This window comes from Manduca sexta, chromosome 14, assembly GCF_014839805.1.
Source record: "Manduca sexta isolate Smith_Timp_Sample1 chromosome 14, JHU_Msex_v1.0, whole genome shotgun sequence".
NCBI lineage: Eukaryota > Metazoa > Arthropoda > Insecta > Lepidoptera > Sphingidae > Manduca > Manduca sexta.
Genome location: NC_051128.1, coordinates 2161847 through 2713668, shown reverse-complemented (window position 1 = coordinate 2713668; position 551822 = coordinate 2161847). Strand labels below are relative to the sequence as shown.

General features: G+C 35.8%; 16 protein-coding genes and 1 long non-coding RNA gene across 24 annotated transcripts; 10 read left to right on the top strand and 7 right to left on the bottom strand.

Annotated features, from left to right (window-relative positions):
• Window positions 1-1242: 1242 nt before the first annotated feature.
• Window positions 1243-7275, top strand: LOC115456388. The gene is made up of 8 exons (XM_037438588.1): window positions 1243-1602; window positions 1980-2175; window positions 2886-2965; window positions 3197-3376; window positions 3882-4019; window positions 5380-5487; window positions 5850-5952; window positions 6387-7275. The coding sequence occupies exons 1-8, from the start codon at window positions 1574-1576 to the stop codon at window positions 6564-6566; spliced, it is 1014 nt and encodes a 337-aa protein (XP_037294485.1). The 5' UTR covers window positions 1243-1573; the 3' UTR covers window positions 6567-7275.
• A 2828-nt stretch (window positions 7276-10103) lies between these two features.
• LOC115439886 (26S proteasome non-ATPase regulatory subunit 11) lies at window positions 10104-11929 on the bottom strand. Its single transcript, XM_030163943.2, has one exon. It carries the CDS (start codon window positions 11759-11761, stop codon window positions 10496-10498), a length of 1266 nt encoding a protein of 421 aa, XP_030019803.1. The 5' UTR covers window positions 11762-11929; the 3' UTR covers window positions 10104-10495.
• Window positions 11930-16785: 4856 nt separating this feature from the next.
• On the top strand, window positions 16786-51198 carry LOC115442817 (WAS/WASL-interacting protein family member 1). The gene is made up of 8 exons (XM_037438586.1): window positions 16786-17557; window positions 22301-22605; window positions 42953-43109; window positions 43727-43952; window positions 45119-45231; window positions 45822-45988; window positions 46244-46415; window positions 51063-51198. The coding sequence occupies exons 1-8, from the start codon at window positions 17212-17214 to the stop codon at window positions 51137-51139; spliced, it is 1563 nt and encodes a 520-aa protein (XP_037294483.1). The 5' UTR covers window positions 16786-17211; the 3' UTR covers window positions 51140-51198.
• A 117-nt stretch (window positions 51199-51315) lies between these two features.
• Window positions 51316-52739, top strand: LOC115442809. The gene has a single exon (XM_037438587.1). It carries the CDS (start codon window positions 51365-51367, stop codon window positions 51893-51895), a length of 531 nt encoding a protein of 176 aa, XP_037294484.1. The 5' UTR covers window positions 51316-51364; the 3' UTR covers window positions 51896-52739.
• Window positions 52740-53905: 1166 nt separating this feature from the next.
• LOC115442808 (BUB3-interacting and GLEBS motif-containing protein ZNF207) lies at window positions 53906-65167 on the bottom strand. Of its 3 annotated transcripts, none has more exons than XM_030167977.2 (9): window positions 64928-65167; window positions 64681-64807; window positions 64222-64348; window positions 63960-64030; window positions 62988-63115; window positions 62600-62686; window positions 58430-58706; window positions 57034-57250; window positions 53906-54508 (listed from the first exon to the last, which is right to left on the bottom strand). In XM_030167977.2, the coding sequence occupies exons 1-9, from the start codon at window positions 64966-64968 to the stop codon at window positions 54375-54377; spliced, it is 1209 nt and encodes a 402-aa protein (XP_030023837.1). In that variant the 5' UTR covers window positions 64969-65167; the 3' UTR covers window positions 53906-54374. The 3 variants fall into 3 exon arrangements, with proteins under 3 accessions (XP_030023837.1, XP_030023835.1, XP_030023836.1); XM_030167975.2 differs by having other exon boundaries at window positions 62600-62698; window positions 64928-65166; XM_030167976.2 differs by having other exon boundaries at window positions 57034-57238; window positions 62600-62698; window positions 64928-65166.
• A 37388-nt stretch (window positions 65168-102555) lies between these two features.
• Window positions 102556-172013, top strand: LOC115442806 (putative inorganic phosphate cotransporter). Of its 2 annotated transcripts, none has more exons than XM_030167973.2 (11): window positions 102556-102899; window positions 164625-164803; window positions 165350-165462; window positions 166472-166601; window positions 166932-167019; window positions 167381-167607; window positions 167852-168001; window positions 169270-169402; window positions 169717-169838; window positions 170167-170286; window positions 170376-172013. In XM_030167973.2, exons 1-11 carry the CDS (start codon window positions 102824-102826, stop codon window positions 170589-170591), a joined length of 1554 nt encoding a protein of 517 aa, XP_030023833.2. In that variant the 5' UTR covers window positions 102556-102823; the 3' UTR covers window positions 170592-172013. The 2 variants fall into 2 exon arrangements, with proteins under 2 accessions (XP_030023833.2, XP_030023831.1); XM_030167971.2 differs by lacking the exon at window positions 102556-102899 and adding an exon at window positions 150141-150430.
• On the bottom strand, window positions 172002-178078 carry LOC115442805 (DNA-directed RNA polymerase I subunit RPA1). The gene is made up of 3 exons (XM_030167970.2): window positions 177864-178078; window positions 173597-177743; window positions 172002-172972 (listed from the first exon to the last, which is right to left on the bottom strand). The coding sequence occupies exons 2-3, from the start codon at window positions 177728-177730 to the stop codon at window positions 172142-172144; spliced, it is 4965 nt and encodes a 1654-aa protein (XP_030023830.2). The 5' UTR covers window positions 177731-177743; window positions 177864-178078; the 3' UTR covers window positions 172002-172141.
• LOC115442807 (SUZ domain-containing protein 1) lies at window positions 178054-188660 on the top strand. The gene is made up of 3 exons (XM_030167974.2): window positions 178054-178187; window positions 178279-178577; window positions 183089-188660. Exons 1-3 carry the CDS (start codon window positions 178128-178130, stop codon window positions 183309-183311), a joined length of 582 nt encoding a protein of 193 aa, XP_030023834.1. The 5' UTR covers window positions 178054-178127; the 3' UTR covers window positions 183312-188660.
• A 2074-nt stretch (window positions 188661-190734) lies between these two features.
• On the top strand, window positions 190735-194134 carry LOC115442802 (tetratricopeptide repeat protein 36). Its single transcript, XM_030167967.2, has 4 exons — window positions 190735-191408; window positions 191924-192103; window positions 192834-193009; window positions 193333-194134. Exons 1-4 carry the CDS (start codon window positions 191297-191299, stop codon window positions 193414-193416), a joined length of 552 nt encoding a protein of 183 aa, XP_030023827.2. The 5' UTR covers window positions 190735-191296; the 3' UTR covers window positions 193417-194134.
• On the bottom strand, window positions 193638-399375 carry LOC115442801 (protein kinase C, brain isozyme). 2 transcript variants are annotated; one of them, XM_030167965.2, is made up of 13 exons: window positions 399071-399375; window positions 214085-214116; window positions 213833-213915; window positions 207274-207385; window positions 205582-205710; window positions 205104-205300; window positions 204442-204762; window positions 203971-204144; window positions 203640-203731; window positions 202831-203197; window positions 201597-201761; window positions 200730-200891; window positions 193638-199782 (listed from the first exon to the last, which is right to left on the bottom strand). In XM_030167965.2, the coding sequence occupies exons 1-12, from the start codon at window positions 399193-399195 to the stop codon at window positions 200739-200741; spliced, it is 1950 nt and encodes a 649-aa protein (XP_030023825.2). In that variant the 5' UTR covers window positions 399196-399375; the 3' UTR covers window positions 193638-199782; window positions 200730-200738. The 2 variants fall into 2 exon arrangements, with proteins under 2 accessions (XP_030023825.2, XP_030023826.2); XM_030167966.2 differs by lacking the exon at window positions 207274-207385 and adding an exon at window positions 206968-207079.
• LOC119189358 lies at window positions 242170-245866 on the bottom strand. The gene is made up of 6 exons (XM_037438676.1): window positions 244360-245866; window positions 243825-244059; window positions 243029-243064; window positions 242899-242949; window positions 242716-242805; window positions 242170-242516 (listed from the first exon to the last, which is right to left on the bottom strand). The coding sequence occupies exons 2-6, from the start codon at window positions 244047-244049 to the stop codon at window positions 242406-242408; spliced, it is 513 nt and encodes a 170-aa protein (XP_037294573.1). The 5' UTR covers window positions 244050-244059; window positions 244360-245866; the 3' UTR covers window positions 242170-242405.
• A 479-nt stretch (window positions 399376-399854) lies between the features above and the next one.
• LOC115442814 (rac GTPase-activating protein 1) lies at window positions 399855-410334 on the top strand. The gene is made up of 13 exons (XM_030167985.2): window positions 399855-400183; window positions 400850-401052; window positions 401527-401680; window positions 402051-402211; window positions 402805-402906; window positions 403764-403887; window positions 404342-404507; window positions 404810-404933; window positions 405207-405356; window positions 405582-405832; window positions 406282-406411; window positions 407015-407148; window positions 407613-410334. The coding sequence occupies exons 1-13, from the start codon at window positions 400072-400074 to the stop codon at window positions 407653-407655; spliced, it is 1854 nt and encodes a 617-aa protein (XP_030023845.2). The 5' UTR covers window positions 399855-400071; the 3' UTR covers window positions 407656-410334.
• Window positions 410335-410776: 442 nt separating this feature from the next.
• On the bottom strand, window positions 410777-440459 carry LOC115442799 (glycoprotein-N-acetylgalactosamine 3-beta-galactosyltransferase 1). Of its 4 annotated transcripts, none has more exons than XM_030167962.2 (8): window positions 440270-440459; window positions 428502-428632; window positions 419381-419613; window positions 418392-418530; window positions 416273-416369; window positions 415355-415481; window positions 414780-414934; window positions 410777-414296 (listed from the first exon to the last, which is right to left on the bottom strand). In XM_030167962.2, exons 1-8 carry the CDS (start codon window positions 440273-440275, stop codon window positions 414126-414128), a joined length of 1059 nt encoding a protein of 352 aa, XP_030023822.2. In that variant the 5' UTR covers window positions 440276-440459; the 3' UTR covers window positions 410777-414125. The 4 variants fall into 4 exon arrangements, with proteins under 4 accessions (XP_030023822.2, XP_030023823.2, XP_030023824.2 ...); XM_030167963.2 differs by lacking the exon at window positions 440270-440459 and adding an exon at window positions 431935-432281; XM_030167964.2 differs by lacking the exon at window positions 440270-440459 and adding an exon at window positions 430088-431887.
• Window positions 429152-430097, top strand: LOC115442800. Its single transcript, XR_003938557.2, has 2 exons — window positions 429152-429226; window positions 430020-430097. It is a non-coding gene; the product is annotated as an uncharacterized LOC115442800 (long non-coding RNA).
• A 2747-nt stretch (window positions 440460-443206) lies between the features above and the next one.
• Window positions 443207-462586, top strand: LOC115442813. The gene is made up of 6 exons (XM_030167983.2): window positions 443207-443538; window positions 452104-452329; window positions 456449-456682; window positions 456859-457188; window positions 458210-458341; window positions 459010-462586. Exons 1-6 carry the CDS (start codon window positions 443434-443436, stop codon window positions 459618-459620), a joined length of 1638 nt encoding a protein of 545 aa, XP_030023843.1. The 5' UTR covers window positions 443207-443433; the 3' UTR covers window positions 459621-462586.
• A 932-nt stretch (window positions 462587-463518) lies between these two features.
• Window positions 463519-473261, bottom strand: LOC115442812 (peroxisomal membrane protein PEX14). Its single transcript, XM_037438472.1, has 5 exons — window positions 473010-473261; window positions 468886-469159; window positions 466611-466827; window positions 466185-466391; window positions 463519-466005 (listed from the first exon to the last, which is right to left on the bottom strand). The coding sequence occupies exons 1-5, from the start codon at window positions 473058-473060 to the stop codon at window positions 465999-466001; spliced, it is 756 nt and encodes a 251-aa protein (XP_037294369.1). The 5' UTR covers window positions 473061-473261; the 3' UTR covers window positions 463519-465998.
• Window positions 473262-474007: 746 nt separating this feature from the next.
• On the top strand, window positions 474008-486263 carry LOC115442810 (calpain-7). Its single transcript, XM_030167980.2, has 12 exons — window positions 474008-474303; window positions 475319-475461; window positions 475582-475708; window positions 476139-476464; window positions 476923-477099; window positions 478030-478176; window positions 479303-479530; window positions 479985-480229; window positions 480664-480866; window positions 481235-481440; window positions 482214-482446; window positions 483717-486263. Exons 1-12 carry the CDS (start codon window positions 474093-474095, stop codon window positions 483859-483861), a joined length of 2391 nt encoding a protein of 796 aa, XP_030023840.2. The 5' UTR covers window positions 474008-474092; the 3' UTR covers window positions 483862-486263.
• Window positions 486264-551822: the final 65559 nt, after the last annotated feature.

The following is a 551822-nucleotide window of genomic DNA, read 5'->3' as shown; positions in this document are numbered from 1 at the left end:
CCATCAGCAAAAGTAAATCAGTAAAATGAATTTTCAGATTAATCTTGCATGCTTCAATTCTTTTTTAATAACAGTCCTCGCACCATATTTACATCGTCCAATTAACTTTATTAGTTGTTAGGTCGCTTGCACGGTATACTGTATATAAGAGAGCCACCGCAGAGTTATAGTTGGTATGCCCGGTGACACCAACATAACCGTTCATTAGCTCCCCCGAAGGCTGGGCGGTAGTCATAAGGAACTTTCTCTCCGAAAACAAAAAAAAAGGGTATACTATATATCAATTGAGATAACGATGGCGCAGTTTCATTAGTCATTATTCTGTATTTGGGAACATCCCACATTTGTTATAATGACTGAGTCAACAACCAGTGAATATATGCATGATAGGAGTGACTTAAAACTATATTTCATTGTTTAATTATATTAGAACTTTAAATAATTTCTCAAACATAATTCTTTTGATTACAGCCTTCAAATTAACATTACTATATGAAACGAAGGACTTCAATTTAATCAATGAAGCATTTCAAATCATTTGTGGTGATTTGAATGTACACCAACCCGTTTTAAAAACATCTCCAAAGAGTCAAGAATCAGATGCGGTCACATCAAATGAAGAAGTAAATGATGAGACATTAAATGAAATAGAGGGTACACCGACTGGACGTACCAGTCCAATAATACAGCCTAAGAAAACAAAAATGTCTACATCATCTAAATCATCTGATTTTAGAGATAAGAAGAAATGTCCGGATACTTGGTAAAGTAGTACTTATGGTTTTTGTCATAATCGATTTCTAGAAATAAATATAAATAACAGCGTTCTTAGATGATTATGTTTATGGCTATGTATTGAATATGCTATATAAGGTAGAATATTGATTAAAATTTTAAACTTGATTGTTAATCCTTTCCTTACAAATTTTACACTACAAATTGTAATAAGTATCTGTTCTATTAAAAATAATCTTTTAAGTCTTAATAATTTCATAGCCTAGTTGGGTGTGGAACGGACTGCCGAGACGAATGTCCGCAAGTTCAAATCCCAAGGGCATACACCTCTGACTTTTCTAAAAAATCATGTGTGTATTCTTTGTGAATTTATTGTTCGCTTTAACGGTGAAGGAAAACATCGTGAGGAAACCTGCACATCTGAGAAGTTCTGTATAGCAATTTCGAAGGTGTATGTAGTCTACCAACCCGCACTAGGCCAGCATGGTGGACTAAGGCCTAATCCCTCTCAGTAGTAGAGGAGGCCCGTGCTCAGCAGTGGGCAAGTATATAATACAGGGCTGATATTGTTATTTTATTATTAATATTTTATAAATTTGTTTTGTTTCAATGCTATAGTCAGATTGACCAACATAATTGGCAAGTCAATTAAAAAATATATGTATGAAATTCATTTGCAGTATGAGTCAGTCCTTATAAAATGCTATATAAAGAGTTTACTTAAGCAATGTCTGACAAATACAAATACAATGTTGCAAAAACGGTCTTTTTTTCTCAGTAAATATATAAATATAAATTTTACACTCAATTACTTTTTACTCTATGCTTTCTCTGGGATATGTGCCATGGATCTACTATAAACCAAAAGTAAGTCAGTTATTTTAACTAAGGTTGAGTTAGTGGAAATGCTTCACATACAAAACTTGTGTAGTATGATCATATACACTGCAAATAATACGAAGTACTCTAAATCAAAACATTAGGCAGACCATACCTGGCGCCGACTGTCTGGCCAAGTTTTTACCTCTTATTAATTAACATTTTCTTTGTGCTTCATGTAACATCAATTCTAAAGCAACTTTAAAGTGATTATGATAGAAAAGTAAAACAAAAAACCCATTGAAAAACCGCATAATTTTTTTCAAGTCTAAAGCTACTTTAAAGTGTTTATGATAGAAAAGTAAAAAAAAAGAATCATTGAAAAACTGCATACTCTTTTTCAATGTCCATCGTCTAACCCACAGGCCCACACCAGAGACGAAAAATATAAAACTAACATTCACAAACAAATGCACGACGCCGACTCGCGCGAAACCTGGCGGGAGGATGAAGCAAGCTCGCCTGAACCTGGTCAAAGTGAAACAGACAAATATAGTAGACCTCACTTGTTCCCCTGAGTTTGCCGGGGGGCTGAGAACTGTCAAAACTGAAAGTGATATAGTAAGTTTTAATATATGATAATAATAATAAAAATGTTTATTGCCAAAATTAAAACTTTTACAGAAACTAAAAACAAAACCAATCTTACAAATAAAAATGGCAAAAGGAAGTGGCTCAGCTAACTGCTGTTCTAGCTGTGAAACTCAGCCAGCGCTGGTTTTATTTCATTATAGAATGTATAAGCCTTGTTTGTGGCTATTGCCAGGCATACATATTTGATGCATTTAATGTTTGTCGTACACAGGTGATGAGACTATAAGTAAATAATAAAAAGCCTTTATTTCCACGATTAAACTTTCTGATGAGACTATATCTATGCTAAACTAGGTGTTGCTCACGGCAGCGCCCGCATTAAAAGCCTTTCCTGTTAAAAAAGTCCATAAAGCATTACGATGCCATTGCGATCTAACAAAAAAAAAACTACACAACAGGGTCTCAAACTAGCCCCATGCTAAATGTCATCGCAATTGATTCAATGGGTCAACCGTGAAAGCATAACAGACAGACTTACAAGTTAATTTATAATATATAAGTATGATCCCAAGATACCTGTGTAATATGTTTCTAGTATATTGCACATAAAGGGATTTAACCCACAAACTCCTGGAATATAAGAATGCCTCTAAGGCAAAAGGATATGAAAACTATATATTGTAAGAAAGGAAACTGTGTATAATATGAATATGATCATTATTATTTTAATATTTTAGACTCAAATAAAAAGAGAACTCATTGATAATGACGACACTATACTGCCCTCTCCTACAAGTGCTCCAGATAATTATACTTTGTAAGTAATTTGTGATTTAAAAAAAAACTTTAAAATAAATTTTAAAATAAGTTTTATAAAAATAAGTTTTTTTTTTAATCAATAAAAAGATAATCACCTTGTGATTATCTTTTGTTTACAGCTTTTCTTGCAACAAAAGCATTGCATTCTTTTAAATATTATTTATTATGTTATTGAATTATTTACCACAAATATAAGGACTTACTCTTAATTAACTTACGTTTTTTTTAGATTTAAATCAATTTCAAAACCCAGTCCTGTGAAATTTAAAAAACCCTTATCACTTAAAAATAAAACTGAAAATAGTCGATTGCAATTTGAAGATGTGGAAAATAAACCATTGAACAGTGTTAAAAATGATCCAAATGAGAAGGAAGAATCTATAAACATAATGCAACATTTACACAAAAGGTATGCTATATACAGCATGATGAAATTTACAGGGATCTGTATAACAAGTTTTTAGAAAACTTTTTTTCCTTTTTCAACAACACACACACAACCATTATTTACTAGTTATCTAAATTTATTAAATCCTGCTGATTATTTATACACAATAAAGACTAATGTGGTTTTATGTACAGACGCAAAAACGTTTCATGGATAAAAAATAGAAATTAATCTGACACTAAATGGCTGTTTTCAATAAATGATTTCAATTTTAATCTTTGATATGATCCCGTGAATGTACCAATTAAAATAAGTTTTGTAAGGATATCAGAAAACCTTTGTGGTGTTTGGTCAATTTTCACGATCGATCTACAAAGCGATTGGGACCTTTTTTTAAAATGGCGGTAAATGTCTAATCAGAATTCTTTATCGATAGTGTTCATATTATTTTGAGTCGAATGTCAGTGCATAATTTTGTAAAATTTTGGACTTATAAGCGAGACAATGTGCATATTTAACATTTCAGATATACTGAGAGTCCTAAAAAAGAAGCAAACAAGGAAGCACAGGGTCACAATGACACAACGTACTGTGAGCCGGATAATAGCATATCTCTACTGCAAAATGTCAACAATTTGAACGCACTGCAAGACAATCATTGCAGGTAAGATAATGTTTACAAATACATAACTGTGTAGGCAACGCAACTCTATACCTCCTGGTAATGGGCAGCAGTGATCCTACCATCAGGTGAACCGTATGCTCATTTGCCCACCATATACAGGGTGCTACTAAATGAAACCACATACTCGTCTTCACCTTCGCTGACATTGTGCCAAAAATCATCCATTAATTACAAATATTTGCACCAAAAATCCTGGTTTTGGTTTTCTAATTTTATGATCTTTTTATAGTTTTTTTGCGAATATGTGTGTTTGAGTGCATTACTGACTGAGAGTATGATGTACCCGCTGCGGCGAGTTCACTTAGAGTGGTAGTAGCGGCATTAGAGCGCGTAAAATTAAAATTACTTTTTATTAATATTTATTTTGATCGAAACTTACACTTTTTTATTTTACATCTATGGCTCAAGTAATTTATTGTAAAGTGTTATTTCTAAGTAGAAAAGTAAATGGTTTCATTTAGTAACGCAATGTCAAAATGACCCTGTATATTATATCGTCGGTTGAAAGGTTAATTGACTTAGCAAATTTTGTTTCGAAAAATGTTAATTTGTTTAAAAACAGAAAAAGAGTGCTGATTTTTAATATGTATGAAACTTAGTGTCGCAAAAAAACGTCGTTTAAGTCAATTAGCCTTTCAACCGTCGATAAAGATTTGTTTTTTTTTAGAAATTTTAGACTGTAAGTTGTAAATGAACTGTATATTTAATATGAGCTGTGAGGAAACTTAAATAATGGCTTGTATCCATGTGGAATTTGTAATATCCGGACATACTTCTTACTGAATAGATCCATTTGCACACAAACCACGATATCGGAACAATGCACTCAACATTACCACCTATATCATTATTTTTGTTTTGTTTTCTTTTTGTTGTGTTATGTTCCCTTTTCTTGTCATATTAACATTTTTTGTAACTATGTTTGTGACTGTGTGCAATAAATGTTTATTATTATTATTAAATATTATCTCAAATTGTAAATGCCTGTTACTACACATGTACATATTCATGCACCTCTGAAATAATTTTAACTTATAACGGTCAATGCGTCATGCGTGACTCTCGTGAGGCCGCCCTCAATATTATATTTAGCCTGCTGTATTTAACTTGCTTTTAATATGTTGTAATGAAACTGGAATAAAAACAAGAAACGAGATTCAATTTATCCCTTTGTTAATTTTTATTACAATGATTCAGTGTTTTACAAAATAAATTCAAACACATTCAATCATAACAAACTTGTTCATTTATAAACATTGTAGAATTTATCTATTCGTCAATAAGTTTTCGCTGCATAACAAAGAATTAATTTTTCATTAAAATGTAAGTAAATTTTCAGTCCTCAAAAACGCCCACTTGCTGAGAACAAAAACATAGTGAACACACCGCCGAAGGTCGACGTGGAGTCCACCAGCCTCAAAACATCCGGTCGTGATACTGTCAATAGGTATTCTGCGGTTTTTTATATGTTTTGCATTATCTCCTTGTCATGTAATTTATTTAGGTTTTTATTCGTAATCGTTCGGAAATGGTAATCGTCTTGACTTGAAGCTTTCGTCTGACAACGAACGAGGTGACATGGTGACGTTCGATTCTATGAAAGTCGACCGTGATGGCTCTATGTGATATATCCGATATATTAATTAGTACATTTCAACTATCTAGCGTTGCGTTCGTCTGTTTGGCCAAAGTTAAAAAAAATAGCATAATTATTAGATTTTCTTGCCAAATTGAGTAAGCACTGATATAGTGCCTACCAAAAAAACGTTGATGTTTATAAAACCTATAATGAACTATAAAATATTTCAGATGCATTCCTGAATTAGTAGAACCGCTGTACAAAGAGCAGACGGTGAGAAAGAAAGCTGAGAAACGGGCTTTGCCTGGTTGGTGCTGCGACGATTGTAAACGAGTAAGTATGTTTTTGTAACTTAATTGTGACTATCTATATCTTACCGCGAATTAAAAAATAAAGGTCTACAACCTGAATTACGTAGCAATGGTATGAACAGACCAATCAAAAAAGGTATTTTTTATGTTTGTCAAACTTTAATCTGATTGGTTTATTTTCGTCATAGATTCAAAGGTAACGGTTAGGGTCGTCAAAATCCGCTCTTAGGTAACGTCAAAATTCTAGCGGGTTATTCTCTGGTAATGATACCTTTCCTAACGCTAATATTACACTTGGCGTATTTGTCAAACTATTTGCGCCTTTTGGGCAAAGTGATATCGACTTTGTGTTCTCTTACTACAAAGTTGATATTGAATTGTCCGAATAACTGAAATATTTGGTCAAATACGCCATGTTTGTTGCCACCATTAACTGAATACAATGTTTGTCTTCAGTTCTACGGAGCGCTATACAGCGATGATCCAGTAATGATGGCACGTAAGATCGAGGAGTGTTCCAAGCACCGCGGCCGCCACAACCCCGTCAGGCCGAAGACTCCGCCAAACTTCTGGAATCCCAGGTGGAATGTGCCCGATGATACAGAAGAACTCAACCGCATGAACAATGCTATATGACATATTTAAAATGAAATAGTATTCTTATACTTCAATATAGACTAAAGTGAAGTCTTGGTGGTTGTAATTATAAGTTTGAAACGGCATAAATGTTTTTGCTCTCTAAATAGGTTAGGCCTTTAGCCATAAGGGCGATTAAGTTTCATAATTGTTATACTAAAGAATATTTCGGGACCTGCCATATTGCATTTATTTTTGACATTTAATGTAATATTAGGTACAAATAAATAGTTAACAATACGGGTAATCAACAAAGTTGGTGCTCGATAGATTAATTTTGAAAATCTAAACGAAGACTAGCTAAATATTTCCTTTTATTAAAAATAGAAAAATGTTTGCTCAGTTGTTCACTTAAGTTATGAAATAAGTAATATTTTTCTTCTACTTATAGTCTAAACAGCCTATTTCATTTGTTATAAATAAAACTTTGAATGTAATTTTTATTCTATCAATATTCCCAACAATATTTTAATGTTATAATTTTCAAAAATCCCATGCATACCATGGATTTCATTGTCGTAGTGTCATTGTTGTTAAATAATTTAAAAGAAATGGCAGAGTACAATGATTAAGTACATGTAAAGTGATTTGAATATACAGGTTTAATAAACATATTCCATATTGCAATGTCTTTTATATAGCTTAACGACAATATTTTAAAGTTTAACATACATATAAAGGTCAGTGATAAAGGTAAAGTTATTGTTGACATACTTGTATTAATTTATTTTTCATTAGTCAGTCTTAAATTCTTAAAATTGTTAGAATTACAAGAAAATAAATAACTTCAAGTTTTATAAATCTGCTAAAAGCTGGTGTCAAATTAAGAGCACGACTGTTACTATGACGTCTCTTGCCTTACCAAGTGGTCGTAAGAAAGAGATAGCGAGATTTTCTGACTGTGATGTCACTGCCTCTCTGTTTCACTTATAATATCAATATGTAAAATATATTTGACGTTATCCCCATTTTGAATTGTGTTGCTTTTAAATAAAAACTTCCCTTTTTATATTCATCTTAATCAATAGCTCTTTTAGAATGTCCATGTCGTAGTAATTGATTTCTTTAGTCCATGCATTATATTTAAATGGTTTACCTAACTTCCCACAGATGTCGCTGGTCTTATAATTGTGTTAGTAAAATATTTTACCTTTTACAATATATTTCAATAAATCTATTCGTTTCATCTCATTAAAGTTTTATAACTCATTATATTGTTTAATATTATGTATTACGATGTAAACAATACAAAAAATGGACTGTTAAAAAAGTTTTTTACTTAGGTCATTGACTTTACACGTTGCGACGTAAATGTGTTTACCGCTACCTACTCTATTTAAATATTCACTTAGTTCTTACAGATTCCATTAATTAAAGTAATGTCGCTGAGTCACACTGATATATTTTATATAATACCAAAATATAGGAAACTACAATTTTTGTTGTTATCTTTTAATTCCAACTTAATTCATGGGAAAATATTGACTAACAACTATAAATATTGCATTATCTAGTTCTAGAAACATCTTTAGTTTAACATCGATGATGTTATGATTTTCTCAACTTATATTTTATAGTCTGGTGCGAGCAGTTCACAACTAGTGAATACACAACTTTAAATTAATCGCACGGGACATGACGTCATTTCTAAATTTAAATGTATGCATCCATCAAAATAATTTACGTCATCAACACACTTTTGCGTTATTTTGAGTGGTCGTCCTGACCTTATCGTCATTAGTGTTCAAATTTAGGTATTCGGTGCAAAACTAGGTTTAAGCAATATCATCAAATAGGATGGGTAGGAAGGCTTGTGCATGCAGTCCGATGGCTCGTTTAAATACTGAGAATATACAATCTAAATTTAATAAAGTTACTAATTACACAATTTCAATAATATATGCCTAATATAAATATTTCCGTCTATCTTTCAGACTAAATGCTATTAAAAGTGACTTTAAAATAATGCATTAATAGAAAAAAGTTCTTTCTTTTTTCTTACATTTGCAATTTTCATGTATCATACACAAAAAAAAAATCCACCTGTGATTTTAGCAATACATTATTTCCTAACAAAACATCCTATACGAAGAGTGAAGTCACTATTTCCGTTTTAAAACTATAACTATACATTATCTAAATTATCACAGGAACTATATAGTAACATACTATATAGTAACTATATAATAACTATATAGTATACCTACTACACATGGGTTGTCACTAGTCGTGCACGAGTACACCTTATAAGGTCATTAAGTACTCTACATCCATTTTAGTCTATTCAATGTAAACTACATACTCGTATTAGGGTTAACAAGGTAATGTTGTAGTTGAGTATTGTAGAGAACATATTTTGTGAACAGTTCAACGTCTTAGGAAAATAACAGTACTTTCATCATACTCTCTTATCCTGCTTATATGTGGATTTGCCGTAATATGCATTTATAAATGTTATGCAATTGCAGTGAAATATATAAAAAATATTTGAAATTAGGCGAAATCCAAAAACAAACTCAATAGGTCCTTGGAACATTCTCGATAATAAACCCACCAAATTGAGTCATTCCTATTTGGGTCAAATGAACTATTCTGATTAATGATTGATCAATCTCTGCAATCAAATTATAAATATTTGCAAGTGATAATATAATGAAAAATCTTACTACCACTCGACACTACCTTATGTGAACATGCATGGATGTTCGTTTAAAAAAGTAAATTCATGAATACCGGAACGGATTTGATGAAATTTGGCATACAGACAGACCATGCCCTGGATTAACATATAGACTATTTATTGTGCTAATAAATTGATTTCATAGTAAATAAAGGATGTTTTAAATCTATTTCTTTTAATTAGATGGTGCTGGTGTCGCGGTTGCGGTATGAATCGATAGTTTTACGTGTGGCTGGATTTTTACGCGGGCGAAACCGCGGACAACACCCAGTATTATTTAAAAATTATTAAATATTTTTAATCTTTGGTGTTTATTATTTTCCTTTTTGATTTTTCACTATTATTCCAATGTATGAATGTTTGAATTCTAAAAATTAAACTATAGGTATTATGTAAAATGTTTTCAATATAATATTAAATTATACTAATTATTAGATAGTGTAAACATTCTAAGATGTAAATAATTAATTATACTTTTACATAAAATTTTGTGTAATGAAAGATGGTATGATTGTGTATATTGGAATATTTTAAAGTCTATAGTATAGACTTAAAAATATTTAATTTTACAAATACAACTGGTTTAAATGTAAGTGTGTTGCATGTGTTCAGTTGTCAATAAAAAGTAACTTTTTGTCCTTGTGATAGATGATGTAGAAATTCTTAAGTTTTAACAAGTAACTAATTGGTGGTTATTTTGTATCAGTTAGTGTGAATGGAAGGTCGGTAGCAGCCAATGTGCAACCAAGTGCATCGTAAGTCATGACTCAATCATGATGCACTTGCCAACAAATTCACACAGTGACTTGCCAAATAAACGCGTGGGCGACGCGGCCGGCTTGAACAAAACAAAAATATTTGGAGAACACCTTTTATTTCTTCTCAATAAAACAGAATATTATAATTTTTCACTAGCTTATGTTAAAACGAAATGTAAAAACAAATTAAGAATTAGTATAATTATTTTCAAAATGCTGCGTTATTGTAACTTTATGCTATGGTGAAAAAAACCACCATACAAGGTGGGCCTGTAGCATACATGAAAATTCCCCACTTTCTAGACAATATTTTTTTACATTTTTTAAATAATATTTTTCAGTTATTGCTCAGCTTTTAACAAATGTGGTACAAATAATGCAATTTTGAATTCATTCAAAAAATAGGTTTCATTTACAAATAGTTTGAACTGAAAATTTATGGTTACTTTGATATACATCCTTTAATGCTACAACAAATTTACATGTGAGGTCTATGAGAGTTTTTTAGCTTTCTGATAGAGAGTATCAACAACCTTGCTCATATGGTGGATGGTCTCCAGGACTGTCTCATAGGTCTTGTCCAGGGGGGACTCGTCAAACACTATCAACACACCTTCACCTTGGTCCAGAATGCCGTTCAGCTTTTTGTCCAATATCATCTGGGACAGTTTCTTTTCTACTTGTACTACAGGCAGACGGATTGATCGGGCCACATGGTCTACTTGGACGCGCATATAAGGCTCTACAATACGACATAAGTTTTGTTCCAACATAGTATCATATAAGGCCCCGAGGTGAGCTCTGACAACCGCATCCTCCTCCAACTCTCGTTTGTACGTTTTGAGGGCTGCTTGGAAGTCGGCTAGTGATCTCTTGTGCGAGGCGGTTGCAACTGCTCTCATCGCTTCCAACTCTTTACCCGCATACTTGAGGGCGGCTTTACTACCACACACGGTGCCCACCTCCTCAGCCTGATTCAGCATGATCTTCGATAGCAACATGTACTTGAGCGCTGTTAGCGCTTTAGGACTGTCTGCACCGTCATACCCTTCAAACGCTTCGTAAAAATATGAGTAGGCTGTTTTAAAATCACGTTCGTCTGCAGCATGCAATATGCCGGACTGCAAGTCGAGTGCGGCCTGCATTTTTGGAGGGCAGTAAATGGCGTTGGCGGTGGTCCTGGCGGACGTCAACGAGGCACGAGCTTTAGGTAAATTGCTAAGGGCATGGTAGGTCTTACTTTCTAAAAGAAGTACTTCTACTAGTAAGTTCTTATCGTCTAACTTCTTGAGTTCCCTTAGGAGCGCCGTGGCGAGGTCCAGCGCCTCCGTGTACATGCCAGTGTCGAAGTACAACGCGATTAGTCTTGCCTCGAGTGACTGACGCAAGAACGTGCGCCGCTCCTCCTTGGCCCATTCTATACACTCTTTACACAACTGTACTTCGATACCGATGCCCGCCTCCAAATCCAAGAAGAAGTCCACCAGTGAACGCACTAGTTTTGCCGCCTTCGCTTTGCTTATCAAGCTGAGGAAGGGTCTTGTTGCTTTGATCAAATCCGCCAATTCCTTAGCCTTTCCTTCCTTCTTGTACTTTTCCCCGAGGTTCAGGATGCCCTGCTCCTTGGCTCTTATGTTTTCTTCGTCATCCTCGGGCAGCTCGCCAGTGCTAACCATTTTGTCGGTCATGCGGACGTCTTCGTCTCTGTTAGTGGACGACGACACGCGCGATCTCTCGAATAACATAGCTCCGGCCATGTTGTGTTGTATTTATATGCTTACACTATAAAACGTATTAGATAAACAGTAATAATGTACTACAACGGAACACTTTTTCTTTGTAATTTTGTTGTAATTCGCAAAGTCATCGACGACCCCTTCAGAAACAAATCGTAGACGCGGTCGGGTTACCGGGGTTAAGATTTCTAAAACTACTACACGTATGGTAGAAAATATAGTGTTGTAATTGTACAATTTCCTTATTCAGATATTACAATATTGTCACGTAGACTTTCCTTTAAATATGCTCTAGTCGGTAGATATTAACTTTTTCGGACATTATTGGCATTGATATTACATTGATGTCAATTTAACGTCAAACCTGTTTAATCTTAATATTTTTTTAAGGCTAGAAAAAAGGTACAACATTATGTCGATACAAATAAGTTTGAGAATAAATGTTTTATTTAAATTCAAAGAATTTCTTAGTCGAAGAAATTATATTTATTTATTTTTAAATAATTTTTAAATAATATTAGATATCACTACGCATAGTATTATATATTTTTACAAATTACAACTTAGTTTTATTACTACAGAACTACTACTACTACTACATTATCGACGAGGTTTTCACATGGCTTCACTCGTGTGAAAAACCTTTCCCGCTACAAAAGTCTATCAATCTTTCTAGCGATTCATAGCGCTACCTGCACGATGTTCGTGTCAACTATTAAAACAATATATGGGGCATTCCACGTGAAGCGGGCACGAAAAAAAACTCGATGTCTCAGATTTTCGTAATATTTGATTATGTTATACCTGTATATGTCCTCGATCCAGATACAAAATATTATTAAAGTATAAAGCCTGGTAAGCGAGTTAAAGGACTTTGAAGTTTTAACTGGCCGGCTGGTATACGCCACTTCGAATCCAATTATCAAGTTTTTAAATGTTACAATAAAATAAATAAAGCAATGAAATAAATACTTCATTTAATGAGCTTTTTGATTGTATTTTTGAAATTGAAAAATGTTTTTTTCTTTGAAAAAAATGTGTTTGAAAGTTTCAAACTTGAATTTCACAAAGTTGGCATATTTATATTTTTTTTATTTTTTTTCTAAAAATAGCTACTATTGTATAGATAATCCCTGCGAAGTTTCATAATGGGCTGAGAAGTAGTTTAGGAGCTAGACCGATTACAGTGCCGAAGCGCGGCGGTCGCCAAAAGAGCGAAGTAGTAAAACTTTCAATTAAACTAAATACTTTCGATTAGAGTATTTTATCATGTTTTGCATCGCTCTAACGATTCAATTACATCTGATTATAATCTAAAAAATATATTTATATTACTGACGGTGCAAAACAACATTTTAAAAGATTTAATTGTATTAACTTGTTATATTTCAAACAGGATTGTGGTAAAGATGCAGAATTTCATTTTCGTGCCACTTCACATGGCAGAAGGGCAATTTGACGGTCTCGGTGGTAACCTAAAACGCCTGGAGACACAGGCTAGTTTACATAACGCATTAAACAAAGCCATCACGATACCCGACCGCTTATACATGTAGGCTAGAACATCAATGCCACAAACTCATATTATTATTACTACTACTATTTATTATTATTATTCATATATATTTTAATGTTTCAAACTTGTATTTCACAAAGTTGGCATATTTATATAATAACTTTTTTCTACTAAAATACCCAATATTGTATATATATATTATCCTTGCCAAGTTTCAAATGTTGTTGTGCACCGTCAGTAATATAAATATATATTTTTTATATTATAATCAGATGTAATTGAATCGTTAGAGCGATGCAAAACATGATAAAATACTCTAATCGAAAGTATTTCGTTTAATTGAAAGTTTTTACTACTTCGCTCTTTCTGGCGACCGCCGCGCTTCGGCACTGTAATCGGTCTAGCTCCTAAACTACTTTTCAACCCATTATGAAACTTCGCAGGGATTATCTATACAATAATAGCTATTTTTAGAAAAAAAATAAAAAAAAATATAAATATGCCAACTTTGTGAAATTCAAGTTTGAAACTTTCAAACACATTTTTTTCAAAGAAAAAAAAACATTTTTCAATTTCCAAAAATACAATAAAAAAGCTCATTAAATGAAGTATTTATTTCATTGCTTTATTTATTTTATTGTAACATTTAAAAACTTGATAATTGGATTCGAAGTGGCGTATACCAGCCGGCCAGTCAAAACTTCAAAGTCCTTTAACTCGCTTACCAGGCTTTATACTTTAATAATATTTTGTATCTGGATCGAGGACATATACAGGTATAACATAATGAAATATTACGAAAATCTGAGACATCGAGTTTTTTTTCGTGCCCGCTTCACGTGGAATGCCCCATATTACAAAACTCCATTAACCTACTTATTTATTTTTGTGAAAAACATGTTTCCTCCTAGCTACAGATATTAAGCTTATGTTTTCTATTTTTTATTTGCATAATAATACTCTTTGTGGATTATAAAACAATTGTATTTTCACCACATTTTAGACTATTATAATTCTCTTTGTTTTAGACATTTTAATGTCATAAAGACGATAGGTAATATTTTCCATATAATAATTTACAATTTATAATTCTCTTTGTTTACAATTCTCCTTGAATAATATACTTTAGGTCTCAACATTCAATATTTTATAGCATTCAGAAGAAAACGGAAACTATTATTTATCCATAAAAATGGAAACAGATTATGATGATGTTTCGTTTTTATTTGATATTTCAAAGGAAGTAAAACAATTTTATGAAATTCCAGTTATATTCCTTACTAAAAAAGATTACTCGGAAACTATATTTGACGCCATATGCTCTATTCGCTTGGCCCTACAAAACCAATCCAAGAATGAAATTATTGAAACGATTGTTGATTTTCATATACAATGGTTGCACGCGGTAAACGACATAGAAAATTTCACTAAAACTATTAACGAACTTCCAAGAGAAAACGTATATCAAGCCATCAGTTTTACTATCGATGCCATGTCTTTGCGTCTAAAGCATTATCAAAGATACATGGAAAAAAATCGGTCCTCTTTAACCAATGCTAATCAAGCTAATCTACTAGCAGATTTAGAAATTGTGGAAGACATGCACAAGGAAGTTACTCTTGCTCTTTTAGAAAAGCTAAAATGTTTTAGAAATTTTTGTGGAAACGAAGAATTTAAAGTAAAAGTCAAACAAGCTATCGACGACCTTTTTCAATGGTTAGATAAAATAAATGATAGTTTAGCGATCGTACTGAGTAAGTACATAAATGTTCACGCACCGCGTTTGTCTGCTGATTTGACTAAAACATTGCAACAGATTGTCGACGATTTTCACACATCGCAAAGTCACTCAGCTCTAAAAATGCTTGAAGATTTAAAGGAGAAAGGAAGGGAACTTAGCACAATGATACGCTGTACAGCAGGACATTATTTAGAAATCAGCAAAGTTGTAGAAAAAATTAACATATTAGATGACCGCATTAAAAGATTGGAGAGTGAACCAACTTCCGCAGCCGTCATGGCATTAACACGTAAAAAGGAATATTTAGAGCAGAGACTTTCGTCTCTGGAAAACCTAAAAACAACATTAAGGAGCATTCACGGGATTACAAAGGTTCAATTAGAAGAAATGGATGAAGAGGACGTGTGTCCTTGTGAAGATTTCTATCGCTTAAGGATTTTTAATCATGTCTTGCCCATTGAGGAACGTGAAAAACTAATAACAGAGTTATGTTATTTATGGGATTTGGCAATTTTTGGAGAACACAGTCGCAAATCTATAATTTCTATTCTCAGTGCTGCAGATGCTAGGGAGGAATTTACTGATGAACTTGGAACTTATTACGTAGATGAACATAGCAGAAAAATATACAAAATGCCTGACGATGATACCTTATATCAGCCTAATGAAAATAATGAACTTGTACCACTTACTGATGACAAAGAACATATTTATTTCTATGATGAATGTGGTCGCTATTTTATTGATGTGAATTCAAGACTACGGGTTTACAAGGCCCACGCCACTGCTAGCGAATATATGATGGATTCATCAGGAGCCCTGTTGAAAACCAAAGAGATCCGCGATGGGATCACATATTATTATGATAATTATGGTCGCTATTATATAGACGGCACAGGTAAGCATATTTACCGTGAGCCTGATACTGTAAGTGAATATGAAAATGACGGGCTAGGAAATTTAGTTCGCATACGTAGTCATCTAGATATTTTTGAACCATGTCCTGACGATGCAAATGTCACTGAAGATTTCAATTATTTGAAGCAAACTGTCGGCCCAGCTTTACGGCAGTGTATAGCAGAAGTAATTTTGCATCAACCGGCTGACCCTATTAAATTTTTATCTATGCGAATCCTAAAGTATAGAGAAAATATGGAAATAAGAGAGAAACGAGCAAGGGAACAAGAGGAGCTAGATGTCGAAAGGGAAATTGCTCTTGCTGATGAACGAGCGGCAGCCGACAGAGCTGCATTAGAAGCTGCGTTATTAATGCAGGGTGGAAGCGAAGCCAGTTTTGATTCTAATTTGTTAAAATACACATCTCTTCGTGCCGAAGAGTCTGTATCGGTCGGTGCAAGTTCTAAGTAAAACTTTGAGTTACTTAATTTTTATTTTATCGAGAAGATAATGATTTTTAAGTTTATGAATATTCTGTCTTAATTATTATTTTAATTAAAGGTAACTAAAATACGGCGTTAAGTCAAAATTGGGCTTGAAGCTATTATAGAACTAACTTGTCCTATTTTTTTATTTCCTATTCCTTCATTTTGTTCTTAGAAGGTCTGAATTATTTAAATTACTGTCCTGCTAGGTTATTGTAAGTATATAATTTTAGGGTTTCATGATATTTAATGAATTCGCCTTTTTCATATTTTTTATGCGAACTTGTTTGGTGTTTCGGAAAACTACCATGGAAATTCTACTTGAAAGTCGAGTATTTTTTGGTCTGATAACTCAGACTTTTGTATGCTGTGCAACATTTCTGACAGCTGTTGGTCGGCCATTTGTGAATTTTACGAAATATTCGTAAAGTTCATTTCGTTGATTATTAGCCCTACGTGTGGCCGGGAATAGGTTTAATGTTAATTATATTGTTTGAACTCGTTTCTATTCATCCATAACGTCTACAGACGAATAATAAACGACGTTCCTCATCGCGTATATGTGTTAAATATAATGAGGTGAACATAGTAAAAACAATTTCTAGTGCCTACGTACTTCCTACAATGATTAATCTGTTGGGGCAAGGTTCTTTAATATTTTATGCAAATTAGCATGGATAGTGCAGTGACGAGCTCGCCGAGTGTTGTCATCACGTGTAGCGTACGCTGAGGTTCGCCGAGGTTTCAAGTTTATTTGCATTCACATCGGGTGCCTCGGGTAAATAATTCGGATGGCATTTCGCTGTTGTACGTGGTAGTGATCGGTGTTGAAATGGCTCCGAGGCCTCCGCCGCCGCCCGGTCCGCCGCCGCCCCCGGGGCCGCCGCCGCCACCCGTGTTCGGCAGCTCCAAGAAGGGCGGGTCAGGGGATGACAGGAACGCTTTACTGAGCTCTATAAGGCAGGGTGCTAAATTGAAGAAGACCGTCACAGTGGACAAAAGTGGACCTTATATTCCGGGGAAAGTGACTAGTGCTTCGAGTGGCCCCGGTGCGCCGGCTGGTGGGAACGGCGCGAGGAACCCCGCCCCGCTCCAGAATGGTGGCGGGAGCGCCCCAGGGCTGGGCGGACTGTTCGCTGGAGGCATGCCCAAGCTGAGACCTACTGGAAAGTTGGCAGGTGAGGGTCACTGGTTACCAAAAACAATGAGTTAACAAAGAGAATGGTAAACAAGGCTTGTTTACAATAGTTATGTGCTATGTATTATGCATAATAATAATACTTATGCAGGCCTGCATAGTGATGTCAATTATCAGCATTCCTCATCTGTGCTATTTTAATGAAAATATATTTATACAAACCATTTTACCTATCAAATTCATTTATAATATAATCATGTGCACTTTACAGAAAGGAATGAAGACAATAAATATACTAGAATACTATGTAAGACTTCCTATAGGCCACAGGATATCCTACAGTGGTACCATAGCTTCACAATAGCTGTAGTTAAGTAGTCTGTCCAAACATCATGTACAGAATTACTTATGTGTGAAGTTCATAATTTTTTTGACTATTATGCAAATTATGCAATTGTTAATAAATTTCACAAGTTATTAAAATTACAGTTTTTTTTGTTAGTTAAGTAGCTATTTATTTTATTTGTTGTGTGGATGGTATCTGTATGAAAACTAGTTCTTATTACAAAAGGCTAAATATAAGTTGGGAAATGTGAGTGAGATATCTCTTCCTATGTATTTATGTGCATAATAAAAAAAATTTGGTCTTCATGACTTTTGAAACAAAGATAAACTGTTTAACTTTTTTCATAAGAGCTTTTAAAGGTATACATAAAATCCTTTACCAATGTGTAAGCAGTAATTTTAATTTATTCCTTCATGAAAAACATTCTTTCAGTTTAAAAAAACATCATAAAAGACACAGAGTTAGTGTAGATGACACAAATATTATTGTTCTAGTTGTAAAGTTATCAAAGTTACAAGTTGTTTACACATATTTACATGTTGTAAGAGTACTATCCATAATTACATTGTTAGGCAACATTAGTTACAATTATTCTTGCCCGAATACAACTTTTATCTACTCCACTATAAGTTTCATTATCACTTGTCTTCCAGTTTATTTTCAAGAGTAAATTATTAATATAATTATTGAGGAAGCTCTTTAGTGTTTGTGTTTCAAATTTATGTTAATGTAAAGCATTTCAATACTTTTCATGATTATTATGAGTGTTATATCTCAAAAACTGTTACAGCATTCATATACTGTCAAAGGGTAAATGACTGCTGTTTAATGAAAAAGTCCTAATACACAAAAAAAGTAAATTAGAAATATTTCTAAAGAGCAAGCAAAAAACATGGCTTTACTATATTATAGTATACTACTCAGACCTTTCATTTTGAGATAATATGTGTAATTTGCATTGTCCAATGTTTGTAATAAAATAAATAATATTGTAACTTAATTATCATATCCTAAGACATGGTACAAGTTTATCAATAAAATTACGAATCTAGATTCATAGAGTTGGTTGTATGTTTACAATGTCTATGGTCTTTGAAGTATAGTGTATAGACTAAATTCTTATTACTTCGTAATATATGGGGGTAATGTTCACAGGGAATAGAATAATAATTACTATAATGGGTTTTGAGTTACAGTTTCTTGTTTATGAATCATCAGGAATACATGGAAAGTATGACTACATCCTAGAATAAAATGAGGAAGAATTAACATAGTCATGATAGTTGTTGAAATTTTATTGTTTTTATTGTTTATTTTAGTGATTTAACTGAATATTTTTATTGAATAATTAACTCAGACATGGGTTTTTTAATGAATATTATTATCAGTGATAACCTCATTATCTTGTCGGATTCCCAATTATTTGTCGTGAGGCAATATGTAGTGAAAAATCAACTGTAAAATTATCAATAACTAATTCTTGCTCACTATTCCCACGCCTACCAAAATGTCTGTTTCCTGGGATAAAAATTAGCTCATGTCCGTCATTTAATGAATAACTAATTTCATTGAAATCCATGCAGTGGTTCAGCAATGAAGGCGTAAAAAGCCGACAGGCAAGTGCTTTCGCATTTTTTATAGTATAGTAAATAAACGTGTCACTGTTAGGATTGAACCTGCGACCTCGTTTCACGGTCGGCTCATCGCTCGCAGCGCCGTTGGTTATTGAAAAAACTAAATCTCATTATGTGACGAGGCTTGTGATAATAAAAAGAAATCAGAGTCGAATACTGTCTCATGACATTACTTAATAGTTTATTGCATGTGTTCTTTGTTTATTATTTTCATTAGTTTCGTCAATATTATGCCATGGTGAGCCTGTTTTAATTGAGATAAGCCGGCATAATTGTGCCGACTATCGAGGGACGCAACGTTTTTATCTTTATTTTTATACGTGCATGACAAAGTGAACCCACTCCACCTGATGGTAAGTGATTTTGGGTCCAATAAAATGTCGACTAACGTCAGATGATTACTCCTCGGCAGTCGACACAATTATGCTGGCCTGTTGGACCCGGATACACATAGGCTAATCCCGGAACGCAACACTGAAGTGGACCACTATGGCGGGTTTTATCACCTTGCGTATGGTGGACGCTATCCGGGCGGATATAAAATATATCCTAGCACAAGCAAAAACGTCGACGTTGGTCAACTTTATTTCGATTGCACTGTACTCTAGATTAGGCGATTATCACATGACAGTGCTAGCGTAAAATAGATAATGTGAATGTGGATAGACCAATACTCAATCCCAACCATTTCGATTTGTTGTTTTACAATCGTTTTCAATATCCCGATCTCAATCTTTAATCCGATTCAGTGATGAACCAATCATAACAAGTAACTTGTAAGCTGTCAAAATAAACTTTGTTCTGATTGGTTCAATTTTAAGATAGATCGAAAATAGCGATTGGGATTAATCAAAATGGCGGTTAATCACCATACGTTTTATGTAATGTAGAAAGTTTCCATTTTACAGAGATCTAAATTTGGTAACTACATACAAGAGCGTAGTTGAAAACATTTAATGCTTGACCCAATTTCTTGTTATGAACCTCTAGACGCGCCAAGAAACACTCGTTACTGATTTGGCAGTGCGCTAATAGGTTCACCTGTAATAGTTGATTCATACAGTGCTATTCTTTTTTTTAGAGATTTGCTTATCCTCTCACACGTTACTGCAACTCTTGTAAGAATTGACTGTATGCATTTATGTGTATTGTGAAGTCGAATCTACAGGCGACGAATGCACTAATCCCTCTTTAAACCGTAACGAAACTAATTAATTAATTCTCTAATAATATTTGCCAAAAGTTTGAGTTTCTGAGGGTACCAATCTGTCTTCAAGCCGTAATGAAAATAATTGATTCATTCTCAGTCATTGAGCTGGCATTGGTTTAGAAAACATAATAATTCAAAAAAATGTAGTGATTTATTATTGAGAGTTTTACCTAGATCTTTGTTTTTTATTAACTCGGTGTCGACTTATTATCAAATTGAAAATTCGTAGACCATAAAGATACATTACATCGATATAATTTTTTTTGAAAACGATAATTCTGATAAGAGGACTATACTGTTAAATGATTATTGTATTCAAAATAATTATTTTATATTAAGGGATATAATGTTCTAGAACATTGTGATACAGGCCCTTACAGCTCAGTAGTTTTTTTTTTTATGGCAAATAGTGCCGATGTCGACAATTCTGCCAATGTCAAATGTGCGATGATTACTCGTGTGTTTTAGCGTTCAACATACAGCATTGAATGCTGAGATTAAATGCTTGCTTAAAAAAAAAAGAAATGATTTGACACTGATAGTGTGTATCGGTACCTCTGAACCAGTTATGGGTGCCTAATCAAATAACTTGAGTAAATAAAAAGTTTTCGAAACTTGACCGACGCCGTACGTTCCAAACAATGATTGCGTAAACTTCGCGTGATTGGAATGATAATTGTGATGTGCAATTTGTGCCCCGCCCGGCTGTCCCCTCTTTTATATGGGGCTCTAATAGATTTGGCAAAGGCCTTAATTTATAGTTCAAGTGACAAGCGAGCGAGTTACCTGATAGTCATACTAACATCACACCTATATTGCCAACGGCTATTCAGTTTTTGCCCTGAATATTCCGTAACATGCTCGCCATATCTGGCACAAATTTTAAACTCTGGGCCGTCAGAAGATTTGAACTCGCGACCTTAGAGATATTCATAATCAACACCATTTATAAAACTGCAGATTTATAAAAAACCCTTGTTTATGAAGCTCTGTCGTTTGTTACGATTATGTCACTCCATACATCCATTTTGATCGGTGCCTACACATATATGATTGCGATTCTAATTTGATGTCTCATTGAATTGAGCTAAAAAATATTATTGAAGTGTCTTATTGTTTCTTCAACAGTTACCTATTATCAATACAACCTGATTTCATATCGAAGGCGATAAAACATAAGTGCCGATGTAATTACGTCGGAAAATAATGTGATTGCATTATGTAAATACAGCCGAGTTCATGGATAATGGTATCACTCGCGTTTAGTGTTACAGTACAAGATAAAAATACACGGACTTGTATTATTTTATGGACAAAATGTATCTAAATAATAAAACAATTATGACACTTATTTACTACGTAAATGCGTAGGAATATCGATTAATTTTCAACATGATGGTAAACAAAATAAATACATATCTAATAACAACCTTCTCCTTTTCGAAGTCTGTTAAATATTTAAGCCGAACACTACTGCAAGTCCTGGAAATCAAAGTCGATTCTGCACTACACTAAAACTTGCTATTATGAAAATGATGTTTTCAATACAGAACCAAATAAAATAAGAAATTATTGACATTATTCTGTTGCCAGGCCAAACGCCCAATGGTCAATTGAAGACGGAAGCGCCGCGGTACCCACCGCCGCAGCCACAGCAACCACCTCAAAGAAACTCGCCAGAGAAAGCGAGACCTGCAATGCCAGCCCCGGCACCAGTAGCTAATGTGAGCGCTCTGTCCGCGGCACTGTCAGGCGCCCTAGCTGCCAGGGACCTGGCGAACAGAGATAGAGAGCCCAGGGAACCGCCTGCCCATCCCGTAGTCAGGAGGCAGCCGAGCGACATCAAGGCCAGGGGACCGCCTCCTCAGCCCCCTGTGCAGAAACCCGCCATGCCTTTGGTGAGTTGTTGTTTTTTTTTCTAAGTTGGTAAATGTTTTGTTGTTTCTCGTTGTTTATTAAAGTTGTAGCTGGATTGGCTTCAGACTAACTCGTCTTTTTACAAAATGAATGACAACAAACATCGTTATGTTTTTAATGACATGTAAATTATAGATCTGATCATCGTTCTACCATTAGATATGCGCCTCATTTGGTTCTTACAATAAAATCAAATAGAACAATCGTATGTAGGATAACGTTAAGAAATTTTAAATCTCAGCACGATTGTTATCAGAGCATTTTATGACTTAATTGATAGAAGTACAATTCCAGATGTGTCGACTTGATCCATTAAATACTCACGCACAAACTGTTTCAATAAAGTTGTTACCTGGCCGTTACCTTTTTCGGCGAATTAAATTACGCTTCCTTTGTTCGTGTGTACTGTGTAGGTTAGACATATTGGTGATGAAACAAATTATATTATCATCCTGATTTAATTAATATTATACCCGCGTTCCATTTGATTGTACCCTTTGGTAATTGCATCAGAATTCGTAAATAAATAAAGACGTGACTAACTTTGTCTCCACTCATTACGGAACGCTTTTGTTTTTAACTTCTTTCAGCATCTATAAAAGTATGAACGTTTTCTTTTATTCAGCATCGCCATTGTTTTTTCGGTGGTTTTCTCCCTCGCCTCCCACTTTCTCTAGTGTACGCACAGAAATCCGCCTCAGTAAAGAAGTGCACTTCAGTGCTTTTGTGTCGTAAGTTTGCTGTATACGAGCTTACACGTGTACGGGGGAATATACGTTATACGTGTAGCTAGGGTTAAATTTGTGTTTTTTTTTTTAATGAGACTTGACATCAAGCGTGATAATGAATGTATTAGTTATTACCATCTTAGGACGACGACAGTTAAGACTATACGACTGTATAGAGCCGTATACGTAGTCCTAACTAAAGTTGATGAGTGGTGTTTTAATGAGTTGTCTTGGTGTTTGATATTTATTCGAGTTGTTTCCTCTTCATGTAATTCAGTTTAAAGTCCAATGTTCCGCTAATGCTAGCCTAATTTCATAGACTTGGACTAAGTAGTTACAAGGATTATATTTGTTAAGTTATGGCATAATTACTTTCCAAATTTACTTGTCCATATTGAAGGAAAGTTGATTGAAAAGAAGGGCGTCGAAGTTACAAGGGTGTGGCGACTCGGAAAAGGCCAATGCCTTGCAGTTAACGAATACAGGTCATGGAATGATGGATGAACAAGGAAATTAGGTAATTCGACACGTTCCCCTTCGAACTGCCGCCGTTTTTTTACGAATAAAATTATAAATCTGTGTTCATACCATGCAGGGAGGAAAAAACAAACATCAACTATACAAAATAATTTAAAAAAAAATGTGAGTCTATAGATGAAACCAAAAATATAGATATATTTGATAATCAAGTAGGTATTTATTTATATTCTATACAAGTATTCGCTCCTTGAATATGGTTTAATTTTGATAAGCATTTCCTTAAGCCAAGTAGTGTGAGGGTCAGAGACGAATCAATGTTTAAATTATGTCCTGTCCAGAAAATATGTATAAAGTTCACAATGTTGTGGTAAAATATGGAATTTAATTCCATATTCTTGCAATTTTTATACGATAATGCCAAAGCCGCGCCCTCAAGGGTATTTTTAATTTCCCTGGTCAAGTTAAAAAGGCAAAAATCACTTAACTACTGGTAAATTTTCATTGGCGAGGTTCTCCAAGGATTTTAAAGTAAAAATAAAAGTGGTATCGAATATAATTCACGGAGGCAAGAAAGTAGAAATTCGTGTGTGTGTATTGTACGTATTATATTAAAAAAGAAATTCTCTTAAGTAATACCAGACGGTGAAATTTTGAAGCCAACGCTCTCGCGTATGTTTGCGAGCGAGCGGTTTTAATATTGTTTTTAAGATACAAAGTGCATAGTCGTTCGTAAAAAGTTACTCAAGCTAATTACCTTGTACGAAGTAAGGTTTCGGAAGGGATTGGTAACGGGATTGAGGTGGGAGGCCATCTGTCGATTTTTACTCGCACAGATGCCTTCTTTCTGACTTGCAGATTTCGAGTTTAAATTCTAGGGTAGCTAATTTGATAAGGTCATCGGGTTCTTTTTCTCCTGTGCTGTTAGGTTACATTTCTCTCAGGATTGGCATACTTAATACTGTTACTGGGCGAAGTAGTCATTCCGAGTTGAAGTCCTCAAATAATTCTTAATTTTCCCCATCCAGGACGCTTGCGGGCATTTGTATGTGTGTTTTCCACAGACGCCCTTATATTGAACAAAAGAACGTGGAATTAATTTGTTTTCGAAAAAGTAATTAAAGCTATAATTCCTTTTTTTTTTTTGATATTAGCTCAACATAGTCTGCGCGAGAGAGGGATCGGAGCAAAAGCAGTGAAATCAAAATATAGTCAATGTAACTAAAAGACAATGACGTTTATTATTAAAACATTTTAAACATTGATTCAGATTACCGCCTACAAACAGATTAAAATACACATAAGAGTTTTAGATGTAATTTATTAACATATTATAATAATTTTGTAACAAGCTGATGTCGGGACATTATAAATATTGAAGAAAACCTCATAGAGAGGTCTTTATTCGAGCAACAGAAGCCAAAAACAACTATTTTTAGAATTGTAGTCTCCCTGTCAGTATGTTTATACACGGATCACGCAAAACCTACTTATTGGAATTAAACGCAGTTTTACCCGAGGCTTAGCTAGAGGTCTTACCTAAAATATAAGCTCCGTTTTATACCGGAATAATATAAAACGGGTCTTCTATCCTGGAAAAACGCTTTCACGCGAGCGATACCTAGTTTACTATATAAACAAACTCATATACCTACAAGCTATAGTAACTTTTGTAGATTAGTATGATGACATATCTTTAATGAATAAAACACAGTTTCTGTATAATCGATTTATCATATGTTTAGATAACAACTAATATTATCTCATAACTCACACTAAACATTGTAACCGAACGTAAAACATATAACGACAAGGTTAGATTGCGATACAATAAAAAAAATTACGATATCAAAAAGTAAAAAACGCCTCGTAGAACAAAAAAGGTTTTCAACAAAAATGTTTATTCAACTTTAATTATCTCTGCTGTAAATTCATTAGCAACAACGCAATTTTAGATATCCATCGGAATCATATAAGGTACGCGATCCCTGTACCAGCAAATTGCCGTGTGATTCGACAAAGGAAATACCACTTCGCCGACTCGCCACCAAAATATCCTTTGCAGGGATTCGACACGTGTCGAAATAAAGTGTGCCGTGAGGTGCCGCGTTGGCCGTCGGGTTAATTTTTAACCTGTCGACTTACGCCTGCTTTGGTTTACCCGAATCTATAAATAGCTTGCGGGTAAACAGGGGTTTTGTGGCAACGATATTTTTATTGCTATACGGGGGTGAGGTTGCTGTGTCTTTTTGAAATGGATTTTAGAGTCGTTTAAGATTATCTCTGGGTGTATTTTCTAGTATTTGTTATTGTTTGTATAGAAAAGGGTGAACGTGCAAGGAAGATAGTTATAGTGCGGTCTTTATTTCAAGTAGTTCGATAACCGTTTAAGAATTGTTAAAATCTTTTAGTAAGTATACCCTGAGAGCACTTTCACAGGATGAAAGTTGGTAATTTGGTTGATACAGGTTTTTGTTTGTGTTTACAATCAAGTTCGGTGTAAATATTTTATTAATTGCTTATGAAACGAAATCGTTCATCTATTAACTTACACCTATTATAAATCAATTTATATAGTTATTTCGGTTTGATTATAAGGTTTTAGTAATTTTATGATCGTTCACAATTTTTTTTATGGTAATGATTTTAAGTCAATACAGTCTAGATTTATGTCACTTTTTGAAACTAATGCCTGACTATTGCGTTCACATTTATAACGAGTGTATTAGTTTGTAGTGTTCAAAATAGAAGTCTATTTGTGCCTCACCTCCCTTAGCTGACGGATTTAGTAAAACCCAACGCGATTATCCGCTATTAGCACACAACATCAAACATTGCCGTATGATATTTTGATTTATAGCCTTTTATTGGTTGGGCTTCGGTATAAATAATAGTAATATTAATGAAAAAATAGATTGTATTTCCTCTACAATAAGGTATATAGTTTAAATATTTATTCAGATTGAGTCTGAATGATGCGATATGGTGCGGTGCTGAATGATATGCAAATTTCATTTTCACAACTATTTTTATTCCACAGGTTTCATATACAACCTTCTATATACTATCTATAAATTTTAAGTCATCAAACGATACTGTGTCAATGTTTATGTACAAGTTTTTTATCCTGCCACAATACGAATTAGCTTAGGTATCCGATGTACGGTGCAGTCTAAATATAATCTTGATCAATAGACATTACGCATCTCGTCAGTCCATCGATTTGTGCCGGTCTGTCTTCTTTTATGTATGTAGATCTGATGACCCGAGGATGCAACTTGTTAGAAATATTTATTATGGTAGGCTTTTCATCACGTGTACTAGTGGCGAAGGGTCCATATAATCTTATTAATATTAAACAATTTTCGGATTTTATCGCGGTTTTAATATTTTGGTTTTCTCCCTAAGTTTCGAAGACTTTGCAGCCTACGTGGTCAATGGATTCGAAAAATAGATTAATTTTAATGTCTAACATTCGCGTAAACATAACAAAATAATTATAGAATCTTATTATCATTAGAATGATTTGCGGACCGTCTTTATGCATATTAGTATTTATATTATGTTGTGTCGGGTTAGCTTTTGGAAATTTTCTCTTTTCGCCACTGATGTGTCGGTCATTATTCAGTCAAGCTGTCTGCGTCTAGGCACGAATCGTGAGCACACTCGTGATTGGTCGGTTTGAAGTCCAACGTGTCGATGTTTCGAGTGATTGGTTCTTCAGTCGATGCTCATTGCCTATTGGGTTGTATGTATTGGAGATTAAGTTTATGGCTTACTACTGGGAGTTTGCTTGATATTCATATCTAAAAAAATATATATATAATGGATAGGGAATACATAATTGGTATCCTTTTATGTTTAATTAAAATTAAATCTTGTTTTTGTTATAAATGGAATTCCTATTACGTCAATTATAATTGGCCTTAATTTATGTTAACATAAACTTGTTTTGTGGTAAATATGTCTCATGAAAAACAATGTTTCAGGGAAGATATTACATATTATTAAATTGAATATTTCTCTAATGAATATAATTAATAATTATGAGTTCTAAATTAAATGTACAGGAAAAATGACAACACCTAATTAACATACACAATACAATAGTCAACATAAAAGGAGCTGTAATGTATTGTAAAATATAGAATATTCTACAATTTTCCCGATGTTTTATATTTTCTACCTATAGATTGATGCTGTTGAATTAATAAATTTTAACTTTTATGTCAATATCATTGGGATACTTCTGAGATTTCTTTTATCTCGTCTTTTTGCAAACCTTCGCCTTTGACGAGAAGCGACGCTTGTTCCAACCGCCCATAAACAGTAGTATCAATCGTAATTTTGAATTACCAAGATCTGTATGGTTCCGAACTACGCTCATCATGTCGAGGCTTAAGATAACACCCAGTAATCATATTGGCTACACTCAAACGCATTGCCAAATTTATTACCACTCAAGCCCTATAGTATGGGGGCATTTAAAGAATTCCGCAATGGTGCCTCATTCCTGTTGTAAGACGTCAGTTTGACAAATGGTGCCGAAGGAAGGGGACCTCTGAGCCCCGTAAACAGATGAGCCGCGTAGCTACATAGTGCAGTGACGGGTCCGGCTAATTTGGAATCACTATCGACCCCCTAGACCGTTTCACGTATTTAGAAGTAGGCCACTGCAGGTTTTATTCGGTATGACGGCATAACACTTAGAGGGACCAGAATCAGAGGGGATTTAGACGACATCTGGGTTGAAAGGCAAGTTAGTTCGACATAACCATTCTTCTGCTCCCCAGTTTCAAGAATGGCATCCATAACATGGATTTTTACAGCAGGAAAAAAAGGTTTATTACCATTCCAGAGTACCGCTGTTTGTGCGGCTTAATATAATAAAAATATATTATTTGAATATTTTCATAGCTGTATTTTACTGCCTTGATCATTAACAAAGGAAAATCAGAAACTATTGAAGAATAACTGCGTTACTACAGGGCATGACCCAAGGCCTTTTAATTACTAATGACCAATCGTTAAGCCATTGTCATTATCTTAGTGTTTGATGACGTTGCCTTGTTGATGCCGAGAGGAGGATTGTGTTTAAATACAATACCTCCATTAATATTAAAATCTTAGAAATGGCGTGTTTATAAAACGTCTTTAAGACGATTGGTATCGTGGCACTGCATGTGATGAGATGGTTGAAGAATAATAGGCAGCCGATACGATCTGAGTTCCGAAAGTAATTCGTTAGTTCACAAATATTTGTTTTAAGGTTAAGTTCTCGTGCGTCCGCCATCTTTGTTTCTACCTATGTTAAATTACTTGTACATTGATGCAAAATTGAGTACAAACACCCCCAACAGTCCCAAACATAACCCTACACCACAATAATATACGAATCTTTTTTCATACCAATTTTGCCTATCGTACAAACATTGGCGGTTTTAATTAATCTAGGTAGCATTGAAAAGTAGGAGTTGACTTCTATAGAATTATTATCAACATGCGCGTAATCTATTATACGCAATTCCCTCTCACTATTTGTATTGATATGAACATATCGCGGTGAATAATTTCTCATTGTTATCGGTAACCGTGGCCTTATCACTTATTTTGCCGAGCTCTTTATCAATCGGTGTAATCAATAATAAATCGCGCAAAAACCCAGCTTACAGTGTTATTTTCAAAATGTCCACCGAAAATATCTACACAGTTTTGGACGAATTGCATCAATACTATTGGAATAAACAACGGGTGAGCGAAACTATTTGTTTCTATTGTCGCCTTGTTCTGTGGTTTATCTTTACTTTATCTGTTCGATAGTGCCAATAGTTTGCTATTTACGACGCTGTTACGTTGTGGCGCTAGTGTACCGACGCCATATTGGGAATATGTCAAGTGAGGACGGATGTAAAAATCAAAATGTTCATGGAGTTGACCTTAATTTATTTTTAATTCATTTAAAATTACTTAAAGAATAAAGTTAATCGTTGTTTTGTATTATTTCTTAAAATTTTCGTACCACATAAGGGCGAAATATGCCTAGCGTCATTTGAACACTATCCGGTGTAGCCAACGCCAGTTTTTTTTTAATTCAAATTACAGAACTCAAATGCTGCGTTTTTTTTGTCGTCAAAACCTAGAGCGAGGAAGAGTTTAATAACACAAAAGGTTTCGTTTTACTGTCGTCCAAACATTCATTATGTTCGTAATGGAATACATGCTAAAACTGTTGTATGCCAGCATCATACGTTATTCCCAATCCTAGCTTTGTCTAACTGTTGATTACATTTCAGGACGTTTTGTGTCCCAGTTTAGCGAATGATATATTTTTATACAGTACCGTCTGTTCAATTAAACTTCGCTGGCTATTTACGAGGATCTGCAGTTTGAACTGCATAACATGTGTACATACATTTTAAATGGAATCTTGAATAAACACCAAAATTGGTAGCATCAGTAAAAATAAATAAAATACGTTATTCATCATGTAGGTGAACATATTTGCACTTATAATAAGTCGTGATACTTTTAATTAATTATTACTATTACAGTTAAGTCACTTATATGTCTGCAGAATTTTATAATCAAAAAGTACAGGTGAATTTAGTTCGGAAAGATATTTGCAGCAAATACTCGTGAAATATACAGAAGGGCTCGGCGAAACGGGTTAAGTGGAGGGTGTAAAGAACCGATACAAACGATGACCTTCCTCGAGATCGAAGAGCCTCGATACGACAAGATAAAACATGCTGTGTGGCACGTTGTGTAGTTTTGATATTAATCTGGAAGTGGGTCATATTCAAAACTGTTATCTTTTAAACATAAAAGGAATATAGCTTACATTTCGAAAAAAGATCCATGGAGTTCCCAAACTGCTGGCCAGGTGTTATATGAATAAGAACTAAGTGTTTGAAGAAAAGGTCCACAATAGAATAGGATGAAAGAGGAATGTGAGTGCGGCATCAAGCCGAGTAAAGGTCATTTATACAAGTAAAAAAGAATTAAAACAGCAAACATGTTATGTAATGGTAAACGATCACCATCGCCCATAAACATTCACAATGCTAAAGGAATCATCGAAGCATTGCAGTCCTTTGACATACCAATAAGCTTCTGTCGTTTCTTACCTTTTTTAATAAGAAACGGAAACTTGAGTAACAGCGGTCAAGCGTACTAACAGATAAGGTCATTGAGTCCTCGGACTGCATCCTCCCAATGTCGCAGATAAGTGAAACGATATTGATAACGATATACAAGATACGCAACATACTCACGCGCCGTTTAAAATGCAGTTTATTTTTATCGCAGCTGTGTTATTTCAAAGAGAATGTATGCGTTGGTGTTTCGTGTTTTGATTTGCTAAAATATCGAGTCAACGTCCTTGTATTGTTACGTACAGATTGGTTTAAATATTTTCGATTTTAATGGGTAGCTATAATGTGTGACGTAGGACGTGAGGATTTTTTTTGCGTCGATTTTTAGATCGGATTGATTTGTTGCTAAATTTATTTAACTTTTTTCTCTTTTGAGGTCTATAATTTTATATGCTCTATGTAGCAGTTTTTAATTCAGGGCTATGTGTGCTGTCACTTTCTCGTCACATCATTCCATTGTATAAAAAAACTGGGCCTTCCGAAGTGCGTACAACATTTTTGAAAATTAGATTGAATATAGATAACTTACTTTGTGGTTGCTGCAGGATCTTTTTGTTGAATAAATAAATCTACCCCTGGAACATTTAAAAGGCGGCGCTCCCCCGTGAATTCTTTTGAGGTTGAGATGTTCTTTAATTATGTATGCAGGCGGACGAGTAATTGTGTCCCTAATAATTTTAGGTCAAGTAAACCCAACGTGCGAGCGTTTCGCCCTACTTGCTCTCTCAAAGGGTGTCTAGGAAAGTCTTTCTAGTGTTTGATACTTCACAGTGTTTCTTTATGGCTTGTTGATAGCTTGCCCCCAGTTGTTAGTTACTCTATTGGTCATCCCACCTCTTACTAACATTATAGATGAAAATATAGTGTGTTTGTTATCGTAGGAGCTATGAATATCTAAATGAATTTGAATGAAATTTGGTAAGCAGATATACCAATTTCTGGTCTAGCATATAGGCCTTTTCATCGCGATAAAAATTACCAAACGAATGAACCACGATCATAATCTCATATAGCATATTTTTGTAGTGTTGATCTTTATGACAGCTTATGGTACTCTTACCGCTTTCATTCTACACGTTCATGACCCGTATGTATCCAATGATTTAATTAATTATGTCGTTTGCGTGACTCCTCCATTTTGTGGATCGCAATTGTCAATTTGTAATTTTAGCCGTCAACGTCTGGTGTCCGGAGACGCGACAGGGGCCTTTGTCCTAAACGGGATGTTAATAAAGTAAAAAATTGCCCCCACAACCAGTCATTCCACATTCGTCTGCGGCAATGATGCGGCGAGATGTGGTTTCATTGTGACGTATAGGGTTTATATTGTATTTTCTCTTTATCAAGTGACTGCCCTGAACAATGTTCAAATATTGATTCACGAAAGATGTTTACGAATTTTGCTTGCTTACTATATTGTATATATTGTTAGTTATGACCCGGAATGCGTCTTGTCGGATCTTTGGAATGAGTCGTTGGGAGGGTTAGCTTCAGGTTCACAAGTCTGCCTGTGATTGCCTTGTTTCGTTTTAGAAGGGCAAATTTAAGGTTTTTGAGAATTCGTCCGATAAATCATCTACAAATTTCCCGTAAATATTTCAATGTTAGTATGACAAATAGATATCTGTACGAAGATAATTTTTATGTGTTATTAGAGTACATCGCTGAGTTACATACCTTTGTTTTAACAAAAAAAAAAACGAATCTATTAGTATTTTACTATTACAATAATGCTTGTCAAGTAAATAAATAGATCTGCAATGAGCTAATAAATTTCTAATACGCTGATTCTTGGAAACAAAGCTAATTCAAGATCAAACCAGATGTTTCTTTATCTCTCAAGCTCGAAGTAGAAAAGCGGATATTTATAAAAGCTGCGTGTGTTTATTTGTTCGAGTATTACTCAGTCTCTCACTGCGATATAGAGGCTTAAACAAGAAAAATGTACTAAACTTGCTAAGATGACTAACGTACCTTATCGCATAACCTTCACGTATCTTGAATTATAACGCCCATCACATCGAAGGTGTGTGACGTCAGCTTGTCTTTACGGTGCGGTTCGTCCGCATATTTTTTATGTTACCTCCTATAGCTTTAAGCGTTTGATCGGCAGGAGTGAGTAGATATGCGAAGGTCGGAGAAAGTGGTCATAAATTAGGTAAATGTTCCTAAGGGGAATTGACGGTGGTCGATAAAGTTGAATACAGAGTAGTTTTGTTTCGGCTTGCAAATGTTCTGAGTGTGCGGGAATCCCACGCTGCCGTTTTAGCATGGTGGTAGGGCGATTAATTTACTACTGAGTGAAAAACCTGCATACGACTATGTATGTTAATCCAAATCCTGTTACTTTTAAAGTAGAAAACCTAATGCCCCTAATTTGTGCGTAATTGTCCTTGTTATCTTTAATATCATTACTTGTATGATGTGTTATTTTAATGCTTAATGGGTCTTTTGTTTTGGAGAGCCTATTTAAGTAGGTATGTTTCCGTTGGCAAGCAGCAACATGCACGCGGTTTTGTTGCAATATAGGCCCGAAGGTACTGCGTTATTAAAATCTCAGATGTTAGGTATTTAGTATAGAACTAGGGCAGGCCTCGCACTTTCGTAAAAGCTACTTTGCTTCATTCAGTTGAACAATGATAGAAGTAAGGTTTTAAATAAAAACAATCTCGAGGTTCCAGAATACGTAAAAGTGTTTATCTTGTTTAATCTAGTGACGCAGAACGTTCATCTGTTCAGTTTACGAGATATATTAACTCGTTATCCGCTAATCTGTTAGCTTATGCGGACTCCTTACCCCGAGTTAGCATTGCGAAGCTCCTATTCTTGCTATACTGGCTTGTCTAGGGAATTAGTGTAGGTAAAACCTTTTCAGTAGCGGTTACGAAGAAATTGAGTATGTGGAGCCAACGCTTACAGTTAGAGCTAAAGTGTACTGTATAGGTCGGTTAATTAAAATTGGCACGTTCACAGTACTGCCACCAATACAATGTTACACTGTATGATGAAAAAAATGTGTCGTATTATAATTGAAGGAACAGATGCATACATGTGAACAAAACATCAAACATTCGAACTATAGTGCATTACATACGTTTTTTTATTACGTTTTGAGGCGTATTTTGGAATCTTTTAGGTATATAGTCCTTCATCAATGATTAGATAGCTAGAGTATCGAATTACGATGAACTATCAGGCTATTCTATAATCTATTCTTGAAACAATGTGCCATTCGTATATTGAGGTGCGTTTATCGCTCGTTGCGTCGCGGAGGCTGTCATTTTTTGTATGATTAGATACATTTTTATCGTCAATCGTGGGACTATTCAATTTCCTTATTAGTTTATGACTAATATTTTGTTGTGTGGTTTCATTGGTATCGATTTTTGCATGACAATATTTGTCACTGACAGGAACTTTTAATCTTCTCAAGTCTGAGGCAGATAATACAACGTAAAGCAACTGCAACATGATTGAAAAATTGTGTGGTGTCAACCCCAAATTGGAGTAGGCTAAGGCTGGTGGAAGAGTTATTAAAGTACAGATATAAATTGAAAGCCAATCTATGCTGTTTATGAGCAAACGCGTTGCGTACAACACGAATGTGAGAACATAAACATGACAGTTCTTATGGAGGAAAACAATATGTTTACCTCGAAGCATCCCACTACGCAGACGCGGCTTACAATAGCTGTTAGATAATGCGGAGAAGGAAACTGGGGCCTTATTCTCTATCCCGCACGTTATTTTAACAGTGTGTAACAAGCACGTAACACAACGCATCATGTTTAGGACTATAGAAATTTGGCTTACAGAATACCATTCCACGCACATTTCTCGAAGATAACATGACACGGCCGCGTTACGCGTTTACACTATCATACAGAATAAGGGCCCTGTTATGGGTTTTGTCTGTTTGTTTTACACGTATCTCTTTGCAAATATTACGTCAAAACTTATTACTGTAATAAAGACTTTGTGGTGAGTACCTAATTGCTGTAGACAGAAATATAAATGGTTCACGGTTAAGGAAATTGTATAGACCTACATTGAAACCGTTAGACAAGCATTTTGCTCGCCTAATTTTTTATATCGCGCCTGATTACAGCATCCTGCGATTTTAATTATAATGCATAGAATGGCTCGCGTTCCCTTTAAGAGGGTGAGAGATGTTCTGCGCTCTGGATATTTATCTCTCCGTATAAATCGAAACTGTACCTAAACTGTCCCTCTAAGTTGTTTCTTTGCGAGAAATTGTATAACTTTTAGCATGTAGATGAAGTTCTATGAAAGTTCAGAATAACAGAGTAACATGCTCATACCCAGGTTCCATTAAACAACATTCTATCTACGCTTGTTACCGCACCCAAAAAGTACTAAATTATTCAAGTTTAGTTACCGCCAGCACGTCTTAATATTAGTTCGCAGCATTTGTTTAATTGAGTTTCCAGAACTTTCCGGTAACATGTGCTATTGCCAGCTCCAGTGAATGCACTCGAGCGAGTACTCCGCGAGTTCATAACAACCATCTCGGGTAAAGCGAAGTGTCAGTGAATTTCTAGCGAGTTACGATCGACTTTGTTATCGAAGTTTGTTCTCTGTTGTGTAAAGTGATTGTGGCGGTTTGATCGCTTCATCGCTGTAAAGTTTTGTTGTTTTGACGGTTTAGCAATATCGGCCTATATTGGTGCTGTTGTAGTAGGGTTTGGAATTTTATTATCATGAAGAAAAGCCAACTAGTTTACCCTGTTTGCATATTAAAAATGTACCATCTTTTGCAATATTAAATATTGTTTAGCAGGATTTCAGGGATTGACTACGGCTGCACGGATGTCAACACACGTGGCTTCCATCCAAGGAAGGGAAAGAGACGCTGGGAGGTTAAGTCATTAAAAATTTATAATTTAGACTCTGGATTCCCACTATACTAGATGTTTATTGTTTTCCCAGGGTTTGAAGTCTCAAAAACATGTTCACCATCGTCTCAAAGAATTACAGTAAATTGTCCAGTATTTATTTATTTATTTATTTATTTATTTATTTATTTATTTACTATAAATTACCTTCACTTTCGAGGTTCTTGCAGTGATTGATGACTTATCTAATGAGTATTCCGAATACCACATTCTTACGTAACGTATCTAGAAGGATTTTCCGTTTAAATAATTATCAATGAAATCATTACTCATTATGCGGAGGTCATTTATGTGGGTCTGTTAGTATGAATCACACATTTACATGTTTTGAACTGACACTCATTTGGAAGGTCTTTTATCAATGCTAATTGTTTTATTTTGTGGTTGATATGCTGAGATATGTTCATTGTGGTTATAATGGGTCTTTTTTTTTGTTTTGGCACAGGTCCTGACTATCATGTTCATGATGATAAGTATCTAATTGTACAACTCTGGTAGGTATTCTTGGGTATAAGACTGTCAATATAATTTGTCCATTTACATTTATTATCCATATTGCTAATACGATGACAGCATCAAGCCAAAATAAATGTAACAGGCATCAATTGATTTCCAAAAATATTTTAATAAACAAAACGTGAATTTTCAACTCAATAAGCTGATATAACCGAGAGTGCACATCGATTTTCGATGAAAGTTTCAATTGCAACGCGAACCGGGCGGTCGCGTCGCGTCGTCGGGCGGTAGTCGGCGGCGCGACAAAACTTTGTTTCCGTTGCGAAACGTTTTCCCAATCTGTACCGATATAACGATAACGTTAACGCGCGCGTCTTATAAGGAGCGGCAGATGACTCGTTATGTATGCTTGCGTAAACAACTTTCGCCCGTGACTTTGTCTGGATTCGCGATAGCTACCTTTTTTTAAACTAGCTCCAGATAGTGTGTAGATTAAACTGATGATGAGAGTTGTGGCAGTGAAAGAGACGAACCTAAGGTTCCCTGTTTTGTTTCGTTTCATCAAAATTCCAGACTGTACCTAGTCTTTTTGTAATCGAATACTGGAGTTCAATAAAGAAATTTGCGACGTGCCTTGTACAACCAATAAACTGAAACTCTTATCTTTAAAGTTCGCTACGAGATAAATAAAGTAAACACCTACAATAAAGTATATTACTTTTATTACCTACGTGGAATTGGAATGGGATAAGTGCAATGAGTCTTATTAATTTATACGGAAGTTGGACAAGTCTGATTTACTTGTAAAGGGTCTAGCTAAAACCATTAAACAAATAAACAAAGCTTTTCCTAGAACTGTACGCAACTAGCATACGGATATATGAACAGTGTTGGCAGTTGGCACCAAGTTTCCTTTGCCGCTCAATGAATCACAGCATTAGCACATAAAGACACCTTAGCGCTCCCTTCGCGGGTCTGCGGTCGGTAATGACACTTGACTCATCAGAACTGACTCATTCCCGATGACCCGAGGCGATCGCTACACTGATTCATCGGTCATGTCGTTTCACTTAAAAACTGATAATGACAGGACGTGGTAACTCTTGAAGCGTTTAGGGAATGTTATAAATAAGAATTATAGATGTCATTTATTAGGCATGCCGTAGTTAAAACGAATTTTGGGGAATAATGTAATTATTTTTATATTTATTTGTCGGAAGTTGTAGACAAAATGCTACATTAAAAGAAAAATATTTAAAATGATGCGATGAAGTAACAAAATTTGCCAGGCATACATATCGATTGAAAGGCTAATTGACTTGAAACAAAATTTTTGGCGACACTAAGTTTCATATATATTTAAAATCAGCACATTTTTCTATGTTTTTTAAATTACTTAAATTTTTTTTCAAAAAAAAAAATGTCGCTTTAGTCAATTAGCCTTTCAACCGTCGATATATTCCGTAGAGATATAAGAATAAAATTATAATGTTACTATTAACTCGAACCACGTAACAGATCATTAATCGGAATTCGAGTGACATGACTAAATACTTTCACGTTTATTAATGAGCAAGTGTAAGAAGAACCGGTATTTTCGATCGACCATTCGCGTCCTTGGTTTTATGGAATTTTACATTTACATACTTGATAAATTATTAACGATCACGTGATTAATTTCAAACGAATGTTTGTGTTTGTAAGATATCGTCGGCTAAGAGTGCTGAGCTGCTAACTCCATAATAGACAATTAGTAACAGGATAAAAAAAACTGAATTATTATTTTATTTCTTACAACATCTAAAAAATGAAGATCCCGTTGGTAGATATTTCTTTAAGCTTTATATATTTGCACAAAACAACTATTAACTATCAAATCATTTAGAATTATTACAGAAAAATGGAGTTAGCCATTTTTCGTTTTAGAAAATTAGATTTATATTGCTATTAAATTGGAGTTAGCATTTTATCACATTAAATAAATAATCTTAATATTTTAAGTATAATGCGTTTATAAAAAAAATATATTAAACACATGCATATTACTATTAGTACCTATTCAATAATTATGATTAGCAGTGAAATAAAACTTTCATAAAAGTCAAAAATTGGATGGGAACGTCTGCTTTATCACCTGCAAGTCGTTATAAGTATTCGACGATAAATATTGCACATCGACATTTGGATACACAAAACACTAAGAATCCCGTGTTTATTACGTGCTGTTAAAATATTTAGGTGTTGTTTTTTGATTAGGGAAAATAAAAAAAGAAAATGTTTTTAACACGATTACATAATTTGGTAAGTAACTCGTCATGTAGCGTACATATTAAACACTATTCATTATACATATAATTGCTAAAATAACATTTAAATGAAAACTTTTAATCATCTAAATTCTCAAAATTCTCATCATCATCAGCCTATATCTTTGTCCACTGATATACATAGGCCTCCCCAAATATGCGCCATTTTACCCTGTCTTCGGGCTGTCGCATCCAGTTCTTGTCAGCGACCTTTTGTAGATCGTCACTCCACCTTGCTTGAAGGCGTCCTACAAATACGTTTGCCGAGTCGTGGTTTCCACTCAAGAGCACGTTTACCCCATCAGTTATCGGTTCTTCGACAGATATGCCCTGCCCACTGCTACTTTAGTTTGCTAATCCTGTGTGCTATGTCGGTGACATTGGTTCACTGACGGATGACTTCGTTATGAAGTTTATCCTTCAGAGAAACTCCAAGCATAGCACGTTCCATAGCTCGCTGAGCGACCCTGGTGGTGGACCAGCCACTTTGAGCATTCACGTTTCGGCACCGTAGGTTATGACAGGTAGGACGCATTGGGTGAAAACCTTAATTTTCAGACATTGCGGTAGAAACCACGAGAAAACCCGACGTAGTTTACCAAATGCGGCCCAGCCCAGCTGGAATCTCCTTTTAACCTCCTTCTCAAAACTGTTTGTTCCTAATTGCAGAATCTGCCCATGGTAAGATTATTCGGAAACAACTTTGAGAAGGTGGTCATTGACAACGATAAAACGGTCCTTGATCATAACTTTTGTCTTATCAAGATTCATTGTTAGACTTATTCGCTGTGAGGCTGATGCTAGGCTGAACACAGCATCTGTTGCAGCTCTCCCAGTGTTTCTGCCATTATCACTATGTCGTCTGCGAATTGCAAGTGCGACATGTAATCACCATTTATGTTAATGGCCATACCTGTTCAGTCCAGAGTTATGAACAAATCCTACAGTACGCTTTTGAACAGTTTTGGGGATATGCCATCCCCCTGTCTCGCGAATTAAATATCTTTGCTCTCAAAGAGTTCAATATCACTGTCACTATCGGCCATATTATTTACTAGTTTATCAGTGTAATCGTCTACGTCGTGTTAAATTCTTAGATATTTATTCTCGTATTTGATTGCATGATCGCAAACCTATTTCCATTCTTCAGCCCCGGTAATATTTACTTGCTAATTCATATCCTCGTTTCTAGCGGCTACATAGCCTTTCAGTCGAGACCACATATTTCAATTTGGATTAAAATCCGGTTGATAAGGTGACAGTCACAACATAGTGTGCCCGTGTTCAGCAAGTAACTTGTCCACTGAAAATTCTGTTAACCTCTGTGTTTCAATACCGAATTCGTTTAATATATTTTTCAAAGTTCTCCTTAAATTTCCAGTGGCATTTGCCACTCGTTCTTGTTGCTTTTTACGATAATTATTTACATTTTAATCCTTATTTTTTTTTAATCTGTCAGCTTAGATTACAAAATTTGTATAAACATTATAGAAAATTTCGAGTGACTGACTTCGTAAAGGATTCCCTCGTTTTTTATGGATGCCATCGTACTTTTGAAAGTTGGGGTCTTTTATTTTGATTAAAATAAAGAGAACTATCACTGGCTACAGAAATACTTTCCCAAAGATTTCACCAACAATCAATCAATGTGCAATGTTTATCGCTGGATATTGCGATATAAAATACCCAAAATTTGCTGATTTATTTGTAAATTTTTATAATTATATATTTACATCGCAGTATGACTCGGCTACCCTTTACTGTATTACTTGGCCACGCAAATTTTCTCTCTTCACCGTGGATACCAACTATATATAATTCATGATATAAATAACATAAGTATTACCTATGTTTTTTGAGTTAAAACATGTACAAAAGTGTTATTAAAGCATAGAAGGGTATTGAATTGCAAAAAATAATTATGTCTAACTCCTTTAACAAGACTTATTTCTAAGAAATAAAATGGGCTAACCCCCAAGCCAAGCAAGAGGATGTCAAATTTTAAGCTTTTATGTATTAACACAATTCAAAAGATAAAATAAACGTAGAAAAATTAAAAAACAAGAATCACCATTGTTCAATAATATCACACACGAAATAAAATTGTAGTTCTTCTTCATATGGGAGTTATGAAGCCATGCCGCGGGAATTTGAGCTGCACATTTGTCCACAAAATGGCGCCAAATGAGGGAGTTAGCAAGTTTTACGCGAGTTAATTTCACATCCAAGGAGTTGTCAGATATTATTGAGGCTCAAAAAGTGACATTGTCGTGTGTTAGAGGCACTTGGTATGTTTTACGATTTTGTAGAGTTTTGCTCGCTCTATCTGATGGTATCAAAAGCTCATTTCCGGTAAAAATGGAGTTAGCAGCTCAGCACTCTTAGCCGACGATATATTTTTAAATGATAATGCTCATCTGTCATTTATCTTAACGTTAATAAGATACCTTGATGTATAGTTAAATACTAACGATTTTTTATATCTATATATGACTTTATACCAGTAATTTATTTTCTGTCGAAATATTCTTTTAAAGATGTCTATGTAAATGTAGAATGCACCTATTAATTAATTATATTACATCTACTTATGTATATACGTAGTTTGATAAATTATATTATGTTCCCTGAAATACATTTTAAACTTTATAGCAAGGTAAATCCTACGCGCTATATCTAATTGGTAAAAGCCATCTAAAATAATAAAACTTGGCGACTTTTTCTAGATTTTAGTTTACTTGGCTTGCAGTTGGAAATACATCGCGTAATAAACATGAACAGTCACTATGTCTAGTAAAAAAGCGATTTCTAATTAATTCTTTAAAACATAATGACTAACACAGGTAAACCGGTAACATGATTTATAATACTAACCGCCAACTTTTTATTGCTAACCGCCGATGACGAAGACGTGCCGCTAATAGCATAACCGCAGCCGTATTGTTTTGCTTATCCCGACGATCCTGCATTGACTCACTGATAATGATTATATCAGCGTTCCGAATGAGTTATAATCGATCATTGTGTTAACATGTTTATATTTATCTCGGGGTTGTTGTGCTAGACGATTAAGGGGTGTTAAGTTGACACTGATGCTATTTGTATTACAGAGACGAAAAAACTAAATGTAATTAGGATACATGGAAGGTAGGAAGGAAATAAAAGGAAGGCATTTATTCATTTTTGTTCTTCACTTTAATATTTTTTTACGATATACAACTTAACAAAGAAAGAGTGATTTAAATTCGGTAAAATTTCAACAAGTTACAAGCCTTTGAATATCGGTAGTAGGAATAAGTATCAAAAGTAAGAGTAAAGAGGCGGATTACGCGCACGTGACGTCACCGGGAATTACGGTGCGTGCGAAAGAAAGAGATAACGCGATAACCCGTCCAATCTTGCACACAGCAATATTTGTAATATGAAGCCTCATTTCTTAACCAATTTTAATTCAGTTTTCGCATAAGGTTTTTTTCTCGTACTATTTGCCGTTACATAGCAAAAATGTACAAAATCCAACTTAGGAAAATATCGTATAGAATGTAACACGAATAGTTAAAAAGTGAGTATTGTATTACAAAGGATTGATTCAAATTTTTTTGTTTCACCAATAATTTGGGCGACCTGTCCTCTTCTTATCACAAATGTGGATAGTATCCTGATAATTTGTAAGTCAGTTTAACGATGGACATACGATTACAATACCACTAGATGTTTTCCCTGAACATAGATAAATGCGAATATCGCAAATTGGATCGGTTGCCAATCCCATTAATTTGCATATAAATTAAAGTAATATGTTATGAACGTTTACTAACAGCCTCTCGGGACTATTTTTAAATTACGCTTTTATACTAAGTGGGTCACTGCCCATAAACATTAAAAGTATGCATTACTATAGTTACTAATCGTTAAAGTAGGGGGCATGCCACCAAATCCCATGGGATGTGTTGAGCCCACGATAATTTCACTGGCTACAAATCTACACGCAGTAGCTATATTCACGTAAATACAATTTTTTAAACGATAGGACCAGACTCGGCCTTGTTGTAGACTGTAGACTTACCGCCGATTCCAAAACGCTATCTCAACCGCTAACTACGCGTTGATGGTAAAAATAACCCAATCACTATAAAGTCATGTGTAAGCACATCAAACAAACTTTATTCTGATTGGTCTATTTTTGTTATGGTGCCACGTTTATACCTTCTTATAAGAATCGTTCATGGCTCTATCGTGTTTACAAGTGAACATTTTAAATTCAACCATAACCTCTCGCTATCTTCTGCAGAGTTCATCAGACTCGGTGCTGACGACCGGCTCGATATCGGACCGAATCAACAGCCTGCAGCAACAGCAGTCGGCCGAGCAGCAGACGCCGCCGCACGTCGCGTCCACGCTGCACAGGAACAAGAGCTCGCTACATGGGTCCTCGAGCTCCGCGCTGGGTAATAATACCTCTTTCTTTTTATTATGCTAATTATATAGACGTAAACTGAGGTTGAGATGAAGGAAACTTGCAGAATTTGACTTCCGCAAGGGATTTTTACCGTGTAAGCGTTCACCGCAAGTACCTTATGATAATTTTAAAGGTCAGCAGGAATATTGGCTAGTCGAATTGAAATGAACTATTGATATATTGCCACAAGTGTAGACGCATCTGGAAGTTCTTGCGCAAGGTATTGCTGTGAGAACTTGCTAGTCTAAGCTGTTGATAAAACAGTTGATGAGGTTTATATCTTTCCGTGGAGCGATGAAACGAAAATGACTATCCTGGTCAACTTAGTTATGCAATGTGTTGAAATAAATGGATTTTATTCATTAATCATGAAAGCATTCATATGGTTTCCAATTTGGTTTATGTCTGGCATCTGGAAATTAAGTAACGTCGGTGTTTATATGACACAACATATGTTTTTTTTTTGATGTAGCAGTAAATAGATTTGGAAGATCAGTAGGTAACACGTAAATAACATTGATTCGTATATGCTTTTCTCTTTCTTCGGACGGCTGAAGTGTAACAGCATACCTTTTCAACTGCAATAAGGTTTAAAATCCTTTTCAGGAGGCAGCATGACCTCCTTAACTTCAGCGCCACCCCCTCCCACGCCTGCGTCGTCCCTTTCCACGTCAGATCTGCCGGAACGGGTACGCGTAAGCCATGGCAAGCCGCACCTGGCCCCAAAGCCGCCCACCATGAACGCGCCAGACACCAGGCCCTCGCCTCCGCCCAAGAAGCTCATGGTTAATGGAAAGATAGCATCGAGGACGCAAAGTATGAGGATGCCAAAGTGAGTAAATTTTTTTTTTTAGGAAACAACGTGTACTATTTCTCGGCGTAATAAATAATACCTTGCCTTCATATAGTTTTTGATGGTTTGGAACCCAGTGGTCACTTGTTTCGCTTCGTCGAGATAGAATATGTGATAAAGACAGTCTGGAATATATTAGGAACTGAAAATATAAACCATAAGATTTTCATCCTAGTTCGAGAACAGTTCAATCCAAAACGGTAAACTTTGCAACTCTTAGCAGCTGCCATTTTGATTTTGAGTTATTTCGATTTAACGAAGTGTACCAGCTGACAATGGATCGACTGGTTATTGTAGGTTTTGCCACAAGATTGCTTTGGTCAACATGACGTTCGGCATAAAGGACCTTGCGTATCCTTCCGACAATAATAATTTCGAAATGCAACAACTAATAGGTCCGACATTGTTTTTACATTGTACGAGCGATTAGCGATCTAGTTCAGACGAAAAGGGGAGCAAATAGCACAAGGGCATCTGTATTAGGTGCATGGAGCGTGGGAGCGATATTCGTGTAGTGAATCATTTAGAAAGAATTTGACGGATCAACGTGGTAGTTCCTAAATTAGAGAATAACTCTTAAATTATGTCACTTACGACATAAATTTGCTCGTACAGGCTGTCTTTTGCGAGTTTTGTTGTTAATGTAAAACTTGCTTAAGACTTTAATACACAAATATTGATTTTGCAATTGAATTTTTTGTAACGTGAAATGTTAATGTTTTTAATACGTTTATTAGTGGACGTAAAATGAAAAAAAAAGCGGTAGATGGAAATGTTTATTTTATGATCGTTCAATCTATAAAAATATTGGTGTTAGTATACATTTTAAAATCAAATATAATTTACATTTGACATTTAATAAGCTTGGATATTAAGCTTCCTCCAAGTAGTTTAAAAAAATCAATACTTACCAGGAATCAAAGGTTAGTCACAAACAAAAAAAATATTAATTCCCTTATAATGTAACACGAAACCAGTATTGCAGCCTAAAAATATTTGTTGCGTGTATTCAACTTACAGTTTAGTTGCATAGTTTGCTCGTAGCTCATAAATGTTATTATAATATCCGACGAATAACTTCAGCATACTACAAGTACAAGAAAATATAGCATCTCCCTATGGAGTATAATATTCCGTTGTTTCAGATCGCCGCCCGTGTCGCCGTCGTCGCCGCAGACGGGCGGCTCGCGGCCCTTCAACCTGCCGCCCGCGCCTCTCAACCCGCCCATCGGCACCAAGAACCCCGCGTCACACTTTGGTAAGGAATGATAACTAGTACAGATAGCGGCACGAGTCATGAGCACACTCCTGATTGGTCAGTTTGACGTGCGACATGTCGATGTTTCGCGCGATTGGTTCCTCATTCGATGCTTATTGTTGTTTGGCTAACATCTAGGAACTTTAATTTGTATTTGTACATGCCTGTGTTCGTCCTGAAAACTATGCTCATTACTTATGCCGTTTACTGTACGTATTCTATTTATTTAACTACCTGATGGGTTGATGGATGAAGGTTTTTTTGCACTGCACTACTTTTTTTAACTCTCCTTCGATAGTAAATAAACAAAAAAATGGTCTGCAACAAAAATTTGTATCTACAAACAAAATAAACCTGTCTAGTAGTAGATCAGAATTAACACGCTGTCAATTCTATAGTAAGAATGTCACGTTCCGGGATCAGCCAGCGTATATCCCAGTTTGAAACACGCAGGCATAATTGTATCGGGGGATAATCATCTCTCGTCTGTCGACACTATTTAGACTATATCTACTTACCATCGAGTTCAGTGTGGTCACTTAGACGTGAAAAATAAGTATCGATAGCGAGTGAGGTGTTGTTGGTTGCAGGCACGATGCGCGCGCCGCGCGGCATGCGGCCGCCGGGCGTGTGCCCCCCGCCGCCCCCCGGCGTGTCGCCCCCGCCGCCGCCCGCCGCGCCCCCGCCCCCGCCGCCCGCGCGCAACGCCTCCCTCACGCACCCGCCGCCGCCGCCGCCGCCACACTTCAGGCAGAACGTAAGCCACACCCCATTCTATTCAAAGCTTTAATAAAACTTACAAACAAACCGTCGACAAGCTACTCTGCTCTTTTCGAAACTGAATTAATGTGTACATCTGGGAAATAAGTACAATTGAAATCAGCGTATAATAATATCTTTATACAGTAACAAGGAGCGGAATTATTTCTTAAATAATGTTCAATGGTAAGCAAGATTACCACCAACAAATCATGGCACGAGGAACCGACCTTGAACCGCGCACTTGTTGCAGAGCGTGAACGGCGACGACCCGTCGGCGCCGCTGCCGCCGGTGCGCGGCTCGTCGATGCGGTCGGCGGAGCTGGAGGCGCGGTTCGCGGAGCTGTTCCGGCCGGTGGGGTCGTTCCCGCCGCCGGACCCGTTCCTGCGCATCGCCAAGGGCTACAGCAGCGCCACCGTCGCCGGTAAGCACGCTTGAATCTACATGCGATATCGATACACTAATCGATTGACGATATCGATAAATTGTGACTTGAATACACTTTACATCGGATTCACTGAATCAATGATCGATTATACTTACAGTATACGACATAAATGTAAAATCGATAGTCGATAAATGGTTGTTACCATGTCTACTGTCGACGAGAAATATATATAAAAAGCATGGCGTTTAACGCTTTTTTAAATATGTTTCTTGTGTACTTTGATAAAGGTTATACTTACCTCATGTGCTATTATAATCTTTACCGATCCATGCTGATCATGTTTGAAAGCTGACACTGGTTACAAATGTAGATACTGGAATGGATTATCAGTAATATTCATTCTAAATTTATTTTTTTAATTTTATTATGAACAAAATTTTATATTCCCGTATGCTTCGCTCAGTTTGTAAGTTACAATATTCATGTAAATGAGTTACATAAAAGGTGTAATATTATTGGGATAGTAATATTTTTCTGAGTTGCATTATGTTTATTAGGCATAGTATCAGAATTTAACTGATCATAGACGCATGTTATTTGATACATGTTATAACGAGTAAAGCAGATGAAACTATATGAAGGATGTTAGCACATCTATATAGTTGCCTATGGTGGACCTAGAATCGTGGTATAGACTATTTTGTTTTGATAGAACTATCGCAGCCTTATCTATGGATTAAAGTTGATTATAGAATAAGCGATAAATTATCAGTTTATCTTGTCCGCGATATTATTTTTTGTTATATAACGTTTTAGTTTATGGCAACATATTGATAATGTAATCAGTCAAGTATAATAGTCTGGTTCCACGAATCTGGCCCATAGACAATTGTGGTGGTATTCTAAGCATAATTGACACAAGTATTTGACAGGTGGTTAGTTGCAAAATGTTTTTCTGGAACTTTTTGCGTTCAAAGCCATTGGTATTTATGCACACTAAGTAGGATTCTCTTGTTTACAGTTAAAATTTACCAATTATATTTTAAACTTAATATTACGAGAGAATTATTTAAATATTTTTGTAGACAAGTGTGTTTCGGATACGTGTGGTAACTAATTTTTATGCTTTAAAAGCCACATGAGATTTCCTGACTTTAAATGTGTTAATGTTTTCAAACTACAGACTAAAGATATTGACAAATTAGTCACACGCACGCAACATATGACATATAAGAACTTAATTTAATAAAAAAAATAATAAGAAATAATAAACAGGTCATACGATAAGTGATATATTATGAAGTCTATTAAAATAGAAGTGTCTTCATCTAGCTTAATCCGTTGCATATATAAGACAGATTAATTCTTACTTTCAAGCATGCATATTTGTACTAAGCATTTGGTTAATATTGTATCTAGTTCGTCTATCTGTATAAACAAATGCACTTTTGATCAAATTAAACTATATTTATAATCTTGTGCTATACGATAGTCTAATTTGATGTTACGACTTATTTTAATTATAGGTCATGTGTTTAAACCGAATGTTCTCTAGTTTCACCTCTGCCTATCCCTTCAGACAGAGCGTGTTTTCTTTTTAGATCAGAAGTGTGTTTAGAAACTTAAATTGCATGCATGCAACTTTTTTGATGAAAGAAAAATCGAGGAGTGAAATATTTTTAACTCCATTGATTAAGGAAGGTGGTATGAATAAAAAATATATCTTAATGAGAAAACGCACAGTGCCTTGTGTTTAACTATAAATAATAAAAATATCTATATATTATGTGTTAAATTAAGTGCAATAGGTACAAGTAAGGTCATAATAATAATTTAAGTTTTAAATAAGTTTTATTTTAGTCATATTTTAGATACCAAATTATGAAGAGCAAATATTAAGTATTACATTTTGAAAGATGATTTATATTAGATGTTACGGAGCATGGTTGCATGTCAGTTGTCTTCTATTGTATTCTTAGCGTTTAGAGACTGATGTTTAAATTAATTTTATAGTATTTCGAGTTTAGATATATATATTTTTGGATAGTGATAATAATTAACATTGAGCCTCATTGGAATTCAAAGGGTTTATCATAAAGGACAGTTAATGTAGACCTTTCTAGATTTTGAATCTAGATCAAGTAAAGTTATAAGTTTAAATCATTATAGTTGAATATTATTGAGCTTCAGACGATTACTGTTTAAAAATTTCTTCTATTTCTGTTTTTAAAATATATTTTTTGAATTGTTAATGTACTATCTCTATTTTTCGTTTTGCGCACGTTCTTTTGTATGAGTACACGATATGCATTTAAAAATTACTGTCATTCCAAGGAATAAGAGTGAGATTTGAAAAAATTAATTTGTTATTCATTGTCTCATTTCACAATCATGACATTCGGTGGTTCCGTAGCTGTCGCAATGTTTAACATCGTACTAACAAAATTAATGATTCGCTCAAAATAGTTGGAGTGGATTGACACATCTTATTTTTTTATGGCAAGATCAATAGGTTTTTTTTTATAATTAATCAGTATTTTTATACGAATGCGTGAATTAGAATTCATTCCAACAATTTTAATCATTTGTTGATGCCATTGTTCATTTGTCGATCATCGTTAGTAATTGTTGAGATGTCAATATATTGTAATTCAGTGTTTAGATTTTTAGAATTATATGAGGCTGTGGTCTTTGAATATCCAATTATGGACAAAAAAAAGATTTATTTTGTTGTAAATTTCGGATACCATCGCCTCATTTTTTATAGAATGTCATCCTCTTTAATACGTTTTTAAACAGTGGAGCAGTGTATTCAGTATAATTCTCTAATTTAGTCATTACTTACTATAAGTTCTCATCTTTTGCATGAGTAATAAGTCGATGTAAAATGTATTAGTAGGTGGAGCCCTTTGTGATTGTTGTAAGTAGACGTGAGGTGCCATTTCGTATCGCCGCACACGGGCCACCAGCCACTGGCCAATATGGCCGCCGATCAATTGCGGATTCTTTTCTATACACGGAGCCGAAGAGCTATGAATGTTCGTTGGCCATTATTGAGCATGGCGTGGTTGTTCGTGTGCGGGGGACTTGCGGCGGTCACGTACTTTGTACGTGCATCGCTTATATTGACAGTATATTTTCATAACTTTTATTTTGTCAGCTCGCTAAATGGCTTAACTGCTTGTTCACGCGGTGGTGTCAGGGTTTGATTCGGTGGAAATGGTTTGCAGTGTAACGGGATTATATTATTGGTATTTGGAGTTCCGGCTCATACGGTCGGTCAGCGTGCTTTTTTATTTGGTTTAATAATCAATACTAGTCAAGGGAGAAATTTGGGAAGGTTGATCGCGGTGAAAATCATTATTTAATTGCTTTACGTTATTTTATGACGTTTATAAATGTAAGTATATATAAATTACCATTTTATTCATTTCTATTTTAGTTGTAACAGGTCGCAATTTATTTTTTATATCAATATTGAATTTTCCCCAATACATCTAGTAATTATTTTCGATTTAGAGATAGATTTTTCATTAACCGTGAGTTAATAAAATTTGAATACTGTGGTCTTGAATTAAGTGATTCATTTTTGACCTAAACTCTAAGAGCAGTATTCGAGTCAACATGATACAAGATTTCTACTTAGCTAAGACAATTTAGCAAGAGATAAAACTCTTTAAAAATGTGTGTTGACTACCTCTATGGGATTAGTTACTAAATATTGCTAGTTACTTGACTAGAAAATGACGTTTGTATGCGGTATAAAGTATGTCGTTTGTACGCCACGGTATTTGGGAAGTGAGATTAAGTTAGGAGGTGAAGTGGATTTCCACCTTATCAGTCTTGCTTTCGGTGGATTTTAGCTTATTACATTATGTATGGTACTTATTGATTTCCGCAGTTAAGTAATTTAGTGATGGCCTTTGCGCTTTTTATGATTATAAAAGAGCAAGCGGTATTGTGATAGTGATGTTTACAATGCTTAATTATTTATATTATTTTTTTGAATAATAAAAGATTAATGATTATTGATTACGTTGTCGTGTATTTTCATTGTTTTAACCTTATTTGTTGTAATTGTTGCTTTTGTGAACGTCCATTAGTTATATTTCAAATATATTTGTATAGAATAGAATTTTGATTGACGCAGTATTTCACCCATAGAGGGCAGTAGTTTGAAATATTTTAGTCTTGAGTACAAAGTGAAAAAATAGATTTACAATTTGATACATTAGTGGTATTGTGAACGACAGTCGGAATACCGCATGTCATAGGTAAGTGTTCGTTATATTATTTCATGCATGTACTAACGTTTGATCGCATCACTAACACAGCATGCGCATATCGCCTATACCATAGAGGCATGTATTTAAGTGCATGAAAATATTGGAATGATTAAAATCTACGACACGAAACTAATATAAAATTAAAAAAATGTAATGTCTAGATTTAATAATAAAAAAAAAATGTAATTATTAAAATATTATTATGATATGCTATAACTACCTATTAACTTAAGTGATAATGAAATGTATGATACACCATGTTTTTATATTGATTTTAATATTTTCCTCGTCAAATTTTGACTCGTTAATATGACACGTAGTCGAGTTAAAATTTCCCGAGGAGAGCCAGAAGGACGAGGGTAAATGTGTGACGTATGTGATATGTGTGATGTTGCAGTGAGCAAGGCGCAGGCGCCCGCGCCGCCGCTGCGCGTCCCGCTCCACGGCTGGCCGCGCACCTCCAGCGCCTGCTAGCGACCGCGGGGGGCGGCACCCGCGCCCGCCCCCGCGCACCCCGCACACCCCGCCCCCAGCACCGCGCATCTCCTGCCCGACTCGCACCCGGCGCACGCGCTGCTCTCCGCCGCGCATGCGCTGCTCTGCCCCGCCAGCGCCGTCGCGCAACACACACCCGTCCCCGAGACGGAGCCCACGCCCGCGCACATCGACCTCACGGTGCTGCCCATCGAAGAAGTACTCATGCCCGCTGAAGACGTGAGCGATCTTAAAGACGTCGTCGAAGCGATCAACCGCCTCTGCGAGACTATGAAGGCGTCGGACTACGACGACGAGGACATGTATGAAGACTGCGGGCCGGCGGATGAGCCGGCGGACGAGCCGGTCGCGGCGCCCGCGTACGTGGAGTGCTCGCCGGAGCTGGTGAGCCCCGAGCAGGTGACGGTGCGTTCGGTGGAGACGTACCGAGCGGAGCGCTGGAGCGAGGACGCCGACCACGCCGCCGCGGTGTGCGAGCCGCCCAGCGAGATGTACTACACCGCCTCCTCGGAGGTGTCGCTCCTCTCCGACCTGGACTTGCCCGAGCGGGGGCACGAGGAGGACGAGCGGGAGGAGAAGAAGGAGTGCGTGATGGCGGGACACGTGGCCGCCATGCGCGAGCGGTTCGAGAGTATGACGCGCACGAACACGCCGTGTCCGGACCTCATGCGGTCGTCGTCGCCGTCGCTGGACGTGTTCCGGAACATCACGCCCTCGCCCGACCGGCTGGGGTGATCGGGATGCCGATGTTCATATAACCTGTTCCACTAACCAGTATTCCTTTGGTATTGTGCAGTCTAGTCGCGTCCAACATTTGTAATAGAACGAACGTCGACGCGTTCGCTTGGTCCGGTTGTGATTCATTTCGAGCAGATTACAACACAAAACAGTTACATATCTTAAAATATTGGTTGTTTAGTTTTAGAATAGAATAATTTTCTAAGCGCAAAGTCTGTTATGCCGGCCAATTGGAGCCAAACAGTATTCAATAGACATGCAAAATTACATTCTGGACGTATGGAGAAGTATTTATTGTGATCAGGGAAAGCTCAAATTTTGTAGTTTCGTAACTGGGTATTTGATCCGGCGGCGAGTTCACGAATATACTTAATAACAGTCTATTATATCGTCAGACCAAGTAGATATTAACGGCTTAGTTTAGTGTATACTTACAGACTACTATCGATTAAACTTAACTGATATAAATATTACGAATTCATATAAGAAGTGTTTGCATTTTACATTGTGTTTTTTCAATGTTGCCATAAATAGCTAAATAAGTAATGTTAGGTGTTGTCAAGTTATTTTTATAAAAATTTTCTGTTCTTGATACTTGCCTGTTGTGTTGTTTACCAAAAGATTTTAATTGGGTTGAAACGAAACGTATTATGGTGATACTAGTTAATGCAATAATTTTTGTAATTTATAAGCCTGTTATAACGTTTGTATGTAATCCGTGTACTATTAGGGTTTGGTATTAATATTTCCTCTAACGAGTCTAGTGTTTAGTTGTCGTATTATCGTGTTACGTGTACAGACAAGACTTATTATTGTAATTCAATATACGGCTTTATTGATACACAAGTTGTTTTATATACACTGAAGGCTACACACACGTACATATGAAGTATACAGGGTGTATATGACATCGCAATAAATGAAACCACGTCAAGTTGCATTCCCTTAAGCTTTTATAAGTGTTCATCTAATAAAAAAACATATATTTAATGGCTCATTTTGACTATTGGTGAATTATGACTGAATGATGAGCGACGAATACACCCGAATGAGCTGTTTACACTAAATTAAAGTATTGATAATCTACACACATAAACACCTCATGTGAATTCATAAAAAAAAATATTTTCGGATTTTTAAAACATGCTGTATATTTAAAGCGATACATTTACTTGCGAATTTTCTAATTAACCATCAAATTATAGCAGGGGAGGTGTTTTGCTACTTCTGGTTTAATGAATTAAGGTAATTTTTGGTTTTCGGAATCATTTGAGGTAAAAGCAGATTTTATAGATTCAGTGGTAAGTCCATTAGGTTATTTGAGTATGCCGAAAGTATCCATATCATTAAAATTGCATTATGTCGGCTCATAACCGAAAACTCTATTAACCATGTTGTGACGTCACAAGCAAGTAACGTTATATTATTCCGTAAAATGTCAAATATATCAGAAATTACAATTCGGGAAAACTATTATTGCGATGAGTAATATTTTCCTATTTTGCAAGATACAAATATTTACAGAGTTAGAAACAGTTGTAGACTTGTGGCAAAAATGTGCTTGTGACGTCATACGTGTAGAATATGTTTTTTTTTTTAAAAAAAAAAATTTATGTTCTTGGTACATTTGTGATATTTTATTAATTTTTCTTTAAATACGGAAATGAGTAGATGCACGATAATTAGTGACTACCTTAAAATATATTAAATAATGGTTAAATGTAATTGTTTTTAAAGATGGTACATTTAGAAAAAGCTGATAAATACCCTCTTCCTTACTTAGTTTCCTTTTCAAAAATACTTTTTTCTAAACTGTTAAAACGCAATTGTATACTTGAGAGAGCACTTGTATAATCATGTCACGAATGATTTCATTTATAAGTCGAGTGTCATATACAGGGTGTTTGTTCTCCGCACCGTGTCACTAACAAGTACTCGTTTAGTGCAATGTTAGTATGAACAGCACGCGACATCACGCGGAGCAGGTCCGACAATCAAAAACATATATCCATGTCCAGAGCATTTATTGAGTAAAATAGTCAAAATTCTACAAGAGTAGGCAAACATCACAACTTCACGTGGAAATGCTTAAGAAAAAATCATCAAGGCATATAACATTAACGTCTCGCAATAATTCTTACACACATCGCTTAACACCAGATAATTACGAACCAAGTTCATCTACGTAAAACCGGCATCTTGTACGAGGAGGTCTGTAGTAACGGAGCGGCGGCCGGCGGGACAGGGGGCCGCCAATCCAACAACACTCGTTGTGACAGCCGTCGCCTGCGTCGCCTCGCAGGGAACTGCCGGCCCAGCCCCGTGGGGCGACGAGCGTCACCTGTCCCGTCGCGCGCTTACCTGCTGTCAGCTACTGGAGCCGACGCGGGCCCACACCGGCCCACACGAGCCCACACTATGCGACGAGCGCCTACCTTCGCTCGGCGACGCGGCTCCACGCCCAGGCGCGGCACGGCTATCGGTAGCGCGGCTGCATGACCGGCAGCCCCGGCACGCCGCCCGGGAACATGCCCATCTGCATCATGCCGCTCATGCCGCCCATGCCGCCCATTCCGCCCATGCCGCCCATGCCGCCGGGCAGCAGCATGCCTGTACATAAAGCGCGCGTTAGAGCCCAGCCGGCGCGCGCGTGCGCAAGCAACAGGGGACCGTCGGGTCCAACACACGGCGGAGCCGTTGTGACTGCTGAACAATCGCCTGTCGCCCGGACCTCGCCCGGACCACCACCCGCCGCGTCCCGGTGCCGTCCCGCGTCCCGGCGCCGTCCCGGGACGCGGCGGAGTGTGGCGACTGATGTAAGGTGCAGTATAAGCGAAGGAACACAGGTAGGTAGGATAAATAATTCACATGAAAAATCACACTTTCAAAATACTCGGCGATGTGGTAATCGTAATCCGTAGTTCATGCATGTCTCAGTGTGATCCGAATGGTTGCTCGTAGAATCCAATTCAGCCAACGACTATTGAATCGTTCGTTCATGCACATTGTAAAGCGACAAAACTACTGTACGTAAATATAATATTAGTGTACCCACCCGTAAACCGACAAAAAGTCACATTTTATATGACACTACGAGAAAATCGAGACAGTAATAAGATAAGAGCTACTACAATAAGCAAATCCATTAAGGAATGTGAATAAAATTACCGCTTATTTTCATTCCGTTCCTCCGATAGTGCGGATGGCACATCAAAATCACAGTTAACTCGTTGTCGTATCGTGCCTACAGTACGCGAGGCGGCGCCGCGGTTAGTGGTATCGTGGTGTACAGTATACAGCATGTTACGTGTTACGAGGGAGCTGTGGCAAGCGGTTAGTGTGGACGGACCGTCGGGAGGGGGAGGGGGCGGGGCCTACCTGCGGCGCGAGCGTACAGTACAGGTCGCAGACGAGTCCGCCCGTGGAAAATAGAAAATAAAATTATATGCAAACAACTCACAGTTTTATTTCAACGATTCAAAACTGACATTTCACTCCATTTTCCACGCTAAAATGTCGCAGAAGTCAATTTACACTGTCTTGTGTGTCGTAAAATTAACTAGCAAAATAATCATATACCAATTGTCAAATCTTAAAACTACAACTATCGTCAAAACAATATTATCACTAAAGGAAAACCACCCAGTCTATATTAATAACTTAACTCAATTAAATGCGTTATGCACTAGACTGTTACATGGCTACATTCAAGTATTGTGATCTGTGACTATGGCAATAGATATGTTATAAAAATATGGACGACTATACTTCATCGGAATGCGTCAATACACCAGTCTTAAACTCTTACATTGGAAAGATAATACTGTCTTTGGTTTCTACGTTGTACAAAACTTCAATGTGTCAACATTCAAACTTTGGACCATAGTAACATCAAAAATACATTTACAAATACATTACGTTTAGTGTTCAATGTGCAACAATTATGTTAACGAGAGATATACTTAAACCTAACCTATTTGATATGCCCTATTATATCATAGATGTATTATCAGGGAATCTCTGAAAGGACACCAATGGTTAAAAACATGGAATAAAGGGCCAATCATCGGTATGACATGTTTCATTTGACCTGAGCTGAGTGGTTGAACTTCTATACAGCCGTGTGAAGTTAGCTGTTTAAAGTAAAATACACGGTTGTATTTAAGTTCTCCAGCTTGTTGTGAAGTTTGGCGCATTTCGAGGCATTTTGCGAGACATCTTAGTAAAACAAGGAGACCTGTTGACGTGCAAAAACGCGGCATAATTTTAGTGATGTTATAATTTGAGCCGATTTTATGTAGTAACAAATATTGCGGTACAGAATATTTTTTTATCGAATTCAATACAATACAGGATGCTTATTCATTAGGTAGAAATATTCAATTAAAATCACCCATGAATTATGATGATACCTATGAGAATGAATAGTAATAATAATTGTTTTTTCTTTTTGTCATCTACAGATGGTTATATAATGTATTAGCTAAGATGTGCTAGCAACCACATTATCACTTTGTTTTGAACCCTTTCATGAATTACATGTTATGACATAATTGAAAAAAATATTTTTATTATATGTAAAATTTTTCCTTCATGTCCTTAAAATATTCGTACTTGTTAAATAAGCACCCTGTATACTCAAATTTGTTGTTCACTCAAAGTTTGTGCACTTAATTAGCTTAGAGATTTAGAGGAAGTAACAATTAAAAACATTTATATAAACAAATAAGGAGTTGTGGTCACATTCTTAATGTATTGTAAATCTAAATTACAACAATTTGTTATTTTTTATATTAATATTATTTTATATATGATATTTAATTTTATTAAATAGTAGGTAAATAATTAGCCATGGCTTATGTTACTATATAAATATCAAGTCTTTTTCACTAGACATAGATAAATATCTATCCTATATCCTGATCTTAACGTCGCGTTTTCACTCGTCAACGGACAAACAATTAGTAACTTCTAAAATCTTATATTAAAACATGTAAAGAGATAACCTATAAAAGTCAGAATTTTCAAACACTTCAAATATATGCCATAAAAACTTGAAAGTACATCTCGCAAAACGCCAACACCGTAGACTCCCTAGCGGTACTCTGCGTAGTAGTAGTGTCCGGGATACTGACCGGGCTGCAGCGGGCGCACGAGGTTGAACTGCGGCATGACGGGCAGCATGCCCACCACCGGGTGCGGCATGGACACGGGCACGGGCACGCGCACGCCCGGCACGCCGCCCAGCACGCCCGCCACGCCCACCACGCCCGGCAGCACGGGCCGCCGCAGCGCCTGCTGCCGCGCCGCCGCCACCGCCGCCGACATGTGCGCCGCCACCTGCGCCATGCACTAACTCTCACTCCACCACGCTCACGCGCTGCGAGGCCGCGCACGCTGCGTGCGGGCACATACACTCACTATATTATGTGGTTTCCCACCCTTCTGCGAGAAACACTGTGTGACTTGAGAAGCACCCAAACTCGATAATTAAAGCATGAACTTTTAAAAAATACTATAGCTAAATATATAATAATAAAAATATCAGCCCACTGCAGAGCACGGGCCTCCTCTACTACTGAGAGGGATTAGGCCTTAGTCCACCACGCTGGCCTAGTACAGATTGGTAGACTTCACACACGTTCGAAATTCCTATAGAGAACTTCTCAGATGTGCAGGTTTCCTCACGATGTTTTCCTTCACCGTTAAAGTGAACGATAAATTCACAAAGAATACACACATGATTTTTTAGAAAAATCAGGTGTGTGCTCTTGGGATTTGAGCCTGCGGACATTCGTCTCGGCAGACCATTCCACACCTAACTAGGCTATCGTCGCTTATTAAATATATAGTTCATGAATTATTTAAAACATCACTTAAATTGTTGACTTGTGGTCTGAACTTTTCAATTTTCAATATTTTCTTCATAAATAAGATCCAATTAACAAACCACAAGTACAAACTATACTTGATAATAAGTATCGCATTACGGATATGCGACCACACAAATGATACTACATCAAGTTATATATAATAATGAACACTAGAAGGTGCACAAGTTTTCTTGAAATTGGTGGCTAAAAATTGTTTTCACCATGATACATTTATACATAGATAGGACAGCACTAGGAGGCATGTCATACAGCCATAAATAATATCAACCCTGTATTATACATTGCCCCATTGCTGGGCATCGGCCTCCTTTACTACTGAAAGGGATTGGGCCTTAATCCAACACATTGGCCTAGTATGCATTAGTAGACTTCACATATCCTCAAACTTCTAAGGTATGAAGGTTTCCTCATGATGTTTTCCTTCAGCGTTAAAGCAAGCAATAACTCACAAAAATAAACTCATAATTTTGGAAAAATCAGAGGAGTATGCCCATATCATGTTATATACATTATACCATTGTCATAGCTTTATAACAAAGTAATTCCTAAATCAAACTGTATATTCTTAATATACCTATACTATATATATGTATTGAACTAAATTACCCACACCCATAATATCAGTGACAATACTAACTTCTGCCTGACTAGTGCTTGGCGTGATGATGGTGGACACAGGCGGTGGTTGCGAAGCGGGCGCATCAGGCTTCGGCTTCGGTCGGTACTTCGGCCCTCGAGCCCGAATCTCCTCTAGGGACACGTCTTCGGGCGGATGCACGATCTTCGAGCCCGCCCCGGTGGCCGTCACCAACGGACACGCGTTCACAGCGGGAGGTTTAACTTCACCATTCTCTTTGGGGTCTATACTGCTTGAGGGCGTTGAGGTCGTCGGCGGTGCACTTATTGTTGCATTACTGGAAATAATGTTTTTTTTTTAGTAGTACATACATATGTATATCGACGCTAGAAAGCATAAACGCTGTAACCCTGAAAGTATGAACTTTACACCAGAGCCAAAAAACTTTTGAAATTTTAGAAAAAAAATCATAACTCGTGAACCGTTACACCTACAAGCTTGCGGTTTTTAGCAAAGTTGTGCAGTTTGTGCTCAGCTATAATATGGTCATTAGCTATTTCATCTAAAGTTCCCTGGACAAGATTAAATATGGGTTACAGCAAATATAACTTTTTTTTGAGACCTTGAAAACGCTGTAACCATATTAGACAAAGTATGAAAGATTCATTTTGTCACGTTTTTTGGGAAAGCAAAAACGTTGTAATTAGCATACTCTCTATTTTAAAATGCTGTAAGCAATGGAACAGACTATACTTAAACGTCAATAAAATGCTGTAACTATGGTAGAAGTTGAAATAAAAGACTTTTAAAAAGTTAAAAACTAATATTTTTATTAGGAACTCTCTTTTTGACTACAAAATTATTATATTAAATTAACTTTTATTACTCTACTGTATATTCCTTTGTAGAAATCTCTCTTACATTAAATGGTAAGCAATAAAAACAATCTAAAAATATAAAAATGAGTAATCCTTTACTTTTATGATTCAACCTCTCATTGATGTTTAACTACTATATTATAGAATTTTTCTTTCTCATTAATCTTCTGAACATCTTTATTCCTTTTGAACAGCGTTCTTCGGAATCAGCTTCTTTTGCTTTGGAATCTTCGAAGAAATAACTTAAAAATGAAATTCTTAAAAAAAATCATAATCGAATCATAACAACTACCTTTAAAAGCTATTTAAGCAATATTAATAATTAAATAAAACAAATAATATAAATACAATTTATAAAATAAATGAAACAAATACAATAAATAAATAGGTAATAATAATTGTTTTCTTCAACTAAATATTATAGAGAAAATTAACTGGTCAATATTTCCTTATCATAGTACGTTCGATTATTGAGGATCTTTTGTTTCTTCAGAAACATTATTGTTATTATAAGGTATTGACGATGAGTATGGAGCTGGTGCCGTAAAAGAAAACTCGGTACCTTTTTGGTTCCAACGTTTTCTTTTTGGAAATTTCGACCTTCAGAATAAGCCCCGTGGACGGCTGGAAACGAAAGTGAATACTGAGGAATTAAAAGTTATTATGGAAGCGGATCCATCGCAAACCACTTTAGAGATAGCTGCAGGGTTAGGTGTGAGCGATAAAAGTATTTTAATCCTTTTGAAGCAAATCAGGAAAGCAAAATAGCTTTAAAGGTACCTCATAGATTGAGTAATTCAAACCAGCAAAATCGAAGATTAGTTTTGAGTGTTTGGTGGACTAGTGCTGGTGTCGTTCACTAACGCTTTCTAAAATCTGGCCAAACGACTATGGCAGATATCTATTATCAGCAACTGATAACCATGATGGGCAAACTAGCTGCCAAAAGGAGGCTAGTCAATCGCTGTAGGCCACTGCTGCTTCAGGACAAGGCTAGACCACACACTGCACAACAGACAGCCACTAAACTAGAGGAGTTGCAATTTAAATATCTGCGACATCCGCCGTACTCTCTCCGGACCTTGCTCCAACAATTATCATTTTTTCAGTAAATTCAATAACTTTTACAAGGAATAAAATTCGACTCCGATGTGGCATTCCAAACCGCCTCCAGAAAGTTTATTGATTCTCGCCCCCATGTTTTTTTTAAGTAAAGAGATCAATGAACTCCCTACAAATAGTAAAAATGCATAGATAACAATGGCACATACTTTGATTAATTAATTATATTTTAAAAAAAATCCAGTATGTATTTTTCCCATACAAAATGCCAATTTCTCATGTCAAAACCTAGAATTAAGAATTTCTATCAATTTTCCGTTTATTTCTTTATAGATTTTTTCACTGAGAATCGTGATTTTTTTATTATTTTAATTTTCAGTTTCATCTGTCATAACATCATTATTTGAGATGGAATTACACTCTAGTATTAAATATTTTCGCCATATACGACGTTCAAACGACATCTCAAATCAAATTACTAAATATATTATTTAATTAAGTAATTTTAACATTTATTCTTAAAATTAAAAAAAAAATCTCAGGACGTTTTTATTATAACTCACAGACTTATTTTATCTACTGCTTTTGCTTATCAAAATTACAAAATTTTAGTCGATGTCAATTAAGAGATATTCAAGATCTCAAGAAATGCTTCAAAATTGTATTACTAAAATTAATATTGCTCCTACATTTTACATAACGATAGTAGTTAGGTTATAATTTACCTATTACAGTAAATCATAATAAAAGGAAACATTGGACAATGGTTAATTAGTGTATAATCAATAAAAAAAAATATGAATGTAATTAAAAACTTATCGTTAAAAGAGCGCCCAATTGGCGGAAAGCTCCAACTTACAGCAAACACAACACTGCACGACACGAAGCGACTAAGACGTTTCGTCGGCTGCAAAAAGATGCCACGCGACTGTATTAACGCAGTAATTCAAATGTTTTCAAACGATCGATACGGTACGGATCGTATTTTCAAACGATGTAAAAGGATTTAAATTAGTAATCTCCTCATGTCACATACCATGTAAACGTTGTAACCTTTAGAGTGTATATTATTTACATACCGTATAAACGTTGTAACCTGAGTGTGTCTAAAAATATTGTCCCGTATTAACGTAGTAACCATGGTCACACTTTAGATTACAACCGATCAAATGGTGTAAGTACCTTTACTACAAAAAACACTAGTTTTTCGGTGGGTTACAGCAATATAAAGTCTGAGATATGTAAAAAAATCACCAAAATTTTACGCTGTGCAAAAATTTTTTTTCATCCTAGAGCAACGAGCATGGGTTCATTCGACGCAGAAAAATTTCCTGATTCCAACGGTGTAAAAAACGTATTTTCGATATTTCAAGGGTTACAGCGTTTATGCTTTCCAGCGTCGATATATGCAGTATGAGACACCCATATTTCATTGGCTTTGTTTGACTCCATGTAAAGGAGAGCTATTGCTATTAAAAACAATTCAATTAAATATTTGTATGTAAGCACAAAAAAGTTTAAATATGCCATATTATACCAGCATGTAAGTAAATTACAATATGGTTAAATTATAAATAATTATGACATAGGGACATAAAACTGAGAATATACAACTTTATCTATGATTAAGGCCCAATTAAAACTTTATCAAGACTGTTAATTAGTTTTAAGTTACTGTAAATAGCACGATTATAATATATGGGTATAAATAATTAGAATATTGACAATCATAATAATTATCTTTAGCATGTGCAATGTCTAAAATCTTTTCAAATATATTTTAATATTCAAATATCAATTTAATAAATGAATAAACTTATTAATTGCACCAATAAGCGACATCTGTTTATTGTAATTGTCCTAGATTACAATGAACGAGTTATGAATATGTGGTACTCATAATTTGGCAATGTTTCAGTGCTGTGATGGATGCCAAAAGTATATGTTGTAGATAAAAAATGCATCCATTTTATATTTATATTTCATGGAAGATTTATATTGACTTACATGAATAAATACCATTCTTATAAAGTGTACATTCAATAATCATATTTTTTAACCAGCTCGAATAACTATTATAATAAAACCAAAAATCTATGTATGGATCAATATAATGATATAGACAATTTTATCACATATCTAGTTATAAGCTAAATTTGATTATAACATTACTTAAGTAGGCACACTGTTATTGTTCCCTCTAATGACAGACAGTCATGAACGAAATACGTCAATACTTGTTTATACATCCGACCCAATGAGCATCCAATAAAATAAACAGAATACGTACCTATATGCGGGGAAGGTGGGCTTGCTGGGCGTGGACGTGGGCACGCTAGCAGCAGGGAACAGCGGCCTCATGCCTGGCATCATCATCCTGTAATACGAACTGAATTTCCTTTCTCATCCACTTTTCTTTTCCAATAATCAATCTTATGTCTACTTAACCTATGATTCTAATTCGCTTGCTACGGTTTAATTGCTTTGATTAATAGTTAAATTATTACTGGATATTATTAGACATGTTCATATATTTTACTGTATTTCTGTAGTAATCACTTTACTTTTAGAAATCAAAAATAGATGACCTTATAGTTTTAAATTAATCATTCACATGAAGTCAGCTCAAGTCTAATGAAATGTAAATAAATACGAAACAAGAAGGATATGATATTTACCTAGGAGCCTGCATGAAAGGAGGCATCATGGGGTTCATGGCCATGGGCGGAGGGTACATCCCAGGAGGCACTGGCCCCATTGGGGTCGGCAGTATACCCTGCGTCACTGTTGAAGGCCCCGCGCCCAGCTGCATAAATAAAACATATCTGTCTCGTAACAATACACTAAGATGGTACAATATACCATATAATTTTAGTTTCTTATTAAAATTTAAATGAACTAGAATATCTAAGAACAAATTATAATCAATATTTTATATTACGTGTTACATCCTGCTATGCATAATATACACAGAAATCACAGCTGCATTCAAAAATTAAACAAACAGTTTATTGCAAATAGGTTGGTGCCTCAACAATGATTAGTAGACAGTTGACTATGCAAAATATGAATAGACATCAAATATGCTTAACTACAGTTACAAAATATACACAAAGATGCAAAAAAAAGTACCAGTTTCAAATCTCAGAGCCAATTTTACATAACAAACTAGACCATTGTGTTGTTGATGACACACATTTGCTGAGGCGCCAACATAGTTGGCTACGTTTGACTTATGTAGGCCTTGTTAAATGTAAGAAGATGATTAAAACAGCATCAGTGGGTGAAGAAGCACCACAGATACTGCATCACCTGGTACATGAATCAGATGGCATAGGCATGCCGGAGCCTACACCATCCTCTCGACCTAACCGGCAGAATCCACGGGAATAAGTCATTAATGTGGTGCCGGGCCTGTTGCAGGACCTAGCTCTTGCCTATCGGAGGCCAGATTCCGAGATTGTTTGAGTTTTCCTTCTCTGAAAGCGACGACAACTATGTGTAAAAATAGTCAACAGGAGCAGGTTGAGGTATTGAAGCCGCCTTTATAAAAGCTTGTTATTAATGTGGAAGGAATAATTTTAGTGGGACATCCTATAACTGTGTTTGACTACATGTTTGTAAATAACATATGGAAATGTTTAACTTACCAAGGCTGGTGTGGCTTTTTTCTTGGCAGCTGGCTCGTCATCTTCACTGTCCGAGCCTTTGCCTCCACCACCTATACATCATTATCATCATTCGATAGTACTTTAACATTCCGTAACACTTCGGAAACATAGATTAACAAACTACACACATACATAAAGGCTAGTGTGTCCCAAGCGTGAAATAATAAGAACAAAATAAAATGTACATACATTATCCACACTGGTAGGTTCGTAGACATTATGGATAAAAACATTTTTATACCTGATTTCTGTTTCTCATGTTCCTTCACATCTTCAGGAGGTATACCTTCCATACCATAAATTTCTATTTCTATATTTGACCTATTCGGTAATGAATTTGGTACTTTATCTATTGCTTCTTTGTGAACCTGCAAACAAAAATAAATTATCAATGTTTATGGTTTTCAATGACACATGAGAAATTTATATCCTAATTAGAATGCCAGCGGATACTAAAATTGTGCAACATTATTTTTAAATTGAGAATATAATCATTATAGTTAATCTTATATTTTCAAGCAACTTATTAAAATGTGAATCTCACCAAGTGGAATAGTGGTAACATTTGTGTATTACTATTATGGGAGCAGAATTAGAGTAAGTCGCGCCAAAATAACTAAGATGAGAGTTAAAAAAAGGCCAGCGCGCCGGCCGTGGGCGGGCGGGGCGTTTGCCAAATCCGTATTACTGACGCACATACCTGCATGCAGTGTATTGACAGCCCGGGCCCCGTGTACAGTTTCTTGTGACAGATGTGACATTTGAAATGTTTCGCCTTTTGATGTTGGATCAGAATCTTTTCGTCGTCAAATTCGCGGTTGCAATACCTGTGTGCCGCTAAGGAAATCTATTTCCAGTAAAACTACGACTACGTGTTAAGTTTCCACCTGACCCACTTACGAAGGTCACAGCGTAAAGCTAAAATAAATTGCTTTAGAAAAGGATACCAGCACCAGGGTTTCGAAGCCTTCTTCTTTTTTCTTCCCATTGTGATATATAACAAGGATAAACTTAAACAAACACAATTAACAAACAATCTACAAATGTAAAGCTTATAATTAGTGATCACAGTTTAGTACAAAACAAAACAAGTTTAATTTATAACACGCAAAAGCCACGCCACTCACAAAGAGAAAAGTGATGCAAAATGGCGACGGGCACTGTGTTACCAGATACGAAAATAAAACATAATATATTGCTGATTGTGGAGACTACAAAAAAAATCATATGAAAACTTGCTATATTATATATTTTAATATAAAATATAGTAATGTTCCATTCATGGAATTTTTGATTGTTTATTATATTACTTATCTATTAATGGTTTTTAATGATTAATTTTAATATTTCTACTGGCAATGTTTTGTCTCACGCAAAGTAAGGTCTGTTTCACATTAATATTATTGATCAGTTCATTACCATTTATTTCTAACAACGCTTATAATAAAATACCCACATAGTTTATCAAGATTTAATTTGACAAAATTATAAGTATTTAAAAGATCATTGAGTACTTCCTATTTTAAATCTACTAATATATAATAATAATAATATCAGCCCTGTATTATATACTTGCCCACTGCTGAGCACGGGCCTCCTTTACTACTAAGAGGGATTAGGCCTTAGTCCACCACGCTGGCCTAGTGCGGATTGGTAGACTTCACACACTCTCGAAATTCCTATAGAGAACTTCTCAGGTATGCAGGTTTCCTCACGATGTTTTTCTTCACCGTTAAAGCAAACGATAATTCACAAAGAATACACACATAATTTTTTAGAAAAATCAGAGGTGTGTGTCCTTGGGATTTGAACCTGCGGACATTCGTCTCGGCAGTCCGTTCCACACCCAACTAGGCTATCGCTGCTTTTTTTTTACTAATATATACTTATATAATACTCAAAATGTCTCAAGCGGAACTGAAACCAAAAATAATTAATGTAATAATTGTGCGTGGCATTGCACTGTGCTTTTTACTTTGATACATTAGAAACACTTAGAGGCTCATAGCGCTCAATAATTACATAAGTTACAATGCTCTACATATGTACTGGAACACCAAAATGTTAGCACAATTAATAATTGGTGACACAAAAAACATACCGCGAATAAAATTGTTGATTTGTGACTCTTCGTTCAATCCATAGTAAGGGTATTATGGATTGAACGAAGAGTAATATAATTTAATGCACATAGACTAGTTTGCTTCTGAAAAGTGTTCCGTTATATTTTTTTTTATTACTAATGAAAAGTTCTATAGTACTGTAAATGCTGCTGCCTGCCTGAGCTATTGTATTGTTAGTAGATCAAGGCCTAAATTCTTTCAGTATTAAATGAGGCCCTTCCTCAGCGCTGGGACAGCATAAACGGGGCGAATATAATAAACATACTGCTTTCCAAAAAATCTAATAATTCTGATGTCATATTATGCTTATAACGCCATCATAGTGTGAAACTTTCCTAAAACAGTCATGGGAAACTAGACGGAATCTTAGGTTATAGAGCCCTCTCGCGGCATTTATGGGCAACATACATTATGCTGCTGCGCATAGCCATCTAGAGTAAATAGGTTTAACGAAGTCTTGTTGGGATGACTTCGAGATGGCGCGCAGGAGCGGTTTCAACACTAATCCAAGTTCTACCATAAGCATCTGCAATTTCCTCACAAACGTTCGCTAAAAAATATAATTAAAGTACACACTACACTTAATTTATTTAAGTTTTATGAATATGAATAAAAAATTGTTCCCTGTTATTTTACTGCAAAAGTGATGAATTTCCAAAAACTTGCATTTGCCAGTATTCTTTTCAAATGTCAGAAAAATAAATAAACTTTTAAGTTTTTTATTATTTTATGACATTTTAAGTACTGAATTGCAGCGCAGCATTCATCCATGATCCAGATAAAACTTTTTATCAATGTGTTTTATATTTAGCTCTGAATCTTCTAATTTCTATTTTTTAGTCTCGATCAAAGATAAGCGATCACTTTGCATCATTGCACTTGTTCTTATGACGTTGCATAATTTGAAACTAATCGTGAAGGCATAATTACATTATAAATTGAATAGTATTATAAGTCGATCATGTCTTTTTTAGACCGACTACAAAGGAATAAGGTTTATTTATTGGTCGAAACTTATTTTTATATTTCTTTTTTTTATATCCATCTATTGTTACTTCTTGACTGAGAGAGTGGAGAGAGATCAGGGGAGGATCAATTACATTACCTGCTTTCTGAGGCATGGGGGTGTAATAACGCTATCTTTCTGACACCGAACTGCTAGTCGCAATTATTGTGTTAGGACAAAACAAACCTAGGACCTCAGCGGGGACTGCCAGGAGCTGGGACTTATTGCGTTGGTATTGACATGGATATTTTGTTACATTATGGTTATATTAATGCGTTGTTCGGACACGCACCATGTAAATTCGGAGACAAGACGACTTTCGACTTCAGGTCGAATGGTAGCGCTAGATGGCTGTTTTCTTCCCACGAGAAACTTTCTCCTTCCCTGTTTTCGTTCCTGATACTCAACTCATTCAATTTCCTGAACCGCTGCAATTGATAAGCCGCGGCTCATCCGCATCCCATTCACTAGCACCGGCCATCAGGATCACTGCGAGGGATCTACGGAAGGTGGAAGAAATGAAAATGTATAATAGCTTTATTAATTTTATTGCTGCGTTTATTCGTTCAGCCAAAGTGCTATAGAATACCTTATCTTGCACTTCACTTAAGGTTTCATACACCCCGGGCTTTATCGAAATATGTAGTCAATACATACTTCAGTTAATCCGTCGAGAGCTGTCATCATTCTAGCTTCCTGTATGTGTATAGGTATTTACGTTAATTTGAAGTAGTTTGTTAATATCACTGTCCATCGATGTTTGTGATCGGGTTTTCATATTACATAACTAAGATTTATACTCGATATAGTTATTAATTGTCTCAGGTAAAATAGTCCCTTCCAATGTGAATGACACTGACTCTTTTTCGGGCAATTACAATTAGGACTTATCAGGCGAATTTATTATTTGTTACGTGAAGTTCTGTCATGTTCGTCTCAGTTCGATTACTTAAATAAAATCTAAAAATGATAACGTCAATGCTGCTGCGGTTGCGTGCGTGTACGTCACCTTGCGGCTCTTTATATAAGGGAAAGTGTAAAGGTGAACACCGTGAGGTTTTTATTAGATAATATCGTAGAGTAATGACAAAAACACTGAAAATAATTTTACAAGGGATCTTTAAAAATGTTTTGAACCTTACACCTGGTCCCTCCTACAATATTGAAAACATAACGCAAGAAAAACATCGACATGATCTCTCTTTCGTCACTATGACATTGCCAGGTCTAGTAAATCCCCTGAACTCTCATTATCCTCATTACTCCACTTTGAAGCACCAACTGTTGTGTAAATTGGGCGATGTAAATACATAAGCACTTATCGCCGGACTCAGACACGTATTCACGAATGTTTTTTTTCTTTTCTTTAATGATTTACAAAGGTCCTACTCAATATTTAACAAATGTTTTCGTGTTTGTGTTTTTAACAATTATGTGGTTAAGCGAGGAAGGGGGGGGGGGTAGGTACCACTATTTGATACATAGCTCGTCTTCTCCCTATTCACGACCGTTACTTACCTAAGTACGAACTACGAAGCAATGCTATGATAATATGTTTTTCAAGGCTTTCGGCATGACATTTTTCATAGTCATAGTCATAGGGGCGCTGTTAATGACATGCAAACTTCAGTTGGCTGTCAGCAAAGTCGGAAAAACTATGAAATTGTCAACACTGCGTTCGGGCACACTGTGTCTTCATAGTACTGTTTTTGTATTTAGGGCTACTGAATTTCTTCTGCCTTAAAATATATCAATAAAGGAACTCCATTAAAATTTATAAGTGTACCTTTTTGGTACTTAGTCCTTTGCCCTCTCTCTTATAATAAAAACTAGTGGGTGTACAATTTGATTGACACTTTTGAATCATCTAAAGTCTGAACTCAAAGTTTGTGATGGAGATCTTATCACAAAGAAGATAACCTATCGTATACTATCGACATTTCTCAATAACTTTACACATTACGAGTATATTTTATTGTATCATGTCTAGTACTCAGTGGCGAAGTTAACTCGCCTGTCACTCGGGTAGTTATCGATATGCATTCCGTGTCAGCGTGAATACAAATGGAGAAAAAGCACCTTTTTTGTATGAGTCTTTTATTTATGATTTTCACAATAATAAGTAGGCACCTAGGTACATCGATATACCACAAACGGAGTTTACTTGGTCCTACAGAATACTTAAAAAGTGTGGATGTAAGGAATACCAGCAGAGCGATGAAGATTTATAAACACAATGTGTAACAAGTTTACAAAAATTGGCGAGCAGGTATGGTATCTTATCACCGGGATGGACGGTAAAGTGGCTGTTGGCTTCACGCGTTAACGCCGATGGCGTTTTTCGAAGCGCGGAGGCTTGTGGGCACCCTCACAACAGGAGATGGGTCATCCCCAATGCCCCCACTCCCAGCCATCCCTAATGCACAGAAGATGGCCACCGTGGAGTTTTAGTAGGTATTGACATGCATAGTATATAGTACTAGGGACCCAGCCCGGCTGCTCGAAGTTATCGAACTTATCGGGCTGCTCAACGCTGGCTCCTAAGAATGGCGAACTTAACAAATCGTCCAATTGCGTCCCATGAATGGTAAGGAGTATTAGTCAAACAGTTTCTCCGTGAAAACAAATAAGGAATGATATCGTATGGAAGTATCTGCATTTGAAACTGCTACATCATTAATATGCATCCTATATTTCACAAGGAAGGAAAAAGATGCGTTAGTTGTTTAAGTTCCTTCCTTGATCGATAGTCATCCTCAGCCTTCGTAGTTCGGTGCATAACATAAATCAACTTAGTTGGTCAACATCATAAGGTGTGGTCTGTCGTGACATCAGTGAGCATTGTAAAATACAGTTGAATCGATGATCAAATGAATTGTATCATAGAAAAATGTTATCTTGATGTACCTATACAAATATATTTGCAACAGAATGAGTCAGAATTATTTTGATTAGTTCTGTGGTACTGAGAAGCATTTTTTTGGGTTAGCGACGTGTGTTTCTTCTATTTAAATTATCTAAAGGTGTCTGAAAACCCACGAATCTTAATTATGTGTTGAAATACCGGAGCCCGCTGGTGGGGCGGTTCATGGTATGAAATGGGTTTCTGAGCAATATTTTTATGGCGATATATACCTATGCAAGTGCTCATTGACGACAATTCCTTATGAGGATGCTGAACTTACGGATGCTTAATAAGAGGGGAGCGGTTTGTATAAGCGAAGGACTTCGCACTCAAAACAGAACTAGTTTCTACTTCACGTTGGCTTCTGAGTCAGTGATATTACCCTGCGCGAACCGGTCTATTGATATTGTAGACAAAAAAGGATAAGGTAAAGACGTGGCCTTGACACTTTTAAAATTAGTGTGTGGCTAAAATCTAAAATTTCTGTAGTCAAGTACTCCCGATAGGTTTATATGGCTGGCACATATAAGATGAAAACTGATGTTATTAGTTCTGAGATGATGAATCTTAGGATTATGGTAATAGTATCAGCCCTGTTTATACTGTTCCAGCGATGGGCACGGGTCTCCTTTACCACTGAGAGGGATTAGACTTTAGTCACCCAGGCTGAGCTAGTGCGGATTGGTAGACTTCACACACCCTCAAACTTCTTATAGAGAACTTTTTAGGTATGCAGGTTTCCTCACGATGTTTTTTCTCTGCTAAAGCAAGCAATGATTCACAAAGAGTACACACATAATTCTAGAAATGTCCGAGGTGTGTATCCCTGGAATTTGAACCTGCAGACATTCGTCTCGGCAGTCCGCTCCACACCCAACAAGACTATTGCCGCTTTGGTAATAGTAACCATATTTAACTCAAGTTGACAATTTTGATTAGATCTATTTTTAAACTGCTCAACAATTGTTTAAAGTATGGTCTTATTTGAGTATTTAATATCATTATCTACATTAGCAAGTAGAGTCGTAAACATATTTGGTATCGTCATGTCATCTGATGATATAGCATAAATGTGCTTGTAAAAGCTCTAAAAAGCTGTCGGCTTCATTAACACATGGTCATTTAACATGGTCAAATTGGGTTTACACAGCTTGTTGATTGTTGATTCACGTTTTTTAATCTTCTCATTAGAAGTCTTTTTACTGGTGTTAAATTAATCGTGAGTAAACATTATATTGCTTAGGAAGTGATGTTCAAACTCCAAGTAAATGATTTCTGTAAACTTGAATATATTTTTACCAAAGATTATAATAATAGTGTGTGGGTATAACGGATTTTGTGATTCGTCGCCTTTGAATACCTAAAAATAGACGTTTTACGATTTTGTTTTAGATTTTTTAGGGCATTTCACCTAATTTCTGTTTATTCAGAATTTAATAAAACTTACTGGAATGGCAAAAAAGGTTGGGAATAGTTATATTTTGTATATTCCCAAAGTTATATATTGCTCACTAAATTATAAACTAGGGATTTCCCGCGGCTCCACTCGTGTGGAAGTGTTTTTCTAGAATAAAAGCCCTGAACTCTTTCCTGGAATTGGAGACCTATATATTTTATCCGGGTGGGTTTATATTTGTTTCAAATTCATGCAAATCCACTTCACAGACAGTATTTCGACGTACCAAATGCTGGACATGTTCGCTATTTAATATTTGGCAAATAACCACGCGGGCAGATCTCGAGCAAAACCTAGACTACATAAACAATTAACTACGTATAGCTAAACAAGAAGATATGCAGCGTGCAAAAACAAATGATGTGCGGCAGGAGGCACGGCACTAAATAGGATTATGTTGTATTTGCAATCGACTTAGAGAGATCACTTATCTGTGGAGATGACACGTCTGTGAGGGAAGCATGGGCCGCACAGGCTGGAGGCATGACACTCATGATTCGAAGGCGTGCTCGAATCGCCACACGCGATTGGCGCATTCGTTTACGTATGTGTTACGTTGTTGTTTCCATGCGATGGGAAAACGCTGCGTTTAACTAAGTTAATGGGTTGGAAAACGCTTATATTTTTATAATTTAATAAATGTTATTCAATTATTTATTCAAAATAATTGAGATAATTTTTATTGTCTCGATGGCGTAGTTGTATTACGGTATGTATAGTGTTGAGGTCTTGGGCTTGATCCCGGGTCGGGTAAAGTGACATTGTGTTTTTCTATTCAGCATCAGCCTGGAGTCTGGAATTTGATGGTGTTAGGCTCGCTCCCTATTAGTTCGTGGCACATAATACACATGGCGGAAAGTGGATGCACCAGTTGCGCCTCTACCCACCCCTTCAGGCATAAAAGACATGTGCGTGTATAATTAAGATTTATTTCGATTTTTAATTGCTTGCTTAAGCTCCGATTTCTAGAAATAGCGAAAATATTATTGACGTAACCCCAAGATTTATAAGAAATTAAGTTTTACAACCCTGTTGGCTGGCAGTCTCTGTTTTCGTAAGGAAAGTCCTTAAATATTTAAAGCATTGCTGTATTCAAAGTTGATACCGCACGTGCTCTAAAAATTGTTGGATGCCAAAAATGCGTAATAAAATTTCATCACATATTGTATTTCTTATGGAAACGCCTCTTTATATGACGTTTTAAAGTATTTTTATCACGTTTTCAAGTGCATTCAAGTGAGGAATTGAAGATGGAATTAGCGCTCTGTAATAACTTTCTGAAGATTACGATGTTTGCTAAACTACGTCATTTTTGTGATCAAATAATTGTGGCGGTACTTTACGCCGCTAAATTATGTCTACTCATGATTTCTTTTGCATTAAAGTAAGGTTTTTATTTGTTTTATTCCTATGTGGCTTTGTCCGAGTCGAATTCTGTTTTATAATAAAATACAGCCTTCTTTAATCTTAAAGTTATTTTTCAACTAGAGAAAATAATAATCAATTTTGCAGCAGCAATTACTGAGATTAGCGATACGAATAAACAAAAACTTCATCTTTATAACACAGTAAAGATTAGCAGGTTATGGCTTTAAGTTTTTATTACATCTAATATAACCATAATCATATTTATAGATCATATAATATGAGAATGTCATATTAGAGCTCATGAAGAGCAGCTCTTGACCTTTGGAAAAGATGGTTATTGTAGCCGATTCTCTGCATCTAGATTTTTCGGCCGTAAAACGCGAATAAAATCAATACAAAATACAATTTTGTATAATTGTAAAATGTAGTATATTGTAACTTTGACTTTTCGGATGAGCACCAACTTATTCGTCACCGTGACCATGAAGGCTGCAAAGTCTTCGAAACGTCAGGAAAATATTATAATATAAAAAACAGAGATAAAATGCGTAAAATATTTTTGTTTCTAATAAAATAATTTTATCGATAAGGATGAGTAGATTGTCATTTTAGTTATTTGTCAATAATATGACAAATGCAATAATCACAAAGTCATTGCCTTTGCTACGCACCCATTCTGCGAGTGTACAAGAGCTGATTATCAAGAGATGAGGGGATTAAGATTACAAACTATTTCTACTATCGACTAATCAAAGTTATTTGTTGTTCTTATGAACTTTAAAACTTAGAAACTGGGCTGAGTTTACTTCTTTTTATTGCATTTGGATTCTGGCTCCTACCGTATAAATGAAAATCGCCCCTTATGTTAATATAGTATTCGGTTTACCTGTACAGCAAACATCCAAATCTACGCTAAATTTGATCCGTATTCTTCTAACGAACATCTAAAGTATGAAATACTTTACACATTCGCATTTATAATATGAATAGCGTAGTGGGAGGCAAGCCAACATAAAACTAACAAAGCCAGAGGTATTTTAGATGTATCGCTGGTTTTAAGGAAAGCGCAAATAGATTATTTGAATATAATTTTTTAGACCTTATTTCGACATATTGTAACACTGTCGCAACAGGTTGGTCTGGAAATTTTGGATTAGACCTATATGAACATTTTCTTGTTGTTAATGGTAATGATTAGTGATGGCCGTAGTGGATGCGAGGCCTCGATTAAAAGCAAAATAAAAAATAAGTCCCGGATGTAAAATTTTTGGCAAATAAATTGTTTTAGAGGGTGGAGACCTAATAAAAGGTTTTGCAAATGACCGCGCGAGGTCGGTTGTGTACAAGCGCTAGCCTCTGTGTAAGGCGCGAGGTCTCATGGGGTAGCCCCCTTCGACTCCCCAAGGCCGCCACTGGAGATGATTGTAACCTCAATTGAACCGGACCATTTCTAACGTAAACAAAACTATAAATTAAATAATGTTTATTCTGTTTTACGTTTTTAATAAATAAAACTGTCAAGTCGATCCTATTGGCATTACTTACAGAGTTTTTGTTACGGTTGTGTGGAAATATAATAAAATGTTCAATAGTGTAATCACGTTCAAATTTACATTATTACGGAATTTTGTCGGTTCGTATCATACCTGTGCATCGCAATATCCATAATTGGAATCTCAATTAATCCGTAATAATAATCAGAGAGTATATATTCTCTTATATTAACGCGAACCGCGATAGCATGTTGCGCTATTTCTGTAAGGGCTGATTTATCAATGATCAAATATTTTTTCTTCGTAAGATAAAGTCTACACAGACGAATTTCAAAACGACAGTTTTATGTGTAAAGTTGTCAGTTTGTCCCTTTTATATTTAGTCAGGTTATAATTTATTCAGTTGATCCCTTTCACTTTACGATTGAAAAATAACAGACAGAATAAACGACTGACTACGAAATAGAGAGAGTTCGCATAGAAGAATATTTTGTAATGAATTAACGTAATTGGACATACTTTTTGAAATGTAAAATCGGTAGCCCTTTGTTACGTTTAGAAACTTATTATTCAATAACTATTAATTATCAGTCTTATTTATAAACTTGTTTAGCGTTAAGAGGTGAATAAGAATTGCTTAAATAGCTGTCAAAAACATCACCTGTTTACTAGTATACTTTTTAAGAGGCAAGATGGCGGGTTTTAACTTACAGCTGATCGAGTAAATTTGTGTTTTAACTAAGCATAGCTTTGCGATTTTATAAGTAAGACTGTGTGTAGTTAAGTATTCGTTTGTTTTAATTTTTTAGAGTCGAAAATTCCCTGTATGTCTCCTTATTTTTAATAATTTCATCAAAATGTTTCGTTGTTAAAGAATAAGAAGGTTGTTGAATGACAATAATAATTTTAAGTAATAATCTTTTCATTTCTATTTAATGTCTTGATTATCTGGAAACGTCGATTTAACCTAGGACAAGATAATACATATTACAGTCTGTCAGGGATATAAATAATATAGATAACTGCTCAATAAGAGCAGAGTCATCTTTCGTAAGTATAATTTTGTAATCATTGTCAGAACTTTGGTGAGAGCGATATGTTTTTTTATTTCTTTTAATGACGAGTTTAGCTTGCTATTCGCCTGATGGTTAGCGATACGACTGCCCATAAACAGTAGAAACACCTACAACACCTTGAATTATAAAGTATTGTTTGGTATTCTCTCGGCCTACCCCTACAAGGTAATAAGATAGTGAGAAGAAAGAAATGAGATGAGAAAGAGGTGAGTAAACGTGTTTTCAATTAAGTATTTCCTCTATACTGAGATGAACGGAACAAAACGGGCTTACTTTAGAGGAGGCTCCTTTCCAACAGTGAGATATTACAGGAGTGGATTTATGAATGATGATTTGCAATTTAACACCACTACCTACCCCTGAGAAGGGAAAAAGGCGCCAGACTATGCATGAACCTCTGTGGAATTTTTATACCGGCAAAGATTTTCACTAGATGAGTCGGAAGCAAAAAATTACATAAAAGACCGGAAACAACAACAATTTCAACTGACTCGTATCATTCCAGATAAAAATGATTCAACATGTCAGGTTTCGTGAAGACGTAACTGTGAAAACATTTTGTTAAAGAGTTTAAACATAAGTTTATTTGCTTTGCGTGTTTAATGTTTATGCAACGATATGAACGAGAGCTAATTTGTTTTGGGATTGTCTAGAGACACAAAACAAACTGTCGGTATGATAATGCTTCGGATCTGGTCGTATTTTCTTCATTAAACCTCATTTAGATGAAGCATTTATCGTACAAAATAATAGTCTTTCAATATCTCGTAACGTCAATATGGACGAGAATTGCCTGAGTTTTGCGTATGTTCAGATGGGATAACTATTTACCCATTAATTTATCCGTATCTGCTGCTATAAGCCCGAAAGACTGGTGAGAGATAATTCTTTTCCAAAAGGCGTCAAGTTAATTGAAGCGTAAAATGACGCTGGTCATAAAAGGCCATAGTAGTAGTAATAAAAGGGGCACATATTTTTTGTAAAACCGATGAAACCAACAAAACCTTTCACTCATCTCCAAGAGATAGTAGCGATAACGCATTTCTTTCCCGCGAACCTGTTGATATGGCATGTTCCTGAGATGGAGGGCAGTAGGGATACATGCCTAGCTGCTGTTGCTGCTCTTAAAGATGTATTTATCTGTGTAAATTTTTTTGGATGTGAAGACGTCGAGACGGTTCCAGCTACATCCAGTGGTATTGTTTCAATAATACTGAAGCTATCAGAATTGTTGGACAAGTTTACTAGCTGCATTTTACTTCTATCTGTCTTACCTTCTCTGCCAATATCGGATAGCTGCATATTGACACACTCTAGTATCCATAGATATTATGAAACTTTAAGCTAGTCGTTGATTTGTGACTACCTTGGTGGCGTAGTTGTACAGCATGCGCAGTACGGCAGCGCTCTGAGGTACTGGGTTCGAATCCTGGGTCGTGTAAAGTGATATTTAGGTTTTTCTGCCCAGTTTTAGCCTTTCTTACTCCTTCGGGGATAAATGCGTGATGTGTGTGTGTGTAATGATTTGTAGCTTGTATACTTCTTAGCAGTGGCGAAGGATCCATATAACTGGATTCCAGCTGGTTTCCCTTAAGTATCTTATATAAAATCTAATTATCAACGATTTGCAGACCGCATTTATGTATATTAGACCCTATTTGTTGAGTCAGGTTCCAAAAATTCCCTTCGCCACTGCTTTTTAGTAATATCAATGCGTAGATTGATGATTGGTGATGTTATTTAGTAGTCAATGCGGAATTAATTACTAAATTAATTTTGTAAACAGACGATTTATAGATTAACATGTTTATATTTTTTGAGAAAGTAAGCATAAGAAGTTTTTTATTTCGAGAGCAGACTTTCACACGCGTGGAGGGGGGAGAACAACCCAGTAACAAAATATAGCTCAAAAGAATTATATAAAAATCAACCAATAAACAGTTATATAATATAATATACTATATTGACTGCCTCGGTGGCGTAGTTGTATTGCATGTCCGGTACAATAGCGCTCTGAGGTCCTGGGTTCGAATCCCGGGTCGGGCAAAGTGATATTTGGGTTTTTCTGCTCAGTATCAGCCCGGAGTCTGGAATTTGTGCCCGATATGACGATAGGCTCGCCCCCTATCACATCATGGGACGGAATACACTTGGCGAAAAGTGGGTGCCCTAGTTGCGCCTCTGGATACCCCTTCGGGGATAAATGTGTGATGTTATGTATGTATGTAATATACTATATATATATATATATATATATATATATATATATATATATATATATATATGTTTATTGGTCAGGGGTTTTCTGTAACCGATATTTGAAAATAAAATTCTAACCATCGTCAGTTCTATTGAAAAATCTACTAAATTAGTTTCACAAATATTCACACACTAGTTATTTATCACATTAGATATTTGTGAAGCGTTTTGTTACCGTCATGTTTTCTGTTAGTGTAACTTTATCAGTAATCTCGAGACTAAGCAAAGTATTCAGCTTTAGAAATTAACATGATGTTTTTAATGACTAATAGTAAATATACTATGGTGTGATGAATGACTGACGCATTCCTTAATTTTATCTTAATATGTTTCATGGGTTTTATCATAAACCTTTTGATTAATCGATTTACAATTTTAAAATTATTTGTTGTAAAGAAATAAAAAAACGCAATTAGTTAAATGACCCAATTATTAGTATATTGTATGCAGCAAGCAACCCGCACAAAGATTATATTATAATCGCAATAATCACTGATCAGAAATATTTAGTGCACGTTAACATAGTTGTGGGAAAGATTGCCGAGACTAAGGTCCGCAGGTGCAAGACCAAGCACGCATCTCTAATCTTTCGAAGTTATATGTGTATTGTTTATAAATTATCGTTCTAGACGAAGGAAAACATCGTGATTAACTACATACGTCTACCTACCTGGAATTCTTTATACGAAGTTCTAACGTGTGTGAAGTCTGCCAATTCACACTAGGCCAACGCGCATACCAAAGGCTTTGGCCCTCTTGTAATAGAGAAAACCCGTGCTCAACTATGGGTGGTTAAAAATAAAATGCTGGTATAAAAAAATCACTGATTACAGATCGTATCGCTTTTTTAGGTTTTAAAATCGCAATGGCTAGTGGCGTATACGAGCAGTGGAGTGGAAAGTCCTAGGTTTGATTGCCAGGCCAGAACATACTTCGTGGGGTATTTTCTCAAATAGAATTTGAGCCTCAAAAATTGATTGAGTTAAGTGGATAACCAATCATAAAACAAGCCTGTTTCTGTAACATAAGTAAAAGACTTGCAGATATTCCACATCGAAGTAAAATGTACGGAGAAGAAAATGATTTGCGAATCGAATTGAAGATCACAAGGTATAGAAAAAAGAGGTTTAATGAACTCCTCCCAATAATGGGATAAGTGTGGCTTATCTTTGAGATTACAGCCTTTGTCAGTTCGCTTACGAGCTGTTGTGAAATATTTCAAGATAACTCTTTAGGTGGGATGTAACATGAAACGATTACGCTAATATGCATTTGACTACGGTTTAAATAAACATGTCTAGAGCGTGGATTGGATGTGACCTGTGATTATGATAAAAAGTTATTCTGCTTATTTAGGATGAATTTCAATAAATGTTATTTTTGTATTGCGAAAATCTTCTATTCTAATTGTAAAGGCTTTGTTTGACCCCGCAACAACCTCGCTCAAAAGGTGGTTGGGCGTGTCTTTGTGGATAAAACGACCTATACTATCCACGCTTACGTGGGCTAACGTGGCCCGTGACAGAGGATGACTAACGAACGCTAGCGAACGCACTCCCACGCACCAAAAAAACGTAAATTCACCAAAATACAAATTTTATGAAATACGGTGTGTCGCTACAAGTTGTTTGCAATAATTTTGATTTCAGTTATTCATTATATGGAAAATCTATTAATAGTCCAAAAAATAAGTGTGGTTTTATTTCCATGTGTTAGTTCGTAATCTTTTTCTTTTATAGTCACATACTCTATAGTTCTCACAGGCTTATTTAGAAGTCCAAAAGAGTCCACTTCGTGTCTAATATAATGCTTTTAAGAGTCCGACAAAGGTCAAATTTAGCAACCAATTTTCATAGTCTTTCTGAAAAGAGTTTTTATTTAATATCAATATAAAACTTTATACATCAATATATTATGTCAACTGACAAACGTCATAAAATCATGTGGCGTGCCGTGTGTGCGAAGTGTGTTGGTTATTCTCGAAATAGATTTTCGAAATTAATAGGTTTATAATATAAATGAACTGAATTGAAATGCCAAGTGGTTCCTCAGACGATCAAAAGATATGTAAGTCGTTCTTAGACTTTTTTTTAGCAGAATTTTCTTTGTGTAAGTATCACTTTATACTTAAGGTGGTAGCTCAAGGTCCATTTTCATACATTTTGTTTCGGCTTTAATCTGGGTAACTAAACAAGTATTGGCAAGTAAAGAATTTAAATTCACGTCTAGTTAGTGATTAGTTCTCGCAGTTGAAGAAAAATCTAAAAATAATTAATAATCATGGATATTTCTGCCTTTAAAATTTCGTCATATTAAATTTTAAAGGCCGAAATATCCATGATTATTAATTATTTTTACATTTTTCTTTCAACTGCGAGAACTAATCACTAACTAGACGTGAATTTAAATTCTTTACTTGCCAATACTTGTTTAGTTACCCAGATTAAAGCCGAAACAAAATGTATGAAAATGGACCTTGAGCTACCACCTTAATATATAACTCTGCCGTGCTAAGGTCCAAATCGTCTACACGTTAAGTTCAATTGAAACATTTTTGGGCGCAGTGAAGTGAATCTCTTTTATATTTTATTTTTACGAAGAAATAATTGTTGGTAAGAACACATAAGTATGTAGGCGTTTTGGAGTTTTGAATTTGAACAGCTGCTTGAGTGGCTGATTGTACTTAATAACAAAAGCCTATTATCACGATGATATATCATTCGTCAGAATACTGAAGCGAATTTGATTAAAATAAAAAGTAATATCACTGACTACAGAAACACTTTCATAAATATTTTACCAACTTACCGACCAGGGCCCTTATTCTGTATGATAGTGTAAACGCGTAACGCGGCCGTGTCATGTTATCTTCGAGAAATGTGGGTGGAATGGTATTCTGTAAGTCAAATTTCTATAGTACTAAACATGACGCGTTGTGTTACGTGCTTGTTACGCACTGTCAAAATAACGTGCGGGATAGAGAATAAGGCCCCTGTACGACTGTCACCAACCAATTGCCCCGATCTGTCAAACGCTGTGTTTCTATCAATGATAAAAGAAGTATAGAGGATGGGTAATATGGTCACGTGACATGCGGCACATTTCATGAACAAAATGGTGCCGACTCCGCCCCTTACAATAGTGATATGCTAGTACCGAAAATTTTGTATCGACATCGAAGAATTAAGAGAGACAAACAAGCCCCAAAAAGATCAAATACGAAAGGGGTTAGGAACTACCATAATATAAATATAACAAATCATAATGTAAACAAACAAACTGAAACTGATTTATAAGTAACAATTGTTAAACAAAGCAGTACCTGTTGTGACAAACATCCAGTTGTGTTTGATCTATATTTGTATGTTGCACTATTCCTTGCTAAAAATTTAAGTTACAGATTAAGATATTTATTTAATACATGATAAATGGAATAAGATAGCGTAGCCAGCAATTATTTGGTTGGTTTTATTTTATTTTATTATTATGCTCTTTGATCGAGAAACATAACTATGGTTCAGCAAACTAAAATCAATGACCGTAAAAATGGTGGTTAAGATAATCAATTATAATAATTATTTGCAATAACAACAATATGATTATGTATCTATTTCCGTGCATGCAAAGGTTGCTCGAAACATAAGACCGCCAATTGTAAAAATATATCTTACATTTCATCTTTATGTTGTTTCTTTTATGTTTATCTATTCTTTTATGTAACAATTCTAATTTTATTCATAGCAATATATTAAAGTAATATTACTATTAGGTGAAGTATAATAATCATTACTATTTTACTTATCGGGAATATTGTTGGAAAACAGTTATCTTTACTCGCGTTAATTAAACGTGTGGTTTATGCATATCTTCTCAAAATGTAAAGAAATATGTATTTGGTGTAGGATTCCAATCACGTCGCTCAATATTCTCAATTCATTTTGCCTTGGTTTTTAAATTTTTTGGTTATCTTAAAAAATATTCTAATTTCACTTAGTTTGTCCTTCTGAATAATACAATATTGATGTGTGCTCTAACATTCTTTCAAAGACAAAAACCGTAACTGATAAACGGGCGTCTGTTAAAATATCGATATCAATAATTTCTAAACAAATCCACCCACCCATCCCTAAGCTCGTGTGTAAACAAACATAATGATTTTAATGTGTATAAATCACGCCTAAAAGGGTCCAAAGCTTAACAAACCAGATCCACATATCATTTTAATTGATAAAAACACATCCAAAAAAGTAATTATACAAAGATATTTGCTAATTTTCGGTAAAAACAGTTACTAACCTATGAAAATATATTTCGGGGTCTTTCTTGCGTGAATTCGATTTGCATCCTTTCACACAACACTGAGTCATTTTCGAAACTTAACAAATACACTAATAAACACACTGAACAATTGAGAATATGATTATATTACTTTAAATTCAATATTTATGAAGATTTGTTTACATCATCTGACACTACATGTACTTGCCGACTGGCCAGCATAAAATGGCGTTTCTGCCGCAAGGCGGTCCCAGTGTGTTGAAGTAAACGAAATAGTGCCATATGCGAAGAAAGCAATTATTTTTGTCTTTTTTTGTTGCGTTCCAAATAAGCTTTGAGTAAAAGAGATAGACATATATATTGACAATTCTGCGTCGATTTCCCTAACATAAATATAACTTATTCATATAGCTAACTTTTGAGGCCTGTCCTCTTTATATTTAGTCATTGGTTTCTATAGCAAAAAGTGTCACAAATAGCCTCACAAAAATATTTTTATGCCAACACATTAATCCTTATTAGAAAGTCTATTACTATGCTAATGTATAATATCGAATTAATCCTTCCGACTATTTTACCGCACGTAGTAAAACTACAATGTAAGTATACGATTGCCGTATATCCAGGTAATAAACATAATCATCCTTTTGCTGTACCGGTTCTCGGATGTAAAACATTTTAGTACTGTAGGAGCGTTAACAATCAAGTTAAATGATCGGGTACTAAATGCTGGTTTTAAATTGTTTGTAAACTTAAACTATCCTTCCTTGCATACGCCTTAAACCTATTTTTTTGCATCCTACCTGTAGTGTTTGTATCTAATTAATAGAGACTACACATTGCTTCACGTACGCCAGTAGATGGGTAGCTGTCGATATGTCATGGGAGCATCAGTCGGTTGGACTGGAGACGAGCGCCTGCGTTTGGAACTAGGTGTAGTAGTGAGCCAGTGAATAATAGCTGTTAGTGCTTATTATTGTGAACACCACATTCACAAGGACAAGCAGACACTAATTACCTATGCCACGTCGCCGCTTGGTTGTATTTATCATAGTCAATCAGCTTATCGCCTACTGCTGAACATAGCCCTCTCCAATTCAACACCTTTCAACCTGGTAGTGAGCAGCCCGGGACCATCCGTTGCTCGCCGCCCTTCTCAACAAGGTTCATCGTGCAGCAGAGCGTCTTACACTACGTCTACCTAATCGCGGACTCCACTCCAGCACCTGTCCATAGAAAATCTTCTCACGTTCATTGAAAAAGAAATCCACTATTGTTGGAAAGTGGAGGGTAAAGGAGCACGTGGATGCAACCTAATACGATGGTCTGATCAGCTACGCACCACACTTGACGCGACTGTACACGACGCCATATAGGTGGTCAACAGTCGGGATCGATTTTGGGACATCATACAGCGGAAGATGATGAGAGAAGGTCTTTAGAGCTGAGAAGAATGAAGCAAAGAGGAGGAATGCTGTATAAAAGTTGGTGCATTTTGTCATATTTCGGTCCTATTTTACCATTTGTTTTTCTGAAGCAGTTTCGAAGGTAGTAGGTAACCGATTAGGCCGGTTTATTGTATTATGTGGTATATCATTACAAAATATGCTAAATCATTGCAGTAATATTTCAATAATTTATTCACAAGTAAAGTTTATAGTGATTTTTGTGTTCAACTAACTTCCGCTACCATACGCGACATAACTAAGTCTGGTCAGTCTAACCACTAATTAGCGGCTCTTCATAGATAAGATTTACTATGACCAGATCTGGTTACGAGTCTGTCCAGCCTTTCACCGGAAAATGGAGCCGATAACGTCAATGATTGTTACGTGGCACAAGTGAGCTTAATTAATTTTAAGGGTTACATAATGCCAGCTGTACCAAACCTATGCTATTGGAAGGCGAGCTACGTATCAAATAGAGGACCTCGCCCCTTTCCTCCCCTCCCCGATACCCTTACTGTGAAAACACAAATAGGGATATCATCTTAGCCACAGGAAGTCCACTGCTGAACATAGGCCTCCCCCAAGGATCTCCACGTCGACCTGTTGGAAGCGGCCTGCATCCAGCGCCTTCTGCGACCTTAGCCAGGTCGTCCGTCCACCTTGTAGGGATAAGCAAATAGGGATAGTAAAGATAAAAATAAAAATTATATTTGAGTGGAAGTAAAATCTTTCAAATTGGGAAGCGATGCGAAAGTTGTCTAGTTATTGCCTACACATTACTGCAGCAGCTCAGAGACAACTTTGAGTCGAGCCTGCAAAATTTCTGTGTTTTTGAAACAAAACAAACACGCACACGCTTTTGTTTTTGATGGTGTAGGCACTCGCCGAGCTTCACGGCTCGGTGTCATAAAATGCGTGCCACTGCTGATCCTGGCTTATAGGAGTTGTAGTGGTGGGCGCGGGGGGGAAAGTCTCTATGATGGTGTAGACAAATGTATACTCTCTTTCCGCCTGTCGTACGTGCCATTATGTGATAGAGGACCTGTCATCATATCTATTTATTTTCAAGAATCATTGTAACAGTTACAGTTATCGGGTCTGAATTCCAAATTTCAGACTGATACGGAACAGAAAAATTTAATATCACTTTGCTCGATCTGCGATCCGAATCCGGGACCTCAGGAAGTGGCGTACCGTTTGTATTTCGATTTGAAACAAGCGAGTTTTTCTTCAGATATCTGCATGTCACGTGGCGGAAGTTCTTAAGTTCAACGACATATAAATGTGTCTTTCGTAACTACATTGGCTCACTTAAGATAAGGTCTTAAGTTAATTATTATTTATGTTGGAAAGACTAGATACAAAATTTATATGTTAGTAAAAATTGGAAAAAAATTATAATGGAAGGATCCCTCTTTATTTATCTTTTGGGATCATAGGATATTTTTACTAAAAAAAAGACATAGAATATAATAAATCGTTTTGTTTTCTTTCTTCCTTTCCTTTTTTCTTTCTAGAAACATTGATATATATAAATCAATTTATGCAAAAAGCATGGAACCTTGTAATACTGTGCTAGCGATTTGTCTACTCTTTTTAATACAGAAGGGTAAAAAACATTCACGCCACTGTATAAAAGTGTTTTAGCAATCATTGCAATATTTATATCTGTTTAAGATATCTCAGAGTTATTACCAACTATTACTGTGTAAGTACATGTCGAAACACCGATCTACATAGATTGTAGATTGTACGTTGTGACATTGTGCTTTACGTTTATAAATTAAGACAAATAATCTTTATTTTTTTCACAAAAAAATTGAAACAGTTTTGTTTCATCTAAGTGTTCTTTTATAAAAAAACAATATTGGAATACTCTTGTATGCGCCTGGCATTATACTGGGTCATTTTGACATCGTGTTACTTAATTAGACCACATACTTATTACTTATCTAATTGGAAAAACACTTTATAATAAGTTACTTGAGCCGTAGATGTAAAATAAAAACGTGTAAGTTTTGAACAAATTAAATATTAATAAAAAGTAATTTTAATTTTACGCGCCCTAAAGCCACTACTCTAAGGAAATTCATTGCAGCGACATTGTACTTTCAATAAGAAATACACCCATGCATACAACATATTTGCATTAAACTACAAAATGATAAAAAAAAAAAAACAGAAAACTAAAACCAGGATTTTAGGCGAAAATGTTAGTTATTAATGGATGATTTTTGGCACAATGTCAGCATAGGTGAAGACGAGTATGTGGTTTCATTTAGTAACGCCATGTAAAAATGACTCTGTATATTCTTATGGTGACATCAGTATTTTTTTAAAGATCCTTCTCTAGTGAGGGAGGCTATTCCGTCTACGAGAACAACCCTCTTTTTGCAATTACAGGAGTCCGTATCGAACGACAACTTTGATAGCCTTATAAGGAAATAAGACATTCTTTGGCTCTTTTACTTAAATGCCTATCAAAACTGTTCTATCTTCGTCTTACGGGCACGACTACCACGTTGAGGTTCTGCGAGTGAATCTAATCGATAACCTAGCGAATATGTCGGGCTAAATGTAGTATGTGTACTTAGTATATAAGTCATGTAATGTATTGTATTCAGTTATTATGAGTGCAGTCTAATAGTCTTAAATCATCAATGTCTCAACATATTCAACCTCTATAACACAATAATGATTGTTATTTGTATGCATGTCAAAAAAGCTTTCGTTCTAATTGGTCCATTTGAGTGAGACCGAAAAGGCGATTAGGATCGATTGTTGATAATGGCGGTGAATTGGAAAAAAGGTAAAGGTACGAAGTCGCGGCCACAGCTAGCAACGGAATGAACACAAACCTGTGTTCTAAGCGTTAGAAAGCGCACAACACAATGATCTTAGATACACTATCTTTACGACACAATACGACAGAAGCCCAGTTTAACGGTATAATCTAACACCTCTCATGTTTTATGACATGACTATCTATAAATCGGTTGTAGTTCGCGCGCCCGGCTTTGCTTGGACAGTAATTGAGGAAGTGTCGTTGAACTGATTTTGTGGAAGTTTTTTATTTTGTTGTAGAAGTTGAATCGATCGCTTGATCGCGCTGAAACAGCTGCATTGGTGATATAATAAGTACCTGTGGGTAACTAGGCTCTGAACGAAACTGTTATTTGTTTATCATGCTGGTGATAGGATGTATTATATGTCCGCCAGGATAGCGACTGCCGCTCACAAGGTTTTAATAACCGCCATGGTGGTAAGTGTGTCGCGTTTCGGCATCAGCCTGTGTATATCCGGTTGCAACAGGCCGGCATAATTGTGTTGACTGCCGAAGGGTAATCATCTGTCATTGGATCTATTGGATCCCTGTCCACTTACCATCAGGTGTAGAGGGGTCACTTTGACGAGCACCGTATAAAAAAAACACGTTAAGTATATTATCTAGATAGACTCCTATATCACAATATACAGTAATATGTATTTCATATAAATTTCAACTCGATAGCTCTACGCGTTTCTGAGAAAAGGGTCCAAAATACTATCCATATTCTAAATACATTTTAGAATAATTATATTTATTCTGTGAATGAATACGTAGTAATATTGAATGATTATGTTACTCGGTACAGTCGTTTACAACGATCATTTTTTATTTACAGAAATAATTAATCTTTGTATATAGCAAAAACCTTATAGTTATGTAACCGTCATGCAAACATTAGCAAAAAAAGATTTGTTGTGGTTAAAAATACATATTTTTAATTTTTTGTTGTGGGAGTATTGTTTGCAATGTGTGTTTCGTTCTAAAAAATTTATGTTTGGTCAAAGGTTGCTTTTATTTCGAAACTTTATTAATTTATACTATTAAATAAAGCTGAAGAGTTTGTATGTTTGTTTGCGCTAAACTCAGGAGCTATTGCTTCGAATTGAAATGCAGAATAAAACCGTGAACAGTGATTTTCATTATAGCTACAAATTGTAAGGTTATATACCGATTCCAGAAGCTTGTGTGGCTGCATTGGAATTTTGCCCAATGTTACATCGGCCTTGACTTATCTCATATCATAGGATGGAAAGCCTGGCGTTCAATGTAGGGATATAATTACGCGTAAACATGTGCAGGGCCCTTATTCTGTATGATAGTGTAAACGCGTAACGCGGCCGTGTCATGTTATCTTCGAGAAATGTGCGTGGAATGGTATTCTGTAAGCCAAATTTCTATAGTCCTAAACATGATGCGTTGTGTTGCGTGCTTGTTACACACTGTCAAAATAACGTGCGGGATAGAGAATAAGGCCCCTGGTCTTTATGTAATTTACGGTGACATCATTTCGGAAATATAGTTCGCATGCGTTGACTGTGTGCGACTGTACACTCGGCTACAAAAATAGCTGAATTAAAATCGCTTATACACTTTGTGTCCCTACCAGCGATTCCATTTTTTCAATGAGATGAATTACAGGACAACTTTATTTTAGTCAAAGAAAAAAAATCCTCCGATAAATATCTCAGGAAAATATTTTAATTAGAGTGATTGACTTTTCCGAGAATTATAGATGGCTGAAACATAAATTGATTTAAAGTTTTTTGTCCATAAATTTTCGCGGGCGACTGTACGTGTTGATTCAAGTTTTTCGAGTTGACGTGCTAATTCGCCGGCGGCTCGTCTCGTGTGCCGATTGTTCGCTGACGTCACTTCGCTCTATACAGGCACTCGGAATCCAAACCTGTTATACAGGCTGCTCCAAATAGTGCTTTGGACTTTTTCGATCGCAAGATGTGAATACAATCAGAGCGCGTCAGTTTTTTCCAATGTTCCCTTTGACGTGATTGATGTGTTCATTTTGATGTTTTTGAAGAGAACAGGTTATATTACAAACTAAGTTTGGTGGTTAGGTGAGCTCGCAGCTCCGGATGGAAGAGATATCTCGGGATACTATCCCATTGTGTAATTTTTAAGATAAAGAGGATCCTATGTGTTTATCCAGGACATGGTCTGTCCGTCTGTCAAATTTCATCCAAATCCGTACATAGCTTACTACGTTTAGCCTTAACGAACATCGAAACGATTTCCAAAACTTTCGCGTTTATACTATTAGCAGAGACTTTCCCGTCCTCACACCCACAACTACAACTCCTGTAAGCCAGGATCAGCAGTGGCACGCATTTTATGACGCCGAGCAGTGAAGCTCGGCGAGCCTCAGGGAAAACTAATATATCATTATCCCGCCACGAAATGAATCAAATAGAAAGATAGGGAGGAGTTACAATTATTATTATTGGAAATATTATCTATAATATTTATAAAAAGTAAGATAAAATGAAAGACAGCAAAATATGATTTTGGATTGCTATTACTATTGCAAATACACTGAAAAAGACAACTCCTAATTAAATTACGTCATAACTGTTACAGTTTATTGAAATAAAAAAAAATAGTAATAAGTAATATGTAAACAATAAAATATTGTTTAATAGATTCATTATTTTAGTTTAAATATAATATTAGTTTAGTTTGCACAAGCAACTGTAACGCAACCGCAAAGTTTTTGGACAAACAATTTTAATTTACTTCCCGCGTTGTGTGGAAATATGGGTAACATAGACGGCATGGTACAGTTTTTATTGTATATTGAACCCCCTAGTGAACACCGGGGGTAACCTTTTTTTTTTTTGGTTTCGCGGAGAAAGTGTCTTATTACTACCGCCCAGCCTTCGTGGGGGGCGACTGAGCGGTTATGCTGGGGTAACCGTGCCTTACGGCCCGGCGTTGACCTATCAGCTGAAACTCCGCGGTGGCCCTCTTCGGCGCATTTGGGACGGCTGCGGGCTTCCTCTGACGTTGAAATGTCTAAGTCTGCGACCGCAGCCGCCCCTGCGCACCGAAGGACGCCCTCGGCGTCTACGGCATTATGAGGCCAGCAACACACTGCCGTCCATCCCGGGGGAAACACCGGGGGTAACCTGCGAATGGAAAGAAGGAAAGTTGGGAGAGGATATGTGGGTGAAGGAAAGGAACCCTCTTAGGATGGACGCAGAGTCAGGAGAGAGTCAGGAATGATCGCGAGCTCTCATAGGCATCAACGTGTATTGATAACGAATAGGTATAAACACTGAACTGTGTACCTAGGGCCGTGGCAAATGTCTCCCCGTGCATGGGCGTGCATTCGGTGTGGAGACCGAGCGCACAATAATTGCCTCAGGGGGGGATTCAAGATGAAGATCAATATATTTCAGAGGAGATAATATATCAAAAATGCCTCGCCTTAATTTCGGCTGCAAGTTTGTCTAAACCTTAAACTACCTGTCAAATGTAGCAAACGCCTTTCACGTGGTATTCCTGCAGATGCCTAGTATGTAGTATGGTATATTATCAGAGCTGGTTGAAAACTATGGGCGGGTATATAAACAAGTGGATCATCTGATGTTAAATTATATCCACCCTCATATTCATCCACAAAAGAATTATGGGTGCAATGCTGTCCTTGCAAGAAAAGAATAAGGTTTCAAATTGGAGCTGTTGTTTGGGCAGAGGTCCAAACAGCGTCTTTTAGTTCATAATTTTATCTCCCGCTAAAGCATCGAAGGAAATGGAAAAAAAATATCTCCTCTCTATCCTTCTATTCCGTCAATTTCGTTGCGGATTAAAACTAATTAGTGTTCCCTGAGACTCGCCGAGCTCCACCGCTCGGTGTTATGAAATGCGTGCTACTGTCGATCCTGGTTTACAGGAGTTATAGTGAAGATTTTACGGCGGGATAATCTTACAATATCAAATTCAACAGCATACAACAGTAGTTAGAATACGAGAAAGATTATAGAGGATTTCCAGTGACTAATAAACAAAGAAGGCCTCATCAACTCAGTACCTCGTTCTAATGAATTCCTACAAGCAGTATTGGCTAAAAAGAAAATGTGCTTGTTTACACTTTCGTCGGTTCTTTAGCGCCACGCGCCAGTTTATTCTTGTGTTACGTAAAACGTTTTCTCGTGCAGTTCTGGCAGCCGTTCGAGCGATTCAATTTAAATTGTATAATATCGGAATAAGTATGTTACTCATCTGAAGAGACCTTTGACTGTCCATAAGCTGTGCTATACTTGTCTATATACAGTATGTTTTGTTATCTTTATTTCTGGAGCTTGGTCATAATTTCGTGGCCATGTCAGTCCATACGTCCGCTTCCACGGGTGTTGACTTTCTTTTCACGACGTCAAAATATTGTTATATTAAAACCCTAGCCCCTTCCGATGCAGGAACCGACAAAAAACTATTTATACCCAGATTGAAACCCAAGTTATGAGGCTCACTCCTCACACACTCCGACAAAATATGATGTATGTCTTCTCTGACTCCACAGTTGAAGCAATTTGGGGAATCTGACGCCCGCACAAGGTGTTTAAATATATTTGTCGGAATATGCTCGGATCGGAGTCTCATCACTGCCACAGCTCCCGTCTGCTCAAAACACGGTCAGTAATCCTTGGAGATTGCAACTGGTTGAATCGTGCGATACCAAATGCCTTTTTTTTGGGAACGTTTATCGAAAAACTTCTACCACAGTTGGACACAGTGACGCTTCACTTGACATAGCATGGTTATTGGATGTTAAATCACATAATTTCCAGAATTAAAGCTGATCAATCTCTACATTTTGTAGTTTTGCAACTGTAATGTTTTCTTTTAGTAAATAGACTCTAAAAGTAGCAAATAAGAGAGAGCGTGTATGGCATCATTAAAGGAAATGACTTTTTTTTTGTATATATTCTAGTTAAACTTTTCGAATTTATTAGCTCTTCGTTTTCTTTATAACTGTTAAATAATGGTATAAAGTAGATATATAGGTACCTATTACGGGAATTAGTAGTGCGGTAGTTTTAAAAAGGTGGCTAATTTGACCTTTAAATTATTAAATCATACATCAAAATAGATTTTTCGATTTTGGTGGCGCACATAATTTTGTTATTTCGAATGCTTTGAATTAATGAGATACGTAACGAGTTTTTATTGTTTTTTTATGGGAAAAGTTAAATAATAAATTGTTCCAATTTGATAAATTTGTAAAAAAGATATCTGGTAAAGACTTTAGAGCTATTCTTCCACGGACAAATAGAATAAACTATGTTCATATTCAGTAGTCAAGTACGAGTAAAAAAATGGAAAAGAAATAAAGCAATAGTGCGGCCCATAGACAAGGAAATTTCAAATTCGACAAGGAATATCTTGGGGGTTTCGTTTGTGGAATTTTGAGCGAAAACGCTTTGACTGCGGTGCAAATTAGCCTAAGCTCTAGGCAACAACTCAGAGAAAGCCTGGGTGCTAATTCTCGAACCTCTGGGTCCTAGGCGTGGCAGAGATTTTCCGTCTGCAATCAGCAATGTCTTCCCAGCGCGGTGATTCGATTTTTAAATACATTTCTTGATATAGACACAGGAGTTAGGGTCTACAAGAGGGAACGACTGCGCGCTTCACCTGATTGTGGAGATCTGACATCTACAATACGTATAAGTTATTTATTTTCATACAATATGCTCCTAAAGCGTCACGGTTTGAAAATATGCAAGCTGATTCAAATTCAACAAGTTTTTTTTTAGTATACCTATACATACTTTGGAAAGGAATGATCTATAGATTTGCTTTTGAAATGTTTATGTTTGTAGCGGATACATAAGTAAATAAGAAAAAAAAAGTTGATGAAACACATGATTTTCTATAGGTTAAAATGATTTAACGAATCAATCGATAATATTTCAATAATGTTCACAGTTGTAACAGGTAAGGTTCCCTTTGTTTTTTCTGTTGGGGAAAATAAGTAGTCGAATTTTGATCACAAGCTATATTTGGATTATGGACTATTATTTTATTGCAGACAACTAGCTACAGTAAATTTATAATAGAAAGAAGTAAATATTTCTATTGTCCATAAGTTTTATCGGTATTAAATAAAATTACACCTTTTGACCAACTGGTCGAGACTTCAATCCCAAAAACTACTAAGGGCGAGCTGAAGAAAATCTTCCTGATTCTAAGACATATATTTTTTAGATTATATTTCAATTAAATTACTAGATAACAATTAAACATTGAATAAGAAATGCAACCGTGTTACTGAACTACTTACCTTTACGTAAGTAGGAAGATTCTCGACAATTGAAGCCCAGGTAGGTTCTAATTTCTTTGATGTGTAATGTTTAATGATGATTAAAGACTCAGTGCTCATTCCTTTATGGAAAGAATAGCTATATCGTCCTATCATGGCTCTCGAGACAATCTTCTGCCCTTCCCTGCCTTGAAAGGTGCTACTTTTTTATTGAAAAAATATTTTGAGGTCTTGAAAACCGAGTAAAAACCGACGAAAGCGGACTTACGGAGCGACATGGTCATAAAATTAGGACCAAGCTCCTTAAATGAAGATAAAAAAGACAATAGAAGACAGTAGGCTATCATATGCGAAGTTGGAATTAAGTACAAATAATTTAAGTCGATCATACTATATGTGATCAATACTTGGTGTGAATTTAATTTGGACACTATAAGAAAAACACCTCGCTTCCACTTGTTTTCGATGACAAGGTAAATTTCACGAGTATCACATATCTATCAGTGAATTAGAATATGTTATAATAAACGTGTGCTAATGAAGTTAAAAAGGTTTAACTCGTCCTTTTCCATTTGAATTTGTAAATTGACTGTGTACTTATATTACAAGTGATTTATGAGTGAGTTTGTGTTTAGTATTACATGTTTTTTTTTATTATTGTGGCATGGGAAGACGTTCTATACTGCCTTTGTGTTTGCAAGAATTATAAGTAGTGAAAAAATCAAAGTAAATATTCTATGCTATGAAATGAGTTTTACATAGGAATAAATAAAGTTTCGGTTTAATTTAAAAATACAGAAATAACTCTACAGAGAATATTATCCTTTCTTATTCAACTATTCGCTACCTACTTATAAGAAGCATATGTATAAGTTGCAAGTAAGAAACACATGACTTTAATCACTATTTCAAAGGGTGCATTTATATTCGTTAAGAGGCTGTGAGTCAGTTATGGTGTACACCAAAGGTTTCCAAACTTTTTTTTTCTCATAGACCCTTTTCACGATTTTGCTAGTTTCAGTTGACCATTTTTTAGGGTGTAGAGAAAGTGCATTATAACTACCGCTCAGCCATCACGAGGTTATGTTGTGGTCACCGTGCCTCTTACGACCACTATCAATATTATCTGCCAACATTGATAGGTCAAGTCAAGCCAGCATTGTAGTATTTTGCTAACAAACCAAATAAATTTTCGTGAACCTCCGTTTGCGAATTGTGGACCCCCATTTTTTGGTTCACGCCAACGTGGGTCTGAAGTCTCCTGGTGACCCCTATGGTCCATCTGTACCACTTTGGGAATTAGTGGTGTAGACAAATTATATGTCTAGCAAAAATAACGGCTCTCCTAAAACAATAGCCTGTGAACTATCTCACAGAAATTTTACGTGAAATGTTAGTGTGCATTGTGTTTCGTATGGTGTTGATGCTTGAAGTCAAAGAACTCGTACAGCCCTATTTCTTTTTAATTTGTTATTTTTTATGAATAGTTTTCATTTTTTCCTTTTTTTATAATTTCTTAACTGCCTAGGTGGCGTAGTTGTATGACGGTACGACTGCAGTGTTTAGATCTAGGGTAAGGTGATATTGGGTTTTTATCCCGTCCACCAACCAACACCTTAAATTACAATGTATTGTTTAGTATTCTACTGCGGTCGCCATCCTGAGACATGAGATGTTAAGCCTTATTATGTCCAGTGGTTACACTGGCTACAATGTCCTTCTAGTTCCGCTAGTTTCAGTATTGCAGGAGATTATTAGTGGATATGTCTTAAAATCGTGTAAGACACATTTGACGCCTGTTTCACAATGTTCAAGTAAATGTTACCCGCCAGTTCACATAAAACAATTAGTAATAATATTATCAGCCTTATATTATATACTGCCCACTGTTGGGCACAGGCCTCCTCTACTACTGAGAGGGATTAGGCCTTAGTCCACCACGCTGGCCTAGTACAGATTGGTAGACTTCACACACCCTCGAAATTACTATAAAGAACTCGGGTATGCAGGTTTCCTCACGATGTTTTCCTTCAACGTTAAACAGTTAGTACTGATTGCATATATTTACGACAAAGGGTCCATATAACCCGATTCCCGCCGCCTTCCCTTTCGTAATTTATATCATTAGAACGTTTTGCAGCGCATTTATGCGTAATAGAACATGATATATATGTTGTATCGGCTTTTGGAAAGTTTATCGCTTCGCTACTGATAGTCACTATTTTGTTTCCCTTGGAAATTAACATTTGCATTTGTTCGCACTATTTTGTTTATTAAAGAAACAATCAGAACAATATTACATATACAAACTAGTTAAAATAGGTAACACACAATCGAATAAAGTTTCCACAAATATTTAACGCATAAAAAAGACGGCGGATACAAAAGAAGGAAATGAAATATTATGTTATATTCGAGAATTAGCGTTTACTGCTATTGCTAGGCTAATCTAACCAGTAAGAATACAAAAAATATTAGCTATTCGTCTCGATGGTTCCATGATAAACAATATAAAAACCATAAGCCTAAATTTGGCACAAATGCTGTCCATTGCTTTTGTCGACCATTTTAGATAATGGATGAGGTCATAACGTGGGTAAATCGCGTCGCCAATACAATTGCTGCGTATAATGTGTTTATTTAATTGTATATAGCAATCATTATGTACGTATAAAAAAATCAGTGCTTGAAGAAAGAACGTTCAAGTCGGTTTTTGCACGAAAATTGTTAAATGCGAGTCGGATTTGAAGTTTCTCGTAAATTTTTTCATTTATTTTCTTCAAGAGATGTATCATAATAATTATGCTAGAACCACCATCTTTCTTTTAGCTACATTACTGAATTGGACTATGCTAGAACTCATGTTGGTAATATTCTTTACACCACTACGCTAACTAGGCGGGTAGGGTATGACATACTCTCTACATGTCTGTACTTGCGGCGGCGTCGTGTGACGGGTCGGCCACTTACCTGCAATACGGTTGAGGAGGCCGATGGGTCGCACATGCGTCATACTTGTGAACGGGTGCTGCTTGTGTGATCTGTTCTGCCCATTTCGCCTACTATCCTAAGTACTATGGGTATTATAACACTTGTATGGAAATTTAAAATTAATTTAGTACCTATTTTGCGAGCATATGAATGAACTGTTCTAAACAATAACAAAAAAATAGTATTTTTTTTGTCTATATCATGTACTGAAGTTTGTAGTGCTGATTTTGAAAAAAGCAACACTAGAGTTTCTGTCCGTCTTCTTTGATGAGAACTACTTTCCAAACTGACGGTAGAGTTAATGTTGACGGAATCTAAATAATGTTTAACATTTTCAAATAAATTATTTCATTTAATTTTATTCCATAACAGTAGCAATAAAACCTAGAGCTTTAAAATTCAAATCTTTATGTGCAATATGTTGATCATGGATCATGGTGTGGTGTCTTGAGTCATTAGACTATACTAATTATAATCTATACTATTATATAAAGCTGAAGAGTTTGTTTGTTTGTGTGAACGCGCTAATCTCAGGAACTACCGGTCCAAACTGAAAAATTCTTTTTGCGTTGGATAGCCCTTTGTTCGTGGAGTGCTATAGGCTATATATCATCACGCTATACCCAATAGGAGCGGAGCAGTAATGGCTAATCTCAGGAACTACCGGTCCAAACTGAAAAAATCTTTTTGCATTGGATAGCCCTTTATTCGTGGAGTGCTATCGGCTATATATCATCACGCTATACCCAATAGGAGCGGAGCAGTAATGGCTAATCTCAGGAACTACCGGTCCAAACTGAAAAAATCTTTTTGTGTTGAATAGTCCTTTGTTTGTGGAGTGCTCAAAGTTATATATCATCACGCTATACCCAATAGGAGCGGAGCAGTAATGGCTAATCTCAGGAACTACCGGTTTGAACTGAAAAAATCGTTTTGTGTTGGATAGCCCTTTATTTGTGGAGCGCTATAGACTATATATCATTACGCTATGACCAATAGGAGCGGAGCAGTAATGGCTAATCTAAGGAACTACCGGTTTGAACTGAAAAAATATTTTTGTGTTGGATAGCCCTTTGATCCCGGAGTGCTATAGGCTATATATTATCACGCTATGACCAATAGGAGCAGAGCAGTAATGAAACATGTTGCAAAAACGGGGAAAAATTATTAGTTTTGAGAGCTTCCGTTGCGTGCGCTGCGTAAACGCTTAAAGTTATGCAACAATGATGTATGACGGGATTGTTCCTCTTAAAAAGTTCTAAAACATATATTATAAAACAAAGTCCCCCGCTGCATCTGTCGGCCTGAACGTGTTAAACTCAAAAACTACCCAACGTATTAAGATGAAATTTGGTATGGAGACAGTTTGAGACCCTGGGAAGAACATAGGCTCCCGGGAAATTACTACTTTTATAACGGAAAACTTTAGCCTGAAAAACTTTATAACGCGGGCGGAGCCGCGGGCAAAAGCTAGTTAATGAATACAAGACAATCTTTTTAATGGGTATAAAATAGTGTTTCCAATATGCTTTTAGACAGCAAACATAGATTAAAGTGAGTAAAGTGTGGGCGGAATATTTTGTGAAAGATCTTTCATCAACGACCTGGCTGCCCCCCTAGCATTGTTACAGTCTAAGAGCGGTGAGTGCCATGTACTACAATCAGGTAGACCGCTTGCTCGTTTGCTTACTAATGTAATAAACAAAACATTATAGTAGTTTGAGTAGTAGCCTAATTTTACAAGAGCATACAGATCGTATGTAAATATAAATCCAGACTAAAAACATCAACAAAAAAGTAGTATTATTGTACAAACTATGCTAAGTATTTCGTATTCCGGTCGAAATTGCCAAATGACTTTGCATTTTTGCCAAGTAAGCTGTTATGGTATGTGGAAGTTTGCGTATAAGTGATAACTATTGTATTTATGTTCCTGGTTCCGGGTTCAGCCGGTTTTAATCCAGTCACATAGTGTTGCCTTCTGAGATCAGCCTCTGCATACCCAGTTCCAACAGGCCGGCATAATTTTGTTGACCATCAAAGGGTAATCTTTCGTCAGTGGACATTTTATTGCCCACTCTACTTGCTATTAGGTGCCGTGGAACCTTACAGTGCCCGCATAAAAAAACGTTTCCATCGTTCCTCCATTCCTTCCCCAAATTCCATTATCCAATTCGCGGCCTATTCCTGGTATTGATTGCAGAGAGGCCTACAAGAAAATAAAAACCATATCAATCGGCTTGTTTGTTATACATAAGTTAAAGTTGAAAGTTCTAGTTGGAGTTACTGTTGTTTATAGTAAACATTACAAACCGTCCCATGGACGATCTCTATATCTTTATTAACTTGTTGAGTTGCGTTCAATTAACCTTTCTATTACGCAGTGTAAATAATGTAAGCCATATGTACCATTGAGACAGAAAGGGTCGGTCTTAAATATTCTAAAACTAATCTCTGTGGTGTCAACACGTTTCTTTAATCCGCCATTATGTGGGTTGCAGACCGAACACTAGCTAAGTATAGCTTGAATTGCATAGCTGAGATATTTTTCATACTTGTATATTGACCATAAACTATGTATGAAAACTTATCAATACATGATCATTTTGATATTGCGTTAATAAATGAAACCACATACTCCTCATTACGTCTGTTAACATTGTGTTAAAATCATCCATGAATTATGACCATTTTCCTCAAAGATCATGGTTTTACTTTCTGATTTTCCATTATATTTTAGCTTAGTACGAATATGGTGCGTGTGTGTGTATTTTTGACTAGAAGTGTGATGCTGCTGCGATGATTTTTCTCAAAGTAGTAACGGCATTTAAAATTAAAATTACTTCTTATTGACATTTATTTTATATGAAACTTACACTTTTTAATTTTACAAATTTATTGTTTGAGTAACATATTTTTAAGTGTTATTTTCAAGAAGGTAAGTATGCAGTTTCATTTAGTAACGTAATGTCAAACGTAAACGTAACGACCTAATGTAAACGTAACGACCTTGTCTATGTGTTATATTCTCAGCTATGCTAGTTGAACTAAACTAACCTACCTCAGTTATTCTGCAACTGGTTTACACATTTCTCTTCCTACAGAAGTCTTATCTCTATATAACGAACGGAGTCCTTCATAGTGTGATTATATGTCAAGTACACATAGAATAGGTAATTTAAATGCACTTATCAATGTAGGTATAATTAGGTAGGCTCTAACTTCTACTCAGTAATATTTCCATTGGAGTTATGGCTCAGTTTGTGGCATTTACGTTGTTGGAGTGGTGTTCAAGTCTGACGTGAAGTAGTGTTGTGAAATAGATACAGGCGGACTGTCTCGGTGGCGTAGTTGTATTAGGTATGCGGTAGGGCTGTCGAAGAGGTCCCGGATTCGAATCCCGAGTTGGCCCAAAAAAAATGTGACTGAGTTATGATAAATACGTAGTCGCAGCTCGGAACAGGAAGTTGGAGATACTCCCGTGTCTCGGAAGGCATGTAAATTTGGCCCAGCGTCTGATCACTCTCCGGTCATGTTAGATTGCCGTTTACCGGAGTATGAGAGTGAAGGCAAAGAGGCACTATAATATTTCTTGTGTACTTGGTCAATTTCCATTGAAATTGACGTGGCCGAATTCAGCTAGAGGGGATTTATGTTTTCGTTTTGATATTTAGTTTAATCGTATTTAATATAGTAATTGTAAACTCATGGTAGAGACAACTTTTCCAATCCCTATTCCAATATAAACATTGCTTAATGTTAGCCAGCGCAACTGCAACACTATCATGGTTGTTAATGAGATATTATTTATTTTCTATCAAAGTAAACGTGATGCCATACAATCGCTCAGTCACTAAAGGTCATTTTACATTAAAAGAAATATCTAGGGCAACAATTCCCAGTCTTTTGTATATATATGCGCACCGCAAAATTATTTCACAGCACCCATTGACGTATATTCTATAGACAAGAACGTCCATATAAACTATTTGTTCAAAATCTGAACTAAAACGGCAACCAAAACGTCAGTGTAGTAACCTATTTATTCACTTGAACAACAAATAATTGTACTTATTTGACTAATATTTTTTATCCACATCCAAGTTTACACTTAGACTCGAGTTCTTATATCATGAGCGCCACGTCTTACACAATTACAAACTGTCAATATTGACCACATTAAAGTCAGTTTGAATGGATATCAGTTCAAATCAGTTGAACACAGTAAATGTTCGGAACGTCAGATCTAGTACGTAGTACACATTATATCGATGACAGCACCTTATGGTGGGGTGGCATTATAGAATATTCACTGATAAGAAATACTTTATCAGCCTTTTGAACCTTTGGCACGCGAGGAAAATCACCTTTAACTCTAAATTGATTCTGCAAGGTCGTTAGGAAAGGCAATGTACCGAGGCGACTTCCGAACAATTTATCGTGTGAGCTCGCACCATGTCGCGAATACGACATAAAATGTAACCAGAGTGCGCCAGGCCTAAGATAGAATGCGATAGATGTTCCACGGTGCGAGCTCACACGATAAATCGTTCGGAAGTCGCCTCGTTACATTGCCGACTGGCGAGGGACGAATCATAATTCGTCCCTCGCCAGTCATCACACTTGGATACACAGATAGATCCCGGAACGCCACGCACGTGAGTCTCGGCGTATGTTCGCTATCTGGACGGATAGCAATATCCCACCATCGGTAATTAAATACGAAAAACCCATAGAGGCCCACTTAAGCGTGTTGCGTCGGGATCACTCTGTATATCCAGTTCCAACCGACATAATTGTTTCGACTGCCGAGGGGTAATCATCTCTCATCAGTCGACATTGTATTGGACTCCACTCCACTTACCATCAGGTGTCACTTTGCCGTATATGGATAAAAATGTGAATTATTAATATAGAATTAATGTTGGGTTAATCTCGTAAAATGTTTAAGAAACATTTGTCTTCACACGGGAGTCGTATTGATTTCTAGTTTCGTAGCCTGCGAGTCGCCGCCGCTGAGATGGTATTTGTGTTATGTGTACCACCTTATCTTCCGAGTCTGACATTATGGATGTTTACTTGCACTCTTTAAGAGAATTTTTAATTACATTATTTTTATATAGTATCACCTCTTTCTCCCTTTTTAATGGTAGATAGAGGGATAGACATCGATATAAGTATATACATACCACGTACCTTTGTACCACGTACTAGATTTGGCGTTCCGTACACTCATTGTATTCGACTCAACTGTACAGCAATCCGTATACCGGACTTTAGTATGGTTTCAACATTGACAGCGTGTGGTTATGTACGGAGCGGTGCTCTTAATATAAAATCTCGAGTTTAAGTGTTAACCTGGATGTGGATACAAATTATTAGTCAAATAAGTACAATTATTTGTTGTTCAAGTGAAGTAATGGGTTATAATAGTGACGTTATTGTTGTCATTTGACTTATACTCTACTTAAAGCGTTTTAGCGCTGCATGTTTAAAACGTTTGGTTAGACGACGATTGATGTTTTAGCGCTGCAGCGAACTTTAGCTCTCACTCCATATTTTGAACAAATAGTTTGTATGGACGTTCATGTCTACAGAATATACGTCAATGGGGATAAGACAAATTTGATTAGGACTTTATTTCCTATGTAATAGGGGGGACCTCGCTGTCATTTAAAGGGCACAATCAGCTGATGCTGATGTCGCTAAAAACCAGCTATAATTAGAGATACTTTTTACGTATATAGTATCACGTGTTTCTCACTTTTCAGGGGTAGGCAGAGGGTTATAAGAGTTACAGGACTGAGGCTACTAAAAACCAATATCACTTTGCCCGACCTGGATATAGAATACAAGACCTCAGTAACTTATACAATATAACTATGCCACAGAGGTAGATATTGTTTTTTTATTATCATCAGTGAATGATAAAAGTATTTACCATCGTCATGTTATCACAAGTCATCATGGTCATGCATAAACGCATATCAGTAAGGCTATATGAGTTACCCTTAAAGAAAGGAAATGATTCGGGAGAGTTGATGATTATTATATGACAGGAAAACAAAGGCACCACCGCAATTCTATATCTGCCACCAAGCATATGCGGCAGCTCTACCTCAAGTAGCAATGTGTAGTCATTGTTGTGTTCCGGTTTGAAGAACATTGTAGCCAGTGTAACTACTGGACATAATAAGACTTAACATGTCATATCCCAGGATGGCGAGCGCAGTGGAATACCAAACAATGCTTTGCAATTCAAGGTGTTGTATGGTGTTGCTACTGTTTATAGGTAGTCGTATCGTTTACCATCAGGCGAACGGCAAGCTCGTCTTGTCATTTATAGCAATAAAAATAAAAACAATGCCATAAACATAACCTCTCTGTTACTTATTGCATTTTAGTGAGGCGGTGATATAATCTCGTTCGAGTTGACTCATTAAATGTATAGACAGAATGTAAGAGATACAGTCCGGTTTTACTATAGTTTATGTAGAGCTCTACTGCGATGGTTTTGGACGCGACCTTCGGTAAACCAATAAATGGACATTAAAATTAAACTATTTTTCAGATTTTATCGCGGTTTTAATATTTTACTTTTCTCCCGATGTTTCGAAGACTTTGCATCCTTTGTGGTCACGGCGGGTCACAATAAATGGATTCCTTATATAGGAACTTATAAGAATAAGGCTTATTTTTCCAAGCGATACTAGAGATTTTGTATGGTTTAAAATATCATTTGACTGCGTCTTGCAATAATTACAAGTCATGAAAGCACACATCAAAATTTAAAATTGCTTCGAATTATGTTTCCCTTTTTGAAATCACAGAAGTATATATCCATATAATTTTCTTTTTTAATAATCGTTACACTGATTCTAAATTGTATTTTAATATCATCGTGTTCTCTACACAATATCCAAGATAAAGCCAATAAATCATCGTACGTGTATCATGTGTCAATTATGGCTTCAATTTCACTGATCTTTCTTACTTGTGCGTCGCGTCGGGTGACTTGCGACTCTGCGAGTGCGGCTGCGCGTGCGGGCAACTCGCGTGCAATAAAAACAAAGCCGAGCCAATGCGCCGTGACAGTCGACACCAACCTTCGTGCACGAAGTACGCGTACCTATTTACCGCAAATATGGCCATCTGACGTTCGCGATTTCATAAAAAAACATCAACAAACCCAAACCCTTTAACGAACTATTAACTTCCCCGAATATCTTTTTTTTCCTGTGCGTGAAGTGATCGCGTACAGAAGTTCGAATTTTAAATTGCGCGCGATTATTTTTATTCTTTTTATTTTCTTTTTTCAAAACAACCCGCAGTGAAAATGGGTTTGAAATCGGAAGACAACAAGAGACCGAGCAAGTTGGCGATCATGGACGACGATTCGTCGGATACACCACGTAAGTTTTTTAAATATATTTTTTTTTTATATATTTCACGCGTACAATAAATTAAGTAAAATTATTTTGTACTTAAATTTTAAATCCATAATGCAAATTTAAAAATAATACGAATAAAAATATTAAATTATGAATTTTATTTACTTCAATCACCAGTTTCGATTAAACGTAGTTAGCAGAATCGTGAGCCATAATTTGCTTTCATGTTCAAAACTTAATTGTTTCTCTGAGAAAAGTATTTATTAGTACTTTAGTCTCGACGCGCTAGACCTTGATAGGTTTATTGTCGTTTCTCTGTTCTTAGAAATTTAAAATTTATTTTGTTAAAATATTTATTTATTTCGAAAAAAAACCTATTAAATAGCATGCAATAAATCACTATAGAATATATGTAATTTTGCCATAATGACACAAGCATATTAATCTTCGTACTTATAAACAATATAATGCCGCGAAACCGGAATTGCGTGCTGAATGTAAATTTTTGCGTTATTTACAAAAAATTGAGGCGTCGCGTCGTATCTTGCTGGTAGTTTTATAATGTGATGTTGAATATTCCATTGTTATCTTATTGTGAGCGTATAGTTGACGGAAAATATGACCGTGAATTTTAATATAAATAATGATAGTTTATTTTTTGCAAATGTAAGGCGCGAAAGAAATTTTTGAGCTAAATTGAACAAACTAAATATCCGAACGTGCGCTGAAATAATACAAAATTGATTATTAAAATTTTGTCATTTAGTATTTTGTTGTTTTCTTTCGCAAATTGAGATGTAGTAATCTGTTTTTTGTTACAAAGAGAGCGTTTAATTTTCATTGCTTCCAAAAACATTATATGTTGTGAATGTTTCAAGGTTTTAACCATATTAAAACTTTTACCGAAGATTCTAAAATGAGTATATGAAAAAAAAAAACGTAAATACTGCTGTCGCAAATATTTTTTTAATGTTATTTATGTCAATGTCAACAGATGCTTTTTGAACGAAGTTAAATAAAGGTAAAATATGTATTAATAATTACCTTTTCAAATAATTGTTTGTTTATCTTCTGGTGCATGCGCGTATTTCTTTATAATTGTATAAAGGTGCAGTATTTGCTATATGCACCCGTTTACGAAAGAAAAAAATTGCGCGGGAATTCTTGTGGTACGATTGGGCGCCATTTTAATTGCGTAAAAATTTGATCTTAATAAAAATTTCGCGGAAAATAAAAAAGATTGTGTAAGTGAAAATTATGAATATCAACTTAAAAATAAGTATACAGCTACCCCGATAGGTAAGTGATAAGATTTATTCCAATTTTATTTGGCATTGATTGATAGAGATCTAAACTACGTTCGACATCGATATTTCGGTTAAAAATAGTCAATAAAAAGTTCACTTTAAAAGAAATATAACAATAGGTAGGGATATGTTTTTACATAGATAGTTTAATTTTATTGTCAGGTATACAGTTTTAGGAAGGCCATTCGACACCTACCTTGGTTCAAGAACTACCCAATGATTTTTAAGTGATGCTTGAATTATAATAATATCGATATGTTATCAAACGGACAATTAAATACTTACCTGCATTTTTTACACGATAATTCAAACAATAGAACAACAAGGCGGCCATCAACGTAATTTCTTTGTTTATGTTAATATTTTATAAAAATATTACTTGATAAATTCGGTTATTAATCTTCTCCAAGAATTACTTGAATATTAAAATAATTCTCCTTTATGTTGGCTAGATACGGTTTGGGTTTGAATGTTGAACGTGCAGGATCAATAGAATTAATAAATCCTAATAGAGTCTTATTTTTTTTCTGCTAAGTACCTATGGCGAACCATGAAATTTTTTGATAGGGGACCTGACGCAACATATACATAGGTATTATATATATGTATAAGTACGGTTTGCAAATCTTTGGAATGATAATGAGTTTTTATGAAAGGGAAGCTGATAGGAATCGGGTTTTATGGACTGCCACTGCTAAGTAGATGCAATATATCACTTTCTTTTATCAATTATCTATTTCAAGAGTTCCACAATCGTAATCTCGTCATTTTGAATACAAGTTTCTGGCTGACGCTTCGAGTTTTGGAACAAAAACTAGTTTATGCATGTCTTGAAATCTCGAAAACTCGGGTTGTGGAATTTTAATTTTGGCCTAAATTGGTAGCTTTGTTGTGAATCTTCCTTTCTTTGAAATGAGTTTGGTACATGATGAAGAATAATCTTATCGTTTAAAAAATTAGTCACCAACTACACTTTAGATGTATAGTAAGGCTTGGCTGTTTCATCTGATACGAAACGTTTAAATATTCGCAACGATTAGAACATATTGTGTTGAGTATTAAAATGGGGTGACGCGACGTATAAAATATAAGTTTTGCTACGATTTCTTCGGGGCTCCGACCGCGTAAAGATCTTTATCAGTAGTAAACGTTTCATTGTTAACTTTTCCGGGATGGTATGTTTATTTATTTAAATATTATGTTGCCTTTATACTATCCAGGACATTGTTTATCTTCGGGCCAAATATGTTTTGCATTTACTTATTGTATTAACATTTTCAAACATCAGAATGCTAAAAAAAAATTGATATGAATATCAGTAGAATGAATAGAAACCAATATTTCATCGAATAAAGCATTAACTGACAAAATGACAGAGCCGCACCATCTCATATTACGGTAAACGGTGTCCAGTACAATTGATTCCGTCGTGATTTTTCTGGATGATTCCATTTCCCGATGGTTATTGTCAATTGGAGCAAGATGGCCGCTTCCGTCTCACGCTCCGCCGAGGCCGGTTCCCGAGGCACAATGCTACAATCACAAAGGATATTTTTCCATTGCACAGCAAACATTCGCTTTAATGATTGTTGGGACAAACATTTGTATGCGTGTGATATACGGTAAATTGTTTATGGTTAGTCAAAGTAAGGTATTATAAAATATTCAAAAAGATTTTTTTGAGATCGTTTTTCCTACTACCTATTAAATTGGCAATATTTTAGCTAACTTCTGGTGAAGTACTTGGGTTGAATCACAAATGGGAATCAAGTTGGCATGACTTCATTTCGGATTTAAAAATGCTTTATAAATTGGGCTTATGCCTACTCATATAAATAAATAAAAAAAAAGTGATTGGCGGACGTTAATAACTGCTCATTTCTGCTATGCAAAAGTAGAATTTAATGTTTACAATACCAATGATTGGCTTGCTTCAATTACTAAACGGCAATGTAATGCTTAATTTGCATAATGTAACGCAAAAACAATAAACAGCCTAAATAGCGCACGCATTTATTATGAAATTCTTCGCGTTGATAGTGCGTCTAATCGATTGTCTCACTCGATTTAACGTCGGCTGTTTACCGCCATTATTTACTGAGTAGTAGGAAATGAAACAGATTTGACATTCAGTATTTAACGAAATGTGTTTTGATGTAGCCACGCCTTTAATGATTTCTTATGTTTAAGCGAATGTTAGACATTGAAATAAAACTATTTTGTAGATTTTATTGCGATTTTAATATTATAATTTTGTCTCGACGTTTCGAAGACTTTGCAGCCATAATAGCCACGATACAAGTTTTCAAGGACACGTTTAATTATGTCTTATTTAGGGAAGGAAAAAATAAACAAAGAATAGGTTTCTCGATTTAAATTTTTATTCAGATCTTTCCACATCATATTTATAAGACAATTACTGAAAATTGTGGAGGTTTTATTTTGTTTAAATAGGTTATTTTATTGTCTCGGAAGTCAGAGGTGTCACCATGCCCATATCTAACCAACAGTATGCGCAGTATTGTCTCCGACTTCGTAGTCAGAGTAATTACTGGGCATTCTGAAACTTACCTAAAGCATTAGGGATACGAATGTTGTTAGTAATAATAATCTCCTGTTACCAACCGCAATGTCTTTTTATTTCGTTGTGCAAAAAATATATTTCTTGTCTCAAACGATAAATATTTTGCATACTTACCTACATGTTTTCTAATGGTATTTAAAAGCTTTATTAACCATATTTTTGCAAGACGTGTGTTTACTATTAACATAGTTCAGTGACATGACATTTGGATTTATCGAATTAGATTTCAAGTTGTTTTTTTTATATTTTCTAATTATGTTTGTTTATTATAAAAACTTATTTGATGGATCCGGGTGTTAAGTACTGCCACGAAGTTCAAGGGTCGATGCACACGACGCTTTTTTAAGATGCTTTAAACGCGCTGTAAACGCGACGCGTAAATGTGTAGTGAGCGCAAATTATGTTAAAAACACGCGTGGTGTGTACACGCTCTTACGGTTTTCGATCAAAATCACAGTGTGCTTATGCAATCTTTATAATTGCTATAATTTGATATAATACCAATGTCATAATTAGCCCATGGTTTGCATTATAAATCATTCGATTATTCTTTTCAATATACTTGACTAAAAAGGTGGTATATGCAAAATATTTGTTTTATGAAATAAAAAAAAGATCTGTATCACATTTAAGAAGTAAAAAAAAATATTTTTAAATTAGAGAGCGTGATTCATATAACGTAGAGATAAAATGTAATAAATATATTGCTTTTTAAATAAAAACACGTTGAGCATTTAGCATATTATAATACAATTATAATCACGATATTGTTATGATTAAAACCTTGATATAGTTTGGAATGCAGTCGCGCCGTCTAGTCAGAAAATCATTGAGACGTTGTGAAAAAGACGCGGGTTATATTCTAAGCAGGTCAAAGTAGACCTAGAAAAGCTTGCAATACCTAGATTTTAATATTAGATCACTTATTTACTGGCTACACGTTCGTTAGTTTGGAGTGTTGTACATGCGCTTAGATATTGTGTACAAATATTTGTTCGCCAATCATCGTATTTACTAAAAGTTTTTACTAAAAGATAGTGCAATTCTTGAGCAAGGCTTAGGTTAATATATTACGGTTTTATGTAACGATTTCTGTTGATTATGTCGTGTGGTTGTATGACTTCTCGTGGGTCGGGATTTACGCGGGAAAAAAATGTGACACACAGTTCTACGCAGGCGAAACCACGAGCACAGCTAGTTCAACAATAATTCAATTTATTTACGTATCTTTTCTTGTCGAGTTTCACAAAAAAATGTGATTTAACTCATTGCTTCTTTACCTTCGAAAGCTTAAAAAATTGTTATTCGTTCTTATAGTTTAAGAATCCATTGACAATACTGTTGTTTTTTCAAACGTTAGAAAAACAATGAGACAATAGTATTTCATTATCAATATCGTAATTCAACCATAAATAGGTGTTTGTTTGAAACCCGTCCATCTTCAATAGACGTTTCAGTGCAATAATTTAAATTTAAATGGATTTCTGGTTACAATAGTGAAACACGCGCCACTATGAAATTATTGTTTTATGGATATATTTGTTAAATAATTATGTCAAAGGGATAATTAATGTTATGTATTGTTTGTAATTTTCCGTGGAGTTGTCAAGGACTGCAACTATATAAATATTATAAGATCTAGCAAATAAAAACAAAGTTAAGACGTCAAAAACTTATGATATCTTCCTTATTGCACTTGTGTTACAACTTACATTAAAAAAGTAAATAAAACATGAGTCTCGTTATGTGCCGAAAATGGAAAAACATATTTCAAAAATATTTTATTGTGTTTTGCACGTCTGCTCCATTGTTTCTACAGAATCAAATATAATACTTCTATTACGAAATATATTCATAAAACGTATAGATTACTTCACGTTCTATTGGCTGATTACTGTTTGCCTTCACGCCAATAAATCGATTTTGTGTTTGTATACAAATTACGAAAGTCACGAAGACTAGCCTCCAATCTGATAATGTATAATTTTCTCCAATTAGAAACCTATTGTTTGTTCGATAAAGTCCGTTGCTCCAGCTATTTTTGTTACTAGTAATGTATTGCTGGAAAATTTTAGTTTTAAAATTGGTTTTTTATTTATTTATCGCTAGATGGCGCTTTTTCCAAACTAACCGTTAAAACATTAAGTTTTACCCTCTTTAATTACATTCTATATTTTTAGAGGAATACAATTAAAATCGTCCTCTCATTTTGACCTTTAATACTGTGTGCTTTAAGTCCAAATCCATTCGAAAAAATATATACCTTCAGTAATGGTACGAACAATGCTAATTTCAGCTAAATAAATTTGTATACAGCCATACAACAAGGCTGAAGTCGTCTCATACATATTTTTATAAGTATCACGAACCTCCTTGACGTAATAGCGTGATGGTTTGTGTATGTGTTAATGGAATGTCCAAAGTAACCATAATTCTGAAACTTGCCAACTTAAGTTTTTATTGCCAACTTGAAACTGGCATAATGTACAAATTGCCATAAAAAATATTCTTATCAAATTAGTATTTCAGGTAATATTTTGGTTCTGATATGTACAGGGAACCAATTAACGCTTCAAGGATAGTGGAATAACTTAATATCGATAAGGCTTATAATATTAAATAATGTTTATGAATTGGTAATTTTTAAGTAAAGGGTTCTTCTTCGTTTCATCCCTCAGTACTTAGATATAAGCGAGAAAAATCCTTTTAATTTTACAAGAAAGCAACAAAGGAAACACGAGAGGCTTCCGTCAGTAAAGTTAAATCGAGATACGCATGCCAGTGGTTTCTGTTCTTGTTAAATGTTCTTGCTTTGCTCTACATCGTCAGCTTAAATAAACCTAAATTAATTCGCTTCAAAGAGGCCATTCCTTTAAGGTGGGGTAATGATTATTTTCTTAGAAATTAAGCAAGGTTATCTTGGCGTGCGCTCTTGTTATTCCGAGGTGCAGCCATTAAAAGTAACAAGACGAAATGAAACCATTTATTTATGAGTAAAAATACGATAGCGACTAACGAAAATGTATTCATCGAATGAAGGAAATCAAACCAAAGCAAATTATAATCTATTTCATCATTTCAAAATGAAAATCATGAAAATATTAGAATGTAGTATATTATAGTAAAATTTGGTCTAAACCATGGTTTATAACGTAAACGTAGTAATATATATGAAAAAATACACCTTAATTATGCAAACAACTAATGTTTCATACAATCCACGTTATTGTTAATTGTATTGACTCACGTCTCCGGCATATACTTAATGCAAGGCCGAATATTTATTTTTCCATAAAACTAAACTAACAATAGATGATTTAATTGTTTTGCAAATATTTCTAGGTTTTTGTTGGCGCGAAATATTTTTGTTAGGCGTTTTCAAATGCCAAGAAATCTCGATGATGGGGTATAATTATGAAAAATTGTTTTTTTTTGTGGTTTTGTTCCATCAACATAAAGATTTATATCCAATAATTGTACGATTTTACGTAACGTTCACATTGCCATTTCTCAGCGTAAAATACAATAAATAACAGATAACTATGGCATTGCATTTCATAATCAATGACTCAATAAATAACACACATTATTTGAAAACATTTTTTCCATAAAGATAAAATACGCATACTTTACAAATGTCAGCAGCACGAGTTTGAAATAAAGATGCAACAGTTACAAAACTGTTAAGAAATGGTTATCACGAAAAAAAACTTATGTTATGAAATGCTAAGTCGCATGCCTTTTATCGTGTGATTTTCACTGATCACGTCCGGTGTACGCTCCAATTACGAAACGCAATTATAATTTTATCGATATGTCGATAATTCACAATCGAGTCGATAAATGCGCTTGCGAAATGTCCCCTTGTGTATTATATTAGATTCTTTTGAATGCATGTCAAGGATCGGACGTTTGGAAAGCGGGTTAAGTTTTGGACAGGCGCGGGTTTGAGTAATAAGTCCTTAACAGACTTGTAGCTAATACTCATAGAAAAGGATCTCCATTGACAATATCGTTTTTTAATATTACATTGCACGTTTTTTTGTACCTTATGGTAGGTACTAGGTATGGTAGGTTTGTTGGTTTCCTCTAGCCGAAATCGGTATTTTTTTCGCACGATTTTTTTTTACCTGATATTACTGTCTTGTTGGTTTACTCTGGCCGGATTTGGTACGGATGGTTGTTTGATTATGAATATATTTATAATAACGATGATATATGAATCTAAATAAACATTATCATTAATCAAACGTTTGTTAAAAAAATACTTAATTTAATACCCTATCTCTACGTCTGTAATTGCTATAAAATTGTATTCGGAATCTGCGGTATAGTTAACACAAATAATCTTTACATATTATTCTTTTTGCTTTCTACGATAATTATCCTTTAATAATTTCCTTTCACTCACACGTGAATCACCGCTATCCAATACCCGGAACTTAAGTTACTTTTCGTGTGTGAACAATGCTTTATTGTCCTACAGATGGGTGTGCACTTTCCTTGTGTATGCATTAAGGATTCCGAAGATGTTTATTGTGATGTGTGTAAGCAAATTTTAAAAAATTATAAAGGTTATTCTTTGTCTCGGCAAAGTTATCACAATGAAGAGGAACGGTTGATTTTAAAAAATACTTCCAATACTATCTTCGGATTGATATCAAAAATAAAGTAATCAAAATAATTCGTCTGTTTTGCCAAAAAACTTTATTCTGAGTTTGATTTTCTTGAGGTTGATTTTCGATTGATTCCAAGGTAGGGGTTGATATCGTATATGCTATGTACTTAATCCTAACACATATAAAAGACAACGATAGTTGCAACCATCGAAGGTCCCAACTCTCCATTACTATTATCCAATATATTAGATATACTAGCTGACTTTAGAGAGAGACGCGTAACGTCAATATGGCGGATTTTTCAGCATTTTACTCGCTATGCAGTTGGATAAAAAATTCACCCGGCATCGACTGCATAAGATTTGTTGTTTATTTTTTAAATAGCATTAAAAGCAAAGGACCGCAAGACAGGGAGCCAAGTATTAACACTAGTGGCGAATGTCGAGATCGTTTCTATTATAGCGTATTAAGCCGTCAAAGCTGGTTAGTTTAAAGGGGCAACATTGTCACTTGGAGTTATGGCTCAGATGGTAGGTTATTGACCTGTAAACTAGTTGAATCCTTGACTATATTCTCATTGAAAAAAGATACTTTTTTCATGATAATTGTTGGACTTATATTTATTTCTGCCGTAGTAACGATGTCGGACAGTTTATTCCGCGGTAATATTTAGTTTGTTACGTTCATGCATGTGAAACCGCGAGCAATATCTAGTATGTTTAAGTTGTCATTACATTTGCTGATGTAATTTTGTTTAACCATAATAAATACGCACTCGAAGTTACGATCACAAATATAAATATAATTTAAAGTAAACAATAGTTTACAAACATACATACATACATACATAGTATCACGCCGTTATCCCATAGGGGTAGGCAGAGACTATAGATTGCCACTTTGCACGATCCTGGCATACTTCTCACGCTTCCTCCACCTTCATTATTCTTTTCATGCATTCTCGCCGGTTCCGGGTACTTTTGACCTGGCCTTTACTGAGAATGTCAGATATCTGACATTCGAAGGTTCGGCGCGGTCGACCTCTCCCGGCTCTTCCATCCATATTCGCCTTATAAACCCTCTTTGCCAGTCTCTTATCATCCATCCTCTCTAAATACCCAAACCACCTTAGCATATGCTAATAATAGTTTAATGTGTAAATAAAAACTCTTTGAATAATGATGGACCTAGAACTGTGTTAATGAAGGTTAAGACTTTGTCTATGGTGCTATACGCTTGAGGAAAATCTCTTAAAACTTGTTTAGACCTTGTTTTTGAATGTAGCACCTAGATAATGCAATTTTATTGTTAGCGAACGCGTCATTTATACTTTTTATTTTGCATAATATGAGAAAACACTGACATCTCGTGTGAATTTGCTTTGGATTTTCCGTCTCGTTTGCCATTTTATTAAACATGATAATATATACATGGAATAACTAGGAATTAATATTTTTAATATGAAATACATCCAATCAGTGGCGGCCTTAAACGAAGCGAGGCCCCAGGCGAAATAAAAAAGATACAGACGCAAGGCCCCGGGCAGAGTAAAAAAACGTTTCTCTGTTTTTCGTCGGTAAGAACGTAAAAAAAGGTCCTGTGAGGCACCGCGCGAGGCCTCTGTAAGCGCGAGGCCCCTGACGGTTGACCCCCCCCCCCCCCAAAGGCCGTCTCTGCATCCAATAACAGCAAACATCGTTCTCTAAATCTACCAAATTTTATTCACAAAATATCAAGAATTACGAAATTTAAGTCAATAACTACGGATTAATCACACAACATCCTTACTAAATAACTTTTACGGCTCTGACTTCCTCATAAAGAGCCATATTACGCAAACACGTTGCACATACTATAGACACTTATCTACGATGTCTCTCTAGTTTCCACAATGTAGAAATTAAATCGCTCATCGTTACGCTGTCTAGCATTTTTTTTTGTTGGGAAAGAAGTCTAATGACGTCATAATAACCGCCCCGGGGAATGGTTTGGTTAAATCGAACTTTGAAGTCACGATCGGACTGTGTTCTAGTAAATCTGAAAGTTTAACTTGGTTTAAATGTGGGTATATTAAGTAGTATTAGGTTTATTATATTATGTTTAGTTTGTACTAGGTATTTTTGTATGCAAGAGTTTGGGTTGTTTTGTATGTGAATAATGGGTTTGAGCGACACCGTTCTGGGGTCCCAGCTTCGAATCCCGGGTCTGGCAGTGATATTGGATTTTTCTGCTCAGTCTCAGCTTGGAGTCTGGAATTTCTGCCCGATATGACCATGGGCTTGCCCGCTATCTAGGACTTGAAAAATGTCAAAGATCTGTTCCCTGTGTGACCAAAGTTTAATTCATAATACCCACTTATTACACAGATTACAATTTTGCTTGCGACTACGCTATTTTGGAGTTTTCACCTGTCAACTCTTTAAACTCCTATTTTATATCATGCCGAGTAAAGACTAATAGTTCTAAATACGAATGTAAACAACTTATTCGGATGTATACGTTACTCATGATTTTTAATTATAATAATATTCTATACACGTATCAATGTGGGCAGATCATATTGATAGAGGACGGAAGAGGCATGATGAACCCAACATAGCCCCGCGATGGCTGGTCGGTAGTTGCAATGCACGTTCTCTGCAAAAGCTAGAAAAAGGCCACAGGAACAAGCAAATTTTTCAAAGGGTCTATGAGAAAAAATAGTTTGGTCTACTGGTCAAAAGACTTGATTTTGGCAAATTTAGTTCCTAGCGGAACAAAACAGCTGCCTTCTATTTTACCCGACATCTAATCGTACGTCAATCAAACTGTTCCTTTTATTTTAAATTATACGTCTAGATGGTAGATAATTATAATCTGTGTGTTTAGAAACCGTTTGCTAGATCATAATGACGCAAAAAAAGAGTTTCGGCGAGTTTCTTTCTTTGTATCACATGCGTCACATTTGAATTAATTGGTTTATTAAATGTAATGTTTATTGTAAAAAAACCTCAGTCTGCTTCCATATAATCGTATAACAATTATTGACGTTAAATAGAAGAAAAAATAGGAACATTTTTAGCATCTTCAAAGCCTTTGTAAATTTCCCATGATTACAGAGATATAATAGTAACAAAATATGGTCTGATGCATCACAAAGACATTTGTATTTCCCACATCAAAATAAGCTTTAATTGAGCTCTAAAGATTCTAAGCCGTCTCACAACAACTAGTTACAAAATTTCCTTAAATATCATGATCAGCCAGTCCGTTACAGTCCATTCTTGGATACAGACCTTTTTAGATAGGCTACTCAATTTGAACCGCCCCGTAATTACCTATTTAACAGGAGCCAAAAAAGTGCTCTCCGATTGCAAACATTTTTTGTTTAAAAAGGTAGTGACCTAAAATGTCATATTCCATTTTTAAAGAGTTCCTTACTATTTGTGCCATCTCTACTTGAAAATTTGCTATTCTCTAGGCCGTTGTCGATTCTAGGCCGCGGCCTATACGGACTCTTGACCAATGTAATATTGTATCGATACTTATTACATTGTAAAGCGATATGTTTTATTTCATAACGCTATGATACACTTTCTACCATCTCGCGCTAGATAAATCGTGAAGGCAAACATGTTTTAAAACAAATATCAAATTGTTCCAAATGCTATTATTTTTGCTTCGGTAGTTTATGACGACTGCAGTGCTGAGGTTTGGTGTCCGATTCCCGGATCGGGCAGTTATATTGGATTTTTCTGCTCAGCATCAGCCCGGATTATGGAATTTGTTTTTTGAAAGCTTTTAGTATGTTAATAAAAATCTTGAATTCGATTTTTGTTTTAGGGAAATAACCCGAAGTATAGTACAGCAGGAAAAATAAAGAAACACGTAGGTCTTAGTAAGCTTTAACAGAAATCCTTTATTATAAATTCACAGCACACCAAAACTATTTATTTTTACGAATCATCAGTAGTGTCTTATGAACAGTGTGCATACGAAATGTTTTGTGTTTTGAACCGTAATATTTGTTGTAGAAAGTCAGTTTGACCTATCGCGGCCGATATAACAGTGGCAATAGTTGCACAACTAGGTAATAAGTAACTATACTAATATATAATTGTTATTAAATATCTCATATTTTTATTGCTACATATGTATACAAAAGGAGAGCAGTATTGCTTGTCATTTATACAAAGAGGAACTTCTACGCGCGTTTGTAGATTTTTTAAAAAAGGTTTTATTGCTTGTCTATAATATTAAAAGTAGCTTCTACGTGCGGTTGTATATTCTTAAAAGAAGGTTTTAGTAGTCAGAGATAATCTAGCTTCTTGTAGTGAAAGAAGTATCAATTCGGACTAAGTTTCGTCTGCAAGAAGTTTTGAGCGTCGATAACATTGCATAATCCTTGTGATTTTAGAATCGTTTATTAACACTTGCGGCTGCGCATGGTTGTCTAAAATAAACCTTATACTGTGTACCAAAGGGTCCATATAACCCGATTCCCGCCGGCTTCCATTTTGTAACTTATGTAAAATCTAATTATAATATGAACGATTTGCATACCGCATTTATGCATTAGTATCTAATATCTACAAGTTGTGTCGGGTTCCCCTTCGGAAAATTTCAGCTTTCGCCACTGCTGTGTACTCTAGATAGATTATACCTTTTAAGTAAAATAGTTTTGAAGTCCATAGTTTCAGAGATCATTCACTACATGCAAACTCAATACAAACTTTAGCTCTTTACATTTACATCATTGGTCATAAGCGGAAATTCCAAATTCGAATTTTAGTGTTAGTGTTATGCTCTTAAGATTGCCATCTATTAGAATCTATTATTAGACTAATATATTCATACTATGATATAAAACATAGCCATTTAATTAGCAGTTAAAATACATTTTTTATTGAGTGATGTAATTTGATTGGAGTTGTGTGTGTTTGCAAAATGTAATTAATGATTAACGGTTGTGTTTTAGGCGATAAATTGTAATGTGATTAACGATAATATAATTCAAATAATTGTTATAACGTTTGGCAATAACTTGTTATTTGATTAATTAATTATTATTATTTTCTTTTTTGTTAGTAATTAATAACTTTTACCAACAACATCTACTGTAAAATATTTTAATATAATTGGAAACTTTATTGAATAATGTATTTTTAATTATTTTACTAGTCTAAAAGAATCAAAATATTGTATGTTTTTCATATATAAAAATTAAATTAAAATATATAATAAAATATGAATGATTTTTAAACCGCCGATGCCGTTTGTAGTTGACAGAATTAGCACATTTTTCCAATGTCAATAACCAATAAACACATAAAATATGTTGTCTATTATTAGTATGAATATAAATGTTTGATTATATTTTTTTTCTTTTTTTATGACCTGTCATAAAAACTGTTTACATACCTAATAAAGATTTTGATTTTATTTTAAAAATAAATTTCTCGAATTCCGATACAAGTTGAGATACAGTTAATATTTACAGGATGAAAAAAGAAGTTGCCTCGGTAGTTATATTGCATGCGCGGTACGGCTGCGCTCTGAGGTCCTGGGTTCCAATCCCGGGTCGGGCGAAGTGATATTTGGGTTTTTCTGCTCCGTATCAGCCCGGAGTCTGGAACTTGTGCCTGATATGGCTATAGTGTCACCCCCTATCACATCATGGGACGGAACACACTTGGCGAAAAGTGGGTGCCCTGGTTGCGCCTCTGCACACCCTTCGGGGATAAATGCGTGATGGGTGTTTAAAAAGAAACGTTTTTAAATGAAAATTTAGCGATCGTAACAAAGAAGGTAAACTTTTAACGTTCAGTTTAACCGTTTGTCAGTCTGTGGTTAATGCTTTTGAATGGCGAACACCTGGCCGGAATGTCAATGTGTTACACTCGACACATTTGTGCCTACGTTTCGGTATGCAGTCGTGTTTAACCCAAAAAAATGGTTATAAATGCATTTAAAACGCGTACATATGCATTGCATACAGTTCCTTGGTTAATACACGCAAGGTTATTACAAATTACAAAAGATTTAAAAAAAGTTAATTATGATTTGTAAAAAAAAATTGTATCCGAATTTGTCAGGATTTTTCAGTTAATGATTATAATATGTTTTAAATGATAGCAGATAAGTTCGAAAATAGACGAATCATAATCTAAGTGAAGAGAAATATTTTGGACAGAAAAGAAATATCTATACACGAGTACTTGGAGCCTAGTTCCAAATTTACTAAAAAACAATTTGTACATTAGGTAACTTAATTAATCAACATATTATTATCTTCTTGATTTATACTTCTTAACGAGAACTCAAGATTCTTTTACCATTTCTAAGCCTATAAAAAAAAATACTTAAACCTGTTTTTTTTCGCAACAAATATAGGTCTATATTTATAACCTTCGTAGTTATGTTATTTTTATGGTGCCATAATTGGCGTACTGATTGACTGATTTAATATACTGTTTCATTCACTATTCTATAAATAACTTATAAAAATAACTCAAGCACTCAAGCGCTGCCTTAAGATTTGTAAATGTCAAACAGACCGTATATAAAAGTAAAAGGAATAATTGTTCGTTTTGTACCTACACTTGTTCGTACAGTTGATGTGATAAAGATAATCGGAAATCTGTCAAGACAAGCCCGATAAAGGCGTCGGTGTAGTAACTATCGATCTGGTTATGTCAGGAGTAAGAGATGAGATAATTTTCGTGGCACAGTTTTACCGTATACGATGTATCTATAAAACAATGTATTCACAGTAAGTATATATAAATAAAAAATATGTTTTACTTGAAAAAAGCGGCGATAGCCTAGTTGGTTGTGAAAGTAAAAGAGTTTTGAAGTCCATAGTTTCAGAGATCACTCAATACAAACTTAACCTCTTTATTTACGTCTTTGGTCAGAAGCGGAAGTTCCAAATTCAAATTTTTTCATCCGTTTAGTGTTAGCTCTTAAGATTGCCATCTATTAGACTCTATTATTAGACTAATATATTCATACTATGATATAAAAACAGAGCCATTTAATTGGCAGTTAAAATACATTTTTTATTGAGTTACGTAATCCGATTGGAGTTTGTGCGAATTCGCAAAATGTAATTAATGATTAACGGTTTCGTTTATTCTTTTACGCGATAAATTGTTGATTAACGAAAATATAATTCAAATAGTTGTAATTAAAAGCGTCGATAGCCTAGTTGATTGTGGAACGGACTGCCGAGACGAATGTCCGCAGGATCAAATCCCAAGGGCACACACCTCTAACTTTTCTAAAATTATGTGTGTATTCTTTGTGAATTATCGCTTGCTTTAATGGTGAAGAAAAACATCGTGAGGAAACCTGCATACCTGAGAAATTCTCTATGGGAATTTTCGAGAGTGTGTGAACTCTACCAATCCGCAGTAAGCCAGCGTGGTGGACTAAAGCCTAATTCTTCTCAGTAGTAGAGGAGGCCCGTGCCCAACAGTGGGACAGTATATAATACAGGGTTTATATTATAAGTATATATAATAAAAAATATTATATATCGACGAATGAAACGCTAATTGACTTAGGCGACATTTTTTTGCGACACTAAGTTTCATACATATTTAAAATCAGCACTTTTTCCTATGTTTTTGTAACCGAGTTAAAAAATTTCGAAAATAATGTCCCTTAAGTGAAATGTTTCCTTTGGATTCCAAAACGGCAGGGTTTTAAGATTCATTTTTGATAATCTTCAGATTATTCTGTGAAGTTTCGTAGCGATCATGATTTATTGGGTTTTTATTCATTTTGTGTAATCATCGGCACAAAGCCATGGCGGGTCACTGGTATATAACAAAAGATATTTTCGAACATAGTTGTCCGGATTTTCAAAAAGACTTCTTATCTTAGTAGGTGGGTAGGTACTATGATAATCTACAGATTACTAAAATGTTTTGAACAATAAACGCTCCATTTTCATAATTCTAACGTGTATATTTCCGTCACACAAGAAAAAAAAAGATATCATAAAAATTGTCGACGGTAAAACATTTATCTTGAGAACTATTAACAAGAATGTAGTAAATATTTAAATAAACAATATCTAAAGGACATTCTACGGATGAGCGCTAGCATACAAAGCGAAGGTCCCTTCCTCATCTCGTATGAAACCCTTGATATTCATGTCACATTCGCACCGAACACGGCTTTTCCTCGTGTATTATCATTGTATTTGTCAACCGACGAGAGAATAAAGTATGCGTCAAGTAGAGTAATAGTTACATGCGGTAGAAGAATTCGTGCGATTTCTAGTAATATTCAGTATATAATTTTTTAAACGGCGAGACTAGGTTACCATCAGCTGTCAATAAACGTCCCTAATCTAAATCTTCAATCCGATTACAAGAATAAACCAATCAAAATTACTCATTTGTGAGCACGTCAAAAAACTTTGTTCTGATTGGTCCATTTTTGAAATAGTTTGAACAAAGCCATTCGAATCGTTTATTAAACATGGCGATTAATTGTATTATAAACGTTATTTCATCTATAAAGAGTAGCAACGCCATCTAGTACTCTAATTAATAAACCATTGTGACAGTGTAACGGTCTTATTCTTTGCATTGTGTCATCTTGCCCAACAATTATACTGGCTACCAGAGGCGGCCTTTGGGGGAGGCGAACCGGGCAACCGCCCGCGGCTTCGCGCTTACAGAGGCCTCGCGCGGTGCCTCCGCGCCTTTTTTTTCCAATGCGGACTTGGCCTTATCACTTTTGTGACTTTATCAGTACCGTAGGCTTGTAACCGAATGCATGTATGATACAATATGAGTATGCGTGTACATTGACGCATTGCCATTATCACGTTTTGGCCGTAAAAATGACGCAGTTACAGTCAGTCAGTCACGTGCCAGTTGTACATTATCAGGAAGCTTAGTCAGTCACTAAAGTTTTGCAGGAAAATGACATCTATCGTGTTCGGGATTTGATTAGTAGCAAAAAAAATTGCATGAAGTGTAGGGATATATATTAATACTTGTAACATAGCCCTCGTTTTCTTTAAACTTTTGGACTTAAACACTCCAAAAAATGTATAACTTATGACTATGGTTTAAGGAATTCATGTGTTTCAAGGGAAAAAACATGCTGATCATTATTTGTATTGTAATAACTATATATACGTTAAAATAATATAATATACATGCTAATAGTATTACGTAAGTGCTAAGTATTACTAGTTAAAGAAAAAATATAAGGAAATATAGTCTATTTCTAACACAATTTCTTCATTTCATGCGATTTCCTAAGGATAAAAAAATCGTCAGTGCAACGTCTACCTAATCGCAGTCTCCCCCAATGTAATACATTAGGGGAGGGGGAACCTTGATCCCCCCTACCTCACCCTAAGAGAATAACTTGACCCCCTTCTTGACTTAGAAATAAAAACTTATGTGATTCATTTGAGGAAAAAAAATCTCAGTCTCCACTCCAGCACCTGACTGCTTCATTTACCATCCGTCCAAATTGAATAGCACGCTTAAAATTGCTTACCATGGTTTGTACATAGTGCATTTTCCATTGCTAGCAGTACCTATATCTTACGTCCAATACGACAGACCGGCACAATTCTAGCGACGGTCGCAATATCTAGTTGAACTAGTATTTGGATCTTACTATACTTATTATTTGTCAGGTCCAGAGCCTTTGCTGAGGCGGCTTTAAAGAAAATATACACCATGCTTTCAAGCAATTTGGTCACGTATTATTTAAATTAATTGTGGCCTGTAATTACATTGTGGCAACTGGCGAGACGCGACATGATTCCCTTTACAAAGCCCTTGAAGTGCCAACAATGCCCTTCCGCACGATAAAAGTTCACGGTTCTTAATTAGAATTTTTTCCTCGTACAACAAAATGATCTGTAAATTGTGCATATTTTAAAGAATAGGGGTTAAGAGAAGATCGTTACAATTGTAAAGGCTAATGTAAAACTTTGATGGGAAAGACATATCCCTGCTATAAGTCACGTGGTCAAAGCGAAGGAATAGATAAGACTGTAGAATGTAAAAGTTTGCAATTTATTTAAGGACTCTAGATTGCTCTCTGAAAAGCTTTTATAATAATGAGTTGTAGCAAAATTATTTGTATTGAAGTAATTTTGGTTTGTTTAAATAAAAAAGAACCTATAATATTGAATTCTGAATTTGTCGCAATACAAAAAACTTGGTTTTCCCAACGCGTTTATATCAACGTCCACGTTGGTATATTTATCTGTTTTAATAATTTATTATTTGTTTGGATTCGAACCAACTACACACATATGTTTAAGTTAAAGACTACTCCTTTGTAAAACCACAAAGAAACAGTTTATTGTTTGTACAGGTATTTCTTATAGCTAATGAATCATGGTAAGTTTCCACGAGTGTCGAACAGTTTATTTTAGGTTTTTATTTGGTTTCATGTCTGTAGATTATTCAAAATAAAATGATTTCCAGAATTTTGCACTTTCGTCCCCTAATTCCAATTCCTTTAATGTCGAAATGTCGACTTCGCAGCACTTGAGAGGAAGCGGAGTAGGATTCAAATAGTGTCGACTGTCCAGAAATGATTATCAGTCACACGCTTACGTGGGCCACCTTTGCCGGTTTTAATCTTGCGAACGGTGGTCGCTTTCTGAGCGCACATAACTATATCCTGCAATTTTTTGGTATTCGGGAATTAAAGGTTGTAGAAACTCCTTGGGATCCAATGACTCTTTCGTTGGCAACATATCTATACCAAAAATGGTTATAACCTTGTATTATATTAGAGGCTTAACTAAATAAAGTGTAGGGGCTGAAAAAGATTAATATTAAAGTATCATTAGCGTATATAAACATCTGTTTTTGGCGTGCCGTGACACCATTATAACTTATAAGTAAATATTTGCACCGTTATTGTACCGAAGCGTGTTTACACCGCGGGCTAGCACCTTAAATATACCTCAGGAAATATTAAACGCCATTGAAATTTCACAAGATAATTATCAACAATACACCATGTAATTCCCTTCGTGTACCGCCCAAATTCCTTGTTTCGTGTCTGCGGGCAATTTACGAAATCCGTAATCATGGTGTTCCGGCGATATATTGATATTTACCGGTATTTAGTGTCATAGATAACGGGCTGTTACCGCGCCTTGGTAAGTTCTAAAATTCTACGCTTTCAACTAACTTGACTGTTTGATGAAACTGTCTAGTAAACCTTCATTGGTTAACGTTCCATTTTTGTTAAAAACATATATCCTCCTATCGTGATACCTATGGCCTGGCGTTAGCTATTCAAATGCTTTTTTATGGTGTTTTTTTAGGTCGAAACTATTTTTTGTTTGGCATACATTCATTATTATTCTAGTCCCCGTCAGTGGCGAAGGGTGAAATTTTTCAAAAGGTAACCCTAGGCAAAAAAATGTCTCAGTTAACGTTTTGCGAGCAATAGAACAGAAAAACCTAAGACAGACGACAAACCTAAAAGGGAAACCGGTAGAAATTGGGTTGTTTGAACTCTTTGCCACTGGTCCCCGTAATATTTTGTTGAGTGCCACCACTGGCACACGTGGCTTCGGTCGCCATCCTTGTTCTAGGGGATAGAAGGTAATAAAACATTGAATTATTAAGACTACGTGGCATTGAATAACATTCGTTATCTTAAAGTAACATATAACCTCACATCATACCTACTAATTACCCATCACACAGCAGATATAGACAAGGGAGATCTAGACAAATTCTAGCATATTTTATTACCAAAGAATATTAAGTGTTTCTGGTATGATTCTCAGTTATATATTTATTACTTTTTGCTTGTTTTACCCGTGAGAAAAGGTTTTTCCGGGATAAAAATCCCGGGACGGAAAATAGCCTATGCCCTTACCAGTATCTTAAACCACCTCCAACTCAAATTTAATGGAACCTCGAACCCCCCTCTCTATGAGAAACACTTGATCCCCATTCTTGACTTAGAAATAAAAACTCATGTGATTCATTTGGAAAAAAAACTCAAATTTAATCGATATCCCTTCGTTCGTTTTTGAGTTGATCACATTCAGACAGACAAACGTGACGCGTGGTTATATCTTATATTACGAGTATTTTTTTAAAAGAATGCACAAAGCAATGAGTTGTACTTAATAACATAGTTCGTATTTACTTTCGCATAATGGATTAATGTAATTACGTCTTTAATTCTACAAATCTTGTATGCAAACGAATACATAGACTAATATTATAAATTTCAATACATTTACATGTTAATAAGGAAAATTTAACGTTGATAAAAGCATTTGTTTGATGGAGCACAAGTTTAAAACGTGATACAGTGATGTAGAAGGGGTTAGGTAGTAGGCATCTTAGTAGGTACGTTTTATTTTTAAATTGTGCTCTTTGTATATCTATACTAATATTAGCTGACCCGACAGACGTTGTCCCGTCTTAACTATGAATTTGCAGCGCGCATTCTGTCAATCGCTGACAGTTATTTCAAACAATTGTTATATAAAATTAATAATTTCGTTAAGTTTTCTTAAATTTTCTAATTTGCCGCGCAATTTTTTTATTTTTTCTTTCATAAGAACCTTTTCCGGGCAATAATTACTTGTTGAAAAGTACCATTGACACAAGCGCAGTTAGAGTCATTTTCCAGTGGGGGAGCGGGGAGATCAGTGTCTTATAGTTCTTAAAACATTAAAAAGACTCCTGTGTAGATTTGATAATTTTGTACTTTTTAAAAATAATAGTGATAGTATACTGTCTCAAAATCCTTCGGGCAACACGCTATTCTATTCCTATGACCGTAGGTAGTAGGTACATATGGTAAAAATCCCGCTATAGTGGATGTGGTTTGCTCATAAGAGCTAGCCAGCGTACGTTTATATTCAACAAGACACTCAGACATAATGCTGTCGAAGGTCGAAGAATGTAACTTCTTTCGTTGGTCGATATTACAATTATATAATTTGGCATTTTGCTGCGCAAGGATAGAGTTTTTAAATGTTAGGTACTTAATAAGTTTGTGTCCCTGTACTAAAAAAAAAGTAAAACCGACTTATTTTCAGTTATAGAGTATAAACTCAAATGTTTCTTGCGCAAATTCGCAACATAGTAATTAAGTCAATTCATATTCTTTGCTTTTATGTATGTTAAAACGATAAACACACTTCTCTTATTAGTATTTACTTAGTAGTTTGAGAAATAATTATAACGACATTGCGAACATTACCGCTAAAACTTGAGAGTCCTGGATTTTTAAAACCGGTAACTTGAGTTTCGCTTACATAAAATGTGCTACGTGTACAGAAAATCAAAATTCAAACAATACTTTGGTGTTAAAGTTGATTGAATTATGTAAATTCCATTTGTTTCTGTGCTTGGAAAAAGTGCTTGCTGTCATTTCTATTTAGTAATTTTAAAAATTTAATATTAAATTACTATAACCCTGTATAAGTAGATGTTGCTATATAGCTTGTACTTTGGTAAATTACAATAATTAAATCGTTTCCCATTAGGTAACAATAATATTAAAGGTATCAGACAATATGAGTTAAATATTATGCCCAAAATTGCGTAACGGAAAAAAATATGGCGGGAATACATTATGGAATATGGCGGCAAAAATTTCTTTATACACAAGGTTAAATGTCGCCTTTGAGCTTCGAAACTGGTTTTGTGCACGTACAATTCGTCAACTCTTACTGACAAGTTATTGTTGCACTAAATAACCTCAACCGGAGGTTCATTCAATCTTAATTTGAGATGTTTTCGATTTGTTAAGATCAAGGATTATATTTTTTGTTCAAATTATAACTGACAAGACGAGCCACTAAGTACCAAGGCAGGTACTTAAGTACTTATTAATGAATGCGTGGAACTGGACTGCGCTCGTCACCCTGAGGCTTAAGAAGTTTCTTATAATGCCCAGTAATAACCCTGAATATTCTTCTAATAAATTTCTAGATGCATTGTTAGAATATAAGGTCTATGACCTGCTATATATCAACTGTACAGTTTATCTCTGGCATTTACATTCAGGGCCGATAAAATATTGTCGTTAAAGTTGAGGATAAGTGCGGGGAAGTACGTACGGTATGAAACCTTCGTGCTGCCATTTTCAGACCTTAAACATCTATTAATATGCTAGAATACATAATTTCCGGTGATTTAGAATTTTCTGTACATTATTATGTACGAATGGGTCTGGTGCGTTACTTGCTCTAGGCTTATGGTGTGGAACATAAGATACTTTAATTAGTTTGCTGATTAGCCGTTTGTAATTCTTTTTTTGAATTTCAATTTACGAACAACTTCATTTTGTCGGTTAAATTCCTAGGGCGTAGACATACGAGGTAAAGAGTCTTAATGGTAAGTGGTCAAGATCAGAAAGAATTAAAAAAATATAAATTACTTACCGTCAAATCACTCCTTTTTGGTTTATCGTGCAATTTTAACGCAGGTTTACTATTTAACGATTTATTGATGTATAAAAAACATACGAGGGAGGTTGACTGGTAATAAGTAATGACAATCGCAAATAAACAGTCAACACAAAAATTTACCTTAACTAACTCACACCTGTGCCGCACCATCAGGCTGTGGAATGGTGTGCCAACATATGTGTTCCGTCCTTCCTATAACATATATCCTTCAAGTGGAGCGTGAAGAAGTAATTCCGTACGTAAGTTACATTAGGTGGCTACTGAAAACCAGTGCTGTATTTGCTTGTCATAACCCAGCTTATGCTCAGATGGCCGCCTAGTTGTCACGGTTTGGACATAGAAATTAATTACTCAGTGGTTTTATTCGTTATTTTATTTTTTTGTTATGTATATAATATGGATATGTACCGCGACAATAAATTATTCTTTTTTTCTTTCAATTATGCAGGCCGGCATGACTGTACCGGCCGTCTGGAGAGCTTGTATCTCTTGCCAGACTGCACTTTCTTTGGACTTCATTACGCTTAACATTTTTCCATTTTTCCGAACTACGATAAAAAAGTATCCTCAGGTCACCTCCTTAGCTCATCTTTACTGCAATACAAAGAATTGCAAATTAGAATAACAAGCGGTAATTTATGATGCGGTTCTCACTTTGCGTGTTGTAGGTGTTGCAGAGACAACAAAGGCGTTGTCTATACTATTTTTTGTTACAGGAAGCATTTCGGTTGTATATCGCTACTGAGAAATGTTCATAAACAATATTTGTATGCGTTCGTGGTATTTGTTTCAGTGTGAATTTTTAGGAATTGATATTTATTGCGTAAATTGGCAATTACGCTACCGTGCTCACGATAAAAAATAATGCTAACGCCGTTTTCTTAATGTCCAAATTCCAATAACCGTAAGGACTTCCTTTATAGTTCTTATAATAGGACAAAAATCTATGCGTGCCGTTGTTTATTTCATTTTTGTAAACCTATATTGAAAGTGGGCCTTATATTTAACATCAAAAGCCGTAATGCTAAACTCCTTTCCAACTACGCCAAGTTATTGAACCAACCAACCTTACCAACTCAGCCCGACAAAAGAAAAAAGATAAACAAACACTTGAACCTTATGTATGCGGTGTGTAATCGCACAATGAACACAAATTGTTTGCTCCGGCGCCGCAGCACGTGAATCATCGCATTGTCGGTCTGTTTGTTCGTCATACTGACACACCTATACACCGGTCGAAAGATAAGTTTTTAAATTCAATGCGGCAAATGTCGTAATGCTTACAGCTAATTTATTAATTGTAAAATTATAGCTAATTAATCCATAAGAATTACCAAAACACATGCGTCGCTAAATAAAATATAAAATAGAGTTAAACAGCACAACTATTATAATTTTGACAAATGTAGCTTTGACTGTCAAAATAAATTAACTAACTGGCCGTCTACACTAAGGTTTATATCGGAATAAACATGGCGTCAAAATCAAATTTCATCTGTCAAAGCGAACAATAAATTTCAAAATGCCTAGTTTTTTTTTTCTTTATTTAAGGAGCTTGCTCGTTAAAATACCTAGTTACCGTTGTTAAATTATTGGGATAGTTATGGCTAGACCTGTCATTCCTCCCAAGTAATGCGATAAATAAATAAATTCCTTATTTGCGAAAAAGCTGCTACAGTATAGTCATAAAACAGTAATTCTGATCATTTACATGCGAATTTTCTAATGTGTATAAAAATAAATTAAAAAATATTTAGTTTTAGTGATAATTAATGATATTTCGCCTTAAGGTCCTCAGTATAACGTCCATTATCGGATATCGTTGCTGATGTTTATGGACATTAGGCATGCATAACGCATACTCGGAAAAACTGACAATACACAATTGTATGCAAAAATTTTCCGTTACTTTTAGCGAAAAGACGTACATTTTTAAGCAAACCAGTTAGGTACCAACTGGTTCTTTGACTTTGTAGTATTTTGTGTAATAAATAAAAATTCCATTAATAATTATAATAATAACAGTGGCGAACCGTCCACACAACCTTATTCCTACCGGCTTCCCTTTTAGGTTTATTTAGGTTTGACTTAGTTTTTCTTGTAAAATTGTCTGCTGTATGTTAACTAAGGCATTTTTTTTGCCTTAGGTTACCTCTTGGAAATTTTCACCCTTCGCCATTGTCATGTAATAACTACATTTCTTAGTATTTTACCATTCTTAGTCATAACCTACCTCTTAAAAATCTGACTAAACGTATCAAACCATGCATTCGTAGATTTAACGTCACTGGCTGTTTCATCATTTTAGAAACGGTATAAAACCTTTTATAGCCGTATTAAATTGTTAATGTGCGTAAATACGTTGCCTTTTATATTATATATCCTTAAATATCAAGAAATCGAAGTGGCCAAGATAAATTGTTGTTGATAAAAACTAAATTATTTTTAGTCACGCCTTGTTGTGGAAAACAACTGGGCCGAAAAGTAAATAAAAAAAATGGGTATGTCCGGTCCTAAAATAATGATTTTTTGTACATTTTGCTCGGCTGTATGTTAGTGACATGTCTTCTTCCTCATCCTATTGTTTTATATTGCAGTCGACTATTATTCGGATTTTAAATAATAAATTTCTCCTGACGTTTCTAAGACTGCAGCCTTCATGGTCACGGGTGGGACAGAGATGTTGGTTGTCCGAAAAGTCAAAGTTATAGTATCTACCTACAATTTATAATTATGAGTACGAAATTTTTAAATTGTTTAACTGTTGAACTCAATCCTCGGAGAATGGACTGTCAACGGTTAAAAAATTTAAAAACAGCGAGCTCTGAATGCATGGAAGGTAGTAAGTGTTATTCTCCTATAAAAATATGTTTTTTCAATAAAATTAGCTGACAAAACAACTAGATACCTCAAATACTACCGCAAGTTCCGAAGTATGGTTGAAATTTTCAGAAATTACTCTTATGTTTTTAGTTCCAAAATAGCGTGTCATAAGTTTTTTATACCTTTGGTTATTAACCTTTACCGAGTGTAATGTTAAAATTACTAACTTAATTATAGGCCATTAGACATCTACTATAAAACAAGCGTAGATGACTTTTTAATTAAATTACTAGCTATTATTGAAAAATGATTATTTTATCCGTCCAAAAGCGTCCGTTATGAAATACAAAAGAATAAATTAATTGTTACAATCAATGAATCGTTCAAAAATGTCGGTTTGTGGGTGTAAATTCCGCGTCACTCGGTACCTTTCCATATTTCCTTATGCTTATTGCATACGGAAGTTTTAAAACGTTTATAAATTACAGTTTTAAGGAAAAAGTTGCCGTGTAAAACTTTATATTTTCTTCCTTTGTTTCATAAATGAGATTGGTTAAAAATAAACTTTATTTCTATTATTTTTATATTTTGACCAATGTAAGTAAAATGTAGTTTAACGTCAACTAATTCTGAAATGAAATAATTTATTGGAATCTGTAAAATGATAAACCTTATTTAAATTCAATCACATTTTATTCTACCACCAGTTCAGAAATCAGTTTCCACCACAACAACGGGAAAGAACTAGATCCAATTTCATAAATGATAAATACATGTTAATAACAATATGACGAATTCGTATTTGCCGTAAGATACTTAATTAAAATGTAATTATATTTATAATTATTGATCTTCTGCATGGCGATTATCCCGGCCTGGATGCCAGGGTCCGCCTGCCTTCTTCGATCTTTCCATTTCGCCCGGTCTTTTGCATCTTGCTCATAAGACCATTGACTTTCATATCTTCCCGGAGAACGTCAAGCCAACGGTTCTTGGGCCGTCTCCATTTATAATCTATATATGTATATATATAAATGAATCCCTATTTCCCTTGGTCACGCTGTCACGCGTGAACGACCGTACCGATTTCACTATTTTTTTTTGTTTTGTTTGTTATTGTCCGGAGAAGTTTCTTATGATAGAAAAAATTCAAAAAATTGCGCGGAAAGTTAGAAAATTTAACAAAACTTAACGACAATATTAATTTTATATAACTGTCAATTGTTTGAAATAACTGTCAGCGATTGGCAGAATGCGCGCTGCAAATTCATAGTTAAGACGGGACAACGTCTGTCGGATGAACTAGTTATTGATATTTTAAAATAATAGTCATTACAATAATATACACATGTGTGTATAACCCAATGTTTCAGCGGCGAACTATCAGTGCAACTAATCGATTAAGATTTCCATTTGCGTTCTAGTTTTACTCGATACATATAAATATGAGAAGTTATAACCTGAAGGTAGAAACGGCTCACGATTTAGAGCACGCTTTCGAACGAGTTATCGTGGTAAACCTTTTGTGTGATAATATCGATCCAAGATAGGCTTTTTGGTACGGTGTAGGACGGAAAAGGGTTTAAAATAATTAGGGTGGTTGTATAATTTTCGCTATAAGTTCAGAACGGTTAAAGTTGCAATTTATGTCGGGAAAGTGTATAATCTTACAGATATTTATCCTGCACAGGAATTTCTCGCGAAGGCAGCCGCGTTAAAAAATTGTATTTAATACTTATTCCTTCACGGATATTGGTGTGCTAACGTAATATAGGTACCTAGAGGAAAGAGTGTTTGAGCTGCGTATCAAATAGCGGGCCTCATCCCTCTCGACACCCCAATTGTTAAAAACACAATTAAGACCACATAATAGCTCTTTTTCGATCGCTCGTGAAAATCTACCAATCAGAGTAAAGTTTTGTTTGTCATGCTAGAAACGACTTATTGTGATAGGTTTATTTAAGATCGGGATCGTATATTGAAAGCTGTCGACAGTTCTAGTAATAAACCTTACAATAATAAGTAATATAATAATAAGTAATTAGAAATATGACTTCATGCGCATACAGTGCGAATAAAGATCTAGTCCTAGCGACAGTCGTGTCGTGTGTGGCGTGTCCTTGGTATGACAATACGGTCGTTTATCAAGCGTCAGACAATCGCAAGGAAATTTTAAATAACGGACCGGACCCTTCTCTAGTGTTTAGAGAGTAAAAGATTTTAGTGAGCCAACAATTACCATTAAAATAGTATTTTATATATTTTTTTTATATATTCAATATATAAAAAAGATTTTGAATTAAAACCAAAAGCGTACAAATGAAAAAAAAAACTATGGTACTAATTTGGATGTATATTCTTTCGAATAAAAAAAGCATTTTTCAAATTGATTCATAAATACCCGAGTTTTCAGATAACTATATAAAAAAAAATCACGTCGAGTTCATAACTTCCACCTTTATTGTCGTTTAATAAATATTCCTCGGGGATAGGTTATAAGGCCAATCTTTTCCTAATTTGATTAGTAAAACTGACATAAAATCATTGCGCGATTTTCACAGGTATATATTGTGTAGGTTAAACTTAAAAAATTACTAATTTAAACTAAAAACGAACAAGATACCGTTGTATAGGACTTAAGTACATCTAAAGAACCGCAAAACAGATAATGCATTCAAAACGTGCCACTCATACGTTTTTGTTATCAATGATTTATGTAACAAAGACGAGATTTATGCATAGTATAGTTATGTTTCTATGGCTGTCATATTTTTTTTACGAGCACTGCAGTGACTTCTCTGCTCTTGATGGTAAACGGGGTCCAATAGAATGTCGACTGACGAGAGATGATAACCCCTCGACTATCGACACAATTATGCCGGCCTGTTGAAACCGGATATACACAGGTTGATTCCGGAACGCGACGGTTACGTGGGCTACTATGGCGGTAACACCTTGTGTACGGTAGTCGCTATCCGGGCAGATATAATATATCCTACCACTACCAAATGTCCGAATGTTGGGCACTACTAATAAGAGATGTTATCTTTCGCCTAGCGCTGGCCGCGCTGGTACAGCCAGCTCCAAAACATCTTATCCCCCCTAGTTTTTTGTTTTCATGTTACCTTTTTATTTCTTAACTAGAATAAACGTCAAAGATTATGGTTTTAAATAAAGACATTTATTGGTTCAATTTAAGTTAAATATAGGTGGCGCGTGGTAAGAATTATCTGCAGTGCTAGCTAATTAGATTTACAAGGTAATAACTTAAGACTTGTATGCCTAAAGTGCCTGTTAATTTTATTTTTAATATTAGACTGATACACTGAAATTGATACATATAATGTTCTATGTAAACGTATGACTCCATTGAACAGTGAGTCCAGAGTGGGACTTAGTGATAGTATCGGGGGTCGTTACCTCCCTTCTTTGTAATGTGAAACGCTAAATGCAGTAGGGATTTTATAATTTTTTTCGTAGTTGTTTGTTATTATGTTACTGTTGGCTTTTAATATTTATTATAACAAAAGCCACTCACAAAACTTATTTTTTTCTGTATGATGAAAATAGTTTAGAGCTAATTCCTAATGTCTAATCTAAATCCGGGCCTGATAGAATTCTTCACGTATCTATCTGGGCCATAAATATGTATGTCGCATTAAAGAATGTGTGATCGTTATCATGTCTGCCTTTTCTTTTCTATGACAATTGGCATGAATAAAATCTATGTAAATACGTTAGTTAGCTTTGTTCGCAGCTCTGCCCGTATGAATATTTTTCGGAAATAAAAATACCTCTAAATTTTTTTTTGTGAGACTAGCACTTGGTATTTAATAGCTATGTGCCAGTGATGAACGGTCCATATAACCCGATTCCTGCTGACTTCCCTTGAAATAGAATCTAATTATCATTAGAACGATTTGGAGACCGCATTTATGCATATTAGTGTCTATATGTTGCGTCGGGTCCCCTATCAGAAAATTTCACGCTTCGACCCTGATATTTAGCAGAAATAATTTATGACTCTATATAGATTTATTAATATTCTATTGACCTTGCATGTTCAACATTTAAATATTAACCATAACCAACCATCATAAAGGAGAATAAATTTAACATTCAAGTAATTCTTGCGAAAGATTAATAAACGAATTTATCAAGTAATATTTTTATAAAATATTAACATAAACGAAGAAATTACATTGATGGCCGCCTTGCTATTGTTTGATTTCCTTGCTTTCGCTACTGCTGTATGCCAAATTAAAAAATGTGAGCCAGTACTAAATGTACTAAGGAAGTTGGTTTACCTCTTCCTATTTATAGTTACGAATGAAAATGAAAAAATGTCCCTACGTGATTCCCACTTGAAGGTAAATTTTTACACCCATTGCGGTTACAATGGTAGTAAAAAGATTTGTTTATTTATATTGTACCTATTAGTTTGTGCTTTTTTAACAAGACTTGGCGAAATTTGATGAAACTTTTATCTAATAAGGAGATGAGAATATATATTAAAAGTATTGAAATTATTTTAAATTGAGTACTACATGTCTATTGTCTCCGTACTGCGTTTGTTACACTGATCACAAACTCGCTGATAAAAGGATAACATTTTTGCGTGGTACAAAAAATAATTATATTTAAAATAATGTCCAACATTCGCGTAAACATGAGAAATCATTATAAAATAATATTGTGGGAAAAACGTTAGTTTTTGTCTATGGCTTGCTCGAGGTAATGTTTCGTGACCTCAGGACATTATTATACCAATTTTGTGGTTTAATGTCAGTGCACCACGATCGCGGAACGGATTGGGTTATTTTTAGTTAATAAATGTTTTCTTATATTGATTTTGTACCTTTGTTGTTAGGTGGTACAAATTGTTTTGAATCCTAATATTGTACAACGCTCTGAATTCGTTTACCATGAGGTAAATAGTTACTGGCCGGTCAAAAAAAAGAGAACCAGATTAGAAATTGAATATTCTTTCAATATAGAGTTGATCGGAAGTTGTTATGAGTGACGTTATTTTTAAAACAATTTTTCTCATCAAAGAAGTATCATACGTATAATATTATGGAATAATTATTTCATATAATACGTCCCCATATCATAGCAGCGTCAAGGTAGCATCAGCTTGTTTCAAGGTGCGAAGGTATGTTGTTTTGTAAATAATAAACAATAGACGCTCGCAGCTCTTCTGAACAATTTGCGACAGTAAACAGTACAAATGAAAAGTGAAAATCACTCGTGCGCGAAGCATTATCGCTTCTAACATTCAGAAATAAGTGTGTTTGTCGGCGAAGGAAATTGTATATCGATCTATGTTAATGAATGAATTAATGTGTTGTTCCATTTTTAAAAAGTCAAATATAGTCGTTCTATTTTTGAAATATTCACCGTTTATCTTTTTAACCGACTTGAAAAAAAGGAGAAGGTTATCAATTCGACGTTAATGTTTTTTTTTTTGTTGAATAATCTTAATTTCTTGTACCTATAAAAACCACTACCTTTATTTATTATTGCCTGTAAAAATTGCCAATTAATTGCTTAATAATAATAATTTACAAGCAAAGACACTTGAATTATTAATTAGGTTTTATGCAAATTAATTTATTCAAAAAGTTAATTGAAATATATTGTCGTTATAAAACTTTAAAATAAAATTCATTTTGTGCTTAAAATATATTAATCGAAACATACTATAAGTATTAAAATATGTTTATTTCTTTCTTGCATACCTCAAGACGGAAACCAAAAAACACTAAAATAAAAAATGTATTAGCGAACACCTTTTACTAAATACAACGTTTAATCATTCCCATGAGCATCGTCATGGACGACAATGGGGTAATAACATAAACCCTTTCGGTAGAAAGCAAAGAAATCATTAAAAGTACGTAACTCATACTCTGTACTTTATTTATGGGGGGTGGAATACTTTGTTTATTAACTGGATCCGCGCCTGACCTCATTGCCCCCCTGGCCGGTTGACTGACCTAGTCTTTCTAAATGCATAAATAAATGATGATAGGATTTATTATAATATAGAAAGTGTAAAAGCTGAGCAATAGTCTTAACATTAAATCAATATATTTATATATTCTTTCTCCTTTTATATCGCGTGTCAATTATAATATTGTGAGCGGTATAATACTCTTTTAAGACATATACCTTTTGATTTTTAGTTAAATCAGACGCAAATTTGGTAGAATTAATTACACATAATTTTACTAAAATAAAAGAGTTATCTAAAAATTTTAATTAAAAAAAAATTTTAATTATTCGTAACATGTTTCCTAATTCATACCTGATTTCCCTGGTATAATTAGTATATATCGGAGTCTGCAGTTGTTAAATACTTATATATTCGCCCTTATTACATGGGACATAAGATAGCTGGCGAAATGTGTTTACACCTCTGCCTTCCTAATAGGGGCAAAGTCGTGACTCTATATTGTGCGCAAAATTCTTGAAAGCTATGCACGTAACAGCTGCGTAATCTAATTCACCGAAGACGGAATGTTAAGGAAATTAAACCGAATGCTGTATTTATAAACGCATGTCGAATCTGTAGCCTTGCGAGGCGTCGATTCAAAAAAATTCCAATCAAAGAAATGGCCGAACCTTCACCGCCGATTGGTTACGAAACTTAAACAATGCATTTATTTTTTTCCATTGAGATTTTTGTTATATTTTTTATTTGCGTCATCGTACAGTTTTGTTTTCGTACGCGGACATATTTTCATCCGCATAAATGCAGTATCTCTCGCTAATCAACAACCTTCTCTACTTCACTGCACATAACATCACGTGATCACATTTTCAAAATAAAACCAGAAACAAAATCAGGATCTCTTCCCAAATACTATTTACGCAAGAAATACGCTAATGTCCGCAAAATATGTACGATTAACAACACAAAGGCTACACGTGAGCCGTAAACGTATGCACATGATAATATCATGATAATGGCTTTTGTACGAGGCACTTAGATCGTAAAACTTAAATAACTCGTGTATACGGTGATTAAATAACTCTATTTTTGCTTAATTCTTGCTAAAAATTTCTTTTTGTGACCATTTTTTGCAGCGTATATGGACTGTTATAGGGAAGGTCTAAGTTACATTTCCAGGTCGGTTAATCCTACTAATATTATAAATGCGAAAATTTGTGAGGTTGGATGTATTTTTTTCCTCTTTCACGAAAAAACTACTGAACGTATTTGGATTTAACTTTAAAGTAATATTAGTTATACATCAGAATAACACATAGGCTACAATTTATGATGATTTTCTGTAATTTGGTCATAATATAACGATACATATCAAGTAAGTTGAAATAAAAATTTAACCTGGAAGACTTCTTCACGCGGGCGAAGCCGGGAGCAAAAGCTAGTACTTTATAAATATTAGGATAGGAAGGATATTTGTTTCCGCCTGGATATCGACCATCTTATACAATATGTTAAACCTATCAGGCCAGCGTATACATCGCGTTCAGGGATTAATCTGTGTTTAACGGTTTCAAATAGGCCGGCATAATTATGTCGACTGGCGAGGGATAATCATCTCTCGTCAGTCCAAGTCTTTAATGTGGACGGGCGCCTTATATATTCACGGGGCCCTAGGCTGCCCCAAAAAGCCCTTACGTAGGTTAGCGGCTGCGCTTGCGAATGGAGTATAATAAAATAAATAAAAAAAATGGTATGACCTTGTATTAAATAACTAAACTGTTTAACTTCTTGAAAAACAACGTCTTTGTTTTTTATCTGTGTAAGTAATGTATTTTTTTTATCTTTTCAGGTAAGTTGAGCGGCCATTGGTGATAATGGTGGTATGTCATTTCCTACTGCCTGATCAAACAGTGACTGTTACTATAATTCTTAGTAATTACTAGTCATGGGATATGGTAAAAAAATAAGTCGCATATTTTTAAAATATTAGTAGACTTAGGAATATTTTTAGAAAGCCATGTGATGCTGATGTATTTGCGTACAGTCGACAATAAAAATAAATATTTTTTTTTCACCGCTCAAATCAACTAAAAAGTGTTTTTGTAAATTGAATAAAGAAAAAATATTTTAATAAACTTTATGTCATTATTTGAAATTTTGAATTTGTTCAAGTTATTTCAGTATAAACGTACTAGATATTGAATATAAATTATTTGAATTGGAAAACGCGATATCTATCACGTATGATACAAATATTTGTAGAAAATGGCAAATGTTTGCCAAACACGGTTTTCAGTTGACATGCCCGCAACGTGTGTCAAACATAAACAAGAACTTTCACCGGCACGTGGAACTGAAGCCACCACGAGGTTAATGCCCAAATATGAAAAATGTCAAATTTAATAATTCACGTAAAATAGTGTAGTAATGTATGGTGGTGGTGCGGATTTAGGGTTCCAATTGGGTGTCAAGGAGGTCGATTTTTTTTTTAATTTAAGTCACTCTCTATTAATTAAACTGGTAATATAATTCCGTGTGCGGGTGGATTTACATGGATTTAGGATTTTATTTTGTGATGAGAGGGTTTTTTTTCGATTGTAATTGTTTTTTTTTTTTATATTCGTGCAAAATAAATTGTAAATTTATACATAATATGATATTGAAATAAATGTCTGTGAATTCGGAATCAAGGCTTTTTACTGAGGTTACGTATTTAGATTTGCATATTACCGAACCTAAACAAGTTTTATATGTTTTTGTCGGTCTTTATACCTGTGAGAAGACGGTTGGCTTTAATAGCAATATTATTAGCCGATAAATGTTTTTGGTGATTAATCTAAGCTATATTTAGACTGTCTCGGTGTAGTTGTATTGCGTGCGCGGTACGACACCGCTGTGACGTGTTGGGTTCGAATCTCGGGTCGCGCAAAATTAAATTTGAGTTTTTTTGCTCAGTATCAGTCTGGAATCTGGAGTTTGTGCTCAATATAGCGATAGACTCACCCCTAGATGGGACGCAACACACACGTCGAAAAGTGGATGCCATGTTTGTCCTACCCCTTTACGGATAAAGGCTTAGCGCGTTTGTTTGTTTTTTTTTTTATATTATTTTTGTAAAGAGTCTTTATACTCGTATGCCTGCTAGGAAATGCGTGTCAATAAAATGGTTGGTAATTTTATTTATGAATAAGAATGAGGCTTGACGTCTTTATTGCACTCTACAGCTAATGAAATTAGCATACAAAGAGATAAAAATGGATATTTCCCGTAAATCTCGTAACGTTAGATGCAATGATTACTGTTTATATAGAATTAGAATTGAATTGTTTATTTTTTTTCACAGAAGAATATAATATTGTCTTAGCTTGCGAATTAGCTTTATTTCACGAGCCAATGTCTTTCTCCTTCAATATACACAATTTTATTTATTACTAATTAATGAAATAAAGGCTTAAATAATATGGACAGTGAGAAAAATGTAATATGTGAGGAAAACAAAGCAATAAAATGAAAAGAATATGTAGGTTTATGATAAATGAGAAAAAAAAAATACAATTACCCACAGGAAACACAATTTAGCATGCTTGCAAAAAAGAGTCGTTTGTCAATAATGTGTATGTAAATGTGAGTGTGTGTGTGCATGTATGTATGAGGGTGTGCAGTATTATTTAAAGTTTACGAAGTAGCATATTTTCTATGTCATCAACACTTAAGACGTTAAGCAAATAATAATATCATAAAAAAGTAATTGTTTTTAAATTTCGAATTGATTCGATTTCCATCTTTTCATCATAGACGGCGACGTACTTGGCGCAAATTAAAGAAATTGCATCTTCCATTTTTGAAATAATTAAGAAACGTTTTCCATCTTCCATTTTTGAAATTCTTTATAAAATTCAAGATTCCATTTTCGATGACGTAATAACGTGGTACATCACAAAACCTTTGCGATCACAAATTCGCATATCCGACAAGAACTCGCAGTATAAATATTGACACTACTGTGTTTACAATTCTAATTGTTTTTACGATGAAATCATCTGTGTACGTCGCGTGCAGGATCATGGGCCTTCGTATTTGTACATCAGACATCGGTCTGATGCCTTCCGTTGATGATAAGGTTTCATGTCACTTTACTTTTGGACAATTTAAACGAGTCATTGTTTATCGTGTAATAGTGGAATTTTAGTTAATGAAGGTTAACTATTATTTAATTTAGTGAGACTTACTACATCTTATTTGATGACTTGGATGAGCCACATAGATCTATCTTGTCCTGGATTAATATAAATACTTCTATTCTGAAAAAATATACATAGTCATTTTATAAGAAATAAGTAGGTATGTAGTACACATGATTTTTTTCACGGCATCGCGTAGTCTATTTCATTGACGCAGGCAAATAAAAAAAAAATAGCGGTGTCAACGCACGAAATATAATCTATGGCCCACAGTTATACGGCGCTGTATGATTTGTTATTGTTCTCATGTTCTATTATTTTGTATGTCTAATGATGCAAAAGATACCCTATAAAGATAGATTTATTTTGTGTGTCCATTAGTCGCGAGCGCTTGTGCATCCGTCATTAATTTTAAGCAGTCTTTGGCAAATGCGAAAATGTTTTTGACTTTGTGACGTCAAACTACAGACAGCCATAAAATAGCTAAAAAATCCTTTTGCTAAAAAAGTAAATCACCCATACACATTAAATTTGATTGCATTAATTACTATACCGTCCTTAATGTCCAATACACATGGAAAATAGTATGACGTCAAATAAGCCGAATTCGCACCGCGTTGATGTTAGACAATTTAAATTGGCTTGTTCATATGTATCAGTCGATTGTCGAACCGCACTAGACCAGCGTGGTGGACTAAGTAAGGCCTAAACCCTCTCAATAGTAGAAGGGTCCCGAGCCCAGTAGCCAGTATATTATAATACAGGGGAGGTAATAGCCTTGACTGCCTCGGTGGCGTAGTTGTAATGCGTACGGGCTACGAGTTGAACTATGGCGCTGAGGACCTGGATTCGAATTCCGGGTCGAGCCAAAAATAAGTGTTTGGGTTTTTCCTTCGCAAACATTACTCAGTCCCACCTCGGAGTCAGGAAGTTTGTTGTGTGATACCCCTGTGCCTCAGAAAGCACGTAAAGCCGTTGGTACAACGCCTGATCTCTCTCCGGTCATGTCGGATTGCCGTCTCACCGAACTATGAGAAGAACAGTGAGTGTACCTGTATTGCGCATCACTTGTGCACTGTAATATCTCTTGCGTATATGGCTGGTCTCCGCTGAGATTGGCCGCCGGGGCCGTAATTCGACTAGGAGGGACTCTAATTTTATTTTTAGTCCTTTTTTCTTGTTGCCAGTTCAGAAATCTTTCCAAATTCATGCGTTACCAAGTGAGATAGCTTCAAATAATATTGGAAAACGTATTGTGTAAGATAAACGTCTGCGGTATCTATTGCGTTCGTTGTATGTCAAGATAATAAGCTGTCTGAAATCGGAGCGAATCATTTTGCGCAATCTCACTGATCTCACTTTGAGATAATTTTGAAAAATTATGAAACAACCTTATCTGACCGTGGAAATAACTGCGCATTAAATACGTTTACGTGCAGGTTATATACAAATACTTTTTTGTTGTATTCTACATGGTCACAAACTTGTGCAAAGTCTCAAATTCCTTTCATGATTGTTTGGTTCGTCGTGCGTTTATTTCAATTTGCCAAGACAATTTCGATTGTCAAGTTTACAGGGGTAATCTTGGTTCACACTTTATTCTCTAGAGGCGTTGATATTAGAAAAGCGGCTGGCCCAAAACTATACGATATAGATTCTGCAATATTTTTAGACAAAACGTCTAGGTCAGCTTAGTGGATTTAGACCTAAGCTCTCTCAGTAGTAGAGAAGGCCATTGCCCAGCAGTGGGACAGTATAATAATACAGCGCTATTATTGATATGTAAAGGCAGAAGAAGGTAAGATGTCTTCTTCCCACAAAAAAACAGTAACAGACTGCAATAACTGGACCAGATTGGCGAGAAGGTTGCATATTTAATCCCACTCCGAGGCCTCTTAGTTAAGTGTGTATTTTATATTAATTATTGCTTTAACGGTTGAAGAAAATTCGGTGAGGAAACCTGCATACCTGTTTACCGACCGTTAGCACCAGCAACTTGCTCTATTTTGAACCACTATTATTAATCATAAATAGTATGAATGTTGAATTAATTTTATTTTATTCAAGAAGATCAGAAAATAGTTACACATTAAAAAAATAAAGAAAAAAACTACACAAGTACTGCATTAATAATGTAAACAACATCACTGTCACAGAATAGATACATTGTTAAAATAGACATAAAATACATCGATATGTATTCACTATTTCTCCTTCAGATTTATGCAATACCTAATTTACGATTGACTTGCTAATAAGACCTTCAAGGCATTGATTAATGTTAGGATTCTGCTTACAAAAACAAATTTAATTAATTTGTTAAAATCGATTTCAAGCTTTGTTTATTCTCAAAAATGTTTGCACTATGGGTGGATATGCAAGTTAATAAAATGTAGCAGTTATATAATGTATAAATACATTTGTTCTTGCCGCTCTGCCTGTGCATTTTTCTCTGGGATAAAATGTGCCTATAGCGCTAAGGAATATGATGCTTCAAAAATAATTTTCGTAATATTACATAGTGACTATAAAAGGCGTATTTTATATCAGTGGCGAACGGTGAAATTTTCTGACTGGGAACCCAATACAATATATAGGTATTAAAATACATGAATGGTGTCTAAAATCGTTCTTGTGGTAATTATATTCTACAGAAAAGAAAGCTGTTAGGAATATATAATTCGTCACTTTACAAATAGCCAAGACTTTTGGCGCTCGCTAACTGCCTGAAATAAACTCGCTTCACTTGGGTCGCGAGCTAACCTAACCTAACCTAACTTGCTTTAGACGTTGTGCCTAATAATTTTATCATCATCGCTATTGCATCAGTATCTCCTTTAAAACGCTGATGGTGAGTGCCAATATCAAGCGATAGTAATGTATAAAAAACAAGATATTTAAATTATTCATATGGTCTTTGTAATATGATGAATATTTGTCAATACATTAACATACGAGAAGTATCAAAGGTATATAAAAATCAAGATATTTTAATTCTTTAAATGGCATTAGTAAAATGATGATTATTTGTTGATATCTACATTAACTTACGAGATCTTTAAATAGTATGACAATACCACAAAAAAAAAACACAACAAGGATTCATGAGTAAAAGTAACCCAAATGAAATCCTTTGATGAAGAACGAGCAATATCATACAGAACCAAACGTGTGTTTTGGCAGATGTTTGGAAACAATGGCGTGATGTGATCGCATGCCGCGATCTTAAGCCTTGCCACAGACCCACGGTCCTAGGCCCGAGCTAACTGTGCGCCGACATGCTATGAAAAGTGAAATTATTTTTGATAAGGCCATTGAACCAGTTGAAAGAAATTATTTAGTTTCTATTTCGGATTGAGTAGGAGTTTAAGTGATTAAACTAAAGGCGTTAAATATTACAGGTCATATCGAAATTTGAAAAAGTAGAAAATATGGGTGATAACCAATCTTCTATCAGGGTCAAATAGACCGTCACATTAGTAAAACAAAGAAACTTATCAATGTTCTAGAGAACTAAAAAACAACAGATCTTAAAAACTTTCCCTCTATTACATGAGGTGGCGTGCAGACGCTGTTAAATAACCGATGAATAAATATTACACTCCTAAATTTACACGTCTTGAAGAAGTTGCTTAAGCCTCTAACAGTTCCATATAGTGTAGTATTGCGGTACAAGTTGACGGTCTACGCGATGTCTTTTAAAAGACCAGCTGTCGCTTCTAGTAGTTATAATGGCAGTTAAGCTCATTTCGTTATTAAGAAATATATTAATGATATGAAGTGAAATGAACCTTTTTGTTCAATGTCAATAATACATACTGTTAGAAATTGTAAAAACATTCGACATGTTTAATGAAAACATCTATTTAAATTAAAAGTTTCATATTTTGTTCTGATTATGCCAACGGTTTGCTCAGAATGCTTAATACAATATGTGATATATAGTTAGATGCATAGAACATACTATATATTAGTATAAGACTTTAAAAAATAAGTTATCCCCAATACCGAATTCAGTATTAACGTGAAACGGGTAATATGATTAACGATACGTGCATATTATGTCTTTATTGTGCAGAGACTCAAAAATAAAATATATTAATAATTACATGGGATTCTTTGCCAAATATGTAATCCTTATATATTATTATATAAAGTCTACTGTCGCGTCTGTCCGAACTCTATAAACGAGCGAACGAACGAACGGATTTAATTAAAAATTTGGATAAGTATGCAGATAGTTTGAAACTCTAGTCCACCACGATAGCCTAGACAGGATTGGTAGACTTCACACGCCCTCAAAATTCTTGAGAGCTTCTTAGGTATGCATGTTTTCCTTCACCATTAAAGCAAGCTATAATTCACAAAGAATACACACATAATTTTAGAAAAGAGTTGTTGCCCTGGGGATTTGAACCTGCGCACATTCGTCTCGGCAGTCCGTTCCACACCCAACGAGATTATCGCCCGAGCAATTATAAATAGCACTAAATAATATTATTATACCAAAACACTAACATGGTAATTTCGGTTAGATTCTAAACGTCAGAACTAAGATTTTATCCAATTCTCAGTGGCAGTTGGAAACAATGGCGTTATCATAAGATTTATCGCAATGAATTATTTGCATTGTGAATAGGTTTTTAAACGTGTATCCAGTTATTGTACTGTTATTTATCGACGCTACGTCATTATAATTACCTAACAAGTATTCAGCGAATATGAATACGTGGACATTTAAATAGAAACAATATTTATAACTAAACATAATGGCGGGCTTGTTCTTTTTTGAGGTTACGTGCCTTTTGGGTTTTGTAAAATGAGTGTAGCCACTAGGCTATAAAATCAGTGTAGTCATGGTTCCTGGGAATTTTATATTGAACTAGCTTTTGCGTACGGCATCGACCGCGTGACCGTCCTATTTAAAATTTACTACTCTGCATCTGCCCTTACTCTGTTCCAACATCATGGGCACAACACAGCAAGCTGCAAAAACGATTTAGCGTAGTTTTTACCTAATGCGTAACATTGCAACTATTCCAATTCAGAGGTATGCAGAGATATACATTCGCTATTTATCAGATCTCATCTGTTGGGGATAAGTGCTATTTTTTTTTATTGTATCGATCCTACTTAAATTTCTCAAAATGCTCAAGTTTTACCATTGTAATTAAGGGCTTCCTTCGAGTGTATATTGTTTTAATCAATGTCCTCCTTGTGATGTTACTCCTTGATAATACATTCTACGAAACAGGGAGAGTCTTTTATGGAGTGTTTTTCTAAATAGAACAATGTTTCTAATTTATGGAAATATTGTTTTTAATTTAATTGTTTGACAAACCGTCACAGCTTGGTTAATCAACTCTGCCTATGCCAATGACCTTACGCACAATGTCAAGGTATCACCATTTGATACAAGTTTGATTTGTGCCATAACGGTGTCAGAACAGCTCGTATTGTGTACCGTTTGAATATTAATAGGTGGTATTTGTACGCGTACCGTTAAAGGATGTGAATGGCTTTCGGATAGGTTAGGTTAGGTTAGGTTAGGTTATCGTATTTTATATTTTTATAAAAAATTGATTAATCTGTAACTTTTAAGTAACAGCTTATAAGTAAGCAATAACATGGTTTTTAGTGAGGATTATTGTGGATACTTTATTTCTGTAACACTCTGCATAAACTAGACCTCATTAGTAAACACTAACATGCTTTATTGTGAGAGTTATTGTTCATATTGTCTTTCCGCGACACCTGTATAAAACGAGATCTAAGTACAATCAATTTGAATAAAATCGACCAATCTTTATATCATTAAAATTAAACGATTATATTTTTATTATTCAGTCACGGACAACGCGAATCTCGATGAAGTCTCATTACCATAAGTAATTGGGTGGAAATATTTAGTTAAGTATTATTATTAGTTATTATTCTAGTATATTACTGGATTTTGCTCGCGACTTCGCATGCATGAAGTCTATTTCGAGGATAAAACAATTTTCCTGGAAAAAAAATGCCATGTCCTTCCCAAAGTCTCAAACCATCTTCATACCGAATTTCATGGAAATCCGTTGGGTAATTTATGAATGTATCGCGGTGGGGACTTTGTTTTATAATACGTAAGGATTTTTCATAAGTATCATTTTTTCATTGTTATGAACATGAAAAAATATAATAGCCCATTGTGACTTAGTGGAATAAAAGACTTGTGTCAAGAGCGGCATTGGTATTTGAGCCTAAATCGTGCGAATCCATTCTATCATAATTGGCTCGCATCTATCACATTATAGGACGGATATCACGGCAATGTATGTTTATCAGTTACGTTTCTAACTAACGCTTAGTGAATAAAAGATGTGTAGGTACATAATTCCTTTGTTATATCTAATTCCGCCTCTACATTTCTACGGTCTCTAAAAACAAAACCTCATCTGCAAAATGTCCAGTTGCAGTATGAAGGTTTTAAGTTTAAATATATAAATCAATTACTCACCTCAAAATCGAATTAAATAAATTTATATTAACAATTTAATGTTTGATAACCATCAATAGTTTTGCAATAAGTAATTGATATTTATATTTTAACTTAACTTAAAACGTTCACACTGCAACTAGACGTCTTGGGGACCGTCGATTTGTATCCGAATATCATGGTGTAGCGTGTTACACCACTGCCTACCCCTGAAAAGAAGGCGTGATGATATGTATGTGTCACGTTGAGATTGCGTTACCGGTGTCCGAGGATGAGTGGCGGCGGATGTGACCGTTTAGGCGACGCCCACGTTGTATTGTCCTGTGTACTCTAGTGTGAGCACTGAGAAACCTGCGTAAATCAGTTTGACCTACTCCTGTTCACGTAGGATTCGTGAGTGTCCTAGGTACCTTAGTGTTTATTTTCTGGCAAGCAGTGTGGGTATGCTCTGTGAGATACAATTCAATATTGGCTGTACAATATTAATGCTTATAGAAAATAATACCTAGTATGGGAAAAAATGTTTATATAGAAAATATACTAGGTTGCAGTTCAAAAAGAAATATAAGTACCAATACAATATTTAAACACTATATTATTTTTCATATTTCTTAAAGTTACTCTAGTAATATTATTTTTAATATAATTGGTGCTACCCACGATATTAAGAGTTAACAATGAAATCATTGTAGGAGTAGAGTGATACCTATTTATGAGATGACACGTGATACAAGAACACGCTGTTGCTTCTAACGATATGTTAAATAATGGTAATATTATGTTTACATTAGAAATATAACCTGCTCCATACCTATTACCTTCCTGTTAACTATAACTTACTCCTGAAACAACCATGAGATGTATTTTGTTAACTCCATGACCTAAATATAAATTTGAAAAGAAAATATTAAACAAAGTTACAATAGGGAAATCACGTGAAAACGCACAAAATTATTTTAAGTTAAGGTTTAGTAATGCGACATCTATTGAAAAGTTTTAGATCTAATATACTGTTGATGAAAATGTTACGAACTCTTCGGTGTAGTTACTGCTGGACACTAATAACAGATGGCGCTGTTAGGATGAAGTGCTATGTTCATTTTACAATAGATGGCGTTAGGTTGAACGAATTATTGAATCGTGGTTATATAATTAATGGCCTTATGATCTAATGAATGATTCCCTTTTATGTCTCTCCGAAGGTCATTGTAACTCATTTTAATTAGGCTATTACAAAGTGAGTTTTACAGGCCTATAGCTTATCATTTCTCGACTTTAATTCATACGCATTATGGACCAGTATAAAGAGAAATAATCTGATCAATGTATAGCGAATAAATGTATATCGCTGTGAGTACAGAGCCGCCATAAAATGCCGAAATCGCGCCACGGTGCGAGTCAATGAACTTGTAATGTTTTTTTGATTATGGAGGTTTTTGTTACTTCGCAAGTTTTCGCTAGGCAAATACTTTAGACATGCAGTGTTTTAAGCCTATTTGATGTCAAAAACTTTGACAATGAAATTCAGTCATTTTTCGGGCGGCTGGGACGTCGCGCTGGGTCGTAGGGAAGGCGTCAAAGGCCCTAAGGGCGGTGTTAGAAGCTCTGTCTCTGTCTCATAAAACTTTTGCTAAAAATATATTTTGGATAACTAAAGCAACATTGGACCTATTTAGCATTAGGTTCAGTGTACACACTGCCTTCATGAGCTGAATCAGAGAAACTGATGAACTTTGGGAAGGTGGTCCTCTTAATTAACAATGCCATTAGCCAAGGCCCGAACTAAAAGCGTTAATTAGATGAAGCAACATTATTCACTAGCATTAAAAAAAAACGATTTTTAAAATAACATAAAAAAAGTGTTCTAAATACCATCACGAGGTAATTTTTGCCGACGTTGACACACGAGATTCGCCTCAAGAAATTTGCTGCAAGAAACTCGCTTTGTCTGATTGAGAATTTACTTGTGTAGTAAAGACTGCATTATTATAAACTAGCTTTTGCTCGCGGCTCCGCCCGCGTTATAAAGTTTTTCAGGCTAAAGTTTTCCGTTATAAAAATAGTAGTTTCCCGGGAGCCTATGTTCTTCCCAGGGTCTCAAACTGTCTCCATACCAAATTTCATCTTAATACGTTAGGTAGTTTTTGAGTTTAACACGTTAAGGCAGACAGATGCAGCTGGGGACTTTGATATATTATTTAGAACTTTTTAAGTGAAACAATCCCGTCATACATCATTGTTGCATAACTTTAACCGTTTACGCAGCGCAGGCAACGGAAGCTCTCAAAACTCATAATTTTCTCCGTTTTTGCAACATGTTTCATTACTGCTCCGCTCCTATTGGTTATAGCATGATGATATATAGCCTATAGCACTCCAGGAACAAAGGGCTATCCAACACAAAAAGATTTTTTCAGTTCAAACCGGTAGTTCCTGAGATTAGCCATTACTGCTCCGCTCCTATTGGTCATAGCGTGATGATATATAACTTATAGCGGTCCACAAATAAAGGGCTATCCAACACAAAACGAATTTTTCAGTTGAAACCGGTAGTTCCTGAGATTAGCCATTACTGCTCCGCTCCTATTGGTCATAGCGTGATGATATATAACTTTGAGCACTCCACAAACAAAGGACTATTCAACACAAAAATATATTTTCAGTTCGAATCGGTAGTTCCTGAGATTAGCTATTACTGCTCCGCTCCTATTGAATATAGCGTGATGATATATAGCCTATAGCTCTCCACGAACAAAGGGCTATCCAACGCAAAAAGAATTTTTCAGTTTGGACCGGTAGTTCCTGAGATTAGCCATTACTGCCCCGCTCCTATTGGGTATAGCGTGGTGATATATAGCCTATAGCACTCCACGAATAAAGGGCTATCCAACGCAAAAAGAATTTTTCAGTTTGGACCGGTAGTTCCTGAGATTAGCCATTACTGCCCCGCTCCTATTGGGTATAGCGTGATGATATATAGCCTATAGCACTCCACGAACAAAGGGCTATCCAACGCAAAAAGAATTTTTCAGTTTGGACCGGTAGTTCCTGAGATTAGCGCGTTCAAACAAACAAACAAACAAACAAACAAACAAACAAACAAACAAACTCTTCAGCTTTATATAATAGTATAGATAAAAGAACAATACTTAGATTTCTGTTCCTACAAGACGTAGGTTAAAGTAAAATCGCATGATATTTTTATTACGTTTACAAAGACTTGATCGAACAACTCAAATTCATTTCTTGTTTTGTATCAAGTTTTTTAAAGTATGTACAATTCAAATACGCAATGTAATCGAATTTTAAAATATTGTGGTTGTGTGACGTATTGGTGCTAGGGTACATTTCCCGCGTAATGAGTGAGTCATGCCGCCATGCGATAGCAAAGTGTACATTGAACGCTTTGCGCATCGCGTGACGAAATGCTTGGAGTGGTTGCGCAAATGTTTGAACCAATACACCAGCAAATGTTAACCGCGTTGGCCCATCTTGAAAACTCTTGAAAACTGGTTCGATTATCTAAAAATAAAATGTTGTAAATCATTAATATAGGTGTAAGTATGAATAAAAGTAACGTGCATGTTGAAACTCAGCGGCCAGTTTTCAGATGAATTTAGTAAGTATCAAAATATTTTTTGACTTGATTCTGCCTATGGTATATTAACCCATATTAACGTGTTGTATTTAAATAGTACTTATTAGGCATTATGAACTAAATTCCTAAACCTTATTGTCAATATAAAGAACGCGGACAATAGTAAAGGTCAGCAGAACTTAGATATGTTGGGAAAAGTTCGAATGGGAGAGACAACCATTGATTTAAAATTACAGTTAAACCAAACATTGTTCATGAGAAACCAGCCTAAAGTTCTATTTTATGATATACTATTATACCACGGAATTCGTTTTGATTAGACTTCAAAAGTAATTTCAAATCAAAAAATAAATAAACGAAGACAAATATTGTGCATATTTCAAATTGAAGTCCTTATAAGGATTTATTAAAAACTAAAACTGATGTAAAGCAATAGTTATTGTAAATAGAACGAATTCTATATTAATTCTAACATCATTCTCATTTTGCCTTGAACTAGATTTGTATCAAACTGAACGGCGACCCGTCAGCGACCCCATCTGAAAACCCGTAATGGACACCTAATTAAACTATAAATTATAAATAACTTTCTTCTTTCTAGTAGATATCTTCAGTTTTACAGACAATAATTGTTGAGTATTTATTTATTGCAATTACAATCGTTTGTAATCTTTTTTATCCGCGGAAGTCAAATCGGTTCGTTGGTCTAAACGCTTCGGGAAAACAATACAGTTTTTTGATCGTATAACACGTGATTTGCCCGTGATGGGAATTGCCCGAAGCAGTGATAGGCTTGTCTGCACCCGCCCCCTATTACGTCATGGGATTTAGATAACCAGGGCGAAACAGAATTTAACCTGGCTGTACTGCTGATTTAACGTCTTTGCCTACTCTTTCGGGAAGTTTTTTTTTTCATATTATAAATGGCTGCAGACCAAGTGTTCCACTTTATGTGTTTATTGAGTTATTTTAATATGGTTCTTATGAAAAATATGTGCGTTTTTTAAAGCTGAATCAGTAAGTCCTATTTGAAAGCTACGAATACAATTACTTTAGTTGGAGTAATGTCGGCTTGCCACTTTCACGACGTCGCCGGTCGCTTTTTTCCACGTCCCGCGCTTCGGCTAGCGGTACAGTATCCTAGCAGATTGGTTTTCAGCGTTCAGTAAAAACTGGCGGCTCACGTCAGCGCATGCGCCAGGCGCGTGCGCCGCGGCCCGGCCCTCCGTCCTGCCCCCGGCCCGTGCCGCGCCGCCCCGCGCCGCTCCTCTATATTTACCGGCGTGTCGTGGCGTGGAGCATCGTCAGACCCAGACAGTCGGTCACAGAGCCTTGCTAACATCACGTGCAGCCCTCGCGATGTCTCCCCTTTGTCACACTTCACCACTTAGCGTTGGTCCTCTCACCAACGTTACGTAGGTAGTCGAGCGCCGGACGCCCGCTAGTTTAATTAGGCTAGTTATTTTTTATTGGATTCTTCGTGCTTTCCCCCCTTCGAGATGGTATCACGGTCGCGCGGTGCCCACGTGCTGGTGTGGGAGCAGACGGGATTGGAGGACCAGAGGAGCCCGCGGTACTCGGGTGAGTTGCCCCTGTGTTTACAGCCGGCGTCCCCTGGTGACGTCACAGGCAAGGCCGTTCGATAAGTTGCCTGCTTGCCGACGGGTTTTCAATGAATTGTAATTACAACTTATTTCCGCTAAACACGTGTCTAATATGTGATTTTGCTGTTCTACTTAGCAACATACAGCTTTTACATTAATTTGAATTAATTTATTGAGATTTGCAATGCTGATTGTTGATTCTCGGTTTTGATTTTTATTTTTACTAGTAAATTTAGTTGAATAATCGTACGCGTCAATTTTTTAAAGTAAATGGTAATAGAATCTTGTTAAAAAAAAATTTAAAATGCTGCATTTCAAATTTGGAACCGTTCCAATTTGGAATGAGGGTAGTCTTAAGTTAAACATTGATGTAAGATCTCTCTTCATCTGTAGTTTTAGTAATTTAAAGATTGTCTATAAGTACTAGGAAATGTGCTAAATAAATTATGAGTATACTCGAAGTATAATCTAGAGATTACTTACTTAACCCTTTATTTGTTCCTTTTCTGGTATCTAGCATTTGCGTAGGCTTTGTGGATACATAATGTACACTTTTCCGTAATTCTCCTCCTTTTTTAAATATTTCTTCCCTTATTCTTTTAAAAATTAGGCAACAAAATATCTTTACCGCGTGTGTATAATGCATTTGATTTATCGACACGCAAGACAACGCATCAACTTACATTGGACTAGGGCCTCGTCACTAGGCCGATGAGATCGCGGTCTAAACTCCAATAAAAATGGAAGAGGCCCATCAATGGGATAGCGACAATATAGGTTTGCGGGAAAATAACTAAGATAAACATAGTTATAATTTATTAGTATTATTAATTTCAGCACAATTTTCTTTACGTAGGTTGGCATTTATCAATTACTAGCTTTTGCTCGCGGCTTTGCACGCGTGAATGAGTATTCCGGTATATTTTTTATTCCGACTTACTTGGTATGTATCGTTATATTATGACCAAATAAAACAAAATCATTATAAATTGTAGCCTATGTGTTATTATGATGTATAATCAATATTACAGTAAAGTTTCATCCAAATCCGTTCACTAGTTTTTTCGTGAAAGAAGAACAAACATCCATACATCCATCCTCACAAATTTTCGCATTTATAATATTAGTAGGATTTACGTGTAAAATAACATCGGGTTTCAGTCTACCAATAATACTTAATTTCAATTTGAATTATTACAAGGAGGAAACTAGTTTTGGAACATGTTTTGTCCCTTTGCATGTTACCGTTTTTCATAGCGTCCTCATTTTCAAATCAGAAGATATATAAGGGGCACCAACAGGTTCTCAAGGACTTCGCTGGCCCCTTTTTGTGAAACGCTAGCCGATTATGTCCCTGGCGATTTTTATTCGAAACGTCTTTTTTATTCTTCGTATATAACGTTTTGTGTTACTCTATACTTTGAGACGTCTGTTGTAATTCCATTTGAATATTTTTAAGCTTTTCAAAAGTCCCCTGTGTTTGAAATTTCGTCCCCTGAAGGGTTTTTGGTTTTGTCCTATTTTTTTTCTTATTATTTCGTGTTTGCTATACATTAGTTATAGAGGTCTCTTTTCCTGTATCCGTTACATAATATAACCGTCGTTGATTTACGTTTTTCTTGAACTGCATTTAAAGTGAAGCGAACTTTGCCATGTCAGGATAAGTAATGTTTTTGTTTGGTTCGCAAACGTTGTTTTTTATTACTCCTATTACACCAGGAAGTTTGAAAAATGCAAGTTTTTACATGATTTAGATAAGGATTTTTTACTTGTTAACATTGAAACCTGTTTATTTAAAATGTGACAATGTCTTTCCAGCGCTTTCCTTTTTTTTATATGAATATCGTAATATTTATTATGTGGCGATGAGTACCTAAATTTGATGTTTCTGGAATATTTAGTAAATATTAATCTTGACACTATATAAAGATATTATTAGCAGAGATTATTTTTTTTTAAATAAATCAAGACCACAGCGTCTGAGAAAGCCGAAAGAAGTTTCAATGCTATCACACAAGGCTAATTCATGCATATGGTCGATGTCGCGCGCGACCACTAGTGCATGATATAAATAACTAATACTCTGGCGTTTCTGGCTAATGTAAATTTACTTAAAGTTAATGCACGCGATTCCGTTCATAAACATTGTATCAAAGGAACTGTTTTTATTAAACATTTTCGTATACCGTTATGAAGTTAAAATAAAATTGAAAAGTTAACGCAAGCTAAAATGAAACTAATTAGTGCTTTGCTATTTGATTTTAGATCATTATACTTTTACGAAAACTTTTGAACGTTTATTTTTTATTGGTATATGATGATAGCACATATGGGACTCACCTTTGCTTTACATCATGAATTTACTGACTGAATGTAAATGCAAATTTTAATAATAAAATATTACTTACTACATTCCATGTATAATATTTTATTATTAAAATTTGGTATTTTGTAATAACAATGAATAAGTAATTTAACATTATAATTGAGAACTCTAAAAATAGCAAAAAAAATCGCGTTTGTATTTTAATTCGAATGGTAATGTTATCTTTGCAACTGATCCGATTATTTTTATTTACTCTCATGAATATTTGTTATCGCTAAATGCTAACTGCTCTAGTTACTTCTAGCGAAGCCACGAGCAAAAGCTATTTTAAATAGTTTTAGTATATTTAACCGTTTATAATATCAAATTATCTTTAAAATAACGTACTTTTGAGAAGGATCAGTAAGGTCTTATTGCCGTTGAAAAATTCAAGGACTCGAACCCTCGACCTTGCGATGCGGGGCATTGTGCTGACCGGCGCGCCTGTGAGGTTGCGCAATACTTTATCGCTTACTTACGCTCCATAGTTTAATAATTGTGATTATTATGTCACGTTTGAACAACTAGGAAGTGTTCGTGTTTATGATTTGCGAGACACGTTTATTAAAGTAATCATTATTTTTTGATGAGACGAAGGAAATACGAATGAAATGCCAGGGGAAAAGTTTGAGGATTTATTGCAATGAGATTATTATTCTCTGTGGTGATTTTAAATTGAATTTGGAATAGCATCGCGGGCCCACATGAATTATTAACACATATTGAGGGACCTACTCAGTAACTATAGTATCTTATATGAACTATAAAATTAACCCGCATAAGGTCTTTGAACGAAATTTTGAGTGTAATTAGCGTGCTTTTTTTATTTAAGTGGCGTTAGTACACAAATGTCCAAGACCCAACTGCGCTTGTGGCATAATGTAAGTACCAAGTGACAGATTTTTCCCGTAATGGAACAATGGTAAATAGAAATATGAACGAGGAATATTAATGGCAATCGTGCGTTACAATTGAAGACATACTGAGATAAACATCATTACATTAAATAGTGTCAAAGGAGGCCCGACTTAGTGCAAAAAAAAACTACTTATAAATTACAATAAAATAAAACCTTCGATTTAATATTCATTTATATAGACGCGACTGAATAATTATTCAGGTTAGGATCAGGATTAGGTTTAGCTATAAGCACAGGAATTAATTCAATGTGCTATGTAACAGCACATTGAATTAATTCCTGTGCTTACAGCGATAAAAATTACTTAAAACCCGCAAATCATTTATTTTATCGAATTATATATTTAAGGAAATTAATTATTATCTGTTTAACACGTTTCGCAATAAATAACTACTGCACGTGTATTTTTGGTTTATGATTCATTTTTAAGTAAAAAAAGAAACGGTTGACGTATTCAAACGTCATCGGGCGACGGGCGGCGACTTGGCCGATCACTTCGCAAACTACGTCCGTAATTCTGTATGCTTGTTTATACATATTTTATTATATTACGTCTGTAGACGTCGCTTAGGTAACGGGTATGTTGGTGTCATCCTACAGGGAATAGAAATAATTTTAAATTGAGAATCAAATATGTAATGGTTTCAGATTTGCAAACTGTGGCCTATGATACTCGTTTGTCATTGGTTTTATTCTTTTTTAGTTATAACATTCTGAATAAAAAAATGACGTTATTTTGGCCAATGTTCGACGAAAAAGAATGATTCCTTTTTTGAAAAACTGTCAGCCAATTTTTTCTTCTATACTTCTAACTTAATCTGCGTTCAGCCACGCGATACGATTTACGCTTGGACAATTTTGTAAATCAATAGTCTCTGATTAAATGTTGCACAAAAAACACTTAGTTCTTCGATACAAAGAGATTTTTTGCCGTTTAGAATGTAATGTAAACTGAAATCGATAGTGCGCATTTATACTTACACCTTTAATTGATAATATGAAAAGGTTAGTCGTAAGAAAAATTATGCACATACATAACAAAAAAAATAATTATAAAAAATAAATCATCAGTGCTTTCTGACCACTCATTATTTACCCTAAAGTTCTGTTAGACGCGACTGATATAAAAATCAACTATGAATAAATATAAATAATTAGGTAACAACTGTAAAAATAAAAAGTTCTATTACCAAAACGACGTTTTATCTATTTTCCTTTGCCTTCTTCGTTTTGACAGATGGACGCAGTTTATCAATCGGTTGGAAATTGGAATTATTGTTTGTCGGATCGGAAACATCCTCATTCGAGGCGAATTGAAAATTACGCGGAAGGCGAACGCAGCCATGATCGTATCCAAGGTTGAACACTGGCCTTTAGCATGCTCTAATTTCAAATTATTGTACGGTGCAATATCATCTTTATTTAAATATTTTGTGCATGTAATTTAATTATCGTTAAAGTTCGATACCCAAAGTTTTTTTTTTTTTTGTGATTTGCATGTTTATTTGTATTTTGCCAGTTTGATATATGTCAATATGTATTTAAAAAAAAATATATGTCGTGAATGAATTTTAATGTAAATAGATTTTTCCAATGAATAACGAACGTTAGTGTCATTATGTATGAAATATTCTTAAAGGAAAAAAACGCACCCACGTGAGGCCTGCGTCATTCATTCATTATTACAAAGGTTATTAAATGTAGGGTGATGGGTAAAGCCAGAGCACGACCGAGTCAACCGTTTGCGTGATTTTGTGCCTCACGTTTAGGGTTGCCAGTTGTATCAAGGAATTAGTTTGGGTATTCCCAAAACATTAAACTTCCCTGCATAAATTAGTCAGCGGCTAATCAACGCGCCTATTTCCATTGTTTTGTTTTAATTTACAATCCCTCTTTAATAAATATGAATAAACTGCTAAAACTCAATGGTACTTACATTAACGTATTCACATTATTTTGTAGACATTATTTGAAACGCCATGTTGAGCATTATTGGGGGCTTTGGGTGCGTAGTCGTCTAATACCACATATAACGCCCATCGCGTCTTTGTTACTCGCTATTATGTTGGCATTAAACTTCTAATAAAAAAGGGTATAATACGGCGGGTGGTAACTGGCAACCCTAATCATAAAACAGGGTCTACACGCCCGACATCACATGTTAGGTTTCCTTTGCCGTTTACATTCCATGCTTCTAGGCATTGCAGTTCTAAATTATCTAACTTTGTAAGGTTTCTTTGTCTGGTTAGTAAATTGAACTTTAATTTACCGATGAGTAGGTGACCATGTTGGAATCGTTTGTTAAGGACTTAGTAGTCATTTATATCCCTTTATTTTTTGATCTTACGTGCCGACTTAATTTTAGACTATAGAAAAATAAAAATAAAAAAGGACGTAGGTAACGTTTATGACCTTCATTACTTATTAAATTTCATTTTATGAACATTTCACAACATCCTCAAAATGCTTTAGGGGTGATAAACATTTTGTTCGGAATCGAGGAGTTAGTGTCAATCTCTCAAATTATGATTTCTTTATATCCATTGTTCGTGTCATTAACAACACAATAAATTACATTATCTGTAGAGAATCGCTTTTAATTTACATTTTAAGAGGTATTTTTGTTTAATTTGTATTTTTCGGACAAGGAATGTGTGTCAAACTGATTCGTTTTATGACCGGTTTTTCCTTTTGATTCGCTCTTTAGAGAACTATTAGACTATAATTAAGAACTAGTTCATTATTTTAGGGATAAGAGAAAAAAATAAAAGTAATAAGGCCATATTTATTAATCGAAACAATTGATATATATTTTTTATAAAATAAATACTTACCTATAAATTAAATTAATAGAAAGAGAATTAAGTTCTTCTGATTCCCTTTTATCTCCCAATGTAATTCCCAATGATTCCGTAAATGAGATAGACGATATCGATGCGTTATCTAATGGATATGATTAGACTTGACCCACTATCAATATTGCTCGCGTCATACGTACACTCTCCCGCGAAGTGTTATCATATTGGAGTAATACGGTTATCATAATAATGTCCATTTTGGTGGGAATTTATTTCTGTATTCTTTAAGGGTATTGTAATTTGTACTCATTTATTAGGCATTATGACTTAATGTCTAATGCTGTTTTTATTTGAAACATTCAATCTGTCACTAATTAGTCGCTGAGCATCATTTGTTAACTAAAGGAAAATACATGAAAGCTATGTTTGTATAGAAATAATTACCTACTGGTTTTCAAATATTTTTTTAAAGTATTGTGAGAGCAAAATTACCTCGTAGTTTAATCTTCAGAACACTATACTGTAATAAGCGTAGGGATAGGAATATGCTTGTGATGGTTTAAACAATAGTCAGCCTGTTCTAAAATGTACTAGTACATACCAATCATTCTCACAACCCTAAATTAAAATATGATTCATGGATAGATTGCGTCATTTTTGCAATATTTATTTGTCCCCTCCCCTTCCAAGGAATCGGTCTTTTGATACTGTTTATCGCGGTATGATTAGAAGAATTCAACGTGGTAGAGCATGCGACTGGCATGTGAGACATCATGGTTCGCACGATGTAAGCATGTGGATTATTATTATTTTTTTGTTTGCCGATGTCTAACTACTGGACATAGTGAGACTTAACATCTCATGTCTCAAGATGGCGAGCGCAGTGGAATACCAAACAATACTTTGTATTTTAAGGTGTTGGATGGTATTTCTACTGTTTTTGGGCGGTCGTATCGTTTACCATCAGGCGAACGGCAAGCTCGTCTCGTCATACACAGCAATAAAAAAAAATCCGTTGTCGTGTTTACGTATTAAAAAACTTTTATATCGTGACATATTTAAAAAGTATGTATATAATATACTTACTCAAGAATGATTGCATATATTATAACCAAATATAAACCAATTTCAGTAATTTTTAGAACCATTAACTAATAAACGAATGTAGTAGTGAAAGAAAGAAGCATCACAAATTAGATCATACGCGGTTTTATGTGGTTAAACAATTACTCATATAGACTTTAGAATGTGTCATCTTTTGTATTTGCCAAAGCCTGGCCAAGTTTTAGTCATTCCTTACCTTTAAAGACAAAACTTACCTTTTTACCTTGGTTACCTTAGTGTAGGTATACCTTGATATCATTTCTTTACAAATGTATGTAAAGTTTTTACATACAGAGTAATTTAAGCACTTACAAATTTATACAGGTCATTCACACTACACTATGAGAAATCAATACGATCTGAATCGTATTGAAAATCGTACCGATAAATCGTAACGTCTATAAATTTTATCTTGTGTTCTCGCTTTAACGCGTAGTACAATATTTACATTTTACGTACGTAGGTAGTTATTTTCTTTGTACAACATTTTCCCTCAGCCAAAATATGGCCGAAATCCTGACCGCGAATACAGATACCAAGCTGAAATACGTAATTCTAGATAATCAATCTCGCTACGCCATAAAAAATGTACGCCATTGTTAACAATGCGCGACAATGTTTTACAATGGTATTCTGACCTTGACGACTTCTTATTCGTCATTCATACTTAGTATGTTCCCTGAAACGTGAAATTGATAGGGTTATTTTGTCACTGTTATGTTTTATTTATGCATTTAGGCTTATGCCTACATACAAGTAAGTTAAGTCAAATTTTATATTTATTATAGTTTAACTCAATTTCATAGAAGAAACTAAAAAACTTATGTAATGAGTTCGAAAAACGAATCTATGTTCTTATTGTCACAGAACGTATAAATTGGTTCTTAATTAATGCTACGTCACAGATAAGAGATGTCGCTAGTTAATTATCTGGTTTAATTTATGAAGATACATGCTCATTTTGTGATAATGTTGTGTTTGTCTTATGATGTTTCGTCAGTTGTGACTAGGTTATTTTTCCAATATAATAGTATAAGACAATGAATACAATAAATATGAATCATAAGGCTTTATTAACTAAGTAAGTATAATAATAACCACCTTATTTTGTATAAAAATATAAATGTGTTCATCTTAGTACTTAACTTAAATGTATGCTTAATCGTACGTAAGTACCCCGTTAATATTTTATGCTAAAAACAATAAAAAAAACAGTAAAATATGGCGCCGCAATCGAATATAAAAATCAACTTAATTTATTTTATATGCCAAAACTGTAACTTTATATTTTCAAATGTCTGAACAAACAACGGTACTCCTTTCTGGTAAAAAAAAAACCGCGATCCATGCTTTATGCACATGTAAAATGATATAAATGTCCTGTTGAGTTATCGTCGACAGTGATTTATGTGAACCGGTCGGGGGCAAACAAAAGGAAGGGAACGGGTTTGCCAAACACACCGAGTACGAGACGAATGTGGCTTCCCGCTTTTGTATTATACTAGCTTTTGCTCGCGGCTTTGCCCATGTTAAGAGGAGTTTTCCGGGATAGAAAGTAACCTATGTCCTTTCCAGGGGCTCAAACTATCCCCATACCAAATTTTATCGAAATTCATTCAGTAAATTTTGAGAAAACCGATAACATACAGAAATATAGAAGAGAGGACTATTTTATAAAGTATAGATTTGCGTATGTTTCCACGAAGAATTAGAAGAAAGAAATGTATATTTACATAATATAGACCTATAGTTTTATGCATATAGGCAATGGTCTATTCCATGTCTGATCATGGTGGTCGGGGTCTAATAATTATTATTTTCATTATATTGTAACAGACTTAAAGATTTTTAATGCATAAATATAAAAATATTAACGAGTAATGTACTGAATAAAACACATGATACATCTAATTACGTATGGGCTGGATAATATTCAGGCGCGATATTAATCTTCATACAATCATTGGTACTTGGCCAATTTAGTGCAAATAACACATTAATTCATAAACATATTCCGTCATTAACATAAAATTATAATCACTGAATAGTTTAGCTTTATTTTTGTTTACTGCAAATTATTTTTACTAAGATGTATATCATGGCTTTTTATATATTAATATAGTTATCTATGTCTAAAGTAAGGTGCAAAATTAATTGAATAGTCAATTACGAAAAGGGCACAAGTCTGAAAATGTAAAAAGTTTAGGTAATGGAAAATACTTATTATTTTCTGAAGTAGTGTATATATAATAATTTATTTTTGGGCTACAGTTTGTGTCTAATTAGCAATAAAAAATTACAGAAATGTTGTTATTTGTTTATTATATATACATTTCTAGACATTTGATATTTGAGATTTTCCCTTTTCAAAATTACATATTCAATTACTTAAATAACGTTGGTTTCACTGTTAAGAAAGTAAGAATTTCAAATTTCGAACCTGACTTTTCTCTACACAAACGAACTCTCTAAGTAAAGACACGTAGTTTTCGTACATCTATTTTTACACATCTCTATCATCCGCTCATTCATCCGTCAAATAGTTTGCGTCAGTACGAACAATTGTACGAGTTACATATCATTCACCTCGAATATGCCCACACTCAGCTAATGAACAGTCTCTAAGTAAAATGTTAAATTATAATGTTGACTTTTCGTACGACTAACAAATCACTTCGCATGATCATGAAGGGTGCAGTCTTTGAAACTTTGGGAGAAAATTATAAATTATTAAATAGTTTTATTTCGATGTCTGCGTAAACATTAGAAATCGTTATAAAATGATTAAATTAACTTTAACTTGAATAGGCGATTTGAAGTTTTGAATCATTAAAATACTTTTGTAGCTGACCGTCCATTCAGATAAAAAGAATAATCTCAAGGAATTATTTGATAGGTATACACCACTTTATTACTGAAGACAAATATTTATTCGTGTTACATTTTTAATATGCACCAACCATATCGTGCATACATAATCAAAAGTAAATAAAAGTAATTCCATGCCCTAGTTAGTGGTCTTGTGTGACACTTTTATTTACAACTCACATTTGTTCGTAACATTGCTTGGTTGACTGTCTTTTTCCAGTAAAGGATAACTGTATAATTATCTCAGATAAAAGGTAGCTCAATATATTTAAAATATATTCAACGGTCTACCGCGATTCACACAAACTTTCATATTTTTCATAATACGTGTTGATATATATTTTTTGTAAGTGTATAATATTTTTACTATCATTTAGATTCATTTAATAAATACAGCGCCATCTGCTATCAAGGTACTACAATTGTAGTGTACCAGACTGCGTCGGCGTTGTATGGCGAACGATTATTATGGTCTGAGGTTCATATCCCGGGTGGAGAGGTGGTGGTTTTTCTCCGCTGGAATTTGGAAATATGCTCGGTAAATGGCAATATTCTCGTCTCCTATTACATAGGATGTAATATAGGTGGCGAAATATGGAATTGATACTCTTCTGACTAACTCTTAAAAGGAAAAAGGCGTGATGCTATGTAAATCAATAATGCGAGAAAGTAAAAACTCTCATCAAATCCTTAATAATATATTGCTTATTAGCAATTCCTTGTTCGAAACCTCGGGGAATATCAATACAAGTTCAGCCATAGAGAATACTCGCCATGATCGGCTATTTTCCACGTGAATTCTTTCCGTATCTAAATATAAAAACAGATGCATACTGTGTTGGCAACGGGTCGAAATCTTCGCTGACATTTTTTTCACCGTTCCATAGACTTTTTGCCAACCAAACGTCTATGGGTGTAAAGAGGTTTTTATAATGATCAATCAGTGGCTTGCCAAAAAATTAATTAATTGGCTCAGCTCTTCGTATTAGTTATTTCTAGAAAATTGCAATAATAAACGAAAAATATAGTTATACTAGCTTTTGCCCGCGGCTCCGCCCGCGTTATAAAGTTTTTCGGACTAAAGTTTTCCGTTATAAAAGTAGTAGTTTCCCGGGAGCCTATGTTCTTCCCAGGGTCTCAAACTGTCTCCATACTAAATTTCATCTTAATACGTTGGGTAGTTTTTGAGTTTAACACGTTCAGGCAGACAGATGCAGCGGGGGACTTTGTTTTATAATATATTTTTTAGAACTTTTTAAGTGAAACAATCCCGTCATACATCATTGTTGCATAACTTTAACCGTTTACGCAGCGCAGGTAACGGAAGCTCTCAAAACTCATAATTTTCCCCGTTTTTGCAACATGTTTCATTTACTGCTCCGCTCCTATTGGTCATAGCGTGATGATATATAGCCTATAGCACTCCACGAACAAAGGGCTATCCAACGTAAATAGAATTTTTCGGTTTGGACCGGTAGTTCCTGAGATTAGCGCGTTCAAACAAACAAACAAACAAACAAACTCTTCAGCTTTATATAATAGTATAGATATAAAGGAAATAAAAGTAAACCAGCAAACGAAATATATAAATATCAATATCACGTGAATCAACATAATATCATGATATTGTAAATATTTTAAAAGTATTAAAAATAGTTGATCTTCGTTATGAAATTAAGTTTGTTATTTTCCCTTGTTTCTTTTCTTAAACTACATATTAGATGTACGGAACCTTTTAATAACACTTTGGGCTCATTTATTTGTGTTTTGCGGAGTTATCTCCCGGGAGGCAAGTAGTAAATCAAGTTTCCCGGAGCCACCGCGCGACCGGTTCTTGTCGCATCACATTTCGTGTCCGATTATACAAGTTACATAATATTTTGCATAAACTTGAGATTCAGTTGAAAAAATATGTACTCCAAAGTAAATACAACTGCTAAACGCCAGCCAACAAAAATATTGGCGTTTCGTTTCGGTTTTATCAGCTGATCGGTAATATATAAATTCTAATGTATTTTCATAAAAAAATTTCAAGTTTTTAGAGTTATTGCCGTTAAACATTGAAAATAAACTATAAAAATTGCAGTTCGCATCATCGTCGGCCATATTTACTTTAGTCAGCATGCCGTGTATATTAAAATTTACTTTTGAATAAATTTGATCTAACCATAGACACCACGTCTTGGCGGGAAAAATGATCAAAGTGACTACTCACCTGGAAATAAGTTGTTTCAAATTTTAATAGCGGTATTAAAATTTAACAGCTATTACAAGATCTTAATGTATGGACAGTTTTGGCGGACGCGATGTATTTTATTGCCAGCAAGAGGTAACGCCACGAGCGATATTCCATATCTCCAATACCCAACACGGTATGTGTCAGGATTATTTATAGAGCACAAATTTCTAAATGTAACTCCAAAAAACGTGATTTGACGTCAATTGACATGTTTTATTTGTGGACGCGTTCTAAGTTTGAAATTGGAATTTCGATTGACAGCCGGGAAGAAAAAAAAAGAAGTTAGGTCAGGGGGCCCTATTCCGTCTATTTTCTTTCCATTAGAACGCCCCTACTTGCAAAAAGACGGAATCGACCCCGTAGACGGAATAGGGCTCCCTAAATTAGCCGCTGATAATCATTTTTATCTTTGATATTTGCATAAAAATCAAAGATAAAAATGATTATCAGCGGCTACTTGGTTTATTCTCTAAAAGAACTAGTCACCTAGTGACACTCATTCGGAGAAAGAAAAAAAGTCTCTCTGACTGCAACAATAAACTTCAGTCATAAGTTTTTTGAGACTTGTTACAGATACCTACAAAAATTGTTATCATTATGTACTCATTTAATCTTTTATTATAAAAACATATTTACGAAAATACGTAGACTGTGTACGTTGTGTAATGTATTACGTCTGAGATTTATTATTAGTTGTATTGTCTGATAAGATGATTGAGGACCGTCTATACACGTCTCGTGTCCACCATAATGCTTACATAGTGACGTATATACACGTGTTTATTTTGTTATAAATATAAACTAAACGTAACGTAACCCTAAACTGATTGAAAAGAGCAACACCAGAGTTTCTTGCCCGTTCTTCTCTGGTGAAAACTGCTTTCCGAACTGGTGGTAGAGTTAATATTGACGGAATCTAAATAATGTATAACATTTTATAGATTCAAATAAATCATTTCATTTCATTTCGTTTCATTTCATATACAAGGTAATGCCGTGACGTATCCCGGGTTATAGAGTAAACTACACTTAGGCGGCAAACTTTTTTAAACATTATATGATTATCAGTATCTAAATCATACTTTTTCCAGAAAATAACCTAATTGTAAAAAAAAGCTGACGTGCCAATACGTTGGTAAATTGCCAACATGGGGCTGGTTTACCTATTTAAATAGTTTAGGGCATTAGAAATTTTATGCTTTCAAGTTTTCACATCTGGAATCTACATTTGGCTTGAGTCAAATATTTTGTATTCATTTCTCATTATTATTTATTGTTCCCACGTGTTTACACGTAGTTTGTGTCTCGGGATAAAGTAGTATACTAGGCACGAGAAGTTCTTTCTTAAAGTTTGACAACCCTACCACTGCATCGTGCGAATTAAAAGCTTCCAGCAATTTATTTCTATTTTCTAATAAAAAATAATGCTCGCGAAATATCAATTGACGCAATTGGAGCGAGTGCATTGAAGTCTGTACGATGGTGTTTCTGTTTATCCGATATAATCGATACTTGGGTTCGGCTTCAGCGAAGCGTTGCATGCCCACTCAGTTTTTATGGCTAAAAAAATAGCGCGCGGTTTTATTTCAAAAGCTTTTTTGATATTGCCGGGTGTAAAATTACGTTTAATTTTTTGAATAGAGAATATTTTGATTATTATAGAATATAGATGCAATAAAGCAGGCTGTGTGTTTATAATACGGTTTGCATGGATTGCGATGGTTTCAGCGAATCTTAACGTAAACACGTAGCTTATAAAAATATGAATTATAAATAAAATTTCCCTGGATATATCGTCTTACATCCAATAACACATTGAAGTCCGAAGACATTTTTTTTTATTTACTTTCAAATTTTTAACGTGCTGATTTTCCGCAGGTGGTCTCGGCACACGTCACTGGGTCACGTTCATGTTGTTCCTGGGCATGGCGAACGCGTACATCATGCGCACCAACATGTCCGTCGCCATCGTCGCCATGGTGAACCACACCGCGCTGCCGGTCGTAGCGGAGGCGACCGACACTGAGTGCGGTGATGTTGACCACAACACGACTAGTGTGAGTATATACCCTTTACTACCTTCGTACTATTCAACTGGGGTGTGCGCAACACAAACATCAAGCATTACTGTCAAACTTCTTTGAGCTAGGATTTGGTAAAGTTTTTATGACCTGCATGAGAATCCAAAGAATGATAGAGAGTATCTATCGCTTATATATTTGGTACCAGATTGGATAGCTACTATCGAACATGAAAACCTCGGGATAGAGAAATATACTAACGTTCCGACAAAGATTTAGATGCCAATGCACACGACAGTTCTTATGGAAATCTATTGGTGTCCCGATTTAGGTATTGAATTCAAAACCTTAGTGCGATGTCACTTCACGTCAACACATGAGAATCTCAGCATAGATAAATATATCAACGTTCCGCAAAAATTTGGATCCCAATTTACACGACTGTTTTTTTTTTGCAAAATATACTGTATTTAGGTATTGAATTCAAAACCCAAATGCGCTGTCAGTTCACTAATAAGCTATTTATTAACGGAAAACTAGCTATTGAGGTAAGAGAGTTCTACTTTGTGTGTTTGTTCGCAGACCACACAAGACGGTTCGTTCGTTTGGACCTCCACGCTACAGGGGTACATTTTGTCTTCCTTCTTCTACGGTTACGTCATAACACAGATCCCGTTCGGAATATTGTCAAAGAGGTTTGTATTTTATTGTTGATGACGTTCGTATTTTAATACACCAGCTGTTGAGGCTCGCAGTGGCCAGTAATTGCATGGCTTATGTTTATTTATTTTAGTATGCACTTTATAAAAATGCAGATAGACGGACTTAATGTTGAAGGCATTTTTTCCAATTCAACTGTAGCAGAGATGACAATGATTATATCATTGTGATAGGAAATTAAATGCTGGCACTCTGCAGTTTGATCTTTCTTGAAGATAATCTTTTATATAGGTGACTTATAGACTAGTAACATTATTATGTAGATAGCAACGAGCAATGAGTACTTAGATATTTTTTAAAATATGTTTGTATCTTTTTCATTACTACAATGATAAGTCATTAAACTATTATCTTTCAATACTGTCTTAAGGGTTAATGATGGACAACTATCATTTATAACGTAGGAATGTTACATTAGCTAATTAACTGTAAAGTTGCGACGCAGTTTATAATACTGGACGTTGTAAAAATGCACGTATAGATGAAGTATGACGCACGCAGCCTTGCATTTAATTTCATGGTGGAAACATTCGTGTAGAATACTTAATGCATTTATCAAACCCATTGGAGGTCATTCGCACTCCCAAATATTTAGGCCGCATACGATTGTTGTCATCATCTCTTTTTTTATTTATTTGTTTAGGGTTTTTGTCCACAAAATATACCAACACAATTGTTTCTTACAGTAGAAATCACACCGATTGAAAAATAGTCATAGTGCCTACAATCTAGACGATGGTCTATAAATTACAAAGCCCCTTTGCCACATCAGTCTCCGGACACGACAGGACAGACTGAATCAAACCTACATCATCTTCAGCCTTTGGAAATCCATTGCTGAACATAGGCATTAAAGATTTCCAGATCCAATTTTTAATACCACCAAAATTATAACCTTACGGAACGTTTAGGTACCATTGCACAGGCCCCGCGAAAAAAAACTATAGTTATACCAATGTTTGAATGATCACGAATTTTCCACAGGTTCGGAGCCCGTCTATTCCTCGGGGTCGGTATGTTGATCAACTCCGTGTTCGGTCTGCTGGTGCCGGTCGCGGCTAATGCTGGCTACGAGTGGCTCATCTTCGTCAGATTCATACAGGGGCTGGGTGAGGTGAGGCTACAAACCAAATCGACGGTCCCGAAGAACAAATCTCATCTGCAAAATGCTCTAGTTGCAGTATGAAGGTTTAAATATCAATTACTGATTGTCATTAAAAAAATTATTTAATTTCTATTTTGAGGTGAGTGATTGATATTTATATTTTCAATTAAAACCTTCATGCTGCAACTAGATCATGTTGCAGATAAAATTTTGTTCTTGGGGAACGTGGAAATATTTTCTTTTGAATGCTAATACTCTTTTAAAAGATGTTAATATAGCATTTTCAGTGGTGGGTTGAATTTTCTTGGAATAGGTCTACATTTAATCTCTTATTTTCAGGGACCAATCGTACCATGCACCCACGCCATGTTGGCCAAATGGATTCCACCTAACGAGAGGAGCAGAATGGGTGCCGCTGTCTACGCAGGTAAATTGCACCTACAATTATACCAATGTAGCTGTCTCCGCGTCATACCAGATCAACAGTTTTAATTGAAACTCTCCACTGTAAGACTTGCCCATATCTCAATATAATGCAGGATCAGCGCAATACAAAGGATATTACAAAGATTTGGCTTAATTTTTACGGCCAGACCGATTTCAGCCTCCTCTGAAGTATTCATTCCCAATCGAATCTATACAAGCAGTTACTTGACCTGGTAATCAAAACCAGCATGACTCAATTTGCAGTCTACAGCGTATTATTTACGCAGTTAGTTTAACTAAACCTGCCTAAAGGTGAGATGGAGTAGTTGTTTATCCTAATCTTACATAACCGCTCTCCCCAGGCGCCCAATTCGGCACAGTAATCTCGATGCCGTTGTCGGGTCTGCTCTCGGCGTACGGTTTCGCCGGTGGATGGCCGTCCATCTTCTACGTGTTCGGATTGATCGGCACCGTCTGGTGCATCGCGTTCCTGTTCTTCGTCTCTGAGGATCCTGAGCACTGTCCCAACATCAAGGAGGCCGAGAAGAAATACATCTTGAGCTCGCTGTGGGGCGCCGCTGGGTCTAGCGTGAGTACCGGACGTTTTGGATGCAGTTTTGAGTATGGAAATAGATTTTGAGTTTTACTATTTAACTGCGTCTCTATTGATTAGTTGAGAGACTAACTTGTGAGTCACATGTTGGTATTTTGACCAATCACAATCAAACTAAATACTAGAATGTAGATATTTAATTTTCTTCTTTTCAAATTCGAAGACAAAATTATCATAAATTACGTTTAATAAGAAATAAATCGACAATGTTTGTTTGCAGTCGCCCCCGATCCCGTGGAGCAAGATCCTCTTGTCGATGCCGTTCTGGGCCATCATGTTCGCGCACATGGGCCAGAACTATGGCTACGAGACGCTTATGACCGAGCTGCCAACCTTCATGCGACAAGTGCTGCACTTCTCTATCAAGGATGTGAGTTTGCAATATTATATTAACATATACCCTATAGGTACATGTTATATTTTTAAATGTATGCTGTTCAATAGTTTGGATTGGGTACTGTTATACATTTGCCAAATCTTTATTCTAAAGCTGAAGGGGCTGATTCGACTGGAGTTAATTATTATCGCCTTATAGAAAAGGTCAACGTGTAGTGACAAGTTGCCGTTGTGTGTGATATGTTGACTGATATTTCCGGGGACCGCAGATCTTTCTTCCCCAATCCTTATTCCTCTACTTAGAGACCAGTTACGATTATTTTGATGCTATAGATGTTTATGAGCAGTGGATGTCACTCGGTCAAAAGAACTAATTGGCTGTCGGGCTTATAGCATAAAAACATTCTCCTTTTTATCATTTACTTTCCAGAACTACCCATAAAGTGATATTTGATTCGAAAATCGAATCTCATTCAAGCGTAAACGTATCTCCAACAATTGACGTTAGTCATCTATTTATAGGTTTAAATTCGCGCTCGACAGTCGACCATTAATCATGTCTGTCGAAAGGTCTCCAGTTCAGTGAGGGTCAATTGAACAATTGCCACTTTGAATCACATCAGCGTTTATTGTCATTCATACAGCGTCAGTTCAGCTGAGAATAAAATTAGGCTTTGTGAAGAGTTGTTTGGTGTTATTTAAGTTAAATGTTCTGGCTATAAAGCTATTGATATATGGAAAGCGCGTCTAGATCTATCGAGATTTCTTTCCGACTTCTAATTTTATGAATTTTATCAGCGTGTATGAAAAAAAAAATTCCGGAATCCTTATTGACCAAATGAAGAAAGTCTGTCTCTAAAGAGACCTCAATATTCATCGCTTCTCCATTTATGCTCAACGTAGACTTAAATAGTGCAAGGCTCTGGGCGGAATATCTTTGCAAGGCCCGTTTACTCGATTGCCAAAGGAAGGTAATGTTCTTTTTGTCCCCTTTGCAAACTCTAGGCCCTTAGCAGTTGCAACGTACATCGTCTAGGGTCGTAGGTACTCAACCTTTTGAAGTTACAAGCGCAGCCCATAAAGTCATATCATTAATATACTTCGTACACCTCCTGCTGACCCATATTATTCCGTTTTCTTTTATATCCATCCCATGGTTGTCTGTAAGGGATTGCCTTGTGCGATAAAACCGCCATTTAGTACTTTTTTCTATTATATTGTTCCATGACCTATGTCTTTGGTGTACAGGAAAGTGTAAATAAATAAAACCATGAGACTTCATAATGGTTAATGTTGTTGCAGAACGGTTTCGTGTCCGCGTTGCCGTACCTGTGCATGTGGCTGTTCTCTATGTTCATCTCGGTGGTCGCCGACTGGATGCTGTCGAGCGGAAGGTTCAACCACACCCAGGTCAGGAAGATCATCAACAGCATCGGTGAGTATACTCTCTTATTATTTTAATGTTACTTTTTGTATAAGAAAATGTTTGGAATGTAGTTGTCGTAGGTGAGAATGTGTGCTGTGAGGAAATAATTATTTTCCTTTTCGTTATAATGCGACTTTACGATCATAAAAATACCATTTCAATGTCATTTTGAGCCTATATAGTTTAATCAAGATTTCAGATTACAGGCTACCCTTTTGAAAACAGTTTACCTTACTACTTCAGCATCAAAGAATTAGCGCACGACGTTCTCTATGTTAATTCTGTGATTTGGAATTGTTTCTTAAATTTTATCCTTATTCCAGGTCAATACGGTCCAGCGGTGGGTCTGTTCATAGCGGCTAACACTGGCTGCAACCCCGCCGCCACGGTCGCCATCCTCGCCGCCGGCGTCGGCCTCAACGGTGGTATCTACTCTGGTTTCAAGGTGAATATCATTTGATTCAAGTGGAGCGTTTCATAGACAAGTTGAAATTTTGTTTGTGGGTTTGATAGTTATTCTATTTGAGAAGCAAAGCCATTGATATCTATAAAATGTGCGAGTAAATTTTATCATGCCAAAACAATCTATATTCGACGCACTGGTCTTTAGAATGATCTATTGGTATCATTTTGCAATTTCTCGCAAATTTAGGAAACACCTTTAAAGTTAGCCCAAGTGTAATGGTAAAATCTTCAATAACATAGATCTTGGTCTACTGGAACAGAGTTAAATTAGCATAAAAGGAATTGTACATTTCCTTTTTCGTTTACAGGTTAACCACTTGGACATCTCGCCTCGTTTCGCCGGCATCCTGATGGCGTTCACCAACTGCCTCGCCAACCTGACCGGTCTACTCGCTCCCATCGTCGCTGGATACATCATTGAGGGCAGGGTGTGTATCTTTACCTTTATTTTATTTCAATTTAGACGATGCTCTTTATTTCTCGTAGTAGTTACATAACAATATATTTTTCGTTTCAGCCAACTCAAACCCAATGGAGAAAAGTATTCTACATAGCCGGTGGAGTGTACATATTCTGCGCCACATTCTACAACATCTTCGCTACCGGCAGAAGGCAAGACTGGGACAACCCCGCCAACGACGAGGCAAACGCGAAAAAGGCGGCCGCTAAGAAAGCCGAAAAACAAGAGAGGAAAGCTGCCAAGAATCCGAATCAAGCCGAAACCGCGCAATAAAGTTCAAAAGTTGACTCCAACGCGCTGGCTGAATACAACTGGATAAAGCATTATGAGCGCGTCTAACGTGTGTTCTCTTTTTAAAAAATAGTATTATTCCCGCTTATTTTATAAAAATGGCGGCAGTTGTGTTTGCGCAGCGCATTCATCGTTTGTGAGTTTTGTAATGTTAAGTGAGACTGTAATTTTAACAATAAGATTTAATTTTAGTTTATTTTTTGTTGATTTTAATACTTCGTTTATTAATTTCCGATATTATCTTTCAAATTTTGACTTCAACTCGTGCAGTCTTTCATCTTGTTGTCTATAGTATTTTGTCTTGTGAGAAATACGTTAAAGACGCACATCAATAGGGCTGTGATAATATCTTGTGTGTATCATAAAACACAAAATAAGAACTCGCAAACGGTCAACTTTTATCTTTGATATTTATTAAATTAATTTAAATTACCATACAAGTATTGTTAATAATATTTTATAGCTTGATGTTAATGGAGACGCATGAAAGGGGGTAGTGTTATCGGGTCCAAATATAAAACGTTTTGTAAAACCTAATGTTACCGTCCTGTCCAGTGACCTTACATTTTTTAAATTTTCATGGATAATGATTGCACACTAAATTAATCGTGCCATTAAAGCATTTTATACGACCTCTATTCTGCAGAAACTCGAATATGTGTTAGGAAACAAGATTTGATAAGGGCTGTCCATAGTTCACACTAAACTTGTCATAGACTAAGATTTAATTTTTTCCAAATACATTTTCAAGTAGTTTGACCTGTACAAATATAAAATCAACTCGAGCTGTTTATCTTAGTCTATGTCAAGAGTTTAGTGCCAAAACGGTAATGTTGTGTTGTGAATTTTGATTATATTTAAAATCATTCATAGTTCGCTCAAAGCGAATGTTGTTTTTTTAATTAAGGAATTTATAATTACTTTCTTTGTAAGATAATTGTAATTAACTATTTATGGATTTAGTTTGTATGTATGCGACGTCTTGTGACGTTGCACGCCCAGGAGCTAATGTGATCATTCTAAGATTAATTGTAATATAAGCTTTTCGTTAACCAGACATAAATTGAGAGGGAAGTTTTTAACGGCAAAAGAGCAGCCATATTTAAAAAACAAAAACGGAATGAAACTTCTCTTTTTGATTTTTGAAAGGTTATACGTTTGTATTGAGTAGTTTTCAGCTTTCTAATACATAAAGGAATATTTGTTGATTGTTTACATAATATTTTATAAACGAACGTCTGTGACAAGATATCTCGTGCCTTTAAATAGGAGTACAAAGTTCCGAAGTATTCCCGATGTGTAAAACGCATCGGCTGTCTGCAACACAGTTACAATAAAACCTAAATTGTTTTTGTATGCTCTGGCCGTATGGTAGGAGATATACAAAAATAATTTTCAAAAACATTCTGTAGTTTTATTTCAAAAACAATGGTTTTGATTACATTTTACAAGGAAAAATGCTTGATTTGTCTATAATCTTACAATATTCTTAACTATAGAATAAAATATATAGTCACAAGTCACAACTTGAACTAAGTTTTGATAGATTTAACATCACACGCAAATTTGTTGAGTTGCACGTCGAACATGCCAGTGCCGCTGCGGCAAGGCTGCCCTATCATAAGACAACTGGAGGCCGACCGCAGATTATCCTTCTTGGAATTCATTACCGCATCCCTTAGGAATATAAGCGACGATTCGAAGGACATCTGCTGAAGCGGCGAAGACGACGCCTCCATTCCTTTACGGCTCATGGGCTCAAATATCCCATTATAGGTCATGTAGTCAGCTATAAGGGTTAAGTGTCTCGGGTCTACGGTAATACCATAGACGTTGAACACGTTCTGAATTTCCTTTATTATCACTTTATTGGCCGCTTCTATGCCGTAAGTGTTGGCTATGGCGTGTATATCGTTACTGTAAAGTTTATTTAGATCCAACAGATTATTATACTTGAACATTTGCAATATATTTATTCCTTCAGTTCTGAGGAATAGGACATTCTTCTCCTTGTTGGTTATGGCTCGTTTGATGTTCTTTATTTCGTGTACGACTGATTTGGCAGCTGCTTCCCGCAAAGCTTGTGATAGATCGACTCTGAGGAATGATATTGGGAACAGCACAGTGAGTTCGCACCACTGGTGTTTTTTGGTATCGAAGGTGTAATTGGTGGCGCTTTTAAGACTTTCCACGACGTTGGACATGATTTTGCTGGAGTCTGGGTCTACGTCCTTCGACTCGTCTAAGTCCGTCTCTTTCGCTTGGTCGTCGACGAGTTCCGCTTCGTCATCTGATTTCTCCTCTTCTTCGGATTCTGGATCTTCGTACTCTTGTTCTTCGGTCCTCTTGTTGCGGATTTTCGCCTGGAATAATTCATTGATTGATTGAGACTAACTGAATACTAAAATTGATTTCATTTTAGACAACTTTATTATTATTTAAATAGTCCTCCCATGTAAAATTATGTACAAAACAAAATGAGCCCAAGTTCATTGAAACCTAACAATACTCCGAAAGATAACGAGATTATATTGTTTTTTATATCATTAATTCTTAATTATAATTATCTTTTTATTTGAAAGTTCATTTTTATATATATTAAAAATATTAATGCATATAAAATAGTAAAAAAGTGAACCACCCTCAAAGGAGAGGTATCCAGTTAACATTATTATCATGTATCATAATCATCACGTATGCCAGCATACGTGCGACAATGTTCGCCTATGTGGCTAGTAAATTATTATTTTTTTTACTGAACGACAAGGTGAACAAGTCATTCACAAACACATCGACGCACTGCACTGCACTGGTTACCCTGAGACATTGGATGATTATAATTGATAAGTCTCACAATGCTTAGCAATTATACTACAATGTACTTCAACCTAAAACAATACTAGCACAAACTACTTAACGGCAGAAACAGTCACAGTGAATACTGACTACACATATCTACCATCTACAGAACTTAATATAAAACTCACCGCGGTATTGTCATCATCTTCGTTAGGTGCTTCGTCATCAGAACTATCTGCGTCCCCCTTATCAGCCGGTTCGGGCAGCTCAGGCGTGTCCTCGGTCTCATCGTCATCATTTGCGCGGGACCGTTGCTTCTTCTGCTCCGTCGCCCATACCACACCGCAGGTGGTCTTAGCCTGCTTCCTCACTACCGCAAACATCTCATCAAAGAACTTCTTCTGCATGTGATTTATGATCTGGGCCGGCTTTACCGCATACTGCGACTTGTATTGAGAGTGTGGTAAGAACGTGAAACGCATCGTCGTCTTTAACTGCCTCTCTGGATTGATTACTATCTGGCACTGCACATCGATCTTTTCCAGAACATCAGCTACCGTAACTCTATTTAGCTTCTGCCGAAGACGTTCGGCCTTCTTATTTAAGTTTGGCAGGTCTAGGAACGGTATGTCCATACTGGGTGTCTTTAATTTCGCCGACGCAGTCATGAGGATTTCTCGCAGACGAGGGATACCAAGGGTGACGTTCATGTCACCACGACCGGCGAAGTGGAAGGTGTTCAGTGTCATCTGAGTGGAGGGCTCTCCGATCGACTGAGCCGCTAACAATCCCACGGGCTCTCCTGGGGCTGCCATCGATTCTAAGAATTTTGCGCTCATCACTTCGGCGAATTTATCACTATCGGTACAGTATTCATATTCACTTATTTTTCTAGTTTTCAAGTAGTTATCAATAAGATCCTGTAATTGTTCGTTTATTACACCCAGTTTGTATTCAGGAGACATTTTGCTGGGTATTGGTTCGGGACATTTTTTTAATACGTATTGAGATTTCTCTTCTTCATCCAAAGATCTCCATTGCTTTTCTAGTTCCCAATAAAATGGATCTCTTGTTTTATCTGTTGGCATATCGTCTAGCTCTATATCTTTCTTGGCTAAAGCAGAAAACTGGGTAAATCCACTAACCCTTGTTTTTTGGAATGGGCTGCCATTTCTCTTCTTCCATTTCTTTAGAGATTTTTGTAATTTAGCAATAGATTTAGCGTCCAGGCCTTCTTTAAGTTTCTTAAGTACTCCCTTGCTTACGACAGCATCTGAATTTTTATCTAAGAATTCAAACTGGCCCTGTTTGAGATATTGGCACTTTAATACGTCTAACCCATCTTCACCATAAGCAAATTGAATGACGCTATTATCCGCATCTCTTACTGTATGGTCATACGCAACCATCAGACTTTCCAAATGTTTGATCAAGCACCTCTGTAAGTAACCTGAACGACTGGTTTTAACGGCGGTATCAATAAGACCTTCACGTCCAGCCATGCAGTGGAAGAAAAACTCTTGCGGCTGAATTCCTGTCATAAAACGTCCATCGATAAACCCTCCGGCTCGTGGCGAGACGTCGTAAGGAGGGAAACTGGGCAAAGATCTACCTGATATCATAAGTGGGGGCCTTTTACCTTCTAATTCAATTTGCCCAAGCAAACAGGAGATCTGCATAGTGTTTACAGTAGATCCTTTAGCACCAGACTGGACCATCAACTGAAGATTGTTATCTGGAAATTTTTCCAATAAACCTTCTGATAAACAGACCTTGTTTATGTTATTTGTGAAAGTGTCAAGCATGTTTTTGTATTGTCTATCCAAACTCGTCCGAAACTTTGGATCTTTAGCACACATTTCCGCGATTGTGTCCTTTAACATTCCATCATCAACATCTTCTGGAAGTTCAGTGCTTTTGACGGCGGCACCCTTCCCCGCATTTCGAACCGAACGTATGAATTCATCTCTTTTCTTGTTCGCCTCGTCTACAACAAGAATGTCTTTGACCCCGAGAGTGAATCCAATCCACTGAAGGTAAAATGTAAAGACTTTTGAAAATGAACTGAGCAATGCACTGGAACTGTCACCACCATACAATTCGTACATGCAATGTACCAAACCGTAAGGTGTCGCACCATAATGTGTTTTATCCAGTACACCACTCAGAAGTTCTCCTTTTCTAATAACAACTTCTGCTTCTGTCATAGTATTTGGATCAGAGAATACCGTTCCCCCGGCCTTCCATGTGCGTGGCGGCTCACATTGCCACGCTTTTGAGCTAATCTTAGCTTTGCCAGTCAATGAAAGGAGAGGTTTTCCTTTGGGAATGGTGTTTATTATAATAGTTGACAGAACTTGCTTTCCAGACCAAAGCACAACTGGTTTAAGAATTGTTGGTGGTAATAACTTGATTTTTCCTCTATGGTTTGCTAAAGCCTGGAATACAAGTTGTTGGTAATCAGATTTTGTATAAAATGTTCCTCTTAAGGACATCCTCACTCCAGAAATAACATGATCTTGAATGAGCCCACTTAGCGGTGTACCATCCTTTGGGACAAGGTATTGTTTCCTGACGGACATAATGTTGTATGCTTCACTCCTGGCTAATTCATTTTGTGGAAAATGGGCATTCATTTCATCACCATCAAAGTCAGCATTATAAGATTTGCAGTTAGCATAATGCAATCTTAGAGTTTTTTCACCTTTCAGAATTCTCGCCCTGTGTGCCATCATACTAGGTTTGTGAAGTGATGGCTGTCGATTGAGAATCAGTATGTCTCCATTAACTAGATGCCGATGCACAATTTTGAGTTCAGAAGTCTTATATCCATCAGGAGTTAACAACCTTTTGGCGAGACTTTTACGCTTTACAATTGAATCTGGTGGGATGCGAATTATTCTCCCATTTTTTACTTCCAATTTCTCAGCTCCTGGATGTACATTAGGTCCATTTATTACCATTTTCCTCAATTCATCAACATTCCATTCAGTTACAGGGACTGGGTAGGTAAGCTTTTTCGCAAATACGTCAGGCATACCAATCTCATCAATATCAACATTTGGATCAGGTGTGATGACAGATCTGGCAGCAAAGTTAACTCTTTTGCCCATCATATGCATTCTTATTAAGCCTGTTTTCTTCTCCAATATCTGTTTTAAACCCTGACTGTTGTTTCCAGTACCTTCACAACTAAGTAAATTGTTGACACTTTTCTGCAAATCTTGCCACACAACATGCAGTTTTTCAGCTGCTGTTTTACCATTCACAGCCTCATAAGCCTGTCTTGGTAGTTGCTCAAGACGATCAACAGCTTTTTGCTGATCTGGTGCTGCCAGAACTTGCAAGACAGCTCTTGCAGAGTATGAATGAAGTAAAACTCCTTTGTATACATTGGTTTGTGGATGCTCAATTAATTCCCCTCTCATTACATTGCATGGTCGAACACAAGGTGGTAAAACTGGTATGAGTTCCATGAAAAACATGTCAGAGACAGGATTAGTTTCAGTATGTCTAAGGACCGGGAAGAAGTATTGCAGTAAATCATCATTATTCTCAGCAATAGCTGTGCAATGTCTTTTAATCTCGTCAGGCATTAAGATTTTGATTCCTTTTGTATTACCTTCTGTGGCGAGATTGTACATGATTTTATTCTCTGAAGTTGTAACTTTGATTAGCTTACAATTACAAAATATGCATTTTTTGGCCACATTCATTGTTCTGAAGTACCCATTTAGTATCCTCGATCTTATCCTATCTACATTCTTATTATGGAAGGTTTCTACAATGCCATCTCTCTTCTTTAGAAGCTTTTGATATTTTCGTATTATTTTGTGTGGTTTTTCTGAATCTTTTTTACCCTCCATTATGTCTCCCACAAAATTTTCTAAATCCAATGCAGCAGTTACATGGCCAGCATCAATTAAGTCAAGTTGAAGTTTTAGAATAAATTTAAGCCTATCATTTAGCTGTATCTTGAAGCATTTCAAGCAACTTATACGGAATAGGGTGTATATATTTTTTATAAATAATGGATTTACTACAACCAGAGGTAGTTCTATGTGTCCAAAATGTCCGGGACAATGCAATAAAGGCTTGTTACATGTTTCACAGTTGTCGTTTCTGTCTCTCAGTGGACCGAGTGCGGAATCATATAACCCACCCTTCGTGGCGTTTCCGATAGAATCGAATGACTGTATGTGGGTAATTTTTGCAACACTCAATTTTCTTATGTGTTCATCTGAAAACATCAGGAATTCAAGGGAATCCGGCTCTACCGTCGGTAGCCGCGACAGCGACGAAAATGTTGATTGAAAAGCCATCTTCTAGTTTAGTCTGAAAAACACAAAATAGGGCATGAAAGCATAACCTATAAAATGCTAAGTGTTATACACTCGAAACCTAAAGGATGTAGAATACTGTATGAGATAAATTTACCAAGCCAATATGTATTACCTGTTATATGAACGATATGCATAATATTGTATTGTGTATTAACAGATGAAAACTATTACAATAAATTCACGTTTTTGATCAAAAGTCAAAACAATATGCTGTCACTTTTGCGGCATAGATTACAAACAATGATACACACAGAATGTAACAAAACTCGCTTGTATCACAGACAATAAAGTTAATAGCAATGCAGACGAGGGCTAACCAGTTACGTATTATATTTTTCATAATTTTAAATGTGGCAATGTCAAGCAGTCAGTCAACATGGCGGCCCAAGATGAAGTTGACGTATGTGAAAGTTGGGAGGATATGGACGAAATTGGCGTAAGTGTAACTGCAAGTGATACACCCAACAGTTGTCCGCCCGGGCGGCGAAGCCCATTTAGTTATATACACGTATATTTCTGTATTTCAGCTGGACCACAAGATTAGGTTGAACAGTGACTGTCAGAGTGCAAACGCGCCAGCGAAAATTTTACTAAAAGGTTGCAAGGTTACGGTTGAAGAGAACGCGTGTATCGGGTCACAGTGCATTATGCCGGAGCCCGCCATCCGTATCTTGAAAAGGCCGTCGTCGTCAGGCAGCGGGCAACTCAATGGCGAAAGCCGCGCTCGTCCTGTCAAAACGCTTGAACAGAGACAAAAAGAGTACGAAGAGGCCCGGCTGAGGATCCTGGGCGAAGCCCGCAGCCCCGAGGACGTCATCGACGACAAGTGAGTGATATTTCATTTATAGGCATTAGTAAACAACTAGACATGGTTTACATAACATTGTATTGAAAATTCAATATAAACCAGCCAGGCGATTGGAGGCCTTTCCACTGGACACAATAGGCGGCATTTGAGACGCTCCATTTAAATACAATTAGTGTTTACATTGTAATGATTAATGAACTTATTGTAGTTGAAGTGTATTTATCAAAACTACTTGGGTTTGTAGCAAATGTAAAGTTATTTCTAAAATTCAAATTCTGTGTTGATTTGTTTTATTTTTAACTGTCCCTGGTGTTCTGTGATGTGTGCTTTCATCATAATTTGTATCTTGCTTTTATCTGTAGATACTTTGTCCCTTGTAAATTATTTTCTGACCCCAGACTCATTGGTCTTCATTTTGGCAGTAGATTTTAGAGCTGTAACTAATACTTACTTGATTTATTCAGTATACTCCAAAAATATTAAGTATGATTAGGTGTTTGGTTGGTGCCAAGTCAATATTTTTCATATTCACATAAGGGATCTATAACTATGTATATAAATAATAAATATATCATGTAATATTTTTACTCTAATGAATCAGTCGTGAAGGGTAACAATATACAGGGTCATTTTGACATTGTGGTACTTTATTCTATTTATTTTGTTTGCTAAACTGATAACTTGTAATTATTATAAATATAAATATAATTTATGAGTAAGGAATATTACTTTTACAGCAGTACCAATAATAAAGTATGATATTTAATGCATAAATTCTAAAAAAATATGAAACTTTATAGGTTTGATTTAAATGACAACTGTCATAGGGCTCATAGTAAATTTTGCAAAGTATAGTTGTTGAAATATAAATATTTTTCAGATTTAATTTATTTTATGTTATAATTTTGCCCCAATGTTTTGAAGATTTTGTAGCCTTTATGTCACAGGGCGGAATCAATAGTTAATAATTATGTTATAATTCAATGTCTAACATTTGCATACACATAAGAAATCATTATAGTTAGTTTATTTACAAATGAATCACTGACAGTTTTAACATCATGGGAATTAATTAATCTATACCTATTATAAAACAAAGTCTCCAAAAGCTCTCTGTTTGTATGTGTCCGATTTTCTCAAAATCTTCTAAACGAATTTCTGTACAGTTTTTACTAAAAGAAAGCGCAATTCTTGAGGAAGGTTTAGGTTATTACGGTTTTATGTAAATTTATTTAAATGTAATGATTACTATTGAAGAGGTTGCATAGTTGTATAAAATTGTGTGGGTCGGAATTCACGTGGGAAAAACTTTGTGACACACTGCTTTCCACGTGGGCAAAGCCGCGGGCATAGCTAGTCAATCATAAAAAAATAATACTAACCTAATTTTATACATTGAGTATGTGGCACAGAGGTAAAAGGCAAGCATGTGTGGTTAGAAAAAATACAATTCCATGTTTTTAGGCATTCATTGTTTTAGAAAACCCACACTGCACTAGTAAGTTGCATAAACCTTTCACATATTTTAATTGACTGTAATAGCTCTGATATATTACAAATATGTTTTACTAAAATTATTTTATATCATATTGTCAAAAAACTTGTTGATGTTTATCCAAAGAAAAAAGGAAAGTTACATATTTTCAAAGCTTAAGTTATTCATTTATTTCCAATATTAAAGCATGAAAAAGCGACAGTTTTATAATATTTTGATAAATAGATCTATTATTTGATTACATAGATGTTTGGATATTGTTAAAAAATAGATTTTGCACAGACAAAAAGGTACCAGAAATTAAAAGTCCTCCTTCGACCTGCAAATCATGCCTATAAAAGGATATTATAATAACTATTACATAAATTATTAATTTATAACATGTTTGATGAATCATTTGATTTTTTTGGCTAGGATTATGTCTACAACTTGTTTGTTTTTGTAAGTATGCATTTGGATGACTAATTTGTATTTAAATGGTTGCACAATAAAAACAGAGTTCAGTTTGGTAAACATAACATGTAGCTGTTTATTTAATTATGTATTGATATTGAAAGTTCTTGGTCTATGTATCAATTGTTAGGTATGTTGTATGCAAGATAGTTAACAGCACATACTTTGATTAAATTATTTTTTTTCTGCATATTTAAAAGATTAAATAATAATAATATCAGTTCTGTATTACTGCTGGCCATGGGCCTCTACTAATTAATGAACTATACATATATGTGTAATATCGATTTATATTTTCCTGTTATAGAAAATGTGTGAAAGAAAGTGTATATCTGTTTATACATAACTAGCTATTAAGCGCGGTTTCGCCCGCGTAAATAAAATCTTCCGGAACAAAAGTTCCGCTATATATGTTGCCGGTATAGAAAGCCTGTGTCCTTCCCATGGTCTTTAACTATGTCCATACCGAATTTCATCGAAATCCATTGGTTAGTTATTGATTTTATCGCGTTCAAACAGACCGACAGATGCGGCTGGGGAGTTTGTTTTATTTTATATAATTAGAACTCTGAGCGAAATTATTTTATTCCGCCATACATATTGTTGCGTAACTTTAACAGTTTACGCAGTGCACGCAATGGAAGCTCTCAAAAGGAACTTTTTTATCTTTTTTTTCCACCATTTTCCATTGATGCTTTGCTCCTATTGGTCATAGCGTGATGTTACATAGTGTATAGTCTTCTTCGATAGATGGGCTGCCCAACACTAAAATAATTGTTCAATTCGAACCAGTAGTTTCTGAGACTAGCATATTCAAACAAACAAACAAAGTCTTCAGCTTTTTATTAAAGTGTAGATGTATAGATAAATATTAGTATAATTAATGTTTCACAATTACTGTAACAATGGAAAGTAAAATACCAATCTGTTATTCAAAGTATAACTCTCAGAGAATTTCAATTAATCAGTTCGAAGTCCAAGGTAAACAGAAATAGATTTGCCAAAAGATATATACAAATGTTCATCAAAAGTTTTTTTTATATAATAGCTGTATAATTATGTGACACTAGCTTTTATTAGTTGAATTTTCTATGTAAAAGTGAGCTCCATATGTGTTGAAAAAAGTTTTTCACAATACAATATTTTTTTTATTTATTTATTTCAATTAGAACGGCTAAACCAAATACACTGATTAAGTTAATAATAACATATAACTACAGTAAAGTATTAAACAGATCACTAATGTATTCAATAAAGTCTTTATTACTCTGGTAGGTCCCTGTAAAGCTGTCGTTGAGTAAGTTGATCTAATCTTTGAAACCGGGACTGACAAAAAATAATTAAAAGACTAGGCACTGATAGCATCCGAATGAACATTTTATTAGGTAGTGAAATATCTATTTCGTAATTATGGGCATTTTAATTTTATCCATTTGAATTGCAGAATAAATTTATGAACTCGTTCGGTTCTAAATTTAGACACGAATTCTAACAATATTGCAAATCTAGTTCACAAAATACCAAAATCACAAATTTTTTCGTTACTAGGTACACACGTGTACCAGTAATTACGACTACGATTAAATCGAATATGCTTTCACAAATTAATTAGATAGTGACAGAGTTAGAGAGTGGCGAATGGTGCAACAGCCTAGAGGCTCACGCTTGTCGGTGTACTAAGAAAAAGATTACCCTTCTTCATTTTTCAATTAGAGACATCGGGTTCATAACTATCTGCCACTCAGAATGATGTTTTGGTCACCATGCTTTACGACTATGTTGAGCCAACCGGATTTGATGGTTCCAACAGGTGACCTCCGGGCTGAGTTCCTAACCCTGGCTGTACCATAGGCAGGGCAAACCAATTAAAACTCCACGGCGGCCCTGTTCGGCACATTAGAGACGGCTTTTCTCCGATGAAAGTGGCCAGTTCTCGCCCGCAGCCGCCCTTGCGCTGTGCCGCCTAGAGCAGCCCGTCTTACCACAGAAGCCCAACGGCAGACGGCTCCGTGCCGCTTGCCCGCGACCCCCCGATGGTCCTATTAGTCGCCTTTTACCACAGGCAGGGGATACCTTGGTAGAACACTCCAAACGCCCCCAATACACATAGCAGTGTCGCCTAGATCCTCGCATTAAGTACGGTCACCACTTGAACTAGATATGAATATTAGACTCCTGACACACACATCAAGTGCAGTGTACGAGTGTGCTGCATAACATTACATTACAATAGGGGCAACAATATATTTTCGGACTGAAAAATGCAAAACGTTGTTATTCAAATTACATTGATATGAGCATTTATATTTCTAGGCATAATGTACTAAGATGATTAGCACAAGTTAACAGAGCAATTACAGTTAGCTCGTCTTCGATTCCTGTCTATATACGTGGCGTCATTGTTTTACGTCCATGGATATTTCGTGCGGTTTACCAACTTACGAAAATTCAAAAATAAAACATGACGTCATTGTACGTTTATACATATTCTATGTTCTGTGTTGAGGGGCTCCTTTTTCCGCACTTAGCCCGTAGTACGTTTATACAATTAATGCATGTAGAAATTGTTTCTTGTTTACAGCCTAAGCCGGTTGCAGGACAAGCTGCAAGCCAACCAGATTAATGACAATTCAAATAGCGGTAAGAAGAATAACGAAGCCAAAGGTAAGGATCGCAAGGTCCTGGTGCGTTTGCCCCCCGGCGCGACGGCGGCGGGCGTGTTCCCCTCCCCGCCGCCGCGCGGCGTGCTCGTCATCCGCACGCCGCGAGGGCCAGACGGCACAAAGGGCTTTCTCAAGAGGTAGCAGTGCCATAACAATAAGCAGCATAAGTGTAACAAAAACGTAAATAGTTCCATCCATTGACTTTTCCCATCGAACTGTGTGTTTCTTGACGTTGTTCCACAATTTGTCGTTTTATTTTATAATATGTAAAGATAAAAGCAAAATAATTAAATCGGAAAATTATGCTTATATATGTATTATATTTGAATTGCCTGATAATCGGTTTTGTAGAGTGGCTGTGACGTCATATGACGTCCATATTATATTTTTCTGACGTCACGTGGAAAAATATAAAAAAATATTGCGGCCTTTATATGACGGCGTAGTTATCTCTACAAAACCATGAATTAACCGAGGCATTCATGAATTGCGCTGGTGCAATTGACACTTATAGGAGAAAATATATAATTTATTTTATGCAATCCTTTTATGGGTGAATGTCTAAATTTCCCAGCGGTTGTTATCGCGCGCAAAACTAGTCATAACGTGCTATTTTGTTTAGTTGTAAAGTAAGAAAGAAATTATTGAAAGCATATTCAACCCAAACAAGGTATAAAAAATCATGCTGATTTTGTCATGTATAAATGGCCTAACGTCAAAATATTACTAATGATTCATTGGCTGACAAAGTCTGATATATATTTTTTTTTTGTTGATAAAGTTTGAAAAGACAATTTATGGTTTCCTCTTGTTTATCTTTCGGGATTATTGATTTTTTTTATTGAAAAAGACAGAATCATGTGATATATAATTCAATTTGTGGAAAAAAATATAACAGAACCTTGCAATAGTCGGCTAAGCATTTGTTACCAGCCTGAAATTAGTCATTAGTCTTTCGGTTGTTGGTGAGATTGTCCCTGATCTGATCTTGATCTTAATTTAATCATTAGTCACTTAGGTAGACAGGTGAAGTGACTAACTTCAGGCTAGTCTTAAATTTTGTCAGCTGTAGCCTGTAGTGTCAAATTTGTTTCAACGAATATATTAGTCTCTTTAAATACAGCTTAAAGTAATTAATATTAAGAACAATATGTCACATTGATGTTAAGTATATAAAGACACAATCAAGAATGATTAGACGCTATGGAGTGATTGTATCCTCCAAAAGACCCAGGTTTAGCGCAAATTAGTAAATATTAACGACGTAACTTCAATTTCGTTTCTTCTAGTATAACTTCAAACTAATTGAAGGTGTCCGATCTATTTGAGGCTGCATCACAGATGCAAATTTAAGGACACCTATAAAATTAGTCCTATTATAGAGAAAATCAAGTTACTGTTAAACTTATGAACAATTCTAAGTTCATTAATTATTTTAAAACTAAAGATGGCAACTTAAATAGCCAAAACAGTTACAAACTGGCAAATTGTGAAACAAACGCGAGAGAATGCAGAATTTTCTGTGCTCATTGTGGGGAACAATATTTATTATTATAAGGAAACGTACATCTAACCGTTTCTTAATCTTTGGGATGTACATGCAAGTAGAAATCATGCAAAACTGAGCCATATTTCATATATTGAGATGGGTCGGAAATGCATGATTATGTACATGTACTATTTTGTGACCCGGGGAATGTGAGATTTGTAAAATTGACTCCAAATTATTGATGAACTCAATCGAAGCATGAACAGTTGCGATAAGTTATTGTATGGAATTGCGTTTTAGTAAATATATTGCGCGCGCAATTGCTAGTCACCTGCCAGGCTGACTATGGGGCGGTTTGGTTGGTCACCAGTGACGAAAGGTGATATTCCTCGAAAGGGAATCCTACACAATATATTAGTATATGCATGAATGCGGTTTGTAAACCGTTGTAATGATAATTAGATTCTACATATGGGACCCTTCGCCACTGTTGGACACATTGGTGATGACGTTTGAATACCCAGTAGGTAACTAGCAATTTTCCGCGACTTATAATCGGTCAAATTGCGAAATAAATGCTTCGAACAATTGGTGTGTTAAAGATTTTATTATTGGATTGTTTATTTTCTCGTTCTTTGTAACAATATCGAAGTGGGTATTTCGCAATTTGTCCAGTCTAATCGTGTTATGACCTTATACTTTGACTGTAACATATTTATAGGTACGTATAGTGATCTATACTGTTTGTTCGTATACTAAATTCAAAGCAAAATTAATAGAAAAAAAAACTTTTTTATACACAATTTTTTCTATGTGTATATTTATATTTTTAGTATTAAGATATTCAATAGTTGTACATTATTAAGATAGTTGTATGTGTTAAGTTGTATTTTCGCCACGGGTACAGTCAGCGTAAATTATTCACATCAGTTTAATTTAAATCTATAGGATTTATAAATGTGATCTTCCAATGAATTGTGATAGTTCCTATGCTGACTGTACCAACTGGAATATTTTCCAATCTCTATAACGCGAAGTGTAGATATAAACTCAATACAATTATGTTTTATAAATTAGTTAATTCATACTAATCACAAACTTCAAATTTAGCAAGTATTTAAGAACTGCTGTGACCTACGTCCTACTGGCGATATAGAGTTATTTAATGTCTGTATTTAACGTAATTTTTATTATTCGTCGAAGTACTATATCCGCTTTATCAAAATTTTATTCCGTAAATGGGAAATATTACTATTATTAATAGTACACAAGGTTTTAAAACCCGCCATAGTGGCTCAAAAGTGACGCGTTTCGAAATCAGCCTGTGTATATCTAGTTCCCCAGCCGGCATAATTGTGTCGACTTTGCCTTGCGCGTAAAATAAAAAAGAAGTAACTGTTAACCATAACAATACCTCCATTGGAAATCATTTTTCATTTGGTAGGAATGGCTATTAGTGTCGGAATGTATCGTCCTAGATCTAGTCTAGGCATTAGAATATTTTAGCACCAGCAAGCGGAGTCAGTACTTTGGCAATAAATTTTTACTATATGACAGTTTCAATTTCGTAGTCTTTGTCGTATTAATCAATTATTGTATCTATCACAATTTAGAAATACTCAATTAGCAACGGAGTAGCATTTATAATATAAGGAACAAGCAGCGGGTTATTACGTCAAAGAATACGAGATTTCATTGTAGGACGTCATATCACGTCACTTTGTTAATATCTAATACTTGTATCCATACTCGAACAATAGTTGTATAAATTTCGTATAGATATTTTGATGTGACAATGAAATGGGGACGGCTAAAAGTTTTGTTACACTGACGAAAATCATAATCAGTCTTACTTATAAAAAAATCGCAAAGCTATGCTTAGTTAAAACACAAATTTACTCGATCAGCTGTAAGTCAAAACCCGCCATCTTGCCTTTTAATAGGGTTTAAACTAGGAAACCGGTGATTTTTTTGACAGCTATATAAGCAATTCTTTAGCACCTTTTAATGCTAAAATGTTTATAAGTAAGACTGAATGTGGCCAACGCAGATGAACACAACACAGCGGATGTGAATATGTACCCCATTATTCATAAACGTTATTTATCTAAGGGCGGAGCATTGCTGTGATAACAAGTCTGTTTCTCAGTGCTGATAACATGGCAACCTTCGCAGTGCGTAGACATACGGCCGTTGTGATTGGCTAATATGAGATACAACTTGAATCTAGTTTGCTGACGGATAAACAAAGCTGAGAAAGAGACTTATCACAGCAATGCTCCGTCCTTAAATAAATAATGTTTATGGATAAGGGTGGTAGTCTTTATTATACATATTACCGATTCTTGTCATGAAGACGTCATAACACGTCATGTAACCGTTTGGAATAATTTGAATATTTATATTACCAGGCTCTAGTAAAAACATGATTGAACCACGTAAAGCAGTTCATCGCGTTTGAACAATTGGAATAGGGTACCGGACTCATTTTTGTTCTTTACTATTATCAAATATTTACGTTATATAAATTATAACACAAAAGGAATTATTAAAATCCGGTAAAAAATCAACAAGTTATAAGTCTTTGAATTTCGGTGGAAAGGGTAGTTAACAAGAAACAGAAAAGAGACAAAATATCCACATGTGACGTCATCGGGAATTACGACGCGTGCGAAAGAAAGAGATGAAGCGATATCCCCACATCATGCCCACTTCTGCACGTCACAATATTTTAAATATGAATTACTCGCACATTTTTAACTAATTTTTATGCTGTTTTCGCAGACGTGCTCCTTTTTCGTATTAAAAGCCATTACATATAGAATAATGTACAAAATCAAGCATAGGCCGGTCCCCTATTGGTATATAAAATACCATTCCACACTAATTTCATGAAAATAACGCAACACGGTCGTGATACGAGTTTACATTGTCGTAAAGAATAAGGTCCCAGTTGTGTTAACTGCATGTCAAAATTATATTGATCACAGGCAAATTAATTTCAGTTCACAGTTCGCATCTAACTGAAAATACGTTGTATTAAACATGCGAAAATATTTCAAAAAAGAATTATGTCAGCAAAACCAAGCCTAGTCCTATGACGGCAGTTTACTTAATCTTCGATTCGATCCCGAGAATGAACCAATCAAAATAAGTTATTTGTAAGCATGTCAAACTTTTCTAATAGGTATATTTTCGAGATGGATTGGAAAAAAGATTGAATCGTTAATTAAAAACTGCGGTAAATCGTCTCATTTCATTGTACGTTAAAATAATAAGATTGGACAATTGTATGCCAAATGTATTCAACAAGTTTAAATATTAGCGTGTATTGAAAGGGTATGCATTCTGTTTCACTCGGAACAAAATCTAAAAACTAAGTTCGGATGAGGGCGTTGTAATCAAGTTTAACAAATGCAACGTAAACGGCACTAACAAACTCTTTTTAAAGCGTAGTGAACTTCTACAATGTTTTGTCTTGCTTCCTCTAAGTTTCAACATGAAAAGCAGTAGCGTAACTTGCTGTAGAGGGGCCCTATATCTACATTTGTTGGGGGCCCTCCAGGAGAGTGCGAACTTTTGGACGCTTGTTTAGTTTAATGTAGGTGTGGGTCAAGCGGGGCCCCGTATCGCTGTTCGGCTGATACGGCGGTAGCTACGCCCTTGATGAAAAGACACTATAACTACTTTATGGCCACTTCCTATAAAGGTTCTTACTCACTACGGTCGGTTTCATAGCGAAAATGGACCAATCAGAATAAAGTTCGTTTGACATGCTTACAGATGAGTTATTCTAATTGGTTTATTCTGACCGTTACGGCTTAGTTAGAGGTCGGGATAGTTTATTGTAATAGACGTCATACAACGTCCATTGGTATATCCGAATTTAGTTTTTATAGATAAAATGTAATTTTTAAAATTACTACGTAGGCCATAAGAGATCCCATGCCTTATGTATCATAATAATGTATGTTATAAAATTAAACATTTTTCGTATTTTACCGCATGTATTTTATTTCGTGTACTTTTGTGTCATTTTCAGGGGCCATGTTGGACATGCGGTGGAAGACGGAGAAATGTTTAATTTTAATATCGGAGTATGGCAACACAGTAAATATTCTCTCGAGCTTTACTTAAGGTGGTAGCTCAAGGTCCATTTTCATACATTTTGTTTCGGCTTTAATCTGGGTAACTAAACAAGTATTGGCAAGTAAAGAATTTAAATTTACGTCTAGTTAGTGATTAGTTCTCGCAGTTGAAAGAAAAACGTAAAAATAATTAATAATCATGGATATTTCGGCCTTTAAAATTTAATATGACGAAATTTTGAAGGCCGAAATATCCATGATTATTAATTATTTTTACGTTTTTCTTTCAACTGCGAGAACTAATCACTAACTAGACGTGAATTTAAATTCTTTACTTGCCAATACTTGTTTAGTTACCCAGATTAAAGCCGAAACAAAATGTATGAAAATGGACCTTGAGCTACCACCTTAAACGATGGAAAAAAACATGGAAAAACTATACGTAGTACTAAACTTGGCAAAAAATCAGTTTCATTTAAAAAATATAATATACTTACGGATATAAATGTTACAAGTTATGCATTGTGCAATTTACGCGCATAAATAATTAGCACAGGTTTCCGCCTTATATGGACTTTCTTTAAGGTTATAGCTTAAGGTCCATTTTTCATACATTTTGTTTCACCTTTAATCTGGGTAACTAAACAAGTAAAGAATTTAAATTCACGTCTAGTTAGTGATTAGTTCTCGCAGTTGAAAGAAAAACGTAAAAATAATTAATATGCATGGATATTTCGGCCTTTAAAATTTCGTCGTAATAAATTATTATATTACGCTGTTCTAGCCCTCGCTAAATTTATTTAGGTATGTAGTAATCAATTGTTGCATCCAATCGACTGAATCATAATAGCATACTATTAATAAATTATACTAAGACAGACCTCGACACTTGTATTCTTATTTTGCTACTTGACCCAGTTAGCAGTATTTTTAATTTAAAGTATTTTAAATTCGCCTGGCATGTGTTTGGCGATTGGGAAGTATTGTTGCGTTCCAGTTTGAAGGACATTGAAGTTATGTTGAGTTATGACAGTTATAACCCAACGTTTAATGTCTCTGGGTGACGAGCGCAGCGCAATACCACTCCGCTCAGCTTGTCGCACTCTTAATAAAATAATGACCTATTTCAAAATTGTTAATTTGTGGCAGTCGTCGGAAAACTAATTTTTGTTTGCTACCTTTTTTTTTGAAGTTGCTATAAAATTGAGCTTATTAAAAATGGGTAAAAAATTAAACCTATAGCATGAAAAAAAGGGAAAAATCTAAAAGGTCGCAAACAGAAATTGGTTGTTTGACGATTCCCACAAATTGGCAATTTTTGAATGGATCATTATTTTATTAAGAGTGTGTTGTAATTCAAAGTTCAATATGGTACATTACTATTTTTGATTGCCTTGGTGGCCTACTTGTACAGTATGGCTACAATGCTGAGGTCTCGGATTCGATTCTTGGTCTGGCAATGCATTGGGTTTTCTTTCTCTGTATCAGCCTGGAGTCTGAAATTTGTACCCGGTATGGCAATAGGCTCACCCCCTATTGTATCATGAGGCGGAAAGTGGGTGCACCAGTTGCGCCTCTGCCGAGCCGTTCGGGGATAAACGGCTTGAGTGTACATGTGTGTGTGTACTTATTACAGTTTTTGGCGTGATGTTTATAGCATAGATAATCAAAAGCAGATTTGAGAGGTGTCCCCGGTCAGGACTTATACCTGGTGCCACAGAGAACATAATAGACTTAAGTGTAAAACTGTTCTTGTCGAGTTTAAGAAATAAATCAACAAAAAAGAAATTCCATTCAGCACAGCCATAAAATATTCTTATCGATGTCGTTGATCGTAATATTTAGCTACTCTGTTACGAAATTCTAGATTTGTAGATAACAAGATGCTTGTAAACAATCTTTCTGATTTGCATTATTATTGCTCCACCACGATGGAAGATAATAATCTATTCAAGTTTGCTAATGATATTGATCCTTAAGTTCTATTGTTAAGAATCAGTATAGTATCGATATTTCTATTGATTTACAAATTAGGTAGTTTTTGTCTTCATTTTACCACTGGAGAACCTTTAATTAAGACTGTCCATAAACTAGCAGGAACATCCAAAGTTTGAATAACAAAGCCATAGACGTACGGGACAAAGCGGACGTTTCATATAGGTATTTCAAATAATTCATTCAAAAGTATTAATGTACTTGTTTTAAATCAAGGTGTGCCGCGAGGCTCACCTTATGCACCCCCATAGGTGCGTTATAATAGCTATTGCTTAGCAAATAAAGCGACTAGATCCTAGAATATCCTTCAAATCCTGTTTTGCAGAATGCTGCTTAGTGATAGAAAGACATTGGATACCAGCCCACCTAATTGGACTTCTACATACGACAACTATCTAAGTAGCTATAAACCGATAAAAATACGTAAATGTAAACCATGAACAGTCAAGAAATATTGTTCTTAATTAACATAAACAGCGAGAAAACAAGTTTTCTTCGAGTCAGTTCAAAACAAGTTGTGGTTTGAAACGCAAGTGTATACTTAAATACATAAAATGTCGTTTGATAACTTAAGCGAGAGAGATAAGGCTGTGCTGAGAAGCATCTTCGACCCGACGGTGACCATCGGCGATGTGGCGGACGACGGTGACCAGTTCGAAGATGATGGTAATGTGTTATTGCGTAATTTATTAGTTTCATTGCTGTAAAATTTGAAGAAACTTGGTAATAACATTTTGATTGTTCATTTGAAAACCATTTATTTACAAACTGACATTTCATTAAAACAAAACAGTATATTAAGAAAAACGTACCAGTCAGTACACTACGGTTGCTGCTTAACTTTGTAACATAATGAGTACCTAGTAGTTATAGATCCATTCTAATTTCCAAGTTCATACTTAGTTGCCTATGTATTCTAGAACAATTTAAACTAAAGTTATGAAATAACTTATAATGTAAGTTAAATTTTTTAATAAGTACCTCTATTTTAGGATATCTACTTAACTATTTAATAAATGATTAAAGTATCTCAAGAAGTTCAATATTACATAATATTGAGTAATTAATTTTGTATGCAGGAATTTTAGATATTCTAGTACTATAATTTTTTCACCCTTTATTTCTGATAATGTTTCGTATATTTGATTATATACTTTACTTATGTATTTAATGTTTCACAGATTTACCTACAGCTTCTGAGGAATCCAAAGCTCTCTGCGCGAAAGGAGCTAAACTGGCTGAGGCGGGAAAATTACAAGAAGCATTAGAGGTTTTAAACAAAGGAGTAGAAGCTGCTCCAGACGCGGCCGCTGCGTACAACGACCGAGCGCAGCTGTTACGGCTTATGCAGAAAGATGATGGTAAGCAAATGAACAATAGTTTAAGAGTAAGTTTCTAATTAATAAGCCTGTTCTCTGGTAAAAAATATTTTTTTAAACTGGTGGGAGAGTAAAAATTAAGGGAATCTAAATAATGTTTGCCATTTTATGGATTCAAATAAATGGTTTAACAACTGAGCAAAATTGTGTTTCAATTCATTATGACACAAACGCAGAATCAGCGGGACTCATTTTTCTTTCCTTCTTTGATCTTACTCAAAAAAACTTCGTCTGCGTATCTACATTTATTTTATCACTACATAGTATAAAACAAAGTCGCTTTTTCTGTCCCTATGTCCCTTTGTATGCTTAAATCTTTAAAACTACGCAACGGATTTTGATGTGGTTTTTTTTTTAATAGATAGAGTAATTCAAGAGGAAGGTTCATATGTATAATAACATCCATTAAATAGTGGAGAAATACTGTTATTTTATTATGTTATACCCGTGCGAAGCCAGAGCGGGCCGCTATATTGATAAACTGTGAACATCGTTGATATACAACGTTCACAGTCTTTCTGTAGTGTATTTAGTATCAGCATTGCACCCGTGCGAAGCCGGGGCGGGTCGCTAGTTTATTTATAAATTGAAATGCAATTTTATAATTATAGGCACTTAAATATTACTCTCCACGTATTCTTTTCGTTCTTAGTTTATTGTACCAATTAATAAGCGTAAATGGCACAAGATTAAGGTATGTTTTGTTTTTTAGATGCAATGCGTGATCTAGACCGTGCGCTCGAGTTAACCAAAGGACAGAATAACCGCGCACGCGCACTCGCGCTGTGCCAACGAGGCGTGCTCTTGCGCAAGCTGGGCAAGGACGACGGGGCAAGAGTAGCCTTTGCTGAGGCTGCTAAACTGGGCAGCAGTTTTGCTAAGAAACAGGTAAAAAATATACCAGTTATCTAGTTTGAGCGCTTTATGAAATAAGCACAGCTGTTGTATATAAGTGGATACATGAGATACAATTTTTTACTTCCAGAATTTTCTTCATTTATTTCCTAAGTATTGCCAAAATACATAAAAAAAAAATATAATTGCGTTATGGACCTGTCAAAATATGTTATCCAAGTAAATATTAGATATTTATTGGACTTATTTTTCAAAAAGAATTTTTATAGAACAAGTCCAATAAATAATAATATTACTTAAGTTAATAATCATTTATACTTGCCCACGGAAATTTTGATAATGCATTTTTTTTCCAGGTGGTCGAAATGAACCCGTACGCTGCTCTTTGTAACCAGATGCTGAGTCAAGTGATGAGGGGCGAGACAGAAATCAAATTGTAAATTGTTGAAATAATTAGATATAAGAAATGCGCTGAGCAATGTCCTCAAAATTTATTACTGTGGAAAAAGACCGAAAGATTGTGTTTCAATCACTAATCCGAATACTATGAAAGTAACCTACCGACCGCACTTTCGCTCTATCTCTCTTCCACTGTGCTTGATAAGTAGGTATTCGTTATTGAGTGTCGTAAAGAAGGTAGTATAAATAAAACAACAAAATCTAATGGATTAGAAATTTATATTGTTGAGTACAATCGATATTTACTTTCGAAAAAACTCCATTCTACATCGGCGGGCGCGCCGCCTCTCTCGCTCCGTGGTGACCATCGCTTCCAAATCGAAAAATGACAATGTTACATTTTGAAAATGACGAATTTAACGCTACAAATCGAAATACTGTTTACTACTCTAACAATATTAATAGAATATGCAATAAAATCTCAAATATATCGTTCCGTGCGGAAATTTCAAATAACGCTTTGGTAAGAAAAAATTTACGCACAAACCGATACACGCTTTATTAAAATGGTTAAAATTCAATTTTTATTATTAAAATACACGTGTGAGACGATTGCGATAGATTAAAAATAAATTAGGAAAGTGCACTTTTGATGGATCTTTACAAAATGGCGTCGCGTTCAGGTACAGTGATGGGTTTTTCTTGAATTTCATGTAAATTTGGAAACTAATATATGTACATGTGATGTTTTTCTTTACCTATATCGATACATTGCAATGTTCTAAATCCGCATGTCCATTCCGTTTCACGTTAAAATACATCTTTCCGGTCTACAAAAATATTAATATAGGCTGTATGTTTTACCCTGATATTTAACCTGTACCTATGCGTAGCCTTTGGACTCCAAAATCCATACGAAGAAGAATACACCAGAATAATAAGTGTAAATTATATTATGAATCGAAATAAACTACTTTTGGCACATTGATTCTTAAATAATACGAACTAATATTAAATCTCATTGATGGTGTCATAAAATAACTATGAAGTTCTGACGTATTCTCCCTCGAGACGCGTGAAGTGATGACGTATCACAGTTGTGTTTATAAACCGAATAAAATTGTGATTAGTGGAACGAAGAAAACATTTACCTTTGACAATTTAGTGTTGCACCAAGATTATATCGAATTTACTTTTGCGTAATTTTGACAAGTGACGTCAAATGACATATTGAAGCTTTTTTTTTAACAGAAAGCGTTAATTGTATTTAAAACCGACAAATTGTAACTATATTGGAATAAATATGCAAAAACATAGCATTAGTGTCATTATGTCTAATAGGAAACAGTGCAAAATTTGCTAAATGAGTGATATAATATTGCGTTTTATCAGCGATTATATGAATTTTAAATTTAAATACATTCAAAGAAGACCAATTACAATCATCAATGATAATGGAATATGGCTTTCAAATAAATTGGACGTTATCGAAATGTAATTTTTTAAATTTTTACGCCTTAAACAGCTATATTCAATTAACACAATATATATATCCCGCTGAATTGCCTTGCATAGTATAACAGCTAAATTTCAAAATGGAAAATATGTACAAATTAGTTTTGGCACAAGTGACGGTGCAACGAGCTACAACATCGTCAATGTAAAACTTTAAAACATTTCGAATTAGTAAAATGTATTAATAAAAAGAGTATACTAAGTCCTGTATCAACTACGGGCTTACGCTATCAGAAAAGTGACTTTAGGCCTATAATTTTATGAGATATTATTCAATGAACGTGTCTAACATCTCGATATTAAAATTGTTTCGAAACTTTTGAAAAACACACGAATGATTTGCTGCGAATTTGATATAAGTGAGTTATGACTTATTATTTATGACCACATCGTCTGTATGGAAGGCAGTGTCAGTTTTATACTCTATGGTACGAGCTAGAGTGTTCATAGTTTATGATTTTAACAGATAATATTTTAAACAACTTCAAGTTCTCTTATAGCAAATTCGTAGCAAGAATATTTCATTTCTAGCAAACGTCAAAATACATGTAATGGAAACGAAGAGATTTCTGTAAGAGCAACCTAACGCTACAATATATTAATTCTAAATCTCTAAATAATATCTTGAATTAAAAACTAATTCTCACTGAACACACAACTATTATTTAAAATATTTTAGTGTCGGCCATTAAATCAAAGGTACAGTTCCTGCACGAGGCAAGGGAAAACAATTGAAGTTACACCTGACTTGAATGAATGACTTAAGATTCGCTTCGAGTTAGAAAATGCTTACAGACCAATACCAGATGCCTCGAATTCGTATTTCAGGCAATATTTAATAGTGATAGAGATACTACATTGAGACACGGGCGGTATGCCCAACAAATAAATTATGTCTTATGCCTTATTTACAAACGAGATCCTTATATTAATGATGATTAAATACGCTATAAGTTTCACAAACTTTTAAAAATATTACTGACCAAGTCAGAGTAAGGAGCTACATACTAGGTGATTGGTCACCGCTCCGACTGTCAAAGTGACATTGACAGTGACGTATGCCACCGTGACACATGTCACTCTGACAGAAAAGTACGACAAGCAAAAGCCTAATAATACAATGTGCCCTTAAATAGGATTTCAAAAGGCGTAAGCTAGCAGACACTATAATCAGAAAACATAAGTTAAAATATATTTTTATCAATAATGGCGTATCTAAGAACATTTGGTGTTAAGAATACTTTTTTGTAGTTCTCAAGAGCTGGTTATTAAACCACAGTGTTGACAGCTAATAAGACGCATCGATAATATTGCCAACATTAAAATTGAAAATGTCATTTGGTCACAGCTCTTACAAACCAGAAGAAATGCTTACAAAAAATTTAATCCGAAACTAAAATTAGCACTTTGAAGAATAAATATAAGTTACTATTTTAGTGACTTTATGTTCTTACTTATTAAAAGATTCTTAATAATAAGCAAAGTAACACTATTTTAAGCGTTTAAATGGGAAGAGTTTAAGCTTTTACCTAAATAACCTCTAGCTGGGTGTACACTTCTTGTGAACATTGTTCCGTGTATCGAGTATTCAAGTTAAAAGTTATAGCTAAGTTGGGTTAATAACTAATATTGTCTTAGGACGACCCTGGATTGGAATCTTATGTGGATAAAGTTGATAAATGGTATAAATTGGACTTAAAAGAGCGGTAATAAAGGCGTCGACCTTCACCTAACAAGTTCTGACTGCAGCAGTCAAGTTTCGTGTTAACCTTTCTTTACAGTAATAGCAGAATTCAGAGTTACAAGTTTGAAATGATAACTTGCTCACAGTAAGATCGACGATGTAGTATTTGAAACTTTATATCAAGTTGATTTCTTAGAGGAGTATGTGAGGGTGACTGTGTCAAAACAATGTTCCCAATAAGTATAGGGGTGGCGGGTGGTGCGTTGGACGTACGAACCACATAAATTACATCTAATAGATATAATTATTCTTAACTACTTAATGCTTGACATGATAGCCGGCTAACATGACAGCTACACGTCACAGGAATATAACCTTATTATTCATTACATGATAAAGTTATTTTTCCGTGACACGCGTAATGTCATGTAGCTGTCATGTTAGCCGGCTAACATTCCAATCATTCCGATGGAAAATGGGTTAAACAAGGTGAATCTGAGTTTCTCAATATTGACTATTTATTGAGAGTTTAGAGACTGAAAACTATGTAAAGGAGACAGTTATCTTTCGTATATCTATTAGAGGTAATTTACGTGGAATGTCCATACGTCCATGGGTCCGTGGGGCGGGGGTTAGCGCCACTACGTTGACTCCCTCTCCAGCTGATACTTACCCTAGGAGCCGGCTCATTTTCTTACAAAATAAAACCTACTTTCTTTTTTTTTAATCTCACTTTGCTATCAAAGTGACATTGACAACGAAACGTCATTTTGACAAGTCGCCATGCTACGATAGGCCCAATGACGACTAATTGAAATAAATCTGGATTTTCACACTGGTTAGAAGTAAAATATAATTCACAAATCTATGAAAATGAGCCAGCTATATATCCTTAAAATATTACTTAAGCCTAAAAAAGAATTGAAATGAGTAATGTATCTAATAAATTGTGTTACATCATAGCCGTGGAATAAACGGCGGGTGCACACGACAAAAACGTGGGAATCATTGAAGTGTAACTCTTCACAAGCTGTTCAAAAATGGAGGCTGAAATAGTAACATTTCTCACGACTTATGCGACCTTCTCATATCTTTGTTTTCAAAAGGGTTATAAGTTGGTTTAATATCAGCCCTGTTTTTACCGCCCCACTCTTAATCCACTAAAGAGGTCTAATTGTGGGCTGATTTTTCGGTTTAAGATGAAATGGAGTACTTTTTTCTCTGCATATAGTACTGCCCTGAACGTATATAGACGTTTATTGAGTTAAAATAATTGATACATAATATTACCGTTTCGACCCCATTCATTGAACAGGTTGCTCATTTAATTATCAAGATCTTTAATTTAATAATTCGCTAAAAGAAAGTGCGATCAAAATTTTCTGAAGCGATATTTTGTTAGTCGAAATTGCATCCATTTACGGCTATGAAAATTAATTATATCAAATTATTTGCAAAGAACTTGTACATGGATAATGGATAAAGAAGCCTTATGCAGACTGACAATTCAACGAAAGTCACAAATGAAGGTAAATTTTGGGTTTATATGTTCTACAATAGACAAATAGCATATTACTATATATTTGAATAACGTCCTATGACGTCAAACAGAATTATATTACGAAGGTAGATAATAAAATGGTGTCTTCGTGATCAGAAATTCTTACGAGCAAACGAAATTTACTCGCTTGAATACGAACGAGAAAATTTAAAAACGTGAAAACTACGCAGAGAAATATCGAAAGATTATGAATCCGCGTAACTTGCAAAAGCAGAAAACATAGTTATTTGATGCAATTTCAACAAACACACTACAATTACTCACCAAGAGTTAATTTCCAATAAAATCCCGAATTAAACAAGCGCTTAAATAAATTATAATTATCTAAAAATGTCATTTTATTACAATTGAATTTAGAATCAAATGCTTTCTCATTTTATTTAATACACATCGATTTAATCTAGTAAGAGTGTTTACAATTTTATATTATGTATTTTATTAGCATTATTATTAAGTTAGTAAGGCTATTTACTGGACAGCCGTGAGCTGTTTGACGATATGTAAAGATATTAGGTGGGCATAGAAGAATATTAGTAAGTCAAGATTTTTTTTATGTAAGAATAATTTGTTCTAGAATGGCAAAAAGATGAAATATCCACCATCTAATATCCTTACAATCGTATAAAAATAAAACCACACACACAAACACACGAATACGAACGAGTAACCATTCAACGCACACGAAGCAGACAGTCAAGCTCACACGATACATGATTAGATCATACATCATAAAAATGCAATCACCATAGTGAACGTACCCTTAAAAATAAATCAACGTGTTACCATAGACAATGAAAACTTAATGATACAGCCTTATGAAAGCCGTATTTAAAAAAAATTGTCTCTGGACGAAATGATTGAGGGAGAAAAAACCGCGAGCCAGAGACAAACAACAATAATCGACTAACTACAATGACGAGATTCGAAATAGTCGCTTCACAAGGCTAGGGGTGTGAAGCTAACATTAACGACATCCATCCACACGACACGACACACAAATAACATTGATATGTGACGATAATCCAAACAAAATCGATAAACGTTATCGATAAATCGATTACATAAAAATTTTACTCGATTGCAATCGATTTTTTAAGGTTTTACCACCGACTTCTCCAATCGAAACAAACAAATTGAAAATTATTGCAAAACTTTGATCATTCGAGTAAATTGAGATTCCTTGTAGAGTAGAAATCTTCAAACAAAAGGAACACAATTTTTTTTATATTAATTAGAGAGCCTACAAAACATCAATGATATCTATTCCTTTTAATATTGCTTAGCGAAATTCGTTGATCCTTAACACCATCGCTTTTTTTTTTAATTTTTATTAAAATAATTATAATAAAGTCATGTCGTACTGGATGGTCTGTGAACATTATAAATAAAAGTGACCTTAAAAAACGGGAATGAGCAATAAAAAAATCCTCCTCCCTAATACCTACGGTTTCTCTAAAGATACTCCTTTGCCTTCATACCAAGATGACAGACCGTGTTCCGAACTTAACATTAGATCGAGAATGAACGAGACAGCGAACGAGCGGCGTCGTATGAGTGACAGAGACAGTCGATAGATGCAGAGGATAGCTTGAACTCAATGTCGTCAGCCGCGAACTGAGCCAGCGTCAATGTGAAGAGATGCCAGACCTGTCGACCAAAAGTGATCATTGCATACGTTGAACAGCATTCAGGGGGCCGTTCAAGTATTACGTAACGCAATTTTTGAAGATTTTTGAACCCTCGCCATGTAACGCGCCGTAACGTTTTCCTGTACGACCCCCCCCCCCCCTCCAAAAGTTATGTAACTCTAAAGCGACGTTTGTTTGTATAATATTCACAATAATTTTACGCAAAATTCCGGAATGTCGCGAAAATGGTAATGGTAATGAGGACACGCGAACTGGTTGACGATCGAACGTGAACTGATTGGTAAAATTTATACAATTAATTCGTGTGGTGTTAAGCGCTGACACAGCGCTGTGCGATGTAGGTTGCTTCAACCGTACAAATACCTTTGTCATTGTTTTAAAATTAAAAAAAAAAACAATGTTAAATAACGCTTCGTACGAGATCCCTTCCCGCCCCTGTAACGCATCGTAACGTTTTACACCCCCCCCTCGCCCCAAATTGCGTTCCGTAATACTTGAACGGCCCCCAGTATATAAATGTTGGTATTACTAACATTAACGTATTATATTAAAAAGTTACGATGAAATAGGTATGACTATAGACTGATCACACAACATACAATACCCCTCTTTTTTCGTTAGAGGTCAAGCATACGTGTGACATAATTTTATTGGAGAGGTATTTTTTCTTTTTTACAGGCACAGGAAATTGACTCCACTGTACCTAATGGTAAGCAGAGTGAGGTCCAATAGAATGTAGACTGACGAGAGATGATTACCGCTCGCCAGTCGACACAATTATGCCGGCCTGTTTGAACCGGATATACACCGGTTGATCCCATAACGCGACACACTTACGTAGGGCACTATGGTTTTAACATCTTGTATACAGTGATCGCTATCCAGGCGGTAACAAAATATATCCTATCAGCAAACATTCTGATCGTGAACTGATGTTTAACCTACCCTAGCCGTTCACACATGCTGCACAAACTCAGGGTTGAGGAAGGAGAAGCCCATGAACTCGGTCTGATCGAGGTTCATCATGAACAGCTTGTCGGTCGGCGTCAGCTCGGTCTTCTCCTGCGTGAACTGCTTGTCGAAGTTCGACACGTCCTTGCGGTGTTTCTGTGAAGAGATGTCTCAGTTTATGGTCAGGTGAATAATATGGACTTATCTTTAGAATTGTCAGAGACCTTGGGGTCTAATATTTGTTCGTAGCTTTGGTCAATCGAATGAGTAAAAATAATTAAAAAATATATTGAGTTACGCGAATTTTTTCTCGAAAACCATATAGAAACAATATCAATATAACACTATGACAATGATGTCGTATTTGAAAATAATATATTATTGGATTTTACCATTAGATTATATAATTTGCTTTATGTATATATTTCGAATTCTAATTTTCGTTCAATACAGAGAAGACTTGACGAGTAAATGGATAAACAAAGCCATTATATAACAGCCAAAGCCGGCCTTAGGGGAAGGCGACCTCCTAGAGGATCTAGAGGACTCCTTTTGACAATCTCACCGATATAACTGGTAAAACAGGAGAACTTTTTATTTTCCGCCCGGGGCCTCGCGTGTCTCTAGGGCTGTTGCTCATAACAGTATCTATTTATACATATTATAAAACAAAGTCCGCAAAAACTGCCTATCTATGTTATCGATTTTCTCAAAATCTACTGAACGGCTTTTTATGAAATTTGGTATGGAGATAGTTTAAGACCATGGGAAGGTTATAGGCTACTTTCTATCCCAGGAAAATATTTAGGACTTTATGAAGTCGCGAGCAAAAGCTAGTAATGATATAAAGCGGGCACGTACGATCTTGGGCTTGAAGGGCGGCTGCACGTCGCGCGCCTCGATGCGCGCCCAGTCGATGCGGCGGAAGAAGGCGTGCGTGCGCACGTCCTCCTCGCCGCGCGCCGCGCAGCCGAGCCGCTTCGACGGGTTCTTCGTCAGGAACGCCTTGCACGCGTCCTTCGCCTCCTGCGCGCCGTGGAGCGGGCCGTCACAATAGGGTAGTTGACAACTTTTTAAAATGCATTTATCAAAATCTTTTTTATATAAAAACTATCGGAAAAGAATTTTTAAAATCCGCGCAATAATAAATAACTTACAAAGCTTTGAAATTTGGTGGAAAGGGAAACTGTCAAATTACAGTACTATTGAAATGTGCAGTCACCTAATGCCACGGACCATAACGCTGCGTGAATGAAAAAAGGACAGCGCGTTATCCCCACCACGCCCCCACTATTGCTCACAACAATATTCCAAATATGCATAACTGCTTTATTCCTCAACCAATTTTGATGCCGATTTCATAGAATAATTTCTTTTTCATATTATCTCTGTTACATATAAAATAATAAACTAAATCAAACATAGGAAACTATCCTATTATTACAGCCGATTTCGATATACGATCCTGATCGCTTATTTACAATATTCCCAACTCCTATCTATCTATCTTTCTATTTCGTTGCGGGATAAAGACAAATTAGTGTTCGCAGAGAATGGTCGAGCTTCACCGTTCGGTGTCATAAATGCGTGCCACTGATGATCCTGACTTGCAGGAGTTGTAGCGGTATGTGTGAGGGCGGGAAAGTCTTTTACTTAGAACCAAGCCCGACATTAACCAATCAAAATAATCTGTTACCATGGGTAAAATAATATTGATTGGACAATTTACGGTACCGATTTGAAGATAGCTATCAGGATCGTCTATTGAAAATGGTCATTAGTCGAGTTTTTAAGACTTCTTATGTTCCCATACTAAAATTATAGATGGAAGGGAAAATACTATTTCTAAGTTAACCTGCAATAAAACAAAATGTATACTATTTTTAAACAATATAAAATCAAAAAGTGAAATGGAAAATACTATTTCTAAGTTAACCCATAATAAAACAAAGTTTATACTATTTTGAAACAATATAAAATCAATAAGTATGTATATAGTGAGATTTCAGGTATATCTACTGGCAAAAAATTTGCATCATTATATAAACATAATATTACCAAATTCCTCGAACGATACACAGAATCACAGCATTACCTTGCTCAAAGTCTTCGGATACGACACGCTGTTATCAGTAATCGCAGCAAACAGTTCCTCCTCATCTTCTCCATCGAACGGCGGCTGGCCCACCAACATCTCATACAGCAGCACACCATACGCCCACCAGTCCACGGACTTCCCATACGGCTGGTACAAGATGATCTCTGGGGCGATATAATCGGGAGTGCCGCAGAAGGTCTTGGTAGTTTTGTCGCCGGTGATGCCTTCCTTGCACATGCCGAAGTCGGCGATCTTGATGTGGCCGTCTTGGTCCAGGAGGACATTGTCCAGCTTCAGGTCGCGGTACACGATCCCGCGGGAGTGCAGGAAGAAAAGACCGATGGCAATTTCTGCTGCGTAGAAACTGTAAAGTTTGAGTAAAGTATTTAATCTCATTGGACAAAGAAAAAGTATGTCAATCGTTATGATGTCGCGTATCTTTGAAACGGTCTACTAGTAGGATAAATAGAATATGTACAACAATTATTAGATAATACGTTAATAAGGTAATTTCGTACTTGATCCTTCTGTGCCTAAAGAAGACAATCAAGTTGATTTATGCATTCGGTACTATGGGTAGCACTTAAATATTTTTGTGATGGATTTGTATTTGTGACACTTTTTGCTATAGAAACAGCAGTTGATCATTCACTCTTGTACCGGTCGTTTAATTGGTAATAATCGTTGAGAAACCATTTCTGTTAAATATTTGTCAGATCTTTATATTTTAATCAAAATCGCTCCAGTACCGAACACTATCTTTTTGAAACCATCTGTTATCAGACTTTTTTTTGTTTATCACTCACACAGCGACGGGCTCCTTGAACTTGCCGCACTGCTGTATCTGGAACATCAAGTCGCCGCCGTTCACATACTCCATCACGAAGTACAGCCGGTCCTGGAATTACAAAACATACATCATGTTTTTTTATACACACACACACATCACACCTTTTTCCCTTTTTGAGGAGTATCTATGTAACACACTGACTTGCTAGTATGTTAGGTTTCATGTAATACAGGGTATAACTTTTGGATTTCTCTGGGTATAATTGGTTCCTGATTTCGCACGAGACCCCAATATTGAATGCTGACCTGATAAAATTTTTACTTTAACATAATGTGTTTGAAAATCACCATAGTCTGGAAGCAAGAATGCAGCTGCACGAGGAAAGGTGGCTTGCTGCTGAGCGCGAGGACCCGCTTCTCCACCATAGTGCACTCCACGTCGTCGTCCTGGATGATGATGTCCTTCTTCAGGATCTTGATCGCGTACAGCTCGTCGGTGCCACGCCGTTCAGCCAGCATTACCTGGTTATCAGTGGATTAAGCAGCCAAGTAGCATCAATTCTAGTTTAAGTTATGTAGATGCTAGGGTAATGATGGAGACATAGATAAAATTAATTAAATTAATTTGAAGATAGAAATACTATGAAGACAAATTTGAAGGCATAAGTTCCTAAACAGTGCACACGAACGAAATTAATGAATTACAGAAAATATGGAACAAAATCAATAACGTAACAAAATAACACAAATCTGAAGAAACCCTTAAAACTAGAACCACTGTCCTTAACCTACCCGCCATTGAGCTAATCTCAAGCTTACCTTACCAAAAGATCCTTTGCCAAGCACCATAATAAAGTTGAAATCCGATGCTCTAATGACGTCAGCTGCAGCCATGTTATGGGGAACCTCTCGATCAGGCGGTGGAGGAGCCCTACGAGCGCCCACACTAGTGGCTCTCATCTGGTTCTTGAGCTGAGCAAGGTCAGTACCCTCTTCAGGTACTGGCACGTTGTAGAACTCTCCCTCTTCTTGGGTAAGGAGTTTGAACCAACCTTCAGCCGGTGCTTTCATCACCTCGGAGATCCCAAAGGACAGCGAACCCATAAAGTCGTTGCGGGAGGTGCGGTCCCAATCCCACACCTGAAATTTGATGTCTTGTTAGACTTCAAATGGGAGATTGTAATAATTACATACCGAATGGGCTAAATTTGATCCTTCCATAATGGAAAGCATTGCCAAATTATGTGTTCATGAACAACTTAGTCATTTCAATATTATCTAGAAAATCGAAGACCTTTTGACAAGATTCAAAATCAAGAAGCATCTTTATGAATATGAATACCCAAATACATAGATTTAGGAACTCATTCACAATATAAATTACTGCCATTAGGTACTGTTGACTTAAATCAAATAATTAGGGAATAATTCTTTGCCTAAATTCCTTCCAGCATATCACTCTTTTTATTTTTGACTGGTACCTCAATGAGCAGCCTCCGATCCTTATCTTCGGCCTTAAGGTCGAAGTTCAGCGTCTCGTTCCACACCGGGTTCAGCGTGCTGCGGATCGTCTTGGTTTTTTTCTTCACGTTATCCGAGTCCGGGATCAGCTTCATCTTGACGTATGGGTCAGACAGGCCGTTCGGGTCCATCGGGATCAGGTTGCGGCCTTGCTTGACTGTTAACAGTAAATGGTTTTATAAAAATTCATATGAGTGTTGACCGACCTGTAGATTGCACCCAAGAACCAAGAACTACACAGCCTATGCGCCACTAGGTAAGAAAACCATCTTCTTACTACCATCAAGTTAGTTCAAGATACCTTTATTTCCATACTCAGAAAAAAGTTTAAGATCATAATTTTTAGAGGCCGTTTTATATATTTTTATTGATTAATAAAGAATTTCTTTATAAAATGCATCTAGGTAAATAACCTGAGGATTTATGTATCCCATTTACCTTCGACAGTGAGCTTGTTCCCCTGGCACGAAACGGCGAGTTGTATGCGTCCGCGGCGCTCGGTGTGGTCGCACCCACACAGGTTCGGCACCGACTCCTCGCACCGCTTGTGCACGTTCATGTCGCATGCTGCACACCAACAACACCATCACCAACACTCCAACACAAACGTTTGAACCAATGCGTCACACCGGAACAAATGTTAACGCAATGATGTTCAAACTCGCAAACTAGATCGTAAGTGCAAACTCGCTTAAAGTAAGTTAGTTTATTAGCAAGTAGCTAAGAAGTTTGTGAGAATGAAGCGACTTCGAAGCGTTGTATTTACACGAAATGCGAACTGTAATGTAGTTATAACGTAGCCGCTTTTGATGAAATTAATAAAATTACGCTCGCTAAATGTATCAAGGTAGGGGAAACTTTGAATAAAACCCCGCGAGAGGCGCGCAGTGGTTAACAAATAAACTTGGGGACGAGGTGGCGAGCGCTCGGGTGAGTTTTTCGATAAAATCTACTTCATAAGCGATATTAAAACAATCTATGTAAAGGAAACACGGACGTGGCGGTGGTAAGGTATCGATTCGAGCGGCACGAGCTTCGTGACGACTTTTCTTTAATATAGTAAATATGTGATTCACGCCTTATGCAATATGCATTGCCGGGTCATTCGGTGGAGCCGGCGCTTGCGGTTGCGTGCGCGCGCCAATCACTCCGCCACATGGCGTAATAACGGGATTCCTTCTCGACACCGCCATGCCCTATTTGCGTGCCACAAATAATAGAACTAAGCACAGGCAAGTTTCAATAATGCTCAACAAAGATGCAAAAGTAAGGGTCTGTTACACAGTACGAGCTGGTGGTTTGACGAAGGACAAGTCCCTGCATGAGTAGCATACAGAATCGACATTCACTATCAGGCGACTGTTAAGTGTAATCTGAAGGTTAAGGAAGAGTGAGTCGTTATTCCAATATGAAAACAACTGAAATAGAAGATACTCAAATAAAAATAACATTCATTATTTAATACATGGAATTAGCACGCCAGCTCGTATTGTGCAAAGTACTAACACAAATAGAGTATTGAATAAATGGAAGCTATCGTGAGAGACCTAATTGAAGTGAATTAATATTAAACAGGGGATGAAGACGAACAATATTGAAATTCATTTTATCTTTTAAATGCTTCGTGCAATTAGTTCTGTGAAAACTTGCTCTCAGATAGGATTACATTAGTGATTGCAGACACCGAATACTTACATTACCGTCTATCGATATGCATGGAATTATTCTGTTAACACGTTTCATTGGCACATCGCATTCTCTAAGTGCATTCGGGAACTAGCTCCCTGCTCATTTCGTGTACTTTGTATACTTTAAATTTTATACCTCCGCACTTGTATCCTTGATGAGCCAGACCGTGCAGCAATGTGCCACAGTGATCACAGAACGTGGGAGCAAGAAATGTCCACGTATTCCATTTGTGTGGCGCGTAGGCGGCCTTTGCAACAACAAGCGGTGTTAATGACACTAATAGAGCGAATAATAAGTGCTGAAACACTAATAGAGAAAAAATACTAGAAAAAAAAGCATTAGCAGAAAGCACCGTCACCGAAGTATCTGTAAACGTAGCGGACAGTGACACGTAAAGCCGGATGATAAGCGTGACGTCACGGGGCCCGAGGCCCCGGGTACCTTGGCATTTGAGGCCCTGGTGTATGAGCCCGTACAGCAGCGAGCCGCAGTGGTCGCAAAACGTTGGGGACGAGTATGTGTGAACGCGAAAGTTGTGTCTCGTGCGTGTGTCCTGTTGGCATTTAGTATTTATACATGGTTAATTGTACTCAACGTATGCTGATCCATATCCTCTTGACGCAAGGATAGAGGGGACGGGAGGCATTAAGATAAGTTCTTGTCTATATAGTTACTATTATTTTGAACAAAGATCGAATAACGTTTCCAAATCGTTATAAAATTTTAATTACAAAATGACGTTCATAGTACCCAAAATCCAAATATGGTAATAATAATATGATTATTAAAAAAGCTATCTTTTTATGCTAAAAGAACAATTGGACAGAGCAATATATTCCTATTTCACATTCGTTTATAGTTTGTCGTACTCATTAAAAGAAAATCTTTGATTTCTTATGTTTACGCGAATGTTAGACATTGAAATAAAACTAAAAACTATCTAACGGATTCTATCGCGGTTTTTATATTATTATTTTCTCCCGACGTTTCGAAGACTTTGCAGCCTTCATGGTCACGGGGGGGACTGAGGTGTTGTTCATCCGTAAAGTCAAAGTTACAATATCTACCTACATTTTTCAAATATACAACTTTTGAAACGTCGGGAGAAAATAATAATATAAAAAACCGCGATAAAATCCTTTAAATAGTTTTTAGTTTTATTTCAAAGAAAATCTTTGAGCTGATTAAATGAGCCTAAAATTTATATTTAATAATTATAATAGAAATAACATAATTTAGATCATATTTCGCTACATACGAAATAAATACTGCTAATGGAGATGGGTACTTTGTTATTCATAAAAAAACAACCCAAATGTCGAAGCCAATAAATATCAATTTCCTTCTCGCCGCTGTACTAGATCTTATCAAATCCTATGAAGCTGTAAAAGTTATCACACGCCAATAAAGTGTTAGTACTATTAGAAAAATACACTATATTCTTAACATCAAAAACCTCTTAAATTGACAGATCCAAAAATTACTTGAAAATAAGTACTGTTTCTTATACATTAAGGTTCAAATACTTGAAAGTGAAGCACTATTTCTTATACATTAAGGGCGAGCTTCACATCTGAGTAAATCCTACTAATCACATAAATGTATAAGTCGACTAAATAAAGACACACTAATCTATGCTTCCAAATGGTAATAAAATCTACTATTTACATTAGCCGTTTAATACGATAACTCCCAAATATTTGCTTAAAATTAGTGAAAGAGGTCCTGATATTTTTTATGGATTGATATAAAGATAATACTTGTAATTGCATCGTAGTGGGTCTCCATATCGCTTCTACGTGACAAAGTTATATTAATCCAGAGATTCCGCACTGGTCGATATTACGTCGACAAAATGACTTGGGAGTATCTGCCCTAATTGCTATTTCGTGTTTGCGTTTGACGTTCGAGTTCTAGACTAGTCGATTAGATGTTTGACTTCAGCTTTAGTTGGAAGATGAAGTTTGGAGCTGTCATTTATATTATTGTTGAGAAATGTAAAATTTTCCTTAACTTTTGCTAGATATTGTAACATACATTTACGCCTTTTTGTATCCCGAAAGGGGTAAGAGATATATAAGGTGTAATCGTGTGTATTCCGTCCCATGATCTGATAGAGTGCAAACCTATCGCCATATCGGGAACAAATTCCAAACTCCGGGCTGATACTGAGTAAAAAAAACCCAATACCACTTTGCCCGACCCGGCCATCGAACCTGAGACATCAGCACTGCAGTCATATTGCGTTACAACGAAGCCTTCGCAAGAGTCATAAAAAAAATATTTATTTACTAAATAGAGAATCCTAGTTGCGCTTATGATAAGTCAAGATGCATGAGAATATTTAAGTATTGCTTGAATAAATTCGCTTATATAACTAAAGACAATTTATAATTTCATGTTATATTGGACATAAAATAAATGAAAGACTATAAAGTAAACAAAGAAGCCAACTCGGGCTGGCAGGAAAGAAGAAATAAAAAAGATTTGTAAAATCTTAATAAAGATAAGGGAACGCGTCGCGATCTTCACCGGTGAGGACGATAAAAGCCCTCACATAGCTAACCTACCATACTTGTAACATCTTTGGTTTATAACAGGAGTAAGATAAAATATGATTCTAATTTTGGTAGTATTGTAATAATAAAAATATCAGCCCTGTATTATATACTTGCCCACTGCTGAGCACGGGCCTCCTCTACTACTGAGAGGGATTAGGCCTTAGTCCACCACGCTGGCCTAGTGCCGATTGGTAGACTTCACACACCTTCGAAATTCCTATAGAGAACTTCTCAGATGTGCAGGTTTCCTCACGATGTTTTCCTTCACCGTTAAAGCGAACGATAAATTCACAAAGAATACACACATGATTTTTTAGAAAAGTCAGAGGTGTGTGCCCTTGGGATTTGAACCTGCGGACATTCGTCTCGGCAGTCCGTTCCACACCCAACTAGGCTATCGCCGCTTTTTTGTAGTATTATATTTTATTAAATACTATCCCCCTTATTCATAGACGTTTTTTTTATGCAAGGACAGAGTAAAGCTTTGATAACAAGTCTGTTTCTCAGTGCTAACGACATGGTAGCCTTCGCAGAGCGTAGCCATAGGGCCGTTGTGATTGGCTAATATTGTTGTATAGCAATATAAATAACGTCAATGAATAAGGGGATAAGATTTTTGTCAGTTGCCTACATGAAAGACCTTTCTCAAAATAAAGACTACGTTCTCAACTGGCTTATGAGGTCCACCTGCTTATTCAGGAATCAGGACACGGTCTTAATGCGTAATCTGATCTAAATATATCCTTTCGCATTCCTCCTTTGTATAATTGATTTTTATTTCATATTAGCTTTTGCTCGCGGCTTCGCCCGCGTGAAGGAGTTTTCTGGGATAAAAGTCCCGCTATATATTACCCGGGATAGAAAGTAGCCTACAACCTTCCCAGGGTCAACGTTTTAGGCAGCGTACGTCAAGATAGCATTTTTTTCCGACTTACTTGATATGTATCGTTATATTATGACCGAATTACACAAAAATACTTACTATAAAGTTTCATGCAAATCCGTTCAGTAGTTTTTTCTTGGAAGTGGAACAAACATATATACATCCGTACATCCATCCTTACAGTCTTTCGCATTTATAATATTAGTAGGATTAGCAAGGAGTCGAGACTAGCAAGAAGCTAGCTTGAACTAATCACCACGCCTGCCAATGAACATCACCACACAGCTGTTACAAATTGGGTAGATATATAACGTTATTAACTAAATTGTCTCTGCTCAATGGAGTGTAATCTATTGGCCGAGTAATTGTTAAACGCATCACGGCTCAAAATAGCAAGCCGCACATTGAATTAATTACATACAGGCCACTTCTCTTGTAACAATTTAACACTTACGATACACGCAAATACATTATACAGTATAGTTAGTTACAGTCTACAGACCGGATATCAGGACCGAATTTTTGCTGCAAAAGTTATTACTAATTGGTAATAAGTTGCTGTCTTATTTGAAACGTCCGTGTGGCAAGATGTCACAGCGTCCTTAGATATTAAGACAAATATTACATATTTACAGAAAATATGCTAATAGTAGCATTAAAAATGTGCAAATCATGATATAGAAAAATATGAAGTATTTTACATTGGTGGTTTGCTATTTCACGGTAGATTCAGTAACCATCACATAAGCGCGAAATTTTTGTATGAAAACCTTCCCAACGTCCTCTCTATATAATCTTAGAACTCTTTGATCCAACAAGTCACGCCGGCATAATTCGAATTTCGAAATTCGTATCCGAATTTGACAGTTGAGTTACGCAACGTTGGTCATAATAATAAGTGGAATGAACTTTACGTAGGAACATCAAATTGACAGCATTCGAATTTTGAATAAAAAAAAGAATTCACGTCAAATTGATAACCTCCTCCTTTTTTTGAAGTCGATTAAAAATAGGATAAAAACCCAGCAGCAATAACTTAATACATAGCAAAATTAGCTTTGTTTTTACGTTATTAGCTTTTTATATGAAACATTAGCGTAACGAGTAATAACTCGATGGAGTTCTAAATGATATTACTGTGGGGTTGGGAGCGTGTGCCGCGCGTGGTCGCGTGTGTCATGCACCGCGGCGGCCGCTTGAGACCACCGTGGGTCACTGTGGGGCAACGTCCTACCTCAAAACATATGCCTTTAAACTAATAGGAATTTTATTACTAACCACCCTTATTTATATGTAACCTGTCGGAATTCACAGAAATGACTCATAGATGTATTGAAATCAATTGTTAAGATTAAATCTGTATAACATCGCATTAGTATTAACTGTTATGGTGTTATGTTATGGCCGTGATGCGTTTAACATCTTCTATTAAAGTTAAACTATTGTTCTTTATTTAAAAAAAAAACCGTTACACATTGGAATACAAGTTCATCCCTTACATAGCTGAACACCCACAGTCCTCAGAACTAATTATTATCCCTTGTTGAGACTCGGGTAAAGTATTGTAAGATACAAATCCCAGTCAAACACAGGAAAACCTATCGTGAATTTAGGAAATCGAACCCTGAACTGTGTATGAAGAAGTATGCTACCACTAGACCAATACGGTGATCTTAGAAATCGAATAGAGGATTCGTTGGGCCCCTAGAATCTCCTGACGATACAGTAATCAGAATATATCGAACAGAATCTCCTAACGCAACACAAATCACAATATTGAAATCTGGGCAAATTACATTTCCAACACTCCTGATGTACTCAAATATTAAATACTGCAGTAGAAGTGATGTTGAATTATACATTTACAAGTGATCATTTCAAATGAACTAATCCATTAGCGTCTGTTAGTTAAGTCAAAGTCCAAAGCGAATCCTTAAGGCTAGGTTATTCCAAAATATCTTATTTCGATAAAATTTAAATAATGAAATAATCATTATTTCGATGTGAAAATATTATGTTCTAGTTTAATTATCATTTTTGATTATAAGTCAAAACGTGAAACTTATAAGTTCTCTCTATAATAAATAATTACGAAAAAAAAAAAAATTTGCATCTTTTTTATGTTTTATTTATGGTGTATTAAGGGATTACTTCAAAAATGATTTAAAATATAGGTGATGATATTCAGAAGAATTATTTGATTACTTTTTCCTAAAATGATCCCCAATATTTTTTATACGATATTATAATAAAAAAACTTTCGACAAGGCTCTTGCGCGTGTTCGTGAAGTTGGCCCGACTTCTAGTTTTTTGCGTCTTAGTATTAAATTATGCGTAACTTCAGAATACATTATTATTGTAGCAATACATAGTCGCTTCATTTTTTAGTTGTGGTGGTTCGTACGGGACTGAGCTAAAAATATCAGGTTGTTCCCGGTCACCAATAATTACTTTTTACAGCCACCAAAGTAAATGAACAAATAAAAATTTTCAAATCATCTTTAAACTTTTGTGTTCATGTCAATAATACTTTTTTCTTTAGTTTACTCCAAAGTGATGTATTTATTTTAGATGAAAAAAGAAGCATGTTTCAATTGAAATTAATATGTAGAAGCGTTTAAAAATATTTATAAAACTTTACAAAACAATACATTGATATATTGCTCAAGGATTCGCTAGCCTGATAGACCTTCTCCAGGACAAAAGTCCAACTGGCACTTTTCTGAGGTAAAAAGTAGCTCATATTTTCATCTTTAATTTCTATGCCAAATGTCAACCAAATTCGTTCAGTTGTTTCTTCATTAACTGCTAATAAATCCAGAAGACATTTTTTTTTATTATTCGCCCAAATATATACAAATTGCTAAAGGCTCTGATCGACAGTGACTCTATCAATGTCGCCAAAAGCCTACATACAAAACTAGTTGGATAAAAAAGTTTTTAAACAAACAAACTAATAAACCGATCAGTCAGAATAGGAAACGAATTACTGCTCCCGGAATCGAATCGCGTCGTTATCAATAACGTAACAAAACAACAACGGTTATTTATAACGAAATAACGGTTATTAGGCAACAAATATTTGCGAATAACTTTATTTTCAGCTATTTACACCAAGTTGATCGCGTTTATCGCTATCGGTATAACTTGTTAAAAAGTTTTGTCAACACTTCGGCCATGTCAAAGTTTCGGAACGTGTTTTTCATATTTTCACGTCCATGTTATGAAAAGGTGGCAATGAACTGCGAGATCCGAGGAACAGTTGACAGGTAAAGATATTTTTTACAAGTATTTGAAAGGTTTTATATGTCTACTAAGGATAATAATATAAAAAGTCTTTTTTGTTGATTTGTTTGTGTTAATTAAAATATAATATTTTATGGATGCATGCTTTCAATAACCTGACATAAAGAATACAATTTCTTTTAAATACGATATTATATTAATCAACAATATTTTGAAACTCATTTGTTGTCCAAACTTATAATTAATTTAATCAACATTAGCAAGATTTTATCGTTATTAATTAATTTAATAAATAATTAATTATACTTACGTCGGAATCGGCCCCTTTGTCGGCGCCGGGACACGTGAAAGTCACATACTCGTGGCATCGCTTGTGTACGACGAAACTGCACACTGTAATTAATTAATTAATTACCACTTTAGCTAATTACTTAATTGGTTATCTCAATTTGTATACGCTTGAGTGATTCAAGATAATATCGTTAATATTGAATAATGTATATAAGTTTTATGATATTTTAATGTAATGTTTTTGAATTGAAAGGTATTTTTTTTAACTAACCTTGACACTGGAAGCCTTGTTTTCCGAAGCCCCTGTAACAAAAAGAAAAATTCATGTTAATTATCATTAAAATTAATTACATTGCTTATCTGTCACATATATATCTTGAGTTTTCCTAACTAGGGCTTACATTAGCAGTCTTACTTATAAACTTGTTTTAGCGTTGAGAGGGGGTTAAGAATTGCTTAAATAGCTGTCAAAAACATCACCAGTTCCTAGTTTAAACCTTATTAAGAGACAAGATGGCGGGTTTTGACTTACAGCAGATCGAGTAAATTTGTGTTTTAACTATAGCTTTGCGAATTTTTTATAAGCACGACTGTATGCCTATAGGTCTTAATATTTTAATTATTGTAATCGTAGTGTTAAGTCTGCTGCAAAACCTAATAAATATATATTTGCCTATAATATATTAAGAGTCTAGATAATTAAATTTACACACGAAGTACAGGCGAGAGAAAAATAACCAAACTACAATATTTTTTTTTACAAAGTGAACTCCATCGAAGAGCGAATTTAAATTTTTAACTAGACAACTTTTTAATTAAAGCCTCGTAACATCGAACTTCGATAGTCGAAAAACCCAATATGATAAAAAAAGAATACGGAATTATATTACATCTCAAGGTACAGTCCACGCGCGAGCTCCGAAGAATTTTGTAAAATTTTAATGAATGCAGCTATTTTGTCGATATATAATATAATGTATAATACCAGTTCTGTATTATATACTGTCCAATAGGACAGCAATGGCTGGGCACGGGCCTCCTCAACTACTGAGAGGGATTAGGCCTTAGTCCACTACGCTGGCCTAGTGCGGATTGGTAGACTTCACACACGCTCAAAATTCCTGTAGAGAACTTCTCAGGTATGCAAGTTTTCTCACGATGCTTTCCTTCACCGTTAAAGTAAGCGATAATTCACAAAGCATACACATATAATTATCAAAAAAGTTAGAGGTGTATGCCCTTGGGATTCGAACCTGCGTAAATTCGTCTCGGCAGTCTGTTCCACACCCAACTAGGCTATCGCTAGCCGCTATTACGATATCGTTTAAATGAATGTATTTGCCACTTTCGCCACCTGATCCAACTTCTGCGATTTACGCCGTGGCAAGGCGGAACGCGGTAATTATCCCTAATTTGGGCAGCAAGAGTCGTAAAAAGACGTACTTCGTTGTAGACTTATCCCCTTATTCATAGACTAGTGATTGGCTAATATTGTTGTATCTCAATATTAGCCAATCACAACGGTCTTATGTCTACATACTGCGAAGGCTGCCATGTCGTCAACACTGAGAAACATACTTGTTATCACAGTTTTACTCCGTCCTTAGATAAAAACGTCTCTGAATAATTGGCATAGATTCTTCTTTACAATGGACTACTACATGCATGGATAGTTCCAGTAAATATCAATTAGAATTCCTATATTACACATACCACACAGCCTTCCACATCTCCAAGAGAAATAGTAATATTTTCTAATAAAATAAAATTGCTACCTTACCTACTGACAAATTGTTGAACTTATAAACGAGGCTTAGCTTGCGCTTGCAAAGGATATGGCAGACGTGGTTAAAGTCGATCGTTCATTCGGTCGTATTTTTCTAGACGTTTTCTATAGATACATTTTCAATTACAAAGTATTTAAAGATTAAAATATTTTCACTTAAACAAAGATGTAAAGCGCTTTGACATTATCATATTTAAAACTGATAAATTTAATTGATTGTAATACAATGCAAACGTATATGAACTGAGTTTTATTTATTTATTTTATACATAATTATATTATAACACCATAACAGTTAATACTAATGCGATGTTATACAGACTTAATCCTAATAATTGGTTTCAGTACATCTATGAGCCGTTTCTATGAATTCCCGCAGGTTGTATGTAAATATATCCAAGTTCTGGGATATGATATTAAGGAATCGTATGGCCCGTGACAAGGACATCAACGTGGTTGATAATATCAGTCGCATCGTCTTAACACTCGAACAATTTATTTAACACTAGCTTCCGCCCGCAGCTTCGCCCGCGTGTATTTCGGACTTCAAAAATGGAGCCGGTCGCGAACGTTCGAGAATGTTCGTTTTACGAAGCTACTCGTTAGGTGATTCGCTAGCCTCTAGGTGCCAAGCAAGCCGCCTGCCTGTGCGTTCGCGACCTTATATATATACAAAAATAATCTTTATAGCATGATTCAGTATTCACGCATGATGGCTTATTAATAGCGTATCTCATGTATAACATTGGTGTTTCTATACCGATTTCTATGATTCTTTTTTATGGAATATTTAATAATGTTAACTTTTTAATTAGGGATGACTGAGAGTGTTATAAACGTAAGAGTAGACAAATATAATGAGAAAGCTTTGAACTGCTAAGCTATCGGGAGTTACACGTGTTATTGTGAGTCAACCATAAAAGATAGACATATGCTGTCGTGGGATATTTTTTACATAATTTTAAGGAGAACATTTCCGTCATACATGATTTCTGTGTAGCTTTAACCATTAAGGTTGCACACGCGACGGAAGCTTAAAAATGGAGTAACTTCTCCCGTTTTCCCAACATTTCCCTTCACTGCTCTGCTCCTATTAATTGTAGCGTGATGAAAAGTATACTATAACCAGCACAGGAGTATGACAAATAATAGTACCAAGTTTCGTTAAAATCCGTCGAGTAGTTTTTGTTTCTATAACGGTTATACAGACAGACAGACAGATAAAAATTTTACTAATTGCATTTTTGGCATCAGTATCGATCCCTAATCACCCCCTGATAGTTATTTTGGAAATATATTTCATGTACAGAATTGACTTCTCTACAGATTTATTATAAGTATAGAAGATAGAAGATATTTCTTCTATCTTCTATACTTATAATAAATCTTAATAAATAGCTTGATATGACAAAAATACATTTCGCAAGCTCTCAAAGAAGTCAATTCTCTATGCCACATGAATTTCCTCAAATAGAAACAACTACATATCATCTTCAAAGTCTACAAACTGCCACATCCAGTATTTTCTTTCTTCGTCCAGTCAGGTCCAATCGGAAGCGCATCGGAATTGAATCGGCGTCCCCGACGGCATTAGTTCAATTAGTACTCGCTACGTACCACCTGAGCCGCGCCGGGCTGTCGTGTGTGCGGGCTAACGAGTAAGTTGGATGATCCCCAGCGCTTATAATCAGGACTGCCTAATGATTACTAAAGGGGTTACAAATTTGCGGGCGGTAGGACATATTTATATCCGCCCGGATAGCGACCACCGTACACAAGGTGCTAAAACCCGCCATAGTGGCCCACGTAAGTGTGTCGCGTTCTGGAGTCAGCCTGTGTGTCCGGTTCTAACAGGCCGACATAATGGTGTCGACTGCCGAATGCCATCTCGTCAGTCGACATTCTATTGGACAGCACTGTACTTAAAAATGGTGAAAAATGTCTAAAACTTTGACATGGCCAAAATATTGACAGAACTATTTAACAAGTTATACTGTTAGCGATCAACATGTACTTTGTGTAAATAGCTAAGAACAAATAGCTATTTTATTTTGAAATATGGTGGTCAGTGGGGCGTGAAGGCTGCAAAGTCTACGAAACGTCGGGAGAAAAAAATAAAACCACAATAAAATTCCGTAAAATACTTTTAATTCAATGTCTAACATTCACGTAAACATAAGAAATCATAATGCAAGTTTTATTTATTTAATTTACACTGTTCTACAACTATATAATAGTCAACAATTGAATGTTTGTTTCACTTCGCTGATTTCTATTAGTACACAAGCGGCTATTATGCTCGGTCAGTTAGTTTCCATCAGGCGCAATGATTTGCAATTGAATTTTAGTATGCATAATAAACAGTATAGTGAACGTAAGCTATAGAAGCAATCGTATTTAGCATCACGGCTATCCCTTAGCAGGGGTAGGTAGAGGTTTAACAATATCCAGATTCCGTCAACTATGTTTAGATGTTATACTTATTCGCATTTCCGTGCTACAGACATCACCTACATTATAAGTTCATTTACTTTTCGCAGTAATTCTTTAATCTAAATTTCGTTTCCTTTGTCTCCTTTAATTTTATTCACCATATTTTGCGGTATTAATATTATTAAACGGCATAACTTATATGTTTGGATAGAAGGTGTAATCTCTAAAACTACTTATTGGATTTTCAAAATTCTCTCACTTATCGGAAGCTACTGAATGCTATAAGAAGGTTTACCTCCCTGCAACGCGTACAGTAAGGAGCCCAACCTACCACATAAATATATTTAAATCCTCGAACAAAACGAGAACACGGCGCACAAAACTATCACGTCGAGAGGCGTGTATTGTGTAGCGATACTATCTCGCGTTGTCGCGGCGTCGCGCGGCATCCGGCGTGTGTCGCGCGTCAAAAGAGCCGCGCCGCGATGCATACTATCTGCTTGTTGAATGCATACATCGTCTGAAATGAGTACGACTTATATTGTAGATTTTTTAATGGTACAAATGATTTGTTTTTGAGGTTTGCAAATTTTGAAAAATGGCTTATGTTAAACTTAAACCAATATTAGGTAGTTGACGTATTTGACAGTTTAATCAGTATGTGCTCTCGATTTGATAAGAACTTAAATATGTAATTAGTAAATTGTAGAGCCGAGTTATCAGTTTAGTTTGATAGCAATTGAATAGAGCGCCTGGATCGGGATGGTCCGATAATCTATGAGACAAAAACTTTAGGAACCTCTGGTTTAGTACCACAATTTCACTTCCATTATCAAGTAGGTACCTGACTCGCCCATTTCCCACACGGTATGAATATCGTGAATATTTCATATATTCAAATGTCATTTCTCGCGTCGCATTACCGGTGCGAGTTTAATCACTTCTACATCATCATCGGATCCAATCGGCTCTCACAGCCCGCTGGCCCGTGAAATTGACGCCCCCGCGCCGGGCAGGCGGTAGGGTTGGCACCGACTACATTTTATCAAGTGGCTCATTATATATAGCATTTAAAAAAGGAGTCATCATCTTCTTCATTTCTGCCGGGAATCGTCCACTGCTGGACACCGGCCTTAACCATTGAGCGCCACAGGGACCAGTTCTGGCCCACTCTCATCCATCGGACTCCGGCGACTCTCACCAGGTCATCGGTCCATATTGTGTGGGCCTGCCTACGCTGTAAAAAAGGAGTATTTATCCCAATTAACTTCATCCTTAATATGGGATTAGGCAAAACGATAGCAAGAATTTTAAGAGTCTTAAAACTTTGTAAATAACGAATTATGTAAATGAGTGAATGTAGGGGTACTAAATATAATAATCATGATAATAATTTCCCTGTATTATATACGTATATTGTCCCATTGCTGAACACCGGCTTCCGCTATTACTGAGAGGTTTCAGGGCTCAGTCCACCGCGCTGGTATAGTACTAGTTGACAGACTTCACATACCGTCGAAGTTCTTATAGAAGTATGTAGGTTTCTTCACGATGAATTCCTTCAAAATTCAAGTCTTGTGTTTTTTTTTTATCTTGACAACAATAAAAATAAACAGAAATATTTTTAACCCTATCATTAAAAAAAGATTAGAACTTATGTGAAATTTAGTGTATATTATCCGTGTAAACACTAGGACGTGACAACCCTACGAAGCGCCCCAATGCCGCCGCCTCTGGAATTTTTATGTTCGCAACACAATACAATTTAGAAGTGGCGTCGGTTGAAATATTACCAGCAATTTTTTGGCGAATTTCGATTTATCTAATTTACTAGAGTTCATAATCCATTGCTCGCAAACTCAGCGCATGCGAGTGAAATATTAATGTGTGTTAATAATTTTATACAGTTTTTCAAAAATAGAACGTCGTCCAGGATTTCGAATTACAATGTTGCATGGAACACCATTAGAGACGTTATAAGTCTTTCAATTCCTACAAATTACTTGGGTTACAATGTTTTCTAAATTAGAGTACAAGTCAAAACAGTCCTTATTTTGTTTGGCAAAAAGAATACGACAAAAACTATTTAAATTGAAATAATCTCACAATACTTTTCATTACTGATTCACTTGAACCGTAACGTCATTATGCAGAATGTCTGAAAGCAATTTATTTTCAAAGGACGTTCTTTACTGGCACAACGAAGTGGATGCACGCAGTACATGATTGTAAGTATAGCGATTGCAAATATACCCTGACCAGGAAAATAAGAAACCTCACCATGTTGTCATAAAATATGGAACTAATTTCTTGTTCTAAAAACATTAATTTAAGAAAAAGCCATAGCATAGGTGGCGGTATAATAATTGTTTTAGGTGCGTTTGTAGCGGGAAAGGCTTTTCACGGCGAAGTAGCGAACAATACCTTTTTTTTAATCTGGCACGGCAAAGTAACTTTGTTGGAAGAATGTTAAACATAATGTTTGTGGCATAATGTTTTTGTTGCCTTTATCTTGTGAATATAGTTTTATAGTTTTTACTCTTTGGTAATTGGTAATGGCTGTATAGAATTTAAATTTAAATTTAAAAAGCTTTCTGTTGTTTCTTGTTCTTATAATAAAACAGTTCGTTTGTTTGGTATCCGTGTATAACTTCAACAAACTTCACTGAATCTGATGGGAAGCACGATGCCGTCCAAATAAAGTATCGATTGGCAACAGATGGCTATCTTATGCCATACGACACAATCATGCTGGCTTTCTAAGATCCATCTTCACTCTATGGCGGAAGGACCCAGGATTATAGGAAGGAGAGGACAAGCATCCTAGCAAACTATTCCAAAACTTGATGTGGCGGCAAAGAAAAGAGTTGGCAAACAGTGTAGAAAAAAAAAAATATTTTGTATTGTATTGTACCGTAATTGAGACTACGCTAGCCCTATTCCTTCTAAGTTGTCCAACATCACACGAGTGGTCTATCGTACAAGCACTCCCGAAGGCCGCACGTGGTTACTACGCACGTGAAACACGACACCGTAGCGTATTCATTCATGGCAGCGAAGCGGTTGGCGGACAGCCAGCTTTACCAAACATAATCATTTGTTATATTACGTGAGAATACGGTATTTCAGTTTCGATTGGTGATGTTTTCTGTTAAGTGGTAATGTGCATGTTTGTGTCCTTTGAAGACAAAGAATTCTATTATATAGAGCGGAAATTGGTGAAATTGTCATAGAAGAATTTTGCGCTCATGCGATAATAACTCAAGCTACTGTGAATTTAGCAAACCACCAATGTAAATACTTCATATTTTTTCCATATCATGATTTGTATATTTTTAATACTCATAATAATAGAATATTTTCTGTAAATATTTTATTATTATATTAACTTCATTAATATTATTGTATAAGTGTCTGACTAAGAATACCTAGTGCATATCAGATTCACATATAGTACATGTCAACAAAATGATTGTTCTGTTTAATGCCTTCTATAAAGCCCCCCCTCCCCCCGCTTGATCCTATGGCGACAGGAACAGCTCCCGATACACTATAAAACGATCTCTCGTGTGTGAGAATAGTTCATTATATTACATTTAGCGTGGCATAAGCGAATGTTAAAAGGCACCTTATCTAAGCCCCTTACACGTCTTGCCAATTAATGGAAACAAATCGAGACGATTTAATAATCTTTAAACAAGATAATTTCTCAAAATATTGGACGAAACAACATTTCTATGCAATCCATCCTTAATTCGATGATTGAAATAGACTATGATGGATATTATTACAGGTACCGGGCCAAATTATTGTGCAATATTTGTAACGAACGGCAAACGTTTGCAATAAACATAATTCAGTCGAAAAATAAATAACATTAATAAAGCAACAATGTTGCACACGTTTAGAAATGTCGCGAAATAGTTGACGCATTATACGTGGATTTTACACGGCTGATTGTATTAAATTATGTTTAACATTTTTGAAAATGGAGTTTTATACAAAGATTTGCTAATCATAACGAAGAGAAAGGCGTATATGTAGTTATACTTATATTCGAATTATCGTAGTGACTTTAAAATCTGCAGTGTTGCGCTATTATTAATATTTTTTATATACTCTTACTAAGATGGAGCTGTATATATAAGTATGGATTAGCACTTTTACTAAGTAAAATAAGACCAAAATCCTCCGAAATCATTAAAACAACATCTACCCACGTATACTATATTTGAACTATAGAAAAAAATTCGAAATTTAAAAACTTTAATCCCACGATCTTGCACATCGAATCTTGTAACATACGCTTTTCTACGCGGTTATGTTGTGCAATTTATATTAATGGCCGCACAAATCTCCCGACGTCAGCTTTGTGTATTATTTTGTTTGAGTGTGAAACGCAGAGCGGGAATAATAATTAGTTTGGCCGACTTCGCGCTTTCTTCTTGCTGTTGACGGGTACAATAGTCACCCCCCCTTCTGTTGGAGTTTGCAACAATGAGTAAATGGAGGGGCGGTTAGATTGTTATACTTTTTCATTACATAAAGCGATATCTGTTAGTTACCACTGTATCAGGCTATAATTTACTGAAAATTATGAGAGATAATATCTTATGTTTAAGGGAGATGAATATAGTGTATTTTATAATTTCTTTTTAGGCAGTCACTTCTGACATTCTCGCTCGTATAAAGAAAAGCAAATGTGACATCTATTTTTTTTCATTTTTTTATACAAGTAAGTCAATGACTCCATTACACCTGATGTTAAATCAAGTGTACGGTCCACATATACTGTTGGCTGCCGAGAGATGATTACGCCTCGCCATGACACAACTATACCGTCATTTTTGAAACCAGATCTATATACATGGGACATATTTAAGTGGGAGACTTACGCGGGTTTTAAACCATTTATTTATTTTAAACCATTAATGCCTTAATAATAAACCAGAACGAGTGCAGAAAGTTTTAATAACATCACGCGCTCGACGCCATTTTCCGCGTATGAAGGACCGCAGCGTAAATGAATTAATCTGCATCGTTATGCGACATAAATTAGTTTACGGCCGCTCTAGTGAAGGTTTGTAATAAAATCTATCCAGTTAAAAATTAACAAACTCACGTTAACGGTCTGGGAAGTTTATGATGTTACTTTGACGGTGATTTATGGACACAATTATAATGGTATGAAAAAAAGTTTTTTTTTTTTCTATATTGGATCATCTCTAAATTTTATATAGTCATTGACCTACATGATTTAAGTTCTCTGGTCGATACGTACAATCTGGAATTAATCAAATGTGACCAAGAAAGGACACAATGTTCGAGTGAACTTAGAATCTCATAGAAAGGGTACACAAAGTTTTTTACATGGTCCAGCTTGGAAATCAAACTTAAAATCTCCCATACTGCTGGCCATATACGCAGCCGTTAATCCAACTGATCTGTTGCTGTTTTACCGGCGAGTCCGGTAGAAATCCATAAACGGATTTACACGTGTTAAAAAAAATTGTCTGATACAAAAATCGGACTAAAAAACCACCATACTGCTGGCCGTATACGCAGCCAGTAACTAACAAAGCGACAAATTATCTTACCTACAAATACACAACGAATCACCTCGACGAAGGCACAAAACCGCGAAACTAAATTAATCACGTGTTATGTTCGTTTCACGCATTGTTGGCGCGACTGTGATTATTATAATAAACCATTGAATATACGAGTTTAATTTACAACCGGCTGCTGTAGGGCCCGGTAGGGTTGTCAATTCAAAGAAAATTTTAACAAAAGAGAAAGAAAAATACAACATATTTCGGAAAAAGTTTGTCTTAATTTTGGTACATTTTACATTTTTATTCGGGACTAAAAAAATTCTTTAGCATCATTTGCAACAGGTTAGGCTGTGCGAACCGATAAAAAAAACAGCAGTTAAAGTATTATAAGTAATTCTATTGACCCTTTTCTTGTTCATTTCTTTAGCATAATTTGCAAAAAGTTAGGCTTTGCATACTGTTAAAAAAAATAATTTCACTGATTGTTATAAGTAATTCTATTGACCCTTTTCTTGGTAATTTCTTAAGCATCACTTGCACAACAGGTTTGACTTTGCATATTGGTAAAAAAAAATTCACTGAGTGTTACAAGTAATTCTATTGACCACATTCTTGCTCTGAAAACCGAAATTCAGTATCTGTTTTTGACAGCCCTAGCCTGCCTGGACGTCGTCCAAATATTTGGCCACGGCGAGTTCCGATACGGCCGTGCGACACTGTCCACTACACGTTGTTGAAGCTGTTTGGTTTGGGCGTTACGTTTGTGTTGATGTTTTTGTAGATACGGCGGGTAAATGGGTGTGCTTGTTATGGATGATTAAGATTATGTTAACTAAATGTCAAATTAATATACGTAAGTTTGCTATCAATTACAATTTCTATGCGTTTATAAAAAAATATATTTAAATTTCGAATAATATTTATGACAATGGCAGCTGCCTTTCATGACCAATGACTGGAACAAAATTATTATTAAATACCTACATAATATATAGCATCGTTAGTAAATAACAATTGCATGATTCATATTTAGCCAGCTTTCATAGGCACTTCGTTTGCAAAGTTTTAAACAAATCATCCGCGTCGCAAACAGCCACGTTGTTAAACCGGGTAAAACAAATACCACCTGCCAGTTACATCTGTCCGCAAACTATCAATTTTAATAACGAACCCACACCGGCTGGCTGAAGCAAAAATCGTTGCCGCAATCGTGGTAAAAAAAAAAAAAAAAAAAGTGCTCTCGTTGAAACCGCCTCTCCAGATTCAAAAGTAGAACGCTGCAGGGGGCAGGGGGGGTGATGTTGCGTGCCAGTTCCACTCACAATGGCCCTCGACAGATGAAAACCGCCGATATAGTAAGAGCCGATGGAAAATGTTCAAACTCCTTTCGTGCTTAAAGTTAATACGATTGAACTTTTTAGCGTAACCTCCTCGATGTTTTTAGTTAGAGAATCTTTGATGTGACTCTCGTGTTTATATTTGAACATTTTAAATATATGTGTTAGAATTTAAAACGGCGAAGAAAAACCATTACGAGGAAACATACATACCTGAGAATTTTCCATAAGAATTTTGGAGGTATGTGAAGTCTGCCATCCCGTGCTGGGCCAGCGTGGTGGATCAGAGCCTAAACCCTCTCAGTAATAGCGCAGGCCCAAGCTCAAAAGTGGGGCAGTATATAATACAGGGCTGATATTATCATTTGTTCTCTTTATTTTAAAGTTGTTTTTTCTATATCTAAAAACATCAATGCGTGTAAAAATATTTTTAAAACTTAATCACCCTTCAATGACGGGGTTCAAGACTCACTGGTAGTAGAGCTTCAATTTAATAATATGTTAATATCCTTATTAATGTGCTCAAATGGGTCTTTTTTTAATGCAAATGACCTAAAAAAGATCTTTTTAACGGTAAATGACAAGTCCCTAAGCAGTTAAAACCTGGTGGTAAGTCACCGCCACCATTCACCAAACAAATTGCCAGAGAAATGTAAAATGCATTGTCATACTTAGAAAAGAAATGGAAAATGGAGGAGAGAGGGTTTAACTTATCTTTACCATTCTCAATGTGTAGACACAAAATATAATAGCAAAGCCATTCCACAAAATAAATAAACAGAATATATAGTAATCTGTCATTAGATTCTAGAATATTCTAATAATAATTCCATCAAGTGAGCACAATAAATTAACGCATTAAAACTCTATAATATCGTAGAAATTGAAAACCCAGACCCACACTCTCGACCGCTATTATTCGTAAACTCTAATTTTAAAACAACAAACCTCATTTCGCAAATCATAAATCTCCATACATTTTTCTAGCACACAATTAAACATTTACGTACTTAAAACAAATTACCGCGCTTTACATAAAATAAAAACTCTTTCATAATTATTACGCCAATAAAAATCTACCACGCGTGGTAGAAATTTTAATTTTCTCCCACGATGTTATTACAACCGACGTTGTACACACAACGTTATGTTACGGAGGCGGTTTTATTACGTTCACGATTTATTTTTCATCAAAGAGTGTTTGCTTTGCGTTGATACGTTAATAATATTCATTTACAGCGCTAATAACTCGTGTTTTGGGGTTGCCAGACACTTAATGAATTTCCATTTTGGTAAAAAATTATAATTTTGTACGACAAAATAGTATTTTAACTATATTTTCTTTGAAAACGAATTACACTAAAGTTTTTTCGTAGAATAAATATTTTTAATGAGTTATAATTCTAATTTGTACTCGTCGGGCTGATTTAAGAAAAAGGATTATATCCAAGATCGTGACCGATATATCTAACAATATACATTGTAGAACGAATATGGAAATATAGAAACAAAGAAATAAGATCGAAAATTGAGATAATTTACAAACAAAAGTATTTATAGACTGACGAGTGACGTCCTGTTTATCTCTAATTGATACCAGAGCATTCGTTAAGTTAGGTTAAATTATTTTCTGTTCGGTATCCACTGCGAACCTGGAATTTGTTCCCATTGATACAAGAACATTAATTCAACTAGGATGTATTTTTTTCTGCTCGGAATCAGCCAGGAACCTGGAACTTATTCCCAATATGGCGATAAGCTCGCCTCCTTTCACACACAACAGAACACTCATGTCGAAAAGTAGGTGCCCTGGTTGCACCTCTGCCTACCCTTTATAAAGGCGTGATGTATATTTGTAAATTATATTAGTCACATATCATCCCGTCAACACCAGTTCGTGTCACAAGTTAGCCAGTTTTCCGCGCCGTCTAGCGTTGCGTGCACTTGACAAATATCTAGGTCACAAATATATCTAGCCTAGCATAGTGTCACTCACACGCTGACATCAGATGACCACGATTAATGGCCGTTTCCACGCATTTCAATAAACATTAGATCATTTTAACACAAGGGATTTTCACTTGTTAATGTTATAGGTATGAAACCTGCATACCTGAGAAATTGTCTATAGGAATTTTCGAGGGTGTGTGAAGTCTACTCTAACCGCACTAGGCCAGCGTGGTGGACTAAGGCCTAATCCCTCTTAGTAGTATGTTCTATGCTCTATGTTGATGGGCTCCTTTTTTCGCACTTAGCCCGTAGTAGGTCGGGCCGTTGTGCGTGGGATGCCGACTATGGGTCTAGCTAGTCTAACTCCTTAGTAGACGAGGCCTGTATCCGACCGTGGGATAGTATAATACAGGGCTGATATTATATTATTATTATTATATTGTAGAATAGAGATAAAATCTAATTTAAATTTCGTCACAAGATACATAGGTATAACTACTGATATTTATAAATGCGGTCTGCAAATCTTTCTAATGATAATTAGATTCTATATAAAGGGAAGCCGGCGGGATCGGGTAATATAGACCCTTCGCCCCTGAAAGCTACCACTCCAGTTGAGTCAGCACAATGATTGCACAGTATGGATCGTCTGGCGCTAATACAATATAACCACTTTTAAAGAACCGACCCTCATTACAATTGTGCAGGCAAAACTAAACCGTGTACCCGCTACCTACCGTGTAACTTTCCGTGCTATTTGCCAGTCCGAGCGGCCGTGAGCTTGGGTCAAGTGTAACTGGTGCAAGGCCATTTACAGAACTTAGTTCGAAAAAAGTACGGGGGTGAAAGTTCCGTTGCGTTATTACACGTGGAAATGTTATTTATTACAGGTGATAAGAGCAAGGGTTTCATCAATATTTGTAATGAGGTTTTGATTGTGCCTCTCTTTTTATATTGATTAATATTATTATTTTTTTTTACTAATATTCTAAGTGCAAAAGTTTGTGAATATGTCTGGTAGGTTTTGTATTGCTGGTTGTGGGATATATTTTGTATCCGCCGGATAGCGACCATTGTACACAATGTGTTAAAACCCGCCATAGTGGCCCACATAGCGGTGTGGCGTTCCGGGATCAGACTGTGTATATCCGGTTCCAACAGGCCGGCATAATTGTTTCGACTGTCGAGGAGTAATCATCTCTCGTCAGTCTATACGTAAAGAAAGAAAATCTTTACATTTCACTACTGAGGCATCGATCAGCAAATACCTGAAATTACTTAATAAACTCAAAGAGGCCACCACTGACCGACTTCATTCAAACCTAATCCAAAGTTGACTTCGGAGGACAACTTTTGTTTAACTTTTGTTGAGTGACGGCACGCGACGATTGGACCAAACTTGGATCAAAACTTTGTACATTAAAAAGTTTGGCCAATTCACTATGTTGATTGCACTCTTAAATATTTGATTAAAAAGATAACGTAGTTGTTTACTGGCTACATTCAAAATTCGAACGATATAGGAAAAGATTTTCAAATAATGGCTCCATTACCATAGACAATTTAGTAATTACAAAACTATAGATTCATAAACTATTATTTTCGTAACTATTATTTGAATAGGTTGGAAATAAATCCATATGTAAATGTAAATTTTGCGAAATTTATATTATTTGTGATTCAAATATTATATTATTATAACACCCCTGTTTTTCCATCGCGGGTTATCGAAATGAAACTAGAATTAAACTATTTTTATTTCGATAAAAAATCTTTAAGGACATTCTACTCATGGCTCCGGGAGGTAAACGCAATCTCATGCATTACTTCGTAATTGTAACTTGTTTGTTTCTACTTTTTACTAACCGACAAGCAAAGACCTCGTCTAGTCATCCAGTTTTATATAAAAAGTCCCGAAACCCGTCAATCACTTATCCCTATTACCCAATTCACATATCCCAAAGCAAATTACATGTACGCCGCATACCTGCATACCGTACAATTTCGACAACCCGCCCAATTTCGTCGTACATTGCTCGCTATATTAAATTATCGGAGAATGTCGTCAACACAAAGCGGTGCATGTATAGTTAGTAGGAATTACGGATACCTGACGCGGTCGGCGCGCTTCGTTGTAGTGGCCACTAGCCGACCGCCTTCTAATTGAAATGTCTACAATCTCCCTAGATGTGTGCGCATCTGTTGATTGGAACGAATGGATGAATGATGTTGAGTGAGTGATTGAGTGATACATTGATTATGATTTGTGAGTTGCTTATTAATTCTTGTGTGCATAGACGGGCTTGTGTAAGGCGAATGCTTATCACTGCCAGCAAATTGTAATATAGGCTGTTTGATGGAATCAATACTTGAAGTGTAGACTGAGTCGAATCTGATAACCACGTAAATGTTATACATTATATCACGTCTTTATCCTTAACAAGGGTAGATAAAGAAATATTTCACAACTAGTTTACTAAGCTCAATTCCTTTACAAAGTAGAAATACCAGTATTATTTGTCAAAAGTGTCTTTTCAAATCGAAAATCTTGTATAAATTCGCTCAACTTATCGAACCCAGAACCTCACGGTGCCCAACCAATGACAGTAAGTCCAAGCCATTAGGTCTAAAGACATGAAAAACTGCCGTCATACCTCAAGTGTTACCTGTTGCAAGTAGAAAAAAGGTTCGCGCTCTGAGCTATAATAAAGATAAGATGAATTATAATGTTATGAGAAAGAACACTTCATTCAAATGATCTGGTACAACTGCGTCGTTCCCCACAGTATAGTACATCAATAAATCTAGATGTCATCTCTTCAGTGTTATTGCTGGAATAATTTTATTTTTCTTTTATTCTCCTGGCTGGAATAACTATACATTTTAAATTAGGAACGAGAACCTGCCAGCACCACATGCCTAGTATTTGATGTAAACTACATACTTGACATACTTTAAACCGCGAAGCCATAAAGGAAAAACATATACCCATAGATAATGGATCGTGCACAAACGTGTGGATTCATTGAATATTTTTTTAACCTTTGTATGATAAGCCACAAATATAAAACTAGCCAGCATTATGGCTTCGTAGTATGAACCACTTCAATAGTTTGTCTCTGAACCTAAACATTGATCTATTCTGCACCAGCACGACAACTGTAAAACGATTGTTAACACAGCAGTCCTTTGCTGATAATTAATTGGATACTTTATAAAATATTTAGAGACATATTGGCTTAAATTTTAATGTAATGCCGTGTAAAAGTCCGTCTTAATTTCGCTTATACAAAGGCGCTTATTTAAGTTATCTAAAGGTGGAGGCTTATTATCAGCAATTTGTTAGAATATATTGTTGTATAATTACAAAATTAGTCTGTAAGCCTTCCTAAAATGAAAAATGAAAATAATTCCAGCGGCCGCCTAGAACTGCAACCTTGTTCTCTCATCGACAATGAATATTCATTACATTGTAGGTACTTGAAAAGATCGACTTACTTCCCAGAAAAATATACAGTATCTTCAAAGTAAATAAAGTCCTTCAAACGGCGAATCCTCAATATTTTGCAAAGGATCTGTTCACGATTGCTCGAATGTCAACATATTATCGACAAAAAGTGTTGCCTCATTGTAAATATTTATAAGGGAGTTCAGCTCTCGCGCACACAACGCGAATTGAAAAGGGAAAATGGCCTCCATTGAGATACGAGCAGGTAGACGATAGGGCTGGTTGAATCTAGTGTCATGCTAATGCTTCGTAATCCACGTATGCTCCTGTAGTGGAAGAAAATTTTTGAAAGATGCTTCGTAATCCACGTGTGAGAGGAGGAAGATATCTTTCTAGAGAGAGCTGTTTACTGTTCTTTTCATTATACATAATAACTTGACAAGTTTGGAAATGTAAGTTGGTAGGAATTGTGTTTGACCAATCGCCTTTGCTATCACTGCTTATGCGCTTTATTGTAACATTGCTTTTGATGAGTAAAAGTACTGTTTAGTACCAAGCCCATTAAAAAAAATATTTACAACTTTTTTTAATGGATTTGGTACTCAATAGTACTTAGTTAACGAAACTCTAAAACAGTGTCAATCACTATTTTTTCAGATACAATAGTTTACTTAGAAGCTATCGTTATACTAATCATACAGATGTTTAGAGAGACACGTATGCGGTGCACGAGCATTCACTCGCGTGCAATTCGCGAGACTTACGCGCGCATTCGTCCGGTTACGACGCACCCTAAAATAAAATCAGTACAGGCTTAACTCAACGCCGCAAGGTCCATTTCTGCGGCTTCATTGTTCAGTTTACGGCCAGCGTCGCGCGGTGATTCTGTGATGTCACTGTATAAAGATCTTTACGGCTGTTTGCGCCGTTATCAGTTTATGGCTGTTTATCTCACGGCGGGTGTTTGGTTCAGTGACGTGGCGAGCATCTTTCCGCTGAGACAGGTGCGTAGAGTATTGATAGAATAGTTTATTTTTATTGTAAAAATAAGGCAGATTATAATCCGTATAGATGTCTATTTTTACCGCCAAGTAGTGTCACCGGTTTCAAGGTTCGTAACTATGTTAAACATTTAGAAAAATAAAATCAAAATCCTCGATGACAAGCAGTGCGGCATACGTGTTTTGTAATTTGAACTTTTGGATCATAAATTGAAAAAAAAAAAACATATCTTCAAATGGCTAGCCGTCATATAACCCGATTCCAACCGGCTTCCCTTTTAGGTTTATTTACGTTTATCTTAGTTTTTGCTTTCTGTTAAATTTGCCGCGATATGACAACTACAGCAATTTTTTTGCCTCGGATTACCTGTTATAAAATTTCACCCTTCGCCACTGCTAGACGTTTATTACTTCACCAAGGATATGCCCTGTACCTCCAATTAATTTTAACTTCAATATAATTTTGTCAAGAAATTAATGATCATAACAAAACGCCATCAACCCCGTGCTAAGGAAGCCATACAAACAGTATCAAAACCTCATTACAGTTTAAAAATTCGAACCTCTCCCAACACTTAAAGGCGCTTCTCATTAAACGTAATAGATGAAAAAAGTATAATGTTACTCTCGTTTAAAAAAAAAACATTCTCTATTATTCCGAGTGGCACCTGCCAGCCACCCTTGTAATGGGGTAACGAGAAAAAGTATTTCTATTTTTCTTACAAGACGCCATTTTAATTATTTCTTCGGTTTACGAGTTGGTGGAGTCGCGTGGCGGCGAAATGTATTTAATATTTTTTTTAAATCTACGTAATATCGTAATTTTTTCTAAGTACTTTTAATGAAATTGGAGTAGCGACGAGTCGGATACAGCAGGTTTATTCTGAGAATAATCCCGCGGCCATTTACAGTTTGCGTGTATTTTGAAGTTATATTCATTGTTAATTATAGCTCACTTCAGATTGCTTGCTTTTAAAAGTGGAGAAAAACTTAGATGTAAGCTTTATTCTCATTCTTAATAATTCCGAAGTTTATTATGCAAAATAAATTATCCAAGACACTCTAACTGAAGTTTGTTCAACAAACCTAATTAATGCATTAATTATAATAAATAAATATTTATAAAAGAGCGCTACCAAAATCATTATTAGAATTTCTGGACTATATGAGCTACGGTTACTAAACTGTACAAATGATAATACGTAACGTTCGCGCCAATCTAAACGCAGTTCCATATTCAAAAACGTGAACAAAGCAGGTCGCACACAGGCAGCCGGGGCGCACCCGATCCCAGTTAACGTTCACCGGGCCTTGTGTGAATTCCTTATTTAAAAGCGACGACCCACATTTCGGATGGTGCCAATGTTGCCAGTTTCAAATTTATTTTTCCCCGGGATTATTAATTATATTATAATTTCACAAACAATTTTGGCATAAAAATTAAAAAAAATATATATTTTGATAACTGCAAGAGAATAATATTTTTGTATAAACTCCATGCTTCATTGTCTACAGTATTGCACCAAGTAGGTCATGAAAGGATATAGCTCTCCCGCCAAGATTTCATCCCGTGTACGTATAGCGTATGTCGTTGCACAATATATCAGTAGAATCTAGCTAAATCCCGGTCATGTGGCAACCTAGTGGGGGGTTAACAATCGGGCACAATGCAGGCCGGGCGAGCGGAGCGGGCGGGTCGATGTGCGCGCGCCGCAACAGGTGAACGCAATCATGCCGACCTGCTGAGCTGGCCGGCCGCGGCGGGGCTCAGCATTCGCTTTTGAAAATGGAACACTGCGCTCTATTTACTTACTTAAAAAAGTTTTAATTCTTTTTCTCGTTATTTATTTAATTGCTCTGTGCAAATGCAGAAATACTAGATATATTTTTTTAAAATTTGGAACGGCATCAATGTTTACATTTTAAATAACATTTTTATGGAACGAATTCAAATAACGTCGTTTTAGAATGAATACCAAGAAATAATGAGCAAAATTCTCCATAACTTGGTTTGTACAATGATTTAGATAAGGCGCAATGGAACAAAACAAAAAGTAAGGTAAACAAGAACTCAGACGGCGCAACAATACTTTTGTGAATAACCACACCTGAGAGCAGAGCAATGGCGATATAAAGATGCGATTGCATTTACATATTCGCGCCATTCTTGTTTCCCCGAGCTTAGGGAATACAAAGCACATCTGCGTTTCAACAAATAACGCTATTTGAAATGTTTAAACTTTAGCTTTTTACATTTTGTAAGTGCTCATTAATTAGCATTTTTGTTCTTTTTTTGAGGTACCAAAGCCGTGATTGCTTTTCGATTGAAATTAACAAAATGGCGTTTGGTGACATAAATAGACCAAATAAACGAAAATATAAAACCTATCTAGACATCTCGCAAATGCGACATCTACCACGCACAGGAAAATTATTCCTAAAATTTCTTAATTCGTGGGGCTCATACGGCTCTACACTATTTTCTGAATGTGGAGAGCACATCCATAATTTTTTTTAAATGCATACGACTTAGTATCTGATGACCCACTTGTTCATTTTCCGTTCAATGCCATAAAAAATCTAACAAAATTATACTGTACATACTTCCTCGTACAGTATTCCTTTTAAGTACCCTGAGGATGTGAGACTATGAAGGTGCTTAAACCAGGAAACAAATCCCTTGATTGCATTTAGACAACAAAGTTCAAGACTAGGAAATAGTAATTGTTTTTAGCTAGAAAATGGAACTACAATACAGTTTGGTTCACATGTGACTAATATTATAAATGCCACAGTTTTCAAAGACGTTTGGATTTTAAAACGAGTAAGCTCAGAAACAGCTGAACGGATTTGAATTTAATTTGGCACACAGGTACGCCAGGAGGAGAGGTTCATAATCAAGATCCATTTCAACAATCGTTAACGCTTACATTATGTATGGGATTGATGTATCTTAGCGATAGACTTATCGATATTTCGTTCACACATGTTTTTTCTGTTTTCTATGTACCTGACTACGGCTTTTAGATTAATCTTTAATCTATACTTTTATAAATGTATATACAGACAGAGACGGTGACTTTTATATAGAGACACACTTGCGCAGCGATGTAAGTGCACGTGCGTAGTTGTGCAAGAACGCTGTCACAACATGCCTCCCATATAAGCGACGTGCGCCTTTGTTAACTGCGTACATCCACTGAATTGTTACTATTACCACCTAAGTACGCCGCAGTGTATTAACGTACTCTGAAACTTTGAATATATAATTATTCAGTTCTATCCTTGCGTTAAATTTATCTACGATAGGGTTATGCCTCACATAAATAATTAATAACAACCAACAACAATAACCTTACATTTTATATTGGGAAATCTACAACACAGACGGGTGAATATACACATAGTTTCAAATATTAAGTATATTCTATCTAATACACATATATCAATGGTTTAACAAAGTTTCAAATTTCCAAATCTTCATTTAGCCTTTCCTTCTTAGATCAAAATTACGTCCCTACGTTGCATAATCTGTGAAACTCGAATAGAGTAGTTAATAGTATAATTCCAATTCCAGGAACGTCTTTCATTCCAGGTATTATACTGTAAAAGCGGGTATTTCATAATTAAGCCATTCTCAGAAACTTCAGACCCGCATCGCGCAGAATATTATCAGTGGCTTCAGTTTTTTTAATAGACATACTTAATTTCCAATGGGGAAATTTCTAGAATTATTTAGTTCTATTTTTTACCGACTAATCATCTAATTCCTCGAAAAGGAATTAATTATAAATTGCTTCTTTGATGTTGAAAAATATAAAATAGTTAATTTTATACAGACTACATACTATAAAACATGATCACGAGACTGTTGAATGTAAATCGAAAATGTTTTTCACTCGTGTGCTTATTCGTATGTTACCAAAATTCAAACATACTAATACTTTTTTGTTAACTGTTTATTAATATGCTTATCAATTTCAAAATTGTCGAACAGTTTTGGAATGGTGTTTTAGTAGAAGATTTATAGAATAATCTAGGTCTAAACTTTCACTTCGCTTAAGTCTATTTAGGCGGGCGGAAAACGGTTAAAATTGTTCTGAATTCAACCATTTTTAGATGTGTGAATTAAGTGCGGAAATAATTACCTACCAACAGGTGAGCTATGCTTGTTCCTTTTCTTACAACATATAGACTTGCGTTTGAATATCTCGCTTGATGGTAAGTGATGATGTGCTCTACGGAGGAGCATGCTCGCCTAGAAGATCCCCATCACTCGTGACCTGAAGACGCCCGAGGTGTAATTATCGGGCAATACACACTTAACGTCTACTTGCAAACAATGTTTCGTACAGCACTTCGCACGTTTAGAACTAAAGTGGCCTAACTCATAATTTATATATATATTCTGATTTTGTTAAAAAACGACCTTCCAAAGCACGACAAATAGAAAAAGACAAAATTATAGAATAGAAACAGAGATTCTCACTTTCGACGACCGCCCAATTCAATGCTTATGATATTGTTTTCGAATCTTTTTTATTCGTTTCCCATAAATCGTCTTTTTGAGTTAGGTCACCTTAGTTCTATGGATGCGATTGTCGCGGGGAAAAACGTGTTATTGCTACCACCACTGGGGCCTTATTCTCTATGACGATGTTAACTCGTTACGCGACCGCGTTACGTTATCTTCGTGAAATCAGCGTGGAAAGTATATTCTGTACGCCAATTTCTATTGTCTTAAACGCGACTCGATACGATATGTGCTTGTTACGCACTGTCAAAATAACATGTGGCATAGAGAATGAGGGCCCCGGAGGGGTAAGTGGAACGGTTATGTAGGTGTCACCGGTTTTACGACTCAAGGTCTACATTCAGGAGTATAGCATCTTTGGAGCGAGAATTGAGCCGAGTTCCTGACACTGTATACACACTGGACATCGATCAAAACCCGCGGTGGCCTTCAGTGCATACAAGACAGTCCCGGGATATTCTGTACAGCAAACCCAAACATGATCATCATTAACCAGTTAGGTCTTATAGCATGACACTACTCACTGTCTCGAGCCACTAATTCGATAATACGAGCGCCAGTTAAGTTCTAGTCTTATACCATCATACTACCTACTGTCTCGAGCCACTAATTCGTTAATACTAGAGACAAATATCTTATGTACTAATCGACTAAAATAATGACCACTGCCTAGGCGCGCGCATGTTTCGGGTTCGCACCCTAGTACAGCAATGTGATATTGGCATTTTCGCAAAGCCGGAGCCTGGAATCTGGAGCTAATATGGCCCAGCCTATTGTGGCCCAATGTGTGTGTTATACCCACTGCCGTGAAAGGGGAAGTAAGCATGAATGTATTCCAAATTCTCCGCAGAAATGATTTCATCCTAAAGTGGTTTGGAAGTGATCGCGCTTAACTAGACCGCTTATTGTTTCATTAGCTTAAGTCAATATGAACGTGGTATTTTTTCTTTTACATAAGAGCTATTTCTGCGTGTATCGGACAGTCAAAAGCTATTTGTAGCAAATATTTAAAAACTGCAAAGCTTTCATAACAGCGGAAGTAAAATTAAAATCCGAAAACTAGTTTTATTCCCAATTATTTTCAAAAATAAACAATTTAATCTATGTCTTTATTGAAAAGAACCCACAAATTGATTTAAATAAACAATGATCTATCTAACAACATATAGTACAACAATCCCTGAACCGTCAACACTACTAGACGCAATTCGTTCTGCAGTGACCGCTGCATAACGAACACGCTCGGACCTGTTGCGTGACATATTGACCACGGCGCGGCTCGACGCGGATTGTCACGAGAAATGGGACACTGTGTTGTCTCATTCAGCTCACTACGAATTGGTTTGACGAACTCTGGTGTAATTAAAACCTACAACAAATATAACACAGCAGTAGCGGAAGGCGAAATTGTTCCGAAAGAGAACTCGACATGATATATAGGTATAGGTACTTATATGCATGAATAATAATAATATCAGCCTTGTATTATTTACTGTCCCACTGTTGGGCACGGGTCTCCTCTACTACTGAGAGGGATTAGGCCTTAGTCCACCACTCTGGCCTAGTGCGGGTTGGTAGACTTCATACATCTTCGAAAATTCCTATAGAGAATTTCTCAGGTATGCAGGTTTCCTCACGATGTTTTCCTTCACCGTTAAAGCAAGCGATAATTCACAAAGAATACATACATAATTTTTTAGAAAAGTCAGCGGTGTGTGCCGTTGGGGTTTGAACCGGCGGATTCGTCTCGGCAGTCCGTTCCACAACCAACTAGGCTATCGCCGCTTTTTTATATGCATGAATGCGGTCTGCAAATTGTTCTAATGATAATTGGATTTTACATAAATTCTATATAAATTAAGCCGACAAGAATCGGGTTGTATGGACCTTTCGCCACTGGGACAGAGTGCAGTGGTGGGGTGAAAATAATTGCGAGAGTGGGCGGGCCATGGGTTAGTGGAGTCGGGCAGTGACATTAAGTTTTTCTGCTCAGTATCAGACCGCATTCTGAAACTATATTCCCAATGTGACGGTACACACATGGCGTAAAGCGAGTGCCTGGTTAGACCTCTGCCTACCCATTCGAAGATCAAGGCGTAATTTTTCGTAAATACCTAACCCAAGCCCAACGAGCCGGATAAACCTCGATTTTCAAACACAAGTGCCGTAAACAACGCATCTCTCACTAATGGCATCCTAACAAATGTAACAATAAATCGAATTAGTGACAGACGACCGCGCATTCTTACCGACGTGTCTATCCTCCAATAACTATCAGATCACGCAAATATACACTGTATTTTAAGATGTTAAAGTACATATCACGTTGGTTGTCGGATATCACTGTCTAAACTCAGTGAATCGGAAAGTACACAATTGTATTTGGCGTTTACGATATGGTATTTGCGTTTGAGATAGTTTCGTATTAAGTGATATTGAAACTTTGAGTACAAATATTTTCAATGTGGGCTTTATAAATAGTTTTTTGTCGGTTTTTGTTTCGGATGTGACTAGGGCTTAATTAAAAAAAAAAAAAAAGATTTTGATGTCCTGAAAAGTTAGTGAACGAGGAATATGGTCGTAAAATTACAATCAAGCTCCTTAAGTAATGATTTTAAAAAATATATAAAAAAATGACCTGTCAGATGTTTTATATAATAATGGAAAAAAAATAAAAGGTTTCTCTACATGTCGCATAGAGTAAAACGGATGGAGCATCGACTGATGTATGCAACTATAATTATCGTTTGTGTCAGTATGACTCTTATCTTACTAATATTTGCAATAATAATTGCAAAAGTACGTGAAATACCTATAGATTGGACTTCGATATTTGAATGTTTGCTAAAACCGCTGAACGCACTTGGATGAAATTTGGAAAATAGACCGTGTGCTGGATATAGAAAAGAAAGAAAGTATTTATTTACATACATTCTGAAAATGATTCCAGGAAAGTTGTGTAACGCGGGCAAAGCCGCCAACAACGCGCAGTACAGAATAAAAGTGGTTATAAATTAACGGTTTGTTTCAGTGAGAAACAATAATTGTCACTTTTGGTAAAATTATAGTGTATGTCATTGAACTAAAACTGTTATACGGATTTTAATGCGGTTTTTCATATTAGGTATAATTTTTTCCGAACGTTTCGAAAACTTTGTAACCCTCATAGTTATGGGGGACTGAGTGTAAGTCGTCCGAAAAGTCAAAGTTACAATATCTTTGACTTTACAATTATATTTTATTATTAGTCAAAGTCTTGCATTCGCGACTCGCGTAAACACAGAAATCATTATAGTGTATGTGTTGCGGCAACTCTTAAGGCTTTTTTGAATTGTTATTATTACAATTCGTGTAATTACTGTTAAAATTATGTTATGCAAACACGGCATAACGCCTAAATTTGATCTATACAGACATAAGCCCTAACATCTATATTGCCTATGAATTGAAATTCCCAAAGCACGCGGCCTGCATACCTAGAGCGCCGCGCGGTTTGCGGCCGAAGATAATAAATAGACTCACTGTGAATGACGGGTCGCTGTGGTAAATACCGGCATTTAGGTTCGGAACTTTCTCGAAACTTCTTGTAAATCTATACTAATGAACTGAAGGTTTGTTTGTTTGAACGTATATCTCAGGAACTACTGAACCGATTTTGAAAAGTTTTTCAGTAATACAAAGCTACATTACGCCTGAGTGATATAGGCTACTTTTATCACGAGAAAATATTTATTCCGGGATAAAAATTCACGCGACAAGAGGCACGGGCAAAAACTAGCAATTTTATTAAACAAAATAACTTAAGGATTTGAAAGGTCTGCTGTAACCAGTAAGACAAGTATTGCATGTGACGTTACGTGCAGGTGAAATGGGGATTAGAGCATTTATTAAAGATTTTTACTTGCGCAGATTTTTCTGTGCTTTTCAACAGTTTTTAGAGAATTCCCACATAGTTTCAACATAGCACACCTACATTATTGCCAAAAAAAAAGAAAAGCAGTAGCTTGGACGTATTGAACTTGTTATTATCCAGAGATTTAGAAAAAAAACGGTTATACACAAAACCTACAGTCTCCAGAAATTCACCATTTCTTTACTTCCGAAAAAAGGGTCCATCAGGCATCGAACCTAGATAAACCATTCATTCGACCACACTCCACACACTAAACCCACACGCTAAACCAATGACAAGTAATCAGCATCATCAAACACGTCACTCGTGGGTATAAAACAAAAAATATAAATTAGGTATCCTCGCCAGCGTGGGCGAGAGGTGGCGTAGGTGGCGAAATGTCAAACGTCCACTCGGCACTGTTTGACATTTGTACGGGACATCCCCAGGCACTTCGCAATACTCTCTGTAGATACAAATTTCGCTATTTTATTTTGGTCTCCTACAAGAGTATATTTTTTAAGTTCTTTTGTTCCTTCGGGAGGATGGTAAGTTATTGCTATAAATCATTTTAATACATCTTACTTATGTACTCTATAAACTTAAGGATAAGTTCTGTGGGTATATTAAGAGAAAAGTAATCAAAAAGAAAGGGAGTGACTGAGGAAGAATAATAGAACACATTTTTGTTTTATTAAAATATTTTCTCTTTCTTTTTGTTAACGCACATCACTAAAACTGCTAAACGGACATGTTATTTGCACAGAGTATCCAAAACTACTAATCGGATTTACATGATTTATTCACGGAATATTATTGGGAGCTTTATTTCATTAAAATTGGAAATCGGAAAGTTATAGTTAACTTTTCGGATAGATAGATCTGTCCAAATATATGAAGTTGTCGGCAAAGTTGGATACAAAAACGAAAAACTTAAATATACTTATTCCTAAAGTCCTCTACGACTCATCTTTATGTAATACTTCACATTATGAAAAGATCAGCCGTTGTACGAAATAAAACGAAACTCAACACACTTCAAGAGATTAAACACTAGTGGTCTTATTCATAATAAAACTATCAGAATTATCGGAAGTTTATCTGGGCGTTATCGGAGGCATGTAAAAAATTGGTATTCATAATGGTTCAATTGCGCTAAAAGTCTCCGATAAAGATGCTTTGATTTATCGAGCCTAACCCCCGTCTTTACACCTATGTTAAGCGTTCGATAGCAAAAAAATGGCTGACGTCGGTCAGCTGTTTCGTATTTGACGCTTCTTGGCATTGTCAGTCTGTTAAAAGTAAACAACACCTCGATTTCGTTGCACATCATTTGAAATACTTTTTTTATTTATTTACGAAATGCAAGCTTTACAAACCCTGCATACCTTAGCAGTACTTGAAAGTACATCACGTAGAAAAGTATATCGTCAGAGGTTCGATCCATTTTCTTTGGGCGATGAAGAATTTCGTAGTCGGTATCGGTTCTCCAAAGAAACGGCTGCTTTAATCATTAACCTAGTCCGTGAAGACTTGCAGCTGCACCGTAAAGGTTGTGGCTCAGCACCAGAATTGCAGGTATTAACTGCAATAAGGTGTTGGGGTCGTCGTGAGGTAAGTAGCTCATTTTCGATATTTATACAAACTAATGATCACTACTTTTAAAAATCGTTTTCTTATAGAATCAACAAGATGCAGGAGACCTCCACGGATTGTCCCAAGCCACTATCAGCCGCATATGCAGCAGAGTAGCGCGTGCGCTAGCACGTCACGCCGCGGATTACATAATGATGCCCAGTTTTACAGAGGAACAACAGATTATGTCAGAATTTTACCGTATAAGAGGCTTCCCTTCTGTAATTGGTTGCATTGATTGCACCCACATAAAAATAAAAAAACATGGTGGTGATGCAGCCCAATACTATATAAATAGGAAAGGATATTATTCCCTCAATGTTCAGGTAAGATTTTCAGGAGTATATAAAGGTGTAAAATAAAATAGGGTTTACTTTATTGCATTAACTAAATTCTGAATTATTGTAGGTGACCTGTGATGCTAGCCTGCGGATCAGAGACATTGTTGTAAGATGGCGTGGCAGTACTCATGACTCCCGAATATTTAACGAATCCACCCTCAAAGAACGTTTTGAAGTAGGCGAGTTCAGAGGTAGACTTTTGGGTGATTCCGGATACAAACTGGAACAATATTTATTCACACCTGTGTTGAGACCACTAAGTCGTGCTGAAGAAAAATACAATGAAGCACATATTGCAACAAGAAATGTTGTGGAGCGTTGCTTTGGTGTGTGGAAACAGCGCTTCCAATGCCTACTCCGTGGCATGTCTGTTAAACTTTGCAATGTGAAGACTACTATTGTGGCCCTTGCAGTGTTGCACAACATTGCAATTGCTCAGAGAGAGCCATATGCTACAGAGGAAAGTGTGTCCAATATGGAAGAGGTGTCACCATCTATTATGATTGACGCTGACCCAAACCCTAGGCGGGGTAGAAATTATGCCATTTTGCAGGCTTTTATAGCTAGGCACTTCAATGAATGAGGTTCACACCCAAAGGTAATAATAAAACATCATATAGTTTAGTTATTATTATATTTTGCAGCCAAATATTTAATTTTATCTTTAATTAAAGTTTCTTTTAGTAATAAAATTTTATTTTCTGGTTTTCGTTCTCCATTTGTATAGAATGCAGTTCTTTTCTGCATTGCATTTCTAAATCGGCTATTTGCTCTGCTTGTGTGCGACAAACCTGAAATAATGCAATGTATAAGCATTCTGAATAATAGAATAACTATTCTTTTGTTATTTACTTGTGTAATGATTAATGATGGGTGTATGTTAGCCAGTTAATTATATAAATAAATGTTATCAAGTTTATTTTTACATCCATACTTCATTATTATTATTATTGTATGCTACTTATATATGAGATTTTGATGTTTACTTACTTTAAGAACCTTTTTTTTTAAAATTGTATTTTTTTTTGGTTTTGAGCCTGAAGCCCCTGGAGATGGTTTTGAGGGAGCCGCAACAGTCATCTGAAAGGAAAATTTTATTTATTTAAATATACAATAGTATCCTACAGGTTTATAGTATAAAGATGGAATTATTTCATAATGATTTATAAATACCTCCTTTATTTTTTCAGGTGACGCTGCATTTGGTGGCGGCACAACTGTTACCTGAAAATATTTTTTTGTTTATATGATAATATACAATGGTATCCCACATTATTACAACATAAAACTGATTTATAAATACCTCTTTTATTTTCTCTTCTGGTGGCCTAATTCTCATCTGAAAATGATATTATGATTTAATAAATCTTCTAATATTTCATTATTGTACTGTTTTAACTTTACTTTTTGAGATAAATAAAACTAGTCCATCATTATTGCATATTAACCTAATATTTAAATGAAGATTTAAAAAGAGTGGCTATGACTTATATTTTTTTTGTTTTACACGGGGAAAAAAACGCGTTGTCTACCTACTACCCGCATTGTCGTCCACCTCAGAGTCTGTAGTCGAGCGAGCAGCCCCCCACTGCTCGCCCGCGACTCGCTCTAAGGCCTAATTAGTCACCTCTTACGACAGACAGAGGTTACCTTGGCGGAATTCTTTAGATGCCCCAAGCCACAGGGCCCATGACTTTTACTTTGCCTGTATTCTTCTCACAAGTCCCAACTTTTTGCAAACAGTTGTAGGTCAACACATGCCGAAAAACTAAATTCAAGTAGAGTATTTTATTTGCTTTCAATATTGTGTTTTGAAAAACTAGACATTTCTTCGGGCACTCGTGTGTAATGATCTATAATCTTTACATTACCATTGAATTAAAAACTATTTGAATTTAATTTTACTTTTGATTTAACATAAGTACCTCTTCAATAATAATATGTTGATTAGTTGTGTGTGTGGTGGTGGTGGGTTTTGAACACTTGTCCTATAAAGGTGAATTTTCATAATGCAATAATATTCCCACTTCAAATATATGAATAGTTACAAAAACTGACTCAATAGTAACATTAGAAAACATGCCATAAATTAATATTACCTGATTAATGCTATCAGAATCAAATTCATTGTTGTCAGTAACGAATTCATTAGGCAGCCAGCTGCTAATGTCTTCGCTACTGACTCCTGGTATTACTGGTGGTGGGCCACCACCAGTCTTTGTTAACTCTTTCTTTTCTTCTGATTTCATTTTTTTGGCTTTCATTTTTAAAAGGCCCCACTGTGCCTTCAGCTGCACTACTGAACGTGGGGAACCTTTACACATATTATTAAAACTGAAATAAAAAACGAAGTTTGTTTAGGGAATGTATTAATTAATATGCGTATTGTTTTACATGAAAACAATAAAAAAATAATAATATTAGATTTAAGTTAGCACCTTTCTCTCAAGTCATGCCAAGCAGCCACCTTTATGGCATTGGAGTTCGTGTCTGTGTTTTTATTTTCAAGGACACGAACCCGCTCCTTTACTAATTCTTTTAATATAATCTTAAAAGCAAAAACAATACTGTTAGTAATGCATGCATGCATAGCGCAAACTGGAACTTTCAAATAGAGTAAATAGCTGCACGAACCTTGTCTTCCTCAAGCCAGTTTTCACCCCTCTGCCGTTTTTTTGATGCTTGCTGCATATTTTTAAATTTCGGTTGTTGCAACAACAAATTGAATTCTCTTTTAGTTAGTAATTAGTGGTAATTAGACTTTCTTGACGTTTTTGACAAATGATTGACAATTTTTTTTGTCTGTTTCCAGAGACAAAACTTAGTTGTAATAGGTAGAACTTATTTAAATTATTTTTTTCTACGAAGTGGCAACATTGTGCACATTTAAAGGCCTTTTTGTTATCGGAGGTTTATGAAACTATTATGAATAAGAAATTTTATCGAAGGCTCGATAAGCTTATAGGACGTTTTAACTATTTTCGATTTATACCTTCGATAAGGGTTTTATTATGAATAAGACCATAAGATTACACGAAGAATAATCGTAAAAACGTGCAGGGTCGTAGTTAGGTAAAAACACCGGATCTGCGAGACCCAATGGGATTTTAACGACCCTTAACACCTGGCAAGAAGTTGGATAATTTCTGTTATACGAGAGCTTTAATACAGTAATAATGTACAGCAGGGGTGGCCAACCGGTCGATCGTGGCAAGGCAAAAATATAAATACGTAGAACAGATCGCGCAACATACCTAATCACTAACTGCTGCACGCATCGTCTTGTATAATTTTTTAATCAAAATAATAATAAATTGTGCACTGAACTGTGTTGTTTCATTTTAGATTCCAAGATGTATGTAGCTTGGTAGATCGCACAGAGTATCATCAGTGAAAAGTAGATCTTGGGTCTTAACAAGTTGGCCACCCCTGGTGTATAGTGTCATTTATAAATTTCGTAAACATTTCACCTGTCCCGATAAATTAAGAAATTCTTCAGCTCGTTTAAGTCATGCAATGTACTTCAGTGCAATATAGTCATTCCGTATCACTACACATTTCTTTCAAATACAATCTTCTATTGATAAAATATAGCAATAAAATTTACCAGATAGTATAAATTATAATCGATGGTGATCAATTCATACATAGCTTTTCCGACTATCTATAAAAGGCATCACGTAATACTAATCACTCGATAATATTAAATAATCACGCAACAAAGCCACATTTCTATCACGCTCGTTTATTGCGGCTAGATCGACACCCGGCCCAAACTCCCAATTACGTGTCTGTGTTACGTGACAGCCGTGAGTTTTATGAGCGCCAGACCTGAGTTTTTAATGTTTATATCAAATAAACGAGAACGTGTCGAACCGTTCAGCGCCCCTAATGTATTATGGAGCTACTGAATATATACCAATTTTTCAGGGTGAGTATACATCATATAATTCCACAGAGCTTTCCTTCCTGACACAGGAGAGAGATATATAGTTCAGCCTCGTTACGCAACCTCGCATAACTTAGCTACCTTGCACATTTTAAGTGAAAAGCACCCATCAGCTAGACCCTCTTTACGACGAGACGCGTTTAGGGACCAACACAGTCTTTAACGTTGGACATAGTAAGACTTAACATCTCATGTCTCAGGATGGCGAGCGCAGTGGAATACCAAACAATACTTTGTAATTCAAGGTGTTGGATGGTGTTTCTGCTATTTATGCGCGGTCGTACTGCTTACAATCAGGCGAACGACAAGCTCGTCTCGTCATTCAAAACTATAAAAAAAAAGTCTGTTGCGAAGGTTGAAATTTTTCGAATGGTAATCCGAGGCATAAAAAATTACCTTAGTTAACATATCGCGACCAATTTAACAGAATACAATAACTAAGACAAACGTAAATAAACCTAAAAGGAAGCCGGTAAGAATCAGGTTGTGTGGACGCTTCACCACTGGTAAAACCAAAATTATTTATTTTGACATATTTGGTAGACATTAAACTTTGACTACTCATGTCATGTAATACTCATATCATTATTGTCAGATGTGTAGTCAAATTAGTGTTCCCTGAGACTCGCCCAGCTTCACCGCTCCGTGTCATTAAATGCATGCTACTGCTGTTCCTGGGTTACAGTTGTAGTGGTGGTTGCGAGGGCGGGAAAGAAAAAAAAGTGTAGCCACTTTACCGTCGCACGATCATTATAAAAACTATTTCAGAAGAACACAAAGGACAAAGGGACGAGATAAATTTAACTTCTTTAATATAAAAATGTTGATACAAAGGAATATTGTAAGTATATAGTGTAGGTTTAAGACGCTTTTTCTATAAACTCCTTTGCGTAGGCTCGGATTAAACTTTTTATTATATTTCTAAGATCGTTGAGTACAATATTATATATTCTAGATACTATTAGATTATGCGTACAGCTTTGTCCGTCGTTTTGTTATAAAAATAGTCGACAAGTTAATTCCTGCCTGGCTTTATTTATAATCAAAATTGCACTCAAATCCATTAAAGGCGATACGCATTTACTCCTAACAAACATATATAATAATATGAACCTTTATTCAGACAAACCACATAGTTAAAGTATTAAATAAATTAGTTTGTGTTGCAGGCTCTTTGTCTGCTTCGTTCTCTCTAGCAAAGACCGCTTCTAATTGTCTACATAAGACCGTCTAGCTGCAGGCTGCCGCGCCTCCAGTGATAGCAGTAGGGCCCACCAACTCATCATGGGGCTACCGTGGTTGCTAAGTCAGGGGATCGCCTGTACACCATTAGGGTACCCCGGTGATAACCACGGCAGTTCCTCAAAAAAAAAAATTGTCTCCATAAGGTTCTTCTTAATGTAGTGCTATTCAATTAGCACTAAATTAAAAATTATCCGCTAAAGCAGTTTTTCAATCTCATATATAAACTAAAACATTACAAAACTTATGAAACAGTTGAACGATCCGCCTGTCTCTCTAGTGAAAACTAAAAGAAACTCCGAAGACTAATTAAAAGCAGCTGCGGAAACTTAATAAATGAATTTCATTTTGTAAACTTCGTCCGGAGATCGGTGGAGTTTTTACTTGTTTCAAGTGGCCAGGTGGATGGTGAGCCTTGTGGGACATTCAATTTACGCATTCATCGTGTCTGCTTTTAGGAATATTTTGGTATCACCGAATCATATTCATTTTTTATGTAATTTATCTATAATTTACTTTTTTTTTACTTATTGCTTCAAATGCGAGTTGTACTTATCAAAATTAGCTTTAATCATTATTTTAAGTCCTTTAGATGTAAATTGCACTTCGATTTTGATATTTGGACTAAATCTAACTCCAAATATGTCAGCTTGTTCACATTTCAGACACATTCTATTGAAGTGAAGATTACCTATTCAAGAATGAAGGTTGGAGAATGAGGGAAGTAATGATAACTCTAATTAGAAAACCTAAGAGGAAATTCTTAATAGTATCCTATTATCTTAATTTGATCTGCATTTGCATCGCAATTGTTTAAACAGATACAAAACCTGCTTTCAGAAAACATTAGATATCCGAAAGAACCCAAAAAAAATAACTTGAGTGAACACCATTTTATTTCGAAATGTCTCATATTGAATTCAACTCTCGAAAATTGCAGATAAATATCACTTACCGCTCAGAAAGTTTAGCAGATTTCGAGTTTTGAACAAGAATCGAGTAACTTGCACCGCACCGACTCGAAATTCAGACGTTATAAAATACGTGTTCAAAGAAACGTGTATATTCCTTAGTATATAATTTATTCAGTTTTGACTTCATTTTTACCGAGCATAATGTATTGAGTTAGTGTTTTTTCTACCTCGCATTTCGCTTTTATTCATTAATATATTAACAAAAATCTTTACTTGTATTGGTACTCAGTCCAACGCTCGCTCGGATGATGTTATACTCCCGAGTGTCGACATTGGTCCGTAAGACCGGTGAAACTAACATAACCGTTCCACTATAGCGATAACGCGTTATTTCCAAGTGAAAAAAACTAGTAGCACTTAATCAAGTCACGTAACTTGATACCTCGGTAACTTAAAAACAAATGAGTACTACACGAAAAACAAATGTATAATAGGATCGGCAATACTAAATCTAATAATAAAATACCAATTAAGTAATAAATATACTGGAGCAAAATACAGCGTTTTGGGACTTTCAGTCACAAATACAATACTTCGAAAATACGAAAGTGCCAACATAGCTGCGAAAGAACATAATATTCACGATGAAATTGACTAAAAAAACGCAGAAAGCTTTAATGGAAATCTTAATTGACTTAATAAAATACTTAGAATAAATTATACTTACCTATTTAAAATGAAAATGACGCTAAAGGAAATGAGCGCATAATTAAACGGGCCTCTTTTTGTGTTTAGATTGTTAACCGACTTAAAAAAAGATGATTACTGATTTATGAAGGTTGATAAGCAAGGTATATGAGGGTGACGAGCGCACTACAATCAAATGAAAATTTGCTAATTACATTCCGTCAATATTAACTCTACCACCAGTTCGGAAAGCAGTTCTTACCAAAGAAGAACGGATAAGAAACTCTAGCGTTGCTCTTTTTAGGATCAGTATAAGGTATAAACTGTGGTGCATACACAGTTTATTTTTTATGATTTTTTTAGAACATTTCATTCATAAACTCGAAAAATAGTTAATACATCAATTTAATATTTCTACACGAGTAGAAAACCCAGTCAAGAATCATGAAATAATTGAATCTGACATTCTCTAATACATGTAACGCAGTGCTTTGTAATTCAACGTTTAGGTTTTGCCACTGTTTATGAATACTCGTGTTGCTCCATCAGGCATGCGGCTCGAAGGTTTTCCGTTAGAAGTATAGTCTAACCAGGAAAATAAGAAACTTGCGACGGGGGCGGCGCTTTTGTTTTTAGGCTTCAAGTTAAAGTTGTCAGTATAATAAATTAGTTCCATATTTTACAACGGCTTCTTATTTTCCTGATCAAGCTATAAATGTATAGCGCTTCATTTAGAAGTGATAGGTTTGCTCCTAAATAAACACTTTATCCCTTATTCATAGACGTTTTTTAGTCTATTGTTGTATCTCAATGTTAGCTCATCACAACGCCACTATGTCTACGTACTGCGAAGGCTGCCATGCCGTCAGTACTGAGAAACAGACTTATTATCACAGCTTTACCATCCTTAGATAAGAAACGTCTATGAATAAGGGGGTTAGTAAACTAAACCGCATATCGAAGTCATTAATAATTTTTTTTACCAAGTAAGTAGTAGTAGTACTTATATACCATATCATCCCAAACCGATTCTTTGTTGTGTCTTGTATATTTCATTCTAATCTAGCTCTTAAAGACTTACATTCAGATGTTTATATCACGCAGTCCCATTTTTCGCTACAAATGCATCTTCGCTGTCTATTCTTTGCCCTGTTTTAAATAAAAGAAGTCACTCTGAACTATAAAGTATTGTTGTATTTTCAAAAGTTCGTTTGTTACTATTTTCTTTGATAATTCTTAGCGCGTAAATAATTCTCTTAGAATAACATTTTCACAGAAATTCTATTAAATTAATATCTTTTAAAAGCTTATGTACGGAGGTCGCAAATTGTGAGGTAATGTCATACTGTGAAAAGTATTTTTGGTTTTGGTTGGTCTCACATTAGAGTAAATGCAAGGTGAAATTTCTAAATACATAAACCATCATGCTTAAAAAAAGTTAGAACACTCAAATTCTCAGAAGCTCCATTGGTAAAGTTAAAACAATGTCAAGGAAAACTGAAGGCACATGTTGCGCGACATGTTCGCCAACATTGTTGCGCGGCTTAGCCCGCACTTCAAAGGCTTTGTACTAAAACTTCGTACATCATACGAGGATCGTCATCTGCAAACGTGTTGCTCTTAGTACATTAAATAACGATTCGCCACCTCATAACAGTTCGCGCTATAATAGCAGCTAATCCCCCGCAATAAAGACCATGATTGCGTGTACGCGAACTAATTGGTACGGGATGCATTACGTCTTAATGTCTTGGGGCTTTAGTGTTGTAATTAAGGAAAATACTTGGAAGAAATTGAGTTTGCGTTTTGCGGTAGCGTAGGCTGGGTATATAGTTTTACTTTGATCTTTGCATTGTTCATTATGCCAGAGTAATAAACAATTTTATTTCTTTTATTAATTATGTTTTTTTTTATTGCTACATATTTGCGGTTTCGGCTGCAAGTAGGAATTTTGCTGGAGTAAAAGACTCATTGAGCTTTTCTGGGAAAAAAAGCTTGTAATTTGTTAATCTAGATCATGGTGTCGACGGCCCCTAAGTAAATTATCGTATTTTTAAAAAACGCGATTTACACCTTTATAGCGTTTCGTTATGTAACTTCGTTTTCTTTCGTTCGTACTGTAATATGCACCTTTCAACTTTCTTACTCACTCAGTTCCAAACACACTAAAAATTTAATAAATGAAGATTTTTTTAATAGGTTTGGTAGTAAGCCGTACATAGATAACGGAACGTTGAAAAGTGAAAATCACTTTTTAGATACGATAGTTTACTTAAGAGCCATTGGTCTATCTATGTGGAAAATTTCATCCAAATCTTTTCAACTGTTTTTTAATATTTATTTAGAATAAACATCTAAACATTTTCATACAATAGTTTCATAATATTTGTAATATTTTGACGTGACTGGGAGCTTACCGTTAAACCTAAAGCTTCGGCAGCCAGCGCTACATTTTGTGTAGACATTGACTGACAGTTACTGATAAGCATCGGAGCTTCGGTGACGAACGTGTGATCACGTCTATATAAAATGTAGTATTATTTATATATTGTTAGTAAATTAAGAGCCGATGTTTCTAAAAAAAAGTAATTTAGAATAGAAAACAATATTTATCAACACGTCTATATAAAATATAGTATTTTATTTATATAATATGTATTGTTAAATTACGAGCCGATAATAAGTTTCTATAAAAAAGTAATTTAGAACAGAAAAAAATATCAATATAATATTTGTTTGTTTTAGGCAAGGTCATCCCGGACATGGCGTGGACGTATAATTACGTTCCCATAAAATTTATTCATTAATATTTTTATTTTGGACAGGACGATCCCAATACAGCTTGCGAGGACGTCTAATCACGTTTACATAAAATGTATGCAAAAATATTTTTGTTTCGAATACCACGGCCATAGCACAACTCGGGTACGGTAGTATGAACAAATTTAAAGATTAAAATATGGCAATGAAACTACAGATACCAGTCGCAATCTCCATGTTGACGAATAATTTCTGTAATAGCTCCAGGCGTCAGTTCTGATGTAATACGTGGACGCCTATATACGCCCACTCAAGTATTTTGTAAATGAATATTAGAACTTTCAGAAATAAGTTATAAGGCGATTAGTATTCTCAGAGAAACCTATTTACAAAGTTTAGGAGACGCGTATTATAAATGGAACAAGGCCTTCTATAGTTCCAAGATAAGTACCAGATCAGTTTTAGATAATAAAGAACACACGTCTCGACAAATCGCTACGATTAAACGATATAATTTTGGATAGATAAGTAGTATGAAGTAGAGTAAATATTACTGTTTAGTGCTATAATGATAAAACCTTTAGGTATTGCAACATACGGACGAGCATCTATAGCCTATAAAATCTTGTACTACATTTGTAAACTGATACCGGATCATATAAGATACGATTTATCGGTCCGATTAAAATCGTATTGTTTAATCGTAGCTATATATAGTAACGTATTGTTCGTAAAGCTTATGCACTAATATAGACAAGAGACAAACAACCGTGGCTCCATTGTTTACTTTTACGTTTCATTGTTTTGAGAAGCGGACACAATCGTTTGCACAGTACGTACTGGACGTTGTGTAATTGTATTTTGAACCTTACTGTATTTAGATAGTACGGCCCATGTTTGCACTGCACTTGGTGATTAAAATACGCCGAAGTGTACTGAAGGGTCTTTTATTTTTTAAGTTTTTTATTGACGAAGTCAGAGCTAAGCATGATAAACCGCATTAAGCTGAAGAAAAATTTGCCGGCATACGTGTTGCCTCTTCTCTGATATCGGGTTTAGCGGAACGTGAAGAAGCGATCCAACAGGCCGGCATAATTGTGCCGACCATCAGAGGTAAAAAAAAACTGCCTACATCTATGTACATACACTGTCAGCCATATAATAAGCGGCTTCTTTACCTCGAAATAAACTCAAACTTTTCTTCCAACGAAAGATCCACGCGATCGGAAACGCGGGCAAAAGTTAGGTAATTAAATCCAACTTTTGCCCGCGACAATGTCTTGGGCAGTGTGTGTAAAATCCGAACTCATTAGCTAATCGTGTTAAACAATTTAGTTTGAGAAATTTCTTAAAACAATGGTTGTTTTAGAATGTAAACCTACGGCCACATTAAATGGTTTACTAGTTTATTGAAACTTTGTTCGATATCCTTGTGATCGCACCTTTATCGTAATTGCTATTAACTAATTAGTTATTCAATTATCGGATTATTGCTAATCGATCCATTAGTTTATGGAATTAGCTTTACTGACAGTTCCACCTGCGTAGATATCAGTTTATAATAAATATTTTAAAAAAATAATCTAAGCCATTTTATGTGGTTCAGTATACTCTGTGCCAAATTTCACTAAAATCGGTTCAGTGCTTTTAAGCGTAACAAACAGATTTAATAATAATATCAGCCCTGTATTATATACTGTCCCACTGCTGAGCACTGGCCTCCTCTATTACGTAGTGTGGAATAAGGCCTTCTACCACGCTAGTTTAGTGTGAATTGGTGGACTTTACACACCCTCAAAATTCCTAGAGTGCGTTCGGCTAATTTCGAACGGTTTTTCGGTGTGTTGCGAGGAGTCTCGACAATATTTTTTTTCTCATAAAATATTTAAGCGATACCAACATTTTATACATGAAACTGGTTATTATTAATGCTACTTTTAGTGATAATTTAATCATCTTCCAATTCTCTCTGTGTAAGCTTAAAAATAGATGATAGTATCTGTATAAAAATTTAAAACCCTTAGAAAACATCGGACCTTCGCGGGGTAAGTTCGGACTCCGTTCTAATAACGCTTCTAATGCTAGTATGATAAGGTCCACAAAATCAAACAGAAGTCTCAAAAATGTTAAGAAGGGCGAAATCCACCTTTTTTGTTTTAATGCACATAGAGCTCCCGTTCTTGGTCGTAGCATCAACTGTGGTATATAGGGTGGGGCAAAAAGAGACAGCGTAGTTGCCTAGATAGCTTAAACTAAAAAATAACCATATTTTCGTGGTATTTTTTCGTTATACCATCTTACCCCGTATCCGATCTTACCCGAACGCACCACTTTATAGAGAACTTCTCAGGTATGCAGGTTTCCTTACGATGTTTTCTTTTATCATTAAAGCAAACTATATTTCACAAAGAATACACACATAATTTTTGTAAAGTGAGAAGAGTGTGCCCTTGGGAGTCGAATCTACGGACATTCGTCTCGGCAGTCGCTTCCACACCCAACTAAGCTATCGCCGTTATACAGATAGCCCGTCATTTCAGCATTAAAAATATTTATATAATTTAGAGACACGATGGAGTATTATATCATGCCCTGGACTATTAAATGAAACCTATTTTCATCCTTGAAAAATTATCTTTAACTTCGGTATATAAAGAAGACTGAGCTAACAAAAGGTTCGATATAACTGAATGTAAAACCATCGGGTTCCTTGTACATATCGCTAAGAATAAGGAGACTATTTTAATATCGGTGCTATTTACCCAGGGTGCAGAGCGGAGCGTGGTGCATAGAGATCGCAGTGAGCGAGCGTGCTGAGCCAAGACGCGCTAGTGTAAGCTGGATGTGTCTATCTGATGTTTTATATCTAACTGCCTCAGTGGCGTGGTTATTACGAGAAAGACTATGGTGATGAGGCCCTGGGTTCGATGCCTGGGTCGGGACAAAAATAACTTTGACCGGGTTTTTTCTCTCTTAAGAATTACTCAGTCGCAGCTCGGATTTAGGAAGTTGGCGGTGTGCTACGCCCATCTAGGAAAGCACGTAGAGGCCTTTCCGGTCATGTCAGATTGCCATCTCACCGTATTATGAGACTGAAGGAACAGAGAGTGCACCTGTGTATTGCGCACACACGTGTGCATTATAATATCTTCTACATACCTGGCTGATCTCTCTTAACATTGACCTCCGTGGCTGAAATTCGGCTAGAAGGGATTCGTATATGAATTGAAAAAACTGGCATAATAATGCCAATGGGCGATAGACTCATTTGCTAGAATGTAAAAATATACATACGTTCTTCTTGATAAAGACAACAAATTGATTGATTGTATTGACAGATCATTTATTTTATTTTTAAGCTTTATACATACATGATCATGAAATATAAAGCTAGTTTAAGCAATTCTTTTCCTGTCGACTTTGTACTGATGCAGAAGATACATAAGGTAGGAAATCTTAAGAGAAGACAAAATTCTACAGATAACCAACACACATTTTGCCTATACAAAGTTAAAACCTTTTGCATATTCACAATAGCCATTTTTAGACAAATTCAAAAGGGAATATCTTCTACTACTTCTACTAAATTGAACACCTTCCAGCCTCCGTACGTCTGTGTTATCTCACGCTCGGTTCATTTTCCATTTTAAATCTATGTGCGGAACACGCCCGCCATGTTGGAAAATGGATATTTTCACTTTACATCGGTATTCTGCCTCTAAAAATGTTCACAATATTCTAAAATATTTATGGGCGGCAATAAATTCGCAGTCGATAGATAGATCGGGCGTCATATTTCGCCGTCTCGTTAAATAAGGTCCGAAATTCGAAGCTGTGTAGGTTGTTAATAATTATGTTGTGAAATTAATTTGACTGCGGTTTGGACAAGAGAGGTTAGAGTTAGATAACCCAGTAGTAATATTGTATGTGGAGAAATCGTTAATCAAACAGCCAAAGTATATGACAGTTTTATTTGCAATCAGTTAATGTTTAGGTTTTTTAATAAATTGTAAAAAAATACAATTTATTAAAAAACCTCTTTATTAAAACTGCCTCGGTGGCGTAGTTGTACTGCATGCGCGCTACGACAGCGCTCTGAGGTCCCGGGTTCGAATCCTTGGTCGGGCAAAGTGATATTTGGGTTTTTCTGCTCAGTATCAGCCCGGAGTCTGGAATTTGTGCCCGACATGGCGATAAGCTCGCGCCCTATCACATCATGGGACGGAACACACTTGGCGGAAAGTGGGTGCCTTGGTTGCACCTCTATATACCCCTTCGAGGATAAATGCGTGATATTGTGTGTGTGTAAAAAAATATCTTTGCATATTGCATAAGACCGTCCTAATCTAACCTAACCTTGTTTAATTTAGCACCAGTTTCATTAAATAATCATATTTGACTACACTATTTAGTATTTTGTAAAAACTAAATTCAAAAAATGACAGTGTGAATTTGAATGAATTTTGACACCTAGATAGACCAAGCACAAGTTTAAGATACATGAAATATTTTATCACAAAAAAGTGCGTAGTAGTACAATGATTGTCTTAAACGATCTCACAAAGACAAAACAGCTACTAAGTTTAGTAATAAATATGAATAAGGACTTTGTCTAGTTCAAATTTTGTTCAATAATCATCAATCTAATTGTAAATATCGATCAGCGATGTGATATTAATAAATAAACGTTACATTTGATAACACATCCGCGCCTTTATCTCCGAAGTATACAAGGTCATTTTACATTGCGTTACTAAATGAAAACACATACTTGTGTAGGTACTTAAAAATATCACTTTATAATAAGTTACTTCAGCCGTAAATGTAAAATAAAAAAAGTGTCAGTTTCGAACATAATAAATAAATATTAATAAAAAGTTATTTTTAGTCTGCGCGCCCTAATGCTACTACTACTACTACTCTAAGAGAATACGTCGTTGCGGCAAGATCATACTTTCAGTCAGAAATAAACTCACGCATACGCCATATTCGCATTAAACTACAAAATAATAAATAAATCAGAAAACTGAAACCAGGATTTTTGGTGAAAATATTCGTTATTTATGGATGATTATTGGCACAATGTCAGCAAAGGTGAAGACGAGTGTGTGGATTCATTTAGTAACGAAATGTCAAAATAACCCAGTATAGAGGTGCAACTAGGGCCTTCACCAAGTGTCCCGCCCCGTGATTGGAACGGGATCATAACAATAAGCGACCAAATTCGAAAGTGTCAAACTGTCACCCTGCCATCGCATAGAATTAATATTGAACGAATGCTTTCTAAATTTGCAGCATAAAACGCGCGAAGTTTACTCCCTCGGACATAATGAAATAGATTAAAAGTTATTGAAATTTAATTTAAAGTTTTTAACTATTTCTATTCGTATAAAAGTTACACAAAATTAATTAACACTTGAAATGTATGGAAGCAGAAACTGCAGTGGGTGGATTTCTTTTTAAAATGTAACTCAATTTTAACTTACATTATTAACGAATCTTATAAAATTTAAGATATAATGAGCGGTGAAAGACTTTTACTATACGTAGTGAACAAAATCCAACACAAAAACACTACTGAAAAAGTGACGGGAAACCAAAATTCCCAAATTCGTTTACTTGAACGACATACTAATTCCAGTTATTTCAGTTTTCAAACCAAACTACAGTACCGATTTAAAAAATATTTTAAAGGGTCCAATCTGAAAGCATAGTCTTTCGAATAAAAAAAGAATTTTCAAAATCAATTAATACTCCAATGAAAAAAAACATGGCCAATTGATAATCTCCTTCTATTTGTGAGGTCAGTTAAAAACAAACCTCATTCTTCTACTTGAGAAACGGCATGACACATACGGGCTATTTTTTTACCATACACAGTGATTTATGTGCTTTCGCTAACACTTACCCCCTTCCAGGCAATTCTTCTGCGCTTGGTCTCCACACCGAGTGCATGCACGGGGGGACATTTGTCGTGGCTCTTAGCACACAGTTAATTGTGTCTACCTCATGGTTGCCAACTCACATTGAGGCCTATACGGGCTCGCAAAGATTTCCGTCTCCCCTCCTACTATCCTGAGAGATTTCTCTTCCCCATACTTCCTTCCCAGCTATCCCCTCCCAACTTTCTTTCCAGGTCCCTGCAGTCTCTAAGCCGGGTGATTTCAGTGTCCTATTCGCAGGATTCTCCCGGTGTTGACTGCGGAGTCCGGTACCCGAAAAAACTCTTACTACCAAAAATAATTGTTGGCTTGGTATAAAGCAACGCTGGCCTACACAGTATTCACTATAGCAGTATATCCCAACAAATTAAAGAAAAAAAAATCAGGAATCTAGTATTTTATATTATCAGTCACCAAAATCCTCTACACAATAAAATCATTAATACCTTCGAATTTTCACATGCCGCGCCTAAAAGTTTTCCGTTGTGTTTGTTCAAATATTAACATTAATATGATTAAAATGGACAAACCCAGAGAACCACCCCCCGCGTGCCCTGTCCGTTTCTCACACTGTCCCATCTGAATTATGAACGAGTTGTTTTCGTAAAAGGCTCGTAGTGTAGTGCAAGCTACAACATGATTGCTTCTTTGATCGCTGCCATTTTTGCTACAGTTTATGTGCAATCGTTTACTGACTCCCTGGTTTCATTATAATTATAATTATCAGTAATAGAACTTACATCCATTACCTAGAGTCCAATGTACAATATAACCTCCCACACTATTAACGTACTAATTATTCCCGCCCACATAATATTGTAAACCAGTATAACATCTAGAACGTGTGGGAAATTCAATGAATCGACACATTCATTACAATAATTAGAGAATAATTTAGAACAAATCCCTCTCGACGAACTATTTTACAGTACACAATGAGTAGGCTTCAAACATACATATGTATACACGTAGGATTATGCTCCTTTCCCTTTTTGAGGGTAGGCAAAAGTGTAAAAACCATTCACCAACTCCGATAGGTCACATTTGTATGCCTAAATTAATTTACCCGTTATAATACTAAATCCAAGGCGATACTGGGCAGAAAAAACACTTCGTCCGACCTAAGGGTCCAACCTGAGATCTCAGCAACACAATCGTAACGAAATACATCTATGCCATCGAGACAATAAATGACTACAATCCCACCCGTATTACATTGGACTTAACCAGCGAAATATGGGTGTATTAGTATTGTATTATAAAGGCGTGTTAATTTAATTATGTAAGTATTTTTATTTTTATTTATTTAGCATACCAATAGCATAATTACATAATTTAAAATTCTATAATGACGCCACAATGTCATGGTACAATGTAAACATACAGAACGTAGGCACGTATGATGTATTTATGTATGTTTGTACGCACGTATGTATGTATGTGAATTATATGTTAGATATATTGTACAATTATACCATCGCTAGCACTGGAGGCAGAGGTCCGTCCATCCCGGTCAGGCGTCAAGGGACCCTCGTTAAATATTCACACAGCTGCCATTGTTATTATGAACCGAATTCAAATCGCGAGCCACTGAATACCTTTACAGCGTGACCGATATTTTTATTCGTTTACCTATTGATGATAAAAAAATATTTTTGTAATGCTAATTATTTTTGTTCTGTAGTGGTGAAGTGAAAAAAGCGGCGATAGCCTAGTTGGTTGTGGAACGGACTGCCGAGACGAATGTCCGGCAGATTCAAATCTCAAGGGCACACACCACTAACATTTCTAAAAAATGATGTGATAGGGGACGAGCCTATCGTCACATCGGGCACAAATTCCAGACTCCGAGCTGATACTGAGCAGAAAAACCCAAATATCATTTTGCCCGACCCGGGATTCGAACCCAGAACCTTACAGCGCTGCCGTACCGCGCATACAGTACAACAACACCACCGAGGCAGTCATTCAATAGTTTTATTTCAATATAAATTAGTAATAAAATTAATAAATATACATAAGGTAATATGTTAGCCGATCAAATAATTTATTAGAGCATTGTGAAGCAATCCCGTAAGTCATATATGACAATTAACCGAATTTACGAGAAACGCTGCTAACAAAATTGTATTTATTGCGATTCTGTTTACTATCGCCATTAACTCACGACCGACTGCCCGGAGAATGATATCAATATTAATACACATCGGAAGACAATAACAAAAGCTGTGATATTTTTATTTATTTTATTTTCCTAATTAATAATTAAATAAATAATTTATTACCAAAACACATTTATTTAATCTCGCTAACGAGCAAGTCCCTCGTATGATTATAAATAATCAAACAAAAAGTATTAACATAACTAATTGTAAATAAATATTTAATTCACCTAATCAATATTTATTAAGTGTAAAATTAAATATAAACAAATACAAGCAAAGAAAAATATACCTATTTGTAATAACAAAGAGACCATTACTCCAAAATACATTACATTTTTTTTCGATCACACAGGCCGAGTTATTCCCTCACAATGAACACGACAAAAACGTCACTACACGTCGCACCGAATACAACACGCCATATTTGTCGCCATTACTGCACCGACGTCAATAAACGTCGCCATAAACGTCCACAGTCGTGAAAAACGGTACGTATTCGAGTGTATTTGTCACGTTGGCGTATTGATCCGGATAGGATTTATTCGATTTTGAATTTAAATATTAACACTATTGGTCCCTTAAAACGAACAAGTTAAAGCAACAGTTAAGTGGTGATACTTTTTAAGTTTAACAATATTGGTTTCGTAAAACATACGATTTAAGTCAATCGTTCGAATTAAATTCAGACATGTAGTAAGTGGTAACACTCTTAACTTTGTGAGATATAAAAACTAGAAGAAGTCATATCCGGCCTAACACTTCACTTTTTGCCCTACGTGTTGGTGATATAAGAAGGGAACTTTGTGAATAAATTTGGATGTCTCTTAACCAATAGTACTGGCCAGTCGTAAATCTATGCCAACTAGTGGCGAAGACTCCATATAACCCGATTCCTGTAGACTTCCCTTTATGTAGAATTTCTGTTGAACATAATTATCAGAAAAATTTGCAGACCGCATTCATGAATTAGTACCTATATGTAGTGTCGAGTTCCCTTCCGGAATAATTCACCTTTCGCAACTGGGCCCTTATTTTCTATGCCACACATTACTTTGATAGTGCGTTACAAGCACGTAACGCAACGCGTCACGTTTAGGACTATAGGATTTGGCATACAGAATACCATTCCAAGCACATTTCACGAAGGTAACATGACACGGCCGCGTTACGCGTTTACGCTGTCATACAGAATAAAGGCCCTGATGCCAACGTTGAACATGATAGAATAAGTAATACATCAACCTCTATTCGAGTGGTATAAGATCAGGGGCCTTATTCTCTATGACACTGCAAACGCGTAACGCGGCTGTGTCATATTATTTTCGTGAAATTTGTGTGGAATGGCAAACTGTATGCCAATTTCTATTGTATTGAACGTGACGCGATGCGTTACGAGCTTGTTACGGACTGTAAAAATAACGTGTGGCTTAGAGAATAATGTCCCAATTGTATAAATGCTGTAAGAGCCGATGTTAAAAGAAGATACAGCACTGTGCCAGTGTACAGCCGTTAATTTTACCTTAAGACTGCTTCGCTAGCGTATTTGTAATTGTACGATACGAGTACAACTACCGCATTGAAGTCCTGTGCCTTGGAAAGTACGTAAAGTCGTTAGTCCAGCGCCTGGGGCCTTATTCTCTATCCCGCACGTTATTTTGACAGTGTGTAACAAGCACGTAACACAACGCATCATGTTTAGGACTATAGAAATTTGGCTTACAGAATACCATTCCACGCACATTTCTCGAAGATAACATGACACGGCCGCGTTACGCGTTTACACTATCATACAGAATAAGGGCCCTGATCTCTCTCCGGTCATATCGGATTGCCGTCTCACTGGACGATGAGAGTGAAAGAACAGAGAGTGCTTGTGTATTGCGCACACACTTGTGCACTATAATATGTCCTGCGTACTTGGCATCAGCCACGGACATCAGTCCTTTGAGTTTTGCTGCCGTGGCCGAAATTCGGTTAGGAGGGAATATGGAATTAATCTTACAAAAGCCACCTCATCAAAACATTCGAAGCAATTTTGCAAATGGCACAGTATATTATAGATTACAATAATAAATTAAGTACAGTTTGAATTCGGCATCGACCCGCCGGCGGTTTCGGGCCCACATTAATTAACGTGAAATTATAAAAACACAAAACGTTTTTAATCTCAAGAAGTAATTTTATGCTTGAGATCATTTGGATAAATTAAATTGTGAGTATAATGACAGAATAATATATTGTTGGAAAATTAAAACATAATATTTTTAGCATAATGTAAAATGGAGAACAACAATATAATAACTTAAAAATCAATACTAGCCAAAAGCCACAGCATGTCATGCTGAACAATGTACATGTGGTTACTGCGAAGACTTCCAGACCAACCTGTTGAAAGCAGTCTACATTCAACGACTTAGCACTAATCAGCGCTTTTGTCATCTTTACACATAAGATTAGTAAAGAATTTTATGGTAATTATAGCCTGTTTCAGAAAATATGAGTTAATGATACTGAGATAAAATATAAGACGACCAAATACAAAAGACACACTGTTAAAGTTATATATAACATATTAATGTCCGTCCTGTATTATATATAGTCCCTTTGCTGGGCACGGGCCTTCTCTACTACTGAAAGGCATTAGGACTTAGTTCCCCACGCTGGCCTAGTGGAGTGGTAGACTTCACACATCCTCAAAATTCCTATAAAGAACTTCTCAGGTATGTAGGTTTATATACTTCCAAATAAAAGGGAAACAAAAGACTATCAACATTCGGTGTGTAATGTTAACTGGCAGATAATTTACTTCAGCACTGTGACAGGAACTTAATGATATAATAGTTATAATTGATACTAATCAAAATCATTATTCACAGAATAAGTACTTGTATGTAGCAAAATATTTGATCATTCCCAAACAGAAAAAAAAAATCGATTAGAAATTCTAAACATCTTCGTGTATAAATAATTCACATAGTTATTTAAGCCTTAGATTTAACCAATACTGTCTGAAATAATAATCAACAAAGAAAAAACCACTTCCAAATACGTCCTAAAAACATTAACGAAGCTCATTACAGCTAACAAAAAATATATTACTTCATTTATTTTCTTGCCTAAAAGAGTCTCGAACGAAATTATCATTTTACGTAATATAAATATTTATAAGTATTTATTCCTCACGACTCCGCCTTACTTCACTCTAATAACAGTACTAATGTATTTTCCTTGGAAAAAGTAGGCCTATATGTTAACCCAGATTGAGCTCATGACATTAGCATGCTGAAGTGGCAGTGGGCAGGGCACATAGCTCGCGGAGCTGATGGCTGATGGTGCACGAAGGTTCTGGAGTGAAGGTCACAGACACGACCACGAGGTGGAGTGATCTAATAAAAGTAGCAGGGAGTCGCTGGATGCGGGCCGCTTCTAATTGGTCAAATTAGGGGGGGGGCATGTTCAGTAGTGGACATCCAGTTGCTACCAGAAGTCAAATTCTGCAAGTTTTCTTACTAATCTAATCTTTGTTTAATACTTAAATTAGTACTTTCCATGACCTTCAAACTTACCCAGTACCGCACAATTCTTTTGCCAGCTATTATCTGATTAAATGGTTATTAATCTGTGACGGACTCGTTAAATTCGACATGGGACAGATTTGTACGGTTCCGAGGACACCTACATTTGCTGATTTTAATAGGTATTGTATGCGCGAAAGTAGAATCGACTTTATATGTTTTTAACACTGGTACGCCATTTTGTCCTGTCGCTAGATTGAATATAGTACACCTAGATCCGACATAATAATCGGACAAACATTCGTCTCGATGCGAAAATTAACATGATACGATTTGTCGTTACGATTCAAACTGTCCAAGTCGTACCGATATCTCATGTCGTAATAGAGACAAATAAGCTTTAATATATTTTGTTTCTTTTTTATTCCTTCGAATGACGAGACGAGCATGCCATTCGCCTGATGGTAAACGATACGACCGCCCATAAACAGTAGAAACTTTATTCAACACCTTGATTTATAAACTATTGTTTGGTATTTCACTGCGCTCGCCATCTTGAGACATGAGACGTTACGTCTTATTATGTTTAGTATTTACGCTGGCTACAATGTTCTTCAAACCGGAACACAACAGGGACTCCACACAGCTGCTTGGCGACAGAAATAGACATTTGCGGTAGTACCTACCCAGGCGCTAGGTAGAGCGGTAACCACGTCGGTGGCTATTTAATAATTCTAATTACGGCACAAGACGACGTCAATTTCAGACCTCGAGGCATTATTAATCTAAACCGGCGAACATGTCAACGGGTTTCTGTGACATTTAGAAAGGGAATTTCAGGAATAAATATTTTGAACATACAATACTTGATTTCTTTTTGCTATAGGAAATATTATCAAAAATATGTATCATATGTTGCGTCCGCATATGTTTACACTTCAATCAAATCCATTTATAAAGACATTGAAGGGACCACCTAATCTGTACGCTATAACCGATAGTCGTTATAAACGATATTTTTGTAATAAACTTGTGATTAGCGGGACTTCGCCTTTAATCATTATAAACAGTTACTACTGTATATGTAGTTTGATTGAAAGCATTACGACGGGCCAGTGACCATTGACCAAGTTCGAGAAACAATTACAGTATTGCTAATCAAAGGGCGTCCACAAAACACTAAGCCTACGGAACATGTCAACTTGATGGAGCTTTAATAACAGGTGCTGAAATATTCACAGAATGTATGTGAAAGAAAATGAAATCATTAATTCGAACCGGTAAGTTGTTATACATTATTTAGATTCCGTCAATAGTAACTGTACCACCAGTTCGAAAAACAGTTCTCTTTATGGAAGAATGGGCAAGAAACTCTTGTGTTGCTCTTTCAGAATCAGTTTAACGAATAAACTACAGTGTATGATACATAGATTATTTATTATTGTTTAAAGCAGTTTATTTATTATATACTCGCAAAATAGGTAACAAATATTTGTCTTAAATTTCGAATTGTCGTCGATAAGTTCAGAAAAAAGAAAAAAAGTATTAACATACAGAACTCTCACTACGCGAGTCCAACTCGCACTTAACTGGTTTTTGTTAAAGTTTCATTAACCTAATTAGCGTTGACTACAAAGACGTCGAGAAAGAGCGTCAAAGAGAAGAAAGAACATGTCGAAATTGGAATTGACTCGTATAATCACATTCTTTGACTTGAGAAATACATGTGTCTGGTTTTCTTTGAGAGTAAATGTAATCCATTTCGAATGAGTTTGGCTTTTGACTTATTATAGTTAATTAACACTCCGACTCGTAAGAGATTAATTATACATTAAATATAATACTTGTCGAGTGTTATAATCAAGTTAATAAAAAAAGAATTGGCAAGTCACCGGGCAACGTCATGTAATTACAGTTGTGAGCGAGAGACGACGCTCTACGAGGCCCAAGCTAACACATAGTAATCTAAACTAATAATATGAAGTTAAAGAGTTTGTTTGACGCTCTAACCTTAAAAACTACTATACTGATTTTGATTTTTTTTCACTAATAGGAACTCCTGCGTGCTATAGGCTACTTATTATATATTATATTATATTATATATATTTTTCACACGTCCAGAGCCGCAGGCAAAAGCTAGTGTATTTAATAATATCAGCCCTGTATTATATACTGTCCAGTGCTGTTTAGGCGTTAGTCCACCAGGCTGACCTCGTGCGGGTTGACGGCCTTCTCATATCATTATCTCTTTTTAAAGCTACGTATAATTCATAGCCGAGTACTGTATCTATAGCACGAAGTGATATTTACTGCCGAGTACTACATTGAGAAATTCTTTTCATTCTGTTCTTATAAACTCCACTACTTGAATTTTTAATGCAATTAAATTATGTTCGTTTGTTAATAAAGAAACTTAAACTTTCTTTCGCAGAGTTCTAATTTAGTCGTATCACGGAATGGAATCCCAGTCTCGCGAACTTTCGCGAGGTTTCTTTATAAATGCAAAGAACTATACTGTGGAGCGCCAATTAACAAGTCAAATAATAGTTCGTTTACTTCGATGTTGTGAGCTTAAGAATAAATAAAATTTCTTGGATTTTTTTATAAATACACATTCAATTATTTTGGTGGATGTAGTGTGCGAAGTAATAGCTTCAGTTCGTGGTTTCGCCTGCGTGAAAGTTTTTTTAAGTCAGTCTCATAGTTAAAAACAAAGCCTTTTTCATGATCACATGCTAATGTTTCGCCGACTCCGAATGGTAAACATACCATAGCCCTTCGGTCATTTCTCATTCCAGAATCAGTTAGATTACTTTTACTGATGGTAGGACATGTTTTATATCCGCCCGGATAGCGACCACTGTACACAAGGCATTAAAACCCACCATAGGCTCACGTAAGTGTGGTGCGTTTCGAGATCAGCCTGTGTATATCCAGTTCCAACAGGCTGGGACAATTGTGTCAACTGCAGAGACAACTATAGTCAGTCAACATTCTATTGGACCCCACCGCATTTACCATCAGGTGCAGTCGGGTCACTGTGCCGTAAACCTATAAAAAAAGTAACGCACAAACACTACCGTCCAAATGCGACGTTCTATCAATGAAATCTTACCGAACTATATATACCCTTAAGGTTATAGCTTAAGGTCCATTTTTCATACATTTTGTTTCACCTTTAATCTGGGTAACTAAACAAGTATTGACAAGTAAAGAATTTAAATTCACGTCTAGTTAGTGATTAGTTCTCGCAGTTGAAAGAAAAACGTAAAAATAATTAATATGCATGGATATTTCGGCCTTTAAAATTTAATACGACGAAATTTTAAAGGCCGAAATATCTATTATTATAATTCTATTCTTTACTTGTCAATACTTGTTTAGTTACCCAGATTAAAGGTGAAACAAAATGTATGAAAAATGGACCTTAAGCTATAACCTTAACTCAACTTTGTAAAAAGACTATCCTTAGCAAATTAGCCGCGATCGCAAACCAAACAGCTCGCCGTCCGCACTACTCACTTCTCTTTCAACTTCAGCAAATTCATTAAATCCCGCTGACATTCACTTAATTAAATTAGATTTGAGACTTCAAAAGGCTGGTAACTTCGCCCGTAGGCGAACAGCGTGGCAAAGATTCATCCGTACTTGTGTAATCGGAATGTAAATAAAGAGTTATTCCAACATTGGAAATTGAATCCACGGTACGGACCATTGATCCTCTGTTTGTAGTTTTTGAGGCTTCACTGGTTAATTAAATTTTAGTTTTACAAAAATTTACAATTAATCCGCTTGGTAACAACCGAAGGGATAAATTACTTAGGTATATATTCGTGAAAAACGTTTATTGGTTTTGACTGAGTTTATTTTTGAAAATGTTACGTATTATCTTTTAATCTTTTTCGCCGGCGTCATATCCTTTGGCGGTATAAGACATATTATGTATTTTCAAGGATAAAAACAGTATATGCATATTTCTTATGGGTCAAATTTACATCGTACTAAATTTCATCAAAATTGGTTCAATAATTAAACTGTGTAGACGTGACAGATGGACAAGGAAAGTTACTTTCGCATTTATTAGAATGGATTCTTAGGTATTGTATTATTTCAATACGCAACTTTACATAGTTTCGTAATGTTTTTTGTAAAAAAAACATTATTCATGCCAAGTTTGCTAACTAAAAACTGCTTTGATACGAAAAATAAACTTAATTTTAATAGTAAAATACCACAAGATTTTGACACTAAAACTTAACTCGCTATCGCCATTCGCCACCGCGTCGACTTCGAATCGACGCTCTAATTTAGCCAATACTTCAACCCATACCATATACTCTAACGTTAGCATTAATTCGACGCAAACCTGTCCCTTGCGGGTTTACGTTTCCACTAATACGTAACGTACACGTTAAGTAATAACACAAGATCTGAGAGCACGAAGGCGGGTCTAATTGGGCCCGTGTTAATGCACGGCCCCCGAGGGATGCGGAGCCGCCGCTGCCGGCCAAACCGTAACATGTTCCAAACCTACACACTTTTCAACTTTGCCCGGCGTTTTTTCCTTTCCAAAGTCGACAATACCGCGTCATTATTGTTGGACGGGATCATGTTTTTTATACACGTGTTACGGAGTTTTTAAAGTAACCTCAGTTACGTAACGTTTCATTCTGCGTGCGAGGCTTATGTAGTGATGAAAAAAAATTAATACGGCTTAGTAAAATTGTTACTTTTAACTATCTCCACAAATTTTGATGACGAACTTGTCATCGTGAAAAAATAAATTATTTTATTCATAAAAGATTTTTCATACAAAAATTAATCAAAATTAAGTACACTTTTGATATGATAAATTCCCTTTGTATATATTATAACCCTTTCCACCATGTCTGGAGTTTAACATCTTCAGGATTCAGTCAATTGACGTGATGGCCTTATGAAGGTCAATATGTCATGTGAGGTACTTTTAACAACTTTATTGTTAAGTAAATGAACCCACTCTGAACTTATGTTATAACATAAGCGAGATGATTGATTCCCAAAGTGGTTCAGACCCTTACGGGAGACTTGGCGGGGGTCGACGTTGGCGTGAACAAAAAACTTGGGGACGCCCCCCGAAGTGGCCGGGCGGTAGTTGTAATGCACTTAGAAGGTCCACCGGCCAGCAACCAGCCAAAAAGGGGTCTATGAGAAAAAAAAGTTTGGGAACCTCTGATCAATATAACACATATTTGTGGCCTACACCATTTAATCAATAAAAATGTAGAGTAATCGACACACTAAATCACTTTCCAGTCAGTATTCGGCACTACAGCTTCTTTTTACGGTAAAACTGCTGGAAAAATCAACATTCAAATCTCCGACCAAAAAGCTACAAGTTAATATTAAAGAGTTGTATTTTTTGACTGAATTTTCAAGACGCCACATACAAAGGACGTACAAATGAACAGTATTACTTATTCAATGGCCGCTCTGGTGTTCGCTAATTGGCTGCCATGTCGGGAGGCGGCGGGAGGGCGGAGGAAGCAACGGGGGACGCGAGGGGTGGGGAGGGAACCATCCCTACACTAATCAAAATGTACGTGAGTCCGTACATTATTATATCATTTGTTAGTTCTTTTGTGTAATGAGAGGTTCTTCGTCAGATTGTGACTTACTTAATGGCGCCCTCTTGGGGAATGAATTAAGCAGTGGACTTGGGCGAGAATGAAGAAACGTATTTTAAGTCCTTCATTACATATCAGGCAAAGCGACAACATTAAACCCGTCCGTAGAACACGGGACGTAATAGGGCAGTCCAAGTATAATGCCGACCAACAAGGGATCGTCCTCTGACGCGAGCTGGTCGCCAGAAATATGCCGGCCTATATATGTGGATGCCAGCCTATGTATAATAATAGAAATGAAGGTTTTTTATATATTTTTTTTATATAAGATGAACCTGAAGATTTTGCTGTTAACATCTATGCTTTAGAATGATGGCCGCATTGTTATGATATGCACTTTGTGACTCAAAGTTCAGTCGTATGGCATGCCAACAGACGAGCGTATTGCTCATCCCGCCATTAATTTGCATTCAAAATTAGACAGTCCAGGAGTAACCATCGTCACCAGCCTTTCCTCTTGATATTTTTCAAAACAAAGTCACGCGAAGTCGCGTGATTTGATTACCCACTTTATAACAGAAGCCGGATCTCGTTTTCATTATGTTTTACGCTCGCTTTTTACGCCTACATTATGGCGTGAGATTTTACGTGTATTTTTTACGCGGTTCGAAAAGAAAAGGCCCTCCGCGCGAGATTAATGAGACCCCAGTCATTTTTATTGTTCCTTTTTAAATTATATTTCCCGTGTTAGGGCGGGTTGCTTTAAAGCGTACAATAGTTCGTAAAAGCATTCACTATCGTTTTCAATTATATTGAAATGTAATATTTAATTATCACAAATTGACGTTTAGAAATGTTTAAGAAAAATTTCTAAGAAAAATCTTATTTTTTTTGTATATTGTAGTATTAAAAGGTACAAAACCCACAGATGATTTTCATAAACAAACATACTTCACATTTAAATTGCTTGCGCAGATCCAAACTCTGGTTGCGGTTAGCATATGCGGAATCATTTCCTTTTATCTTTCACTAATATAATGTTTGATTTTAATAAATAAAATTAAAAACTATATATTTTTATTTGGCACCAACTAAATATATACAGTTATAGTTTTTGGCGTCTCCTTTTAAGTATAGCAACACTAGTATTAGGAGACACTGCTCTTCCATATCTATTAATAAAAATTTTGACAGTTCCATATACAAAGAACATGTCCCTTTTGTGTATAAATTACTTTTAGTTATATTTTTTAAACATTACAATGTTGTAGAAGAAAACAACTTCCATCCCCAGGCATTATATACAAGAAATATCATATACTGAAATACAAAACAAATTACAAAAGCATTATACTAAAGACAAGCGATATTAACATAAGCAGAGAACACGGCAGCCGTACTTCCTAGAGGCTACAACGCAATTTACTTGCGCGAGTAATTTCGACATGGCGGTCCTTCGGGCGGTTTAATATGCCGTAATCAGGTGCGGAATTGGGGACACAAATGACAACAACCAACAATGCCATCGAGGATTTGAATATATTTATTCGAGATAATTGTATGGTGTTTTTTTTAATGACTTTATGGCGTAGTTGTATGATATGGCAGGAATGCCATATAACTATTGGTCTGAGATCTCGGTTTAGAATCACGAGATAGATAATTTGATATTGCGTTTTTGTACTCAGTATCAGTCCGAAGTCTGTTTGATTTTTCAATGTATGTATGAAAAATTAAATATTGATAATATGTGGGATTTACGTTTAACTGTGCCGTTATGACATAAAAGTTTTTTTGTTTAAATCCTTCGGCGTAGATGCAATTTTAACCCTATAAGTTTTCAACTATTCGTTTCAAATTCTCTAAAAAAAATCTTAAGGCTTTTTAAGTCTAAAGATCTTGCTTTTAAAATCGACACTGCACGTTAACAATATGTTTATCGAAATATAATACGGCATACTAAAATGTATGGCAGCATAACACATTTTAATGTGACGAATATGACATTGAGGACTTTGGCCGACATCAATATAAGTGATAATTTACTAAACATTGTTACCCTTAATACGCGCCTGGTGAGAAGCAAAAAATTGTACTGTCGGTAAGATAAAGTATGAATAAGGAAGAAAAATTAATTCAATTCGACGAGACAAAAAAGATTTGAAGGTCTTTAGTTAATTTAAATTAAGACCTTAACCATTCACGAGAGAAAAGTGTTATTAAACATTAATAAACCAATTACTTGAACTTTAGAGAGGTACAATACTCGGCAGTTAATATCTCAGTTGGCTTCAGACAGAGATCATTCAAATTTTGGCTTTGTAAATTGTTGAATTAAGGAGATCCGTAGAAGAAAAAAAATCACCGACATAGCCCATTGGATTAGCAAGCTAAAGTGGCAGTGGGCAGGGCACATGGCTCGCAGAACTGATATCCGATGGGGCTCGAAGGTTCTGGAGTGGAATTCACGGACATGACCACGAGGTGGAGTGATGATCTAAAAGTCGCAGGGGGTCGCTGGATGCGGGCCGCTTACAATAGGTCGATCTGGAGATCTTTGGGGAAGGCCCATGTACAGCAGTGGACATCTTGCGGCTGATGATGATGATAATGAAATTGTCGGCTCTCTAAAGCCGATGGTCCACCACCAACTAAACTAAGTTAGTTTAGTTAGCGGTGGACGATCGGCTTTATTCTCCAATGTCATGTTTTGTTGGTGACTTGCCGATTCTCTTTCTACGGTTTGATGTTCTTCTATTATTAATGCCAAGAGAGTGTAAGAGGTAACACTTTTCGGAACACTAAGGTTATCCTATCCTGGCGAAATATCAATGATGTCACGGCATAAACATTTGATCAACTTGGTGGATTATATTATCAACCCAATATTTATAAAAAGAATTTGGTTCTCAAGGGAGACGAAAAATTATCACGAATACAGGTGACTAACACCTTACCTTTATTAAGAAATATCGTAGAAATAACTGAAGCTTACCTGAAAGAAGCAATTAAAAATTAATTAATACAATAATTACTTGGTAAGTATATTAAAATATTTTACAGTAATGCTGCAAAGATTCATAACATTTTACTCAGAAATTTTAGTAAAATTAGTGAGTCGGGTTCTAATTAATAAGAATTTCAGATTTTTACTTGTACCTGAAGATGAGTAGAATAAATATAATATGAGAATTTGACAACGGCACTACGCATTTGACAATTATTATCAATTAAAATTGTATTTTCGAATGATAACTATAATTATTATGATACAGAGTGTTGACATTATAGTCTAAGAGCCCGTGAATCCCAGACCTTCGTTATTTTATAAAAGCTGAAAGTTTGTCAGCGCATGCTCCCAACACAGGTAACAACGATGGGCCATTATGAAGTTTGGGCTACAGTGGCTTTGGCAGGTACACGGTATTAAAGGTGTGTAAAAGGTGTGTGTGTATCAAAAACGTCTGACTAACGAGGAAACATTATTTACTTATTACCCAAGTACTATATATAAAAATCAGCTTTTATACTATAACGTAAATAAAATTATAATTTCATCAACATTAAGGGTGTCTGACAAGGGATTGCCACGATGTTAAGTGTCTGTCAATGAATAACGTGATTTTTAATAATTTTCTGAAGGTAATACCATAAAATCTCACTTTATTATTTGATAAAACTAGATCGGTATTTTACAGACCTTTAATACCGTGTACCTGCCAAAGCCACTGTAGCCCAAACTTCATAATGGCCCATCGTTGTTACCTGTGTTGGGAGCATGCGCTGACAAACTTTCAGCTTTTATAAAATAACGAAGGTCTGGGGTTCACCGGCTCTTGCTCTATTAACATGACCATTATTATCGTATGATATGACGCCTTATTCATGCAAAGATGCTCAAGTTTTAGTTATATATGAAACTAAACTAAAACATCAATTACAGTAAACACTAATACGTTGCTATAACTAATATACATATTAGATTCTTAATTCTTATAGTCAACAATCATTTTAGTTTTTTTCCTACACACTTATATTTTGTTTTAGGTAATTTAATCGAAATCTAAATGAAGCGAATTGAGACATTAAATCCTCCATCACTTTAGCCACAAACAAACGTCCAGTATAACATAAAAAATATCTCCTTGCAAATGTTTGTCCGTACCGGCCAGACGCGTCCAACACCGTCCAACTCGCGACAATGGGCATCTCCGTCCAGTGCGAACCTTGCAGCTGTCCATTGTTTCGCCTGACAATGCGAGTATACTTTATGTGTAACGTATGGTAATATCTGTTACATTCAGTATTTCTATATAAGTGTTTTTGTGTTATTTTATATGGATATGTGTTATTATGCATGAGTTTGCCGCTTTACATTATGGTTGACTATCTTTTATATGACTCATTGCAATTTTTATTCGTCAGATATAATTTATCACTGGTAGGTCTCTTATATGTGAGAGTCCGCCTGGGTAGGTACTACCGCATGTTTATTTCTGCCGCCAAGCAGCAGTGTGTAGCCACGATTGTGTTCCGGTTTGAAGGATATTGTAGTGTAACTGCTGGACATAATAAAAATTAACATCTGATGTCTTAGGATGGCGGGTGCAATGGAATACCAAACAATACTTTGTAATTCATGGTGTTCCTACTGTTTATGGGCGGTCGTATCTCTTACCATCAGGCGAACGGCGAGCTCGTCTCATCATTAAAAGCGATAAAATAAATATCAGTCAATAAAAGTGAGATAAATGGATCACTTGATACGTACAGCTGGCATTTTTAATTTGTTAGGTTGTACTTTATCCCAAAAATTATTAATTATATTAACAAATAAATTTTATCTGACTGAAAAATCAGCCCTGAATGGCATGTCCATATTTTACTGTTTTATCTCTGCACGTTGGATCGACTGGTAGAAAACATGCTCGGAAGTTACTCCGCCTGATCTCGGATCATAGGAGTGAAGGAACAGAGAGTGCACCCGTGTATTGCGCGCACACTTATGCACTATAATATCTCCCGCGTTCCTGCCTGATTACCTTTGAGATACTGGCCGAAATTCGGCTAGGAACGAATCATCATCATCCCCATGTACTCAAATTAAATTCCACATCGTAAAACTCGAAAAGCAAACAGCCCGAGAGAGGTCCGTATAAATTATACAAGAACTCAGTGTAGTCAGATTTTAATCCCCGACAGACAGGTCGGGAGGGTTCGTCGTTATAAAGGTGAAGGTCGTCGTGAATCAACGTCTGAATAATGTAGCGGCTCGTGAGTTATTATACTTTTGTGCTGTTCTAATAATTCGCGGTGCGTTTTTTTAAAAGTTTGGAAGTATTTTGATAATGTGTGATGTAATGCATTAGACGCGAACGGGTTAGTTAAATATGGAAGCAGTCGAGTATAGATTAATTTAGATTTTTTGTAATTTGAAATTATGAGCTTTTGAGAGAATTATTTTCTTTATATTTGTACCAAATATAATTTTAATTTAATTTTCTATGTGTCCAATAGAATATCCACTGATGAGAGATGATTACCCGTAGGCAGTCGACACAATTATGCCGGCCTTCCATTCCACTTAATGTACTAAATAGTATACGTAGTTGAGAACACACGTGAGGGTAGACTGTGAAGCAGTGGCGAAGGATCCATATAACGTGGTTCCTAACAGCTTACCTTTATGTAGAATTTACGTAGAGTCTAATTATCATTAGAACGATATACAGACCGCATTCATGCATATTAGTACTTATATGTTGTGTCGGACTCTGTCTTGGAAAATTTCACCTTTCGCCACTGCTGCGAAGCACTTTCTATCATTGCGTTTCACAAAACTATATTTTAATTAAACCCATACACGATATACAGGATCATTTTGACATTGCATTACTAAATGAAAGCACATACTTATCCTCTTCGAAATAACACTTTACAATAAGTTACTTGAGCCGTAGATGTAAAATAAAAAAGTGTAAGTTTCGAACAAAATAAATATTAATAAAAAGTAATTTTAATTTTACGCGCCCTAATTCCACTATGACTACTCTAAGAGAAATCGTCGCAGCGGCAACATCACACTTTCAGCCAGAAATACGCACACGCACGCCATATTCACACTAAATTACAAAATTATAAAAATATTGAAAAACTAAAATCAGTATTTTTGGTGAAAATATTCGTTATTAATGGATGATTTTGTGCATAATGACAGCAAAGGTGAAGACGAGTATGTGGTTTCTTTTAGTAACCCAATGTAAAAATGACCCTGTATATATACATATATCTGACGTAGGTCTGCAAACACAATGTAGGATTGGAAGACGGCCGTACATTCCAATAATACGAGTCCTTTTTATTAACTCGTGGCGTTTCACGTAAACATCTCCGAGGAACTAATATTGTTGCTATTTTACAAAGGTGGGGTCTGAATGATTTTACGAATGTTGGTAGAATTTCTTTATTACGCAAGAAGGATGTCATTTAATTTGGATTTATATAAATATAATATTTATTATTAACTTATTAAGTATAATTGTACAAATATTATTGCGATTTTAAAATACAGGCTAGTTCAAGTTTATACTATAACCTAAAAACAAAAACTTTTTATTACTTATCTTTGTTGTTTTGACTCTGTCATGTTCCGAAATAACTGAACGTATTTTGACGACAGTTACTTGACGGGTTGATAAATTATTAAGAAGTAAACTATCACAATACCATAAATTTGTCTTACCGAAGAACTTTCACCCTCAAAAATAAAAAATAGTTTACAGTATAAGTCGAATAATAAGGAAAGAACCGAAGACATAAGTACAAATAGCAGCCAAAACTTCCATAATTCCAAACAATGAAAAAAAAAACAACAAAAATTTAAATAAAGAATTATTTTTCAAGAACTAAACCGGCCAGCATTTTCACATCTAAAAACCCGGTGACGTAATTACTGCGAGGCGGGACTCCGGCGGAGTAAAACGTATGTTAATGCCGCCTTTTCACCGAGCGTATTCATACCGGGCATTAGATAGTTACAGACTGTCGTAGGGCTGCTCTACACGTGCCGGATTATGTAAATGCGACAGTTGTGTGGGAGATCTTTTTATTGTTACTGGCCGGTGTTAACTTTTTGAATATGGAACAGGGGTAAGTGATATTTGAATGACAGACGATGTCGTCGAGGAAAGAAGTGGAGTAGACGGTGTCTTAACGTGAAACGGAATAATATGTAGAATCAAAGATTGCAATTTATTAAATATCGCATTTATTCTTCATTAGAATAGCGAATAAAGCCTTATAAATCTCCTATTTATGTCCGAACAGGGCGTCGCCAGAAAAGCAAGCACACGGGAGAAAACTCGAACAATAGTTAGTATAACTCATAAGGGGAATGAGAGATGCCGTGAGTGCAAACGTTCTAATTTAGGTGCTCTATTAAGAACACGCTCGCCGATAAATATGTTAAGGTAGGATTCTGAACACGAACGCAGCGACTGTACATAGAGTATGCTTTTGTAGTAGTTAGACAAGTACACAGGCCGCAGCTCTAATTTCCAATATACTAGCCATAAAACAGGTATCATTGATGTTCGTTTCGATTTCAAATTTCTTGGTACTAGTAATATTCTGTGTAAGCTATTTTTTTCATTTTATTTACTCCAGGGCATTTATATAGACAAGAACCAGCAGGGAAGGGCCATACACAACAGAAAATGTTTCGTTAATTTTAAATTATAAAGTAATGCTATACGACGATAGTACATTTTAGATCACATTATGTATTGTAGTCACACTGGCTACAATTTACAAAGCTGATTGCTAATAAAATGCCAATCCGTAGGATGAAATCGCTAGCGCTGTGTTCGAAAACACACCTTAACTTCGCACACACATAACAGCTCACTGTTCGTACAAATTAACGTACAATATTTGTTTTACTCACGTGATGAGACGTCGTGTTATTACCCTGCTAATGTTCAATCTAAATTGTGTTTCTAAATAAGCTAGCTTTGTTAATTTCCTTCTACAAATAAATAGACAAATGTTTTCAGCATTCATACAATTTTTTTCCTTATAATAAACTAAAGAAGACTTTAAAATATACATTAAAAGAAAAACAATTACTGACTAACCTAACCTTAATTCCCTCTAAACTTAAATTAGGAAATCAGTTTCCACGAAAAATATCACCCCAATAAGCCCAACGGATTTATTGTTCCGGAAAGCCAACGCCATCTATTCGTAAACATAAACAACGGAACAAATTCAATAAAAGAACGAATCAATTCAAATTTCGAACAGCCCTATAGAACGGCTTACAGGGCTAATGGGACGCGTTGGATTTGCATACGAATGCCTGAAACGCACACGTGGTGGATGCAAGAGCGACGTGAATGGGGAGAATTTGTATCCACGGGAGGCGACGGGGCGAATCAGCGCCGTAGCTAGACTTGAATTGAAGGTAGGGCAGTTGTTATTACAAGCAGGGCGGAAATAAAAATGTTACTACATCTGATCTGCTCAATCGATTTTTAGTTTTCATGTGAACATAACATACATACATAACATCACGCATTTTATCCCCGAAGGGGTATGCAGAGGCGCAACAAGGGCACCCACTTTTCGCCAAGTATGTTCCGTCCCATGATGTGATAGGGGGCGAGCCTATCGCTATATCGGGCAACATATGTGAACGCGAGTTAAAAAAAAAATAGTTCATACTTACGTAATTGTTAAGGTAATATACATATTGGAACAAAATACCCTTAAATCTCGAAAAGAGGGTTATTTCACCCATAAATACGAATAACTCTTACTATGGGACCAACTTCCAAATCGGAAAATAAAACACCCGCTGCTCCATATATTTTCATTGAGTAGTAATGTACAATTTAGTTGATTATTAAGGTAGGACATTTATATTTTAAGGTAGGGCATTGCCCCACAATGCCCCCCCTAGCTACGGCCCTGGGGCGAATGTATCCGCAAGGGGCGAAGGGGCGAACGATGCGAGCGCCAGAATCCTTGCATCCCACTGGGATATGTGAATTGGCTTTGTATCTGTTAGGGCGGGTTCACATTGAGTTAGTAACTATCAGTGAAAGATCAAATGCCCATTAGTACTGTAATTGTGTTTGTTTAGTGCTGAATTGGAACTAGATAATATTTGATTTGTGTAATTATAGTTAAATTACCAACAAATATATCCAAGATAAATATTAGTATGCATTGAATCTCGCTCAAACTAATTTTATTTAAAGCCTAATACTTCGTATCATTTTCTCCTATTTACATATCAGCAGGGCTTTTTTTGTAGGGGCACGCGGGGGCTAATTCGCCTTCTTTCTAATGTTATTTATTGTCACTGCATAAGTTTTTTCTTTTTAAAAACATAAAAGCTGTACGCTTTGTCGTTTTATGCTTCAACTCGTGTCATTTTTAAAACTAACTCCTTTAATATAGGATTATTAAGTATTTTATCGAAATACCCTCAAAGAAAATTTCGAAAATATAGAAAAAAAATGCTATTAAAGAGCACTTGGTACAAAAATAACTTACAACTTTCGATAATTAGCGTGCCGCCAACAAAAAGGCCTGCATATCAGTCCATCTAACACAAACCCCTTCGTCTTAATAACTTACCGTAAGCCATGCAACCTTGATTCTAGGCACACTGGCATCCATTACTAATGGCATCTCTAGCCCAAGGTTGTCTGCAGGAGATTAAGTACGATGAATCAGTTTAAATGCAATTATATGAGATTAGTGTACAAGCTATATACAAGGAATCGCGTGTAATGATATGAGGATTACCTGGATACTATTTCCATGTAGATCAAGCATCTATACTGTAGACCTACGTCTACAGAGTGAAGCTTGTCTGAGTAATTGCCATAGTCTAATAGATGAGAGGCCATCCACAACACACGTCTCACAAATTTCATGATTTTTTTAAATCCTCGTCGTCGTCATACTTGGTCACGTGGTGTGAGACCTCTCCTTGGTGTTATAACATGTATAGCCGGAGTTAGAGTATTTTTTTTGTTTACAAATTATGTTCTGTGTTTTAATACTGTAGATTTTGCCATATGACGTCATGAAGTTTATAACCACATCCCCATCATAACATAATGTCACACTTCGTCTACCTCCTCTTCCTTCTTAACGTGTGACGTAATTTATGAATAGCCCCTAACTAATGTAAAGGGCCAAATTGCAGTTTCATGCCATTCTGTAAATATTCTATTACAAATAAATGTTATGTATTAAACACTAATTTGTACCCTATTATTTTGCATTCAGTAATAACCAAAATAACAATACACTCAGAAAGGAAACATACTCAACTATAATTCTCACAAACAGCCTCCACATAAAAAAATGCAAAACACCGCGCAACACAAGCGAAGAACATTTGAAATATGCAAACACGAATTTGCATCGACGTACCCCGGGTAATTCCCATTACAATCTCCATTGTCCGTACTCCGCGACACAAAGGCCATTGAGTGGTTATTGACTGAGTGATATGTCAAAAATGTTCGGCCCGGCGCTTCGGATGCCGACATTCGGGCGGAATGAAGGCCGACTCCGGGAATTTATATGACGTGCCGGGCGATCCGGCGACGGGAACTCAGATAGAATGTGCCCCCGGGCCGCCGTTGAGATTGGAAACGATAAAAATCTGAAAGTGTGTTTTGTGAATGAAGAAAATTTGGAGGTGTCAAATATCAGCCCTGTATTATATACTGTCCCACTGTTGGGCACGGGCCTCCTCTACTACTGATAGGGAATAGGCCTTAGTCCACCACGCTGGCCTAGTGCGGGTTGGTAGACTTCACACACCTTCGAAAATTTCTAATAGAGAATTTCTCAGGTATGCAGGTTTCCTCACGATGTTTTCCTTCACCGTTAAAGCAAGCGATAATTCACAAAGAATACAAACATATTTTTTTAGAAAAGTCAGAGGTGTGTGCCCTTCGGATTTGAAACTAGGCTATCGCCGCCTTGGAAGTGTCTGTTGATAGATATTTCGTATGCGGCAGTGTTTTAGTAATACCGCCTTTAGTGGCGACCTACTACGGGCTAACTGCGGAAAAGGAGCTCCTCAACATAGAACATAGAAGGACCCGTGGCAAATCATTAAATGGGGCCCCTAACACGATTATATAAACTTTTCCCACCATATTTTTAGGTCTATATACACAAAAAACTTAGTAAAATTTACAAAATTTTAGGGCCTATAAAGCCGCACGTTCGTAGCATTTCGCTCGACATGCCTATTACTACGCCACTGACCGCTTTGTATATTTTTCCGCCAAGCAGTTAGCAAGTATATTTAGTTGAAATTAGGACTTTGTTGCTAGTGTAAATACTGGGCATTGGACATTAGTTGCATTTAAAGTTGTTGAAATAGCATAGCCCATCCTTGTATTTTGCAATTCAAAATTCTCAATAGTGTTACAACTTTTTGGGTATACTTAAAATCAACACTTATTCAAGGAGGCCTCTGGCGTATACCAAAAAATAGAACAATACAGTTAGTTGCTATAATAAAAGCGTGAAACAAAAAAAACCAAATTCCCATCTACCCCTGCAAGACAGCTTAACAAACGCTGTTTGAAATTAAGTTCGGAATGAATTTATGACTTCTCTAGGCTTTATTGTAATGTACGAATGTAATTTCGACCCGGCTCGCGAACCTTCTCGCAATATGACATTCTCCGTCTGTATGACTAAAGTTTTTAGCTTCCAAATCAACATTCCTTTTGCATTTTGAAATTTCGGGTCACAAGGTTCCAAATCGTAAAGAAAATTAACGGACATTCTTACTGGACTGATGTACACTCAGACACAGAAGTAGCTATATAAATTAAAAAATTCAAATCGCCGTTAATATTTTCAGTCCTTATAAACCGTCGTTTTTTTTTTCATTAAAATAATCTTTGAAGACATAACTTTATGTGCAATAAAGAAATAAATTGTTCCGATTTTAAAGTATTCACCTACTTTTGCGCCAAACTGAACTTTAGACTTTTGACAAAAAAATAACTGACGCACTTACGAAATGTTCTTCTTAGTTTTAAATATAGTTGTACACTAAAGAATGGTCTAATCAATGGGACAATTAATATAGGGCTAATATAAGTAAGCAATCAGTAACCAACACCAATGTAAGCACATAATAAAACTAATTCAGCACTCAAGCAAAATCGATCTTAAACGATTGAATCGATTACGGCCAAATAAATTCTGACGGTCGCGCTAAAAAATACGACAGACGCGTAATCGATTATAAAGATCGATTGTTGATTAATCGTCTCGAGCCGCGTTCGCCGCCGGTTGATTTATTACAGGCCCGAGGTAATTCGCGGGGACAAGAGTTTTTCACTTATCGCCAAAATACGTGACCGAATAAGACGTCGTATATTTTACTTGGTACGTTATCGATGTCTGTATTAGTGTTGGGTTTTTATCGATATTGTCGATTCGTGAATAATGTAATTTATGAGGTTTGTAATACAAAGATAGGAGTTATTTGAGTCAGGACTTCGTGAAATTTTTTTAATTTTATGATGGTGTTTTTTGGTGATTTGACTTAGATAATGGGCACGCCGATAGCATTATTAGTATAATTACTAAGTAATTAATTTATATGGCGTTATAAAACAAATCTAAAGGCACATATATCACCCAAAAATATGTTAAAACCATAACTAGCTCCAACTTCAACTACGTTTCTTTGCGTTTGAACGTGGACCTTACAAACAAATCTATTTACAATTGAATGTCCATTAATTTGCTTCTCTTTATGAATTAAAATAACAATATTATTAACATTATGTATTGGTGCACATTGGTTGGTGATCAATAAAAAAGAAAACAGTTACACGAATACAACTCGTCTCGGCAGTCTTCCTTGCTCAACCGGTCTAATGTAAATTATCGCATTAACAGTGAAGAAAAACATTTTAAGGAAAGCTGAATATCTAAAAGTTCTCTATAAGAATTTTAAAGGTATGTAAGTCTGCCAAATCCCACTGGTGGACTAAGCCATAAAGCCTCACAGTTGTATAGAAGTGCGCAGCCGTGGGACAGTACATAATACAGGGCTAATATAATATTATTAACAAACATCAAAACATAAGAGGAAAACTGCAACACGAATATTTACCAACATCAAGCATAATCTCCGGCAATTTTCACCCATTACAAAAACTCGGCGCGTTATCGTCGAAAGCGAGATTAATCTTCAGAAGCAATTTATTGCAGTAATAATATTAATACATCTTACGTGTAACCGCTCGATACAGCCGGTGCGAGCGCGCCAGCTGTGCGTGATGCATGGCGGGTGTACAGACGAAGCGAATCACCGCGAACGTACGCGAACGTGATTGCACACTAAGCGAGGTTGAGTACTTAATTTTAATTTATTTGGGCAGCTCCCAGCTATCCATAATCAACAAATATATGACGGAATCAACATAATAGATAAACCAATTCTACGAGCCACCGCATAGCTTTTAAGGTCACTTAATTCTATCGTCTTGAAATCTTAAAAATAAGCAATCTTAATAAATATCTTATAAATCTTAATATAAGTAATTTTAATTGTTGTTTAGAAATAATAATAATTATTTTTATACATGGTTTTGACGTATCATAAGTGCAACTTTGTCCGCCTACGTGATAAATAAAGCATTTTATTTTATTTAAGCTAACAAAAAATTACTGAATTAAACGCCATTCTTTTTTTTTATTTTAAATACCTAAGTTTAAGTATATACTTTTATATACTTTGTTGTGACTTAACACTGAATATTTAGCAGATATAAAAAAAAAATTGTTAACTAAGTAGCCAGTCGCCATAAACCTCCATGAGACTCTTAGTCAAAGCAATTTTCATAAAATGTTGGCATTTGTTTCTCCATTGCATCGATTCTTGTAATATTTCATATACCATTTGCAACAAACGATGCCAATCGCTATTTTCGATCTATCTCAAAAATGGATCAATCAGAACAAAGTTTTTTTACACACTTTCAATTATTATTTTTAATTGGTTCATTCTCGGAATCGGCTTAAATTTTGTGTTCGTTTATTAAAAACAGTTGTTAATTGCCAATGTCATCAATACAATATGTGTTTAATTTGTTTCAATAATCTTCTTCAAATCACCTTGTGGTATCGTAGTTTTGGTGTTTTTAGCCGACTTCTAAAAAAGAAGGAAATTATCAACTCGACGTGAATGTTTTTAAAGACAAAACCGTTTGCCTAACAGAAAGCAACAAATATGAATTTGTGTTGACATACACCAGAGACGAGCATTCATACCGTCCCAAAAACCATTCGCTCACATTCGCTCGCGTTCGATTGCTCGTTCTGTACAGGTGATACACCCGAAGCGTCACATTGCTGCATGTGCCGATTCGGGTGCGGAGAATTACAGGATGCGAACATATAGATCAATGGATGATGTATATGCGTTTGTGTCGATACGTCATAACTAATTGGCGGGTCGTGCGAGCGATTAATTAAATGATTGTGGAGATGTATGCATGATTAGGCGTCACGATAGGTAAGACAGTCCCAATATCTATAAACATATAACAGTACGTCCAATCACTTTTTTTTTTGGTTTCGCGGAGACAGTCCCTTATTACTACCGCCCTGCCTTCGTGGGGGGCGACTGAGCTGTTATGCTGGGCTAACCGTGCCTTACGGCCCGGCGGTGAGCCGCCCGGATTTGATGGTGACCTTCGGGCGACCGCCGGCCCGAGTCCCTAACCCTATATACAGCTAACCTATGCACGGCCTACCAGCTAAAGCTCCGCGGTGGCCCTCTTCGGCGCATTAGGGACGACTGCGGGCTTCCTCTGACGGAAGTGTCTAAGTCTTCGTCCGCAGCCGCCCCTGCGCGGTGCCGCCTTGCAGCCACGTCTCCTATGGGGAGGGTTCTCTGAAGCCCCGCGCATTCGTCTCGGCTACGCGTCTACGGCAGCATGAGGCCAACTACACACTGCCGTCCATCCCGGGACGTCCAATCACCTAACAATTATATTATAAAGTCACGCCTTTTGTCTCTGAAGTGGGTCAATTGAAGCGCAACTAGTATCTGTACTAGGAAACTGCAATCATATACGTCTGCGCAAAAATAAATACTAAACTATGCTATAATTTAACAATTATTAATCATTACCGGCGATATCCTAGTTGGTTGTGGAACGGACTGCCGAGACGAATGACCACAGGTTAAAATCCCAAGGGCACACACCTCTGACTTTTCTAAAAAATATGTGTGTATTCTTTGTGAATTATCACTTGCTTTAACGGTGAAAGAAAACATCGTGAGGAAACCTGCATATCTGAGAAATTCTCTATAGGAATTTTCTAGGGTGTGTGAAGTCTACCGCAGTAGGCCAGCGTGGTGGACTAAGGCCTATTCCCTCTCAGTAGTAGAGGAGGCCCGTGCCCAACAGTGGTACAGTATATAATACAGGGCTCATATTATTATATTATTTTATATATAATCATTACCATTACGACAGTAACTGCGCAAACAGAAAACCGATCAAGCCGCCGCTCGCATTACCAAACTAATTTACATGGGTAAGTGACGTCGTAACGGATGGTACTGGAATTGGCAATGACTGGCGATTCAGACTCGAACGCCGCCCGACGAGCCGTCAAACGTTATAACTCGTTTACGAAAAACGTACGGCGGCCGTTGGGAATATTTATTGTCATACTAGGCGTTCGATGCGGGTTCTCTCGAAATTCATTGCTAATAAGGTTAGCCGGGAGAGAATATCTATGGCATTAAATCCGCCCTTATACATTTGTATATTAAGTGCAATAATTAATTATTGGCTGTTGAGAGTATAATTAGGGCGCCTTGAAATTTGCAACGTTGTGGTGCTGGAAGGTAAATCCATATATCCCAATGTGTGATTGCCGCATTACTCCTTGCAGCACTTAGGGACAAATTAAAATCTCCTTTAGGTCTTTTAGTTTAAAAAGTCCTTTTGTTGAATAGTAAAAGTGATAATGCCACGTGTAGAAGTTGAAAGAGCCGACACGATTGCGGAAGTGTCATTGTCGAAAACCAACATGAAGAGAGTTTGTTATTTCATTGATGCGCATGATTAGTGAGATTTTCACGAACCTATGACTGTTCCTAATCTATGTTCCAGAGGCAAAGGGTCCATATAACCCGATCCATGCATGCTTCCTTTATGTAGAATCATTAGATCGTTTTGCACATTCATGCCTATTAGTACCTATATGTTGTGTCGAGTTTCACCACTGCTCTGTACCCTTCCTTTAAGGTTAGCAGCGAATCCACCAATTCTAGTATAGTCGGTATTATGGTCAGTTCGCTGATCACTTAACATTATGTGATTACTCATTTGCCTAATTTTATGAACAAACAATCATCCTTAAGTCACCTGACGTACCTTAATCAACTTCAAGCTACCGAAGCTAAGTTTACTATCCAATATCCATAACAAGCAACTTGGGACCTATTAAGCCATCGTCAAGTTATTGGAAAAAAGAAATACAATAACCGATGTGTACGTCTGTGTGTGGGCACTGAGCGAGACCTCAGCCGGGGTCTTGATTTATTGCGCTCCACCTTCAAAGGTGAAACAAAACGATTTTCTCTATATTCTCAATGTACTGATCAATGTTTATTGGAAGCCGAATTACATGTTGCGGTTCGAAAAACAATCACGAGTGAGATGTTGTGTTTTTGTTAGCTTTTTGTAACAAAATGTGTAGTAATATCAGCAAAAGACGATATTCCGATTTTCTTTTACAATCTTTTGCGTTATCTAAAATCTGCTTGACGTGCTTAGGTAATTATAATAAGAAAGTTTTATATCCCTTTCTTTTTATCGTTGTCTAATTATTTGCCATCTACAATGATCGATCGCAATCGCTTTTTACGAACTATCTCTAAAATAGATCAATCAGAATAAAGTATTTTATGACACGCTTACAAATGAGTTATTTTGATTGTTTCATCCTCGGAATCGGATTAAAGACTGAGATTGGGATCGCTTGTTGAAATTGCCATTTAGTATAGAATGTTTAAAATGTATTTTCTCACTTCGCCCGCGTTGTAGTTTGTTTCCGGAATCCAACTACTTAGATGGAGGACTGCTATCCGTCCGGAATTACCCGGATTTGTTCTAGTTTGAAGGGCGGCCGGGAGCCGTCCGGCAGTGGTTTTAAAAAAATTATAACAATGTTTTTATTCTTGTTGCAAACATTTTTTTTCAGAGGTGTCCGGGGACAAACCCATATTTCGCCCAAATGTCCGGGATTCTTGCCGTGTTTATCCGTCGTTGGCAAGTTAGGTGATGGCAGCCCTACTTAGATGGCGTGTATAAAATACTACACTGACACAGGCTGTAAAGATAACAAAAGCGAGTTACATCATCCAAAAACCCGTTCTGACACGTATTTACGAGCCCCAAACATCTTAAAACCTTCAATAAATAAAGCTAGACTTCACACACGTTGTATAATGGGCGAAGTTCAAACAAGTTGTAAAACTAGCGAAAGGTCTTTCAAAATGGCGGGTCTGTTCATAAACCTTTATGTGAGACAATTTGGATCCCGATATGTTTCATTTTGTTTTTTTTTCACTTGTGTTTGCAGACAACGAAATGATTTTGTCGGTTTTATTAATGACGTCATGCTTGAGCTTTGTGCTGCTACAACGGGCTGCATGAAAACTACACCCACAGCTACTTTAGAGGTCCTGTTGGGACTGCCGCCCCTGGATCTGTTTATCCAACAAGAGGCAGCCTCAGCAGCAGTCAGGCTAAAGACACTCAAGCTCTGGGGTACAGCAATAGGTGCCCACGCCGAAATTCTGGTAGAGGCCATCAACTATAAACCACTGATGGCCGCTCCCAACGACAGGGTACCCAAACAATATATCTTCGGAAAAAACTACACCGTAAGGCTGACCAAAGAACAGCATGACTGGTCTGGCACACACGAACTGCGAATATACACCGATGGGTCTAAGACCAGGACAGGATCGGGGGCAGGTGTGTTCTCACCAGAAATTAACATCAAGATATCAATGGCCTTAGGCGCACACAGTTCCATCTACCAATGTGAATGTGTCGCCATCACGGAGGCAGCCAGAGCAGTGGAAAAGCGGGGCCTTATAGGCCACAAAATACGCATTGTATCCGATAGCGCTGCTGTATTACGAGCCCTTGATAGCAAGACCATTCAATCAGGGCTCATACTAGAGTGCCACCAAGCACTGGAGGGTATAGGAAAGACTAACTCAGTTACCCTACAGTGGATCAAAGGGCACAGTGGCTCTCTAGGAAATGACGCAGCTGACGAGCTTGCAAAAGAGGATCGGACCAGACTTTACTGGGTCCCGAACCAATCATGGCGCTCCCCTTTTACCAGCTGAGAACATGGCTGCGTCACAGAACACATAAACTACACGCGGATCAATGGGCGAGTATCAGTACATGCAGACAATCCCGGGAAGCCGTGCCACACCCGGACTCTCGTCTGACTAAGCGCCTTTTATCTTTGGACAGGGCATCCCTACGCATAGTCGTAGGTACCATTACTGGACATTGCCCACTAAACAAACATTTATATGTTCTAGGTATAACCGACAGCCCCCCTATGTAGGGGATGTCTGTTGGCCGATGAAACAGCTTACCACGTCATCCTGGAATGTGAAGGAGTAGCTGCGCAACGGGCAAAAATCCTCGATTCGCCGGGGTCACTCCGAGAAGCCTGTGGAGACACCAGGAGGATCCTGCGCTTCTGGAAGGAGTTAGGCTGGCTTGCTCTGTAGCCGGCATGCACGTCACGCACAATGGCCCGACTTTTTTTACGGGCTAAGTGCGGAAAAAGGAGCCCATAACCAATACCAATACCAATTGAGCTTTGTGCTGAAGATATACACGATAAATTATGTAACTAATCATAGTTCACACCTTTTTCACTTTTCAGAAATATGTGAAAAATAAAACTTTATGCATTATTAAACCTCATTGTGAAATATTGAATGAAATGTTTGGTTACATTGTCTAACCTACCAATAATATCCATCACAGATTTTCAAATAAAAATATTTTGCTAATTAGTTGTTGATAGTAAATACAGGAAGAAAGAAATTTTACAAAATGCAAGATATGTGATGCCTGGCCACTTATACTAGGCTAGTTTGGTGTTCACTGTCAATTTGTGAACCAATACATAAAAAAGAGCCGTTTTTAGTTATTACATCTAACAATATATAGTTAATTCGCATTAAATCTACACTATATATATTATTTTGCAGGGCGTTCCACCCTCTTATCCAATAAATAAAAACGTCACTACTCACCATATAGTACGTGTTTTGACAAGGGTAGAGGTAATAAAGACAATCAGACGGGGAACGTTACTCTAACCTGCCAATAAAATCCGGTAACGTCTGCGAATTGTTTTTAAGATTCCGTGGGTAAGCCTGTTTCATGAATGAGTGTTATTCGTCTTTATGAAGACTAAATAAAAATCACGCTGTGAACTTATTCCCTTACAATGGTAATCGAATGAGCAAAATTATGGACATTAGCTATGTAATACTATAAATATTTGCAAATAAATATTTGAACATTCAAAAACAACGTTGAGTATGATTTTTAATCGTGATCTTCTGTGCTTGTTTTTAATTACATTATGTTGCGTGTCTGTTTATTGGTTGTTTCTTATATTGAGAACCTACGTAAAGTTATTTTTCACATATATTCGTATACAGCTTTTCATCGATACTTTTCATTAAAATAGTAAAGTTTTATCAACAAAATATGTTATTTTAAGCTTAAACATTTCTAATAAAATAATTGAATTATTTATTGCACAAGCAAAAAAACATACAAAAAAACAAAAGAAAACAAATATAATACATGGTTACACAATGGGCGATCTTATCGCAAAAATAATTTCTTCCAGACCTTTCGATGGACAGTAACAAATTTCTAATGGCTTATAATAATAATTGCATTCCTTATTGCCCTCGAATGCTTACAATCCATTCATCTCACAGTCACAAGTGCTGCAAAATATTACAAACGTGTTCCATAACATCCAATCCCACATCCATTGAAGTTCAAATCGTTTGAGGATGCTGCGCGCATTCGCTGGCACACTTGGCTACACATTTCTACCTCGGTTACACTCAAAGAACTCATTTTACATGTTTATTTAACGTTAATCGTGAATGTAGAACAAGTACTGTAGAGAACATAATATGTATGCAGAAGTGTTGTGTTGTGTTGGTGTGATCTGGTGAGGGTCGCCGGAGACCGATTGAAGAGTGTGGCTCAGAACCGGTCCATATGGCGCTCAATGGGGGAGGCCTATGTCCAACAGTGGACGATTCCTGGCTGAAATGATGATGATGATGTGTTGGGTGTTATGTACACAAGGCGTTAGGTATCACCAGATGTTTTAGTCAGTAAACCTCCTGGCAGTGGCGAAGCGTCCATATAACCCGATTCCTGCCGTCTTCCCTTTCGTAATTTATGTAAAATCTAATTATCATTAGAACGATTTGCAAACCGTATTTATGCATATTAGTACCTGTTCCGTACTTTTATTAAATTCAATATGCTAGCACAATTTTGCGATTAACATATTTCTAATGAAATCAATGGATCTGTATCTGCAACAAAATCCGATCGCACCTTAAGCAGCGACAAGTACTGCCTCCTCGAACGTGCATTACGCACTTCCTATTCAATTCAAGTAACAATCTCGAACGCAACGTAGTTTGGTGCGCGCTGTTTTATATTTAAAATTAGCTCAAATCGAGGAAGGACGACCAGTGATAGTGCGATGCAATCTTGAACAGCAGCCAGCATTTTATCACTATTCACCAGTACTGGATACCCAGGGAAACGAGCGGTGCTGCGAGTGCAGGTGAGTGGTAAATACAGTCCACACATTGTCAACCATCGGAGGTCTAATAGTTTTCCTAAACAGTACCTATTCCTATATGTTGTGTCGGGTTCCCTTTCAGAAAATTTCAACCCTTGCCACTGCTTCCTGGCTGTCTTAGGAGGTGACTAAAAGGGAATTATTGGGAGATGTGGTGGCCACGCAGCGAGGAATACGCAGCCTTAGTTCGACGAATGGTGTGACTCCGAAACGCACAGCAGTTCGGAATGATGGTGCTGCCATTGAGTAAGAGTTGTGAGCCCTAAAAGAGAAGAGTCAGGAGACAGGTCCGGTGAGATCAGATGCCTTCTGAACCCCTGGCACCATCTCAAGTGCGCAGAAGCAGGCCACCGCAAGTTTTAGTCAGTATGCCGGCATAACATCGGTAAGGACCCGACCCAGAGAGCATTTAGGTGACATCTGGATCGGAAGGCAGAGTAAGTCCGACATCACCATTCTTTCGCTAGCCCGGTTTAAGAATGGTATCCGTAATGTAGATTTGTCACGCGGGACAAAAATAAAAGAAAAGGATATCACCGCATACTGTTAAGGGTCGTGTCGCTTGACCAACAAATAAATGATTCGCCCGTCTCTTCATTCAGATTTCAGATTTGTAGACACTAGCATAGATGCAATTAATTCGTTGCATTGTAAATTCCAATTATGTTCTTCAAATCGAATTTTCAGTTCCCGGAGTGGAAATCATACTCAATACTTACAAAAAGGATATCACCGCATACTGTTAAGGGTCGTGTCGCTTGACCAACAAATAAATGATTCGCCCGTCTCTTCATTCAGATTTCAGATTTGTAGACACTAGCATAGATGCAATTAATTCGTTGCATTGTAAATTCCAATTATGTTCTTCAAATCGAATTTTCAGTTCAGGTGGAAATCATACTCAATACTTACAAAAAGGATATCACCGCATACTGTTAAGGGTCGTGTCGCTTGACCAACAAATAAATGATTCGCCCGTCTCTTCATTCAGATTTCAGATTTGTAGACACTAGCATAGATGCAATTAATTCGTTGCATTGTAAATTCCAATTATGTTCTTCAAATCGAATTTTCAGTTCCCGGAGTGGAAATCATACTCAATACTTACTAGTTCCACATAAAAAATCAATCAGAATTGAGGTGATATATTTCTTTTTCTTCAACCATAGGAAATCCACTGCTGAACAGGTCTGCCCCAAAGATTTACAGACCAGCCTAACAGAAGTGGCCTACATCCATCTTATTACTCCCACATAAATGTTAACTAATTACCAACATCTAATCGCCATTTTATCTTCTCAAGTAATTTGAGCCAAAGATTCAAAACGATTCAATCACCTCATAAATATGTCTATTATCAACCTCACTGTCCCAAATGACGCTAAAACCCCAATAATCACATAAAACATCCAAAACAAGTTCATATTACGAGCACATCAATAAAACATGGTACGCTCCGTCAGCCCGAAACAAAGATCGAATGACGAGGTGAAATATTAACGGACCGGCCCTGGGTCGGGGGGTCAGGGGTAATTAATCCCACACGACCCCCGCACACGACCTTATAGTGCGAATGAAGATGACCCGTACATTAATAAGGGTTACAAATTTTCACCCACTTAATTTGTACTGATTAAAAATTCGGTTCTAGGGTTGACACACCAGGAGAATAGATTTAATTATCAGACATAGAGTAACAAAAGACCTGCGGCTTGAAGAATAGCTTCACTGAATGCCCAAGATCTGGCAAATGAGGATTTCGATTCGATTCCGTTTTACAATTTTCAAATATAATGTTTTCAAATAATATTAGTTACATAATACTACGGTTACTCATGTAAATTCTAGTACTTATTACATTATAATATGTTTACACACATACACACTTACGCCTTGTATCCGCGAAGTGATATGCAGAAGCGCAACTGCACCCATTTTCCACCGTGTGTATTCCATCCTACGATGTGATAGGCGGCGAGCCTATCGCCACATCGGGGACAAATTCCAGACTCCGGGCTTGTACATAGTCGAAAAACCTAATCACTGCCCGACCAGAGGATCGAACCCTAGCCCAATGCAGTCATACCGTACAATCACGCCACCAAGCCAGTCATTATAATGTGCAACAAGAAACCTCGGGGCCGTCCCGTATGCGCCGAAGAAGACCACCGCGGGTTTTGGTTGGTATACCGGTGTCGGGTATACAGGGGTTAGGGACTCGGTCCAACGCTCGCTCCGATGATGTTATACTCCCGAGTGTCGACATTGGGCCGTAAGACCGGTGAAACCAACATAACCGTTCCACTTACCCTCCAAGTGGTGGTAGCGATAATGCGTTTTTCCCCCGCGTAAAACAAAACAAAAATCATTATAATGTAATTAATATACATGTAATTCGAAGTCATGGTAGCCAGTAACTACCACTAACTACTACAGTTACGTCGCTTAAGGTGGCCACTGAAAATCAGCGCTGTGCTGTGACTCGCGCCGCAGCGCAGCATTATGCTGAGTGGCCACCTACCCGTCACGACTACGGCATGCAGCATCACGTTGTATATTACCTAATTGTTATATATAAAATTATTTAGTATATATTTATTTATTTAGAATAAGGACATCCAGTAGTTGTTACATTATAACTAGCTCCAATAAAATAAAACAGTAATAATAGACTTTAATGGACATTTTAATATCATGTATATAATTCTAAAGTGTTCTTTATTTATATATTTTCATTTAATACTTCAGGATGTGTGTTGTGTTCGTAACAAATAAAATATTTTTCTTTCCTTACAGTTAAAATAATTCGTACGTTTCATCTTCTTATATTTATTCATCGCGAAACAGGCACTTAGTCTTCTACACTAAAGCACGTTTCACTTCAACACACGTCAACAATAAAACCAACAAACTCGAAACTTCTCACATATTCGAACCTGTGTCCTGTCCGCAGGTCAAGTCGACAAGCCTTTTCCATTAGCCGGCTGTGTAAGCGCAAAAGTTAATGCGACGGGACGGGAGTGTACGGTTTTGCGATGCTCGACATTTGCTACGTCGTTCGGGATTATTGCGTCCAGTCACTTTGGAAGTACTTAGTGTTATGGAATACATAGACGACGCGACGCCTTTATTTAACTACCATTTATTTCCACCTATTATTTTCTTGAACTTATAAAACAACTAGGTTTGCTCGCGCCTTCGCCCGTGTGAAGTTTTTCGGGATAAAAGTCCCGCTATATATTTTCCTGGAATAGAAGCCTTCCTTAACCTTCCCAGGCTTTTAAACTATCTCCATACCAAATTCCATGAAATTCGTTATTATTAGTTATTGAGAAAATCGATCACATACAAATAGACAGAAAAGAGAACTTTGTTTTATAATATGTATAGATATGCATGAAGCATTATAGTGTTCTATTAATGAAAGATTTGTTTGGGAACATTAAAGTATTTTCACAGATTACTTTCCCTATAATTAAACTTACGAATATCATTACTTTAGTTACATATTACATATAATTCTTCTGCAATATATGTGACTCGATCCTTCGTATAGCCTTAAAATTAAACACGACTTTACAAATCCAAACATCTCCGAGAGTGTATATTGTAAGATGTCGTATCTTCTTCGATTGTAGAGAGATTGTCACTCGATGGTCAATATTTTTCTTGAACTCTACTGCACTGTCATAATATATGTATAGTAAGGTCCAGTGTCAATATCTTCACTAACAGCTCAATACTAAACTTTGACCCCTACGGTACAAAAGTTATGGAGTAAATAAAATTACGCAAAGTTATGGAAAACTAATGCCCAACGGTGGGACATTTATTACCAACAAACATATCAGTGAAAGTTCCAAAGTCGACCATGGAAATCGGCGAAATAATGTAAATTCTCTTCCACTTGACCACTCCGCAACAAAGCAATGTTCATTAAAAATGTTTCAAGGTATTTTAAAATTGGATCCTACATTGCCCGCGAATGCGGAATCAAACGGACAATAAGAGCCCTCTCCCAGGATACTCCAACGCCCCCTTCAATTTCAAAATAATTGAAGCATACATGGATTCTTTTGACAATTATCTAATTTCTGCCGATTCGGAAAAGATCGATAGCTAATTCCGAAAAATTATTGATGCTGTCTATTCATTGGTGTTATAACGTTGTCCTACGATTTGATATTCGCTCTATCGCTCAAACATTCGCCTCGTAGCAGAAACAATTATACCATAATAATATTTTTGTCATATCGTTGCATAGACCCGAAAACAAAAATTCCAAAGCCTTAAGTAAACGTCAACTAATTATGCATAACATACTACCGCATTAATCCAATCTCTTCTCACCCAAAACGAGCTCCAAAAACATCCCTAAAACAAAAATTAATTACAGAATCCAACACATGGCCGCATCGGAATCCTGCGGGACGCCACAGTAAATGAATAATCTCACAGTCTAATTGGGTTATTAGACGAAATGGAATTAAATTTGATTACTTTTTTCCCAATTACAATTCCGAAACTGGTCGACGACGCGGCCCGGCTAATAAAATGACAACAGTTTTTAACAAAGGAACCTTTATTAGTTTGCGCTGGGGTTTTTGTTTCTCCCGAGCAAATGTACTTCTGCCAACAACGCTTCGGGCCGTGTGAGGGGGACGGGTGGGGACTCCATGAAATCGTATTTTTCCTCTAAAATGATTGTCTCCGCGAGGAAATCTTTGTGTAAATATGGCCAATGTGAATTTGGGTCTTCAAAAAACAAATGAAAACCGGGCCTCTACATTTGTTTACGCGGGACTTATGTATAAGTGGCAACGTTTAGTGAAAAATACGTGTAAAGAACTGGTATTTATGGTGAAATAGATTAAATATTCTTTTTCCATCTGCTATTAAAATAAAAATGTATTGGAAGACAGTTCTCTCGGAAGCGAGAATTGGTCTGGGTTCGTGTTATCTCCAATCTCCATTAAAAGCAATGTGTGAACACGTGACGGTTGGATGATATTACAGTTAGTGATTACTAGACATTCCTTTTCTTTAACCTGAAGACTTTTTTTATTTCTTTGAATGACAAGACAAACTTGCCGTTCGCCTGTTGGTAAGCGATACGACCGCCAATAAACTATAGAAACACCATCGAACACCTTGAATTACAAAGTATTAATGTGTTATACATAAAAACCAACCTCACCCGACAGCAACAAACGAAACGGTAGTTATTATTCCGAAAAGAGTCGTCGACAAGACGCTCCCTTACGCACCAAGCAACGATCAACAACTTGCAATTTACTCAACAGATGGTAAATAAAAACGAAGTTTGGAGTTTTTCGAGTTTGTTTTAAAAAAGAACATTTTCAAACAGCTTAATTGCTGGCATCAGGTTTTTATTTTTTTTATTTGACAATATTTTTAGTGTCGATAAAAAGAGATTATTAAAGCATTGGATGAACGCTACAAATTTTAATCTAATGCTTCTCAAATATTTTTCGAATACAGACTCCTGCAAATTTAATACTCGGTAGAATTTTTAGCCCTACACTTTTAATTGATGACCCGGCTATCGAACATAAAGCCTCGCTATTCATAAATCCCTGCGCAAGTGCGCTAACACACTAATCATAGTACCATTCATGTACCATATACCCCATGAATTATATGGAACCCTTATCATTCCAACTTACACCTTCAACCTGTCACACTAATGACAAATCTCCTTAAAAAACTCCAAACTCGCAAACTTGCCGCGTTAATTTCGCCGAACACGGCGCGCTAACCGAAAAAAAGCTCAAGTAACATAAAACTTCATGATACGACCTTATTCGAGGTGTTATGAAACTTTGTGAAATTGTTCGGCTGAGTTTATTGGTTATTGTTTGAAAATGGGCCACATTTTTGGAGCGGTGTCGTTTTTCTATTGCAGGGATAGATACTTGGTCTGTGATAGGAATGTGACGTTTCTGAAGTCCAACACAGGAGTCGTGATGCTAATTTGCTAGTAAATTCACAGTACGCTGCGACCGCCAAAAACAAAGATCATAAAGATTTTCTATGTTTAGGCGACTGTTAAGACATTAAAATTAAACGTTTTTTCGGTATTTATCGCGGTTTTAATATTTCACTTTTCTCCCGACGTTTCGAAGACTTTGCAGTCTTCATGGTCACGGGGGGGACTGAGGTGTTGTTCATCCGCAAAGTCAAAGTTACAATATCTACCTACATTTTACAATTATACAACTTTATTCTTTTTTAGCTTTTAGTGGTCCGATCTACGCAGAATGAGCTTACAGTGTCTTGAATGACCGGCTTTCAGACTTCAAATGTCATAGTCTAGGGGCGTAAGCAGTGGCGAAGGGTGAAATTTTAACCCAACACAACATATAGGTACTAATATGCATAAATGCGGTCTGCAAATCGTTCTAATGATAATTACATTTTACATAAATTACGAAAGGGAAGCCGGCAGGAATCTGATTATATACTCTTTGCAACTGGGCGTTAGTAATAAACAGCGTTTAATCGGGAGAAAATCTATATATATAAAAATGATTCCCTATTTCCCTTGGTCACGCTATCACGCGTGAACGGCTGGACCGATTTTCCTATTTCTCTTTTGTTGTTTTTTATTGTCAGGAGAAGGTTCTTGTGAAAGAAAAAAGTTCAATAAATTGCACGGAAATTAGAAAATTTAAGAAAACTTAACGAAAATATTAATTTTATATAACTGTCAATTGTTTGAAATAACTCAGCGATTGACAGAATGCGCGCTGTAAATTCATAGTTAAGACGGGACAACGTCTGTCGGGTCAGCTAGTTATAATATAAAAAAGCGCGACAAAATTCGAAAAATTGTTTACTATGATGTCTAACATTCGCGTAAACATAAGAAAACAAAATGGAAGGTAACGTTAAATTTCTATTTGAAAATTAATTACCAACTACAAATTTAAATACATAATATCAGTTATCTAGATTAGGAACGTTGTTTGATTATCAAAATCTGTAATACCACGAAACAGTTAATTAAACTGTTGAGCAAACATTTTGATAAAACAAATATATAAATATAAATTTACATTAATTAATATTCTATAGTGATTAATTTTGTTTGTACACGGTCTTCGGGATTACTGAGAAAAATGAACCCACATCTCATCTTTAACTCTGAAAGAGTAGGCAGTAGTACTTCCAGGGCTTTCATATTTCGACGTGTGTATTCCGTCTCATGATGTGATAGGAGGTAAGTCTATCGCAATTCTAGTCTCCGAGCTAATATTGAGCAGGAAAACTCAATATCATATTGCCCGTTCGCCGATTTAAACCCAGGACCTCATGCCGCGCAATAGTAATATAAACAATTCCAAAAATTCCTCCATTTATAGACAGCTTCACTCTCAATTACTGATATGCTTTATGGCATCAGTTAAGATATCGAAGGCAATTTATCGGACAACAAAAACTAAGACAACGATAAGTCTTGATTCGAAATCGACAATCGTTGACATACCTACTAAATTACCCATTATGCGTAAATAATGTAAACATTCATAAAATAAGTAATAGATATCGATTAAATAAACAAACAACGGGCTAATGACCGATAGATGTCATTGTTAAGTTATCATTAATTAATAAGTTAAGCTATTATAATTATTGTCCATTGTCTGATATGTTGTAAATTAAAATTTGCCTATTAAATATATTGTTTAGTATCGCCGAAAACCTAAAAAGGAAGCCGGTGGGGATCGGCTTGCATCGACGCTTCGCCACTGATAACTATCATTCCACGTTTAACGAAGGCAGAATCGCGTGCATAAGTAAGTTGAAAAACTTACTCCAAAATCACTCCAGCAATAACCTAAAAATATAATTAGATAATCCTAAAATTAACAACATTTCGCTTAATTACATTGGTGCTATAAAAAGATAGGACGGTGCCGCCAGTCGCGGGGACCTATAAAAAGCCTGTATTTTAGGCACCGACCTGGCTCTCTAGACGTCATCACGCGAAGGTAGAAGGCACTTACCTGGAAAAAAGAAATAAAAATATTTGAAATAATCCTTAGTTGTTATTATTATTGCACGAAAGTTTGTTTGTCTATGACTTACAATATACATAATTTAATTTGTAAGAATAAGTTTAAAATGAAAGATTAATTTAGAAATGTTTCCATAATTTTTTCCAACGGCAACATTACTTCAATAAATATATTTACTTAGAATTACCGCTTAACCGAAACAAATTATGTATTTGATTTTGTTTATTATATTTTGATCGAATTAAATTTAATATATTTATGTATATTTTGGACGTTTGCAGTGTTGCGTTACGACTGCGGCGCTCGGGGTTCGGACTCCGTGTCGGGTACAGTATTGGGTTTTCTGCTCAGTTTGAGCCCGCAATCTGATATTTATGCACGATATGGCTATTGTCTCGTCCCTTATCACGTCATGGAGCGGAATATATATGGCGAAGAGGTTGCCCAGGTTACGCTTCTGTCTACTCTCTAGAGAATAAAAGGCGTGAGTATACATATGCATTGTAACTACTATGTTGACAAATCGTATTGCCGAATGATTTATGCATCGCTTCTTTATAGGGATAACATGTTTCAAAATGGCGGTAAATTTTTGACGATGTTTTTTTATGGGAACGGCGAAGTAACTGCACCTGATGGAAATTGAACGACTGAAGAGAGATGATTAACTATACCTCGCTAATTGACACAATTAAGCCAGCCCGTTCGTAAAACTTTGTCTCAAAACTGTCTAAATAAAATGATTTCGAATAAAAAAACAATGCGGTGGTGCACAAACGGACAGCATAACAGACCTACCAATATTGACCCAACTTCAACTACAACGTATTAGCTCATCAATATCACATTATCTGTCTACCCACATTGCAATTTCACGTTGGGTCTAGATTTTACGTTCTCCTGTCGCATGTCGCCCGCCATTCCGCCTGATTAAGTTTACTGCGATCCCGAGACGGTCCCCGATTCCTTGGGGAGCGTGTTTCATTGTTACCTACTGGAGATTTTATGAGGGAAGGTAATAAAGACAATTCCTTTTATTCCCTTCTACCTGGTTTCATCCTACATTTAGTTCTTCAGTCTTTAGCATTTTTGGGAATGAGATTATATCTTGTTTTGATCACTGAGCTAAATCAGTTTTGTGGTTTGTATTTAAACCTATAACTATGATTTTTTATATTCTTAAAATATACGCATAATTTCATTTTAGTTAATTTGCTATTTTAATATTAAGGACCTATATATACTGAGCAATTTTAACTTGCCGACGATATGCAGATGACGCGCGCTGACGCACTTTAATTACTACATAATAAGGTGACATTACACGTGTCACCTTATTATTTAGTATATAGGGTTATATTCCGTGACACACGTAAATGTCATGTAGCTGTCATGTTTGCCGGCAAACATTCAGATGCTTCAAGGGTTAAACGACATTCAGACGCAAACGTTAAACCTTTGTACACATTCAAAAATATAATGGCGCTGTTCACGCTGATTTGTCGCGCGTCAGAAATCTTTGCGTTTCAACACTTCAACAGTAGTAACCCCTCCCCACAACCTTCCTCCAATAATTCGTTTGTATCGCATCAATATAAATACGACAATCTGGTTTTTGGTCATCTTCAGCGGCGTCAACGCGCGTTCGTAAAACGTGCGGCGTCGGCGCGTTCATAATACGCCGTGTGCATAGGCTCTTACAACTCCGAAACAACAACGACATAGAAACAGTTTTTATTTTTAAACAGAAAATACATCTTACATTTTTGTAATACCACATTTTTTTCATTTTACAATAAAAAAATATTTATTAGTGTACACGAGACAACCCTATTAATTTTCGTTAACGTAACGTGGAACGTGTAAAGTTCGGATGTGGTAATGCCGACCGAGGTCGGTTATTGTTCCACGGTTAAATATAACTTGTTGATATTTTTAGAACGGCTGAGAGTGTATCGCGCGTATCAAACCACTTTGTCACGTGTGATAATGATAATTATCGGCTATTGCGGAACTATGTGTTTTCTGGGATGAAAACATCGGTCTTTGCGAAGACTAAATTATCTAATTTTTTATCAAGCAAACCCAAGGAGGAAACAAAAAAAATATCAAAAATATTAGTATTGGAAGCAACGGTCTTGATTTAAATAAAGTCGCAATCCAATTTATTTTTTTAATAAAATTCCTTTAAAGCCTAAATACCGCGATAAAATCAACAAAATAGTATTTTAAAATCCCTTTACTTTGTACTATTTACAAGTTTAAATGCATCAGTGACACATTAAGTAAAATGTCAATACAATCGCCGCATCCAAATGACTTCACGCGTCGCGTCGCTTCTAACTCACAATATATACGTCGTCGCCACATCCTTAGTATCACACACACACACACACACACACACACACACGCACACACATACCGCATATTTGTTAAAACTTTATTTTAGTTTCATAGTTTTGTTCCGGAGCATATATCATAGGATGCGAGTGTTGTATTGAAAAATGAGTTATTTTTTTTAAAACTATATGAAATAATTCGGCGTGGGATATATTTCGTTTGGCCAAACGTTAAACATTCGTTTCAATCAGTTTGAGAGGCTGAAATCTATCCGCATTAGACCAGAAAGACCTATGTATTTTCCCCTTTAGTGAAATTTGCCCCAGTATGTACTAATATGTACCCAGTATAATAATATTATTATTTATTACAAAGGGATGATATAAGTATGAAACGATGAATCTTACATAAGAGTAATATTTTTAATACGATAGAGCTAAGAATATAATCTAGACGGAGAAATAAAAAACATAAAATCAAAATTAATAATTTCATAAAAAAAAATAACGGATATAAAGATTGCAACCCTGTTCTGTACAGAGTGGGCTTAAAATTATTTGCCTTCATTGTTTAAATTGTACTAGTCAAGTAACATGAATATATACATTACATTATTCTTGATATGAACTTGAATATTGCGAGCAAGTCACTACGTAAACGTCGTAAATAATGTCAGCTCTTTCCTTACTTTTAAAAATCGAATGTCAATAGCCGTTGCTGCTAGGATAAAAATAAATGCTGAACACTGGCAGACATTAATAATAAACGTATAACAAATTTAAAAAATATAGCGAAACAAAAGTTTTTATTAATATTTTTTTATAAAATAGTTTGAGTTTCATTAATTAATTCTCTGTCGTTTTAAATTCGGAATATCAGGGCGCGTGTAGGGGAGATTAAAAAAAAACTAAACAAACGCGATACATAAATAAAAATAGAAATGAATTTGAAAATAGAACAACTTGAAAAGGCTCCCGCTTTTCTTTACTAACCGAAAAATATTTGTTTGATCTCCAATTGATTCGACTATCCGAATGTCGGGTAGATGCTCGTTTGGTTTTGGTCCCCATTAACATAAAAAGCGTCCCTTTTCTTTCATTCGCTCCTGTTTCACTAAACACAGAATAATACATAAGGGTTTTTCATATTTTTCTTTTACCTACTGACTTGTACTGAAAGCGAATGGGTTATTGTTAATACTGAAAACATTTGTGTAAAAAGACTGAATCTAAAGTGCTCTCGGGAGGCGGATGGAGAGAGGTTTTATTTAGTCTGAATACGAAATTTATTCATCATTCCAATGGGTTCTTATGTTAGCTGGAAGGAATTATTTATCCCTTGGGATTTAAAATTCACGGCAAAACACACATAATTTATTAGGTTACAAAGAGTTTGAATATCTTCCATCTGCTGTTATCCCACGCCACTCCGAGGTTAGCGCAACAGGTTTTTTGCTTAGTGCAATATAGTTAAGTAGATGTGCTTACCCCACACAGGTATACACGTGACTATATAATTAATATCAGTTAGCAAAACAATTCCAATATAAATAATAGACACATTCATCATAAAGTCACGCGAGGTACACGCTATGGGTTCATAATGTGTCAAACAATCGTATCTATATATATGAGTACATTACGATAATAGAGTAATTCTTTCAGCGCCGTGGGATTGTCGTAGCGAAGCACGTAAGCGACTGGCTATTATTATTTGTGCTAGCTGTTGCTCGCGAGTCACGGACCGGACAATGTGATAGACCTTTCCCGGAAATCCCCGCATCGTACTTTTCAGAGATCCGTTTAACAGTTTCTGCGTTTACTTTTAATTAAAATCTATTTCCAAATTTCTTCACAAGCCGCTGCCACCACCTTATAGTGTTCTAGAAAAAATCTTAACCACTGTGTCATACATCAAAACCAAATACAATATGTAGAGAATATTAAAACAGACGCAATAAAAATATTTGTATTTCCTTAAGCACCACCAACCACATTCTTTCTGGATATTGTGTAGTTATATTTTATGTCAGCGCGAGTAGCTCCGAGGAAGAAAATGAAATAGCTGTGGACTACGTATATATGTTACGATTGTTTAAACAAATGTGAGTTAAGCTTGTAATGCGCACAAGAGAGGAATATTTATTCCTCTCTGATAATTCTGCCGATATCTTTACACTTCACTCTATACCGACTTACTTTGAGTTTAGTGTACTAACTTTGTCTGAAAAACAAACCTAAAACAATTCTAGGCAAACGTATGGTTTAGGAATATTTAAATTCGCAAAAAAACTACTCAACCGAAAACATGGAAATTGAATACAGATTCTCACGAAAGCCCGAGCGATATGATAGAATTCTGTCTTTCATACAATCAATACCTTTCACATTATTGTGCGGTGTACAACTGGCTTAGAGCGGCGAAGGCCTAATCTTCCGTTGTAGAAAAGCTATTATGTGAAATGAGGCTTACCGCACGACGCTGCCGGTTGCGGGCGATTAACTCTCAGTTTATGCCCTGCCATCGCTCGGGAATCGACTCCCGACTACATGCCTCTCGTAAACACATAGGTTATAAAAATATCTAGCCACCATTAAGTCGTTGGTCTAGATCAGAGTTCCCCAAACTTTTTTGTGTCGTAGACCCCCTGCCATGTTTTTCCGTGTTGGGTAGACCCCCTACTTACCTGATATTGATTTCCTGTAAATTTTTAACTGTAGTGAAGTTTAGTGTTAAAAACTTAAAGTAAAAACACATGTTAATTTATACATTTATTAATTGAATTTAAATTAAAACTACGCAAAATAATTTTTTGTATCTGTTATGTAAAATATACGTAACATTAAATAAACGCAATAAGTCAATATTTTTAGTGAGAAGGATGAACCTGATGCTTTAATAATAAATTATCAACATTTGGCGTCAATTTTGTAAGGGTTAATATTAAATCTCCTCGGCTAATTATGTTCAGTCTGTTTCTTTTTTTCGTTAGGAGATTGGTAACAGTGACGAATTGAACAAGTCAGTGCAAGTTAGCGAAGCTCTGAGACTGTGACTGTCAGGTTTTTACAAGTTCAAAATGTATTGCGACCACAAAGCGAATACCAACATCCTACAACTTAGTTTACACAATTTTATAAACATATATAATATTTTTTTTACTTCATAGGTACTTTTATAAATAATATATATGTTTTGATATTATAAGATAGTATTATGTAAGTAAATAGGTACTATTAGTGTATGTGTTGAGATCCACTATCGTGGACCCCCATTTTCATTTCATGGACCCCCAAATTTTTTTTTCGCTCACGTAGGCCCCTTGCAGTTTGTCATAGACCCCTAGGGGTCGATATAGACCACTTTGGGAATCACTGGTCTAGATGAAAGTTTTATATATGACTTGTTTTTGATTGCAGCTCCATTATTAGAACTACTTATTACTATTGACTGTTTACCTTACTTGATTAACTACTTTATGTTGTTCTTACACTAAATCCTTTTTTCATTAGCGCCAATAAGTGTTGTAAGAGGCAGTAAGCCCGCGTGAGAGCCCGGAGACGATTCGTCACGCACGCTCGCATCACATCCAATCGGCTAAGCGTGTTAAGAGTTAAGACGTTCATAGTCCGAATGCCTTAAAACGCCGCTGCCTCAAACAACTTGTTTTCTTAATATTTAAATAGGGATAAAAAAAATATGTTATAAATAGAATTTTTAATTTATATTTGTAGTACCCACAATAATATTATAAATTATAGACATGTAATATTTTGCAAATTTGTTTCTAGTTACTTCGTCTGTATAGAAACCAACCCCAGCTAAAATCAAGCCACACAAGACCGTACACAACTCGTAACTTTCACTCGAACGAAACTCAGGCAAACGGGTATACCTAAATCAAATAACCCGGGGCGAGCTATGTATGAAATAGCGGAACCTCGCCCCCTTCCGACACCCTATTTGTTAAACACAAGCGATATTATTATTGTAATAATTTAGTGAAAATAATACTTTTTTTTGCCAATCATGTGGAAAAAAAACAAATAACTCAGCTAAATTAATAATACTAGCAGCTGAATAATATAACAGCATAACTGACAAAACATATAAAGCTGTCTACGTCACGTACAATACACATATTGCAGTGAATTTTACACAAAACAAATTGCGAAGAGCCATCGCAAACAAACCGAGACCGCTTGCGCTGCACTGGAAACAGTAGCGGGAATAAAACAATATTTTATCTAACATAGTGTTTCGTGGGCAAACATTTGCTTTATGCGGGGCTCGACCCAATCCTACTAATGGGAGTTCTCGATTGACTGGGGACGAATGCCGACCCGGCACCGGCGACGGCACGAAGGCCGGAGACGAATTCAAGTATAAACATAATATTTTTGAAGAATTTAGTTTATTTTTGACGTGGCTGGTACAAAAAGTGTCTGCGGGACTTGTATCCATAGAGGAGATGAGGAATACCTCTAATACGAAATACGAATGTATTACCTACTATCAGTAGATAGTAAGTATATTACACCGATTATGACCTTTTATAACAAAAAGAAGTGGAAGGTAGAGACGTTAATATTGCACATTTTCACGATTTCTGATTAGTTACGTGAAAGTTCTATAACGAACAGAGCATAGTTGAGCCCGACTGAGTCGAACGGCTAAAATGTATAATTCCCTTTGTGCTTTTACGCGCATTTTACGTCTTCTGACAACGGTTGCTTTCCTAGAAAATATGAAGTATACCTAGTGAAAAGTTATATAGATATATCATTACAATACCGTATGGGAAAGTCATAGATAGGTCTTGTACTAGAAATTTAATAATTATTTCAAGCGCAAAGAATGAATAACGTCTATGTTTCGACATTTACTCATTACTCTTCAGAAAAATCTGTAGAAAAACTAGCGTCAGACCGAATATCGGAATTAAAAGTAGTATATAACACTCAAAGATGTATAACCTGTCTATCAGTTAAAAATTCTACAGAACCATAGCAATAGTTTGAGAGATTAGCTCAATAAAAAAAAAACAATATAGTATATTAAGTGAACATCAATCAAACAAATAGCCGGTTTTTACGTCGTTCCGGCGCCGGTCAATCGGAACGAAAGTCATCGCCGTCGCCCGACCACAGCGCACTGCGCCCGCCCGCTGATTGATTGGACAAAACGCAATTCATATTTTAAAATCTATACTATTATATAAAGCTGAAGAGTTTGTTTGTTTGTTTGTTTGTTTGTTTGTTTGTTTGTTTGTTTGTTTGAACGCGCTAATCTCAGGAACTACCGGTCCAAACTGAAAAATTCTTTTTGCGTTGGATAGCCCTTTGTTCGTGGAGTGCTATAGGCTATATATCATCACGCTATGCCCAATAGGAGCGGGGCAGTAATGGCTAATCTCAGGAACTGCCGGTCCAAACTGAAAAATTCTTTTTGCGTTGGATAGCCCTTTGTTCGTGGAGTGCTATAGGCTATATATCATCACGCTATACCCAATAGGAGCGGGGCAGTAATGGCTAATCTCAGGAACTACCGGTCCAAACTGAAAAATTCTTTTTGCGTTGGATAGCCCTTTATTCGTGGAGTGCTATAGGCTATATATCATCACGCTATACCCAATAGGAGCGGAGCAGTAATGGCTAATCTCAGGAACTACCGGTTTCAACTCAAAAATTCGTTTTGTGTTGGATAGCCCTTTATTTGTGAACCGCTATAAGCTATATATCATCACGCTATGACCAATAGGAGCGGAGCAGTAATGGCTAATCTCAGGAACTACCGGTCCAAACTGAAAAATTCTTTTTGCGTTGGATAGCCCTTTGTTCGTGAAGAGCTATAGGCTATATATTATCACGCTATATTCAATAGGAGCGGAGCAGTAATGGCTAATCTCAGGAACTACCGATTCGAACTGAAAAAATATTTTTGTGTTGAATAGTCCTTTGTTTGTGGAGTGCTCATATTTATATATCATAACGCTATGACCAATAGGAGCGGAGCAGTAATGGCTAATCTCAGGAACTACCGGTTTGAACTGAAAAAATCTTTTTGTGTTGGATAGCCCTTTGTTCCTGGAGTGCTATAGGCTATATATCATCATGCTATGACCAATAGGAGCGGAGCAGTAATGAAACATGTTGCAAAAACGGGGAAAATTATGAGTTTTGAGAGCTTCCGTTGCCTGCGCTGCGTAAACGGTTAAAGTTATGCAACAATGATGTATGACGGGATTGTTTCACTTAAAAAGTTCTAAATAATATAACAAAGTCCCCGCTGCATCTGTCTGCCTTAATGTGTTAAACTCAAAAACTACCTAACGTATTAAGATGAAATTTGGTATGGAGACAGTTTGAGACCCTGGGAAGAACATAGGCTCCCGGGAAACTACTATTTTTATAACGGAAAACTTTAGCCTGAATAACTTTATAACGCGGGCGGAGCCGCGAGCAAAAGCTAGTCATTAATAATGCTCGGATGAGTTTTAAAACCATTTTCCAAATGTGAAACGTGATTTTAATTCTCATCTATTTGCATTTCAATATTGCGGCGAAATAATTTCCTTTCGCTTAATGGATTTGTGCGTTGTATTCGTGTTTCACTTGAATAAAGTGTTTCGATATGGTATACGATAATGAAACATCTAGTTGTTAGGTGTTTTGAGTCCGCAGCCCACTACGAGGTGACGCTCTCACGAAAACAGATTTGTGTGAGGAAGCGGAAATCACAAGATAGTATATAGTTACGATAGTACATTATGGGCCACAAGGTTAAAAGGTAAATTTTGCTTCGGTTTGAAGGCACTGATATTAAAACATAAAACCACCAAAGATTTTATTCGACGGAGCACAAACCACAATCTACAATTCCATTTAAAACGTACGTGCCTATGAACTCACGTTACAAAAGATAAAAGACGAAAATCCTGTCAAAATTAGAATACCGTCGGAACTTTTTAAATCGCCCATACCAACGGCGCACGCTGGAACATCCAAAACTATTCCCTTTATTGATAACTGTGCACAACTTTCGGCTGTCAAACTTTCGACCCGTGCCTGTTGAACCCGGACGATTTACGCGCCTCCTTTATATTTATATTGTACAAACAAACGATTAAACTGTAGTTTTGCGCGGGGATGTTTTGACCCAACTTTGCGCGACTTTAGACCGCTGTGCGGCCGAGTTGGGAGTCCGACAAAGGGACGCGATTTATTTTTGGGTTTTGAGTTTACTTAATCTATTCTTCGTGATAGTATTAAGCTGCTTATTCCGCGAAGGAATGAGGTAAAAATACGCATATTGGGATATGAACTTCTGTATTAAATGTTGAAATTTGGTAAAGAATCTCAATTAGTTTCGGTTTTCGTTGATTCAGTAGAAAGTCAGTGGCTATTAGTATTACTATTAAATACCTATACAAAAGCTAGTAGTTAGCTTTGTCTGCCTTACAGGCATAGTATTATAAAGCAGTCACGAATGCTCCCTATAACCCGTATCCAGCCGGCTTCCATTTCGTAATGATGCAAAATCTAATTATCATTACAACGATTTACAGACCGCATTTATGTATATAAATGTGAAAGCACATATCGAAAGCGGCGATAGACTAGCTGGTTGTGGAACGGACCGTCGAGACGAATGTCCGCAGGTTCAAAACCCAAGGGCACACTCTAGGTTTTCTAAAATTATGTGTGTATTCTTTGTAAATTATCGCTTGCTTTAACGGTGAAGGAAAACATCGTGAGCAAACCTGCACATCTGAGAAGTTCTCTGCGTCTGAAGTCTACCAACCCGCACTAGGCCAGCGTGGTGGACTAAGGCCTAATCCCTCTCAGTAGTAGAGGAGGCCCGTGCTCAGCAGTGGGCAAGTATATAATACAGGGCTGATATTATTATAATTTCATCATTCGCCACTGCTATATGCTATGCATCAAAGAATAACGTTCCCCATTACTAAAAAAATCACAAATAGAACTTTCAGATATTACTTGCATTAACATTTTATCTCTTTATAACTCAAATATTAGATGTAAAATATTTTGATAAATGAATTTCGACGGAAGGGTTATGGTGGCGTGTGATGCGAATTTGAGATCAAACGGCACTGAATGCGGGCGCTGTTTGATTGGGACATTACTAACTATAGCTTTGTTTCACACAAAGCAAGCAAATAAAACTGTCCGGCATAATTATTGCGATAATTGGTTGGTCGACATTTTTTGGAAATAGGTACTGCATTTTTTCCTTGTGTGCAAAGTTGTATGCTATCTCTTGAGCGGATTAAATGTTAACATTAAAATATTTAATAATCTGAACAAATCAAATTTAGAATTTATAATACATATAAACTTTACTCTAAAATAAACCCTTTTATTACATGAATAGAGCTCTTACTTTACGTCTACAAAAATAACGGTATCTTTTCAAGTTTAAATATAGAACTCTCGACAGTTTTAAAGCAGCCTCTTCGATGGAGTTAGCTAATCGAGCGTTGTAATGACGTCATCAGCTATCTAGCTACAACGGCTACAAATGGGACCATCCGTCTTGAACATCCCCTGGAGGGTAGTCGCGAAGGACAAAGGGATAAAGTATCAAAGTGCCGGGATTTACGATCAAAGAATCCCTCGGGATCAATTTTAAATTGCAGATCATTTATATTTTAATAGGAAATAAAGTAACATAGATTTTATAACGCATTAGTTCTATAAGTTTTTCATGACTTAATTATCTAATAGGGACTATTGGATGCCTCGGTGGCGTAGTTGTCATAGTACACGGTACGAGTAGGTGCGACTACCGCGCTGAGGTTCTGTGTTCGAATCCTGGGTCGGGCCAAAATAATTGTGAATGCTGCTATTCGGAGACAGGAAGAAGGAAGTTAGGAGTGTGACCCACCCACCCGTGCCTCGGAAAGCATGGTTATAAAACGTCGTGTGCATACGCCTATAATGATCAGTGTCTATATTTGTAACCATAAACCTCCGTAAACTCTGTTGAATTAAACTGATAATATTAAAAACCACAAAATTTCAATACTCGTAGCAAATGCTCAAAACGTATGAGATATAATCAATTTATTTCATAAGGCAAAATCTATAACAAAATCGATTACTACACATATACCCCCTTATTCATAGACGTTTTTTATCTAACGACCGAGTAAAGCTGTGATAACAAGTCTGTTTCTCAGTGCTGACGGCACGGCAGTCTTTTCATTGCGTAGACATAGAGCCGTTGTGATTGGCTAATATTGAGATACAATAATAATAACCAATCACAACGGCCCTATGTCTGTTTCTCAGTGTCGTTTTGCACTGAGAAACAAGCTTGTTATCACAGCTTTACTTCGTCCTTATATAAAAAACGTTTATGAATAAGGGGGATAATCTATAAAAAAAATATAAAAAAAAATAACAAACTAAGATCGACATGGAAATGTGACACTCGATGGATATTCAACACCTCTAAACCAACTCGGCGATCTTAAACTCAGATTACGGAATTGCCTCCGTAAATTCAGAGCCCGCCATCAATTTATTTCGAATGACGGAACAATCGTCGCCCATTCTCTCTAGGTTAATAAGTTTGCTTATCAATAGAGCCAGGGGCCCGCTCCGTTCGTTCCAAATCATTCGTTTAATCATCCGATCATTCGTTCAAAAGCATTCGGCTCATTCAATTTGCGAGCATGCTATTGATTTGTGAAGTAAAGCTAACTTAATTAGGAAGTCATTGGGTTTTGGATTCGGGTCCTTGTGCGGACGGGGATGCGATGTGAGTACGTATCCCTTAATTACTTCATCTCAATTATATTACATACCAAAATGTGTGAGAGAAGTCGAAAAAATTCCAATTAAAATGCTTAGAGTAATAATAATAATATCATCCCTGTATATTCTTGCCCACTGCTGAGCACGGGCCTCCTCTACTACTGAGAGGGATTAGGCCTTAGTCCACCACGCTGGCCTAGTGCGGATTGGTAGACTTCACACACCTTCGAAATTCCTATAGAGAACGTCTCAGATGTGCAGGTTTCCTCACGATGTTTTCCTTCACCGTTAAAGCGAACGATAAATTCACAAAGAATACACACATGATTTTTTAGAAAAGTCAGAGGTGTGTGCCCTTGGGATTTGAACCTGCGGACATTCGTCTTGGCAGTCCGTTCCACACCCAACTAGGCTATCGCCGCTGTGTGCTTAGAGTAATGCTTTCTATATTTTTATAGAATTCTAGTTATTTCGTATAAGTAATGGGTGTTAAAAATTCTGTTTCTTTATAGAATAGGACGGCATACAAGTTATTAAGTCATGATAAGTGTTCGTGCTTGCCCATAAATAACCACAATATAATAAAAATAGATGTAATGCCACTCATATTTATAAAATTGGTTTTAAGGAGCTATTAGTCTCTGGAAATCACATATGTGTGCCCAAATGTTAAAAATAAAGCTATATACATAGAGCAATTAATTTGATGAAACCTCGACTTTACTACCACATATATTGTACGATAACGGTCTAGAAATATTAAAATTTTAATAAATTTATAGATATACACGGTCACTTGGAAAATGCGTTAATAAATTAAACCACATACTCGTCTGTACACGTCTGCAAACATTGTACCAAATATCATCTATGAATTATGAATATTTCACCAGTCTCAGTAAATTTTTAGTTCAGTGCAAATATGGCGTGTGCGTAAATATATTTCAAACTGAAGTGTGAGTAGGTATTAGGGCGTGTAAAATTAGTTCCATTTAATTTATGTTTATTTGCTTGAAATTTATACTTTTTATTTTACATCTACAGATCGAGTAAGTTATTGCATGTGTTATTTTCAAGAACATAAGTATGTGATTTCGTTTAGTAACGCAACGTTTAAATAACCCTATATAACATTGTACGGCAGCCTCCATCAAAGTCAAACGTAAGTGAAAACTGGCTATTAATTCAATATGCCTTAAGGCCGTATTGATTACCAATTGGAACACCTTAGCGACTGTTAACAAACTTTGAGAACACATTTAAATTTCGCGCCACATCGGGCAAATTCGGGAATGTTCGGACCACTCCAGGCAAGAACAATAGGCCCGGATCCTTCAAGGGGTTAAAATTTAATACCATTGTGTTTGTGTGAACCAATTTTGCCGGCGAACAATAGTTAAGGTTTAATAACTTTGAATTTTACATGGTCTCCTCCTTTCCCTCGGCATCTTGCCTTTCAAGGCTTGTCTTAGAAGATTTATTGATTAATAGTTTTTATGCCCAAATACTCAGTCGTGAATACATTGTTGTGCTCTATGAAGCAAGATGATAATAAAGTTTGGAAATCTATGGTCGCTTCTACAATATATCGTCGTTATAGGTGGAGAACTAAATAACTCGGATTTTCGCCATTTTCGACTTCCATCACTTTTGTGTTGCCCAAAACATGGCGCATATTTTGGCCTAACAAGCATTTCATTATCTTATCCCGTTTCGAAATTATAGCTCTTTTATGTTAAAAGTGGAGAAATAAATATATTCAAATAATATATATCTTGTTGTAGAAAAAGCAAATAAATAATAAAATGAATAAACTGCGTCTTATAATCTGTTCATAACATCACGCATTTATCCCCGAAGGGGTATGCAGAGGCGCAACTAGGGCACCCACTTTTCGCCAAATATGTTCCGTCCCATGATGTGATAAGGGGCGAGCCTATCGCCATATCGGGCACAAATTCCAGACTCCGGGCTGATACTGAGCAGAAAAACCCAAATATCATTTTGCCCGACCCGGGATTCGAACCCAGGACCTCAGAGCGCTATTGTACCGGACATGCAATACAACTACGCCACCGAGGCAGTATATAATCTGTTCAATAGTAAAGAAATTAAATAAAATGAGTTATTTAATTCTTCCTCGAGTCTATTGTTTAACAAAATTAATCAAGCGTGTAGAAGAACTAAACAACTTGATTTGTTTAATTTAGACATTGAAAATCCTAATGGTATTCACTTTAATAAACTCTATAATTGAAATTATTAAACCTTATAATTACTTTACCATATGGTTTCTAGTATGAAAAAACTAAATAACTATACGAGTTATTTAGTTTATTTCAGCAAACTTACAAAACATTGTCGTGGAACAATTGAATAAGAAGTTTTTATTTTTTTATATTTTTTTTCTTCAGGTCAGAGTTTTTTTTGTTAATGCATAATATAATAGATAATAAGACCCAAGATATATAAAAATACCGACATTAAAACTATTTATAGTTTTTTTAGTAATGCTTAAAAATAACGAAAAAAAACAGTTAATCGCGTTTATCTCGAAACTAGAAATTTTGATTTATTTAGTTCTCCACCTACAGCGACGATATGTGGGATGTGAGCTAGAACTTTGATCCGGCAGTGGAGCACTATTTTAAATCTACAGGCAAACCACACCGGACGGCCATAATTTCAAAATTTACACAAACTTAGCCAGTACACAGTTAATAAAAAAAAATACAACATTCGGGGAATCATTGTACTCGTGAGGAATTTAACAACTTGTCATAATGATTTCTTATACTTACACCAATGTTCTTCTAACGTAATACTTTGCAGCTTCATGGCCACGGGGGTCCTCCCGAGGAAAATTATAAGATAACAAACCGCGATAAAATCTATAAAATAGTCTTATTTCTTTTTATTCCTGTGTTCACAGACAATACTATGAGGATGAACAGTGCACCTGAACACATAGTGTCGGCAAATTCATAGGTTTCTGCGGCTTCGTTCAGACTTGTTTATTGGACAGCCAACTGAAGTAGTAGTTGTGTCTTAATATTAGCCACAGCGCCCCTATGCCTACACACTGCGAAAACAGTCATACCGAAAGCACTGAGATGCAGACTCGTTATCATAGTATTACTTACTTAGATAAGTAACATTTGTGAATACGGAACTTACTAATATACTAATTCTATAGATCTCGTTCCTCATTTTGTACAGTGCACTTTATCACAGAACATTGTCTTGTTAAAACCTACCTATGCTAATTGATGTTAGAAATTGCCTGGGTAGGTACTACCGCAATGTCTATTTCTGCCGCCAAGCAGCAGTGTGTAGTCACTGTTGTGTACCGGTTTGAAGGATATTGTAGCCAATGTAACTACTGGACAACAGTGCCAGATTTATATTTTTTATGAGTGTAGGCCACTTTATTTCCGCCGCCCCACGTAGATAAGTTTATGTATGTATGTATGTACTTCATATAGAATTCAGTTACATCGGCGTAACCAGCACAACCTGGCTAATCCATCCCCAGCTCATAAACCAACCAATTCCAAATCCAAACACTAAGACCAGGGGACCTACATAACCACATTACAGGCCGTCGACTCAGCTAGCAACAAGCCACCGTCAAGTACACAGTTGCTAAGCCGCTGTAAGTGGATTGCCGGCTTCGGAAGCCCCGCGCGGCCCACACAGCAGCTAGACCGTTAAAATTAATTATACACGCTGTTACGTGGACGAACCTTGGACCATTTAAATGTAAGCCGGTTCTAAATGTTCCGTATGATTAATGGCTTAAGGTTCATCAGGCATAGGTTTGGAACGCATATTCATTGCATAGCTTCCTGATCTGAGGCCGTAGCCTAGATGCTTTTATACAAATTTTAATGCTAATATAAGACAAAAAAAATGGGATTGTCAACCCAATGATAAATCTAGGATATATCATACCTATACATAACGTTAGCGTTTACGATTGTATGAAATCATTGTGGCTAAAGTCTCTGATGATGGCAAGAGGGATCTGCTTGACATTAGAAATCTTGTGGCCTCATGGATTCTATACGGACATGAGCAGTAAAATGATCGAATTCTGACATTAAAGAAATAGTATATTAAGGAAAGAAAGATGATGTATTTAAGTCCAGTGTGAGACGTATTATGCGAATGTCATTTCTAAAAAATCTGTTAGTAATTATAGTAGTATAAAGAAAAACTACTAACGGCCCTAAATTTACGTTTACTATATTATCACAGACATTAAGCAATAATAAAAAAAGTCGACTAACGAACCCTGGTGCCGGAAAATTCGAGAACAATTTGAACGATCTGAAGAATAGAACTGAAATATCGTCAAATGCATTTGACATGATCTATTGACTACTGGGATTCAACAAAAACAAACGACGATTGTTCGATTTTCAAGAGAGATTCCAGATTTTTGCTGCAATCAATTTTGCTGATGCTAAATCATTCTCATATAAGGTGCTGGAACATTGTGACATTTTCACTGGTGCAAAATCTAATTCTTACATAAGGTGCTGGAACATTGGGGTTTACTGGTGGTGGTTTAAAGAATGCAGAAGATGGTGGGTGTCGGATTGAGGTAGTTTAATATTTGCCTTTTATCTTTAATTGTCTACGGATTATATAGACTCGCTACAAGATGGAACGGTACAGAAGTGGAGAGATGTGGGTGCACTGGTTGCATTCTTGCGTTTGCAGTTGTGTCTTGTCCTATGTCAACCCCTTCTGAGATAAAGGCATGATATATGTGTGTGTGATATATTTGTTTTATAGATTAATAGGGTGGCATCTTTACCAGAATCCTTGCTGTAAGGATTGAAGTCAGTCAGTCAGTCAAAAACCAAGCCAAATTCATACTGATCATTCGTAAAATTCGTTGCTTCTCCGACGCAACCTGGCGTGGGAGAACAGATAGAAGATACATAAGTAATTACTTGCATTCTAGCAGCGTCTTGACATGAATAAATGAATGAATGAAAACAAATCCCAACCCAATCGTTACCAATAATGTTCCAGTACCAAACTTCTTATCAACTTTTATAGCTCTGAATCGATCGCGCGGGACATGCACCGATCCCGCTGACGTCACCGGGCCAACGTTTATAGAGCGGCCCCGCGCTTTGAACCGGCCCGGTGAACCGGAACAGAAAGGCCGGTTGTGCCGGTTGTGACGACAAAAAATAATGCACGTTTTTATACACAAACAACGGCCCTGTTTGATCACAATGCCGCGCGAATTTATAGCGAGGATAAATATTTATTTGTTTTTTTTTTTCGTATACGTGTGACGCGGTAGGCAAATACTGACCGCTTTTGGAGCACGGTTTGGTTGGGATGGGGTTTTGAACAAATAGTACTATAATGGAATGTAGATGGCATTTGTGCGAGGTTTTGAAATGCAAATAGGCTTTTTTTATTTAACACCTAGGAGTAAAAATTGAGCAATAATACAAATATTTTCAACATTATTAAATACCTAAAAAATGAAGGCACTAAAATAAGTCTATTATCACAAGAATTTTCTTGCAAAATAACATCTATAACACCTACTTTGGAAAACAAATACTCAACATTTGTACAGAATCGCAATAAATATATCAAATATTGGAACCAATTTCGCGGACACATTCAATATAAACATATGGGAGACATAAATATCAGGAGGTAAGGTTCAAATAAAACAACAAACAGTGTCCGTCGCGTTCTGTTACATAAATCCCACGGATTTTATGCGTATATTAAGAAACCCGATCGTTCCGTACTTGGTGAGATACTGTAAGAAAACAGCCGACTTAATATTGGGCTTGGTTATTATTTCGTATTGATTCGACTTCTTTTATTTACGTTAGGCTACACACGGAACATTAATGACAAAAAAAAATAATAATATGCAATATTTGCTAGTGGTAGGATATATTTTATATCCGCCCGGATAGCGATCACCGTACACAAGGTGCTAAAACCCGACATAGTAGCTCTCCAAAGTGTGTCTCGTTCCGGGATCAGCCTGTGTATATTCGGTTCCACTTGAACCCCACTCCAGTTACCAACAGGCGTAGTGGGATCATGTATCAAAAAAAAAACATAAAGCGACAGCTTGTTGGTAGAATCTTATATAAAATAAAAAAAAATGAGCACAAAATTTGCTAAATTACTTCCAGTACCCTTAAGCCTTATGAAGCCATCTCGCAAACAGCGCATAAAGAACATCCGCGACAGACATTACCCCGGCTCATCTCATCAACTACTAATTGAAGTGCCTTGGGTTAATTTTTTGGGGGTGACCTAAAAAATAAGTCTCCTTCAACTGGCTAGCAAAAACTATTGTAATACGATTTGAAAAAGGCAGAAGCCAGTGTGTTAATTGAAGTTTTATCTTTCCTTATTGCAGACAAACTAAATGGATAGTAGTGAGTGGTTATTAGTGATACAACCAACCTAAGCAGCTAAATAAGAAGCTAGATGACGATTTAGTATCCCATTTCATATCTTAAGATGAAACTATATAAAACAAAGTACCCTTTTCTGTCTGTATGTATGTTATTGATTTTCTCAAAATGTACTGAACGGATTTTATGTAATTTAGTATGGCGATAGTTTAAAACCCTGGGAAGATTAGAGGCTACTTTCTAACCCCGGGAAAATTTATAGCGGAAAGAAAACTCCTTCACGCGGGTGAAGCCGCGAGCAAAAGCTAGTAAAATTCATTTGCATAACCTAATATTATTGCATATAAACAATAAGATTGCTCACCTCCTGGTAAGCAACGGCTTATCTGTGCCTCTGGCATTGCAAAGTCCATGTGCGGCGGATGCTGCTTACAATCAGGCGGACCGCTTGCTCGTTTGCCTACTAAGGCAATAAAAAAATCAACAAATACATATAAATACTAATCTATGTTAGTATGTATATTTTCTTCTTTTTATTTGTAATACCTATAATGTTTTACTCACTAAACATCTTTAAGAACATATGCATAACATCTATTTCTTTTCTTCATCCCTTCGTGAGGGTTAGAGATACATTAATCCTCGTTAGCGCTGCAAATTGTTCCATCAATTCAATTTTTCGGTAGATAAGGTAAACGTAAAGCTGCTTCGAAGATAATGAATTAAATTCTTGAAACTAAGACACGAGAATTTACTTCTGAACCGTTTTTTTCTTAACAGATCACTAGGCCGGCATTTCTACTGCGCTGATGTCTTCCTAGCCGATTTCGATCACGGTGGCTGTAGAAACTGTAGAGATATATTTAACTTGAGCTAAGACTGGGTATCCTCTAGTCACGCTTCTGCCTTTTGATGCGCTCTTACGTGATTTGTATAGCCAATTTTATTATGAAAGTACGAGCGCACTTTGGGCACGACAATAACTTGCTGACGCAATGATAATTAATGGCGACAGATGGACGGACCTACTGCACTAACGACATGCAAAGTACAAATATATGTAAGAATTCATCCAAACCCAGTCCTCTTTTAAAGCGCAATGACAATTCACGTATCCAGATAGCGAATAACGAATAACCCAATTCCGCCAGCGACTGGCACGAGCCACTGGCCCGGAAACTAGCCCACGGGCTATCGTGCTGCACACGTCCATTCGCATATTGTTTTCATAGAATTTTCTATTAGACACGGCCATTGGCCCCCAGCGGCCATCATTTTTACAAACGCGATACTTATTTTCTAATTAAGATAATTGGTTGATGTTTGTTTGAAAAATTTGTAAAATTAATATTTGTAATGGATATTTCGCTGTACAGTGCCAACGTATTATAGACTGTGGACTATGGTTTTTAGGTTCGATTTCGTCGCCCGATAAAACAGTGTAGGATTTTCTTAGATTTTCCCGGATCGCGATCCTTGAAATGGTGTGGAAAACTAAGCCAAGACATTCTGTAATATTCGTAAAACAACTTTGCTCATTCAAATGAGATAACATCGGAAAAATTAAAGAATAATTAATGAATAAATTATCATTTATATTAACTACTTCACGATTTCAAGCATTGCAGCATCTTTAGATCTTTAGTATAGTGAGATCTTTACTCTCATAAACGATATTTTGCATCACCATCAATTCCAAAGAACATAATTCCAATATTCCTCAAACAAAATCACAACATCACAACCGTCACAAAAACAAACGACTATCTTTTTTTCCGTGATCGATGAACCGAACCGCTACCGTTGTTCCAAGGTTGGGAGCAACAAAAACCGGGCACAATACCGACAACGCCCGGGGCTGTTCCGGGTAGGAAATGAGCAGGGACAATGGAGTGACGCGCCGTGTCGCGGGACAATCTTGATCTACTAGAAAATGTGATTGATTCGCAATGTTACGTATATAATGGTTATTTTGTTACGCACACACACTACCTTTTATCCTCGAAGGGATAGGCAGAGGCGCAACTGGTGCATTTCTCGTGTATTCCTTCCCATGATGTGATAAGAGGGCGAGCCTCTCGCCATTCCTGGCACACAGACTTCGGGATGGGTAAAGTAGAAAAACAGAAGCGATTCTGTTTTCTACTCTACTGAGTAACCCAGTACTCACTCAGTAGAGTATAAAAACAGAATAGCTCAGTAGTACTCTACTGAGTAGAAAACAGAATCGCTTTACCCTACCCGTGGATCGAACCCGAGACTTCAGCACTGCAGTCGTATCATAATAAAATTACGCAACCGAAGTACTAATTAGGGTTATTATGTTATGTTTTTTTTCATATGACTGAGTAGCGATGTGGATGCCGACTCCTTGGTCGCGTCTTGTAAGGTCTGCGAATAGGGAAGCCCTGGATGCAGTTCCCAAATCTGACGACAGAGAATATCAAAATTGAGTCTTTCGATTATTTAAAAACAAAACACCTTTTTCCAAGTTAGGATTGCCTGTTTAACACATTAAGATTTCACTACATTACTTAAAATAAGAAGTGAGCCTACTAATTTACCGGCTACAATTACATACTAATACGGAACTACAATTCAATACTAAGCATAATATTAAATAATTGATTCAAAACATAACCAAGTCGATCAAAACTTTTAATACTTCAATTAACTACGAAAACATAAAACTTGTCCGCAAATCTTTCTGCCGCGCGGGCACCGAAACAATTGTTGAATAAATTCGGCCGACGCGGGGCTCTTTCGTACAAATCTGAGGATATAACTTCGCCCAATCGCTCCCTAGTTGAATAACAGTATTATAAAGATGGATCAATGGATTTGCAAAGCTGTACCACGCAAACAGTTTTCATATATAATTTACTACCTTTTGCTCGCGGTTTCGCCTGCGTGAAGGTGTTTCCCGGATTTTTTTTCCGACTTACTTGATATGTATCGTCATATTATGACCAAATTACACAAAATCATTATAAATTGTAGTCTATGTGTTATTATGATGTATAACAAATATTACTGTAAAGTTTCATCCAAATCCGTTCAGTAGTTTTTTCGTGAAAGAGGAACATAGATACATCCATGCATCCTCACAACTTTCTGCATTTAAAATATTACTAGGATTGGTGAAATTCATTGTAATGTAACTTTTATCCTCGAAGATGTAGGCAGAGGTAATCACTTTTGGTCATGTATTCGTCTTTTCGTAGGTGGAGAGCCTATCGGTATATCTGGCACAAATTCCAGACTCCGAGCTGTTACTGAGCAGAAAAACACAATCAGTAGTCTGTGAGTAGGTTTATTACGATTAGTGAATTTAATACCACTTGACGACGAAGGTGTTTAACTGAAAGCTAATCTGATAGGAAGATCATTGTATCCAGAACTAATAATATCTCTTTCTCTGTTGCCTATCTAAACCTGAACAAAAGCTTATATGTCTGACGTTCGAACACTTCAATAATTGCATACATCCCAGCTTCTAACGTCGCTAACTAACATCAATTTATACATACATATACTGTCATATAAACCATATAGTTTGAGATGCAAAACTTGTCAAACCAATCGGAAAATGAAGAAAAACCCAACCCAATAACACTATATCCAACACGTTTCACCAATACATTTTCCCAAACACATCAACACGGCAAATAAAGCCCGCTGATTGATTCCGCATCCGGTCATAAAGCGCCTTCCGCCGGACGCCTCCGAATATTGTCATCTCGTGGGTCAATATTTTTTCCCCTGAAAGCCGCCGAACCTTTTACGTGGTACCCGCTGGAGCTTTGACGTCATTTGTCATGTTTTTTTGGCTTTAAACGGCACAAGGTTTAGTTTAAGAAACTGGGCTGATGGCAACGCAGTTTTGTTAGAGAAATAAATATAATCTATAGAGCTAAGCGTAAGATGATTTAGTTTTAAAAGCGGCCGGCACAATTGCTCTTGGTAGGATATTTTTATGTTCGCCTGGATAGCGACCACCGTAAACAAACCCGCCATAGTGGCCCACGTAACTGTCTCGCGTTTCGGGATCAGCCTGTGTATATCCGGTTCCAATAAGTCGGCATAATTGTATCGACTGCCAAAGAGTAATCATCTCTCGTCAGTCGACATTTTATTGGCCCCATTCCACTTACCATCAGGTGCAGCGAGGACACGTAGCCGTTAAGGAATAAAAAAATGTATTGACTGGCGAGGTGTGATCATCTATTAAAATCAGTCGATACTCGATTTGTACGCTACTCCGCTTAACATTAGGTGCTGTGAGGATCACTTTCCTGTGCCCATATGAAAAAAGACACCATTCTGTGTGACACTAAGCCGGTTGTGTAACGGTTGCGAATTGGAAACTCGCGCTAAGAGTAGATTATAAAAATTCTGCATACGCTTTTTAAAGTCTCAGGGCGATAAGTACAATAGCACATTGTACTTTTTAATAAAAAAAAATAATGTACTTCTGTTTCACCATTCTCAAAAGAATCACTCAAAAATAATTGAGAAAATGCTCTGTTTTCCATCTAACACCGATGTCGTTTCGAAATAGTATACCGATATCATCATATATCTAAAAGTCACTTAGAATTCCTCCCCAAAGCGTAGTTTCTTTATCTCCTAGGTCACGTGGCACATTCCTTTTTTTCCTTCACATATCTACGCTGAATATAAATAAGGATGGCTGGTCTATTTTTTTTTAAACTCACATATTGTATTGCGGCAGAAATTGAGAGTGTGAATGGAATAGGCGATGCAAAAATGTACGATGAAGAAGTATTGGTAGCGTACATTGCGTCACTGAGGATCTCGCTTCAAATCCCGGATCGAACAAAGTGATATTAGGTTTCCGTATCAGCTTGGAGTCTAAAATTACTGTCGATATGGCTCATCCCCAAACTTATCATGGGACAGAACACACGTGGCGAAAAGTTGTTCGTCTGGTTATATCTCTGCCTATCCCTTCGAGGATAAAGGCGTGATGTGTGTTACCTATACCTACGCGTATTGTTAAATTCTGCTTACCCAAACGGCGGTAGACATCGGTAAAACAAACAACCGCATCAGAGTATTTATCTATCATTTTCAGGCACTTACAACGACTGACAGAAAGTAAAGATAACAATTGAACGGTTCTGAACGGATTTGGATGAAACTTTACAATAATACTGATTATACATTAGAATAATACATAATAATAATAATAATAAGCTTTATTTTCCTTAAACAGCAATTAACATTTAAAAAACTTAGGATTAGTAGATTTTATATCACAAATATTATGTTGCTTTAATTTATTCTCTTTCTTCTATTTCTATTTTGTTTTATTTAGCTGTAAGGACCGCCTATTGCGGTGAAAGCCTCCTCCAACTGCTTCCATCTTTCTCTGTCTCTTGCGATTCTGGACCAAGTTTTTCCCGCTGTCAGGACAATATCGTCGCTCCATCTTTTGAATGGTCTACCTTTTCTGCGTTTTTTATTTATTATAAACCAGTTCATTAGTATGTGTGACCATCTTTCATCCTTAATTCTCTGTATATGTCCTGCCCATTTCCACTTTAAGTGGAGTGCTTGTTTGGTTATATCCTTGGCCTTTGTTTTTTCTCTGATTGAGCTATTTCTCACTTTATCTCCCTTTTTTACATTCATAAAACTTCTTTCAATCCCTCTCTGACATGTTTTGATTTTTTTAAAATTTTTTTGGGTCATTGGCCAGGTCTGGCATGCATAGGTTAGGCAAGGCATAAGACTGATTTGCATTGCTTTAGTTTTCAGTGAGGTTGGTAGGGAGCTTTTAAAAATTTCCTTCATGTACCAATATTTGTTCCATGTTTCTTTGATTCTTCTGTCTATTTCCTTCTCTGTGCATGAATTGAATGATATTAAATGGCCTAGGTAAATATATTCATTTACATATTCCAGGGTGGCCTGGTCTATTCTTATTGTAACTTGAGGGCCATTAGTCATTAGTTTTGTTTTGTCTCGGTTCATTTCTAGTCCTATAGCTGAACTTTCAAGTTTAAGGGTCTGTAACATTTGTTTCATCTGCGTTGGGTCCTCAGAGAGTAAGACAACATCGTCTGCAAACCGTAGATGAGATAGGTATTTTCCATCTATGCATATTCCCATGTTTTCCCATGTTAGTTTTTTAAAAATGCTTTCTAGAACTGCGATAAACAATTTAGGAGAGAGTGGGTCACCCTGTCTAACTCCTCGTTGTATTGGAAATGATCTACCCGGTGATTCTAGTTTAACTCTTGCTGTACTGTTCTCATATATTTCTTTTATAATTTCTATATATTCAAAGTTGACTCCTTGCTCGTTAAGTGCTTTCCATATAGCTTCATGTGAAATGGAGTCGAACGCCTTCGAGTAATCTATAAAACATATGTATAATACATTATTGTATTCTACATACTTTTCAATCTGCCATTTTCAATGTATATATGTGATCAACTGTGGAGTAGTTTTTTCTGAAGCCGGCCTGCTCCTTTGGCTGATTTTCTTCTATGGTCTTAGTTATACGCCGTAGCAGGTTGGACGCGAAAACTTTGTAAATACACGACGTGAGGCTTATAGGTCTATAGTTAGATATTAACTTTGCATCTCCTTTTTTGTAAATCAAGATGATTTCTGAGTTTACCCATTGACTTGGTATTTTCTTCTCTTGGATTATCAAGTTAAAAAGTTTTGTGAGCGGCGATGTTATTGGTTCTGCTAATGATAATATCATATTATTTGTTATCCCATCGGCTCCAGGACTCTTGTCATGTTTGAGTTTTTTGATAGATGATAACGTTTCATTTTAATAATACATAAGGTAACATTTATAATGATTTTATGTAATTTGGTCATAATATAACGATACATATCAAGTAAGTCGGAAAAAAATGTTCCCGGTAAACTCAATCACACAGCCCAAACCGCGAGCACAAGTTAGTCTACTATAATGACTAAATTACATGCCTACTACGTTAAGATCACAATCTTCAGCATGACATCACGCGGGCCGGCAAGTGTACATATCCTCATTATTCGAGAGAAGTGGAACTAAAATACGTACGAGTACACAAGCCGGCGAGACGTACTTATCAAAATAGTTCGTGGAGTTATGTTTTGTGTACGAGTTCTTTATTAAAGAAGAGACGCAAACTAATAAGTCTGGCAATAGCCTTGACACCAAATATTCTTATTAAGAAGACTGTAATATAGTATGCAAAAGGAGAAATCGGGTTGGACATGGCCGTACATTATATTTAAACACCTACACTTTACTGGTGGTAGGTCTATCATATGAGAGTCCACCTGCGTAGGTACCACCGCAATGTCTTACTTCCGCCAAGCAGTAGCGTGTAGTCAATGTTGTGTTCCGGTAAGTATATTGTAGCCAGTGTAAATACTAGACATAATAAGACTTAACATTTCATGTCTCAGGATGATGAGCGCAGTAGAAAACCAAACGATACTTGGTAATTCAAGGTGTTGGATGGTTTTTCTAATGTCATGGGCGGTCGTATCGCTTATCATCAGGTGAACGGCAAGCTCATCTTGTCATTCAAAAGAAAAATGCAATGTTAGAGGCATGTGTGACTGCTATACTAAATTATCCGAGCGTGCACAAGTCCTCTATTATCAAACGGAACCCATGTTCCGCAGGCTAAATTAATAATTTGCTAATAAATCAATAAACTAACACCGAAGCATAAGCTGCGAGCAATATCAGCGGGTTAATTCACGAAACCAATCAATCATGGGGAAATTAATTTCCCCGCAAAACCATTTATAAAATGTGCGATATAGCGAATAATTTCGGTTCGACAAAGCCGCGGCTTCGTACACCGACGAATCAATCGTTCGAGTGAAATAATTCCAGCAATTAACGCACAAAACGGTCACCGGCCGGTCCAAGCCAATTACACATTAAAACTCGGTTTTCGCTTCGAGTAAGCCGGCTTATTTTAAATTTACAAAAGTAATACATTTGTATTTTTAATTAATATTTTATTTCACAGAATCGGACAAAAATTAATTATTTAATTCATTCATTTGCAATTTTTTAATTAATATTTTACGTTCCGAAACTACATGTTGGTTGTCGATTAATTAATTATTTAATCTTGTTACAATCAGCACGATTAATTAAATATTGTTTGTGACATAAATAATAACAGGTATCCAATATTTGCGGTGTCGTTATATGAATTGCATTGTGTACTTATAATTGGAATACATAATATTGTATGGATACAGTCCAAATAACAGCGGCGATAGCTTAGTTGGGTGTGGAACGGACTGCCAGACGAATGTCCGCAGGTTCAAATCCCAAGGGCACACACCTCTGACTTTTCTAAAAAATCATTTGTGTATTCTTTGTGAATTATCGTTCGCTTTAACGGTGAAGGAAAACATCGTGAGGAAACCTGCACATCTAAGAAGTTCTCTATAGGAATTTCGAAGGTGTGTGAAGTCTACCAATCCGCACTAGGCCAGCGTGGGGGACTAAGGCCTAATCCCTCTCAGTAGTAGAGGAGGCCCGTGCTCAGCAGTGGACAAGTATATAATACAGGGCTGATATTAATATTTATTATTATACAGTCCAAATTAAAATTTTGCATCAATCACCTTATTGGTTCTTTAACACATAAATATACATTTCTAAATAATGAAATTGTGTGGTATGTAAGCCATTCGTCTGATAGTATATGTCTCGACTGATAAACAAACATGCGACCTGAAATAAGAATTATAAAGTACTGTGTGGCAGAGTGGCGAAAGGTGAAATTTTCCGAAAGGCAACCCGACACAACATATACATAAATATTAATGTGCATGAATGCGGTCTGCAAATTATTCTAATGATAATTAGATTCTACATAAAAGGAAGCCGGCAGAAATCGTGTTATATGGACCCTTCGGCACTAGTGTTGCACTGATCTCAGCTTGATATATTGATGTCAAATCTGATAACTTTACTAACTAAGCTATAACAAAAGACCTTACAACTTCCTAAGTTATTGCACTCAAGCTTGTTCATTTTTATTGTCTAATTATCACTAATTACGAAGTTTATGTTACTCGTTACCTCTGGAGAGCTGCACAACATTGAGCTTAGTTAGAAACTCCAGTAATGGACATATAAAACGAGATTGGTGCCGCGAATGCTGTTAGGTTATCTTTCATTTTTAACCGACTGCTTGTAAGGAGGGTTATGATTTTCTACCTGTACACCTCCGTCCTTGGTAAATATTTTTATAATTTCGTAACTCACGTCCTCTAAGGCAATAATATGTTAGACAACGTTCATTCTAATCTAAAAACAATATATTCTGACCTCTAAATCGAACTCAGACCGTAGTTACACAACCAAGTACTTTTCCTTTAACCTAAACCATTAGGAGAGTTTAACATAAAAGACGCAAATTAAACGAAGCATGTCGCGTGGTAATAATTACATAAACAGGAACGAGCTAATTTAACTCAGCAAGGGGAAGCACGCAAAGTGCTCAAGTGAGGGCCAACTGGCACTGAAACACCTCTCCGCGTCTCTCCACTCCTTTCCGCGTGTCTCCGCACCTCTCCGCGTTTCTCCGCACCTCTCCGCGTCTCTCCGCACCTCTTGGGGAGCCTCTTCAACCAACACGGTGTAACGTAAATTGTCACAACAGTCCACTGAGCAGGAACTTGGTTAAGATATAGGAAAGGAAACCGGTAACTTTTTCACACGCGTAAACGAATACAATAATGGGAAGTTGTAACCAGGGGATATGAAGAATAGGGTGTTTTCCTGTTTGATTTTGTACATTAGTATATATCTAACGACAAATAGAACAAAAAAAGTCCATGAAAACTGCATTAAAGTTGGCAGAGAAATTAGTCAATTAATTTTTTAAAATTTGCGATGTGCAGGAGTGTGCGCGTAGTGGGGATAATGCTTAATTTTGCACGCATTATAATTCCGGATGACGTCACGTGCGCGTACATCAACTCTTCTCATTTGTTGACATTTCTTTCCATCAAATTCATAGGCTTATAACTTGTTAATTCCTACGCAAATTTAATCAATCTTTCCTTACTAGAATTTATGAGGTAAATGTAAGAAACATAAATTTGTCAAATACCCTATTGAAACAACATACTTAATTTTAGGTCCCTACTCTCTAGTAAACAACAAAAGTGGGCCTTCTAAAGAATAAACATAATTAATGATCGCACTCTCACCGCTTTTAAGCACTATAATATATTAGGAATCTTAGGTGTGCTGACAGCAATAAAAAAGGAATATTAAAGGACGGAGGAATGTGCTTTATTATAATTGAAGGACAAGACGAGCATGTCGCTCGCCCGATGGTAAGCGATACGAACGCCCACAAACAGTAGGAACACCATACAGAACTTTGATTTGCAAACTACTGTTTAATACTACTCTGCGCTCATCACCCTGAAATAGACATTACAGACGGCCCCTCGCATGCGCAAAACTAACCACTAGAGTTTGAGATATCAAAAAATGCTATACTGTTTTTAACACCTACTTATATTGTTTTCATCCCTGCATCAGCCAAAGGTTGACTGGTAGAGAATGCCCTCGGCACTAAGTCTGCCTTTATACATTTATGAATACAAAGTGTAAAATAAAAAAAGAAGATATAATCTAGCAGACAGATCAAGAATTTACAAATACACTACTTTTTATATAGAATACTGCAACACAATTTTACTTTGGAGAAAAAAGTTTTTAGTATAATATAATCAAAGAGTACCAATAATATTATTACATGAGCGTTATCGTATAATATAACCATTAAACATTGTCGACACTGTAATATATAAATATAAAAATGACTATTCGACCGCGCCCGTTACCGCGTTGTCAAATTTCCCTCAGGATTAACAATGTCATATTTTCGCATAAAATATTATTGTGAATGTTCCGGAATGGAATTACTGCGAAGACTATAATAGGAATATTGTATACGCTAAGTCTAATCTAAATGTTATTGTTTCCTAACATTAGAAACGAATTTTTTAATTACTAATTTAGCACACATTTCTTTATATTCGTCTTTTACCTTCAAATTTTATTACCCACACAATATCACACTTTTTTTCAAAATCTTGCTTTCTTGCTCTTTAAATTATTCCTTAAAATTACATTACTTTTGCTTTTGTAACTATTACCTACTTTTTATAGTATCCAATCATCCGTATTATACGATCAGTTCTACCTTCAGTCCTCTATCACATAAAATCCATAGTTATCAAGCTAGACATAAACCGTGGCCTGACGACTGAATCGATGCAATCCAATCATACTATTACCTCGTAATCTACTTAAAGCAAATCGTTAAGAACTGATGGGATTATTCCGTGTATGTGCAGCCGATCAGGTCAGACTGACGCGTCGGTCATGAGTGCGTTCAGTATGGCCTCTCCGTGTGTAGAGACCTTTATTATAGATTATGATTTTAAACGCGCATTGTTTTAGCATCTTTACAGTATAATGTTTACCAGAATAAAACGGTATTGCGAACCTAAAAAAATATAATGTTGTTATTCAGGTCACGGTATTATTCAACAAGTAAATGTTTGTCATATTTACACTAAGATTATTTATTTATTTACGCCTCTGGCCATGGCGGGATGACTTACATAAGAGGGACGGCAGCAACTGAATGTATAAAGCAGCAGACCAGGCTCTGTGGTACCTTGGGCGAGGCCTATGTCTGAGTGGACTGCAATGGGCTGCTGATGATATTTACACTGAACTTAATCAATTAGTTAAGTTATTCAGTTTTGAAAATGTTTTACTTACTCGACGACACACGTAGTAGTAGGAAATGTAGCACTTACCTGAAAAAAAAAAACAATTTGAATTGTTAAGTGCCATAAATATAGAAAAATTATACCTAGTCTTGCCATAAATATTGTAATAAAGAAAAAAGAAAATTGTTAACTGCAAATAACATTTATTACTTTTACAGTGTGTCAGTTTAATACATAAATATAAAACAATTAAAAATATAAAAGCTTATTCGAAGTGGTCTCCATTGGCTGCAATACAGTCCTTTAAACGATGAGGCCAGTTATCAATAGAAGCACGCACTCTTTCCATGGGAAAATTCTTCACTGCCAATCGTATAGATTGTTTTAGGGACTCCAAATTATCATGGCGTTTAGAGCAAGCTGTACTCTCTAAAACTGACCACAAATCATAATCCAGCGGATTAAGATCGGGACTAGACGACGGCCAGTCTTCAGCTCTGATGAAGTCCGAAACGTTCGATTCCAACCAAGACTGCGTGGACCGAGCTTTATGACCCGGCGCCGAGTCTTGCTGGAAGGACCATACTTGGTTATTGAACATGGTGATGTTAAGGGGCTTAACTACCTTCTCAAGAATGGTATCTTGATACACTTGTGCCGATGTTTTGATACCTTTTCACAAAAATATGGCTCAGTCACTCCTTCATAGCTAACACCCCACCAAACCATCACTGAAGTCGGATAATGTCCACGTTGCACTCTGTCGACTAATTGGGAAGCTTCCTTAGAGCTTTGAGCATAAATACGGTCATTTTGTTTGTTAAAATGTTGCTCAATTGTAAAAATTTTCTCATCCGTAAACAAAATTTTTCTGTGACCTCCCTTTGCGTACCGCTTCAGTAGTTGTTTCGATTTTACCACCCTATTCTTCTTTAAATTATCAGTTAAGAAATGGCCAGTGCGTCTCTTATAGGCTGCAAGTCCTAAGTCATCTTTTAAAATACGCGACATGGTTCTAGGTGCTATCTTCATTTCCCGAGATAAAATCTTTTGCTTTCGGACAGGATTTCTTCGAATTCTTTCCCTTACTGCTTTGACCACCTTTTTCGTACGAACACTACGTGGACGGCCAGATCTTTTTCTGTCACAAACAGAGGAGGTCTCATTGTACCTATTAATAGCCCGGTACACAAACATTTTACTAATACCAAGTGTATGGAGAGTTTTAAAAATTGCATTTGGCTCCATACCTACTTTGTGTAATGCTATCACAGCGATTCGGTTCTCTTTATCACCCCACACCATTTTAATATCGCAAAATATTTTACAATGTATTGGCGCCAAAATGAGAAAACACAATGAACAATCGTATAAAAATGACAGATTCGAAATTCAAATGTAATATTTTTTTATAATTAAGTGTAACAGTATTTATGGCCAGACTAAGTATATGATGTATCATCGATCATTTGGAGTCTTATATTGAAATTACTGTATATCCACCAGTGGCTAAGGGTGAAATTATTCAAAAGGTTACCCGAAGCATAAAAATATTGCCTTAGTTAACATGTCGAGGCCAATTTAACAGAAAACAAAAACTAAGACAAACGTAAATAAACCTAAAAGGGAAGCCGGTACGCATCGGGTTGTATGAAAGCTTCGCCACTGGAATCCATGCATTTACGAGGCCGTCAGAGTAATCATTAAATATGACGCGCTATCCCCAAAACTCGAAACGTATGCGAATAGAAATGGCGTTTTAAACCTCGCGGGCGGCCGGCAGCGAGCCATCCCTTATTCATGCCGGATACCGCCGCGGGCTGCGAGCCCTCGCTTTGTACTCAACAATCACTTATTTGGTTGTTTTGTGTTTTTAGACGGACAAGATGCCTTATATTTTTCGATATTATATAATTTTATCATTTTTTTTTATCCCAATATGTGATGAATGGTGATCTATTCGAAATAGGTTATCCGGGATAAGTATTCCTGCTAGTTACCGCGATAGACTCTAGTGGCGAAGGGTGAAGTTTTCCGAAAGGTAAACAACATGTGGGTACTTGCATAAATGTGTCCTCAAATCGTTCTAATAATTAGATTTTACATATAAGTATATTACGAAAGAGAAGCCGGCAGGCATCGGGTTATATGAGACCCTTTGCCACTGATAGGCTAGACTATCATAGGGCGGATAGCGACGAAGTGCCAAACTAATTGCTCTACTTACTACTCCCTATAAAATCATGCCATTATGCATTGTAGTTTCCTTTAATCTAATAGAATATTAGTACACGTGCGGATCGAAACCACCATACACAAGACAAACAGCCATAATAACCTTTTTTTTTTCATGGGAAAACTCTTTTCGATCCCCGTCATGCTTATGCAAGGTAGACAGAGTATTTCGGTTTCTTACCGATTAACGCATGTTGGTTTCCATCAGCACTTTAGTATGAATTCGGGACCTCGAAAAGCCGAAGCCATTCCAGTGCTAACATTTTAAGCATGACTCGGGTGTCCATTACTGGTCCCCTACGTAAGCTTCCCGTTCTGAGATCAAGCCTGTGTATACTTATACCATTAAACCTAGTGGCGTTTGACTAAATAAATATCGCAATGTATTATTAGCCTACATTATTACTATACACATAAACGAACGTATTTCATACTTACTTCTCAAAACAGTGTATATAACAAAAGCCGATTTATAATTCATCACTTCGCTCATGTAGAGTTCGGTAAGACTTCGCGAGTTGAATTTGGTTTCATACGTACTACGCTTTCTGATGGTTCCTTTTTTAAATGCTATTCAGTTTTGTAATAATAAAAGCCTTGAACAAAGCTTTTTCCGTTATTGTTTACTTTTCTTCTGAAGAGTAAAACGACGAATAAATGGCACAACTTATGTAGAGATGTATTATAGAGAGAGCAACAAGATTCTAAGGTAAGACTGGGCCACCCTGCCTACTCTATTATTACGCGTATGGCTTCAACTAGCCATAAATTCCATCACAATCTGTACTAAATAAACTGCAAATAAGTAACATACTTTTCTCTATGACCTCTATATCTCAGGATAGATAGAGCAACACTTAACACCTACTACTATATATTTCGATTTCGATACTTTTGTATTGTCGAGTAGCGACTACTTACCATAAATTAACTAGGAAATAAGAAAGCAAAATTGCTATCGATTTCTGAAATACGCGAATGCTCTATATACTGATTTTTGTCGGCTTCCCTTGCATAATTTATGTAAAATCTAATTATTATTCAGCAATTTGCAGACCGCAATTATGCTTATAATTACCTATATGTTGTGTCAGATTACCTTTGGGAAAACTTCACCTTTCGTAACTGATGTAACATAAATTATCGCCTACAAAAAAGGCCAATCGTCAAAAAAATTACATTAAAAATTGTTTAAAATGTCCATCAGATTATGTCATCGAATGATTACCATTACACCAGCACTTCAAAGCATTACCTTCTTTGAACTTCGTCCAATATTCAAATAACATTCACGGATATTATTAAATATTCATTGGCGGAAATTCGGGCGCGTGTTCGGGGCGCAGGGGCGGATTGAGATGTCCTGCTGTGGGTTTGACCTCATTGTAAAACTGGTGGGTGTGTGACGTTTTCTGTGCTGACATAATTATGATAGACGAGGTTTTTAGTACTTGTAAGTCAATTTGTCATAATACAATTGCTCATTCAATACCTAAATGTAGTCTTCATTAAATAGTGTATTTTTTTGATGAATTCCTGGTAATTTAAATAGCGCGAAAGTAACTCTACGAAATTCTGCAGTTGAACCTAGCATAAGATTTTTACAATATCTGTCTCCCTTCAACAACCTTGCCTTCTGTCGTCTTTTGAATCGTACAACCTTTAACCATTTTAATTCTTAAAATATTTACACGCTGTTCATGTGTAGCAAGCCAAAAATTAAACTTTAAAATTTACTACCTCTATTTCATTTATCGATGTAATAAAAAAAAGCATAGCATCATTGCCAGCATTTGGGCAGTGCAGTATGCTGCGATAAATCATACCCAAGTCCGACCCTGCGCAGGAGCGGCATCGTCACAACACAATTTGACAGAGTGCCACCTGTTTGTCAGGCTAATTCCATTGATTATTGCGTTACGCATAATTTTATTTGCGCCTCCTTTGGCAGTGTTTTTACAAGCTTTGTTGAAATTCACGGAAACAAAAATGTCAACAAGAGACTTGCAGAGGGGTAATTTTCTATCGTATTCTTAGTGATTTTGGGTTAAAATCATCACAATAATTTAAAACATTATGATTGGTCCAAAATACTCATCTGGGATCGATGAAGTAAATACTTATAAAATATTCTATTACCCACGTATGTATACAACACCAAACATATGTTAACTTATTCTCGACAAAGAACAGCGGAACAGTATGAACTATTCTTAACTTTTTATTGGCAATTTTTTTAACCTTCAATTAAGGTGGTAGCTCAAGGTCCATTTTCATACATTTTGTTTCGGCTTTAATCTGGGTAATTTAATATGACGAAATTTTAAAGGCAGAAATATCCATGATTATTAATTATTTTTACATTTTTCTTTCAACTGCGAGAACTAATCACTAACTAGACGTGAATTTAAATTCTTTACTTGCCAATACTTGTTTAGTTACCCAGATTAAAGCCGAAACAAAATGTATGAAAATGGACCTTGAGCTACCACCTTAACCCATTTAGCATCGGAATGTTTGCCGGCAAACATGACAGTTACATGACATTACACGTGTCACGGAAAAATAAAGTTATTATGTAGTATATAATAAGGTTATATTCCCGTGACACACGTAATGTCATGTAGCTGTCATGTTTGCCGGCAAACATTCCGCTGGTAAATGGGTTAAGCAGTTGAACTTTCATGACCATGTTACTCCGGTCGTCCGCTTTCAGGGATGTTCACTCACCTTTCACAATATCAAAGTTTTTTTATTTAAAAATTCTAGCCACTCCCGACACAGGAACCAAAAATACATTTATAATGCCCACAATGAAACCTAAAGTATGAGGTCCACTCCGCTCACACTATTCGCAGATAGACTATGTAATAGAACAGGATTAAAACGATGCACACACACTGACACAGCTGATGATACAAGAAACTAACATAAAAGATCGACACAAATTTCTAATAAAAAATCACAACTACGATCAAGCGCAATATACATCCGTAACTTACCCGGATAACACGCATTAACCATACCCGTAACAATAACTATAAATATAAGGCATCACGTTATGTGTCGACATTGTACTAAACGGGTTACACCTCGTTTGGAAGGTTATCTTATATAATATAAATTTGTTCGTGGTTTTTCGTTTTTCTACATTTTGTTGCGAGTACGTTCAGTGATGTTTAGTGATCGTGACCATTCATAACAACTATGAAATTTTTGATAAAAAATCAGAGTATTAAAAAAGAAACTTTGGGAGTTACGATGCGACTAATAAACACATACTACCTTAAACTTATAACACCTATCTTCTTGAGTCGAGGGTTGAAAAGAACCAAAGCAGCTCGACCAGAGTAGCGCTACACTATCACGGATATATGACGTGAACACAACTTCATAAAGTTTAGTACGCCTATAATTCCTAGTCGATATTTCACCATAAAAGACAACAGCTCAAGATTCTTACATTATGAGTTATTGAAAGCGTTGAAAAGTCCAAACATTAAAGCGATCGTTCTTGATCTTTACGGTTATTAAAAAGAACTATTCTTACATACTGTAAAATAAAGTCTAAGCATGTCTGTCTGTCAGAACGCGATAACATCAAAATTTACTGACCGGATTCCGTTGAAATTTGGTATAGAGATAGTTCGAAACCTCGGGAACGATATAGGCTACTTTTATCCCGGAAAACTCTTTCAAGCGAAGCCGCGAGCAAAAGCTAGTTGATATAAAGATATTTCCAATATTATCCACACACGTCCAAGAGATTTCACTAAAAAGGTTTACTGCCGCCACGCCTGACACTTCGCATAAAACACACGGGCCGTAACAACCACACATCCCGGGACAGCGCGGTTAAACCTCAGCCGTGCATATTTTTATAGCCGACACGTATTGTGTTTTTGTGAATACCTGGTGACTTCACCTGGGTAAATTTACCCATTCTGATTTTACTACTTGTTGTTTTGGTCCTTGCATGCCAAAATTACCATACCAGCTTTCAGTGGCGAACGGTGAAGTTTATGGAAAGGAAACTCGATACAACATACAGATACTAATATGCATTAATGCAGTCTACAAACCGTTCTGATGATAATTAGATTTTATATAAACTCTACATAAAAGGAAACCGGTAGCAATCGGGTTATATTTAACCTTCGCCTCTGCTACGAACTTAAGCTTGCTTCCCCGTTTGAACCCAGTAGCTACATTTTTAGCACAAGCTATACCAAAAGCTTCTATTCTAAAGCTCCATTAAAAAAAATCTTGATATCGAACTGCAAATTATTGAATTACAATCATCGTATTAAATCATTGCGAAGCTTCATCGCATTCAGTCAATACTAATCATGACATGGAATGGACAATTTAATCGGATTGCGGATCGATACCACGAACAAAAGAGTTCCATTTAATTATGAATGTAATTCTTTCCTCATAGAGTGCCTGATGGCGATTGCATTTACTGGTGGTAGAATATAATTTATATCCGCCTGGATATCGACCAACGTACCTGTGCTTTTAAAACCCGCCATAGTGGCCCACGTAAGTGTGTCGCGTTCCGGGATCAGCCTGAGTATATCTGATTCAAACAGGCCGGCATAATTGTGTCGACTGTCAAGGGGTAATCGTCTCTAGTCAGTCGACATTCTATTAGACCCCGCTCCACTTACCATCAGGCGCAGAGGGTTCACTATGCCGCGACCGTATAAAAAAAAAAGTGTTTTTTTTTTTTTTTTATCAAAATGACTGGTAAACCATGTAAAGGTTAGGCTGTGATATCCTTACATAATCACAATTAAGTGACCTCTGAATCGGATTATTTGCGTTATAATTAAGCTTACCATTATACTACATAGTAAAAGTCATAATATATCTCTATCGGTAATTTTTTCGCTTCTTCACCATACCTAAAATATCTCATAAACATAGATAACCCAAAATACCCACGGTTAATCTATTCACGTTTGATGATAAAATTTGACAAAGTTTGGACGGGACGTATCGCGTGTATCAAACGGAGCTTTAATGTCCATAAAGGTATCCGGGTATGCGGGCATGCGACCGGGTATGAGGGAGACCCGGGTGTGCGGGCGTGCCCGGGAACCGAGCACCCTTGATAGGCGATCGCGCCGCCATTGATAACAATGGAGTTTCGTTAAATCCGTTAGTGTCAGTTAAACTGTAATGTTTTAAATTTAATTTCAAAAATGTTTTAAACTACAGAATTTATTCTTTTATTTGGAATGTATAAAAATACTTTTTGCTACATGTAAAGCAATAAGCTGCAAGCTGTTATAATATTCGCAGCATCGCAATGATTTCAAAAATTAATTACTTATCATTATACTTATAATGGCTAACAAGTTATAATGACTTACTCAAAGATCTTCGGCCGTAATAAGACAAAGCGATGATACCTACTTAGACAGACTATAAGACACTAAAGACCTTTTGTCTAAATAACTATTAAAACCTAAAACTAATATTGTACTCCTGCAAACAACATACATATGTCATAATTTTTCACATCACACCCAACTTTGAATAAGACGTCGTAGCGCTACGAATCTGCTACACTTGCTACGCACGTAGTCACATAAGTGCTACGAACCGTAGCAATTCACTAACGCTTCGAATAAGCTTTCGTTCTTTTTCATATTCAATATAGAAGCAATTCTATATTGAATTTTATATCTGGCCTTTAGAACATCTTTATTGAAACGCCTATCCCTACATGAATTCGTTCTCGCCCTTTTTTTATAAAGTCGATATTACAACTATAAAAAGCAGTGGCGAAGCGTCCATACAAGCCGATTCCTACCGGGTTACCTTTTGTAAATTAATTTAAAATAATAAAAGAAAAACATAACAATATAACTAAAATAAAACTAGTATATTAAACAAGTCATCTTATAATTATTAAATTAAATCAATACTTCAATGATATCTGTCGTTCATGTCAATTCGTTAAATCGTAACTCGCGCGCAGTGCTCGCGCCTTATAGTGTTCGAAGTGAACCCGGCCGCGTATAGCTTCCCTCGCGATATTGTTGTCTCTTACACACGCAGCGCGGTGTCTTTGTCTAATCTTTTGGAAGTGACGTAAAAATACATGTCTGCGTGCGTGTATGTGTACTTCAGGGTAACCCGAGAATTTGCGGCTTCATGTTGAGCTATTGGCACGAAATATTTTTAATAATTTAGAATGTATAATTAGTGTTTGTGCGTTATTAATTCTTGTTGGACTCTTTTAGGTACCTATGTTCAAAATATATGATTATTTTGTGAATTCAGTGAATAGACATAATTTTTATCTTAGAAGGAAATTATTAAGTATTATGATATTTTACTGATTTTAATTTATTGTGAACAGCGTATTATATTATGTTAAGAGTAGAAAAAAAAATTTTCTTTTCGGGTTCCCTTTTGAAAATTTTCACCCTTCGCCGCTGATAAAAAGATCATATTATATCTAGGTATGCGTAACATTGTAAAGTTGTTTCGATATTTGTTAAATGTAAACGCCGTAACCAGGGGACAAATTTGTAATTTATAGATACATACGTACATACGTATCACGCCTCTATCCCATAGACGTAGACAGAGACTATGGATTGCCACTGCATAATTCTGGCATACTTTTCTCGCTTCCTCCACCTTCATCAATCTTTTCGTGCATTCTCTCCGGTTCAGGGTACATTCGCCTGTCCTTTACTAAGAATGTCAGATATCTCACATTTGAAGGTTCGGTGCGGTCGACCCCTACCGGTTCTTCCATCCACATTCGCCTCATATATCCTCTGTAAGTCTCCTATCATCCATCCCCTCCAAACCCCAAAACACCTTAGCATACTTACCTTACCTTAGCATGGTTACTACGTCTTACAATTTATGGTCTGCATTTTATTACTAAATCCTATTTTATAACCAAAAGGATCTTTCAAAGCCTTTCAGCGAAGCAACCTACTACAGAGACGAAGGGTCCATTTACCCCGATTCCTGCCGGCTTCCCTTTATGTAGAAATTAAGTATCATTAGCAATGGCGAAGGGTGAAATCTTTCAAAAGGTAACCGAAGGCAAAAAATAATTGCCTTAGTAAACATATCGCGGCCAATTAAACAAAAAAATATTAAGACACACGTAAATAAACCTAAAAGGGAAGCCGATAGGAATTAGGCCGCATTTATACACATTAGTACCTATATGTAGTGTCGGGTTCCCTTTTGGCAAATTCACCTTTCACCACTGACGTACTATAAAACAAAGAAGCGTTATAATAGTTGACACAATACCGTCAACACTACACACGGCCAACACCGCAACAACACTTGATGGATACGCGCAAACACACGCAAATGAATTACATTTACATAATGGACGAGAAACAAAAACATTGGCTGCGTATATAACAGTCTATATTAACAAACTATTGTAATCACATTAATAAATAAGTAAATAGTAGATAATAGGTAAATTGTATTCTCTTATAAATAATAATGTACAAACAATATTAAACTATTATATTATGAAGAATAAAGTTTGTAACATTGTTTATTTGTTAATAAAGACCTTTAGAATGTACCAGCGTGGTGGACTAAGGCCTAATCCCTCTGAGTAGTAGATGAGGCCCGTGCTCAGCAGTGGGCAAGTATATAATACAGGGCTGATATTATTATTATTATTAGAATGTACAGAGTGTAAATAAGTCATAAATAGAAAGTTACCGCCTATATAAGCCATGGTTAATATTGATTTGATACACTCATATAAAAATACCTTTTTAGCAAAAAGCAGCCAGTGCCCAACAGTAGGATAGTGTTTAAATTGTTACTTATATTAATAAAGTTTAAAAGGCGGACGTCAAGCCCGAAATTCTCTATCAATTAACTCGCGCTAATAAAACATATTAAATGCGTGTCAACCGATTACAATTTCGATTACAGCATGATTGCACTTAAATGAACCAATTAATTTGTCAATTATCTTATAATAAACCCCGAATGCACAAAAGCTCCGGAACATGATTTATATGGTCATTAGCCAACGTAACAACCGCACGACGGCCATTGTTGTGCGTAATCCGTGTTATTACCCGGATCGAGGCGGATGTGCCCGGGTATGACGCGTAAACCGGGTATAACGGCCACGTCCGGCCGCTGTGGCCGTAATCCCCGCGCGACAGGTGTACGCACACCCACGAGATAACGCCGTGAGATAGCTCTTTAGTTGCATCATCAACAGTGATGACTTGAATTTATAAGGACGATATTTTTTATTCATTCAAGATAAACGGCTACACATTATAACATCTAAAAAAAAAAAAAAAAACAAATATATAAATGTCAGTAGCGAAGATTCCATATAACCCGATTCCTGCCGGCTTCCCTTTCGTAATTGATGTAAAATCTAATTATAATTAGAACGATTTGCAAACCGGATTTATGCATATTAGCACCTATATTATGTTGTGTCGGGTTTCCTTACGAAAAATTTTACCCTCAACTGCCACCGATAAATGCGCAACCAGCACCGATATCCATATTTGATATTATTGATATTTGGATTTATTTTGGCGATTTTGCTTGATGAACTTTGCTAGACTTCATGAGGCTGATGGTTATGTAGATCGGATTTGATAGATATAAATTCTTGGTAATGAAGCAAGTATTAAAAATAAAAAGTGTCGGTATTTTTAATATAGCGAAGAAATCGATCAACTGAGTAACCTGACGGTAAACAATCATCATTATTACGCCATATCACATGCTAGAACTATAATCATAGACGCCTAAACCTATAACAATAATCATAGATTTCTATAAACAATCCTTTGTAAAGCTTTTAGCGTGAAAAGCTTACAGTAAAAGTCCCTACGTCCTCAGCCAGGGAACACGCGAAGTGACTTTAAATTCGATAAAATATGCAAGTATCATCTTCTATCTGCACAGCTTCGGTTTCTATCAATAGCACACATAAGTCCTCATCGGGTATTCCCTTTGCGGCACAAAGGCTGAAGTCACGGCCGCTTTAACTTTATGAAATATTGTTTGAAAGTATCCTCAGTTCCTTTTTATACACACTGATACAGCTAAAAAGAAACTAGCCATACTAGTATAGCCAAAACAAAAATGGGGTGCTAATTAAAAAAAACGAATGGATTTGAATAGAGTTCTTCATAAAAAAAATCGAAATTTTAATCATTTAACCATACATGATATGGCCTTGGCCTTAGTATTAACGGGAAATAGTAGCAGAGAAGCACTTTATATTGATCGTTGCTTTATTATTCTAGCGTAACGATTTCGTTTTCGGAACACCCAACGCTTATTCGCCGAATAATGTTTATTACATGACTTACGCGTAACAGAATATTTTCGTTCATAAATAAACATCGCTTTTGCTCTCGGCTAATTCATATTTCAAAAGCTCAAATGTTTGTACGTAGCCTCGTAGCCCGTAGCGGCGTAGCCGTCGTTGTAGGCGATATAAATATTTCAATATATAAATTGTTAAAGGAATATATTTTACGAAATGGAATTATTTGAGGTTTAATTCGGATTATAAATTAAATAAAAACTATATACATATATATATTGGTATTGGCTGGTAGAACTGGGTCATCTAATGTCAAAAAAATTCCGCCACCCACATCCATAACACCTTAAGCATCTTGGATACATTGCTGGTCAAACGAACACAAGACAAGGGAAGAGGCGACTGCATTTACACTCACCCAACAAAATGCAACAGCCAATTGTCACATGACGTCGGTTTTCTGTGGAAATACCCAAATCGAGCTAATTTGTTGACAGTAGGATACTTGTGTCCGCCCAGATAGCGACGACCGTACACGAGGCGTATAACCCGCTATAGTAGCCCACATAAGTGTACCGCGATCTGGGATCACCCTGAGTATAACACTAGGTAAAGGTGAAATTTTCCAAAAGGCAACCCGTCACAACATATAGATACTAATATGTATACATGCCAGTGGCGAAGGGTCCTTACAACCCGATTCCTACCGGCTTCCCTTTTAGGTTTATTTTCGTTTGTCTTAGTTTTTGTTTTCTGTTAAATTAGCTACGATATGTTGACTTAGACAATTTTTTTTGCCTTGCCTTACCTTTTGAAAAAATTCTTCCTTCGCCTCTGATATATATGCAGTCTGCAAATCGTTCTAATGATAATTAGATTCTACATAAAGGGATGTAGCAGTGGCGAAGGGTCCATATAACCCGATTCCTGCCGACTTCCCTCCCCTAATTTATTTAAAATCAAATTTTTAGTACGATTTGCAGACCGCATTTATGTAAGTACCTATATGTTCCATCGGGTTACCTTTCGGAAAATTTCACCCTTCGCCACTGGGATGCAGTCAGGAATCGGATTATAGGGACCCTTCGTCACTGGTTTATATCCGGTTTCAAACAGACTGGGGTAATTGTGTCGACTGGTGAGGGATAAATATCTGTAGTCAATCAATGCTCTATCTGGACCCCACTCCACTTACCATCTGATGCAGAGGGGTTACATTGCCGTGCTGGTAACAAGCCAGCACAAAAATATTTACAGCATAGTTCTACAATTACATATTGGAGCGGCGATACCCCAGTTGGGTGTGGAACGAACTGCCGAGACGAATGGCAGCAGGTTCCAAACCCAAGTGCACCCATTTAGAACTTTTCTAATATTACGTGCTTATTCTTTGTATTTCTTTAGGAACTTTAAGGGTGTGTGAAGTCTACCAATCCGCACTTAGCCAGCGTGGTGGACTAAGGCCTAATGTCTCTCAGCAGTAGAGGAGGCCCGTGCCCAGCAGTGGGACAGTATATAATACAGGGCTGATATTATTATTATTCTATCATATAAGACGTTAAAGAAGGGTGTAGGAACAAACATTTTTTGCACGTAAATTACCGTTTTTTTTTTTTTAGTACAAATATAATCTTTTAATTTTGTAGATGTTTTTTTGTCTCCAATTATACGAAAGAAACTTAAAAAGTCTCATGGAAACTTAAAAAATTCTGACAATTATGGATTAAGTCGGCACTTGTCACTTTTGGAGGACTAACGACTCTCATTAACAAGTTTTAATGAATTGCATTAATCTGCTTAATTAAAATAAGATTTACGATTCGATTCTAGAAATGAGAAAAGGTCAAAGCTGTTTTAATAAAACTCATTGTCATTATTTCAAATGAAAATTTAGAGACCAATAAAATTAGCCTATATTGGTAGCATTACTATGCATATAACTAACTTTTGTTCGTGGCTTTGCTCGTGTGAAAGAATTCCGGGATAAAAGTCCCGCTATACATATATTTCATCGGGATTAAAAGTAGTCTATGTCCTTCTCAAGGTCTGAAACTACTAAATAAATATAATACTTTGTTTATCACGTAGGCGAACATAGTTGCACTTATTATTATTATTTTTAATTACACTTAAAATCACTTATATAACTACGCTCATTTTAAATGGGGGATAAAATTTATAAGGCATACAAGGCAGGAGCCAGGTCGGGTTAGCAGGTAGGGGCCAATAAAAGGATAACGCGTTGCAATCCTCACCAGTGACGACATGAGCACCTAACCTAACCTACCAGAAACTATCTCCATACCAAATTTTATAAAAATCCGTTCGGTAATTTCGAATAAATCACGTTCAGACAGACGCAGCAGGGGACCTTGTTTCATTATATTTAAGAATCATTATGAATTACTGCTATGTAATCGCGATAGGCTTAAAATATCGTATCGCCCTTCCGGCCTTAGCATTGAGTTTTCCACTACATCCCTAATACACAATATAAGCATGCGTGGTGGTATGTCTCTGATATGGGAGAGTCCGCCTGGATAGATACCACCGCAATGTCTGTTTCTACCGACAAGCAGCAGTGTGTAGTCACTGTTGTGTTCCGGTTTAAAGGACATCATAGCCAGTGTAACTACTAGATATAATAAAACTTTACACCTCAAGTCTTAGGATGGCGAGCGCAGTGGAATATCAAACAATACTTTGTAATACAAGGTGTTTGATCGTGTTCCTACTGTTTATGGGCGGTCGAATCGCTTACTATCAGGCGAATGGCAAACTCGCCTCGTCACCAAAGCAATAAAATAAAAAAAAATGTGATGGATAAATAGTTTATGGAATACATAATGCAAGATTAGGATCGCTTAAGAAAGTCTGTATGATTTTTAAAGAATTAACACACTGCTGCTTGGCGGCAGAAATAGACATTGCGGTGGTACCTACCCAGGCGACCTCATATATGAGAAACCTGCCACCAGTCCACATCTCCAATAGCGTCAGTATTACATCACATAATTATCAGAATCGAATTTAATAGAACTTTCACGTCTATTGAACGACATTCGCGTCGACTGGCGTTGTGTTAGCGCGAAATCTAAAGGCACAAGAGCCTTCGCATGGGCGGATGACGGTGAAACAATGAGATAGAGGTGTCGGTCGTGGTGCAAGTCACGAGCGATAGTCTGCTCTTTATTATAATATACAATATGATAGAAATAGTTCACGCATTTTTCTGGTAATACCGTTAAAAACAGTATTTGGTGTGTACTTAAAAAAATAATTAATATTATGTTTAAAAAAATTTACTCACTAGTTTATCTGCAATTCATGAAAAAAAAAATATAAAAAATGTAGCCGAGTTTATTGGATATTTTAGATAGATGTCAACTCTGTAATACTGTACTACAGTGGTGATGGGTCCATATAACTCGATTCCCACCGGCTTCCCTTTCGTAACTTATTTAAAAACTAATTATCGATAGACCGGATTGCATATTAGTAGTATCTATATGTTGTGTCGGGTTCCCTTTTGGAAAATGCCACCCTTCGCCGCTGCTGTACGACTGCGGAATATCGGACGGATATCGTCTACTAAATACTTTTCATTATTGCCATGAAATATGTTTGATATTCAGGGACACAAGGTTTAAATTAAACATTTATTAAACGGCTAATGTAAATAATAGATAAATAATTATAATGTCTTTGTGGATTTAGTTAGCGTGACATGTTTGACGAAAGCCCTTATTCAGATGTGGTAATGAGCTCTTTATAACAACAAAATATATTATTTAATATGATAGAAATAACGTCATTCTTTATACACGATCAACGAGACATTCTATTTAGCGAACGTTTGCTTGCAACATATGATAGAAAACGATTGTCCAATATCCCTAAAAATTATAATTTGAGAACCCTTTATCCAATTCTTTGATATTAAAAAAAATACTCAACCAAACAGTGGTCCTTCGAGCCGGATAATGACAAATAACCGCCCCACAAATCGTCAAAGACATTGAAACTACAGACGAAACTATTCACACGTTCTTATTTTTAACACAATTCCTAGTAACGTACGTGTTACGCGATGACGGAAGAAAAATTTCCTAAAGTAATATGATACAGATGTTAACATCATAAACCTGGAGCCGACAGATGTAACGGATTAGCGTTATAATCACTGGAATCGTACGAACGATAAACATTCGCGTATGTTTGTCGTGATGCGATTCTTGCAAATTACAACATGTGTTGTGTGTGAAAATAAATGTGCATCATTTTAAAGATATGTGTCAAGTTCTGCTAATTGGGTCACAAAAAATACAATATGTTAAGTATATATATTTTTTTAATATAATCAATAGTCTCAAACACTCATATATATTTATATTCCCGAATGCAATATATGACACAAGTCTTGTAAGCTATAAGAAGAAGCGAAGGGCTGCCTCAGTGGCGTAGTCGTATTACGGCACATCTGCAGTGCTGTGGTTATTGGGTTTTATTCCAGGGTCGGGCACTCATATTGGGTTCTTTTACTCAGTATCAGCCCGAAGTCTGGGATTTGTACGCAAAATAGCGATGGATTCTCCCATCATATCATGGGACGGAATACACAAGGCGGAAATCGGGTGCGCGTGTGTGTGAATGACTTTAGTTTTACTCAATACGACTTAAGACGTGCGGCGTTTTCTAATTTTGATTTAAAATGTACTCATTTCAACCTTGATATTCGGTCTTATAGGAACTACAAAATGTTATCTTAAATATATTAATTATAATTTCATGTTTCACTCAATAATACTAACGAGTAATTTTCGTGAGCGCAACACATAAATTAAATACAATTTATTTAAATTTTGATGTTAATGTAAGAGCTAAGCTATTCGTACCAATAAAGTATTACGGGGAAATAAAAGCCATTGACCTATACAATTCAACAACATAACGTGAACATTTCCATGGAGGGTTTCAAGGTCATGTGAAATTAAATCCTTTAGGGTTATCAGTAAATTTCCTTGCTTGAGGATAATCAGCTTTAGGGTTATCAGTAAAATAACTCTCCTTGTTTGAGGATTATCAGACCGCGAAACTTACTTATGTGTTAGGGGCCAGGAATTTTGTCAGTTTGTTTATTTAACAGTTTTCTAATCCGATCTGATCTAATACAAATATGGGACATATTCTAGTCATTAAATACTTTTTTTCCTAGTACTGTAAATCACTTCATAGTAAACGAACGTTGTCGCCCATAAATATACACCAAAACTACTAAACTGTATTATGGTTGACAACTTTAAAGAAATAAATTATGAGTTTGAATTACGACTGTACATCTAACTACAAATATGTAGTTATACATCTAACTACAAATATGTAGTTATACATCTAACTACAAATATGTAGTTAGATGTACAGTCATGTGATGATATAATAATATCAATTAACCATATGTAACAGCAAATCTGTCACGTCGGTGTTGAGGCAAAAGCACCCTTATTACATACATTAATGCTAAGCAACAACCTTTTAAGACTAATTTTAATTAGGGTTGTGCATCTTACAATCACGAATACGTCAAAAACAATAACCTTATGTCGGTTTTGAGATAAAAACATCACCGATCCATGTCCGTTTACGCGACAACCCTGATTTTTAACACTTGAAATGACCTGTGCTCCGAACCTTTTAACCCATAAAAGGATCTGAATGTGAACTAATACCGACATTGTAGTAACAGCTCTCCCAATGTTTACGACGGCGGTGTAAGGTTGTTTTGTAAACATATGCGTATCGAAGATGTTTGGTAAACATCACGCGGGACTCGCAAACACGCGGCTTCTGTGTACTACTTTCTATTTTACTGTGGCTCATGTGAGATGTTGATAAAATATAAGCTTCAATTGCATTGTGATTAGTGATGTATACGATCTGAGTATTTCAATGTAGAACTGAGTGTAAAACAATGTAAGAATAACTATTGTTATGAACTGGTTATAATCTTATATGATGCATGAAAAATTATATCGATGTTTATGTTGTAATTCATTTTAAACTCTGTAGGTGATCACTGTTATCAGTACCCAAATTGATTTTATACCAAAATAATTATACTAAAGAGCCGATCTGAAACACTATCTTCACCGTGCAATATACAAACTAAAATCACATTAATAAAACGCTATTCTCTAATACATTGCGTCTACAACAACTGCATTCTGAATGCAGAGCAAGTGCATTCCAGGTATCTTTATCGATGATAGAAACTGTTGCAGCCGCGAGCGCCTTGGGTTTGTCCTATTTCATCGTTTCACATTTCTATACAAGAGAACAATCTAATATTTTTAAATTTCAAAAATAGAATTCCAATTTTAAATAATCATTGTAACCCAACTGTTTTAAGATTATCGTTCTTTTTTTTTTTAATTTGGCTTCAAGCAAAGATTATCGTTATTATCTGTTAAATTCATGAATTCTATTTTCAAAAATTTAATTATAGAACGCTCTACTCTCATGCATTAAGTTCATAAGAGGTACAAGCTCTGAATGCAGAGCGAGCGCATCCCAGATATCTCTATCGACTCGTCGGGTCGTTACGATAGAAACTGAAGGCACCCGCGAGCGCCTTGTGTTCGCCCGCTTTTATCTTTGCTGTATAAGAATATTGTAAAGCGAGTATTTATATTTCCTGGCCAGGTATCTATGCATAGAACTCTTTGATGCACTTTTGCTACTCTGGACTTGACATAAAGGAATTGGTTTAATTAACGGGTTAAATTAAACCCTGAATTTAAGTATTATCTATATATATAAAAATCAATTGCTGTTCGTTAGTCTCGCTAAAACTCGAGAACGGCTGAACGGATTTATCTTATCTTGGTCTTGAATTATTCGTGGAGGTCTAGGAAGATTTAAAAGGTGAGAAAAATTCGAATAATTGCCGGGAAAATCCTCAAAACAGCATTTTTCTATTTCCCATACAAACGTTTTCTAACTAATACGTAGAGTCAATTTGAGCTTTATTGCTATTGTATAAAGTTCACTGTTGTCTAAGCAATGTAGGTGTGTTCCTAACATCAAAGCAGTGTGCGTTGGAGCACAGAATATAATAATGTAATGTCGCGTTCTGAAACTCAACAAAAGTGATATCGCGGCCCCGACTAAATTGAACAGTCACAAAATTTAATATATCATTAGTTATTTGGTTGGCTTCACGATATTATTTCTTTTGTTTTACTTTAAAATGCATGTTTTCGTTATGGACAATTTTTGAGCTACTTTTGCATATCTATACTTATAATAAATCTGTAGAGAGGTCAATTCTGTACATGAAATATATTTCCAAAATAACTGGGGTGATTAGGGATCGATACTGATGCCAAAAATGCAATTAGTAAAATTTTTGTCTGTCTGTCTGTATAACCGTTATAGAAACAAAAACTACTCGACGGATTTTAACTTAACTTGGTACAATTATTTTTCATACTCCTGAGCTGGTTATAGTATACTTTTCATCACGCTACAATTAATAGGAGCATAGCAGTGATGGAAAATGTTGGGAAAACGGGAGAAGTTACTCCATTTTTAAGCTTCCGTCATTTCGTGTGCAACCTTAATGGTTAAAAGTTCCTTTGATTTCACCAGGATCCCATCATCAGACCCTGACCGGACAATCGGACCACCTGCATACCACCATAAATTAAAAAAACATCCCGACAAATTGAGCACCTTCTCCATTTTTGAAACCCGAAATCCACGCGGGCGAAGCTGCGGGCGGAAGCTAGTCTTTTATAAACTAGGCACCATAAAATTTATGTGAAATTGCGCCGACCTTACCTTGAAGAGCTTAAACTGATTTACGAAAATATAAGTTTCAACTTAAGCTTCATATTACTTTTATATAATTCATTCCACCAAAAACCACCCAACAGAACCAGAGCAATTCTGTGAACAACATAATTAATTAGGCAATGATTGCAATCATTTGTTAGGAACGCGCATAACAATCGTGCCGTGACGTCACGGGCCACGGCGCACGCACAATTTCATTCGCACGCTGACGTCACGTGACGCTAATAGATCAGCCCGTCGCACGTCCATCGACGTATGTACGAAAATCGATCATAAATCTATATCTTTACTGTTATTTTTACGAGAGTCCCTCAGCTCTTATTGGCTGTTGACTTTTTACTGCTTCCAACTTGCACCATTGGACGATGACTGAAGACATTGTGCAACAAAAACAATTTGTGTTCGCGGTTTAATATGTACCTGTATGTTTGAATTCGTATTAGAAACATTATCAACTTGGTATTATGGTACAGGTTATAGATCGAAAGATCCTGAGGTCGATTTCCAGGTCCGGTATTCTAAAATGTATAGCATTCATCCCACATTGGAATGCCATAAAGGTAAATATACGAAATCTATAATAATATTAGCCCTGGATTTTATACTGTCCCATTGCTGGGCATGGACCTCCTCTACTTCTGAGAGGCATTAGGCTTTTGTCCACCACGCTGGTCATAGTGCGGATTGTTAGACTTCACACACCCACAAAATTCCTATAGAAAACTTCTCAGGTATGCAGATTTCCTAAGAATATTTTCCTTCACCGTTAAAGCAAGCGATAATTCACAAAGAATACACACATAATTTTAGAAAAGTTAGATGTGTGCTCTTGGATTTGAACTTGGGGACATTCGTCTCGGCCACCCGTACCACACCCAGCTAGGCTATCACCGCTAAAAATTCTATACGTAGCATTAATTACAGCAGTTATTTACAGAAACAAAACCAAGATCTAGGAACTCATCATCGCACACGGTAATATCAGCTTTAAGCATTTGAAAAGTCAACAGCGTATTCCAAAGAACGTGATGTAAGCAAACAAATGCGGACTGTACCGCCATGATTTATATGGGGAAATATTTACAGTGCAACACTGTTTGCGCAAACTCCTGGGATTGTTTGACAGTTTATAGTACACTGTGGTTTGTTGCGCATAAAGTTCCGTATTACCTTCTTAATAGAGTTGTAAATAGTGACAGATTGAAGTACGGTCAGTCGCAAAAGTAACCGAACAATTTCAAAATTTCAAGACGCTTCTAAATATTAGCTTCGATCGAAATATTTTTCTCCTTTTTCTAAAATAAAGTAAATCATTTGAAGGTTATTTTAGTAAAGTACTAACGACAGAAAAGATTAAAGGCGATTTTAAAATTTTGAATTCGTGGGGCTACTTTTGTGGCTGACTGTACTTGGTTCTACAAAAACATATATTTATACAGAAAAGTTCCTTTTACGACATAGGTAAATAACGAGTGTTTTTGTAAATACATACATTTCCTAAAGGCTTATTAATTATTTTTTTTTACCTTAAATAATTTTGTGATCATAATTTTAGGATACTTATATATAGCGCCTTTTCCTTTTCAGCGGTAAATGGAGATGAATTCACCCTCAGTTCGCCAGCTATTTTAGGTTCGATGTAAAAGAAGGATACTGCCATTTACCAAGCACATTCCAAACCCAATATCAATTTACCCAACCTGGGATTCGAACCCGAGACATAGCACAATAGTCGTACCGCCCTTGTAATACGACTACGTCACCGGACCACTTACATTTTTTAATGTCTAAAATGTTTCTGTATATAAATTCTTAACTTAACCAAGTTCCATATAAGCGGGTTGTAAGTACCTTGTAAGTAGTTCCAACTAAACACAAGAGGCTCCGAAATACGAATCCATCCTAATCTCAAACTAGAAACCAGCACTTAAAGTTCAAACTTTACTAACAGACCCAAAGAACTGGCAGACTCCACTTGCAAATGTACTTCAAACTATCTGCATGTACAAATACGAGGTAAATCGCCCTCAGTTCCGCAGTTCCTTAGCACGGCACTATAGGGTCGTTGCGCGTCGGATTTTCTCTAAACCAGTGCGGATAAACTGATTTTGATGTTAACAGTTTTTTTTTGTCCAATAAATCTGGAGATGAGTGTGTAGTTTGATCAAAACTAGACCAGAAAGAACGCGTGAAAATCCGCCATGATAAAGAAATTAGTTATTATGATACGGAAACTGGATATCCGCAAATTTTAAAGAGGGGCAATCTTACTATCCAGGGTTAATACAACAATAATGCTATCAATGCACCTAAATTTTCTATGATACACAAAGTGTTATGCTAGCAAAACTACACACAAAATTCCCTAAAGCTTAAGTTTATCTCACGAAACACTTTTGAATGAAATGAAACTATTTACGGGTTTTATCACTGTGATTTATATAATTATTTTCTCTCGACGTTGCGAAGACTTTGCAGCATTTATGGTCATGTGGCGGACTGGCTGCAAACTCTTCGAAACGTCGGGTGAAAATAATAATATAAATCACCGCGATAAAGTTCGCAAATAGTTTTATTTCAATGTCTAACATTCGCGTAAACATATGACACATTTTTTCTTAAAATATCCGCCACTATAAAAAAATGCCAACCCTAAAAGCCAACAATGCAATTACGGCCTGTTCCACACACGAGCCGTTACAGATGGGCGCGGATATTCGCGCGGATATTGTCCCACAGCGCGGGAATTAACTGCGACGTGCACGCGACTTCACTGGCTTTGGCAGTCGAGTTTAGAGACTTCGCCTATTGTATTAACTTTGTATTGTTCTGGGTTTAGTCTAGATTTGGGCTCAGAAATCTGAATGAAGACGAAACTGCATTTACTATAATAAAAATAATTGTAGATCTAAAAGGTTTTTTTGTAACAATACTCTTTTGGCGAAAACATACTCTCTTGTATAATAGTGGACTATTTCAAGTTCCTAAACATCGACATTTTTAAACACATTTGACCATCATAAATTTTTTCCATTGGTATGGAGGCAAGCGATAATCAGTAAACAACAGTTTCTCTAAAGGAAATCCGATTAATAAATGAAACTAAATCTATTTAACAAATTTTCCTGCAAATATTTTACAACTCTATCCAACCACACCTAAACACCACTCTAAGACACTTCTAAAACCTCCACAATATAGTAGTTAATTAATGATCGGTCCTCAACACTAAGTCGAACATTCTCGAACATTCTCAGTTCGTTTTCACTCCGGCGCAAACTCCAAGCGCTTCATCTTGCCGCTTCGTGAGAAAACTCTTTTCCAATACGAATCTGTCCAGAAGTTCGTGGAAATTAATTGAAAATTTTAAACTCTCCATTTGCTTTTGAAAAGTATTAACGATCCGCCATTTTCTAAGTTCCAGTATGATTGAGTGTCACGATGTTGTGTTCGAACTGAAGTATTCTAAGGCTCAGTTTATAAATAAATTTGTATGATACGACACTCTGATAGACATAACTGTATTAATATATTTCTTTACATTCTATAGTTGATTTTTATTTTTGAATAATTTATTTAAACAGAAACTTGATACTTACTTCCTGTACTTTTGTTAGATCGCTCAATATTTTATACTTTATATCTAAACATCTGAAGAGATATTAAGCCTCCTACCAGTAATTACAACTCCTCTGTTCTTCAAACCAAGTTAAGGTATAGAACATAAATATAAAATGAACACACACACTCAGGCTTTTATCCTAGAAGGGGTAGGCTGAGGCTCAATTGGTACACCGATTTTCTGCGAAGTGTATTCCGTTTCATGATGTGATAGGGAGCGAGCCTATCGCCATATCGCGTACTTTTTCGTCTCCGGGCTGATACTGAGTAGGAAAACCCAATATCATTTTTCCCAACACGGGGGATCGAACGCAAGACCTCTGCCCTACAATCGTAACATAATACAACTACGCCACCGAGGCTGTCTGTAAATGGCAAAAATATCTATAGAAGAAATTTGAAAAAAAAAAAACTATTTATTCAAATTACCAGATTCCTAGTAATCAAGTATCTTATCAAAATACATTAATTAACGTGATAGTCATTTCAACGCGGGCCTTGTCTTTTATTAGTCTAAATGATATTAATTGTATTGAACAGGTCTATAATAGTCAGCATTTTCATCATCATCAGCCACATAAAGTCCACTGCTGAACATAGGCTTCCCCCAAAGATTTCCGGCCGGACCTGTCGACAGCGGTCTGCATCCAGTCAGTATGTGCCTGATAAAAAAAATATCCTTAAACCAGTAAATAAAAGTGAAATTCGATTTGAGAAATACAGAGAAACAGCCATGACAAATACATTTAATAATAATATCAGCCCTGTATTATATACTTGCCCACTGCTGAGCTCGGGCCTCCTCTACTACTGAGAGGAATTCGGCCTTAGTCCACCACGCTGGCCTAGTGCGGATTGGCAGACTTCACACACCTTCGAAATTCCTATAGAGAACTTCTCAGATGTGCAGGTTTCCTCACGATGTTTTCCTTCACCGTTAAAGCGAACGATAAATACACAAAGAATACACACATGATTTTAGAAAAGTCAGAGGTGTGCCCTCTTGGTATTTGAACCTGCGGACATTCGTCTTGGCAGTCCGTTCCGCACCCAACTAGGCTATCGTCACTTTTTCTACAATACATTTACCAGTACTAATTTTATTTTTTACAAATAAATTCATAACAAATAAAATCCGCAATGAATATTGAAACCTTTTGTAAAACATTTATACTGAGATTCTTGGAAATATAAAACCTTGTATAACGGAGTTTTTATTAAAACAAAAAAATAAGGTAAAATAACAATTTGGTGAATGCCTGAGGCTAAATTACAGATAAATGAAATGGATTATGGGTATTGAGTTTACTCGTGGTGTAGGATTTAGGAGTCTGCATTCCCAAAAACGGTATAGAGATGATACTAATTCGCCCACAGCTCGAAAAGTTTATTTATGTCCCATGATATGATGAGACTCGAATCTAATATCAGACATAATTGACCTAATATAATGAATGTTTACTCAAAATTTAATGAAATGTAATGCTTGCTTCAATTATTTTACTCGAACACACAGCACAAATCAGACGTGTATTATATACTGTCCTACTACTGGGCTCGGGCCTCCTCTGCTACTGAGAGAAATTAGGCCTTAGTCCCTTAGTCCAGTCACGCTGACCTAATGCGGATTGGTAGACTTCACACAATCTGAAAATTCCTATAGAGAACTTCTCAGATACGCAGACTTCCTCACGATATTTTCCATCGTTAAAGCAAGCGATAATTCACAAAGAATACGCATAACTTTAGAAAAGTCAGGAATGTGTTCCATTGGGTTTTGAACCTGTAGACTTTACTCGAGCGACTAGTATTAAAATGGTATGAAGTTATAATTGGAAGTTAGACACTCAATGAAAAACATCAAGTGCCTTGAAAATCCGAGTAACTCGAACAGTAAAACGTATTTACACACTAACGGCATTAAACAATGACTAATCAAATAAAAACATACCAGAGATCACAATCGAGTGAACGATCCAAACACAATAACACCGTATATTTGTACAAAGCTAAATAGAACACAAACGCACAGCGAAGTTATACCAAAACAAAACACCGCACACAATACCGGCTCACAATCGCTTTCACTGATTCAATTATTTTATTATCACACACAAAAGATATTTGATTAACATTAAGGACAAATGTGAAGTTCGTGAAATGAGCCGTAAACACGTTTGAGAGCTAGGATTGTCCTTCTACATTCTTTCCTTGTAAAGCTGACCACCATAGCGCACCCGCAATGCCTTAGTATTATCACTGATGCACAGGTTACACTCGAGTGTAATGCTAAAATTATAGATAAAACGCAATAGCTCCGACTTGTTCGGATAATTTGAGAATAATACGTACAATTTACGCCATATTTATTAACATATTTATTGTTATTTTTTGTGATAATGGACGTTAAAAATAATATTTAGTGCAGCCCCAATACTATTGATATTTATTTATGCTGTAAGTAAAATAGGCAAAGATTCTACAACTAGCAGGATAATTACAAGTCAAATTGTAGGATAAAATACACAATACGATGAAAAAATCAGAAGTTTGTTAATAACGACTATTAAGACAGTGTTAAAAATGTGGTTTTAAAGATACCGCAGATATTGTGTCGACTGGCGAGGTGACATCTCTCATCAATCAACATTCTATCTCGATGCAACTCCACTTAAAATCAGGTGCAATGAAGGCACTTTACTGTACCGATATTAAAAATAAAGGTACACACAGGTCACACACAAAACGATCCACCCTAAAAAATCTCCTCCAAACTTAAACATCAAACCGTCAAACAAACGTGATTCAAATAAAAAGCAAACGTCAAGTGAATTCTTAATCGACGCGTGAGGAGACCATTTGCTCCTCGCACGTGACCCTAACTTTAATACTTACATAAATCCACTTTTTTATTTCTTCAAGCCAAAATGTTTTTTTATTTACATTAAACATGAAAGCGAGCAATTTAAGTAAAAGCCTTTCGATTGTGTACACAGATTTCGTGACGCTGTGATTTTTTGGAATTGGAAAATTTGGTTTGCTAGTTTTTGCCCGCGGCTCCGCAAACATTTAAGAAATTATTCGAAATACTAATCCCACTTTACATTTTTTTGGGAAATTAGTTTGTTTTATATAAATCCAGCAATAAATCTCCGTGTAAAATTTTACCGAAATGTCTATTTTGCTGTTTAGTTTACTTTAACAAAGATCCGAAAATCATAAGGCCTACTCATCCAAAGGACTTCAGAAATTGCAATATTTCTAAAAAATTTTCCGTATGCTTTGCTCACATAGATTTCACTAATAATTACATGTTCTGTCTCTTTTTCTTAAAATCATTGGACCTCAACAGTGGTAGGATATATTTTATATCCGCCCGGACAACGACCACCGCACACAAGGTGTAAAACCCGCCAAAGTGGCCCACGTAACTGTCGCGTTCCGGGATTAATTTGAGTATATCCGGTTTCAACAGGCCGACATAATTGTGTCGACTGTCGAGGGGTAATCATCCCTCGTCAGTTGTTCTATTGGACCTCACTCCACTTACCATCAGGTGCAGTGGGGTTACCTTATTGCGCCCATATAAAAAAGGTAAACGGCAAGAGTAATTAAAATACACCGACTTTCGACATCCATAATTGACATTTAAAACGACGGGTACAACCCTATTAGTAAAAATAAATTCAAATTGAATCGTGAACTTGGAACCAATTTTCGCGATTATAAAGTCGAGCAAAATGATTTATTTAATTTAAGGGTTAACTTAATAACTGCCGTCACAGTATTTCTGGATTATAACTAAATAAAGGAAATCGGCATTGATAACTAATTACCGCTCCCGTCTTCGCCCGAAAAAACTGTTGCGTCTATAGAGAAGTATAACACTAAGGGATAACGCAACTTCCTATTAATTATATAATTTTCAGAATCAGTTATAGAACTAAGCGCGTCCAAACACCCAACATTTTTAGTTAATATTAACACTGAAACAATAGCGTATTTAGTAATGTCACTAATATCTTACTTCTTATTAATATTATAACTGCGAAATACCATTACAATTGATAAAGCGACCTCTAGGTATAGCCCATGCACGGGGGAACATTTGTCGCGGCCTTAGGCACACAGTTAAATGTGTATACCTCATGGTTGCCAATTCGCATTGAGGCCTATGAGGACTCGCAAACGTTTCCTGACCTGGGAGGAGAGAACCCCACCGTCTATACTAAGAGGGTTGCTTCTCCTTTCCCCACACTGGGGGATTCCACGGGGGACAGCGCGAACCGATACAAAAAAAAAACTCATCGCCACACAACAAATACAAATTAAAAACGTCTACAAACAACTGATATCTACAAATTGGAATTCTCCAAATCCTAAAACGTATTTAACTATTCGAAACTAAACTGTCTAACTTGGTTACAGTGATAAATTTGATTAAAATCGTTTGGGTGAAACTGTACGTGTAGGGAAAATAGATTAAGTTAAAATTGGTTTCAAGTCTGACCACGAGCCGTGACGGGGCCGGGGCGGGTCAGTGCACTGTTAGAAATTTAGGCTTCTCAACAATATATGAACAATAAATGTAAAGTCGCGATACAATGACGAGAAGGTTTAAATTTGATACCGAGACGAGAATGTCGTTCGCGTGATAAGCGCCTTGATTTCCCGCAAACTAGTATCACAGGCCAGCGCTTTAACCTAGATGCACTGCATTGCAACTTCTAAAACTAGACGGCATCTTTAATGCCTAGTAATTACACTACATTCACTATTAGTCTATACAATAATCTCCATCGCCTATTTGTTTATTAAGTTAAGTTAAATATTCCTAAAAAATTACTTCTAAAAAATAATTAAAAAATCTCCGTGCTTTTCCTTTTATTGTATTTTTGTGGAAAAAATCTTTAGTTTCTCCTTTATAAAAAAGAAACATTTTAATCGGACAACGTGGTGAAAAATGATCGCTCAACATACGTAAAAAATGAAACAGCTCAGACGACACGCGCGCCACTCATACAGATTGCGTGATGCGGTTTTTTTTATTCCTGCCTACACTCACTCCAACCGTCGCCCGAACCTTTCATTGTGTAGACTTTAAAGGCTCGAAAATTTTCACGTAAGCACAATTCCATGGACTGAGTAAATTTATTCTCATTTTTGCTTGCTTTGTATTATAATCTTTTTCATTCATACAATTTTTTTAAATGCTAAAGTAACTCTCACTGTCAGTCTGTTACGCTTACATGGCTAAACCATTAAATTAGATGGCAAGTAAGCTTGAACTGAAAATACCTCCATTAAATACTAGAGAGCCACGTGTACATTGTTTATTGATTATCACTCGCTTAAACGGTAAAAGAATACATCGTGAGGGAACTTACATACCTAAGATTCTCCATAAAAAATTCAAAGGTATGCCTACCAACTCGCACTACGCCAACATGGTGGACTAAGGCCTAAACCCTCTCAACAGTAGAGGATGCCCGTGCTTATCAGTCAACAGTATGGCTAACAGTAATTCATGGCTAGTATTATTAAACTTCACACGTGCACACGCGCGAGCTAAAACGAGTCCCAAATAAACTTAAAATCCAACAATGTAAGTCAGAGACAATGGCCATTAAACTTCCAACAATCCCATTTAAATCCACAAACAAATCAAGCCGTATAACAGACGGTGACAAAGTTGCAGCCGAGCAAATTACAACCCTCTTATACAGTCTAAATGGCGCTGTTAACTAAATTGAAAACTCTAATAGTGGCGGTTAAGTGTAAATTGAGCGAGACGTTGACACCGCGCCGCGCCGGGGACGAACGCGAGTGGTGCGAATGTGGCCGGGATTTTGTGAATATTTTTTGTACCAAGTGTCTGTGAAGATTCTGCCTCGTCTGATCACATGTGATCTTTAAATCCATGAATAACTCTAAACCTTTGAGAGTGAGTGGGAATTTTAACTTTAGGTACTTCCGATTTTACAATTTCCACAAGGCGAAGATTCTAAACCGAGGCCTATTTTGACGAAATTACCATTAGTCCAAAAGCATTTGACGAAGCCACTATAGCAATTGTTGTCGCACCTATCGTCTCCACTGTCAAAACTACCTTCATTTTAATATTGTAACACCTTATTCCCCTCTACACATAAACTGTCAAATAACATTATAAAAGAGGCAGCATAGGACGAAGAGGGGAAGTTGTGCCTTAACCGTCGTAGAGTGCGGATGTTTACCAGTAATATAGTGAATTAGTGTGATAAGTGTATGTATGATTATATTAAATCATATATACTACTGTGTTGGCGTATTACTACACTTTACTCATACAATTCATCCATCATGCGCGCATAAAATTGAAAATTTGAACGACCGAAATTATCACCACATTTCCCACGTGCCAACCTTAGCCGCGAACAAAGCAGCGACGCGTCAGTTTGCGAATGGGAAATGAGATCCTCGGCGGATCCGCGACAGATGCAAACGTACCGATACACGATAGTCGATACAGATATCGCCAAGTGAACGAAACGTTTTCACACCGAGAGTCGATTTCGATTCGCTCTCGATATTGCGATACGTTGCGAGCTATAACGTTGCACGCTTGCATGTTAATTTGTTTGTTTCGTTGTTCACGTCTCTCAAACTTTTTGGTGGGATAGATTAACGAGTAGACGATTTAACATTAGTTAACTAAGCACGGGTAGTAACTTGTCGGCTAGTTGGCTTACTACTAATTAGGCTATTGGCAAAACAAAGGGCCGTCTCTAAAGTGTTGCATTAGGATAAAATGCATTTTTACTAATTTTATTGAATTAACTAATTAATAAAAATAAAAGACCTGTCCGTCTTTTTTGACGATTGCACTCAAGCCAATGGGGTTTTCGACACACCGCATTCATCTCATATGACTAAAAACAGCCAAAACTATCCTAAGCGACATGATTACTGAAAAAAAAAAACTATACGAATAATAAGAATTAATTAAACATTTCGTTGACAATAAGACTAAGATTCTAAGATGGCACGTGACCGTGTCGGCGTGTCGTCGGAGGCGGCCGACCGAATCAAAACAAAGCGTTACGCGAACGTCACGCCAATCCACACGATTACTGCACTGGCCTTGGGCGAGTGTTTATCGCGGCGCGCGGACGCACAGTATGGCATCTGTCACGTCCTCGCAGGGTTGGCACTAAATATACATATAAAAATAATGGTTGCCACGCGAAAATTTTAACTGTTATTTATTTTTACAGAATATTATATTTATAATAATTTATCCAATTGAAGTTAAATTTTTAGTTCTTACTGTTAAATAGAGCTAATTATTAATTTGATGCGACAGGTATGTCAGGATATCCTTTAAGCAAATCAGACTGCAAAATATTGAAATTTGTTAAAACTACGCAAATTAATATCCAGATTTGTAAAATAACGCAAAACATAAACAATTTTCTATCAAAACACACCAAATATAATAATCCACAAAGCACATAATCCTGAAATATTTTAGTCACAAAGCAATCATAACTGCCTACAATTCGGAGCATCGAAATACACAAAACACTAACTACAAGCTAATACCAAACCGATAATCCACAAAGTCCGAGCACTATGCATATAGAACCACATTTTCAATCAAAACTTAATACAATATGCTGTTTGTTTCGCATTGGGAATTACAAAGTGGAAATCTGTAAACTTTGCTGTTACAAGTCGACCGAAGCGTTTCAACTTCGACCACAGTTATTAATGAACTAATCGCTATGGTCGCAATAATGTTGGGTTATTAACTATTTGTATATATTGTTTAAATTCTATTAAATTAGATTTCTTATACTATATACAATATACATACTAAAGTTTGTAAAGATGTTTGTTAGAAGTAAACGCAAAATTTTCTGAATCGATTTTGAATAAAAATTTATATATATATAGACCAAGTCATGGGTTTATGTATGAGCTACGATTATCTTGCATATGTGCAAAATAGAATTCTTATTTCAAGAAAACCGATCCACGCGAGGGAATCTCGAACAAAATAAAGATCCTTACATATTATAATACAAAGTCCTTCGCTGCCACTGTCTGTTTGAATGCGATAAACTCAAAAGCTATTGAAAGAGCTTCAATTAAATTTCACTTTTTATCCCGAAATAATATATAACGGGATTTTCATCCGGGAAAAACTTTAACGCAGGCGAAGCCGCGAGCCAAAGATGCTAAAATAAAATCAAAATTATATTTTTCCAACCTTCATAAAACTGGTTGACGAAACTTAAGTTTTACTTATAAAAAAAAAACCTTAAAATCATTATATTGTTTCACTAGAAATCAATCTAAAATGGTCTTATGAATTATGATCTACAGACTTACAGTCAGATAGACAGTTGTATTGCGTTCGTGCGACACGGTTCTGAGATCCCGGGATCGAATCCGAAATCAAACAAAGTGACATTTGATTCTTCCTGCTTAGTATCAGCACGGAATGTGGAATTCGTACCCAATACGGCGATAGGCTCGCCCCCTATCACATCTCACTTGACAAAAATTAGCGCCCTCGTTGCACCAACCCCTTCAAGGATAAAGGCGTGATATGTATATCTTATCAATTCAAAGTGGGTTTCATACACAATCTGATTCATACGCGCGTACTATATAAATCCGTCGGCATCCCACGTGGTCGGCACGCCATCGCCTTACTGTCTACTTTATTGCCGGACGATTTCGTTGTAGACTTTATATACCAGACATTTATGAGCCACCCGCGCAATAACTGTACAATACTGTTCGTAATCATTCAAATTGTTAGCTTTGAACTTGTTTTTTGTTTTGTGGTTTTGATAAGTTCTTTAATGTGTTAAGTAATATGTTAAATTGAATTCGGTGTGGTTTTTGTGTCATCTGTATATTTGACGTATTTGTGACGTCGAGCGTTTTTGCACATATGGACTTTGCACGCAATGTGCGTAGTTTAATAAAAAAATATTAAGAACGGAACTAACAGTGAACTACTAACTGCGTGCCTAATTAACGATAGAATTTATTTCTTATACATCTGACAGATTTTTAATTATACTCTTATAAAAGTGACCTACGCTGGATTAGAAATTCGTGTACATTTCAAAATCCTCACGATTCCGATATAAGCTTAGTGTTATAAATTTTATCAGTTGGTTTATTTATGTAAATATTATATTGTATATTGGTGTACTTAATGCCTGAGACATTCTCTAAGTCAACCTTTGGGTGATGCAGAGACGAGGCAATATGGATTGTATATAAAAATAAATAAGATTATAGATATATTATAATTAAATATATCTACACATTATACATTCGGTAGGTAACGGCTTGGATGCGCTTCTGGCATTGCAATCCATGGTCTGCGGATGCTGCTTACAATCAGGCGGACTGCTTGCCCGTTTGCCTACTAAGACAATAAAAAAATCATAAATACATACTAATTCATTAATAAAACATAATATTTTCCTGAAACTCTTATTGTTGTCAATATTTTTGTTGTTTATATATACTTACGTATAATTTTTCATTTGGCGCGCTTCCTAAATTAATGTTAATTACGTTTTAACACTCAACACATGAGGTACAATATGTAAGCAAATATACGCTAAAAGGTTTTTAGTGTTCCTTCTGCATACTAAAATTTACAAATGCAAATTAACCCTCATTATAACAACATGTAAAATAACATATTAAGCTCCGTCGCGAATCCACGAAACGGCTCCGACTCGGACGTACGCAACATTGTCTAATGATCGCACACGAACATATCGAAAACAAACCTAATAAACACGTAATTACGTCTCCAAATCCATTGTACGATTTGGGTAATGTTGAAAATTTTCTCGTCAGCGTTTCATAATCACGGCTCGTGTTAGAACTGAGTTTGTAAATAGTATAGTTAATTTGCGTGCGTAGCGAGCGTAATAACGAGGTTTTTATTTGCAGAAGGGTTGTTAAGGCCCCTGGTTGTATACCTTCGCTTCGACAATGTCACAGGTTGTGCGAAGGGAAAGGGCAAGTTGCTGATTCTGTCCCGTGTTGTGTGTGAGTGGCACCAGCCCGGTTGAACCAGGCCATTCATCACCATGTCTATTACTCACAATGTCTAAGTAAGATTTATTTGCTGTTAAACTATAAGCATTGCTTCGGATTCAATCGCGTGAAGGATTTTTTCTTTAAAAGTCCTACTGTGTTCGAGTTTAACATAAAAATGGCTTATAAAATTGATCTAATATTTGGTCTATACCTAATTTATAAAAACGTTCCAACTATAAAAAATAACTCAAGAAAAATTCACAACAATTTACTGCTTCAAAAATAGACCCAAACAATCTAAGGATACATTTCCAAAACGTAAATAAAACAATGCAAACCCCGCGTGTTTGTACCAGTGTGTTTGTGGATCAAGAGCTTTCGAGAACATTCGAGAACATTCGAGCACTTGACACCGATACACCGACGAGTGTCACAATCCATTGGATCACTCATATTACAATTGGATATCCATTTGAATACTGGATAAATAACAAATGAAACATTTATAACGTATAAAGTGGAGAGTTATACATACCTAATATGATCGTGGCGTCACGGATGCGTAAACAAACTTATCAATTATATATTCATTTTCATTAAAGACTATATTTCCGTAACATTTTTTTCGACGTTTAAATGTTTTTTAACTTTATTTAATTAATATTTATTTATGAACATTGAACCTACCTTTTACATTGTTTTTCGACGCTGGATCCATCCAAAAAAATATGGACGGTTAAAAGGATAATTGACTTAGGCAACATTTCTTTTCGAAAAATTTTAACTAGATTAAAAAACATAGAAAACCGTATAGTTAATAAGCCTTTGAATCGTCGATATGATCTTTATTACTTACAAGTTACGATAAACCGTACAGCATCTCAATATGTCACTTACCTGAAAAAAGGAAATATTCTATAAGTACATTATATTAATTATGTATAAAGCATACAAAACACCATCCCCAAACGCCGCGAACACACACAAGCACAACAAATTAATAAAATTAATTCACGAAGCACAACACAGCCACTTTCATTTAGCGAATCAAAGCCGCCATTGTGCGCAGTGAATTTAATTAATTAAAATTATTTGTCGCCCGCTGTTTTGGCTGCATCAAAATAAATCCTCCTTCTTGGGGATCTGTTTTGGGAATAGGTGTGTTACTCGTGATGCCATTATTAACGGTGATGTTTGAATTTATTTTACTATTACCCCGAGGTCTTGCCAGGTCGCTTTCTCGTTTGAAATCACACAACTTTATGAGACGATTTCGTTTTTTCTATAATATCATTACGTAATATAAAACAAAGTCCCCCGCTGCGTATGTTTGAACGCGAAAAACTCAAAAAATAACTTATGTATTTGGATGAAATTTGGTATGGAGATAATTTAAGATCCTGGGAAGGGCATAGGCTACTTTTTATTTCGGAAAAACTCTTACGCGGGCGAAGCTGCGAGCAAAAACTATTATAACGTTAAGTAAAACAACCATGTCGACGCCCAATGCTATTCACCACTTTAATAAACATTCAAAGTGTGTACAGTTTATATAATTTATAATAGGTGTTAAGCAGTGGTAGCCTAGTTGGGAATGGAACGGTCTGCCGATCCGAACTTTTCAAAGTAACGTATGTATAATTTTTAATTATCACTCGCTTTAATGATGAAAGAAAGCATGGTGAAGAAACGTAAATACCTGAAAAATCTCCATAAGAATGTATGTAAGAATGTTGTGCATTTATTATTGTTATAATATATTATTGGAGTTAGTTATAATACAACAACTTCTTAATGTCCCAATTATAAATAAATAATAAAACTTTTATTAATTATAGATTAATTTAAGAAGTAACTTGGTATTAGACTTAGATGTTCCATTAGTCTAACTTCTGCATAAGCCGTAAAAGATATTGTAGGTCAAAGATCAAACATTCAAATCTCGGAGAATCCGTCGAGAAGAATATCGATCAAAATCGTTTTAATATCCAATTCCAGCATGGCGTCAGAATGGAGAAGTTTTAAGTGCAGTTTCGACTTCTGGGCGAAAACCGACATCCTTTGTAAAATCTTCAGTGAATTTAAGGGTACGTCTGGACTGGTGAAAAGTATTGGACGGAATAAGAAATATTGAAATGGACATCAATTATTCTATGTTAGGAAAAATCTTTAAGAAATACCGAAATAGACTATAGTAATTACGTTGATAAATCTTCGTGCACGATATGGCAGTATGTTCCAGCTCTTTCTGTATTTGAAAATTTACTTTGTTACAAATCCTAACTCGGTGGCGTAGTTATTGCGTGCGCGGTACGACTATCGCGCTATCTTGGATTCGAATCCAGTTTCAGTTTGGAGTGTGTAGATTTGCCGAGTAAATGCAACAGGTCTGCCTGTTATTACATGGGAACTAATATACTTGAAATGTGTGAGTGTTACATCTCTGCCTACCACTGAAAAAGTAAAAAAACGTGATGATGTGGAGATATGTAATGTTACATTAACGCTTAAGAATCCTTTATAAACGCATCTCGCGGTTATTTATCGTAACTCCGTCTATATGCCAACAATATTTAATGGGCATTGTTCTTCGAGATCTATTAGCAGTAAAGATTTCAACTTAGATAAGAGTTATAGGTTATATATAAGGTTAATTTTTACAACCAATATATTTCCATCCTTCGTAGATGTCTCGTATACAGGTTCTGTTTTTATATTTCTGCTGTGAGTGTGACGCGTTGGTATGAATTCTGATTCGTGATAATACGAATGGAGAATTGGGATACGTGAGCGAAGGCATAGGACTGGGGACACCGTCGCTATGTATCACTGTAAAATGTCGAATTTTGCTCACTAACGCGATGAACATAGCATTTTCTTAAATAATATTAATAATAATATCAGCCCAGTATTATATACTTGCCCACTGCTGAGCACGGGCCTCCTCTACTACTGAGAGGGATTAGGCCTTAGTCCACCACGCTGGCCTAGTGCGGGTTGGTAGACTTCACACACCTTCGAAATTCCTATAGAACTTCTCAGATGTGCAGGTTTCCTCACGATGTTTTCCTTCACCGTTAAAGCGAACGATAAATTCACAAAGAACACACACATGATTTTAGAAAAGTCAGAGGTGTGTGCCCTCGGGATTTGAACCTGCGGACATTCGTCTCGGCAGTCCGTTCCACACCCAACTAGGCTATCGCCGCTTAAAATTTCTTCTTTCGCATTTTCTTTAAACGAGCACGATAATGTGACCCTTCTGCACCTGATAGTAAGTAAATGGGGTCCAATAGAATATCCACTAACGAGAGATGATTACCCCTCGACAGTCGAGACAATTATGCCGGCCTGTTAGAACAGGGTATATAGACTGATCCTAGAACGCGACACAGTTCTATGGGCCACTGTGGCGAAGTTTAACACCTTATGTACAGTGGTCGCTATCCAGGCGAATATAAAATATATCCTACCACCAGGAAAACATGGCATTGCACCGCTTCATCATTGCAGCTGGTCATAAAGACAGACGATAACATTGTCGTACTATCTTAATCATGTAGTCTAAATCCATTGCTCGCTGGATACATCGCTAATTTCATTACCTTCGCATAAAACAGGCAATGAATCGACAAACTTCATTAAATTTTCGCTCGCACACACGTCATTCTCATACAATACTGTACGCGCGCGTGTCTTGCACATTCAAATTAATATTAATAAGTTATTTAATTGCGACCATTTATTGCTGCGCTGAAGTATTTTTAAAAGTGGAATAAATGCATTGTTACCGTATTGTTGGCTCGATAATAATTTAATGTACGGTTTGGATAGTTACTGAATGATTGGCGCGCGCCACTCACTTGTGAAGTGTACGTTCAAGATAGGACGGCTATAGGGTAAATTATTACTATTTCTATAAGTATAACTGGCTGACCTGACAGACGTTGTTCTGTCTTAACTATGAATATTGAATTCGAATTAGTATAATTAATCAACTAATCCATCTGTGTTAAACGATATTTGAGGTGCGCATTCTGTCAATCGCTGACAGTTATTTCAAACAACTGACAGTTATGTAAAATTAATATATCGTTAAGTTTTCTTAAATTTTCTAATGTTCCGGTCTATTTCTTTAATTTTCTCTTTCATAAGAACCTTCTCCTGACAATAATTAACACAAACAAAAGAAGAATTAGCGAACTTGTCACGTCCGTTAACGCGTGATGCGATGACCAAAAAAATATAGATTCATTTTTATATATATAGATAATGAAAAAAGCTGCAATAAAAAAAATATCTATAATAAACTACAACAGAAACTCAAACCTTATGAATTAAAACTGAAATGATATCTCAGTCCCTTTAAATCGTAGTAAAAACAGACGAATCCCTAAAACCTATGAATTAATTCGGCCATTACCAAAAACCTACTGCGCAAACAATGCTCGATAAAACAGAATCGGCAAGGGAAAGCGGCCCGAGACCCTACTTAGGGTCCATTAAGGTCCTCACGCCCCGTGCCCGAATTTATTTTTATTTCGACTCGACAAAATTATTACCAAACTCTATGGTAAGTAGACCTTTGGGTCCACCCGGCTTGGTATATAGTATCAGGGTTTTTTTGAGACGAGCATATTATATAAATGATAGTTAAATAAAGTGGAAATATTTCATGTGCAAATTGAATTATATTGTGATATAAAAAGACTCTAAGTCTTATTTTCTTGAAAATTTCAAATAATCCCGAGAGATAAATTAAGGGGGAATTATTTTCTTTACTAATGTTTACCCTTTAAATCTCATTTTTGTAACATAAGTAAAACTTAACATAGGACTTTGCATTAGTAACGATATATCTGTGAACTTTAGATGTTATCAAAGGAATTTTGTTTCCATCACTCACGACACCAGTTTAACTGGAAACGTTACCATTATGCAAATGAGAGTTAAACTTATATCCTACTCAATTAAAAACAACCATATTTAAAACAACTAACGTTCATTACTCAAAATTGGATATGCCAACATCTATCAAAATGAGAAGTCTTAAAAACCTCTTGATACATGAATACCCTTTATAACCGCACAAAAACGTAGCAAAATACTCCCAGAACCAACTCGGCAATAAATCCGTCAAGTGCCGCAATACATTATTCATAGAGATTTGATAGTTCAAAATTATTACCACGAATTCCCCCGAAGGATATATTTATATAAGCCATGTATGCAAACTAATAAAGGATTTATCCCGAATTTATTTGAGCACGTCTCCATATTTCAAATAAATAACTAAATGTTATTTTTGCGTACGATATTTCAATGCGAAATGTTCGCTAAGGAATAAAATGTATCTGTAATCCAATACAATTTTGAGGACAATAAAGTTTTCTCGTCTTTTGGTAAGTTGCAACCGTCTATAAATAATGGCAACGTCACCCCAATTTTGAACTATAAAGCACTGTAGTTAGTACTCAGTCTTGAGAAATCAGACGTTAAGACGTAAGTAGACAGCGGCTTGGGTGTACATTGCATTACCCACGTCTAAGGGTGACTGTGACCATGCTAGCTCGTCTGCATCGAACACAATAAAAAAAAATGTCATTCTCTTAATAACCAATAAATTAGGATGTCTTTTAAAGCGGACAACGTTTGCACATTTTTTTCCGTCGTGACAAAGTGACTGCACTGCACGTGATCTTGAGTACAATGGCGTTCAGATAGAGTATCGAATGGCTACATATTATCTTACATATAAAGAAGGTTGGGCACAAATGGACATTGCGGTACAAAACTAGGCAGAATGTCGCATACTAAAGACTTACCGGAGCGTTCTTTTTTAAAAAAAATACTTTTGTAACGGAAGGAAGTTTAAGATACAGTTTTCAATGAGGCGAACCAGTGTGAAAGATTTTTTTTCGCAACAAGGCGACGCAACGTTAAGGCGAAGAAATTCACGCTTGGCACACTTTTTAATTAGCTTAAATTTGATTACTATTGACACTGACATTACAGATATGACAGGCCACGTCGGTTAACGGTCTGTAATTATCCCGATCTACTCGAAAAAAAAAACAAGTGAAATTATTTTGCCTTCATTTATTTAATATTAATTTGCAGTCTATATTAATTTTATTTCAATCAAAGTATAATGATTTCTTATGTTTACGCGAATGTTAGACATTGAAATAAAACTATTTTTTGACCACTCCCCGACCATGAAGGCTGCAAAGTCTTCGAAACGTCGGGAGAAATTCATAATATGATAACAGTGACAAAATCCGAAAAATAGTTTCATTTCAGTGTCAATTTAAGAAGATAGTGAAAAGCCAAAGTGCCAAATAGCACTAGTTTTATTCGTATAAAATTATACGGCATATAGCAAATAACGAAGGAAGATGGGTTTCTTTAATATTGTCCCCATATTGACTCCAATACCTAAAGTGCATGCTCAGGGTCGGTAATAAAAGTATACTAACGTATTTACATATAAAAACAACAAACATAAAAATCGATGATAATGCAAATAGTATACTAAATACTCATCCCTATTCCTTACCCCTGTCTCCTCCGAGAACAATGCGAATAAAACGATATATGCTAAACGTCTCGGGAAACACATTGTCCGTTTATGGATCGTCCCATCTCATAAAATATTCTGTAAGGACGTCCATTCTTTAAAAATCGATTTAAAATCGAATTGAATGATTAAAAATCGATTATCTAAACGAGTGAGCATTGGAAAAGCGATTTTTGATCATTCGGTTCGTTAGCCGCTTTTATTTAAAACGGGTTTGCTGTGGTCAATACATTTTATATAGCCGTCAGTAATTTTTGCCGACATCTGCGTCTCAGTACGAGAAAATCCGCTACATTAACCATCTGTAAGGCGAATATAGCTCTGCTTCTGTGATGTGAATTAACGGTAATACTCTGGCTTTAGGAAAATACCGCGGAATAACTACACATTTACTATTACGGTGCTTATGATTAATCGATATTAATGTACACGGCGGCGATAGCCTAGTTGCTTGTGGAACGGACTGCCGAGACCAAAGTCCGCAGGTTCAAATCCCAAGGGCACACACCTCCGACTTTTCTAAAAAATATTTGTGTATTCTTTGTGAATTATCGCTTGCTTTAACGCCGAAGGAAAACATCGTGAGGCACACCTGAAAAGTTCTCTATAGGAATTTCGAAGGTGTGTGAAGTCTACCAATCCGCACTAAGCCAGCGTGGTGGGACAGTATATAATACAGGGCTGATGTCATTATTACTATAATGTACACTGGATACGTAAGCAAAATCTCATGGTAGAGCGAATCTGAAAACTTTATTATGATAAGCATGAACGCGCATACTCAGCCATAGTACCCTATCAAGAGCAAACTTTGCTATTGCGCTTCAAAGTAATAAAATTACTGGAAAAAGTTTTATATCCTCCCTATCTTCAGCCAGTCACTATTTATCTCGTATTGGTATCGATCAATTCGTTTAAAAAGAATCGATTGTTTACCCCATCGATTTCACAAATAAACACTTCTGTTCGTTTTTATTGCTCGTTCCAAAGCAATATCTTAAGACGTTTGTCATTCAATTTGTACCAATTGTCTTGAGTGCCATCACGGGTGTATTTGACAAAATCCGCCAAGTTTTAATGCGTGTTGTTTTTGTCTTTATGGCCTTTCTTTGAGGAAGGATCTAAATCAAATTTGACCGATTTTCATTATCGATATTGTGAAGGATTCGTTTTACTTTATTCGACGTGAAAACATAAATACAATTAAATTTGAGAACGATTATTATACTACTAAAAGCTAAGATACTTGAGAAACCACTATGCAAGCTTCATCTGAACCGATTCCTAATTTTAGCTTAAAATTAATTTTCCAAATTCCGAAGTGTTTTCCCGATGTCTTCCAAGAGACATTTACGGGCGAAATAAATAAACAAATCCAATAGCTGTCTCCAGATCTAACCCGAAAATGGGGCACCCAAAATAAATAATATTTGATTGGTCCATTTTCACAATAGACTCCAAGATATTGATTAAGAATAGTGGTCGTCCAGTGGTGAAATGTATTATGTATATTTGTAGCACATAGTATACATACATTTTATTCTTCTGCGCTCCTATATGAACTTTAATCATGTCATATCTCACACTCCTGCGTGCGCGCAGTGTGCATATAGAGAAGTATTTTCTTCACGGTTTTTTTTATCGTTATTTAAGGAGCTCGGTTGTAATTACATAAACATAGTCACGTGTTAATATATACATTTTCATCTCGGTTAATTGAATTTCGACCGTTATAAATATTATCCAACATTACAGATTCGCTAAGTTATCGAACACTCCTTACACATAAACGATTCAAGACCAACATGAAATGTTAAAACACGATCTATCTCCGCTAATAATTAATCACAACCCAAATGGCGAGATAGTTCGGCAAGGTCACGGCGTTCGTTTTAAATGTATAAACTGTGTGAATTATTAACTGTGAAGTAATCTCTGAACATCCCCCCCCCCTTCCACGTTACCCCGCCGACACCAGCCAGTACTAGTGACAAGAAAGCGTAATTTCAATGAAATATTTAAATGTATTAACATAACAGAAGAGTGTTGAACTTGCTTCGCATACCTTTTGATCCTTACACACAAACCAGTATGTCTGAAAGCGAGAAATTCTAAAACTGTCGAAACAATTTTCGTACAGTTTTCATCAATGGCCGGAGTGATTCAAGAAAATGGTTCTGATATATAATTTATTAATGTTATATATTACAACAAATAATTGCATATCATATGCTAAGCTGGGGCGCATCCCTATAAGATATAAAATAGAAATTTACTGTGAAATAAATTTTTAATTAATTTATAGTACTTGATTGTAGCTTTAGAGGTTTAACATAAATGGAGCTTTCATCTTTTTTTGCCCTTTAAAATGTGGCATCCATATACAAAATCGGACATTAAACCACGAATTTGAAAATTGTTAAAATGGGCATGTTTAATTCATATTTTTTAGAACTAAGTCCCTTTAAGTATATTTTTCAATAAACTATTATTGTTATTACCTATTTCATTTAATAGGGTTACCCAAGATAAATGTTAATTTACCTCGAGCTAAAAATCTGTCTGTAATCAACAAATACTGTTTGTATTTGTACTGTTTATATTGCCTTTTTTCACAATTCACATCAAAGAAACAAAACGTTTATTATTCCTTGCGCGCAATCTGCGAATTATCGCCGGGGTCCAAACTCGAAAGCGGGCGTTCATTAAATCAGGCTCAAATGGGCCCATTAGCACCAACCGAATGGTACATAACTCATCTAAATGATGGGAGATAATTTATACTGAGCGGTTGTATCAGAGTTCAATAAAACAATACCTATACAGAATACACGGTGGTAGAACATATTTTATATCGGCTCTGATAGCGACCAGCGTACACAAATTGTTAAAACCCGCCACAGTGGCGCACGTAAGTATGTCGCGTTTCGGGATCAACCTGTGTGTATCCGGTTCCAACAGGCCGGCATAATTGTGTCAACTAGAGAGAGGTAATCGTCTCTCGGCAGTCTAGTCTAGTCTGCCTATTTAAATAAACACAAAATCAAAAATGGTATTTAATTGATAATAGTATTCCGTTACCCGTTACTTAATGAAGGCTTCAACATTGTATTGCAAAAAATGCCTGCTGAATGAGAAATTTATAATTTTCAGACAGAATACAGCAACAGAAGTTATTCCGCTAAATGCAGACAATAAACCACATACGAATAAAACACTCAGCGCCTTTTCATAAAGATGGAGATAAAATTATATTACAAACGTATAAAAAGATAAGTTAATATGAAGCACTTTTTTATTACCTAAATTGATATTAGATAAGGGAATTTAAGCTCAGTTACGCAGTCGCAAGGTAGATTATATAATATCAGCTTTTGCTTGCGGCTTCGCCCGCGTAAATGGGTTTTTCGGGATAAAAGTCCCGCTATACATTTTCCCGAGATAAAAATTGCCTATGTCATTCCCAGGAACTCAAACTACCTCCAACAACTTGAAAACGTTTGTGACTTGAAAATCGAGTTTAGATTTGGGCACTATAGGCGCAAATTCGATAATACATACATTATTATTCTTAAATACAAATGTATTACAATCTTGGGCGTATTTCGCGTGATGTAAATAACATCTAAATAATAGCTATCCAAAAATATTGAAACAGTTTCACAGTCAATAGTTTCACATAAAACCAAATTAAAATCTAGACCATTTAAAAAAGACAAAGGTCAGCACAAAAACCCAAGTCACGAACAGCGAATAAATCTCAACCTAAATCCGATTGGAACTCAATATCTAACATTACAAATCGTTCTATTACATAAACGCCATTGTACAATAGTTCACAAGGTGCTCCATACAAGTCATAGTTCACAGAATGAAAGATATAAAGCCAAATTGTGCTCCGAAATAATCTCGAAGAATACACGCACTTCAGTTCAATCATTGTCGTAGTGTCAAATGTAAGGGCGTTTGCACACTGCTTTATTTATATAATACTGATCATGTGGGTGTAGGTAAAGTCAAGACGTTTTCCTCAATGTGGTTCATCGGTTATCGCACTAGAAGAGATCTGCGAAATAGTTTCCACTGATTTTGCATGGATTATTGAATATGGATATGTACAATGGCGGATTTGCAGTCCTAGCCGCTCTAGGCCCGAGGCGATGTGCCGCCCCTGTCTCAGCACCCAAAATAGTGATTTAGGAAGATTATAATCATAATGTACGCGAGCCTTTAATACATTAAGATACTTTGCATTTGAGTTACTTCTTGTAATCATCAGTGTTTTTTGTTTTTGCCCGATTTGACGCCCTTTTCGTCTGGCCGCCCTAGGCCCGGGCCTACTGGGCCTTAAGGCAAATCCGCCACTGGATAGGTAGGCTAATCGCCTATAATATTTGCCTTCTTACGTGCATCCTATGGATACTACTAGTGATATACGTGTACAAAAAACCTTTCAAAACAAAAGGAGGTACATAAAAAATATTCGAGAGACAGAAAGTAAAATCCAACCTTTTTGAACACAACATGAAAAGCAAACATTCATGTAAGTGTATTAAACACAAACCTATAAAAAAGATAAGTGATTGGTTTTAAAAAGTCACAAACACGAGATCATCTACAAACTAAACGCAAGAAAGAAAGTATTTTATCGTAAAATGCTTGACAAAATCGAATATTCTTGCAACTTTATAAAACTTTAGTTAGTTTAAAGTGAAGACTCGGGCGAGAGTACATTTCAAATAAAATGTAAGTTATATGTGCCATACTCGAGAAGTTTGTTTTGCTAAAATGTATTTTCTGTACCGACTTCTGAACGAATATGCTAGTTTAGTATGTTATTTATTGTATGTACAATAAGTTCCACATTATTTTTATTTTCTATCAGTTACAATTTTCATGCCAGCCAGCAGTAACTTAGGAATATCGAATGATCTGTTTTGTATGCAGAATAGAATACATCTTTTAAAGATCGTATATTTTATGATCGCTAAGTTCTTTTTGACATTTTAGTAAAGAAATAGGGAAAATTAAATCAGTTTTCAGCAACGCGACGCATACTCGCTGAACTTGATATATAACAAGAAACAACTCTTTCCTTTAAAGGGATTTACAAATAAAACGTAACGCGAAATAAATTGGCAGCCATTTTTTTTTTCTGAAGCGAAGGAACGCGCGACTGTATAGAATAGTGATAACGTCCCTCGGGAGGAAAATATTATTCCCGGGCACAATAAAACAGTTCGTAAAGATACAGACTACATATTGTAGTATATTTTGTTCCAGTAAGGCATATAAATTATTCCGCTTAATACTTTTTGATAGCCTAAAACTTTTCTAATATTTCATGACCCTGGCAGGTTTGTTTCTTTTTTGAATAAATCTAAATCAAATATGTATATAAGCAAAGCCTATCGTTATGCTAGAAACGTTGTTATTTAAACAGAATTTTTCGTATTCTGTTACAACACAGCTTACCAGCCAAATGCCAGCCAGCCACGACATTCCCTTCATTCCGCGCTATAACTAGCTAGCCGAATGCCGAAAGAGGGGCATAGGCACTGAAAATTTGAAAACCAAACGACGTTCTTTTTATTCTGAAACGGTGAAAAAAATAGTTGTATATTTATGTATTGCTAAAAAGAAGAATTATAAATGTTACTTGTAAAAAAGCCTGCCGTTTCAAATAATTAAAGACGGAACTTGAAGTAAATCACGTGGATTATGGCCTACAGAGCAAGAGTGACATTTGCTTTTTATAACAAGTCCGCATTTAAATAATTAAAAAAATCTTTACCACAGACAGAATTCCAACTGAGGGCTAATAATATATCCATAAACACCATAAAAAAACTGCTACTTTTTACTAAATAGTTAATCATTCTACAGAAAAAATTATAAAAATTAAATAAAAAATTTATCATCGCCATATTTATAAAGATAAGCTACACACGGCCATGCCATTATCAACTTAACAATCCACCTGATCAATCAATAACTTCAAGCCGCAACTCCAGCGTCTGCCGCAGCAGATGTGTTTCAAATTGTGTACAAACTTCAAGTCTAGCTACATCCATTAAAACTTACCGTCTCGTCTTCATTTACTTTGCGAAGATATCGACTGGTGGAAATTATTTACTTGCGACATTTAGTTAAGCGAGTTTAAAATTAAATTCAGAGTTGGATCAAATGTTTGTTTTAAGTTTGGAGATCATTACCGTTATTTAGAAGCTAAGTCCATATGGAGTTGGCAGAGATGTAACTTCGCCAACTACCGGTCATTGAGATCATTTGCGATACATGTGTTATCTACTGGTAGGTCTCTCGTACGTGAGAGTCCGCCTGGGTAGGTACAGTCAGCAACAGAAGTCGTTGAACATAATTTGTTTCCAATATTTCCTAATCATTATCATTTACCATAAGTTACTGATTACACTAAGTTCAAAATAACTTGTCATAATTGAACTACAAAAGTAGCTGAACGCAGTCAAACCATTGAATGTCAAATATTACTAGCGAATTCTTTTATGATCTGTAATAAATACAAATGTGGCTGAAATTAGCACATTCTTTGTTTTATATAAGTACAAGCTTTTTTCCTATTCGTTAAATTGAACCCATCAAGCTTCAATACACCCATCTCGCGAAACGCAGCGCACCGCGTTTTTTACTATCAAAACATTGCCGAATTAATACAGCAGTCCAGAATATCAATTAAATTGTTATTTTATAACATATTAGCTTTGGCTCGCTGCTCCGCCCGTGTGAAAAAGTTTTTCAAGGTCAAAAGTCATGCTATATATTTACCCGGGATAGAAAGTAGCTTATAGCACTCAGGAGTAACGTAGCTTTCTATTAGTGAAATATTTTCAAAATAAGTTAAGTAGTTCCTGAGTTTAGCGCATTCAAACAAACAAATTCTTCAGGTTAATATAATAGTACATATTGAAGTTAATAACCAGAATTATATATTTTTTAAGTACGGGCAAAACATAATATATTAGTAAGTAATATTATAACATTAATAGGAATAGGTTAGTTACATTTTAAACATCCTATTTTATAGAACACTGGCCGGTTTAAAAACAAATGTGTAAATTCAAAATTATTCTGGCAGGAGATTCTCTTCGAAGGATTCAACGTAAACGTCAGTTCCTTTTTCATAATTTTTCAGCCAATCCTTTACTTTGGTGTCCATATTGAAATGATAACCTTAATCTGTACTCTTCTTAGGTAAGTGATTTATGGTCCGTTTCAGTGTTCAGGTGTTTTGTAAATTAGTATCTGTTCATCGACTTTTGTTGCTGATCGTACCACCGCAATGTCTATTTCTACCGCCAAACAGCAGTGCGTAGTCACTGTTGTGTTCCGGCTTGAAGGACATTGTAGCCAGTGTAACTACTGAACATAATAAGGCTTAAAGTCTCATGACTCAGGATGGCGAACGCAGTGAAATGCCAAACAATACTTTGTAACCCAAAGTATTGGATGGTGTTTTTACAGTTTATGGGCGGTCATATCGCTTACCATCATGCGAACGGCATGCTCGTCTTATCATTGAAAGCAATATAAAAAGGGAGTACTACCATGCTTAATTACGTCGCTAACTTTAGAAAGGAAATTAACACCAGAAACTTTGGCATAAGAAAGAAAAATAGGCAACACCATGGGCCAATATCAATTGTAACACCGAACAATAGGGGACCGGACAGGTATTACCAAAAAATCTGAAATTCAGTTTAAAGTAAAGTTTGTAATATTAAAAATAGTATCTCATATTTGTTTTTGTAAAAGAGTTGTGATTTGTATTTTTAAATCAATAAATAAAATACAATAATTATAATATTTTTAGTCTATTCTTTACGGCAAATGAAACACCAATCACGGCGCATGACGTCACACGTGGGTAAAATGTAAACAAACAGACGTCATCTGGATGTCATACCGCATTGTGTTATTTTCTGAGGTTATTTTAATGCTTTAAATGTGTTTTTTGACACAGAACTACTCTAATAATTAATATTAATTTATACGGGACGTTGTTACTATCTTCCAGCTTAACGTTTACAAATTGTTTAATCGTCAATCATAATTGACCGCAAAAAATATCGTTGGTGCGTCGTACCTGAATGTAATAATACTTCTATATCTTTACCAAACAAATTATTTATTGATGTACCACGAAAACACATATACGAATAAAGTGGTTGCAGTTAGCAAGACGAACCTACGACGGAATGTCTGCAGACTCACTGATTTAGTTCTGTGAGGATCACTTTGATGTAAGTAAATAAAAAATAGTGTTTCGGTTTAAAATAAACCGATGAATATTTCAATTAATTAAATCTTTTGTACACCCAAGGAGGTTATGGTTATGAGATGTATTTATTTATATTTTAGCTGCCACATGATATGGAATAGAATATTTATTTATATAGAATTCTGGTTGTTACACAGTAACCTGAGATTGCCTGAGATTACCACGGTCTATGCAGTGTTGCCAGATCATAATTTCTCTTTACCCCAGGATTATTTGGAATTTAAAATTTTATCCTTAAACCAATCATAAATAATTCGGTACTTTTTTTTCTATATCCTTATCTATGCAGACGCCACTTCTTTCTTCACTTCCACTTCAATAATTATTAATTTAATTATCTCATTTTATTAGGAACAACTAGCTGTACACGAAAATTGTATTGAATAAAAAATTATAATTGTTTCATGGCCTACAATTTTTGTATGAAACATCTTTCTCTAAGCTCCATATTTATTACAATACCGTGAAACAATAGCTTTAATACCTTAACTCGTAGAATTACCCCAAAAATTACCATAAAAAATACCCTGCTGATTCAGTTTTACCCTAAATCTAGGGTAAATAACCCTAATCTGGCATTATTGAATCACTGTTCAAATGACAATACTTGTCAAGTTGCTTTATCCACGTATGACGTCACACGAGACGAAATGACATAATGTAGCGTTTGCGCGGGAATTATAGCTATTTAACATTTAGGCATGGTTTTATGTACTTTTTAAGCTTTATTTGTGCAAAATACTATTTTTCTTGGCTATTTATATCCACAATGATCAATTTAAAACACCTTCTGAAAATTTGTCCGGTCCCCTATTCCAAATATACAAAGGAATCCTACAATCGAATCGAAAACCAAATTTATAAAACTCGACTTCAGACATCAGGAAACTATTTTCCGCGAATAAAACCATCAAGAACTAAGTCATGTGGCTAAGCCGACGGGTGTCTAGGTAGAGGCGAAAGTTCGCAAGTCTGGGCCAACTCTAAAGGCGGGTCTCATCTGAAACACATTTATTACTTAGCCGAGACGGTGCCTCGTTGGCTCCAATAAACCAATATTGGCTTTTCCGTTTGGCCAAATAAAACGAATAAGCTTTGATGTTTTGACAAGTTAGGTTATCATCGGATTGTTTTTTTTTTCGCCCGATCTAGATTTTTTTGATGAAACTTTGATCGTCTCTTTTATCTCGTGACAAAGTAAATTGACTATAGGCAGGTTTCGATTTCGATTCCCATACCGGGAACATTAGTGTGTTGGATTTCTGGATTTGCCCAGAATTGACGGACAGTTTAAAAACCAAGATAAATTACCTTCGCAGAATACGTGAAAACGTAAACAAGCAAGAAGGCATTTGCTTTGAATGACCTTCACTTATATCAGAAAAATAATTGTTTTAGGGAATAGAATTTTGGGACGAAAGGCAAATATATTCATTGTATTACTAAAACTACGGGTACTCTGTTATTAGTAATTGTTAGTCGATAAACGATAGCAACACAAACAAACACCTAGTCCCTCAAGCATATTGAACAACTGAATTGATAACACATGAAAACAAAATTTCAATAACCATAACACCAAGCTATGCAGCAACAAGGCTTGTTATTGCAGCTGCGTACCAAGTACCGCTGGAATTTGTTATTATACATTACTGCCCACCCCCATTAAGGGTGTTATCATCATGACGTGGCAATATCCAATCTTTACATCAGATTGCATGACTTGCTATATTGGGAGATAGTTTTCGAGGCTCCGAAAATCACGACTTCGGAGGATTTAAATCTCTATTTCACTTGTATAAGGTTAGTGCTTACTTGCTATAAGAAGCTATTATGCTATACCTATACTTGGGTTTTATAGTTACAGAACCTATATTACAAGTTAGTGAGTGAATTATTTTTAACTAACTTTTGCATGCAACTCCGTCCGTGTGATAGTATTTCCGGCATTAAAGTAGCCTATAGCACTCAAGAGAATGATGATTAGTTTTTTTTGGACGGCTTCAAACTTGTATACAAAATAGAGGAGGACAAACTCGATGTAAGAGAATGTCACGAGAGATTATGTTTAGGTTATTTATTATGAATGATTTTTGTATATGTGGATTTTTTGCCAAATTATTTTTTCATTTAATTTATTTAAATTGTTCATTTTAAGTTTAATTATTATTTTTTTAACTCATGTATTTTAAACCATATCATTTTAATAATTTTTATGCTTTTCCAAATTCAGAACATCATAATTAGATCACAATGGTAAAAAATATAGGGTGGTCCTTCGTTTGTTTTAAGTACCTAGTATATTAGTATATTGCATGCACCTAGCGACAGATATTTACGTAAGTTTACAACCAATATGCACACAAACAATTCGCGCATGTAATTGTATTGTCTCTATATAATCAAATAAACATTTGCTCGTGCACACTAAACATTAACAGCTTATTGTTACCGTCAAACTGAACTGACGAAAGTCACACGAAAACAACACTTACACAGATCGTGTTAAGCGCAATAATTGCGTGTGCTGGATTAACGTGTCATTCAGCCTTGACAATGACGGATGACCGGAATCATGAATTGAAACATTACCTAATGAGTGTTACGAGCTCGTGTACCGATATTTATTTGTACCCTTTATTGTATGACGAAGTTTATTCCAACAGCTTATTGAAATGTAAATGATTATTTTCTAACGTATTAATTTAGGTTTAATATAAATCTTTTAATTACTAATATAATTTCTTATGACGAATGAATGGAGTGTCTCGGTGATGTTGTAATTGTACACGTTACGATACAACTAATGCGCTGAGATCCTGAGTTCGAATCCCGAGTCGGGCCAAAATAAATGTGAATGGGTATATCTATTTTAAAACTTACTTAGTCACAGCTCGGAGTCAGGAAGTTGGCGGTGTGATACCCCCGTGCCTCGGAAAGCACGTAAAGCAGTTGGTCCTGTGTCTGATCTCTCTCCGGTCATATCGGATTGCCGTCTCAGCGGACTTTGAGAGTGAAGGAACACAGAGAGCACCTGTGGATTGCGCACACACTTGTGCACATATATCTCCTACGTACCTGGCTGATCTCCCTTAAGATTGGCCGCCATGACCGAAAATTCGGCTAGAAGGATTTAATTTCTAATAAATTAATTTCGTAAAGAACATAACCATGTATAATATATAGATGTCAACAAACAACTTGACTCAGTAGGCGGGGTATGAGTGGTGTGCGGAAGACGGAAGTTACATAAACTACCAATCGTTCGGTCGATTTGCCTTCCCAAGGGAGAGGGGGGGGGGGGATATGACTTTAAATTCTAAGATGCGATACAAACTACATTTAATATCTATTCGATTTTTGAATCAAAACTTACCTTTATCTGGAAATTTCCGAATCGAATTTATATTGTAAACTCGTTTCGGTATAAACTTTTAACTACATTCAACGTTGTAATCTGCGTTCGATTTTTAAACTAAACCTTAACTTTTTTTACTACATTTTGCTCGCGGCTTCGCCCGCGTGAATTAGTTTTTCAGGATAAAAGTCTCGCTATATTTTTTCCCGGGATAGAAAGTAGCCTAGCGTTTAAGACTCCATACCAAATTTCATACAGATCCTTTCAGTTCCTATTTTGAAAAATCGATCACATACAGACAGACAGAAATAGAGACTAGGTTTTATATGTATAGGTTAAAATATAGGTATTTTGAAACAACGTTATATTCTAAACTAGTTTCATTCTAAACTTTAAACTACATAATCTGAAGGATCTGACACGGAATGTCAAGGCCGTTCATAGACCTGGCGACGTCACGCATTGTACGAAGAATCACGCAATTGTAATGACTTCTTACATTTTCGTATACAAAAAACATTTTATGATATATAATGTGTGCCTTTAGACACAATCCTAACGCGTAGTTATTCAATATCAGAATTAATCACAATATTAAACCATTGGTGTGACTTTTAATATTGCTCATATCTATTTCTAGAACAAAAGGTCCATGATTTAACCCGTGTATTTTTCTAAAATATTATTCAAATCAAGACGCTCCCTTACATGGATTTCGAGTTAACAGGACACACTTCCAGACACTTCTGATTTATTAGAGCTATCAACTAAAACAAGGGATTTTAACCTAAATACAACGTCCATAAAACACTTCATCACCGAACGAAATACAGAAGCAAAATGACACACATCTTAATTACGACAATGATAATAAATTTACGGCAGTATAATAAAAATTCCTTTGCCATTATATCACTGAACAAAAAGCACGTTTCACATAGAACATTTCATAGCTATAGTTTACTACATGTTTATAATAACACGGTCATAAATGTCAACAAAAATGTCAAACATAATTCGAAAGAAACATTTCAAGATTTTCAGGGATTATTATGTTTATAAAGAATGAATAAAATGTACATTTGTTTGGCGTTTTGTTGTTTTTATGAAGATATTCAAAGTCGGTCAATATATTATATTGAATTTTAAAATAAGATTCAGTTTATTTATAGTTCCATAATCGTACAGGTGAATTGTTAATTCTTTACAACTAACAAAAGGTACTTCAAAATCTCTTACTATAATATCATAATTATCGATAAGGAAATATACACTTTCAACAATATAAATATAAAAGAAAAACCTAAAGATTCAATAAATAATAGCACCTTGCCAGAAATAAAATGTAATAACTATTATCATAACCGGAATAAAACTGTCCACACCCAATTTATGAAAATAAAAAAAATAAACTTTCAAATTTAGAACACGCGCCATTTCAAATAAACCATGCATTCCAATCGCAAAATGGAGTTCGTTGCGCGATGAATCTTGAACAATATCTATCATAACCTTCGCGATCATTACCTGGAGTATAAATTTATGACGACATTGACCGTGCAGCCGTCGTTCGTGAGTCATAAAAGTGATTATTTTTATGTAACAGATTGTTATATTTACTTTCTGCTCGAGATAAAATGCGGACGAGTCGACAGCGATGCCGGACGGGCTGCCTGTTGACAGAGCCCGATACGATCTTGAGTTGGGAGGTTGATTGCTCTAATTTATTATTGAAAAGTGCCGTTAGCTTCGCTTTAAATTAATCAGATAACAAGCAACAAAATATCTGAAACGAGCCTCAGCGCATTTCAAAATGAAGACACGTGATAAAAGTTGATTATCGCTAAGGAAACCAGTTTCGGTGAAGGATACTTTATCTATAACTGTACAATGGTCGCTATTCAGAGGATATCACCACGCAAAGTTGGTAGGTGGTCACAGCCGAACTCGTACGAACTAGCCAGTTAGTGTTTCGTTATATTGCGCAATTATTCAATACAGGTAGCAATTTACATCGATCCACAAAGTAATAGATAAAATTACATTTTTAATACGATCATAATTTATAAAAATAATGTGAAAAAAAACGTAAACTGTTTAATTAGTGTAATTAATTGGACCCAGACACGCATTTTTGCTTGTGGCGCCTGTGTCATCACCAACAATAAAACAGTCGAACGGAAGACAGGTGCTGGCTTTATAACCAGTATATACTGAGCTGGAGCCCTTTTGCAGCAAACATAGTTTGACATTGAAATAAAACAATTATTCGGATTTTATCGCGGTTTTTCATATTATATAATTTTAGATTGTATTATTGTAAAACGTAGGAAAATATTGTAACTGAGTTTTTGGACGACTAACACCTCAGTCCCCCCCGTGACCATGAAGGCTGCAGTCTTCGAATCGTCGAGATAAAATTATAATATAAAAATGCGATAAAATCTAGAAAATATTTTTATTTCAATGTTAAACATTCGCGTAAACATAAGAAATCATTAAACATATTTTTTAATACGTTTTGTTTGTTATTGTTTCGTATGCATATACATTGTGTGTTTTTTAGAAATGAATTATTTTTTTCTAAATATTCTAATTATTATTATTTGCATTTAAACACACGCAAAGGTGCTTTCATCGTTGAAGTATCTATAGCTTTTCCATGTGTCCTTCGTTTCTTCTTTCCATCCAATGTCTGCCTTTAGCAGCTGAAGTTTCATCTTTACATATAATAAAACTGGAACAGCTCGACGTCTGTACATTACAGATATTGAAGAAAACTAATATTAAGGATCTTTATTAGAGTAGCAGAAGCCAAAACATTTACAATTTTCGTTCATCTGTCTGTATTTTTATACATGCATGAACCAAAAACTACTCCATGTAATTGAATGCAGTCTTCACCAATGTATTGCTAGAAGCCTAACTTAATGTATAGGGTCCATTTCAACCCAGAAAATATAAATCAGGACTTTTATCTCGGAAAAACTATTTAACACGACGGAGAAGCGATCACAAGCTATTTAATTATAAAAAAGGCCAAATTAAAACATCATTAGTTCACAAACTAACAAAGTTACGTAAGAAATAACAGTTCAATACCAGGTAACAGCGCACATCAATATCTCTTAGTATAAGCAGTTAGGATCACACCTACAACGGCAATTCCCACATTTGTAACTCTGTGCTTGTGGCGAAAGGCAATGTGTTTTCTAGATAAAAGGTCTAAAGCCGTGAGCCAGAATTGGCACAGATTAATGGTAACCCCGCTCGAAAGTCTCAAACCGATTTAACTTTTGAGGTTTTTCACTCGTTTTTTAGTTACGCAATTTCGCAGAATAACATAGTTTTATTTTTAAGTAAAAGTACTTTCATCAGCTTATAGAAAATTAAAAAAAAGTATACTTTATTTAAACCAACCATATCTCATATCACTGTTCAAATACTAAAAGTACAAAAGTGTTAATATCTATGCCAGGAACCAATAATTAATATATCATAGAACGTCATTTTTGTTATGTGGGATTGAAACAAATAAAAAAAAAACGTAGGTATTGTAAGTTATACAACACTATAAAATATAGAAAAACAAAAATCAGAGCTGCGTATGCGCCGACCTTTTTAGTATTCACACATCACACCTTTTTATTTCAAATAGATTTTGCCCGCCACTCCGCCCATGTAAAAAAGTATTTCCGGGATAAAATGCACTCAAGAGTAAGGTAGCTTCCTATCAGTGGCGAAGGGTATATATAATCCAATTCATGCCGGCTGCCCTTTCGTAATTCATGTCAAAACTAATTATCATTAGAACAGCTTGTAGATCGCATTTATGCATATTACTACCTATCTTTTGTGGCTGGTTCCCTTCAGAAAATGTTACCCTTTGCCACTGCTTCCTACAAGTGAAAGAAGTTTCAAAATCGGCTCTATAGTTCCAGAGATAGGCCCTTACATACTCACAAACCTATCCTCTTTATATATTAGTATAGATGAGCTCGTAAGAAGGAAAGGTCAAACTTACATTTTAATTAATATGGCGCATAATATCTTATAAACTATTGACGTATATTCTATAGACACGAACGTCCATACAAACTATTTGTTCAAAATCTGAACTAAAATGGCAACCAAAACGTCACTGTTATAACCTATTTATTCACTTGAACAACAAATAATTATAATTATTTGACTAATATTTTTTATTCACATCCAAGTTTACACTTAGATTCGAGTTTTTATATTATGAGCGCCACTCCGTACGTAACCACACGCTGTCTATGTTGAATTCATACTGTCAGGTGTACGGATTGCAGTACAGTTGAGTCGAACACAATAACTGTACAGAACGCCATATCTAGTACGTAGTACATATATATCGTTGTCATAAACCTCTTACTTTATGAACAACTTAAAAACGAAGCGATCAAGCCAGTACACTGATATGGTCAACCAAGTGCCATAAACAATGGCACTACGCAGAATTTGAAGAAGTATATCTGTGTGCATGTCAAACTGAGGTTTTTAAAAAGTGTACTGTAATATCTTTGAGCTAGACTGCAGATACTGTCTATACTCTAAAGTACTCAACTTACGATATATAATTACGATGCCTTGGACCACAACGTAAATTCATTAATTAAGTGGCTAAAACTTAATTACACTTTGATTTTTTTATTAAATGCATTCACGATTACCTGAATGTTTTTATTCTTATAAAGTTAGTATATCGCTCAAGTGAACTTCAGAAATGTTTATTTCGTTTCAGTGAAACTTTTAAAGTTACGGACCGATTGCAAAGTTGCGGGGCGGGGCGCACGTTGATTATAGCCATTCTATAGCATAAACAGATCAGCTCGGAGCAGTGATGCTGTCTCACAATAAATCGACCTGAAGCGACAACTTCTTGTGTTTCGTAGAGTAAGTAAGACTTCCTGAAGCCCAAAGAACAGTCACACCTTTCTGCAACCTACTTTTTTCCTTTAAGTCGAAGTAGTGCATCCTTTTTCTTCTGGATTCTTATGGGTGTTAACTGCATAGCAGAGATCAGTAATCAAGTGATCCACTTGCTCTTTTACGGTCTTACTCCCTTATTCATAGACGTTATTTATCTAAGGACGGAGCATTCACAGATTTGTCAGATAAACAAAGCTTAACAAACAGCAAGCTGTAAGATTAACAAAGCTGAGAAACATACTTGATATCAAAGCAATACTCCGTCCTTAGATAAATAACGTCTATGAATAAGGGGGTTACACTATAAAAACTATTTAACCAGTGATTTACCTATATCTCCATATAAATATACTATTCTATAAAATGTTAATGCAAATCAACTCACTAATCACTGTCCTCCTTATATTCCATAAAGACCAAAATTATCAACCAGGAAAACCGCTGAGCGATGCTTACGTCACAAAAAAATATTGAGATTGATCGACTCGCAGATACCACTGAATCATTCGGTCGCCATTAACCGAAACGAATGGTTTTACCGATATTAAGGTAAAACTGTATTAACCGGCTAATCGTTGGGATTACGAAATCTATTTGCTTGAGTGAGCGATTGTGTTGATACAGGTGGGAAAAGTAGAAGGTATATCTAAAGGTATGTAATTTATTTGTGATATTGATAGCCTATTTGCTAACTCATCTGACAATAATGTAATAGACATCCGTCACTATTTTTTGTACATTGAGATAATCAAGTTCGTCAAATGTACGTAAATGAGTGGACGGTATACACTGATGTAATGTTATTTAACACCTTAATTACATAATAAAATCAAACAACCCTAATTTAAAATCCCTATTCCAAGATTAAAGTCATAAAAAAAATATATTCACGAAATTATTTTCATAAAATATTAAACCGACAAGAATTTCACGAAATGGCTTACAAATCAAATTTATTATGAAAAGAGCAAATAGGATTATCAAACATAACTGCCTCTTTGTAACAATATTTAATCAGTCTAGACTTCAGATTTCGTTTTCTAATAAACCGAGATCAAGAACATATTTTTTACTTAAGAATCTTTTTATATAAATATAGAGAGTAATAACATTTTATAGCACTATAGAGATTTTCAAACGATAGGTATTACAGTTCAGCACAACACACTAATTGACTTGTATTGGACTTAAATATGGATTTAAGACCTTACAAATACAATTAAGAGTGCAAGCTAATGCAACTAACAATGAACAATAACATTTAATTTTGCTACCATTAACAAGAGTTGATCACATAAAAGTGACTATAAGAACTAAATAAGATCTAGTTTTTGTATTAATTCATCCATATTAAAAGAATATTTATTGTACCTGTCTAAAAGTGGGAATCTCTTTGAATAGAGCAGGTGTGACTCTACTACACATAATAGTAAGGAAAGTGGTGTCCAGATAGCAGTGGCGAAAGGTGAAATGCTCTGAAGGGAGCCCGACTCAACACATAGGTGCTAATATGCATTATTGCGGTCTGAATCGCATTGCCAAACTTCCCGTGTTTACCGGAACGTCCCGTATTATAGGCACATTTTAAAATGTCTCAACGGGACAGACTGTCCCGATAATCGATAGATGTACCATTGACAAGTACTCAAGCACGCAACGTTAGCATTTTCGCATACATATCGGACTTGGATAGAAGGTACAACTCAGTTTTATTAAATTTAACAAAAAGTGAGTAGTTACCTGTTTTAATTACGATTATAATTGTTTTGGTTGTCACAAATATGTTAAAACGAATAAAAGAAAAATTAAATTTGAAAATTAAAACAGACTCGACGCTCGAAAAATATAAAAAATTACCAAAAATTTTGTTTCGTATTTGTCCCGGGTAACAAACTGAAATCCCAATTTTCTGCCCATTTAAGCATTTATCCCTTATAGGCTGAAAAAAAATCCGGCAAATCTAGATCTAAACAACGTTCTAATGATAATTAGATTCTACAAAAAATGTATATAAAGCGAAGCCGGCAGAGTTCGGGTTATATGGACCTTTCGCCACTGCCAAGATAAAGTATCGTCTGACCAGAGAAGATTATCACTATGCTGGCCTTCAAGACGAATATACACAGGTTAAATACCGAACACGACGCACTTCTGTGGACCACTATGGCGAGTTTTACACCTTGTATACGGTGGTCGACATCCGGAGGAATATAAACTATAATCTAGAATTATTGTTGAATCTTTCTCGAAGACTATCGATAAAGTCATGTCTTAAGAAGAAAGAAGTTAATTATACTACTTAATTACAATTTGTCGTGAATCATGACCGATAACTTAAAGTTCTCTTTGCATATGTCAACCGCTTTATAACTGACATACAAACATTTATACGTTATAAATTATCATGCAGGTTATGACCAGTCATACTTGATACTAGTGGTGTACATTATAAGGCTAAATATACGTATGGAGAACCACACTTAAAGGTGACTCGGAAACTATCAAGCGAATTGAAAGTGCGTGGAATTTTGAATCGATCTTAAATCCGCGATGCATTATGGGAAATACAAAATTTTTGCTTGACGAAATAGCTTCATGAACAATGCCTTTTGACAGTGCTCGCTACCATTTTCATTAACGTCACTGGTGGTAGGTCTCTCATATGTGAAAGTCCGCCTGGGTAGGTATCATCGCTATGTCTATTTTGTGTTCCCAAGCAGCAGTGTGTAGTCACTGTTGTGTTCCGGTTTGAAGGACATTGTAGCTAGTGTAACTACTGAACATAATAAGACTTAACATCTCATGTCCACCCACCGTTCACGATGCGGGAGCTCACCGCGGCGCTGGTGACCTTCAACCCGAAAAAGGCACCCGGCTCGGATGGTCTGACCTCCGACATCTGTGCGCAGGCGATCAGCCTGGATCCGGAATCTTTCCTATCGCTGGCTAACAAGTGCCTGGAATTGGCCTACTTTCCAAAAATTTGGAAAGAGGCCACGGTCGTTGTGCTTCGGAAACCGGGTCGAGAAGACTACACGGTTCCCAAAGCGCATCGGCCGATAGGACTGTTGCCAGTGATGGGAAAGATACTGGAAAAGATGTTGGTGGGCAGGCTCAAATGGCACCTCATCCCGAGGATGTGCCACCGCCAATTCGGATTTATGCCACAAAGGGGCACCGAGGACTCCCTCTATGTCTTGATGAAAAGAATAAGGACTAAGCTCGAAGAAAAAAGAGTCATAATAATGATATCATTAGACATAGAGGGAGCCTTCGATAGCGCCTGGTGGCCAGCCATCAAGGTCCGATTGGCGGAAGAGCAATGCCCGCCAAACATCAGACGGTTGATCGCCAGCTACTTGGATGATCGGTCGGTTAGGGTCCGATACGCGGGTGCCGAAGCCAGGAAACGGACTGTTAAAGGTTGTGTACAGGGATCGATCGGAGGGCCCATCCTGTGGAACCTCCTCCTCGACCCTTTTACAGGGGCTCGAGCGCCGGGGCGACTATTGTCAAGCATTTGCTGACGATGTCGTCCTGGTGTTTGACGGGGGTTCCACAGGAGAAGCCCAGAGGCAGGCCAATGCGGCACTAGCCTATGTGCATGATTGGGGTATCCGAAATAAACTCAAATTCGCGCCGCACAAGACCATGGCAATGGTAATTACCAATAAGTTAAAGTACGATACCCCGATCCTGCGCATGGGCGGAGTCGACATTGGCATGTCAAATGAGATCAAGGTGCTCGGCCTGACGATCGATAGGAAACTGACCTTTAACAGTCACGTTTCACAGGCGTGCAGGAAGGCAGCTGGTCTTTACAAAATGCTTGCCAGGTCGGCCAAAGTCCAGTGGGGGTTGGGACCAGAAGTGATCCGGACGATATACACGGCAGCGGTGGAGCCCGTTATCCTTTATGCGGCTAGCGCGTGGGCTCCCGCTAGCCAGAAATTAGGTGTTAGGAAGCAGCTGGGGACCATCCAGCGTAGCTTTGCGCAAAAGCTGACAAAGGCATACAGGACTGCCTCTCTCAACTCGACGCTGCTGCTCGCGGGAATACTCCCCTTGACATAAGAGTGAGGGAGACTGCACTCCTTTACGAGGTCAAGAGGGGGTACTCCCAGCGGGTGGTAGGCGATCGGGAGATAGAGGCCCCTGTAGCCTTTGCCAGCCTGGACCACCCGGCGGAACGGAGCAGCGGGAGTTTCCAATGCCTGGTTGACGGAGCGGAACTGGCTCAGCACGTCGGTGAGGGACTAAGTATCTTCACCGACGGAAGCAAAATTGATGGGAAAGTCGGAGCGGCGCTGTCCATTTGGAACGGCGCCGCCGAGACGAGTACCAGAAAATTGCGGCTTGAGCCATACTGCTCCGTCTATCAGGCGGAACTTCGCTCTTCGCAAAGCCGTGGAGGAAGCGCTCCACAGCGGGCTTCCTACGTGCGGCATCTTTAGCGATGCTAGGTCCGCCCTGGAAGTTGTCACCAGTGGTGACTCCTCCACCCCATAGCGTTTGACATTAATAATCTGCTTAAAGAAGCCAGCAAACGCACCCAGAAAATTAAATTTTTCTGGGTGAAGGCACATGTGGGGCTGGAGGGAAATGAAAGGGCGGATGAGCTCGCTAAAGCGGCCGCACTGCACCTGAAGACCCGTGCGCACTACGGCAAATGTCCGGTTTCATTCGTCAAGAGGGAGATCCGTCGGGCCTCTATTGGCGAGTGGAGCCGGAGATATGCGGATGGAGAGACGGCTTCGACGACGAAGCTGTTCTTTCCAGACGCCGCCGAGGCGCATAGGGTCGTCAGGAAGATCGTTCCGGATCCGCTCCTGACGCAGGTGTTCACTGGGCACGGCGGCTTCTCCGAGTACCTGCATCGATTCAAGTGCAAGGAGAGTCCGGCGTGCCTATGTGACCCTGATGTTCGGGAGACGGTCCCACACCTTTTACTCGAGTGTACCGTCCACGCCAAAGAAAGATGGGAGTTAGAAATAAGATTAGGCTTAAAATTAACCATAGATAGTATACCTAGGATAATGAAAAATAAAGTAGATTTAAGTATATTTTTAAAATATTGCAAGATAATAGCAAATAAGGTAGTAAAAGAAATAGTAATTAAGAATTACTAAATGTATAATAATAAGGTATTATATAATTTTAGTAATAACTCACAGATAGAAAAGATATTATATACGTACGAGATGATTAGAATTAAGATAGATAAATATAACATAGATAAAATAAGATCAATAAAACAGGACCCATAGATAAGATATAGATAAGTGATAAGTGTAAAATAACAAGTTAAAAGAGCTAGAAATAAGATAAATTGTAACTAGAATAAATAGAAAGAAAAGAATATAAAAAGAAAAGAAAAAATTAAAAATATGCAAAAAACATTCCCTTGTCCTGGATAGGGGGAACAAGAAAAAAAAAAAAAAAAAAAAAAAAAAAAAATCTCATGTCTCAGCACGGCGAGCGCAGTGGAATACAAAACACTTTGTATTTCAAGGTGTTTGATGGTGTTTCTACTGTTTATGGGCAGTCGTATCGCTTACCATCAGACGAACGACAAGCTCGTCTCGTCAATTAAAGCAATAAAAAAAAATCTAGGTTACAAATTTTCTAACCAGTCTAAAGCTCGTAACACTGGGGAACCTTTCAGCCTACCCCAACCTCTGGATGGTATTAAGCTCATTTTATCGACGACATATATTATCATACATTACAAAACCTGCTATGCGCTCAGTCGAATGCACGTCGACATTCTCCCAAAGTTACTCAGCGTTTTCGACGCATGCAATTAGCATAATGACGTACACTGGTATTTTCCAGACTATGATTCAGTATCAAAAGTTTTTTATTGCGTACTATCATTTGGATCAATATTTACACAAGATCAAGCCACGCCTGCAATTCATTTTTGATTGTAGATATCTTACAGATAGTGAAAATTATTTTAAGGCTGGCTTGCACAACCTTTCACTAAACCCAATTACTTGCGAATAAAGCGAAAGAGTCACCACCTTATTTCTTTAAATATTAATTATATATTTACATATAGTATTTATCTTATATGTGTATATGATATCTATATGTATACACATATACATAATGTATATTTTAGTTCATTAATTATTATTTGTTTTTGAATATTTTGAATTTTGTGCCTTCCTTTCATGCACCTACCATGATGATCTCAGCACCACCCTAAGGTTGACTGGTAGAGAATGCCTATGGCATTAAGTCCGCCTGTATACATTTGTATAGGAAGTGCTAAATAAATACGATTAGCGCTAAATATATTTTAATCATATTACTATCTTCCTCAACTCTTAAGGAATGACAGTGACAGTATGAAGTTTTAAATGTGTTCAGTAAACATGTTTAGTAAGTCGTTGTGCAAGCCAGCCTAAATATATTATTCGCCTTGTTAATTTTGTTGTAGCCAACCGGGACTACAAAGATGTTAGTTCAACTTCCAGATCAGGCAACAAATGTGTTCGAAAATGTATCCTAATGTGATATGGCGAGCTCCCACCATATTCTATGAAAGATCTAAGAAATGTAAATGCATGAATTTCTTTGCTTAACCCGTCAGAAACATGCAGTCTTACTTATAAACTCACTTAAGCGTTAAGAGGTGACTAAGAATTGCTTAAATAGCTGTCAAAAACATCACCGGTTTCTAGTTTAAACCTTATTAAGATGGAGGATGGCGGGTTTTGGCTTAAAGCTAATCGAGTAAATTTCTGTTATAACGAAGAAAAGATTTACGACATTTTTGAAAGTAAGACTGAAAGACACTGACTTATGTCAATAACTTTTTATTTTTGTTTTTTATCAAAAACAAAATAGGACACCTGGTGAGGGATCACTGGTGTTCCTTAACTCACAAAGGCAGATCATGACAGAGACATTGCGCATGCGCAACATACCCTGAACCAATGCTTGTTTTATTACTAATACTAAGCAGTGTTTAAAGGCATTATAGAACGCAGATATACCATTTATCTCAGAGTAACGAATGTACTATGTAGAACATTGTAACAAAGTTGCACAGTTGCTACTGTTTATGGGCAAGCGTGGCGCTTGTCACTTCATTCGAACGAATAAAAAAACCATGAAGCCGCTATGACGCAATATTATTTCTTATAATATTTTATAACGATCCAATATTAAATATAGGGATTTTCCCTGGCTTATAATCAAGTGTCCTAGACAACTCTTTATAAAAACACTTGTATATCCACACATTGATCTGTGCTTAAAGGAAACACGTATAATATGTATAGGTAGTGGGTATAAATAAGTGTACCTGCGTCATTTGGTAAACCACAAGTATTTTTAAAGAGAATATTTTTTTTTCTTTTTATTATCTGTCGAAACAGTAAAGTAAGGATAAATTTAACATCTAGATTCTACTGGCAATTGTGACAATTATGCCGGCCTGATTAATTATTTATCGAGGCTTCATATAAATCAGAGATCTAAATCAATAACTATACTATTTAATGTCTTTAGTATAAATACATAATGTAAAAATGATAACATGAGATAACAGTTGTTACACAGCAAATCTGTGTGGATGTCATATTCATCAGAACATACAACAGCATCATCTTGTGCTATCGGTAAGTTCTTAATAATTTTTCGTATTTTTATTTATCTATTATTCGTATCAAAGTACATAGAACAATGTAACAAATAATGGCTTATTCTAACTTATATGAAAGTAATCAGTCGAGTCCAGTAGTATAGAGCCTTTTTTATCTTTATTTTAGGAAATTGTTCATAATTTTACCATGTCGACTCCATACGTCCGCTTTCACGGGTGTTCACTCTTTTCACTATGCATATAACCTTTGAAGATGTATTTGTTCTCCAACTTAAGATCCGATGCCTTAAAAAATAATATTCCTACCGCCACACGGCATAAAATTGCTCAAAAACCGCAGTTTCGCAAATGAACACGCTCAGTCAAGATGGAAAGTCCCACGTTGAATAAATAAAAAGGTATTTTTCCGTCCTTAAAACGACAAAATGGCAACAGGTTTTTACTCAAATGTCGAGACAACTAAATCGAATGCTTGATAGTAATCTCCACTACCCCGTTTAAATAGTAGTAATACCAACAAGAACTATGAAGGAATATAATATATATGAATATTTTATTTTAATAGTTCATGCATGGACTCACATTCTGGAAAGATATTCATTAAAAAAATCAGCGCTGCAGTATTAGTCAGGCTAGTACTGCAACTTGTTTTGTTTTTTTTCTATTGTTATTGTAAATGTTATTGTTCCTATAATAAATCTTTCTTTCTTTCTATATTTTATTGGACCCTCCCGTCCCTAGCCTTGATGTTGTTTACAATTAACTTTTTCCTTGAACATGGTGTATTATAATTGACTATAGAGGAAGTCCATGCTGATTACTTCGCATACTTTTGTAATAAAATTATTATAATGACTCGTGAAAAATTTCTTCACGATAAGTATTAATAATACTATAAATGCGAGAGTTTGTGAAGAAACATAAATGTTTAAATTAATGCAGTAAATGCTAAATTTTGTTGTTTTTGGTATTTGCGTTTACTTCCAATAAACATTCAAACATTTTCGCAATTATATTTTACATCAGTAAGATTGTCCACCAATAAACAATATTAACTTTTATTTAAAACCGCTACTCCATAACTTTCTAAGTCAACACATATACGCGTCAAAGGGACAACATACTAATTAAGTCACTGATTAAAATGTATGCGGACATCGCCCCATCGTATACCATTAAACATTGATTTTACCTTATTACCGGTGTTTATCGACCGTTCGCGGGCAGATTAACTTAATTAAGTCGCCGGTAAGTGATTACGTACATTTTCGATGCAAAAAATGGCGATAAAGTCCGCCGTATGTTAACAGACAAGACATGTGGAAAGAAATGCGACTAATTTCTGAGACGCAACATTCCATTTTGAAAAATTTTGTCCGACAATTAATTATGAAGAAGAAAAGGGAAGATTGTGATTATTATTGAATAGTAAATTATAAATATTGCAATCGTATTCACTTGGCAACTAGCAGCATCAATTATAATTCCTTTACATTTTGAAAGCCGCAAACTTAGCATTAAACTTTGTTTAATCAATTCTAGATTATTTGTTGTCAATAATAATCCTTTAATTTGCTTGCAACAATAAATAAAGTGAACAAATGCAATAATAAATACACAGTTAATGCTCTACAAAACCTATAAACTTTGCGGACTTTTAACTCCAAATTTTAACTAAAGTTGTTAACACGGACAACCTTTTAAACATAAAAACTAACATATCACTAATGTGTGAAGCGAACAAAAATAGAGCTTACACGACGTATAATTCATAATTAGGCGATTAAAACTGTCTACCAACTAAAAGTTGTAAACGTGCCGCCGTCCTAACAATAAATAACAACGTGTGTGCCAACATTACGAAATCCGCGCGCAGTTGCGACCAAGTGTGAATTTATGTCTGGGAGAATATTCCGTGATGTATTTTGTTTTAATTAATTTATCGACATTACTGATGATATTAAAATAACAGTTCGATGTCAGCGCGCTGGGTGAGATAAATGCATCCTTAATGATAATTAGGATTTGAAATATGAAATCGTTGGTAAATTGGGTTTAGAGATAAATATGTCACGAATTAAATTGTAATCGTAAAATTTTGGATTAGTATACCAATTTTATAAGTGGTATGAGACTGCTAGCCTCCACTGCATGTAAGCAAAGATATAGGTACGCGATTCTAAGATGCCTAACAATTAAACTCAGCGACTCTTTGAACACCGCTTTGTCTTTACCTTGCAACGAAATTAATCAAGGAGTTGGAAGTACAATTGTTTTAAAGTGGTATTGTCAAAAATAAGAAGTGACGGCTTTGCTATTTAGTAATTAGTAAGAAGAGGACTCAGAAAATGTTCTTTCGGTTTACAATCTCGAAAATTCCTTGGAAATTGTAATTTTTATAACAAATTATATTCATGGCCAAAGTAACATGTAATATCAGGTGACCGTCGTTAAAAAGAAGTATATTTTGTAAAACAATCAGCTCCAATTGTCTTTTACTAATCACACTATAAAATTCATAATCATAAATGGCCCACTGTAAATGCAATCATTATTTGTACTACGCCACACGCCAAACGAAAATTTCAAGCAATGTTCAATGAAAAAAGTGCAACCCACGCTCGCCTTTCGATCTTATCCTTCAAACGCACCTCTCTAATTCCAATATCACATGCCTGCACTAGCCTGAATTACGCGATGCATATCGATAAGATTTATTATCGATAATGTAATCGATTTTTTTTGTTACTTCGGTAAGTAATAAAGTTAAATTAAGTGCAGAAAGATTTCACTTGGTCAATTTGTCAATGGAGCAATGTTTAATAATGCTTCAGAATTGTAGTAATATCAAACCAAACAGACATAGAACAAGTACGAACCAATATCATGCTCTAAAGGAAAATATCGAAAGAATCTTACAATATAGATTCGCAATAGCTTCGAACGAAGCTTTCCTCGGGGACAATTTCTGAACAGACTTCGTTAAAACGACTGTATGGTATAGATATTACATCCCGACGTAATATGAAATAATTCTTACGTTGAATATTTTATTTTCCGCAAAATATTCTGAAGACGAAGAGATCGTATCTATTTAGTTTATTCGCAATAAACTGTATATTTATTTTTTGCAAGTCCAGTGTGTTACATTTATGCTTTAAATCAATAATGTTTTCACTTCTATCTACTGATACACGTTTATTCATTCGTAAAATATGTTGCTCTACTCATCTAAAGGTTAAGAAAATAAACCAAATTATAATTTATGATTTAAATTCTTAGACAAAGACACCACAAGCGTCATATTATTTACTAAAGAAAATATCAAATTAAGTCAATCATTGTCAACAATGGAGAAATAAAGGCGAAATCACAGACCGTGGCCAGGGGCGTTCCATCAACATTAATCAAAATTGGATACTGAGTTAGAATAGTCTTTTAACTTGGAAGAGAATTTTAAGAGGAGGAAATGGTACTCAATATTAAAACTGTGAGGTTGTGAACGTTTGGATGTATAGAAATTATTATTAAGCGTAGAACGAGCTGAAGGGAATTAGACTAAATTTGGCACACATGTTCATGTCCTTGATTTACAAAACACATGGGCCACTTTTATCCCGAAAAATATTCAATTATAGATCGGAAAAGGACTTGAAAATGTGCGAAAATGTGAAATAAAGTAGTATGAAACAGACCCCTATTAAAATACGATCAGCTATAATAATAGTGAATATATTCCGCTAATTCCCCTAAATATATATATTAATCCGTCAATAATTTGTAGCCCTTTTTAAACATATTGCGGGCATGGAGGAGTGTGGGATTTGGCGTGATTAAAGTTGATATAGAGTGCAGATTTTTTTTATATTACTACAAATGAGTATATCAAATTCGACGGTAGAATAATAACACTCGATCGCTAGTATTATTAAAATAGCCCATAAATTTAGTAATATAAACTCGTCGACAGAACTGTGAACATAATCTATTTCAGTTCCACGCGTTAGAATTGTTATATTCCAGAAATTGTAAATAATTTATGCGTTGCGACGTTTTTATATTTCATTTGTATTTTGTCCACTGGCCAAGACTGTCGCAACTATATTAAATATTAATGCAGGCGAGTTTGTTTTGTTGTTTGAATTGTGGTATATACCGCTTGAAGCAGGCAGAAGTCTAGTTGCTTCCTTAGTCTACGGGCAGGAGACGGTTATAAACATTTAAGGGATACATACAACCCACTGTGTCTCAGAGGCTTTGTGTATCGAAATAGGCTACCGTTTTAGATAGGTTTTGGTTGATAATGTAAAGTTGGTTGTAGGAATGATTTTCAAAATTTACTGAAGACTGTATATGTCGCCGTAGTAATCGAGTGGGCAGTAAGTCAGAAAAGGCGGATCTGCTTTATTACATGGTTTACTACATTATCTTATCATTCTTACTGCTGTTTATTATGCAAGAAAATCCATTTCTATTTTATTTAGATAGTTCAACGTACATTCCAAATCAGTAATAAAAAATCGGCTGACTTTGACTTAATGCCCTCTCGTTTACGGACAGTATGGGTCACCACAGCTTTTGTATTGGCAAGACATACCAAGCACAAAAATTGATTGGATTTTCAAACCATTAAAACCCTTAAACGAGTTAGAATATTCACCAAATCAAACCAGGTGAAGTTGTACATAATATAATAAAAATATCAGTCCTGTATTATATACTTGCCCACTGCTGAGCACGGGCCTCCTCTACTACTGAGAGGGATTAGGCCTTAGTCCACCACGCTGGCCTAGTGCGGATTGGTAGACTTCGCACACCCTCGAAATTCCTATAGAGAACTTCTCAGATGTGCAGGTTTCCTCACGATGTTTTCCTTCACCGTTGTGAAGTTGTATATTCAATTAAAAATAACAATACGGCAAGCGTACCTAGCGTGCTATATTTAAACATTGTAAACATAGTAAGGAAACGCTTCCTGTGCGCTGTTTTATTTTAGTATTACTATTAACAGCTGGCAATAGTCATTTACAGTTGTTATTCGTAATTCAAAATTCTTATTGTTTCCTTGATATTTGTCCTTTTAGTAAACAATTTAAAAGGCCTTGAAATGCCGCGGCACATTAAGTTGGTAAGATCTACTTTCTGTATATAAGAACCAAGATCGCTCGAGTCTGAAATATAAAATGTCAATAACTACCAAAAATATAAATAGGATGATAATAATATAATAAAGCTTTTTTTTACAATTTATAACAGCCGACAAACTGTTTGAGCACACTATCGCGTGATGGTTTTTTTTACAATAGTGTAGGCCCTCTATAAGTGGAGTAGGCTACTTATAAGTACAGTGTCAGCTGCCGAGAGATTATCCCTTGCCAGTCAACTCAATTATTCGGGTCTGTTAGAACCGGGAAAATATATTTTATATTTCGGTATTTGCATGGATTTATAAAATCTTCGTATTTACGATTTTAAACATTTACTACCAAATGTAACACAATTATGATGTCATATCATGGCTCATATCCGTTGCAAAATAAAGGTAAATGCAATTCAAGGCTTAACAAAGGTTGAAACATTCTTTTCAAATACCCGGAAACCGGTAATTTTAACGCTACAGTTGTTAATACCCAACGCTTTTGTTAGCGGCTGCATTTTGATGCGATCGTATCACGGCATATGTTAAATCAAGGAAGCGTGATCGCGGGTACGTACTTGTAATCAAAAAAAATTGTTTCGCGTATTATAAACGCGTAAATATATTTTTACGCTGTACCATTGCCATTAATGGCTATCAAGTAAACAGCCACTGCTGTATTATATCCTTATTTTTATTTGGAAATCTACTTATTTAAAATCCCCAATGATTCTGACAATATTATCTCATCTACCGGAAAATAAAAAAGTGTTTACCGCGATTTTGAAATTGGAATATCATATCCCGTAAAATAAAGTAAACCGTTGTTTCTAATCGGCAAGAAAAAAATTCAATGTGCACATGAAACTAACTTTTAGATATCAAATAACAACTGCATTTGATAGCAATAAATAAATTTAAATCGTAAATAAACCATACGTGCGTGTATAATGGATTTTGATATTTGGCACCAGACGCGCTTGTAGCTAATATTGGCGCGAATTTAGGGAAAATGGCGGTCGAATGTCTTTTCCCTTGATTGTCAGATCATCATTTGTGTATTGATAAGAAAGGAAATAGCGTCAAGGATGGCGTGAATTCCACGCCGAATCATAATTAGGTGGTATTTAATTTACATCTTGCTTTAATTCCTATTTTGTCATGAGATTATGACTGATGATTTATATACAGCCAGGTGAGTTTGAAGTACATAAAAATGCTTATATTTAGTAAGTACACTAAAAAAATATAATTACAAACATAACAAAATCTTGGTGAATTTATAACTCATTCCTGACATATCTCAATTTAAAAACAAGAAACATTGAAAGGGGCATTCACCTTATTCCAAAACAAAAATAACCCATTGAAACACAAATAGTGTATCAATACAAGCTAATAATGTAAAATGTTTTGACAACAGTTTCATTTATACACTGTAAAACTTTATGCCTCATTTTAAATGTTCTATTTGACTGTTGGCAAATGTGTGTGGCATTACTACTACCAATCAACATGATCATTAAAATTGTGGATTAAAAATGTTGAGTGTATAAAGGAAGCTTGGAGATTCAAACTTATGTTAAATTATTTTCAAATGTTTTCCAGGATCATATAAAATGTTCATGGTTAATTTATATGTTGTGTTTCCATATAAACACACATTTCATTTTTTTCAGGAATGTTTAATAAGATGTATTTTTTTTATTTTTCTGAATGCATTATGAAGTAACATTGTATGAGTATAATTAAAATCCGATTAGAATTAATACTGAATAGTGTCAAGGAAAAAATATTATTTCCCACTTTGAAATATGACATACATACAATACAACAATTAAACAGGTGCATGTAGAGATAAGCATTAAAATATTTATAGAGCAACAGGAAAACGACTATCATTGTTATCCCAAACAATACAGGACTAAATTGGCGTCAAATAGGCATCGTAAATGCGCGCATCACGCCGTTGACGGCACATCACACATGGTGCATATACACACTCTAATTGTTGCCATGTGCGACACGCTAGCGCCCGTTATCATCGGCTCACGGACCAAAAAGCTCCATTCGACCAAGGGCGCCTCCTCTTTGTAAACAAATAACGTGTATTTTTAATTTTAACTATAATACACGAGGCAAAGGTCTCAAAATCATACAGTCCACTCACCATATGAAATCCTTGCAGTGCGAACAGAACGTCGGCTGCTTGAAGAACCTCGGCATGAACTTGTGGTCCTTCACCAGGTAAACATTCTTCTTCTTCAGGGCACCCTTGCGGCCTCGCAGCCGCATCGCCTCTCCGCTTTCATCTCACCACCACCCTCATCACAATTATTCTCCTCGTCCGCCATGGCGAAGCGCGGTGGCTTAAACGCCGGTGGATTCGGAAATAATTATTATCTCACAAATTATTCGCAAGACTACGCGACCCGCACCGACAAACCACCGCTCTCAACCGAACGTCATCGCGATTTGTCAATGTACCCCGCTGTCAGTGTCAAAGCCTGCACGCAGTGTTGCAATTTTACTACTGAATCTACCCACGTTCATTTTCTGACGACTTTTTGAGTGAAAAATAAAATAATATTTAATCGCAGTATTTTAAATTATATTATACTTATGCCTATTATTGTTTTGTTTTAAAATTCATATATTAAAATAGTAGTTATGACTCTTTCACGTGTTTAGTACATAATTTCATAAAACAACTGTAAGTAATTTACTTAGCTTTGGGCAAAAATTTATAATCTGGTAGCTTTGCTTTCTCACATGATGTTCAAAACATTGTGTACTTAAGTGCAACTTAAAAAGGGCTTTTAATTATAAATAAAATTTTCTTCCCAGAACTTAATTAATTGACATTGTTTTCTCATCGGATGTAATTATAAGAACTTAAATCAGGAAGCAACATTATTTTCCACTAGTTTATTAATCTATAATATTGATAATACTTGGAACTTAGTACTGATATCAATAATTTGAACGTACCCTGTTTGCGTCGCCATTTTTGACAGCTGTTGACTGTTGGGCGAAAAGTCGTTATTTTTCAAGAGTTGAACGGTCGCAAAAACTTTGTTTTCGTATTTGATATTATTGGAAATGTGGATATTGTTGGAATTATAAATAGTTTGCATTATATTCGGAAATTAAGGCCGTTAGTGCTACAAAATGAGTTCAGCAAACTCAGATTCAGGGCCAAGCATCACTCTCTCGCTGGTGGCACAATTCGATGATTTGAACCGCTTGAATAATGTGCTAAACGATGGAGCGGTAGAAGAATGTGAGTACCTCTGTTGTTTTTATATAAATACCAATCCGAAGCTGTGAAATACATCGCATAAGCAATAGTCATTTTGCTAAAAATATCTGTGGGTAGATGACAGACCCGTCCGTTCTAGTGGCATACCCAAGCATTCCACTAAAGGCAAAAAAATCAATATGTATAAATTCAAATGTTTTATAACATACGAGATCAACTAATTGAGATATGTTGGATAAAATATAAAAACTATTATTGACAAACATGCTTTTACAACATAATACAGTCACCACACATAGTTATACACTTATTACCCAACACCTTTCAAATCTCTCAACTGATATCCATTTGTGACCCTCTAGGTCATCTACAAAACCACAATATCGCTCTGGTGTTGTAGCCATTTATATAGTAATCAGTGAAGTTTGTTTGAATATGCTAATCACAGGAACTACTAAGCTGACTTTTTTTTCACTAATTGAAAGCTGCATTACTCCTACAATAGCCCATAGGCTATTTATAATCTCGAGAAATATTTATTCTGCATAACCTGTTTCATGGTGTTGAAGCCGCTAGCAGAAGCAAGCCTTACTATAATACCCTTATTTTATTATTATTAACACTTATTTTGAACAATAGCAGTTATTAATACTATTTTTGGCTATCTAAAATGTTTATTATTTGCAGGTTTCCTGGCATTTTTAAAACAAATAGAATGGCTGCAAAGCCAGAGGGCGTCGGCTGAGGCAGAAGCAGCTCGGCTCCAAGCTGAGCTGGACGAGGCACATCAAACCATAACCAAGTCAGAGACAAAATTTGCTCATGTCAGGAAACTACTAGACAGTGAGAAGAGAGAACGAAATATTATAATGAAGAAATATAATGAATTGGTGAGCAGATTTTTATATTAAGATGGTTTATTGAGCAAATATTACTAATAGAGACTTCCACTGCAAAATAAACAGTATAAAACTATGAGATCCTTACTTATATTTCCAGGGGTAGCTGAACTAGGCAAAGCCTCTGTCTTATGCTATTAGAATTATAACTTTTACTTCAGCTTCCTAAAAGACTATTGATTTTACAAAATATTTGTACCATATTTCAGAAGGCACAACTAAATATCCACTTTCTTATTAGTATTGCTTAGTATTCTATTCCATTGAATGACTTATGACAATGAGTTATTTTGACCAAGGTATTGTTGGGTTGTCAAGAAAATAATATAATAAAACATTTGTCTATTTGAATAATAACACTTTTGTCAGAGATATAAAAATTACTGTTATGAAGCTAACAAATTGTAGGCTTCTGCCAAGTCTTTCTTTTACTTTCATTACTAATAATATAACCATAATTAACAGAGCAAACTGCTAGACATGGCTCGCGACCTGCTCTTTAATGATAACAGAGCCAAGCTGAATGATGAGACGCTACAGAAGCTGGCATTCTTAAATGGCACCGCTCAACAGGACCACAATGCCAAGCTCACTGGCGTGCCAGAACTCAATTCCACAGGTAAGTTATACCTTAATTTAGAGAATAGATTGTGTCTATTTGAACTTTGATGTTATTCCCCTTCTATGAGATTAGTTAGGTACTACTAAAATATCTTTCGACTATCGATACTGCATAGGTACTGATTTTGCTTTGAATGATATTGTAGCTAGTGTAATTATGAGGCAATATAGAGCTTAACGTCAAAGTCTCAGGTTGATGAGCATAGTGGAATGTTATATGGTGTTTTGTAATTTTGTTTGAGTGATGCTACTACTTTTCGTACATAGTAGTGACCCTTATCATCGGCGTCTGGCTTGCTCTCAATAATGACCATATAAAATTACACATTAATTGTGTAACAAAATATTAACAATATTGTATCCTGCAGGTACGCTGCTGTCAGAGATGTCGTACTCCCGTTCAGAGGACGACTTGGACCTGTCGCTGGCGTCGACGCGTCGCTCGTGGGTGCAGCGCGGCGCGTGGAACGCTCGCGAGAACGTGCCCGCGTCCAAGAAGCGACGCTCGTCAAACTCCTCCGCTACTAAGGTATACTAACACATTACGCTATTGTTGTAAGGTGACTGCAATTAACACTACTGGTCAGTTTCAAGAGCAAGAGCAAAAAACAATATAGTTTATTGTTTATTTAATAAGGTACACTTAGAGCATACATGTTCTTAATTCTAGAAAACTTTATTCAATTAAATAATTGGCTGATATGCATACCACTTAAGGGTAAACACAATATTTACAAAGTTATAAGTATAATAAAACTAACAAACAAAAATATAACTTATGTAAATAAATCAGTATCATATATAAAAATTATAATAATAGTTATGATGGATACAACTCGCATTGAGCTACCAGATTCGATTTGAAGTTCCAGCACTGGCTAGGCAATACGCTCAAAATAAAAACAATTAAATTATTCTATTGACAGAAAACCTACAATATTTTTGTGTCTCATAGATACATACATGAATACCACACCTAGAAGTAGACATTTATTATGATTTCTTACTTTCCACAATGTCCACATATACATCATCATACATTTCCGTCGATTTAGGGTATTCTTGATTCACCCTTTCTTTAAGATATTCCTTATATTGCTAATATGTTGTGCATGGTACCAGACAGTGGAGCTGCAGGGTGGCAAGGTGCTGGCCACCGCCACCACGACGCTGACGCTGGAGCGCGCGCCCACCACGCATGACCTCAAGCCGCCACAGAACTTCGTGAGTACTATCACCATAACGTTTCAATCAGTCTTGCCAAGTTGAGTTATAAATTTTATACTGTTTAAGTTCTAGCACTATTGAAGTCAAAATTTGCAAATATACAAAAGACTAAATATTCTTTTCATTTGTGATAAACAGCTGTTAAAAATTAAGTTCATTCAATATTAGAATAAATAGATTTTCCATTGGTTTCAATTCTCAATGTTTCATTGGTTAAAAAAGATTTTTTTCCATCCCCTATTAAAGGATGTTGCATAGGTATAAAACTTATTTGACCTAAAATGTAACTTACTGGTAGAAATGAAGTGAAGATATTTTATAACGCAACTATTCAAGGTGTAATGCACTCCGGACGAAACTTTGCGTATTTACTTGTTTAGATCATGCGATCCATGAAGCGGATGGGTTGTCACGCTCCTCGAGCTGCTCACGCAGTTCTCGCCGGCAGTGATCCGCTGCAACCCTTTCACGGATGGAAATGCATACGACTTCTCTCATGTGTCTCCCTCACTCCCGTCGGGCCGCTTCGATATATATTTCTTGCTTAATTGTTTGTAACCATAAATATATTATGTATGCTGATGTATGTTCTATGCTACCAATAAAGCACTTGAATATATATTACTTATGTGTATATGTAAATAAAGCTATATTTATGAACAACATAGAAGATAGCTCTGCTTAGCTGTAGTTAAGATTTTCCCGCCATCTCGCCCACTACTACAAAACCCAGCGTTGAAGCTCGGCGAGTGTCAGGGAACACTGATTTGTCTTTACATCGCAATGAAATAGAAAGATAGGGAGGAGTTAAAGTTGCTTAGCTGTAGTAATATGATTTTAATATTTTGTTACAGCAACCCATATCGGAGAGCAGTGACGAGGGTCCGCCGCCACGTAAGTCGTCGGCGCGTATGTCGGGCAACATGCAGCCCACGGTCAAGCAGGAGCCCTGCACGCCCAGTGCACCGCCGCGCTCCGGTTAGTATTAGAAAACTAGACCTATTTCTGTCATAGGAATAAAAGCTAGTGGGGCATGTCTTCGTAAAATTAGCTATACACGAATAACAGAGGGGGCGAAGCTCTTTTATGTGGCATTATACTGTGTTCCTCACCCTAAAGCTGGTGTTTGACGTAATGCCAAACATAATAACAGTGCTGACATAATGGTTCGAAAAGGAATAGATATTTAACTGATACCCTGCTGTGTTCTAATATAGTTGAAATCTACCACGTGGTCAACACACCACATTCCTATCCGCAATAACAGTGGCAGCCTCTTTCAATGAAAATACGTGAATTTTTAGGGAGCCTTTTATTTCATTACCGTAGTAGGATAATTGATTTTTTTTTTCGTTATGTTGCTTGCAAACGCGTTGCCCCGTTCGCCATTCTGTCACTGCCCATTAGTGTGTGTAATGTAAAATTGTTGTAGATATAGAGTCTGCGTCGGACAGCCCGGCGGGTGTGGCGAGTGGTGTGAAGCGCGCGGCGTCGGTGATCTCGGCGGCGTACGGCTCGCCGCGGAACCGTCTGCGGCAGCACTGCTTCGTCGCCAAGAACTTCTACAAGCGCGAGACCTGCGGACCCTGCGGGAACACGTCAGTCGCACCTTATTTACTGCTTTTTTTTTTAATATTAAGCTGCATCTATTTTAAGCATCACTATGATTCATAGCTTATTTTGTAAGCTAATATTTTGCTGGGTCTAATATAGTAGACAAATATAATACAGGGAGTGGAAAAAAATATTAAAATATGCTCTACATGGAGACAAAATTACGTGTGGTCCGTAAATATAAAAAATTATAAGTTGCCCCTTATTTGAAACAGTGCCAAACTATACAGCAATCAGCATGGTACGTTTTTAAAGTCATTTTAGTAATGCGTTGTTTCCATTCCAGTATAAAGTTCGCGAAGTCTGGCCTGAAGTGCGAGAACTGTCGCGCGCAGACGCACCCCGAGTGCCGCGCGCTGCTGCCGCTGCCGTGCGTGCCGCCCGCGCCCGCGCGCCGGCACAACAACCAGGTGGGCCGGCAAACTCACTGCTACTGGCAATATACGATGACTCAGTCAATGTCAAAATAAAAATCATTACATTAGAACAATTGATTTCTTTTTTCATGAACATAAAAATGTATTCAGTATGATTATAAATATACCACTTTTTGAAAATTAAGGCTACTTTGAAAGCAGGCGAGATTCACTTGACAAATACCGTAAAGATTGGCTTTAGCAAGCTTCGGATAGATGCAGCAAGACGGAAATAGCTGGCATAAAGATAGGCTACCTTTGCTCCAGGTGGGGTCTATAGCGGACTACGCGCCGAGCACTCCGCCGATGGTGCCGGCGCTGCTGGTGCACTGCGTCAACGAGGTGGAGAAGCGGGGCCTCAGCGAGAGGGGCATCTACCGCATCAGCGCCACTGAGAAGGAGGTCAAGAGGTTGAAGGTAATTTTTTATGACCATACTATAACAATCTATATAATGGTAATATGTTTCAATCTTCCTATGTCGTATATTAAATTATATAAGGTAAATGCATATCGTTTCTTTAAATATATACCTATTTTTCAGCATTTTGACAATCACTTATTATATCTAACGTGAATCCTTGACAATTGACAGTTGCGCAAGCGCAACCCAGTCTACAATCATTCATATTTATCATTCCAGGAACGTTTCCTAAGCGGTTGCGGCTCGCCGTCACTAACCCATGAGGATATCCACGCGATATGCGGCTGCATCAAGGACTTCCTGCGCGGTCTACAGGAGCCGCTGGTGACTCACGCTCTGTGGTCGGACTTCATGGCGCTGGCGAGCGTCAGGGAACAAAGCGACGCCGCGGCCGCCGCGCTCCACGCGGTGTCGCAGCTGCCGCAACCCAACAGGGACACACTCGCCTTCCTCGTGCTGCATCTACAGAAGTAATTACGTTCTTATAATCAATAGCGGGTTTAGTTAATTAGTTAGTAGTCAAGTAAAGTAAAGTGTTATTACACTGGAGGAGTTCGTCTTACTGTGAATTCATTTACAATTCGCCAGTGTGATAAGAGTTTTAACTTTATCTGACCATGCATGAAATAATCCGGCCTTAGGACTAACGAGACAACTGTCCAGGCCTTCGCGCTTGCAACGGCACATCGCAGGTCTCAGGACATTGGGTTTTCTGCAAGTAATGTTACCATAACCAGTTTCAACACGAAATTTCGAATTGTACCATAAAGCTGCAACAAGCCCATCTTTTATAACATGGAATACAACATAGCTGAAAAAATATTTGATACACCTTCTGCCTATCCCGAAAAGAAAAAGAAGAGGTGATTATAAGATCTTAAAACTTTATTTTTACATAGATTTTTTTCTAACCTTTCAGAGTAGCCGAAAGCCCCGAGTGTGACATGCCAATTCTCAACGTGGCTAAAGTGTTTGGCCCTACAATAATAAGCTTTGGCATTATGGATCAAACGCCAGAGATGTACGCAGCCACTACACAGATGATCCAAGTACGTTAATCATGTACTATTTTACGTACAAACAATATTTATCCCGCTCGAAGGACCAAAATACATTATTCCAAAGGTTTAATGATATTCATGTAAAGTATGTACTATTCTTTATAGTATTCCTATAGAATCACATAAAACCTACAATATATAAATAAAAAGAATCTAATGACTTCGTAATATTTTTTCCTTTCCATTGTGGTATTAACCCATTTATTGTTGTCACGGGAATATAACATTATTATTTTTTACATAATAAGGTTATTTTTCCGTGACACGTGTAATGTCATGTAGCTGTCATGTTAGCCGGCTAACATTCCGATGGTAAATGGGTTAAGGCCCGTATTCACAAACGTTACTTGATAGTTCATAGCAATAATGAGATAATAAATCTGTTTCCCAATTCTTTTGGCACGCAGCCTTCGCTATGTAGGTATAGGGATGCTGTGATTGGCTAATATTGTGATAAAACTTGGCTGTCAGATATACAAAGCCGAAGAAAACTGAAATGGCAGGCCTAATGCGTTTGTGTGCACTGGTTCTCATATTGTTTGAGAATATGGGTGTAAAGTCCACTCTCATTATTATACTCATTTCCACCAGGCGATGCAGCTGCTGCTCCAATTACCGAGCGACTATTGGTCGCAGTGGGCGTGTCCCAACGCGGAGCTCGGCTCCCCGCACGGCGGCACCATGACCAAGTCCAGGGGATTCTTCTTTTCACCGGCGGACACTGGGTGAGTTATTCTGTAGATAAATATTATACTCATAAATTCTGAACTGCCCTAACCCTACTTTTATGTGACAAGCTTGGTGGTTAACCTCTCCGGGGCATCGAATTTTGTGAAAATACATAGGGTTTTTTGTTGCTGGTAGGATATATATTTTGTATAGGCCCGGATATCGACCACCCTACACATGGTGTCAAAACCCGCACCAGTGGCTCACGTAAGGATCGCGTTTCGGGATCAGCTTGTGTATATCCGGTTCCAACAGGCCGGCATAATTGTGTTAACTGCCAAGGGGTAATTATGTATCATCAGTCGATATTCTGTTGAAACCTAGTCCACTTACATTAGGTGCAGTGGTTTCACTGCCCTTCACGTATAAAAAAAATACCTGGAACCTGGTGTCACACCTATGAGCAGGGTCTATTAGTCCAAGAAGACATGTTTAATTAAAAATTATTTGTTTATTACAGTGTTACGCGGAAGAAGAAACACTATTTCCAGTATCAGAAATAGTTAATTTAGTTCGTTTCACACTCAACATTTATGTTAACCAGTTTTTGTACATTGCTAGTTATTTAATTATTTATCTTTAAGCATGGAAATAGTTATGTTTCCAAATATTTTTGACTAACCTGTGTTATTTAATTTTATATATTATCCATATTAGTGGTTAGGAAATCGTACTATCCGAAATAAATAATAATAAAATAAAAATCTATTATCATCTTTTCGTTGTTTGGTCAGGGCCGCATTTAGCGATAACTTTTGGGGTCTTGACCCCCCGTAAAATTTTAAGCGCGAAAATTATAAAAAATTCGAACTAAAATTTTTTGCGAGTGTAATATTTAATTTGTACGAGTTAGTAAGTCACAAAGATAGAGTTATAGTTTGTTAAATAAATTTTCGTAAATCATTAATAATTGTCTTGTTTTAAGTTTGTAGCTATGATTTTTTTGTTCAGTATTTGCGTTTATTCGCATATTTATAATATCAGTCTTTAAAAAAAAGTTACACAATATACTAAATATTGAAAACTTGTAAAATACATCACAAATTGAAAATATTAAGTAAATTAATTAGTTTTAAAGTCTTCTTGCTAGTACTTTACTTCACATTTTCATCTCAACAAAATGCACTTTACATCCTAAAATAGTTGATATATTGTTTTTTGGTCGTAACATATTGTACTTAATTACTTTATGACATACTTAATGTTAGTTGTAAGTTGTTTTTTTTTTCTTACTTTACATGTTTGTCTTTTGGGTTTAATTTTTTGGTGATAATTATTTAACAGTAGGCAATTGCCTACTGGTCAATGCTGGTATATGCCTTTGTATTTCCCATGATATGATGGCGACAATTTACCATAATGAAAATCAGGCTGCTAGTGCCTTCGTTGATAACAAAAAATAAGTAGTTATATATTTTGTAGAAAAATATTTAATATAATCATCAACTCAAAAGATAAATTGTTTTTTTTAGTTAATTATTTAGTTCAGTTATTATATTAGTATATGTTTCCGTTATAGTGACGTCACACCACCGCCTACGATGACTGTCTGTCTGTACAAAGGCATCTATTTGTTTTTTTTTTTCTTATAAGACATTAACATATATGTAGATTTTACAGTTAGAGAATGAAGTAATATTCAATGGAGTAGAAGTTATAGATATTTGATCATCCTACTTTGCGTTGAATTTTGAAACATCCTATATAAGTACAGTTAGTTTGTATTCCCATGTAAATGCTTTAAAATAACCAGTAATATAATAAATAGCGCCTCTCATTTATTCCTTAGTTTAAAGTTGTATATTATCCTTAATAAGTTGTATTATTATATCGATAACTGACAATGTTTCTGTATTTTTTTTTGTCGAACAAAAATTAAGATGTAACTTCTATGATATACGACCACATTCCCCATCGTCTTTATGATATTCATAGAAAAAGTATAGAAAAAAATCCTTTTAATAAATAGGATCTCTAAACAATAATTACTTGAAATATAAATGAGAAAAACACAACTATTCAATCTCTTAAATTAACTTATCCAGTGTTAATCTATAAGTCTTGTTTACTATATAAACACGCAGCTAGTATTTAACTGTGGTCCTTATCTAAAAAAAAATATATATTTGGCTCAAAAGGCGTATATAAACTACCGTGTAATATATTTCATTAGTTTATCAGTTATTATTTTTCTATTCATCTCTTCTATATATATTTTGTAAATTGTATTATATGCCATTACAAAGTATAATATATTCATAGACTACTTCATAATTATAGTTTTTGTGTTATCGTTAGAATAAACGTATACGCTCGCTTTTATAAGAATGTGTCTAGATTAGCGAGCGCATTATTTTAAGCGACAAGACGCTTACATTATCCCTTTGTGTATCTGCATCACGCTATTACTGTTTCGAAATTGTAGGACATTGTAGGTAGCTAGTAAAGTCTCATCCTCTTATTCATAGATGTTATTTCTCTGAAGACTGATCATTGCTGTGATAACAAATGTTTCTCAGTGCTGACGGCATGGCAGCCTTCGCAGTGCGTACACCTATGTGTACGGCCCTATGGGCGTTGTGATTGGCTAATATTGAGATACAACTTGAATCCAGTTAGCTGTCAGATAAACAAAGCTGAACAAACAGCAAGCTGTCAGATAAACAAAGCTGAACAAACAGCAAGCTGTCAGATAAACAAAGCTGAGAAACAGACTTGATATCACAGCAATGCTCCGTCCTTAGATAATTAACGTCTATGAATAAGGGTGTCTGAATATAAAGCACAATGCTATGCAGTACTAAATGAAAAAAGTCGTGGATCACATTGTTACTGCTTATGGATGGGTTTAAAAGCTTATTAAGCATACCACCTGTTCGTCTGATGATTTCATTGTATAAAAATAGGGTTTATTATTCCTTGCACTCGCCAATCTTGACACTGTCTTAGCTTTTAATATCTAATAAAATATGTAATGCTCTCGGGTGTAGTTAGTATTTCTTAACAGGAACACTAAGTTTCTGCAAATTAAATGTATTCCACATCACATTCAACCTAGTCATTGACTAGTATTAAGTTTACTCTTTATTTGCAGATTTAGAAATAATCGGGGGATTATGCGATTGAAGCATTATATACTTTGTTAGGAGTGTGAGTTATTATTTAAAATGTTAAAATGTATTTTGTTTGGGCGTCATGACCCCCCATTATTTGCTAGAATCCGCACCTGTTCCTTCGTCTATAAAATTGGTAACATTTGACTGTAAAAATACAAATAAAATCTTTCAGACTAAGTTGTGTTTTATTTCAAATCGATTTTCTGGACTACTTAGCAGGTTGATCATTTTTAATAGGCTGGTAAAATATGAGTGGGTGTTGAGAAGCGCAACATCTTTCGTTGGCCGGCATTATATTTGGGCAACAGTACTTACTTTCAGATTTCTTCGTCTTGATTATAGCCGATTGTCCCTTGTTTGGTCGAGCTGTCAAACATAGACATGCCAGTCGAAGGGCTGCCGGCAGGCGCCAGTGAAAATTCATTATAAATTAAAAAAATATATTTTTTTTATATAATACACTTTTCTATTGTGTTGATCGTTAAATTAATGAAATAAAAACAAGACATTTATTTCACAAAGTCTTTATTAAATCATAAATAATAAAAGAAATTGAGCAAAACCATAAAGCGAAAAAATTCTACGAAAATGACATTCTTATTATGGCTCTTGTACACTGGAGCATTTTTACACTGGGACATATATTTCGGATTAAACTATAAATAAATAAAACAGTCCTGACACAATGTGTTGTATCAGGAACTACGAGGAACTCTGGCACAAAACCTAAACCCAAATATAGTTATAGCCCACAAACTTTTCAGCAGGATACTTATCCTCGATTTCTTTTCAAAGTTGACAACCACGGCTGTCAAATAGGAACTTATTTTCAGTATTGAAATATAATTCAAACCATAAAAGAAACTAATCCGCGCCAGAATTTAAATTAAATTTGTAATATAACATGCGTCTGATTTTTTAAGCCCCAGATAATTTTGATCCAAATAATAACTGACACTTTTCCTACAAGAAACTGTTAAAATTACAAAGTTAGTCCGCGGCGATAAAAATTATCCGTCGAATAAAAAATCAGACATTCAAAAACACACTAGATAAAACTTAAAACATACAATGACACACGTATTCTATAAAATATCCATATAAATATATCGCCTACGTATGGTAACTCGTGATAAAACTACTTTAGTGCCATCACAAAACTTACTGGCTATCAAAAATCTTTGGTTAACATGTGACGTAATCTGTATGGGCTCGCCATACATAAAAATGATTGCCGCGTTAGCAAGTTGGCGTGGCGCATCGATTTTATCTAAAAATCAATTTTTACATTCAGTGCGTCTAGAGACCCGAGCGACGGCTAACGCGTACTCATTATCATTTATCACATAAGTTTAGCAAATAGCAAAAGGTGTCTATTATCAAAAACAATCTATCATTGCTATCAATAAGAGATGTCCCGTACATAATCATTGCGTGCGGGTATTCGCTTCATTAAAACGATTCCAAGATTATCATAGCGTATTCTGAACTTGAGAACATTATCGATTTTGGGGGTGTTTATCGATTACACTCTTAAAAGATTAATAGGTATTTCCTGACTGTGATGAGTTTAATATTATTTTATTTTAAAGAGGTCCAACTTCAAGGTGGCTATTTTTATACCAAAGCCTGATTTCGCTCCGATTACATATCGATTAGAAAAATTATAATAAATCGATTTCGCACTCAAGTTCTATTCGTGAAGACTAGTTTTTAAAATTGCGCTAGACATCAATTTGTGATAAAAGCAGAAAACAGCTTTTCGAAAAACATCCTCGAATCGATAATATCTGAATGCTCCCTAAACATATTATTAACAGTGGAGGTATCCACATAATATTATTTATATGAGATCCAATTTACTTTTATGTCATTAATTCTTTTATTCGATGAATTTGGAGATAAATTTAACACAGTATTTAAATAGTAAATTTTTAAGGTAATGTATCACCATTCGAATAGATAGGGTCTAGGCTCACTGTACAAAATTAAGGAATTTTCTAAATTTCCCAATTTTTAGGGATATCTGTCATAATACCTAAAAAGCAGTACGAGACATTTGACTGAAAATATTCGAATCGAATGAAACTAAATTTAAATAATTATTAAATCCACCACAAATGTTTGACTGCCAAAAGCTTTGTTTTTCATAGTTTTTTAACTATAAAGGAAAAAAATCGATTCATTGCCTAAAAAATCCACTATCTACCTTAAACTAATTTGGTATATTTAGCATGTTTTTACACGATTCGCGAACTCTTACAATAAATTAAATAAGTCTAAAAGCACGTGTTCTATGTAAATGCACTGACCCTGATGACATGATATAGTATTTTATAAATAATAATATATTATGCTCTTTTAACAATAATGGTCGACCGCAAATTATTATTATTATTGTTATTATATTAAATTGTGACCTTGATTTGAAATTATCAACACCACCTAGAAAACATTTAAGAAAGCGTTCGGTATTTTACTGATACTTTAACAACCACCGCGGTCGATATGGTCATCTCTCTCAAACAAACTTCTGACAAAATGGCTATATACAAATTATCTCTATATCTATATAAAAATAGTATGAGAAAAATATAGCAAAAATGAATTTTATTCCGTGATTCAATGAAAAAATGTTGATTTATGATCAACAACTGGCGATACCTTTATAAATATCAAAAGATTTTGTCTTAAATCAGTAGACAATAAAAATCTTCTCTAAGAAACTTTTGTTTACAATTTACGATCGACTTACAAATGGCAAGATTAATAACTCTTACACTAAAACGCTTAAATGCGCAAAATTATAGCATCTTCAGGCAAACCATAACTTCACATTTCGACTTTTTCTTAACATAGTAAAAATATCGACATATTTTGTTATCACTATTCGATAACTGTAAATTAAGGTATTTTTTATCGATATAAAAAACTGTCGTATTTAACTGTTAGGTATTTTCACAATACTGTAATCTGTTCGCATTTAAAACACATGTAACAATGGTAAGTTCTAGTACAAAATTATTTATGTTATAATGTATGGTACGACATAAAGTTATGGCTATCTGTATTTACACAAATAGCATCGACAATTGATTATAATCGATAAAAACAATTATCGATACTTGAATCGACAATCGATATACAATTATTGATAATTAAAATCAATATAATAGCTACATATTACGCAGTATATATTATATTTCTCACTTCATTATTATGCTACGTCTATACTATGACGATTTACAAATATACAAGAATGTTTTCGTTCACATATTTATACAAAATTTCACTGTAATTTTACTGGTCTTTTGAATTTCAGTATTACCAAATTCGATCAAAAACTATTATCAATATTTTTTCTGATACGTATGAGATTTTTTTTAAGTAGGAGACCAATATACTTATTTGAGATTCCGATTATGCTTATTCCTACTTAAATCGATAAAACTTAGAATTGAATCTACAACATCCATACAATAACATTGTTCAAAAGCAAAATTTTGCTAACTGCACAGCTTAGTTTATTGACCGAATTTGGCTATAAATTATAAAATCAAGTCTCAATCACATTTGGAATGTTATTTGCAATACTTTTTGTTACAATGTTTTTAATCCACACTCGACCTGCTGAGAAAACTTAGTGTTGTTTTAAATATTTAATAAAATGCTATTGCATGATATTCTGCAATAATTTATGGAGTATAAGAAACATATTCTTTACAGAAAAAAAAAATTTTTTTTCGGCTTAACCTTGGCTAAACCAACATATCCTGATCTTTATATGAAACGTTTGAACTTATTTTTAAACTCGAATAATAACTACCAAATTCTCTCAGCATTAATCAAGTGCATATTTACTGATGTTCCAACTCTCTGGTGCTATTGCGAAGTATTTTGGGCAGGTCGCCGCTCCCATACCGTATGCCGTAAGGTCGAAGATGGTATATCAAGTAGTCCAGCACGTACATCTGTTCGGGGTTCACGTAGTGGAAAGACACCGCGTGGTCTGAACAGCAGTCGAGACCCTGAGAATTATGATTTTTTTGTAGACGGTACTTAAAGATTGCGTAAATGCTGTTATTGTAGCAGAAAACTCAGACAAGGGATTTTTAGTCTTAGGCGTAAGAATACGGATAACTGTGGATAGAGCTAGTTACGGCACATTTCAATAAACGATTCTGATCTTAATCTTCGATCCGATACCGAAAAAACTTCAATACTGATTGGCCCATTTGTCCACGCGATAGATTGGTAAAAGCGAATGGAATAATTTATTGAAAACGGTAGTAAATCGTTAGAAAGAATTTTATCAACAAGTTATCAATGGAATAATAGCATTTTTTTATTTAATAATAATTATACGCTACAAACATTTTAAAGGTATGGATTGGCTTAAATCTTTACTTAATTAAGTATCCAGACTAAATAGAACACCCTGTATCTACCAATATTTTACAACGTCTTTATCTAACACCCTGTATAATTTTAGACGTTTTAAAAATCCTTACCTCGTCACTAGGATAGTAGATGTAGCTCCAATACCAGAATCCCTTGTCCTTGTTCGGGAACAGATGATCCTGCGGTACGAACGGGAAGAAACGGCCGCGGTGCATCGAGTCGCGCGAATCCATCGCCTTCACACCGATGTTGGCTAGACATTTGCCTGGAAAATATATTTAATGGGTGTCTTTTAATAACATAATATTAATATATTAAAAGGTTTTTTAATAAAACATAGGTTAATGTAGGAGAAGGGCTAAGCTTTAATATTAATTATTAAAAAAAAATACATTCGACTAATCTTGAAAAAAAGGAACATAAATGCATAATATTAATTTTAAAACTAGCTATTAAGGGCGTATTTCACCACTTACAAGTAAATGCTACCCGTGATTTAACGTATATGCAGAATGTTAAAATTTCAACCAGGGCAAAGCAAAATCCTGATAATTTAACACGACTATATACACAAATATACTCATTTAATACTCAGCTGTCCGTGTCTATCGCCCCTAGCGAGGCCCATAAATCAGTTATTTAAATTCATTCGCTAATCTCTAGTTGTTGGCATGTGTGTAGTTACCCATCTCCGCGTCCTCGGCGCCGTGGTCGCTGGCCTTGCAGAGCGTGGGCGCGGGCAGCGCCGCCGTCACGAACCGCTCCAGCGCCGCGCGGCTCAGCACGTACCCCGCGCCGCCGCTCATGTAGCCCTGCGCCGCGCGACACACATACACACCACGCACAACATCGCCTGCTCGACTGTGATTGGTCGAGACGTAACTACTGGACATAATGAGACTTTACATCTCACGTCTCAGAATAGCGTGCGCAGTGGAATACCAAACAATACTTGGTAATTATAAGGTGTTGGATAGTGTTTCTACTGTTTATGGGCGGTCGTATCGCTTACCATTAGACAAAAGGCAAGCTGGGCTCGTCATTCAAAACAATAAAAAAAAAACACCGACACGTGACTCACGCGTTGGTGTCTCGACCAATCACAGGCAGACGGTACGGTCTTTCATGTCGTATATTTGTATACACATCCTAAGCGGATACAGAAGGAAATAACTTGCTATACTTGGTCTACGTTTGTCAATTAAAACTTTAAATCTTAGACGTATATAAAACCTCGGTGCTAAGGAAGAGTAATTGTATTACAGTACGACTGCTATGCTAACGTCTCGGATTTGATTCCTAGATAGGGCAAAGTGATATTAGACGTCCCTAGTCAGTATCAACCAGGAGTCTGCAATTTGTGCCTGATATGGCAACAAACTAACCCCTATCACAAAACAGGACGGAATACAGACGGTGAAAAATGGGTGCACAAGTTGTTCTTCAACCGACCCCTTCGAAGATTAAAGTCGTGAGTGTGTATGTACATATAAAAAAAAATCTTACAATAATTTTTATTCTTGTCTACTATGAAACAAAAACTGCACCTTATGTTCAAGAGTTCTAGAATCAAAATCGACAGTCAATGAATATGTCATCTCACCTGCTGAGTGAAAGGTTTGAACCTGCACCCAAAGTATATGGGGTCGTCGCTGTTGTAGTCAGCCAACATATACCGCAAGTTCTCCACCACCACGTACCTGCCGGCGAAGTTAACAAATAGAATAATGTATGGACAGTGTCAGAGATCGGTAAATTTCGTAATAAATGAAACTCGACTTTTTTGACGTTTGAATAAAGCTGATGTTGCAAAATACACAGGTTGTTCAGTTTTAGTCAAAAGAAACATTTTCGATCTATAGGATGTTTAATTTCGATCTATAGGATGTTTAAAAAAAGGTATCATTTTAAATCACATATAAGTGGTGTATTTTCCAGCTCACTAATAAAAATAACAATCTTTTTCATAATTACAAATATTTTTGCATTGCTATTCAAGATTTAAATTTATTCATAAAACTATCTGTTAAAATTATAATCGAAACTTTTATGTATTCATAATACTCAGTCAAATTATTTGTTTAATACAAGAGCACTTTCTGATTTTTTTAGATTTTTGTAAGTTAAACAATCATCAATATTATTATTATTTAATTATAAGTATTCATGTATTTTGTATTTTGCTATATTTTAAAAATAAACTAAGAAATAATCTTGAAGAGACCCAGGAAAGTAAACAAACAATGACACACATCGACGCCATCTTTAATCGATACAACAAATAAAATCGATACTATCATTCGTAACAATCGACATTCCTTCACGAGTTATTTTGCAAAACAAATACGTTATGAAAACACATTGCCTATAATACCGACTATAACATAAAATGTGAAATAACATTCATATGGAAATAGAAGTATTCAAAGCCGAGGAATTTGTCGACAACCTTCATGCTATATAAAGGGTTGACAGAGTAATTCAAGATGTTCCGAAGTGATTCAATTGGTTTCTTGTAGAATGCGAAACTATTATCTTATTATATTGCATAAATAATATGTTGCTACCTCTTTTCATATATTTATTTATTTATTGGATTTTTAAGGGAAACATACAAGCAATAATGAATAACATTAAAATGAAGCAAATTAAGTAGTACATGGCTCAATTAAGTTTCTATATATAGAAATTTATCTGCATAGATACAAGAATATTTCACTGGCTCACTTCTACAAGGTCCTATGTAATTTTTTTCTTATGTAAATTTGAGATTCAAAATTTGCATGTTAGTAAAAATTAAAACAGATTAAATCATAGTTCCATTTTATTTGTCTTTCGGGACTTACTGATAAAGGTATAGAATTATGTGATTATAATTCAAATTGTGCATGAAATATAACTAATTACTACTAATATCACTCCTGGAGCCTAACCCCTTTATTCATAAACGTTTTTTATCTAAGGACGGAGTAAAGCTGTGATAACAAGCCTGTTTCTCAGTGCCTAACGGCTCTGAGAAATAGACATAGGGCCGTTGTGATTGGTTATTATTGTTGTATTTCAATATTAGCCAATCACAACGGCCCTACGTCTACGCACTGCGAAGACTGCCATGCCGTCAGCACTGAGAAACAGACTTGTTATCACAGCCTTACTCGATCGTTCGATAAAAAACGTCTATGAATAAGGGGGTTATTCTCTATCCCGCGCGTTATTTTGACAGTGCGTAACAAGCACGTAACACAACGCATCATGTTTAGGACTATAGAAATTTGGCTTACAGAATACCATTCCACGCACATTTCTCGTAGATAACATGACACGGCCGCGTTACGTGTTAACATTATCATACAGAATAAGGGCCCTGTATTATATACAGTCCTACTACTGATCATTTGCTACTGCAGGCCCTTAAAACTACATATAAAAAGCTTTTTGTCTTTTACGGTGATCACATTGCACCTGGGATCCTTATATCCTATGACAGTGTAAACTCGTATTGCAGTCCTGTCACGGCATCTTAGTGAAATTAGCGTGGTATGCTATTCCGTATGCCAATTCCAATTGTGATAAACACGATTACATGCTTGTTATGAACTGTCAAAATAACGTGTGCTAGGGCTCTGAGAGTAGCTGAAGTGAGTCCAGATATCGTCAACTGACGAGAAATTATCCCAGTTGAGAGAATTTTGCCGGCCTGTTTAAAATGTTGTAGTACTTACGTGTCGTCATCCGCTTTGAGGAACCAGTCCGCCTCTCGCCGATGGTGCTCGTAGACGTATCGAAACGCCGCCTTCGTCTTGGCCCACAGGTAATCCCGTCCCTCGCTCACAGGCAGTTTCACTGACGGGAGGCTGCTGTCTGAAAATATTTATTGTTAATATATAACCACTGTCTGTCTATCGGCAGCGTATCCAATAACGGACCCTGCTCGCCCCACCTCACTCTTTAGTAATCACTAAAACAAACAAATATTGAAACATAAACAAACATTAGTGAAACACAAAAAAAAAAAAAACACTGTCTATCTCACTCGAAAAACTACTTATCTGTTAAATTTATATTTCTGTGTAACCCTAATTGTGATACACATGGGGGGGACGAATTACGTATCAAATAGCGGAACCTCTGCCTATGTGAGACACAAATTTTACACCCATTTCGTTAATTAAATATACCAACTTGAATTATTTGAGGTAAAAAAAGAAGCACTGTCTATCCTAAGCCCCCTCTTTCCCCCAAGCCAATTCTTGTGCGCTCAGTCTCCACCCTGAATCCATGCTCACACGGGGGGACATTGGTCGCGGCTCTAGGCAAGCAGTTAAGTGTTATACCTCATGGTTGCCAATTCACATTGTGGCTCGCAAATATTTCCTGCCTTTTCCCATCCTAGGAAGGTTCCTTATCATTACCCCACACTTCCTTCATAGCTTCACTTGATTTTTCTTATACTGCTTTGAATGACGAGGTGAGTTACCGTTCGCCTGGTAGTAATATCCTGAGACATGAGATGTTAAGTCTTATGTCCAGTAGTTCCACTGGCTACAATGTCCTTCAAACTGGAACACAATAGTGACTACACACTGCTTGCTTGACGGTAGAAATAGACATTGCCGTGGTAGCTATCCAAGCGGACTCTCACATACGAGAGACCTACCACCAGTTATACTTGAAATGCATAATATAATTAGTATGAAATTATCTATAATACCTTCAACACTGCTCATGAACAGCAGCTTATTGCATCTCTTGCCCCACGTGGCTTTGACGTGCTTAGCCTTTTTCTCGTGATTGTTGGGCTGCGTCATCACCCAGCAGAGAACCCGCACCCGCCTCGACAGCTCGTCCGCAACCGACCGATCCTCGTCTTTGTGCGCCGGCTCGTCGCTTCCATGTTCCACCACGCTCACGATCGGGTGTTTGTCTAGGTCCCGCACTGAGTCCCTGGAAATTATTGATGAATTTAGGGAGACTAAAGTGGCGCCTAAGATTAGGCAATGCAGTTCAAGACGGCGTTTTGAGTATATATATTGTATAATATTACTAACCAAAATATTGTTACCCTCTATAAATTTTTATTAAATAGGCTATCAACGATGCGACCGTCGCACGGACTGTCCCACCGAACTATAACACAAATTCGAATTGTATGAATTGCTCTATTGGACATTGCAATAGACGAATAAAATTGTCGCATTATAAACTTCTGAGCAGGTCCGTACGACCGTCGTTGTGTGTGTGACAGGTATTATTAAAATATATAACTTTACTAAATCATCGGCATTTCTATCTACAATTGTGGCTGTATTATGATAGAACAGTACAGTACCATAGTATTGTCCTATTCTAATTAAAAAAAATACTTATACATTTATAGAAAAATATAAACTAATATTTTTAATTATTGTAGTCAAGAGATATAAAGACTCTAATGTTATCTCCCTTTTTCGTATTTTAACCATTCTCATACAGGTAAGGGCAATAAAGAATAATCTTTAACAGCCGTTTTCAATGAATGATCCCAATCTCAATCTTTAATCCGATTGAGAATGAACCAATCAAAGTAACTCATATGTCAACATGTCAAAAAAATCTTAGTTTTGATTGGTTCATTTTTGCGATCGATCGAAGAAGCGATTAGGGTCGTTTATTGCAAATGGCGATTAGAGAATAACAATATTATCTACTAAATTCATGTATACGAATCACAATGTTAAAGCAAATTATATTCTTAGCTATGATAAAAAATGTTTGCTATGCTGTATAATAAATAAAAAATATTAGATATATAAAGATTATTATGTATCAAAACAACCCCATATTTTTGTTTAATTCCTCATAAAACAATTACATAAATTATATGTGCAAGTGCAAATAAGAGTTCTGAGCTCATACATTTCAATTCAGAGTATCTCTATAAAAACAATTAATTTATTGCATTCGCGCTCTATTTTATCACACAAACCAATTGAGGTACATACTATGTAGACACAACTATTTTTAACATTAATAAAAATCGATTGATTCCTTCGTAAATGAATTTCGGCCACGGCAGCCAATCTCAACGGAGATCAACCAAGTACGCAGGACATAAATATAGTGCACAAGTGTGTGCGCAATACTCAATTGCACTCTCTGTTCCTTCACTCTCATAGTTCGGTGAGATGGCAATCCGACATGACCGGAGAGAGATCAGGCGCAATACCAACGGCTTTACGTGCTTTCCAAGGCACGGGGTTATCACACCAACAATATCGTAACTCCGAGCTGCGACGGACTAATTTGTTTAAGATGGAAAAACCTAGTCCCTATTTTTACCCGACCCGGGGTTCGAACCCAAAGCCTCAGCGCGATAGTTGTACTTGTACCGTGTACAATTACAACTACGCCACCGAGATAGTCAATATGAAAATAAGTAATATTAAGGGTCTGTTTTACAAACTTTATTTGACATTTATCGTATTAAGCAGCTAATGTCATGGTACTCATTCTGTTACTATTTATTTGGGAGCATAGTTTAGAGTGATTTTTATATTCGGTCGACTTATTCATTTATGTGACAAGTTGCATCTAAATACACGCCATACATGTATTTTATTCCTGCGCAAATAGTGAAGTAAAAACGGGGACTTGTTACTCTTTCTTTTAATAAACTAAATAGAATATTATTTGTATTTTAAATTCAAATTCAAATTCAAAGTTTATTGCACTCCACAATCATTTTATACATAAGATGTTACATTTTAATACACGTGACATAACCGTGGACCCTGTCGGGCACGGCAAAGTTTCAAGAGAGAGAGAAACTATATAATTAAATACTTATAATAGCTATTTGTTATATGCATGTACATATTATTATATATTATTATTTTTTTTATTATATTTTATACAACTAGACTTTTTTATTGATTATGTAAATTTTAGTGTTTTAATATATGTGTGTGTGAGTAAGTGTGTGTGCGCGCGTGTGTGTATGTGTACTATAATATTATTATTAAATATATTATACATATTATTTTCAAACTTACACTTTTTCTTTTAAAAGATATATTTGTATTGGTATCGTTTTATTTACTATGTTGTATTATAATATTATCGTATGGGTGATATAACTAATTATTATAATATATTATCATCATTGAAATATTCAGTTATCTTATAATAACATTTATAATATAGGATTTTTTTTAATTTATTAATAAATAGACTAGTTTTGGTTTCTTCTTTAATACTTTTAGGCAACTTATTAAATATTTTTATAGCCATAACATAGGGACTAGAGGAATGCATGTGTAACCTAGAGAATGGTAAGTTTAGTCTGTTTTCGTAGCGCAAGTTCATTGAGGAGTTTATTTCCCCTCTTGTTGGGAAAATATTTGGGTGTTGGTGTACGAATTTCGAAATTTCTAATATATAGATGGATGTAAGCGTGAGGATACGGTGAGTTTGAAAATAAGGTTTGCAGCTATCAGTTTGTTTAATATTAACTATTATTATGATTAATTTTTTTTGGAGCGTGAAGAGAATTTGTGCGTCAGTACTATTTCCCCATAGTATCACACCATAAGAGAGCCACGAATATGCATATGCATAGTAAGAAGACAGAGCAGTCTTTACGTCGGATCGAAATTATTGTAATAATTGAAGCAACTTCCCGCCATTTTCAACAACATCCAGCGCATTGCGTTATAAGGCACATTGTTTTTTGTTTTCATATCTCGATTAATGTTTACATTTTCGTACAAAATATTGTTTGTACGTTAACCCAATGCGTTATACATTTTAAATACATATGAAATAAATATAAGTCCTTTTACAATTTTCCGTATAGCAAAGTACGGAAACGTACTGCCTCGAGTGTCCCATTGTACTGCCATGAATTTCATGCAAAATGAACAAGACGGAGATGTTCTACAAAACTCCTTTTACCAACTAACCTTTCATCATTTCGATACCCTCTTTAATAAGTGAAATTTTGAAGAGTAAAAGAGTGAAATACTTCAAGTTAAATCAATTAAGGATTTATATATTTTTTTGTGAATATTCGAAATAACACAAACATAAACCCAGGGACACGTTGAATAGGATTTTATGACGTTTGATCATAATTTTGTATAACTCAAATTGGGGATTAAAAAGGCTCTTTTATAATTAAAATCGCTAGAATATAATGTATGAAAACATAGAATGTGACACGATGCAGACCAAATAAACTACTCAATTGCTTCCGTTGACTACTCTTTCCTTTTACACCTGTATGTAATAACATCTTAATATTATATGCATATTGGTTCATATGCATGAGATGGCTCTCAAAATGTAACCCAAATAGCATTAAATTATAAAATAATTTTGAATAACACATTATACATTCAAATAAATGTTTAAACATGCCCACATGAGCCTATTTTGCATCAAGCTGTGATTTCTATTATCTAAAATAATAACCATAAACAAATAATCTACCAAACATATTGTATAGCATTCTAAGTAGTCAATGGCATAAGCAATTGTAGGTCACAAGCGATATATAAATTTAACAGCAAACAATACAAGTTGTACTGAAATGGCGGCAAAATATCTGGGATTCCCCGAAGGAGAATTGATTACTAAAGCGTAAAACTTCTCAAACTATAGACAAATATAAAAAAAATAAGTTAATCAAATTAAAGGGGTCGGAAGAATCTTATAATGAAAATATTATAAAAATAACGTTTCTTGGGATTTTATCGCGGTTTTTCATAGTTTTATTTCAATGTCTTATATTTGCATAAACATAGAAATTATTAAAAAATAATTATTCAGATAAACGACATGCATCCATCATCATCGCTTTAGTTAACAAACATTATTTCGAATGAATTAAAGTTGAGTTTATCCGAGTATAAACTCAATGTATGTTTCGATTTCTTTCCCCCTTGAATTCTATTCATAATTCAATAGGCGTTTAAAACCCTATTATTTATTAAATATTTATTATATGAATTTATATTTACTACTGGTTTATTAAGATTACAAAATAAGTTAGATGTTACGCTTATTTACATTTTAATTGTTACTTATGTAAGTCTTATCGATAATTCTTCGCGATGGTAATATAAGGGAAGGATTAAATCATTTTATTAAGATATTTCGAGGATTTTAGTCAATAGGAAGGTTTGCCAGCTGTACTCAACCTTTTTTATACGGACCACAAGACACGGGCCGTAACGTAAATTTAGTAATATTTAAATAAAAAGGATACATAACTGAATGGTTTTATTTTTTATTTTAAGAATACTGTTCCAGTGAGCTTGGGTCAAGTTTTATTAATGGTAAAAACAGTTCAAGTGATACATACAGTTTTTATTAATGGTAAAAAATCGAATTGTACAATTATAAAATGTAGGTAGGTATTTTTCATTTTCATATTGTAAATTTGGTTTTTCGGTTGATCAACAACAAAGTTTTCTTATAGCCACAGCGACTAAGGTAGCCGCCCTTCCTGCCCCGTTCGGAAAATCTACCCTTAGTCCATTGAAATGTTACATTTTTTAGGCCTTACCTTGCGTTTTTTAGAGGACGCAATTTTATTTTTTTGAAGTGTATGGGAGGTCAGTCTAAAGCTAAAACCAAGTTTGTGGGGTCGCCACCCTTGTCCCACGGCCGCCATCTTGAAAATAGGGGTTGAAATGGTTTTACGATGTATCTCTTAAACTATTTATCTGACAAAAAATGTATAAACATTTTTTGTTGCAAATTAAATTCTCTATAACTTTGGTCTAGTAACTTTTGTCGTAGAACTATAAATAAAAAAGTTATTAGCGAAAATGTTAAGAAATTCAATGTTAAGCAATGTCCATTGCAACGTCATCAGAACGTGTGTTTATAAGGTTCATATTTTTTTTGTACTCTCATTAATACCCAAATACCCAAGGGACCATTAGGGAACAAAAGAACATCTGCCTGCTATTATTATTATTATTTCTAACCTCTCTTATTGTAAGAATAGCTGATAATATTGTGTTGAAGTTGTCGTTCAACTTTTATCTTTTAGTTGTGCTACATATTTCTGTACGTGCGGAGGTATTTTATTCTGTTTTTAATTGTGAAGACGATTTCGAATGATTTTAGACACGATTTTAACTTTAGTGAAAACTACTTTTTTTTATTAGCATTTTGACTTTTAAAAGACTTTTAAAAGTCAAAATGCTAATAAAAAACCTTACGACAACTTCAACACAATATTATCAGCTATTCTTACAATAAGAGAGGTTAGAAATAATAATAATAATAGCAGGCAGATGTTCTTTTGTTCCCTAATGGTCCCTTGGGTATTTGGGTATTAATGAAAGTACAAAAAAAAGTAATATGAACCTTATAAACACACGTTCTGATGACGTTGCAATGGACATTGCTTAACATTGAATTTCTTAACATTTTCGCTTATAACTTTTTATTTATAGTTCTACGACAAAAGTTACTAGACCAAAGTTGTAGAGAATTTAATTTGCAACAAAAATGTTTGTACATTTTTTTTGTCAGATAAATAGTTTAAAAGATACCTCGTACAAACCATTTTAACCCCTATTTTCAAGATGGCGGCCGTGGGACAAGGGTGGCGACCCCACAAACTTGGTTTTAGCTTTAGACTGACCCCCCCTACACTTCAAAAAAATAAAATTGCGTCCTCTAAAAAACGCAACCCCAAATGTAACTTTTCAATGGAGTACCTGTATATACCAATAATCTGCATTACATAAAAATTTACGTCAAAACATAATGCCATAATGAATTCTTTATCGTGTTAAGACGATACGCGGACGCTTTACTCGACCAACGCGATAATGAATGCGCCCAACATCTCTGCACACTCACAGCACACCAAAATATTAAACAAGAGGAATTGTTATTGTTTTAATTCATTACAAATATTCTGTTATTTATCTTTAGTATTGCGTGTATAGTTTTCAATTATTACTAATACATATATTTTTACTAATACAATATAATATACAACTCCCATGACATGGTATATTGCTTCCCTCCCGCTACTCCATATTGACTTTATTGATTCTTTGAGGATATCTACAAAATATTCTAAGACATTGAGGTAGATATAGAAATTGTTTGATTTTAGGGAATAATCTTAGAAATAACGTTTCGACTAAACTCTTGTAAATATCGCGTTCCTTTCGCCAGAAATGTCAAATATATCAGAAAGTTGTGCATCCAATTATAATCTGCGAATAAATAAGGGCAATATTTCATACAATTAGTTTTGCAATCGATAGTTCATACACGTTTTACTGGTAATTATATTTTATTGAAATAAAACTATTTTCCAGATTTTATAGCGGTTATTTATATTATTATTTTCGTCCGACGTTTCAAAGACTGCAGCCTTCGTGGTCACGGGGCGGGCGGTACAAATACCGCGATAAAATCGCCAAAATAGTTTAATTTCAATGTCTAACATTCGCATAATCATAAGAAATCATTAATCTAAATATATATAACTGACTGACTGACATAGTGACCTCTCAACGCACAGCCCAAACCACTGGACGGACGGGCTGAAATTTGGCATGCAGGTAGATGTTATGACGTAGGCATCCCTTAAGAAAGGATTTTGATAAATTCCACCCCTAAGGCGATAAAGTAGGGGAATCTTCTTAGATTTTCGACTGATTGAACTGAAATTAAAGATTGGAGCTACTATGATGGAGACATTCGCTTAAATAGGATTTTGATAAATTTAACCCCATGGGGATAAAATTAATTTGAACCTATCAGTACCGGGAAAATATGTAGCAAGACTTTTATCATACAGTGGACTTTTAACCCGGAAAACTCCTTCACGCGGGCGAATCCGCGAGCAAAAGCTAGTTATATTATATAATGGAGCCGTTTTCAACTATTTTGACTAGACGATTATAGACGAGACGATGAAACAAATATATTTTGAATTAAACTTACATTTAAATAGAAAATATCTTTATTAGGTTTGTAATAAAATACAAATAGATCAGCTCCGAACCTGTTTTATAGCATTTACGAGTTAAAACTATGTGTAGATAAAGTGATATCTCTTGAATTCATCAAATGTAGAAGAATTTAGTAGCAAATAAACTACGGAAACAGCGCGACTTCGATTCCTGCTTGTTTTATAACCTACAACTTAGACTAAACTACTATTTTATTTTAAATTATGTTTTGCACTTTTTACGTGTATAATATGCACAATAAACAAAAGAGTTCTAATATTAAGTATATAGAGCTGACATTGGATAGATTGTCATACAAAATGTTTGCGATCATGCGATTGTTAAACAACCAACTGTTAAACAGCAAAACATCAATATAAAATGTCATATTTTTTCCATATCGTGATTTGCACGTTTTTAATGCGTATATTAGCATATTTTCTCTAAATAAGTTATATCTTAGTACGCTGTCACATCTTGTCACACGGACGTTTCAAATAAGACGATATATTATCAATGGGTAATAACTTTGGAGCACAAATTTGGTCCTAATATCGGGTCTGTAACTAACTATATTGTTTAAGGTTATAGCTTAAGGTCCATTTTAATACATTTTGTTTCACCTTTAATCTGGGTAACTAAACAAGTATTGACAAGTAAAGAATTTAAATTCACGTCTAGTTAGTGATTAGTTCTCGCAGTTGAAAGAAAACGTAAAATAATTAATATGCATGGATATTTCGGCCTTTAAAATTTAATACGACGAAATTTTAAAGGCCGAAATATCCATAATCAATACGTTTTTTTCACTAGACTAACTAGACGTGAATTTAAATTCTTTACTTGTCAATACTTGTTTAGTTACCCAGATTAAAGGTGAAACAAAATGTATGAAAAATGGACCTTAAGCTATAACCTTAATACCTTTAATAGTAAACAATGATTATAAAATTATAAAAAAATGTCCACACAAGCAATATCTATAACATTAATGCATGTAGAATAAAACTCCTCGCAGTTATGATACTGTGTAGGATGGCTTGAATATACCTATGATTTTACGTAGTTATTACTATTCATATTGCTTTATATGTAAAAAATGTAGGACACGATGCGTTTTTTCAATACAAACGCTACAGTTACATTTTACAAAGCATAATAGTGCACTTAGCGCGGTAAAATTATTGTAAAAAATATTACCGAGTAAATAGTTCTATACGCTACGGCGTTCTTTGTTACGTGTATTTCAAATTCTACATTATCTCGCCTGTTTCTCATAGGGGAAGGCAGATAATAATGTATTGATATTGACACAGTACGTTAGTTTCATATATATTCATGCACTCCCTTCGATTTATGGTAGACTAAGCCTGTTTTTTCACTCATCATTTTTACGGTAGACCCCTATCGACTCTTGCATCCACCTTAGTCTTCTGTTGTATCAGTCTTACCATCCATCCTCATTCATCTCCAAACCTTCTTATCACAAGTGATATCACGTCTACTTAAAAATAACATGTTCCTTATAAATATGTGCAGAGAGACGCTTTCTAATTACAAACAGTAACGCATAAGTTAATAATAATTATAACCATCGTCCATAATTTCAGGTATATAGCACGTTAATAGTTTTAAAAGTAATTTTATGATATTGTTCCTAAATTGCAAAATGTTGTCAACTATCAATACTTTTTAGCGGTAAAAAAAATACTATTTAGCTATAAAAAAAAAACATTTACACAGTTTAAAAAACATTCCGCCGATCTACCCGCGAGACAGATAAAAAATAAATACAGGCAGCATGCAGCTAGGAAAATTTAAAAAAAGAATTCGTGCAAGTCATGCTAAGACGGGAAGAGTTACCTGTACGCCGGCCAAGCGACATCTCGCGTGAATCCTGTAGATGTTAATAATATGTACGCGAAACTAAATCCAGCAGATATCCCGATCACCAGTGTTAGCACAAACCGTCGACCCATCACCCGACCTTCCGCCTGCGGGATGTACATTTTAGTGCACTCAGATTTTTTTAAAGTATTTTTTTTTATTTTATTTTCAGCCAACGTCTGTTTCACGGACCACTCTTTACACAACTGTGCTTGACACGTATATACATATTTGAAATTGTCAATGTAGCCTGAAGAAATGTCTGAATACAATTGAATGTTATGGGAATTATCGTGTATATATAATTAAAGCGTAGGGCCATATACAGGCTGATTAAAACTGCCCAGTTGTCTGTCATTAATAGGAATTACAAAATAACTCCGCTAATAAAATAAATGCCTATATTTTGCCTCGTGAATCAAATAACAAATATGACATATTTCCATGTTTAAAATAAATTCAATAACCGTCCGTCCGATTTAACACAAATAAATAAGCTATCAAGATGCAAAAACAAAATTAATGTTAGAAAATTAATGCGAGGCATTTCAACGAGTTATTTGTAATTATTCGACTTCGCATTGAACGTTATCGATGCCAATTATTTTTTATTAACAATAACGAAAGCCAAGCAATAAATAAATACAATTATTTTTTCATTCTATTCTACGGTACGTCAAGGTGAGACCTGCATCAAATGAGTTAAGTATGATATTTAAATAGATAACATGATAATTAGCCGTTAAGTGTTCAGTGATAAGTGAGTTATATTGCAATTTACACTCAAAACAAACTGGCTGAATTAAATTGATTTAAAAACAATTTTCTCGGAAATCGTTGCGTTAAATTATAACATATATCATGAGATCAACATTTTTGTCGCTCAACTCTAAAATATTATACTGGAAATGTTGACACTGTTCTATTCTATTTAGCTCTGTGACACTCAATGGCAGGTAACACAAAAATACTTCTCAAACTATCTTTAATATGCGTAGAAATCATGGAGTTTTAATATAGGCACGTAGTGGAAACTAACCAGCATGAGAATGACTGAGAAAATATTTCATCTTTAAACCAAAACAAATGTAAGCGAGGCTTCCTTACTCATTATGCTAAACGGGACGAAACGCGTACGCATATATTTGATTGGTCAATGGGAGTCAATTTTGTCTCATTGCTGTCCCAATTTGCGCGGTAGCACACTCATAGACGAATTAAGGCCAACGAATCGATGTGCCAAAAAATTAACCACGATTTCTTATTGGTTTCTAATCAATGAACAAAACAGGAATATAGAAGTCAACTGCAACTGTATATATTTCCCAACTCTCACGTTCGAATTTCCTGCTCTTCCTTCAGAGAGGTAGACAAAGCTCACAATCCATCTGGCAGTGATGGCGTTCATGGGCGACATTACTAACCGTTAGATAATTCACGTGCTTACTTGCATTCCTTTTTTTTATAATATAATCAATATAATTTAATTTTTAGCTACATATTCGATTTATGAAAAGATGATAAAATACTGGCAGTTTTGAAGCATATTTTTTTTTAAATACCTTTATATTTAAAAAAAAAACTATTCGAATCCGCGCTGGGCCCGCGACACAGACGCATGCAACGGCGAAAATAATGACACAATCTTAATAACTGCAACTGTGCTAACAAACCGCCTGCCACTGCAACCACGGACGCACTGCATCATTCATGAAGGCCCAATCACGATAATGTACTTTATACGGTGTGTCCCATATTTTAATCAAAGGGAGCCATTTTTAAATTTGTATGTAACATATTAAACTCAAAGTTGAAAGCACCAAGTGAAGTGCGTGTAGTGCATCTTCACTTCGCTGAGACTATTAAAATTACTTTATAGTAGTATTTGAACATATCGCCCTAAACTGCACCATTTATATTCCCAGATAAATCACGTTTCATCAACAAAAAATTCACGAATTTTATAAAATGGATCTCAAGAGTTTCACATAATAGTAATATTATTTTCTAATACTGGACCTCACAAGATACATAATAATTATGACAACGTCAGTCAAAACTATATAAAAGTTTAAACATATTACTATAAAATGTAAGATAATTAGAAATTGTAAAGAACTCTGAACTATTTCTCAACAGTGGAAGCTATTTCAGTTTTATGGAAAATCATAAATACCTCGCCTACCGACTTTAAAGAGATAAGACAAAGAGTATTTCTACTTTTTTTTATGAAATTTTTGACTGCCTTGGTAGGTAAGATGAATTGCGTGCGCATTACCACAATCGCACTTAAATCTCGTAGTCGAATCTCGTTTCGAGGAATAACATTGTGTTTTTCAACTTTGTGTAAGCCCTAAGTCTGGAAATGTGCCCAGTAAATGACAGTAGCCCCCTATTACTTGGACCTAATATAATTGGCTAAATGTGGGGATGTTTCACCCCTGCCTTCCCCTGAAAAGGGAAAAAGACACGATGCTGCGTATGTTAATTAAGATTTAGACAAAAACTTTACATAAATATGTATGTGCTGAAAGTTTGTTTGTTTCTGTTACCGTTATGAATTTTTTACCGTTATGTTTTTTTTTCAGTAATAGAAGTAGGAAACTAGATTCCTCCCGAGTGTTACTTTTTACCCAGGAATTTTTTTTTACGCAGGCTGAGTTTGCAAGCAGAAACTAATTTTATACATATAAAACATTTAATTTATAGGGCACAAAAGGCGGGTAGTAAAGGTCTAATTACAATGCGCCAAGCCATACATCATATTGCCGTAGATGACATGACCTTGGCCTATGGCCAGTTTTTTTTATGTTACAAAGTATGTCTTACCACAATCATTTTTATAGAGGAAATAGGAAAGAGCATTAGGTTTAGGCTCTAGGTACTCAAAACCTAATTATAAACAAAATCGTAAATTAGCTGTAATTTTTTTGCCAATTATACGCGCTCATTCTAGGTAAAAAAAATCAGAATACTATCTTCTTTATACCTTATGAATCTCCATAAAATGAAGCACGATGTATAACACTTTTGTTTATTTATTTACAATCGTATGCAATGTGAATCTTTACGTATGTTTGTGAGTTTTTGTTCATGTCATTTGAAATTCTTCAGTCACATTTGAGTAAAGGACAATACTTTTGTTTGGTAAACAAACGTCCCTACAAAGGAAACCGCGACAATATCCCCGGCTACGCAACTTAAACACCTTGAATTTACAAAAGAATATTAAAAACTTCTTGAAATGATTTTGTTTGTTATTAAAATGTGGCTGCAAACACTGCGTAAGGCAATGTTCTTTATCTGTATATTATGGCTTGTCTCGGAATAGGGAAATGTAATGCTATGTCATATTTTGCAATTAACCTTCTGGATAATATATGCATATTTTAACAGTTTTGACACTTACCGTCAAATAGGAAATCTATTACGATTATGAAACTACAATAACCACATAAGCCACTTTTTAGATCACGCTGTATAAAATTATATATTCATATTATTAAATTCAAATAATTCAGTGTTGTAACACAGCTGTAACGATGTGAACAAACGAGTCAAATGGCCTTTTTTTTAGATAAAACCTAATCATTCTGTTTCAGAGATAACTCGCAGGACATCCTGTATTACGGCGCGCGTATTTTTATATGAATGAATATTGTGAATTAAAAATGTATCCTATTTAATAACTAATGTACGCTTACGTCATCAAACAGAACAAAAAAAATGTTTTGAATTTTTAATGCTCAATTTAGCAAGAGGAAATCTATACTTTTATATAAAGCTGAAAAAGTTGCTTTTGTTTGAACGCGTTACTATGAAACAGCTACTGATACTAAAAATTCTTTTACAATTAGACCGCGACATTACCCGCGAGAGCTACATCCTGCTTTAAACGGGAGGTAGCGCGGGAAACGTTATACGAAAATAAACATGGCATTAATGAAATAACCATACAAAAAAACAATTAAAAAATAACTGACAAACAAGCCCATCATTTTTTTTCAAATAATAGTACTAAAGAAAGCCATCTACCGTCCGCTAGTTAAAATACCGTTAACATAAAATTTTAAGACCCAGGCAAAAAACTGTAATGAATCTAAAAATGACGTCACACCTATTTTTTTTAATTCTAAAAATCTACTTTAAGATTTTAAAAAAATAAATGAAATATAACAAGAAAAATAAAAACATTTTACCAAAAACTATACCGCTTTCAAAAACCAATAAAAATCCAAAAATATTGAACATTGCCTATATTCAGGTTGCCAATTTGGAGTTGGTGCCTAATAACTAACCGATTGGAGAAAGATATGTTTTTAATCTTAACTTAATTAGAGTAATTGGTTTACCCGTTCTAATTAAAAAAAATATATGAGGTAACGGATAGTGATTCTATCATTAGGCTAAACAGGGCTCAAATAATTTCATGTAACGCGGATCTTTGACAAAATGACACAAATGTCAATATATTTGTTACAGGAATCGAAATCAGGACCTGACCGATGTTGGTAATTTTTTTTTTATTACCCTGTACAAGGAGTCGAGCTTGCAGTTCGCCTGACGGTAAGCGATACGACCGCCCACAAACAATAGAAACACCATTCATCACCATGAAATACAAAGTATTGTTTGGTATACCACTGCGCTCACCATCCTGAGACATGAGATGTTAAGCCTTATTATGTCCAGTAGTTACACTGGTTACAATGTCCTTCAAACTGGAATACAACAGTAACTACACACTGCCGTTTGGCGGCAGAAATAGACATTGGGGTGGTACCTACCCAGGCGGACTCTCACATACATGTCAGATCTACCACCAGTAAACCAATCAGTAACCAGTAATATTGCATTACTAGATAACGATCTCTCTGATGTCATTCCACTAGAGTGCTTACATTATATATTTTATAATCAAGTGCCCGAGCATATTAAACACTTCAATCCAGGCTTTGTTAAAACCTTTATCAAGGACGTATCGATACTCATTATGTGTGCTGTCAACTGTTTACATAATGTGGAAATGGAAATACAACGAAAACTATTATGCAAAATAGATATTATTTTAAAGTTGTACATCCGGTTCCAACAGGCCGGCATAATAGTGTCGACTGCTGAGGGGTAATCATGTCTCGTTAGTCGACATTTTATTGGACCGCACTACACTTACCATCAGGTTCAGTGAGTTTACTTATGTGCCCGTATAAAAAAAGAAACGAGCTAAATAATCATTGATTTTACAAGCGTTAATCTGTATAATTCAATATTCGAATATACGCTGAAAATCTGAGACTGAAAAAAAACCTTCACATTATAAAAGATACGTTACCACTCCGTATCCGTGTATTCACAATTTTAGCAAAAAAACAATAACAGAGAAACGCGAAAAATAAGTAGAGAACGATAATAAAAAAGGGTGGGGAGACATCTCCCAGATTAAATAGAATGTTGGTACACAATTGGAAAATATAATGGATACAAATATTAAGGTAAAAATAACAATTTCCGATTTTCTTACACAAATTATTTTAAATATTTGAACACATTTTTAAACCGATAAGATACAGTGCTGCCTCAAAAAGTATAACCAACCGAATTCCCATAAAAAGTTAAAAAAATGAAACCTGACTATGGCAAAAGTTACAAAAAGCATGAAACGAGACCATTGTTTCGAATACCAACCGCCATTTTCAATAAACGATCCAAGTCGCTTATTTTTATCTATTACAAAAATTGACCAATCAGAACAAACGTTTTTTGACATGGTTACAAATGGATTATTTTGATTGGTTCATTCTCCGAATCGGATTGAAGTTTGAGATTTGGATCGTTTATTAAACGCACGGCTACGATTTACAGCAGTTTTAAATATAAATACGGACGAAATCTCGCCCATATTTTACGAGAAGTCTCGTACAATTTTTGTACATGATTTCGCGAGGTTTCGAATATATCGGGCAGCTAAATCCGTGTGTATTATAGCTCTGTCAATTAACATACTACTGGGCCCAGCAGACCTCCTGCTACATTTCATGTAAGCGCCCTTTCATCTTTTACGTCTCGACAACAGCGCCACCTATCGGGTCCATAATTATTATATGGTTCAAGCTGGAACTAACTGAACTCTCAAAAGTTCTATTTTTTCATGCTACAGGTACAGTCAGCAACAGAAGTCGTTGAACATAATTTGTTTCCAATATTTCCTAATCATTATCATTTACCATAAGTTACTGATTAATTTAAATATAAAACAACTTGAAATAATTGAACTACAAAAGTAGCTGAACGCCGTCAAACCATTCACTGCTACACATTACTAGCAATTTTTTATGATCTGTAATAAATACAAATGTGGCTGAAATTAGCAAATTCTTTGTTTTATATACAAGCTTTTTTTCCAACAGTCCAGAATATCAATTAAATTGTTATTTTATAACATACTAGCTTTGGCTCGCTGCTCCGCCTGCGTGAAAAAGTTTTTCAAGGACTAAAGTCTTGCTTTATATTTACCCGGGATAGAAAGTAGCGTATAGCGCTTAAGAGTAATGTAGCTTCCTATTAGTGAAATATTTTCAAAATCGGTTAAGCAGTTCCTGAGTTTAGTGCATTCAAACAAACAAACTCTTCAGATTTATATAATAGTATATATTGAAGTTAATAACCAGAAATATACATTTTTAAGTATGGACAAAACATCATAATACTTTAGTAAGTAATATTATAACATTAATAGGAATAGGTTACATTTTAAACATCCTATTTTATAGAGCACTGGCCGGTGTAAAGAACAAATATGTAAATTCAAAATTATTCTGGCAGGAGATTCTCTTCGAAGGATTCAACGTAAACGTCAGTTTCTTTTTCATATTTTTTCAGCCAATCCTTTCCTTGGGTATCCATATTGAAATGATAACCTTAATCTGTACTCTTCTTTGGTAAGTGATTTATGGTCTGTTTCAATGTTCAGGTGTTTTGTAAATTAGTATCTGTTCATCGACTTTTGTTGCTGATCGTACAGATCTCTTAACAAAAATGCAATGAAAATTATATAATATTATGATATTGAGATTCATAACTGTAAACAGAATTTTCCCCTTGATAAAAATCGTATATAATTTTTTGGACGGAAATATTTCTAATTAAAATTTAGTTATGGCACTAAGTAGTAAGTAGTATGTATAGGTATTGAGGAAGCTTCATAAAATATTATTAGATATGTAAACGGGATTTTCCTCTTGATAAAAATAGTGTATCAATATTTTTTGGACGGAAATGTTTCTAATTAACGTAATGGCACTAACTAGTTATAATAGTTATAGGGTATTGAGCAAGCTTTATAAAATATTGTTTTATTATAACTAAAGGGCTTTAGCAAACATAATTTATTAGTTTCATTCTTTATATATCGAAGGTTTAAAGGTTAATTGACTCAAGCGACATTTTTTCCGATACTAAGTTTCATACATATTTAAAATCAGCACTTTTTTCTATGTTTTTATAACCTAGTTAAAATTTTTCACACACAACATCACGCATTTATCCCCGAAGGGGTATGCAGAGGCGCAACCAAGGCACCCACTTTTCGCCAAGCGTGTTCCGTCCTATGATGTGATAGGGGGCGAGTCCATCGCCATATCGGGCACAAATTGCAGACTCCGGGCTGATACTGAGCAGAAAAACCCAAATATCACTTTACCCGACCCGGGATTCGAACCCAGGACCTCAGAGCGCTGTCGTACCGCGCTTGCAGTACAACTATGCCAGTAAGGCAGTTATAATTTTTCGAAAAAAAATGTCGCTTAAGTCAATTAGCCTTTCAACCGTCGATGTTATTATGTTGATTTAAATTAACATAGTTACTTTATATATACAACAATATGTGATAGGCACTTTTTTCACTACGTTTATTTTTTATAAATACATTTTTTTTATTACTTTGAATGACGAGACAAACTTGCCGTTCGCCTGATGGTAAGCGACACGAATGCCCATAAACAATAAAAACACCACCCAACACCTTGAATTACAAAGTATTGTTTGATATTCCACTGCGCTTGGCATCCTAAGACATGAGTTGTTAAGTCTTGAAACCGAAACACAACATTGACTACACACTGCTGTTTGGCGGCAGAAATAGACATTGCGGTGGTACCTACCAAGACAGACTCTCTCATATGAGACACACCAGTGAGTCTTACGAGGATAGTGGGTTGTACTTGGACTATAAACCATGAGTATCCTATGTCTAGCTGGCTGTCCAAGGCTGACCAACAAAAGTTCTATGCGAGGTTTCTTGGTCTAGAGGTTGCTAGAATCTCACAACGCTATTGCGAAAATAATATAAATCATAAAAAAGGTAGCCGAAAGAAAGGGTGGGAAATAATTGCCGCTCAGAATACCTGCCTGGTAAAATGCCTTTTTCACGAGAACGAGGCTATGGCCCCACTCACACCCACCACGACTGTAACCCAGGATAGGCAGTACGCATCATGACACCGAGCAGTGAAGCTCGGCGAGTCTTAGCAAACATTTATTAGCCTTAACCCGCAACGACAATAATCAAATAAAAGGATAGCGAGTAGTGAAAATATGTATAACGGGAAATTCATTCGTAATTTGGCAGAGTCGCGGACAAAATTAATTAGTATGTAAACTTAGCTACAAAAGAGTTTGCATCAATTAGGTTTGCCCGTTAAACTGTTATCGCTAACAATTACGTAACTTGCTTTTAATTGGATAAATTTGAAAAATATCAGTACAGTTTGTAAATTTTATTGCTAGGTTACAGTACTGAAGCGAGTGGACATCTACTATTAAATTATTTTTTTCTGACTGCAGTCAACACCGGGGGATACTTGCGAATAGGATACTGGATTTCCCCGGCTTAGCGACTAGAGGGACCTAGAGGAAAGCTGGGAGGGATGACTGGGAAAAGGAAGCATGGGGGAAGAGTAAGGAAAACTCTAAGAACGTCCCCCCCGAGGAAATTCTTGTGCGCTCGACCTCTGCACCGAAGGCACGCGCATGCCGGACATTTGTCGCGGCCCTAGGCTACAGGCAGTGAATGTATACCCCATGATTGCAATTACACATAGGGGTCTAAGAGGGACTCATGAACATTTCCTCTCCTAATCACTACGCCCATCCTGTTACTTTCTCTTCCTTCCTCCTTCTTACTCCCCTATTTCTCACCTTCCTCTCTTCTTCCAGGGCCCCGCAGTCGTTTACCCCGGGGGAAACCAGTATACCGTTCGCAGGTTCCTTGATGGCGTTGACTGCGGGTCTGTACTTTTAAAAAAAAACAACTCTAAGAATGGGAGGAAGGGAGAAAACTGGGAAATGTTCGCGAGCCCTTATAGTCCTCCAATGTGAATTGGCAACTATAAAGCATACACCAAACTGTGTGCCTCTGGCCGTGACAAATGTCCCACCGTGCGCGTTCAGTGAGACCGACCGCACAAGTATTTCCTTGGGAAGAACCCACATTGAGTTGTCAGTGCTGGTCTTAAAGGTTGGTGCCCAGGGCAACAGCCCAGGGTTTTGCGTTTTGAAGATCCTTGCTTTGGCAAGTGGCATAATGAAAATATTACAAATCTTCGCCATTCAAGTAAAGAGCAAGATCTCCCGCACAAGGCCTCGGATTTTTTAATCCTGCTCTTAGCTTCCCGAGCACCATGGGTGGAACATTTTGCCGCGGTCTGGACAGCCATCTCTTTGCCTTAAACAGTCACTTATTTTCCAGTCTCAATTTTACAATAAATGCCTAGTCTAAGTTTCTAGAGATCAGTAGCGAAGCGTCCATGCGAGTCAATTCCTACTTGTTTCCTTTTTCAGTTTTGGGAGACACTAAACAATATATTTAATTAATAAATTATAAATATAAAAATACTAGGCATTAGTAATAGTTTAACTTCCTAATTAGGTACAAAAATAATAACTTATTTACTTCTATCAAATGGCCGATTAATGCTCATTGTTTGTCATCATAATCAATATTGATTAGTTACTTTAAACAACTTTAAATAACATTAGATGGCATAATTGCATTATCAATATAAAATTGTGGAGCTATAGGTGAAAGATAATCTGCGAACAAGTGAGTTCATGTGGTAGTATGTATTTAAATATGGATGGCAGCACTTTCTATGACTTACTATCTGTGTTCATCAAAATCGTATGGGAGATATAAGCAAAGGGAACTCAAACTTATTTGTCTTCTTTACATACTATGTATTGTAGTAAATTTTTACATTAATATTCATAATTTATTATGACACTAATGCAGTGTTTTTGAATTATAATATTAATTTTATTTATTGAAAGTTCTGTGATATTAAGTTGACCCATACTTGTTTAATTAGAAATTACAAATTCATCTGGGGCCTTATTCTCTATCCCACACATTATTTTGACAGTGCGTAACAAGCATGTAACACAACCCATCATGTTTAGTACTATAGAAATTTGGCTTACAGAATAACATTCCACACACATTTCTCGAAGATAACATGACACGACCGCGTTACGCGATTTCACTATCATACAAAATAAGGGCCCTGTACATTAGTTGAAATTACTCTCACTCAATAGTTAAGTATAAGAAGCAGATCTGATTAGTTTTTAATTTCAGGCGCAAAATATTTATTAAAAGATATAATAAATATATAATATAAATATTTATTTATTATATCCTTATACAAAGACATAACAAATATATTTTACCGAATTTAAAATGGCACAATGATAAAAATGAATGTTAATGAACTATGTTTGTTAATTATTTAAATTGATTATGAGTTATTAATTTAGACAAGTGCACATAAACTGTTGTTCTGTTTGAAGAATAAGGTACCTATATCTTTGGGGAAATCACATTTAAAAAATTATTGTTTAGGACTTAACTTATCAGTTCATACAATGATTATAATTTTATTACTTTTGTTGCTCCTATATCTAATGAATACTCACATTTGTGGTTAATGAAAGAACAAATATTTACTTATTATTGTTTGATTGCATGAATGTTTGAATTACTTCTGCATAAAATGTACTATCATAGGTATGTTAGCATTGTTGATTTAGAATTAAGAATAAACTGCTGGCTTTTTTTATGTAAATTTTTCTTTGACCACAATATATTAACTGAGACAAAAATCAGGTTCCTATTTGAGAAATGTCACCTTTCGCCACTGCTAGAGATCAATAATTGTATAATATACAATATACTTCCATATGAGATTATTTACATTAGAAGCACCATATTAAAACACTGGAATAAATCTATTGATCGCATATAATACTTGTACACAGAACTAAGATTTAGGAAGTAGATTCAGCTTTCTTAAAAAAATCTAATTAGAAATTTTATACTGTAGACATGTACACATAATATTTTATATTTTTAAATGATTACCTCACTGAAACCTTATGAAATACATTAATTGTCATAAAACTTTGGTCTACAACACTTAATACTCCTAAGTATGGTATATACCGAAATACATAAACAATTACCAAAATGCTTAGAAACAGTTTCTCCAGATGCAGGGTTTCAATAATCTAATAAATACTCTAAATACTACTTAGGTCATATGTTAGTACACAGATAGTAAGGAACCTTCGTATTTATATTGAGGGGTCAAGCAAAGGTTATTAAACTAGATAAATATGGTAAATATTCGAGATAACACAGAGCCGACATCCTTAATGAGAATATATTAGGTATTCATGTTGTAACTTACGGTCATGTTGGTGGGACAATTCACTATGTTAGTTAATAAAAAAGACTTGCAATTACATATTCTTGGAGATTCAATAAATGAGTATTTTTGGATAAATTATAGAACTTTTTGCGATCAAAAAATCATTTTCTTAAATTACGTACGACTACAAACAAGTGTCAAACATTGGAATTATAAATTGACAGTTCCATTTTTATTCTGGAAAGGCAAAGAACAGAATCACTCAGTCTATGGAATAAATTGCGTTCCGTTACCGTTGGTTTCAAAACATAATATAGTTTCACTATTTATATAGTGTATCATTCCTCTACAGATTCACATATTCTACAGGAACAATCATATTTCCTGTGAAAATTTGTGCCCAATATAGTATGGGTATAAGCGCGCCTCCTATCCACAAGTAGGGAATAGGTATACACGCCGGAAAAAGGTTGCACGTTTTGCGCCTCTGCATTACCCTTTTGAGATAAGGCGTGAATGTATGCGTGTACCTACCTAATGCATAAAACATACATTTAATGCAATGTTTCACAAACGCTTTTACGTTGCATTTAAAAAACAGATTTTATATATAACTATTCTTATATTTTCATCACTCGTAATATATTTAGAGTTTTAGACAACGTTCAGGTAAAAATGACTACACATTGCCTCAATTCGCTTACATTTTAGATAAACAGAGTAAAAATGAACTATAATATTATGTAGTTCAGCACCGTTAAATTGCTCTGTTCAATGCTAATAGTTTTCAACGTTAAAGCTGACTTGTATGAAAGATGAAACATAAGATTATACAACACACGTGTTAGACAGAGATCTTTGTTGACTTGTCTATTTTAATGTACGCGATATGTGTTCCGTTGTCAAACTTTATTTATTTATTTTTTTTTTTCCTATCTGGCTTCTGTCCTTTGGGACAATTTTGCCAACGTCAAGTTCTAGGCATACACATGTAGGAAACGAAGTAAGAATTCAGAAGACGATAAAGTAGAAACAAGCAACAAAAAAGAAGAACGACAACTAACTACAGAGACGAATAACGACATGGACAAGAATATACGAATACCTACATTGAGCAACACTAAAAAGAGAGACAGTAAGAGAAGAAAAAAAGAAGGTCCATAAGGGAAGGACTGAATATATCGAATACTAAAGTTTAATATTATTAATAAGAATGAATTTTGATAAAATTTTAATAAAAGGGGAATGAACCTGAGAAAGCAAGCAGTTAGAGTTTGTGGGGCGTGGGATATAAGGAGGGATTAAATCATATAAAGAAATGGATAATTTTGGGCAATTAAAAAAGATATGGTCAATAGTACCATCCTCCAACCCACATTCACACAACGAATGATCTCTAATCCTTATTTTAGCCAAAAAAACGGGGGAACAAACATGACCTAAACGAAGTCGAATAATGGTGGAAGTAACCCACCTACTGGCATTACGATACTTGAAAAACCATGGTCTAACGGGGACTTCTGATTGAATACAACCATAATGTTTGCCCTTAACAGTTTTAGACCTTAGCCAGATATGATTCCATTTTTGGAAAAGTCGTGGTTTAGCAACTGAGAAAAGATCCGAAGGGAAAACTTTAAAATGAGTGGAACAGCCTGATCTAGTAGCCTCTTTTGCATAGAAATCTACATCTTCATTACCTCTAATGCCGTTGTGACTTGGAATCCAAGCTAAAACTACTTCAATTCCAAGACATTGACATTTATAGAGCAGTTCTTTAGTTTTTAAGCTTAAGGGGAAAATAGTTTTAGAACGAAGAGGGAATTTTATAATATCCTGAAGGCAACTAGATGAATCAGAAAAAATTATAGATTTATTAAGTTTGTGAGATTCAACAAAAGATACCGCTTCATAAAGAGCAATTGCTTCAGCGGAGAAAACTGAAGAGAGAGAAGGAACTTTAAAATTTAAAATCACCTTATATTTAGGGATCCAAACAGCTGCGCCTACGCAGTCAGAAGGGGAGAGTTTGGAACCGTCAGTAAATATATTTAGCCAGCCATTCCATTTATCCTTGACAATAGTGTTAAAAAGGTTATTAGCACAGGAGTTATTTTTCTCTATACCAAAGTTAAAAATAACGTTAGGAGTGAAAGAAAGGGCATCATATTCCATCGAAAAAATAGGATTGATGGGGAATTGGACTACAGGACATGGGAGATCGGTGAAAGTTTTATAACTAATTATAAGGCAAGGTGGGTCTTTATGCAACCAATACTGAGAAGAGCGAACCAATTGAGAAAGAGAACTTAGTCTGGAAGAAAGGGGGTGTTGGGAAAGTAACATGGATCTACAAAGAAAACGATCAGAAAGATATTGCCTACGTAATTTAAGAGGAGGATCGACACATTCCACTTGTAAAGCGTTAATTGCAGAAGATTTCATTGCTCCAGTGACAATCCGAAGACATTTAGCCTGGATTTTGTCTAATTTATTTAAAGCAGATTTATTACAAGGTTCCAACAGGAAAGTTGTCAAACTTTAAGGATATCTCTTGGGTCCTCTCAATGTGACATTGACATTTACGTGTGTCGCGGGAATATAACCTTATATACTACATAATAAGGTTGTTTTTCCCTGACACGCGTAATGTCACGCGTAATGTCATGTGGCTGTCGGGCTCGCCGGCAAGCCAAGAGCGGACACACGAGATATTTGTTTTTTAGATCTCTTATTCCTTTTTTTCCAGATGCTTTTAGGTGAAAAATCATTGTGTCAATTGTATAAGAAAATTCTGATACGTGTAATAATTTTAGGATGTAATAATTTCGGAATAGGAGCCATAAAACGTTGAATTATTACTTTGTCTCAATAGGGGACATTTTGTCCATCTTGTAGTACAAAATTAATCTAAGGTCCATAGAGTATAAACTCGCGTCGCTCCTACAAATTTCCTCAGACAAAATTCAGTATTCAGAATCATTCGGATTTCGGGATACTTTCTTCTTAGTTGTCTGTGGTTCGGAACGCGATATACGTAATTTGCCTCGTTTGTCGCTGTAAACAAGTTTACGTATTTTTTTTTTCATTTTATTATTTGGATATCACTGTGAAATTATAGTATGTGTGGAGTGATGTATTTGTGACTATCCATGTAAATATTGTCGCGTGCGCCTATAACATCGGCGAATATTTTCGATAATATGTTGCTCATATCTTGTGTTTTAACAATATTGCTGCATTATGCCTCTGGAGATAGTTTATGTGGAAACTCGACTGAGAGCAGTCTGAAGAGCTGCACTACTCAGGTATATTTCAATATTTTAATTTCTATACATAGTTTACAGTGAAGTGTTTTATTGATTTTTACATTTGATTATGTGCTGCTCGGATATTTTCCCTACGTCCCGTGACATTGACCCAGGCTATGCCTACAACCCTAGCGTATATAAATAAACCACCAAAGCAACCCTTTGAAGTATTGATTTAGCTCCTCTGAGTGTGCAACATTCCAAGGTCATTGAATGGTGTGATGCATATAGTAATGTAATAACTTCCAATTATTCCTAACTTTTGGCAAATTTACTTATCAATTAAACATTACTACAACTATAATGCAAATATCTAATAAAATAAAAGTTATCCTAATATTTAATATGAAAATTGAAGCTATGTTAAATATGGAGACATCACTTGTTGATGCTATATGTTAACATCACGCCAATTTTCGTCTGTAATTATATTCTTATTACATAGAACCAACATTACAACATGTTGTAGCAAAAGAATGCTAGAATTGTTAGATTGTGTTTCACATTGCCAAAGTATGGACAAATTATGCCATATATAGATGTCATAAATCCTTTAGGAAGTACAAGATTTGTCACCATATCCCATCTATTTTCCACATTAATTACAAAAAATATAATATTCTATGTTAATTTTATTAAAAAAAATCTGACATATTTTTCAATATAATTCTATCTAGTTCACCTAATATAATGTAAAAGTTTATGAAAATGTTTGGATGTTTGTTAGAAGTAAATGCAGAAACAACTGAACAGATTTGGATGAAATTCGGCACACATATGGATCATGTCCTGGATTACCATCTAGGCTAATTTTTATTCCAGTAATTTGCTACCATAAGAAATTATGAGATTATTTATCATATTCTTTAAACAGATGATGCTGGCGTCATACAGATGACACTATGGGTGGTTATTGTTTTAGACTGCAAAGTAGGGAGCAACACCTAGCTTCAATATGAATATTGATATACATTTCATAATAATTATTTCTATTAGCTTTTGATTACTTATAGTTGGTTCAATATGTGTACTTGTTACTTTGATGTTGTTTCAATTTTATTTCAGATTTAAATGTGTGGATTTATTTTGTATTTTGTGTATTGATAATTTTGAAACAAACCAATGCTCCAGAAATGTATGGGTACTCTATGTAATAACTATATTACCAAGGATGCATTATGTGTAGTCCAACTGCTAGAAATAAGATTCCCCTATTTAACTGAGAGAGTTTAGGTCTTGTAGCTAGCCTAGTGCGAGTTGCCACACTACATGCTTTTGGAATTTTTAAGTAGAATTCTGAATTTTAATATGTAGATTTTCCTTTAGGTTTATTTAGCAATAATTACAAATAATATTCATGCAATTTTGAAGGAATACTTATTTTGGCTGTCCATATCATTCCTAATTAGGCTTTTTCCACTCCACTATGGTCGGCTAAATTATGATTTTAAGAAATTTAAATGTATATTAATATATATTATTTGGTTTATTATAGTACAATTATTTACTATTGAGGAATTTGTTTATAAGTTAAAAGTAGGGTTTAGTAGTTTGTTTCCTCATATGCTTTGTTTACGGTCTAATAAATTGTCAACAGAATAATTAACTTGTGCTGTGGTCTTTGACTTTTTTCCACAATAAAAGCATCAATATTTTATAAGATTAAAACCATTTAAAAGTTTGTGTATTTTTATAGAAAGAAAGATTTTATTATTGGAACAACATCAGTATAACATGTATAATAAAGATGATAAAAAAAAAGGTAAGACATCTCATCTGTATCCATTTGATGGGATATTTTATGTGGTGTTGTGGCATACTGTACTATGTTCTATGCTCTATGTTGAGAGGCTCCTTTTTCCGCACTTAGTCCATAGTAGATCAGACCGTTGAGTGTGGCATGCTTGTACTGTAAATATATATGTAAGACCAAAATACCACCTGTGTACCACAATAAATTATATTTGAATTTGAATATAAAACATATATTATCAAACTAGCTGTTGCTCGCGGCTCCGCCCGTGTTATAAAGTTTTTCAGGCTAAAGTTTTCCATTATAAAAGTAGTAGTTTCCCGGGAGCCTATGTTCTTCCCACGGTTTCAAACTGTCTCCATACCAAATTTTATCTTAATACGTTGGGTAGTTTTTGAGTTTAAGACGTTCAGGCAAACGGATGCAGCGGGGGACTTTGTTTTATAATATATTTTTTTAGAACTTTTTAAGAGGAATAATCCCGTCATACATCATTGTATGACGGCATAACTTTAACCGTTTACGCAGCGCAGGCAACGGAAGCTCTCAAAACTAATAAATTGTCCCCGTATTTGCAACATGTTTCATTACTGCTCCGCTCCTATTGGTCATAGCGTGATGATATACAGCCTATAGAGCCCCACAAATAAAGAGCTATCCAACGCAAAAAGAATTTTTCAGTTTGGACCGGTAGTTCCAGAGATTAGCCATTGCTGCTCCGCTCCTATTGGGTATAGCGTGATGATATATAGCCTATAGCAATCCACGAATAAAGGGCTATCCAACGCAAAAAGAATTTTTCAGTTTGGACCGATAGTTCTTAAGATTAGTAAACAAATATAATGAGAAAGCTTCGAACTGCTAAGCTATCGGGAGTTACACGTGTCATTGTGAGTCAACCATAAAAGATAGACATATGCTGTCGTGGGATATTTTTTACATAATTTTAAGGAGAACATTTCCGTCATACATGATTTCTGTGTAGCTTTAACCATTAAGGTTGCACACGCGACGGAAGCTTAAAAAATGGAGTAACTTCTCCCGTTTTCCCAACATTTCCCTTCACTGCTCTGCTCCTATTAATTGTAGCGTGATGAAAAGTATACTATAACCAGCACAGGAGTATGACAAATAATTGTACCAAGTTTCGTTAAAATCCGTCGAGTAGTTTTTGTTTCTATAACGGTTATACAGACAGACAGACAGACAGACAGACAGACAGACAAAAATTTTACTAATTGCATTTTTGGCATCAGTATCGATCCCTAATCACCCCCTGATAGTTATTTTGGAAATATATTTCATGTACAGAATTGACCTCTCTACAGATTTATTATAAGTATAGATATTTATATTTATATGTAGGATATTTGGGGATTTATTTCTACTTGTATCTGAAATATGGATTTAATCATTATATTATAAGGAATGTCATTGTACACTGATAGTGAGTCTCTCACATGTGATATGTGTTGATAAATGATTCTGCAATTTTTATTCTATTCCTATCACCAAGCAGAAATGTTTGTGTGCTGTTCATGTCCTGGTGTTAAGGTTAACCTTACTACTGAGCATTGTAGAGAGAAGTTTCATGGTAAAGAATTCGAACAGATTCAGAATTTTTAGACTAAACCATGTTCATATTAGTGCGTTTTGTAAGCCCATGTGTCCAACAAACACTAACAAAAAAACAAATGTAAAAGCCTCATATCAGTTTCCGCAGACTTAAATCGACTTTTTGTATTACTTAAGTAAAGCTAATTAAAAGTTATTATATGTATTCGTGTAATAAGGAAAATATAAACATTTGGGTCCATTTTAGTCTAGACTGGAAGGAATTCTCATAGAATGCATGACATCATATGTTATTATAGCAACTATTTTGCAGATAAGATAATGCATTGTTACATACAAATTCGACAACTAAAATCGTCCATGCCTCGTAGCCATGTTAGTCAGACTGCCATGCATGCATAATTGAATATTTTTTTAAATTTAATTTATAAATAAGTTGTATGTCTGTTTAAGAGTTTTTTAAGAAAGCATAGGAGCTTAAGGTGACCTGGGCATCTAATCAGCGGTCATCAACATGCGGTCCGCGAAAATTCTGCTTGCGGCCCATGATTTTTTTGTAAATAAGTCTTAACATCTATAAATGTTTAAATAAAGAGTAACCTGCTCTGCCTTCAAATGAACAAACTACAAACAAAGTGAGTCTGTAAATCAGTATTTATTTCAGAACAAAGATTTGTTACAGTATTTGATACAACCAATTATATGTATGTACATTGAGCATCTCGGGATAATATTATATGCGGCATGTCTTTATTTAATTTTACCACCTTGTGGCACTTGCCTACCAAAAGGTTGCCTACTGCTGATCTAATTGAATGAATTGCATCTATTACCTGCCTTTATCCCTTTCCAATATGGGATTGCTACATCAATATTTGTTTTTGTTGAAAAATATATTGTAATTAATACTGCCTTGATTATCAATATAGCAGTAAGTCTGAAAAGGCTGTTCTGCTTTATTACATGATTAACTAGATTATCTTATCGTTCTTAATGTGTTCATCAAACAAGAAAATGCATTTCTAATTTACATAGATGTTTGAAATCTGGGTAGAAAAAAATGTGTTTAATGCACATTCCAAATCAGTAATTAAAAAGATTGGTCGCCTTTGACTTACTTACTTACCATGCCTTCTCGATTACCATGGCAAAATAGAGGTGTTAATTTTGGAATGCCCTTGGTGTTTGATTATTTAAAAAGGAGAGAGTTCTTCATAATGTCAATAAAGGAATTGTTTGGTCTTTCTCTGAAATACTAATCATATTGTTATGCTGATAAAAATTTACAGCAATCTTACTCAATCCTAATTTGTTTAAAACTGTAACCCAGTAGATTTTTACGACTACCCGCATGCATGAAGACAACCTCCTCTGGGAAAGGAATTTTATTTTAATCGGAAATCCAACAACTTATAAAAAAACTGTTAAGAATATATTAGAAAAACTGTTTAGAATATATTAGAAAAAATATTTCATCAATTATAGGATATTACTATCATGAATGTAATTATTAAAAAAAAAGTACGTCAAGATTGGCGTGATAAAAGGCATTATAATTATCTACTTCATGTTACTACATTAAATAAACTTATGTATCTGTGTATTTGCAATTGTATAAATATGCCTAGGTAATTTTTTTATCTAAATAATATGCATATATGTATATTATTTAGATAAAAACGAAAAAAAGAGACTTATTAATAGGAATGTAAATACTTACGTGATGTTATTTATTTTTATTATTAGGTGAAAGGTCTATTGTAGCACTCTATAAAGGTAGCCACAACTGTATGTTATCAAGTAACTGATTGTGTGCAAAATATTGTCATTTAAAGGACATTATATCCAAGATTATTTATATTCTATACTAATATTATAAAGAAGATATGTTTGTAGGGGATAATCTCATAAAACTACTGAACTGAGCAGAGCCGCCGGCAAAAGCTAGTTCAGAATAAAAAGACTAACGCCCTTATTCATAGACGTTATTTATGTAAGGACGGAACATTGCTGTGATAACAAGTCTGTTTCTCAGTGTTGACGACATGGCAGCCTTCGCAGTGCGTAGACATAGGGCCGTTGTGCTTGGCTAATATTGAGATACAACTTGAATCTAGTTGGCTGTCAGATAAACAATGGTCAACAAACAGCAAGCCGTCAGATAAACAAAGCTGAGAAACAGACTTGTTATCACAGCAATGCTCCGTTCTTAGATAAATAACGTCTATGAATAAGGTTACCCCCTTATTCATAGACGTTATTTTATTCACAATGTTTTAATAAATCGTTTTTTAACATTAGAAACTTAGATGTAGACAGTACTCAATTATTATTCTGTACTGATTACAATCAAATAAAGCATAATGTATAGTGTGAATTCGGTCTTGTATTAATTATATTTAATAGTTAGTCATAAAACAGGTGTTAAACTTCCTGGCATACTACCAAAGAAGCCACATGCTAATCGCATTGTTTAAAAAACAATTGAGCTAAAAATCCTACATTTGCATATATTACTCGGACTTAATGAAATGTAAACCGATGTGTTTGCATCATTAAGAAGACTTATCATTTTCCTCGTTCTGCGCATGTGTTTATATTAACCATATGTCACATAATAATAATCCAGCATCGTATGATACTGCTCGCTGCTGAGCATGGGCCTTTATTGACAGGGTTTAGGCCCTAGTTCTAGTTACTTATATTACTTTTGAAAATCGTGTAGAGAATTCTTAGGTATATAGGTTTCCTCGTGATGTTTGCCCTCACCGTTGAAGCGAACGATAATTGATAATCCACATTTAAATTTCAAGTCAGGTTTGTGCCTTGGGTTTCGACTCTGCGTACCTTTGTCACGACAGACCGTTGCGTTCCAAACTAGGCTATAATTTATCCATACGTTCAACATAAATCCATTGTATTTTTTGTAGTGCGCAAATTAGGTGTGGTGCACCCGGAATGCGTTGTCACGCATTTGCAATGAGATTCCATGATTGCCATACTTATTTTCTGAGTAACAAAATGTGCAGGATAAAGTAATGTGTATTCGCTAGCTTGTGCCGAGAAGCTTGCAAGCTTAAGCAAGTGAAGCCCCGAGCAAAAGTTAGTTTGATAGTAATATTTATGTAAATGAAAATATTGTTAACAGAAAATTAAGTTTAGGTATACCAATAGTGATAGATATTAAAAATAAAGAACCTTTTCCTAGTTGAGATTTTAGATCTAACAGAAGAGAAAAACTCTAAGAGTAACGACGAAGCACTGGCGACCTGGGATTCCAATCCGAGACTTCAGTACAGAAGTATATGCGATTATACTACGCCACCAAAGCAACAATTAAAAAAAACTTTGTTAATGTTAATTTTGGTACACTTTTCGATTATTTACAATCCGGTTTCATTTAATAACTTAATACAATTATCATTGTACAACTATGTAGTTGAGTACTAGACTACTACTACGGACTACTTGAGATAGATATTTTAAAAAGAAAATTGGAAAATAAAGGTATGTGCAAACGGTATATTTATATGCGCATGTTTTCTGCGTAGTTTCAGCATTTGAACGTTATATTATGTAAAAGTTTTCGAACGCATCACATTTACTGCGCAGTTTACTAGCGTTTAAGCAGCTACGACTAAAGAAAATCTTCTGGCTCTAATATTCGCTTAGTATAAGGAAAATGACCATATTTAAACTTTAGTAATCTTAACATACTTATCGGCTGTTATGAGGAATTATTATTACATATGTAAATAGATTCAATTAGTCACATATTATTATTCTATTGTTGTTTTCTTATTTGTCTCAGTTACTGCAACGTAATAAATGCCTACGCCTATATGTGACGTTAGATATCTATCCTTCTGAACTTGACCGGGATGGTATAGCTTGTACGTCAATCCAGGATATGGTCTATTTGTACGACGAATTTCATCAAAATCCGTTCAGCGGATACAGCGTTTACTTCAAACGAACATCTTTACAAACTTTTGGATTTATATACCTATTTGTAGAAAACACAATTGGATTCAGACTTAAACAGATCCAGAAACAAGGATCCGTCCATATAATAATAGTCGGAGAAGTTCTAAGAGATTCCATTTTTTATAATGGGGAATCTAAGACACCTTTTCCCTGAGTATGTCAGGGCGTGCGATCAATATACCGAGATTAGCTCGAGAAGATAACCTTAAACCTTTGCATTAGTAAAAATTAAGGTAAAGGATTAAGATGATACCTCTACGTTCCTATTTTTAAACGACTTCAAAAAAAGGAGGAGGTTATCAATTCGACGTGATTTTCTTTTTATTTATTCATTATTTTACACGCGCTCCGCAAAGTGACCCCGCTGCACCTCATGGCTAGTGGGCTTTAATAGAATGTCGACTGACGAGAGATAATTACCCCTCTGTAGTCGACACAATTATGCCGGTCTGTTGGAACCGGATATACACAGGCTGATTTCGGAATGCGATGCCCGTGGGCCACTATGGCGGGTTTTAACACCTTGTACACGGTGGTCGCTATCCCTGCGGATATAAAATATATCCTACCGCCAGCAAGATCTTGAACACCAGCCTCGTTTATACACCACCATCAGTATTAAGTAAATAATAATCATGTAGGGCCCTGGAGGAAAATTGTGAGGGGATATCTGCGGAAGGGAAGTGTGGGGAAGGAAAAGGAACCTTTTTAAAGATGGGCAAAGTGGAGACGGCCTGGAAATCTTCCCAACCCCCATAGGTCTCAATGTGCAGCTACAACCATGAGGTGTTAACGCTGAACTGTGTGCCTAGGGCCGTGGCGAATGTTACCCCGTGCATTGGCGACTGGCTAGCATTCGGTGTGGAGACCGAGAGACAAGATTTGCCCTGAGGGAGCCGGTAGCGTGTTACATCGTTTATAGGAAACTTCCATAATACATCTATAGATAGTGTATACATGTGTGTGTATACACTTACTATACATATATTATGCGTATGTGTGTATACACATCACACCATCAAGGTAAAGGTCCAGCGAAGATAACTACTATTTGTCTGTGTGTGACCTTTGATATACTTAATAGGTGGCTGGATATAGGGCACAAATTCCAGTTTCGTTCTTGATACTGAGCAGGAAAATCTAATATCACTTTTCTCGACACGGTATTCGAACCTGAGACCTTACAGTGGTGTCGCAACGCGCGCGCTATATAACTATTAATCCTAACTTCAAATATTCTTTTTCAGATCCTCGGCGACCAGGGGCGCACGGAACATGACCTGTGCCAGATGGAGGTGTTCCCGACTAACAGTCCGGAGTGCAGCTCGATGAAGTTCGGCCCGCCGGTGTCGAACGCGCACATCGGCGGTGTCACATTGAAGCCTCACGTCATCACACAAGCGCATGACATCACCAAGATCGCTATCAACAGAACTGTGCTTAATATCACATTCAGTAATATTAAGTGGACGAGTAAGTATTTTTTATTATAGTACATAGCCTAGTAAGCGGCGATAGCCTAGTTGGCTGTGGAACGGACTGCCAAGACGAATGTCCGCAGGTTCAAATCACAAGGGCACACACCTCTGACTTTTCTAAAATCATGTGTGTATTCTTTGTGAATTTATCGTTAACGGTGAAGGAAAACATCGTGAGGAAACCTGCACATCTGAGAAGTTCTCTACAGGAATTTCGAAGGTGTGTGAAGTCTACCAATCCGCACTAGGCCAGCGTGGTGGACTAAGGCCTAATCCCTCTCAGTAGTAGAGGAGGCCCGTGCTCAGCAGTGGGCAAGTATACAATACAGGGCTGATATTATTATTAATATATTATAGTAGAGGGGTTCCGTGGACCCCTAGTAATAATAGATAATTGCGCTAAATATTTTTATCGAATAATTTTACGTTTAAATACTTCTCCAGTCTTTAGACGATACTGTACGTCAAAGAAGAGATACGTGCTGCCGATTGACGTACGTTTTGACACACACTGTTCTGTAGCTACACGATTAATTATTCGAAGTTCATGCTGTTACAGCGCTGTTCAAATCTTCATAAAAATATTACATAAACGAAACTTTACTTCAACATATACTATACTGCAACATTTGTTTTTTTTATTGCTACTTAAATGACGACACGAGCTTGCCGTTCGCCTGATGGCAAGCGATACGACCGCCCATAAACAGTAGAAACACCATCCAACACCTTGAAATACAAAGTATTGTTTGGTATTCCACTGCGCTCGCCATCTTGAGACATGAGATGTTAAGTCTCATTATGTCCAGTAGTTACACTGGCTATAAAGTTCTTCAAACCGGAACACAACAGTGACTACACACTGCTGCTTGGCGGCCGAAATAGACAATGCGTGGACTCTCACGTATGAGGCGACTAGTTTCAAAACCGGCAATATGACTTAAAACAATTTGGTAAATAAATAAAATCCTATTTTCTTTGTATTATTCTTGTGTTTAAAAAAACTAATTTATATGGCATCTTAGATAAGTAATAGATCTAGTAAACCCTATTTTAGCATCATTTATTCTGCAAGAGTCATAAAATCAGTTTTAATTTTACAGATTGTCTACCTTCATACCAAATTTTACAGAATAATAATAATAATATCAGCCCTGTATTTACTACTTGCTCACTGCTGAGCACGGGCCTCCTCTACTACTGAGAGGGATTAGGCCTTAGTCCACCACGGTGGCCTTGTGCGGATTGGTAGACTTCACACACCTTCGAAATTCCTATAGAGAACTTCTCAGATATGCAGGTTTCCTCCCGATGTTTTCCTTCACCGTTAAAGCGAACAATAAATTCACAAAGAATACACACATGATTTTAGAAAAGTCAGAGGTGTGTGCCCCCTTGGGATTTGAACCTGCGGACATTCGTCTTGGCAGTCCGTTCCTCACCCAACTAGGCTATTGTCACTTTAACTAGGCTATCGTCACAAATTTTACAGAATGCTGTTTTGAAACTAGTCGACTCATATGAGAGACCTATCGCCAGTATAGTGCTATGGTACGGAAGCCAGATTTTAAGCGGTCGCCAATAAACATTGATTGTTTATGTTTTCTAATTATTTATTCGGTTCGTCCACGCGGATGTCCTTTCACGAGATAAAATAGCAATATTATTCTACGACTTGGTCGATCATGATCTGGTTGCTAAACTACATACAAAACGGAAAACTTTCTACACGATGCGTTAAAAAACTATAAAAAAACAATAAAACGTTTACAATTATAAAACGGGTGCAAAATATATTTGTCATTTATTACACGATGCATTAAAAACTATAAAAAAACAATAAAACGTTTACAATTATAAAACAAGTGCAAAATATTTTTGTCATTTATCCGTAGGGTTGCCTACAGTTTTTGGAGGAAACATAGTATTTTTCAAAATAAACTATAAAATGTAGCACATTTCATAAAATTATATTATTTTACGGAAAAGCAAAAACAAAATATATTTGTTACTGATTTATTTCTATAAAAATTCGTATACACGCTGTCCAATCACAAAAAGTTAATGAAAAGAAGGATTCATATATTTTAATAAAAATAAAAAAAAATAATAAATAAAAATGCTTTATTCATCACGTAGGCGAACATAGTTGCACTTAAGATAAGTCAAGGTACATGAGAATATTTAATTATTACTTAATTAGATTAGCTTATATAAACAGACAATTTATATTAAAAATAAAATAAATAAAAAATATACTTAGTAAACAAAGAAGCCAGGTCGGGCTGGCAGGGAAGACGAAATAAAATGATGTATAGCTTTATTTTTTGTCATCAATCGTCCATTCTTTTATAATATTGTTATTAAATATTTTTTTTTTTAATAAGTCTTTTCTATACGAAGTCTGATTAATTATATAAGCTAATACACGCACATCACCGTATAATAATAATAATAATATCAGCCCTGTATTATATACTTGCCCACTGCTGAGCACGGGCCTCCTCTACTACTGAGAGGGATTAGGCCTTAGTCCACCACGCTGGCCTAGTGCGGATTGGTAGACTTCACACATCTTCGAAATTCCTATAGAGAACTTCTCAGGTGTGCAGGTTTCCTCACGATGTTTTCCTTCACCGTTAAAGCGAACGATAAATTCACAAAGAATACACACGTGATTTTTAGAAAAGTCAGAGGTGTGTGCCGTTGGGATTTGAACCTGCGGACATTCGTCTTGGCAGTTCGTTCCACACCCAACTGGGCTATCACCGTATAAGTGCGGAGAAAATCCACATAAAAGTATTTAGCAATAACTAAAAATTAACGAAAAAAATAACAATAATACTAAAAAAAATATAAAAAACTATGAAACAGTCAGTGTACAGCGTGCATACGCCTACATTTACAAACATAATATTTTCATTTCATATTTTGTCATAGATCTCGGTCAATATAATTTGGATTATAAATTTTAAGGCTGGTGCAACAAAATGATCGGTCGGTCGTCTATTATACATTGATAATTGAATGAGTCAATATAAAATAAAATATGTCACGGAAATGAAATTTAAAACTGTTATCCAGTATAATGTCAAAATTGTAGAAACGTACACATGAGACGTTTATGTAGTTAATTTCTTATATTGGCGTTAACATAGGGTTGGACAGGGTGTGCAGGACTGTTTTTCCAAACCGTCTGATCATCGAGGTAATCCTTTACATTATAATACACCTTTGACATTAACTCGCGCTTAACATGACACTTAAATTTGTAGCTACTGAAGATTTTGTTTGTTAGTTGTTGAAAATATAGTATTTGTGTGTACTATATATTTCTTCAACAGTATATAGTATGCAGACCTAAAATATACTACAATACGATACATTATAGTACGGTTGGCAACCCTAGTTATTCACTCACCAGTATTTGTAATTTATTACAACAAAATTGTATTGGTTGTGATAATGATCTAGTTAATAAGAAATCAGAATCGTGACTCACGAGATTTGGTGTTTGTCCAAGTTTCATATCAGTGGCGTCTCGGGGTTAATAATACAAGTAATAAATAGTTCGAACCACATTTTTTTAGATAACTATGTTGATGAATTCTTAACATTTTTTCGGGGGGAAAAACGCGTTATCGCTACTGTCAATTGAGGCGTGAGTGGAACGGTTATGTTGCTTTCTCCGGTCTTGCGGCCCAATGTCGACTTGGGAGTATAGCATCATCCGAGCGATCATTGGACCGACCTAAACTCTGTATAGCACCGGTATACCAACCAAAACCCGCGGTGGCTTTCTTCGGCGCGTACGGGACGGCCTCGGGGTATCTTGTTGCATTGAGATAGCTGTTGATGAATTCTTGTGTTCACACCACAGTCATTGTGGTAATGGGGCAATAAAATCCTTTTTTCTTTTCTAGTATGTGTGTGTGTGCGTGCGTGCGTGCGTGCGTGGGTGGGTGCGTGCGTGTGTGTGCGTGTGCGTGTGTGTGTGGTGGGGCATATATGCATATATGTCTCCTGCCCCCGTTACTTGTAGATGCAATATATTTTATTAGTGATTATAACCAAGTATCTGTATAATATTAAATATATATATTTTTCATTCCAGCAATGCGTTTCCGTTTCCAAGACAAGTTCAGGGAGGCGCGCAACCACTGTCGCAATATCCTTATATCGAAGGACGTGACTGTCGACGACCGCTCCGTGCTGTACTACGACTGCTACTGGCCGATAAGCAACCTGCACGAGGACCAGAGCTACATACTGGACTTCGAGGCGAACAACACTTGGGGCGTGTACCGCGGCCAGTACTACTTCAACGTGCCCTCCGCTGAGATGCTCAGTGAGTGCTTTTTATAGAATTTGGATTATATATTACGGCTTGTCTTGTGTCATATCTCTGGAATATTCTATGGAAAAATCGTGTTAGAATACACACAGCATTCAACTCAGACTCTCATGGACTTCAGCTCATAAACTCGCCCTGTATCAATAAACGAATTAATCTTAAATTTTCAGGTCATTCGGTCTCCGAAAAAGAATGGAAACCGTTCGTCTACATTGAAATATTCCCTACAAAGATGCGCCTGCACATAATGCCGCCGCCGGAACATCTGAAGATCACCGGCTACCATGTAAAAGTAATGAAGAAGGACTGCGATAAGAACGGACCGTGCGAATTGAAGTCCAAGTGGGTGGAGTTGAATAACAAAACGGATGAGGTGTCTTATGACTATAGCTATGTGGGCAGTAACGGCAAGTTTTACTTCACTGTCACCCCCCAACACAAGAAGTGCGTGAATGGCGTCGGTTGCAAGACTGTAGAGAGTCCGAAGATTGTCATTTCTTGTGAGTATTTCGGTTATATTACATACAATGGTTATTTTATATTACTAGCTTTTGCTCGCGGCATCGCCCGCGTTAAAATGTTTTAATTTTCCCGGGATAGAAATCAGCCTATAATATTTAACCTTCTCAGGGTCTTAAACTATCTCCATACCAAATTTCATAAAAATTTGTTCAGTAGATTTTAAGAAAATCGATGAGGGACATACAGACAGAAAAGGGGACTGTGTTTTATAATATGTATAGCTTATTCTAAAAGTTCATTGATACCACCTAGAAATGCCTACTGCTAGTACAATGCATTTTTAGAGATAATATTTACCACGCACACATGTTACAATGGAATTTATTTCCTTCATGGTGTTTCCTTGGTCTTATGCAAAACAAGGTTTTTACTGTAAGCAGTGACTGCACCCTTGTCAGTCGAATCTCCTATCTGGATTGGAGTCCAATAATGGTTCCTGCAATGAGTTGCTGGGCCTGTTTACGATCAGGTGCTGGAGTCTATCTTCAATGCCCGTATAAAATTAAGTCTACTGGTAGTAGGATATAATTTTATATCCGTCCGGGTAGCGACTACCGTACACAAGGTGTTGACACCAAGTACAGTGAAGCGGCTTTTAGCCAAATTATATTTTGATAATGATTCTTATCAACATTATATTCATATCTGTAATACCATACTTCTTATAGGACTATATACTGTTAGTTTTATTTATTTATTTTTTTTGTTTTTTTTTTTTTAATATCGATATTTGTATACTCAAATGTGGAGGCTAGTTATTAGCAATTTGATTATACATTGATGTAACTTAACTTAATTTTATTAGTCTGTAAGCCTTCCTAAAACAAATAAATAAATAAGTAAGCTTGTCGCATTCCGGGATCAGCCTGTGTACATCCAGTTCCAATAGGCCGGCATAATTGTGTCGACTGTACATTTGACCCTTTCCACTTACCATCAGAAGCAATGGAGAGACTTTGCCATGCTCTTATAATAAAAAAAAAAATATTTAATTTCCAGTCATCGAGGTCCAGTCCCTGAACATCTGCATCGCGAGCATCACTGCCCTGATAGTGGCCGCGCTGTTCGCGTACTACATCGTGCTGCGCGTGTTCAGGCGCTACTGCTGCAAGGACTACCGACTGGCTCACAGTGAGTGTTCATAACTTATAGCTTCCTCCCCCCTAAATTCTTCTACATAATCCCATTCCCTTCTTTTCCTTCCTTCATCTCTTTTGTGCCATGTAACCCTGCTGTCAAGTCGGAGGATTTTAGTGTCCCATTCGCAAGAATGTCCCGGCGGTGACTGCAGGAAAATATAAAAAAAATCTGACAGCAGCTCAGTGCAATCTTGATGGATATATTGCCTATAAATAATAGAAGATTTGGGAAAGGATCGGAATGTTTTGGCCCCCCGGTAATTTAACAAATTAAATGGAGTCAATGGTCAGTGACCCATTTATGCTGTAGACAAAATATTGATTCCTTCCTTCTCAAATTTCGGCCATGGCGGCTAATATTAACGGAGATCAATTAGATACGCAGGAGATATAATGCACAAGTGTGTAAGTAATACACAGGTGCACTCATTGTTCCTGTTTTCCCATAGTCCGGTGAGGCAGCAATCCCACATGGCCAGATCAGGCGCAGGATCAACGGTTTTACGTGTTTTTCTAGGCAAGGGGGTAGCACACCCCCAACTTCCTGACTCCGAGCTGCGTCTGAGTTATATTTAAAATGAAAAAAACTCAGTCATAATTATTAACAAAATAAGTCGATAGCGATTTCACTATACAAAATTGATATATATTTCCTTTCAGGTAACGAGATACCAACTCCACCAAAAGTGCTGGTGATATACTCGCCAACGAACAGACTGCACGCAGAGTGCGTCGCGTCATTCGTCAGCTACCTCCACTACGAGTACGGCATCGACATCATGTACGACGGCGACATATCGAACACCTCCCACGGCGACCCCTACATCTGGGCAGAGGAGGCGTTCAGGATCGCGTCACACATAATGTACATCGTGGGCCCCGCGGAAGAAACTAATCTTTACAACAACATCTATGACAAACCGATTATAAGCCCGCATAGAAATGTCGATGTACTATTGCTGTCGTTCGTCAAGGCCAACCGGGTAGCGAAATGCCCTAAGGACGTGCTGAACGTATTCTTCGAGTATTCCAACGGACAGATACCCGTCGAAACGCGTCACGATAAACTATTCTTCCTCATAAAGGACTGGCATAAGCTCATAGCGTATTTGTCCAAGAATCTGTTGCCTAAAAGGCAGATAATGCGCACAGAAAGGGGAAGGAGCTTTCTAGAAGATTTAACGCGGGCCAAGAAACTGCTGAACGTGAATGCAGATGAGGTTATGGTGAAATGTGAGAAGAATGCGTTTGACAGGAAAATTTTATTGTAATTTTTTTGATCGAATCAGTCAATACTGATATTATAGGTTACCTCTAATAGGTTTTGGGGTCCGGAATAAACTCGGCTTTGTCTGGGATGTGAATTGCATTTTTTGTAGAACCCGATCTATTGATGGTAAGTTTGCCTGTGAATATACCGGATATCCTTGAGGAAAGCTAAGGATCATCAGGATTGTGGCTGTATCACTGATCGAAAACACCCGAACAGTTATTCGTCGGTTTTGGAGTGGTACCACCTCGGTCGAAATTGGCTATAGCGCGGTTCTGCCATTATTTTGGTCTGCATTTAGTGTTGTGCGCGCGTAGTTTTGAAGCGACATCTATTCGGAGGTAATCTATGCGTTCTGCCCACCCCCATTCTTGATCGATGGTTGGGCAATGATATATTTAGTTTTACCGTGTTTAGTGTGTGAGAGTCGTTGTTTTGTTACTAACTTGGAGAATACACATGCTATATGACATACTTGTTAACTGACATATGAAAAAAAAAGTATTTTATTTTAATGATTGATGGAAATCTCAGAAATTTGAAGTCCATATTAAAAATAGTAGAATTGGGTATAGAAAAAACTATGAGTTAGCGACTCATTCATTGTGATAATATTGTAAATTAATGTTGCAATTGCTGAGTGGATTTGGATGGAATTTGGCACAAAGACAGACATCCTGGATATTTAAAATGTTTTATTTTCTGTAAAAATCACTGAGACATTCCACAATAAGTATACAATGTATAATCTCGGCACTCTTCCATGTAGTATGGTAGTTGAAAACAGATCATAGCATGTGTATTCAAGATGTTATGAAACATAATGGAGTGATATTAGGGCAAACAAATATGTCGTTTTGTATATGTTAGCTTATCGCCCAGTTTTATATTCTCTTTTACTGTTAATCGGTTATAGATTTTATAATATCTTGTACATTTTCTATTTCGGCAATGTGTACGTGTTTCCTTACCAAATGTTTGTGCAATGTTAGGGTTTATTCACATCAGTCAAACGATTTGTAATTTGCGAATAATGTAGGCTCAGTGCAGACGTGCCGAGCTGTGAGAAATCGATTGTGGGAATTAATCATGCTTGTTTAAAACTGTGTAGTATGATCGAGTACGACAAAATGATCCTACTGCACCTGATGGTAAGTGGAGTAGTCCAATAGATGTCGACTGACGAGATATGATTACCTCGACAGTCGACACAATTATGCCGGCTTGGAACCGGATATACACAAGCTGATCCCGGAACGAGACGTAGGCCACTATGGCGGGTTTTAACACATTGTGTACGATGGTCGCTATCCGGGCGGATAAAAAATATATCCTATCAACAAAATATCATTCATATGTAAACGGTGATAAGGTCGAATTTATTAGATTTTTCTCAGCCACGGTCGTCCGCACTGATCCCATTTACAATATTGTTGTGTTAAATATTTCTTGCGTAAGTCAGACGCAGGCACCGTCATGGTTTATCGACGTAAAATGTTATTGCTTTTCTATTTCTTGATGTTTCAAATTCTTTAGTGTGCCATAACACCTTCTATGAATGTTGTGTATCAGTCGCTTGATTTGTTGGGTCAGTTTTACATTGAATTGTTATTGGGTTTTAGGCGCTGAGCACACGACGTACGTTTTGGCCGTTGTTGCCGGACAGAAATACCAGTTTAAATCAATATCCTGTTGCATTTTGGTGAAAAATTTAGAGCCTGTAAGAGCTTTAAATTCTCCGAGTGTTTAGAGTCCAATTTCTAACCTAAATCATTAAAATCTTTGTTATTCAACATTTTCAAGAAATCAATCAACTATGATTGTACAATACAGACCTATTTCAATTAAAAATAACCATCACCCGTGTTAAAAAATAAGTAGACTGCTCGGTACTTAATTTATTTCTTATATAATATGGTTTTTAGATTAGGTATTTTTTTTATTGATAATCTTGTCCGGCGAGCGAAGGCGGACAAAATGTCCATCCACTCAGCCCTTATGTTGTGAAAATAAATTGAGCGATCCTCAACGTAAGACTAAATAACTGTCACTATACGATTTACTGTCGCACAAAATCTATTTTAAGATGTTGATGTTGTATTCATGTTGAGCAGGCTTAAATTCTATTTTCTATAATAAATTATAAGTATGACGAGTCGTTTGTGTCAACATTTGGTTACTGGAATGTGTTAAGAATAAAGGTCTGATCACTTACAGCAGATTTGGATTGTAGGACGTATAATCACGTCCAATATAATTTTATATAAGCGGATGAATACTGCACCTTTTTAAAATTTTCAATAATCGATCCCAATCTCAATCTTCAATCCGATTCCGAGAATGAACCAATCAAAATAACGCATTTGTAAGCATGTGAAAAAACTCTTTGTTCTGATTGGTTCATATTTCAGATAGATGGAAAAAATCGATCGGGATCATTGAAGATAGCGATAAATAAGTATGTAACGGGGTTAAAATAAATGCACCAGTATTTTTAAGTGTTTCAGATCTTTATAGATTGGTGAACAGTAGACCAACATATTAATCGCACTCTTAATAAAATAATAACCTATTCCAAAATTGTTAATTTGTGGGTGTGTGTCAAAAAACTACTTTCTGTTTGCAACCTTTTTTTTGACCTATCTTTCATAAGTTAAATTTTATAACTTAAAAACGGTCGCAAACAGAAATTAGTTTTTGATGATTTCCACAAAAACAATTTTGGAATAAGTCATTATTTTATTAAGAGTGTGATATGTGAAGTGTTGTACACAGACGGCTCGGTTGTTTGGTCTCGTTCGAGCCACGGATCTGTAGTTATTTAGTCTTATGCCCTGATATATTATCTCGTTGATCTCGATTGGGAAACTGTTGACATGTGTTCTATCATTATACAGGACTTTCAATTATTAAGCTCAATATATACCTGTGGTGTATTTTTATAAATAAACTCGTGAATATTATATATTACTTGGTTTTCTTGTCTCTAAATTTGCAATGGAAGTGACGTTGGGTTATTGAAATGGACGTAGATACACAGAAGATCCAACCCACAGTATGGTCTTAATGAGCCGAGTACGCCAAATTAGGTCTATGAGGTCTATATTTTCCATTAGTAAAGACATTAGTCAAAATACGTTAATTTGAACTTTTTATTTACAAAATATATTAGAACATCAATGGGCAAAAATACGATTTAAACTACAATCTTCACAATTTCAAGTGTCATTTTGTGAGCTGGGTCCTTTTGCGTATCTACTTTCAAATGATGGAAAGAAATACTTCATGTCCTTACCAAAACATGATTAACACAGGAAAGTACAGCGATTTTTTTTTAACTAATAGGTTCAATAATTGTAAGTATGGAAAAAGCACACTGCAGTCCAACAGTGGCGAACGGTCCGTATAAGCTGATTCCTGGCGGCTTCACGTTCATAACTTATGTGAAATCTAATTATCAGTAGAATGATTTGCAAACCGCATTTATGCATATTAGTGCCTATATATTTTATCGGGTTCCCTTTCTGAGATTTGCACCCTTCACCACTGCACTCTAATAATATCAGCCCTGTATTATATACTTGCCCACTGCTGAGCACGGGCCTCCTCTACTACTGAGAGGGATTAGGCCTTAGTCCACCACGCTGGCCTAGTGCGGGTTGGTAGACTTCACACACCTTCGAAATTCCTATAGAGAACTTCTCAGATGTGCAGGTTTCCTCACGATGTTTTCCTTCACCGTTAAAGCAAACGATAAATTTACAAAGAATATACACATTATTTAAGAAAAGTAAGAGGTGTGTGCCCTTGGACATTCGTCTTGGCGGTCCGTTCCACACCCAACTAGGCATCGCCGCTAGGCACTGCACTCTAGATTTGTAAAATTTAAAAAACAAAACTCAACTAATATATCATTGGTTTATTTATCACTTAAGGTACACACGAAATTTGGAATGAATACGCGCGACAAGTCTTTTATACAACAATGAGCAATACTGGAAGTCAAAGCAGCTAAAATTCCATCAAACATACTCTTCCCACCCGAATAATTCAATAAAAATAGTTAAAACATCACCAATAATTATAATATCGACAAAAATTCATGTAATAAAACTGGCATAAAGTATTTGTACTGTCAAATAAACTGTTTTTATTACTGAGCTAAATAAAATTGACTCAAAACTCAGAATTAATACAAAAACTATAATTTTAAATACTCGGAATTGTACCGATTATTATGTCATGTATAAGATATAATGTCATTATTATGAAATAATACATTTCGACACCCGGTTTTTAACTTCCATATTGAGGCATCCCATACTTACTCTAATAATATACATGGGACTTGATTCTAAAGGGAATATATTAGTAAGAGAAAACCGGAAAGAGTTAGCACTGTACAGAAAACTATTCATCTAAACGAAGGCAGAACGACTACCCATATAAGATGCAACAGCAATACTTTAACTACAAAATACAGTATAAATTTGCCCTCATTTCAGTTTAAATTCATCGTACCTTCAGAACCAAGTAAATATGACTATACATTATTGCGAAACGAACATGATTATTCATAACTATTTTCACACGATAAATAGCGAGAAAATGGTAAATATTGATCTATTACCTGGACATTTCTCACAATAACCGCCATTTTGAATAAAGAACCCAATCGCTTTCCCGATCTATCGTAAAAATTGACCAATCAGAACAAAGTTTTTTGACAATATAACAATTGATTTATTTGATTGGTTCATTTTCGGAATCGGATTGAAGATTGAGATTGTTTATTGAAAACGGCTGAAGACGTTTAAATTTGTATAATAAATGCTTTTAAAAAGAGATAATATGTTTTACCATTATTCGTCCATCTAAATAACCATTTATTCGCCATTTAAAACTATTTTATTTACAGCCCACGAACATTTAAATCTAAATTACCGTCACAAAGATTCACGCTCAATTAACGGTCTTATTTTGAACAAAAAACAAAAATAAAATTCACATTTTGGTAATTAAGTTTTGAAGTGATTTTAAAAACTGTTTCATGAACTATAGCAATATTTTTTTCATTTACATCTCGAATGAAACTGCTAGTATAACATTATTAATTACTATTGCCGAAATATTTTTAATCAAAAAGGTTGTATAACTATTACACAACGAATTTATTCATAATTCTACCTCTGAAACGGAACCATGCCAGCGTTTAGCATAAAAGGGTATATAGGAGGACACCAAACAAATTAAAGCTATTATTCTACTCAATATTAACAATTATAACACTTCAAAACTACCCGCTCGTATATTTCGTTCGATTTATTTCAGTCGTATAATAACACAATGGCTAACAAGTTGACGAATTGAATATTATTAATATTACATTAATAGACATTGATATATTATTGCTTTCAAATGTTAGCATCGATATCATAGCTTTCTATAAATTACCGACATATAACCAGAGTAAAAAATACCATGACGTATATTTACGTCATACGTTACCGCTGACGGATATATACGTCATGTTATTTTCTTCATGTTGACGACCGATTGTCAACGTGTTAACACGATCACTGACTCATTTACTACAAACATACAATCAAAAAATATTATAACCACAAACCTTTACACCAATACCTGCACGTATGTAAAATTAATAAATTGTCATAGTGAATTAAGATTTTTTTTTATTTGTATACGCGATTACAATGGCCGTATTAGCTAGGTAACGTAGACTAGACCCGGCCACATCGCCCGAGAACATCGTGACCAAACATGTTAATTGCATTGAATTATCATTACAATTAGATTAATTCATTAATCTCACAATAAAAACTTTACCCAAAACCAAATATGTATTAGGCAAGAATTAGATTAACATTATTATAGATATTTTTTGTTTAGAATTTTATAAGTTATCGTTAATTATTTGCCAATTAAAATAATTAATGATTTGTATTATATATAGAGAATAATTGTAAATAAATCAGCACTTCTATTTTGTTACAATTTTACTATCATCTATAAAGGCAAGTTAGGTACTATTTTTTCTACTCAATGCTATTAAAAGTAACGCTGACTTCATAACAAGTGTAAAATATATATTATCCAATTAAATTACATAAATATACAGCGAAATGTTAAATTACAAAATTAAATTCGGCGTCATCTAACGCAACGTATTAAGACGTTACGTGATCTGACACGACGTAATATCACGTCAAGTACACTGTCAGCTTACTAGTACTGAGGAGATGCACATGTTCAGTCACGGGCAGCTCAGGGGTCAGAGGCAGCGGCGACGATGGCGCAGCGCGGGAACAGAACCCACAAATTGCCGCCATAGCACGCGCGGCTTGAACGGTTGCTGCCTTCATGTGCTAAAATTATAAAAAAAAAAAATATGTTTTACCCGTATTGTTCTCATTCGTGGGACTGTGTTCCTTTCATATTTATTTAAATTTTATTTACCATTTATTTTTATTTCAAAAAAAGGCCCACAATTGGTCCAGGTCTAAAAAATTACACATAAAAATCTATAAAATAATTTCTCTCTCACATAATCTCCAAACTGCTGTCACTGTTTTTAGTGGCCTGCTCGCCCTCGCTGGAGTTGGAACCTCCCGATTCCGACCTCTGGCTGCGACTGCGGTGCTTCTTCTTTTCCTCAGTAGCTACCTCCGTTGAAGTCGCCTCTTCCGATTGTCGTTGCCACGCTGGGATCGATGGGGGATCCGAGCGGGTCTTGAGGGAGGGAAATTGGTTTCTGCAAGGAAAGGTAGTATTTTGTAAGTTGTAACGCTTTCTATAAAATTTAATTTTTATTTCTGTAGTCATAGTGCTCTGCATTGTAAACTCTAATATATGAAAAATAGATATGATTAGATGTTACGTCTCATGAGTCATGATGTCTTAAAATTGTCAGTTTCCTATCTAAACCAACTAATATATTACAAACTAAAACAGTTCATTACAAAGTACCCACCTATTCAGTAATATGCCTTTAACCGACGCGATGTCGGACTTGATGTTGTCGAGTTGCGATCGCAGCGCGCTCTGCTGCACGCTGTTCTGGATCTCGCCGCGCAGTGACGTCACGCTCGCATTTAACACGTCGAGACTCTTGCGCAGCTCGTCGATGCACTCCGCCGTGGATTTGCGCTTTGGTTGCTCCACGAATAGTAGCTGGGTCTGAGGCAGTTCTGGTGGGAGGAAAAATATTTAAAATATATTATCTATTTTTTATAAATAATACAAGTAAGTATATATGTTCCTAAGCTTTCACTGTAGGCTTCATTGTTTGTAGGGAGGCGATTAAAAAAAAAGAGGGGGGGGGGGAGGTGGAAGGCGTATAAATGATATTACATAATATAAGACTGTAAAATAATTTAAAAATTGTTTGTGAAAGCTGAGACGCAATTTCAAGCATGATGGTGGGACCAAAATAAGTTTTTAGGTTATATTGATAGCTTTTGAAGCTTATGTCTTGCTCGTCATTCCTGCCTTGTTGCATATAACTCGCCTTATAATGTATTGTATAGCAACGGTAGCATAACCATGACTAGTCAAATATTATAAATGATGTTGTCAAGGAAAGTTCTTAATACAGAGTTATCAAGTTATCGCCATTGTTACAATAGTAATAAGCATTATTTTGTAAATTTAAAATATAATTTCGACGTAGATAAGTCCACAACAGAAATATTCTGACCGATAACAATACGCCAATCAGAAGGCAATGGTTCGTGATAACATGATAAGGGGAATAGGAAACTAAATTAGAAACACACTGTCAAACATGTCATAAATAATAAACGATTATGTTTTTAATCCTCCCACATAATATGTGAAAGCTTGTGATGAAGTTTCGATGTTTGTTAGAAGACTGTGCGCCAATTGCTTAATAGATTTGGATATTTGACATTCTGGATTAGCTAGTAATTCTAAAGTCTAGATTCTAGACACAGCAAAGGATTTAGTCTAATATAAAAATACGAATGTTTGTAAACATGTTTGAACGTTCGTTAGAAGTAAATGCAGGAATAGCTGAACAGATTTGGATGAGATTTGGCACACGGATAGAACATGTCTTGGATTAACACATTGGCTATTATCTCAGTAATTAGTCATCAGATTCTTTAAATAGATGGCGCTAGCATCGTACTGATAACGCTGTGCATAATTAGTGTTTAAGAGACTTGTAGCGGGAAACGATTTCACGCGAGCAGTCCCTAGCAACACCTAATCATAGATAATTAACACTTTTTTTTATTAAGGATCAAACTCGAGGCTTCCGATTCGATTATCTTTTAACGTAATGTTATCGAAAACAAAACATTTCTCTTCATTATAGAGAAGTGTATTCGGGGACATATTTTAGCTAAGGTCAAAAATGATAAAGCTTATCAAGAACTATCACCTTGGTTTAGATTGCCTGACGATCCGATTGATACTCGAGACAATTGATGGATGACCGGTGATAATGGCCTTAAAAAGGATTTCATAATATTATAGGATTTATAAAGCACTGTTCTTTGCCTGAGGCTCCGCCAGTGTGATATGGTTTTTCCGGGAATAAAAAGTACCCTAGTAATGCAGAAGTAAGTCAGAAGTAATGCAGCTTTCTATTAGTGAAAAAAAATAATCATAATCGCTTTAGTATTCTGAAATTAGCGCGTTCAAACAAACAAATTCTTTAGCTTTATATATTAGTACGGATTATGCCTAAGCTAGGCTAGATTACGTTAATATGTGAATTACGTAAATGATCAGAACAATAGTCATTGTAACTATAAACTGACCACGGTCATCAATTATTATGCTTTGTACTTTGACGCTAATAGATATTAAAACAGACGGCGACGTCTTATGACGTCGTGGTCGTGTGTTTGAAAAAATACAACTTTTCACATTAAAATACATATAGGAGGTTTCCCTACTCCCTAGACGACGCGAGGTCCCAGAATAAAGAAAAAAAAACAACGCGAAGACCTCGGTGGAATAAAAAACAAGTTCGTTTGTTTTAACAGTTTCGTCGGTAACATTGTAAAAAAATGTCTTCCTAGATCGCGCGAGTCTCCGGGCGGTTGCCCTGTTCCGCTCCCCCCAAGGGTCAGATATAGCCTATTGTGTTACAGGAACGTTCCTGTCATTAGGTTTAGTTAGTCAAAACAATACTCGACATGTCCCTTCTTAAGGCCTATTCGACTGCGATGGTGCTTTTGCAAAACCTTCTTATAATCAAATTCCTCATTCCTAACCATATAAATATACCTTATAAAACCAGTAGCAGCCATAAGCCAGTCCTCCATACACGACAAACGGCAAGACATGCTCTTTGAACCACGACGTCCTTGACTGATGGAAATACATGATATCCGCCCTGGAAGGTATGTCTATCATCTCAGCGCATCTCTCAACCGCTTTCTGGATCTCCATGTCGGTTAATCCTTTGCTACGTAGAAACCGTTCCTTGCTTTCCATTGTGCATTTTTGTATGTTCGGATTTGTCAGGAATTTTATTGCTGTGTTAACCTGGAAATAGAATTATATTCATATGAAGTATATAAATAATTTAAAGCGCTATTTGCCACAAAATTAGGTTAGGTATACGTGCACGTAAAAGTGACCCCATTGCATCTCATGGTAAGTAGAGTGAGGTCCAATAGAGTGTCGACTAACGAGAGATGATTACCCCTCGACAGTCGACACAATTATGCCGGCCAGTTGGAACCGGATATACACAGGCTGATACCGTAACGCGAAACACTTATGTGGGCCACTTTGGCGGGTTTTAAAACCTTGTGAACGCTATCCGGGCGGATATAAAATATATCCTACCAGCACAACTACAAGATACAACTATATTTGCAACGAATTCATAGGTAATTAAAAAATGTTACAAAATTTGAGGGATATGTGGCAATTAATGTTTATGTTTATGTATCAATATACAGTTACAGCTGAATTAATGACCCAATATTGCTTAAGTATATAAATCAGCATTTATAACAGCTTTTCAGTCCAGATGTGTAATTATTTGCATTAAAATTTAGATATTGAATACCATGTGTTAATAAAATTATAATTTTTGTAATTTTTTTTATTAATTAATTTATCCTTATAATAATTCGACGATAAAAAAAATTCAAGCAACATTAAGATGAAAATCAGGTATTTCAAGGACATAGATGCTTAAATAAAGTCAGTCATTCATATATTCTTTATTAATTATCTACTTCTAGGCTAACATGACATTGCAATTTACAATTTACGCAAGACTCTTTTTTCCAGTTTGTTCATAATGAAAAGTAAATATAATTTTTTCGCACTACACATTACCCAATGGCATTGTACATTATGTTGACACTACTCGCTTGTTGGTTAGTAATTAAAAGACTAGAAAATTCCCATGCAATTGTCAGATTGAATTACTCCAATTATTTTGTGTTTATACCGAACTACTAATACTACTACTAATTTGTGCTCGCAGTTCGGCCCTTAATATTTACACTTCACTTTGTGAATCCGTTTTAATTTACTGTATGCGAGCATGGGGAGGGGCTGCCATGTCGACATTAATTGTATTAGAAAGAGCGCAGCGGTCACTTCTGAAGGTAATGTTGAAAAAGCCGTATCGTTTCCCAACCTCCCAACTATACGCAGATGCACAGGCTCTTAGTGTCAGGCAACTGTACATACTGAAAATAGCTCTCACAACTCACAAATTTATTCTTAACCAACCCAACTATAAGGAATTGCTGAAACGCAGACAGTTTAAGGCGCATGTACCAAAACTCAAAACCACCTTTGTCAGGCGTTTTTCTATTTTTCTATCTCCATTTGTTTACAATAGAATTCAGAAATCTTGCTGCATTAAAACAAAATCTATGCGAGAAGCGAAAAAAACAGTCAAAAGCATGCTTTTGAATTTGAATCATGATGATACTGATCGACTTTTAAAAGTTGAGGTTTAAATGATTGCGACTTTCACATAAATACATACATATACACATACTCACACTTACACACACGCATACACACTCCGAGGCTCCTACTTCTGCACGTCGTCCACTATAAATTTTTCAATTGTGTTTTTAGTTTAAAATTTCTGTATCATTATTTATTTGTGTTAGAATTTTTATTGTTTTTGTTTTCCTTTATAATTTTATTCAAGTTTATGTTCTACAATTTAGATGGTATATGGTTTGTCCTATTAAACTTTGTTTTTGATGTCCACGATACAGGCATAGCCTAGTGTGGACATTGTTGCTAATTGGTATAAGATGTATAACATTTTGGAAAATAAATTTATTTCTTATTTCTTATTTATTTCTTATTTGTGAAAAAGCTTTTACGGAATAGTCCTACTAAACATTTTCTTAGGATAAGCAGTAACCTATGTTATTCCCAGGGTCTCAAATTATGTCTATATCAAATTGTATTGAACTCGCTTCAGTGGTTCAGCTGTGAAAGCTAAACGAACAGACAGAGGAAGTGACTTTCATTTTTATGAAATAAGTATGGTATATGTAATACAGTATATAATACAAGTCTGATATAATCTCTGCCAGTATTGTAAAGAGACAAATTTGAATATACCAGCCGCACCTCTACTTACCCCTTTGGTGATAAGAAATAAGATTGATGATAAAAGATAAGATGTCAGATTGAATGTAGATGAAACTATTGATTATATTCAGATTTTTGCCAATAAGGAGTTATAAATTATCTTTAAGTGATAAAGACTGCTTTAAAATCAAAAATGAATTCAACATGGTTGGGAGCTATACATATATCTCTGAGTTTATAAGCAGATCTTTTTTGTTATTTTTTAGGGGTGCTCTAATCCTCGAAAATTGTAAGTACCTAATGTGGAGGGGGGAGTACAAAAAAAAAGTACAAAAACTGTATTTTTAATGGTGATTTTTCGATATTTTCAAACTTTCGTGACCCCACAAAAAACCCATGCATATAAATACTAAGGTTAAAATGGTTTTAACGCAGGTAGTACTGTATGCAACAATTACTTAGTTACATACAAAGTATAATTTATAATGTAAAAGCGTTATCTTTCATCGCCCAAATTACCATACAACAATATTAGAGATAGACCTCAATTTAAGATCACCTTTAACCTAACTTTATCTTTAAAACTAGGATGCAATGTAAATATGTAATCTAAGAGAATTAGATATTGCATATACAATGAATGTGGGTGGATCAGATACCGAATAATGATGCTTATAAATTATAATGAACTGTTGTACTTTGTAATCAAAACTGACAGTCTAAAATTATCTCTGATTTAGCATTTCAGACCTTATGTAGCTTTTGTGTTTTTTAAGCAAAAAGAATTAAAAGATTCATGGGTTAAGCCATATATAACAAATTAAACTATATTATTATAAAGAGGAAAATTTTGTGAGTTTGTTTATAAGGTATTTATCTCTGGAACTACTGAATCGATTTTGAAAATTCTATCACTAACAAGTAGCCACATTACTCCTGAGTGCTATAGGCTACTTTGTTTACTTAGGAAAATATTTACCCCAGAAAAACGTTTTTGATGAAATGAAGCTATAGGCAAAAGTTTGTATTAAATAAAATTTATATTTATTGTTTATTAATATTGCAGTTTTTAATCCTTCATTTAGACTATTGGTGAATATTTTTTTAACAAACTTATGACTTTGAAATATTACTAATGTATTCACCCAAATAACCTGTTTACATACTTGTGTTTATGATTGTTTGTACTTAGTATGTACTAAAATCACAGGTAACAAAAAAAAGACTTAGAGGTGCATCTTAGATAATAAAAACAAATTAATGGTTAAATATTGCTTGAAATGGTTCATAAATAGGAAATTGACTCAGGATTCTAATTAATGGGAAGTAATATGTGAGAAAACTTGAATAGGTAAAAAGAGTATTTCAAAAATGTTGTTTTATGCTCTCTAGCATTCCAAATGCTTTAACAAGTATTGTAAATTGCATTTTAGACGCTAAATGCAATCCGAATAAGCCAATAAACGCAAAATCATTAGGTAATTTTGATTAAAACATTAGAATAAATTATGCAAATACATATCTAGTTCAACATAAAAGATTGAGACAGCTTTTTGTATCTTCGTATTTACCTACTACATGCCTGCCAGAGTTTCGAAACAAACACCGTTTTTCGTATTGTCAATGGATCAGAAAAAAGTAACAAAGACTTCTGGGTCGGTGTACGAAGGTCATTCGTAAAATACACTTAAGTGGTTCATCTACGTATAAGTGTATAGCGTATGTATAAGACTTTTCTATTAGTTTAATATATGTGTAGATTAGGAAATTTCATAAAGCATAATGTTACGATATTGAGAAGTATTTGACTTACCAAATTTTCACGTATTTCGTTCCCAGCGGTGGCTAGGGTTTCCGAACTCATATTGATTGAAAGCTATTGATTCACCCAATTCACAACACAGATATTAATAATTATATCAAATATGTTAATAATTTAACGTTATATAATAATAACTATGGAAATAAAATCATCAATAAATTTTTAATGAATAATAATTTTATTCTTATCCAGCCCCTGAAGCTGAAGATTGGCGTCAGTTTGACAATTGACCAGTGTTTCCAGTATGGGGAAATTATCCTTTTTTGGGGCGAATTAGTGGAATTTTGTATAGGCCAAGGATTATATCGTAATTAATGTTTTAATACATTTTTTACTAGAAATTCTGCTCATTTATTACTTAATATTTCTTGGGTCCAATGTTGTGAAGAAATATCAATTATTTTGGAATCAATGTTATCTCTTATCATACACTAATTATAGTCCCAAAATTCTAAAAAATAGTTAAGGAAAGCGTTTAATAGTACTAAGACAATTATTTGCCTTTATTTTAGATTGATATTTGATAATAATATGAAATAGCAATTTTATTATTATGTATATCCCTCAAGTAGGGATATTATAATTTATGAGGAATTTTAATGGATTTTTTTGTGAAATCCAGGGTAAAAACAAAATCATAACTGGAAATACTGCAACTGACCGAAATGACGTTTATGAATTTCTAATACTTTTGCAACTTGTAACTGTTTTGGTTTTGCCAAAAGCAATGAAACAGCAGTCTAGTTTTATTACCAAGCGATTTACCTATTTACATACTTTAGTTTCTATCTTAGAAATTTTGCATTTTTTATTAAACTGATAAGCTATTTTATCTCCTTGCAGAACTTTTTGGAATCCGTAGGTAATACGAAATGTAATATTTTTGATGAGCTTACTTAGATATGTAAATAATTTTAAGTAGGTTGTGTAATTATTAACTCTTGGCCTACAATTTGACAGTACAATCACTGATAAACGTCAATCGCTAGTTGTCAATGTCAAAGTCAAATTATTTTTTGTTTGCTAAATCAGGATTTCCGATTCATTGTATTTGTAATGAAATAGTCAAGCATTATGAGTGATTTTAGCAACGCTACCGAAGCCGCGACCCTCGCCGTACAATTTGATCAGGCGGGTCAAACAGATAAAGCCGTAGAATGTTACCGGACCGCTGCAAGGTTGTTGGATCGTGTTCGGGATCGTTTCCCTCCAGAAAAACAACTAGAAGTGAGAGACAAAGTGAGGGAATATCTTGAAAGGGCTACTATACTGCAGGATCAGAAAGGTACGTGGCCTTTAGACCGAAAATTATTTCTTTATTTAGCTGAAAACATTCACAATAACAAACAAAAAATGTACTTTACATGAACGTGGTCCAAACATAAAAGTAGCGGTATTATCACCGTTTAAGAATTCTTTTCTACTTGTATTTGAAATACGCAAGTGTAATACATTAAAGTAATTGTATACACGGCTTTCATAACTCTTCTAGTTAGTTTAAAAAATTGATTTTTTTTTTTATAGTTCAACTCGCAATGCTTTACGGCCATTGTTTGTTATGAGTCATTGCGGTAACTGTAATAATGCGCCTACAAAATTAAAGTTATTTGACATCACCCACTTTGAATGTTATTACAACATTATTAGGTCTCGTGGGAATAACAGGATAATAATAAATAGAGCTATCTTTATTGTATAGTGTATTCAAAACAGGAAAGTGCCTTTGGTATTTTAATATATATATATATGTCGGAGAAGCATTATTCCCGTCGACATCATCATTAGTGGTTGCGGACTTAGTGGGCGTTATCAGGGTAAAATGCGAGCACAAAACACAATCCTATTACATTATGGCTAATGCGTAAGGTTTTAAGTAATAGAAAAATGTAACAAATCAAATAAAATTAGATTAACAATTATTGTGCGTTATGCACGCAAACAACAATCAACCGGACACATAGCTTCCTCCGACATATATATATATATATATATATATTTTTTTATTTACTATTATCATTACTATACTCCATTGGCTTAGGTAATTAACTAAATTTATACAAACTGTAGAAAAAGTATTTTAATTCACCATATCTCTTTACAAAATTGACGTAACATACTGATGTAAGGGAGTTTGATTCCCAGATCAAGTACAGTTAATGGGTAAGTAAATAATGAGTGTTTCTGGTCAGTATAATAGGCAGAAGAGTCAACTCCTAAATGGGACCCCACAGCTGTCAGAATGTGGGCACTACACCGCTGACTACCTCAAAGGTAAAAGGTGATACTATGAATATTTTTAGACAAAGCCCAGCAAGAGGAAAGCGAGCGTGCGATGCAACAATGCTACTTCCTAATGCAACAAGCTTTGGATGCTGATGAGGCAGATCTCAAGGATAATGCATTGCAGTTGTACACGCAGGCTGTTGAGCTAGCAGTTTCAGTTGTAAGAAATTATGTTTCATTTTTAATGAATTTATCATAAATTCAATATTTCACACACTGTTAATTAGCCAATTGTGATTTACAGCAAAATAATAATTGTAATTAAATATGTGTTTTGCAGAAAGCAAGTGATCCAGCTATCAAAGCGAGAGTTAAGAGTTTAGCTGAACAGGCATTAGACAGAGCAGAGGAGATAAAAGGGATTAAAAAGATGGGTGGATTAACAATAAGTGGGCCTAACAAACCTGGTGAGTTTACATGGAAAATCTCTCTTACATACATGCCATGTGTGGAATCCACTTGAAAGCCTATCGGTTGCGCTTGCACTCATCACCCCCCTCTTCCGCAGTGTTGAAATAGTTCTTTCCCAGGGTGGAACCGTGCGCAAGAGTGGCTTTACGAGCTTTATGAGGCTTGAGCCTATCTTGACTGTTTTCTCTTCGATTGAAATGAAGTATTGACCTGTACCTAGTTAAGTGTTTAGTTAGTGTATAAAAAGAATCATACTGAATCGTACAGATCTCTTTATTCTCCCTGCCCTGATGAGGCACTCAATAAGATCGTCGGACTTGCACGGCGACAAATTCTTATTATGATATTTCTTTTGATCTCAGTTACATCATGTCTTGTTATTCCATGTAAACATTCTTATTTTTATTCCATGTAAATTCTTTACAGTTGCACCAACAACTAACCGCGCACAATACCAGAGAGAGCAGAGTGTTCATTTGAAAGTCAGCGGCAAGCACACATATTCCGAAGAAGAGAAGGAAGTACTCCGGACTACTTCCAACATAAATAACAACTGCTTCCTTCCATTCATGGATGTGGATTTGGCAGAGAAGTTCCAGTATGCGATACCATTTGAGGACAGAGCTAGTGAACTGAAGTTATCTTCAAAGCAGGCAAGAGAGTTTGACTGTTGGATAAGACCTCATGAACTGTGCAGTGATCCGAAGATGATTGTTGATGATCATGTAAATTGCTTTAGTATTAAACAGACTGTGAGTATTTTTTATTTGTTATTATAGAGATTGAAAATTGTTACCTCTTTGGACTAGTGGCTGTGTTTAAAAGCTGTGACCGGAAGGTACTGGGTACGAATTATGGTTGGGCAATAGTTTGTGTTGCTTTTCTAACGTAATTTGCGTAGGAACAGATTTCCAGATGGAGTTGAGGTAATGCTGGCATTAATTATTTTTAACGACATTTGTAGTTAAACTAACTTGATCTCTGTAATAATAAATCGTTTTAAATTCATGTAGTAATCTGCGTAAAAGTTGAACAAGATTTTTTTCCGATTGTATTGCTTTTCTTTTTTGTATATTTAGTCGACGTTTAGTCCCGAAATATTACTAAGTCTAAGAGAGGAGATGTCTAAGTTCACTGCTGGACAAGGACGTCCACTAAAGATTAACATTTGCGTAAATAAAAAAAAATATACACTTCAATTTAATTCCAGATAGTATCAGACTGCTCATTCGTGGCGTCGCTCGCCGTCAGTGCCCTCTACGAGAGACGGTTCGACAAGAAGATCATCACATCTATTATATACCCAAAGAATAAGAACAAGGTGCCGGTGTACAACCCCTTCGGGAAGTACATGGTGAAGCTGCATCTGAACGGTGTCAGGAGAAAGGTGCGTGTGAAGGGAAAAGGTTGGTGGAGTATCATAAGATTGGAGTGAGCTCTATGAGCTTGATAAGAAATTTCTTGACACACACACACACTCACGCCTTTTACCCCCGAAGGGATAGGCAGAGGCACAACTGATGAGCCCGCTTTTCACTGTGTGTAGTCCTTTACATGATGTGATAGGGGACGAGTCTATCAATATATGGCGCACAAATTCCAGACTTCGGGCAGATACTGAGCACCAAAATATTACTTTTCCGACCCGAAGATCGAACACCACACCTTAGCCCTGCAGTCGTACCGTAACACAATTACGGTAGTCAATCAATGTCGACATACCAAATTGTTAGTACCTTTTGCTCGCTTTGCTGTGTGCGTAAAAGTCCGTTTTTGGGAATAAACATAGCCTTAAAGCACTCAGGGATATAGGGTGTAAAATCATAGTAGACTACGTAAGTGTAAAGCGTTTTCAAATCTGTATAACCATCGAAAACTTTAACAGAATTTTATCAATTAAGGGATTTATCACTTGTCAGTTGATACTGTGGCGGAACATGAAATTTTTCAAAACGTAACCCGAGGCACAAAAAAATGCAACAACAAAAAATTATAACTAAGACAAACGTAAATAAACCTAAAAGGGAAGCCGGTAGGAATCAAGTTGTGTGGCCGCTTCGCCACTGGTAGACATTGCACACCAGAAAGGCAACAGTTCGTTAAGTTCAAATTAGTGGCGAAGGGTGACATTTTTTTAGAGGAACCCGACACAACATACAAGTACTACTAATGTGCATAAATGCGGCCTACAAATCTGTGTAATGATAGTTAGATTTCACATAAGAAAGGGAAGCCGACAGGAATCGGGTTATATGGACCCTTCGTCACTGCTACAAATATAGGCAATGGTCTCTGTACAATATAATTTGGTTTACAGATAATAATAGACGATCGTCTGCCGTACAGCAAGCAGGGGCGGTTGTTGTGTTCGTACTCGAGCAATAAGAACGAGTTTTGGGTGTCACTTCTGGAGAAGGCGTATATGAAAGTTATGGGCGGTTATGACTTCCCTGGCTCTAATAGTGTGAGTATTTTAAGTTTTATTGCTAGAGACTAAAGTAATTTAAAACTAGATAGTTTGAGATGAAGTGTACTTTTTAAACAGAGAAGGAAGTTGGTGGAAATATAATTAGTTTCAATTGTTTATGTGTGAAACACAAAGTACATATCGCAGTGGCAAATTCGACTCTATGTCGTCAATATTACGTAACATAAATAAATACTCGTCTTCGTTTCTGCTTGCGTCGTATCCGTCAAAATCCGGTCAAACCTTCTGTATCATTTTCTCTCGAACGAGCTTTCTCCATATTTCTGTTTCCGGCGGTGTGGAGAACGCTGTGAACTGTATAGTCAAGAGCGGTGCTGATCTGGTCAGACCAACGCATTGGTGTGCCTCTACGAGGCATTCTCCCATCCAGTATGTCGGCCATGGTCTTTTCTTGCAATAATCTTCCCATTAATCGCCGTTTTCAATAAACGATCCCAATCGCTTTTTTCGATTTATCCCAAAAATGGTCCATTCAGAACACAGATTTTTTGACATGCTTACAAATGAGTTTTTTGTGTGTCTAGGAATCGGATTAAAGATTGAGATTAGGATCGTTTATTGAAAACGGTTATAAATCGCAATGATGTTTTACAAACAGACGTGTTATAGACTAACAAAATTGCATATAAAAACAGCGCAGTTTTTAATATAGTCACAGCCCTAGCGACTCGCATTGATACGGCCCAAGTGGGCCTGAGTATGCCCGAGTGGGCCCGAGCGTCGACGACCCGTCGCCACGACAGTCAATAAAATTTATTAGTTAAAAATAAGTGAAATAGTGTATACTTATTACTAACGTATGAAATGAAACGTTTTTTTCATTCACAGTTGCAGTATACTTTGAACATCCTCTAAAACACAGGAAGTCATTTTATTTATAAAAAAAAAAAAATCTCGTCGATATCAATCTATAATATCAATTGATAACGTCCTCCTTTTTTGAAGTCGGTTAAAAATACAAAAAGTTAGGAAGCCGACTAGCCGCGACAGTGGTTGGAGGATGACTAAGTAAATATCGGGCAATTACCTTACTTTCGTGCCAGTATTGAGCTCGGACGTATCTAAATAAAACATGTTAGGTGAAACGTTGTATTCCGTCCAGAACATCGACCTGCACGCGCTGACGGGCTGGATCCCGGAGCGCTGCGCCATCCGCGCGGGCGACGCCGACTTCAACGCGGACGAGCTGTACGACAGCATCCGGCTCCGCCTGCAGCGCGGCGACGTGCTCGCCACCGTGGCCACGGGCGACCTGCCCGACCACGAGGCGGAGCGCACCGGGCTCGTGGCCACGCATGCGTACGCCGTGCTCGATGTCAGGCTCGCTAATGTGAGTAGTAATCGATTTTAGTCTCGCTCGAATTACAAAATCGATTTTAAGTACAATCGATTTTAACTTTGGTGTTTGTAAATCGATAAAGACAGTAGAAGATTTTAGGTATAATGGATAAAAGTTAATTTGTTAGTGTTTTTGGATAATAGTTTTAAATCGATTTAAAATTATTATCCGTTCGTATTCTTCTTCTTAGTCGTAACACTTTTGACAGAATGGTCGTGGTCCATTCGTATTGACGAATTCATATTTATTATTGAGATTTATATAACATATTACAGAGATAATACATTGAAATTAACCAGTCCTTAAAACAATTATTTGACTGGAAAAACAAATTTACACACACGCCACACACTAGCGACACGTAATGTAAAGCCGAACACACAATGGAAAAATATTTTTCGTCTTTGCTTTTTCTCAACCATCTGAAGTTCACTATTATGTGCAGGGCGTAAAGCTCCTAAAGCTGAAGAACCCATGGTCCCATTTGCGTTGGCGCGGCAACTACTCGGAGCTCGATACTGCACACTGGACCGAGTCCTTACGGTCTCTCCTGAACTACGACCCCGACAGCGCGGCGCAATACGACAACGGAGTGTTCTGGATTGATTACTCGAGTATACTGCGGTTCTTTGACGTGTTCTACCTTAACTGGAATCCGGAGATGTTCCACTACACGTATTGTATACATCAGTGAGTAAAAACCAGTATATATTGGTCCCTTTGGCAATGATCAGAGTGTTAAGTCCGATATGTCTTCGATTTTATCGACTTTGATGGTACATATTGTAGTATTTAAATAGTGAAATTTGGGTAAACAAATTTTATATGATTAATGCCGGTTATAAATAATCGATTCTAAGAATTAACGTTGGTTTCAATAATCGATTCCAATCGCCTTTTTGGATTCATTGCAAAAATGGACCAATCAGAATAAAACTGATATGTTTACAAATTTTAATTACTTTGTTTTCGGGATCGGATCGAAGATAAAGATTTGAATAGTTTTCAATAACCGTTAGTAAAAAAAAATGTCACTTAACAATTCGAAATCGATTAAATTTTCTTTGTATAATGCCAACGTTATTTTTTTCATTACGCCCACTCACTAAAATATTTTTTTATAGAAAATGGGACGCAGGCAACGGTCCAGCGAAAGATGCGTATAATATAGGCGAGAATCCCCAGTTCTCCCTCCACGTGCAGGGGAAGGGCGCGGTGTGGCTCCTACTCACGCGGCACATCACGCAGATTGATGATTTTAGAGACAATAAAGAGTATATCACTCTGTTAGTGTACAAAAATAATGGGAAGAGAGTGTACTATCCTTGTAAGTATGCAAGGTTGTTTTTTTTTAACTGAACTAGTTGTTGCTCGCGGCTTCACCTGTGTTAAAGTGTGAACGCTGATCGGCAAGCTCGTTTCGTCATTCAAAGTTGTTGGAAGAATGTTAAACATAATGTTTGTGGCATAATGTTTTGTTGCCTTTATCTTGTGAATATAGTTTTATAGTTTTTACTCTTTGGTAATTGGTAATGACTGTATAGAATTTAAATTTAAATTTAAAAAGCTTTCTGTTGTTACTAGTTCTTATAATAAAGCAGTTCGTTTGTTTGGTATCCGTGTATAATTTCAACAAAAGTGACAAAAAATAATTGTCAGACAAGTTTTATTACTAATACAAATAATTTGTTTCAGACGAACCTGAACCTTACATAGACGGGATAAGGATCAACAGTCCGCACTATTTATGTAAGATTATAGTGGGGGACGGCAGCGCCGATCGATACACACTGGTGGTGGCACAGTACGAGAAAACCAAGACAATATACTATACTTTAAGGGCGTATGCTACTTGCCCATTTACTTTGGGCAAATTGGAGCCTTACCCATATTTTAAATCGGTGAGTTTAAAAAATAATATAATATTAGCAAACAATTGCATTAAAAAAAAAACAACGTCAAAGGTTTTAATTCTAATTACTATTTAAAATATTTTTTTTAAAAAGAACGCCAAAATCTAATATAATCTTTTTAATTTTAAAATACTCCAAGACTGGTTCAATGACGTCAGCAGTCAGACTTCCGAACGGTCATCTGCTCCGATCACGTGATGTCCTGGCCACGCCTCCATTCTTCCCTATTCTACACTAATATCTTCCCTGGGTAGATGTAAGCACTGTCTTCCTTTCGGTCTAAGGCTTCTAAAAAGGCATTGCTTGCATTTTTTTTTGTTATAGGGTTAAAAATCAACATATCGATTATCGAGCATTTAAATTTCTGAAAAACATGTTCTACCCTAAAATCTAATTTTGGATTTGTGTTATGAGATTGAAATACTCAATTATTTTTTCTGTTTTATTTCGTTTATTAAATGTTTAGTATTAAAATTTAACTATTTTTCGTATTTTATTGCGGTTTTTATATAATAATTTACCCCTGACGTTTCGAAGACTTTGCTGCCTTCGTGGTCATGGGGCGGACTGAAAATAGTTTAATTTTAATATATAATATTCGCGAACATATATCATTATAAAAGTATAGGAACTTGTAAAACATGTATTAATTATGTCTATTTTAATAGTTTAATTTTAATGCATAACGTTCGCGTAAACGTAAGAAATAATTATAAAAGTATAGGAACTTGTAAAATATGTATTTTTAATTTTTTCAACAGTTAGGAGGCGAATGGTCAGGCCGTACCGCGGGTGGTTGTGAGAACCATCGGCTCACGTATCCCAACAACCCTAAATGTGTGGTGACCATCCCCGAGTCGAGGGTCCCCTGCCACCTGGTGGTGGAACTCAAGGGCCCCAAGCAGTACCAGATCGGCATAGACGCCAGGGTCGAGGCGTTGGATGACCCGTCAGTCACAGCACCGTTTTTGAGGGAGTCTTCTGGGCCTTTTAGGTATGATTTTGTATGATAGTGTTGACGCTTAACGCGGCAAAGTCATGTTATCTTCGAGAAATGTGCATGGAATGGTATTCTGTAAGCCAAATTTCTATAGTCCTAAACATGATGCGTTGTGTTACGTGCTTGTTACACACTGTCAAAATAACGTGCGGGATAGAGAATAAGGCCTTTGGGTGAAGAAATTAATTGATAGAGTATGTCTATATCAAAGGATCTAAGCTTGATTAAAGGTGGAATTCGTGCCACTGTGGATTTTTGTACGGACGCGGCAAGCTTACGGCGGTTACTCCGTTGCACCGGATGGTAAATGGAGTGGGGTCCAGTAGGCTGACGAGAGATGATTACTCCTCGGCAGTTGACAAAATTATGCCGGCCCGTTGGAATCGGATATATAACAGGCTGATCCCCGAACGCGACACACATACGTAGGCCACTATGGCGGGTTTTAAAACCTTGTGTATAGTGGTCGCTGTCCCGGCGGATATAAAATATATCCTACCATCGGCAAAGAACTTGGCTTACTTGAGTTGCAGTGGTGGGTGTGAGGGTGGGATAATGTATCGTGATGATACATAGGGACATAGACGTATATTCGCGTGACGATGGAAATGCATGCAAGTACTCACATCTGCCACTGCCACACGACGTCAGGAACCCGCCTTGGTTATGTTGCTGCATTCCGTCACGTTTGTCAGGACACCACACACAGTTAGTACACACAATGTAAGGATTATGGGTCCTGGGACATCTATACTTTCACAGTTATAGCATTAATTATGAAGCGCGCCGGGGAACGTGCCGCCATCGATGCACCAAACTTTCGTTACTGGCGTCATCCGCTGGATGGCGCGGGCGTGTGGCCTCCCGTTGGCCAGCGGTATTGGTCGATTTAGTTGGCGGCAAATGCGTGCGAATTTGAATACGTTTCGCTCTCACACACATACCACCATCACGCGAATTATTATAGAATTAGTTTATTATTATAAACAACGGTTACGAAACAGATAATCTCTTTTTTACGGAAAAAAATCTGCAATCAGTATTGTTTTGACATCTTAAATCAATGATATCTAATGAACTGTGAAACATTTTTTTTATCGAATAATTTACCTTATCAACTCGTATGTTCTTCTAATCAATATACCCCAATCAAAAAACTGTCCTATTGAATCCTAATCGAATTGAGATTGTATTATAATAATCGAATTCAGATTCCCACAACGTGAACTTTTACGTAATATTTCCTAATGTATATCTTTTTCAGATCCGGTTTTGTAGTGCTCGAGCTATCGAATCTGCCTGCAGGTAGGTACATACTCACAGTATCGACCTTCTTACCAGGACAGGAAGGCCCCTTTATATTAGAGATGAGGTCAACTTGCCCCGTGACCTGTGAGATAAGGAACTAGAGACCCGCCCGCTGTAGGAAACAGGAAGATTATAGAGTATAGTATAGTTTTATAGTGGAGGGAATTATCGATAAATTAAGATTATATCGATAATGATAATTTAGTTTTAAAATAGAATTAAATCTTCATTTTCTATCGATATTTTATTTTTTATTTAGAGAAACAGTAACACAATAGTGTCAGAAAATTAAGATTTTTTTTTTAAAAATATATTTTATATTTTCTTTCTAACGAGGCCGTGTTTTAAATTAATTTAGCTTTTTTTATCGATAATTCTCTACACTGTAAAAATCGTCCATGTTACATTAAGATATTTTTATAAGTGACAGTTTGTTACGAGTTATTTATTTGACAATAAAATTATTTAGATACGTGCCTTCACAGATAACATAATTAGAGCGTGAGTATTTGAGTTTTACAGTGAAATACAAATTTAACAGATATGTGAAAATTATTTCGGTGATACTGCAAAAGTTTAGTTATAATAATAATTTTGAAGTGCCTTTAATGAAACATAATGTATTTATACTTTGAAATGTGAGGTATTGGGGCTCAGAAACTTCGATTTAATAAAAGTTTCTGGTATTTCAACGTACAGGTCTAGCGTAGTTTGATTACCGCTGGCAATTAAGTTATTTTTTGTTTTTAATAATTTGCCTGTAATTTGTAAACATTGAAATTGTAAACAAAATTTGGTTATTTACAATAAAAAAATATTATTATTATTTAAATTTTAATTGTTTTTTATTATATAAACGACGGTACGAGGTATTTCCTCCCAAGCTTAAAAGTTGAAGCGATAAAAATTTGGCAAAAGTTAACTGTCAACCTCTCGTTCGCTATTTCATCTTTGTGCCAGTTTTTATCAAACTTCAAAAAGGGAAAAGATTCTATGTTCCACTGTGTATTTTTTTATTGTGACAACTCCGTTTGTATGGAGTTCATACAGTGTGTTTCAAAATGATAAACAGTGTCGGCCTTACGGAGTAGCCTAAAGTTCTTCGGCTTGGAAGGACCTCGCGTTTTTAAGAGGGACGAATGAACAACATTACCTTTGGCAATTTTCTGCCGCCGAGAGCATAAAGGCTGCCATTTCCGATAAACACTGAAAAACCTTCAATCTATTTATATTCAACCTTATTGCAGTATCGCTGACAATAATTCATTTCCAGTGTCACGGCCAAGTTCTATAACATGAAATAAGCAACACCGTTCGTTCCACATCGCATTTATGTTAATTTATGCACGTTTTTGTCGCTGGAACGTAGCTTTTTCCGTTCAGCGGTGGATGTCTAATTAGTTGCTCATTTCTGCACGTCATTACAATGGCGGTTTTGTTGAACGATGTGGGTAGTTTAAAGAAATAGTTAATGTTGTATTTTTACACATTTTATATAGAATACGGGATGAATAATGGACGTAGATACGCATAAAGGATCTAACGCAAAAAATGACACTTTTGAAGAACATTGATGTTTAAATCGTATTTTTGTTAATTGAAATGCTATTTTATATTTTGTTAATAAAAAGTTCAAATTGACAAATTTTGACTAAGATGTTTTTGCGCATGGAAAATATAGACCTTATAGACTAAATCTAATTTGGCGTACTCGGCTCATTTTAGACCATACTGTGGGTTGGATCCTTTTTGGATATCTACGTCCCATTGATGATGTCAAATGTTTGTATAATAACAGATATAACCTCTTTATATATAAATAAATTAATATATTTATTTAGTTAGAACAAGGGTCGTATATATGTGCGTTCAAAACTTATGAACCAGAGTTGAAGAATAAATCAAATAATAAAATTGGGCTTAAAATTCCGAAAAGGGGGTAAATAGGAGACCACCACTAACTACGGCCTAGGTTAGAGTAATAATGATCTGAATTTGAAAACAAAATTTAATCCAATATTATGATTATAAATGTTTATTTTCTTGGCAATTGTAACTGATTTTATATATTTTGTGCTTGTATAAATATCATGTATAGTTTTTTTTTATATTATGTGAAGCATTTAAGTTTAGTTAAAATTGTGTGAATGTCGCGTTATTGCTTGCTTTGTGATACGGAGAAGGGGAAGTTGGGGAAAATCGTACTACCAGCATCTTCTCATCTATGTGCTTTTATTTCCGCTCTTTCTTATTGGTGCTCATTTGCCTATTTCTTTTACGTTGCCAAATATTTGTATTTATTGTCTTCTAGATTCCATTATACAAATCAAGACGATGTATTTATCTATTAGGATATGAGGACTTGGTCCAGCTTCCCTTTTCTCTTTAATTCATATTTTATCTAAGTGTTATTGTAAATATGCTTAAACCACTCTGCTGTGATACTATTTAGGGTTAAAATATCACAGAAAAAATCAAATTTAATAAATATTTTGGCTAAGTATTGTGTTTTTTTTACGTTTGTTTGTAGATAGAGGTATAAGTCTAGTACACTCGTGATCAGTTTGACGTTTAACTCTCCCATCTTTCACGTGATGGGTTAATTAATTAATGCTCGTTGTCTAATAGGTTATATGTGCCATGTGTCTATTAAAAACGTTCGTCTAATTTGTACATACGATCGCTTCACTGTTCATCTGTGCTCATCACTTGTGCTAACGACTCTATCAAGCGAGATATCTGGAAGTCCATATAACCCCCACCCTCCTCTAATCTTTCTTCGGTTACTTTAATGGTGGCAGTGTGTTCATAATTCTTTCGGAATTGTATCAGCTTCTTATGTGCGGAGGAAAATCAGATAATGCACCTATTTGCCGCCTATTAAAAAATAATGTCCGCCTGTCCAACGTTGATCTTGTTTGGATTCTATAAACTGATTCCTACCGTCCCCCTTTCGTAATTCATGTAAAATCTAATTATTATTAGAACGATTTGGAGACCACGTTTATGCATATTATTAGTACTAATGTTTGTTGGGTTCCCTGTCGGAACATTTCACCCTTCGTCACTGCTTAGTATCTTCAACATTATGGTAGCCAGTGACGAATTTGGAGAAAGGGAGTATGGCGCCAACCGCCTATGGCCTTGTTGTAAACAAGTGTCTTCGCGCTTACACGAGGGTCTTTGTTAAATTAAGTTTTTTTTTGCTCGTGCCCGCAGCTTTGAATCAGTTAAGGCCGGAATTGATTGTAATTCATAGAAGATAAATAAATTCGTGGCCCGGCTTGCCTAGAGGCCATGCTAAAACGCTGCATGGCTGACATTGTTGTATATATTAAACTGGTAGGTAATAGGTTGGATGTGCCCCTGGCATTGCAGTTCGTGGGCAGCGGAAGCTGCTTGCCGTCAGGCGGATCGCTTGCTCGTTTGCCTACTCAGGCAATAAAATATATATTGTTGGTTGAAAGGCTAATTGAAGTAAACTAAATTTTTTTGCGCAATTATATTTCATAGATATTTAAAATCAGCACTTTTTTCTATGTTTTTTAAACTAGTTAACATTTTTCAAAAAAAATGAATCTTACGTCAATTAGCCTTGGAAACGTCGATATATATTTGTAAACAATCAGGACTGAAAAGAATAATGACTATCGTGAGTAAGATTTCAAGTATGAATTATATCTACCGAAATAAATTCATTTACAGAGGTTGAACCAAAATTGTTCAATGGGCTCTATGATGTAGAGGCTTTCATACGTTCTAAATATAAATTGTACATTAATTTAATTTAAGGAGTTATATACATGCTGTTGCCTTTTTTGTTTAACATATAAAATACCATATTTTTTGTGGTTGGTTGCTATGTAGTGCTTGTGCAATGTAGTTAGATAATAACTTTGACTTTGCGGATGAATAACACCTCATTCCTCCCGTGACCACGAAGGCTGCAAAGTCTTCGAAACGTCGGGAGAAAACTAAAATATTAAAACCGCGATAAAATCCGAAAAATATTTTCATTTTGTAGTCTAACAGCGTAAACATGAGAAATCATTATGGTTGGTTGCTGCTAAAATAACTTACTCTATTCACCAGTCACTAAGAAATAATTTTATAAAACCTTGTGTGAAGTTTTTAAAACATTGTTGAACTTTTATAATTTTAGATGAGATTAACCAGCACTTTTGAAGCCCTTACCTATTAAAAATACAACGTAAGCTGTATCTTTGTACCTATATATCACTAAAAACGTAATATAGGCATATTGTGTTCATAACGTAGAGCACTCTGTGTAATAACTATGAATAAAGCCTGTCTCTATATATTTGTCACTGAAATGTTTTACAATAATATGTAGTGTATTCCGATGTGACGAGTTTATTATTGTAATGTATTTATGATGGAATTGAACTGGGACGAAATGCGACGCCAAAATAGAAAATCAAATACTCGTTAGGAGCTACGTGGTGTCTGCTACAGAAATTTAAACTTTATCCCTTCGCGATAAGATGATGTACTGTTTGTATCATTGCGTCTTCTTATAATGTGGTGTAGGAGATATGCTTTCGCGTTTTGTGGGGATTTTTGTTGTATGAATATTTTTGCAGTCTCAAATATTAAGTCTAGAATTTTGCTTTCTTCGTAGATTTGAAGGTTTTAATTTATTTTTTCCCCTTTAAATGACGAGACGAGCTTGCCGTTCGCCTGGTGGTAAGCGATACGACCGCCCATAAACAGTAAAAGCCCCATCCAACACTTTGAATTACAAAGTATTGTTTGGTATTACACTGCGCTCGCTATCCTGACATTGAGATGTTAAGTCTTATTATGTCCAGTAGTTACACTGGCTACAATGGCCTTTAAGCCTTAACACAACAGTGACTACACACCGCAGTTTGGCGGCAGAAATAAACAATGCGGTGGTACCTACCTAGGCGGACTCTCATATATGAGAGACCTACCACCAGTAAACAGAGCAACCATGTGTCATTACTCATTACTATACATTTCTTAATTATTTCCATTAGGGTTAACGATTGTAAGCGGCGATAGCCTAGTTCGGTGTGGAACGGACTGCCAAAACGAATGTCTGCAGGTTCAAATCCCAAGGGCACACACCTCTGACTTTTCTAAAATCATGTGTGTATTCTTTGTGAATTTATTGTTCGCTTTAACGGTGAAGGAAAACATCGAGAGGAAACCTGCACATCTGAGAAGTTCTCTATAGGAATTTCGAAGGTGTGTGAAGTCTACCAACCCGCACTAGGCCAGCGTGGTGGATAAAGCCTAACCCCTCTCAGTAGTGGAGGAGGCCCGTGCTCTGCAGTGGGCAAGTATATAATCCAGCGCTGATATTAATATCATTATAACGATTGTAAAAAGGCATTTTATTTAGCCTCTATTGTTCGCATACCGCTCATACCTCGCGTCGCAACCCTAACGTAAATGTTTTATAAGGGTACGGCTTCAAAATTTAATTTAGCTCCCTATATGTGTGCGCGATTCGTCATTGTTTTTGCAGGTCCTAATTTCGTGTGTGTGCGTTCGCCGATAACTCCGCGGTACACAGTCGACTAGTTAACATAATTTCTATTCGAATGGCTTTATTGGGAACGTTTTAATCTATATATTATTTAGCGTGGGACATCAAAAGCTGATTAGGGTTTTGGGGGGTCGATATGTTAGTTTATTTGGATTTGAAGTACAGGCTTGCAGTGGAAGGGTGAATTTTTCCGAAAGGTATCCCGATATATAGGTACTAATATGTATAAATGCGGTCTGAAAATCAATGTAAAAAACCGCTATAAAATCTGAAAAATACTTGTTTCGCTTCTTTTATATACTTACTTATATTTTTGTTGTTTCTTGTTATAGCTTTTTTATTATGTTAGACTTGACAACAACCAAAGTATAGTTCAAAAAATTTATGTCCATCAGTGAGCGACGTTGTTCGGCCGAATGCTCGTCAAAATTATGCTGGCCTATTACTTGTAGGTATACCAACTGACACTTAAAGCAACTGGTCAAAACGGCACACAACGGTTTTTTATAATATAAATCATTATTTATATTATAAAAAACCGTTGTTTCACAGGGAAATTAAGTAATTAATGTCTAATGTAATGTAGTAATGTTCTGTACTTGTAGCACGAATATTATACGTTATAGTTTCGAAATTAGAACGTTCGATTTTCAAACCATTCCTGGCTACAGAGACTAGTGACAATTTTTGACTCCTCTCTCAGCGAGGTTATATCATTATTCCAAACTTCTTGCTACTCAACATTTTTAAGAAATTATTTATTTAAAGCTATCTCAAACAAGCAAGAAACTTCTGCGAAACAGATAGTAAAGTAAATTTATTCTCAAAATTAAATCAAGCGTTTACTTATTTATGTAGTACCAGACTAGCATGTACCCGTGGTGGCGTGTTGTGTTTATTGTTTTCCATTTTGTTAGGTACAACGGCACTATTCTTATGCGTTCTTACATCGGCATTATAGAGGTCTCCAATAGGTATGCTAGCTTAGCTAGGTCAACACCTACAACCTGTTAGTAAGTAAGGATAATAAAGATTAGCAAGATAAAAAGTTGATTTTCTATTTCTATTTCTAAACTCCAAACTTTATGATTTCTGTAAAATCAGTACATATATTATTATTTACATTTAACAAACATACAAACGCAATACAGAATTTGCAATACGAGAAATCTTATATTAACACGTAAAGTTGCAAAACCGAGCGCGGTCCCAGCGGACTGTAGAATGCACTGGAAATTTCATCGAAAATTCGCGCATATTCCACGCAAAAAGATATTGGTAGGGGACAAAGTTTCTGTTGATCGTCGTACCAGATATGAGCTTGAATTGAACCTCATTTGTGGCGCTTCGACTTACCGCCCGGCCACTCGAAATCAAATATTAAATGCACGCGTCTGGGGTATTCATGGACGTTTTACTGGATAGCAAGTTACTGGAATAATGTTGTGATGTTACTGGGTGTATTAGTTATGTTATAAGAGCAAATTTGTGTTAATTGTTATTTAAACATTTTGAAATTTTTTATTAATTTAACTACGTTTGTGGCTTACTGTACAAATAATGCGATTAATCGCCATGGTTAACAAAACGCGTTCTACTAATAGTTAAGCTAAAATTTGAAAGTAATGCGGGAGCTATAAATATTTAAGAAAAAATATGAGCACGTGGATAATTTAAATAAGATCTTATGGTAGCAACACTAGTAAATGATAACGTCTCCTGGAATATCTAATAAGTATTTATAAGGTATGGCTATTGGCGTACACCCACGAGACGGACAGATGAGCTAATAAAAACGCAGGAGGTCGCTGGGTGCAGGCCGCTTCCAATAGGTCGATCTGGAGATCTTTGGGGGAGGCCCATGTTTAGCAGTGGACATCATGCAGCTGATGATGATGATGATCTTGATGAAGTTATTACTAACCCATGTCGAGCTTATTGCTGGTTCAAACCTAAATTCCTGCCTAAAAACTGCTATGGAAGAACTTCAAACTCCTCCTATTGGAACTCAATATATTTTTATAAAAAATCCGTTCTCTCGTTTTTTGGCACATACACGACATTGTAGTGGAACCCCGTGACCACGAAGGCTGCTGTTTTCGAAACGTCAGGAGAAAATTAAAATATAAACACTGCGATGAAATCCGACAAAAATAGTTTTTAATGTCTAACATTCGCGTAAACATAAAGTCATTATTGTAGTAGAAAGGAAAATCTAAGCACAATTTCTTATGTACTTTTAATTTTAACATCTTACAGCTAACTTCCTTTACACATTCAAATTGACACTTCTGCCTAACCGCCATTTCAATAAACGATCCCAATTGATTTTTTTATTTCAAAAATGGACCAATCAGAACAAAGTATTTTTTGTCATGCTTACAAATAAGTCATTTTGATTGGTTCACTCTCGGAATCGGATTGAAGATTGAAATTGGGATTGTTTTTTAAAAAAGGTTGTATATCACGACGTTTCTATTGTGTCTTTTAATTTAGCTTTTATCTTACATTTCGTAATGACATTGACTATGAAACTACTGTCCTAACTTACCGTTGCTATAAATCGCATTTAAACACTTTGAAGTTTGAAGTGGAGTTGAAAACTGAAATCCTTATTACGTTCCACACATTTAAAGTTTCGTATAGCGTCATGAGAACTATCGCTTCCCGTTCAATATTCAAAATTGCAAGTGTAGTTGGTGTAACTCGTGTAAAATTAATGGGAACTGCTCTTCGTTTGGTATCGGTTGTATTATTCATGAGAATACATATTCTCAGTCAGTTAAAAAAACCGCGATAAAATTCGTAAAACTGTTTTATTTAAATATCTAATATTCGCGTAAACATAAGAAATCATTAGGATCTACGTCAATTTTTTTATTGATTTGACATTAACATTCAATAAAAGTTGACTTCGATGGTATAATCAGTTTTAATTGGTAACAGCAGATTTTTAGGCTCCTAAGTTATAGTCCTTATTTGAATTTATTTTGCAAACAAACAACATAAGACCTATTTTCTCATTTCAAAGACCAGAATGAAACCAAATCCTATCGTAGTTTCCTTTACAATGCAGAGATTCTTAATGTGTCGGGAATAATATATGTGACTTGTATTTATTTATTTAGATCACCGTTATTAAGACACATGTCTTAAATTGAGTTTATAATATTTCATAGTTAATATCAGGGGGCTTTATTTACGGGGCGTAAGAGTCAAATATGCCTTTTTACCTCAACGTCTGTTAAAACTAGCAGTAGATAAGAACATCCGTAATTGGAAAAAGACGGTTATGCTCCGTGCTTGGAATAGGGTCTCTGACATTAATAAAAATAGGTTTTCAAATGCCTCTACCCGAATCTTCTGGCTCAGAACTACAGACTTTCTCATTGGCGTAGTTGTATTGCGTGCGTGGTACAACATTCTGAGGACCTGGATTCAAATCCCTGGTCGGGCGAAGAGATATTAAGTTTTTCTGCCCTCTAGACTACTCTGAAATTTGTGTCCGATAACGATAGGCTCGTCTCCTATCCGTCGTGAGATGGAACGCACAGGAGAAAAGTGGATGAAGCTTTGCCTACCCCTTCAGGAATGCAGGCGTGATGTCCGTTTCTTGTGTATCTAGAAACCAGATAAAAATATTACATTAGTGTTGTCAATTAAGTAGCTTCTGCGTTAACTTCTAAACAGAGTTCTAGGAATATAATATTTATGACACCTTTTGCTATAAAAACACTGAGCGTTTGATGAACTGAGGCGGTTGGTTATTGACAAGTCGTATAAGTCGGTTAGTTGATGAAATATTTGTGAAAGCATTTCTTTAGTCAGTGACAGTTCTTTTCATTTTAATCAAAATCACTTCAGTTCCTAACAATAATTGAATGCTTTTAACCTGCGTCGTAACATCTCCGCGAAACTTTTGCATTTATAATAGAAAGTATGATAACCTCACAGTCTGGCTTCAGTTGCCCGTGTGTTTTAAAACAAAGTTACATCATTATTCGTATGCAACTCTGTTTGGATATTTATGTCTCGAAGGAGCAGTGTGAAGTACCTACTTGTATTTTAGTTTCAAAGAAATTTGGAGTTTAGGTTACTGTATATTAAGACTTAAACTATAATGTGTTGAAGAGTAAGTATAATGCAATAAGAATTATTGTCTTCTGACGTTTCGAAGAATTTGCAGCCTTCATCACGTTGCGGACTAAGGTGTTTGTCGTCCGCAAGTCAGTTACAATATCTACCTACATTTTACAATTATACAAAAATCAAACTACATTCCAATAATACCGGAGAACAAATTACAATGTCGACTTCGCTTCATGGAGCGTCCCAATCAACTCAAATACTTGTAATTACTTGAGTAAATTTAAACATTGTAATATAGAAGATAATTGATATAACCCAGAAAGGTTAAACTATTGCTAAACGTTAATACTTCACGTCCGTATCATAGACAATCGTAGTTGCTAGGTACACAAGACGTAATTGGGTTTCGTTTCGGCTGAATTATTTAATATTTCATGTATATTTAACATGGTCCCTCTATTTGCAAGATGTATGCTTAGTGCTATATATATTATCTTATTAAATGTTATATAATTCCTAGCTAGTAATAAAAAAGTCGAATCAACTTATATAACTGCTAGAAATTCATTAGAGTTTAAAATCCCTTGGCAAACATTTTAGCTTCCCTTGTCAGTCGAGGTAGTCCAGTCATGTATAAGATTTAGGGTGTTCCTACACAAGACACAAATCGTGTTAGGGGCTAGGGCTAGATTGATTAGATCCACACCAAAATAGGTTTACGAACGGATGACCCGTCCAAACGAGGGTTGGGATTTTGCTGTGACAATTGTTTTGGTAGTCAGACAAGGTTCCGTGGAGATTAATGAACGAAAATTTAATTTTGTACCTTAATTTCTTATTTTATCAATGATATTTAAAAACAAATATTTTTTGTTGTTTATTACTTTTAAATCTAATTACCTACATTCATACTTCTTTTGTTTAAATTTTATTCCTATTCTTATAAATTATTCCATTTTTAAATATCTCTATTTTTCGCAAACGAACTAAACTTCTTATCGCTATCCTAACAATGTTTGCAAAGGAAAGTATGCATTCTGCCAAATGCTATTCAAATATTTTCATACACCGCTTCTTTTTGAATTCACGAATATAATGGAGAGTTATCTATGAAAATATAAAAGAAAATTAATTCTAATTTATTCAGTTCGTGGGCTCCTAAAATTTCTATCGGAAAGGAGGTTACGTCCGGTGTTGTGCGAATAAAAAAGCATCGGTCACGGGCACCAGCGGTCCCTACTTTATTACTTTTGTTAACACGCTCTGATCGGATCGCATTTAAATTTACGCGAATGTATCCTTTTTTGTTGCTGGTAACCATTTTGTTTTGGCGGGAAATGGAGGGTCGTGGCGTAGATTAGACGTTGATGACGTGTTTTTGTGGCCATGGAAGCAGATGTAGTTTACCTTGTTTTGATTTGTAATTTGTAAATTTTGGTAATATAAGTAATATTATAAACACACTTATTTTTTAAATACGTGTTGGTGTAAGTATCAAAAATTCCCTCAGGCTCCATAACTCCTGATTTGACAGTTAATTATATATAATGATTTCTTATGTTTACGCGAATGTTGGTCATCGAAATAAAACTATTTACGGATTTTATCCCGGTGAATTATATTATTATTTTCTCCCAAACCTTATTTTTTATAAAACCGTTTTATATATAAGTTACCTTTACAAGCGTTAGTAATACAATTTATAATTTGATGTAATACTTTTTATCAACTTGTACTACAAACCCAACTTGTTACTAGTTACGAAACAGCTCAAGTAGCGGACTGCACCGTGCAGATATTTCATCCAAAACTCTTAACTTTACTTTTAATGGACTTTCCTAAGAAATAAAGTTGCAAAATATGACATTTATTTCACGTTATAAATGTAAATAGTACTGTACATTTTAAAGCCTTTCTTCAGTTGTTAACATGATGTAATGCCGGAAAATAAGTCAGAAAATACCGACTTCAAACCTTATATTTTACAATGAAGGTCACGGTTTCCGTACCACGCTTCAAACACCGTGAAGTAACGTTTGTTTTTATAACTTAGAGACAGTAAAACCGTATTTGCTTTTGTTATGATTTTTTTTAGTGACCATAAGATAAATATAGTAACTTATTTTGTAATAAGTTTACATTGAGAATTGTGATGCAGAAGTAAATAAAATGAACTATATTGACGCAGCCAACGGGTTGAAGTGAAACCTTGTAAGCATTGCTGTGTGCTATTATTGGCTAATTAGTCGTAATAATTGGCTCTGCAGCATTCCACTGGCTGAACGAAATTAACAAAGTTACTACTACAAGTTGTTTTTTAATGGAAATTGTTATTAATACTGTTCACATAATCATCTAATGTTTACAGATATTTCTGCCATAAACACAATATAGAGCAGAGAAAACCTTGTCGAAATTGACTTATCTACTGGTAGGTCTCTCATATGCGAGAGTCCGCCTGGGTAGGTACCCCTGCAATGTCTATTTCTGCCGCCAAGCAGCAGTGTGTTGTCACAGTTGTGTTCCGGTTTGAAGGACATTGTAGCCAGTGTAACTACTGGACATAATAAGACTTAAAATCTCATGTCTCACGATGGCGGGAGCAGTGAAATACCAAAGAATACTTTGTAATTCAAGGTGTTGGTGTTTCTACTGTTTATGGGCGGTGGTATCGCTTACCATCAGGCGAACGGCTCGTCACGTAGTTCAAAACAATAAAAAAAAATCTAGACAGACACAAAGCGACAGTGCGGTGAAACTATTCTTACATTATGTTTTTGACAAAGACATGTATTTTATGTATTAGTATATTATTATTTTATTACTAAATTATTGTTTTATTTATCTTATACCTAGGTTTAATTTATTTATAACTCATTAATATTTGTATATATCGTATTATTTATATTAGCTGTTGTATTTGATCACTGCAACAGATTTCTTTAATGCACCTACCATGATTATCTCTGATCCACCCTAAGGTTGACTGGGAGAGAATGCCTAAGGCATTAAGTCCGCCTATGTACAATTTTTGTATATGAACTGCAAATAAATAAATAAAGGCCGCACGATTGCTTCATCTCTCTCACACGTCATTACTATTTGACAACTCGCTGTCTTTGTCTTTATCGATGTTCTACTTGTGGTGTATCATCATACTTGTAGTGGATCATGTCAATGTGAAGATTATTAACCACCATTACTCCATTGCGGTAGCTGGTAGGAAGAATTTGATTAGATTTTAATTAAGGCCATTTGTTTGGGCTGCGTCGGAACGTCACGCGACGCGTCACCGCTGCATGTAATGAAATTTTCAATGATATTAGGCTAACATATTATATTTGGTTTCGAGTACTTCAAATTCAAATAGTTTATTACAAATCAGACTTACATAAAAGCTTAAAATATACAAAAATAAATAAAATTACAGGAAATTATTATAAACAACAACGCAAATTACCAGGGGTACCCAAACTAGGCAATTCCTGTACCTTGGGAAACAAATTAAGAGTTATATAACATTAGTTATAAAACTTTATATTATATTTATATTAGCATCACGATTTTTTTCGTTTGCAGGAGTAGGCACAGGTGTTTCTTACTATGTTAGGTCGAAGAAATAGGGGGCTGAATAGGTTGGAAAAGCTATTAAAATTGGTAGTCAATATATTCACAACAATATGAATAGACCGGCTCAGCATGGCTATTACTACTTCATTTGCTGGTTGTAGTATATATCTTATATCCGTCCGGATACCATCGTCCACAAAGTGTTACAACCCGCTATAGTGGCCCAAAAGTGTGTCGCGTTCGGGGATCATTCTGTGTATATCCGGTAGCAACAGGCCGGCAAAATTGTCTCGACTGCCGCGGGGTAATCATCCCTCATCAGTCGACATTATATTGGATCCAACAAATCCAAAAAACTGCAACCAGTGTCCCCACTTTCTGCCGTGTGTATTTGGCGCATTATAAGGCCAAGCCTGATTAAGCATTTCAGAATTTACTTCACAATTTCGTTCTGACTAAAATTTGTTAATCAGATAAAGTAACTTAGGTATAAATACTAAACCTTTATGGTCTGAATCAAAACCACTTGCTAAAACGGGAGTTACCCTTATTAACTCAGTAAGGAACATCACCTGGATTCGAATTTCATCGCTACCACACTTGGAATACGGTCGAGAGTTGCCGATAAGTTTTATCTCTAAGAGGTTCGCCGTTGGTCAGGACATCTGTCTGTTCGTGAATCATTATTTAGACGGAATGTTCCGTTTCATTACCATTCTCAATCGTGTTAATGGATAAGATATGTGGTTGGTATGACGTATATTTACGTCATTACCAGCAGAAAGTGATAATAATTGGGTAATAAAATTGTATGACTGGCTGTTAAATACTTCATTAGACTTATTTTGATTGATATCGCTTTCGTTTGTTTCATCATCATCATCATCATCATCACCACCATCATCATCATCATCAGCCTATATCTTCGGCCACTGCTGGACATAGGCCTCCTTCAATATGCGCCATTTTACCCTGTCTTCGGCCTGTCGCATCCAGTTTTTACCAGCAACCTTCCACAGATCGTCACTCCACCTAGTTTGAGTTTTCGTTTATTTCATAAGGCTATAATTCATGAAGGTCTACTCAGGCCTTACCATATATACCATTCGGTATGCCGTTATGCAATAAAGGCAAAACTATGACCATAGAGGAACAAAGTAGTATCTTAAGCCGAAGGCCTTTTCCGAAAATACGTCGCAATTATTCCTAAAGTGTGTTTATATCTTTATAAATATTATTATTTTCTACGAATCGAATCCAAAACTTCACAAAACACGCCACAAACCTTGCGATAGTTGTAAATTACATCCCCTACATTCCAATTAGAAATACCAGGAAACTCGCACGTGTAATCCACTTGATGAAACGAATTAACTAAGGAACAATGCGACGTCTTGGAAGCCACTAATCTTCTTACGTGACCACGTCGGAAGGGTTAAGAAGTTGAATGAATACTACGTGAGGCGCACACGTCGGGATATTGCGAAGAGAAATGTTACTTCTTACTCTTACTAATATTTAATGATGTTAGAAGCAGACGCTGCAACGGCTGAACGAATTTGGATGAAATTTGGCATACGTGTGAAATGGTCAAATTGAAAAATAGCTATTATAAAAAAAAAACTGTATAATTTCATAGTTTGGTACGGTATAAACTTCATATGTCCGAATTCCTCTTAATAGAGTAAGTAATCCTACTAATATTATAAATATGAAAGTTTCTGAGGATGGATGTATGTTTGATCCTCTTTCATGAAAAAGCTACTGAACGGATTTGGATGAAACTTTACAGTAATATTGGTTATACATCAGAATAACACATAGGCTATAATTTACAATAATTTTGTATAATTAGATCATAATATAACGATACACATCAAGAAAGTCGAAAAAAAATATCCCGGAAAATTCCTTCATGCGGGCGAAGCTGCGAGTAAAATCTAGTATACTATAATTCTCTTTGTAATGTACTCTATATTCTTCATTTGACATTTTTGTATAATTCAATACGTCGTCTAATCAACAAGTAACTTAAACGGTGTAAGAACTTGTAGTTCCGAACTAATTAATTAATTATTTTTATCCCCGCATTTGCTCTCACGGGAAATAATAAAACTTTTTAATCAGATTTTTTTAATAGATGACGCTGAAATCACTAGTGTTTTACGGACTTTTGTGGCGGGAAAGGTTATTCACGCGGGCGGAGTCGCGAACAACAATTAGTATGTTATAAAATACATTATATTTAGAGTAGTATAAACTACTTCTATATATACATAATGCACAATAGTCATAAATCTATAATCTTAATCTTTCTATTAATAGTCGACTAATATAAATTTTAAAGTAAAAGTTCTTGAACAATAATGTTCTAATCGCTGAATGTGGTAAAAAATTTGATACACAGATAGGTAATTTTAATTAATTAAGGAAATTACAGATAGGTAATTTCCTTAATTAATAAAAAAGAACTTATCTTTCTGGAAAGATGTAAAGGTGATTTCTATTTTGAAATTCGCGTAGCCACAAGAAATATCCCATGATTTATAAAACAGTAACATATTTGTATACATTATCATGTTAAATACGGCCAAATACAATCAAGACCAAAGACGCAACAATACCAATAGCGTCATTCCAAGAATACATTTCCTAAGGAATGTAGTATGTACGTTTAAAACTGCGCAGAAGGGCGGACAGGAGATCGACAGGTTTACGTGGAATGTGTGGGTATGTTTTTAATTTGTGATCTTACCCGCCCACACACTTTCTGTCTACCCTAGTGCCCTTCATTATAATACGATACTTCGGAATTGTGGCCACTAAGTAGATTTTACATTTAATCTTTTTTTTTAATCTTTATTTAAGGATCTTGGTCGTTATTTCACGACTATGTCGCTCCGTACGTCCGCTTTGACCGGTGCCTACTAACTTTTGATGATATCAAAATATTTTTTAATAAAGCCCCTTCTGATACAGGAACGGACAAAATACTATTTATACTGCCCACATTGAAGCTTAACGTATGAAGTCCACTCCGCACGCATTAATTCTATTTTTTTTAATGACGTGTTTTTAATTTCTTTATACAGGCATAGCAAAGGATACCACGGACCCTGAGGGTTAGTGGAGTGGGGCCAGATAGTGTTGACTCACGAGTCATGATCACTCTTGCCAGTTGACAAGTATGCCAGTCTGTTGCCTGATCTCTCTCCGGTCATGTCGGATTGCCGTCTCACCGAACTATGAGAGTGAAGGAACAGAGAGTGCACCTGTGTATTGCGCACACACTTGTGCACTATATTATCTCCTGCGTACCTGGCTGATCTCCGTCGAGATTGGCCGCCGTGGCCGAAATTCGGCTAGGAGGGATTCATTCATGCCAGTCTGTTTAAAAACGGATACTTTTTTAAATGTGTACCTCAAAGTGACCCCACTGCACCTGATAGTAAGAAAGAAAGTGGAGCGCGGTCCAATAGACTGTCGACTGCTCAGAAATGATTATCGCTAGACAGTCACAATTATGCCGGTTGTAACCGGATACACACAGGCTGAACCCACAACGTGGCACACTTAAGCAGGCCACCATGGTGGGTTTGGCACCTTGTATCGGTTATCGCTATTCGGGCCGGTACAAATGGTTTACCGTCTACATAGGCGTATAAACCATTGAAAAGATTTTAATGAAAATTAACACATATACAGATGTTCTTGATGTTTAAGTAGACATATTATACGTTACTTTTAATCTCAGACAGTAGAGCTTTTGCTGATCTGAAAACCCATATTGTTCATAAATAAAATAAAGTATATAAAATGAAATAAAGTATATACCGACAATGAATCGCGTCCCCTGGCCCGACAGCGCAGTAATCTCACGCTTTACAGTTAACTAGGTAAAGCAATCGTTCCTTGCGACCCGGACACAACTTTCTAATCCCTCCTCCGATACTCGGTGCTCGCCCTCGCAAACTTCGCCCTTATTTCTACATTCAACTAATTATATTGACTGCGTACTTTTACTTTGATTTTCTTTTTAAATTTCTTTATAGAACATAAATTACAGCCGGTATTGGTAGATACATCTGTGTTTTACGTTTTAAAAATATTCAGTCTTATAAACTTGTTAGAGCTTTAAAAGGTGGTTAGGAATTGCTTAAATAACTGTCAAAAATATTACCGGTTCCTAGTTTAAACCTTATTAAGAGGCAAAATGGCGGGTTTTGACTTAGAGCTGATCGAGTAAATTTGTATTTCATTAAGCATAGCTTTGCGATTTTTTTATGTCAGACTGATTGTATTAGACTAACAGATTCAACATGATTATTGTTATAATCGAACATAATTAGCTTAAAACAACATGTTACTTGTAGCCAGTGTCGGTCCTAAATGTTGAATTAATTTCTGAATTACTTTTGTGATTGACGACGCAGTTCTAAATGAACCTAAACAAGTTGAGGATTTATATTAACAATATTGGATGACATTTGGTGATTTCGTGAAATTAGATGATAAGTTGACACTTTGTGACGTTACGTGACATTATGTGACGTTAACTGACATTAAGTGACTAGGTGACATTAGGTGACGTTAGATGCTATTAGGTGACTATAGGTTTATCATTGATGCGTTACATGTGTACAACATACAAATGTACTATGCAATTAGTAATATTGACTGGTAAAATTGAATAAATTATAACTTTATATCTATTTAAAATTATTAAAACATTGAATGAAGAACTAAGTTTATCTATAATAAATACAAATGATAATTACAATTTAATTTACATTTGCTAGCTTTCCGCAGCGGTAATCGCTAGCTAATATAACAAGATACCTCAGTAGTACGGAGTTACGTGGTCCGCAGAGCTAGTCTTAAACTGGACGTTTAAGCTTTCACTTATTTATAAACTCGAGTCTAATTTGCTAAAACGTTTTAATGCGTAAAATTAACATTGAAATTACAGGAGTTCGTGACTAGAGTAGCCGTGGTTTAATCTAGGATGTGAAGTAGGTTAAGTAAGGTTTAGATGAAATCAGCGCTTATAACCGTTTTATTGTATAACTAGTTGACCCGACAGACGTTGTCCCGTCTTAACTATGAATTTGTTATGTTCTGCTAATCGCTGACAGTTAGTTCAAACAATTGACAGTTATAAATTTTCAAATTTTCCGCGCAATTTTTTGATTTTTTTCTTTCATAAGAACCTTCTCCTGACCATAACAAACACAACAAAAAAAAATTAGTGAAATCAGTCCAGCCGTTCACGCGTGATGGCGTGACCAAGGGAAATAGGAATTCATTTCTATATTATATAGATAGATGTCTTAGTGCATAACATATACGTATTATGGTCAATTCTCTTTATTTTAAAGGAGTTTTTTTTTACATTTTTACATATATATTTAAAAAACATGCGTATAAAAATATAAAAAAAATAATGACCCACCGTTGGTGAAGCTCAAGACCCAGGGCACCGGCGGTTAGGGATTCAAAGTGAGGAATTTCCTTACAATGCGCGCCGTGTCAAGCAATACTGCCTTCTGCATCTGGCCTCCGACCCAACGGCCAATTACATATACGTATTTATTATAATTATTTTTTAGCAAGCAGTTTATTTAACTGATATGCCTGTATCCTGTAATTATTGATTCCGGTTGCACTTCCCAACAAAATATTTGTCAAGTTTATTCTTAAACTGGCTCACATTGTCTGCTGCAACCAGTGTGGGATCTATCTACTATAAAAGTATAAAATCAACACAGCCATCTAAAAACATATAAATAATGAGTTTAGTTTACGCTTAGTAAAAAAACTACGTTAAAATATAGCTATATAGTATTTACATCTACTTTGTACGTAACGCCCGCGGCGCGGTTCCTTCGCCCATTTGTTTTTCACTACACCAGTCAAAGCAAAAAACTCAACACTTTTACGCTTTCCGTCGACCGCATTCGGGGAACTTTCGGACTCGTTCGGAGTCTTTGGAACAATTTTGATACTCTGAATACACACGTATTGTTTTATTGTTGCGGGTGATGTTGCTGTTTGGTTCTTTGGGGAAATGTATTTATCCGACTTTAGAAAAGAGTGTTTTACCTGAAGTTTGTTTTATATATTGTTATATTCGCTAAGGATAAAAACTTACAAAAAAAAATCTGTATCTTTGTCGATATGTTTAGATACTTTGTATTAAATCTCTATAGTATTTTTCGAGGGTGTGTGAAGTCAATCAAGAAGATTATAGAAGTTATATCATAATATATTATTTCTTTTAGAAAAATGAGACGTGCGCGACGTCCTTATGTTTTGAACCTATGGACATTCGTATTGGCAGTCCATTTCACTCCTAACTAGGCTATCGCCGCCTTATCTAACCTTTGACAATTCTAAAAAAAAGTTAAGTGTAGATTCTTTGTGAATTATCGTTTGTTTTAACGGCGAAGGAAAACGTCGCGAGGAAACATGTATAGGACTTTTGAAGGTATGTGAAGTCTGCCAATCCGCACGGCCAGCGTAGTGGACTAAGGCCTAATCCCTCTCAGTAGTAGAGGAGGCCCATGCTCAGCACTGGGACAGTATATAATACAGTGCTGATATTATTATTATTATGTTAAAAAAACATAGAAAAAAGAGCTTATTTTAAATATGTATGAAACTTGTGTCGCAAAAAAATTTCGCTTAAGTCAATTAACCTTTCAACCGTGGATATGTTTGATTAACAGACTTTTATCTAAACATCCCAATTCCTACATTTCCGCGACATATTCAAGTACGCAACATTTATTATACGTTTGAACTTTTGTGGTTTTTGGCTCGGTTTCCCCACTTTGAGTCTTCGTGCTGCGGTTTTGTTTCGCCGTTTATGTTTAAGGTTTTGTTTGAAAATTCGCCTTTATCGTTATTAACGTTTGCCGTTCACAACGGGATTATGAAGGATTTGTATGAAAAATGACGTTTTGTGCTCGCGATGTTTATTCTAAGGTGTACGTTTGTATGTACTTGGCATAATTTTTACGTGAATTATTTATGAGGCAGTGTTTACAGTCTTAGAAGAAAAGTTTTGTATACACTTACCACGATACGAATCGTGTTTCTTGTAATGCTAGTCGAATGACAGTAGCATAGCTCTTTGCGATATTCTAGTGATGTTACCTAACGGAGGGTTGCATTAATAAATCGGTCCCAGTTTTGAGTAAAATCTCAACTATTTAATAATTCAAGCTTGAGTTGTTACTTAAGAGCGTGCACTCAGCTGAGTGGGGGTTGTTAAAAATAAGTCTTAGCTGTCAAAATCCGTCCATTGTAACTTAAAATATCATTGATCAAACGTTAATATGGGTTTATTCAATAGCGACTATCTTAAGATGCTGTCTTTAATTTTACAGCATTTCACCTGCAGCGCTCTTCAGAGCGAAACTGAGTCACATCTTTATCCGCCTCTCAGATTCTCGTAGTAAGTAGTAAGTAGTATATCTGCCGTCATCTTAAATATCAAACATTTGAATAATAAACTCACTGTAAATAATTACCGCAGTATTGTCTTTGTTTAATTAAAACTATATTTGAAAGTGGCGAAGGGTTCGTAATAGCCTGATTCCATTTAAAAACCATTTAAACCATTTATTTCTCCACACATACATAAATACAACAAAAAAAGTATAAAAGAAAAAAATAACGCACACACACAGTTAACAATACCAGGCACAAAACTGATTGCTTGTACGATGTGTGGTAGAAGGGATACCAGCTCAGTATACGCTGTAAAACAGCACTGATTTATTATTATTTATTTATTCCTGTCTTCTTTCTTTTATATAGAACTTAATTATTATTAGAACGATTTGTAGACCTCATTCATGCATATTAGTACCTATATGTTGCTTCGGGTTCCTTTTCGGAAATTTCACCTTTCGCTATTGTCTGACACTGGGCTAATCTCAGCAACATCGACACCAAAATTGACTCTAACATAACCTCTTCAATTTGCCATGCGTCAAACTACAATGGCAATATAGTTCCAGCATGATTGTATGAATAATAGGTCATGCGAGGAAATCCCGGATCGCAGGCTAGTGTATCCCGCTGTGCAAACTTGCCGCCCAATAGTACAATGCAATTAGTGATGCATTGTTTAGAGGCGCGGTGTACACAACCCGTTTATTTGATACGACGCTCTCCTGTTCAGGAAGGATTTGATTACGCTCCAAAGTTATGGATACGGTTACTGGTTTGAATGAAGATGTCAAATTGTGTATTCTACTGTAATTTGACGTATTCTCTCAATAATTGATGGTAACTTTGCTGGTGGTAGGATATATATTCGCCCGGATATCGGCCACCGTACACAAGGTGTTAAAACCATAGTGGCCCACGTTAGTGTCGTTTCGGGGTCAGCTTGTGTGTATTCAGTTCTCTATAACAAAAATAGAAGGGGTAATCATCTCTCCTTAGTCATCATTCAGTCATTCTATTAGACCCCACCCCACGATAAGGTACTTTAATTATGTACAGTAATCAGTAAGACACCCTGCTGGGTAACTTCAAAAGGCGTCGGATTGCGGACGGATGCGGATTCAAGATAAGGAGTTTCCATGGTTGATGCTCACCTAGAGAGGCCTAGAACCAGCAGTGGATGGCGATAGGCTGATAAATTGAACTCGGTAGTGCAAATCACATTATTAGAAAGAAATAATGGTTCACCTTTAAATTCGTAGTGTCGTTTATGAGCTGCTCAAGGAATAACGGGAATACTAGGACGAGTAATGAAACGATTTCACAAAGACGTATATTCGTTGACTGGCGCGATCGTACGGGCCGTTGAACTTATTATAAAATCACCCTCAGTTTCTAATTATTAAAATACATACATTACAGTTTATAACTTAGTTGGCTCGTTTAGCAGCTAGGAGCTTCCCTTATCTATCTATAAGAAATATTTATTTAGTATTTACCTAGTAACATTCTATATAAATATAACTTCGTTGTATATTTTCACAGAGATCATTCAAAGCGGGAAGTTAAACACACAAAGCGGAGCCTATGACTGACGCGCGGCAAACGGAATTGCTAATAACAATGTGTAAACCAGAGCAGATAAACGTGTGCCGGGAACCTATTAATAAAGGCTTCTATAAACTGTAAACTACTTTGTTAAAACGCTCTTATTACAGTTAACATTATATTAGCAAAATAATTACAGAATACAATTTTTTACCGACTTCAAAAAAAAGGAGGAGGTTATCAATTGGACGTGATATTTTTTTTTTTTTGTATGTTTGTTACCTCAGAACACGCTCATTTATGAACCGATTTGGAAAATTCTTTTTTTATTCGAAAGAATTTCTCTCCAGATTGGTCCCATAAATTTTTTTTCAAGATCGCTTCGGTTGTTTCGTTTTAATTTTAATTAGGCACCGACTCCAAAATTGGTATCCAATATATACTTGTTATGAGAAAATATTTTTTGGTTTTGAGTGGTTGTTGAAGACGGTTTAATTTTTTGTTAAAATTATTTTTATAGACATTTTTTGACAACGTCCAACCAGAGAGAATAATAGAATAGTCGCCGCGTGACATATCTCTTCTGCCAGCCTGACCGCGCAGCCGAATACTTCCGGAAACGCCCGATGTCATCGGCCAGGATAGCGGCGCGTAACAACTTATTTTTCTAATGGTGGGCTAGGTACTGGGTTTGTGATATACCTATGTCCAAGAGCGTCGCCAGCCGATGATCCAGGGGGGCGGGTGTAAGTTGGTATGGAGAATGGGAAAAGTATGAATGTAAAGTCGAGAGTACTCGGACCTCCCCCTTGGCGACGCCTTTGTCTATGTATTAGTGACATTCCTGGTTGAATTAGTCAAATATTATAAGTTCTAAAATTGTTCACAATAAACCCTACACGTTTCACAAATGGAATAATTTTATGACAAACCATAAAGGTCCTAACAAACACATCTGTAATATAAATAACTAACGATTTAATTTCAAACAATGGACAAGTGTCGGCTTCAACAAAAAAAGTGCAATTAGTTTTGTCGAGATTAAAAACATTCGGCAGCACAGGCTGGACATTAAGATATTACAACGTTCGCGTATTGCTTTTGTACTCTGAAAATATTGTGTTTTTGAATACAAAACGTGTAATTTACAAAAAGGTTTGCGGTGCGTTGCTATGTGCATGAATAGAGATATTTTTCTATTGCTTTTGTTCGTGTGGCCAATATGCCACCAATATTTATTTGTTATCAGGACCGCGCCAGTTTCTCATAAACCATCGCAATCTTATTGTGATCCATACTAAGTATTTGTCCCAAAAAGAATTTCAGGCAGCCGACGCCGTGACGAAAAGCTAGTATCAGTAATTCATTGTATTTGCGTAAATATTGCACCGATCTCTGTCTAGTTAACAATTAAGACTGAAACTTGATCTCAGTTATTATTTGATCTGTAGTTTGTCGTCCGTAACTTTGCATTAAGTTTCACTTCGAACTCTGTTAATTATATAGTTATCAAAGTACTTTTGTGACAAAGTAAGGGTTGCGAATAATTATAAATTGTACGAATGCATTATCTATAGGGCCAGCTTTTACTAGTTTGATATTGCGTTAATAAATGAAACCACTTACTCGTCTTTATCTTTGTTAATATTGTGCCTAAATCTTTCTTGAATAACGAATATTGTCACCAAAATCCCAATTTTAATTTTGTAATCTTGATCATTTTGTAGTTAAGTGTGAATATGGCGTGTGTGAGTGTATTTTTGAATGAAAGTGATGTTGCCGCTGCGACGAATTCTCTTAGTAGTAATGGCATAAGGCTGTGTAAAATAAAAATAATATTTTATTGATATTTATTATACAAGCAGAAGGTATTGCACTCATAGACTATTTATGAAAATATATATCAAGACGATTACAGAACTGCGAAAGCCCTAAACGAATTCTTTGTTTTTTCTTTTTTATTATTTAATTGTATTTGAATGATACAAGCAAGATGGTAAGCGATACGACCGCCCATAGACAGTAGCAACATCATACAGAACTTTGAATTACAAAGTACTTCGTGACACTCCACTGCGCTCGTCACTGAGACATAAGATGTTAAGTCTCATAAAACCCAGTATTTATGATACAATATCCTTCGAACCGGAACACGACAGTGACCACTGGTCCCTGTCCGAAGAGAAATACATTAGGTGGTAACTACCCGGACAGACTCTCGCATACGAGGGACCTACCACCAGTGGTTAGGAAAATTTATACATAAAATACAGCTGATTAGGTTGCATTTGTTTCAACACTGTCCACCCTAAGTATTCAGCTGAAGATGAGTATGTAATACCTTGATAAAGGTTCGTAATAACCATGACGTTAACCGGCATAGTTTGCGTCATATCCGGAGGCGAGAGATATCATTTGTTCTCATACTCTGCCTTGTGTTTGCAGCTAAACTAAAGAAATATACACTTGAATAGATATGGTTGTAGTGTGAGCGGATAGCGGGTTTCAAAATATAGATAAAATCATTCGAGTTTAGTCTGCTAAATAAACAGATGCTTATTTTTTTTACATTGATCATCCACAGTAATTTTTTACTCAATTAACTTGGTAATTCCACAATCGCTATATTGTATTCAAAATTTGTACGTATCAGTACTTATTTTCTACTTCACAGCTGAAATAAATGGTACAATGAAACCTGCCCAGACGTAGCTTCTGCATATGTCAGACCTTCATAATGCCTTCACATCGGAATAGAGTGGACATGGATTTTTACTTGGCATAACAATAATTTCTTTCTTTTCTATCTAAATATCGTACTTATTCAGTCTTTATCTCTCTCAGATTATGTCGAATTGTCGACATAGCGGACTGTGAGAGTGAAGGAACAGAGAGTGCAGCTGTGTATTGCGCACACAATTGTGCACTATAATATCTTCTGTCAACCATTGGTGAAGGATCTATATAACCTAATTCCTGCCCGCTTTAAGTAGAATCTATCATCAGACCGATTTGCATATCGCATTCAAGTATATTAGTAACTATATACTGTGTTGGTTTTCTTTTTGGTCAATTTTACCCTTCGCCACTGCTGTGTACCTGGCAGATCTCTGTTGAGATGGGCAACTCTGCCAAGTTAAGCTCAAAAGCGGTATCTCAAAAAACATCAAAATCTTGCGTTTTGTAGCTTAAAGTAATACGCATCTAATAAATAAATAATAATATTTAAATAATGGTATCTTGTTAAGAACTTATGAAAAAACCTTAAAAGAGTTTATCTATTTCAGTTTTACATACAAAACTATAAAACTATATTTACCAAACTTCGAAACAAGATTTCCCTGACATACCGCTTGCGCTCAGCACGGCAGATATGTGGCGGTAATTCGGCTAGGAGGGACTTTATTTCACCGCTCCCAGCTCATGTCTTAACCCCACCCTGCCCTCAAGCACGCATTTTATCCACGTAATGAGGAAGTACCGTGACAAATCGCGACAGACTCCCGCCGTACCTAAGCGAGCCAATTTGTCTCAACTTGTTCTTACTTGAAGTTAAGAAACCCAACGTTCTGGTGCGGGATTACTGTTTACGAAAAGGTATTGGTATGATACTTAGGGTTTTGTAATGTATAAATATGATTTACTACTTACTGCATGTGGTTCCAACCGCGTGAATTTTTTTTCCGGGATAAATATTTTCTAGGGTAAAAGGTAGCCCTCTGGAGTAATGTCGTTTTCCATTAGAGACTAGAATGAAGAAGAATGAGAAAGGAAAAAAGAAGAATAAAAAGAATGAAGTGTTAATTGAAATCAGTTCCGTTGTTTCTGATATTAACGCGTTCATATAAACAATTTCTTTAGCTTTATAAATTATTATAGATATAGATTACTTAGCAAGAGGGCGTTGGGTGTTGCATTAATGCTATTTCAAATTTCTGTATGGTGTTACTGTTCATGCTGGTTTAACGCTAAGGAAAGCAATGACTCGATTTCATATTACTGAATCAGGGTAAAAAGTAATGACACGCGCCTACGATTTTTATCGCAGAGAGAGTAGACAGAGACGTAATTAGTGCACTTACTTTTCGCCATGTTCCTTGTCCCATTATAGGTACAAATTCCAGAAATTAAAAAAATAATTGTTAAAAATACAATTCCTGTATAAATACAAAATAAATACAATCTAAAATGAGACCAGTCTTTCTGACTGTCGCCGACAAATTGATTGGAAATGTTTCGAGTTAACAAATGCATTCGTTGTGTAAATTTCATTCGGACGGGACACCGCGCGTTTTGTGATTGCTTTATAACATGTTTCGATATTCGATTTATTGCTTTATGAATTATTTTAATAGTTTGTTTATTTAGGTTGATTGTGATTTTTTGTGGTTTGCCGTTTCGTTTTATTTTTGCTTATACTTAGTAATTTGATTGTCGCGTAAAATAAAATAAATTTCCCTACGTTTTTAACCTGTTTGATTTTATTTGGCGTGTTGACTTTTAGACAGGAAGTCCTGAGTTCATGCAGGCTCAGTAATGATAAATGTATGAATTACTAGCTTTTACGCGCGGCTTCGCAAGCATGAATGAGTTTTCCGGGAGAAATGTCCCCCTAAAGAAAATATGTTTTCTTCAGAACTTAGTTGTTTAGGCAGCGTACGCCAAGATAGCAATTATTTTATTTACTTGATATGTATCGTTATATTATGACCAAATTACACAAAATCATTATAAATTGTAGCCTATGTGTTATTTTGATGTATAACCAATATTATTGTTAAGCATCATTCAAATCCGTTCAGTAGTTTTATCGTGATGGAGGGACAAACATACATACATCCCTATATCCATCCTCACAAACTATTGCATTTATTATATTTGTAGGATTTGTACACGATTTTCCTGGGATTAGCTAATGGACAACTTAGAAAGGGTTGATGAGAAGCCGTCGAAAAATTATCAACATCACTTTTGAAAAATAAAAACCTAATAAAACCGCTTGAAAAACACTCCCTATTACTATCCTTATCTATCCTATCCTTATGGCTGTATACGCTATTGTTCTGCAAACAATGCTCAAGTTAAACACATTCAGAACATTTATGTGTTCATTTCGTTTAATGTGCTTTAACTATCCGTTAATCGGTTTAGTTAACCGTAGTTAAATTCTGGCGAATATTTATGTGCATTCTCTCTGTAAGTCATTAAGCAAGTATAATTATTAACAAAAAGTTGTGAATTGATGGCTTCATAACTCATGCTATTTGGATTTAGTGGTTGTAATTAATTCCGGTATTTATTGCCGCATATGCTGTTAATTTTATTTAAAGCATAATTGTTGGGTTACATGCAGACATTTTTTTGCTTTGAATGACAAGACGAGCTTGCCGTTCGCCTGATAGTAAGCGACACGACCGCCCATAAACAGTAGAAACACCATCCAACACCTTGAATTATAAAGTATTGTTTGGTATTCCACTGCGCTCGCCATCCTGGGACATGAGATGTTAAGTGTTATTATGTCCAGTACACTGGTTACAATGTACATTTACACTCTCTTCCTTATAATTCTCATTTCCATTAAAATTGGTAACTCAATCACAAGTTTTGTAGTATTATGGACGGTTATAAAAAAATTGCTTTCAGAATCCTCCGTTAATTAAACAAGTTGTAGGTATGCCATAAATCTATGTTTACGATACTCTTATTTAATGATCCCACTGTCTACAATGAAATGAGCAATGGGCCACTTAATCTGAAAACATAAAATACCGCAATCTGAAATCTCTTCCACGCTCCCATTCAAACTGAATGAACGAATTTAAAACAATCCGACCCAATTCCATTGGACTACTGAAATAAATATTTACGTACAAAAATATGTATTTTTTGTTTCATTAAAACACGAGTAGCTGGCAATCAGTGAAGTTGTCAACTCACATATAATTGCCGCTTTGTTTTTTTACAACTGATATTTTAGCGCGCGAGATTTCCAGCCAGTATTGCGACAACTATAAAGACTAGTATCGCGAGCAGTTTATTAGTGCAAATGTAAAACAAAATGGCGGACGCTGTCAGTCATTATTTTGTGACATCGAAACGACGAATCCCGTGGCAATTTCGAAAGTACCTACGTTTCGAATGTTTTATAATTGTTATGTTAATTTCGCAATGAATATTTCATTAGTCCGGGGCTATTATGTTTTTAATGATACCAACAGGCCACATTTAGGACGTTAGTGAACTTTTTCTGGAATGTTTAGACAATGTGTTGCCGCTAATGTTACGATTTTAATTAGCTTTTTTAAATTTTGTGACACTTCAACAGTTGTGATTACGTTGCATTGACATACAACCATGAACCCGCGACTGCGATTGTATTCTTTTATATTTTTTTTGCTTGGTAACATATTATTATATAAAATCTCCAAGTGTACACGTTACATCTAACATAGTCTAAATGTAAAACATCATAATTTGACCTGAATTACATTAAATACTTGACTTCCGTTCATAACTATCTTGTAGATTGCACTGAAATGGCTATTAACAATTAAAAAAAAATCTTTGATTAAACTCCATGGGGGGTGCAAGTAGTTGCACGTGCAGCCCCTACCGAGAAATAAATCACGAAAAATATAATAATGTCACGAAATAAATCCGCGGCAGGGAACTATGGAGAGACAACAACACAGAGATTTTGTTATAATAAAGCATTCATATCAAAACCTGTGTGATTTGAATTTGAAATAAAAAAACACTCAATGATATTATGTAGTATAGTGCATCAATGATATAATGTAGTGCAGATGCACGCCCCTAAAACTAAACCTCGTGGCACACATGTTAAACTTCTTTTAATTACCACATAAAACCCAAAACGTATAACCCTGTTTATAAAACAAAAGGGCAACATTATCAAATCCACATGACTTTATAACATGGTCGGATTAGTTTGCTAAGCACCGTTGCCGTAGCAAAATATCCCCTAAGGGCATAATTCCAACCGCCCACAGTTACAAGTTATGTTGAGGTGTTAGACACGAAATATGAGAATATATTACTATATAAAAGGGCTTTTGCTCGCGGCTTTGTCCGAAAGGCTTTTTTCCAAATAATGGTAGAAATTCTAGGTGTTTTGAAAGCAGACGTTCGTAATCTACAAAGGTAAGCAATGTTAAATGTTAAGGACATTGTAGCTAGTTTAGTTGTTGGCAATAGGGAACCGGCCTATGTTTTGATTTTGTTCATTATTCTATATGTAATGGTTGATACTACGAAAAAGAAGCACTCCTGCGAAAACTGCATAAAAATTATTTAAAAAATGGGCTAGTAATTCATATTTCAATTATTGTAACGTGCAGAAGTGGGCGCGTTGTGGGGATACCGCTTCATCTCTTTCTTTCGCACGTGTCATAATTCCCGATGACTTCAAATGTGGGTATTTCGTCTCTTTTCTGTTTCTTGTTAATAACCCCTTCTACTGACATTCAAAGATTTATAACGTGTTGATTTTTTACCAGATTTTAATAATTCCTTCTGTGGGTAATTTATACAACATTAATATTTGATAATAGTAACTAACAAAAATGAGTGAGTGACGGATGAGCGCTGAGCATGCCGTGTAACTTGCAATTTGAAGTTGGAGATTTTATTGCCGATCACTGGTTCATCGCAAGGATGCGCAAGCGCCGTCATCTGTACCATACCAACTAAAACTCCGCGGTTGCCTTCAAAACTAAAAGGTTCAGTACCTTTATGTTTTGTTTCGTGGAAAAGTGTCTCATAACTCTGCCCAGCATTTGTGGGGCGCGACTGAGCGGTTATGTTAGCGTCACCGTGCCTTACGACCCAACGTTGAGCTGCCCGGAGAAATCATAAACGTCACTGGGCCAAGTCCCTAACGCTATATACACCCACGGCTTACCAACTAAAACTTTGCAGTGGCCATCTTCGACGCATTGGGGACGGCAGAATCGATTAGCCTAGCAAATCTTTGTGTAGCAATTGAAGTGTGCAGGTGCAAAAGGTGCAGCGTCTGGCGCAACAGCAACCCAAATCTTGCGTATAGGTTTTTAGAGTACGATGGACCTAAAGGGAGTCCGAAGGGTTTTACATAGACTAGATATCTGTCATGCCTTAGGGTGACCAAGGCGGATATAATTTTAAAAATATTTTATAATTACATTTTTTGTCTGATGTTACTATTATTTATAGGCACTCCAAGCGCATAATATCAGACGATCTGTTCATGATTTACAATTGTAAAATAAAAATCAAACTGCAAAGTGCTTTTTCTAAGATTTTATAAGATATAAATTAATGGCCAAGTTTACTTAAGGAGACTGTAGCTTTTAACATTGAAAGATTTTTTCAATTTCTTGTTCTAGACATTAATTACCTTTTACTCACTCACAAACTATCTTATGTAGTAGGTGACCTTTTATCTATGGACTATGATCTTGACAATAGAAATAAAAAAAACATGTTCTAGAAGTGTAAGTTCCACAAGTGTGAGAAGCCTTAACACTCAATTTAGATATACTTTACAATTGTCATTAATATTAACAATAACACTATTCCCACGAATCGATATCACCAACTATTGTTCCAAGACACGCTCCTCGAGTGTTAACGACATAGACAATCAATTTGCACTCCGGCCAACCAATCCTACAGCGCGGTACCTCTGGGCGCAGTCGTGCGGTCAGATTGACTCGATTAAAATCGCATGATCACTCTTCGTGATTACCGATCATCGGCTTTTGTGGTATCGATTCTGTTGCTACTTTTTATTCCATCGAATTCGATTTTGGAATTTGTTTAATTACTGGCTGTTTTAATGTTTTAAGAGCGTTACATTTATTCGATTTTCAAATGTGGGATCTTGACTTTATTACAACCTATTTTACTGTTCTATTTTATTTATTGCAATTTTGTGGTTAATTATGGCAGTCGTAAATCGGTTTTATAATATTTCATTCTTAAAGGATTTGTCTACAATTGAAAGAAACCTATAACACAATATTTCACGAGTAAGGTACCTTTTTATATGACCCATTTTGTTAATGAAATGTAATATAATCTAAGTAAATCATGAAAACGTCTTACATTTTAGACAACTTTGTAAAATAATAAGAAATATCATCCCAATGCATCGTGATTTTTCTGGTATTTTCTTATGATTTAATTACTCAGCTCGTATTGTTTTGAAACCGTCCCGGCAGTGACCCATTACACCTGAAGGTTAGTGGAGTGGGGTCCAATAGAATGTCGACTGAGGAGATTACCCCTAGATAGTCGATACAATTATGCCGGCCTCTTGGAGCTAGAAGAAACAAAATAAAAAATAAATCGTATAGCTTCTAACAGCCCAATATCAATAACCTACACACGTAATTCATACTAACTTTCATACGAAATAGTCGACAACCGTCTTGCCTGTTAGGCGGTTAATTATCTCCTGGATTTCGCTCGTCTGTTCAGCCTCAGTAATATGATTAGACTAAATCTAATGAATAGCGGTTAACTTAGCTGGTTAATTCACGGTATATCATTATCAATAGTAAAGTATTTAATCTGTGGCCCTTTGTATTATAACGCACTGTGTTGGATTTTAAATTCTGCCATTTTTATTTTGTTGCTTCGGTTGCGTATTATATCGGTACGTCTGCAATGCTGAGGTCTCGGGTTTGATGCCTGGGTCGGGCAAAGTGATATTGAGTTTTCTACTCAATCTGGAATTTGTGCTCGATATAACAATAGGCTCGCTTCGGTATCATCATGAAATGGAATATGCATGGTAAAGTGCGTCCAACAATTGCGCCTCTGCTTACCCCTTTGGGGATAAAACTGGCAGAATTGTGTCTACTTTTGTCACTAACCAGGCGTGTGCATGTACTATAGTTTTCTGGTTTAAAAGGCATTTAGCCAGTGTAATTTCTGAGATGTTTCTGAGTAATAATTTCTCGGGGTGACAGAACAGTTCAGTATTACATATGTACCTACTCCACAACCTGTACAAAAGAACCTTCACTACGATATACTCAAGATGTTCGTCGGCTATTTTACAAGAGTGTTGCAATTTAAAGTTACGTGTAATGTTATTTTTTATGGATATTTATGACTCATTCTGGTTATTAGTCAAGCAGGACGCTAGTCTTGTCCAATTGAATAAAGAAACCTTGCAAACAGAATATTAATAACTAGTTTTTATTGCTTTGAATGACGAGGCGAACTTGCCGTTCGCCTGATGGTAAATACGACCGCCAATAAATAGTAGAAACACCATTAAATAGATTGTATAACAAAGTATTGTTGGTAATTCAAGATGCAAATCTTATTATGTCCAGTAGTTACACTGCCTACAATGTTATTCGAGCTGGAACACAACAGGGACTACACACTGCTGCTTGGCGGCGGAAATATATAATACTTTGGTACCGACACAGGCGGACACTCACATATAAGAGACTACCAGTGAATAAGTCAATCATATGATATTTTGTTTATACACGTTTATAATAATATCAGCCCTGTATTGTATACTTGCCCACTGCTGAGCACGGGCCTCCTCTACTACTGAGAGGGATTAGGCCTAGTCCGCCACGCTGGCCTAGTGCGGATTGGTAGACTTCACACATCTTCGAAATTTCTCCAGAGAAGTTCTCAGATGTGCAGGTTTCCTCACGATGTTTTCCTTCACCGTTCTATATTGTTATATAATAGATCGGTGCATAGACATTTGATACAGACAATACACTAGACTAGAGGTTCCCAAACTTTTTCTGATAGGCCACTTTCAAAATTTTGTTAGTTTCGGTGGACCTTGTTTTTTTGGTTTCGCGAAAAGTGCATTACAACTACTGCCCAACTATTGGTAGGGCGTCTGGACAGTTATGTTGGTGTTATCGTGCCTTTCGACCCCTATCAATATGATCTGTCTACATTGATAGGTGAAGTTGAGCCAACATTTTAGTACTTTATTATGAAACCAGATAAATCGTGGACTCTCGCATACGAATTGTGGACCCCCATTTTTTGGCCAACGTAGACTCCGTCAAGTCTCCCGTGGACCCTGAGATCTGGATCACTTTGGGAACCAATGCACTAGACAAATATAGGAGATTCATCAGTCTCTGTTGCCGTAACAGCTGGCGATGCTTCCGAAGTGTTCTGCATACATCGCTGGCTCGGTACTAAGTGATTTGTCTTAGTCGGTACGTCGTTTAGAATTCAAGTTATGACAGTCTGCATGTTTAGGAATAATTATTAAATTGTATAATTTGTGTGCATATTAGAGATGTTAGGTTAGTTGTTAAAAGACAAATATTTTAAATTAATCTGACAATGAAAATAAGAAATCTGCTTTGTGGGTGCCATTTTGCTATTTAGATTCAAAGTAACTATTTCAATATAAGAAATTAGTTCAATATTTAAACTCAACATAAGGTTTTTTATTTTCCCGCTCAGGTCACGTATGTTGATTTCTGCTTGCTTTCGGATAAAGAATGTGTGTCAACTGAATATTTCATTTCTTGATACGACAAGTCTATTTGTGTCTCGAATGTTCCAATCTTTAATAGTACTATAATTATAAACAGGAAACAATAATCTATTCCCAGACCCAAAAATAAAGATGACACCAAATTAAATCAACATATTATGCTCGCTGCCCTACCCGTGTTCATTTCCGTTCACGGAATAAAAAACCTGTAGCACTCGGTATTGTAGCTTCCAATTAGTGAAAGAATTTTCAGAGGATCATTCATTTTAGAGGATGCTTATTATTTAAACTTTTAAAACTTGCCTTTTTATTATAATGGTTTCTCTATTCTTTGTATATAATGGAACTAGCAGAAAACATAAGTTATTAGCTCTTATGACCTTTTTTGGCGGTTATGTTATCTCCTCATTCACATAATAGGTGGTAGAATGTTGTTTGTATCTATATAATAATAATAACATCAGCTCTGAATTATATGCTGTCCCACTGCTGAGCTCGGGCCACCTATACCACTGAGAGGGATTAGGTCTTAGTCTACCACGCTAGCCTAGTGCGGATTACGGTAGACTTCACACAGCCTCAAAATGACTATAGAGAACTTCTCAGGTATGCAGGTTGCCTCACGATGTTTTTCTTGACCGTTAAAGCATGCGTTAATTCACAAACAATACTCACATAATTTTTGAAAAGTCAAAGATGTGCCCTTGGATTTTGAACTTGCGGACATTCGTCTCGTTTCGTTCCACAACCAACTAGGCTATCGCCGCTTGAATCTATACCAGAATAAAAACCAGATTAAAAAGAAGTGCTAGTTAAAAATCCTTTATGAAGCAGAGACACTTCAGTTACACCGGCTCCGTGGATCTAGTAGTTAATATCCTCTATCGCCTACACTCGTATCCATCCGTGAGCGATGCCAGCAAATACAATGTACAAGATTCATCAGTCTGTTTCATCTAAACCTGAGGTTGCGTTGCATTTGATTAATTGAAGTACATTGCTCGCCAAGGCACAGAGCCAAGGCATGTGAGGTTTAGATGCTGAGTTTTGTAATTTATTAAGTGGAAATAACACAAATTACAGACATCGTCTTTTTATATTTTGAGAAGGTAATCTGTTTGGTGCATTTGTGGCGTCTAGTTACTAATTAAGTAGTGAGCAAATAGTAGATAGTTTTAAGACTGCTTATAATTTAGGGTACTAAAGATATGTCACGTCTAAATGGTTGCATACTTAATATTTAAAAGTATATTAATTACAATATTATTTTTCCATGCTATTTACAAACTGTGTTTTTCAAAAGAACTATTAACACAAATTCCCGCGCTCGTTCTCTTCTACCTTCTTTCATTTCACTGATATTTATTAATAATTATACAAAAAGAAACACACAAAACATGTATTATGGAAACGTATATATTCCACATGCTAAATATAAAGTATGTCATACTATAAAATTACATTAAGCTGCTATGAAATTAACCGATCTTCAACATGAAGTTAGGTTCGAAATAAGGCTGTGGGTATGAGCCATGCGCTAAACAAATACGCGCAACGTACCGTGAACACTAGATTTATCACAGTCTCCCGAGCCTCCGTACCGCCTGGCTTGCGGTTGCGACGGGTTTGCAGTGTTTGGTGTACATTGCTGACTCAGTACTTGAGTTGGAGTAGGATTTGGATGATTTTCTTAAAGGTAATTAATTATTCCTAGGTACACGCGAATGTCAGAATTAAAAAAAAAATGTTATAAAAATGGTGAATTCTGTAATATTATTTTTAATTTTCGGGTGAGCAATTCATTTTGTAATATTAATTTTTCAGATGCTCAATACCTTAGTCCGCATCTTGATGAAGGCTGCAAACTCTCCGACACGTCGGGAATAAAATAAATCTAAAAACCGTAATTTTCGGATCATCTGTCTGTGACGCTTAATTATAAAATAGATGGGCAGTATCTTGTATCTTGTATTTGTTCTATATCTTGCCTTACCTATATCCATTAGCCGTGGGAATGTAAGAAGGCATATTGATAGCTCGTTATAATCTTAGTGTGGGAGGCAAGAGGTAGCAAGTAGGATAATACAGAGCTTTTTAAAATCACGATACGGTGACATTACTGTAAAAACGATCGGAATAAATAGTACTGATTTTACTGAAAATAATCTTTATTCGGCTAATTTGTAATAACATTTATAATACAAATACAAAACATCATAGTAATTACAAGATAATAGTATTACATTTAACCGAATGCTTCGGTAATTAATGTAAACATTAACACGTATCGATGATTTAGTGGAATCTAATTTGTGTTCATTCGTAAATGGGCGATCGAGGCTTAATTAATGATATTTATTATTTCAAATATCTATAATCTGACACGAGTATACAAAATGTAATTTATTTACGATCAAAATGATCATTCGTTCACATTGGTACAATAAATAGTTAGTAACACATCTGTGTTTACAATATTTTAATTAGTCATTACTTAACTCTTATGCTTATGACGCAGTAGTTACTTAAAAATTAATCAAAATAATTAACAAGGGTAAAATAATAAAAATATTTTGTTGCAATAACTATTCTCAAATACAGACGTTATATCCAATACCAATCTTTTCAACACCTACTATCTGTAAACGCACACCAAACACGCAATGTATATCGCACAACGCGATACAGTTCCCACCTTTGAACCGCACAGTGATCGCCGACGCGAGCTGATTGGTCATGAGTAGGAAATTACAGTTAAGTCATGAGGTTGAATAACTACATCTCGGAGACGACGGGACTGACACTAGCTTACACTGAACATGCTTTATTAATACACTCTGTTTATTTTGCATTTACTGTAGACCGTTTTGTTTCAGCGGGGCTTTCATGTGTTATGGAGATAGCTGAGGAAAAATGGGGTTGGTAGGTTCTTGGTAGAATATCTTGGATATGATAAGTCTTTTGTCTAAGTTCATTCCAACGTCTTTGTTCTCTAGATATAAAATGCTAGTTTTAAGGACTTTGTAGCCTTATTGATATTTGTTTACTTATTACTGTGCATTATGCGACCTAACGTATAATGTTCAGTGAGCTTAGTGATGTTCTGTGAACTACATTCAAAGCTAAGAATATATCATTGTTTATCAGTCTTCGTCGGCCATACTAGGCAAGTGGATCGCGTTTATTCATCGAGTCGTGTAAAAAGTTATATAGTTGACCAGCACTGGGGAAGAGTGGAAAATTCTCAAAGTTAACCCGACACAATATATATAGATACTAATATGCATAAATGCTGTTTGCAAATCGTTTTAATGATAATTAGATTTATATAAATTAGGAAAGGGAAGTCGGGAGGAATCGGGCTATATGGATCTTTTGCCACAGCTGCCCAGGGAAATAAAACTTGCCATGTTGTAATAAAATATGAGCCTAATTTCTTGTACTGGCAACATTAAATTGTAACGACTTTTGTTGTATTTTAAGTCACTGTGGAATTTTACAATGACTAATTTCTATATTTTTAGAATTCATACTGAATTTAAAATGAGCTTCATCTAGACATACTATTATCATCTCATACATGAACCTTATTCAAATATATCCTTAATTTTATCACTCTTGACAAGTGAATATTTATTTGTTTGTTGGTATTGACATTGTCGGAATACTTCATTTATATTCCAGACAGATGATATGTCTGGGCAGTGACCAATGTAGTGAGTAACCTGTGATGCATTCGTTAGAAACAATTCCAATTTATTTATTTTCAACTCCTAGTAATTTTACTTTTCGATTTATTTTGTTAGACAACTTAGACATTCCCAGTCAAGGAGATATTAAGATTCGTGTTATGTCAGACTTATAGGCAGTGGAGGAAATGCCGTGGAGGCCTGTAGCAATGTATTGAATAGAGCCTTTTTTTAAATAGATATATTGACTTTCCCGAAACAGAAGATGGTAGAGGGAAGATAGGTTTGCTGGTTGTAGGATATATTTTATATCCGCTTGGCTAGAGACCAAGGTATACAAGATGTATATACCCGCCATAGTGGCGACATAAGTGTTGCGTTCCGGGATCAGCCGGTTCTAACAGGCCGGCATAATTGTGTCGACTATCAAGGGCTAATCATCTCTCGTCAGTCGACATTCTATTGGACCCCACTCCACTTACCATCAGGTGCAGTGGGCACATTTTGCCCGTATATAAAAAAATATAAACTGAGCTAAAATCAGCTCGACGGTCAGCCACATGCATTTATGAAGATACGTCGTCACTCAGGATCTTCATGTTCCGAAAACTCGCTGTATGGTCCTATACAATTTTTAGATAGGTGCTCCTGGCATTTTCGCTTCTCCCGTTACCCTATTGTTACGGGATGATATTCCTTTGTAAACAACTATTGTTTGAACAAATTGCGTGACGTCCCCGTATACCCCATACAAGTTTTACCTTCTAATTTCTAAAGATACAGCACCAGTTTAGTGTAAAGCAGTATTTGGAAATTGAATGCATTAGTATTAACTATTTACTTCACTAACTTCTTTCACTAAAATTGTAGATACTCTCCGCGTTTCCAACATCACAGACATAAAAACTAGATTCAACGTCGCAATTTGTACGTTCACATGTATGTAATGTTCCAATTCAAATCCAATTGTGTTTCGTTCAGTATTCTTAACAATTGTCTTGTTAGTTTACTGTCCTGGCTTTTGTGTCTTCGTATTAGTTCATTAGAATAGATTTTGCTTGACAGTAAATGTTTTATTTTTATTGTTTTGAATGACGAGACGAGCTTGCCGTTCGCCTGATGTTAAGCGATACGACCGCGCATAAACAGTAGATACACCGACCAATACCTAGAATTAGAAAGTATTATTTGGTATTCTACTGCGCTCGCCATCCTGAGACATGAGATGTTAGGTCTTAGTATGTCCAGTAGTTCCACTGGCTACAATGTTCTTCAAACCGGAACACAATAGTGACTACACACTGTTGCTTGGCGGCAGAAATAGTCATTGCGGTGGTACCTACCCAGATGGACGCTCACATATGAAAGACCTACCACCAGTAACAGGGCAGTCAAAGGTAAAAATATTTTCTTTTTATTTCTTTTTAATCGACTTTCCAAATATGGAGGTTCTCATATGTTTGTGTTATTTTTTTATTTACACCGATTACATTGAACCAAATGGAAATGGGTTGATCAAGCCTCTTGTAAGCCTGATGAGTTTGGTCTAGGATTGCTACTTTGTGGAGCCCTGACACTGCTTGTAGGCGTCGATGTAAATCAAAGCAGAAATGGCGGGACGAACTGGAATCATTTAAAAATTACGAGTTCACTATAGCGCACGATCGTGAGTCATGCAAGGACCTTTGGGGGGCCTTTGCCCAATATTGGGACATTGTGAGCTGATACAACCGACAGAGATTTGTGGAGCGATTTCCGTTATTTTTTATATGTTAAAGCAGGTTCGCGATTTGGTCCTAGGGCAATTTATCTTTGTTTTGGGTCAATATTTTTTTTCCAGAGGTCGGCAACTGGGCAAGTGAATATGATTAAATGAACTGGTAAGTAAGATATTTTAAGTGCTCCAAAATCCATTGCTGTCTTTATCACTATTCCTATCCCTTGAGGCCGGCAGCGTATTCATATTGTTTTGATGTTATGGATGTCGATGTGTGGTGGAAATACTTTAATATTCTATGATCTAACTGCTCGTTTAACGTCGTCTACTATCATCATCATCATCATCAGCCGCAGGACGTCCACTGTTGAACATGGGCCTGCCCCCCAAAGATTTCCAAATCAATATCCATATTCCTAATATATTTTTTTACTATAAAACAAATATATTAGGAATATGGAACCCATTCTGTAGTAGAGGTAGAGTGGTAGAGTTCCTATTTCCAGGAGTGTGATATAATACAGGTCTAGTATTATTATTATTGGAAAAATAAAGATCGTAATACATAGCCAACTCTCCTCATAGACAACGGCTTGTACCTCTGGCATTGCAAAGTCTATGGGCGGCAGATGCTGCTTACCATCGGGCAGATCGCTGGCTCGTTTACCTACCAAGGTATTAAAAAAAGTGGTTACTATAACAATACATAGAATAACATTAATCGAGTTATCAATTATCGTAGTCATCTGTCATACGGTTGTTCTGAATCGAAACCGCTAGTTTCCGAAATAGCCTCCGGCGATCAATTTGTCATAAAAATGGACACAATAATTCAGGCAGAAATCTCTTTGAGGCTGTAGGTCGGGAATTATAAAGAGGTTTTGTTCGTAGCGTAAAAGCAATGTGATGGACATTAGTTATATTTGAGTAGGTGTTTGCTCGCGGCCTTGCCCGCGTGGAAAGCCTTTACTCTTTCAAAAGTCCCTAAAAGACTGTAGTTTTCCTTTCGCCCATGCAAGACGTCAGCTCCATATAATTTAAAAAAAGTTTGTGTGTACTTACTATGTGCGCATATAAGAAGTTATACTTCTTTGGCAGAACAAGATAAAATCTTTCTAAAAAAAATTTTTTTCTTGTTATGCTATGTTTGTAGAGAAAACGACACTAATATTAGAAAAAAGGTATTTAATACATTGAAAGAAAGTTTTATAACGCATTATCTAGTTAAATAAATTTTATTTAAATATCATAAGACAATTATTTTTTTCCGGATTTTAATTCATTTTTTTTTATTTTATTTTAGAGACAAAAAACGGCTACATGCTATAAACAATATAAACTAATTTTAGACTAAATAAATATACAAACATATAACCCATACCATTGTCCGCGTATTAACATATAAGTAGAATTGAAAATATTTATAAAGCAAACTTATTACTTGTATCTATTATTAATTTATTTGTACACTTATTACACATTAAATAATAATGTAATAATCTAACTAATGACTAGCTTATTTCATATCGTCGGTTTTTCTTGACGGTATGCGTGCGCATCGTAAAAATTTACTCTCATAATTTTTCCCTAACGCGCCAAAGAAGTATAACTTAAAAAATCTGATTTATGAAACTCATTATTTCACACGAGAGCAAATAACAAATTCAAAAGTAGTCTATGTGTAATCCAGGGTATGGTCTACTCTTGTGTTAAATTTCGTCCAAATCCGTTCAGCTATTCCTGCGTTTACTGCTGACAAATATTATTTTTACAATCTTTCGTTTTATTAGTGTTATTGATCAAACTTATCATGTATATGGTGGTAACTGGTAACATCATAATCCTGACAATTTGAGAAAGCCTTTCGTATAATATAGACCAGTGGCGAAAGTGTTTTTTTTCGAAAGGGAACCTAACAAAACATTTAGGTACTAATATGTGCAAACGCGATCTGCAAATTGTTCAAATAATTATATATTCTACATAAAGTGAAGCCGCTAGGAATCGGATTATATGGACTCTTCACCACTTATATACACTGGCCGGTAAAAATTTAAGAAATATGAACGCAACCTCCTTGTTAATGTAGTTTATTGTGACTGCATAGCAGTGGCGAAGCGTCCCTGCAACCCGATTCCTACCGGCTTCCCTTTTAGGTTTATTTACGTTTGTTCTAGTTTTTGTTTTTTTGTCAAATTGGCCGCGATATGTTAATTAAGGCAATTTTTTGATGCCCCGGGTTACCTTTTGAAAAATTTCACCCGTCGCCATTGCTGCATAGGTTTCTTCTAAAAACAAACTACTGTACGCTCTGTCTTCTTTCACGTTTCAACTCGTGTAATTTCCTAATAAAAAATAACTCTATTTATATACTATAATTTATTATTTTATCAAAAATTTGTTATTATTTATTTAATTAAGATATAGAAAACAACAATTTAATATTTACAATAAAAACTTTAACTTCGAATAAAACGAAATGAAATACAATCTTGCTACAATTCAAACTCATTCGTAGCGGATTATTATCCGTAGCAACACGTTTGTAGCAGTAAAACTGCGCAAACAAATTAATTGCGATTTAATAAGTTGGATTTGTAGCACAATTTCCACATTGGATGAGTTTCGTAGCTAGCTCGTAGCGTTTAACTTTTCGTAGCAAAAACAGATTTGCTTGTTGTGATGCTAAATGTAGTTATATCGTAAATTGATATGTTAAAACAAATATAATTTGAAAATGTATGTTTCTTTGTTTATAATATGTATTTATGTGATTACTGTGAGACTGCCTCGGTGGCTTAGTTGTATTATGGTACGACTTCAGGGCTGAGGTCTCGGGTTTGAGCACCAAGTCGGGAAGAGTGATATTGGGTTTTTCTACTAACAGTCCGAAATACACACGGTGGAAAGTCGGTGCATCAGATGCGCCTCTGCCTTCCTCTTTGGGGATAAAGGCAAGTAAGTATAATATACTTATTAAATTAGAGTATGTGAAGCGGATTAAAAAACAGGGTTTATCTTTGAATATTATTTAATACTGAACCAAGACCATTCTTATGTCTTGTTAAGTGTTAATGCTTCTTTTATCAAACACTAGCTTTTGCTCGCGGCTTCGCCCGCGTGAAGGAGTTTTCCGAGATAAAAGTCCCGCTGTACATTTTCACTGGATATAAAGTAGCCCATAATCTTCCTAGGGTCTTAAACTATCTCCATACCAAATTTCATAAAAATCTGTTCAGTATATTGTGAGAAAATCGATACCATACAGACAGCAAAGGGGACTTAGTTTTACGTGTATAGATTATAACCACAGCTAAACACTGAATATAATTTGGCGCGAGCGAAATTTAGAACTAATTAGCAGTTTACAAAATTAATTGCCAAAATTAATTATTAACGAATGTGCCATTAGCAAGCGACACCGAATATTGCCAAATTAACTTGTTAATCAGGTTTTAATTCGGTTTTATTAAATAATCAGCATTATTTTGACGGAGAGAGGACTTGGAATGAAGTGTTGAGGAGATAGTCACGAAGAGGGCTCAAATCCTATGTAGAAGTGTGGATATATCGCTAGTAATTATTACTAATCAGGGGGCCTTATGCCGTCTTTTTTAACCGACTTCAAAAAAGGAGGAGGTTCGCAATTCGATCTCAACCCGACAGATGTGCAGGTTTCCTCACGATGTTTTCCTTCACCGTTAAAGCGAACGATAAATTGACAAAAAATACATACATGATTTTAGAAAAGTCAGGTGTGTGCCCTTGGGATTTGAACCTGCGGACATTCGTCTTGGCAGTCCGTTCCACACCCAACTAGGCTATCGCCGCTTTACCTATATGGCTATAGTTATTCCGAAGCTACATGCCTGAAACCGCACACGTTGACAAATTTCTAACGAGGCAGAAGCAATCCTAATGGCTGGTGATTGCCAGTCCAATTAATTACGCCACACAGGTGTAAAACTAGAAACTAATATCCCGCTATAACAGTAATTTGTATGTGTTGCTAAATTCAATCTAAGATGTATTAGTTTTGGGGCGAAGGAACACCGCGATCTAGAATCTGTGTATATTCTGATGTTTATTTATTTATACTCTTTATTGTACAAAACAGAATAAATAATATAAATAAGAAAGAGAGACAAAAGGCACATGTACAAATGTCTTATCGTTCTAGGCAATGTCTTCCAGACAACCATGGGATGGTTATAAAAACGAGAAAGAGAAAGAGAGATATTATGTGTTTATTAGTGACGAATGTCGATATAATACGATTCTTGTCGGCTTCCCTTTATCTAGATTCCAATTATTGTTTGAAAGATTTGTAGACCGTATTTATGCATTTTAATACCTATGTGTTGCTTTTTTATAAGTGCACGAAAACGTGACTCCACTGCACCTGATGGTAAGTGGACTGGGCTAATAGAATGTCGACTGACGAGAGATGATTACCCCTCGACAGTCGACACAATTATACCGGCCTGTTGGAAACGGATATACAGAGGATGATTGCAACGCGACACACTTACGTGGGCCACTATGGCGAGTATTAACTTTGTGTACATATAAATTATACCCTACCACCAGCACTTTTGTTATGTACACCGCGCAGAGACGATTATTTAACATCAAACGTATTTGTCCCGCTGGCAATCTACATACATAAACTAATCTCTTGAATATTATTTCACCAGTTGCCGCCATCTCTAATATTAATCCCGCGAGAGTCCTCAATCTTCACAAGGTATATACGTCACACTAACCGTATAAAAGATAGCGTCGGTTGAATTGAGTACAGAGAACTTTCCGATTAATTTGTAACGCAAAGTCGGAGGTCTTGCGGATTTATCGGGCCTGAGGTAGAGTTCTTTAGAGTTGCTGAGTTTGTGTGGAACTGTTTGTGTCACGAAATTCGAGTCTCGACTTCCATTTTCAAATGAACTTCTTTATCCGTTTATTTGGAATCTTTGAAATCAAACAGTGTAGTTAAGAACTCTTTGCTTTCGTGCTATTTTTGTTGCTTTTGACATGTGAGATTTTTGGTGAGCCAACATAATGTAAAAACACTGTTTTTGGGCTGATATAATAATACTTTTCTTGTCCGATTTACATGTTTTTTTTATTATAAGGGCAGAGGGGCACACGGTTCACCTGATGGTAAGTGTTTACCGTCACCCTTGTGCATAGAGATGCGTATATAGGCATAGATCTTGTATTGTGTACGTCTATTTGAAAATAGTATATAAATTAATTTATATAGATATAATCATAATAGAAGCACATAATTGCATAAATTACAATTACGTTAGCTGCTAGTGCTTACTTCAAAACTGTGATATAACCAAATAAGATACATACATAGCATCACGCCTCTATCTCACAGGGGTAAGCAGAGACTATAGGTTGCCATCTTGCACTATTCTGGCATACTTCGCTTCCTCCACCTTCATCAATCTTTTCAGCCATCTCGCCGGTTCCGGGTAATTTGGACCTGTCCTTTACTAAGATTGTCAGATATCTGACATTCGAAGGTTCGGCGCGGTCGACCCCTACCGTCTCTTCCATCTGACCTAACAAAACAACGAAATATATGAATCAATCAAAAACATATAAATCAAAATTGAATGAAATTCGGCGAAAAAAATGATCCGCATTCCATCCGAAAACACATCTGGCGTGTAGCTATTAGCAAGCGAGTGGATTTGATAAAATAACATCAGCAATGAGATCGGTCGGGCCCATTTGAAAATCAATTCGGCCGACAGTGGCTGCCGGGTATCGGAGTTTTAGGGTTGCCACTTTGGTTATTGTCATGATATTGAATTTGGATTGTGGAGACGCATTTTTATTTATTTTGGAAAATTTATTTTGATATGACGTTTTTGTTTCGGGAATATTATATTGCCTATTCGATAGTACAATTAAGTGATATTAGGGTATGGGTTGTCGATATATATGTACTACGTACTATCTACTATCTGGCGTTCCGTATAGTCATTGTGTTCGATTCAACTGTAATGCAATCCGTACATCTTTCTTTAGTTAGTTCACCTGGCTTTAGTATGATCTCAACATTGACAGCTAGTGGTTATGTACGGAGTGGTACTCATAATATAAGAACTCAAGTCAAAGTTTAAACCTGGATGTGAATAAAAAATATTAGTCAAATAAGTAGAATTATTTGTTGTTCAAGTGAATAATAGGTTATAACAGTGAAATTTTGACAAATAGTTTATATAGACGTTCGTATCTATAGAATATACGTCGATGAATGGTATGGGTATTGTTATGGAAGATTTTTTTAGTTTGTATGTATATTATCGAATCAGTAAAGTATGTCAGTTACACTGCAATTAATTTGCAGAATTTGATAACACGCGTGATAAAACGAAAATACAATAAATTCAGGGTGCCATACCTTTACCATTGTTTTATCGAACTAAGTCCATTCATTATTCATTAACTTTTATGGGTTTGACATAATATTTAAGTAACCATAATCTACTCACATAATAATAAATTAATCACTTCCCTAATAATCTCTCTTCACACATAGCGCGACAACCCTACCGCAGCCTCGACTTGTGAGCTTTCCATTTTACATTGTTATCATTTCAGAAATTCAGATAGGTAACGTGTACCCTTGATATTGTATCCACGCGCTGCTGCAGGACTCTTGCATTACGCATCTGATGGTGAGACTGAGAGTATGGTGGGACGCAGGTTAACTAGCAGGTAGGTTATTAGAAGGTATCGTCTACAAGAATTTTAAAAAAGAAGATCAGAAATTGGAGATCGAACATTGCAAAAAGTTAGAGGTCTTTTTATAGTCGCTTGGTATAGTGGTCTATTGCATCTAATGGTAAGGAGAATGGATTCCAGGAGTGTCGACTGATGAGAGAAGACCCATTCCGCACAATTATGCTGGTCGGTTTCAGTCTACTGTAAAACTTATGTTTTAATATTCTGCGACTTACGTTTTTAGGAGTCAGCCTTTTCGTACCGTTCACATATCTACGGATTCTACATTTTATGGTTTTTCGAACTGCAAACCTTCGTTTTGTGTTTCACTGTGCTTCATCTGTATGTGTTTTTTCTGTTATTATCGGATCCCAAGTCTACACCGGAGGAACTCTGTGAATGGGATACTGGAATCCGCCGGCTTACCGACTGCAGGGCCCTGGAGGAAAGTTCGGAGGGGATATCTGAGGAAACGTAGTGTGGGGGAAGGAAAAGGAACCTTCTTAGAACGGGCGGAGGGGAGATCAGTAAATGTTCGCGAGCCCTCATAGGCCTCAATGTGTAGTTACAATCAAGAGGTATACACACTGAACTGTGTGCCTAGGGCCGTGGCAAATGTCCCCCGTGCATGGGCGTGCATTTGGTGTGAAGACTGGGCGCACAAGAATTGCCTCGGGGGGACTCATCTATATGGTTGTATTGACTGCCTCGGTGGCATAGTTATAATTGTACACGGTACAGATACGATTACCGCGCTGAGGTCCCGGGTTTGAAAGCCGGGTCGGGCCAAAATAATTGTGACTGGGTTTTTCCGTCTTAAAAATTACTCAGTCGCAGCTCAGCAGCACTCAGGAAGTTGACGGTGTGGATACCCCCGTGCCTCGGAAAGCACGTAAAGCCGTTGGTCCTGCGCCTGATATCTCTCTGGTCATGTCGGATTGCCGTCTCACCGTACTATGAGAGTGAAGGAACAGGGAGTGCACCTGTGTATTGCACACACACTTGTGCACTGTAATATACCCAGCGTACGTGGCTGATCTCCGTTAAGATTGGCCGCCGTGGCTGAAACTCGGCTAGGAAGGATTAATTCATGGTTGTATACGCTTAGCATTAATCGTAATTTTGTTAAAATCGTAATTTACAGGTTGTCTTTAAAGAAGTAGAGAAAGAAATCGATCTAAATGTGATACTCTATAAACTTTAAAGTAAACATCAAGAGTTCAAAGTATCACGTTTTAGAAAACTCTTTATACAACGAACTGTAGATAGCAAATAGAATTTAAGGATTTTGCTGACTTCATATTATGCATGCATGTTTAACTCCCAAAGGAGATGATACGGGACTCCGGGAATATCCTTACTTCCTAGTTATCGAATAGTGATACCAAATATTCAAATACAAAGCATTATAAACTTCAATTCTAAAGCTTAAAGGTTATTTTAAAGTTGCGAAAAGGACATGTAAATACAATATTTATCAAAAAGATATATTTACAGCAATAGGATCACTCCGAATGTCTTTGTGCTGATCTATCAATTACGTCAAATACAATTGAGACATTGAAGTGGGTACATATCCACTTTGTTTGCATTTAGTTATTTATTCCTAAACGTGGAATAGACAGATATAATATGTATGTATAATATATTGATAAGTCAGATTTTAGTTTTCCCATACAAGGCATAAATAGAACTCAAGAGGTACAGTTAATTTTATTTTTAAAAATCGAAAGACATTAACAATTTATTTAAAAAAGAGATGTGGTATAAAGTAGATGAACATTTTGTGTACATCTTCATTATTCGTAATCTCCAACGATTGCTAAATAGAACAAGGCTATTAATATATAATTGAGTAATGACTAAATCAAGGCCAACTTACAATAAGTATACATTTCACATCATCATTCGCGGTATGTCCACTGCTAAAAATAGGCCAGAATTTGTATATTTTTAATAATCTCCACTGGCGGACATCCTATGGTTGGCTTATATTTCCAATAAGTTATTCTAAATTTTCAAGTGAAGGTAGATTCTTGAATACAGGATCATTAAACAGCGCAACAAGATACCCCAGACCCGTCTCGTATGCGCCGAAGACCGCCGCGAGTTCTGGTTGCTATGCCGATGTAGGGTATATACATTGGGTTAGGGACAGTCCAATGCTCCGGATGATGCTATACTTCCGAGTCGACATTGAGCAGTAAGACCGGTGTAACCAACATAACTATTCCACTTACCCCCAAATGATGGTAAGGATAACACGTTTTTTTACCTGCAAAAAAAGGGGTTAGGGACTCGGTCACATGCTCGCTGGGACGATGCGATTGCCTAGTGTAGACATTGGGCCGTAAGACCGGTGAAATCAACATAACTGTCCCACTCTTCCAATGGTGGTAGAGGTAATAAAGCTCTTATAATTTATATCATTAATTGTAGCGAAAAGAACCCTGTTATAACACGCTGTTATACAGATATTTTAACTATAATTTACGTAATCTGCGAGCACATACGAACATTAAAAGTAATTGTAACGTGTGATGGCGCATGACACCCCGCAATTTAAACAGCGTAGCGTCAATTCCGTGGTTTTAGCATATTGAGGTTACATAAATATCACGACGCGACATTACGATTATAATGAACTGTATGGTTTCACTGTGCCGTGAATTGGGGTGAATAGGAACGCTAGAGTAAATGAGAACAATTGATAAGTCTCATTATTTTTTTTCGTGGGTTTTTAACATTTTTTTCTGGCAACGCTACTCCAATGCATATCATAATGGTAAATACAAGATAGTCAAATATTCCACTAAGTGTCCCACGATTGCTTCGATGGCATGCAATTGTGCGGTACAAAATTGCTTTGAGGTCCCGGATTCGAATACCAGGTCGGGCAGTGGGTTATTCTGCCCAGTATCAGCCCGGAGTCTGGAATTAGTGCCGGATATAGCCATACGTTTGCGAATCATGCGACTGAATACATTAGGCGAAAAATAAGCGTCCTATTGCGCCTTTCCTTCGTGGGTAAATGCTTGATTTTTTTTGGTTTAGTAACCCACGGTCGCCAGAATTACGCCACTATTTTCTGCAATCAGTTTTTTATGCATAAAATGTAATCTGTCAAAGGCAGTTCGCCGCAAATCCCTTTCAATCGAGTTGGAGATTGACCGTATTATAAAGTGCAGATTGGTGGATTCAGCAATTATTCTGATGTATTTATTGACCGCAAGTCGTAGGTTCGACGACCGGGCGGGTAAGGACGTTTTGGTAGTGTTTAGGAGCTGCAAATGTTGGAAGTGTCGAGATGTATTTTTTTCAAATAATTGTGTTATTTTCTTTTGTTATTGTGTATGTTGTTTCTTTATTTATTTGTAATAAAGTACATCAGCAGTACTACGTATTGCATCATTCAGTACTATAAAAAAATAAGGTAAAGCATCTGATATGTTTGCTACTAATAAGTGAATACAGCATTTACCACTGACACCATATATAATTAAAATCTAAAATAAAAAAATCTAGTTGTTGCTAGAGGTTTTGTTAGTTTTTCAGTATGCATAAGTTAAGTGGAAAAATTATTGGCACACTTAATTTTTTTTTTCATTGTCCCTTTTTGCCTCTAAATGTGTGGGCGGCACTAGGCACATATTTAAAAATATTACAAAAAATATTTCATTTAATATTTGACCTGTCCCTCGCCTGTGAATCTTCTCTAGGAGATTTATTCGCGAGAATAATTTGTTAGAAAAACCAACACAGTTCCTTGTTCCGGAATCGAACTTTGAATCTGCCAGTTTACAGTCCAAGTAAGTATTTAAGCTATGAACTGTAAGATAAGCAGCCACGAATAGATAAAGGCGATAATTGCACTCAAAGTACTTAAAACATTTCTATATAACAAAACAAAACTTTATAAACGACAACTGATGTTTAATCTATACTATTATATAAAGCTGAAGAGTTTGTTTGTTTGTTTGTTTGTTTGTTTGTTTGTTTGTTTGTTTGTTTGTTTGAACGCGCTAATCTCAGGAACTACCGGTCCAAACTGAAAAATTCTTTTTGCGTTGGATAGCCCTTTGTTCGTGGAGTGCTATAGGCTATATATCATCACGCTATACCCAATAGGAGCGGGGCAGTAATGGCTAATCTCAGGAACTACCGGTCCAAACTGAAAAATTCTTTTTGCGTTGGATAGCCCTTTGTTCGTGGAGTGCTATAGGCTATATATCATCACGCTATACCCAATAGGAGCGGGGCAGTAATGGCTAATCTCAGGAACTACCGGTCCAAACTGAAAAATTATTTTTGCGTTGGATAGCCCTTTATTCGTGGAGTGCTATAGGCTATATATCATCACGCTATACCCAATAGGAGCGGAGCAGTAATGGCTAATCTCAGGAACTACCGGTTTCAACTGAAAAATTCGTTTTGTGTTGGATAGCCCTTTATTTGTGGACCGCTATAAGCTATATATCATCACGCTATGACCAATAGGAGCGGAGCAGTAATGGCTAATCTCAGGAACTACCGGTTTGAACTGAATTTTTTTTTTGTGTTGGATAGCCCTTTGTTCCTGGAGTGCTATAGGCTATATATCATCATGCTATGACCAATAGGAGCGGAGCAGTAATGAAACATGTTGCAAAAACGGGGAAAATTATGAGTTTTGAGAGCTTCCGTTGCCTGTGCTGCGTAAACGGTTAAAGTTATGCAACAATGACGTATGACGGGATTGTTTCACTTAAAAAGTTCTAAATAATATAACAAAGTCCCCCGCTGCATCTGTCTGCCTTAACGTGTTAAACTCAAAAACTACCCAACGTATTAAGATGAAATTTGGTATGGAGACAGTTTGAGACCCTGGGAAGAACATAGGCTCCCGGGAAACTGCTATTTTTATAACGGAAAACTTTAGCCTGAAAAACTTTATAACGCGGGCGGAGCCGCGAGCAAAAGCTAGTAAATTATAAAAAAAAAAAAAATATTGCTCAGTTTCATTGCTTTCGAATATTTTCGACCGTTAACCGCATATCAAAAGGTAGCGAGTCGAGTGACATTAATTCACCTGCTCCGTAAAATGATTTCACTGGTAAATTACTGATTAATTCATGGCCTATCACAGAAATATGTAGATATAAGTCGATAGAATGATATTTATACCAGTACAATGGGAAGCCTATCAGTACAAAGGGAAGCCGGCATTAAATGTACTTATAGTAATTATAATTCGATTTTAGGCCTCTCTGATGTATTAATTATTTATTAGCTAATAATATAATTTATTTTAATAATTAGCTAGATTACGAAAGGGAAGCCGGTAAGAATCCGCTTTTATGGACTCTTTGCCACTAATTTATACGAACTTGACGTTTTTTTACATGCAACTGAGATGTACTAGTCGTTTATATCATATCTTAAAGGTTGGCGCATATATATGACAGGGCGTAGCGCAGAAATTTTTTATTGTCAAGCTATTATCGACATTGTCATCATAGAAATAATATTTAAAATCAATTAACACAAGTAATGCAATTTATTGTTGTGTTAATGAATCTACTGGATGCTTTACCCTTTTTAAATTATAACTCCTTAATATTTCTAAGTTTTAATTTAACGTGTTATTTTTTAACTTTTTGTTTATAACCATTAAATAGGTTTTAAACAATTAATTTGAACAAACAATTGAACAAGCAGATGTGCAATTCCGTAACGTGTACATCTGACATCGCCTACTGTCCTCAAAAGCGGGATACAATAGTTCCCAGCCGGTATTTGGTGGCAGAAATAGAATACAATACACCATTTTATCATCAGTACACGGTATTTGCCACAGTTCTTATCGTACACATTGAATAAAAAAATACTGACACAAATGTTGAAAAGTGGTCAATTACAATAATTGCTGAGTGACATAGTTTATCGCTCTAGAGATCGCTTCCGGGTGTATAGTTATTAAACACAAAATGATGACCGTATTTTTGAAATATGAACTGAAATTTACCTTTTAGGGCTATTGGATAAAAATATTGAAAATGTCTTTTTTTACGTTTTTTATAATTAGATAATTTTAAAAATTCTAAAGATGATGAAATGATGAAGATGATGAGAAATGAACACAGAAGCCGATGAATGTAGTACAATGTAATGTAACATTTTATACCATATTTGATCTCAGAATAGAATACAGGGATTTTATTTACTTAATTATAGATAGCGGCTTCACTATGTCCCTGGCAATGGCGACGTTCATGTGACGGTGACTACTTACCATTAACTTTAACTTGTCTGCAATTGGAGGCAGTAAAAAAAAATATGAAAAATATCACAAAGGCCGGAGCTCAGAGCAATTCTTGGTGATAAATAGGGAAAATGAAAGGGCGCAGACAACTCACAACTCACCTCGAAGGAACTTCGGTAGACAATAATTCCAAACTTACCTAGAACTTTTTAAATATAACTCGGTTGGGATGGTTTGTTCTATTTCAGGCTTGCAGAATTATTTGGTGTTTTTCTTGCCCTATGTTCTGTATTAGGTCCCGCCTACTGTCTTATCTAAAGGTTGAGTTACGTCCATATTTTTTTTATTTAGTGTGTTCTGGACATGAAAGTTTTATGTATTTTTTTAGATATAAAAGTAGCCTATGATGTTTTTTTAGGAATTGGTCTATTTATGTGGCAATTTTAAAATTATTATAAAATTACATTATTTCTCATGGGATCAAATTAGTATGTAAAGTAGCTGATGTGTATTCCAGGACAAGGTGTAAACGTTTGCTAAATAGCATCAAAATCCGTTCAGTTGTTTCTACGTTTACGTCTAACTAACACACAAATATTATAATTTAAGTAAGAATAAGATAAGAAGTAGGAAATACGAAAGTATTCGTATTAGTAAGTTGCCTTTATAAATTAATTAAATAAAAAAAAATCACTCACGTTAGGCAGTTTAAAACATGTCTAGCTTCTAGTCTAGAAATGAGAATGGAATCCTTAATCTGTGCTTGTTGCGGTCGGCCCAATTAGTTGCATTGTAATATAAAATGTAATTATACGCCTTTGAGGACCATTTAGTTGTGCATTCGTTTATGCCGTTCACAAGTAGAGTGCGGTTTTAATCACTACTTGTAAAGTATAAACATTAGGCAGATTGGTTTTGTGAACTCATTTGTAAGGTTTTATTTATTTTATGCATCTTGAGAGTGGATTAATGCCTAAGTAATTCTTTAGTAATTAACCTTCAGAGTATTGCAAAACTCAATACTCTGAAGTACGGATACCACATTTTTAAATGACCTGGATCCTAGTGGCGGGCGGAAATTTTCCGAAAGGGAACCCGACACAACATATAGGTACTAATATGCATGAACGCTGTCTTAATCGTTCTAATGATGGATTTTACATTAGAAAAGGGAAGCCGGCAAGAATCGGGTATGGACTCTTCGCCACTACTGGATCCACTAAAGGTATCGGCTTCATTTTCATAGCTTACCTTATCTTAGATGGAAAGCAAGCGGCCTTTGCCGTTGAGATCGAAACATAGCAACTCGCCTCATTTTCATAGCTCACTTTCTCTTAGGTGGAAAGCAAGCGATCCTATTACTGGTGAGTTTCAAACATGGCCAAGCAATGTACCTCTTTGGTGGAAAGGCACCTTTATTCCCAAGCAAATATAGCTTCCCCGAGATTTGGCACCGAATGTTTACAAACGCTTGACCCACTTTACGTAATCAATGCTACAATCATATTGAAAGTATGCCTCGGCCATTATCCCGGTTATCCCCCATTAAAATGCTTCGTAAAGCTACGCCGCTCCCGGTGTGTGGAGGAACAGTGTGATAGTGTTGTTGAATTGTCAAATTTCTTTTAACGGTGTTTGGGTACTGTTGTGTAATGGATGTTCAATCTGGAGCCAGAGGAGTGATGATTTGCAAAATGTAGCTAGCAGTACCTGGATGCGACAAGAAGACAGAGTAATATGACGCGGATTGGCAGCAGAATTATGCCAGTGGACTGTCATAGGCCGATGATAATGTAATAATAATTTCAAATTTCTTTATTGGTAAAACATATATTTTTTTTATGCTTGCAAAGTGCCGCCTGCATATGATGGTTTAATCAGTGTGGCGTACAAATTTCAATGAATAAAAAATACAATTGGAATTTGAACAACTAAGCTGTTTGCGAGCGAATGTGGCTACCCGCTGTATTGCTCTTTTATATTGGTTCCATCAGTTCAGTTTTCTCTACTTACCTATGTGCATCATAGATTTTGCAAACGTGTAAAAAAATGGGCAATTTAAGATAAAGAAAATATTAAAAAAATCAAATTAAAATACAACACGAAAACAATAAACATCGTTATGAATAATTAATTCAATAATTGTTTTACGTTATTAATAATTTGTTGATTGAAAATTTTATGGATGTTGTTTTTTAATTATAAAACGTAGCCTTTTTTTATTGATATAAACGACGAGGCGTATATGCCTTTGAATTGCAATGTACTATGTGGGACTCCACTGAGCTTGTCACCCTAAAAATAGAAGAAATTAAAGATGTTAAGTCTCATAATGTCCAGTATTCACGCTGCAATGTCCTTCGAACCGGAACATACATATACACATACATTTGTATGGGTGAAAGTGAAAGTTTCCTCGGGATAAATATTTTCCCTGGACAAAAAGTAGTCTATAGCATTCATAAGTAATATAGCTTCCCGTTACTGAAAAAAAGTGGTTTTAGTATCTGATATAAGTCGAGAGACTTGTTATCGTTGGCAATACCGAAAGCAAACATTCCCGAGGCTGAGCACCAACCCGATGGACAGACCAGATCAAAGACTCGTCTGCCACCAAGTTCCATGAACTATTTGATGGTGCAATGAACAGAAACCGGTGGAGACAAATAATCCGCTCTAAATGTTATACATTAAATGACAGTGGCGGCTCTAAGCGACGCGAGGCCCCAGTCGAAAGCAAGAAGAAACAGACGCGAGGCCCCGGGCAGAGTAAAAAAACGTTCCCCTGTTTTAACAGTTTCGTCGGTAAGAACGTAAAAAAAGGTCTGCGAGGCCCCGGGCAGTTGCCCGGTTCGCCTTCCCCAAAGGCTGCCTCTGTTAAGTGATGACCACGATCCTCAGTCATGTGGGCCCGACTACAGAGAGAGAGAAAGAGAGAGAAAGAGATATAAACGCGTTTAAACAAACAAACTCTTCAGCTTCGTATTAGTTCAGATCTCAACTCATTGTAAACAATGGACGACATAAAAAATCTATTTGATAATTCGCTCTGCCGTATCGTTCTTCATAACACACCGCTCAGGTCGTTATAGGTAGTGTACCCTCAGCATCAGACTATTAGTTTTATGGCCGTGCTCATGTTTACTTCGCACTTTACGACGCAATAAGCGAAGCCGCGCGCCGGTATAGTGCTGCCGTTTATGCTTCGCGACAGCTCATTAGAATATGTTTTATGGAAATATGCTCGGATTGAGTGACAATGTAGTGTACGTTGACGTGATTTTTTCAAGTGAATCCTTTTCTTACATGTGCGCCGCTAAGATTACTTTTAGGGAGGTGCATATTATGCGTAAGTAGGTACTACATAATACGATTTTTTTTTCAAATAAAAATCATGCGAGTACTTGCCAAATCATAACAAAACCTCTGTGGTTTGTGGATAGTTCCCATTATCATTCAGTTTTTTTTATTGTGATTTATTCCCGACAGGAGGGTGCACGTGCTCCCATTGCAATACCCTCCTGGCGGCCATGTTGTCTTATAAACATTAGTATTAGTACTTCGAACTGCCGATCTAGGGATGGCGCGTATTTATTGGTTGACGATCCAATATGAAAAATACCGTCTACGGGGATGTATCTTTTTTTGTAATTACCGACGTTCTAAAGAAAGGACAGTTTTCGGATCCTTTAAAAAACATCGTGTGCATAGGCCTTAATTATGTCGAGTGTATTACAGTGCCTAGCGGTACTTTGTTTTAAAAAACATCAATTTATAGTGCCTTTTTTATTTATGTATGAGTACAAGTCTATCGGAAAGGCCTATCTTGTTTCTTATTAACTTTTGTGGACTCATTGTGGCTAATGATAATGATTGTATTAGGCACGTTTCTTGAGTTAATGAATCACTTCGAGTGGGATTGCGGCCACGGCAGCCATTCTTAATGAAGATTATCCAGATGATATTAAAGTGCACAAGTGTGTGCGCAATACCCAGGTGTACTCTCTGTTCCTTCACCTCATGGTCGTGTGACGAAAGTCATTTATCTTTACGTCATTATATTTATTCGTTCTTCATAATAAAAATAACTGTCACTGGTTTAAAAACCTTCATTAATGCAGGTACCAACTGGCAACGTAATTCTAATTTAATTCTGACACAACACTCAGGATTATGTAAAAGTATTGTGTTAATTGCAAAATTCCAACACGCAATTCTTCACGCGCCAATTGCAGTAATTTGCACTTTGTGAATTTATCGTTCGCTTTAACGGTGAAGGAAAACATCGTGAGGAAACCTGCACATCTGAGAAGTTCTCTATAGGAATTTCGAAGGTGTGTGAAGTCTACCAATCCGCACTAGGCCAGCGTGGTGGACTAAGGCCTAATCCCTCTCAGTAGTAGAGGAGGCCCGTGCTCAGCAGTGGGCAATTATATAATACAGGGCTGATATTATTATATCATTATTTATTGCAGTAGCGCTGGCGCGACTTAGTTTGGTGAAGGTATTACAGATTTAGTTGCAGAAAATGTGTTATTCCGTACGGCTAGACTGCACGATGGTAGTTCAAAGGTAAAATCGATCGAACGTTGTGAAAATATTTTGACCGAAAACAAACTATTTGAGAATGGAGTTAGACTTATGCTGACTTTATTAGATGTTTAATTTTGTTTTTAGATTAATTACGGAAGAGCATGACGCTCGATTGATGGTAAGCTTGATTGAGTGCCGAAAAACAGTAGCAATACCATACAGAACTTTGAATTACAAAGTACGGCGTGGGACTCCAATACGCACGTCATATTGAGACATAATAATATGTTAAGGTAATAATAAAATAATAATGGATGTGGGTATATTTATATTATAAAGATATGATATATTTATATATCTATTCTATATTTGTTTGAGAAAGGCATAGAATTTCGTGGCCATTTGTACGGTTTCGGTATTCAGTTGGAAATCTATACATATAATAAAACAAAGTCCCTATTCTGTCTGTATGTATGTTATCGATTTTCACAAAATCTACGAACGGACTTTTATGAAATTTGGTATGGAAATAGTTTAAGAACCTGGGAAGGTTATAAGTTATTTTCTATCCTGGAAAAATAGATAGCGGAATTTTATCCCGAATAACTCTTTCACACGAGCAAAAGCTAGTAAAAATATACATCAAAGATCTTCCTAAAAGCATATTAAAGAGATGGTTATGTCTAATAGTACCTAAATACGATCTGAATTATGAATTATATCCACAGACGCTTCAACACCGCAATCTGATATTTTTACCCCATTTTTGTTCCGATATGCTATTGAACCCAAGACCTTAATTTGCCAGATCTTTTTAACACACATAGCAATTATTCCTCGAACAAATTACATTTTAAATTCAGATAATGTAGTTCGTAATTCTGGGGTATCGGTTCATTGGTTTCGGGTTGGGGTAACAGACAAACAGCGGAACGAACTTTACATTTTATAGTTCTAGTTAGATTAAGCGCTGGGAATCTTAATTTAAGTAACAATTCAATTTAAAATCGGCTCCCTGGAGTGCGATTTTCAAATTGTTAGACTGTAAGATTCTGCGCGAAATTCGTTTTAATGCTAGAAATCTGAATCTTTTAGAATTAAGCAAATATTCATTTAATTAATTTATAACAAAGATTTACTGTCGGCGACATTCTCTGCCAGCTTGAGGTAATGATCTGATGAGATTATGGTATGAGGATTTGCAATGAAATTAAATGATTTCTTTTCATTATTAGTATCAAAGTACATATATCAATTTAATATATAATAGCTTAGTCTAATTTATTGAGTTAGTAGTAGCTATGCAATCGTGGAGCTGGTGCATAATAAATTTGAACCAGTAAAATGTTATACATTATTTAGATTCCGTTAATGTTAACTCTACCACTAATTTTGAAAGCAGTTCTACGAAAAGAATGGGCAAGATATTTCAATTGGTTCAATAAAAGTATATTTAAATATTGCCTGCAGTAATACTTATATACTTATCATTATCACGCTTTTTTCTCCGATAGGGTTAGGTAGAGATTTACCACGTCCATATTTGTCAGCTATGTTAGGCCCCTTGTTATAGGTGAGAGTTTATAATTATTTTAGTGAAGATAATTATTGTTCAGTTTATACGTATATAACCTTGTTATGATTTACCAGCTGGTCTGATCAAATAAAAATTATTACGGGACTTTTTTTTACTATTGCTTCTATTAAACCCGAAGACAAGGGAGCACGAAAACAGGTCATTATCCACTCTGTCAAAGTATTTAGAGACACGACCTTCAGTAATGAAGAATACGATTACGAAGTCCTCACTTATATATTTTTTATGATGTGCTCTCAGAAGTTGGCATAAGTTTAAAAAATATTAATTATTGTAAATAGCTATCATCATGTATATATTTTTTACACGTCCTCATAAAGACTATTTTGGTGCAAACAGTAATTCCCTAACTCAGCAATTTTAATGCGGGTTGATAGATCTCAATTATCTCTTTTGTTGATGGACAAGGTGCAACGGTTGATAAGGTCACTTACCTAGGTCTCATTGGTAGTTAAACTAATGCTTCAATTAAAAAACATTTAAAAGTTTCAAACAAAATGTAAATGCGCACTTAAGCCAACATCAAAGTGAATGATTGTCATATATATATAAAGTCCATTTAAATTCATCTTATTTTAAGATTAACGTCATTCAAAATTCAAAAACCAGAGGATCTAATAGATTTTCTGCGAAACGAGCCCGAACTAGTTAAAAACGAAAATGTGTTAATCGTTTTTTATCTCGTGTCATGTACAGTTATCTGATATCTCAAAGGCTGTCCTTTATGCCTCTTGTACATGAGCCTGTCTGTTTCTTTGGAGAATTTAATTAAACTGTCCACGTAGAACTAGCTGTGCCAAGGTAGTCTTTTGTGTGCAAGGAAATTGTTTCTTCAAGTGAATTTTATATAGTTAAGGATTTTATAAAAATTAAATTAACAAAGAAGTTAAAACGGGTTGCTTTTATAAACGCTCCAAGCGTTTTCTTTGTTTCGTTATTTATGCTATGGGGTAGATTGGGGTAACGTACAAATTCGTGCATTTAATGTTAATATAGTTTTGTTAATAATTATTCTGTTAATATGGTTTGTCAAGAAACAAATTCTTCAATTTAATATAACAATATGTCACTAGGCACTTCTATTACCTTTTTTGTAGTTTTTAACGAAATATTGTCTTTTTCGTCTAGTGACAATGACGTTGGTCCTAGTTTTGATTTCCAGATAGGACAGCACTTTATGCTTTTTCTGACTATTTTCAGGCTATTACCGTAAAAATTGAGCCAAATGATTTGTGTAAAACGTATCAAGTAATTAAAGCGGGCGAGGCAATTTGAAAAGATAATGTTTTGTAGTGTAATCACGAAAAGCATAATAAAAATCGCTTTGTACAAAACCGAATCCTATTAAAAGAATCGTTATCTTAGATTTTTGTTAAACCACTTTTAATTAAACTTTTCGAAGTAAATAAGTTAGACTACTTATGTTCTTGAAAAGTTTTAAAGTGCCATCAATGATCTAAAGTTTATTATTTTCAGAGCTCTTAAATAGTGAGAATAATGAGCATTTAAATTCATATTTTCGTAGTACGGCAAAATGGATCTGATTATAATAAGTGTAGTTTAAATATAATGCCGATGATAAATGATGGAAAAAATATTGTCAGCTTGCCTGTTTGAACATACACTCCATGACCCTGGAACATGATTCGTCAAAACAAGACACTACGAGTGTGCTTTTTTATAGTGTGCTTTTGAATTAAGAACACAATAATAATATCCTTTATCGTTCTATTGACAATCTGCTATAACTTGCGTTTAATATTCTGAGTTTTCTAAAAACTCACAGATATCTCTTCCTAATCCCTATGTCTCCCTCTTAAGGCCGGCAGCAAATTTATGGCTCTTCTAGTATTATGTGCTTGTTGGTGTTAGCGCCACTTAAAATAAGATGAGCTTGGTTTAATAATAAAAAAAACTATATTAAATTAGTTATTCTCCCGACTTCACTTCGTGAAAGACCTTTCTCAGTGTACAAATCACGCTGTGTATTTTTTCCGAGACCAAAGTAGCTTATGCGTTAATCTAAGATATCTTTTGTATACCAAATTTAATACTTAAACAACTAAACATCTTCATTTCGCATTTACGAAATTAAGAAACTCAGAAAGCATTAACAAATATAGCTTTCTCACAATCGAGAGACAAATAGACTTGTACGTATAGTCTTTGATAGTAATTCAGTCGGTCGCTCTGTCGTAATAGGTTACCGTGGGGTGACGTGCGAAATAAGTAATGAGATTGTCATGCTATGTGATCGCACACGTACCTATCTGAACGCGCGAGGTATAAAGTAAAGTGCTGATTAATATTTCTGTCGTATTGTCTTTGGCATTTACTATTATACAAAGACAAAGGATTCGAGTCTGCTTAGCTCGGTTTGAGATGAGTTTCGCTTATAATTTAAGGTGGATTGACTTGGGGTAATGTGTAAAAGCGTGTTTACTAAATGATAGGTTTGATATATACGAGATTCTAGTGTTCTTGTTCTGATGTGTTCCGGTTTAAGGGCATTATACAGGTTCTTTTTGATATTTAGCAAAAAGGTGTACTAACCGTAGACGTAAAATAAAAAAGTTAACGTATCGAATGATAATAAAATCAAATAAAAGTAATTTTAATTTTACACCTCATGCTACTACTCCTAATCTAAAAGAATTCGTCGTAGCAGCAATATCACACTTTTCGTCAGAAAGCAGTATATTTATTTATTTAAACTTTATACAGTAAATGTATACTGGTGGACTCAATGTTTGAGGCATTCTCTAACAATCAACCTTTGGGTGATGCAGAGATGAGGCAATGTGGGTGTATACATAATATAAATAATACATACATGATATACATACAAAAATGCTTACATACGTAACAAACTCCTGAAATTATGATTGTTGCGAAAAGCATTTGGACTTGAACGGAAAATGAAAGGGAAAGTAAACCTATTAGTGTTAATTACCTTGTATCTCGGAATGACGAGTACAGAGCTACGCAATGCGTTGCAATTAAGATTTGGTGGGGTTGCTACTGTTAATGGGGGTCGTGACGCTTACTATGAACTGACTTCCTTGTTTTGACAAGAAATGACAAACAAAGAATATCAATTACCAAGGCTTTTTACTTTTACAAGATCCACCCAGCTCCTGACCTCCATAGTAGCAACTCGTCGGCTATACTGTCAAATATATTCCGACTAGTTATAAAATTTGATTACATAATCTGACGTAGCTTCCTCATATTTATGAATAACATCCAAATAGAATTATGGAATCTCGTCGAGCAAAATGAATGTTTTAATTTACTCAGCTTGTCATCTCGGAGATATGAATCATTCTTACAGGTGTTATCCATCATTCAAACGTTGAGGTTGGGATGGGGTATACTGGCGCGATATTACATTTTACCCCATACATGGGGTAGATACGCCTACGATGTTCAGTATTTTTTTTTTAATGAAATATTTTTAAAACATTTTTGTAAATAATAAGTAATTAACTACCTACATCTTAAATTAAAAATACCTAATCGAAAAGATCGCCCCGAATCATACCAGGTGCAAAGGTGCCCATAATAGCAACGTTGCCGTTGAAATGAAATGATTTATTTGAATCTGTAAAATGTTATACATTATTTAGATTCCGTCAATATTAACTCTACCACCAGTTCGAAAAGCAGTTCTCACCAGAGAAGAACGGGCAAGAAACTCTGGTGTTGCTCTTTTTAATCAGTTTAGGGTAAAGACTACAGTACATGATAAAGAGAGAAGAGAGATTTTCAGATTATTCAGAAAAAATATCGTTTAGGTATCTTTAGTTTCAAAGAATGTCGCAGATGTCCCAATATCTAAGGGTATTATTTTTGTCTTATTATTTAAAATAAACCATTTTTGAAGGAGTTTTAACTTTTTCACTACCCTATGGTGGCAGGTCTCTCATAATATGTGAGAGTCCGCCTAGGTAGGTACCACCGCAATGTCTATTTCTGCCGCTAAGCAGCAGTGTTTAGTCATTGTTGTATTACGGTTTGAAGCATATTGTAGCTAGTATAAGTACTGGATATAATAAGACTTAACATCTCATGTCTCAGGATGGTGAGCGCAAGGGAATACCAAACAATCATTTGTAATTCAAGATGTTGGATGGTGTTTCTACTGTTAATGGGTGGTAGTATCGCTTACCACCAGGCGAACGGCAAGCTGGTCTCGTCCTTTATATCAATAAACAAATATTTAGAACGGCTAAGTCGTACGTTCTAATGCAAATATAATGATTGAGTCAAAAATTTATGCACAAACATCAGATTACGAAATCACCTCATCTAAATCAATTCTGTATTATTAAAATCTTCATATATACGCATTCTTATTATTACTTTACAAACAGAAATCATGTTTATTAGAGATCGTCTGTATCTTATGAAACCAATTTATGCGAGGGAAAAGGGTATGTTGTTCTGCTAAGATAATGGAAATTATTATTATTTCTAGATATATGGTTTAGCTTACTTCAAGAGAATATCTTATTCGTTTTCATTCAAAGTCGATTATTATTTGTATAATATATTTTTTTCAAGTGCTTTAGCTTGCTTTTAGAAAAGATCTGATTCATTTTCATTCAAAGTCGATTATTATTTGTGTAGCATATTTATTCGTCGACTATTCAGAATATTATTCAAGCTTTTATTAAACTTTCGAAAGTGAACTTGAATAATGTTGTTACCAGAAAAAGGATAAAAACTTTCCATGGAAATTCTTTAGAGCTTATAAGCTCTCAAGGCAGAATGTTATCGGCAAGATGCATAAGATACGCTCCAGTGGTCACACGTGCAAACCATGGCTTTAAGCGTAGTATTAAAGTAGAAAACTTGGGGTTCAGGAAAATGCATTTTCTAAGAGCTTTCCTTCGTTGGAATTTTTATAATGTTTGGAATAACATTAGATGTTTTTTAAGCTTTATAATTTAGATTTTTTTATCATTTAAAATTTAAGATGTATTTACCTGATTATAAATATTTAAAGTACTAGCTTTTGCTCGCGGCACCGCCCGCGTGAGTTTTCCGGGATAAAGTCCCGCTATATATTTTCCCGGGACAGAAAGTAGCTTATAACCTTCCTAGGGTCAACCCTACGGAACATCATCTTTATCTTACTCCAACGGTTTACAGTAGCCCATGTAAGTGTCACGTTCCGGGATCAAGCTTTATATATCTATCTAGCTTTAAACAGGCCGGCATAATTGCTTCGACTGGCGAGGGGTAATCATTCCTCATCGGCCGAAATTTTATCTGGACCCGTTCAACTTTACATCGAGTGAAGTGGGGTCACATTAACCTATATAAAAGTCATATTGTGAAAGAAAAAAATATATTTCAAAACTACCCAATTTCTCTAAACCTATCTACGTCATATCTATACTATTATGTAAAGCTGAAGAGTTTGTTTGTTTGTTTGTTTGAACGCGCTAATCTCAGGAACTACCGGTCCAAATTGAAAAATTCTTTTTGCGTTGGATAGCACTTTGTTCGTGGAGTGCTATATATCATCACGCTATACCCAATAGGAGCGGAGCAGTAATGGCTAATTTCAGGAACTACCGATTCGAACTCAAAAATTCTTTTTGTGTTGAATAGTCCTTTGTTTGTGGAGTGCTCAATGTTATATATCATCACGCTATGACCAATAGGAGCGGAGCAGTAATGGCTAATCTCAGGAACTACCGGTTACAACTGAAAAATTCGTTTTGTGTTGGATAGCCCTTAATTTGTGGAGCGCTATAGGCTATATATCATCACGCTATGACCAATAGGAGCGGAGCAGTAATGAAACATGTTGCAAAAACGGGGGAAAATTATTAGTATTGAGAGCTTCCGTTGCGTGCGCTGCGTGAACGGTTAAAGTTATGCAACAATGACGTAAGACGGGATTGTTCCTCTTAAAAAATTCTAAAAAATATATTATAAAACAAAGTCCCCCGCTGCATATGTCTGCCTGAACGTGTTAAACTCAAAAACTACCCAACGTATTAAGATGAAATTTGGTATGGAGACAATTTGAGTCCCTGGGAAGAACATAGGCTCCCGGGAAATTACTACTTTTATAACGGAAAACTTTAGCCTGAAAAACTTTATAACGCGGGCGGAGCCGCGGGCAAAAGCTAGTTCCCTATATGATGCGAACATAAGTACCTCAAACACGATATACAAACAACATTTGCACATTCATAACAAAGTCCCTTTCATATCGTACATAATCCAAATAAATTGTTTCCCTCGAAACAAACACATTCGCATCATAAAATATGTAAGGTATAATACCAAAAATATACGATGGTAACCTTAAGCGTTAACCCTCGAGCGCTGACGCGGGGTATTTCGGCCCCCGGTGACAAATATGAGGTAACGTTAATTTCGCGTCGCTCGTGACAACTAAGCTTGATTGCTGTATGAAATTCTTTACGTGCTTTATGAAGTGTGTTCTCTAGAATAAATGAAATAGACGGTTGAAAGGCTTATTGAATAAGTTTTATTACATATTAGTTGACCCGACAGACGTTGTCCCGTCTTAATTATAAATTTGCAGATGCATTCTGTCAATCGCAGAAATTAAATTCTCTAAAGTTCCGTTCAACTTCCTTAATTTTTTCTTTTATAAGATCCTTCTCCTGACAATAATAAACACAACAAAAAAAATGTTAAATCGGTCCAGCCGTTCACGCGTGATGGCGTGATCAAGGGAAATAGGGATTCATTTTTATATATAAAGATTTAAAATGAGCACTTTTGTCTATGTTTTTTTAACAAAGTTAAATTTTTTCGAAAAAGTGTCGCTTAAGTCACTTAGCATTTCAATCGTCAAAATGTAAACAAGTGTTTAGCATTATTGAAAAATATAATATAAATGTAGGGTTATTTGGATTCCGTTAATTATACCAGTTAGGTTGTTTTTATAGAGAATAACAGTCAACGAAATTTAGTGTAGATCTTATTCAAAATTGTATTTGGTGTAATTTATTAATCTTTTTTATATGTAACTAGATTTTGTTCATAAATCCGCCCTCGAAATTTTTTTTGTGATAAAATGGCTCGTTATATATTTTTTCGGGATAAAAATAGCCTATGTTCTTCCCAGGGTCTCACACTATATACATACTTCACAATCAGCTCAGTAGTTCAACCATAAAAGCACAAGGGATAGACATACAGGCCTACATTCGCATATATAAGTATGGATTTCGAAATCGTTTCTAAACATTATCATGCCATTATGTATCTTAATTATAAAGACAAAATTAATATGTTTTTGAAAGGAATTTGGGAAATGGGTAGATACTGGTATGGCGTTCCGAACACTCACTGTGTTCAACTGAAGAGTACTGCAATCCGGTATTGGTTGTCATTTTATTTATACTCTAATTAAAACGCTTTAACACTGCATGTTATAAAGTTTGGTTAGACGACGATTGATGTTTTAGCGTTGCAGCGAACTTTAGTTCTAATTCCAGCTTTAAAACAAATAGTTTATATCAACGTTCGTGTCTACATATGTCAATGGGTAGATAATTGTTTACATTTCTAGATTTAGGCCAGTAAGAGACCTAACAACGTCGAACGTGAACCCTACGTAAAAAAACTTGACCTTTTGTTGCGCGATGGTTTGCGGCGGGGCCTTTTCGACCGTTGATTTAATTTGTGACCGCCAACCTCATGTTTATGTTGCGTTTGAGTGTTAATTTTTTGCGCGTTTTATTTATGCTCATGTTTTCAAGTGTTGGGTTATATTTAGATTTTAATTACATTTATTATTAATGTTAAAATGTTTGTTGTGTATACCTCTGTATATAGGTTACTATATTTATTTATAAATAATGCTTAGTCGTTTTCCTCTGATATGATAACTCGGGCAATGAATCAAGTCACCAAATTAGAGGACTTGCTTGTAGCTCTCGCTATTTAGTAGTTTATCACTGAGATATGTTTCCACCGCAATTTTCCAGCATTATCAGGGCAGCAAAGGGCTGATCCAGATTCTTTGTGCTCCAATTCTGCCATTCATCTTTCCGATGATATTTGAGTAAAATAATACCATATTTGTATTAAAATATACTGTCGCGCCGCTAGGTACAAGCCTCTTCTACTGTTAAATTTTAGGCCTTAGTCGTTTATCCTGGCCTAGTGCGGTTTAGCAGACTTCGCATACCTCCGAAATTATAATGGAAAATTCTTAGTTACCTAAGGTAACGTTTGTTTATAGACGATGTTTTCCTTCTTAATCCAAAGTTTACATACGTAACTTCAAAAAGTTTTAGGCCAAAGGTTCTGATCCTGCGGATTTTTTAAACCCTACGTAGACTATTGCGGTTTGGAGAATATTTAGGTATTTAATTCAATTTATATGCAGTGAAAACATCGAGAGGAAATTAAATACCTAAGAATTCTTATGAATTTCGAAGGTATGTAAACTCTGCTAATTTGGACTTGGTCACCGTAATAGACTAAGGCCTTAACCCTCTCAGTATTAGAGGAGGCCCGTGGTTAGCATTGGGCAGTATATAATACATGGCTGGTATTACGATATTTTGTTCCTCTTTTTTTTTTTTGACTGTCTCGGTGGCGTAGTTGTAAGTGTACACGGTACAAGTACGACTGCCGCGCTGAGGTCCTGGGTTCGAATCCCGGGTCGGGCTAAAATAATTGTGACTGGCCGAAATTCGGTTAGGAGGGATTCATTTTGTTCTTTTTTATACGGAACGGCAAAGTGTACCCACTGCACCGATGGTAAGTGGAGCGGGGTCCAATCCTACTTGCCAGCCCGAGCTGGTTACTTCGGTTTGTACCTAGTCTTTTGTATAAACTTTATCCCTAATTTAAAATCTCCATAGTTATATAAGTGATTTTAATAGTTGTTTAGAAATAATAATTATTCTTATTCTTTGTTTTGACGTATCATAAGTGCAACTTTGTTCGCCTACGTGATAAATAAAGTATTTTATTTTTTTATTTATTTATAGAATGTCGACTGACGAGAGATGATTACAACATTCGACACAATTATGCCGGCCTGTTGCAACTTTATATACACAGACTGATCCCGGAACTTATTAACGGAACTTATTAACGGAACTTATGGAATATCCTAATAAACCCATGCCGAGACTGATTATGATAGGATCGGAGCATCGTTGACTTTGTAATTGCTTGGTCAGTCGCGCACTCGAGTCTAGTGGCCATTTGTCTAAGTTGGCCGAGCGCCAGCCGCGGTACGGTGCGAACTTCGTAACAAGTTCGACTTTCATTGTTTTGAACGTTTGTTTTGGGATGAGTTGGCCCCAGGTTATATGCGTAAGGATTTAAAGAGGATTTAGGCATGCAAGTTTAACGTTGCGGAGCGTGAAGAGGCAGGCCGGTGTGTTTGTGCTGTATGGGGATGATTATTCTTACCGTTTGATATGTTTTTGGACTTTTCATTAACCATCAGGTGCAGTTAGACCACTGTATCGTGCCGTATAGAAGAAAAAAACTAAAAAATAACCATCTTTATGCTATGATCAGGTTTTGATTTGTAAGTAGAGATTCGAACATTTGAAATTTAGCTTACAACGGAAGGCTGAGCCGAGGTTACGGGAGGGAGAAGTAGGAAGTTAGGATTAACTATTACAGAAAAAAAAATCAAAATCGGTTCAGTAGTTCTGAGATTAGAGAGTTCGAACACACATATACTTAAGCTTAATATAAGTATTATTAAGATTATTTCTTCTTTCCTGCCTTTTTATTTTATGTCCAATATAAATTGTCTTTAGTTTATATAAGCGACTTTATCTAAGTAATAATTAAATATTCTCA

Excerpts from the sequence above, each read along its gene's own strand:
- LOC115442807 (XM_030167974.2), top strand. The coding sequence starts at position 178,128 with ATGGCGGCCCAAGATGAAGTTGACGTATGTGAAAGTTGGGAGGATATG. Across the intron at positions 178,188-178,278 it reads AGGATATGGACGAAATTGGC|CTGGACCACAAGATTAGGTT; the intron begins GTAAGTGTAACT and ends TCTGTATTTCAG. Across the intron at positions 178,578-183,088 it reads GAGGACGTCATCGACGACAA|CCTAAGCCGGTTGCAGGACA; the intron begins GTGAGTGATATT and ends TCTTGTTTACAG.
- LOC115456388 (XM_037438588.1), top strand. The coding sequence starts at position 1,574 with ATGTGCCATGGATCTACTATAAACCAAAA. Across the intron at positions 4,020-5,379 it reads CTGCAAGACAATCATTGCAG|TCCTCAAAAACGCCCACTTG; the intron begins GTAAGATAATGT and ends GTAAATTTTCAG. Across the intron at positions 5,953-6,386 it reads GCTGCGACGATTGTAAACGA|TTCTACGGAGCGCTATACAG; the intron begins GTAAGTATGTTT and ends GTTTGTCTTCAG.
- LOC115442799 (XM_030167961.2), bottom strand. The coding sequence starts at position 428,647 with ATGTACATCCCGCAGGCGGAAGGTCGGGTGATGGGTCGACGGTTTGTG. Across the intron at positions 418,531-419,380 it reads GTTCATGAGCAGTGTTGAAG|ACAGCAGCCTCCCGTCAGTG; the intron begins GTATTATAGATA and ends AAATATTTTCAG. Across the intron at positions 416,370-418,391 it reads CTCAAAGCGGATGACGACAC|GTACGTGGTGGTGGAGAACT; the intron begins GTAAGTACTACA and ends CTTCGCCGGCAG.
- LOC115442810 (XM_030167980.2), top strand. The coding sequence starts at position 474,093 with ATGAGTGATTTTAGCAACGCTACCGAAGCCGCGACCCTCGCCGTACAA. Across the intron at positions 475,709-476,138 it reads AAGTGGGCCTAACAAACCTG|TTGCACCAACAACTAACCGC; the intron begins GTGAGTTTACAT and ends AATTCTTTACAG. Across the intron at positions 482,447-483,716 it reads GAGTCTTCTGGGCCTTTTAG|ATCCGGTTTTGTAGTGCTCG; the intron begins GTATGATTTTGT and ends TATCTTTTTCAG.
- LOC115442805 (XM_030167970.2), bottom strand. The coding sequence starts at position 177,730 with ATGGCTTTTCAATCAACATTTTCGTCGCTGTCGCGGCTACCGACGGTA. Across the intron at positions 172,973-173,596 it reads AAGATGATGACAATACCGCG|GCGAAAATCCGCAACAAGAG; the intron begins GTGAGTTTTATA and ends GAATTATTCCAG.
- LOC115442802 (XM_030167967.2), top strand. The coding sequence starts at position 191,297 with ATGTCGTTTGATAACTTAAGCGAGAGAGATAAGGCTGTGCTGAGAAGC. Across the intron at positions 192,104-192,833 it reads GCTTATGCAGAAAGATGATG|ATGCAATGCGTGATCTAGAC; the intron begins GTAAGCAAATGA and ends TTTGTTTTTTAG. Across the intron at positions 193,010-193,332 it reads GCAGTTTTGCTAAGAAACAG|GTGGTCGAAATGAACCCGTA; the intron begins GTAAAAAATATA and ends TTTTTTTTCCAG.
- LOC115442806 (XM_030167971.2), top strand. The coding sequence starts at position 150,349 with ATGGTATCACGGTCGCGCGGTGCCCACGTGCTGGTGTGGGAGCAGACG. Across the intron at positions 166,602-166,931 it reads TCATACAGGGGCTGGGTGAG|GGACCAATCGTACCATGCAC; the intron begins GTGAGGCTACAA and ends TCTTATTTTCAG. Across the intron at positions 168,002-169,269 it reads TGCACTTCTCTATCAAGGAT|AACGGTTTCGTGTCCGCGTT; the intron begins GTGAGTTTGCAA and ends ATGTTGTTGCAG.
- LOC115442809 (XM_037438587.1), top strand. The coding sequence starts at position 51,365 with ATGCCCGCTGAAGACGTGAGCGATCTTAAAGACGTCGTCGAAGCGATC.
- LOC115442814 (XM_030167985.2), top strand. The coding sequence starts at position 400,072 with ATGAGTTCAGCAAACTCAGATTCAGGGCCAAGCATCACTCTCTCGCTG. Across the intron at positions 401,681-402,050 it reads GCCAGAACTCAATTCCACAG|GTACGCTGCTGTCAGAGATG; the intron begins GTAAGTTATACC and ends TGTATCCTGCAG. Across the intron at positions 405,357-405,581 it reads AGGAGGTCAAGAGGTTGAAG|GAACGTTTCCTAAGCGGTTG; the intron begins GTAATTTTTTAT and ends TTATCATTCCAG.
- LOC115442801 (XM_030167965.2), bottom strand. The coding sequence starts at position 399,195 with ATGCGGCTGCGAGGCCGCAAGGGTGCCCTGAAGAAGAAGAATGTTTAC. Across the intron at positions 213,916-214,084 it reads ACAAGGCTTCCAGTGTCAAG|TGTGCAGTTTCGTCGTACAC; the intron begins GTTAGTTAAAAA and ends AATTAATTACAG. Across the intron at positions 203,732-203,970 it reads ATTCTTGCTTCCAGACTATG|GACCGGCTGTACTTCGTGAT; the intron begins GTGATTTTCAAA and ends TTGTAATTCCAG.
- LOC115442813 (XM_030167983.2), top strand. The coding sequence starts at position 443,434 with ATGTTGCTCATATCTTGTGTTTTAACAATATTGCTGCATTATGCCTCT. Across the intron at positions 452,330-456,448 it reads CAGTAATATTAAGTGGACGA|CAATGCGTTTCCGTTTCCAA; the intron begins GTAAGTATTTTT and ends TTTTCATTCCAG. Across the intron at positions 457,189-458,209 it reads TCCGAAGATTGTCATTTCTT|TCATCGAGGTCCAGTCCCTG; the intron begins GTGAGTATTTCG and ends TTTAATTTCCAG.
- LOC115442808 (XM_030167975.2), bottom strand. The coding sequence starts at position 64,968 with ATGGGAAGAAAAAAGAAGAAGGCTTCGAAACCCTGGTGCTG. Across the intron at positions 63,116-63,959 it reads AAAAAGCCACACCAGCCTTG|CTGGGCGCGGGGCCTTCAAC; the intron begins GTAAGTTAAACA and ends TTATTTATGCAG. Across the intron at positions 62,699-62,987 it reads CCTTTCATGCAGGCTCCTAG|TTCGTATTACAGGATGATGA; the intron begins GTAAATATCATA and ends AAGGAAATTCAG.
- LOC119189358 (XM_037438676.1), bottom strand. The coding sequence starts at position 244,049 with ATGTGTAAAGGTTCCCCACGTTCAGTAGTGCAGCTGAAGGCACAGTGG. Across the intron at positions 242,950-243,028 it reads CAGAAGAGAAAATAAAAGAG|GTAACAGTTGTGCCGCCACC; the intron begins GTATTTATAAAT and ends AAATATTTTCAG. Across the intron at positions 242,806-242,898 it reads CACCTGAAAAAATAAAGGAG|ATGACTGTTGCGGCTCCCTC; the intron begins GTATTTATAAAT and ends TTTTCCTTTCAG.
- LOC115442812 (XM_037438472.1), bottom strand. The coding sequence starts at position 473,060 with ATGAGTTCGGAAACCCTAGCCACCGCTGGGAACGAAATACGTGAAAAT. Across the intron at positions 469,160-473,009 it reads ACGAAATACGTGAAAATTTG|GTTAACACAGCAATAAAATT; the intron begins GTAAGTCAAATA and ends TTCTATTTCCAG. Across the intron at positions 466,828-468,885 it reads TTATAAGGTATATTTATATG|AACTGCCTCAGACCCAGCTA; the intron begins GTTAGGAATGAG and ends TCCTCCCACCAG.
- LOC115442817 (XM_037438586.1), top strand. The coding sequence starts at position 17,212 with ATGGCTCCGAGGCCTCCGCCGCCGCCCGGTCCGCCGCCGCCCCCGGGG. Across the intron at positions 22,606-42,952 it reads AGAAACCCGCCATGCCTTTG|AGTTCATCAGACTCGGTGCT; the intron begins GTGAGTTGTTGT and ends TATCTTCTGCAG. Across the intron at positions 46,416-51,062 it reads CAGCAGCGCCACCGTCGCCG|TGAGCAAGGCGCAGGCGCCC; the intron begins GTAAGCACGCTT and ends GTGATGTTGCAG.
- LOC115439886 (XM_030163943.2), bottom strand. The coding sequence starts at position 11,761 with ATGGCCGGAGCTATGTTATTCGAGAGATCGCGCGTGTCGTCGTCCACT.